Source organism: Molothrus aeneus, chromosome 1 (assembly GCF_037042795.1).
Source record: "Molothrus aeneus isolate 106 chromosome 1, BPBGC_Maene_1.0, whole genome shotgun sequence".
Classification (NCBI taxonomy): domain Eukaryota; kingdom Metazoa; phylum Chordata; class Aves; order Passeriformes; family Icteridae; genus Molothrus; species Molothrus aeneus.
This window is the reverse complement of record NC_089646.1, coordinates 43563348-44140063: the sequence shown is the minus strand read 5'-3', so window position 1 is coordinate 44140063 and position 576716 is coordinate 43563348. Positions and strand designations below refer to the sequence as shown.

At 38.8% G+C, this 576716-nt stretch overlaps 9 protein-coding genes across 10 annotated transcripts; 4 read left to right on the top strand and 5 right to left on the bottom strand.

Moving 5' to 3' along the window:
- The first annotated feature begins 44560 nt into the window (after nt 1-44560).
- Nucleotides 44561-69410, top strand: NPHP3 (nephrocystin 3). The gene is made up of 27 exons (XM_066555984.1): nt 44561-44914; nt 46118-46243; nt 47480-47630; nt 48390-48542; nt 49851-49984; nt 50235-50395; nt 51811-51958; nt 52503-52577; nt 53091-53270; nt 54622-54725; nt 55399-55513; nt 56595-56738; nt 57268-57365; nt 57845-57947; nt 58563-58645; nt 59673-59811; nt 60554-60718; nt 61173-61270; nt 62104-62226; nt 62560-62749; nt 62892-63133; nt 63531-63606; nt 64739-64866; nt 66450-66690; nt 67699-67824; nt 68145-68260; nt 68453-69410. The coding sequence occupies exons 1-27, from the start codon at nt 44561-44563 to the stop codon at nt 68631-68633; spliced, it is 3954 nt and encodes a 1317-aa protein (XP_066412081.1). The 3' UTR covers nt 68634-69410.
- A 1459-nt stretch (nt 69411-70869) lies between these two features.
- Nucleotides 70870-80110, bottom strand: UBA5 (ubiquitin like modifier activating enzyme 5). Its single transcript, XM_066556005.1, has 12 exons — nt 79936-80110; nt 78899-78944; nt 78715-78804; nt 77892-78001; nt 77394-77480; nt 76745-76829; nt 75822-75926; nt 75525-75652; nt 74996-75131; nt 74456-74531; nt 73571-73677; nt 70870-72993 (listed from the first exon to the last, which is right to left on the bottom strand). Exons 1-12 carry the CDS (start codon nt 80079-80081, stop codon nt 72910-72912), a joined length of 1200 nt encoding a protein of 399 aa, XP_066412102.1. The 5' UTR covers nt 80082-80110; the 3' UTR covers nt 70870-72909.
- Nucleotides 80111-80348: 238 nt separating this feature from the next.
- Nucleotides 80349-109345, top strand: ACAD11 (acyl-CoA dehydrogenase family member 11). The gene is made up of 20 exons (XM_066555992.1): nt 80349-80553; nt 82355-82454; nt 82680-82805; nt 84177-84338; nt 84768-84932; nt 86627-86774; nt 87352-87473; nt 87911-88017; nt 88159-88282; nt 89954-90031; nt 90413-90551; nt 90669-90776; nt 91907-92005; nt 103484-103550; nt 105054-105139; nt 105321-105392; nt 105925-106079; nt 107929-108045; nt 108457-108566; nt 108991-109345. The coding sequence occupies exons 1-20, from the start codon at nt 80417-80419 to the stop codon at nt 109103-109105; spliced, it is 2337 nt and encodes a 778-aa protein (XP_066412089.1). The 5' UTR covers nt 80349-80416; the 3' UTR covers nt 109106-109345.
- ACKR4 (atypical chemokine receptor 4) lies at nt 93901-98755 on the bottom strand. The gene is made up of 2 exons (XM_066556018.1): nt 98716-98755; nt 93901-95890 (listed from the first exon to the last, which is right to left on the bottom strand). Exon 2 carries the CDS (start codon nt 95869-95871, stop codon nt 94810-94812), a length of 1062 nt encoding a protein of 353 aa, XP_066412115.1. The 5' UTR covers nt 95872-95890; nt 98716-98755; the 3' UTR covers nt 93901-94809.
- A 964-nt stretch (nt 109346-110309) lies between the features above and the next one.
- Nucleotides 110310-166635, bottom strand: DNAJC13 (DnaJ heat shock protein family (Hsp40) member C13). The gene is made up of 57 exons (XM_066555972.1): nt 166493-166635; nt 158606-158686; nt 154763-154838; nt 154125-154274; nt 153750-153791; nt 152443-152643; nt 151179-151385; nt 150998-151093; nt 150766-150857; nt 149822-149988; nt 149643-149722; nt 149394-149563; nt 148476-148575; nt 148117-148224; nt 147456-147611; nt 146661-146717; nt 145284-145405; nt 144041-144116; nt 142913-143008; nt 142631-142774; nt 141450-141464; nt 140855-140937; nt 139547-139700; nt 137381-137484; nt 137143-137302; nt 136131-136193; nt 135688-135789; nt 135435-135539; nt 134835-135037; nt 134309-134393; nt 133683-133837; nt 132722-132767; nt 132389-132543; nt 131581-131782; nt 130812-130927; nt 129920-129998; nt 129199-129334; nt 127900-128084; nt 126398-126472; nt 126082-126201; nt 124635-124814; nt 124134-124301; nt 123401-123514; nt 122958-123074; nt 122259-122436; nt 121093-121184; nt 120638-120737; nt 119678-119752; nt 119400-119512; nt 118797-118966; nt 118387-118429; nt 117266-117439; nt 116123-116302; nt 115735-115875; nt 115156-115299; nt 114252-114351; nt 110310-111142 (listed from the first exon to the last, which is right to left on the bottom strand). Exons 2-57 carry the CDS (start codon nt 158671-158673, stop codon nt 111045-111047), a joined length of 6738 nt encoding a protein of 2245 aa, XP_066412069.1. The 5' UTR covers nt 158674-158686; nt 166493-166635; the 3' UTR covers nt 110310-111044.
- Nucleotides 166636-185689: 19054 nt separating this feature from the next.
- On the bottom strand, nt 185690-204686 carry LOC136571394 (prostatic acid phosphatase-like). Its single transcript, XM_066571774.1, has 11 exons — nt 204573-204686; nt 198546-198641; nt 196515-196601; nt 195484-195636; nt 192695-192793; nt 191775-191879; nt 190629-190761; nt 189150-189232; nt 187348-187454; nt 186602-186771; nt 185690-185808 (listed from the first exon to the last, which is right to left on the bottom strand). The coding sequence occupies exons 1-11, from the start codon at nt 204684-204686 to the stop codon at nt 185690-185692; spliced, it is 1266 nt and encodes a 421-aa protein (XP_066427871.1).
- A 9074-nt stretch (nt 204687-213760) lies between these two features.
- Nucleotides 213761-227647, bottom strand: LOC136560725 (prostatic acid phosphatase-like). Its single transcript, XM_066557122.1, has 10 exons — nt 227534-227647; nt 226088-226183; nt 223461-223547; nt 222688-222840; nt 220444-220542; nt 219251-219346; nt 216703-216835; nt 215376-215458; nt 214392-214498; nt 213761-213917 (listed from the first exon to the last, which is right to left on the bottom strand). Exons 1-10 carry the CDS (start codon nt 227645-227647, stop codon nt 213761-213763), a joined length of 1125 nt encoding a protein of 374 aa, XP_066413219.1.
- Nucleotides 227648-272682: 45035 nt separating this feature from the next.
- CPNE4 (copine 4) lies at nt 272683-502031 on the top strand. Of its 2 annotated transcripts, XM_066555953.1 has the most exons (17): nt 272683-272839; nt 312852-313001; nt 322057-322244; nt 389575-389754; nt 403350-403421; nt 406938-407012; nt 412273-412356; nt 413704-413793; nt 447874-447972; nt 456841-456927; nt 457484-457543; nt 462970-463103; nt 479229-479283; nt 488287-488338; nt 492598-492731; nt 494807-495043; nt 501441-502031. In XM_066555953.1, exons 2-17 carry the CDS (start codon nt 312944-312946, stop codon nt 501570-501572), a joined length of 1737 nt encoding a protein of 578 aa, XP_066412050.1. In that variant the 5' UTR covers nt 272683-272839; nt 312852-312943; the 3' UTR covers nt 501573-502031. The 2 variants fall into 2 exon arrangements, with proteins under 2 accessions (XP_066412050.1, XP_066412056.1); XM_066555959.1 differs by lacking the exon at nt 312852-313001.
- Nucleotides 502032-507594: 5563 nt separating this feature from the next.
- MRPL3 (mitochondrial ribosomal protein L3) lies at nt 507595-535969 on the top strand. The gene is made up of 10 exons (XM_066571766.1): nt 507595-507691; nt 509465-509643; nt 510472-510563; nt 511344-511442; nt 515497-515596; nt 517477-517537; nt 524983-525091; nt 526779-526856; nt 527865-527942; nt 535346-535969. The coding sequence occupies exons 1-10, from the start codon at nt 507612-507614 to the stop codon at nt 535493-535495; spliced, it is 1026 nt and encodes a 341-aa protein (XP_066427863.1). The 5' UTR covers nt 507595-507611; the 3' UTR covers nt 535496-535969.
- The last annotated feature ends 40747 nt before the right edge of the window (nt 535970-576716 follow it).

Genomic DNA, 576716 nt, shown 5'->3' with positions numbered 1-576716 from the left:
TCCCTGCACAGTGTTACTTTATGCTGGATAGCTGCAGCCTTCTGGCCTGGACAAATGCTGAACCTTTTTATCACACACTACAGTTTTCAGATGACTCTGAAATTTATTACTTATGTGAGACTGTAATAAGGATAAAAGCACTCAGAGCAGAATGGATGTGTGCTGAAAGAAAAGAAGCTCCTGTCTGTAAAGCTTTGAAAAATACCACAGAAGTGAAATGGTAATGTATGGATTAATAATGATCCATCAAATGCTCCCCTATATAAACACATGCACAAAGACATATACACACTCACACATGAAAAGCTTTTCAAAATAATTTCACAGAGATCTTTCTGATCACATGCTAAAAATAAAAGCAAATAAATATAGATTAGCAGCTCCAGGAGATAAAGCCAAATGTAATAAATTAAAGTGCTGGTGCTCTCTTATTGTGTCCTTGAAAATCTGAAGCCTTTAAACACTAACTGTTTCAAAATAGGATTGAAATAAAATGAAATATTTTTTTTTAAGTGTCCAGAGGAGGGCTACAAAGATGGTGAAGTGCCTTGAGGGGAAGCCACGTGAGGAGCTGCTGAGGTCACTTGGTCTGTTCAGCTTGGAGAAGAGGACACTGAGGCAAGACCTCACTGCAGTTACAGCTTCCCCTTGAAGAGAGGACGAGGGGCAGGCACTGATCTCTTCTCTCTTGTGACCAGTGACAGGGCCCGAGGGAGTGGCCTGAAGCTGATTCAGGGGAGGTTTAGATTGGATATCAGGAAAAGGCTCCTCACCCAGAAAGTGGTTGGGCACTGGAGCAGGCTCCCCAGGGAAGTGGTCACAGCACCAAACCTGGCAGAATTCAAGCAGCATTTGGACAATGCTGTCAGGCACAAGGTGTGACTGTTGGGGTGTTCTGCACAGGGCCAGAGTTGGACAAAATTTTAAAGTAATAGATTAAAATAGAACAAATAAAACCAAGAAAGGACAAAGCTGCTTGGACAAGGCAGCTGTAGTAACACAGCTAAGGATGATGCATTTACCATGTATTAAGGTTACATCAGTACCTCTTTTAGTACGTTGAGCAGTTTCAGGGAATTTGTTGTCTTTCACTAGCTCTGCATAGACAGAAAATCCCTTCTCTCTGACAGGTTTCACAAACATACTGAGACTCAAGCTAAAGCGCATTATAATGGTCAAAACAGCAGTCCTACCCTATATTAGTTCTGGACACAAAAGATTTCCAGTTCTTTTCTTCTCTAAGTTCTAAGGTTACATTATAAGAAAAAAAAATCCACAAAAACCCCAAGAAACTTCCAGATGAAAAGAAAAAGAAAAGCACAGCTATCCTTCTGGATTTTGGTATGTTAGCAATAGAAAGAAAAATCCATCACTTTTCCCTGGAGAAAGAGGTGGGCTTTTCACCCAGTGGGTCACATTTGACCTTTTTACAGGGCACTCAAATGCAAAATAAACCACACTTTTATCTCCTTTTTCCCCTTGGATGTATTTACAATGTTCAGTTGCTGTATCTTCCAGCAAAATTACTGTTAAACAGATGACAGTTTTAAATGTCTTTCCATAAAAAGCCACCAAAGCCCATCATCACATCTCCATAGGTTTTAAATTATTTGGAGTTTATTGTCAAACTGCATTTTCCAGTTCAGTGAATCCTTTTGATGACTATTGCTCCAACATCCTTGTTTGCCATTACCGAATGGAAAGTCACCATATGACTCATAATAACTTGGATTTAATTGCAAAGATATGACTTTAGTCCAAATGGATAGTATGGGAGGGTGGGGCAGCTAGGTTATTCCATATCTCTAAAGCAGTGATAAGATTTCTTTGAAATATTTTCAAATCATGTTCACCCCAGTTCTGAAAGTCCTTATTAGATTTCCTCCAATCTAAAATATTCCTGGGGGTTCTCTCTTGTGATGTTATTGCCTAATAAATGGTGTGGAAACTTGGAATCTTTCATAAAAGCTCCAACAACATGAAAATAGTTTCCATAATGAATAGATTTTAATCTCTAACTCCCTCTGTAGAAATGTTTTAATCATGAAAGACAGAATGGAGTTCTCCTGGGGCTGTTATTTAAAATACTAAAGAAAAATATTTCTATCTTTTATGCAATTGTGAAATATGGCTTGGTGCTTTGTTTACAACAAGCAAGCAGATGTTTATTTTATTGAAAGAATTGACTGGCGTCTTTCATGGTTTTTTGAGAGGGAGTGTATTTGTGCCCTGCGAAATCCTCATATTTATGATCATCTGAAAAATGATATTGTTCTGAGTCTATATCTTGATATTATTTCTAAGGGAATATTGAGTATTTGGAGTAAGAAAGAACCTTTCCATACAATATTCCTCACATGTAATGGAAGCAAATGAATGGCTTATATAAACAGCAATACAGTATTCTCCCATGGGTTTATGTTATTGCTGCCTCCAGAGTGAGGATAGGGAGGATTGAGCATGAGTGCGGATTTCTCATTTTCCAGGTCCACGTTTTGAAACACTGAAAATAGAAAGAATGTATAAAGGAGACCAAATTTGCACATACTGCTAAACATCTAAATAACATGAATCTTGACTCTACCTACAACAACAAAATTTCATTCCAGCTGTGCATCCTGCATTTATTAGCAATTAACACCATTTTGATTTAATTTCTAGCTTCTTCTATTCCTTCTTACGTATGCAACATGTACCACACAAGCATTTGAACTCAATCTTCTCGTGAAAGTGATAAATATGGATGTGATGTTGTGTTGTTCATGACTCCATAGACAAAAAATCCTCTGAGATTTGATTTTGTGTATAAATAGGTAATGAAAATATTACTAAAATCAAGCATAAAATTTCATTACTAATCTAATGTTAGATGCACAAGAAGGGAAAGAGTAACAATAGCCATATTGACACATGGAGGTCCCTGTGACCACAAAATCCCAGAAAGTTCAGTAATACCAACCAGTTTACTAGCTGATAATTTTATTAAACTATAGATGGCTTTGCATGGAAAGAAGTAAATTTATTGAAATATTAACTTAAAACCAGTATTTCAATATAACCTTTTGTTTGGGTGAATTTTATTTTTCATGTCAGAATAATTTACCCTGAATATAGTGACATATTTTATTTTGAGGAATTGTTTAAAAAGTTTTCAAGATTCTCCTGAATCAATCAACAAACAGGTTGAAACATGGGATAAGGAAGAACAAAAAAAGGGGAGCAGATTCAATTTACAATGAAAACAAAACACTTGCCTGGGGAAAAAAAAAACGCTCAATACCCTAGAAAATTGTTTTATTCAAAACTTCAAAATAAAATATTTTTGTATCATTAATTAAAAGCTTAGTGAGAGGAAAAGCTCTGCCAAGTGAAAATAAGTTAAATTTTAAAAGGTCAGGTTTCCTAACCTTAGTTTTCCAGTTTTAGTTAGAAAACCCTCAAATGCCAAGAGCAATAAAGGATTTGGTACAGCACTAAAGATATTTCAAATGTAGGGGTACACATATACTGCAAATGACTCAAGCTTGAAATGGCATCCACTAAGCCAGAAATCATGCAATACTATCCTATTTTAGGAATGTTTTGTATCTGTTTCTCTCTATTTATAGGGTCTATTTAAAGGGGTTTTCTAAAATTTATGAACATTTTCTCATTTATTTTCTCCTTGAAAGTACATTTTGTTATTCAAATACATCATTATATTTCAGTGCTTCCCCTTGTAGAAGGGATTTTTACAATGCCATTTAGAAAAACATCAATTTTCCATGGTGTCTTATCCTTTTGAATTACCAACTAAAGTTCATCTAAAAATAAAGGGTTAGATTAGGCATAATTTAAAAGTCCATAGGGAAAAAAAAAGGTCAATTTTTAATAAGAGAAACACAGTTTTAATAATAATGTATGTGGAGGTTTTATTTCTGTTAGCTTGCACAAGGCTTTCCCGTTGGGGTATCATATTGATCTCCTAACTCCTGCCAAAGTGCTGCATGCTGCTGTATTGCCAAAGAAGGCAGCAGGATAAAATGCTCAGGAACCTTTGAGCAAGCCATTCTGAAGAGCTCCACCAGGACCTATTATACCAAAGCAATTGGATGTTATGACGATCATATTAAATTGAAGGTAGAAAAAGTTCACAGCAGTGCACCTTGGAAAGAACAATTTAAACTACTCATATGCACTGATAACTTCTGAATTAGTCCTAAGATACCCGTGGAAAAAAAAAAAAAGAAAAAAGAAGGAATCATCAAGGAGAACTGAGTAAATATATTTGTTCAGTATTCAGTCAGTACCTAAAAATCATGCTATAACATTAGATTTCTTTAGGAAGGAAATACAGATTTAAAGATGTAATGTTAATATCAAAATCACTGGTGTATCCTCACTTCCAATATTACATACAGGTGTAGAATTTCATCCCCAAAAGCCCCAATACAACAGAAAGAGAATTTAAAAAAAAACAAACTTACCTCATAGACAGGTAAAGACTGTCACAGGACCTTTCTCAACAATAAGAACTTCAAAAGAAAATAAAAGTAGAGGTAGAGAAAAATAAGACTCCAAAGTGTTTCCCACCGTTTATAGGAATATTCAAATGGAAGAGTGTGATTCTGCATTAATTGACAGGGTTAATTTTTGCAGTAGCCAGGAGTGGGCCATGACCAGGACACTGAGACTATTGTATACCACCTCATGTCATTGCTGGGGGTGGGTGAAAGGAAATGTCTTCCAGATAGAAGGGGTTCCTTCCAGTCAAGAAAGTAATGGATAGATGGGGGCATTGGGTTAGCAGGGTGCTGGTCCCAGCTGGAGAGAGCAGTGGACTGGTTCTGGATGCAGCTGGGTCAGGATGGGCTAAATGAGCATTTTGCATATGAACCACTTTCTCTTCTGTACACTTTTGTTATTAATATTGTGGCTCTTACTGTTCATTTTCTTATTGCCATTTCCAGTAAATTCAACCCATGATCTTTGCCTTTTGTGCCTCCAATTTTCAACTGCATCCCACTGCAGTGGGAAGGAGGCAGGAAACACAGGACTAAGAAAAAGCAGCAATGTGGTTTTGAAAAGTCTTCTTGGGGGCACTGAATTTGGGAGTACCATTCCTAACACACAACAAAAAGACAGAGAAGCTTTCATTGTGTGTAAAGAACCTGTGTAGGAAGGAGGAAAAAACCATAGAGACTATGACAGAAAAACAGCAAAATAGACATGAAGGAACACCATCAGACCTTCTCAGCTACCCCTTAGATTTTAGACATCAAAAAATACTGAATGTATTCCCCAGCCCCTAAAATGAAGGTCTGTATTTCATCCTTGCCCGAGACTTGTACTGTATAGCCATCCCAGGGGCATTAACATGATGCCAATGGTGGTTTAGGCCAGAGATGTTCAACCCTCCCACCAAAGCCAACAAAGAGAGAAGACTCCATTGCTCCTAGTTCTGCAAAATCCAGCCCTTTGGGTAAGGCCACGGTTTGGACATTCAAATGCCATGACATTCAGATAAAATTTGACCACAGTGGCGGTCAAATCAAGGCAGGGTATTAAGTTATCAGATCTTCAAAAAAGGTCCAGTTAGTATACTGCCCAATGTCCACATAAATAGCATACACTTCCCAATATTTTAAATACTTATATACACACAATGTTAACTAGCACTATAAGATATTGCAAAAGCAGAGTCCCACAAAGCTTTAGAAAGCAACCATGGTGAACCAATAAGTAATCAGGAACTGCAAGTTCTGCACTACCTTGGATCAGCACATCCTGTCCCACAAGCCACTTCTCACACAACTAGCATCTTTTTCCTAGGCAAAGCAACACATTACAGGAAATAAAACACAGCATGTTTAAATATGCACCATAGCATGCTTCTGAGTGAGCCAGTAGGAAAATTCTATCCAAGTGTGAAACTTCCTTAGTCACTTTTTGAAGTACTGTTAAGAAACCACAGTGACAGGTACAACATAAGAGCCTCAGAAGATTAGGTTAACCAAAAATAGGTCCTTTTCTATAATGAATTATTTTCACAATCACCTAAAGAAAGCTATAAAAATAATTTCTGCCCAACCCCTTCCAAAGAAAACAACTGAATTATAACAGATCACATCCAGTACAGTCTTTAAATGAAACTAAGATTTGAAAATAAAGGTTGATACAGCTAGTTATTCTCATCTTGACATCTTTACTATGGTTCTTCGTTTCTATTACTGGTCATTTCTGGAGTAACATCTTGGAAGTAACAGTGTTCCATGTTATTTTGGGCTGTGTGGGAGAACATGAGTGTCTTGATTGTAATTCCCTTCTGGAATTTATTTGTGTTGACTGCTGACCAAGCTGTCTGAATCCTAACAATAGAAAGGCAGGAATTACTTAGTCACTGTCTCCTTTCTTCTGTGTCTGTTTCAACTCCAGACATCTCTGCATACACTGAAGATGAAAGGATGTGATTATTTTCCTGTCTGGATACAGGCTCACAGTTGGTACAATATTTCTTTCCTATGTAGACAGATGGATAGTTGATCTGTTTTATAAGGAAAAATAAGCAGCAAGTGCCAGACTCATGCAAATTTTATCAATATTGGATTTTTAAAACTCCAAACACAATAATCACAATAAGAAACGTTTGCTGGGAAAATTAAGCACAACCTCTCCTCTGTTGCAATTATGGTCTTGCATCAATGGATTTCTGAGAATTGCAGCTTGGGGCTCCAGGCACTTCTATACTTCAATTACTACTACTACAACTACTACTTTATAATTCTTTTTCCAGGATTCTTCATTCTCTCCTTTCCTTTGTTTGCAGGTTTCATGTTCAAAAGGATCAACTCCACTGAAGTAAATATGAACAAATGAGGGAACATAAGAACCAAAGTTCATACAGGCAAAAGAGACCATAAACAAAGAAAGTATTAACTGTCATGGCACTGTCCTTATTCTACTGCCAGGGCAGAAACAGCAGCTAGGGGAAGCTGCATCAGAAAGACATAGATGCCACATAGATAATGTCTGTTGATTTCTTTCTACTTTGCAAACTTTTACTTTTGGGAACCTTTCATCAAGTTACTTTATCTCAAGTTTTCCTGAAATCGTAACTTGAAGAGGTAAAGAAAGTAAAATAGTACTTTGTGGAGAAGTGAAAACAACATCACCGAAGTTTCAATTTTGGTTTATATAGCCCATTTATTTTGACAAATCATCCTCTTGGTATTTAATATTACAGCTTTCAATATTTCCCAAAAAAGTATCTTAATTCTTATTTACTTTGCTGGCAACTTGGCTAGCAAATTGTTTGTGCTTGCCTCTAGGCTAGTATAATGCTGACAGAGAATGCTCTCCTCAACTTCTATTATGTCAAAACTTACAGAGTACATTTGATCTGTGTGAAGCCAAAGAGAACTTTCAGTGGCTCTACTACTTGACTGTACAAAGAAAGAAACATCAGGATTAGCTCAGAAAGCAGACAGTCATCTGTGTGGACAGAAAAGCTGACTTGAAAGGCTAAGCTGGATCATATTTTCAAAACCCCTCTGCCTTTGTTTCTGTGGGAAACTGATACTATTGCAACCATGTTTTTACTATCAATCAATGATTGCCTCAATCTTCTAGCATCGTTATTTTTCAAGGTATTAAAATTCTGAGTGTTGGCTAGCGTAGGAGAAAAAAAAAAGCCTTCACTCAACTTTAACTAGTTTAACTGCAATAAGCTTTTCTCAAGCTGGTAAACTACCATCTTAGCCATACAAATCTTTTTATAGACAGATTCAGTTGCAGTTACAATAATGAGGTGGCAAAAAGCTGGAAGAGATGCAAATAAAAGTGATCATGCACATGAACTCAATGGTAATATCATATTTCTGAACTGCATATTGAAACCTTAGCAGTATAATGGTACTTTCAGGCAAATTCAATGGCACTTTATTAATTTCAATGGAATTGTACCTACTTACAAGAATAACAAATCTGATCCATCTATTTCTATTGTCAGCCTTTTTTTAGTTTGTAGGAGGAAACTATAACTTCTTCTGACAGCTGAAAAAAAAGGCTGGAAAATTAAGACTGGGTTGATTACCCCACCCCTTGCTTGCTGAAAAAATGCAGATAAGCCTAGAGACATGGGAAGTTCCCTGCCATTACAAATTTTAACTACAAAATATCTGGCTTCCTAAATGTATTTAGTGAGAGAATTACTAATTGCAGATTTATTATCTGTGCTCTGCAGTAAGAACTATTAGATCATCCAAATGCTCATTTTGATTCCACAGTCTAAGCAGCTAATCCTGGAAGCAAGCCAACAAGTAGTTACATATATTTCCAATACACCCTTGCATATAATTTTAAAGTGTCTTCTTAAGCTTTAGCATTCTTATTATTCTTCTAATGCTTATGCTTTACTATTCTTGATGACCATTTTAGCTGAGCTACTAACAGAAGACTGTCTTGGAATACCTACTTGGTCACCAGAATTTGGCAGTTTTCAAATTAGTTCCTTGGGGAAGAATAATTGATAATGGAAACACAAGTAGCTTTAGTGTTATCCTTATTTGTATCCAAAGGAGTGTAACCTCCTGTTTCCCTGAAGCCCAGGGAGTAATTCCATGCCTACCTGCAGTCAGTACTCAGCCCAAGACTGTGTCTCCCTTAATTTTTTAAAGGTCATTTTGACTTCAGCTTCTTTGGTTTTAATTTGTCTGCATTTCCTTTCCCTTCTCTCCTTTCTCCAGTCAATCCCAGTTCCTGCATGTTTCCCAAGAAGAGGCATTAGCCAAAATGGTTTCTGCTCACTCTTATCTGGGCCTGTGTTCTGCTTTTCCTATTTTTGCTATGGCTGAACAGAAGTGAATTAACTGTTCCTTTGTTTACACCGAATTGAAAGGAAACTGCTTCGTATAACACCTTCAACCCAAACCATAATAAGAGTTATTTTTTACACACACATACATTTCCTTTAAAGTTTTTTTTTTTTTTAAATCCTTTATAACATATATTTTGCACATACTATATTTTGGAACTGATTGATGACTGATGGAATTAAGCAGTCACCAGAATTTGTATAAGCATATGCTCTTATTTATAATAATTCCATTAAAGCCTTGCTTCTAGCATAGGGATGCTGTATAACACTTTAGCTATGTAGGACACATGGCTTCTACTAATGATATTTTTCTGTATTAAGAAGCAAAACTATGAAAAGTCAATGAATGTACAGAGCAATATGCAAGTATGAATTTACACTGGATGATTCATTCTGCACAATATGGATTTCACCAGAGACCAATCCTACATGGCAAAAGAGCCAGGCAGAATGAAAACTGTCAACACCAATATCACTCTAAAAAGTGATTGTAGAAATGAACAAGAAAATTGTCATCCTTATGAGGTAGCATGCATCCCTCTTTCTCCCCAAAACAACCGTGGGCAAATGCTACTTCAAAAATAATTCTAATAGGACTATCCAATGAAGGCAGGATGGACAAACTATTTTCTTGGTTGCTAATTTAATTCAGGTAAGTTACACATCATTGTTAGATGGGGTTCAAACCAAAAGCACTTTGAAGTTCTTCAAAGCTTGTCTATTTAAATATCTAAATACATCCACCACCAAACACATAGCATGACTGTACTTAAAAAGAATGCAAGAGGTTTATAATGCATTCATTGTTAATGCAAATTAACACCACCACATAACAGCATGTAGCATTTCCATACACTGTGATGTTTCTCAACAGAATAGCTTCTGCTAAAATTATTACAATCTTCAAAGTGTCATCTTCTTACCCAACAGTCATGAGAGGCAAATCTGCTGTTATTTCAGGTACATAGATTGTACTTTTCACATTTCAAAAACATTCACAGAAAAAGATTGTGTTCTGAATTTAGTAATATAATTATTATTTTTAAAACAGTGACATCAATAAAAGTTATAGAAAATATAGGCCTAAATCTTCAGGCCCCTTACAGAAATTTTAAAAAACTGATAATACTTAGTGTGTCATACATTTGGCTGGTTCCTAAGTGTAAAAAAGACATATATCAATAGCTATATCTTTGATTTTGGAAAGAATATATAACCAGCTGGCCAAGTTACACTGAATTGGAAATGCATACAAACACTGAATGTTTCACAATTAAAATACAGCTAATGTTTTCAACATTCAAGGAGATACTGTTTTCTTACTGAATACCAGTTCTGTGATGGTTAATATAAACAAATAACTTTAAGTATACTTCTACCACTTGGTCATGTCTCAAAATGACAATATAGCTCAGCTACAATGGCAACTATAATTTTCAATATTTTGGAAAACATCTCTGCATTTGAAGGAAAGTAGGATCTGCAGAAATCAAGTCAAGAACTTCAGCAGTCTGTTACAGCAGCTCTAAATATATTGCAACCATAAATCTCTGTTCATAAATTTTATTTTTGGAAAACAGATACTGGGAGGATACAACAGAAATCATAAAAAGCAAAACACCTTCAGATTAGTCCAACATCAGAAACTGAAAATGACAGTCTCACACAGCAGACAGAAACTGAAAATACCCTCAAGCCAATTGCACAAGAACTAAAAACAACTTGTCTGGCTCAAAGAAATCTGATTTCCCCAAAAGAAATTGCAATGCAGAAGCAAGGAGAGCTGGAAAAGACAAAACATCAAACAAGCTTCATTGTCAAATTTTTCAAGAAATCTCAACTACATCTTCACCTGGCAGGGTCTTTAGTTTAACCAGTCAAAAGTGATCTCATCTAATAAAGGCTAAATAAAAAGATACATGAGTTTTCCCCCGATAATGTTCTTCAGCAAAGCCTGCTAAAAAAATACTTGTGAACCACGGAAAAAGAATTACAGCCAAATTCATTTAGAAATAAAATTATACCTTCAGGCTTATGAAAATATAGATGGCAAGATGATAAACAAGATAGTTTACACTCTTTCTGGAACGAAGAGTGGGGAAACTCAAAATTATCTTGATTTTCTAGCCAAGGAACTACTTGGAGAAACAAAGCACAAAAATGAAAATGAACACCATGATGGCAGTATATTCATGTCTGATTTCCTACAGAATCTTAGAAAGGAACATCTGTGGACCCTGAAAGACTTTTACGTTTTTGCGCGATGTGAATTGTGTCTATCGTAAACAATCCCTGAATGGGGCAATTAGAAAGAGATTAGAAATAGATCTCCTGCACCTTGGAATAGAAAGTTCTGAGTAGGATCATAGAATCATTTAGGCTGGAAAAGACCTTTCAGATCATCAAATAAGTAAATCTTCCTTCCCCCCAGCTCTCTCTAATATCCATGGGCTGAATTTTCAGCACAAAACATACAAAGGAAAGTCTTTCAGCTTGAGAAACAAAGAAGGAATTTTTTTTAGCTTTGGGAGCTGGAATCTAAGAAAGAGCAGGCTTTCTTGTTGCCTTGCATTTAAAATAGTCAGTTATATCAGTACAGAGACTTGAAGATTGTATAAACAGAATAGTATCTTTTGTAAAGACATTTCTAAACAGGACAATGGCACACAAAGAAAAAACTAGGCAAAAAGAAGGCTAGCCCAAAATAATCTTGAACTAGATGCATTGAACTAAAATAGATTTTTTATTCTTTAAACAATCATGTTCATATGCTAAGAAAATGGATCAGAGAAAATGGACTTTAGACAATTTAAATGCAGCACTTAAGAAGAAAGTGAAATGTGTGTCCAAGAAATAAAGCTGTTTTGACATTTGCAAAATTTATTTCTATTAACAGTCATACTATGATTGAAGTGTGAAAGATGAAGACTAAATATTTGTGTCCATAAAGATTTAAAGTATTTCTTCATGTTTCAAGTATTATGATTGAAAATCAATAACAAAGGTTTCTCAGCTTAAAGATACACTTAAAACAGAGGTTTCCAGCTGCATGTATCTCTGCAGAAGAATCTTCAGATTCTCCACTGTAACTCACTGTAGATTATGGAAAAAACTTAAACCTAATATTCTATCAGGGCTCAGAAGATCTTTCCAAAAAAGTCTTTCAGACAGTCTGAACAAATTATATCTTTTGACATTTTGTTATGCTATTTAAATTGTTCATAACAAGCCTCTTCCCTCAAAACATACACAGGCTCTGACCTTCTCTCTATGAGTATTTGAGTTATACTGGCACTATTTCAACAGGATCATGGTAACTGTGAGGAGTTACCTTCTTGGTTACTACCTCCTGGACGACAAATGGACTAATTTCTCCCAGCCCCTATTTTTCTCCTTCTTTTCCATAGCTTTTGAGGAAGTTTTCAGAAAATGGAGTTAAAGTTGTAACAAGTTCTGTCAAAGCTCATATTGTAATTCTTAATCCATCATATAGAGTGCCCACAGCAGGGACGGCTGCAGAGGGATTTTAAAAAAAACTAGAACGATAACAAAGAGTCAGATATATTCTGTACTCATTCTACATACAGAATATGCCTTTTCTATTCTATTTGAGCTGAACTGCTGTTAAACTGGGTTAAATATGGTTTTTGAATAGAATTTCCACCTGAGCATGTACGTTGTATGCATCTGACCCTTCAAGGTCTTTCTGAAGTCAGACTATATCATAATTTGCTAATTGCACTAGGAGCTGATGTCATTTACCATGGCATTTTTAATATATTACAAGACATATTACTTGAATTCCAATATAAAATAGATCTACTACTAATGCAATTAAATCATTACAGCAATTAACAAAAATACAGTTGTATAAAATCCTGAAAACATGAGTGGGATAGTGGCTAAGACAAAACAGAGAGAGCATTTCCATCCAAGCAGAGACAGGCACAACTGACATATAGCAAACAAATGGCAGGAGGCTTAAGGAACTTGGCACTGTCCCAGAGTGCTACAGAGCTTAACATCTCACAAACCTAGTCTTACATAACTCATTTAAAATAGCCTTCTTGGGGAAAAAAAACCCTCAGGCATTTAGCAATCCGTATATTTTATATGCTGCACTGTCCTCTGCATGTTTTGAATTCCTAAACTATTCCAATCATGTGGAAGCAGCAAGACCAGGAAGAGAGAGAAGTGCATTCATTGACATAACTTGGTCAGACATTTGCTAATAAGCAAGGGAATGGCATTTTGCTATATGTGGCACATAGAACTGCAAGGAGATTAACATGATTGAAGGGAAAGATCCTGATCTACCACAACACTTTTTTAGAGGCTTTTTTTCTCTATCTTGCACTCTCTGTCTAGAGTCATTAGTAAGCCACTGCTCTGGATGATTGTGCTCATATCATCATTATGTAAAGTAACTGCATAAATTCTTTTAGGCACCACCTCTGTCTTTGCCTGCTTTGAATCACTTTATTCCAGATTTGTAAAGTGGTTAACTGGTTGACTTTTTCACTCATACCATCCACTCCCATTAAAATGCAGTTGGCTGTAGATTTGACCTAAGTAATGCCTTCTTCCTGTGTATTCAGCAAACACTGAACACTCTTCTCAAAGAGATGTTGAAGCTTTTGATGATGCAGGTGCACAAACCAATAAATCAAATAAAGATGCTTTAATATTTAACTCAGTTTGAGGTGCAAGGGAGGCGATAATGGGAAAAAAAAATGAAATCTCTGATAAATCTAAAATAATTAGTGAATTAATTTTTTTCAGGCTCAGAAACCATTTGCATAAATTATCAATCAATAAAAAACCTCAAATCTGCTTTAAAAAATTCTCCAGCTGTACCCTTTTTGATGCTTCCAGTACACTTTAAAAATATTCAGACAAAGGCGAAAAGCATAGTCAGGGCCTTGCAGATGCCATGGTTCCTGTAGAGTTTAAGACCAGCTTCCTGCAGACTAAACAGGTCTTGCAATATAAGTAACTGATTAAAGCCAGTAGCTCCTTAATAAATTAGATGCCTTTTTTACTCTAAACAATAACTAAGCAGCTGAAAACTAGAGTCAGTGTATGCACTGAACCTTGTCTGCCTTACTCTCAGGGTGTACCTAAAATGCTCTCACTGTGCCTGCACATTTGGGAATTAGCTCAGACACCAACAGTGGCAGAATGTGCAGAGGTACATATTTGGACTTTTAAACAAAAATAGAACCTGTACTATCAATACCAAAATGAGTAAGTACAAAGCTAGCTTATATATGTCTCTGTGTGCTGTAGCTGTGTGCATCAGATAGCACTGTTTGGGATGGAAATGGAATAGGTAGGAGGAAATGGAAGATGAAGAGAGACCAGAGACGAGGCAGAAATAAACTAGGGGGTATAAAGACAATAAGGGAAGCAGGTAAGAGAGAGCAAAGAAAATAAAGAGGGAACAACTGAGTAATTTTTGTCAGATTTCATATGCAAATGATTTGTGTGCAATGATGGAATGACCACCGTGTAATAGAGGAATTATTTACAAAGGCTCTGCTACTCTGACCCTGTAGCCCTCAAAGGACAGAACCTACAGAAGGGAATTCCTAGTGGTGAAGAGCTGGGTCTACCACAGCTTCATGTAATAGTGAGTGGCTAAGGAAGAGACATCAGTGTATGCATTATGGCAACTGAATCATTAGCATTGATATTTGGCACATAAAGTACATAGTACTTTCACTGGTTATACATAGTAAAGAAAAGCTTTTAAAATATCCCTCACCACTGTATTTTTATTTTGTTTATAGGCTGATAAAAGCCTATAAAGAAAACAAAAATACAGGGGTGAGGGATATTTTAAAAGCCTTTCTTTACTATCAAAGGACCAGCAGAACATCCTTTCTGTCACACTGCCAGCAAAATAAAGCAGAGGCAGATAAAATAAAGACAGAGCAGATCTAAAGAATGTTTTGGAAGTTGTAGTTTTGATTTCTGCACATGAAAACCACCCACATGTACAGCAGGCTGTAACCATATTAATAGTTTTACTGTTTTCAGCAGCAAGGATACAACAGGACATTCTCACATGCAGAATTCTATTTCATTTGAGATAAGGGAATTAGCTCTGAAAAAGTAACAGTTATAAAAGAGCCAGATTCTAAGGGGATTAATATCAACCCATAGTATTATTGATAAATACAGAAACTATATGGAACTATCCTGCCACAAATTAGGGTACCTCATTCCTGAAGACAACCACTGTTTAAATCAATGTTTTACGTGGCTGAAGAGGTGTAAAAAGCACCAGAACTCTTTTAGCTCTACTGTCACAGTACACAAACTTCAATTTGGACAGTACACCAGGCTCCTGTGCTTTATTGTATGTGACAATCTTTAAATAATAAGATGGAGAAAATGAGAGATATACATATGATCTTATGTTTACTGCTGAATAAAAGTATCCTTTGATAGATAGTACTACAGTTCTTGTTTATAAAACCAGTGAAATATCTATTTCAGTGTTTGTGTGAAAAAATGCCAAATCTCTACCTAATTAAAGTGCATATTCAAGGATGAAATGCTCAAAGAAATTCCAAATTGTTGTACAATGTCAAATTATTCAAGATTAATGAAACACGTCAGTTTTAATTTTTTCTGTGAGGAACAATTTTCAAAGTTGAAAGAAGACAAAAAAAAAGCCCAGTTTGGCTGGATAAAAAGCATTGAAAAATACCACTTTCTGAATTCATAAATTAAGCACTGAAAATAAATATGGGGTAGAAGGAAAAAATACCTTTGACCATGGATAAGAACTTCTATGATTTAAAAATTAAATTATGCAAAGAGCTAAGAGAAGAAAAACACCCAACTTTGGATGGGTGAAAATATTTTGCAACACAGCAGAACACAAGCTTCTACCACAAACTTGTAACTGCAAGAATCTATGAATGTGAAGAGCAGTATATAGAAATATAAACAAGGAGCTTTAATTCCTTTAATTCCTGAGCTCAAAACCATTCATTGGATGAGACAGAGAAGTCCTAAGGCTTTTATAAAGCCATACAAGCAGAGCATACCTTTGTACAATGTGGATCTCTCCTCCACTTTGTCCATCTGAGAAACACAGACCTAAACAACACTTGAAGAGGAAACAACTAAGAAACTAGTCATAAACCAGGATTTTTTTCCCCTTCTTTTGCTATTTTTCCCATTCTACTGCCCCAGTAGAGATTTATTCAGTCAATGCTTTCACTGGAAATATAAATATCTACCCTGACCTGTCCAAAAGGTTCCACTGAGTTCTGGAAGTGGAGATGTACATAAGAGATCTTTCTTTCATGTAGCCACAACTTGGACACAACTATGACTTACACTGCCAGTCACCTGTGCTAAATGGAAAAGACTAATAAATTAATATTATTTATTCAAAAGCTATGAAAGGGTTTAAAGAAGCATTTCTGCTTTCATTCTTAGATTGCATCAGAAGTATTTTCTAAGACTGCAACATTTTCCCTTACATACTGTCATATAATATTTATAAGGTACCTCCACCTCCACCCCTGGGGTGCTTCATGAGCAATTAAAATGCAATCATCATAATAAAGAAATAAATAACCTTAATTAAAACATTGCACAGGAACCTTCCTCAGATGCAGAGCCAGTGGGGAGCTGTCTGTCTTCATGAGATTTTACATATCTGTCAGTCAGACTGGAATTCAGATGCAACATCCGGTTTCATGGACAACATTTGGATTTATTATTCCTCCTGAGAGTCATGGATTAATTTCCCCAGCAAACAGAGGATACTCAATGTAGATTACTTATTTTTTAGATAAGATTTTTTAATTGCTTAATTTTATTAATGTTTTTAAAGACTTCTGGATTTATGGGTCACATACAATCTCCTCTACTCACCTGGCAGCATTCTTATCCTCTCTATTTTGAAACAGCACCATCTCTTCACCCTTCTAAATTTTGTTTTTCCACCCAAGCATGTTAGATAATAACTTTTGGTAGTTCCTTCTACCATTCTCTCTTCAGTGCTTTGTTTACCATCATTCCAGACGAGGAAGAAATCAGCAAAATATTCTCCCCCTACCCATCACCCACCAGTAGGCTTAGACTGTTCTCCATAAAGTTGTTTTAATCCTCAGTTTTTCAGTGTAGTATTCCCCAAAGGGAGCAGAATATTACACTAAAAAAGTACTGCTCTGAAGTTTGGTTGCTTTCAAAAGCACTCCACTGGCCTTTTTTCTATGTATTAAAACTCCAACACCAAAGGAAATAAAGAAAGAAACAATTGATTTACTTAAGTACTTGGGCACAGAACAATAGTTCTTCCAGGGTCAAAACTCCTATTTGATAATACAGTTTGGTCTCCAACTCCCAAAGCAATTTTTTTGTGCTTTACTTGGCATTTTGCTTACAATCTTGATGCAAAATTAGCCACTCCTTTTAAATACTTTGATACATACTAAGGAAATTCTTAACAGTTTCTGATCCAAACTGTCAACTTCGCGATTTACGCTTTTAATACTCAAGCCTAACTGCCACAGAATGTGTGTCTAACTCTGTCCTTCTGGCCTAACACCAGAACATGTAAATCCTCTGACAATTTTTTAGAGTAGTTGGCAACAACCATGAACCTAGAATGGCCCTGCCTGAGATACTGACCATGGTGCCCGGGTCCAGGCCCTTTAAGGATGGTGATGTGCTTTGTTACAGCTGTAGCTGTGATGATGTCTATTTTCAATAGAAATTGAGTTCTTCCTTCCAGGTCTTTTTCCCATGCAGCTAAAAGCTCCATGCAAACAGGCAGCAAAGTTTTCAAGCTGTGGGAGAAAGGGCAGGACTGAAAGGAAGATATCCCTCAGTGAACACAGAGGAACAGGAAGGAATTAGTACAAATGGCTCTTGCCTGAAGTGAGTACATTGTTTCCACAGATATGTGGAAAGAGGTGTATCTCACCCCCTTCTCAATCTAGTAATCTTTCTTTTTTTTTGAATGAAGAGAATTCAGCTCAGACCTAAAATCATAGTGCTGGGTTCAGCTAATTCCATGTTTACAATTAAAGATTGCTGAGCTATATATTGTATATAGCTATATATTATATACATTGTGCCTTTCATATGCTTTGAGTATTATGTTTTCTAATGGTATTTCTACCTATTGGTATTCACTAAGGACCATATTGTCTCATGGCTCTCAAGCTTAATATTGAAGTATTTGGATTCTGACTGATGCATTTTAATTTCAGGAAATCTCTTAAGTTCTACAGAGGTTTCAGAAGAGTGAAATGCCACAGAATAAGATAATTTTCTTTTTTTTCCAGGAGGAATTCAGGATATCTCCTTGCCTAAGGCATTTACTAATTATTTTCTATTAATTACTAGGATTTTATGCACCAGGCTTCCTCCTGTTATAACTGTGTTTAGAGCATATTCTCTTTTTTCTGAGTAGTTCTTTTATATTTTAGTATCTCCTCTGAACTAAAGGGGAATGAATGAAAAATAGCTAAGAAGTAGCAACATCCATAAGGGCAACGAGAACACAGGGAGAGCTTTTACTGTATCACTTTGAAACAATGCACCTTTGTATGCCATGATCTGCCTAATTTGGTGTACAAACAACAGCTCCTTTTGCAGATGTTCCTCCAAGATTACCATTGTGCCTCAGTAAATACAGCTAAAACTGCATTTCCTTTTCTGAATAGAGCTGTATTTGTTAACTCCTGACATTGCACTTCTGTCAGTTTTATAAACTAAAGTAATGGCCTGGATGAATAGAAGGTGCTGTAGACTCAAGAGGATGTCACATACTGCTGCATTTTACTTTGTATATTCATGAGTGCATATGGCACACATTGTCTCAGTGTGAGCTACTGCTTCCCCTCTGAAACAGCAATGCAAACCTCACTAAACTTCATGTCACCATCACTATTCTCTGTGGGCCCTCCCGCCATCTCAACCTGAAGCAGCTGCAAGGGTCGCAAGAAGTAGCAAATCCTCCATTCTTTATTTTTGTTGCAAACAGATAAAAACATTCTCTTTCCTAAAAAAACACAAAGAAAAAGGTTTTATTCTTGCCTTTTGTCTTTTCTTTCTGAAAGAGTACATGAATATCAAAATCAAAACAGTAAGAGTGATGGACTGTGCTTGTTTTATACCATTCCATTGCACGCTCACTCTTGATTGCTCTTATAAAAGAAATGATCAAGATATGGGTGCAAAAGGAAATAATAGAACTTCTGTATTGCGTAGAATCTACATAGCAGAGATGGTTGTTTTTATGCTCTAGATATCCAGTATGTCAGTAAAGACAAAACCTTAAAGCCCACAGCTTTTTCTTCAAAAACAAAAATTTTCCAATAATAATTTCAGGTAAGTACAAGAGATCCACACATTTATGAGAAACTTTCCATTTGTCTATTGTCAACTGAATAAACATTCCTGGAGAAGAATTTGTTATGGATTACCGAAAACTGTAATCCAGATCACACTAGAAACAAGATTAGATTGAAGATGTATGATGCATTTAAAAATCCTACTGGATTTTTAAACAGCTAGACATTGATATAGCAGTTTAGACCAGCCTGTTCTTGCAACCATTTTTGTGAGAGAATGAAGAAAACTGAAGTTAGTTTTGAAATTAAAAATTCAGTAACAGCTATGTATCCATGTAGAGCCCAATGGATTTCGTAATAAAGAGTAGGCAGAAGGTATCTCTTTTTACATCGTGAGATTCAGGAGCAAATATAAAGTTTTAAATTAGATCTTGTTATAGATCACATCTTAGGCACATATAAAGGCATATACAGATGCATTTTTATATGCCCTATAGATATGGTGTTGGTGTGTACAATATGTAATGTATGTGAAAATGGTCAGAACTTTTGATATAATAATAACATTTGCATGAACAGAGGTGATTTAATGGGAGTGTCCACCCTTGCCTTTATTTATGTGAAAATAGATGGAATTACAGGAAGGAGATGCAAGACTATTGACTAGTAAATTCTATTTTAAAATAAGCCTGAATATGGGTGTTTTGTTCCTCTATAGCCCTGTTTAGATGAAGAAATGAACAGGTGAATTTGAAATTCAATAGCTAACACACACTAATTTCCTCTATTAACACTATTTCCTGTATTAACACTAAGTACACAGAATAAGTAGAGTAAGTATGCAGAACAATGTTTCACACAAAGTACAGAGATGCCCATACTAGGAGACAGAGTGTAATTACAATTTAAAATTACAGTTACTGGTAAAGTAAGTGGGATACAAAGAAAACTACCCTCTATATATTTTAATGGCATTCAAGCAAGTTCCAGCAGAATAATTTCAAGATTTCCAACTTACAGGGATTTATTTCAAAGTAGACTGAACTGAAGAAGAGTTTATCTCAAGCAGAGAGAAACTAAAGGCTCTAATCTTATAAGTGAGATCTAAATAATTTTAGGGACTGAGCTCTTAAATATCTAAATATTTTGTGTCGGTTTATATTACAAAAAATTTAATGAAGTGTTTGTGAAATCTTTATTGCTAATCTAATTTAAAAGTAATTACATGGTGACTAGATTTATCTCATACTTTTAAGTCTCTGATTTCTTCTTAACAGCCATTAATTAATAAAAATATTGCAAAAACATTTCTGAATGTGAATCTAATAATTTTTTCAGTTAAAAGCAAGTGAAGTAATAATTTCTACATTCCCCATTATTTGCATTATGGAAGCCCCAAGGTGTACCAATTGATTTGAAGATATGAAAACAAATGGTCCTTTATACCATCTAATTTTATTCATGGCAGTTCCTTTTTGCATTTAAAAGCTAAAATTATTTAGCTTTTCTTCAAGCAAATAAGCATCTAACTATTAATATTAAATCACTCTAGGTTAAAAATAATTGCTACTTAGATCCATGCATAGTTAAGGCTTTAAACTCACTTTTAAAAATTATATGAGTCAAAAATATTGCCGAAAATATGGTTATTAGCTGTTGTTGTCCTGCCCAACATCTACCTACAAATCAGAAGGGAAAAAACATTATAATTTCGTCCTGATGTCTGTTGTAAGTAATTTATTTCCATAAACTGGGAGAATTGCAAAGACTCATCTAAAGATCATCAGAAAAACTACAGATTTAATTTATTCTGTAATTCAATTACTGCAGCCATAAAGTATATAATGAGCGAAATAGGAACTCAAAATTAAAGTTTTAGTTCATGTTAATGTCTTAAATTTTGCAATGCAATATTGAGCCATAGCTATACTCCATATCCAGACTACTATATTTCTAAGGTCACTATGAAATATGCATGGTTATTTTTCTCATCTTACCTGCAGATGGGTCAGAATTTGTTTTATTGAATTTGTCTCTATTGTCGTCAAAGTTGCACTGACTTCCAAAATATATTCTTGCTTCGAAGAATAGCTTGTTTATTCAGACTACAACCAGGCAATTTTGTTTTTAGTGCTCAGTAATGAAATCTGTTTTAGAGCACTCATTGAAGGAAAGCAGAAAACAAATTTTCCTACTCTGTTTTCTTTCAGAGAGATTTGATTTTTAAATCTCAAAGTGTTAAATTAGAAAGTCACAAGCTTCTGGAAAATTACTTCTGTGTCTGCTTCCTTTCACGAAACAAAATGTTGATGAACATAGTTGCAGGAACAAAGCCATAATGGGTTTGCATTCACAATATTTAAAGGTGGCAAATAGCAGTCAGCCTAGAAATATAATATAAACCAAAGTGACATAGAGGATTCATTTTTCCATGCTTGTAAGAAGTCTCATAAATGAGAAGAGATATTGACCTCTCCACCCCACCAGAGAAAACAAGAAATGTCAAGGGGGTTTTCCATTGTAAGCAATAGACTACTTTCATTTAACTGTTGTCATTAAGATCTAACTTTTCTTCTTTACATTGTTGCTGCAGTTTGATAACCAGGGGAGCAGCTGACACTGATGGCAGTATCCACCATAAATTTACAATCCAATGATGATTTGCCACACTTCCTGAAAAACAAGGTCTTGCATCCACTGCATTTGTAAAACTGCAGACTGCCTGAACACAATTACTGTGTAAGTGGAAACTGCCATTCCATGAGACAATTAAATCAAGTCTAGAGTTGGACCAGGAAACAGAACACAAGATTCTGCCTGTAAACAGTGTCATTTTTTAAATTGCCTTTGAAAGGCCTGGAATTAAACTGAGGAATAAACTGACCTAACACAGAAAATTTTCTATAAATAATCGATCATACAGAAGTTATGGATCACTGTCAGACACGGGATCAGTTTCTGTAGCATTGCAACTTCCCAAGTCAATGCAGTTACAGTCTCTTACTTACATCCAATTATAGTAATCTATAAGAAGAGTGAAGCATCTTACATCAAATGATTCATTTTGTAGTAAAACAGAAATGACCATTCAAATTATTTCTTAACAGTTTACAGAAAAAGGGAAAACTTTCCTGTCTTTTACCATTATAACTCTGCAACTAGGAACAAAGCAATTTATTCTCTTGCTCACAGGAAACATAAAAGGGTCACATATATTAATACGTGTGTGAAAAATGGACAGCTGTGTGAGGAACTACATCCTTCCAAGCTACTGCCTTATAGATACAATCTTTCAAGAAAACATACTGTCTTAGGCCACAAAGACCAAATATTGCCCCAAACTGGAAAGAAGAGATGGAAAGAGGGAGAATGGAAGTAAAGCTGAAATATAAAACACTTCAAAAATCCAAGTAGTGATGCAAACCTGGTATTTACTTTATTCCATTAGTTACTGTGTAATAATATACTGGAATGACAAGAAATAAATAAATAGTTTGTCAAGGTCAATAAACTCCTTTTATGACACAGGTACATCACATTAAATTTCTAACCCATTTGCTTTTTCCCTAAAACATTTGAACTACATCTCCATATCTATAAATAAATGGGGGAAAAAAGAATATATATAACAAATACCTAAAAGTAGATTTTTTGCACACAAATAAAGTGATGGAATATCAATTACAGAACAAGTATAGTACATTTATATATCTGTAAGAAATTTACTGTCAGTTACAGTTAAATGAGCAATCCGGATGTCAGATCAAAAGACATTTGATATGTAAGATGCAACAAAAAGCTCATTTGGTAGGTGTTGTAGACATTGAAAGACATGGACAGTTTATTTATAGGAAATACTATAGTATTATATTAGGATCTGATTCTAGAAATCCCCTGAATTCTTCAGGAAGTAATTTGCTGCTGCTGCAGAATTCTGTTAATCACTGAACTTGAGGAAAAACAACAGCAGAGAACCTGAAGAACTGACTGCAAGGGAGCAATGCTCTGACAAGACATGCATTTGGCACAGGTAGACAACAAGCCACAACTCTTTCTTCACACCTAAATTAGAAGACTCATAGATCTGTGATTAATGGGTATTGGTACCTGAAAGAAAGATGTGTGACTAATATAGAACAGTTCAGAAAATATTTCTAGAAAGTCAAATAAAAGCTAGAACTAAAAAGACTACTTCTTCAGTTAAAGGAGAATAAAGTGTCTTTCTTAAACTATTAAAAGAAGAAAGTACTTTTCTATTGTGAAGCTTAAATAGGGGTGTCTATATATATATATATATATATATATATACACACACACATTTACACACATATATGTAAGTTGCACTGTACAGGAATACAGGATAGTCAAACTCAGTAGAAGACCATCAGGAAAAGCATTAAGAATGTGAAGGTCAAGGGGAGTGACAAGGATGGAGCTTTTCTTGACAGTCATTGGACAGTTGCCTTGAGCCTTAATTAGTATCATAAGTGTACACCAGGGTTCCTGAATGTACTCAATAACATTAGCTACAAGGGCATTATTTATCTATAATACTGTTATTATAGTTTTGAATTAAACCAAAATGAAGGTTAATCTGAAATTTTGTCTGAAGAGCACTTTCTTTGCAGAAGCAAGGGTGAGTCAGAAAGCAGACATATTGAGCTATAATGGCCTAAAACACTCACTAAGTACTTTGCCTAGAGTTTTTTAGTCATGATAAGAACAAAGTCTGAAGTAGATTAATCTAGACTGTCCAATCTTTTTTTTTTTGCTCCTACTGGACTTCAACAAGAGGACAGACAGCTCAGCAGCTTGTTCACTGCACCCACAGGGTTTTATTTCCTGACAAACTCCAAATAACTTTGACAACTAGGAGTCAGATTATTTAATCAGCAAGGAACCCATATGCAATAAAAAGGGTTAAATTTCTTAAAGCTGTTTAGGTTTCTCATGCTCTATAAGTACAGGAAGTGCTCTCTAAGTGGAAAATGTCCAGGAGTGATTAAAAATAGCCTTATAATAAACTCAGTGTAATTGTCTTTGGATAGCATGAAATTGAATACACTAAGGTCATTAACCTTCAATACTCAAATTCTGTTTTTCTATAATTATGTTTTCTGATAACAGGAACCTTGTATATCAGAGCCAACAAAGCCCACATTACACTACGAAACAGAAGTTAAGGCCACATGGTCAGTTGACCTTCACATTTAGCATTTATAGAAAAGAATACTTTGCAAAGTAAGCATTTTTTGGTTTAGACTACTTCCCCTGCTTCTAGAAGTAATTTTAAACTTAAGAATTATGCTGTTTTCCTTCCTTTGGCATGTTTTTTGCCCTTAACTATGTAATAAAAATGCTAGTGCAATTCTTACTGCATAGCGCATATTAACTGTTTTAGTGCTTATATTATGTTCGGAAATAAATATATATAAACTCAATTTATCCATCCTATATGTTGCAATCTCGCAGGATTATAGCCCTTCATTTAAAATTCTGGGTGCAGTTTATAGAGCAATAAGTTCTTGAAAGTGCTGTATTCTTTGTGATCATCCTTTCAGAACATGAGATACCAGTTCTCACCATGACTTTCCATTAACTTACAGTTAACTTCTTTTGTAATCTTTCTTTACATCACAGAGTCAGCACTTGATGTGCTTACAGGTCATTTCAGAAGAAAACCCACTCCATGGAAACAGTTTGTTTTCTACACATTACTGTGAGAAAAGTGTTGCTTTTTTTCAATCTTCAAAATTCGATTGTAATCCAGTTTTACTAATAGTAATCCAATATTATGGGCCAAAGAAAGATTATCTGAGCAAATGGCTGAGGATGAAATGAGAAGGACAAAAGTAAGAATTGTTGCAAATCACTGATCAACTTAGATGTCTGTATACTAAAGAAAAAAACACAAGGTGGTAGTAATCAGGCAGCAGATAACCAGGGGTGTGAAATAAGAGAAGCAAATGTATAACTTGCCTCACATTTAACCCAGTATGTTTCAGGAAGATACGACAGAGCAGAGAGGCAGTGACATTAGCTTGCACATGAAAAACTTGCTCTGAAGCCTGGAATGTGGATGAACTCTTTGTAAGCACAAGAACAGGAAAAAGGAAAAAAAAAAAAAAGGGGGGATCTGTTTTGGAAAGGTAACTCATGAAGCCAAATCATCAAAATCTGATAAACCAAAATTTCTGCACGCCTTTTGCAAAATAATTCAAAACAAACTTGAGTGGTGGGAATAAGTGATGTTAGCCTGTTCAGATATCTCTGGGGGAAGGAATATGTTTTTGTCTAGTCAACTATTGAAATGCATTGGTCAAAAAGAGCTGTGCACAAATATTCCTCAATATTTGTTTCTAATAACAGAAAGCTGGAGAGCACTGAAGTAGACACATCTTGGTCCTCAATGACTTCATAGGAGCATATAGACAAAACAATTGTTCCCATGAAGGCAGTCAGCTACTAAAAGATGTTCAAAGAGGCTGCAACATCTCCATTCTTTGAGATATTAAAGACTGGACAAAGCTGCTAGCAACCTGATCTTGGTTCACATTGTTTTGAACTGGGGTTTGAACCAGGGAGGTAATCCAAAAGTTCCATTAAAGTTTTATCTTTTCCTTGATTCTATGATCTTTCATGAAATGCCAGTGTTCTTGGCCTTCAGAAGGAAAAGAAGAAATGTGAATATACACTGAAACTGAACCTCAGTAACGTAAGAACCAATCCAATATATACCTAGCCAAAATCCAACCTCCATCAGTGACTGAGCAATTAAATGAAGTGACTATGTTATTTTTGCATGAGCAGTATGAAAGATAGTTAATATGGCAAAAAAAGGTTGAAGGAGACACACAACCTGCAGCAAAATCAATTCAGATTAGGCATTAGAAACAATATTTTAGTGATAACGGTACTGAATCAATAAAAGATAGGTAAGTAGCAGAAGTAGATAAGTTGCAAAAGCCACAACTTTGGAGCTTGTTTAAGAATATATTGGACAACCATGTACTCACCCAGTAAGATTCACTAATATGAGTTAAACTGAATGACCTAACTGTCTCCTGTCTCACAGATTCATCAACATTAGTAAAACTAAGACATTCTTACATTTTCTTTTAATCTCTCCCTTCTGTTTCCTTTGCCAATCACCAAATCTCTCTCATCAGTATTCATTACAGCAGCTGATCACTACTTGGAGTTAGACTTCCCTCTGAAATCCTCACACCCACATTGCGTCTGAATCTCAATGAAGTTAGAAACTTCAACTCTAAGATTCTGTACATGCTATTAAACCATAGGATCTGCATCTCATTACCTTGGAGTACTGCAATCTCCTTTCTGTTGGTCCTGATCAGTGCAAGCTGGCTCTGTTCATACCTATCCAGAAAGATGCTGAAAAAGTGATTTTCCTAGTTCATATTTTAACTGCTGTTTGTTTGAATCCTTTCACTGGCTTTCTTATTACAAGAAATCAGAAAAGGCTGGTATGAATTTTCAGAGTGTGTACAAGTATCTCTATCTATCAAACAAACTTACTAACATGGTTATCTGTCAATGCCAAAATAATTTTAGACTTACTAAATGAACAGGCCAGAAAGCAAACAGCAACATAATTTATGCTTTCCTTCCTCTTGTCTATGATACTTTGGGCATATGTTAACCTTAACATCTGCATAGCTGCCCTGTTATTCTCCTTACATCTCTTTTTGCTGTACTGGTGTGCTAACACAATGGGCTATCAGATTGAGTAAAACCAGCCCACTGAAACCTTGTCCTCCCTTTTTGGTCTTCATTTACACACATTTTATAATACATAGAATTATATTTAAGATTTAATTTATAGGCTAAAAGCACAATTTTTCTTTTCTGTGTGCACATTTCTCAACAAAAGGAGACCCATAACAACATAATTGCTAGCAACAGTCTTGCTATACTTTTCTATCTGAGGATGTAGATCTGAAAAATCTATAGTTGCTTTTCCTAGCATTTAATGTCATACAATAAACATAAGGCAAGTGATTTCTTAAATGCTCCTTTCTAAATGGGGAAGCTACAGACTCTTCATCTCCCCTTTGCAAATAATTACAATCTACAAGCTATGGTGTTGAACAAAGGTAATTCAATGTTTCTTTAAGCTTAGGTATTGTAGCTCACTGATGAGTTACTTATGCTATTTGAAGATCTTTTTCATAAGGACATAAAAAGCAAGCACAGATAAGCAAGACACGTGGCTGAACTACCAGGGCATAGTAAAGCCAAAAGAAACCATTTTGGTAGGCATATGGCAAAGCGCTCAATGTCTTCCTTCAAAGAAGAGAGGGGCAACTCAGGTCTTACCAGTTACAGCTGGTAGATTTCATCTGCCTGCAGGTGCAATTGCCCACTTATCATGATGAAGAGACAGTGTGATAAGAATTTCTTCCCCCTCTGTCTCTGCAAGGACAAAAAGCCATGTTGTGTGAATGGTGAACCTGAAATCAAGAACAGCATTGGTTTCATTTCATTATTTCCTGAAACAAGATTAAAAACTCTGTTTGACACTGACCTTATTTTGTTAAAAGGGCAATTTTTATGGTATCAACCTTTTCTTTAGCTTCCCTTATCTTTGTGAATCATATTAAGCCTAGTTTTATATAGTTAGATACTTGTGGTCTTCTAAAACAAATAGAACAGACAATAAACTGTGATAAAAAATCACTCAGGTGTATACCAATGACTTTAAAAGGATTCTTCATAGATACAGAAATCTGAGCTAACATATCCCAGTCGAGGATCAAGGCCTCACTGCTAGAATTCCATAGGGATGCTTAACAAACTTTGCATGAGAATCACTTGACTGGAAAGGCAGTGAAAACGGTTTATTTTCTCTCTCTCCTGTGCTCTACCTGTATTGAGGCTCTCTCCTGAAGTCAAATTATTTTTAAGAAAACTGAAGGCACTACAATGAATTGGTTGCTACTCCATCTAATTTACATCACTATCGAAAATAACTCAGAATTTTGAAATATATTAAAGTTGATATTTCTCCTTTATTTAATTAAAAAGGTACTTTATTAAAATACTTCATGTCAAGGAGATATACTTCAAATCAAAGAGACATATATAACATGGTGGCCTTTTTCATATTTAGAAAATACTATTTTAAGTATTAAATTACACTATTTATTTAAGTATTAAATTATACTATATTAACTAAAATACTATGTAGTGAAATATCATCGCTTCAGTACATGCAGCACAATAATTTAAAAATGTGCAAAAAGATTTAGCATGATGGAATGCATCAGAATTTTTATTTCAGTAAACATTATCTGGCATTCAGATTTTTCTCTCTATACAGTGCCACAACTTTCACAGCAAAGTACTCAAACTGAAGATGCCTCATTGTAAGAGTTGTGAACAGTCTCCAAAGTCTTTCAACATCTTCTGATAAACAACACTACAAGTTTGATGTTCTGTGAACTATTCAAATTCACTTTTCCATTTGAAGAGAGCATCAGCAAAGATCATTGCATCTTAGAACATACAGAGGGCTGCAGAGCAGTTCATAGGGCACAGCTTTCTTTGATTTTGCCTTTAAACAAAACTGCTTTTAATTTTGCACTATCCACTGATATATGCCATTTAAGGAGGTGACAGCTGTCTAAAACATTAGGTTGGGTTCTTCTTCGCTGACATTAAAAAACAGTAAAATTAGATCTTTTTCCTTCAAAGGCTTACTGCATATGTTTCATTTTAGACACTGTGAACAGTCCATGCTTCAACTGTTTCAGCCTGCTGGGGAGTTATGAGCCTATATAAGCCCAAAATATTACAGTGCCCTTGTACCTTCTGTTAAATGATTACTATTGAACATGTTCACTGAGTGACTTTGCTCTGGAAAGCTTTATGTAGCTGGACTCTTTCTTTTCACATAGTTTAAAAATATGGAAATAAAGTACCATGACAATCAGCCCCAGAGATTGCTTTTGTTCCATATAGATGATGAAGGGAAACAGTTTTCAAAAGGCATAAAATCAGCTGGGGAAAAATGCAACTGTCAAAACTCTGATATGGTTAAACATAAATATAAATTAGAATCTATGGAAATGTTTCAATATTCCTTTAAGTAAAATTAGAAAGGTTTGAAAATCACACTGAACTTGGCTGTAGTCAAACACAATTAATCTTAAATTTGTAAAGACGAAACCTCAAACATACATGGGATTTTGGGCTTGGGTTTGCTTTTTTTAAATTGCTAGCACTTCACTCTGTAGGACTAGCAGATTTTAAGAGTCAATGCAAATCAGGAAACTGCATTTTTATCTACTTCATCAGTAAAGAAAAGCTCTCACTATCAATGCAATTTTAGGGCCTTACGCCATTCTTCTTAGCCAATAAAGTAACCCAGGGCACTCATTGCAAGTCTGATATACTTTGTAGCAGTTTAACTAATGTCAGTCTGTTAATTCTTTTATGATCAGTGATAGTTTATAGATCCTCTCCAAGGAGGTTCTGAGGTTTGGTTCAAACCTCAGAAATGTCTGGAGAAATTCACATCCAACTGCTGCACAAATAATCAAAAGCCTTTTGATACTATCTTGAAACCATACAAACACCAGATTCAAATTTACAAGAAATTTGGAGAAAAAACAAGTCAATATGGATCCAAAATAATAAGTTCAAATAATGTATCTCTATTAAATTAATACACGTCTTTTACTATAGGATGGGAAACGGAGAAATTGAACATTGTAAAATTATCAATACTACAAAAGAAGCCAGCAGATTGTTGTTCTCATTCATTGCCATTCCTTGATGTAAAGCAAAGCAAATGAGTATGTGAAAGTTTTTTTCCCTTGGTAGAATTAAGGTATGCTGTCATGTGTTCTGTTTACAGGACTCTGTGGTCAGCATACATAAAAGTAAATGAGCTGCTCAGTAAGAAGGGAGCTTGCACCTATAATTCATAACTTTTTCAGTCAGAAATCAGATAAGCTTTTTGTAAAATGAAGATCTCTCATCACTCACTTTTTTTTCCTGCTGCATTGCTGTTACCCTTCTTGGCATCCGCTCTCAAATACTTTGGCCGAACATCCAACCTAAACTGAGACTTGGATGGATTTAAGTCAGTGGAATGATGATATTTTATATCAGATAGAAATCCCTTTATAAAAATCAATCTGGCACTATCATGTAGCAGTGTTTGCCATCAGAAGAAGCAAAGTAAATCATATCAAATATACAGCTGTTGTGTTATCTAATGACAAGATCTATTTATAGCTAATTGGCATAGTAACTAAGCTGATAAATTTAATTTGGTATTGTAGAAGTAGCTGCATTATTCAAAATGCATTTCATAGCCTGCTGGGCCCTAGCAATTTCTTCATTTTCTTGTCTTGATTGGTATCAGGCAAAAGAAAGATGGGATCAATTCAGCTCCATTTGACGGAACCAGTGTACCTGAGAAGTTGAAGGCTAGGCTTGGGCAACTAAGTGCAAAGCTTGGTTCTGATGAAAATGTGCAGTGTAGCAAATTCTTTTTCAATCAACTCTGCCCCTTGCTCTTGCTTTTGTGGTCTGTCAGATACATTCTTCTGACTTGCTGAAACGGAATGCTGATCTATATCCTTCTTTATCTAATTTATTTTATACTTTTCTTCTTTTATGACACTTTTTCCTCTGCCTTCATTTGGTGGTTTCTAACTTCCATGCCCATGCTGCCGTCCCAATCCCTCCCCTTTTCAAGATCCTGTATTCACAAAGAGAAAAGAATTTACAATCATGTCACCTGACACTGAGATTTAAAAAAAAAGAAAATGTTCATTAAATTAAGTCCTTGAATCTAGTTTAACATTGTAGTGGAAGGAAATTAATTGACTAAAAGAAATCTAATGCTGACTGAAAAATTCAGAGTGATGAAGAATTGCCACCCTAGAAAATAGAGTTTTGATGTATTTACATTTGTGTTTGCAAGAATTTTATCATTAGTCACTCCAAAAGAGTTTTATAACCCTATGTGTTCAAAATTATGAAAAAAAAGAAAGACATATTAAAAGACTGAGCTTTGGCAAACACAAAAAAATAACCCCACTGATGTATGAAAATTGCAAAATCTCTTTTTGGAAGATTTAAAATAACTGGTCCAAAGTCTCCTTTGTAGAATCTCACTCTTCTTCCAGGGTATTCAAAAAGATATTAAAATTCCTGAAGAGGTTTTTGGGTTCAAACACAACCTTGTACAGTCAAGTTAAAGAAACTGCATTAAGACAGGATTACACTTTCTTTAGAATATTTATTTAATGAACTGTGCAATTGAAATAATCCTACTTTTTCTTCTTGAAGGTTTTTTTAGGAGAGAGTTTTTCAGTTCTGTTTTTAAGGAAAAGCAGTTCTCTGTTTACATCTTTTATTATATTCAGTGATGTTGCTAATGATTCTTTATGTTTTTGTGAAAAGTTTAGAGTTTCTCCCAAGCACCTTTAAGTTTTCATCTGTTTTGCTCAGAATCACACATTTGCTTGCAAAGTGGGTATGTATTTGAGTGGAACACTTGGGAGTCACTTTTTTAAGAGTCAGGTTCTTTTGGATATGGGGCTTCATGAATAGGTAGTTTTAAAATGGAATGCAATACATATTTTTCCATAAAGTTCAGGGTGTTTGAGTCAAAATAGGAATAAGCAATATGGACATTGAGCTATCATAATTCAAGTATTTTAACATAGTTTTTCTTTAAATAAGCGGACGAATAAAGTAGGCGGTTTTCTACAAAATTATGAAATGTGATGAAAATGGTGCCATGTGTGATACTATACTACAATTTTCATCCAGCCCACAGAATATGTAAAAGAGTTATTTATATCCAGGCTGAGATTTTCCTCTGCAGAAGTAGAAACATAAACCGTAGAAAGTCCTTTCCTGTCAAAGCCTCACCTCAAGATGACATGTCATTTACAGAACTGTTTGGGTTCTGTTCTGTCTTCACTGATTTTGGGCTAACTTGGGTCTGCAGGAATTACTTCTACAGGAAGAAGAAGGAAGATCTAAAGAGTGAAGGCTGTGGATTAGCAGCACTGTTAACTGCAGCAGCTTTGCAGAGAAGACATGGATGAGTGACTCTTACCTATGTCTGTACACAGATGCTTCAGTAATATCTGCACTACTTACAAATGGAGAAAAACAAGAGCTGTTGAAACTACATCTGAAGTGGATGTATTTTATCTCAGAACCAAAAGCCCTGAAGAACAACTCAAATCCAAATATTATGTAATCTTACAATTCTTTATATCTTTATAATGTTATACAGTATATTTTGTCACAAAGATGTGTCAGCAAATATCTCAACTGCATTTAAGACTTTGTTACCTTCCTAAAATATTTAGGAATACCTTCCATTTAGTCCATATTTTAGTTCTCTTTAATATGTATTACTTGAAATACTTACCTAAAGGATTATAACAAAGTTAAGCAAGAGGGATTGAAGAAAAATATTAGCTCCCCCAAAAAAAAATTTCTTTCCTCAATGCAAACATGGTATTTACAACAGACATTAGTGAAGGTTTAAAATGCAAGGTTCCAGAGTCTGAGGAAATTATAATGCAGACTTATAAGATAAAAAAAAAGAATAGAATAATCTGTTTAGAGGTGTTATGGGTCTAGGAAAGAATCGTGTAATAAGAAAAATAATTCTTCAGGGCACTCAGTTTCTTTCACCTTTGATTTCTCCTTTACATTTTTAGTAAAACTCTCACTTTGTTCTGGCAACATCACTGCTCACTCTTCATTCTCACAATCCAGCCCAAGTGATTTAAAGGAAAAGTGCAACAATAGTATTTCTCATTTTCTACATTTCCTAACAAACACTACAATTCTTTAAAATAAACAATTATGGCTGCACATTAGACACTGGCATTTAGGCCCCATTTTTACACTGGTACAAACAGAGTTTAAGACCAATTTAACATTGTTCTAAGAAATCTGATGAAAAAGTAAGTTAGATTTCTAACTCACCTAGAGGTCTTTTTAATATTTTACCTGGTATTTAATTAAATATCATAACCCAGATAGAAAGCAAGGCTCTGCCTCATTATGCTATGGTCTGGAGTGTGTCCCTGAATGAATCAGCTCCAAGCTGTAATAGGAAAATATGTCTCTGAGAGCAGCAAGCACACAGCTGTTTAACCATATGGAAGTGTAGCTGCTTGTAGCTCTGTTAATATCCACTTCTCACCTCTTCATTTACATCCAAACGTGTTGCCCTTGGGCAGGCTCCTGCTTCCACCTTTGCTCCCCTGCAGCTCCTACTCTTCCCATCCTTTTCTCCTACCCTAATACCTCAGCTGTTCCAAGAGCTCTTGCAGATCACCCAGCCACATGACCATGAACACTGCCAAGCACCCAACCAAATACTCCAAATTCTGCACAACTTGTTTTATATGAACTTTAGATGTCTCAGGTAACCAAATATACATGCATCACTTACTGGAAAAATCAATCTAACAGTTTCATGTCCTTTCCTTGTAGCTAGAACCCTGCAAAGAGACAATATCAGTTTGCAGGGGATAAATGCTGGTTCTTTCAGTCACTCTGAACAGATTTATAATTAATATTATATGATCCTCTTAGTTTTTAAGTTTTCGACAGCAAAACTTTACAAGAAGATGTACAGGAACCAATGTACAGAAATCTATGCTTTGAAAAACTAGATCATAAATTATGCATGTGACAACTAATGAGGAGCAAACATATAAAAGGAGATAAACAGCTGAATTAATATCAGAAGCATGAACATGCACAGAACAATTGTCTTTACCTGATAAACTAACTGAGGTTTCCAGTTGACAAATAATTTATTTACCACACAGAAAGACTGATTGATTATTTTCTTAGTTGAATTTATCACAGATTTAAGTTAATTCCTCATTAATTAGCACAGAATTGGGGAGGGAACTTTTTTGCACTGACCCAATTCCTTACTACACTTGTTTTTCACTGATTTGTTTTAAATAACTGACAAAAGAAGACTCCAATTCTTCTACCCCAATGACAACTATGCTATAAGAGAGCAAGATACTCATACATTCAGCAAAATTTCCCCATAGTGTGACTAACTGAATAGGTATCTTCTCGAACCTCATGTAAATTCATGACTGCACTGAAATACAAAATCAGAACCCACAATCAAACACAGTCTCTACCCAACCATCACAGAAGAAAACACATGCTCAACTCCATTGCTCATTCCCTGTGGGCTTCAGGCACTGAAACCCATCTGTGCTCTCAACATTTGTCTGTGAGCTGCATTCTTAGGCTGGTATTCTGCTTTCACACTCTTCTGAAAGTGCCTGGTGCCTAAGGAGACACTTCATATGGAACATGTATTTGCTTATGCTCAGAAAAACAAACCATAATCACCTAAACACCATTCTATTTTTCAGGCTGACCAAAGGCACACATTGGCCTTTGAAAAGATGTATCCAAACACTGCAGTATCCTCTCCAGGGTAGGTCCTGGTCGATGACAAGTTGAATGTGAGTCAGCAGTGCCCTGGGAGCCAGGAGGACCAAGTGTGTCCTGAGGAGCATCAGGGACAGCATCACCAGCCAGGCAAGGGAGGGGATTGTCCTGCCCTGCTCTGCTCTGCGACAGCCTCACCTTGAGTGCTGGGGGCAGGTTTGGGAGCCACAATGTAAAGACATTATTAGAAAGTGTCCAGAGGAAGGCAAAAAGGAATATAAAGGGTCTGGAAGGGAAGCCTGGTGAGGAGTGGCTGAGGTCACTTGGTTTGTTCAGCCTGAAGTAGAGGAGACCGAGGGGAGACCCCACTGCAGTTACAACTTCTTGATGAGGGGAAAAGGAAGGGCAGGCACTGATCTTTTCTCTCTGTTGATCAGTGACAGGACTCGAGGGAACGGCCTAAAGCTGATTCAGGGGAGCTTTAGCTTAAACATTAGAAAGGGTTCTTCACCCAGAGGGTAGTTGGGAACTGGAACAGGCTCCCCAGGGTAGTGGCCACAACATCAAGCTTGACAGAGTTCAAGAAGCATTTGGACAATCCTCTCAGGCACAAGGTATGACTCCTGAGCATAGGAGAGGTCTTGGAGAGTCCTGACATGGACTCAATGATCCTTGTGGTTTCCTTCCAACTCAGCATATTCTGTAATTCTGTGGCATCACTCTGTGTTAATACCATGCACTAAACTGCAACAAGAAGAGAACAGAGACATGGCCTTATTTTCATAGCACATTCTGCAGGGAATGGACTCTGGAATGCAATTCCAAAAAGGCATTGCAACATTGCCAGCAGAAGGACTTTGGAGACATTTGGTTCAGAAACCTAGCACATGAGTTTACTATTTACTAGATATGAATGCCCCACCCTGGTACTCCTGATTCCCTGAGGAAACACTGCCACGACACCTCAAGGCAAAGGTACTTCACTTGTGCCCAGTTAATTTCCAAGCTATTCAAGTGTTGTGGGGAAAAAGAATAGCTACCTGACTTCCTGGCACAGGATGGCCCTTAACCCAAAAGCAGGAAGAAGGTTGCCCTTACTCTCAATTTCCTTTCCATGCAGCTTAATTTTCAAAGAAATCTCTGAATGTTTCAAGCAGCCTTGGGCATTTCTTTAGCAGGTACATGAGAATGAAGTGACAGACTTTACGGAGGATGGGGAATTAAAGTAGTATTTTGAATGTTTCCTTTACTGTTAGCTATCAGTACTGTTTATTCTAACGTATCCTCTAATCTAAAGGCATGTCTATGGAAAGGCTTCACCAGAGACTGCAACAAATTGTTTACTCAGTAAAGGTCATTCAATAGGTGCTGTTCATCATTTAGTTCCATTGTGAACATAAGCTCAGCTCTAATATTTAACAGTTTAAAGCTCGGTAGGGTTACTGTTTTGAAGACTAGTCTCATTGCCAGACAGAATTTTAAAATTATTTTGAAGACGTAGTGGGAAATACTATTTCTGATTAAAAGGCAGTATGTTTTTGACAGGTCTGGGCTATGTATTTCATGGCTTTATTTACTTTGCTTGAGAATAAAGCGACATTTTACTGTTTATAAATACATCGAAAAGATGTTTTATAGCCTGGTTTTCCCTTTCAATTCATTAAGGTCTTTAAAGGTCTTTAAAAGGACCTTAAGAGATCTTTAAAAAACATAGAAAAAGTCGGCTTTGTTTGTTCTTAGAAACTGCCCTGGGGAGTTAGGTCTCTCTTCTCATTTCTGCTTGCTTCTTTGTGCAGAGCAGAAACTTTCAAAAAGAAGTTTAGCCCTCATGACTGCAAAGACTGTTTTCTAATGCACTTGAGATAGCAGCAAGCATTAAAGATTGTACCTCACACCAAGCACTTCACCTTGTTGTTTCTCCATGATTTGAAACACCTGTGCTCTGCTTCCTACCACAGGATATTGATGAGAGACACTGCAGTCTCCTGGTTGCCAGAACATACTTTCATCTATGTTGACCCCAAGTGAAAAAAATACCTCATATTTTTCCCCTTCCTTTATCATATGTGATATCTCTTCAAACAGCAGTTGTCAGGGGTCTTTTTGGTACTTTTTCTTTTTTATTTCTTTTTTTTTTCTTTTAAGAGACAGAAGACTAAATTAGGATCTGAGGGGATGAAGTCAGACTTGTGGTGCAGAGCAAAACCTAAAAGAGTGAAGAGAAGTGTCTGGCCATTGCAGCACTCATACTTGAGTATTAGGAGTGAAGAGGTCCTGCTAGTGTCTGTCTGGTTGACTGACTATTCCTCCAGCAGGTACTGAAAATGGTGAAAGGTGACATGAGAATGAAGACTGGAAGGGAGAAAAAATAAATTTGTAGGGGAAAACTGGGCAAATAACTTTTCAGAAATGAAGTAAGAATTATGTGGTATTTCCTTTCTTTTGAAGTCTTCAAGGCATAAGCTGTAACTTCGTTTAATATATATGTCACCCCGAAATCCTTCTTCATTTGAGTCATATTTTTAAAATTCCATATGTTCAAAAGAGTATTTGCAGCTCCAGTGTTCTCCAGCCACTCCTATTATGCAATGGTAATGTAAGCTTTCTGTATGCCAGCCAGGTATAGCCTCAGGATATTCAGCATCTGCTGCATTTACAAAAAGAGAAATGTAATTTGGTTTCAATACGTCTCATATAGAGAATTTAAACACAATAGAAAATGAAGTACGAAAAAGAACTGCTACCCCAGTAGCATGAGAAAATTTTTAGGAAACTACATAAACTGACTCAAAAATATGCCACATAATGGTTTAGAGATAAAATTCTACATCATGCAGTTGCCAGTTTCAGCTCATAAATGCAGAACTAATGTAGCACACAAGTAACTACATTTTCTAGCTAATAACATGAACTCCATGGAAAATGTCTAACATTCTTCATTCATTTCAGCAATTTCCACACTATCCAATTAATTTCTTGAAATTGTATCCTGTTTAGCAGTATACATAATAAAATATAGCAGCACCCCAGTAATAAGCACTCCAAGCTACATAATTAAAACTGGGGGATCAATGAAAAACTAAAGGAACTTAGTATTTAATTTTCAGCTAGATGAAAAGGACCTGCCTCTGGAAGTTCAGATCATATAATCCTTTGCTGGGCCTCATTCAGATCTGAAATCAAAGTTGCAAAGCACTAAGAACTTCTGGGAAGCTTTCTAGTATTTATTTTCTTAAAGATGGGATTCAACATCCCACATGCCATGCCTCTGCTGGCACTTCTACCCTAGCCTAACAATGCAGGGATTTCTCAAGAAACTTCTCACAGGATTTCAACATAATTTCTACTGCATTTGATCAGTTTGAAAAAAAAAAATCTCTGTGGCTGTCCTTATGACACCTAAAAACAAACTTGCTTGTGTTGAAGATAAGGATGACACCAACTGCAAGAAAAAATGTCAGGAAGGAATTAGCCCCTTGGATTTCAAAGTAAATACTGACATGATTACAGATTAGGCATGATTAGGGACACTGCTAAATTGGTACCTTAGAAAGAGAGTTAAATGTGACATCCTCTAGCACTGTAACACCAAATTTTAAGCCTCTTGCCCTGACAGTGCACTCTATGGCTTTAGATGTCTGACTTCTCTAGAGGCTACAAGGGCAGAGTCACACTTGACCACAGACAGAATACAGAATGACAAAGACAATATCCACCTAAAGGAATGAAGAAGAATGACTATGGTTTGTATCTGATCACTCTTGAGATCTCTGGTGCTTCCCAGAATAAGGCATTTAAAATGAAGTAAGAGTTCATTTCATCCTCATCTGGGTATAGCTGAGTACATCTGGAGACAGAATACTTTTTTTTTAGCTTGCTGGAAGAGGAGGAATCTAGAGAATCATTTCTCCTATAGTTCATTATAGTCCCACAAAACATGCAGTCTCTGCTGTATGACATACTAGTTCTCCCCAGACAGCTGCAGTCAGTCTGAACCCAGTCCTGCATATAGCCCCTTTGTCAAGACAACCTTCTGGGAAACAAAAGATGCAGGATCTAATTGCTCCAGGTTAAAAAAGCTAAAAAACTTGCTCAGTTATCAAACTTTCCAATTGGCAGTGCCATTTCCATGTGTTTTCAAGGAAAAATTTTATTCAGATTTAGGATGCCTAATTTGCAAATCCCGAACAGGATAAGTTATTGGGACACTCAGCTCTGCCAAGAAGGCAGATGTTCTGGGGATGAACAATGCAGCATGGAAGTATTAATGAAATTTCACTTGGGTCCTACTGAATTTCACATTCCCACCAACACAAGAAGATTTTTTTAAACAGCACTCATAAGTGATCGTCAAAATTATTAGGTGCAAGTTTCAGCACATTTCTCTACATTCATTCCTTGCTATGCACCATTGTTGTTTTCTGGCTCTAGGCTGAAGCAATGAGCCAGAGCCAAAGAGCATGGCAACAGCAATTGCTTGTCATTAGTGTGTCTCTGTTTGCTGTTTGTTTGGATATATCCTTCACTTTCACACCACCTTTCTGGTGAACAAGATTAGTTGTTCCTCTGCCTTGTGATCATATACATTAATCCAACTGGCCTGGAACAACATGACCATGAGAGTACAAAATCTGATATGTCCTTCTCAGTTCAGTGATGATTCACTGATGATAAAATAGATAAAGTTCAAGAGCTCTTCTTTCTAGGATTATAACTCATTGTATAATTTTCAGTTGAAACTCAATTCAGATTTATGACAAACGAAGGTCACTTCAAAGAGGCTTTTGAACCCTTAATGGAGAAATATCACCAAGTGTCTTACCATAAAGATTTAAAAAGTTTTTCTTGTCTGACATTCTAAAGTTATGAAGGTGAAAAGTTTGATTTTGGTTATGAATTGCACTGTTCTGAATGCATTTCCTATAGTTTATGTTGAAACCTTTAATGAGTCCTTGCATTAGAAGTAACAGACATAAATAATAGGTATAGAGTAAGAAGATTCCTTTTCAGTGTATTCAGTCAATTATTTCCATTCTGAATAATAGACTGTAAGAACCTTTCTACATAAGGGCATCTAATTTATTCATCAAAAAACAGAACACCTATGAGTATTTGAGATTTCAAAACAAAGCTCTATTCTGGCCAAAATCAATACAAAACTATATATGAATTAAATGGAAACAGCATACAGCTCTCAAAGCTAATTAGTATTGTACTTTTCAAATAACATTATCTATAATTGATAGACAAAACACATTAAAACTTCAGCTTTTATCTGCCTCCTCCATATTTTGTCTTGAAATATCTTCCAAATGGACTCAACCTTTAGGAAGATGGATTATACCTAGAAGCATGTAACTTCTGAACTAAGGCTTTCTTAACTCTTGTGTAAGCAATTTCTTTCCTTTTCTCTCACCTCCTCACACATCCCTATCATCCCCATTTTCCTGAGGTCTTGCTGTCCTCTAGTGGCAAAGGGCTATGACTTGTAAAAGTTGTGGGAGCATTTGAAAGCAGATGTCCTCTGCTTCATTATGATTTTCATCATCTCTGCTCCAGGTAACTTTCAGGCCTCTCAGCAAATAGATTCTTGGAAGAAGCTGATGATTTCAACTTGCCAGACTGTAACAAAGTTACTGAGTAAAACATATCAAGTTCAGCAGGTATTTGAACTTAGAACTATGCCCCAAGGTTGAATTTGTTAAGCAGTCTACAATTAACCACAGGTATGTTTAATTACTTTTAGCTTGAAAAGAAAAAGCAGATGTATTAAAGACTGTATTAGAGACTGCATTAGATGTATTAGAGACTCTCATAAACATGCCTATTGAAACAAATTATCTTATGACATTAGGATGGAATTTTCAGCACGTTTCTTCAGGCTTCAATTGCATAGTCCTAAAAAAGTTTATGACAAAGTCTTTCTTATGAATGTTAATTTCTAACTTGCTGAGCTAATGATGAACTGTTCTCAATTTCTTGGTTATCCTGTCTCCTAAACTCACAACACCTCAAATGACTCAAATCCCAGTTATGCAATTCCATGTTGGGTCACAGAAAGACTGCAAGGTGTAAGCCAGTCATAACGATGGACGTAGCCTCAGCCATGCTGTGACACATGAAAAAGGGAAGAAGACATCTACCTCTCCACCATCCAGCAGCCATCACCTCAGCTGCACATGGCTCCAGAACCCTACATCCCAGCCAGAGTGGCTTGTGAATCATGGAACTGCAGATGCTTAGCATGAAGGTCTCTGAGGAGGACTGAGGCAGATGTCCAGATGTCTTTCATGCAGATTAACAAAATGGACATGTCACAACATGGCAAAAAACAACAAAGTAATTCTAAAATTTGGCAGTTTCAGGATTTTATGGAATAACTAGTGTACCAGATTCAAAACACATCTTCTCAATTGAAAATCATCAGGCCTCATTATATAAAGCAAAAAAGCTGAGTAAGTAGATCAGCACTTTGGCTTATTCGGACTTGCACTCTGTGCTCAATGTACAGTACTGGGGAAAGACAAGTTAATAAAGAACAGCACAACAGCAAATCTCCTTTTAGAGATTATACCATAGAACCATAGATTCATGAAAGGCTTTAGCTTGGAAGGGACCTTAAAAATTATCTCATTCCAACCCCCTGCCATGGGCAGGGACACCTTCCACTAGATCTGGTTGCCCAAAGCCCCATCCATCTTGGCCTTGAACACTGCCAGGGATGGGCCATCCACAACCTCTCTGGGCAACCTGTTCCAGTGCCTCACTACCCTCACAGTAAAGTGAGATACTTTGTAGTATCTAATCTAAATATACACTCTTTCAGTTTAAAGTTATTACCTCTTGTGCTACTTGGCTCTTGGCTACTCCATGCCCTTGTAAAAAGCCTGTATAATCCAGGGCAAAAGCAATTTTTAAAGAATTACATTCTACATCTTTTAACTCTACATCCTCAATAGAATTCCCTTATATTCCATCAGACACAAAGATTTTAATACAATATTTTCAACTCCCTTCAGTGTAGGCAAAAGCAACTTAATACTGATTTGTGAAGGATTTTTGACACATTTTGCTTATGACTGTAGTATACAGCCTTAAAAGTCACTCCAGCCTCTGAGTTAACAGAAAGAATGTTGAGCAGAAGTTTGGTCCCTTGTCTTTCATTTAAAGCACCTTCTGTTTTCAGGTCATTATCATCATTCATTCTAAACAAAGCAACTCTCCTTTTTACTGGTTAATGAATCTGTGACAACTTATCACCTTCAGCCTTCCTAAGCTTCCCCTTATCTTGCTATATCTTGACCTTGTACACTAAATTTTACTGGAATGCATAGGTATAAAATACATTATTTTATAAAATGAACATCTGCTAACTTGGAGCAGAACTTAATAATACATACATAAAACCAAACCTTCTTGCAAAGGTCTAATTCCTGCAGTGGTACTTTTCTCTGTGGGACAGATCCTTAGATCCATAAAACTCATTTGTCAACAGTCACCAACAACTCCTAAAAGGAAATAAAGTCAGGAGTAAGAAACACCAACAATACATCATGTAGTAATAACAGCTGGCCAAGGTTAACCCAGCACATTTCACTCCTGGAATGTTTTATTAAACTGTCTAAATTATGTAAATAATGGAAATGATAAATAGGAAGCTGCTCAACTACCCCAAATATCTTCACTGACCAGTGAAGAACATTATGACACAATACACCCAGCATCAATATCCTCAAAGGACTAAGGATTAGGCTGGACACTTTAAAAAGTAGCATAACATGAAGAGAAAATATTAAAGAACTTGAGAAGGTGTTTTCTTCAGCAAATGATTTTGTGGGGAAATTAATTTCTGAAAGCTAAGACAGCTCATCTTCAGGCACTGTTCCAATATTTGTGCAATGAAAAGTTGGATTGCTTTCTGAGTAGTACTAATCAGTGATTTAAAGCAAACTTTGTTAGTTTAAAAATTGGATATTGAAGTAAGCTTTTCTAATCTCTAAACATTAAGAAAACTAACCCATGAAGCAATAGGGAAACAGTGTAATTTTTCTGTTTAGAAAGGGTTGTGTTAGTATGATCTTTATTATCCATGAAAATTCCGTAATGCACCCAGGGGCAGCATTAGAGAAACAGCATTTACAGTTCTTCCCATCTATTTGTTAATGTCAAGTGGATTATTAGAAGGAATCCAACAGCTCTTACAATACCACACTTTTTATTCTAGGCTTAAACCTTGCAGATTTTGATATTCAAAAACTCAGAATATGAAAATAATTCAGCTCAAGGACCAGCATGAATGTATTTTCAATTGTTCCCAGAGCTCAGACAGCAGTGAAATGGAGAAACTGCCTGATACCAACACACAAATGAACCAAGAGCCTTGCTTTGTTACAGAACTGCAGACTTACTTACTGAATCACCTGATACTGTGCAAGCTATGTTACCGTCAATATTAGAGAAAGCATAGCAGCACCCTTCCTCTTCTCTCAATTGTCATATATTGTGTATGTCTTTTTCAGTGAAGCAGGGTTTAAGGGGAATACATCACCAATGTGACTTATCAATAAATTATATTGAGATGATGAGTTTGTTTTTCCTCATGAAAATGATGGGGTACAATTAGGAGGGGAAAAAAGCATATTCTCTAAACCCAAAGTTTCTACTCAGGGAAATAAAGCAACATCTTTTGTTCTATTTATACTACTGTACACAAAAGTAACTTCCCCCTCCAGTGATTTTGAAACTCAGGAATGTCTCATTGGAATGACATTTCTAAGATTTTTTTTTTTCCTCATTGTTAAGAGGAAATGGCTCTCTTGCTCATGGCTAACAAACGTGGCACATACATGAGGAAAAATCTGTTTTGAAGTAGTAACATTTTTGTCGTTCATGCTAAAGATATGGGATTTGGGAACAATCCCATATCCCATAAGATCTGAGATTTGGGAACAAATGGATGTTCTCCTCAGCTATAGGGATCTGTTACACTGAATTCCCTATGACAGGTGAAGGAACCAGACAGGGTTTTTTTGAGAGACAGAGAAGGAAATGTCATTAGGATAATTTACAGGGCTGATAATCCATGGCTTCCTTATTCTTGGTAGGTAAGATCTTCAAACAGGGAATTCGCCAATTTCATGTGAGGCTCTCAAGGTGCAGTGACCTCGGGCACAACATGACACCATTGCCCAGCGTTCAGTTCTTGCTGGTGCCACTACTGGCTCTTCTCAGTTCTTCTTGGAGAGTGCCAGCTGGTCTCAGAAGTCACAACTTCTGACCGATGAGGGTAATTCCCCCTCCAAGTTCTCCTCAACACCAAAGCTCGTGGCACAACCTGCGTGTCCCTGTTTGGCCAAGGAGAACAGTGCGATATAATCCTGTAGACCAGCCAGGGATGCAACCTGAGGGCTCCGGGGCAGGTGACAGATTAGAAATAGACACTTGAGGAGAAATAGATGGGGTGAACAGAAAATAGGAACTTTTTTTTCTTTTTGATAAAGCATCCCCGACGAGGCTGAGATGGGGGCAGCGGGAATGGGAAAGTTTGCCGTGACCTCACATTAGCTGGTTTTTAGCATCAAAACCCTAAAATGCCGTCACTTTTAGCCGAGAGCAGCAGATTCCCGCCGCCAGCCCCTCCGGCTCTCCCTCTCCGCTTTTCCCTAGCCTCCCGGGCTGCTCCAGCAGCATTCCCGAGCCGGGAGCCGCCGCGGGACGGGACGGGGCGGGAGCGGCCGGGAGAGGGAGGGAGAGAGGCGGCCCGCTGGGCAGCTTCCTCCCGCTCTCCCTTCCTCGTCCGGCGGCCGCAAGGAGCGGACCATGGCCCGCAGCCGCCGCCGGGAAGGCTCCGCGCCGGGCACTGCCCCGCCGCCAGGTCCCCCCGGGGGCAGCGGGCCCTGGGCTCGGGGTTAGAGCCTCGCCCTCGGGCGGGAGCGGGGCCATGGGCACGGCGTCGTCCCTGGTGAGCCCGGCGGGCGCTGTCGGGGAGGTGATCGAGGACACGTACGGCGGCGGCGGCGGCGAGGCCTGCGAGATCCCGGTGGAGGTGAAGCCCAAGGCGCGGCTGCTGCGCGGCTCCCTGCGGCGCGTCGGCGGCTCCCGGCCCGGCGGCCTCATCGGGGCCAGCTTCAAGTCGACGGCCTCGGTGCAGGAGCTGGAGTGCGTGGCCGAGTACGAGCGCCTGAGGAAGGAGTACGAGATCTTCCGCGTCAGCAAGAACAACGAGGTGGCCTCCATGGTGAAGAAGGAGGCCAAGCTGGACAGGGAGAACAAGCGGCTGCGCGCCGAGCTGCAGGTAGCGCCCGCCATCCTGAGGGCACTGAGCCGCGATGCTGAGGCTGCCAGGGACTCGTCCCGCTTCCTGGGGAAAGCTGTGGCAGGGAGGTGACGGGTGCGAGGGAAGGCAAGGTGCTGGGTGTGAAAAACGCTAATCACTTGTTTTTATAATTTTAAAAGTTTATAGTAATAAAATGCTTATAAAAATAGTAATACAATTAGAGTAATAATAATTTGGACAATTGGAATTAGGACAATATTAGATAATAGAGACAAAGAGTTACGGACGTCCGGGTACCTTTTTCTGGGCAGCACGAGCCCGAAAAAGGACACCCGTTAACAAAGGATTAACCTTTAAAAACAATAGCCTGTTGCATATTCATACACTTCATACATGATGCATAAATTCCATTCAAACACAGGATTCTATCTGGTCATCGTCAGCTTCTTCCTCTGAATCTTAGCAGTGCCTTCGAGGCGGGAAGAAGTTTGTTTCTTCGGATAAGAGGGCAATAAATTCTTTTTCTCTGAAAGATTTAGGTGTCTTGTGGCTGCTATTTCGCTGCAAGTCCTTTCTTTAAAAAAAGTATCTTACTTAGTGTCTATTTTAACATTTTTTATAACCCAAAACTATATTTAACACACTACTTAAGAGAATTAATACAGCATTACTTTCTAACACAACACATATAATATTTATTTTAATATTTGCGAAAAGCCAATCATAAAATACGCATTTTTCACACTGGGGAAGTGGTGTCCCGGTGCTCTCCTGCCGAGCCATCGGGATGCCATCAAAGTGCGCCTCTGGGGATGGGGACTGCACCCTCCGCAGCTGTGGTGACCTGCGAACGGGCAGAAGTTGTGCCAAGGGAGGCTTAGGCAGGATATTGAAAAAGGTTCCTCATCCAGAGGGTGTTGGACACTGGAGTAGCCCCCCCAGGGAAGTGGTCACAGCACAAGCCTGACGGAGTTCAAGAAGTGTTTGGACAATGCTTCTGAGCACAGGGTGTGACTCTTGGGGTGTCCTGTGCAGGGCTGGGAGTTGGACTTGATGGTCCTCATGGTTCCCTTGCAACTCAGAGTATTTTCTTATTCTGGCTGCCCTGCAGTAAGGAAAGATACAGGGTGCTGAGATAATACTGTAGTCAGACCTGAAAAGTAATCTAAAACATCTATGGGCAATAAAACTCTGAAAAAAATTAAATACTAATGTTTTCAGGCACTTCAGAAAACATACCAGAAAATACTTAGAGAAAAAGAAAGTGCATTGGAAGCTAAATACCAAGCCATGGAGAGAGCTGCTACTTTTGAACATGATCGAGACAAGGTCAAAAGGCAATTCAAGGTATGGTTTGACTTTTCTATTCCTGGGAAAATGAACAAAAAAGATGGATGTCACTTGTTTACATTCCACAAATGAACCCTTCTCCAAAAGCCTTCATGAGAGCCTCTTCTTCTTAAAGATACCTTAGAGTGTCATAGCTGTAGATGCCTATTTCCACTAAAATAATCCTATCAAAAACTCTCTGTAAGACTAAGAGGAAAAAATATGAAATAACTTTATAAATATTAAAAGGAGAATATGAAGTGATACATCAGAAACTAAATTCCTGCATTGAATTTGAACACAGGAGTATATTCATATTTGAGAATGACAAGAAAACACGAGCTGCAAATTGTCACATGCTGAAGTTTGTTCCATAAGTAAATAATGGAGCTCCACAGAGTTCCATTATACATGTTATACCTTGAATTGTAAGGTGTAACATATCTAGCTTATATTTTTTTAAAAACTGTGTATTGGTGCATCTCTTTTGGCTGCAAAAATATGATAGTTAGAGACAGTTTGCACTCCCTGCAGGAATGACTTGAAAGGCCAGGCAGATGGTTCTGCTTTTCCTTTGCTGCAGATGATACTTCTGCCACCCAAAACAGGTCCTAGTTTTTCACTATTTTCAAGATTCTTCATGTCCTTAATTTCAGTTGTCTGTAGCTACATGCAGTTCATGTTTGTCAGATATATAAAAAGAGGATTGGTTCTGACCTTATTTAAGAAAATGAGACTTGAAGACTACTTCATTTCTTTGAATTTAAAACTAGATTCATGTTTTCTTTCCCACACGATGGTAATAAGTTACAAACAGGACAGCTGTAGATGCTTCATCAATTTCTGTCGTAGGAAATTGATATTTCTGCAACAATAAAATATAAATACAAGATTATATGTAATTGTAAATAAAAACATGGGAGAATAAAAGGGAACCTTTGAAAAAATTGTTACATGTAGCAATTTTAGAAGACAATAAAGTTTAAAAAGTAAAAATACTTGTTTTCATTTTTAATGAACATGCTAATGCAGGCTTCTTTCAGAATGGTATGCTAAGGTTTATAATGGTAAAATTTTAAAAACAGATAATTTTAAACTGTGGTTTCCTGCTTATTTCTGATTCATGATGGCTTCAGATTGACATTTTCATGCCTTTGCCTGGTAAATGAATGCTAAAAACTTACTTTTCCAATTGAAAGTAGATAACATGAGCTCAGGAATAGATGCTGATTTTTTTTTCCTTCCTGCTAATAGATTTTTAGAGAAACTAAAGAAAATGAGATTCAGGACTTACTGAGGGCCAAACGAGAGCTAGAAGCAAAACTCCAGAGACTCCAGGCCCAGGGAATCCAAGTGTTTGATCCTGAAGAGTCTGATTCTGATGATAATTGTACAGATGTTACAGGTGAGCATTTCGTCCCCAACACTTTATGTTGGAACATGACTGAAGTCTCCAAATAGTACAGCAGAAGACAGATATTTATGTTGTTTTGAAAAAAAAGTTTTATTAATCCATGTGAAAAGCAGCTTAAAGTAGTTTGAAGGGTAAAAGCAACAAACCTTGCAAACTTGGTTTAGATTGTGGGAACCTCACATTTCTGGTGTTACAAATCAATAAATGAAGATAGAGAACTGTCTAGACACAGTTACTTGAACACTTTTTAAAAGTTGTTCTATTAGCTGTTCTGAGTTTTCTAGTCTTCTCTGAGTTCTCTTATTCTGTATCTGAGAGACGATGCTCCAAAATATCCAAAAATCACACCAGAAACTAGAGGGAGTCTTAGACACTTTGGATGATGACATATGCCAGTGTCAGATGCTGTGTGTTCCAGAACAGCAGAGTTAGATCTCTAACAAAGAAGAAGTAGAAAACAAGTACAAAACTTGTATGAGGAATTTACTAACATGGAAAGAGTTCAGATGGGTATGTGAGTAATCTATGTAATAGCAAATATTAGGAAATACCCTCAGCCTTTGGTGTCATGGATTCTCGTTAATTTTGTCAAGCAACCATTAAGAACTACAGCACCCAAAGGTGTGAGGAAATCTGCTGAAGGAAAAAAAATTGTGGTCAGTGGTATGTGGCTGGAGTATTTAGAACTGACAATTTACCTTATGTAGTGAAAATGAAGAGGGTTTTTTTTGTTTGTTTTCCAATTCCTAGCTGCTGGGGCACCATCTGAATACTGGAATGGAGGAGTGTTGGGAAGTGAGCCATCCATGGGTAGTATGATGCAACTTCAGCAGTCTTTCAGAGGGCCTGAATTTGCTCATAGCTCCATAGATGTAGAGGGACCATTTGCAAATATAAACAGAGGTAAGTAATGACAATTCATTTTGCTGGGATTGTAGGTGTCTGTGGAATTTTTTCAACTATGCTTAAATAACTGTGTTCCTTCTTAGATCCTTTTCTGTCCACTCTTGGGTAATTTAACTAAAGGATTATTTGGACTTCTTTGTAAAAATAAAAGGGAATGTAGCTAAGTTATGTTTAATATATATGATGACTATGGTATGTGTAGCAGTGATTTTAGCAATTACCAGTGCTTTGTTGTGAGTGTGTTCCTTATGTTGACAGTGGAAGATAGTGGCTCCTTCTTTCAATATCTGCTGGTGTTCTTTTTTTTCCATTTGTATTCAGATTCTCTACTTCCTGAGTATGAATGTCACATTTGTATTAGAATAAATTATACCACTGTTTTGTTCATTGATTTTGCATGGATTTTGAGTCTGCCTAGGAGGCCACTTAAGGAAATCTGATTGTAGGACCAGGATATACAGTTGTTATGTAAATCAGTGCTTGATATTTTCTTGTCAATAATTGCTGCTTTTGAACTTTGTTTCCCAAGTGGCCTCTTGTAAATTGGCTTCTGATGCTCTGGTTTCCTTCACCGTTGTCCTGGCTCTGGAACCTCTCCTGGATATAGTTGGTTTTTGGCAGTTTTTCTCTTTTTAGTTTAATCCTTCAGGCTCTATCTGATTCAGAAATCTGTGCCTGCAAAGTGGGAGGGGTGGGCCTTCCCTGTAATGGCTCCAGCTTCATATACTAAGCCTTTCATCAACCTGTGTGGTCCTGAGAAGAGAACCTATTCCTGTCTTGAAAGAATGACCAGCCACAAAATGAAGAGTCCAAGAAAATTTTAAAACTCATTGCTTCTGTAGGGAATAAACATACAATGCTATAGAAAGAAATGGATTTTTTTTTCCTCTGGAAGAGGAAGTTCCCACAGTGTTTTGCTGTCATTTATTCACATGGTCTAATTGAAATACACATAGATCTGAAGGACAGAAAAGTGTTCGGTTATGAGTGAATTTATTGCTCCTGCATATTGGTACTTATTTTACAACTATCAGCTTGATTTTGTGGAAACATTTCATCAATCCTTTTAAAGGAGATAATATATTTAACACTTTTATTTTGCCACATTGTCAAATTGTGTGGCATTATCAAATGGTATGAGTTCTCAACATTTGTAAAATTTAAATAATTGAGTAAAAACTCTGCTACTATTTTAAATAAAATGTAGTATTCATGGTGTTAAGAGGTGATGACTTAACTGTTATGTGGTGTGATGACATGTGAAGATGTCTAAGACTTCATTTTGGTTTTTTTGTCCATTGGCAGATGATTGGGATGCTGCTGTTGCCAGTTTATTGCAGGTTACTCCTCTGTTTTCGCACTCTCTGTGGAGTAACACAGTAAGATGTTATATTATCAGTACTGATGAGACTCAGCCAGAAGTGACCATCTTCATTAGAGTGAGTACCCCCAAACCTGTGCTCACTTATGTGCTGTCTTCTTTCCAATGTGATGCTGGTTCAGAAATTTGTCTAATACTTCTTGAAAGCTTTAGTAGGTGTAATCTGATTTCAGTGAAATCAGTAAAAGTATTGTCAAGGGCTTCAGGGCAACAAACTGCTTTGAGAAAAGAAACTGAGATTTGTTTGATAGGTCCTTAGTGCTATGCATAATTGGTAATAAAGCACTGTTGCTCACATTTGCTTTCAGAACTACTCTCCAAAACTTCAGAGAGTCTGTGAAACAATGGGGTACTTCTTTCAAGTCATTAATTTTTCAACAGAGAATGAAAGGCCTCTTCAGGATGTAAGAAAATGGGAAATAGAAAAAAGTTCATTAGTAATTTTGCTCCTGCATTTAACTTTGCCAAGGTGAGTATTTTCCAGGCTGGTGAAACAAATGGCAGCTTGTAATTTATGGAGTGCATAGCTTATTAAAATGTATGGGATGCTTTACTCAGTATGTTTCCTAAGCTAGTAACTTCAAAGTGATACTCCTTCAAACTTAGGTTTGCTGGTGCAGACACTTAAAAGAATGTATCAGCTTTGTACCATTTTCTTTTTCTTGTAGCTACAAATTCTCTTAAAATACAGCTTGAACAATGTCTTAATAACATACAGAAATGTTTTGCTTTCCAAGAGAAGCTCTCTGTTGTGCATGCAGTTATGTCTTAGGAATTCAAATGGCTGATGTGAATGTACTCAGTGTTTTTCATTTGCTTATCTAGCCTTACACCTGTCCATAGTATTTGGGGTTTATTCTATCACATATTAGTTCTGGTTTTGGCTGTCTTTCAGACTAATTTCATGGCTCTCCTGTGTGTTACTGTATGCTGTCTTTTGACAGCTTTGATTTAGTGAAGTCATGATGTTTCATGACAAATAGTGATGGAATGTGGTCTTTTTGTTCAGTGAGTAATTTCTTAACCTTCTAGAAGAAGAAGCATGATTCACTAAAGAAAATACACCAAAGGAGGGATACTTTTGAATTGTGTTAGGAATGTTACTGTTATGTGTTATATGCTGTTGCCAAATAACCCAGTTTTATGTATGTGAAGCAAAAATGTGAAAGAAAAGAATACTCAGGGAAAAAAACCCCAAAACTATTAATTTAGAGAATTTCTCTTAGAAAAACTCTGATGAAAATTGTAGTACTTGTGTAAAGATGGTAATATTTGAGCAATCTTGTCTGCTATTATCAGCATCCCCAAGTAGTATAGTTCCTTCTGTGGAACAGCAATAGATATCTGTGGATATCATTCACATATATAAATGCAAAGTGCTTTTGAATTTGGAGGTGTCAAATTCTCATTTTTAAATACTATAAATTGAAAGACTGTCACCCAAGACATCTGAAAAATACTAAAGGACTCTTCCTACAAAGATCAAAGATAGAACAGAACCTTCAGATAACTGGTAGCAAAGCATATATATGATGCTTATTCATCATATGTGAAACCATACTTTTTCCATGCAAAGCAATTACCTTTCACTCTGCATATTGCTATGACAGGAAAAACAGCTTTAAATTTACCAAACAATAATCGTAAAAATTAATACATGGTTTTGCTGGTTTTGGTACAAGTAGCATAAATCTCTCTCTTACTTTTTCTTGCTTCAGAATTTTTCTCAAATTCTCTGTTGAAGTATTTTATTGCTTTTTTGCTATAAATAGATATGACTTTTGAATTAGATTTTGCAGTGAAACCCATCTTTGGAGCTTGTGTTGATTGAACTGTTTACTACAGCAGTGTAATATAGCACAAGAATGCTGATTTCCAATCTAGTTGTTTGTTGGAGGACTGTGAAGAAGCCTTCTTGAGAAATCCAGAAGAAAAGCCCCGGTTAATTTACCACAGAAGGGAGGATGGCAAAGTCAGTTCAGTCTCAGTGCAACAGTTAATTGAGCAAATTTCTTGCATGAACAAAGCAAAGGTATGGCATTTAAAAATTGCTGTAAACAACACTGCATGCTGATAGTCCCAGATTTTAGAAGAAATTGCATTACACTCATTGCTCTGGCTGCTCATTCTGTCAGCAGATTGATGAAGCTGAAATTTATGAATGTTATGAAATTTTCATTAGCAGGGGAGAAAAAAAAAGCCACTGCATTTTCACTGAAAAAAAATGGCTATGCTATAAGGTTAGAATTTCTTACCTGTACTTAGGCATTCAAATGGCAAAGTTGTTTATCTCAGGTCCCTCTGTAGCCACTGAAGGGAATGAAGTATACCTCTAGAGAGATTCCTGCTGCCTAAAAATCGATCAGTTATGATCTATTTTCCCCTACAGAGACAACGGTTGAGAACAGCTGAAACTAGATGCCCAACTTTTAAAGTTCTTAGGCAAAGTGAATCTTACCTAAGGAAGGCAACAGAATGGAATTTAAATGTGTTCCAGAATGTTTTTGTTGGAAGTCCTAAATATTGTTCTCAGTTGGATTCAGAGTTGTGTCATGCTTTTCCATTTACTTTTTCAGATGATTGACCATGTTGGAGGTAAGGAGGAAGGAGCATATGAAATCTATAATTGTGTGGAAAAAATAATTAAACAGGTAAAGTACATGATGCATTTTAGCTTTTTATGTCTATGTTGATTTATGATCTTAAATTATGTCAGTGTGATTATTATGCAGTACTTAGGTGTGATTCAAAAGTATCTCCCTGTTTTATCATTAATATCTGGCAAGCAAGGAAATGTGCAAGTGGAAAATAAAACCCCAAACTGAGCAGTGCTTTTATGGACAGAAGCACTGGACCATGGGAAGGGGTTCTATTTATGAGCCTTAATTAGCTCTTAATTTCTCTTTATCCATATCATAGATGCATCCTCTCCTTTTTCTTGTAGTGAGTTGTTTCCAGTATGAGATATTTAAAATCAATGTCTTGAGACCTGTACATTCAGAGTTAACTTAGTTTCATTTAATTGCTTATTTATTTATGTTCTTTGCTACCCTGCAAGGAAATGAGCATATTGGTGTTAGTAGAGCCACACTCATACTGAGACTAAAAGCATATGTGCTAGCACTATAGTTGTGGTTTTTTCCATGTAATTTCTTTTTACTTAGGATATGTTGGGGTGTGAAATGACAGACCTAGAAGGCAAGGATCTGGGTAATAAGGAAGACTCCGCCGCTCCTGAAGAAGAAGTTTTTGGTGATGTATTGTGGGATGCACATGATGAACAAGAACAGATGGAAGCTTTTCAGCAGGCCTCTAATTCAACATGTGAGCTGGGATTTGAGAAAGTGAGTACATGATAAAGGTATATGGATGAAGAGAAAGTATTAACTCACTTTCATCCCTTGTTGGGCAAAATGCATTTCTACAGAAGAAGCTGTGTCTGAGAGCACCCTTAAGGCTATCACTCCTTATGCTGGAAGAACCCATATGTCTGATATAGATGGCATATTTCTTTTCTGGAAGAGATGCCAGTTGGTGTGTTGTTGAATGACATTGATGAAGAAGTAGTTGTTGTGCTCACACTGGAGAAAAGCACTATAACAGTGTGCCAGAAGCAGAGCATCCTCTTAGACCTTGGTCAGCAATTGAAAACACTCTTGAGTATCTATTTTTTCTTCTTCTATTTTTTTTATTTCTCTTTTATTTTTCCCTGAGGAAATCCAATCTCTTTCTTGACACCTGGAGTTAGGTCTTTAGGAGATGGTTAATGAAAAGATTTCATCTCATCATGCAGCCATAAAAGAAGAAAAAGGAAACTTTATAGTGGAAAGCTGCTGAATACCTCAGTACTTACTCATTACTGGAAATAATTTTTTAAAACTTTGCAAGTTGTGAGTATCAGGAATAGTTATATGTTGGGAAGATATAATGAATGTAGGAAGATAAACATTAAAGTCATCACAGAATGTGGTGCAGTAGTTGACTTTGGCAGTGTAACATAAGCATGCATTTTCTCTTACTGCATTTAAATTCTTAGTACCCCTATTTTACTAGCACAATATATTCTTTTACTCCACCACTCCTATATTGGTGATGGTTTGGAGGATTGTACCATCTTTACTACATTCTAAAGCAATAGAATAACAGAACATTAAAGAAAAAATACCAATGCATATCTAAATGCACCTCTTACTTTGAAGACAAAATATTTCTCCCAAGCAAGTGAAGGGTGTTTTGCTTTGGTTTATTTTGTCATCTGCTGAAGTATTTTTGGACATTCGTATGCTGTAAGAAAACCTTCCTTTGTATGCTTTTGTATGCTCAAAATAGTCATTCATGGCAAATGCCAACATTTTCGTGGCAACTGTATCCAGTGCAGTGGAGTAGTTTGGGGAAAGGGCGGGGCAAGGAAGCCTGAACTAACAAAGAACACTGTACCACTGAAGATTCCATTTTAAATAGTTTTGAAGAAAGTGTTAATTAATTTTTCACTTTTTTAAAAAGAGATAATAAATTCTGTGGTTTAAGTGTTTCCTTGCAATATCTATTTACACTTGTATTGTATTGCATTTCAAATTTCTCCTTTACCTTAATAAACTGGTACATGCATTTTGAATTGAAATGGTTTACAATACCAGGCATTATATTTCTCCCTTAAACACTGGACTATTTATAATGATTGCTTCTTTTTTACAGTATTTTGAACGTCTGAATGACCTAGTAGCAGCACCAGCACCAATTCCACCATTGCTTGTATCAGGAGGACCAGGCTCTGGGAAATCTCTCCTTCTGTCTAAGTGGTAGTTTAAATTTATTTTTTTTAATATGAACAAAATTTAAGAAAAGAGTTTCCATTACATTTCCAACATTGTGTCAGTAATAAGAGATAAAATGGGGGCATTTACAAAGTGCTAACGCTATTGAAGCATCCTGGAAAGATTTGTGATATTTGAGTAGCTAATTTCATCTGGGCTGCCTTTGACAGCTCCCTAATGCCAGCTGCAACACTTTATGATAAAGCATCACTTACAAATCTATCTTTGCACAGCATTACAATGTGGTTTTGATAGCTCAATTGTGTTGCCCTTCTCTCATACACAAGAAGGGTCTGAAATAAAGAAAGGATCCTCATCATTTATGATAGACCATAGAATTTTATGGTCACTTGCATGCTATGACAAAATTTGCTGATAAACTGGTGGTGTCATTGCTTTTTGAAAGTTTAGTGGCACATGACTGTTCAGTGCCAGGAAGGGCACTTGCTAATTGCTATCAGTAATAGTGAGAGTAAAAATGGAATCTGACATTAAAAGTTCAATTGTAGCTCAGGAAATGTCTATCCTGTTTTGTAAGATAAACATGGAAAACATGTAGCTAAGATACTCTTTGGCAAAACTGATGCATTTTTTTTGAGATCTATTTGCAAAATTACTGTCTGTTGAGTCTTCTTTTTTTCTTCTCTTCTTTCATTAGGATCCAATTACAGCAGAAGCATTCTCCAAACACTCTAATTCTTTACCACTTTGTTGGGAGGCCCATGTCTACCAGTTCAGAATCTGCATTGATAATTAAGCGCCTTACTCTGAAGGTAATGCTGTATTACATGTCCTTTGCATGCATTGCATCCATGCATTGCATCTTTCTCTCTCTGTGTGTGTGTGGGTGTGTGTGCAAAGATAACATTTTCTACAAATTTTTCAGCATCAGTGAAAAGTAATACAAATGTAGTAGAAAAATATTCAGGTTCAGATTGGTCAGGGCTCTGAGCAGCCTGGTGTGGTTGAAGATGCCCCTGCTCATTGCAGGGAGTTTGACTAGGTGGCCTTTTAAATTCCAATCCAAACTCTTCTGTGAGTCTATGAAATGTAAAGTGTTATAGGATGAGGGGAATCTGATCCTATACACTTAATGTATCTCAACTAAATAGCATCTCTGGGATATTCATAATAGATCAGCATTAGCAGTTATGTTTCCAGTGACCTATATTGATGACTTATAAAACCATATAATTATACTCCTTCCAAAATTCCCTGCCATCTGGCTGATGAGAGAGGCAGGTGGTACATCTTGTGTCTATGTGCTTAGAAACCCAAGGCTATGCTGGCCACTTGGCACCATCTTGTTCCTAGATTAGACTCTCTCCTATATTAATTTATTTTTAATTGTGTGCTAAATACGTGGGGAATAAGAAGGATCATTCTTGGGCCAGGATCTGAACTTGCTTTTTCCATCACAAGAGTAGCACTAAGGGCCTTACAGTACTAAAACCTGTAGAAAAATGAATGCAGTTCTTTCATCTATCTTAGATGTGTGCCTGTTTAATCTGTGCAACTTCAAGTCCTTTAAGTCTCCATATTTCTTGTCTGTTGTGTAAATGTTATCTCTCTAGAATTTACACACTGAGTTCAAGAAACATTCTTTGTTCTGCATATGCCAGCTTTCTGCATATACTAGAAGGAAAGAATTCTGTGCAAACTTGACTAGAAGAATGCCCCCACATCCCATGGAGTTTTTTTGGGGGGGAGAAGGTGAGGTAGGGGGGGTAGAACAGTAGAACAGCTTTTTGCTTTTTTTTTTTTTTTTTTACTTTTTGTGTCTATAGGACTTCTTTCAACTATCCTAGCTGATTTTTAAGGTAGAATTTCCTGTACATGTTTATAATTCTGCAGCTTATGCAACACTCTTGGTTAGTATCACCTCTGACTTTCGATCCAGCTAAACTTCTGGAAGAGTTTCCCCGTTGGCTGGAAAAGCTTTCTGCACGCCATCAAGGCAGCATTATTATAATTATTGACTCTATTGACCAAATACAGGTATGTTTTCAAAATCTTTGCCATTTGTCAGTCTAAGAGGAATCTTGACTATTGTAATAGGCTCAGTCATAGCTATGTAACAAAAATATTAGTGTTTGCTTTGCTCTGAGAAAACCATAGTTTTGTAAAAAGTGCTGTTGAGTTATTTTTGTAAATAAACTTTTTTATGGTTGTTTTGGTATTTTTCTTCTAAATTTTATCTTTACACCTTAATTTATGAGCAGTCTGGTTACATTACTTATCCAAAGATTAAAGGCTGTGAGCTGACTTACTGGGCACATAAATAGCCTGGTTTTTATGAGGTGAACATATCAGCAATAGTATTCTATCTGCTTTATTTAGGGTACAGTTGTGCTAATACATATAAGTGGGTCATTTAGTACTGTCTAGAGGACCAGTTCATGAAAGATTTTAAAGGACTGGAGAATTTAAGGCTCCTTTCATTGGGTTGCACAGTTGATGAAACATAGCAACTTCTGGCATTGTTTTGAACAACCTCTGTGTTAAGAAATGAAAATTTGTTTTTAAGCAAGCTGAGAAGCATATGAAGTGGTTGATAGATCCACTGCCAGTGAACGTGAGAGTGATTGTATCAGTGAATGTAGAAACGTGTCCACAGGCGTGGAGGTATGTTATATTTCTGTGATGTGACAAATTATCCCGGCTTAGAGTTATTATTTCAAATTGCAGTTACTCATTGAAGAGCAGACAGATTTGTCAAGATGTGGAGATTTAATAGGATAAGATTTTGTAACCTATGAGGAAAATGAAAGCTTCTCTGTTTTAGCTGCAATGACAGATTTTAGCCTTTGGAAAACCAGATTTTTGTTTTACTGTGATGGATCTACCCAAATGACTGTATGAAAGATGATATTAAATGCAGTCAGATGCACATCAAGAACTGCAGTATCATGATGTAGATTCAGGACAAGGCTAAAAGTGGAAATTTTACTTCAGATGACTAGAATTTCATAGTAGCAGGGCACAGCTTCAATTATTGCTTTGATATAAATCTTTAAAAAGCCCTGGAACTCTGATGTCTTTTTTTTTACTCTTTTGTGCTATTTAATAGGGTTCAAATATGACTTTTTTCTCTCTTACCAAAGGTTATGGCCCACTCTTCATCTTGATCCACTGAATTCCAAAGATGTTAAATCTCTCATTAGTGCAGAATGTAACTCTGCAAATGTTAAATTGACTAAAGAGCAGGTATGTCTGTTGCAGTTCTTCTAAAGTACCTTACTCCAGTATAACTTTTAATAAAAGCATGGAAAGATTAAATTAGCCCAGCTGCCAGAGCAAAGAATTATATTTAGCTAACTAAATATGATTGCTCAAGATAGCATGAAGTTTGAGTATTTTACCCCATGGCTCACAGCCCTGAAACACAGAAGGAACAACATAAATTTTTAACAGAAAAACTGTGCAGTTACACATACTGCTGTAAATATGATATTTTATTTTAGAATACCAGAAGGTTTAATTATGTTTTAATTAATTATTTTTGGATAATAATGTAACAATCACTGACAGATTGGGAAAAACAGTATTTCACCTTTGCCCTTGAGACTGATTCTGTAAGGTAACCTTCATGTTGAGATACAATGTTAGACCCTAACTCTGCATCTTAAATTCAAATGGGAATTTTCGCTTATATGCTCCTATAGCTGGAAATGTGTGCAGTATTTTGTGTACTACTTACCATGTTATAGTCTTCAGATGTTGCACATAAAATAATATCTAGAACTTTTGTTTTCTTCTCAATGTTTTATTTCCATAGTTAGTTTCATCTCAGTTCACAGATGATTATTTAAAATGTTGTAGGAGAAGAAGCTTGAGAGACATTGTCGTTCCGCCACAACTTGCAATGCTCTGTATGTCACTCTCTTGGGCAAAACCATTGCTTGGTAAGTTGAGGTGTTTGGAAATTACTATGGTCATCACTAGATTATAGGACTTCAAGTAGGTTAGCCTTTTGAAATACCTTCATGTAAACAGAATGAATCTTGTTAGAAAAAAATGATAGAGAAGTTTTGCCCTCCTCTGACTCTGAATGCAACAGGAACAGAAATCAGAGTTTACAGTCACCAGTTTGATACTAAGTGAATCCAAGCAGTTGTATCTATTTGTTTTTAGCTCTTCTATTTCTATTTTATTTTAATTTGTTCTTCTTTATGGGTGTATCAGTTGCTTCGGTGGTTTTTAAAGGTATTTGGAGAATGTTGGTATTGTGTTGTTAAACAGCTAAATTCAGATGTGTTGTATTTTCTGATGTGCCAGAGAGTTTGCCCCACAGATTTTTAAGGCTACAAGGAAGGTCAACAACTGTTTAGTTTAACTTCCTGCATATGGTCCTTAGCCTTGTTTACTTCCTGCTGTGGAGAAAATTAATCTTCCCTGTTGTGCAAGAGAATACCTAATAAGTGCATTGGCTTCTTATTAACCTAGACTTCATCTTGTTGAGAAAGATGCATTTTTAGTTAAGAGACTCCCAGAAGATGATACACTAATTGGTAATTTACTCCAGGTGACTGATTTCATTATTTTTGTTCATGTTTTATGTTCTAGAAGACTTAATTGCTCCTGAAAATGTGCTTTGTAAATGCCTTAAATTAAATAGCAGCATGTGGTTTTATCTTTATCCATCTTGATGTTCCTGCTTGTACTCCTGCTGGAGAAAAGAACATTGCAGCCTAGGTTTTTTAATAAAACTGTTGCAGCTATTTAGAAAAATCAGACAATACGACAGAAATCAGAAGTTGGCTTGGAAGAACTCACCTCTTCTTTGTTGAAATCTCACCAGGTGCTGTGCACCTTTTGAACCCAGTAGAAATCCAGAGAATGTTTGAGATGGAACTCTTGTGTAGTTCCAAATCAGTCTTACTCAGCCAAATTTAATATGCTAAACCTTACCCTTTTTGTCCTTCTGTTCAGTGTTGGAAATACAGGAAACATAGATGAGATTCTTCAGCAGTGTTGCCAGTGTCAAGACACAGTGTCACTGTACAGGCTTGTTCTGAGATCAATTCAGGAATCATTGCAGAGTGATAAAGAGAAAGATCTTTTGAGAGAGGTAAGCAGAGAATGCATCACTGTTTCTACAGGTAATGAATACTCTTCCCTGTAAAGAGTTTTTCTTAACTTAAAAGTAAATACAAATTTATATTGGTTCATATGTATGATTCAGAGATTATTGTGCATTATTAGTATAGAAGGGACAATTTAATTAGTGTAATTACATCTGTTGGATAATTATAGAATGTATATATTCTTTGTGTTAAATAACAACTGAGTTGTTGTCTCACAGAATAAAGCAGAGCTTTTTCACTATGATGTGATACAGAATTAGCACTTCCTTGCTGATCACTACCATCACCTAGTGATTAATTACATTGAGCATACTAAATGCAATCAAAACATGCTGTCTTATGAATACAGGCATTGCTTATTACATTTCTGACTCCTCTTCCTACTTTTGCAGAATTCCCTCTTGTGCAAAACATTTTTTTAATTAGTACACAATACTCTTACTTGCTGCTTCTTTGGTTCTGGAAAGTCTAAGGAGCCACTGGTTTGTCCCAGAGTGTCCCATTTGGTGCTTTATGTATTAGAATATTAAACCATTAGCACTGAGGTCTCTGCTTTGAGAAGATGGAGATGGCCGATCTTTATGAAACCCTGTATAGGCAGGGTTTTTTCCTTTGGCTATAAAATTATCACAGTGATAAACAGTATTTTTCTTGAGATTTCAGTGTAACTAAGCTCTCCAGGAAATATTGCTAACTGTGTGAAATCTTGTTTTCTGCTTCGTGCAGATACTGTGTGTCATTGGTGTCAGCCACAATGGGGTGAGCGAGTCAGAGCTGATGGAGCTTTATCCTGAGCTGACTTCTGCAGTGCTGGCCTCACTCCTTCACAGCCTGCACAAAATGTGTCTGCTGACATTTGGCTGTGGTTTGCTGAAGTTCCAGCACCTCCAGGTAAAGTTTGTAATTCTAAACATGTGCAAGTGAAACTCCAACCCCTGACGCCAACCCCTGTTTTTTTAGATAAGTTCTGTTTTTAGCTACCTAGGCCTTGAAATGTATGTTTGCTCATCCATTCTCCTTAGATTTAGAAAACTACCAGAACTGTGATAAACCAGTATTGCTGAAAGTCTGGCCTTTCAAATCTTCATAAATTTCAAATCTATTAATTGTTAACTCCATGTATCCTAGAAAACATTGGCTTCCCAAAAAACCAAGAAGAATTGAAAGAGAAAGGAATATTGCTTGAATAACTAGAGCTGTGGTCTAATGCAAGACAATTTGTTTGTAGTGCCTTTGTCATTGGAAGATTTTCATTTCTACAACATGAGATGTGTTTCATCACCCTATCATCAGCACTTAAACAAATTAAATGCATTCTCATTCTTTTAATTATATTCTCTTTCAGGCTTGGGAGATGGTAAAACTAGAGTATATGGAAGCAGGTGAAAATGTTATTTCTGCCTATAGACAAAAACTAGTGGAATATTTCACCATGCAGTTAAGGTAGGTCAGAATTCTTCAAGAAGTGCTAAATTGCAGACTTCATGCCTCATAGATATTTTGGTTTCTTCATATACTTTCTTTGAGTTTAGTAAATTATTATGGCAAAATAAGTATGCCAAATTGTCACCTTAAAAGTTTACTTATTGATGTGTTGCTTTTTAGTCTGGGAAAAGAATGAGGTCTGTGAAGGGGAATGGGTATATGATAAAGTGATTGTGGGGAAATGTAGGATATGAATTTATACCATATCAGTTATTTTGTGGTCTCCAACCCCCATGGATTTTCCAGTAAATGGTTGGAAATTTGAATTTGATTGGGACTTGAAGCAGAAAATCACTTGTGTTCAGCAAGCAATGAGCACATAGATAAGAGGAGACCTGGTAGGACAGCTGAACATATACAAGTTCATATTCAGCTGGAAAACTGATTTGCATTTACATCCTGAGTTACTGTGTCCCAGCTGTGGGCTGCTGTTTATTCCTCCTCCAAGCATCTGCTGTTGGGTAGGAGGAAGCCAAGAGGGCCACAGTGTGCCAGACAAAGGAGGCAAAAAGGGACAGTGGGCTGCTGCAGGGTTGCAGTCCTGCTGGCAGGCATAGATAAGCCCATATGGGATGGAGAAGCAGCTTCCTGTGGAGTGCCTGGGGATTCCAGTGCCTTCTGAGGTGAAATTAAAATGAACATATAAGAAAATGGAGTACATAGGTCTTACAGTAATCTGTCTGTTCAGACATTCAGGTGTGGAAATTGTATGCTTGCCTGGTTTTCACATCATATTGACAATATGCTAGGCCTGTCAGAGTTTTAATTTACATTTGTTTTTCTCTCAATAGTCAAGACCGAGTGACTTGGAGAAGTGCAGATGAACTTCCCTGGCTCTTCCAACAGCAGGGTGATAAGCAAAAGCTACACAAGTGTCTTTTGAATCTCTCTGTGTCCCAAAACCTTTACAAAAGGTACAAAGGTAGAAATTGCTTTGGCCATTCTAAACATCTCGTAGTAATTTTTTGTCAATATAAATCAGAAAGCAACAGATTCAAATTCTTAAACAGTAGAGGCTGAAGTGCTAAATGCTGTTTCCATATAAATAATGTATTTTTTCTACTCTGCTACACCCTGGGGGATGGTAAAGGAATAAATATTGCTGTTGAATAGTGTTAGTCTCCATGGATTGTCTCTGTAGATGCTGTAGCATGACAACATTTGTGCATGTAGGCCTTTTTTCCAAAGCTAGCATCAGTCTGAATAGAGAGGTATCAGAGATAAGATTCTTTTCCTTGTTAAAACAGGGGACATTTTGCAGAATTGCTGAGTTACTGGCAGCTGGTTGGGAAAGATAAGAGCTCTATGGCAGCTGAGTATTTTGACTCTCTGAAAGAATATGAAAAAAGCAGTGAGGGAGAGGAAAGTATGATCTGCCTGGCTGATCTTTATGAGACCCTGGGACGGTTTCTTAAGGACCTAGGTCTTCTCAGTCAGGTAAGTACATTTAGAGATTGTTGTAACAGCAAAAAGGCAAATGAAGCAGAGCTCAGAGTGTGCTTTCTGTGGCAGTGGTTAAGTTATTGCAGCAGAGGGGCTGCTGCCTGCTGCCCTCACGCTCTGGACTTGGCTGTTCCAGGCTGTAGCTCCTCTGCAGCGCTCTCTGGAGATTCGGGAGACCGCGCTGGATCCAGACCACCCCAGGGTGGCACAGTCACTCCACCAGCTGGCAGGGGTGTATGTTCAGTGGAAGAAGTTTGGAAATGCTGAACAGCTGTATAAGCAGGCACTGGAAATCTCTGAGAACGCCTATGGAGCTGAACACCCTCGGGTGGCCCGTGAACTTGACGCACTTGCAACGTTGTACCAAAAGCAGAACAAGTAAGCTTAATTACACTGCTGGTTTTGTTTTATGTGGAGCTTGTACAAAAAAAATTAACAGCAAAAGTTTTTTTCCTGAAGCTAGAATTTTTCTTAGGGTTTTTTTTTTCCAGTTTCATATGTTCAAATGCAATCATGAGCATCCCCTCTCTATTCTTGTAGCAGGTCACATAGGAGGGGCCAACTTTTGTGCTTAGTTTAACAAAAAACTTGCAGAGATAAAGGAGAAATATTGTCTGTCCCTAATCATTTTGTAAATTTTATATTTGAAAATAAGTGTGATTATTCTCAAGAATCTTAAATTTTCAAATCTGTACACTTAAATAACTTAGAATCTTTCCAGGATGCTTATTGATACCACATTTGACATTCTTCTCACACTCCAAATAACTTTCAGATATGAACAAGCTGAGCAACTGAGGAAAAAGTCCTTCAAAATACGCCAGAAAGCAGCAAGGCAGAAAGGCAGTCTGGTAAGGAAGTGCTTGATATTTAAGAAGAGGTACAGGGCACGTTGCTAAACAGATGTGTGCTAAACAGATGATAAATTGTGTCTGCAAAACTGATAATGCTCCAGGACTTTTGATAATTGTGGTCATAGGTAGCTTTGGTAACTGTCCTTTAAATTCTGCTGGAAGTGGAGATGTGTCAGTACAACTGGAATGGAGTTGAAAGTGGAAAAGAGAGAAGTGGATATATACATTTCAGAGGTGCAGAATTACAGCCAATATGATTGTGTGTCAAAGTCACAATGGAAAAAGGTGATCTCCAGAATAGTTGAGGCATTTATCCTACTAGTGAATGCAGTGCTTACTGCAATGGAAAATCCCAGTAAAAGTATAAGGGGACATACAGAGTTTTCCCCTGTTTTCTTCTCCTATGTTGTTTTTCAGCTACAGGGTTTCTCTTGTCATTTTTGAGCTGAGTTTATTATGTAATGCCTGTACTGTAAGAGTCCAGCTAATAACTCCAGAGCTCAAGTTGTAGCTCTAATGAAAGTAGAAAAAACCCATAAACATGTTGCTATTTCCACAGTGATTAAATAAGAATGAATTTGGCTCATGAAGATTTGGCCTATTTCTGTAATGAGTTCTTCTGCAAAAATATTTTTATCAAGACTGCAAAGATCAAAAATAAACAGTGTGTAAAAATGGCTGCACTTTTTTTTACTTTATTTTGTTTGTAAGCATTAACTTGTTTGCCCATTTTAAACAGATTATGTGAAGCCATGAGTATATTTTATATGCATTTGTATGTCATGTTTAATTGGAGGTTAAATTGATTTTAAGTTTTGAGGTTCTAAACCTAAGAATTTGATCTGAATCGGTTATTTGAACTGTGGAGTTTAAGCAAATAAGCATGTCTGATACAGGGAAAGAAGTGTGACTGCACAGTAACTTGTATTGCCTGGAAATTTTCACCAACATTTCACATTTTTGGTGCAATTTGCTGATAGATTGTAAGTAAGCATTTGCCACGTAGCTCAAAATAGAATTTAAGGAGGATTATTGTGCTACTTAGGCATCAAACTCTTGGTTTTCTGTCTTTAGTGTTGAACTTTAAGTGTACTGGTGACTGGCTTACATTTCCTTCTTTTTGCTGTAGTGTGGCTTTGCTCTCCTGCGCCAACGAGCCCTGCAGCTGGAAGAGCTCACGTTAGGCAAGGATACATCAGATAATGCTCGAACCCTAAATGAGCTTGGAGTCCTCTACTACCTGCAGAATAATCTTGAGTGAGTTGTACTGATTGTGACACATCCACTCAGATGTCTGAACGGAGGCAGAGCAGGGAGATGTAACTATAAATGCAGACACATGATCAAATACTTGTCCCTTATTCATTCTACTGGGTTTTGTTCACTGTGAAATTCACTCCTATTTTCTGTTTGGTGCTGTTGGCATATAGGTATTTACCAAGTCAGTGCACTTCCTTCATTCAGAATTGATGTTCCATGTTAATTAGCCTTTGCTGCAAATTCCATTTCTCTCTCAAACTTCTGCCTTCTCTGCTCAGCTTCACTATTTTGTGACTCTCCTTTGCAGTGTTCATCTTTGAACAGCAGAATTGTTGTTTTTCTATGACAGTATTACAAGAAGTCATGACCTAAATATTCACTGTGCTTGTAATCCTTCAGCTTTTACCCTGAAGTCCTGTTAAAAGCCAGAAAGGGCTGGAACAACACAAAGGTGTTCTAAAAGCAGACAGAGATAAACAGGGGTGTTGAAAAAGGGGAATAGAAGGTTGGTTCTGATTGTATGTTTAACCACTCTTCACATCAACTTCTTTAGCTGAAGTTTCTTTAGAAAGAGGAATCTAAGCTATGTGTTATGAGGGAATTGTGAATTCAGCTAAATCCCACTCTACTGAACTGAGTCTTTTCAGAGAACAGAAGTGCCCAGCAAAAAAGCACAGAGTGAGTTCTGGAAGTATTTTTACAGTTCTTCCTGTACCTGATGTTTAAGGCACCTGTAGCTTTTGGATAATTACAGAAGTATATAGTTATTTAGGATCTGCATACAGAATCACGATCTCTACAGTGAAGGAATTGATTTTTAACAGTTGTTAGACATGTGGGGTTTTCATCAGTTTACCCTCATGAAATGACTGATTATAGAGGAGCAATATTTTATCTAATCTCATACAAGATTGTTCAATATTCCATGTTATTCATATGTAGTTCCTGTTAAATGCAACCTACTTCAAGAGTAGATGTATCTCCACTATTTCATAGGTGAGAAAAGGTATAAACTTTGTTCTAGTGGAGGTTTAAGGAACTTTTTAAAATGGATATCCCTGCTCTGAACCAGCAAGTCCAAGACTTCATGTTGTTAAAATGAAATCATTGGCAGAAGGATATGTCACTTAATGAGTAATTATTTGTCACAGATGATCCTCCAGCCCTTGCACCTTTTGACACTTCTCTAAGAGCTCCAGAATTGAACCTACAGTTCTGTGTATAAATGGTCTTTTTTTCTCTAACATAAAATGGATTTTTCTGATTTACTAAGCTGACCTCTTGAGAATAGCATGACAGGGTTTGTGTGGATGTCATGATGAGGAGCTGCCTAGTAATAATGGATGCTGTCAGTCTTATGGGGCATCACCTGTAGTTTTGATAGAGGAGCTGCTGTAAAGCTGAAATGAAATAGTAGCACCTTGTTGTAGCGAGCTAAAATGTGCTCTTTGCTTCAGCAGTGACATTACACAGTCTTTTCTACTTTGTCAGTTCTGAACAAATTCTTGTTTCAAACAGGCACTTCAGCCTGTACAGATGTTACCAGCTTTAAAATATTGATGAGCAAATCTGTTGTGTAGGACAGCAGAACTTTTCCTGAAGCGCTCCTTGGAAATGCGGGAGCGAGTGCTGGGATCCGACCACCCAGACTGCGCGCAGTCTCTGAACAACTTGGCAGCCCTGTACAATGAGAAGAAGCACTATGACAAGGCTGAGGAGCTCTATGAGAAAGCTTTGGACATCAGGAGGAGAGCCTTAGCTCCAGATCATCCCTCCTTGGCTTACACTGTGAAACACCTGGCAGTGCTGTACAAAAAGATGGTGAGCACACACCTGTTATCTCTTCTGTACACCTAAATTAATTGTAATGTCTTTGTCTTAATGGAAAAAATAATGTTTTAGGGTGTAGGAATAGTTCTTTTTACCAATGACCTTGGACTTTACAGTCAGTTTAAGGGCAACTTTTAGAATTATGAGGGAGATAGCAGCTCACAGATAAACTGGCTGAGCCACCTTCAACTTCTGTTGACTCAGTGAAAGAAGAGCATTACTCCTGTGAAAAAAGCACTTTGTGGAGTAAAATTAACAACAGTATAAACTTCTGCATTTTCTAATTTCAAAATGTGTTATGAATATTTGTGTTTGTATATGGTTGTTGTAACCATTAGGTATTATTAGTTTAATAGTGATGTATTGTTTCCAACAGTTGAACCAAGATCAAGTTCCATGGGTTATAAGAATTTTATTTATTTTATATTTTCACATTTTACTGTTCTTCAAAGACAAAAAAGACCTTGATAATCTTAGATCAAATTTGCTCATGTTTTTGCTAAATAATTCTTACCTGCTATTGTCTGCATTAAATGGTTTTGGGTCATGTTATTTTCTGCTCACTTCAGCTTCTAATTTTCATTCTGCTAGAAGCTGCAAAACCACTCAATATTTGCATCAAAAACCTCTTTGCTAGTTTGAAGGAGCACAAATTAAAAATCAGTGGAGACAATTATTTCGATAACAGCGCAACTGAAAATTCTTTTTACAGCCTTCTCAATGAGACACTTGTGGGCAAAAAATAAATTAAGAAATGAAGAAATAGACCTAGCTGAGAAACACATTAACTGGGAGTTGAATATGCCCAGTATTTTGGAAAATTAGGTTCTAATAAATAGTCATGATAAATAATTTATGCAGAATATACATATGATTTAGCAAAGTTATCCCCTTATTCTAGAAATAATTAGATCTTCTCCAAGGGTTTTGTTTAAAATAGGTTTTGCTGTTACCATCTTGATACCAGAGAAATTAATAATTTTTTCATGTTATTTCTAGGGAAAGCTTGACAAGGCTGTTCCTCTGTATGAGCTAGCAGTAGAAATTCGACAGAAGTCATTTGGTCCAAAACACCCCAGTGTAGCAACTGCTCTGGTGAACCTAGCTGTCCTTTACTGTCAGATGGTAAGATTTTCATGGCTAGCATTTATTTTTCCTGTCTTAGGCTTTTTTATGACTTGTACCTAAATGAAACTAAAGAAACTTGATCATATTGAAAAGGGAAATTCCTTATAGTATTTGCAAATTCTTGGGTTCCATTTTAAACGTTGAAAGCATATTTGGCAAGAAAAATGCATGCAGGGAAAAGATAATTGCTGTGAATGGTAGGCATGATACTGCATCTAGGATGCATTGATACTATGTTGGCAAGAAAAGCCTATGTATTACACATCTGTATCAAAGAAATACACATCTGTAACAAATAAACTTTCTGCTACCCAAAGAAAAAGCAGATTGAAGCTTTGCCTCTCTATGAACGCGCACTAAAGATTTATGAAGACAGCTTTGGCCAAATGCATCCTCGCGTGGGGGAAACACTGAAAAACTTGGCTGTGCTAAGGTAAGATAATATGCTTCAACTTTACAAATGCAAATTACTGCATGAAACAAAACATCTGGGCTTGTGTACTTCCTAGGAAAGTAGAGAGTTTTAAGTACACTCTGTTGTTAGTATGGTGTATATTTCAATTTAAATGAATTGAGAGACCTGTTTTATTTGCTTGTTTCAAGTTTGTTTTGCTCTTTTCCAAAGCTATGAAAGGGGGGACTTTGAGAAGGCAGCTGAACTTTACAAGAGAGCTATGGAAATAAAAGAAGCAGAGACTTTGTTGATAGGTGGAAAAGCAACTTCTCGACACTCATCAAGTGGAGACACATTCAGCTTAAAAAGTGCATTATCACCAAATGCTTTGCTGGAACATGGACAAAGGTGATACAAACCTGCTCCAAGAAGAGGCAGTCTCTATGGATATTTTCAAGTAGACAGAAAATTACTAAGATAAATCCATTTTTCCAAGGATTATGTACTGTTTTGGGACTGTCTTCATGAATTCTGCCTTAACTTTGCAGACTGTATGGTACAAAGTGAGCTGCTTTCATTGTTCATAGGTACACACATTACTTACTAGCTCAAGTTGTAGCTAATACCAAAACCATGGACTTGATGCCTCCTAGCCCAAGTGCCAGGACTATAACAAATTAAGCTGAACCACTTGTATAAACTCTAAGAGGCATTTCTTACTTCTCTGTAACAGCATGGCTTAGAGAATTTGTGTCTTTTTGTATCATCAATCCTTCCTGCCTTTTTACAAGCCTTTAAAGTTGTTTCTGAAGAAATAGTAATTTTGAAAAAACTTTGAAAATGCTGTTTAACCTCAAGTTTTACCTGCAGGGTTATTTCAGATAAGTAAACTTTCATTCAAGGAAGTTGTGCAAAATTAATGGTTTCCTTGGGAAACTAGGATATCTAAATACATCATCATCATCTACAGTTAAAGCTGTTGAAGGATTGCACTCTGTTCAATAAAAATACTTCCAGTGAAGAATCAGAATGAATATGATTATGGCCAGATTTCCTGTTCTTCAACCTTTAGCAATACATCTACTGTTTAGTCTTACCGAATCCCTTAAAATACAAGAATGTTTTTACTAGCTGGGAAAACCTAGTGATGCAAAGTAGATTGCCATCAGATAAAGAAATATTAATCAAATCTACTTGCCTGTTGTATTTCTTAATACCTGAGTCATTGGAAGAATCACTCGGAGTTGTATTCTCATTCAGTCCATAAATGTATGCATCAATTTAAATACATACTAAAAAAAGACTTTTTTATAAAATAAGAAGTGTAAGTGGAAAATTATTTGAAACCCTACTATAATACCTCAGAGGCAACTAATGTTAATTTGATCCAGTTTCAAAAATGCAAATGGCCTTCACTTCAAAGGAATACTTGCCTTCCAAGTGTTTTTTCTCTTTTATAGTAGAATTAAATATTACTCATTTCAGCCCTTGTTCTGATTAGGAGGAATTTAGTATTTTGGTAATGCAGTAATTTGGCAAAAGAAAAGGTATATAAAATTGACAGCACAAATATAAAACCCAAATTTGATTTTTAAGGTTTTGTTGAAATCAAAAATCAAAAATAGTTACTGAAGGTGTTACAATAGAGGACTAAGAGTAGACACTTTGAAATAGCTCTCTGGATATTTTCCTCTTATTCAGAAAATGGGTTTATAAACAAAGCAAGGGTTTACCACTCTATTTCAACCACCTTAGAAAGTTTTAAAAACTGGAAAGTTTTTTGCAGGATTGTCACCAACTGAGAAGAGGGGCAAAAGGATAGACGAACAAATACACATGCAAAAAATCCCAAACAAAAATGCCCAACCCCCCTCCCCTCCAAAACCTCAACCTACTCAGCTTGTGTGTGTTTATGTTGCCTGATGTTCTTAGACCCAGTAATTCTCTCCTCTAAAGAGTTATCAGATGCCTGGTCTAGCTTGTCATGTCTATTCTGATTTTAACAGGTACAGTGGTACATCTTCCTCTCCTAAACAGTTTCCCTTATTGTAGCTAGTTTAAATAAGAAGTTACTTTCTAGAGCCTCAGTGTTACTGTTGCTGAACTGTTACTCTTCTTCCATTGAACAACTTCTCTCCAACTTCCTCATCGGTTATAGGGTTGGTTTTGGAATAAGAAAAAGAATTAAAATAAAAAATGAGTCCCTCAAAAGCAGCAGATCCCAACCATCCATTGTCCTTTAGCAAAGAGGGTGAGGAATCCTTGTGCCTACTCTGTGAACCCAAAGAAAGCTTATGAGACAGCTTCCATGGAGCTGTACCTCATGGACAGCAAGGAAAAGTCATTTCTATATATGGGATATGCCAGATAATACTTCTTTGTAGAACTCCACCTCAAAGCAGAGGGTCACCAGTTTCAATGGAGATTTAATTATACTGTCAGAATATCAACATCTTAATAACATTCATGAGACACTGTAAAAACTGAACACTTTTATAAGATTGCTGAATAAACAAAGCTGGACTTAATCATGGCAATGTACTTCGATTTGTAAGTTCATAACCAAGGAAGCAATAAATATTCTCTTGTGTTTTACAGTTAGAGCACATTATCTCATTATCTTTTTAATTAAAAAAAATCCTTAGTGCTGCATTTTTGGATGCTGTTTATTTTTAAATAATTTTAACCATTGACACATACAATTATTTTAATACAATTATTCATTTTCTGATTATTTCAAATTTTTCTTGTATATACAAGTTGGAAGTCTAAAAGTAACACAGGAACCATTTTGTGTCCTCTCTAACAGGGCATACAAAAGTGCATTAATTCCCTCATAAAAGTTTACTTGAAGTTGCCTCTCATAAAGCTGTCAATCCTGTGATAGCAGCCATGTCAGCCAAATAATTAAGAGTCAGGATGAAATGAGCTGTTGTAGAAATGAATCAGCCATTTCCCTCAGGATCTCCAGATCCACACAGCTGAGTGCCTGACTTCTATTGTTCCCAACAGAAAGGTGAAAGTCACAGAGAAACGTAAGTAACACATAAATTGACACTGGATCAGGCTATCATAGACTTAGTGACACAGATTCAAGTATCTACCTTTTTAATGGTCTCATTATTCTATTTCCTGTCTTTCTTTGCAGTTCATTTCTAAAACCTGGTTCCTCCAAAACAGAACTCAATCCAAAAAAAGCGACTTCAATTTTGCAGTATAATGCCCCACACTCAAAACACACCCAAAATCTCCTTCACTGGTTTCAGAAGTGATTTTTCTGTGTATAATGCAATTTGATGTCAGCTGTGAAGGAAACTGATTTTGAATTTTGTAACCATTACTTAGAAATGAAACATTTTTTAAACTAATTATTAGTATAACTAACAGATATTCATTCAGCTGCCCTAAGAAACAGAAGCACCACCATGGTATTGCTGTCTGTTTTCATTTTAGTGGGGTACTACTACTACCAATACTAGCTGGCTCTGTGTTGGCTGCATCACGTTGTGGAGAAGTTTTTTGAAGAGCCTACTTTGGAAATATTTGTACTATACTGCCAAGGCTGAAATAATGACCAAGTTCTGGATCAGATGCCCACAGTAGTTAAAATATTTGAAACTGATCCTTCCAGTTCTGCAGGGTACTGGTGCTCCAGGATGCAAATATTTACAGGTCAGTTTAACACATGGCCATTTAAAAGGTTGTATGACTGTACTTAAACTTATGTCATTTATAAGACAAATACAACAGGTGAGCTACTCCAATAAAGATATTTGCAAATCTAAAAATTTAGAGCATCTAATTTTAGAAGGCTTTCTATGCAAACTCAGACTTACATTCCTTAATATAGCCCACATGATGGAGAGTGATCTGAATTATAGCTCAATTTCCAGTAACCAACAAAAATATAATATTTAGACTTCTGAAAAGGTAGACAAAATCTCCAGTTCTTTCCAATGTTGCTCATAATTCTGTCATGAAAAGCATCTGCCAGACAAAATAGTGGCATGCTGCTAATGTAATAATACCAGAAGACTTCACCTTCTTACAGTATACTCAAAATATCACATACAAAACATAGGCAGCTGTTTAAGGACAAGCAGCAGTAAGACACTGATAAAGAAAATTCCATCCCAAGGATATTTAAGGCAGATGAAAAGGCTTATACGTTCTCGTTACTCAGAAAAAGAAGCCACAGCATGATCCATGCCAAGACTTTAGACCAGTGAATGACAACCAAGTACAAGTGCCTGGAAACTCAGGAGCAGCACCATGAGAGAGGCATTATCATCTGCCCTTCACCCACTCAGCCCACTCCAGCAGATTTCATCTTTCCCTTGGCCTGTTCTATGTGCTATTCCCATCACATGATAGGGTATATAATGTCCTGTGCCTGCTTTTTTATTTTATCCAGGTACTTTTATTTGCCACTGAAATATCTGGACACTAGCAATGCTAAGAAACTAAAATTTAACAGTAGCACGGCTCTATCTGTTAATAAAGACATGATGAGAAAACAGAATATAAACAATTTAAGTCTGTGTCCTTCCTGCCCCTCTAACAGTTCTGTTTCATCAGAAAAGTAAGCTTCAATGGAAGTAAAAAAAAGGAAAAAAGTAAGAAGTCTGGTCTTCTCAAAATCCAATGTCCATCCAAACTCGTCAAAGTTGTACTTAATATTTGTTTTTCTACATGTTTCTCATTTTGGCCATGAGTTCTTCTAGGCTTTCTTCAGACTCTGCTACTGTCTCCCCAGTTATTGAATTCTCTTCCTGTTAAGAACAGGAAGAAAAAGATGTCAACAAAAAAAAGTAAACAAAAAACCCCCCACAGATCAGGTTTATTGCTGTTACACCACACCATTTTCCTAAAAGCAGGCACTCAGTAGTGAGATTAGGCCTAAGTGATTATAAGATTCAATTGTAAATGATTTTGACTAGGAGGTAGAATGTTCTTACTGCAGTACATTCAGATTCTATGTTCCCCAGGTATACTCATTGCTCTTTGACTAGTACAGCTTTTACAAGATATGTATGGGAAAAATTAATTAGTCAACAAAATATCAACTGAGAAATTGATATTTGCTGTCCTTCCTCCAGCCCCCAAATGCATTAATTCCTATCATCTCAGCAGTACATTTGCACTAGCATCCACACTTAAAGAAGTATCTGTCCCAGAACACAAAACTGGATCACAGAAAGGGATAATCAAATGAATTGAGGTCACATTTCACTGGAATTGTTCAAGATGGAATTCTGTTCTAGGTTTAAAGGGTAACCAAACTGGCTGGTATTATAAATTTAATCTACAATGAGTATTTCATAAATTCATAAAGAATAAGTACATTACCTTGTCTGGGATAGTATATGCTACACTAATTCCCTCAGGAAGCTCAGGTACTGGGCCAGATGCAGCCTTCAGCTCATCTTCTGAAATTTCTGATACTAATTCAATGCCTTTGCATTAAAAGGAAACTAAAACTCCATTAGAAGTTAGAAGAAAAAGTTCTTTAATCACCAAGTTATCACAGTAAGAAGAAAGATGCAGCTACTTTCCAAAAACAGAATTAAATTAAACGAGAAACACCTTTGATTTCAACAGCTTCATTGGTAATGACCAATAGAAAATATTTTCCCTTTAGAATATATGAAATAATTCTATATAGGCAACTTATGAACCAGAATGGCATCTCTTCCTTGTCCTTACTATTTAAACTTTACCGTAAGGACACTTATCCCAGGTGTAAGATAAGATTATTTTCTATAGCATGTAATAAACAGAACATATATCTCCAGTCTTAAAATAGTTATATAAAACATATTTACCATTCCTTAAGATAATTCCTTCTAATTTAAAATCCTCAGAGGAAAGTAAAAATCTATGGGATGCCTCAGCACAGTGGTTATGGAAATGACAACTGCTCTTTAGTATATTTAAAAGGAATATGCAGTTAATATATCTTCTCATATCTCTCTCATCTTCAAACCATTTTCTGAGAAAGTTTTTTCTTCAAGCAGCAGTTATATTTTGAGCCTAAAACCTGCACATTGCACTAAAAGCATACCATCAAGTTGTGGTAAAATTACTTTCAAAACCTGGGAAAAGCCAAAAGTGATTACACAGTGTAAGTTATAAAATATAGGAACTAAAAAAATTCTATGTACCCTAAACTGTGTTCACCCTAAATGAATCTCAGTGTTGGGAAAATCATTTAGTCTCCATGTGATGACTTACCCCAGTCATTGTCTTCATGTACTATTTCTTCATCCTTTTCAATTACTTCTTCTTTTGGTCTTGCAGCTTCTTTTTTCTAGAGGAAAAACACAGAAAAACAATCCCCTCAATACCAAGAATTTAACAGTCCAATTTCCAAAAACAGCAAAGAAGTTCAAGCCTAATAGTCACATTTCTTCCAATATATAAGATAAAAAGTTTCTAAACGGTGACTGCTTAGGAGCAAAAAGGCAGAATACCTGCAAGTTCAAAAAAAACCACCAAACCCATTAACACTCAGAAATATATGACTGCTAAAAAAGTTTGCATTCAGTTAAGTAGTATTTTCTTCTACATAATTGTTCAACCTTCCTTCCTACCCTTTACTTTAAGGTAACTGTAAGTACTGTATATTTAGAAACGTGCAACCATCTGAAGATGAGTGCTGCCAACTGGAGTAGATATGAACATTTTCTTTTACTACAGATTTGCAACTTGCTTTGTTCTCTAAGAAAAGGGAAAGAAAAAAAAAAATGATCCACAAACTCAAATCATTTTTACCTTATAATTTTCTTGCTGTTTTCTGCAATTGTGGTCACTACACTGGGGGTTTGGCTTCATAGACATAGTTGGGAAGAAATCCTGCATCGCATTGTAACCAAGATAATAACTCACAGTACCAAAATTTAACAGGTATCTAGAAACACAGAGAAAGAAGGAGCTTGTAATAGAGGTACAAACCTAAAACTTCAGTTGATTAGGGAATAATTCTTCCTCAAAGAACTTTTAGAATACACTTCAGACTCATGGAGTTGTAATGTGAGTTACTGTAATTGCCTTAAATCCAGTTATGCTGTAGTCAGCTGGCAACAGAATAACTGGATCAATACAGAATCCCATCTTCTCATGGTGTGTGAGAATAACTCAGCTACAGGCAAGAGAAGTAATTTATTCTTTGTCCATATACAAAATTCCAAAGACAAGTCAGCACTGTAGCATTTTTTTATGTATAATGATGTCAAATCAGAGCACGATTAAATATTTAAATATTTCACTGTACACATCAAATAGCAACAATTCAGTCACTTACTTGAGAACATTTTGCACAAGCATTCCTGCCACAACACCCATGGTAGTAGGAAGACTGGCTGCACAAACTCCTTCTCGTTTCAATGTCTTCTCATCAATATTTGCAGCTACTACCAGTGGAGGAGCACACTGAAGGGCAATAGAGAAAGTAAGCTGTAAAAAAGCACTCAAGAAATCACACAGAAATTTAAGGTACTGCATCAGCTGTGCCAGGATCTCTCTCACAAGGCCAGCTAATCTTCACATTCCCAGTCGCACTCTAAAAGGCAAGAGAGCAATTCAGCAGAGCACCACGTACCGCAAAACAAGCGGATTCACCAGGGATGATCAGCTGGATGTGTCCTGACACTGCATTTTCACTCACTCCAGACTCCATCCAGATTTGTCCAAGTTCATTGCAGGCCTTATAAACACAGAAACACAAATATCAGCACTGCAGAAGTTTAATGAAAAGAATAGGGACTCAAACAATTGGGAGTGATGAAACACATTCATCTCCCTGATTTCAGGCAAAAAGGCTACGGTCAGAAAAAAGTACATCAAGAGACAGAAATTAATTTGCTGCTTGATTTGTCCTTTGATAAATAAAGTTGCCCTCATGAAGATAGCCCTTTGTGCTTTCCTGAGGATCTGAGATGTTCTAACAATACAGACATTAGAGACCTAGTTACAGCACAGTACAGAATATAATTCCACAAATTATTTTATAGGCTTGGGTACAGTGTAGCTGTGTGCCTTCCCTGCCTGCAATTTATGGATCAAGTCAGCTGAAGGGTAACAGAAAACATACATTTGGCATATATCTTACATTGGCTACTACTATAAAGAAAAAGAGTTTGATTAAATAAACAGCATTTTTAATATACAGAAAGTCACATGAGGTATACAGTTAGCTATAGAAAATCTTTTTAAGTTTGTAAGATTTAACATACCAGCCTTTGAAAATACTGTTATATAAACAGAGTAATTAGAGAAGATAGAGTTTATGATACTTCAGTCTTTTACTAACCATTAGCTGATAGCAACTTCAAAGTCTTAGTGATATTTATACACATAAAATGGGTTAATAAGAACTGGGTAAAAGCTCAGATTCTTCAAGCCAAGGGGGACATTTCTTAGGAGATTGTTTTTAAGTTCATGTCTTTTCTATAGTTCCACAACTCCTAACATATTTCTAGGAGAAAACAGCCTGCCACAAGCTCGTGCCTTTGGTGGCCTTACAGTGTTAATTGCCATGCGAGCTTCAAAGTTGTCCACGCAGCTCAGAACCAGATCCACAGGCTTCCCTTCCTCCAGTGCACCGTTACTGCAACGAGCATCAGAAATACACATGAAATTGCCAGCAGAACAAAACACCAACACGGCAACCAACATGCTGCTATAGAGTACAGAAGCCCAAGAAAAGTGAATTTCTAACAAGGCTTGTGCAAATGCAGTACAGGACACAACCAGCATCTTAGATGTGCAGTAGAAACAACACCATGCTGAGGCTAGGATTTAAATATATGGGCATTTTAGACTGTTTTATATAGTGTGCACTCACAGTATGAAGTACTGGAGAATTGTATCTTTGTACAACAGAACAGCAAACGGTGTAAGTTATTGCAGATCTCTAGGAGATCCACTAGTAACTACTTTCTTCTTCATTTTATAAATCATACTTGAAAATTACTACAGAGCACTCAAGATATGATCTGATCTGTTTTCCATAACAGATCTGGACAGGAATGTCTTCTTATACATATATTTCCCAGAGGTTTTCAATTAGAAGTTTTTAAATTGAAAAAGAGCCCCAACAAGAAAAACGGGAGACTGTGTAGAACCACACATCAGCAGAACTTAGCAACATGCTAAAGTTGGGGAATTTTACCGTATTCTATCCATGAAGTGCTCAAAGTTGTCCAGTGTTGTGATGTTGTAGTTATGTACTTCAAACTGAACATCAGGATTAATATCCCTTATGGAGGAAATAATAAGAGTCAGTGGTAAAGAATACAGTGATAATTTGCATTCTTCTCCCTAACTTCACAAGTCTTGCTACAATCTTAAGTTTCCACTCTGAACTCTAGAATTCACCCATATTTGTGAATAATTCACATTAGATAAGAAAAAAACCACAACATATGGAAGTGGCATCGTTTATACCAAACTTCTGAGCAAAACTGGCTTTAACCAAAAAGCAGACTCACATTAAGGTTTTGGCCAGTACAAAAATGTCTTTGAAGTATCAATCATCCCCACAAATATTTTATGCTCAAATTCCCAAATTAGATCATGCTTCTTTGCAAATGATTAAGAGTGAAACACTGATTTTCTAGAGCAGCATCCTGGCTCAAACGATTTTGATACCCATTTCTCCAAGTTATACCTCAAAGTATGTTCTGCTGCTTGCACTTTACTTAATCCAGCTTGATGAGGTTGGAAGAAGAGTCTGTTCATGTTTGCCAGTTCCACTTTGTCATAATCAAACAGAAGCAGCTACAACAAAGATTGTTTAAACATGTGTGAATCTCCAAAAACTCTGCAAACAGAGCACTGTGGCAATTTTGAACAACAGAACTAAATCTAAAACCAAAGCCATAGAAAACTCCCCCAACCAAACTCCCTCCCTCAGAGGCCCATTCAGTTCACATACAAGAGGTACAAACATCATAAGGATGTGAAATACTGAACCAATCTGTTAAGTCATTAAAACTAAGAATATTCAACAGATTAACCTATATGAACAGTAACACCTCTATTATCACCTATATTACTTGCTGCCACATGACAAACTAATGTTTGTGATAAAGATTTCTGTTTGTCATCTACTACATTTCAGTTGCATGATATAAACTTGGTTCTTATAAGACTTTATGTGAAATACCCCCTCCTCTTTCTTTATTTTGTTTTCCTTTGGCAATAATCCTTTTGCAGCACAAGGATTAGAGAGATGGGTTCATATAAGAATATGGAGAGGACAAACATCCAAACAAGAATCATCCATGTGATACAGGATCAAGCCCTAAATAAATGAATTTACCAGCATAATAAAATGCAGACTTGTCATGTGTGATGTTTACACAAGTGCTGTTCTTGAGTACTTTCTTCACAACATTTTTCTATTTGGGTAAAATCAAATCAAATTCTTTACGAAGAGGACTGGTCCATCTACTATAAAGATACACAAGAACAAAAAAAACTCTCATTACCTTACCAATGCCACACCTTGTCAGCATTTCAGCAGTCACGCTGCCAACGCCTCCCACACCTACTACTGCAACTGTGAAGGTACGGATTTTCTGTAGGAAGGAATAATGTACACATCAGTATGCCAAAAGTGGTCCTCCCAAGGAATAAAAATGTAAACAGTGTTTCATTACAGATAAATCCTACCTCATAGTCTTTGACAATCCCCATTCTTTTTAATGCCATCAAGCGACTACAAAGAAAAAAATGCAATGTTAACACAGAAAATGTTCTTTATGTTTCTAGCAACAATTTTGCTTTTCACGTACTTAAAATCACTTTTGCTTTAGAAATAACCTCACCAAGCAATAAACACAAGCCTGCTGTTCCCACTGCAGTTGTGATTGCCAGCTAGGTACAGTCTGAGTGACAGAGTAGATGCTTTCCTATTTGCCCCAGAGTCCTAACCCTACAGAAACTCATGCACCTACACCTCTGGTAATATCATGAAATCAGGAGGACAGAGATATTTTGGTAAATGAATCCCTGATAATCCCAGAATGAAAGGTGACACTTTTTTTTTTTCTGGTAATGAACCATATGGCAGCAAACTAGTGAAGACTTCCACTGTTTTTTGATAGATTTGATTAGATTAACACAACGTTAAAAAAAAACATAGAGACCATCAGGTTTTGAGAATAACTGAAAGGGTTTTAAAGTAACATTTTTATCCCTTTATGGCATTTTTCATGTATTAAGGAAAAAAACAAAAACAAACCCAAACTAACAAAGCCAAAACCAAAAAATCATCAGATTTCTAGAAGGGAAAGGGTCTCTAAAGCTCAAGAATTCTATAAACCAACTTCTAAAATAGGCAATTTGGAAAAATGAGAATAAGACCTCATATAATACCAACACCTGTCCCATTTACTAGCAACCTAGCTGAAAAACAAGGTTTTCAGATTTTCTCCCTCCCCGCCCGTACTGTACTGTAAAGCATGAAAATACAAAGTAACCCTGACATCCAGCCCTACCAGGTGGGAAACCCGAGAGCATCCCTCCCGGAGCCCCTGCCTCCGGCACTGCCCGACACCCTCCTGAGCACACCTGCCCCCATCCCTGAGATTCCCACCCGTCCGAGCCTCTCCGGCTCCCCCAGACCCACCGTTCAACCCACGGCCTCCCCCTTGCCCATCCTCCACGCCCCGACAGAGCCCCGCAGCCCCCAGGGCCCCTCAGCGCACCTGTAGGGGTTCGAGTCGGTCACCTCGGCGCTCATGGTGTCGATGCGGGCCCGCGCCGCCGCCCGCCCACGCTTCTCCCGGGCCAGCTCCTCCTCCAGCTCCCGCACACGCCGCTCCAGCCGCTCCAGCCGCCCAGGATCCGCCATAGCAGCGACACGTCTGTGCCTGGCCCCGGGAGCTTCCGGGAAGCGCCGGGGCGGAGCGGAGCGGGGCCAGCCCTTCCCGGGGCCGATCGTTCCCGGGGCGGAGCGGGGCCAGCCCTTCCCGGGGCCGACCGTTCCCGGCGCCGCCTCCTCACGGCCGGCAGCGGGCGGGGGCTGAGGGGCGGTGGCCGCCGGGGCGTTACCTGCCTCCCGAAAAAGTCGTGTTCGGGGAGAAGCCGCCTGGCCCGACAGCCAGGGGGGCTGCGAAGCGCTTTCCTCGGCGGACCAAGGCGCCTCCGGGTGACCCGGCCGGGCGGGCTCCGGCGCGGCCTCCGAAGATGGCGGCGGAGCCGGGCACTAGCGAGGTGCGGCCGCAGCACCGCTTCGACCTGGGCAGCCTGGAGCGGTACCTGAGCAGCCGCTTGCCCTGCTTCCCTCGGCAGCCCGCGGGCGCGCTGGCTGTCAGGCAGTATAGGTAACGCAGGTGACATCGGTGACGGGGCACTGACCCTGGTGGCGGGGCCGCCGCCGCTCCCCTGCCCCGGAGCGCCCGGGAGGGGCGGGCAGAGGAGCCGCTCGCTGCCTCCTGCCAGGGAAAGTGGTCAGAGGACGAGCCCTTTGCCGTCGGGATGGCGGGCAGCAGCCATCGATGGATTTTTAAGATGCATTCTGACTTAGTCCAATTAAGGGCATGTCCCAGCTCACCCCTTGAGCTGCTGGAGAAGTTAAAGTTCGCGGTGGCGGCCGTAGTGGCCTTTGTCGCACTCCGTCAGTGGGCGGGTTGTGTGTTGGGTCGGCTTCCCGCTGTCCTCAGAGTACGCCCACGATTGTTTTATTGCCTACACATAAATCGCAATTGATCTGCTCCATCTTTAATTGCACAGTGAATAGCAATGTTCACAAGTACACACATGGCTTAAGAAATCAATGGTAAAAACATCAGGCTGTCACCAGGTAAGCAAATGCACGAGAGCAGCGTTAGGATGAGCTAGGATTCCCGTTACTGCCCGGGGAGCATCATGCAGTGTGCCAGGGAGGTGCTACACCAAAAAGCCTCTGTTCCATAGAGCACTATGTTCGTTTGCATTCAGCAAATCAGTGGTGTGGCTGCACGACTTCATGTCATGGACTAACTATTAGAAGTAAAGTTTTTCTAAAAAATAAGGATTAATTCCTTTGTAGGCATGACCTTGACTAACTTATTTGTGGCTATCACCAAGAAACAGTGAACGCTTTTCATTGTCTTCTGATGTAAATATAAAACATTAATTCATTCAATCCACCCTAATCTTCCTACATACCTCAGCTGAGAAGACTTTAGGAGGAGCCTGAGGAGAGTAGCTAATAGTAAAATCTGCTAAAATTTTGTTAGTGTTTATGCTTTTACTTCTTGGTCTTGTAATTACAGTTTAAGGCTTCAGCTGGCCTAAATTTGTTTTGTTCCAGGCAGAGTATTGTCAGTCAAACTTTTTAAACTATTGCAAACTGTGCCTTAACTGCTTTGGGGAGAATGGAAACGTAATGGGAAGAATGATGGCAAAAGTTCATTTGATTTTTGTTTTCCAATAGTTGTCTAATTGTTTATTGGTCTAGGTCAGAATGCATCTTAAAAATGAACAAGAATAAGGAGAGAAAAGCATGCAGATTAACACTTGAGGAAAATAAGGATCAATGAGCCTTGAGGAGAATAAGGATCAATGAGTTTGATTAGAATGTGATAGACAAGGTGTTATGAAGGGTTTAGCTGGGTTGTCCTTCTCTGTTACATGTGATTGAAATGTCTAATTTTCTTTGTGACTTCAACACGCATTCTTTAAAATTTTACAGTTCCTATAGGCTGTACCTTAAGCATAATCTTTGGATGTGATAATCAGGCTGGCAGACAGTGGGGCTTGGTACTAAAATCATCAGTAATTTAATCATGGAGTAGAATCTTAGAGTGGTTTGGGCGGGAAGAGACCTTAAAGATCATTTAGTTCCAATCCCCTTGCCTTGGGCAGGGACACCTTCCTCTAGACCAGGTTGTTCAGAGCCCCTTCCAGCCTGCTTGAACTCTTTCAGAGATGGGGGATCCACAACTTCTCTGGGCAACCTGTTCCAGTCCGATTTGGAAAAAAAACCACAACACAAAACAGCTCTGGAGAAGATGCTTTCCTCCATCCTGCCATTTTGTTCAGATCAAGTCACAATGCATTTTGCAAGTATCATTTCTGTTAGAAGTTTACAAATTTGTAAGTACTTGAATTTTTGAGTAATTATAATCTTTCTCTCTGCAGCTCAGGCCAGTCAAACCCAACCTTTTACCTTCAGAAGGGTGGGCAGGCTTTTGTGCTCAGGAAGAAGCCCCATGGTCCCCTTTTACCTGGAGCACACAAGGTAAGTAACATTCTTCACTGAGCTCCAAACACTTTGTTTTGCATGTGACCAGGGTCTATACATGGTGGTCCAGCACACTGATGAATGTGTCCAGAAATGCAGTGAGTGGCTGGATTATTTCCCACATTCTGTGCTCTACATATAATTAAACATTCAAGAGAATTCACTTTGCTCATTTATGTTTGAGAGGTTTTAATTGAACCTAAATTTCTGTGTCTTCCTCAGGTGGATAGAGAATACCGTGTGCAGAAAGCCTTATTTTCAGCTGGCTTTCCAGTGCCTGAGCCCCTTTTGTATTGCAGTGACGTTTCTATCATTGGAACAGAGTTTTATGTAATGCAGCATGTGCAGGTTGGTCCTCTTGTGTGAAAGATTCTTTCCTTCTCCCTACTACAAGCTGCTTTTAAGTTGTCTATAACCTTTCTGTTAGAGCCTTGCTCAGCGCAGTTTTGTGATATGAGAGTAAATAATCTTCTGATGTTTTGAAGAAATGTTAGCTGTCAGCGATTCTCACAGATTTCAGTTTCTCCAGGGCTTATTTCACACTTTGTTGAATTTTTTAGCTCAATATTTAGCCTCTTGTTCTTGTTTGAGCTCTTGGAAGGATATCTTGGAATGAGGCAATATTGCTTTTGTGAAAACCATACACAAGTCAGAGGGAAAAAATTCAGTCTGTAAAGCGAACCTTTGGACATCCCGGAGGCTTTTTAGTATTGAAGATAGGAGCTGACATGCAATCACCTTTTCTTGAAAACAAAGCAGGATTCTAGTTCAAACACTAGTTTCAGAAAGACTACGGCATATCTCTGTCTCTCTGTCTGTGGTCCACCACTCTGGGGGTGCTGCTGAATTGATACACTTTTTTTAGATTTTGGTGATTTTGAGCACAAGTCTGTTGTATTGTGTCTTTTTCTTTTTTTTTATACCCTGGGAGGAGGAGTTGAATTCAGGCCTTTTCCTTTTCATTGCATTCTATTCTGTCATTAGGTTCACTAGGAAATTAGAAATGTAAGTTTGTGGGCCAGTTTCTGAAGATTAGGTTAACCTTCCTACAAAAACTGTAAATCAAGGGTAATAGAATGCAAGGGTTGTGAAAAATTTGAAAGAGACTTCTTACATCAAAGTTGGAGGATTTAACTGGTTTTGATTAGAACAAAGTGATACCTTAAAAAGAAACCTTGTTACATTTCTAAGCATGTAAATGTATGGTCTCTCTATTCTATGATGGTCAGCACTGCTCTGTTTTTAACAATTGTAAAAATGGAACAACAAACCCATCTTCTAAATGTATCCTACTGCTCTTAAGGAGAAAAACAAGTGAATTTCTTTGGATTATTTGCGTCTTTGTACCTATAACGCACCCATTACCCTGCCTGCCACTCCTTTCCCCTGGGGTCTTCATTGGTATTTTTTCTGCAGCTTAGCTTTTTAGAGACAATACAGTAACATTGTTTTTCCTGATACTTTCAAGCTTGAGGATACCTGGATTGAGTGCTTTAATTCAGAATTTCATCTACAGATACACTATATACTAATGACCTGGGTTTACCATAAATCCCTTCATTGGCCCTGGGTGAGGAATAAAATAAATGAGGAAGGAATTTTTGGTTGCATGGGGAGTGTTGGTTCACTGCATTTGGTTTTGGTTGCGGAATGTACAGCTTTACTTCTTTTCATCTGATGTGTATGTCCCATCAAATACCTGATTTATGGTATTTCTAGGGTCGCATTTTTCGAGACATCTCCCTGCCTGAGGTGGGCCCAGCAGAGCGTTCTGCTCTGTATCTTGCAATGATAGAAACTCTGGCCCTGTTGCACTCCTTGGATTTGCAGTCATTGGGTCTCCAAGGATATGGTAGAGGACCAGGGTACTGCAAAAGACAGGTACAACTCAACATTCTCTTGTTTTGTCTGGTCTTTGAATGTTTATTTGATTTGCAAGCTAAATTGTTAATTATTAATGACTGTATTTTAGGTATTAAAACTTCACTTAGTTCAATGAATTGTACACGATCTGAAGCCATTACTACGTTCAGATTGATTCTGTAATGCTGTACTTAGGGAAAGATAACAGATTTGCTTTTGGAATAACACTAGATTTGGGCTATGTAAATAGGATTAAAGTAGATGTAGTCTTCATTTCATCTGTTGATATCTCAGTTCACATTTGCAAATGCAGAGGTACTGGGTTTTACTGAATTTTCAAGAAACGTGGTGATAGCCAAAGCCCAGAAGCATGTGCTTCAAAATTTTGTAGTCTTGAAAAACTTGTGAATCAACTGAAAAATCTGTTGGGGTGTTTGTATTTTTAAGGTATCAACTTGGAAAAAACAGTATGATGCAGCTGCTCATACAGATATTCCTGCCATGAACAAGCTGGCTGAGTGGTTAGCAAACAACTTGCCACCTGATGATAATGAAGAAACACTGATTCATGGGGACTTCAGGATAGATAACATCATCTTCCACCCAACAGAGGTATTTGAAATGTATTTGTACATTTAGTAGGTTTTGGCCCTCCATTTGTTTGTACACCTATCATGTAATAGGACATATATGTGGATTTTTTTTGGAGCATGAAACACCTTTGAAAGAAACAGTAGAAAATTGAACTCTTCTCTATACTCTGTGTAAGATGTTTAGGTACCTAATACAGTCCTTTCATTACAGGAGCTATATAGAATCAATGGAATCACAGAATCATTGAATGGTTTGGAGTGGAAGAGACCTTAAAGATCCTCTATTTCCAACCCCTTGGCCATGGGCAGGGACACCTTTTACTAGACCAGGTTGCTCAGGACCCCGTCCAACCTGTCCTTGAGAGATACTCTAGTCATTTGTTTTAATCCCTGCTTCAAAGTTCAGGAACAAAGCATTTTATATGCATAGATCCTATTGGATTCAGTGCAGCTGAAGGCTCACTTCATTGAGCTACATAAGCATCTGATCCAAAGCCCACTGAAGTCTGTTTTATGGCTTCAGTTAACAACAAGGGCTTTTGGAGCAGGAGCTGAATGGAGGATACATGACACTAGTGAAGCAAAGGAAAATTTGCAAAAGCTGTTTAGTTATGGAGCACATGTAGATCACAGAGACCCTGAAATTTCCCCATTCATCTTTAGGGGGAAAAAAAGATAATTTTTTTTTTTGTTTGCCTCTAGTTTATGGAAATAAATATGTGCTACCTATATCAACACAGTTTCATTTTCATTACTTTTTTCTGTGCTACCTGCTGAGTTGTGACCAGAGGGCATGCCTGGAACTTGTGACCATGACTGCAATTCATGCTTCATGACAAAGAAACAGATCCCGGAGATTCCTAGAGATTTTGTGCATAGATTAGTTGACAGACATGATTTATAGGCTTAAATGTGCTGATTGATTCCCTGAGCAGTGAGTTTGACTGTCTTGGGGACTCTCCCAGCTCTTCCAGAAGGAACTGAAGGAATTGACCAAGTTGTACATAGGTCATTTTAAGTCATCTGTAGAAATTGTTCCTGAATATGCAGGACTGGCCATGTAGGAAAGACTTTTGCACATATTTCAAGTAGCCATGGATCATGAGTAGGACAGGACAGCTGGATTATAGGAACTTTTCAGAATGACACTGTGTGGAGTCTCAGACCACCCAACTGATGACACCATTGCAAGGATGCTTGTAATGGTGAGCAACTCTGAGCAGTGATTGACTTCCTGTGTAAGAAATTCAGTTTCCCACAGAAGTGTTAATCTATGGACAATGTTGTGATAAATTAGGTTTTCTGGTGCATGGTCTGTGTGAATTTCTGTGCTAAAGGAGTGTGGAACAGGACTGGGGAAGAAATACAACAACTCTCAGTACTGCTGTTCTTTAGGATATTGTAATTCAATCATGTTTTATACTAGAAGAGTTTGGAAGTTTCTGACAGAAAGAACACTACTCAAAAATGTAGATTTAAATGAGATTTTCTTTGGAAAAATGCCTGGCTTTCTGTCCCTATATGAATGTTAATTTTCTGCAGATCTTTAGATAGTGCCAAAAAGAACTCTTTGCTGTTGACAGCTAGAGTGTGTGTTTTTAATTTTAAACATACAGTAACCAAATAAAACACTTGGATATTGAGTGGGTTGTGCAGTGTGGATGGAGATAACATGTCTTCTAGCACTCACTTGAGGTTTTATTTTTATTTAAGGCTCGTGTTTTGGCAGTGCTGGACTGGGAACTTTCAACTACTGGTCATCCTTTAGCAGATTTAGCATATGCCACTCAATTCTACTTTTGGCCGACATCTATTAAGAACTTAGGTCAAGGCTCTATCTTGGGTTTCAAAGACACCATAGGTATGAAACTAATCTTTTTCTTGAAACAAATCCTAGGCCTGGTTTCTGTTTGAAATGTTGTAGGAATTAAATGGTAAATTCACAAGCATATAGTTTGGCATTTGTAAAGAACTTTTCCATAATTTTTTTTTTTTTTGTTGTAGCAAACATGCTGATAGTGAGGCTTTAGATACTTTTGTTCTATCAAGCTTTGTCTTAGCTACAACATGCTACTTCTGTAAAACCTTATTTTGAACCTTTTTAAGAGATAATGGAAGAAAAAATAAATGTAAATGTAAATAAATAATTTTTTTTTAAAAAGCCTTTTTTCCCCCAGGTCAAATTATTTGCCTGACTGGAGTGGAGACAAAGGGCAGCAGGAATTGTTATGGTTATCTGAAATTCTGGCAATTCCTACTTCCTTTGGTCTCTCCATATCAGTTATGTCATGAGAAATGATAAATCATGTATTTACTATGTAAAAGAAATACCTCATAAAGTTTAAAAACTGCACAAATGTTTGAAGAATAAAGTGGGGAAAAATCATAGAAAATGTTGAGTATTCCAAAAAAAACACTTGTTTTTTTTATTTTTGTAGAAACTCCTTCCTTTGAAGAACTGGTTTCCATTTATTGCCGCTGCCGGCGTATTTCCACTGCTTTACCCAACTTGAACTTTTTTCTTGCCTTGTCCTATTTTAAAATGGCAGGGATAGCCCAGGTAATACCCTCACATTTGCTGAAATGCCACATACCTTGTGTGTTTGTGGATAGTTCATTTAGTCATGGATAATACAATAATAGTTGTATGTCTATGCTGTTGTCAGTTGGCTTGAGGGACAGGCTGGGCTTGTTTGCCATATCATGTGCAGACATTTGTCTTTTCTTTTTTTGTTTTTTACTTTTCCACTACTACTTTTTGTGATTTGCCTTTTGTTTGGTTTACCTGGGATATGATTTTAACTCTTGTGCAGCAAGCATCTTCATTATATCCATTATATGTACCAAAACCAATATTAGCATATCCCAGTAAGTTTTTTTCCTTTTAAGATCATGTGCATTAAAGTGTTACTTTTATATTTGGAGAAATCACCAGTGTGTTAAAGAAACAATTTTAAGTGCATAATTATAACATAAATGGTTTTCTTTTGGTTTTAGGGTGTATATGCCAGGTATCTTATTGGAAATGCTTCTGCAGAGAATAGTCATGAATTTGCAAAGCTTGTGGAGCCTTTGGCAGAAAGAGGATTAGAGCTCTCAAAAAGGTAAGAGTGGTCTGGATTACTGGTCAAAGGCAAGGCAAAGCTTTTCCAACATTTTCATTCATTTAAATGCCTGTCTAAGGCAGCTTATGTTATTATGAGGGAAAATCTGGTCTTGTTACTGCATTGAATGTTCTTTCCTAGGTCATCCTTCAGCAGCACACAGCACAGCATTTCTGGAGAGCTCTTCCATCAAAGCAGGAAAGGCCAAGAAATTTTGCTGAAGGTTAAGCAGTTCATGAAGCAGCACATTTATCCAGCTGAGAAGGTAAAAGCTTTTCATCAACCTGTTTATAAAGGAACATTTTCTGACTGGATGCTATAAAAATGTAAAAATACGCATAGAAGTCATGTCTTCCTGGTTTGTTTTTTTTTTTTTTTTCCAAAACAGCCTGATTTTCATGCAGTAATGATTATGGCATTACAAAATATTATCAGAAATCATTATAGACAGCATTATTTCTTTTCAGGATTAAAATACAACATTAAAATGTTGTGTGCATTGTTAATTAAAGAGTTACTTTTTAAACTTTTGAGGTGTAAAACCTTCTCTTTTTAGAAAGAGTTACTTTTTAGAGGAAGTTGCCAGAATACTTGTTAGACTAACTGCAACCTCTTAGATACCGAACCGGAAGACACCTATTTAAAAATAGAAACTGCTGATTTTAACCATATGAAGATGCATTTTTCTATTTCTTGCTTTTTAGGCTGTGACAGAAAATGGGATTGCATAATGTGTCAGAATAGCCTCATTCCTGAATATATCTAATATCAATGAAAGTTTGAAATCAGATAATGAAATATACACAAAGTCCATACTTAGTAGAAGGGAAAATTAGATGAAGTAGTTTACTTCATGTCCTAGGAAGGTTAGGAATTTCCACATAGGAAGTTGGTTCAGCTTTTAGCCTCGTGGAAGTACAGATGGCTTTTGATGCAGAATTTGTTGTTTTGGCTTTTTGAATTATGTTTTTTTCCAAGTTAAGCAGAAATGCAGAAAACATCTTAATCTAAACGTTTAATGAATACATCTACTTATCACAAGGAGGGGTCAAGGGCACTAGCTCTTGATGTGCAAAGTTTCTTAAAAAGTATCTCTGTGACTAAGTTGGGATTGTAGTTTTGGATTGTCCAAGAAAGCCTTGCAATAATTAAAATATTTTCTTTAAAAAACAAATGAACCACAAAAAAAATGCAAGTTTTTCAGATGAGTTGTGTTGTGCTTGGATGTTATTTCTGGTAACGGGTGTTGTGAATCAGGACTTGTGAATTCGACTTGGCCATTTGTCTTTATTGTGCCCAATTCTGAAAATGACACTACTTTTATTCATTTTATAACTAGGTTTGGGCCAGGTTTGAAGTTCTGTGCCTCACTAAAACATGTTTGTGAAAATACTAAGATTACTGAATTCAGAGGTTCACTTAAAACTAATGACTGGTGCTTGGAATGACTGCTTACATTATCTGTTAAGGAATTATTTTGACAGGAAGAGAAAATGCTTTTTTTTCCTCACAGTTAAGAAAAGATTAGTTGGGTTATGTGTCTGAATCTTAACTGTCAGTACATCAGGCTTTTATTTGTTGTTTTACTTTTGGGTTTGTGCCTCTTGTGTGTACTGTTGTCAATAGGTACTTTTATGTCCAGAAAATACTGACCTCCTAGGATACTATGTCCATCACATACTTTAAACCATCCCAAATAGTAGTTAATGTACTGATTGGGGTCATCTGATATTTAAAGTCTTGCAGAACGAATAGATTGCCGTTGAACTTACAATGATATATTTAATTTTATAATGCAGCCAACTATATAATGTAAACCTGTGTTGAATATTTTTTACTTGGTTCCTTGGGTCGTAGATCTGGAAGAGATGTATTATTATTTGTGTGTTACATGTGATCTTAATTTAAACAGTATCTTTTATTTTGTTTCTCTAAGGAAATAGTAAAATATTATACTGAACATAGAAATGCTGAGGACAAATGGAAGAAACCACCACTGCTGGAGAAACTGAAGGTATGGGATAACAAATATTTTTAGCACTCTAGCAGTAAAAAAGCACAGACACAGAGGATAAGAGTGATTGGTATATCCTGTCAGAGAAGTTACTTTACATGGAAAGAAACAATGTGAGGAACGGTGAAAAGAAAGGAAGAGGGAAGTATGGAAAAAGTGAGAAAACAAATGAGAGAGAAGGAAAACAAAATGAAGTTTGAGAGGGGTATATCTGAACTTTGAATCAAAGACTGAACCTACAATTTCAGAATAGCTATTGCAAAAACCATCAGATATATTGGACAGTAGGGTAGGCAGGAGCAAAGAAAATGTGTTGCAAACCAGAATTGATTTTTTTTTATGACTCATTGCTGATGTTTTTTCTGTTGATTCTTGTGACAGGAATTGGCCAAAGCAGAAGGTCTGTGGAACCTTTTCCTCCCAGATGTCAGTGGTCTCAGCCAGCTTGACTATGCCCTAATAGCTGAGGAGACAGGGAGATCACTTATTGCTCCTGAGGTTTTCAACTGTCATGCACCAGGTTAGCAACCCTGGTTTAGTCCCAAAACTATGGCACTGGAGCATTAAAAAGTTGGGTGTCTCACACCTTACAGGCTGTGTGTCTTGAGCAGTAATCATGACTGCTGATTTCTTACAGACACAGGAAACATGGAGGTCCTCCACATGTATGGCACTGAAGAGCAAAAGAAAGAGTGGCTGGAGCCTCTCCTAGAAGGGAAGATTAGTTCTTGCTTCTGCATGACAGGTGAGTTTTTCTCTAGAAGAAAGTTAGAGCCAATTGGTTGAAACTTCACATGGTGTATGCAGGGAAAAGTAGAAAACTGCAAGTTGCATGTTACAGTGGACATTTCTGTACTAATTCAGTATCAGTGAATGTGCTTGAATATAAAATCATCTATGAGGTGTGAATGCAAACTGGAGCAGCCTTGGTGCCTTCCATGGTAGCTGCCAATTTTCATGGTTACAATAATTAGTATTTGCTTTCTATGTATTTTTAGCTTCCTTTTTGTACTAGTAAAATAAAATTTATAGTACCAAACAGGTTTACAATAGAGCTTACCCTTCCTTGTAGTGTTCTGTGGAGTTTTCTAGACATGCACAATTGAGTCCAAGTATGATTATTGTGATTAAAGTTGTATGGTTTTGCAGTCTCATAGATTTTTTTTAAGATATAACCCAGAAATAACCTGCTTTATGTCCATAGCTCAGCATTGTATTTAGTTTTGCTCCTGAAGGCTTGTGGCATTCAGCATCTCTGGAAGGTAGCTTTTGGAACACGTAATGTCAAAATCTTGATCCTCCTGTGTCAGATGGAATCAAGAGAACTCAGCCTTGCAAACACTTACATTCCAAATTCTGTTTCACTGTTTCCCAAGAGGAGATAGATACTTTAGTTTTAAAGTAGATTGCCTGTAAAAAGATGTAACAGTGAAAGGAGAGAGAATATTTCCTGTTCCAAAAAATCATTGATGACATTTTGTTGACAACTTCATGTAGTGTATTCATAAGCAACCACAAAATTATTTTCAATCTCTATTTTCGCTTGGGAAGAAACCAGGAGGAGAAAACAGGCTGGGGAGAAATATGACTGTTACCTGTAAGTACAATGGAAGGATAAAGGATTTTAAAAGAGAAGGAAAGGAAGAAGGCTGATTGCAAAGGGTGGTCCAAACCCAAGAGCAAGTACATTTAAACTGGCCGTGAATAACAGATTGTTGGAAAACAGGAATTCTTCTGTCCACCAGCAGCGAGGGTCTTCAAAGAGTTTTTCAACTGGGGGCAAAACTTTTAATAGTGTATCCAGAGTCCTATATTTGTGAAGGTTGTATTACCTTTATATTTAATCTGGTGGTTTGTTTTCTTCCTTTGACACAGAACCTGATGTGGCTTCAAGTGATGCCACCAATATGCAGTGCACTGTTGAGCGAGATGGGGACAGCTACGTGATCAATGGCAAGAAGTGGTGGAGCAGTGGTAAGTGTGGAAACCTAAATAAGAATGGCTAAGGTAGAATTTTTTCCAAGACATATTAAAACAAAAGTTTTTGTGCTCCATTTCTGAGATGAAAATTTGTCTTCTCTTGAGTAAAGGCAATAGAATGTAAAGCAGCAGAAGGAGATGAATTGAGCTTTTGTTGTATGAACCAAAGTCCAAGATTCAAGTCCAGTTTGGGGATTTGGGCCCTTTTTGGAACCTCTGAATTTTGTTTACAGAATGAATGCTGCTATTTTCTTTAAACATTACCTCTTTCTGTCAGTCAAATTACACACTTATGGCTTTGTTTTCATGAAGCTGTCTTTGGCAGCTTTTGTGAGAGGCTTGAGAGTACCATGTAGCTACAGTAAAACGTAGCTGCTTTTAAAGTAGCCTGTGATGCTGTTGGACAGACTACTAAAGGAGATTTCCTTATGTTATAATTCCCAGTAAAATCAATGCATTGTACTGTAAGTGGCAACTGTCCCTGATATTTTAGTACTGTTACTTTTTTGCCAAAACCTGTGACAGTGACTTGAGAGTCATCATTCCCTGGGAGTTTGGATTCCAAGTAAATAAACTGAGTTGTTAAACTTGAATATTTCATTTATGCACACTATTATGACAGCTAGCTACTGATACATGCTTGTGCAATACTTGGAATCGCCAGAAGATAGATATCTCTCTCTGTTCTACTCCTGTAAAACTGGCAGCAAAAAGAGGCATGGAATCTTGTCTCCTGACCTAAGAGTGTTGCTTAACTTCTGGCTTTTTAGCCTTTGCTCTGGGTCAGTGGCTCCCAGCTATGCATTGCTGTCCCTGAGGAAGTAATTGAGAAAGTTTTAGGGGGTCACACACACAAAATACTATTATGTGAATTATAAAAAGGAGAGTAAACATAAGACATTCTTTGATTTGTCTTATTTTTAATAAATACAAAGAGTGCAGTCAGATTTGCATAAAGACAGATGCATAAAAAGGCACTGCAATCCCAAGAAGTTTGAGAAACGTGTTCATTCGGCTCTGTATTAGTCTCTCTTTCTGCCTGGCTGGGAAGATATTTTTTTGTTGTTGTTGGTTTTGGTTTTGGTTGGGGTTTTTTGACTTTTGGGACATTAAAACCTTGGATGTGTGGGAATTCCAGAAGCCTGGCAGCCTGGTCAGAATGTCACTCTGTATTGTGAAGACAAGTCATAAATCACACATGCAAGGAGTCAGTTACTTCATGGAAGAAGTGGGGTTTCTTATTATGCTCTGCATGTGTACAGCAAATCCAGTATGGCTTAAATAGGTCAGATTAATGGTGTATGTGTAGAAAACCTGTCAGGCACTTCTGACTTACCTGTTCATGCCCTAGTATTTCTCAAAACATTCTGAGTAGACATTCTGTAAGCTTTTGTCATCCAAACAGGGAGAAGAGGCTCATGTCTTGTTTATGCTACTGTAGTTTCTTGTCTGTCATTTTAGAGCTTTTTGTTCCAGTCCATACTTGTGTAACTAGGAACAGTATCTAAAAATGAGACATGGCTTTCCTAATCTTTAGATGAGACATTTTGTCAGAGCCCACAGGATGTTTGAAGACAAGGACAGAATGCTGTAACACCACTTCTTCATTTTGAAAGCTAAGCTAGCATCCCAGTACATTTGAAATGCTTCCAGTGACTCATGGAAAACTGCTGTTTTCCTGGAACCCCTGCCAACACTGTGGCAGGGGATGGCCTTGGTACCTCTCTTTGTAAAAATTGTAAATCCATGAGCTCCATATGGAATGGGAAGCTCTCTCTGTTGTCAAGCAAGGCCTCTCCCATTTGTTGGTTGGTAAATGCCTATGGATGAGAGATGTCAGTATCTACTAAAATAAAACAAAAATAAAGATAAGAAAAAACAAAAGCCAGTGCACTTCTTCTATTCTTTGATTTTATTATATCTTCATATATTTTAGCAGATGCAGTTATTGCAGTGCTTGATTAATTTTAACAATTCTAAATAAAAAATCCAGGCCTTGTATCTGAAGATTACCTGAACTTTTTAATACATTTATAAAATTCTAGAGTATGCCAGCCACCCTCCGAGCACTAGTTGAAGTTTAGGCTGAGCAGAAAAGAAGAGATGAAAGGTCATTTTTCTGTAGTTATAGCAAAGGAGTTGCTGGAGTGTTTTTGTGGAGAATGTTGTTGCTGCTATATATTTGTAGAAACACATAGAGAATGGCTTTTCCCCCCTCTTTCTCCCTCTCAGTTCTCAGCCATAAGCTTATGCTTCATTTCAATCTGCAAGGTTATCGATGGAATGATAGTTGAGTTGAGAAATGGAGCTGAACTGTTAGGCAAATGTTCTAAAGTTTTATAAAATAGTTGGAGAAACACAAGATTATTAACTTCTGGTACAAAGGTTCCTGTTGTTTGATTTGTGACATTTTTTTTCTCTCTAAGCATGTTTTAATCACATGCTTAGATGTGTACTAGTTGTTCGTTACACAGTTACTTGTCTAGTACTGTGACACTTGGAAATTTAAATCTTGGGGGTGTTTTTAGGTGTTTGGGTTTTGTTGTGGTGCTTTTTTTGTTTGAGTTCTTTGATGTTGTTGTTTAGTAAATATCTTGGGTTGTTTCTAGGGGTTTCAGTATTCAGTTCTTGCTTGATTCCAATAAACACGTTCCACTTTAAAGTGCTTTGTGATGTCTTGGCAGGTTCAGAAATTCATGTGAAAGCTGACTTGCAGAGAAGCAGCTGTAGAAGCAATACCCCCTGGAATTAGTAAACAATTCCCTTGGTTATGTAAGATGATGGAAGCAATGGAGGACCTATATAGTGAAACTGATTGTTTCTTCAGTAGGGTCTTCATAATTCATAGAAATTTCTTCAGGTCTTCCATTCTGCTGCTGTCTTCTCCAGTACCCATAATTTTTTGCAATTTTCATGACGTTCATTTTGAAAGAGGCGCCCAGGAAGGCGTAGAGGAGGGGGTTGAGGCAGGCATGGAACAGAGCAATGCTCTTGGTGACCTGGAGTGCCACATCCATGGTTTTACTGGCCTGGCAGTCTGTCACGAACATGTAGATGATGTCTATGGCTCGCCACAGCTTCACAATGTTGTAGGGTAGCTGGGTGACAATGAAAGTAGCCACTACTGCCAGCAGAACCTTGAAAGGCCTGGACTTCTTAACATTTGCAGACCTAAAGATTGCCCGAGCAGTAGCAGAATAGCAGATCAGCATTACTAGGAAAGGAAGCAGGAATTCCAGGATAATTTCCAGGATTTGAATGGTTGATTTTAAGACTGTTTCCATGTTCATTGGAAATATGGGAAGGCATTCGTTCATCTCATTGTGTTTCTTGACTTGATTAAATATCAGCTCTGGGATACTGAGGAAAGTGGCAGCCAGCCAGACACAGAGGCAGGTAACACTGCAGTGTTTGCCCACTCTTCTATGGCCCTGGGATTCAGAAGTGGCCCTGTATCTATCCACGCTGATACAGGCCAGGAACAGCATGCTGGAGCTGAAATTCATGGTGTACAGAGAAGAAGTGAGCTTGCACATGGGGTTTCCAAGTTCCCATCCCTGCACTGCATTTGCAGCCCAGAAAGGGAGGGTGAAGAGCAGGAGCAGATCAGCGATGGCGAGGTGCATGATGTACACGTCTGTCTTGGTCTTGGGTTTCTTGCAGTAGGCATAAATTGCAACCACTAAGGAGTTTCCAGCCACTCCAACTGTGAAAGCCAGTGCATAGAACACTGGGAGGAATAATTTTCTGAAATTTCTCACGTCACTTTTTTCACAGAGAAGCTCATAGGTATTGTAATCTATAAGAGCGTTGAGGTCATCCTCCTCATCGTCAATCCAGTAATCTGTTGAGTTATTCATGTCTCAGATTGTGGCAAAACTACAAGATACAAAGAAGTGGGGAGAAGGGAACACCAAAGAAATAATATTGGGTTTAAGTTCTAAAATTTCTGTTGAAACCTAAAACCCTTCTTCAGGGCTGCTTATACATCTCAAATTTAAGGAACTTGGATATTCAGAATACATTTGTGAATAATCAAAGTGAAGCTAGACAGTAACAGAGGCAGAGCAGACCATCTCAAGTTCTCATGTGAAATAGGGTAGCTGAGGACATCAGTGTGGGCAATTCTTGTAAAATGGATTCAATTGAAATGCTTTCCTTACCCTTAGCATTTGAGGTTGTATAATGACTGGACTGCCCCTCACTGATTTCTGCATTTGAGTCGAGGAGCCATCATTGCTTTACCTGCTTTGACTGTGTTATGTTTGACAAAATTTCATTTGCATATAACTCTTTCTGTACTTTTATGGGGTTGGAATTACACCTTCCCCTCTCCAGCCTCTGCAAAGCAAAGCAATACCAGCTGAAGGCTGTAAATGCTGTTACAATCAGGTGTATAAGGAATATGAGCAGATTAGAGCTGAGGCAAGCAGCTATCTGCTGTCATAAATTCTGACAAATTTTGGATATGAGTCTAGTACAGGGAGAGTGTTTTTGTTTGTTTCTCAGGTACGCTGTACATGCCCATTACAGAAAGCACAGCAGGGACTCTGTTGCTGAACAGCAGCAGAACAAACTTAATTTAGTTTCTATGCCCACATGGAATTTCTTACAGGAGCAGATTGCTGTGGGTACACTGCACCTTCCAGCTGGAGCTTCTCAGGATGTTATGATAGAAAGGAATTTTATTAGATACAAACTACCCACAAGTACCCAAACAGCTCAGAAACTCTGTTGTTTTTTGTGGTATCATCTCATGATAGATTTACTCTGTAAACCCTGAGGCTGGCTTCTTCTCACTGCCAGCTTAGGGTTGAAGTTTAACCATTTATTTCTTCAGATTGTGTCTTAAGCAAGTTTGTGTGCTGCAGTATTTTCTTCTTTTCCTGTAACTGTGTTCATTGACTAATGTGCTGAAATTCTGTCTGTTGTAAAATACAATCCTGCAGTACCCTGTTTCCTTGGAATAAATGGGACTAAGTTTTCTTAGCAGCAGTAGCAAAAATCATCTGAGAATGAAAAACATATTTGCCTTTTGGCATCATAGCAGTGTTTAGAATTTGAGGTCAATGTTGCTGAAAGCAGATTGTTATCTGATATTCTGTCCCAGAGCTACAATTTGTCTCTTTCAAGCCTGAAAGAAAAATGCAAATACCATTTCTGTTTCTTAGACATTTGTTTAAATGAATGTTTTAACTCCTGAAGTTTTTTTAATATATCTGTCTACTAGGAAAAAATAAGTTACTGATTGATCTCATAATAAGGGATGCAGACCAATTAAATAGAGAGAAATGGAGAAATTTTTTTGTTTGATTTTTTTTTCCAGTGATTCTCCTAGCCAGATTTTTTTTAAAGTGTATTAGTTTAAAATTAACTATTGGTTTGGCTCCATCTTTAATGACTTTGTTGTATTATTCTGTTAACATTTCAAAACACTTCCCATCAAACTTTAAAAAAGGATTACTCCTTTTTAAGTCTTGCAATTTCTTCTTTGTTGTTATCTTTATTGTCATCTTTAATGAGATGTGCAGAATGGAAAAGTACAGTCACTCTACTTAATACATTGGCAAAGGGATGTCTGTTCCATGCCTAACAAGCTGTGTTATTCCAGCAGCAGTAATCTTTTGCAGCTTTATATTACTTTGAGGAGAGATTTAGTTATCAGCAGCAAAAGAACCTTTTTTTTATTAATTTTTTTAGTAGAAGAGAAACTGCAGCAAGAAGAGTTTAATCCACTTAGCTGAGATTTGAGGAAAATTAGAAATTAAATGAAAATATTTGTTTGTGGTCTTAAAACACTTAATACGGAACCCATCAAGGAACACTTAATCAAATTGTATCACTGGCAAATTTACTTGAAAGCAAACCACTAAACATTTCAGGGCAAACTTTAAAAGTCTGTGTATGACAAAGCAGTTTGGCTGTGACTCTGTGCTCCGCTGCCTGATAAGCTTTTGCCTGCCCTGAATTCATGACAGAAACACAGTTATCTAAGATGCTACAGTTGACATTTGTCCCTTAAAAGCACAGTTATGTTTTGGCTCCCATACCTGTTCACGTTTGTCTTTCCTGGTAGTGCTGTCTCTCAGGCACACGAGCATGTGCCCATTGCAAACAGCCAAGCAGTCCCGTGGGAGTCAGGCACTGAAGAGTGGTGGAAAAGCTTAGTTTAGTCTCCATCCCACACAGGGAGCCATGCCCATGTGGAATTTCTTACAGGAGCAGATTGCTGTGGGTACACTGCGTGTTCCAGCTGGAGCTTCTCAGAATGATATGACAGAAATGACTTTTATCATGCACAAACTGCCCACAAGTACCCAGACAGCTCAGAAGCTGCTGGTTTTTCAAGTAGTTTCCTAGGAGGTATACTAATAAATTTATTAGATCTGCAACTGCATGCTTTCTTGCAGAATTGTTTCAGCCTTCCAGTCAGATAAAAATTCAGTGTTTCTGTGTATTTAAACTTCATGTAGGATTGTATGAATGATGGTGAATTAAGTTAATATCCCCAGTTTAAACAGACGGATTTTTTTCCTTTGATAAATTTAGCAGTATTTTGTCCTGCTACTGAGCAAATCTAATTTTGATACTGGAAAGGAGACGTGAATGATATATCTCTGTAAAGCCAACTTAACTAAGAGTTAATGTATGCAAAGAAGATATCATCCAATATACAGAGCAGTAAGGATTAAAACAAAACTAACCTTTTTTCAGCAGATGAGTAGCAGGTACTGCAATTGAGATGTGCCTCAGTGAAGTGATCTGAATTGCTCTAACATGTTGCATTTTGTCTTCAAATGCCACACCCTCTTGTGGAAGTACGTTGCACTTTCATTTTGACTTGACAGTTTAAAAAAAACTTTTGAAAAATTGTGCTTTCCTGGAGACTTTTCTTGTGTTGAACATGTGAACTTCCTACATTCCTTCCTGTTCCAACAAACTGTGACTGCTCTGTGGAAGGTCAGGACGCTCTTACTGCTTCTCTTTGTTGTTTGTGGTTTTATTCCTGTAAGTCCAAATGTTTAATACATCATCAAGAGGCTTTTGTCAAACAACACATTAAAAAGGTGAAAAGGATGGAAAGGACATGCATCTGGGGCTGAGTTACTGGCCCAGACACCACAAGGAGTCACTCCATTCTTTCCTCAGGGCAGTACTGTGCTTTTGATGGCTGATTGTGTAAGGTTTAAAGGGATCCTTACACCCCCTCCTTACATAAATTTTTAGGGGATACAATAGAAAGATGAGTTGGTTTTTGTGAGGTGGGGAAAGGGGTTCTTTCAGTGTGTGAAATCAGAAAGAGGGTAAGGAAAATATGTGAAGGCAAGTGGCAAATTGTCAACCAGAGTACAAGCAGATATTCCTGCATCCTGGGGGAGAGTTCTCAGGGGCTTGAATATTGCCAGCCAATCTCATAATCAAATTAGTGACCTGTTTGAATTATCCTGGATCAGAAAACAATCTAATGAGCTTCAGTAAATGCAATATTGAAGCCCAGCAACACAGAGAGATACTAAGGAGACCAGAGGTCAGATTTTGGGAGCTTATGGCACACTGGTGCACCTGCCATGACTGGATTAACCTTCTGTCTGTGCTTCAATTATTTTGAAATATGTGAAAGGAAAGATTCTTAAAAATGGGCAGCTAAGAATGTAATGGGCAAATGTTTTCCACATGCTATATTTTGTTTCAGAATGACAAAGTAAAATGGGCTAGGAGAGGAATTGCAGCCTAGAGAAAGAGTGCCACAATATTTGTGCATATTTCTCCAATGCTTTCATCTTGAGTTATCATAGTACTTCAGTGGTGCTCTTCACAGTGGCAGAGAAGATGCTTGGGCTCCTTCCCAGCCATCTCCTCACAGGTCATGTCATGGCTTTGAGGCCTGAGCTCTGTCTCTTTAAAAAACAAATGAGACTTTCAGTTCTGAATAGGCTTTTTCTCAATAGGGTCTCCAACAAGACTGAATAATCAGGCTGGAGCTGAGAATGCTCCCAGGGAATTGTGTGTTGCCTGTAGAAGTGCCCAAGAGGTTCTGTGGGCAGGCTGTAGAAAGGCAGTTCATGTGAATCCTGCCTTGCTTATTGCAGTTGCTCGGCTCCTTGAAACCTTTCAGGGGTTCAGAGAGGACAGATCCCTCCAGTCAGAGTAAAGAAGCAATATTATCATGTGTGTATTTCAGTAGGGTCAAAATTAACAAAAATTAGTCAGAAGAGTGAATACAAAACAGATCTTAAGTAAAAACACTTGTGGCTGTGTGGAAGTGGCATGAAGGCAAGGAAGAAAACCATTCCTAAGCTGAGCAGCTGCTCTCACTGGCACCACCAGAGCCCGTGAGCTCCAGCTGGGAATGACCAGCAGCACATTCAGTGGCAGGACTGCAAAGCCCTTGCAGCTGCACAGCCCCAGCATTGCCTGTTTGCTTGCAGCTGCAGCTGTAGTCCTTGCCCTCCATGAACCAGCTGCCTGCACTGTTATCTGGAGGAGATGAGATAAAACTGTGGAATACAACATGCTAGTGGAGAGAAATTACTGCAGGCTCTTGGTGGGATTTGCCTGTGTGTGTCACTTTTCTCCATCAGGAGACTCCCACATTCCAACAATCAGTACCATGCTGCCATATGCATCCTTGTAGGACCAACACCCTTAGGATGTTAGTCCTACAATACCAGTTTTTTCTTGTAGGAGAGTCCAGAGCTCTGGAAGAACACGGAGCTGTCAGGTCTGTAAGCCACCACAGACCCCTGACCTTTAGCAGAGAGAAGTAACCTGCTGGGCTGGGGTGCAGCAGCCAATGTGGCAAAAATCATAGGTGTTCACCATTCAGGCAGTAGTTCATCTGGCCTTAGGCATCTTAGACAGAAAATTGAAGACTGAACACTGAAAAATAAATAGATTGTAAGAATTAAGGTGCTGCTGGCTTCTGAAAGCATAAGGTAGAAAAAATTTACCTTATGGCAGATTTCTCAAGTACAGGTGGTACTCAAAGGTTGCCACATTTAGTAGTCTCTACACCAGACAGAACCTATATAAGTTGATGGTGTGAAGATCAGTAAACTTAAGCATGTTATACCCCTGATAGCAAAGATTAGGCTTCTAATGGGATTGTGATCAACACTCTAAGCACATTTTAAAATACTATCTTTGCCTCACTATGTGAGTGAGTGCCATGAAGAGTTCAAAAGTATAAGTTAGTTAAACCAAAGATGTTTGCCAGTGTAGCAGCATTGTGGTCTAAAAGTTTTGGTTTGTGTAGTCATATACATTGAAAACGTTATTGAAAGCTCATCAAAATGGAAATATGGTTAAAACTGACCACCTGAAACATCTAGTGTTTCTTCAATTGTGAGTTTTCTTGCAAAACTGCTTCTAACTCCTACCAAAATAACAGGCTTCTCTGACTCTTCCCCTCCATCCTCCAGCAACATCTTTGAATTCTTTAAGTGAGGTGAAAATGTCATTTACAAAAGAGATGTTTATTCCATCCAGGCTGTTTGCATTCCATCCAAAGCACTGGAGTTTTTCAGAGTCTTGCATTAGACCAGAACTTTTTTTCAGTGTTTTATGGATTGAAGTGACATAAAATTTATTTTAGTTTTTTAGGACTTAAGACTAAGGAGTGGAAGGGCCAGGAATCTGCTGTCCTTTGCTCTGCTTAGATAGGATCAAGCACGTATGAGATTGGAGTATTCATTTGCCTTCCAGAAATGTGTACAAATTATTTAGAACATCTAACCAGATGTCTAGCTCTCAGTGAACTCCTCACTGAGTTCTTGAAAGCTTCTTCTCAGGTTTTGTGAGTTTTTTGTTTTTTTTTTTTCATACAGTATGGTTAAATTTGCTTTTTGTTTTGAAGCAGGGATGTGACTTGAGGATTATTTACAAAACAGTTTTTCAGGCATTTCCAGAAGGTCAAAACATATTTTGTTGTAAACCTCACTTGAACATAGGTCTGTATTAGAAAATTGCACCTGTGCAATTCTTTACCTTTCGTGGAAAAGGAGAAGAGTCAAATACCCCTTGTGCAGGGGTGACATTTCCCTGTGCAGGGTAGTACCCTGCAAAGCATATGTTGGGTCATTTGGGGCTGATCAGCTACTTGTTGCAGTTGCCCAAATGAGCCAAGTGTTTGGGATCCAGTGTGGTAATTTTTTTTACCAAATGGATTTATGCCCCTGGCCAAAGCTTTTCACTGGGATTTTTAGCTTGTTGGTGTTGTACAGGTTGTGGGCCACTGTCTAAGCCCTCTCTGGAAACAATGGCTGAATACAATATTGCAGAAGAGGAAAGTAAACATCTGGCAATCTGGCCCTCCAAACAGGCAGTGTTTATCACAATTAAATAAATCTCTCTTCCACTTCCTGGCCATCACAGTGGCTGCTTGTTGGAGGAAGTGTCTCAGCTCAAAGCCAGGGGGTTGTATTGTCCAGACCAGAGTCTCCCAAGCCTTGTGAGAACAGCTGCTAGAGAAGACATAAAGTTGTATTTGCTTCTAACCTCAGAATAAAGCCAAGCTGCTATAGATCAAGCCTTGAATTAAATCTCTACAAAGCTTGTCATCTGCAATAAAAAATTACTGATTGCTACACCCATTGGCTATTTTCCCTAGCTTTATTGTTTGTGGGAGGCTTTGAAATGAATGAGAGCAAGCTTTGGTACTAAGAAACCTTTAAAGAAAAAGAGAGGGAGGATTAAGGATCATAGAAATGCTGTTTTAATCAGTTGTAGAATCTTCTTCAGGACTAGTACATTAAAGTGCTTTCTTTATGCTACAAAGGCTTAATAAATATGTCCATAATAAGAAACATCTCAAGTAATTTTATCAATGGCTTGAAATGCTAACAGGCTATTTTCAGGTAACAATTTTCACTCAGATCTTTCTTCAAAGTGCAATTTAAAGTAATTTGTGTAAAGGGGGAGAAGTCCTGCATTCCAGAGAAGTTATGCTGAAGTAGTAGCAAAGTTATCACGGTAACTCTTTGATAGCCCTATCTGCATAATTTGGTTATAATGTGGTTGGTGTTTCATTCCCACATAGACCCTCCAGTCTTGATAGGTTGAAGAAGTTCTTTTGAAAGTTTTACTTTTGAAATGGCAGCATGTCACCTTGATAGATGTGCTGTTGTATCACACTTAATTGCTCAGCCGTAATGGAGACTGAATCAGATTCCAGTAATCAGATTCTATTACAAGTACCTTCTTGTTCACTTTTCATAGCAATAGGTGATGGACCTGGAGGGTTTGGATGTTTGGCTTTTCATGTTCCTCTTCCCACAAGTCAGCTCCCTTTTACACATTAAGAACTAATGTGTATTTTGTTCTGGTGTGCTATTCAGAATATAAACACAGGGGTAGATTGCATTTCCTGCCTCACAAAAGGAAGGCAGTAGGGTTTCTTGTTATGAAACTTAATTTGATTCTACATTGAGATTTTATACTAAAACCAATTTTTGTGTTTGCTACTTTTTTAAGGTGCTGGGAACCCGAATTGCAAAGTTGCAATTGTAATGGGCAAAACCAAAAACTTATCAGCATCCAGGTAAGAATTCCTTGGAGACTCAGAATCCCCTATAATTTTTTCCATGGAGGAGTGCTGCTTGCAAAAACTTTAAGTGAAATGCCATTAGTTGCCTTGACCAGTTGGATGTGCTCCTAAATTAGAAGGATGTTTTAAACCTCAGCACCTGTCTCTTGTAGCCTGAGTTCCTGTTTTGCTGTCAGGTACTGTTGACTGAGTCCTCCCAACCTTTTCCACTGTTAGCATCTTTCATTGGCATGTTTCCCATCTCTCTCCATTGCACCAGCAATGCACCAGTGTTTGTGCAGCTGTGTGGTGAACTGGATCAGGAAATTTTGGGGGCTTCACTAGCTTTATCTGTGTCACATAAATTTTAGTCTGCATCAGTTGTTTAGTCTGCATCAACAACCAACAACTCTGGCTTACAATTTATTTTCTAAGTGTAATGTTAAAACAATTAACACCAGGAAGAATTAAATAATAATGCTTATATAATAAAACCAAAACTTCTCCGAGCTTTCCGGATCAGAATGGGTACAAGTGGCACATCAGAGACCTGAAGTTACTGATTAAGTTTTCCACAAAGTTATCTGTAGATACAGAAAGTTAAATCTGAAACATGGGGTGTTGGTAAGGTGAAGGTGTGTAAGCAGAGAGCATTGCACATCTTAAATCACACCTACTCATTTTATTCCTAGATGTGTAAACATAATCCTTACCTCTTCTTCTTTGACACAAACATGTTCAACTTGTTACCAAACTAGAATTGCAAGCTTTTGCAAAAATTTATACAAGTAATGAATGAAATGCTCCATGTCTGGTGTATTAACATCACACAGCTTGTAATGCAAAAGAACTGTGACATTTATATCTAAGATGGATTTTAGCCCAAATTCCATGGATAATCTGAAGTTTTTAGGTTTGGCTAGGTTCCACCAAGAAGCAATCAGTAACTTGCACACAGCACCCAGGAGGGTTTGCCTGGAAGTTATACAGACAGTGGCATGTTAAGCTCTTAGAAGCTGAAGAGAATTTAATGGAGGGGATTATGTGACACTCCACTTGCTAGAACTGGAGACTGAATTTAGAGACCTGGGGCATCACCTCCAGTTCTGTGTGACTAAAACCTAAATATTCTGAAGGAATGTAAACATGGGGATGGATTTCTCATTCCTAAGCTGTAGGCAAGCCAAGATGGTGATTCTGATAAACTGGTTTTGAGAACAAAACAGAAAGGTAGAGGGGGAGGAACTGATTGGGTGATACAGAACAGTGTGCACAGAAGTGACAGCAGCAGGAGTTTCTCAGTCATGGTGCCTTAGGTGCCACTAATACATTTTCACTTGTTGACTGGTGGGTCAAGAAGGGTTGAAGCCACACTGTGTGGGCAGGATGGTGCAGGTGGTACAGGTAAATCGCAGCACTGGCTTTATGTGAGTCCTAATTTAAGGATGGAAAATAAAAATGCAGAAGGGGCAGACAGAAGGGAGGCTCAGAGGTAACTGTGCTTTTTGTCTTGATCAGGTACAAGCAGCACAGTATGATTATTGTTCCCATGGACACCCCAGGGCTGAAGCTGATAAGACCTCTCTCAGTGTTTGGCTACATGGGTAGGTGATCATATTTATCAGTTTAATTTATTAGCAGGCTCAGAAGCTGCAGTTATACTAATAAATATTGTGTATTTAATAAATCAGTAAAATGGATATATAGAAGAAGGGTTAGGAACTGGAGGCCTGTATTTTTATCCTCTTTCATTTTACCCTGCTGTTTTGTTTTCTAACTTTGTAGATGAGATCCATGGAGGACATTTTGAGATACACTTCAATGATGTGCGAGTACCTGTCTCCAATATAATACTGGGTGAGTTTCAGCACCGATTTATTTTTAATACATACAACAATGAACCAAGCTTTATGAGGCAGTGGTTTGTGTCATGAATCACCATTAGTTATTTTAAACAGCTCTGGTCAGTTGAGGGAGCCCACTCTTCCTTTAGGAGCCTTCCTGCTGTTTGAATGTACCTTAGAGCAGAAGGAAGCAGGGCAGCTCTGGCTGTCATGCAAATATCATTCCCTTGAGGTAGAGCAAAGCAAAGTCTTTAAGTGCTGTTCTTCCCCCAAAACCAGCTCTTGCAGACTTTACAGACTTTTAGAAAGAATGTTGTGCTGCACTCCATGGCTGGTACTTGGCAGAACTGAAAAAGAAATAACAAGCAGGCCACCACTGTGGTCCCCTGCAGGGAGAACTCTGCTCTACTTCTCTCACTTAGTGGAGATCCTGGTTTCTTCTATTTCCCCTCTGCTTCTTTTATTTTGCTATGGGGTCACTTCTGCTTGGAGCCTTGGACCCTTCCAAGAGGGAGTTTGCAGAGCCTGTTTTTCTTTCCAACCAGGTGAGGGCAGGGGGTTTGAGATAGCCCAGGGCCGGCTGGGGCCGGGCCGGATCCATCACTGCATGCGGTCCCTGGGTGCGGCCGAGGCTGCTCTGGAGATCCTGTGCCAGCGCGCGGCTCAGCGCGAGACCTTTGGCAAGAAACTCTATCAGCACGTAAGCACCTTCCCTCTTTGGCCCTGTTCACAGACTCCACACACTGACCTTTGTTCTGCCCACACACAGCCTTGTGTGGCTCTGATAATGCACATGGCAGCAGCTGTGCCCTAACCTTGAATTCCTATTCATAAAGCTTTGGGTGGCAAAGGGAAAAAAAAACAAAGCATATTGCAAGGCTCTCATTTTTCACCATAATCTACAGTATCTTTTTCTTTTTTTCCCCCTTTGCAATGTGCAATGAATTAGATATCTTTTGCTGGATTTGAATGTGGATTTTTTCACTGTGTGTTGTTCTCTGCTTTTCCTGATCAATTTGGACAGGTATTTTTTCAGGCATGCAGTTTATGTTTCTGTTACAATCTGAGTTCACCATTTTTGTGTATCCATTCTGTCACCTGGCTGTCTCCATTCAGAACCACTGGAGACATTTAGGGGTCTAAATTTCACTGAAAATGTTATTTCTTTGATCAAATATTTGTAGTTGTGTATGAAAGTACAGACCACATCAAGGGAAGATTGGAGATCGTTGCTCTTATCTTGCTCAGGATTGAAATACTGTTTCATGAGCAAGAGCTTGCTAAAATAATAAAAATATGACAGTCTGCTTTGTAGAAGAACTATCCGAGTTTGGTAGTTGGTCTGTCGTATTTCAAGTGTTCCTTAATTTTTCCCAACAGCTAGGATAGCTTTATTGGAAAAAACACAAGTAAAAGCAATGGAAAGAGGAAATTGAATTAGCATGTGGCACAGATTGTAGCAAATTGTTTGTGCAGATCCAGAGGGAGCAACTTTACACATCTGTATTTCCAGTCATATCATTTCCCAACTTCCCTTCACCACCATAACCTAGAATGAGTAAGAGGTGCATGAGGCACTCTGGCTCTCAGAAGCTTGTTGAAGTAACAGTGATGTTTGATGAAGCCACAGGCCTCGCCTGGAGGCAGCTGCAGAGCCCATGCAGGTCCTTCACAGTGAGGATGGCTAAGACAAGGTGAGGCTGGTGGCTTCCCTGAGTACCAGGGTGCCTGCCCCAACCCAGGCCATCATTTATGGCCCCAGAAGCTGCTGACTGAAGAGAATTGAACACCCCATCTAGGTTTGGATCACCTTTGCTGCAACCAGCCAAGCTGAGCTTCCAGATTGCACTGAAGCAAGTGCTGCACATTTACTTTTGTGTCCTACAAAATCCACAGCCCTAGAAATGGAGGCTGGGTGAGGCTCCAAACAGTTTTTGCACTGACAAGCATCACAAACATTTGTTTCTCCTGTGATATGTTGGCTGCAGGGGGGAATTAGCTAAGAAGAGCAGGGAAGGGCTGCCAAGATCATAACTTCATTTTGGATCCAGACAGTTACTAATTTATCATCAGTCAGAGGCAGCAGGCACCACCCTGCAGCTGTTCGTCTCTGTGTCATGCACCACACAGCACCAGTTTAAGCAGAAAAAGAAATTCCTCCTCCCTTTCACCCCCTTATTTCTATATACTGGGGCTTATCATATGGACAGAAGGCTGTTAAGGGTGGTAAGAGGTAAAGGAAAGCAGGAAGGAAAAAGCAGGCATGGAAGAGCTTCTGGAAAATGGCCAGCACACAGTGGGGGTCTGATCAGGTGCCAGAATCCACAGGTTTTCCCTTTTCTTGTTTCCTGGCAGAGCAATTCTTTTCCTATCTTTAATATTTCTGTTAGTCAAGTGTTTTCTTTATTATGCCTCATCTTAGATATGCTTTAATTTGCACACAAGTGGCTGTAGGTTGGCTGAACGTGCACACGCTGAGGAAGAGGGGCAGCTCCATGTCTGCTCAGAGGCATTAACTGATGTTCTGATGTTGGCTTTGGGACCTGCAGGAAGTTGTTGCCCACTGGATTGCGGAGTGTCGTCTTAGCATAGAACAGGCTCGCCTGCTCACACTACAAACAGCCCGCAAGATCGACATGTTGGGCAACAAAAGAGCAAGGAGAGAGGTAAATTTTATTTTTTGGTAGCTAGGACTTGGTGGATGCAATGCCTGTGCATTCAGCTGGTTAAAAGACAAGGTAAAACATTATTAAACATTATTATTTTAAGTGTGGAGTATAAATCCATGTTGAAAAGAGCCTTAAGATATGCTTTTAATTTTCAGAAGATTGGGGAGTGATCTCAGTCAGAAGTGGAGATGAATCTGTTCAAGCATTGCTTGCTTGTCTCAACACAGTAAGATAGTTTTGAGTGACTGGAAAGTTTTACCATCCCTGGGAGCGGGAACAGCAGAGCTCTCATCCAACCCCAAGAGGAAGGAATGTACTGAGAGATACCAATATTCAATAAAAGTGTTGGGTAAATATTTTCACTTGGTTGTGAAACTATTACTGATAATGTGGTTCTTCTAACCACAGGTAGCCATGACCAAAGTGGTTGTTCCACGAGCTGTACTTAAAGTGATTGACTGTGCAGTTCAAGTGTGTGGTGGAGCTGGAGTTTCTCAGGATTTTCCTTTGGCGTTCATGTAAGTAAAAGGAGATTTCCTGTAGATTTAAAGCATTTCTTTTATGATAATTTATAACACCTGTTTCACCTCAGCATGAAATAATAGTGTATGTCTCTTTAAGCTATAAAATTTAAACCAATTGTTTTTATAGTGCAATTAGCCTTACAAAAAATAAAAGCTGGCACTGGGCCTAAAATAGTTCTTATCAGCAGTAAAGAGGATGTGCTTCTAAAACTTAATGTTATCTCTTATGGCCTTGGGGAGAAACAAAACTTCTGAATTCCCAGCCCACCCATCTCAATCCTGCCAGGAAGATTTTGCTGCAGTATCTCTCATGTGACAGCACTTTTTCAAGCAAAGGCAGCAAAATCAGTGCTGAGAGCTCCTGTGTGGCTGCTGTGGCAGGTCAGGAGGCCAGGCCTAACTCAGCTCTCCCCCACAGGTTCGCATCCATACGCACCTTGCGCCTGGCAGACGGGCCCGATGAAGTTCATCTCTCAACAATTGCAAGGTGGGAACTCCTTGATCAGTCCAAGAAACTCACTGCAAAAATCTAATGTCAGCATAAAGCCTTCTCTAATGGAGGGAAGATTAAGGCAAAGTTTCAGTGTAATAATGGTATCTAAGATAAAACTGAATGAACACAAAAACTTGATTCAAACTGGAAGCAATTCTCTCACTATTTTCACTTATTACACTTAATAATTATGGGCTTGCGTTTAAGAATTTGCATAACACCATGCAATAACTTATCTGGGTTTCTTTATAATACTAAATAAAATCTATTTTTAAACAGGCCTAAAGTGCTTTCTTTGTTCTGAATCAAAGCATTTTATCATTTTATTGTAGAAAAAGCAGTTTTGAGTCAGAAATCCCACACAATTTAATTTATTGCAAGCTAGGCTAAAGTTTTGAATTTGTTAAATTGACAAACACTGGGGGTAGTACCTTGCTTTTTCTTTTCCAAAGCTCAGCTGCAGTCCAACCCTCTGCTCCCCAGTTCCTGCTCTCAGCTGCCTTCCTTGTCACTGAGACTACACTCAGTCCTGCCCCCAGCCCCACTCAAGTGAGGCTCAGGGCAGCACAGAAGGCTGGAGCCTGGAGTGATTCCTGGAGTTAGGATAATCACTTCTCAGCTTACACAGGGCTGGTAACTTAAGGGCAGTGAAGTTAAGGACACAAGGGTTTACTGTTTGCATGAACAAACAAACTCCCCCCTCCAAGCTCCTTCCTGTTGGAGCCTGGGGAGAACACCCTGAGCTTGGCTCAGTCTTCAGGATGAGGCTGTGCCAGTTCTGTCCTTGAGGCCAGAGCCGAGTGCTCGCCTCAGGGTGTCCAGCTACAGCTGCAGTGGTCACTCAGGGGGTACAGTGGCAGAGTACCTAGAACTAGAAGCATTCCACAAAGTATCCTTACCTCATGATGCTTAAAACCAAGATTATAACCTCTTTTGAGAAAGCAGTAATTCTCGTTTACATTTCCATCCACCTTAGTTTCCTCTTGCTTCCTGCCAAGAATGTTTTCCAGGAAGTTGAAAGTGTCAGCAGGTCAGTGGCTGAAATGCACTTCAACTACAAAACCACCTGCACTACTACATATGGTTCAGGAGTTCTGCTCTAGGCTGTCAAAACCTGCACAATGTGTTTTTTCAACCAAGAATGCCCAGGATCATATTTAGCCACGTTCCAGTTAGGGTCTTGGACTACCCTCATTTCTCTCACTTTCAATGAACAGCTAGACAAGAATACCACTTTTATCTCATTAACAAGGCTCTTAATTCCCTTTATTTTAAAATTCTATGTACATATGAATGATCTGTATAATGTACACTCAATATAGAAAGTTTTTATATACTGGATAATGTATAGAACATTTCACAATTACACTAATTTCTTACATAACATGTCAACTTTTTAAGGTTTTTTTGCTGAAGCTTTGTCAATTTGGTCAAGCCAGTTATACATACAAATGTCTAATGCTGTTTGATCCAAGGAAGAAGATAATGTTAATGATTAAGGACATGAGTGAACTGGTGCAGGAACAAACCCTTTCAGGTCATGTTCAATGGAAGTGATCACATCAGACTGAGAAATGAAGGGATGCCCTTTTAGTGGGGTCAGTGAGGTCAAAGTTATTTTAGCCCAATTCCTCTAGACTGTAGCTCAACTCCAGTCATGCTAATTCGTAAAATATAAAAACTAGGAAAGTTTGATTCACAGTCTTGTAAACAAATATAAAGGAACAAAATGTGCTTATGTACAACAAGAAAAAATTCTTGTGTACCCATTTCAGCTGATCCACAGAGTGCTTTCTTGTGTTACAGTGTGGAAGTTAGAATCACTGACTTTTCCTAGAAAAAAAAGTCATAGAAAAAAGGAATAACACTGTCATAAACACCTGGCAAGGCAGTAAGTTCACTTCAATGTATTGGAGGAAAGTGCTGTTCCTCATCACTGGCCAGTCTGCCTTTGTCTCTTCCACAAGGATTTCCAGTCCTTAGCTGACATCTCCCACTTCGTTGTCTACCGGGGGTGGTACGTTGGGCATTACGGATGACGTCGTCCCTGCAGTGAGGTAACCAGCAACTCCAGGGCCTTTCAGGAGGAAAACAAATACTGGGGATTAGTTCTCCCTCAACTGGGTGACTGAACAGCTTTATTCCCTCTGGTAACACTCAGATACATCATCTGAGTCAACCAGACACCTTACACAAGAACATTTAAGAGTTTTTCTTTAGATTCTCTAAAATCTAGGGACACTAGAAACTAAGACTTCTTAGTCTACCAAGTGGAATAGCTTGTGGGGACCATTTTTGGGCTTGCTCAGTTTTTTTTTTTATTCTGATATGCCAAATAAGAGAACAAGAACCCCAATCACCTGCATTACCCATCTCACCTTCCATCATGGAAGCAACAGTAAAGCAGGGATGGCATTCCTTTGCTAAAGAAAGGCCCTGCCATGGAATTAAAGTGAGTTCAGGCATGTGTTCCACTACTGGGCTCCTTGTGTATCTTTTCAGTGTTTTAAAGGTTTTTCCCAGCTGCATAGTTCCAGGAAGCCCAATGGGCTGGCCCATGAAGAAACAGAACTGCCTAAAGCTTGTCTAGCCAGCATTTTGTGCCTTCAGTTGGAATAAAGTGACAGCATTCTTGGGATACAGAAATTCTATACTGGAGATCCAGGACTCACACCATTACTAAGTTTCTATGTTGATTATAATAGGGGCAAACAGTTTTGCCCTGCAGGCAAAGCCCCTCTCCCTGGAATTGAAGCCTGGAATTAAAAATTTAGTCATATTGAAACTTTCAACAAATGCAATAAAAATGTAGGTTGCAGCATGAAGTGTTTTAACAGTAATTTTTATCATATTAGTGACTAGAAAACTGATCACACCAATACAGCAATCAACTTGGTCTTAGACCTCCAGCCTACACTGCCAATATTCAACATACTAAATTCTGCTGGGTCCTGTACTCTTCCCCTTTAAGCCATCCTCACTGAGTTCTCCCAAATTTACTATTCCTTCCAGCCCCACCCTCCTTTCTCACACTTCAGCCAAAACATCAGAGCGTGGTTGGTCTCCCTGTAAACAGTCCCACACTACTACTGCGAGGCAGAGAGCAAAACAAGCAGTGCCTCTGGCCATAAAAAGCTCTCTGGCTGCAGGAGAGGACCTCTCCTTGCCAGCCCATCAGTGGAACCTGCCAAGTGTCACACCCACTGCTACCCATCCTAGTGCAAAAATTCCCCATAGTTATCTTGTGCCTCAAGCTTTTCCATTCCCAACATAATTCCAAAGCTGAATTCCTGTGTAGTACCAGCCAGTACCAGCCAGTGCAGGTGTCAGTGTAGTGTGTCGGTGTTGGGCAGTTTGGGACCAGGCATTTGTACAGCTCTAGGACATGCATCTGTTACTCGGAATGCAGCGAGCGCAGCGTGCGTTCTGCGAGGTGGTATCTACCTGCTTTAGAGAGCTACACAGAAGTTAGCAAGCTGCCTGACACAGCAGATCTAAAGCCCACTTCTCAGGTGAAGGGGACTGCTGCCAGTTAGAAGGGAAGGAGAAGAGACACCTGAGGGAAGAGAAATAAGCAAGGGAAGTTTCAAGGGAAGTGCAAATAGCAAAGCAATTTGAAGCAAGACATAAGGCAGAATACAAGATAAAAGAGGTTAAAAATAAAGCTTAGTTTCCATCTACACTTTGCATTTCTACAGCACCTTCATTCTACATTGGCAAGCACTTAAACATTAGGCAATTTAAAAGCAGCAAATGGCCTTAAGGCAATTGGAAAACTGTATTGCCCCCAGTCTCAAGGCTGACCACATCTGATATAGTTTCAGTTCTTGGCCAATAATCAATCAGCATTTTCTTCCTATTCCTAAATCTATAATATTTATGAAATGCAGTACAAACTGAATCAGTTCCAGTGTTCTTTGTCAAACTGGCATTAAACAATACAAAACCAGAAAACCCCTGTTCAGCGCTAAAGCGCAGAGTCCTGTGTGAAAAAAATACATCAAGTGTTCCAATACCTACTCTCAAAATACAAGCAACTACTTCTAGAAGTTGTAGTTCCTGACTTGAAAGGTTCTTGCTTCATTTTCTCAAAATACATGCTAGTATCTTGCAGGAAAAACTCTGACCATCTGATTTATACCCCATTAATTCAGTTATGCTCAAAAGCTTTACCAAGATTCCTAAATTGGGTTAGGTGAGAAAGTTCCATGTGGCACATGGCTGTGTCCACAATGGCTTGTCACAAAGGACTTTCAAACCTCACCTGTCAGGCAAAGCTTTTGAGACCAAGCATTTGTTCAGCTGATGGCTACTGAGGAGCCAGAAGTTTGCAGACAATTTGCTGCAATGCCATTATTTGCTACATATGAAAACATTTTATATGATAGTGATGTTTTGGACTGTGATACTGTGCCTGTCAAGTGCTGCTCAAGTGAAGGAAGAACAGGAGTTGATTTACAGTGACATAACTGATCTGGGATTATGTCTGCACCATGCAAGGAAGTTCCCTCAGATGCCAACCTTACTGTGCACACAATGCACAGCACACACAGCTAAAATGCTCTTCATTACCAGTGGGGCTGGGGTGCATCTGAAGTGCCTTTTCAATCTTGGTGGCACCAGCAGGGGAGCCACCCAAGGTGCACCATGGCAGCAGTGAAGCAAATGCTGCAAGCTCCACATACAGGCATGAGGCCACCCTGGCAGGACACTGATTCTGGCTGGGACATAGCCTCATACTCCAACCTATTAGTATTCCAACTTTTCGAACAGTACAACTACCTGCCTAACCCAAAAGTCGTGTTAATTCACACAGCCAACTGATATAGACAGGTTCTAGAACTGAAGTAGACTGATCCTGAGAAAACATAGAAAGCTATTGTCATTCATCAGTTTCAATTACATCTTTGCTCTATCACTAAAGAGTACTTGCAAGTCTTGCCAGTACCCAGATCCTGTTGCTAAGTATGTACAGTAAAGACTATGCAGAGAAATACATTCTCAACTAGCAAGAAGTTTACCTTTTAGTAAGTGTTTTAAGAACTTACTGTATTTTTACAGCACTGACTGTTCAGACCATGTGATGGTACTAGATCCTGGGGATAAACAGTAACTCCAGAGTCCAGTGTGACAATTAAGTAACAGTTCAGTATAATTCAGGACATAAACAGGAAAGAGTTGCTAACCTGTGAGGTATCCTGATGTTTGTGTATCAGAAATGAACAAATCGTGTTTCTGATCCTTGAAGGCACTCCAAACAGAAGAACGGGACAGAATTTCATTTACCTGCAGTATTTGAAGAGATAACACTGTGAGCAAGTGCCATTTGTCATGTTCTAGGCAAACAAATCCATTTTCTATTGCCAAACCATTCAGAAGAGATTACATCAAAGAATGTGGCAGTAGTACGGGCTGCAATATGGAATTTGTGCACATTTCCAAGGAGACTTTTCCATGTGAATTGTGCAGTTGAACACAATGCTCAAAAGAAGTTATTCAGTAGCTCCACTTTATCCTTTGTTCCCCAGAAAGGTGACAAGGAAAAGCAACCCTAGAAGCAGCCCTTGCCACTCACTGACAGCTGAGGGAGAATAGGACTTTTCCTGTACTAGAGCAAGATAGGGACTACTTGGAAGAAAGACTATTCCAAGTTCCCACCCCTTGAGAAAGCTTTCAACAAAAGCATAAGAAGAAGGCATTAAGAACTAGCACAGTTACTGGGACAAATTTACTTAGATGTACATCCATAATGCTGCTGCACTTATGTATTTATTTAGAAAACAGAAGAGAAATTTACATTTATAACACAAGTTCTGAAGAGTTGTCAGTTAAAGATAACCAGTTCATAGAACATTTCTGCACTTGGGATTTGTCTTTTTTATTAGTGGTCTTCACATGCATTGAACCAACGACTTCTCCACAAGCAAGAGGTGAAGAAATTCCAAACCATAATCATTTTGAAGTTGCAGTGTGTTAACACTTTAGGTGAAATGATGCAAATGACAGCCAGAAGATTAAACAAGGGATGTTCAGAATTTGGTACACACCTACCAAGTGTCAAAGCCCAGATAAGGACTTGTGAGTACTCACCTGTTCCCCATACTGCAGGCTACGAGACATGGATTTCAGAGTCTTAACAATCTGAGCTTTTGTTGCAGATGGGCTCTCCAGGGTCTCAAGACCAACACCTTCAAGCAGCTTCAGAAGATAAGGGACCAAATCTGCTTTCAAAGCCTGCAAACATACCCAAATGAGTTGTCTTAACATGGACAGGAAGTTCCAAACAGAATTTTTATATCACTAGCATTAGTGTGAACCAGAAGTGCCAACAGCTATTACTACAAATGCCAAGATGAGTCCATTTTTCCTGAGCTGTATGAATACAAACAAGAGAAAGCAAAGATACTGTCCAGCAATTCTGCTCTATCTAGGTGTAAACTCAGTTGAATTAGTTGGCATTCCACTACACTTTTTTAGATGACACAACACTCCCCTGTGCATTAAGCTTCAATGCTCAAGTAACATCCTTGAACAGGTCTGCATTTTAGATAAAAAACTTTTCCAACAAGAAAAGCACATTAGTTAAGTGTCCAGGAGGCTCCCCAGATGCCATTTAAGTTAACAGTTTAAATATACCACATTTCTACAGTCTGAGATTATACTACTTACTTGGGCTACTAAGTCAGTTTGCTCCTTCTGAAACATTCGATTCAGTGTTTCACAGGCTATCCCAACTACATCCGATCTCTTCTTCATTCCATTCATCAGAGGGCCAATGGTCTCCAGCGATGCCATCGCTCTAACACAAAGCTGTAGAGAGATAAACATCCTGAGGACTTAATTTTATCCCAAAATTAATGGTTATTGCAGGTATGGTCAGCCAACACCATACGTCTCTCAGTGTTTAATCAAGCAATTCTCCATTATTAGCTATAGGTCCCTGCTCACTTGCTACACAGTATTTACAGTTAGAACAGTCCTTTTAGGAACACTACTAAACAATACAAGTAACTCCAGCTATGCTTTTCTCCCCTCAAGCACTTAAATGATTCAGTACCTCATTGTCTGACAATATGTGCATGACACGAATGGCACTTTTAGGAATGGCATTGTTCTTGTGATTCATAGCCTGGATTATCTTGTGAAGATGACCAAGAGGAGGAACTTGATCAGCTAGCTGAGGCTGGGCACTGAACAGGCACACAGTTGCTGTGGTAATGGTTTCTAAAGTTTCCCCCTGCAGAAAATTGAAAATCAATAGAAAGTGTAACTCAGTAAAGTATCATCACAATAACAACATTTCTCACTTGCTTTGCATTATAAATTCTTTTCCCTAATGCTTTTATATCACTTTGTTCTCAATCTGTTAAAGCAACAAGTGAAGAACATGATTATCAGCTCAAATAGTGGCAAACATTCACTAGTTCCACAAATACAGATCACACAGGAATTCCTAACCACTATTTCTAGCATACTGAGAATCCAGTGTATCTGGCTAAGTTGCTTGGTGGAAGCACTGATAGCATGGATGTTTGGCTGACCACCTGAATTCCTAAAGGATTCTGCAGTCTGTGCAGAAGCACTCGTCATGCCCTGTGTATTCTGCATGCCTCTACAATCTGCTGTCACATCTTTGTAATAAAGGTGCCTGTTTTATTCAACATGCTAGTTAGATTCCATCCTGCAAGTCTAACACAGAATCTGTCTGAACACTGTTTAAAAATTAATTTTTAAACTGTAACACATTTCCTGTGCTCATTACACTAACTAAGGTGGCAGCCTTAGTCACATAATTTATACCAGAGTGGGAACTTAGTGTTGCAGAAGGACAACAGAAGTCTCAAGAACAGAAAATTTTTAGGTGGCGTAGAACAAGGCCATTTTTTTAGGTTGGTCAGTCATGGAATAATTAAAAGAGACACCTCATTTGTTAAGCCTCATCTCTAGCACAAAATAAGTCTCTAAGACTTAACTGAAGCTAATTCTATGGCTTCAGGAACTTTAAAGACCTTGATTCATGTTCAAAAGTTGCCTAAACATATCAACACACTTTTACAGAGAGTCAGAAAGCAGACAGAAAACCCCATTTATGATGGGAATAAAATGTGAGAATCTAGGCTAATCAGAAACTAAAAGACTAAAAACTTTAAGAATGCTAAACAAATTCAAAGCATAGAATCAGAAAAAAAAATCATCTTACATGGGGGTTATTTTTCTCCAGTAGTTCAGTAAACTTTTCCAACAGTGCAATGAGAAATTCTCTTGGTTTCCGTAAAACCCAGGCCGGCTGGGCAATAAAAATCCTCAGGAAGACTCCCCCCACTGAAAGTTCACCTTCTGCTTCACCATACACCACAGCAAAGTCTTCAGGCAGCTATTGAATTGCAAAGTAGAAGTTATTGACAAGGGTATTTGAGAGACCTAAAACTGTTTCTCTAAGTGGTCACGGTCACTAACTGTATTCTCTGAAACAGAGCTGTGCAAGGCCAATAAACCCTTCATCTTGAAAGAACATGAGGTAAGAAGTGACAGCAGAAAGAACAGTGCAGTGCAGGCAGTACCACTACAGTGAACTTTTCTTTCAAAGAACACAAATAACTGAACCTACAACTGCAACAGTGGCAAACCCTAGTTCAAGAGAAGCACCAGCAACGAGGCTGATGATACAACAGCCCTTTCCTTCCTTGCACACTTCAGGGAAAGGTTTCTCACCATCACTCCAGGGAAGTTTCCAGTTTTCATCTGGATCAAAATAGACATTATGATGTGTTCAGAAACTGGTTTAATGTTGAACTAGAGGACTGTGGGAAGGAAGTCATGTCTAGCTTTTCACAGATACTGGGAATCAATACATGCTGAAACACCTCATTGATGGGACTGATGCGAGGGAATGGCTTAAGGACTCGAATATTTTTTGAGACCCAGTGACTTACTAAAGTTACTTCACATTTACCAAGAGCAGGTTTACTATGGCTGTGTAGTGACAGGACTTTTTCCAGCAAGCCAGTGATGTCTCAATATTCTCCTTTGTTGCTGACTTTTGATGAGTTTTAGAAACACCTAAACTATCAAAATGTTCAGAGTATGCTGACAGTGGTTTTACCTATGTCTCATTTCAAGCTGCAAGCTAGTAACAATAGCATCAATTCAACATTAAACCAGTTATGTTTTCAGTTATGAACAGTTATGTTTACAGCACAGCAGTGAACTCCTGTTAGTACTTTAAGAGAAAAGCCTGTTAAGAGTCCAATACAAGCATCTATTATCATGTGGCTTACAGCCTCCATGGACACACCCAAAGCAGAAACAGGATAGTTTTACCTTCCAGTTAGTGTCAGGGTTGTCCCTCTGAAGTTTAAAGTGCCTTTAAAAAGAAAGTAAGTTTTAATGAGCAGTAAAAGAAGCAGTTGTCTTCTCTACTTGACACCTTAGTCTCCCTCCATCATTGTGCAGCAGCTCCAGTTTCTAAGCTCCATTCTACCCCCATTGTATCCCTCCAAATCCTACAGCAAGTGAGCAAGTACCTGGACTGTGCACAAACTGCACCTGCATCACTGACTTACTGGTACAGTACACAAACAGTGAACAAGTTTATTTCACTGAAGTCTGGCTTGTAAGAATTCTACTTTATACAGGCAAAGCTCTGTCTCACAGTTCTTTTACAGCAACTCTGGTTCACTGCCAGAGAGTGTCTCAGTTAAAGATAACTGAGTCAGAAGGTTTCCACATACTCAAGCATCATTTCTCGAACTGTTGTTGATACTTTCTCTCTGGAGCTGTCATTCCAAATTAATTCTGGATTTTCATGGGTTCCCTCAAAGATATGAACAGCAGCTTCAGGGTTGTCTCTCATGGCATCCATGAAGACTCCAGGTAAAAATTTCATTAGTGTGATTCTAACCTAGAAGGGATGAACATAAATGACACTTAGTCTATCATATGACAAACTAACTGACAGGACAAGCTCACAGAAATAGAAAACTCCACAATGTCCAACTGTCTTTAATGCAAGAATTGTCAAGTGCTAGACTACAACACCACAAAATAAAACGGTGCCATCATTTCAAATAGCAATACCCAGTGACACTGAAATCTAGGTCTCTACTGTAAAGTCATTACAAACGGAAACCAAACTGCTTATACAAGTTACTGTACATACAAGAGTTTCTAGAAGTCTGCTCACTTTAACTTCAGATTAGAAGTTAAATTTTGAAAAAGCCTGATTGCTCCTTACATGAGTATTTCAGACACAGAAGAGGATTTTTTTGCTCACCTTTAGAGAGATGCAGGTAATATCAAGAAAGAGTTCCAACATGAGCTGTTAAGATTCTTACCTTTGGACCCACCAGCTTATCTGCAGTCATTTTAGCAAAAAGCTCTGCCGTTTGGGCTCGGACCTGTGGATGAGTTGAGTTGCAAAACATATCTAATAAGTAGATCAAAGCACCTGTAAAAAAGAGATAGGGAGCATCCAACTTAGTATATTTTTCTGGTCACAAATAGTAGAAAATCTCCAATTCCACACTGATTATTTTAAAGGGAAGAAAGTGGCCACTCCATGCACTTTAGGCCCATTGTTGCAGACACATTTGCCTTCAGTGTAGTACTGTACCTTTTGCCATGGCCTCTTTAATTATTTTTGTGCTAGATGTCAGAGCATACAAAGTTTCAAGGACAAGCTGCCGACCTGTCAAAATAAAGAGCCTTTAAGAACTTTGTGTCACAGAGAATGAATAAGGGAAGATAAATGTAACTGATCTCAACAGAAAACAGTATCAAAATGCAATAAAGCTTCGGACAATTACAAACTTAGGGATTTCTGCCTACACTACATTAGTTAAGGAATGTCAAATCAATCCCACATTCTAATACAGCATAACTTCTTAATTAGATTCTAATTAGCTATATTCCCAGAAATAATTTGTCAATGGAACACTACACAATTCAGAAGTGATCAGAATACCTGCATTTCCTATGTTTCAGGTCACACATTTAAGACAAAAAACTGGTCACACACATTTACAACATTTTTGTAAACCATCCTTGTTAGCTTTGGATATGATAGTCACTAATGTTTAAATCAGCTGACAGAAGTGACTTAGCAGCATATCATAGGGCCTGTGTGATGACAGAGATGGTCTAAATGTAACATTTGTTAAAAAAACTATTTCTATTCCTGCTTCTTGTCATCTTTAAGAAAATGGCAATTCGTGTTTGATAGCTCTGCTTTTCTTATCTAGAAGAGGACAACCGATAGCTGAAGAATGTTGTTAGGACTAGGCATAGAAATGCTTCACTGAGGATGTATTGCAGTATTGTCTTTACTGCCTTCATTAACAGCTGAGCAACTGGAATGGAGCACAGCAACATTTGGGAAGCCTGAGGAAAGCTTAGTTCCAATGTATAGGTGTTCTTACTGTAGCTTCTATTCATAACCCAGCTCTCTATCTTATAAAGCTAACAAGACCATTGTAACCTAAAACTCAGAGCTAATTTCAGTCAGCTGCATTCTTATAAATTCCTGAGTTGGAAGCCCTTTCCCTTGCAAGATGGAGAATCCTATGGTACCTACTTGAAGGTAAGGAATGCAGGAGTGCCAGTAAGTTGGCAAGGACCATTGCTTCAGCAATGTTGTTAACACATTCTTGATTACTTGTTACTATGTTCACTACCTGCAAAAGATCAGAAACAGCACTTGATTATACTTCAGCTATTCAGACACTTCAGAAAACCCAGTGTATGAAGTCAGCCAATTCACTGGCCAACAGAACTGACATTTACAACGCTTGTTCCTGCCACCAAATTGTTTTGTCTCTTCAGGCAAAAAGGATGCAAAGGCACATACATGCATGACACATGTTCCTCCAAGGAGGAACTGACACCTTGGAACCCCAATCTTAGCATTTTTAGATGCTACCCTAACAGCTATACAATCAGGTTTGTTTATGGTGACTACATAAAGCATCCAGACAGGGAGGCTGGGAGTTTGTGGGGGTAGGTTTGTTTTTTGGTTGGTTTGGTTTTTACCTCCAGAGCCAACTGCTGCACCAGGCCAGCTCCATGAACACGCAGAAGGGAGAATATCAACTTAAAGTGCCCTATGCATTCACATTCAGAACCTGCAAGAGACCAAATAAGTTACTCTCCATGCTAGCCAAAGCATTCACTGAGGGCCAATTCCCAGGCCCATATTTCACTACACAGAGAGGTGTTAAAGACTACTCAGCTGCATGTAGTCAGCCACAGAAGTTTCAATAGCTCATAGAGGACAGCACCTGCTACAGAGTTAGAAGATTATGGACTCCTCTCCATTAATCTACCTTCCACAGAATTTCAGGTCAACAATATTTCAAAAACAAGAGGGTAACTCCCCACTCCAAGGAAAGTAAGTGATGTAATTCTTGGACTACCTAGTTACTTGCATTCTTATAAAACAACTAAACAAATTCTGTAATTTTATTTATCATTGACCATCAAAACCTATTGTCTTCAAAGACACTTGCCCTTTCAGAATGTCCCAGCTCAGAGCAGGCTCGCTGTCTCCAGCAGGAGCAGCTGCCTTCAGGTTTATAATTGCAAGCCTGGAGAACATCCCAACAAGTTATTATTAGATGCCACAATAGTAACATGATTTGTTTTCAGAAGTAGCATATAATACAGTAGGAAAACATCCTAATCATTTATCTCAGGCTTTTCCAGTCTGTACATTGATGTTTGCTCACTAAACTTTGCTGCCCACTCTCAAGAGCATCTTCTCCTCTTGCTTTACTACAGCCCTAACACAGGTGACATTTAGGTGTTTACTAGCACAAAGTACTCAGTTCAAGGAAGATTTTATGATGCAAGGAAGTTTAAAAAACAGCTGAAGATTCTTTCAAGGATTACAGGAAGTTTCTTTCAAGAAGTTTAAGTGATCCTAGCAACAGCAGGATTGAATTACATTTAAAACCTAATGATTCAGACATGAAAACAGATAAGGCTTGAATTTAACCCAAAATTTTGCTACATTTACCGACACTGTTTTCCAGGTAAGGTAAAAAACCAGCAAGCTTATATGGCTTACCAACAATGTTAAAGTCTGTCAGCAAGCAAAAAAAGCTCCTTTCTCACTGGAAGATACAGACTACAGAGGTTCAGAGTTTTTAAGGCTGTCCACAGAAGAATATACTGGGGAAGTTCAGTTTTAAGCCTACCTGGGTTGTGTTTTATGACGTTTCTCAGAGCCTCCAGGGCCATTTCAACTCTCCTTAAGCGATCTCCGTGTTGATTGGACTCCACTTTCCCAGTCTGAGTTATCGCCATGAGCGTATGAAGGTACTGTGCTTGTGAGCCTACGTAATCCAAGAGGCTTGCAGCAAATGCTTTAGGGAGCTTTGAAGTAGAGATGACAGCATTTTTAGTTGTGTGGTGGAACAGTACCCACAGTAGAAGAAAATGTATACAAATAACTTCTACATTTCACATATTCCTTTCTTCCAGGCAGGCAGATCTTCTCTATGATCACTTTAACATCTGGGTCACATTAAACCCTATTTCTATCTAATCATACACTTTAAAAGCTGCACTACTCCAACAGGTGTGTGTTTGCCCATACATAGAGATTGACTGTAAAGCCAATAGGCACATCCTGGAATTACTGAATCCACCCAAGTGTCTGCATCACAAGCTTGGAGAGAGAAGTCATTAAGACATCTGAAAAGCACATCATTATGACAGACTTGGTCTTTTAATTTATTCTGCACCAGTATAGAGCTTTCTCATAACATGCTGATCTTGAAGGAAATTTCCATAACATTTTGTATTTCCTCCATTCTGTTTGCACTGACAGATAAACAGGAAAAAGGAGCATTCCAAACGCTAGTTTCAAGAGAAATTTTTTAGCTACATCTCACCTCTAGTTGGAAAGTAGGGACCTCATTGTAGACTCTAACAAAAACCTCTCCCACAATAAGTTCCTTTGCATGGTCACTGAAGACAAAGTCAGATCCATAGCTCTTGTCACAATCACCCTTTAAGCAGAGATAAGCAGCACAAGCTCAGACAGAAAATCTTGTAGGAACTGTAAAGCTATAATTCCATCATGAAATAGGCAATACTTGAAAACTTAATGCTTCAGCAAGTCAGAAGCTCAGACTGAAACATAACACGAAATGAACAAGCAAAATCTTAGGGTTTCTTGTTTTCTTTTAAAAACTACTGAATGAAGAAAGTGACTTTGGGGTAGACAACAATGGATACTTGTATTAACCATACACTTGCATCCCTAGAGTATATAGGAAAACAAAACAGTTTTTTTAAAAAATAGTACTGAGATTTAAAGTAAAGAATATCTTACTCTCTTAATCATGCTTTCTTGCTGAGATTCCAAAAACTCAAGTAATTCAGCTCGTGTCCCATTGTTCCAGATCAAGTAGGGGTTCTCTGTGTTACTGTTAAGCATCTTCAGAGTCTAAGAAAAGGAATTTACACGATGTAACACATTTACACTAGTTTTGGATCGTTATGCACGGTAATCAGCATGTTTCATGGTAATCCCATTAACAGCTAGACTAATTACGCAAGCAAGTTTAAAAGCAGGAAACTTCCCATATTGGAAAAACATACAGGGAAAACAGTATGTGCAAGTTATGTGGTAAAGTACAATCTAAATTTTAGTTTTCTGTTTGTTCTGCTCTGAGACACACTTACTTCAGATTCTCCGTCCATTTTTGACAGTGAGCAGCAACTACCTGCAGTATCTCTTTACAGATGACTTCCTTGGCACCACTTTTTAAAAGTTAAACTTAACCTTTGCTCTCCATCATCATTATGTCCTTAAGCCTTGAACAATTAACTCCACATTTTTGTTCCTGTACTTGTTTTGCAAATATTAGTCTATAAAGCACTGTTCCTGTCCATAGTGTTTGAGGCTGAACCAGTTTATTTTCTCTGCAGTTACCTCAACTGCAAATAAAAATCACACTGCTGTTCTCAGTATCAAGTTGGTCTAAGAGAGTTCAGTGTTTTAGAAGTGAGCAGCTACTCCTTTTATAAATCACTAGAGAAAGTTTTGGCCAACAGATGCTTACCTCAGTAGGACTGACCACAGCAAGTTTTCTTGCAATGTAGGGTGTCAACATTCCAGCCAAGCTTTTCCTGATTGCTGGGTTTTCAGGAGTAGCTTGTTCATCAGAAAGATACCCTCCAAGGCGACTCAGGGCCAGGAGACTGAGCTTAGCAAGGCTATTTGCTACCTCCTGAAAAATATGGAGACAGACTGAGAAAACCTAGAGCTTTCTTCTGATAGCAAAAATTTACTTTTATACTGTTTGATGTAGATTAAAAGTGTCTTGCATGAAGTCCATTAGAAATCATGGGCTTTGGCAGCTTAACAGTTGAATGCTTCAAAAAACAAAAAAAAATCTCAAAGAGTATTCATCACTATACAAAAATTCCCTTCCAAAACTCTCTGTTGATGTTACTCTTCATGCTATTCAATGATTCTAACAAATATTTGAATACACTTGGACTCTTAGTAAGAGATGGCAAACAACAGCCACTGATTGTTGACAGCACCTCAGCAACATTACCTGGTGGTTTGAATCTTCACTTTTCTGAATCCCGCTCTCCTCCAGTGTATAGTCATAGTTGAAGAGGTAACCCAGTAAGTACCACAGAACTCCAGCTTGGAACAAATGTGTTTGTAGCCAGTAATCTAAGGCAAAGGAGCTAACACACTCTACTCCTAAAGCAGCTACTCGTGGTATGGTCTGGGGGGAGAAAAAAGAAGTTTGCCTTAAAGCCTGTAACCAAAGAATGCCAACTGGTTTCTGTACATAAGATTTAAAAGCCCAAACTTGCTAATTCTGCAGTACTATCTAAGCAACCCAGAGACAAAACTGAAGTAGACATAATTTCTGCACCTGTAGTATTGATAACCAACAACATGGCTAATTAGTCAGCATCTTTCAAAGGGAAGAGTACTTGAATAGTTATTTCATATGATTAGAAAGAAGCATTGATGAACTGCTGGAAAAGCAACTCAGAACTGCAGCAGAGATTGCCAGGAGAGTTTTTTATGGCAATACATTTGTCCTGCAGGGACTAAAGAACACACAAGCATATACAGTCAATTACTAGAATCTGGTTTTAGTCTTCTGTTTTCACACACCCCACATGAAGAGTTAAAGACAAGCTTTCCTGTCTTAATTCAAACAAAATTAATCATTTTTATAACACGAGGCAAGTTCAAAAGAACTAAATGGCAAGAAAATTTCCTAAATATTGTTCCCAGAGTTTATGCTGACTTTAGAGTCTATCTGCTTATACAAGGCTTAGTTGTAGTACATTTATTTGCTAATTAAGTACAGTAAGCCAAGCTGCCTGATGCGTCAGTTAAAAGGCAAAAGTAGCTGAATTTTTAGAGTGGCTGCAGTTTAAATCTACAGATTAAATGGATTCAAATACAAGTGTTGAAACAAGGTAGTTGAGTTCTGTATCTCATGATTTGCTGGGATCTTACAGTAGGGTTTGACCAGGCAATGCAACTATGAGGAAAGGCCGAGAGAACCGAGTTTGTTTACCCTGGAAAAGAGAAGGCTTCAAGGTGACCTAATTGGGCCCTCAAGTACCTGAAGGGAGCCTGCACAAAAGGAGGAGAGGGACTATTTACAGCTGTATGGAGTGACATGACAAGGGGAAAAGGCTTCAAACAGAGAGAGTAGGTTTAGATCAGATATTAGGAAGTATTCTTTACTGTGAGGGTGGTGAGCCACTGGAACAGGTTGCCCAGAGAAACTGTGGATGCCCCATCCCTGGCAGTGTTCAAGGCCAGGTTGGATGCAGCTCTAGGCAACTTGGTCTAGTGAAAGGTGTCCCTGCCCATGGCAGGGGAATTGGAATTAAAAGAACTTAATGTCTCTTCCAACACAAACCATTCTATGATTCCATGACTGTCTTATCTGCCCAAAAACCACAATATTCCCCTAAACATTTAACAGTTAAACACCCATTTGGACAAAGGAAAGGAGCACTCACCTTGCCATAATACAGTAGTCTACAGAGGTCCTTAATTATGTTGGGCATTTCTGTAATCTTCTCTCTGCATTCCTCAAACTGAGCTGCAACACTATAACACTTACTAATGTATCCACATACCTACAAAACACAATATTTTATTGGTTCCAGGAGGAGGAAAAATGCATATTTACAATTCTATTTTTCATATGTACAATACTAGATCAATTTTTTTTATTGACTTATACTTGGTTTTATTATCATATTATACATATATACACAATGCAATCTTCTGAGAAGACCATACATACATTTAAAGCTGCTGCTTTAAACTCACCTGTACAGACATATCATCTGGCTTGCTAGATCGAGTCAAGACTGCTACACAACGATTAAATGCTTCTTGCAATACCTGTGAGGATTGAATGATGCACACATTCAGTCACAACAAAAAGATGTAAAAGCCAGCAAAACCAAAACATTAGCTGGTAAAGTCATTTTTAATGGCTGAAAGGAAACATTTAACAAAAATCTGCTGCTTGCATAAGTGGTTTGTAGTGCAAAATTCCTTGCAAGTACTAGTAATAACCTTTGATGCTTTAAGAGTTGACAGTCTTCTCACACATGAGCTAATACTTCGGTCAGTGCACACATGACTAAGCTGTGTGGGAGTGTGGATCTCCTGGAGGGCAGGAAGGCTCTACAGAGGGATCTGGAGAGGCTGGACCAATGGACCAAGGCCAGCTGTGTGAGGTTCAGCAAGGTGAAGTGCTGGGTCACAACAACCCCATGCAGTACTACAGGCTGGGGGCAGAGTGGCTGGAAAGCTGCCCAGCAGAAGAGGACCTGGGGGTGCTGCTCAACAGCCACTGAACATGAGCCAGGGTGTGCCCAGGAGGCCAAGGCAGCCAAGGGCATCCTGGCCTGGATCAGCAACAGTGTGGCCAGCAGGACCAGCACAGTGATTGTCTCCATGTACTCAGCACTGGTGAGACTGCACCTTGAATGCTGTGTTCATATTTGGGCCCCTCTCTACAATAAAGAGATTGAGGTGCTGGAGCATGTCCAGAGAAGAGCAATAGAGCTGGGGAAGGTGCTGGAGTACAAATCTGGTAAGGAGGAGCTGAGGCAGTAGGGGTTGGTTAGTCTTGACGAAAGAAGGCTAAGGAGAGACCTTATCACTCTCTACAAGCACCTGAAAGGAGGCAGCAGCAAGGTGGGGATTGGTCTCTTTTCCCAAGAAACAAAAAGACAGGACAAGGGGAAATGGCCTCATGTTGTGCCAGAGAAGGTTTAGATTGGATATTAGAAGAAATTTCTCCACTGAAAAGGTGGTCAAACACTGGAACAGGCTGCCAAGGGAAGTGGCTGAGTTGCCATCCCTGAAGGTAATTAAAAAGGTATGAGGATATCATTTAGTGAGACTTGTCAGTGTTGGAATTAACAGCTAGACTCAATGATCTTCAGCATCTTTGCCAACCTATATGGTTCTAATATTGTAATATGTGCAATGAAAAGGCCTTCTGCTCAAGTGACTTGTTCACATTTATCTCTTCTTTCACATAAAAAATGCAGCAGTTCTGTAAAGGAGTAGAGAAACTTCGTATGTAGCTTGTTTATCCACAGTTCAATAGACTAGCCTAGGTCTAGAAAAGGGTATACTCTGCAAGATGTTTCTCCTACTGTATCCAGAATATCTGAGATGTTAAGAACGGGTGTCTCAGGATCAAATGTGATTCTCAATTACATCTGATTTCCCAGGCATTGAGGAGCTAAGATTTCTAGCTATGGAAAAGTTAGACTAAAAGCATGCATTTCAACACATTTCTTTACATATACCTCAATTCCACTTTCTCTTCTCAGTTCTTCTGCATTTAATGCTGAACAACTGACAGTATGAAAAGCAAGTTCTGTAGCAGCAGGCAACAGTGGAGATTCTTTGGAAAACAGAAGGTCATCTGATGTTTCAATGGTAATGGTCTTAATCAACATAGGATAGCCTGCATACTTGTAAGGTTTCAAATCTGAAAGAGGAAAAAAAAGTCCAAGTTTATGTATATGCACAGTCTAAGCAATTTAAGCCACCAAAAAATTATTGGTGGAAGATACAGAAGATATATAAGGACTAGGAAAGGAAGCCAAACACCCAGGAAATCTGGAACAAGACTGAGCAGTCCACACAATCTAACTCCTCATCACATAGAACTGTTCATGCTAGAACCTAACAGAGCTTCACAGGAAGAACTCATTTAAGATCAAAAAGGCTTATCTCCAGCTCAGTGAGCCCCCAAGCTCAAAGCTTTCCCAATGATACTTGTCTCGCTCCAGAGAAACTCAAGTATAGCTTAGTCTCTGTCTTGGGCTAGGATTGACTAACAATAAGCCTGTAAGGACATTATCCAGTTTGACACAACAATTTTAAGTTTTAAATTGCATTTTTCATTCATGTGAAATTCAGCAGTGCTAAAGCATGATTTCATTTTTCATATGGAGCCAACTGCAAGCCAACACATTTAAGTCTAGCTCCACATAACTGACAGGACTATGGTTGCACTTGAGGTTCTTAGTTCACCATTATAATGTAACACTTAAACAGCAAAATACTGTTGGCTCTGCAGGACTTGGACATGGCAGCAGCTACCAGCCTGGGACTGTAGCTGGAGCCAAGTGTTAGGGTGCTCTAGCTATCCCTCTTTCCCAACTGAGCTATGAGATGGGTTGTGTTGCAGCACACTCACCCAAGGACTCTAACACTGGTCAGAATTTCTGCAAGAATGGCTCATTGTTAATAGCCAGATGATGTAATCTCATGTATAACCAGCATCTGGGTGACTGAGTACTAGCGAGGATTTTTCTGCACAGACAGAATTCTCCATAAGAGGAAGATTCAAATTGCTTAGTATTGGAGCAGAGCACTTCAAAGAGCTATTCATGCTGTTATGAATTAAGTTTTACTGCAGATTAGTTTATTTCCTAGAAGAAAAAGTCCTAATTTGAAGCCCTATACCATGGCTACATAATGCTGTGGCAAGCCAGAAACCAGATCAACAGAGCACACACTGAAGAAGAGAGGAGATTAAAGCTGACTGAAATGACAACTAAATAAAAGAACATAAAACACTGAGGCAGCATGCTTACCTTCCTTATGCCTGTTGAAGAGGATGCTTTGAGTTTTCAAGATCAAAATTATGTTTTCTGGATCTGGCCCATCTATCACCTTGGCAGACTTTGTGCAGAGAAACTCATATGCTTTATTAACTTTTTCAAACATATCCTGCCAATAAGGAGACCAATAAGGAGAAACAGCCATAAGTGTTGTTAAGAACACTCTAAATTACTGGAGCATAGTTTAAGTGCAAGTAAAATAAAACATTTCAGGTTACTAGCAACAACACTAGCTTTGCTGCCTCACTGCACTCAAGGAAATACTGCAAACACTGGTTGATAGATTAGTTTTCTTTTGGCTCCTGAACTCTGCCCTAGGCAAGAGACTTTAAGTCAATCATACTATGACAAAAGCAGTAAGTACAGCTGGATTGTGAGAATGGTCAGAGGATGCAGTCAGTCTCTGAAAGGGAACAAATAGCTTGTTTAGGTCCTATGTAACTCTCTAAACAGGACCATTTCTGAGATATGAGTCTGATCTGACTACACCAGTTTACTGTAGAAATACTAAATCCTTGAATGGTATTAGTTCAATTATTAATCTGTAGCATTAATCTGTCTTTTATCATTCACCTAGAGCACAGTTTTTGAAGGGAAGAAAGACAATTTAAGCGTGCATTTCAAAATTCTTAATATACGTAAGAGCTGAATATGTTCCCATTTTATTAACACCATAAATTTGTGCTGTACATACCCTGCCTTCTGGATTCTTGTCCGGGTGGTATTTTTGAGCCAGCCTGAAATAAGCTTTCCTGATCTTACTTTCATCATTCCTGCAATAAAACAAGTTTCATCAATTACACTTAACAACAAAAACCGTAAAACAACCACAGCAAAACAAGCCTGGGGCTCTGAAAAGAGTACTAACACTAAGTGCAATTGAGTGAAAACTACAAAGCTCTCCTATTTCCTTTTTAAAACTCTGCTTCATCATCTACATTGAATGGGGGCTAATTGTGTGGTCACAATAGGAAGAAATTTTAAAGACTGAATGTATTTTAATACTTTCAAGGTGCTCAAAGTCCCTCAATATTTTAAATGAAGTATCCAAATGAGCTACAAGTGTTGAAAGTTAGTATTTCACCATTTGCATTAAGTGCATTGGTCTTGAAGGATAAACACAAACTGCTGTTGGTTCACTTGTAGAGACCTGAAGTCAGAAACCAGTGGCAAGACAGGACACAAAAAACCTTAAGGATATAATCACCAAGAAAAAAGGCAATATGGGGGAGGGAGAAGGATGATTCCAGAAAAAAAGCTCCTTTGAACATATTCAAGTTCTGCTATAGTCTTTGCTCACTATGCTTAAAGGTTGCCCTTTAAAAGAGCAAAGCTCAGAGCATTCCTTTCCCCATTTTCAGCTTATCTAAACACTTAAACAATTGTTTTCTCAAACATTGGAATTGTACTTCCAAGCTTTGCTTCTTTTTAGCAAAGCAATCCTCCACTGTGAAAGAAGCAGGTGCTATATGTGACTGAGCTGGTACTAACTCATTCCATGTACCAAGATTAGAACCTTCAGTTTGTTCAGTGCATGGAGTTTATATGAAGTACCTATACAACTTTAAATCCTGAAGACAACTTACTGGCCTTGTCCTCTGGGTAGGTTAAGAACTTCATAGGCATCATCTATGGACATGGTGGGTGGCTTCTTCTCCACCTCCTTCTTCCAAGCTTCTAGGGTATCTTTCAACAGTTTAACCTCAAGAAATACAGTTTATTAGTGTTTCATTTATGCTGACACCAGTATACATAATTTTTAATAAAATGCTGTTTTACTAATGAATCTTGTATTTTATTCAAGATAAAAGCACCTTGAAACTAAAATGACTATATAAGAGTCAAATTAGAAGATGGAGAATCACTTAAATAAGACACAGCTCAAATCATGATACTACAGAAACTGAATAGCTGCATGAATAAATAAAGCTGCTTAGACAGATCTAATCCATAGACTTGTACCAAAAAGATCTCTTCAGTTAATGTACTGACATGTTAGCTTGGTTTCTCTTGCAGCATAGATAAATAAGAACCCCAGAGTCATGATTTCCATTCCCTCTCCCCACCCCCAAAAAAGTATCACTGAAACATTCTCTGAAGTTTCTTGGATGCTTGATTTTGCTATTTAAGTAGTCACCACAAGAAGGATACACTTATGAGATTGCTATGTGGAAAGAACACTATGCTGCTTCAAGATAAAGTAGGGTTTAATGTATTTACTTGTGGACTAAAATTCACGATAAAGGAGTTACTTGCAACAAACCTAGCTATTTTGTTAATATTTTAGAGCTTGTCATTAACTTTCAGGACTAAAAGATCAAGAACTAAATGAATCCTAAAATACTTCTTACTTACTGGATCTTTAATTGGCCAGTCTGGAAATCTGAGTGTATCACAAAGATGCTTGAGGTAATAAATGTTACAGAACAGCTCATTTTCCAGTTGGGGATAGTTGATAACAGGGATGGGACAATATTGGTAGAGGGCTCTTGTATTGCTTTGAAGACGAGGAGTGAAGTCAGCAAGATGAGCAGCAATCTTCTCGATCATTAGACGCCTAAAAGTGACAAAGTTTAGTTTAACACTTGCCCAGCAGTCCTTAATCCTCTCTCACTGTACAAGTATGTTCAATGATTTCTTCTGAAAAGGTTTTCCTTAGAAGTTTCCCATATTTCAGTAAGGATTTAGAATAGGACTCTGTCCTATTCTATTAGGGAGCTATTTAAACACCATGAAAATTAGTGTATTAAATCAATCAAAAGTGATATTTTCCTTTTCTCAACACCTCTTTTCTTTCTGGAAGACCCTAACATGTACTGGAATATTAGAGGTATATCACACAGATAGGAGCTGGTAATAAAAAAGTACATCTAAATGAGTAAGTATAAAGCACTTCACATACACAGTCAAGTCTCCATTCACATAACTAACTCACTCAAGACATTGAGGGAAATATTCCCCTTCCCACTGCCAATTCTGCTCTCCCCTGCTCTAGTTATTTTTGGTTGAAGCAGAGCACAATGCAGACCATTGCCCTTGCAGAAGACAAACAAGAGGAAGCCATGGAATCCAGGTATTTGCAGCTTTCCTTAAGAATGTCAAGTACCTCTTCAAGATAACCTGTAGTTCAGATTTATTTGTCCCTCTGACAGAAAACAGTTACCTCATTTCATTGCTCCAAATTGCTTCCGGAGTGTCAAATTCTCCAAGGAATATCTCAGAAAATTTTTCTGGTTCATAGTTTTCTAAATAACACACCATTGCTTCAGGAAGAATATGTCCAAGTATACTTCTTTGAACTATATCTTGACTTTTTGTCTACAGAAGAGATCACATGGTCATCTCAAAGGTAATTGAATTCTGCCTTGCTAAATAATTGGAGACCTAAAAACTCTCCCCCTTTTCCCTTACAGTAGATAAATTCTAGTTAAAACATCTACAGGTAGTCTGCAAAACTATTTGGAAACAGAGGTAGTTACTGTTGCAATCTACTCACCTCTTCAGACTTGAAAGCTTGTTTTGTATGTGTGTATTTCAAAAACCTAGAAAAGAAACAGCAGTTATCTTCTTTTTGTTTGATACTTAGGTACTCTTGAATAGTAGCAGACCGACACAGTTCAGCTGGCAGGTAGTACACATTTACTTTGAGATAAAAGAGTAAGTGCAACAGTTGTATGAATTTATGTACTCAGTTCATTAAATCCTTGGGAACTCCACCAAGCTAAGCACTTCTGTGTTATAAATCTTGCCTCATGTTCATAATTTCAGTTTGAAAGTCTTACTCCTGAAAGCTGGTTTTCCACACACACAAGAAAAGATGCTGATAGAGACACAGACAACCTCTGCTCTGTTAGATCATCGCTGCAGGGATGACACAGGATTATTTTAGACTAAGTGCTGACAGTTCTATTACACCAGAGTCAACATGGAAGCATGCAATCATTGCCCAATGCACTTCACTGTCCAAGAGACTTAACTAGAATTGTAGGACAGCTTTTTATGAACTATTGCATTTAGAAGAAAAGTACTGACAAGAATGGCAGTAGCTACCTAAATATGCAGTGCATATTAGACTGATTTAGCTGTTTTAGGCTTTAATATTGAAAGAGGCTGTTAGATTTTTTAAACTCTTTCAATAGCTGCCTACTATCAAAAGCTACATCAGCATGTATGTAGCCTGTGTTACTGCTATTTAGTGCTTGTAAATGGCTTATTCTACAGTAAGGCATGCCTAGTTGTACTATTACAACTGTGTCATCAGACACATTCTCATTCCCTCTCTGGAAGGATAAGAAATTCACTTTTTAGTGACTGATTAGATCATGTGGAAGCAATTCTTCTAGAGGAATTTCATGTTGGTTCTAGCAAGCCACATTCCCCAGTGCATGTAGAGATGTAGGGCAGCAGTCCTGAGCATGACTGGTCAAGAGGTGCTTTTGGCTGTTCTTTTTCCTCACCTTGCAATAGGAAGTACATTGGAACCTGTGTACATCATGATGAAGAAGAATACTCCACTCAGATAAAAACGAGGTAACTGAGGGTTGTCTTGCATGACATGAGAGAGCAATACAGCAACTTTTTCCACCAGGATAGGATCAAAAGTCAGTAATAGCTGAAACCAAACACAAGCATTTATATTAGCTGCAAGTAATCTAACCAAAATTGAAGTTTTAACAAATTGTTGGGACAACCCAGAAATTTACAGGTATTACAGTTAAAGAATACTTCAGCTTAAAAACAACAAGTGTCAATCAAAAAACATTTAAAGTTGAAAGGGACCTCTGGAGATCATCTTGTCAAACCCCTCTGCTAAAAGTGTGATCTTCTAGACCTGGTTGATAAAGATCATGTCCAGGTGGCTTTTCAGTTTCTCCAAGGATGGAAATATTTCCTTAAGAGATATTGGCTGAAAAGCATCAAATTTGCAACAACACCCTATGAAATTAACAGCTGCTTGATCAGGAACCTGCACAATGTTACAATTGTTCTTTGATGCATTTACCCCACCTAAAGTATTCACACCAGGAAGACAGAGCAAGTGAAACTTTCACTCATTCAGGCACATTTTTGAAGAGTTACTTACCTGAGTAATATGAGGAAGGCAAGTACTATCTGACAACAGCCTTTTCACTCTAGGCAGAGGTCTTATAATAGCATTATCTTGATCCCTAAAAAAATCAAGTAGTACAGCAGTAAGCACACGTGCTTTTTCTCTTTCAAGAACAAACAATTTTATTAAGCATAAATATTAGACTATTGAAGCCATATTCTTTGTCTTTTTTGTTAACTTCAAAGTTTGTTGTTAGACTTGGTAAGTGTGGTTTAGTGTCCTGCATCAAAGCAGTTTTGTTTAAGTTAAACAAGAGCCTGTCTATAGCATTAGAAATGCACATAGCTTGTGCATTCATTCTTGCAGTTCCTTTCACAATATTAGTATTGTCTCATTTACAAACTCTCTATTTGCCCACAGAATTAATTACTACCATGTAAAAGGCTCTTTAATAGAGCTCCTTAATGTACTACTTTCTAAGAAAAGCTTTAAGACAGGATTTACAATTCATGCATCTGCTAGATAAAGTTAACCCCTTCTCCTGAAAATCACCGTTTACCTGCTGGGAAAATATCCACACATGGTGATGAGCATGTTGAGGACAAGTGTGGCAAGGTCAGTCTCATTCAACACAGGCTGCCCGCTGGCAAGCAAGCACCACTTCAGCTGAGGGATGACCTGTAAAGGTCTCCAGCCATCCATACCCTGAGCCCAGCAACGAGTTTTTGAAGTCACCTTCCCATCGTTCCATAGTTCCTGCATCTATTGCAAGATTAAAGATGAATTTAGTTCATTCAGCATCCAGAGCCACCTTTGCTCCTAAACACTCACACTCATGACAAGCTTTTAACTGCTATATGGCAGACTACTATAGTTGCATGAAATTTCAATGTGTTTATAACTCTGTCATAGAATCACGAAGAAGAAAGTGTTGATTATGTTGAAACTAACTGAGGCATGGAGGGGTAGGCAGTCTTATCAAAAAGCCTGCAGTTCTTGGCACTACATCAAGTCTCTTATCTAGCTTTAATCCTTATTTAAAGAGTTACTTGGAGGACATTCTTTAGCATTGTTTATGGTCCCTCTCACTGTTTGAAACACACCCAGTCACCAGGACAGAAATAATTTGTCAAGTTGTGAGTCTGAAGCTGACAGGTACCTCTTGAAAGCTGTAAGGACCACTCCTTTCTTTGTCAGCATTGCCAAAGTACCATTCTTTCTCGCTCTCCCTCTTCGCATCAGGTGCTGCCTCAATCACGTTGCTCTAAAAGTTGATGTTTACAAGAACAGCTTTAGCTTCACAGTGCAAATATCACATTTCTACAGGAAATGTGAAAAGTACATTGATTTTTTTAAAGAATTGTCCCTTTCACAGAGCAATATATGAGTAGTAAGAAACAAAGGCCCTGTACCTGCAAAGGGACCGTAGCTCTGCTCGTGTGAAGATGTGCCAGAGTAAGAAGATCTACAAGGATTCTGATACCGTTTGAATCCATAAGGTCCTTCACATTTCTCTGTTAACAAATGAGCTGAGTTACCAAAAGCATTTTCTAGATAAGCATTGCTGCAATTAAGCATTGCAGAGTTTTATTCAAAAAAGAAGTGACCACAAAAAAAGTCAAATCATTCTCTAAAGCGACTGGATTTGGTGCAATCACCACAATATCTACACATTTTCTTCAGCCTTCTCACTGGTAAATAACAGCAATCACATTCCAGAAAGCTGTAGCAAACATTGTTCTAAAACTTCCTCTATACTTGAATTTTGGTTCAAGTTAACCCTGAAAGACTACTTCAGACTATTTTATACACTCAAGACTGATGAACCACTGTTAAGTGTACTTGTCCACCTTACCTTATTGAGGATCAGCTTGTTGAGGAACAGGATCAATCTGTCCCGCTCAAGCCTGTCAGTGCACTGTTTTAGTAGAAAAAAACAACTTAGTATTGCATAGCACATACTGGAAGTTCCCTTCAAAAGTCAACATAGTTGCAGCTGCAAAGCCCCATATTGTTTCTTCATGCCCAGAAAAACTGATGACTATTAAATGTTAAGTTTCATGCACAGCTAATAAAGGTAATTTTCTGCCACTGAGGAGCAAAGGCCTTGCTGCCCTCCAACACTGATGTTGCCCTGGATCAAATCCACTATTCTGCCAAGTCCACTGTTCTATCAGGACCATGCTTGGATTCCCAGTGAACCAGTTAAAACAAGCACAAGAAAAAAGAGAATGCTTTTAGCCAGCAGACAGAGAGGGTCTTTGATATTTCATCCCTGGTGAGATTATCAAGGCTCAAGGCAAAATAACAAGGGACTACCCTGGTTCAGTTTCACTTACAACAGCCACAACTCATGCTGATGCAAGGAAAGAACTCCTCCTTCAGACTGCATGGCAATTTATTTTTGCAAGCTGAATCACTTGTCAGACATAAATTAACAGACACTTAATAGGCAAAGCAGCTACTACTACAAATCTAATCCACCACATGTGCTCATCTAAAGCTATTATTTCATTAGGTCTGGGGCTATGACTCAAAGTCAGTACTTTGAAATAATGTGATATGGAACAAGATTCTCCTCTCACAAAGCTTCTGCATTTTTCAAAAGCAAGCTGAAGTTACATCTGCATTTTGTTGGCCTTAAAGAGACTAGTTTGAAACATCTCTAGGATCAGCAGGTTTTTTAGTTAAACTTTAATGAAACTGAAACAAAGGGAGATTCTAAGAACAGCTGTTGGCAGCATGGAAAAAAGTATTCACAAGCTGTAAACACAAAACCTGAGTTTCACAGTAACTGAAGGATCTGAATGTACGTTGGACTAGCAGTATGCTAACTACTATATCCAGTAATTTAACATAATTTTTACCCTTTCTAACATTCCAACAATGTACTTAGTATCAGAAAATGGTCCTATTTCTTCATGACACCTTCCATAAACAATGGCCAATGCTTGCAGACATAAGCATTTCATATTCACTTTTGGGGTAAGCAAGAAGCGATGGTAGAGTTCATTGAAGAATTCATATCTAAAAAAGAAAAGAGATTTTAGAAAAGAAAACAAACACAGACCTTAGGAATGAGATAAGGTTTTAATAATGTCTCACGATCTTTTGATTGCTCCACTCTCTTCAGTTTCATCTTCTTCCAGCAGCAATCTGAGATAATAATCCCCTATTTTTATTTCCTCAGAAAGGCACTCATATTTTACCTGTAACACAGAACACCTTACTTAACAATTTATATTGTTTCTCCTTCTGTAAGTTTTTGTTCACATAACAATACTGAGCTCAATCGCATCTAAAAACTCAACAAGGTCAGCAACCTCTCCTAAGCTGTAAGTAAACTGAAATCTGCGAGTTTTCTGTTAAAGAAACATACATCCACAGAATAAAAGTCACTGGCTATTGCTGCTCCCCTGAATAAATGAAACTTCTCATCATACTGAAATCTCCATTTCCAGCTTTAACTAACTTGTTTCTAATACCAGTTGGTTTTATTAACTAAACTTGGATAACACATGATGCATTCAGTGACTCAAGTTTAATAAGTACTTATTCCACTGCAAGGTATTTCACTTAATGTTACTGCAAGTATGAAATACAAGCATGACCCCAATTACTAGTTATACTTGCTATTGCGCTGGATAATAAAAGCCTAGAGGCACAAAACAAGAAGCTGAAGTAAAATTGCACAATAAAAGCCATCATTAACTTCAGAGCAACTACATTAAATTTAACAAATGCCTCAATGTTCAGTGGTAACAAGAATTTGGAAGCACTTCAATTAGAGGTACTTCTAACATACAACAAAAGCCACTCTTCAGTGGTTTTTCTTATCTATAGTTTGCAGATTACTGTCATGAGGCCACAAAGTTATCTACAGATTTGATCACATCATTACATACAATGATATCCCACTAACTGGTATGCTTTCAGAGAAGTATCAAGCCACCATCCTCCTTGGCAAAGTGACAGGTTTCACAGTTGATAGAAAAGCCTTTGTCACCACTATCTAGTTCAAATACTTACAGCATAGTCCAATAACATCTCCACTACTATTTAAAAGCAAATCTGTGAGACAGCAGCTGTTCAATCCAGTCCCAAAGTATCCTGGCTTGTGGCTGCAAGAATGCTACTGCTACATTCCAGCAGCATGAAGCCACACAGGAGCATAGGGTACATGGGGGAAATCTGTATTACTAAGCTTCAAACCTGTACTTCTGATTCTGTCCCAGTTTGCAGCACTAAAACGTTGGGATAGCAGACACTGACACCCAGAAGTCCTGACCTATATCTGAAGGAAGCTTTGAAACACAAATGACAGCACAAGAAATATTAATCTAAACCCAGTCTTAGCTATTTCCTGTATCAATGTAAGAAGCAACCTGTAGTTGTGTGATAGGGATAAATTGCATACATAAAACTGCTCTCTCATTAAACATTAGCCTGGTGTCTTGCAGTTCTTCCTATTTGCAGAGTAGCCAGCTGAGAAATTCGCCAAACCAAGTTTGTTCTCATTTCACCAACAGTTCTCAGCTCAAATGTCACTAGCAAGCCATACTCTAACAAGGATGGCAATGGGAATATCTAAGGAATATCTTGCAGTTGAATTTAAGGGTAGCCTTGCTTTGCTTAAGTGTTACACATTAACTAAAACCACATTGTTGTGTGGAACCACAACAATACTAGAGATAAGAGAACAGTACAGGAAGTGTTTATTAGCACATTACTTGAAAACATCTTGCAAGATGTTTTGAGAAAGCCAATCAGGACCATACTGCTATAATTTACAATGCAACATGTTTTAGTCCCATAACCTATTCATGATTTGGCAAGCCAGTATTTAACAGATACAGGATTACTGAAAAATGAAGGAAATAAAGACAAACTTGTTATCAGGAAGAAGTGACTTCTGAAACTACCCAAAACAATTCTGATAGAACACACTCAAAAACGAGTTTGACTTATCTGGACAACAGTGCAAGGACTAACTCTTGTCTTAATGCAAGAATACACCACAGGTTCTGATAAATGTTTAATCTCTACAGCATCATTTGTTGGGTTAAAGAAGCTTCTGTTTTGCCCAGTGACACTGGAGAGTAGTACCTGTTCACTGATTCAAGCCTTAGCAGTTGATTCCATAACCCCTAAAAAAAAACTAGCTTGCAGTCAGAGATCATCAACACAAGATTCACTTGCAGAATAAGAGACAGAAGTGACATTTCAAGTGATACTTTACAGACGCAGGTTGTCTTATCATAGGTCATTTACCTCAAACTCCTGGTGGTTCCATGAGATAACATTAGCACTACCAAGTTCTCTGTCAATATTAAATGCTCTCATCTCAGACTCAAGAGTATCTCTCAGTTCTTCCCGTGTTTTGAAGTTCCAAATCAAGTTTGATCTAGCATGATCCTGAACAAATCTAAGAAAGAAGTTACATAGTTTAAACCCCTCAAAACATTATCTGAAAAGCAGACAAGATTCAGTTGGCAAACTAGGAGAGATCGTTAGCATTAATGGACCTTAATTAGAAGACAGAGAGCAGTGGTCTCCAGGTTGTTACAGTAATTACAGGTGTTCACTTGTATACTGTTTTGATAGCCATGGAGGCCAGCCTAGACTAAAGCATGCCTGTGTCATCCCTTAGGGCTCAGTTTGCCATCTGCATGTAGCTGATGACCAGGAGACATGCAAGCAATTCACTGTAAGCCAGTAAGGGCTACAGGTAAACAATCCAGAGCAGCAGACATGGACATACCAGCTGTGTTTTAAACCAATAACACAAAAAAGTAGCTTATGCAGTAAAATAGAAGTTGATGTCTTAAATGTCACAAAACAGTCAGTGGACATTCTTAGGAGCAGTTACCAACACAGCCTTTGGATCCAAAGACTGAGAATGGACTTTAATACCAAAGGTTTAGGAGCACACAAATCTTCCTTTCATGAAACTGTATTTGACATTTAGAAACATGAAGAAGTTAGGTTTATGGAATTTCCCCCAGCTTGCTTACATCATTTGTTAGTCAAGCCAAGCTTTATTAGTCTAACACAATGGTTCTAGCCAAAGTGATGCATTTTTTTCAGATGGAAGCCTCTCCCTTGTAAACTTTGACAGCTGTAAGAACTTAAGGTAAGCAAGCTGCATTTAGGACCTGTGGCACTATTTGAAATCCAGTATCCATGTGCTTTCTCTTGCTCTGCTTTAAGCTCAGAACTCAAGTTACAAAATCTTGAGTAGCTTACAGGTACCATCAAACTACAATACCTTCCAGTGCTACTTCACTTGGCCTTCAGTACCACACAGATTTGCACCTGCAGTTTGTTATTTACTCTTCCTTTTGGTTAAAGGGAAAAAATTATGTAGTTTGATGATATTTCAGAAGCTTTCTAAATTCCTCCTTTGCCTAAACACAAGCAAAATCCTTAAGTATAGCTTAGGGGGTTTTTGGTAAGTACCTGTTACAAAATACTTGCACTGTTTCAAGGCAGGCAGAAATTCAAAGTCACAGAAACTCAGAAGATATTAACAAAAATACCCAGCCAGATAAGAACCTGTATTAACTTTAGTATTTTCACCTGTAATAAAAGAGATCCCAGTTTGCTTCTATTTTTATCCTTTGGCGCCGTTTCCTTAGTATCACTGGTTTTTGAATCATGTTCTGCAAAATAACCAAATTTCATAAGTCAGTAGAGGCAGATATCTCCCATTTTTCCCTTTTAAAATAAAAGGCTATATTTTTTACACTCCTTCAAAAATCATACTAAGTTAAGCCTCATTAATAATGTCTCCTTTTCTGGTGAGTAGCAGCAACAGACTTTCACAAGTGTTATTTGCACCAAGTTAAATCATGCCAGAGAAACTTTCAGCTGTTTGACACATCATTTGTTTAGAAGCAAGTTATCCCTGAGAAAAGCTTAATTCCCACCACCATAGGAATTCATCAGCTCCGAAGATGATGGAGATGAAAACTCATGATGAAAAATGTTTTGCCCTTGAAAGGAAAGAACTAGAGGAACTCACAAAAATAAAAGCAAGCCTGACTTGGTCACTGAAAGATTCCCTATTTTGATGAAGCATGAAATCACTGTTATCATCTACATGAGGTATCACATGCAAGCAGAAGTCTGAGCAACAGAGTCCACACAAGTGACAAGAGATATACAGACTCACCATATTGTTTCTGTCCTGATTATGAAGGAAAATTGGAAGAAAAAGAAAAATACATTTAACACCCCAGAGTCACTGAAGTAATTTAAAGCCAATTTAACACCAAACTTGCTACTACATCTTCCAAGCTACACTTGCACACATTTGCTGTGAAATGATACAGCTCAGAATTCCACACAGAAAAATGACTCTTTAAACTCAGTATCTAGCCAAGTTGTTTAAAGTGCAATTTGGCCTTCCACTGTTTTTCACATTTATTCATTTCTCCAGTTTTGAACCTAATTCACCATTATTTCACAAATATTACTGTCAAACTTCTGCATTACATTCTTCATCAAACCTGAGTTAGATTTTTGTAAATTAAAGCTTATTACTACATCAGAACAAGTACAAAGGCATTTTCAATACTCTGCATTGTGCTTTTCATCCTTTCTTGCATGCACAACAGATTGTTTCACTGAAAAACAAGCTTAGTCAATATAGTAAAGAAATTTAAGGGAAACACCTCATAATTGAAAGAGTTTGTCATTTTGAACATGGCAATTAAACTAAAAGAAAAAGGAGACCAAAAGACTCAAGCAATGCTTAAGCTCTCCTCTCACAGTATCAGACCAAAACAGTCATTTATGACTTCAGTCTCAATCATGACCTTCGGTACAGTCTTGTGTTGCCCTTCAAGCACTGAGATACCTATATGCAACTGAATCCTAAGGTGGTGTCCATGGCAGGGGAAATAGAACTTGATGATGTTTAAGGTCCCTTCCAACCCAGGTTATTCTATGATTCTTCAAGAAGGTTCCATAGCTAAATTATCACTGGTGTAAAGTATATAATTTTGAATGCAAAGAATATTCCATTTCTTTTAAATATACCTCAAAAACTGGTTTTGCCACATTTCAAGGAATTTTCTCCTCTATAATCATCTTACAAGAAATGCATATAAGCTGCACTGCAGTTTGATACAGTTGGCTAAAGCCTAATACATATGCTGAAGGAATTCATTTGCCTGATTTACATTCTCCCTGGATCCTATTTCTAACCCAAGAATAGTAAGCACTAGAGAGTTTCCTAAAAGGAAGGAGAACTCTCAAGTCAAAACACTTCTTTACTATTTCAGTGTGTGTTCTGACACTCAACGGTGACTTAGTCAAGTTACTCTAACAAGGACTTTCAAATACTTTTACCTCTTTTTGAGCTATGCCCATTCGATCTCTCCAGTGCATCAAGACAAGATCCACCTTCTCTTTGGCAAATTTTTCAACTTCTTTTGCAGCTTTTCCAGCCAGTCTCTGCCACTCTGGCACTTTATTGAACTTGCCATACTGATCCTGCAGAATAAAACCAATTACTTAGTTGTGGGTTATCTTTGCTGCAGGTCAATGCAGCAGTCAAGTGTCTGTATTACAAAAGTCACTAAGACAATATATCTATATAATGGAATAGGAAAGACAACTACAATTACTTACAGTTGCAATTTTTAAGTTATCTCTAACATGCATTCTATCAGCATCTTTTTCAGGAACAGGATCAGCACTGTCAAGGTATGCCAGCAAACCTGGTGGCTAAAAACATTTAAAACCGGTGTAAACACACATGTGGCTAATTAACAGAAACCAACACTTTAGGTAATAACACAATTTCTTTAAATCAGGGATTTCAATTTATATTCTACTCTAAAGTAGGTATGTAAAGCTCCAGCATTTTTTTTTTGCTGTGAGTAGTAAAATGCCACCATCCTCAATAGAATTGCTTAACAGAGACATATTATTGGCTTCAGTGCAGCAGAACTCTTGGCTATACCCCATTTCTTAAAGCAGCACTTAATGCACCTAAAGAATGCAGGAAGAAAAGAGTTGATCCCAGGGCAATACTGAGAGAGATGAATAATACTAGAATCCATCCATATCCTCTGATATGGACTAAATGTTACATGTGACATTAGAGATGAGACAGTCTTTTTTGACTAAGCTTTCCATAAGATAGTGTTCAAAATCAGGACAGTTTGCTCTGCCAAAAATGAAGGAACTGCTATTTTTAAATTAAAAGCTAGTAATTTAACAGATAGTTCAATAAATAGTGTTGTAAGAAATTATCCTAATTTCACTGAAGTAACTTAAGCAAGAAGCATTCAGGAGGCTGTAAGGGTGAAAGAACATATTAACAATCAGCATATGAACTAACAACATATAGATTTAACCAAGTTACAAGCAAACAAAGTTGGACAAGCAAGGCATGAAAGCATGGACAGAACTCCTGATATCTTAATTTCTTATTGGCACAAGAAAGCATTAGAGACATGCTTACAATGTGTTCCCCCTTTAATCAAGAAAAAGAAGTCAAGACACCCTATTTTTAAGTTTTGTGTCAAAGTATCTTAAAAAGTGTCAGGAAAGTGACAAAATTTTTAGAGTATGAGATGCTTTGAACCTCATCAATATCCTTTAATTAGCGGATGCCAGACTGCTGATCTCCCAGGCAAGACCTTCCCCTTGAAGGAAAAAGGGAATATGTTTACTATATAGACTGTCCCAACTTTGATACTGCAAGCTTCCATATTTTATTTTTTTGCTACTCCATATTTTGTTTTTACTTACCAAAATACGTTTCAACAAATTCATAGCAGTTTTGTTCTCAGCTGTCCAGAGGCCAACCAAATGTCTACTTAACTGCCTGAAAAAGCCATTGAAATTAACAAACTGCAAGTTAGTACTTTAAACAGATTTTTAAACCACTAAACTGTCACCCTTACCATGCTGATGAAATGAAGATGAGCAAGAGCTTCGCACTCTTGAGTGAGTAAGAGCACAAAGCATTACATTGTTCAAGGATATGCTTAGCATGCTTTAAAGTGTTGCCTCTGAGAAGTTCCAGTGAAGTTAGTGGAACAGCAGCAGCACATGCTTTTTGATCTAGACCTAAAAGAACACTTGAGCAATAGAGCAGAAACATCTAATAACCAAGTGTAAGTTTATCCAGCCAACTTTAACTTACAGCTAAAGTTAAGAGGCTAGAAGCCATCAAGAACTGTTACATGCTCTACTTGAAGTTCTTAATACCAGTTATTGACTAGAAAATCCTTTCTAGGAGCCTGCCTTCTATGCCAACTGATGCTTTCTGCCAACACTTGTCACTAGGATTCTACTGCACTGAACTGAAGCATTGCTACAAGCACACTGTACATAGTAGCACCAAACAGAACTAGCATGACAGATGGTTTCATACCCGCTCTCTCCTGGATGACACACAGTGGCAACAAGCTCCACTTGTCCCTACATTCCTTAGCAACTCTAAGAACTTCAGGAATTCACAGCTAAAGCTTCTATAGTCTTGTATTTGGGTGGAATTAATTGAATCATCACTCATCCTCCACAGCATACTCTCAGAGATCACAAGTTCTACTGACTGTTGATTCAGGGAATACCTTCTGTGAGGAAACTTCTCTCTCAGATAGGATGGGTGATCCTAACTGCATGCAAGATGTCTGAGATGTGCACACCCATTTTTATACAGTTGTACAGTACAAGTTGAAACTTTTTACAAGTTCCAAACGTTCTACTTGCATTTTCTTTCCATTAATTAAAAGAAATAAAAATCAAAACTTAAGCCATTAACCAGTAACCAACCCAAGCCCACCTTAACAACAAAAAAAAAAAAAAAAATCAAGGGTTTATTAAGTTGCTGCAGTTTCAGCTGAAGCTTGTCCTACTAAAATATACCAGCTGCTAAAGAAAATATTCTCCTGAAGAACTGCAACTTTTCTTCCTTGACCTCCCAATGTATGCTAGGCCATTACTTAGATTTTTTTTAAACATGATATATCAAGTGAGATGGACATACCTATTTGTAAGCATCCTCTGATCTGTGCTTATTGTAAACATAGCAGTGTGCAAGTGACGAGGTAAGGCACCTTCACTGAGGGCAAGATCTTGCATTTTGGTAGCAATCTCTTTGTCTCCTTCCTTTGGAAATAGGGCAAGATGATTACTAAGGAAAGAATCTTAATTAAGCTGCTTTTATCTCAGTCTAAAGTTCCAAGGCCTTCTTGACCATCAATTATACCAACTAATATTCAAAACCAGAAGCTTGAGTATGACAGGTTTTAAGTGAAACTTCTCAACAGAAACTGCTCAATGCTGTAGTAAAGCCAAGGACCAGATAACTGGTAGTTGCATCTATGAGGACAGTAACTGAAGAGGGCAGGATGCCTGTGTCCCATCATACATCAGGAGGCTGTAGTAGCAGTACCATTTTCACACTGCAATTATAAATTAGGACTAAAGAGAGAATGGCAGCCACACATAATTGCCCGTTGCTTGGCTTTTGCCGGCAGTAACCACTTAAGATTAATGGCTGCTGTTCAGTTTAGACAGCCACATGGGTAAGACTGCCACTCACTCAAGACACATTAGTTGCAATGAATAAGAAAAAGCTTTTGCAGCACTTTTACTCATCTAAATTACAGGACTTTTAATAAACAACATAGTAACTTTCAGCTAACATTATCAGGTACATAGATGGAAATGTGAAGATTTGGAATACCTCTATTTCAAGTGTTCATTCACTTCCATTCCAAGAAAGCACTAGATGCATTTCAGGTGCATAAGCCATTGTTTTACAATGAGGCACTAACTTAAGCCCTGAATTTCAACCCAGGAAATGTCAAGAGTCAGTTAGCAAGGTCATCCTGCAACAGTCATGAGGAACTCTTGAAAAGTATGGACTTGGCCCATACGTTATGTGGTATGGAAACTTAAAGCCAAAGCAAGAACAGAGGCTGACATCACTAGTCTGCTCTGGGACACTACTGCCTACAAATCCCAGTCCCATTCCATCTGGCAATGCATCCCAGGAAATATGACCTTTCCTCCTAGAAGTACCCTCCAACATGCAGAAGTCTGGTGGCTCTGAGGTATGTGGCTGAGCTACGTACAACATTTACAGCCAAACCTTGACTGCAGTATGAAGACATGCAAGGCACTACCTAACGTCCCAACTGACATGCTTTCCAAACCCCCAAGTGTAAGACAAAGCAAGTTGCTATATTAAACCACTCACAATTAAGCAGGTGCTCTGTTCCTCACTTCCAACTTCCCCCTCCCCACTCCCCACTTTGAGAAGCTAATACAACAAACTTCTCTTGGTAAGCAATTGCACTTCCAAAATAGACAATCCATATTTTGCATGCTATCCCAGCTAACATTGATAAAATCTCACCTCTATTATTGCCTTCATCACCAAACCTGCTCCTTTCACAATTGCCATGGAAGGGTGCTAGAACAGAATGTTAACAAAGAAATTATCCAAGTGCAAAAACTGAAGATTAGATCATCTGTGATTCAGTTTCCTTAACTAATGTACATGGCTGTTCTACCTCCAATTCAGTTTGGTGAAAGCTAGCCTTAAGAAGAGTTCCTACCCTGTATCTTTGAACAAGCATCTCTCATGCAACTCCCAGACACAGTTCCTGGTACTGAGCAGCAGTATATATCAGAGAAGCTGAAATAATGCTGAGGAAAGCGGCTGACACAAGCTGACACTAATCAAAAGCAGAAGAAAAAACTATTTTTACAGTAAGAAGGCATTAGCATTTTAGCTAAAAATGCTACAATCCTTATAGGTTTACTACTGAAGAGGATGTTACTCTCCTTTTCTGACTCTTAACTCTCATTTACGGAGAAAGAAACAAAAAGGCAGAAAACTTGCCAATCAGAGGAAGATCTGTGCATCTCTTGAATCTATCCTAAAGTCCAAGTGGTATTTTACTGTGTTTCTGGAAACAGGTCCTAGGCAGTCTAGTCTACAATGATTTGGCATATCATTCACCATAGAATAATCACCTCAATCTGATATCTGAAGGCAAAATAATAGGCCACTAAAACATTCACCGAGATAGAAAACATTTAGGCACATTAACCAACTGAAGCCAAATCCATCTTTCAGTAAAATATGAAAAATTTCCTGTTCACTGATTACCTGAAGCCTCTAATAATAGTGAAAAGTAAATCTTACCTGAAAGAGCTTAAATAGTGTTCTTCCATTAGATGCCACCATTTCTAACAACATGTCAAACTGCTGCCCCTCAGTAGTCTCACTATATGGAGCACATAGGGCAAATGTCAGGAAGTCCAGAAGTGAACTAATTACTAGGGCACCTGTCCCATGATCCTGAAATTAGGAAAACAGGTATGTAACTCAGATACAGCAGTCCAAGAGTACTCATGATGCTGAAGGTGCTCTTCCCTATTATAGCACTAAAATAGTCTGTAAACAAAAACTATGGGTTTAGAAAATTCCATTACTCTGAGTATGGCACTACCCTGATAAATAATTGGTTCCTAAAGCATATTAGAGACTCAAAATACTTTTATCTAGTTTAATTCCACAAATTTGAGTTTACACTGTTATTTTACTTAGAAGAAACATCCAGTTTCCATATTAAACATGCAAACATTTGTTGCAGGTCACTCAAAATCTGTGGTATTGACAGCTATTTCGTAACCTGTCAAGATCCAATCTTAATTAGAACAAACTTCAGTGCCAGACAGAGCTGTATTTTCAATTGTAGGTGCAAACACATTCAAAGATACATCTCAGCATGATAAAAGCATTTTCATCGCAATTAGGAAAGGCACTTAAAGAAGCTTAAATCTGTTTCCAAAATTTGACTTACCACATGGGAATTGAATTTCTCTAGTAGATTTTCTAGAAACTTCTTTGAAGAAAGAAGGGAAGCTTTGTTCAGCTGCTCCTGCCTCAGGTCATAGTCATCATGCATGGGCTATAAAAAAAACAAGTATTCACTACACAGGAACATTTCAACCCTCAGTTCTTAACAGCTGTAATCCAAAAGCCACTCTCTCTACACACAAAAAGTTCAGTTCAGTTCAAGTTCAGCAAGAAATCACTGTATAACAAGTTATTCCATGTCTGAACACATTGCAAGTTGAATGGCAGTCCCTATTTCTACATCTTTCAGTAGCCTGAAGTTCACATATTCCAAAGTGAAAGAAACTGGAATTTAATACTTACACACATAAGAGCACACAGCATGTCAATAGAGGCATGGGTTACTCCATCATTGTTCCTTTTGAGGGCTTTCACAACCTTCACTCCTAATCGTTCTCGAAATCTTTTGAAAGGGAAGCAAAACCACCAAGATCAGAGAAGTAACTAAAATCTTAATTTTAAGATGAAATCTAATCAGTGGCCAAGAGGGGTCTGCTCCCATTGCATTTAGCAAGCCAGTACCTTGATATTTTCATAAATTTGAGATTCCTGGTAGGAAAATATTGACTTTACTGTTAACATGCCAAGCACATTCATCAAAATAAAGATGTATCTGTGTAGTTACAGGATACTATTTATAGAGAAACTGAAATTTATAAAGGTCTCAGACAAAGTGCTTTTGTTACTCTTCCTGTCATTCTCAATATTATAGTTCCTCAATATTTCCTAGTCAGAAATGTTTCAAAGAATCTTTCATTTTCAGAACAATAGACAGTTTTTCTGCTTCCTTATATTTTTTAAGACAAACTCCAAGCACTCTGTACATACTACAAAAGTACAACCTCCTAACACCATTTTATCTTGTGTTGAACTGAAGATAGCAATGACATCAGCATACTTTGAAACTGAAGAACTGCCTACTTCAAGGACAGATGAAGGTACATGTTAAAAATTTTTCCACTAGGAAAATCATTAAACCGTATTTGCTTCAAGACAAAGTATTTAGCACAGGAAGAATCAGCTTTCCTTGCAAATGATTACCTGGGATTCTCAATTTGCATGAAAGCCTGGTGGCAGCCTCATACTACTGAAAACCATCATGTAGAGAGTCTTACAGTCCTCTTCAGAAGGGAATTCCATTTCTCACTTTTAAGTTACTAACAGAAGTTCAAGGCCTATTTTCATCTACTACTTCCAAGCTTAAAGAGACTTTGCACTTACTTTGGAAGCTGAGTAAAGGCAAGGAAGCCTGCTTTTGAGGCCACTAGTCGTCTTACTGCTTGGAATTGGCTTTCAAGCTCTGCATTAGATGCTGCAACATCTCCCTCTTGGGAGAGCAATGCTGTTATGGCATTATTAATGAGCTTCTCCTTGTTTTCTGAGAAGAGACCCTGGTTAAAAAATAACAATCATTAATTTCTTTATGCATTAGCAACATCTTAAAAGGATGGGTAAAGGCTCTATTCTTACATCTTGTGTAACTGCATGTAGGACTCCACTGTAGGAAATGTTAGCATTGAACCTGAACACAGCATCGGCAAAGTTACCATCTGGAAAAAGACATATCAAAAGTTAAGTGTACAGTACCTGACTCAATATCTGGATGCTTTAAAGAGCACTATAAACCCACATAAGAAGCATTAGCTTACTTGGAGGAGCAGCCAAAAACTTCAGATGAAGGCTCTCTACTTCTTCATCTACAGGCATACTGAGTAATCCCCAACGCTGGCCTTTGTGGGTGGAGGTCATTTTCACACAGACATCTCTATTACCAGAGGCTCTCACTCCATCCAACAAGCTAGCCAGGAGAGAATCTCTGGGGTGGGACAATGACACACAAATACAATAAATATCAGAGAAGTGGTGCCAAAGAAACAAATTATAAGAGAAACAGGGGGGAAAAATTCACATCACCTTGAATCTCTTACTAATGCTACTGCCAACAGCTACACCTCTGGAAGAAACCACTAACTTTCAGTGTTCCTTTATGCACTGTAGGGAGAGAGCTGACTTACACCCAGTATAGCCAGCTGCAGCCTTTCACTAATGGGATCAGTTCTAGATTATCTGTTAATGAGTGACACATGTTGTTAGCCAATTCATCCCTGTGCTTTCTACAAAACCTCATTTAGCAGGATTAGACTGTATTACAACTGCAAGTGCACTCAGGGACTGTTCTGTTGGTTGTTTTAAATAGAATCAACTAAGACTGTCTCAAGCAGAGAACTCAAAGGATTCCCAGCCTTCACATTTCCATATTACTTAGACTGTGCTTTCTTCCCTTGTTTCAGATATACTACTTAACCAAATACAGCATACACAGAACTATATTGCTTAGGAGAAACAGGCTGTATCTAACTGTCCAACACCCTTTCATGTTCATCAGAAAACTTCTGGAGAGATTTGTTTAAAGTTGGAATGAAGGTAAATGGGAGAGATTTAGTTCCTGTAACAAACCTTGATTTGTAAGTGGCAGACTGCTAGAACAGCAAGGCTTTGAGTTAACCTCTCCCAAGGGTCAGAAGCTGAGGAACTAGAAGTGCTACAGTAGTAACTTTCATTTGAATCTGTAATGCACAGAAGCTCCAGTTACCTTTCTGTTGAAGAGTATTTTCGAATTTGTCCTTTGATGAATTCAATGGTGAAAAGCTGGGGGTTTTCACAGTCACACACTATTGCAAATACCTGAAAATAAGGGACAAGGATCACATTCATGAAGTAGTGCTATTTAGCTACTCTACAAATTAAGGCTTACATATACTTTCAATTCCTCTCTTTTAGAGCCTTTATTTGAATAAGTGGTAGTAAGAAAGAATGCCCCTTACCTCGCCTAAAGGTTTCAAAGTTGCAATGTTGTAGGTAGCTGGATCCCTCTCAACTAAGCAAGCTTCTGTAAGAGCTAGTATTCTTTTCACAGGTTCCTTGTAAAACAAGAGAGAGGCATGCTAGGAAAGAGAACACTTACTACTTAATAGGAACCAAGTATGTTCAGTCTAACAACCTTACCAAGTGCCTAGGTGTTATTTTTTGAACAACAAACTCTGCTAAAGATGTTATAGATTCATCATTGCTGTACTTCCCAAAGCGAAGGTTCAAGTATTGCTCAAATTCTAGGGATTCTTTCCTTATCCGCAGAGAGATGCCTATGAAGTTGCCAGCATGGTCTATTGCACTCTTGATAATTTCCTCCCTCTGCTCAGAGGCAAACAGGTGCTGCAAATTTTGTCAGGAAAAACAATTAACAGGTGAAAAATATGGCACAGCCAAAGAAAATCACAGTTCTAGAAATAATGGTCCACTATATACCTAACAGTAGGGAATATTCACAGCAGCTGGACTGGCCTTTGCTAAGTGCATGGTATAGACAGGTATTTATTACACAGGAGATCCACTATTAACTTTACATTTGCCTTTAAAAAGAAAATCTATAGCAGCTATTCCTAAAGGATATCCTGCTACACATTAGTGTGCCATTAAAGTTATGGTCTGCATGACCTGCCTGTCCACCCTTGGCAACAGACCCTGACAGCCTGGCAGGAGTGAGGACCCAGAGAAAGCAACTGGGGCTACCACTGGTGATCTTCAAGGTTAGGGCAGCTCTAGAGGATCAATTATACATTGCTAATTTTATACCAAAGAAAAGCATGCTGCAATACAAAAGACATGGAAACCCTCATCCAGTTCTATTTTAGAGACTGAGGTAGCCATACCTAGGAATTAACTTATGGTTAATAATGTAAACATCCTTTTCAGCTGTTTGAAGTACAGTACACAGAAACCCTGTCATGATTTTAGAACCAATGTTACACTGCAATATTTCCCAAGCAAAGCTGCTAAGTAATCAGATCACAGGTCTTAAGAGGCAATGGCATCACTGATCAATCTATTTCTGAATTGAATCCCTACATCAGTTAGGGATTAGTAACACACTAATGTAAATTTGAGAAATGACAGGAAATTCCACATTACATTCATATTGACTACCTAAAAAAACTAGATATCCCACCCCTTCTAGTTCTTAAACATGCAATACACACACACACAAAACTCCCCACACCAAAAACCATAACCAAACCCATATCAACATCCTCTCAAATATTTTAACTAATTTCCTATCCTTTTAGGATCTGTCCCTAAGCCATGAGGCCCCACAACTGGGTCCCAAAGATGCACATACTTGTATGCTCCAACTGTGTTGAAGCTTCATTATTAAATATGCAGCTATAAATATCCTAAGAACCATACCAAGATATTTTGATTTAATACTCACCAATCTACTAAACCCTCCATAGAGGATACAGAAGCCTCCCTGATAGCCAGTAATATCAACAAAGCCTTCAATATTTCTGTAGTCATAGGAGCACAGGACCTTATTTGTTGCAGGATCAATTTGGTCAATACCTCCAGGAGTCACTTCCAGAATCACAGGTTTCCTCGTATCACTCCAGTGATGCTTATAGCAATTATACCTCTGCAGGGAGAGCTACTTTTAGGCATCAATGCACACTCCTTTACTACACAGCAGTAGTTCTCTACTTAGCTAGTAAGTTCAAAAAATCATATAATTTCCCTTAATGCTGTTGTCTATATTAAGAACACTATGAAGTAGCTGTAGCTGACAATTGACAAAGAGGTCACAGCTTAAAAAATGCATGTTGAAGCAAGAACATAATCCCAAAAGAGCCACTCCCAAAGGAAGTAAGTTCTCTTGTTGCAGAAGTTGGTCTACTCACAGACTTCTGAACATTGTGGTTCAATGAGGAAATAGCATTTACACCAAATGCTGTTATTCAGCTAATTAAATCAAGTTAAGGTAAGTTTGTCACTGTAGTGAATATTTTTCATCTCCTGTAGTCACATTCCATTACAAATACAAACTTACTTCAGCCAGTAAAAGTTAGAGGTCTGTTCTAAACTACAATAAGACAAAGGGGATCCCCATATTCCATCAGTGTTACTATGCTCATGACTGAAGATTTATTCTATGAAACACTTTAAATTACTTAAAGTAACTTTAAGCACTTGAAGTGCTGCTATCTTCTATGACCAAAAGACAAATATAAAGTCCAGCTCTGGAGACTGCATTGTTTATTGCTGTATTACCACGAATTCAGTGAATGCCAATCTTGTCTGTAAGATCAGAACCTATAGAATCTTGTCTGGTCAGAACCTACAGAAATCCTTTTAGGAAGCATCAAATGTTCAGGATATTATGCAGAAAATATTTAATTAGTAAGTAAAGCAAACATTGACTAACATGAATCAATGTTTTTCTCCTCTCCAGATAAGATCTCCACATAGCTCAGCCCTGTGTTTCAACAGTAACATTCATAGTCCATGTATAAGCACAAGGCTCAGGCCAATCAAAGTGAGCTCAAATATTCTACTGGTAAAGAGGTTCCCATTGCTTTTGAACAAACTCCATTTTCTCTTCTCAAAGACTTCACATCCAAATTCACAAAAGCTATTTTAGGTAGCACATATAGCACAAGCATAAAATACATGAACAAAGCAGAAATCTGAGTCTTTAGATCATTTCCTTAAATGGCACATGATGCAGGTAAGCCAGACACTTACCCGTCCTGTGATTTTTCCTTCTGAGAAGTCTGTCCTGAATCTCTGTTTTTAAAAAAGTTAACAGTGAATGAACGCAAATATGACAACCTATCTATCCAGAAAGTCTACATTTAAGGTGACTTTGTTTTATGAGACTCGTATTAAGCCTCCTCAGAAGGCTCACCATTCCACTGCAGTTAATATATTCAGTATTTGTAGCTTTACTCACTCTTTACAGTACTTGCTCCAACTGACACTAGATCAAGATCATTAAGATAACAGCTCAAAAACTTGCCTTCCTACTTTTTATGCAGGGAAAGAAAATATAATACACTACCAAAAATGGTAACTGAGTACTTACTGCTTGCTTGAAGAAAATAAAAATAAAAATCTTACCAGTGCCTCTGTAAGGAGTTCTGTTCTGTGCTCTGTGGAAAACTTAAGTGTCTCAGATTTTTTTCCACTCCCTTTGCGAAAAGTGAGATTAAATTCTGTTCCTTGTCCTTTTCCAACAGGAGAAATACCACAGATATCTCCATAAGGCCACTAGACAATTGAAAGTAATTAGGTTATACTGTCAGTAATTTTAAAGCTACATCTCCCCCCTTCAAAACCCCTTAGAACCTATAATAACCCTGTAACAAGGTGCCAGCTAGCATGCTACCTGACAGCATAAGCTTGAGCTTCCTCTTTGATACTGTGCAAAGTAACTAAGTGTCCTGACTCCCTTCAGGGACACAGCTCAGCAGTGATCAAACTTACCCTGGTTCCTTCAGAACAGCACAGCCAAAGGCAAAGTACTACTTGTTGGCCAATAAAGAGAAATTGCCTAAAAGTACAAAACCCTGCTGGGTATTTGTAGAGTTAGTGAAGGCAACACAGACCTTCTGTTATGTGTACTTTTGTACACAGCTGCCACACCTTCTGGCTTTTCTGAGATCTTGTCAGACTAGATGGTTTCTTAAGCTTGAATGCCACTATTCACTCTGGATAATGGACATAAGTCAAAAATCAACTTCAAAAATGACAGTTACCTGATTTGTAACTTCCAGTGTGTTGGGGTTGTATGTGGTGATGGCATGTGTTCCAACTGAAAAGACTCGTTTATACCTAGAATACAAAATAATGTTAAGTTTCTCCAGAAGTCACAGGAAAACCCATACTGAACTGCAAAAATGATGTTAAGATGATATACACAGGTTTCTGTTAGGAAATGGATATGGAATTTTCTACGTTGTTACTTACAGTTTACCCTTATAATATGTTAAGCTCTTCTGTTCTATATATCCATAAAGGGGACGTACAAGTTAAATACTACTGAATAGATTTACTTATGCATACCTTTTCCTAAGTTACTGGCCAAGGCAAGATCAAAGACTCATGGACTTGCACTGAAAGGTACTACCAGACCAGAATAAACTTTAAGAAGGCTACACAGGTAGGGAAAAAAAAACAAAAACCCAACCATTCCTGCAATAGTCTAAAAGCATCCACCTGAAGCTGTCTCAGCCAACAGTTTTAACACAAAATCCAACTTACACAACTGTTCACAATACTGTACCAAGTCAAAGTACTACTATGGCCAAGTCTAATTTTCTTCATCTTGAGTGAAACCAAAGCTACCAAACTCTAGAAAGACTTATATCACCAAAGCTGCAGTCATTGTACATTGACATCACAGGTATGTTAACTGTCACAGGGCTTAAAGAATAGCAAGGTAGTTGTTTGTGTTTCAAGTGTATCAGACACAAGCAGCAGTGAGCTAAAGCTACAGAATTTTGATGCATCAAGTGCAAAATCAAAGCCTTACCATGGCTTCATTTCCTAGATAATCTCCAAAATGTACCCTGAACAAACAGAGACTCTTTACATATTTCTGAATCTGAAAGTTTTGAAACATAACTAAGCACAGTTTGAAACAGTAGATTATTAATAATAGCTTATTACTTGCACAAGCCATGTTCTAGGGTGCTTCCATCTGGAAGCCATCCGGCCCAAAAAGTAAAGCCAAAGCTGAACCAGAGCCAGTACTAGTAAGTATTCTCTGACTAAAGCAATAGCATCTGAACATGGATGCCTTTCTTGAACTTGAACCAAATAAAAATACTTTGGCTAGCTGTCCACATTAAAACTGATTCAGTGTAGGAATTTAAGTTTCAGTTCTGGGTAAACGGTGGGTTTGCTTGGAAAAGATATTAGCAACCAGATGCCTAATTAATCTGAACCTGTGCCATGTTAGACTGCATCAAGAACCAGCAGATCATTTCTTCCATCCTTCTCTGCATTCTTGTGCTGCAGTACTTTCTCCTCTCTCACTTGACAGGTCTGCAGCACAAGCCATCATTTCTGCATAAAGTCAAACTTTGCATGGGCATCAAATATATTCAGAGCAGCTCTCACATATCCCTTATAACAAGAAGGTCAAGAGCATGTATCTGACAGTCAGGCAATCTCACAAACTTAATACCCTTCCAATTTCCATTATTATTAAAACAGTGCAAGTTGAAGCCTTTACTGACCCAGAGTTTACTTAGGAGTTAAAACAAGTGCTTATTTTCTTCAAAGCTTAGGAACATTTGTATTGAACTGATTGGGCCCCTTAAGGATGTTTAACATATTTACAAAACCTATTTGTTTTTCTACATAGTTGAAATTTCCTTATTTAAGATGCAGCTCAAGGAAGTAATGAAGTAATGAAGCAGAATGTTTGAAGCTACTCTAGCTGCTAATAATTCCACTATATTCAGCCTGTCAAAGAATGCTCCAGTCCTTAGTGCATAAGAAGAAACACACTGTTCCCTCTCCTCTTGTTGCACAATTTATATAGGTTTTCTGTCTTTTATATGACTTATAAATGAGGTTCGTTTAAGTTCTTTAGAACAGCATATCACAAGTAAAAAAGCTCTTTATTACTTGCTCAAGGTTTTGTTTACTTACTGAGCCTACAGTGAGCTGCACAGCGCTTTGTGGCAGAGTAAGGATTTGCAACCATTACACGTAACTGAAGATCAGCTTCCAAACATCATAGCCCATTCCTTTTCTCCCCTTATGCTCAAGCCCACATTTCAAGATCCAGGAAGCATTTATTATCCAGCATTCTTAATATGTGATGGGACAAGGAACACAAGACAGAACAGCAGTTTTGCTGAGTTGCCATTTCCCTTGTTTCCTCTCCCTAGGTAAATTCAGAAGAACCAAGTCTTGTTTCATGAACAGAGGAGATTCAGAAGTCAGCCCTCACATGTGGCCTACTCTTGTTCATAACCTCACCTATAAATATTTAGGAAAGGTATTCATACCTCCAGGACTGGAAGAGTTTACTATTAATTATCTCTCAAACTACTCTGCAGTACTGTCTAATCCCAGGCTGTTTTGCGAAGAGTTGAAGCAAATGTCCTCTTCCCCAAGAAAAGACTATGGCCTGTTCACTAGTTATTTCAAAGCACTGGAGAAATCTTTTTAATCACAATGAACATGGCAGATAAATTTCATACCACCACACCCAACAAAAAAAAAAATCTTCATTAATTTTACAGATCTACAGAACACTGGAGCATCATCATGTGCACTACTGGAAAATACTTTATGGACACACAGAGCCCATATTCAAAATGACTAATTCTATGAGTAGTCAAAATGATTCAGGCTCATTTAGCACCACACATTAAGTTACTGTTTTTTTAAAGTTATACATAGATTATACTGAGAACATATAACTATGAACTGAGTGGACTCAAGAATTCAAATAGAAAATTACTAAAACCCAAATAAGCTTCTGTTGCAACAAACAAGAGGCAACTACTTACTAAATACTTCTTTCCCCCCCCACTACAAAAGAATTAACACACCACTGAATTTTTAAACTAAATCTGTTCTAGACTTTAGACTTAGCCTGAAGTTCTGTAAGAATTCTATAAATGCACCAGAACATTACCATCAAGATTCAAGATCATAACTTCAAGAGCTTGCCTCAGGCCCTTTAATGAGAGGAATTCTCCTTTCCTTCTCTGTATTCCCAGTCTTTGATAGGATGAATGGGTCAGACAAAAAAATCAACCAGTTTCAATTTACTGGTCAAACAACAGATTTGGACAATACCTCTTCATAAAACCATTAGAATCAAGCGGTTCTCCTGTTCCCAAGGTGCAGATAACCCACTCTCTTTGTTATGTTGATGTTTGGATAGCAAGGAAAAACTCATTCTACAGAGATACTATGCATGTGAAAAGGAACAGTGGGTGAATGTACCAAATCAAGCCCTGTAACAGCTGACTTCAGACACAGCATAACAGATACCAGTTATGATAACTTAGTGGATAATTTCATTAGACATTCCCAAGCTTTTGCAGACAGGAGCATCACCAAAAATTCATTTTTAGATCCAAGACCTCCATTAAAATCCAGTTAATTTCTATTAGCAGAATTCTTCAAATTATCTCAGTTAGTAGTTTAACAGATAATCTGTTACACAACTTAAGTGTATATGTGGACTAGTAATCCTCATTAATTAAAGTACATAAAACTACTCCTCCATCAAACTGCTCTGAGAAGAAACATTTCCATCTTAAATTTAGTGGTTTATATAGTTAGTTCAAGAGGCTCAGAACCTGACGAGGTCGGGTGGTCCATTTCAGAGCTACACTGCACTGTGGGAACATAAGCAGAGGAAAGCTAAACCACAATGTTACAAATCCAATCTGATTCTAGTGAAGATACATTTAGTTCAGACACTGAGCAGCAGGAGCCTTTAGTTCAATTTTCATTCACCAGTTGGATGAAGTTAAAACTATGCACTTAAATCCAGTAACAGAGAGGAAAAATGTCACACAAAACTTTAAAAACAAAAAGCCAAAATTAACAAACTTCAAATCACTTACTTTCCCCTCCATGAATGTTTTGTTGTGTAGAAACAAGCAAGATCTCTGTTTTCTCTAATTATATTCATTCTGTGCCAAGACCTGAAAACAAAGGAGACGTCCTGTTAGCACTCAGTATTCTTATTTAAAACCAAAGTTCGCCAATCATTGATATGCTTTTACAAAAAGACTTCGTTTTTAAACTTATTTATCAAACAATACGTGGACCAAGTTGTACAAGAATTATCAGTTTCTCCAATGCATTTGTTACACTAGCTATTCCTTAACAGCAGCAGGTTCCAGTAAGTTATGTCACATTTGCCATATTACAATCACTCTACTTTCACTGCACTTTTGAACATTCAAATTCAAATATATTTTTATGTCATCTCCAAAATGCTTTACTCTCAAAAATCGTATTATATAAAATTATTTGAGTAACCTCTACCTGTAACTCTAGCTAAACCAAAGTTCCACTGCAATTCTGAAATAAACAGTAAGGAGGTATCTGGATACACAGAACCGTTTGTTTTCCAGTCTGAATCAGAACCTGAGGTTGAGAAACTTACTAGCTAAGCATTATGATTGAAGAGCTGACTAAGTACCATTCCTATGCTGTAAAAGTTTAAGCAATCTCACCACTAACATCATGACATGCTTATTTCACACAGAGGGAATATCTATTCCCTAAACACACACACTGAGGACTTAAGTGAAAATTCCCCATAATTGCTTAAGTAGATCATTGCTTTAGGAGTTGCTAAGTTCTAAGGAATGCTTCTAAACACTACTATTTTCAATGCCTGAAACAAATGCATGTTGAGTAGTTAGGAAATTAATCTCCCTTTTATTTCACTATGTTGTTACTGCATATACAAGGAACTTAAGCAGACATTCTCTGATTAAGTACAAAAGTGAAGTTTTCACTCTCCATTTACTGCTACAGCATTAGCTATATTTTCAAATGTGTTAAATCAGCCTTCCCTGTAACTGATTGAACTGATTGGTACTACCCTCAGGTTATCACCAATAACACAGTGGCATCCCCAAAATACCACACACTAATGCTGGTCTGCAAGAACACAGCTTGCCGGAAGCAACTCTCAAGCAACCCAATCCCAGTCAGTACCCCACTCAAAGTTAAATAACATCCCATTATCTTTTTACATTCAGCTAACTCTGCTTGACTGGGCAAAGGAAGATGTTTTATTTTGAGATGGACAACCTGCAACATTAGCTCATTGCTAATTTCTACCCTCTATGACTTCAGGTTATTTTCTTTCTGAGCAAACTCTATAGCAGTTATGGAGTCATAAGCATGAAGAATGGATAACCTGCTCAAAATGAACTCTAGAATTCCTTCCCTCAGGTGAAGAGCCAGCACAATCATCACTACTTACTGAAGGAAACTTGAAGTACTGCCTCTGGGAAGAGAGAAGAGCAGTATTTACGTCTTTCAATGACTCAGTGTTCGAGTCAAATTTTCAGAGTTAATATTCCAATGACTCGTGGTAAGTTAAATTCTCTAAAGCCAGTTTTTGGAAACAAAGTATTATGAGGGGCAGGATATTCAACAGCATTATTGCTCCTGACCGCTGACATCATCTTACCTGGACCTGTGCATACCACACTGTCCCGCCTGACATCCTTGCCCCTAAACTGAAATAACACAGATTTGACAGATGGACCACTCATTGGACAGGGAATTGTCCAGAGGGCTGCACTCAAGCAGTTGCAGTCAATAGCTCAATGTTAAAGTGAAGATAGTGACAAGTGGCATTCCTCAGGGGTCAAGACTGCGACTGGAACTGTGTTAACACCTTTGTCAGGGATATGGACAGTGGACTCTGCAAGTTTGCTGATAACACCAAGCGCTGTGGTGCAATCGACAGGCATGAGGGAAGGGGTGACATTAAAGGGACTCTGACAGGTGGGAGAGGTGGGCCTGTGCCAACCTCACAAAGTTCAACAAGGCCACATGCAAGACTCTGCAGCTGGGCTGGGCCATCCCAAGCACAAATACAAGCTCGGTGGAGAATGGCTTGAAAGCAGTCCTTGAAAGTGACTTGAAAGTGTTGGTTGATGAGAAATTTGACACAACCCAGCAATGTGTGCTCACAGCCCAGAAGCACATTCTGAGATGCATCCAATGAAAACTGGCCAGCAGGCTGTGTGAGACGATTCTTCTGCTCTGCTCCACTCTTGTGAGACCCCACCTGCAGTACTGTGTCCAGCTCTGGGGCTCCCAACATAAGAAGGACCTGGTCCACACCTTTCAGAGTGAATCTAGAGAAGAGCCACAAAGATGGCCAGGGAGGGAGCTGGAGCACCTCTTCTATGGAGACAGGCTAAGACCTGGGGTTTTGCAGCCTGGAGAAAAAGCAGCTCCAAGGAGAACTTAGAGCAGCCTTTCAATACCTAATGGGACCTACAAGAAAGCCAGAGAGGGGCACTGGGCATGTAGTGACAGGACAGAGCGACAGATTTAAACCTTTAAACTGAAAGATGGGAGGCTTAGGTTAGATGTTAGAATTAAATTCTTTATTGTGAGGCACCAGAACAGGCCCAGAGAAGTTCTGGATACTCCATTACACCAGCCCTGGAAGTGCTCCAGGCCAGGCCAGGCTGGACAGGGCTTTGAGCTATTTGGTCAAGGGAAAAGTGTTCCTGCCCATGGCAGTGAGGTTGGAACTAGATCATCTTTAAGATCCTTTTCAACCCAAAGCATTCTATGATTACTCCTGAAGTTCTCCATTTTGCTTGGATTAAGAACTGTTATTATTATTACCATAGATAAGAATCAAAACAGTACACTCTATCAAAACTACACAGATCTTACTATACAGTAGCAAACTTTAGATCTGGTAATTTTGTTTCAAACTTATCTTTCAGAATATGCCATATACTCAATCTTCATGCCCCTCTTTCAAAGCCATTTTCTTGACATTGACTAAAGTATTAGTAAAAATAAAATAAGAGGCTTATAACAAGACTAGCTTTACTAAGTACAGGATTAAAAGATCTATTTATCTGTAATTCCAGTTTCACCAATACCAGACTCCTCTGACCAGCTCTATTAGGTCTCCCAGACCTGAACTCCACTTGCTCTAGAGTATTTAAAGCAAGATGTTCTCAAGGTTGCAAATATCTACTCCTAATAATACAGAACCAAGAAATATTCATTTACGAGCTACCAGCAGCTTCCAGAAATTTTAACACCAGCATCTAACTAGAATCAGGATACTGATGCATTAAGTATTGTACCTGAAGTGCAATAACAAATTCACCAGACTGCTTTTTTGTTTAGATGAAAACTACCAAAATCATTAAGCTTTCATGCTTTATTCACTGTGCTTCTGGACAGTGATTGCAACCATCCCTCTCACTGAGAAGACTACCACAGGGGCAATATATGCTCAAGTCTAGCAACAATTAATTCTTGTACACATTTTCCAGCAGTTTAACAGACAGAAAAGGCTAACAATAGCCTAGTGTTCTGAGCTGCTGTGGTAAAGCCCAGCAATTATTTACTGGTTGTCTTTGATTTCACAGTAAGAACAAGATTTAAAAAAAAAATAGTTCATATCAAAGGCAACAGTATTTTAGAAGAAACCAAGAAATTCATCTTCCTTCACTCATTCCAGCAGAACCAGTGTGGCACCTCTCTTGTACTATCCACAGTGTCATACACTGTAATTTTAGCACCTAAGACAGTTGATTCTGCAGAACACATCAGGCTTTACCATTAATCAAGTTTAGCCATATTGTCAGTGTAAGCTATAGTGGCCTGCTTAGTTATATATTAATTTCCTAAAATAAGACAACATTCTTGTTACCTTTACCTTTTCTTCCTGCATTCAACAGACCTTTAAAAAGTTGCCTGACTTAACACAAAAATGGAGTGAAATTTGTTTTCTCACTCATAAGAGTGAGAGCACCCAGGACAATAAGGCACTAACTTGAGCAATCGTCTTAATGTTCTGGAGTACCTAGAAGTAGAGAAGTCACAACTTGAATACTTTGAATTATTTTGAATTTTTTTGAAGCACAGCTATTGCTTATCCCATACTGATGGCTTTTAAAAGTTTGATACTAGAAAAACACCCAGTTGTTCTATTTCCATTGGAGCAGAGGCAAAAACTACTTTGAAAGTAGCAGTTTGTAAACATGATTTTCTTGGTTGAGAGCAGGCATGCTGAATACAGACTATAGTCAAACAATCCAAGGATTCTGCAGGCAAAGTATTGTCTACAACTTGCAACTTCTTTTGGGAGCCTAACAAAAGCACTCTCCAAAATATCCCCTGGATATTTCAATCAGCTTTTTCACAGGACTGAAGTTCAACAATACTTTCCTATTTGGTTCCTGTAGTACTGTAAATAGCAGTGAAACAGCTTTAGGGGAAGAGCTGAAACCACACTTTTGAGTGCCTCATGTACCAGAAATAGCAACTCTTTAAACTAAGGGGCCTGAACTGCTTCCAGGAGTCCCCCTGCCTCAGAGTTTAAGCTACACAGAATCATAGAATAGTTTGAGCTGAAAGGGACCTTTTACACAATCTATATTCAACTTGTATGCACTTTCCACTTTTCCAGGATTTCACATTCTTTAGACAAAACTACCATCTGGGAAAACAATCTATTTCAGGAAATTGAGACAAGTCAGTCTCAAACCAGCACTTGTGGAGTCAGAAGAAAAGCTGTGACCTTGCAGACATCAAAGCAATAGGCACAGCTGTAATTACACATACGTTTCCTTCAATTTATTAAATCAAGTCAGAAGTTTGGACATGGGTTCAAAGTTTAGTGCAGAATTCAGATTGAGTTTTTTCCTGATTATATTATCTCTCAATTATTACAAAGCCTCAATATCTTTCTTAAACAAAGGTTTAACAAGGTAGGATTCACAGCCCCACACAGGATTATTATTCTTTTCTACTGCAGGGAGGAGTGAAATAAATGCTGATAAGAAAATGAAGCTTCTTGGGCAAAAGAGGAAGAGAAATGCAGACAAGAAACTGTGATTTTGTTTTAAAAATTTATTCCAGCATGGCTGAACACTAGTAAGAGTTCCTGGAAAGTCTTTACTACACAGGGACAGATAGTCATAGCAAGCTCAAGTGTGACTTTTCTGAGTGAGAGAAGACATACTATGAGCATAAAAACAGGAGCCAACTGGAAAGCAATGAGAGCAAAGCACTAAAAAACCCCTAAGGTTCTGTTATTCTGTTATTCACACCTGCCTGCTAGCTTAAAGGTCTGGAGCCTGATTTCCAGTCATCCACACCTCTGTAGCTTTAAAGCCATTATTTAAATAAGTGAGTTTTCCTGCACTGAAATGTTTTAGCTGCCTACATTTCAGCCTCCTCTTTCATTGCTGTGGTCACTAAGTGGCAGAGTTTTGCCTTCAGACAGATTATTTCTAACAAGCATTAATTTTTCTTCTTCCTTGAACAGTACTCTTCTCCTAAAGTACTACAGCCTAATTAGCTGTGGAAACAGATTTCATCTGTAGTGTAGGAACTCCCAGTCCTTTTTGTAAGAGGGGAAAGAGAGAAGATCCACCGGATCCTTAGAAGAAGCTACATGCAACCTGCCTCAGTGATAGCAGTAATCCCACCCTCAGTGCCCCAGGACAGAAAGAGGCTGAGCATTCCAGCTTTACTACTACCATAAATGATGATGACAACATCAGAGTCCATCCTCCAGGTGACCCATTTCCTCACTGAGGATCAGTGTTAAGGATAAGAAAAAGTGTGGAAGATTCTGGTTTTCTTTTATATTAGCATTCTGCTTCACCAATAAACCAATCTGATTCACCAGCTGGGCAGGTGAGTATCAGATCAAAAGTATATACTCACTAAGGGAAGGAAGAAAAAAAAATAGTGTTCCTTTCAGTCATAGTTTAGCAATCCTGTCATATTTCTTCAGAATAACGTTCTGTTTTATTAGTGAGGCAAGGGAGTTGTTAATTTTTTTGACACAAGAATAGTTTTTTGGAAGCAAATCAGGAAGCTAAGCAGTTGAAGGTTAACACTTCAAGATATGGTTGAACGCCAGCAGAAGAATTATTAAGTCAGTAAGTTTCACTTACTGAGCTTCAAACAAGTCAAAAGCAAAGTCACCTCCACACTATAAAAAACAAATCTGGCTTTAAAGACCAAGCCTCAGCATACCACTTAAAATCTGGAAATACAAAGTGATTCAGTCCCTCAGGACAAGTATGTGTTTGGAAACTATGAAAAATGCCACATGACACCCAGAGGAGCAAGCAATACATACAAAATAAATCTTTCAAAAAATGTGCTTCAACAAGGCTAAAATACAAGGTTAAAGTTCCTGGGAAGTCTATACCACACAGGGACAGAAATGCAACTTTGTCTCCAAACACTCAGATATTTGCAGCAAGTGGAAAAAAACTATCAGTAATAATAGAAAGGTGCCAGTAACTTCTAGTCAAGTGTTCTGGCACTTGGCTGCCTATAGTAGGCAAGAATTAGACCAAGCTGCACATCTATGAATTGAAGCAGGCTGGAGCCAAGCATAATTTTCACATCTGTAACACTGGTCCTGTTATTTTCATTTTATTCATCAGGTCACTAGTAGTCCCTTCAACAGCCTCCTCCTTTTCAACAGATCTCACTACATGCAAGTAGCCTATGCAGACAAATCTAATCAACAAAAAAAGTCTTCAGCTTCAGAGAACTTGAATTCTAAAACCAGGAATATTTTCTGAAATGCAGTATTATCTAATCAGTGCTAAGTAACATGAAACAAAGCAGTCATCTACTGAATTTCGTCTACTCCAACCATCACACATCTTATTCATGAAACAGCACAGGAGAAAAAGAGAAAAAAAATTTCAGATTGCATTAACTTCAAAAGCAGCCACACTGCAGAGATTGAGTGGATGCACAGGAAGTCTCTGAATAAACTTCTAGGCCTATGTTTTCCCCCAAGCAGAATGCTCAAACAGTCCCTCAGCACCAAGCCGAAAAGAGAAAAAAGACCTCTCCTTCCCAAACTGAAGTGCTAAGATAACATTTTTATAGCCCAGAAGTAGAGGTACAGTGATTAAGGCACAGGCTTCACACCACTCTACAGGAAAATCTATCCCAAAGACTGCTGGCAGCTCCCCGCAGACAGAAAACCATCCAATATGACTGCTCGTTTTGACTTTCAGAAAACAAAAAGCAAGCTAAAAGCATGCATGGAATGAAATCAAATGCTCGTGGAAAAATAAGAGCATTAAGGGTAGATTTTCTGAAAAGTGCATCTAGTTCTGCTCATGCTCTTCAGGCTAGCACTCTACTAGCACTCAAAAAAGAAATAAAATCTCATCTCTGTGAGAACATATCTCCACCACATCTCTCCCACCCTTCATAAATTATTTCCCAAAGCATCTCCTGACAGCTATATTTTGATCTGAAGGCAGGAGAAGGAAAATAACGTGTCTTTTCTTAATGGACACGTCAATACTCTTCTAAGAAAAAAGACAAATTCTGCCCGGAGGCTACAGAAGCCGCATCAGGTGCGGGGCACGCCGAGCGAAGCGCCGGGCGGGCAGAGGCTGGAAAACAACCCAGCCCTCTCCTCTGCCCGGATACAGGAAGCGAAGGGAGGGCTGGAGCGGCTGCTGACAGGTACCGCGCTGGGCACGGGGGACGCCGGCTCACAGCCCCAGGCCCCCACGGCTGGGGCGGGAGCGGGGCTGTGCCGGCGGCAGCATCAGCCCCCGGGCGGCAGAGCCAGCGCTGCCCCAGCCCCGACCCCGCTCCCCGCACAGCGCGGCGGGCCGGGTGCGCCCCCTGCCCGCCCACCCGGCCGGCCCCGAGCAGCACCCGGGACCGTGGAAGGAGGCGGGAGCTGCTGCCGCCGCCCCCTCACCTCCCCCGCCGCTGGGATTTACCTGGTCGGGGAGCCCGCGCTGCCCGGACCTGCCCCCACCAGCAATGCGCTTTCCCGGCGATAAGGGTGAAGGGGCACGGAGCGGAGCTCTCACCCCTCACCCTCCGGGCGGCCGGGCGGGCGGCAGCCGCTACACCGCTCCCGCTGCCTCAGAGCCTGGCGCTGGAGGCCGCCATCTTAGCTCAGGCAGCGAGACCGCCCCCTCGGCGCAGCCGCCGTGCGGCCCGGGGCCGTCATGGGACGCGGTCACCTGATGTGTTCCGCGCTGCCTGCCCCTTCCCGCCGCACTGACTCCCTCCCTCCTTCCTTCCTTCCTTCCTTCCCACCCTCGCCCCTTGCCCTGCCCTGCCCTGCCTTGTTCTGCCGGGAACCGGCATGGCTCCGTGCGCAGGCGCCGCGCCGCCGGGGTGCCAAGTGCCTGTCGCGCTCCCCTTGCGCGTCGCCTCAGGGGTGTCAGTGACCGGTGCCGTCCTGCCCGAGCGTCTCCAGGCCGTGGAAGGCGCGTGGAACAGTTAAAAAGCCGGAGCACGCTGCTTAATGATGCACATTACTTACGTGTCTGTAAAAGCCATGTTAAAATGCCACATTGAGGCTGCGGAGACTGAATCACTGATTTATGTGGTTGGCTAACCACCCTTCAGATTTGTTACGGGACTCTTAAGCTCCACGTCAACTTCCCCATATTCTGCACCAGATGCAAAGGTTCCCAAAAATGTAAACTACGGACGCCAGCATTGTAACACGAGCTCCTTAAAATGCCTACTGATTGACATAAATATTTTGAATATTTTAAAATATGACTTGCATTAGAATAACATGGCCTTTCCCTTTCATTAAAGTCTGCAGATGAAGAGAGAAATGAGGAAAAAACTGTAAGTGGAACTAAGTATTTTGGTGAAAAATACCAAAACCACAGGTGTTAAATTTTTTTAATATCCTTTTCGCCATCATATCTACTCTTAAGAAACAGCATGTAGCTGAGTCAGGGCAGGTTCAGGATGGGTATCAGGAGAAAGATTTTCACCCAGAGGGTGGCTGGGCACTGAACAGGCTCCCCAGGGAAGTGGTCACGGCACCAGCCTGGCAGAGCTCAAGAAGCTTTTGGACAATGCTCCTGAGGACAGAGTGCGACTCTTGAGGTGTCCCAGCAGGGCTGGGAGGTGGAGTTGATGATCCTTGTGGTTCCCTTCCAGCTCTGGATATTCTGTGATAAACTGTCTTGTATTTTGCTTAAGATATTTAAATACTAGTCAGACATTCTTCTGTTAAATCTAGTCCTCTGAATCTGGGGCACTGTGATAAAATAGCACTGATGGGAAAATAACATATTATTTCGGGGAAGCTGATAAATTGGTTTTGGTTACAGAACTTCAAGGGACATAAAAAAAAGATTTAATGTTTTATTAACGTACTAGGAATTTTGCATTGTTAATATAGGTAAGTAAAATATGTCAAGTAAAGCAAGAGCTTGTTAGCTGTTTATTACTCGGGAACAAAGAATGACACTTGAATAATGAAATTGATGTAACAAAGTAGTAATCAATGGATTTTAATTAATCAATGGATTTTAATTAATTAATGGATGGATTTTAATCAGACAGCACAGATTATATTTCAGTATATTTATTCAGCTCAAACTAGTATTTCAGTAACTGTGTTTTCCTCTATTTTTGGACATGCTTTTGCCTAAGTAGTGGCATTAACTTTGGATCTAATGCAAACAACTGATAAAAGGAGGGCACAGATTAAGATAAAGAAAATTTGAGAGATAGTGAAATAATAATTTTGAAATTATTCAGAGAAAGAGCAAACAAGGAAGGTGTGTTTAACAGCTCTGACAGAAAGTTATGGAAATGATATTTTACAACATGGTACAACATCTCTCAGAAATTAAAGTAGACCAGGATTTCATTACTGTCTAACTGTAAAGTATGTGTGAAGTTACCTTGTGTGCAGAAAAAAGTATTCTGGTTTGGTCTTTTTTTCTAGTGAGATGACACTACTGGATATTTTTAGAGATAGGATCTCATTTTTCTGTTTAACCAAAGGTTTGTGAAAATGCTGGAATACAAAAATTCTATTTTTAACACCTCAAATTTAAAAGTTTCTTGTTTTAGTTTTAAAAAGAAAGTGAACAAAATCCTCACTCCATTAATGTCAATGACAGTTTTGTTATTACCTGTGTCTGACACAGGTAGTGCTTTATTTTTCTCAGTCACAGAGTCAGAAATTGTATCAGAGCCATTCTCATTATCAAAATAACATTAGTAAAACACAAGTTTGATGCCTTCTTGAAAGATAAAATGTTAAATTGCTTCAATCCAGTTTGTAGAAGCAAACCCAAGTTCAGTTCTTCCAGATCTTTCATGTGAAGTACTGCAAATGTCAATATGACCTTGTCCATTTAAATACTTCCATTTGCAAAAGAGTTCAGGCCATCTCCAGTCTAGAGAGCAAGGTCTCTCCTTACCATCCAATTATTGAAATCTGGAAGGAATGAAGAGTTCTAGTCCACCACTAAATAATTAATAATCCACTGGCTATTTCTGTGATCAGCACCTGTTCTGAAAGACTGTAGTTTAGGATGGCTGAATTCTTCAAGGAAGCTACAATACAGGTACTGTAGAGCCAATGCTAAGATTCTCTGCATAAATATTACGATTGTAAATACAGCCTATAATAGTAGACATCCTATTCCCTTTAAGACAGATATATTGTGGTTTATAGCAATAAAAAGAACAGGTTTCTACCTAGCCTGCATGCAGGAAACAATGGACAAATTAACTTCCCTTCCTAGTACTGTCTCTAATAATAGGGCAGAATTTTGGGTCATCTGTTTGGACAAATTAGAGATTTTCCATCCTTCCTTGTCTTAGAAGAAAATAAGCTCCTGCTAGAACTGGGAATAGTTACTTTACTCTCTTACTTAACCTGCAGTTAGGGCACAGGAGGGCGCAGGACCATCCACTCTAAAGTCAACTACTGTTTTTCTGCCATGAAGTAATGTGGATCTATCTAGTCATCTTAAAGACTGGATCTAAAAGGTACAACACAGCTTAGTATGAATTTAGGATAACTAACAGAAAATATGCTTAATAATTGTAATTTTAAATGACCAAATAACAAGAACAGTAATCCCTTGATGACTAATTATAGTACTTGACTGAGAAGGGATAACAGAAAGATTTTGAAAGGGGGGAAGTAAATGTCAAAGTCCCATATAAATCTAATTAAGAAAAATGCCTTTGGAAACCTCTGTCCTGGATCTTGTCTCTTTTACTGCAAAATTGTTGTAAATGGCAAAATGCAGGTTACACTGAGGGCCTTCTGGAAATCAGACCCACATTCCTACATCAGTCTTTGTTCTATTCCTTGTTATCCCAAAGATGCATTAAGACTATGCTGACAATCTGTCAGCTGTTCAAAGCTCACATCAAATTTTTATGTATCTTGACATATTTTGTCTAAAAATAAATGCAGATAATAACGATAATTTATCTTCTCTGTGACATTTATTAACAGGTAGCTTTTGGGTGCTCCCCGTTAATAATCCTATATTTCCCGATAGACTTGTTAAATGATTACTTGTTTGTTATCTTAGCTAGTGGCTTAATAATAACTGTAGCCTAAGCTAATTAACTTTGTGATAAATTTTGGTAAATAATTAATATGTATCTTCAATACAGTGATGCATGCCAATCTGTATTCATATTTGTAGCATTCCTCCAATAACTCTTCTGTTTGGATAATCCTTTCCTTTTGCCATTGGCCTATGTGCAGTAAACACTCTCATATTAACTTTTGAGCTCTTGACCCATCTATACCTTTGTATAACCCGGTCTTTTTGGTGTGTCTTTTGAAGATAATCTACAAATTGTCTTTATCTTTTAACTCTTTTACCTTCCAATAGGTAAGTTCCAATCTGAGTTGCAATCCAGTCTTAGCAGTTTATGTGGGTACATCTGGTGTAAGAAAAGTGGATACATCAGATTTGCTTAAAACCTCAGATGTCATTCCTAGTAGAAAGAATCTTATCATGGAACTAAATAGCAATGCACAGTGATGTAACAGTTCCTAATGAAATTACACCATCTAAAAAATGTGGGGTTATATTTTTTCAAAGGAAAATGTAAAGGAGAAATGTATTGTTTATTGCATGTGAAACAAAATAGCAACCAATTTATAGAGTAAGTCTTAACTACCTTCTCTTTTGACTACATTTATTCAGTTTGTTGAAAAACAATCTGTACGCATATGTTCAGTTGAAACCTCAACAAAATGACAATGAAAATTCCCATATACTTATTTCATCTTGGGAATGCTTCACCTTAGCATTGCAAGGCTTCTTAAGGTAAACTGTTCTTTGAAATAATCTGACTCCTAGGGACCATTTTGTGATAAAAGATACTGTGGATGTCCCAGGTGACACTTGTTCTCACTGTTGACACACAGCACCTGCAGGGAAGTGCCCTGAAACACAAAGAGGCATTGCAGAAGGAGCCGACTCTGAGAAAAGTGAGGGCCTGTGCAAAGAAGAAATTGGAGTTCTGGAAGAGCAGAATGGGCCAGAGTGGTAGGAGTGGGTTTTGCACATGGGTCTCATAGGATGGATAAGTATCTTCAACTGCTGAGAAGGAGAGTAATCAGTCAGCTTCTGCTGTGAGGCTGTGAGGCTTTGATGTTTGAAAATTTTACTGTGAACAGGAGAAGTGCTTATGTAGGGAGAAGAGGACTTTTTCTCAAGAAAACTGATACAGCCAATTCACAGAAGAGGGAAACCAAAAGGAGAAGATATACTTAGATCTGGCCCAGCAAAACACTGTTAATGATACAAATAGCTGAGAATAAAGCCTGGGAATGTCTGGGAAGGAGACAGGGATTGATCTGAAGAAAAGAATAGGATGATAGGAAGACTCAAATGGAGAAGCAAGGAGTGTGAGGAAGGGCTTAGCAGAGCAACAGGGTGCAAAAGACAGGACAAAAGAGGCAGTACCCACAACAGTCTGCTAAACTAGAAACCACAGTTTTTGCAGGATAATTCAGTCTGCTAAACTAGAAACCACAGTTTTTTGCAGGATAACTCAGGCTGAAAAACCTAATGCTCATTTGTTCTGAAATCCTCTCTAGAGGATCTCAACTTAGTTCTGTTGTTAGTTATTCTTAATACCAACCAGAGATCTGTGTTGTTGATCTAGATGTGGTATATGATATAATCCCACATCATAGCTATGTGGGTTTTTAAAATGAACCTAGAGAATTATGCATTTACATACATAAATAACTATGCAGTATTGACATTGTAAAACCAAAAGGTCTTTTAGAGTTAAAAAATTCCAGAAGATTAGGATTGCCTTTGCAAATAATTGCATGCTTGTGTATAATTTTTATCCATGGGAACTTTGCCTTATTCACTCCACAAGATGAAGGGACTCATTGAATCCACATGGATGCTGTGCTGTGTTCTATTCACATTGCTCAGTTTGCTGGCCCAAGATTTATTTAGTGTGCACTATACCAGCTCTATTATTCAAGCTTCAGAATATTCAAGCTTACTAATTTCCATATTGGCATTTCTGTGACATTGTTCAGTACACTGAGTGCTCCAGAAACATGAGTTAATTTATTTTCTCAGCATCCTTCTGCTTCTAATATTTGACTAGTTGAAAGTACATTAATGTTTCTTTTTCTGTGTATTCCTGTGTATAATTTTCAAGTATCCTAACACAACCTTTAAGGATCACATGTTTTTTAGCAAAAGCACACTTATCCTATTAAAAAAATAAAATTGCTATTTGATCTCTCCCTGTCTCTTTTTGTAGACATGAGAACAAAAACTGATGACAGTGTACCTTGCAGGCTTATTCAATTTATTGATCTATGTGACATGCCAACTTTTACATGTCTTATGTATTTTAGAACATGCTCCTGTCTTAGAAAATTCTCCTACTAAAGATATTGCATTGCCAATTTCATTGTCAGTTTATTTATTGAAAGTTGATTTTTGTGGAAAGTTAAATTTAAATGCTAGTGCAGGAATGGGAATGCTATTAATTTGAGGAACTGGATATTGACAGAGTGGCTGAAATTTATATTCAGCAATTAGGGTAACCAAAAATAAAATAAATAAAATAAAATAAAATAAAATAAAATAGTTAAGAAAATTTATTTTGAACACTGAACTATCTCAGGAGCACAGTGCATTAGTGGGACAGTAGGAAAATTTGGTCATTGGAATTTTACCAATTTTTTGGTAAACCAATTCTACTAATTTTTTGGTGGAATTATTCAGAATCACAGGGAGATTCCTGCAGTGCAGGTGTTTAAATTTGGTCATCCAAAACAAAAGGGCCTTTGAAAACCAAGCAACAGGTTCCTGTTGCTTACACAATACATTTTTCATCAGCAAGAGTTATGAAGTTATACTTGATTCATCACTGCAGCCTGTAGAGCAATAGGGGAAAAGTAAGTACTAATTCTCTGATTCTTTAGTCTGGGGTCAAATCCCAGAAGCAGAAATAAGTGAGATTATAATGCCCAATGGAAATAATTGTGGACAAAACAACAAATAGGAATTATTACCCTTGCCCAGTGTCTCAGATGATCCTAAAAGTCTTACTATTTCCAGAGGGCAAGAATGTTCTTGAGCATATCCAGTTTAATCAAAATTTGTTCATGAAGCACAAAGAAGAACAGAGGAAATTATGATCTCATAACTTTCAGGCCAAGCCATTGAAATTATAGCCTTGTGAGAAAGAATGTAAATCAAAAAGAATATTTAATTTTTCCTTCTTTGGTTTTTTTTTAAGCTTCTCATAGCCCAGTAGTATGCTCTTTACCATTTAGAATGACTGCTAGCTGAGAAACTAACCATTTATGAATGGTACAGCTGCAAGGTGTTATCACAAAAAAAAAGAACATTTTATTGCCTAATAACCAATAGCAGCAGCAGCAGCAATGAAAAGGCTTCTGGCTGAAAGACCTAAGTTGCATAATATGTGAAAGCTGTGTTGCTTTTATAACAATTTAATCTCAAGCATTATCTGTATACCCTGTATTATCTGTTAGAGACCCCCCACCCCAATAATAGCTCACCCTATATGTGTGATCCACAACTGGAACATATTTTCATGGTGGATTTTACAAAAATGTGTTTTAGTTTCATAAACATCCTAAAGTAAAACAGAATGCAATTATCTGATTGCTGGAAGACAAAAAATTCCATGTTAGTTCAGGCACTGTTTTATTGAGCTGTGTTCAATTTCTCAAAGCATTCAGAAATTTCATTATGAGATTACATCAGGCACCCCTGGCTCCAGCACCATAGCAGAGAAAATGGGATGCCCAACACCTGCTGCTTCCCACATTTTGGATGCTATCCAAATCACTATCCAATCACTATCTAATCCTGCTCTCCAAAGAAACCCTTTACAACAATTTCAAAAGTTAGTCCATCTCTCTCTGTGCCGGTTTGTAGTATTCACATCTTACTAGGCTACTTAAGCTGCTCTCTCCCCATCTCCTGTCCCTTTTGTGCTATGAAAAACTGGAAATTAACTATAGTGACTTTCCTTTCAGCTCATTTCAGTCAGAATGCCTGTAAGTCATCAGTGATGGCATTTCAGGCTATACTCCTATGTATAGCTTTACATCTTGGTGTAACTTCCCTCAGCAAAGTGTGGCACACAAAGCCACCCTGTCCCTGCATGGCAGAGCTGCCATGTCACACACTGATGGCACATGATGCATCCGATTTAACTGACATTTGAACCTGAAACTCCTGATGGAGCCAGGAAAACCTTAATTCTGGGAGCTGTGCCTCCTCCTCCTCAATGCAGACAGATCTCAGATTTGAGAGGTCACATGCAGTTATCCTGGAGTCCTTGACTCTGAATCTCCAAATAACGTTGTGGAACTTGTGAAGAAAAATAAAGTGATTGAACCCACAGAGGTGGGTGGTATTCCCTGTAGGCATATTCTCACCTTTATTGTTCACAGGCAAGAGGTCTCATCATTTATGTGAGAAATGTTTTAAGCTCTCTGTACAACATCAGTGATCGCTAGTGCTGGTCTGAAGGAGGGTGGGGAATATTCCTAGGCAACACACCCTCTCCTTGGAAGAAGGCTCAGAAGAGATGGGTACAGGTGTTTATAAAGCTCGTGTTATGAGCTATTTAGAGTGATAATCAGATTACATCCACATTAACAGCAGAAGGAGGGTGTAGCATAATCTGCAGTAATGCTAAACTACATTGCAAGCCATGGACATAGAGAAGCTGATACTTTGCCTTTCCCCCGTTATTGAATGACAGCTACAATGTAAGATTGCTGGACACAGTGAGTCATAAAAAGAGCATCAGTCAGCATGATTTTCAGCTCTTTCCCATTTCCTGTAATAAGCAGAAGCAGTTCTTTGGAAATTTCTGTTTTCTTTTGAGTTGGTAGATATTTTTTTCTTAGATTGTTACAGTTTCACCTTCATTTCCCTCATGCTGTTGCTGGTTTCGTTTTTCTCATTCTGACAAATCATTGAGTCCCTTACCAATTTCTCAGTCTTGCGGGGATACTGGTATTTTAGATTCTGGTGATGAAAAAGTATTACCTTTAATATCCAGATCACTGGGTCATTTGGCTGAATTAATGGAAACAGAAGTAGATGAATGTGAGAAAGCACAAGCAGCAGGGCAGAAAGTTAACAGCAGTAAGTTAACACCCCTTCTAGCATCCATTTCAGGCAGTATGTTATCCATATTATCTTCCCACTCTTTTTGCTTTGCTTTGACACAGATCGTGACCATCAAGTGGTATATAAGGCATATGCTGTTGTTTTTAAGCATAAGCATATGGACAGTTATGCAATCTTATTTAGTGCTAGTTTGTTTTTTTGGCCAAATTCCTCTGAACTTCTGCTGTCCTATTTTTAGTGTATGGCGGAGAGGCATGTAACAAAAGAAGCTCAAATATATTCTTATTTATACATCTTAATTTGTGGAAAATACAAATTATTATTGTACTATACTAGTAACCAGTTTTGGATTATATGAATTATTCAGCTTTTTGATAAATTACTTAACAGTGAAGTGAAATTAGCTGGTGTGCTTATTGAATTAGTTGATCAGCAAGTAAGTGCTATCCACTCAAGAGGAGGATAGACTGAGTTTAAAAATGCTTGAATTGTTCTTCAATAGGGGTGATGTTATACCAGCCATGAAAAGGACCATGTTCTCTATTATAAAATCACAGAATTCTTTTGTTTCTGCTTCTAGTCCAAGTTGCATTTTAAGAGGAGAAATATCTTCCACTATAGGAAAGTCAAGAATAACATTCATGAATATATAAGCCAATTTTATAATTGCTCAAGCTTTTTACTGATGGTTTTTACCCACAATCTGCAAAGCAAGTGGCTTCTTAGCAAAAAAGGCGCTGAGCCTTTTTTTTTTTACTACTGATCATGTTCAAACTGAGTCTCTTTATGAGGAGTCTTTTCATAACACCAGATATGCCGATTAATTATTTCAGTGTGAGTCTTATCATCTGAAGTGACCTGACCCTTACAAGAAAATTTTCTTTGCACAAATAAGAATTGCAATCAAGTAAGGTATAGAATACTCTATACAGAAATGTACTAAAACTGAATCGTTAGTTTATTGTATTTGAATAAACTAATATTTTGGTAGTCATTAAGAGAAAATGAAGCATTTAATTAATTTATTTGCTGTTATTTTCTTATGTAAAAGTGACTAGCAGTTATGTCTTTGAATAAAATTTGGTTTTCTCTCTGACCAGTGCTTAGAAAGCTGGTGCACCCAGTTTTTTAGGAAAAGTAATGTAGCTTTTGACAGAAGTACAAAGTGATGACTTGGCACATGGCAGACAAAGGACAAACCGTTCACTTGTGGCCCTAAATTTATTTCAGTGCAACCAGTAAACAGGGGCACAGCATGGACTTTGCTGATTAAAAGCAGAATTAAAAAGCCTGAAGCTGCATTTGACAGTGTTCCAAGTTGTTACCAGCTCAACACATGGGATTCTGTTTCCTTTTACTTTGTGGCTTCCAGCATTCCCCTGCAGAATATTACTGTTTCATTGTGGGTTTGTGTATTTTCTTCACTCTAGGAGAATTTATTTATTCCTCTCGATTTCCTAGAGAGACTTAATACCCCCTGCCCAAAATCTGAGATATTTTCAGCTTACCCTATTGTTCCTTGTTTCACTGCTCTTGCCTTTACCATCTAGCAGGGCCTACCTCTTCCAGCCTTCCTTAGGTGAGTGCTGTCAGTGTGAGGGATCAGAGTCAGTGCATGTGTGCATGTGTGATGTACTCATCCCACAGGTGAGGATTTCCAGGAGATGGCTTCAAGTCAAGTGTTGTGCATATCTTCACATTTCCTTTGCTATTTTAATCTCACACATACTCTTGTGTGTCCCTTCTTCATGTCTTGTCTGAATGGGCTTCAAGCAGCATTGCTCTGTACTGCAGGAGGCAACACAAAGTTAATAATTAATTTCTGATCATTAACTTCATCTACCTCAAGAAATACCTTTTTAAAATGTGAATGCTACTATTAAAAGCAATATAAATCTGTTACAACAATAAATTTGCTTACAGTGTATCACTATTTTTTTTACTTACATTAGTACAAGGTCTTGAAGGAGAATTTGGAAGTGGGAATTTCCTTGCCATTAATTATTTCTCAAATTACTACAGTCTTAGCCATTAATAGCTAAGGGTTTTAAAATTTTTATGTTGTAGATTTTCCCAGAATTAAAAATATACAAAGTTTCAAACTTGCTAGGCCTTGAACATCTGTTTCTAGAACAAATATGTCTTTTGTTGTTTTCGATAGAAAGCTTGTATCTGCGTGTGGCAACAGTATAGGACTTCAGATAACAAAGTGTTGAAAAATCCCCAGCTGAAATTCCCAGTGTTAGACCAAGTGTCCAAATACAATGGGTTGGATTCATCACTGTAATCAACAAGAGGTAAGAAAATGCTGGTGGAAGTCTGTAGTCAGCATGGAAATTTAATATAGTACAGCTAAGCCTGTAATCAACAGCAAACTGATCAAAGATATTTTTCTTCTGTTCTTCCATTTAAGGTGTCTGTTATATTAGCTGGCTATGGGAATTAGCACAGATCAATATGAACACAGGCTAACAGAGGTCAGAAAAACAATCATCTTCTGAAGTTTTGCCATTCAATATGACTGAGTAGAAGTTCTTGTCCGTGAAAAAGAAGACCATGCATTAATCCCTGACCCAAGTGTAGTGGTGAAGTTTGGTATTTTCTGAGGCAGAAAGATCTATTCATTTCACACTAACTTACCTATCAACTTTCTGCATATTATCTAGAAGAAAATTGTTAATCTCTTTCCTAATCCTTTAAAACAAAAGTTAGTTCTGGAAGGGCAGAATTGACCTTTACCATCCAAGATGTTTTTAGCTTCAGATTCAGAAGACTCAGAGTGGGCTAGATCCCTTTTAAAACAAACTTTCTTATGATTTCTTACGATTATGGAAACAGGATTTCTTACAATAAGTGGGAAGTTGCAAACACCAAGATCTTGTCTAAGCAGTAGGTGGCAGACTGCTCCCAGTAATCCTTAGGAAGTTGTGACAGCCCTTCTTAATGCCTACGGGGCTGTAGCTAAAGGTGATGAGAAGAGAGATGTAAAGGTGGGGAGATTCCTAGGGTTCAAGCAGTCTGCCTAATTTCCCAGAGCATGCCAGGGATACTCGAGGCAGGCCTTGCCAGGCGAGGGGATGTTGCTCCTAGAGTTGCTCTGTGTTATCAGTTCCTAGAGTAACTGTGGTTGTTACCCTGCCCTGCAGCAGCTGGGTGACCTCGATCTTGTTTTGGAGGATTTGCCACTGTTGAGGGAAAGCCAGCGCTGTCATGGCCTTGACACCTCTACACTACAGTATGCCTGTAGTTTTGCCACTATTTGGAAATCCCTTTTCCAAAAAATCTCTCCAGAAACCCCAAAGAGTTTTTTAACCAAAATAGAGTTTAACACATGGAATTATGTCTGAGGATGTCTGTGGGTACACCAGAGCCTCTACTGATCTCTATATACACAAAGTAGTTTCTGAACAGTACCCAAAAAGCTGGGATCCAGTCTTTTGACAAAACCTTTTTTTTTTTTTTGTGCTTACCCTTACCTAAATGATGTTTAGGTAGAACAAATATTTTCTCTTTTTAGCAGATTTTTTTTTAAATTTAAATTCACCTTGAGGGGTTTTCCCAATGCCCTGCTGCTAATAATTAATGTACTTAAGGATGCACTTTATGCCTTGGCTTTTGTCTCATACGTTTCATTTCAAGAGAAGCCTGTGGTGCTTACACAAACTGCCTTCCCCATCACACTTGTTTCTCATGCCATAATTTTGCTGACTGTCAGACTCTATCTAGTGTATACCAAGACATTTGGTATACACTAGATAGATTACCCACCTAGAACTAGATTCTTGTATCAAAGTAGAGGACTGTCCAGAGACTGCTGGAAACCACACAATCCAATGGTTGGTAAACACTTGGGGGAGCTGCCCATCCACTATGCAAAAATGTTGGATAATATTAAAAAATGTTGGAAATTAAAAAAAATAGATTTTCATACTAGGAAAGGCATTATGAAAGTAAAAAATAACCAAACATTATGGAATTTATATTTTTATTAAGATTATGCTAATTTTAGCTGCTTCTATATTTAAGCTAAATCTTGAAACTGATCCTTTAGGCTCTGCTGTTGGTTAGTGGGACATCCCATGGATATGCAGAATCATAGTTCTTTTGGATTTGCTTTCCTGCTCAGGCTATGTTATATTTCTACTGCATGCTTTGGCTAGACTAAGATTATGATATTTGTCTTCAAGATTATTTCTCTTGCTTTTATCTTCCTTAAAACATGATGGAATTTCTTTAGAAATCATACATGATGAAACATATATATTTTCTGAGTTCCTTTCCATGTGTCATGCTAGCTTGCTATCAGTTTTACATTAGTTGCTTAGTGTATAAATGAAAGATTGATCTGACAATGGGGTGTTGTCCAGCTATGCACAGTTCCTCTCCTTCCTCCCTTCTATGCACTCTTTCAGACTCAGGGGAAATCAGGAGTCATCTTGTCACAGTAACACTTACAAGGACTCAGTGAACATGTAAGCACATAGTAGAAAACAAAAACATCTCTGAGAACAGAAAGAGTAACTTCAGGACTTGACAGAAGAACCCATTTTCAAAATGTTTATATTTTATTATTAGAAATCTCCCAAACCCTGACCTATGACCTATTCCTATAGTATTTCCAGTTTTCTTAGAATTTACATGAAACATTCTTTACATTTACATGTAACATTCTTCTGCTACACAATGCAGTTCATTTAAAGTTTGTCATTGTTATTTCAGGATACACAGCTCTTTCTTGAATAGTCAAGACCTATCATCATCAAGAGCCTCATATTAGACTTTGTGTTTTCTCTGATGACAAATATAGACTACATTTTAAAAATACATCCTAAACAAGAGGATTATGCATGATTATAAATAATGCACTTAAGAAGAGTCAGAGGATGTCTGCACTCTCCAAAGTGGCAGTTACTTTATTGAAATAAAGAAGAAAGTTATTTTAGAATCCTCAGTCTGCTTTGATAATGCAAGCTATAGTTATGAAAATCTCCTAACATTTTGTTAAGAGATATTCAATGTTTGTAGTCTCTCCTGCAATTCTGCAGAATTTGGGATTCTCCTTAGGGCTCAAGTCAGGCAGTCATTAATGAAGTGAAGCAGCACTTCATAGTGAAGAGTGGTCTTTACAGAGAGTTGGTATTCAAACCATAGTGAAACCTCAATCAGACAACCAGACCAAGCAGCCTAGCTAGTGGTTTTTTAATAGTATTGATATTACTGAATGTATGGTCAGAAAGGGAGAGAGATAAATCAACAGACACTATACTTTGTGCATACAGTGAGGTTCAGTGTGGTAGTTAGAATGAGGAGCCAAGGAGATTAATGAGTCCTTTGGTTCACATACATAGCCAAATATTTTGGTCATTAAAATATGTAAAAGTACAGTATATATAGTACTCACTGTATTGTTGTCCTTCACCTCTATCCTATCAGTAACTCAGAGGTGAAAGAAAAGAGCTTTACAAGAGAAGACAACTCAGTAACTGTGCCGGAGATGGGCTAACCACAGCATTGCATGTTTTAGTATAGCCTGTCTTTTTCAGGTCCTTCTTTCCAAACATTTAACTGCATGAAGTGAAAATTAGGCCTTCATTTAGCAAAAGGAGACTTCTATGTGTTTATTTGAAGAGTACTCCAGATTACTGTGCTTTTTCATCCACATCTTCTTTTACCAAAAAAGAGGAGTCTGGTTGTTGTGGATAATAGATTGATAAAGCTATTTCACCATATTACAGAGGATACAGAAGATTCTCATGTAGAGCTAGTTGTATCAGTATCAAATGATCTCATCTGAATACAAGTTTAACATGCTATGTCTGAATTGTTCATTTGACTGCCCTGGAGGAATCAACCTGCACTGTAAAAGTATTTCTTCATATAGATTCTAATAAAACAAGTGAAGAAACTGTAGTACAACAAGTACAACTGTAATTCACTAATCACATCTATTTTCATCTTAAATGTATGTGTTTAAAAAATTCTGAACAAGGTATAGGCTTCAGATCTGCTTCAGCTCTTGCTGCTTCCTGAAGAGCAGCCAGGAGAAACTGTGAGAATGCCTTAGAATGGAAAGAATGAAGGAGCTCCACTTCCAAGAAGTACTGACACTGTCCGCAGACAGCACAATAGTTGTGGGTATTATGGAATTTTGCTAGTCTGCCTGTAATTATTGATCCAAATGCTGTCAACACTTGTATGCTAGAGAATGGAGACCTTGCCTATTTGGACCTTAAATTACAGTCCACATTTATTCTCATCTTCCTAAAGAAAAGACTTTATGATCAGACTGCCTTTTACAACTTTTCTTTCCATAGTTTTAGCTTGTAGGGTAGATGAGCTAGGAGAATTGCTGTGTCCTCTGAAGTCAAGGGCTCACTGTAGGAAGTGAGCAAGAGATTTAGCTGCTGTAAACAGAGCACAAAGAAATTACCTTTTTTTGGACATGCACATGACTGCAGCTAAATATATACAGAGGCAAAGCCAGGACAATTTCTTTTGCCTCTATCTACTTTGAACTGATAAATGCCATTATTCTGCTTTCAACAGATTTTTTTAAATGACCACTGGAACCTCAGTCTGCAGGATGGAAAAAAATTGATAATGCACTGAGTCTCAGGAGAAAAGGTAGTGTCATTCTACAAGAGATGTTAACAGAAACTAGCAAAACAGGACTTAGTCATTTAAACTGTCTTTCCAACTGTACCTGATGTCCAACACGTGATCTTGCAGGTCTTTCTAGTGCTCTAATCCCTTTGAAGGTGAAGTTGCCTAGTCATAGAAGAGACCATGTAATGTAATAGTTCAAGTGATATGCTATTATCTCAAGAGCAACTCATGTTTATCTATTTGAGTATTAATACTTGGCAGTTTCTGATGAAGAAGCATTAGTGTCTAAATCAATAGTTAGCTGTTTATAGGTAAATGTCCATCTTTCATCTCCATCTTTATAAGAAATGCAATAAGGAATACAGTAGTTTTAACTCTTCCATGCCAAGAATACAATTCTGTGCAATATTGCTGATACCACCTCAGTATGGATTTGTATGGGCCAAGGTTATGTGCCTAAGAGTAAGCATTTTTATACTCTCATCATCACTCTTAAATTCCAGCAAAGTAAATCATTAATATTCTCTGTAGAGTGGAAATTTTAGCCTTTTTTTTTTGGTGGAGAATAATTTAGAAACATAATTATTGTCTTTTGGGGTTTAATCCAGACTTAAGAACTTTTGGACTGAATAGATGATTTTTTTTTTTAAATTCAAATAAAAAATACTCCATTTGTCATTCTGCTTTCTTACCACAGCTAAGAAAATGCATTACAGTGAGAGGAAATAATGTCATTTGGATCCAATGTCTCTCTCTACATTACTGGTACAAATGAACATGAGTGATGCAGGCTGAGCCAATATTACTCTGGAAGTCAGATGCCTATTCTGTGCTGACCAACTGTGTTCAATATTCAGGCCTGTGAAAAAAGAAGTTCCCAAATAAAATCAATTCAGTGAGAGGAGGTTGTTGCTGACTGGGGTGAAAAGTGCTGTGTGTGCACTACTGTCTACCATAGACACCAAAAAACCCTGCTGCAGAGCATCTAGTTGCTACTGTAATTATTGTAGAGACAGATGATGTCACTTCTAGAGGGCAAATTGAAGAGCTTCATGCCATCAACTTTATTTGTATCAAAGCAGAAGTGCTTTAAAAATCTGTTCTTAGAGAAGCAACAAATCTGAACATTTACTCTTGTTTGGAAATTCTAGAGGTACTGAAAGCTCCATTGTTTTTCAATAAGATGAAATGGCAAATGTTTCTTTCAAGTACTTTTATTGCAGTGCCACTTGCTTGGAGACAAGATATTTTCTAATCACAAACAGTCTGCAGATTATACTAAGCAAATTGTAAATATGGCTGAAAAAATTAAAAAAAGCTATGAACTTGTCTACATGTACATGAACTTGTCTACTTTTACTCCACTGGAGAAATTTTACTTGATTTAAACACAGCAAAATAAAACACCTTTCTTATAAGTGAGATTCAGGGCCTACTTTACTAAGTTATTACATCTTTAATGTACCCTCATTAATTCTGAAGTTACACCATCTGAACCTGTCATTACATTCTCTGTAACTTGTGTTCACTGGATCCTTTCTAAAAGTGCATATGCATTTTCAAGTATGACTATCTCTTAACAGAAAGGTGTCCCTACAATAAAACTCTTTCCTGACAGCTCCTGCTTCAATAAGAATTGCCTTATCTTTTGAAATTCTTTGTTACAGCTTAGGCTTGGACAGTATAAACCATACAAGATGTCTCAGACACTTCACATTTTAATTTCTGTCTGAATCAACTTCTTTTTGTAAGAAGCAATCTTGGAAAAATATGTCCCATTCTGCTTCTCGAGGAGTGCAATTGACTGATTTTTTAATATTCCAAAACTGGTTCTTACTGCACTTTATCAGTCGATACATCTTCATTTGTCAAGCATCTGACTTCCTCTAATAAGAAACATAATTTATCCTTAAGTGGGTGCCAGCAGCATTGTGGATGTGGTAATGCAGAGCTCAGTCAAGAGCCAGGATGAGTTTTTGAGTTTGTTCTGAACTTTTAACCACCTTGAATACACTTCTAATAGTAACCAAGCCAACTCAGGCTTGTTTCCTAGAGCTGCTTTAATACATTTGACTGAAATATAGATATTCCTTCAAGTTTTTACATGAGGATAAAAATGACTGGTTACAAGCTGAAGCTTGTACATCTAAACCATCTGATTTAGGGACAGCCTTTTATCTTTTTGACAGCTTTGCATCAACCTGTTATACAATAAAAATCCTGAACATGTAAGACTCAAATCCACCCGTTGATGATGATATTTCCTAAAATAGATAAAATGGAAATGTCATGGATACTACTAAAAGCTTTTTACTGAGTGAGAAATAATTTTCAAAAGGTGGACACTTCAGTCACTGAAGTTATTACAAGAAATGCAATGTTTGGGAAGTGCTATACTCCCACAAGCATGTTACTCTGACTTATGCTATTTAATATATGATATTTAATATCACTATATATAATTATATCACATTTCAGCTGTAATATTGATGGCTGATCTCTAGATCACTATCTCAGTGATACCTTACTGAGGCTCCTGGTCTCCACATTGCAACCCACAGAATGTGAGTGAAAGTCAGCCCAGAAGCAGTGTATTCACATTGCTGTGATGCTGTGTCTGAGTTAAGCAGCTCCATCTCTCAGCTTTCTCTCTTTCCGAATCTCAGCAGGACACATTAGCTTCAGCTCTTTATACCTGTTGGGCTGACCCTGCTGTTGGCACCTGTTTGTGTGGTTGTCTTGGTTTTTAAAGAGACTTCTCCAAGGTATTGTAATTCACAGTATCCTCTGCAGGACTACAGGACGAAAAAGTCTTGATTCAGTCTTGAAACATACAACAATAAGCAGGATTTTACACAGCAATATTACTGCTTATTATGCATATAATTTGTGACACTCAAGTTACAGAAATACATTCCCTGACATTTGAAGCTTACAATCTAAACAAAATAAATTGCAACATACAAAAAGCAGAATCATTGTTTTCTTACTTTTAGTGTACATCTTGCTAACATATAGTATTGTGAACAGAGCAAGGAGTTAAAGGAGCTATTGTGATTTAAAAGAAAAGATAATGAAGAGAGTGATAGCTTGAGGAATTATTCTAAGAGTGGCTCAAAAAAATGCAGAGCAAAGGATCATTCATGACTGGGAGCTCAGAAAAACAGGAAAACAGTATAGCAACCAAAAATAGATTTTATATATTTACTTATCCATATTATTGAAGTTACAGACACTGGCCAAGGTGCTGTTGCACTAAGCTTCTTGCTTGATACCTGGATATGTGACAGAGATGATCCCAGTTCTACTAATTTCAGTAAGAGCTATAGAGGTATAACTCCTTTAAAGAGCAGGCTGAAGACTTATTAGCCGAAGACCAAGGTCAAAACTCATGCATAAATTTGCATTAATAAATGCAGGAACAGTGTGTTCAAATGCTGGTATGAGTCTTTTTCATACAGTACTGCAACTTTTGCTCACTACAACTATTTTCCTGTGCATCAGCAAAATAGCCATTTATAGGAAGTAAGGTAAATATTACAGAATGCAGTTTTGAAGAAAGGCTTGTTGAGAAGCACTGGGCTAAATGGTAATAGACAATATAAAAAAAAGCCATAGGCAATAGCATTCCTTTACCCCATTGGCTGATATAAGATTGATTAATAGTAGTAGTAGAATAAAGATATAAATTGAAGTAGTTCCATCCATCCAATAATTCCTGAAATAACATATTTCTACAGTATTTCTCACTGCAGATGTGTAGAATTTTAGGCCACAGATACCTCAGTTGTTCAAGTATATTGAATATGCTTTGGAGATTATTTTGACCAGAGCAAACTGATGGGTATCAGCAACTTCAAGTATTCCTCGATGTCTAGCTGCTCTCGCTTTCACTTTTTTACCTCCAATTTAAATGTCTTGGTAGCTGTTTCTGCTCCTGCAGCGTCCATAATGATAAAGGAGGTAGAGCAGCACAAGGTTAAAAATGGACAACAAGCAAACAGCAACATTAAATCCGATAAAAACATCTGTGAAGAACAAAAAATAAATGAAAAGGGAGTTAATGAAAGACATGCATGTATACCATTTTCTATGCAAAGCTAACAGTCTAATTACATATATGTACAATGGAAATATTTCTGGTAAGATCAAATTTACTGGCATATGCAACATAAGAACATATATTTCAATCCTAGAAATGTATAGATTGCTTTCTGTTCATAGGTGAATCTTACTCCCATGTTTCCATAGGGCAGGAGGGCCTATGTGTAGTTAATGAAAAAAGAAAAATAGTTTCATCAGGGATCAGCAGAATGGTGAATATCTGCAGTACAGGGGAAATAACGGGACTATTGAGAAGTAACATGTATTGCCTTGCTCTTCTCCTCCCTCCCAGAAATAATATTCAGGCAGGAAGAGGTTATCAGTTCTCAGCTGTTAGTAGATCATGGATCAGCTGCACTTAGTACAACTGCAGAAATACAGATGCACAAATCTTACCATGCATTTGCAAGCCATTTTTGCTTTGCATTTGCAGAAAGTCTGCTGTATCCAACATGAACAGGACCCTTGTATAGCACCAACATCCGTACTTCTCTTCGACATTTTCAACAAGTGGTGATCTGGTTTTGACCACAGCCTTTAGGCAGCTCCTTTTGTGAATATGCTAATTTAATTTCTACTGACATTCCTTGTCCATAGTAAATCTGGCCCACACTTAAAGGGAAATCTATTGATTGTGTGAAAGGTACAAAGTTCGGAGCCACTGATAAAATATCTGCCTCCATGTCCTATGTGGAAAATACAGAACTGTTACACTACCTTTCATTTTGTCTTTCTTCCCACATTCTTTTGACCAGTTTTCTGTAATCACTGGAGAAACTAGTTCAGCAAACTTCTCAAGTGGACAAGAAGAGGTGCACCCTGGCAAAGTGAGGAGATAAGGATCCTTTGAAGTGTCGTTCCGATAATGCATTTCGATGCTATATTGCCTGATTAATGACATTGAAAAGTTTTTTTTTAAAAGGTTCTTAAATAGAAGGTTTCCTACTTTGAGACAGCATGTTGGAAATAGGCTCTAACATCCTACTCTAGAACCTGTTCTCCAAGAGTGGAGGCTTTGTGAAAGACATCTGCAAAGCCCAGTTTTAAATTAACAAAGCTGTTACTTTAACTGCACAGATCAACAGACAGCTGAAAAGGTCTTTCTGCAGGCTCCTTGAATGGCACCAGCACTGGGCTCTTCTAAGCCAACTGGCTTACTGTGGGAGTTGTCTTGGAAATGTTCTTGCTATCATCTGGAGAATCAGGGAAATTTATTTTACCACTTTCTTCCCTCTCATAAGGCTTGTTTTACCTCTTCTTCCTGTCTTCCAAAGCATATATGCACATCCAGAAAATGTAATTTTCCCTAGTTTTAATTTGACTTTGTGCCTATGGCCTGTTAGTGAAGCATCTATTTAAATCAAAATTGTATCTTCTCACAATATTTGAGAGAAAAAAAGGTTTTGGGGAAGAGGGTAGCAAATTCTGAACACTCTTTCTTGCATCAATAAGAAGATACTTGCCCATTGCTTTCTTGGTAGAGTTCAAAAAACTGGCAAGCAGCATATGGTGGCAGTTTTCCATTGAAAATATTGAGAGCAATCTGGAGGGCCCCAACAGTGGTGTCATGCTATTGGAAAAAAAAAATCCATCCTTTTCAGTCAATTAAGTCAACAAGCATTCATCCAGAGTTATGAGACAAGAGTAGAGAGGGAGTGAAAATCAAGATAAAAGAAAACCTGTGTAAATTTGACCATAAAACTGTGTTCAGTATATTCACCATTGGGAAAAACATGTTAACTGATTACTACAGACAGCAGGAGGCATTTCCAAAGAGTTACTGCAGTATGTGTCTTACACCATCTGGCAGGACTTTGGAGACAGATACCGAGGGAAAGCAAGAAGTGGTTTGAGTAATAAATCTAGTTTTTCAGTCCATTTTATCTCTTCCTTCCTTCAGTAGTGTCTTTTGCTCCAAGGTCAGATTAAGGCACTGTACAGTAGTATAATCTAGGGCATTTCAAGTGAAGGTACAAGTACTTTTTTTTCAGGTAGTATACCAGACAAATAGTTGTGTTCAAAGATTATTCTCCTTTCTTCCACTTCAGAGTTTTTTTTCTATTGTTCCTTCTGTTTGGACTCATACAACGAAATGTCAGTTTGGCTTCTATTTTTATGGGATCTGTTACCCACCCACATATAGTTTCTTCATCTACCCATTATCCCTGCTTTTGCAGGGATCATAGGAAGAGGAGCTGAAGGCAGGAAGTCCAAACACTTTGGTGCATAAATTTTGCAAGCATCTTTAGGCGCATATGTATATATATCTATCTATATATCTGCCAGACCTATTTATACTATAGTCTAGCAGCTATGCTTTAATTAATATTCAGGTTCTGGAATTTTATAGGCTGATCAATTTCAAAAATAACAGTATACGTGAACTCAGGGTATTAAAGCAGAAGTGAATAATCTGGATGTACTGCTCTTTCCTCTTCAAAAAGAACATGGTAGTACTGGAGACATGTAGGAAGGACAGTGAGAAAGATATGAGGTATCAAGTAGTTTCTATAGGAGAAAAGATTAAATACAGTAGGACTCTGTCTTGGAAAAGGAAATATGGAAGAGGAGTGACAGAAAATACTAAATTCATCAGAGACCCAGAAAATGTAAATAAAAGCAGGAGTACTTTTTAAACAAAAGTCATTGTCACAGGATGTTGCAGATTCCAAAGGTATAAATGAATTTAAAAAGTAATTAGGCAAGTTGATGGAAGACAGTCTGTCAAGAGAGACTAAACACAGGGACAAATTCTGTATCAGGAAGGTCCCTAAGACACAGATTGCTGGAAGGTTTTATCACTCTCTGCTGTCTTTATTCTCACATTCATCCCTGCCTTTGGCTCTTGTTAGAGACAGAATAATGGATGAGCTAAGTAGATCTTGGCCTGATGAAAGTGGCCCTCTTCACCCTCTAAAATAAATAAAATAATAGTAGTAGTAATAAAAAAGAACCACAGAAGAGAGGTTTGGAGGCACAGCTGAAATTCTGCTATGTGCCAGTATCTTTGGAGCGCTTCAAGAAAGATACAACTAATAGAAACTGCACCATTGGGTTGTAGGAATAATGAAGGATAAAATATATATAGGTTTTTTTGCAAAATATAGTTTAACTAAAACTGAGATGGGATCCATGCCTATACTCTGTTCTTGTACTGATTGGTGTTTAGCTTTTTAGCTGAATTAAACTGTAGTGTATTATTCTTTCATTTAACTTAAATACTGGTAAAATCAAAGCAAGATTTATGAAAGATGAAAATACTCACTGCAGAGTAGACCTCCATTTTTGTTGGTTTTGAAGAATTGGCAGCTTGTTTAATACTGTTTAAAATAATATTCACAAGGACACCTTAAAAAGATGGAAAAAAAGGAAGTGGAAAATGAAGGTATAATGCTTGAATGGAAACAAAAAAGACAAAATAATGTGAATATCAAATATAAGACATCTACTCAGGCCTCATACTCATTTTTCAGTTTAATACAATTTTGTAACTACAGAGAAGATATTACAGAGGAGAAATATATGATTCATCATCCAGGTCAAGTGAAGAAGCAGGATTCACAGGAAATCATTTAGAACCATCCTGAGAACTGGTGATAATGACACTTCCAGTTCTGTTATGCTGAGCTCTCTCCATTCTTTTTTTGATTTTTTGTAGTGTTGGAATAATGACAGCTGTGCTGGTCTCTTCCTCTCTACATGCCAAAGAAATATTTTAACTATTTACTTCCAACATGTTACACGTTATTGATTCTTTGCTTTTTCCAAAGCTCTTTTGTACTTCTTCTCCAGCCCAAAGGTATTCTAAAACCAATGGGTAAACGTAGCAGAAATTCCCTGAAGCACAGTTTATATAATTCTAAGGAAAGAGGATGTAATTGGTATGCCAGTGAACATTAAATAGTCCTGACCATTTGATATGGGCATTTGCCAGCTAATAGGCTTTATTGCAGATTGGAGCCAGTAATTGCTATATATTTGATCCAGTGATGTGCATGCCTAGGTAATGGATCTGCTAGTATTTCTTTACCTAGATCTAGGCTGCACAGTAGGTGCATTAGAAAGCCTAGCCTCAAATGTTCCAGCCTGCAAATATTCAAACTCAATTGTTTGGATTTCCTGCTCATGGATACCTGGGGATCATATGATAAATTCCAGGGTTGTGTCCTGAACTAGTGTCAGAATGTGCAGCACAGTCTATGTGCCCCCATTTTGGAGCTAAGCAGTAGTTCCCAGTTCTTGTTGTTCTCACAGTATAGACATAACTGGAATCTCTCAGCTTCTATTCTGATCAGGCTGCTTTGGAGCAGCTTTATATCACTCAGAGAGCTACAAATATGTTGCCAGTATTTTGACACAATGTATAACCAGTACATCAAAGGGAGAAAAACAACAGTAAACAAATAGAAGAAATGTTGGAGAAACAACTAAATCTAACCTACTATAAGGTAAGTAATGATCATAACCATGAGGGCCTGATTTATTCCCTTAGTTTTCTATAATATTTATAAAAAGTTCTAATACCTTTAAAAATCTGGAAAACCTGAAGATATTAATTTTTATGCCTTGTTGTGGTATTTTATCCGTGCAAGTGCCAATGTTCAACACATATTTGGATACTTAATATGGCATCCAATGTCCATAGTTTCAAATCAAGGGTTTGTTTGAATAATTTTGCATTAGTGAAGTGACAAGATGTTGCATTACCTCCTCCTTTCTTAAAGCTATGCATTTTTTGATTTACCTCCTTGTAGTCGTGATTTCTCTTCTGTTTTATAAACACCAAATAATGAGAGTAAAGCCAATTCTGCCAGTTTTTCCATCTTGTTGATTACATCTTTAGTGGCCCATACAGGGAGAGTGTAATTATGAATATCCTAGTGATAAAGGAAAACAAAGGCATGTTTATAATTCACTGGTTTCCATCATCCTATCATCTACCCTCACACTACTTAGTTTAGACTTTCTGAGGCTGTCCTGCAATTCTCTGTACAGTATGGTTTTACTCCAGAACATGCCCTGAAACAAATTTTGTGGGAATGGGGATTGGCCTGAAGTGAGTGAATGGGCAGAGCAGAAGCATCTAAATGAAGGAGATTCCATATAGGTATAATGTGTTCTTGCTATAGAGATACATGTTTTTGGTGGGAAATATTGAAGACATATGTCTTCTTCTCTTTCTTTCTCTAGTCTTCAGGTTATAAATGTCTATTTTTTTCTGCCTTTCCATACAGTTGTCCACATACCAGTTGTATCACTGTGCAACTAGAGACAAATGTCACTTTTCAGTCATGTAACAGTGATGGTGTCTTATCATGTTTAATTACCTCAATTTGTAGAGGATATGTTCAAAATCCTTCATGCCCTACTGGTAGTGACTGGGGCCAAATGGAATTATCCCATGCTTGGGGTCAGCTTGGGCATTTTTTAACTGATAGCAATCACTGTCTCAAAAATTTTTAACTGATAGATCTTTCATGATCTCTCGTGTTCAAAATCATAAGTATTTTTGATGTTTACCTTTTAATAGTTGAAAGCTAATAATTTCATTTCTCTGTTAAAAATCACAAATCTATTATAGCTATCATGCTGAATAATTTTATAGCAGCCTATTGGGAAGGGAAAAAAGGGAATAATGGGAATGGTAAAGGTTCTTAAGACATGAAATGGAAATTACAGTCTCCCAAGCTGTAGATCCTGTTTTTCAGATATCTTTTACCAAAGCACTAAAATATAACTTAGATTCAAATTGAAAAAAAACAACAAAAACCAAAAAACCCAAATGTAGGAGACAATACAACTCATTCCTGTGAAAACATATTGCCATGGTTTAATTGAAACCCAAAGCTGGAGTTATATTCCTCCCCAGCATCTATTGATTTATTATTACCTCACAATGGAGAGTGTCATATGTATTCCACAGCTGGAAATTGTCCAGTATTTTAAGGTGATTTAGTTCAAGCCCTGTGTTAACCGCCATTGTTTGCAAAAAATCCTGTGGGGAAAAAGTGAAGAGTATACCACAAATGCTCAATACACCTGGAACATACATGCAGATAGATTCACTAACACCCAACCCTTTCACAGAATTTTCACAGAATTAAAGAATAAGCTGGGTTTGAAAGGACCCATAAGGATCATTGAGTCCAGCTCCTAGCCCTGCACGTGACATTCCTAAGAATCGCTCCATGTGCCTGAGATCATTGTTCAAATGCTTCTTGAACTCTGTCAGGCTGGTGCTGTGATCACTTCCCTGGGGAGCCTGATTGAACTGAGTGGTTCAGTGCCTGACCACTCTCTGGGTAAAGAACCTTTCTCTAATATCTAACCTTGGGGATGCAATGGTCTGGTCAGAGAGGGAGAAAGCTAGATAAGCTTTCCCATGAATCGGTCTGGGAAACTTTAGGGAGCTGGAGAGAAAGAATTCTAAACAATCTTCACCTGGTGTTTTGTAATAAGCTGTTTTACCCATAAGGTTGTTTACAAATGGGTGTCTTGTTAATTAGCCAGTCATGTGAAATGTATTGATTAAATGACAATCAGGTCCACCTGTATCAGACCAGTGTATAAAAGATGCAGTTTCAGTAAAATCAGGGCTTTTGCCACTTTGCCTTCTGACCTGACTCTGTGTCATCTCTGACCCAATGGTGATGTAACCTAAACAGGGGTTTAATTTTTTTCAATTTGTTTTTGCATTTTAGCAAAAGAAAAGGATGCAATTCCATAACTTCTACAACTTAGTTGCCTTCCTTTTTCTCACATCTTGGTTTTGTTTGGATTTTTGTTTGCTTGGCGTTTTTTTCCTCTTACCATGTATGGTTGTATTCTACTTTGAAATTCTTTAGATGTTTGTGTTTCATGCTGAAGCTCATCAAAACGAGGACAGTTGGGCAGAGGGAAGTTCAGCCTCTGAAACATGAAAAGGAAAACTTAGAATAGTTCTAAAATTATCGATACCCCTCTGTTTTTTCTGTTGCTGAGATTAATAGTGTAATACTTTTAGACAGATTTACAGTTGTGCTAGACCTACTCAATAATTGTTTGTTTGGGTATCTTAAAAATGAATTCAGTTAACATAGTGAGTAGACTGGGGTAACTTGACTCTTCAATGGCTACTTGTTTCTGTGATAGCTTGATTTCCCTCAATTTAACTGATTTTGGCAGAAAGAAATGGCACGTGTCTGTCAAGGGGTTGCTTTGAGAAATGGGTCAGGGTCCATGATCAGGAATTTTAAAAAGCTACAATTTCTTTCTCATTTTCTGCATTCCCCCAGATGTAACTTAACTCCACGTGGTACTGGAACCTGAACTGCTTCTCCATCTACACATCCAGCTGTCATGTCTTTGGAGATAACCAGGGGATTATGGTAAGCATTTTAAGTACCACTTAATAGACAGACCTTGAAACAAGAGTGACAGATTGTTCTCCTGAAATATCAAAAAGCTAAGGGCTCTGTTCTTCTTTAGGGAAATGGTTCACATTTAATTATTCCAAGTGTGTGCTTTACAAGTTCACGTGATAATACATATTTGATCTGAACAGCATGTAAATACATGCATCCTTCAAACTCTGAGCTGTGGCAAATATGGTTTATATCAGTTGCACAAAGACAAATGATCCCTGATACAGCATAAAATGTCAGCAAAAAGCCATGGTGAACAAAACAATCTTGTGCTGGTTCAGCACTTTATGCCTCATCACTAGAGTATTTTTGACCCAGCACTAGTATTATCCTGTAACATTTACAGACTGCACTTCCAGCATATTTCCAGTGGGACATTGGCAGCAGCCACCAACTGACCCTAGCCCACTTTCACTTGGATAGGTTTCCAAGGGTGCAATTTTTCTGTAACAGTAGCACACTGAGGATGAAAGCTCAAAGTTGCAATATGAGACTGGGGAATGTTGTTTAATTACACAATAAGAAATGTTTCTCTTGCTGTATGTCTTAATTATCCCTCTCTAGGTGTTATTAATTAAGCCACTCCCTTTGGCTTCATTAAGCAGTACTCAGTACTGTTGCCTGTCAAGTCTTGATAGATCTCAGTGACTTAAAAATAAACTGTGATTATGGTTTTTTTACAGGACTGTACCTGGCTTCAGTTTCCCACTTTGTGTTGCTTGTGGCTTAAACATACCTTCAAACGTCTGCTTGGTTTAACAAGGGAGCAATTTTTTTTTCCAGGTGGTTTGCATTATAAAAGGCATTTTGTGCTGCTGCAGAGGTGTGTTTGATGGAAGCATCAATACTCACTCCTGAAGAAGCCACAGAAGCGATGAGGCACTAGAGACTCCTACAAATGAGCTTGCCTTCCTCAAACAGGTTGTTCCATTGCACTGTGACTCCCCTAAGGGCTTTGAGGTATATAATAAGGCCAAACTCTAACCACCCTGATGTTTTTCTTGTCTTCTGGTGAAAGGACTTCCTCTGTTATTTAAATAACAATGACAGTGTTCTTTTCTGTTCAGGAACAGGGTTAAGTTTCTGGCTGAATCACACTTGCCTAATCCAGTTTTTGGGAACCCTTTCTCCCTGTACCTATTTTCAAACGTGGTCTCTAAGAATGGAGCAACATCAAAGGGAGAGAGGTGTGGCAGCCCCCTAATGAGCGAGTCCATAGTCTGATATTGGTGATGGGCAGTTTTGTAATAGGGAGTTTGTACAACTTTCCTTAAAGTCAGCTTCTCCAAGTCCTCAAAGCCAGAAGTAAATGAGGCTTTCTGCTATTACACTCACAAGCTTTTTGTACAACTTTCCTTATAGTCAGCTTCTCAAAGTCCTCCAAGCCAGAAGTAAATGAGGCTTTCTGCTATTACACTCACAAGCTTTTTGTACAACTTTCCTTATAGTCAGCTTCTCAAAGTCCTCCAAGCCAGAAGTAAATGAGGCTTTCTGCTATTACACTCACAAGCTTTTTATCCTTGTTGGCCACACTGTTCCTTACACAGTCCTTGTCACAAGAGCAACTGAAATTAAAATCTAAACCTGAGTCAGACAGAGTGAGCTACATGAAGTAAAACTTCTACAGGACCTATGACTCAGGTAGGTCTACTCTTATGATCTGCAAGAGAAGTGCTAGGGTTTCATTAAATGTTTCTATAGCACTAAGCATAAAATAGTCCTTGTCTGTAATTAGAATGCCTAAATGCCACCAGAATAGGAAGGTAATAATTTTGAGATCATTACAGTGGCTGGTGGAAATTCAATTCCTTGAATAAACTATGGAAAAAACTTACCAAAGAGACAAGATCTGCCTAGTTGAGTGGTGTTTAGAAAAGCACTTGTTTCCTGTAAATATTTAGGGCAACTTCCCTAGAATACTGTCCAAAAGTGTTCTGGTCAGGAGAAATAACCTCAGCGAAACCTCAGGTAGTGTGTGTGGTAATTCAGGTGTTCTGCAACTATGGAAGGAGGATTTTCATGAAGCTGTTACAGTTGACCTATGACATACTTGTCAGCCAGTAGCTGTATTTGATATTTTCTATTATATTGAACTAAAAAAGCTTAAAAATGCTCTTTAGCCATTTTCCTTTTTTTCTGTTCTTTTGCTTCTGTGAGAGATTAAGACTTTATAGAATGCTTCTAGCCAGTACTCACCTGCTCTGCTGTTTTTTTAAAAATGTGGACTGGAATGGGTTGCCAGAGAAGCTCAGGGTTCCAAATTTGGCTGCTAGTTGGTGGAAAGAGGCCAGAAAGATATGACTGGGCACTCATAATGGTGCGATCATAATCTGTACTTTGGATGTAAAACTGAAAATAGAATGGCAAAGAATTAAAGATAAAATGGAAACTATAAAGTATTAGGGAAATTTTACCCAACTTGTCAATACTGACTTCTTGTTTTTAGTGTTATATTTTTGCATAAAGTCAAAACAGTGAAACTGTAACTCAGCTTTCCAGGGCCCTACTTCAGTTTCAGAAATGGAATTTTCAAGGCACCTTTTAATTTGGAATCTAACCTCCAGACTGAACTGAAAGAATAGGAAAACTTGATTTCAAAGAAGGATGTTCTCTATCTTATTTTTCTCTATCTTAACATTGATATATATGATTTCATGGTGGACAGGTTAACAATTGGACTTGAAATTTATAAAGGTCTTTTCCCACCTAGACCCTTTCTATAGTCTATCAGTGATCAGGAATGTTAAAGCATTCAAAAATATAAACTTCTCTTGGAAGCATAGCAAAGGTCTTTCATACCTTCCTATAATGCATGCCTCCTAAACAGACCAAAATGTTAGAGGTGTCTTCCTCACAATGGATCTGTAGTGTATGGTAAGCACATCCAAAGAGCTGTTACAGGAGGAAGTGTGTAAGCATGGCCCATCACATGATAGGTATTTATCTTTCAACAGACTAAAACAATAATGGTCACGGTACAAATTCCCAACTCATTCATCGTGGAGCTGTTCAGTTTGGGAAAATTAGATTGTGAAAGACCCAAACAGAATGTAAGAGCTGAAAAATAGACTTTATTCTGTGTTTACTTTGACATAAGTCTGTCTTTCAAAAATGTTCTTCTATTACCTGAATTTCTCCATTAATGAAATGAGTATGATAATGTGCTTTTTTAAGTCCATAGTTCTGCTATGCCAGAGAAATGTGCTGCAGACAGATCTGCTCTATACCTCTTGCCGGTTGTATGTGCTGTTCAAGAAGCTGGAATATCGTTTCCTCATATATTGTCCAAGTTCAAATAGCTGCTGCATTCCAGTCTGTAAGGCAAGCATATGGGTGACTACTAGATTAAGGTGACTGGAGACTTTTAGTATAAAAGTGTCTTTTTCTTTTTTTTTGTCTTCAGCAATCAGCTTTTAAGTGATCATTAACTGTTTTGTATGATATACTGTTATTGTGGTTTGACCTCAGCTGGCAACTGAATGCCACACAACTGCTCTCTCACTCACCCCTGCTGTAATTGGGGAGAGGATCAGAAGAGTAAAAGTGGGAAAATTCCAGGGTTTGAAGATGGTTTGATATGAAAAGCAAAAGCCACACATGCCAGCAAAGCAGAACAAGGAATTTATTCACCACTTCCCATGGACAGGAAGGAGTTAAGCCTCCAGGCAAGCAGAGCTCCATCCCAGTTGCTTGAGAAAACAAACAACATCAAGCTTGAATGTCTGCCCCTTCCTCTTTCTCCACCCAGTTTTATATGCTAAGCATGGCATCATATGGTGCAGTATATCTCTTTGCTCAGTGGAGACCTGCTGTCCCAGCTGTGTCCCCTCCCTACTTCTTGTGCACCCCCAGACAAACCCAGGGTGGTACAAGAAGCAGAAAAGCCCTTGAATCTCTGTAAACCCTGCTTAGCAGTAACAAAAACATTACTGCTGATAACATCCCTGTGTTATCAGCACTGTTTTCAGCACAAAACAGAGCCCTGTACCAGCTCTCTCTCAGCCAAAATCAGAACAACTGTGTACATTGCAGGTGATCTAGAATTTTTAATAGAAATGTTCACTTTTATCTATGAAGAAGTTATGTGTTCTGAAGTGCTAAGATTGCAATGTTTGCTACAGAAAGGCAATGCCCCTGACTCTGTACAAATACTATTTCCGCAGTGCTGTAGATCTGTAGACACCGATCAACATTGTCCTTTACAATGTATGTCATTTAGTGACAGCTGAGAGAGGATGATTGGCAGCCTAGTATTTATCATTGTCATTGCTCTGTTATTTATCCAGCCTTATACATTTGTGGCTTATATTTCTTGCCTTAAGTAGATTCTTCTGTCTTTGCTTTGGTGTGCCTGCAGTTGTCTTAGGTTTCACACTGTCTTTTCTGTTATTTATTTCTAAAGACTGAGCTGAACTTTTAAACTTCTACTTGTCAGAGAAGTATATTCCTACTACTGTTTCTAAAAAGATAACAAAATAGAAAAAAGCTCTGAAAAAATCAATGCCAAAGTAGGAACATCTTAGTACATAAGCTAGTAATAAGATAGTAATGCATTGTTTCAGTGTGTGAATTTTACAGATCTTTCAAACCCCCTTCAAACATTAAATACTGAACTGTCTCTGTTTCATACTTCTGCACCATGATAAAATGTTATTAGGAAATGCATTGGCTTTGTTTTGCTCCAGAGCTTCATATATCAAATAGTCAAAGAGCTAAGGCTTGATGTTAAAATGCCAGAGCAGCAAGTAGGTTCAGTGAATCCTACTGAAGCTCTGGACTGCAAGTGGCCTTGTTGGAAGACACATTGTCCCCAGAAGCAACCTTCACCTGCAAGTCTTCTCTTGTTTTGTGAATTGGTGGTTGTCAGTCCAATGATGAGATGTGGACTTGTCACTTGACTTGGTGGGCAGGTGTTGTATCTTTACCCTTTCACAGGGCTCAGTGCTTAATGGTCATTAGAACTTCATCAATGTTAACAGTACAGTGTTTAAACTTGCCATTTGTTTGAATGCAGACACATTATGAAGAAGTTGTTACTTTTAGGTAATTATAAAGCTATGATGAACAAGATTTCAATTTAATAATAACTAAATGAATAATATTGCAAAAATGTTTATGAATTACTGGTATTGGTATTTGCTAATAGCAGCTAGCAGAACCTGGGATTTTTGCTAATGCTTTTGAGACACATACAAAAAATATCTTCCCACTTCCTCTTTTAATAGCATTTTAAAGTTCTTCTAAGAAAGTCAACATACCTTGGTGAGCTGTCCAAATCCCTGGGGCCATTCGCTTTCTTTGTGTAGATCAGTTGGAAAGTTCACAATTGGTGTTCGGTCACCGTGTCGGAAAAGCTGACAATGTAAGCAATAAAAACCCCCTGAGTTCATTACTGTTAACACTCCTTTCTTATCTAACTAGAAGTGAAGTATATATTATACTTTCAGTGTCATTTTTCAAATGAAAATGTCGGAGAGTCTACAGAAACCTGGTCAAGTAGGATGTGAATATATTCTTTAAAATCAAGATTATGTATAATTATATTAGAATTAAGTGGGCATAAGCCTGATGATTTTTCTTTCTAGAACATTAATCACCCAAGATGTTAATAGTGGGACTGTGTTCACAGCTAGGCATCTAGACAGGAAATATGACTGAATTTTGGAAACTCAATTCTTCTGAACATTAAGCCAGTTACTGATGTGCTTAGATTAGTATTTAATTACTTTGTCATAGACACTTGAAATTTTTTTGTAACCTTTTTTTCATAGCAGTATCTTTAAAAGTAATTCTATGTACGCATGGATCTTATGCTCAGTTTCTCACTCATCCTAAAATATAAAGATAAGAGTATAAATATTTACATTGTTGGCTTAATTAATACTTTATTAGTACTTTTACATGCATATATAAAAATATTTTTAAAGTCTTTAGGATTTTATTTCTATCAAATTCAGTGAGAGCAAAGGAGTTGGTTGCTTTACTATCCTGAACAGTCCAGCATGATGAGTATTAGTGTGATGCATTCAATCATATGATTTTTAATCAGAAAAATTAAATTACCTTTTTGTATTTTTATTCCCACATACAAAGGAAATTACAGCCCTAGATTAAATGATTCTGTAAAACTAAATTATCCCCTCTAAGCATATGCTGCATGGGCTTAAAAAAATTAAATCCACGGAAGTTTCACATGAAACAAAATGCTGAAATAGAAATTCACAGGGCTCCAGACAACCTTCCAGGATGCTGACCCAAATTGTTGGAAAAATTGCCTTTGCTTATCAATGTTCCCATCACCAACTTCTTTCCTGACTTAGCACAATAAAATGACAATGTACCAGCATGGTATATTTGTTAATAAAATGACATTTGTGCCCTAATACCTCAGTGGTACATAACTTGTTTATAATTAATACTCTCCATTGCCTCATTAAGCCACATCATTCTTGCCCAGACATCAGAGAAGGTTGATCACACTAGTTAGTTTGCCACTCCCACTGGGAGGTGTTTCACGTTTATATTTTTCAAAGTAAACACCAGTGGTGTGACTTAATGTTTTAATTACAACACACACCCTTTCCATCAGCCTTCTCTAGTAATGGACACAAACCTGTGCTAGAGCAGGTACTTCAGAGATGGAAAATACTGTCCATTAAAGGCAAATATAATTGGATTTCTCCCTCTGGTTGTTTCTACAACAGGCAACAAAGTCTGCTAGAGTATAAGTTACCATTAGAACATGTAGAAGACTGCTAATTATGTTTTTTGTTTTGCCAGTTTAATTTCACTATGTGGCCAACCTAAAATGAATATTTTGCAGTGAATTGAAGAGGGTCTTCACCCTCATTATCAAGGTTGTTGTTTGGGTTTTTTTTTCCTTTTCTGTGCAATTTTTAATCCTCTTTAAATCTCATTTGTTATAATTTGGAATCTCTGTTGGTTCTTTATAACAATTTCTCAGTGCACCTGTAGTGAGCAGGAGAATAAGTTACATTGTCTGGTGGCTGATTCAGCTGAGTGCAAGAAAAATGGGTGATAAGGACTTTTGTGCTACTGCTCATTTCCTAATGCTTATGTACATAGGTGTCAGGTAGGATTTATTAGTTTTTCTGGATAAGCTGGTACCTGTGTCAAGAGTGAAGGTTAAATTCCCAATCACAGCATAGCTGCATCCTCTCTTGTTAAATTATCCAGCTTCACAGCAAAGCATTTTTATAGGTAATTGACAATTGCTCAAACTGACTGACATGTTTAAATGACTAATTTTTATGTATATTTTAGGCAATACCTAACAATAGATCAACATTTGGCCATAAATATGCCCTTTTTATTACTGAAAAATTACTGGCAACATGTTAGATCTTAAATACTGGTTTGTGATATTTTATGTTCAATGTACAGCATAACCCTGAGTGTGTCACAACAGTCACTGTCACAACAGTCGCAACAGTCAACCCCTAACAGCTTTCAATAAGTCAGAGCAGCATTTTATCTGAATAGAGGTTAGTGTGCAAAAAGATCAAGATCAAAAGAGATATTGAATATATGAGCAGGTGATATAAAGAAAAAGATTTTATTTCTTTGTAACCTTAAGAAATTAAAGGAGTGGGGATGTGCTCTTCTAAAAAGAGGCACACTTTCTTTAAGTCCACACAAAATAGGAAATAATTAAGCTCCTTGTTCATATTTCTTCACCTTCATTGTGCAGTGTCACATAAATAGGATATGAACACTAAGCTGGAAGCAGCAAGAAGGTAGCAAACACTTAAAAAAGCAGAACCCCATTTTTAGGAATTGAAGGACAAAGCTTCTTAGCCATCTGGTTTCTGTATGTGCTCAAACCTCCGTGCTACTTCTGAAAATGACCTTGCTTCAGCTCCAAATGAAACAATGACTGCATGAACAACCACTTAACCTAAGTGGTTGAAAGACCACTCATTCACTCACAGCTACATCTTAGGAGACTTTTTCTAAAACTTGAAACTGTGTTTTTCATTAGAACACCTGATAGGAAAAGAAGGTGTATCCCTACAGATCTTATCTTACTCATCAATATGAGTTTCTCAACACTCATAATTTCAACTTTTTTAAAAACAACTTGATTCTTCAAATTAATTTAAAAATATGTGTGCTGCAGCATTTATTACTCCTGGCCTACTGATTGCCTTCCTGACCTTTCAGGAGACACAGAACATGGCAGAATGAGAGAAGAGGAGCAAGGAAGCATCATTAAAAGTGAAAAGCCCCCAGAAATCAAGAAGGAGGTGATGGTAAGGGGAATGTACACAAGAAGAGCAAAGCAGATCTGTTTGGTGTATTAATTTTGGCACTCTTTTTGAAGTGCTTCATTTCAGTTCTCAAGAGCAGTAGGTGGGTAATTACCAAATCCATTACTTAATTCCATTCTGATACAGCTTGAATCTGATTTGGTGTCTGGGTTCATCCACTCACTCGTGGTAACTTTGTGAGCATGATCACTTCATATGAAAATGGTCACATGACTCAGACTTTGGCCAGCATTTGTTTCCATTGTTGTCAGGTGAAAAATCATATTGGAGACAATCTGGTGCAGGGGAGGGGGGTGCACCGAGAATATGGCATGTGTAGCACACACACACATATATGTATAACATCTTCATTTAGAAATGCCATGAATTACAGTGAAGTATCTGTCTCTGAATGATAGTGAGCCTCTTGCAGACACTTTCATTGACAGACTTAACATTAAACAAAAAGATCTCTTACTTTGAAGCCAGCAGTAGGAAGGGAGAAACAAAAGTGAAGTGAAACCATGCCTGTTTCCCTGCCAGTTCAGGGAAACCAGATGCAGAAATACTGAGCATGTTTAGTCAAGGTCTCAGATGGCTTGGCTTGATTAGAGAAATCACGTTCAGAGATAACATGCTCAGTCAACACTTCCTATCCTGAGTTACAAGAAGAAAAACACAATGAAACCACAGTGCCTCAGAAACCACACCTCTTGGTATATATGACAGGTGAAATGTGTGTGTGTGTTGGAGGCAGAAGGTTCAGGTCAGAACTTCTTTAAACAGAGGCAATAAATCAGTGCTTCATTTCTACTTGGGTGCCTGATTGTCCTACGTATTTCCTATTTTCTTCTTTAAATTTAAAGTTTGTGTTTTTAAATTTAAATTCTGCCTTTGATCTTAAATTCATTGCACAGGAGTTGTGGTAAAAGCTAATGTTTACATGTAAGCAAAGAAATTTAAAAAGCATTTTAACAAATTGGCTTGAAGTAGAGCTTTTCAGAGAACAGGGCTTGTGGCCAATAGTTAAAATGCACAGAGTCAGCACTGTTGGAAGTTGTGAGGAGAGAGTGAGGCACCTTCCCAGGCATGGCACAGTTCTAGAAGTGAGAAAAAGTGAACATTTACCTGTGTTTCTTCATCCCTGCAGATGTATTTTATATTGTGCAGTTCTGCTAAGGAAATTTTAAAAATTCTTTATGACAATTTTCACACAGCAGTAGTACTCACAGGTGAAAACATAGTAACTTACAGGACAGCTGGACAATGGTCAGAAAGATGCCTTTCAGATTTACCTGACTGTAGCAATACCCTCATTATATCCCATTATATCAGAGGTATATTCACTGATGGGGTCAATTCCTATGCTGTATATTTATACTAGCAATTCTGTTTCTGTGAAAATTCAATCAGTGATTTCAGAAGGCAAAATTCAATACAGCATACATAAACCATGCCTTGAGACAAGAGATATATATTGTGATAAGATTAAACCTATTGTAACATTTTATGTGATTGGTCAGCCTAAGCAAAAGTAACAAGATTAAAAGAAAGACAGCCTAAATGAAATTTACCTACTATTTAATGTTTATTATGATAAGCTACCCTAGAAAATTTTTGGTTGGTTGGTTGGTTTTTTGGTTTTGGTTTTGTTTGGTTTCTTTGCATATTTTTGGGGTTTTTAAATTTTTTGTTAGGTTATGGTAAGCACAATTATGGTAAGCAGATGATTTTGGATAAGAAGCCTCTCTCTTCAAAATGGTAAACATTTCCAGTAACTTTCTGCAAAATCATTGCTTGTCAAAACACAATAACAGTAATTCAATAAAAATCTCATTCCTTTCAAGGAGTTTATGCTCCAAGGCTTGCTGTCTACCTGTTTTCATCCAGTTCTCCCTGTTACCATTGGAAAAAACATGCAAGTATGCATGTTTTTCCAATGGTAATATGGACATGCAACATTCTATATGCAGAATGTTACTGGAATTAGCGTCAGGTCCCTGCTATGAGTGGTGTCTCAGCAGGAGCAGGAACTGGTTTTTCCTGTGCACTCTGGCCTTCCTCCAAGCTGTGCATGCACAATGCACCCAATCTGGCTATACATGGAGTACTCTCTCTGGAGCCAGAAGATATATTTTGGATACAGTACTTCTGCACACATAATGTCTCAAATAGGGAAAGGCTGAAGGAGAAGATCTTCAATTGCCTATTCCTAAAACTTCATTCCAAACTCCTCAACTTTGTACAGAAAAACTTCCTTTATACTAGCTATTCTTTATCATTATACCTTTTATTTAAAAAACGAATGAATAGGACCATTGTTCAACCTTTGTAATCCAAAGTATTACATTGAATTAATGTCTTTTTTTCTAAAGGTATTTGGAAAAGTGACATTGAAGTAGTGTTTAGCTACTTTGAAATAGAAAATGGCCCAGCAAAAGAATTATTACAGTCTGTTTTCAGTCTAACCGAAGTTAATACAACATATCTCTCAAATCTCCACTTAAAAACACTTGTCTATTTAGTTTCTCAGTGTACTGCTGTGACAATTCATTTATTGTGAAATGGAAAATATTTATTTTGTGTGTTTATGTATGGTAACTTCTGTAACATGATAAGCTTCATCTTCCAAGCATAGAAGAGGTAGTCCATAATCACCAGCTCTAACACTGCATTGGAGTGTCATCTAAATTAAGGAAGAATAGGTAAATGTGGACTTTGCATCTCTTAATTCCTCTGCACTATGCATCTACCACAAAGTCAGTAATCTTGAAATAATAATTAGGAGATTAGGAGATGAAATAATTAGGAAGATTAGGAGATTAAAATTCTAAGAACCAGAGACATTTTTATCTTTCTTTAGGTGAGGTCTTTAAACTCAGTAAGCAAAAGGGCAGCAGTACTCATTTCTAAGTTTGAAGACAAGCAAAGAAACTGTACACCTTGTCTGGTTCAACAGACATGTAATTCTGTCCCTATATTCCCCACAACAAAACAGAGAGCAAATCTACTTACTACAACCACAAACTTCAGTTCTCGTCCTGCAGTAGTCTGTTGAAGCAGAATGAGAATAATGTGAAAAGAAAAACACAGGATCCTAGACAAGCTGGGAAGCTGTATCACACCCATCCTGACAGGAGAGGAAAAAGAGACTTTGTAGCTCCAGCAGCTGCTCAGGCTCAACTGTGAGACGTCAGGCTGTACCTTCAGAAGGGGTGGAACTGCCGCTGGTGCATTTCAAATCCAAGAGGAATGTTGTGTGACTACGCAACAAATTGCATCGCCTTTTGTTTTCAAATTACTGTTTACATTCTTTTTAATCAAATCATAATTCAGTTCCTTTTTTTCCTGTAATATTTTTTTTTCTTTTGGAGTGTGAGGATGAAGTTAAAATACAAAGGAATTGCTAAGCATTGCTGGTGTTTCAACCTACCTGTTCTGTTTTGACTTTTCTGTGCCTGGAATTTTTCCAAACTATAGCCACAAGGATGAACCACAAGCCAGGCAATACTGTTTCTCTTTGCTGCTCAGCTAGTCCACTTTTCAGCTTCCTTCCCCTCTGTTTTTTTTTTTTTTTCCCTTTTCACATTATCTTTGTAAAATCAGAATAATTATTTAAAACAACATTTCATGTTGTTTTAAATTGCCAATCCCTCAGATAAAGTACTAGAATAGATTTTGCAACAAGTGTGTTATTTAAGATCCTCGCTGGGCAGTTATTTGCTCTTCACTTTGTGTGTGTTATTTTTATTTTCCCTTGGAGTATTCCTATACTTCCCCTTTGGAACTGCTTATGTCGAGATCTTTTTTGGCCTCAAATCTTTAAGAAATTTCTGGTGAACAAGTCCTGGATCTCACATTTTTATTATTACTGATTAATAACACTGTTTCTGACAGTAGCTCAGTGGCTTTGAGGAGATTGCTCAACTTGTCTCTGCTGACTTCCTCTCTATAAAATAAGAAGAATGATACCTGTAGACTTGATTTCATAAGCACTTTCTGAGTAATGAATTCATTTGCAGAGATCTATAAGTAGACTTCTTTAAGTGCTAAAACTTTAGGTCCTTTGTGTATTGTCATTCCATTCCTACCGTACCCAAACCTCTCTCAGGGTCTTCTGCTGAGCTCTCTGCAGCAGCATTTTCTACAAGTGCTTCACCATTTACCAGAAATTCCATCTTTAAGGCCCTAAAGCCCACTAAACCTCAGGTATTCTCCCCTCTGAGTTGTGTGAATGTCTTTATGTATCCGCTTTGTCTCATGGATGGGACCAGATGGGAGGAGCATGACAGCTCCCAGACTTTCCTGTCTGTCTTCTCAGTCCATTCCCAGTTTTCAGCAGTTGGACTACTTTCTTCCTCCACTGTTATGTCCCCACCCTCCTTTTTGATCTCTCCTGGTGTGATTTTTGCTATGCAAAGGGTGCATGAGAGTTATCTATACTTCATAAATAAATATGTTGTCTTTCTGAAAACAAACATGAGCTGATCATCTTCCTCCATTATTTAAGGGTTTAGGTCATGAAACAGACTCTCAGAATACTTTCATATGTCTCAAAACTCAAAAATGGATGTCTTACTTTTTAATCTATGTAATGGGTGGTTCCTAAGCTATTTGATCAAGGATCACTGTTGGTTCTTGGAATCTTTTCTTATCCTTCTTATGACCTTCCCAGGAAATTCATAACTGATTAGTTTTTATAAGATTTTCTGGTTTATTGTGTTTCATTGATGAGTGACTATGACCACTGTAGTCTCACTATTATGGAACCATTCTAATGACTTCACTTTAGGACCTGAACTCAATTTTAATGGGGTAGGAAGGGGGATTCTGAATGGCATAATTCAAGAATGTTAAAAAATATATGACAATGACATTTTATAGAAAGTCTTTGCTAATGTCTCAAAAAATGATACCTCAACATAAGACCAAGCCTATGGTAAGTAGTAGTGATCTCTGTGGTTTCACTCTTCCCTTGGCATGTGTACTTTGTTAGGGAGATTATTTTGTGCTCAAAATAATAGTTACCACAACAACTTAAGCAAATGCTTGCACATTCCAAAATGGAAAAGAATCCCCATTTATGTGCCATACTGGTTAAGATAGTCATGTAGGAATCCTGTATGCAATCTGAAAGTATGTTTCTAGTATGTATTCAATTTGGAAATTTCCTTGTGTTTCTGGAATTATCTCCATTTCTACTGGGCATTTGGCAGGTATAAACTTAGCATATTCTGCAGTAACTAAATCCTGGCACTTTTCAGGAGAAGTTGCTTCAAAATAATAATAATAAAAAAAGTCCTTCCTAATCTATTTATGGTTGCTGAAGCATTATAATGCAAGTGAACCTAAACAATTTAAATCATGCTTATGTTAATTTGACTTATTGTCATAATCTCTAATTATGCTATTATGGCATTAAGTAGCATTAAACACAATTATAAATTTTAAGTGCACGTACCCATCTTAAAGGCTTGCTGAAGCCTTGATTTGCTTTGAAGTGGCTGGTTACAGAAAAGCCTGTGCTTTATTGTACACAAGGGTTACCTGAGGTAACCACTGCTGCTTGTGAAGCACAGCCTACACCCTGAAAGGGTGGAAGTCACTGCAGTCAAAGCACCAGGTATGAAACTGCTGCCAGCACTCATGAACCAAGCTGCTTACACAGGGAAACAGCTCAGGTCCTGCTACGGACTGCGTGTGCAGATCAGCACTTAGCATGGCTTGGATTTATCGCCAATCCTTTTTTCCAAGTTTTTTTTGGTTTTGTTTTTGGGCTGAAAAAGGGAAAAGATTTTGTTTCAGTAAACAAAGTGACACATTTTCCAAGCACCATTCTGAAGCATGAGGAAAACAAGACTGTCTCACAGTCCTGTGTGGAGGGGTATTTCACCCAATTGTGGGGAATGGGAAGGGACCAGGGAGTTAATTTGTGACACAGAAAGAATTCACCTACTTGTACTGCTGACAGAACATGAAACTGTATTTTAGACTATAGAGAAAAATGTCCTAAACCCAAAATTACTAATCTAAGTCACGTGGGGGGAAGAAAGTGTCTACTCACTGTCTATTTACTGTTTTCTAATAATTTCTTAGTTATCCCAAGTTTGTAATATGCACCTGGTTACAGGGCACTCAGAGAATTTTTTCTTGATCTTATGAGATTAAGATGTTTGCCTGAGACAAAGGAAACCTAATTTGTAGGGTTTTGTAAAAAAACAAAGTGCACTGCAAATAAGAAAGAGACAGAAAGCACTATTCATCTTCTCTTTCCCCTCTGAAACTCTGCAGTTTGGTGGTGATTTTATTTTCTGGAAGAGATGGAGACAAATCCATTTGCTAAAGGAAGGATTTGAACTTGTGTCTGCCACTTCTTGGGTAAGTACTATGAACATTAAATAAAAAGACGAAAAACCTACTTCTAGTACTACTATGAAACAAATCTAAATTAGTTGATTCATTTGATCAGAGTATGGGTTGTTTTGGGTTTTTCTTCTTTCATTCATTTTTGATAGTCAGCTCAGTAAATAAGCCAAGGAGAAACTTGTGATGAAACTGATGAAAATGATAGTTCAGGCTGTTCAGTGCCACCTTCCCAGGCAACACAAAATTACTGTTGCTTTTCTGTTGTTCATTCCCCATTTTTCTGACACTGCTTCAGCATATGAAAGGAAAAATAGTGATCACAAGTTATATCCAGCTATATTACAGCATCTACGACTATTCAGGTTATTGAAGCAAGTCTTCTTTAAAATATGACTGTCTGTCTAGCCATTGCTTGTGAAAGAAGAGTGGGAGTTGCATATCCAGGTGATTCTGGTTTTGCAACATATTTAAAAAATAAGTAATCTAAATAATTGCAAAGTCAAACTGTTTTTACTCATTTTGACTCACTTCTTTAAGAGGAACTGAAATGAACCTGTTTATGACTTCATGCCTGCAAAAGACTGTAAGACAGATTTTTCAAATTAAGTCAGCTGGTGAAGTTGTAGGAAAACATAATTTAGAGCAGTTTATTATTCATTCACTGACAGCCCAATTTATATTCCTACAATATATCTGGGCTTTATGTTCCAGCCTTTATAAACACTGATGCTTATTTTCCCTCTGAATTAGTGAGGTTATAAAGGAAATCTTCCTTTCTGTATTTCTACAGTGATAGTCTTAAGAACAAAAAACATTACAAAGAATGCGTGTGATGGGGTTTCTGTTCAATAGGGATAGGGGGAATAAAATAATTTAGAAATGTCTTAATTTGTAAATTGAATTTGAAATTTATTTTTGCTCAGCAGAAATTAGGTTATTCAAGGTATATACACTGGGGCACGTAGCATGGAAGAAGACATTGTCTGAACATGTAAAAAGGGAGACCTTACATTGTTGTAGCATAAGCAGTGACCTCACATAGGATGCACTTCCATAACTGAACTGAAGTGCTGAGGCCAGGGTCTATCCAGGTCCATGATCCCCCAAACCAGGCAAATCTCTGGGACAAAGTATCTTCATGCAACTTTGAAAGTTTTTGGGACATGGATTTGGGTTAGGAAGGAGGGGAGGAGCTGGGAATTGGAGACTAAAGAGAATAATAAAGAATGTCCCAGGTCCCTATCACATTTTCTATGTCAGCATTGTCCAATTCAGAAAACTAACAGAAAAGTTACCCTTAATTTGGATGGGAGAAGCATGAAACTTACCCTTTACAGCTCTTGAACTTTCACTTCTAAACATCTGGCAAACAAAACGTTAAAAGCAACTCAAGCATCACAATTTGGCACCAGTTCAAAAAAAAGAAGAAACAGGAACAGGTTGAGAAGAGAAAGTGCCTAGAAATTTGGTTTTGACAGCCAAGGCTACAATCTGTTAGAAGTCTAACACTGATAAAGATGGAGTCTTGGCTTTTCCTTTCTGTTTGCTTTCGTCTAGCAGGTTTTTTTTAATTACTTCTTGGGAAGGGAGGTGTGATGATCAGCGTGATTTTGAGATGAATAAATTAAGAGCTTGCACTAACTTTCCTGTGAGGGCTGCCAGACCTGGGAAGACTTTCTTCTGGTGTCCATTATGGGACATTAGGGTAATACAGAATAAACAAGCTTGCTCTTCTTTGCATTAAGAAGCAGGTAGAACTGGTTGTCTCACGTTGTCAGAAAACATTTCTACCATTGTTTAGATGCTATGGTAAAAGGAGTTTTATTTTTTGACTGGAAATCTAACTACAGCTTTCCTGGTGAACTATATTTCCTGTGGTGACTTAAGAACAGAAATTGGGATCTGTTGAGAAGAGAATAGGCCATTTACAGTGAGAATTATGCAACTTAGATTCTTGTTGAATGGAAAAGGGATCTTTTTATTATTTTGATTCATTTTTATCTTGTAGAGTGGCAGTTATCTGCTTATGCTGTAGAGAATATATTTTTCAGATTTAGCATCCATTTTAAAAGCCTGATCTGAGGAAAGGAAGCCAGAATGGCGAAATTTTCTGCACCTTAGCTGTTACTCTATTTCTCTTTAAAATGATCTGTGGGCAATAAGACTGTTGACAAAAGGTCCTATCCACTGTGAGAAAACAAACAAAAAAGAAACCTTTGCTTCTTCAAGCAAAGACATATCCACTATTTTCAGAAATTCGTTGCATCTGATTCTTCTGATCCAGCTTTTGTAGTAAGGACACAAGCTGTTTTTTACAATCGCAATATTAGAAAACATAACTAGTGAAGGATTGCCCAACTTATTCTGCATATTTTAATGCAGCTCTGATTTTTTTATTTTGTATTGCCATTTTTTTTGTTCATGTCAAGAGCAGCATCTGCTTACAGATTTCCCAGGAGAACAGATCAGATCAGAATATACGATCAAGGTAATGTAACAAAAGGAAGGTGTTAAAAAAGCTATTTGAAACCAAAAATTATTTTTCTACTAAAATTAACACTTGGCTTTGCTGTCTTTTTGGAAAGAATATCTGAAGTCCTTGTTGGGTCAACCAGTTGTTGCAAGGTCTTCATGGTAGCTAGCCTGGCTGTTTCTAGGCCCCTTTTAGGTCTAGATTCACAATCCAAATTTTCCAGAAGTCTCATCTTCCTTCTATGTAGAGATGGAATATTTGTGCATGTAAAAGGCAGAGAAAAGAAGAAGAAATCTCTTAGGTAAGTAAACAGGCGTAATCCTAATTCTTGTGGCTTCTGAGATCTGTTTGTGTAAAATGATTCATTGCTTCTTAAGTAAAATAAAGTCTAAGGAAAGTGGAATGACTCCTCCTTTTAGGCGTCTCCATTTGAAGTATTGCTTCTGTCACCGATTCTGGAAGTTCTTGTCTCATTCTTCAAAAGAGGGCAACACTCCTTGGTATTTTCCAATTTTGCTGGAAATCAAGGCTTTAGCCCTTCAAAACACTTTAACTATAATTGCTTAGTTGAATTAATTCTGACAAAGTCTCTTCGGAAGGAAGTTCTTGAAAAATTCTACTGGTTTCATATTGCATTTAGGTTTTACCAGGTGATAAAGCAAATATTCATGAAGAATGAGGCTGTGTTTCTATAAATTTTGTTTGTAGTATTAAGGATTGTTTTCTTTTGGTAGAGATCAGGAGACTCAGTTGGTCATGCTGATGGAATTTAAAGAGAAATGTTGGACCACAGTCATATCACAGTGTGGGAAGAGTTCTTTTATAAAGTGAACCACACTGAGGAGAACGCAGGGAACACCTAAAGGTAAGACAAAAAGCGAGGTGCATTCTTAGCATATGGCATTCTCCAAAAACATGGCAAACCTGTTAATAGTCCCTCTACAAGTATGCAGTTCAGACTAAGTGGAGAGGAGTTAACACATTTGCTCCTGTTTTAACGGGATTTGGAAAAGTCTGTTGAAATGTTGAGTCAATCCATGCTGAAATCTTCCTGAGTGGCAAAAGGAGCACAGGGAGAGCTCACAGATTTACCTCCTTCCCAAATATGCTGAGCTTTATTCATTTCCTATGTTTCAGCCTATGGTCACTGAGATGTGGAGGAACTTAAGGCTGGTTTAAACCACCCTCAAATACTGCTATTGTATTGTGTTACCTATAATAATAATACTTGACCTATAATAATAATAACCCCTTTATTTCCTTGTAGTGGGGACATAAATCCTCTCCATAAAACTTCAATTAAGCTTTTTATAGAAACATCTGTATGTTTGCAAACTGGAGTCTCCCTGTAGAATAGTTGTCTCTATAAATTACACTTCTAAGCTCAGTCACACTCCTGGATTTTAATTTTTTAAAAGTCACATTTATGGGCTTCATAAAATGCTCTCATGCATGCATAATCAAATTAATAACATATGGATTAGCAATGAAAAATAGTTGAGATGAATTTTGACAGAGTTGGAAACATCTGAAATCAGGGATTTTGCAGCTGTCTGCATTAAGTGTAATTGTGACCTATAAACTGTGCATCACTCTTCTCTTTAATTTAGCTCACTGGTGTTAAAAGTCAGCTCTTCCAGGCTGTCTGCATTCCTTGAGAATTGGTAGTGCACAGTGGTTTAGCACAGTCTGTCAGTGTGCTGCACTCTGCAGCCTGTGGATCAGTGTGCCTTGGCTTTTTCCCAAGTTCCACTCATGCACAGCAGAGAGTTTAAAACTGCCTGCAGGAAAAATGAAATTAATGTTTCCTAAATTAGTAAAAAAAAAAATAGGATATGGCCCCAAGAGGTTCGTTCTGAACTATCCATATATATTATCTACTAGGATAAAATAGAGGAAAGTGTCAAATTTTTATATGACAATATGGAAAACATTTTTATTGGAGTATCAGGTTTGGTTGTAACCTCTTTTGTGGTCTATATGTGTTTTCAGCATTCAGGATTGCTAATGAAAGTAGTGATGCTGGATTTGGTGGAAAATGCCTAAATACCCTCTAGCTTCTACTTCAGCAAAAATGTGAGGATTGAAACAAAATAAAGCCTTTGTTTTAAACTTAAAGGCTAATATTTATGTAATTATTATTGTAAAATTTTGGTATATTATAATTTTTTTCATTTATTTATCTGATCAGTTACACAGTTTGGTTTGTGAAGGAGGGGGATTAATTTCCACAAATCTTAGATTATTAAGCACCACAATATAAACATGAAGTATTTTTCATTATCTTCCATGACTGTATTAGTATTGTGAATGGGGAAAAAAACCTCATCAGATACAACCAGCCACTTCCTCTGCCAAATTACCTTTTGCAATTAAATATGGTAATTTCCTGAAATATTTCCTGAGAATTTTTGAGCAATGACTATAGTGAATAAATTTGTTTAGTGAATCATTACATGCTAATTTTTTGTGTATTCTGGCCAGACTATCTCCACTCTATTAATGGATTCAAGATATTTAACAGGAAATTATTTTCAACCAGATGAGTTGCCTGGTTTGCATTCTTATAATCTCTGACGATTCAAATTCTTCTTGAGATCTGTGATTCAGAAAGCCATATGGGACTTTTTTAATGTTGGGTACAATATTTGAACATGAGAAAACCGAGATTTCTTAGATTTTCATTTCCCTTAAGTAATATAGAGCTAGATAAAAGACAATGTCATTTTTTGCCTTTCTGTTTCCTCATTTTGCAAAACTAAGTATTGTAAGTGGTCAAAATGGAAATTTAAGCATCCTAATATGGTGATATAGACAAGCTATGAGGAAATGAAGTAGTATACCAATGTGTGTTTGTATACTTTTGACATTCTGGTAAGTACCAATCTGGTGTACTATTCAATATTCATCTCTTTTGATCTCTGAATGACTGCTAAAATCAAGAGAATGCCTAATGTTGACTGTTGTTAATCAGCTTGGACAAATACTCTGCAGTTAGAGAGGAAAAGGTGACTATTGTAAGTCAGTGCATTTACATGTACTTCTTCAGTAACTGAAGGTCTTTTTGACTGTACTAAACCAAAACAAAGCAAAAAAACCCACATGAAAAACAGAACTCTAAAGTCAGATCAGCTTTGATTTTATTTCACCAGAAAGTTGGTCTGGAATAGGTAAATGTATTGATGGAGGAGAAATGACAGCCACGGTTACAAATCTCTTTTCCTGGATCTGCATATTTTTCATTTTAGAGCAGACCCTTATGAAAATGATTGTCACTTCAAATGAGCTGTTGGCTCAAGATGAAATCCTGACTTTATTTTTGGGTACATGTGCCCAAAGCACTTAGCTTACCTCTTTTGATATCCTACATTCTACATTCTCTTGTCCAATAGGGTATGAGGATGGGAGAGACCAGATGAGTAAATCTCTCCAGGGGACAGTGAAATTTGCAGCCAGGGAGAGTGAGAGGGTGAGGCTCCCTCGAAGAATCGTTCCTGTAGTACATTTCTATGGTGTATTGCCTGTTTCAAAACACAGAGGGGTCAAAATAAAGGCAGCTGTGCAAAACCACACAGCCTTTCCATGCTGCAGTTATTGTACCTGGGGGTAAACTTTTAGCCAGCTTATTTGTCTGGTTGCTAATATCTTTATGGTTTACTAATATAAGTAATACTCTGAAGAGAACTTATTAAGCAACAGGGTGTCAACACCAATTTGCATGTAGTTTGCTGTCTTTGCTAAGGAGTTAAATAGATAAAAAGGATGGAGTAAAACTTTTCATAAGTGTAAGATATATATACAGATATAGATATATATGGTTTTCAGGCTTATTCTGCTACTGACTACTAAAATGAATGCAATTACAATAATTAAAATCAATGTGTAATATTTCCCTGAATAGTGAACCTCAGGTATCTGGTTTAATTAGTCTTGGGTATCAGAAAATTCCTTTTAAGAAAAAGTACATATTAGCAGAATAGCTTGCAGATACTTGCCCATTTTTTTCCTGGTAAAGTTCAAAAAAATGGCAGGCACTGTGAGGAGGCAATTTCCCATTGAAGACATTGAGTGCCATCTGTAAGGCAGCAATGGTGGTTGCATGCTGGGAACAGAGGAAACCTTTAATTAAAGGTCTGTTGAAAATGATTGCATGAACCTATTATTTAACAATATTTCCCACACATTATCTGTCCACTCAACATTAACCTTATTAGGGCCTCATTAGTACTTGCCCTCTGCACTGTTGAGCAAACATTGTCCCTTTATGGCTATATAAACTGAAGTCCTGCATGTATAAAGTATACATATATGTAAATATTTAAGAAGTCTTAGTCCCTTGCAGCTCTTGCATATTTAATAGGAGCTGTTAAAACTTCTTTTAAAAAGAACTAGTGGTTTTGCTGGTTAAATATACAGTATTTGAGATCAGATCAGTAAGTTTTTTAGCTGATATATACCCAGTAGGTCATGATATAAATGCAGTTTAGAAACAGGAGCTTTTTAGTGAGAGCAATCCAAAAATTTCCTCCTCCAATGACAGCATTTGTACATTCTAAACAAAAATATAAGAACACAATTGAATAACTGCCTTCATAAGGCCTGATAAAATAACTGTAACTTAATTTTTTTCTTTTTTTCCTCATATGCACTTGAAAAAGATGCAGGAAGAAGGAGATTTTGTTTTAAATTAACTTTGTGATCCAGGTTTAATAAAACATGAGGCATGATTTTTCCAGCTCCCTGCTCAATCAAAACATTATTACAATGAAAAAAACCATGACATTCAGTAGAAAGTGGAATGCTTCAGGTTTCAAAGCAGCATCTGTTCATTAAAATTTTTTTTAAATCTGAGGACATTTAAGGTTAACCAAATAAAAAAATGCTTGTAGCTGTATTTGATAAAGGAAATAAAATTTCATGGCTTTCACTGCATTTAATAACTGCAGAAAGGAAACACAAGAGAAACAGAAAGCACTCACCGTGGAATACATAACCATTTTTTGATGGTATGAAGGCTTTCTAGCATCTAAAATATGCTTTAGAATAGTTTTTAAAAGAATACCTGAAAGAAAATGGGGAAGCAGTGACAATGAAAGAGATGCTTGTGTTAACATCTGTATCGACTGCTGCCATTTCAGCAATCCGTCACTAAGTGCACCAGATTTATTCAATTGACTCAACTAGTAATTTGTGCAGAGTGCCTTGATTAATAGTGACAGTATCTTTCAAATGAACAGTGGGCCTGTTTTACTTCTGTGTAAAATGTTTTGGGGATCCCTAATAGCCTCAACAGCTTCAAACAGTGCATTCACAGTTACTTTGTGCCAGCAGAACAGTGCAAGAAGAGCACAGTAATGAATGCTACCCTGTTGTCTGTGTAGCTTGAGTGATTTCCAGCTTTCCAGAGGAAAAAAAAGAGCATATCCTCTTGACTCCGGGGCTTTATAAATTGTGTGGTTGTCTGCATTTTGTTAATGTTAACTGCTGAAAAACTGTAAGACAAACTACTAGATTTAAATCAATGGCTTCTCTAGTATGTTAATATAAGGTTGGCACGTCGACAAGTTAAAATCCTTAAAATAGAACTGTACCAACTAGGAAATTAGACAGAATTAGTCTTTAGCTTCTGGCACATTTTTAATAACAATTATTAGTAAAGCAAGGGCAGAGGTTTGAACTTTGTGCCAAGTTTTGCAAGTTGGAGCTTTGAAAAATGCAACAAGTTAATTCATGTTATTTGTTCATTTGTCTTCCTAGCTCACAGATCCTGCCTGCACACTGCCCATATAAAACAAAAAGGAGGCTCAAAATATGACAGTGGATGAATGGAGGAGAATGAGTGATAAAAAAGGTATAAAATACTTTCAAATTTTAGTTGCTGTTTTCTGAGCAGAGTAAAGTTTAAAAGCAGTTTAGTAATCTCATTTTAGGACTCTCAGCAGTGGCATATGAAGATGTTAGGTAACAGAGTCACCATTCTTACAAATAATATTTTTTTAAGTTACACATGGCTTATGCTAAGTTCAGGCTTGATTCAATTCAACAAGAATCTGTATGTTATATTGAATTTCTTACACAGTGTAATCTAAATGATACCTCAATTACAATGTTAGATTAGGATATTCATGATTCATATGCTCACCATCTCCCTCCCCATTAATCAAAATATTTCAGTGCTGTTCATCAATATCCCCACAATGGTATCTTTCGCCATTCTACCATAGAATCAGCAGCATTGTTTGTCATATACCCTTTCTTCTTTCCCATCCTACTTTTGGTTTTAAATGGGGTAAGAATTCAGCTTACCTCCCTGCAAACGTGATTTTTGTTTTTGTTTGTGGAACCCAAATTCCGCCTGCAATAACAATTCTGACAGCTTTATCAGCTTGGTCTTGACACCATGAGTAGCCCAAACAGGTAAAGTATAATTGTTAATATCCTACAGTGAAGAAAGAAAACATGGTGATTTTCCTACTGATTCCTACTGCTAACTGTTATTTATTCTGGCAAAAAATACTTCTCTGAACAAATTCCAAATGTTTCACTCCAGTAACATTTTCTCATTGTAATAAAATGATGACTGTGTTTTGCATTTAGACAGCTGTAGCATTCCTATTTATAGCATCATAGTGCTTGAAAGAAATTTGAAGGGCAGTTTTCAACAAGAAGAGGAATCTTTATTAATAATACTAAAATTATGCAAAAAGCAACTGGCGTTTTTTATATTGTCAGGTTAAAAAAAATCACTATATGGTTTTTCCAGTCATGTGCTGGGATGTATTTTTACTGAAACAAATCCTATATAAATATCAGGGTTTTAAGGGCTGGTAGCTCTCAGGTGTAAGAGGAATACAGAGATCAATGTTATAGCTGTAGTATGGATGTACTGAAGTATGGGGTAGATATATAAGGAAGAGATATAAATTAAATTTGTACCTATTATGGTCTATTGGATACTATCACAGTCCTCAAGCTAAAGGGGAATGGATTAGTCTTTCCTTGGGGATGCAGTCCAAGGTATATTAGTGATCACAACTGTGAGAAGGGAAGACAAGCACAACACTCCTGGTTTGCAGTACCCTGAATTCCTGTTTAAACAAGGTTGGTAATTTTTCTGTAGAGCGATGTAACCTTTGGACTGAGCTTACCTAAAGGACTGTTCTTGTAACAAGCGAGCTCAAAGGAAAATGTCAACTACTTTAAGGGTTTGTTTAAACAAGAAAACAATAGAATGCGCTAGGTTAAACCAGCTCAAACCTCAATGTTATCCATTTCTCTTTTAATAAGTGTGATTTATGCCTTGAGGAAAGAATTGGATGGTTGCATGCTATTTAAGACAGTCTGTAGGCAAGCAAACACATCAGTCTCCAAGTTACCTGAAAGTCAAATAACACTTAGCTGAAAATAACAAATGCAGAGACATGTGTGCTACTGTGGTTTCATGAATTGTATTTAAAAACTGTGTAAGCACTCTCTCTGTATGCTTGAAAAATGAGAGAGGTTTTTATGGCAGATGCCTTTAATTAATACCCTCAGAGTCCTCAGTCAGTAGTATCAAATGCCAAGGCTCATCAAATATAACACTAGAAGGAGAAGAACAATTTATTTATTTTTTTATTCCAGTGTTTAGCTAGATTCTTTATGGGAGCTGTGAGTTTTCCAGATTTGTCTGGTGACACAGATTCTCGGTATGATTTAACTACTGAAATAGAAAGTCGAGGTCCTGCATTTGGAAAACATGGAAGGGTGACCTCACTGAAATTACAGTGAGATGTCCCAACATGTTAACATTTCATTTAACTTAAGGCCCTGGCTGACATTCTATTCAAGTCTGCTTTGATCGAAGTTGGACTTTTGCAAAAACTGAAGGAATGAAGGTAAACTCATTCGTATCACACCCTGTAAAATATTACATGTTGCTTCTGAAATCCACCTTAAAACTCCCTCATTAATATCCCAGTACTGACAACCAATTTATCATTGATATTTGTTAATAAATAGTTATGCATGAAACTGTAGCAAAAGCTGCCTTCAAAAATAACTTTTTTAACACAACACTCTGCAATTTTGTGTCAGCTCAGGTAAGTCTAGACTTTGAAGTGGGACTTGCTAAATTAAAGGCAGTTAGGATTTTTTCAAATCATGACATTTCCAAACTGTGGAAATCCAGATACCCATGTGGAATTCCAGATACCCATGCCAGTTTGGCACCACAATACCCCTTTTGTTATAAAATCCACAATCTTTCATGATATGCCTGGTCTCTTTGCTTCGGACAAGCTCCCAAACTTGTACAAATTTGTGTCATTCCAATGGTTGTTTAATTTCTGAAAATACTCTATCCACTACTGGCCGTGTACAAATAATGGTTTCTCTTGCTTATACAATTTGCATAAAATTTTTGTGGAAAGATGCTTATGTTTCTTTGCCAGCAACATATTTTTATCCCTGTGTATCTCCTAGTGGGGTCTGGGGGAGTTGCAAGACAATTTTATCCAAAGATATTCTTTTGCCTAATGCTCCATATTCTCCAGTCAGTGGCTGGATCTTGAATGTGAAAGTCCACTAGATTGTGTTCCTTACAGTGGTGGATGACACACAGCAGCCTCACACCTAGAGAGTTAACAGGATTTTCAATTGTAAGTTTGACATTAGGTGGGGGTTTCTGGGAAAGAAGATGCAAGTAGTCGATGTTTAAAAAAATTTGAAGCACTGATTTACGATCTTTTTATGTCTTACAATAAAAAAATAAACCAAATAAAAATATCAGGTGTAAGAAAATGTAGGAATTTCTATTGGAATCAAAGATCTTAAGGGTCTTTTCCAACCTAAATGATTCTATGATTCTATTTACCTCATATTGTAAAGTGTCAGAGAGCTTCCAAATCCTTTCACTAGTCAACTTCTTCACTGGATATCCTGTATGAGTGGCTAAAAACTTCAGAAATTGCTGGAATACAAAAAAATCCAAACTTGTAGTAATGAGGGCATTTTTACATGATTTCTACACACGGTCATAGTAGTACATAGGAATTTTTAGAAAGAAGACAGTCTTTGCACTTTGCACTTAAGCAATGAACCATTGCCTAGATGTAAGAGAATTTGGCCTATTCATTTAGACAAGGTTGGTGATTTTAGCTCAGATTTGAAGTATGGTGATTGTTTATGCCCGGTGAAAATGTTTAGAAGGAAGTAGAAGGAACGCAGATATATGAAGAAGTCTGGCAGAAATCCAAGAAATGCTTAAAGGAAGTGTGATAGAAAGAATTATTCTGATACTGGTACTCAGGAGAAGGAGAGGTATGATGTAAATTTGATAAAATGGGAATTGTGATTTACTTGCATATAATACCCAGATGCAGAGCCACAAATGGATGATTGAGGTCAGTGGTGAGAGATAATAGAAAAACAGGTGAGGTTCATAGTGTCCTTTTGAATACACGTGTGAAGTAGAAGGTTGCAGCAGAATAAACATGTGGTTATATAGTCATGCAAAGGTTTTGATGATGGAGAAAGAAAGGAAAGGATACTATATGAAGACAGGCACAAAACATAAGGGAACACCTAAATTAAGATTTTGGGTGGGAAACATGAATAAGTACTTGAGAAAAACACTGACGCTGTTATAGAAATTCTGAGGAATTGAGCTGAGAAAATGAATCTGAACCCACAGACTTATATAGGCAGAGATGTCAGAGGAGTTGCTTTACATGGGAGTAAACAGAGAGAGGTATTGGAATAATTTGAGAGGCATTGACATTGATTTTATCTGAGTTTTTGTTTTGTCTAGTCCCCTAGAAACTAAGCTTTTGCAAGTAGGTCAATAATTTATCTTTTCTGTGACTTGTCATTTTCAATTGCTGGGAATAGCCCAGTCCAGCTGGATCTGTAATGTTGTAATTGTTTTTTGGGTATGTTGTCTACACCCACTCTGAAGATCAGAGATCTGAAGGGAGCATATTAACTGTTGTTTTAAAACCTATGTGTTAGATAATGTTGAAGAAGTGGTACGCTTTAACTGGATTTCCAGAACTGAGAATACTTCACCTTGTAGTGCTTGAATTGCCTTTGGAAATCCCTTGTTGCAAAGGTTTCTTTCAGAAGCTCCTTGTATTTTGGGCAGTGTGAGAAAGGTAGGTATAGCAACTGGAAAGAAAATTGCAAAATCCTAGTTAGGCAAGGTGCATCTTGTTCTGCAATTCAATATACCCTTGCAGAATTGCTGTTCTGATTTGCTGCACTAGTTAGGACAAGCTGAAAAATAATTTGGGAACGTAGTTTCAAGGATATTCATCTTCAGGACTCTAGGAGTCATACTGATGACTACACACAAAATAATCTTTAAATGTTCAGAGGAGTAATAGCTGCAGTAGTTCAAAGTTAAAGGATTCATTTACACAAGATGAAATTCATCCTTTGACAGAAGACTAAGACAAGCCCTCATGAACTCCTTTGTTCTTAGCTTCTCCAGGGATGATTCCATTCATTGTGTTCAATCTTTCTTTAAACACACCATCACATTTTTACAACAAATTACAAAGTAGCAGCTGGACTGCAATAGGAGTCTTTGTGCATACTCAACTGTATTGAGTCTATTTAACACAGCTTCATTTAGTTCAGCTAAATTGTAGAAACTTGTGAACTTTCTGTAACTCAGTTCTGTTTTTCATTAATCTAAGCTATATGAAGGTTACATATGGCTGGAATATCTTAAAAACTTGTTATTTCATTTATATGTATTTATATATGTTAGCTAAATTGAGTTAATTTTCATGTTCTGTGCTAAATTTAAAACAAAAATTAAAATTTGACACTGATAGTATTAGTGCTTTTTCCTAATGTGCTTTTTTGTCTTTTTCCCAGTAATGTAGCTCCATCTATATAGTCCCAATATTAAAAGAACTTTGAAAAGAATTTGAGAGATTTGAAGGGATAATTAGCTTGGAATGCTTCACAGCAGTTCCTCAATCTTTTTAGAAATACAGTCTATGCATTCCACAAGATAGGAAGGTATTTGTGAATTATAGCCATAGGTTCATGAACAGGCATGATTTCACCAATAAATGATGGGCACTTGTTTTGTGCTGTAGGATACATGTGGTCTCAGGTTTAGCCTGTATATGCAGTAAGGACTAAATAAAGTTAAAACATAAATAGTTGAAAAAAGTATGAAAACTGTGCATGTGTCCATGACTTTATGATTTGTTTGAATAAACTTCCTTGCTCCCCTAGATGTGAATGAGGTGCAACACCTGCTTGCTGACTTTGCCTTTTGTGTTGATACTGGCCGGGTATTCTTGTCTCTCTGCTGGGATATCCCCGCCTGTGACAGTGTCAGAAGCAGCTCCTGACTGTGCCTGGCTGTGTGTGTGAAGAGGAAGACATTTCTCCATACCTTCCATCTTCATGCTCTCATCACCCTGAGGTGAGAAGCATTGCTCCATGACCTCTCTGACGTGATTTTCTTATCATCACAGACTGTGTTAATTAGACTTGTAAAGCCCACACAATTTATCTTGCATCACAAGTGCAAACCTGCTCTCACAAACTGGGACTCAGGCTGCACACTCCTGATCTTAACTTTTTATCATAAATTTTCCACACACAGGATGTTCCAGCTCCAGCCAGCTGCACAGCTTTGCCCTCTAGGACAAGTATATGCAAGCTACAGAGCTGCTATCTGCAGGATTCCTTACAACTCCAAAGCGAGGAGCTGAGGAAGGGAGATGAATTAATACATTGCCCTATGAACTTGTGCTTAAAGCTCTGAGTCCTCCTTCCTTTTCCCTTTAACTTTTCTCACCAATCCTTGGAGTACATGCACTGACCTGCAAAGTGCATGAAAAACAATCCTGTAACTCAATTCTTACCATAATGTAAGTCCCAGAATGATTCTTTTGTCTTTTCCATTGGCTGTGGACTAAGCAGTTCTGAAGCACTAGTGAGATTAAGTATGTTTTCTCTTGTCACACAAAGAAAAGAATGTTTGCATTAAATTTAGAATTAATCTACTTTTACAGTGATTTACCTTATAAATGAACTCTTTTTCTCTATACCCAGTACTCCCATTTTTCTTTCTCTTTTGTCAAGATCATGTCTCTGATATGCAAGTCCATTCCTGTGGAAATACTTGCCAACACTTCTAATCAGCTTATTAAGCATTTCTGCAAAATGCTTTTAACAATGTTCCTTTATTGCCTCTAACATGCACTTTTTGCTGCACCTTCATCTCATGTCCTATGTACTTTACTAATGATCAAGGGAAAGTAGATGCCCCTAGTTTATACTCACATTATCCTGTGACAGTGGCATTGTGTGAACTGGAATTGGCTGCCAAAGGATTTTGGGGTTCCAAATCTGATCCTGTGTTGGAGGGTACAGTCCAGCAAGACTTGCCTGAGCACTCATAAGTGTGTGATCACAGTCAGTGCTTTGAACATAAATCTGAAGGAAGAAAAAAGAAAAAAGAAACATTTTGGATGGTAATTTCTTTCATTAGGTTTACTTTATTGTCTTTGTAGGAAAAAAAGGGGCTGGTACTGGGGAAGTTGTCATTAAAATGGAGTGACATGAAGAAAGACTATGAGAAAGAAGGAGGAAGGAGAAAGACTGCAGCTGGAATAAAATTTTGCTGGACAACTGAGCTGCAGCAGGGTAACATCTTAGAAATCCTGGTAGACAGCTTGAGATTGACTCTGTTTGACCCTCTAGGCTTTGGCACGTCATATGTGCACTAAAAAGCTGGAACTTAAATGAAAACTGAGTTGTATCTGCATTCCATGTGGAAGTGTAGCATTGGAGGTATTTGACATAGATGCTCTGCCATACAGCAGTGAGGGAGCTGAACCTGATGTGCAGCCTAAAAAGAATTTTTTGTGGTTTTCAGGTAGCCATCAGGATAAAAGCTGAACTACAGTTTCAGGGCTACTTTGGATATTTGGAATGACATTGACTTCAGTTGGTATTAAATTTTCTTCAACTGCACCAGGTTTAGACTTTTATGCATCCAGGAAGTCCCATTAACAACCATGAAAAACATCTTCCTGCCCAGATCCAGTACTTGCCTCACACTGCTTGTATACAATGCTCAGGAAGTGAGAGTATCTCCTCCGCAGGTACTGGCCAAGCTCATACTGTTGTTGTATGCCAAGCTGTAGAAGTAACACAAGAGCATGAGAGGCTAAAGAAATGTGCTATGCATCCATTCATACAACCAAAAAATAATGCAATAATATTTGATATTATTTTAATAAAGCCTTTTTTTTCTTTTTCAAATTGAATTAGGAAAGAAGACAAGAGAAAAAAGTAGTGAAATTGCTGCATGTATGGTGTTGGATAATGTTAGCTATGACTCCTGGTGGATGCAGTTTTGTATTTTGCTCTGTGGAAAGCTATGTGTATGTTTATCTGAGCTAGTGAGACTTAAAGCAGGCATAGAGATGTTCCAACACCATCTGTCTACTTTCTACTCTATTGCTGTCTCAGAGATGATTAACTGGGAGTGCAGACCGAGCAGCCACCTGTCCATGGAGACACATCCAGGATATGAATCCCATAGAGCATCACCAGATGCTCTATTCCTTATGGGGGTAGAGTTTTAGCCTGGGCAAGATCTAGTTTTTCAGAACAGAAGTTTTGAGGTAAAAGTCCTCCAAGCCTTTGGGCCTTTTTCTGCAATAGTTAATTATTATCAACAGTCTGAAGCATTTGATTTTTGATTCTTGCCTGATTATGTTCCCAACTTTCAGTCACTGAATCTTGTTACACTTTTGAATAACATTCACCATCACAGATCTTATTCACAGTTAAACAATAATCCATAAAATGGAATCAAATCACTTTATCTCTGTGTTAAATGAAACTGATGACAATTCTCTACCCTCAAAGCAAAATTTTTCCAGTCCCAACATTTTAGTAGCTCTTAGCTGAGCATCTTTCAACCTACCAACATAATTTTGTGAACACATGACACATGAATCACTGAATCACAAAATCAGTTAGGTTGAAAATGACCTCTGAGATCACTGAGTCCAACCTATTACCTAACGGTCCCAGGTCAACTAGACCATGGAATTAGGTACCATCCACTCTTTCCTTAAACACCCCTGGGGTGTTGACTCCGCCACAATCATACACAGTGCCCCTGTAATAGTCTATATTGCCTTCTTTTTACTTGTACTGGCCTAAATTTAAATATTTTCCACTTAGCTCATGTAATCATTACTGTACACTGGGATCTCAAGTACAGTACTCATTGCTTCCTAAAGCAATTTTCTAAGTTGTGGGATCAGAGGATAATTCAGGCTGAAAGGGGCCTCAGGAAGTCTCTAGTCCAACCTCCTGCTCAAAGCCAAGTCAGCTAGGAGTTACTCAGGACCCACTGTGTGTGCATGTGATCACCTCTTGCTGGAATTGTGCATCCAGTTTCCTAGGCTATATGTGTGGTTTAGGCTTCTGCCCCAACTTGCCTAATATGCATGTTCATGTTGTTAAGCCCTGACTCCTGGGTCTTGAAGTCTTCTATGCCTTGGAGCAAGCTGGCATGGATTGCTGAACTTGAATACTGTTTATATGGAATGATTGAGTCATAGCTGAGTTGGGAAGCTGCTCTGTTACTCCTGTTTCTTCAAGGGAGTTGACATGAGCAGAAACAGGCCTGATTTGCTTTGGAGACCAGTTTTGCCTCCTAAGAACAGTGGGGAAGAGGAACCCCTCAGGCAGTTTGTTCTGTTCTGATTTTGGTGACCTGGCGAGTTCTTTTAGGAGAGAGACACATTGGACATAAGGTGTGTGTCCCTAGCAGAGAGACACACCTCAGGTCTGCCTCCACATGCACTGTAGCCATTTGTCTGGGGCAACCAGACTTCTGGCACTTCTCAGCTACTTCAGGGAGACTGCCTGGTTCTGAGTGCTGGGCAAATAACTGGCCGCTTTTTCAATCCAAATAACATATCTTGGGGAAAAAGGAATGAGGCACAAGCACACAGACATAGTGGTCCTGCCAGTGGGAGGGGAAAAAACACCCAGTGTCCAAATATTGCCCTACAGTCTGATAGTACAGTTCACCTGTGGCTCCATTTGTAAGTGGTGGCAGCTAGTAGAAGTTACAGTCAAGGCAGGCACAACGTCTGTCAGATACAGAATCTGTGCTGCTTCTGGTTCAGCAGCACAGATACTGTACATCTGTGGCACATTTGTGGAAACAGCTGATTCCAAAAATGCCTGCACTAAACCAGTTGAGTTTTAAATCAACTTTCTTGGGCATAGCATAAGAAAAATTTCTGCTTGTACTGAACTTAACAGTTTGTGAGTAAGGAAGCACTTCTATTCAACAGAGATTGAGGGAGGGTTGTGTCTGTCAGCACTTCCATCACCTTCTGCTACTGATGCTTAAATCTTCCTGTATGGTCTCAGGTGAACTGAGGCGGTCATCAGTGCCTGGCTCCTCCCAGAAGATCCTGGTCTGCAATCAAAAAGCTCAACATATGGTGACACTGGATCAGAACAGACTGACTCAGTTTCCTTCAAAATTAGTGAGTGATGTTGCTGTAGTTTATTCATAAGTTCCTTGGCTGTCCTTAAGTAGCAACTTAATAAGGGCTTTCTCTAAGTGAAAGCAAAGCTCCAACCCCCAAATATCAACACAACATCTTTCAATATTTCAGTTCTTTGCCCAGGTAAACAAACTCACCTTGGTAAGTTGGCCATATCCCTGTTGTCTTGCAATTTCTTTATGCTTATCAGTTGGGAAAAACTCCTGTGGGGTATGATCACCATGGCGAAATACCTGATAAAAGAGATGAAATTGCTTTTGTGTTACTGCTATTTTTTTGTGGTGATTATTACTAATTAGTGTAGTCACAAGGAATATGCTATGACAGCGAGTACTGTATCTGACAGATGCTAAGTATATTAATGGTTCGTGCCTTAAATTTAGATAGCTACATTTCCTGTTTAATTTATTTAGACAAACATAACTGGTTCTTTTTTGGCATTTGAGAATAAATTAGTTCAAATAAATTTTTGCAAGTTATAAAAACTACAGGATACCCTATTATATTTTAAAGAGGTTTTATGTATTTTAGAAGGTATAGACCATAATATTAAATAAACAGAAAACAAACAGAAGCATGTTAGTATTTTATCTGAGATATTTGAACATTAGTATTTTGGTATGACTAAATTGGGATTCAAAAGGAAAAAACCAAAACTATTACTGGAAGTAACAGTTCTGTGGCTGCCTCCTGTGAAGTTCTCTTACTTGGCAGAAATTAGCCTTAAAAAGTCATATGTTGGCTTTTTCATCACAGGAGGTGATAGAAGTGTTATCTAATATATAAATACAGGCTAAACTGTTGCTCTGAAAACATTGAACCTGTTTTGAAATTTCACTTCAGATAAAAGATGTATTTATAAGGTACATTGGATTTTTTCATTCATATGATGAATTCTCTGCTTCATATGCTTTGCAGAATAATTCCTGTAGATATTTGCCATTTGATTCTAAAACTGTAAGATTTAAAAAAAAAAATTCTTAATCCAAGCAGGGAGAAATTAAATCAAAATCTGCAAGAAAAAAAAATTAATTATTTGTATGTGTGTGTGTGTGATGTTCAGAGTAAGAGTCAGGCTTCCAGAAAATAAAAGGTACATCATAACCATTACAAATAGCATTAACTTCAAAGCACTGGTTTCTGTGTTGCTTATTCAACGTCATTGTATACTTGTTTGAGTTTCACATACTGAAATTTACTTTATATGTTAGTCCATTGAAACCACTGGAAAAGTGGAAACTCTTCCATGGTAAGAGGGTTTTTGCACAGTTGGTATTTAGTTGGTATTTGTGAAATCCTTTTTTACATTTAAAACAGAATCCTGTGTTATTTTTCACTTAGTTCTATAAAATAAGCATTCTATATCCATCCAAAAAGTAAGTTCATGTAGGAGTGCACAAAGGAGACAAAATTATAAAATCTTATTCAAAATTAAGATTGTTTTTTTGGACAATACAATAATGAATTTTGAATACGGAGGAAACATTTAAATATTTGAAAAGGTGCCCCCTCCCCTCTACCCTAGAGTACAAGAAGAGTAGTAAGTGACAGGTTTTGAACAAATTTCATTTGGCCATACTTACTAGGGACACAAACTTCAGTTTTCTTTTAGCTGTTGTTTGATGAAGAAAGATGCAGAAAAGACAGAACAGGAAACACAGACTCCAAATTCCACAGACTAGTTGCCTTCCTCTCATCCTGAGGGGAGCTTTCAGCTATTTTGCACACCAAGGTCCCTGGCTGGATGTGGTGATACAGTAGATATATGGCTAAGAGGGGTGGAGTCAGTCATGCTTAGTGAAATCTGAGAGTGAGCTGTGAAGTTGCCTCTCTGTCCTCTTCTAGGGTTAGTGCTTTTCAGGGAACTCATGAAATGAAAAGTGCATTTCTCACTTGTACTCAATTTCTGTGTCCCATGTATTGCATGGAGTGAAATCTTTGAGCTCTCTAATTCCTGCCCCTGGCAAGGCAGGTGAATGTAAAGAGCTGGAGGTTTCCTTCTGTTATTTAACTAGGATTTAGTATGGGTCAGTCAGCCTTCCCAAATATGAAAATGCTGTGGGTATCTTAATCTTACTGTATGCAAAAGGGCTATTAAACCATCTGCATTCTTAATGCTCACAGTCTTCTCTGAACACTTTGTACTAGAAGGAGCAGTGCTAACAAATGTCCTTTTATAAAGTCTCTCTGGATTTTCCTGGGATTTGGCTGTGATTTGTAGGAGGAATAAGCAACAGAAGGTTTTGTTGCAAAGGAACAGGAATGAGCCTGAATTCATTGCAAAAAAATAAAGATATATGAATGAACTTTTAATCTCTTTAGTAGATTGACTCTGTCTCTAGTGGCAAAGCATATGACAGTATTTTCTGGAATTTTCCCCCAGAATTTCATACAGTTAGTTAAATTTTAAATTTTCAGATCTCTCTTGCTGCACACATTCTCATTGTTATAGTGTGCATATATCAAGAGTTATTTCTGCCATTTCCCCAGTATATTTTAAAAAAGAAAAAAATCTGGCTCAGAGACACCATTGCAAGAGACAGGATTGGTGTTGCAAGTTACTGATTTATGTTCAGTTCATTCAAGTCCTGTTAGTATGTTAAAATTGAGGGTGATTTCTTAGTCAGCAAAAGCTCTCTGTAAGAATTTAAAAAAAATTACTGAAAAAAATTATCATGTTGCTACCCAAAAAGGTTATATAATCCCAAACTAGTTTAAGACACAAAACAAAGCTTTTCTTTTGATTATTAGACATAGACTTCTCTAAGGGGATCAGTTCTCCATCCTGAGGAAACAATGTTGTATCTTTCACATCTGTCAGAGCTAAAGATATTCCTCTGTGAAACATCCAGATGTCACACTTTCATTTCTGCTTTTATCTCTGACAATTTAAAGAGAAATAGAATAGAAAATAAATAGAAAAATGTGGTGGGGAGTTACTCACATTTATTGAGAAAGAAAATGCCCTTTTTTTCTTAATTTGGAGGCACCTGGGGGGATATGGGTCAACAGGTTGAAGTTATTCATATCCTGTATATGTCATGCATCAAAAATTTCTCTGAAAAGTCTTTGTTTTGCTGTTTCTAGAAAACATGGCATCAGACACTACTCCTAAAATACACTGCTCTGCAAGACAAGATTTTTTTAAATAGACCAACTCAGAAAAAACGGGCAAGTTCTCAGATTCCCAAGACTCCAGTCAGGTTCTTCATATACTGTATTCATGTCTAGGAGGGACTGCAGGTCTACAACAGGAACAGAAAGATTTAACTTTAATCTTTTCAAGCATCCATTGTCTCACACTTTACATGAGACCTCTGTAACTAGGAAGGTAAAATTACTCTTACTTTGAGGATAACAAAATATTAGTGTAAATATTGGTGTAAAAATATTAACAAAATGTGAAAAAATATTTGTGTTAAAGCTGATACTTGCTTCCTTTGATCTGATCTTGATGTTTCTAATTCTGTGAGAAGAGGCATGTAAAGGGCTGGAATTGTTTTTAAGCACACCATGTTGATTAATTCTGTTCCTGTTGAAGGTCACAGAGGGAGAACGAAACAGTGTGCTGTGCCATGGTGAGAAGTGTGTGAACTCTAGCTGTTCCAAAATCAAGGTTACTGCTTCTGTAATATGCTTGCAGTCTGTGTTAAAGCAGCAGCTGAAGGTGGAAGAGGAGAAGATAATGATAAAGGTAATAACTGTACCTCTCTCTTTTCCTTGGGAGTACAAAGGACGATATATGAGGTGTAGATCACATGCCTTTATCTTACCAATAAACCTGATGAAATATTTATGGGATCATGATAAACATAATATTACTAAGCAAGTAAAGGTACAGCTTTGTGTTGTGTTCTGTACTGTGGTATCTGAAGCTGCTGGATCTTTGACATTGTTGAGGGAATGCAAATGCTCATTAATAATGCTCCAGTGCTTTAAAATGGTTTCATGGTTTAAGTGCTAGTATATTATTTGAAAGCTTATTAATCCAGAGAACAAAATTTTGCCCTCTACCCCCAAATTACAATATAAAGGATCCTTCCATGCTGTGATGCTCACCCCCTCCCCCCACTTTTAAGTGTAGGATAAAGTCTGCTTGGTATGTAGAGGGTAGGATTGGATTTGCAGCTTGAGATGCTACTTCTTCATTGACAATGGAGAAGGATCAGAATTGGTTGAAAATACAGTGATAAGAATGTTAGAGGAAGACTCCAGTGTAGAATCAGTGTGGGGAGACAGAGGCAAGTGGAGGAAGATTTCAACCTGCCCACCCTGCCTCCCCTTCCTAACCCTGCCTGAAACAACTCCTTAGTGGGATTGTTATTCCAGCCTCTGGTGTTGAAGTCATGTTTCTGTGGCTTCTGTAGTTTTGGTGTCCATGTCTGCTTCCATGACTTTTCCTCATCTTTTCTCAGCTCCAGTCAGATCAAGGCTAAATGTGTCAAGAGAGTTCAAGGTTTGCTCTGGTTTACAGTGTACCTCTTTGTCTCCTGCTTACATGCTTTGATTAAATGATGAAGAAAAGTGATGCTATCATTTCTTCAGCTGCAATAAACTAACAGTCAGAACAACAACAAAAAAAACCCGACTCCAAGCCACTGGCTTAATAGGTAAATAGATAGGAATCAGTTGTCTTTATCTGGCTAATGCTTGACATAGGCTTCTTTGGTCCTTTGTGCTTGGAAAACAAAGGCATGTCGTGTCACCATGCCTTGCCTCAGGCACACACTACCCCTGCCTCAACATGAATTCTGCCCCAATCAGATTTTCTGTTAATGATTTCAATGTTGGCATGCAAGAATACTCATTCAATAGTACTCTTTTCTGCACATTTTCAGACTGAGTTAGAAGCATGTCCAGCTGCTTTGAGGACTTGGGTTAAGGCTTGTTATGAGTATGGACAAAATGGAGCCCTGCAAATAAAGTGATCTTTGCTAGGGCTGGGGCTCTTAAGAACTATGCATGATGTCCTTGTTACTGCTGTCAGAATACATCCCTTATTACCCCATATTCTCTGTTCCTCCTTGAATTGCAGCAGAAAAGAGGAAACAGCGGTCGGTGTTGGGACTTGTAAGGACTACTGCTGTGGCTGTTCTCAGGCCATTCAGTGTTCTAGGCAATTGCCTTCCATTTGGGTTCAAAGCTGCATTCTTGATGTCACCTGAGACACAGTACTTTTTTTTGCACAGTGGCCAGCTTCTTCTCCATTACATTGATGCAAATATAGAGTAACTTTAGAAGCTGATGAACTTAATCCAGATATATTTTCCTTTGTGTTTACACAGCTGGTCTTCCACTGATGATGTTCTCAGCAGCTTTATCTGGAGTTTTGCTGGACTGTAAAACTCCCTCCTCTCAAATGTGAGCACTTTCTCTCCAGTTCTCTATGACTCATCAACTTTTGGTCATAAAATACACTGACATGGTGGAGTTGCCAATTAAGATGCAGTTTGGTAGTTGTGTTTTAGCAGATGATTACTATAATACCAGAACAAGGGTTTGCTGGGAGTATTCCACAGAGTGGTGGTTCTTGTTTTGATCTTGGGCCATCAGTGAGTCACAAACCTGAATTTTGTGCAGTGCAAAGTTCCATTATTCTTTTTTTCCCCCAAATTCTGTGAACAAATTCACGTAACCTTGCTCGAGTGTGATGGATGGCTGTATCCCATAACCAGACTGGCACTGCAGGAAAGAAGTAAGGGTTGTAGCAAATGGCTAGGAGATGGGAGGCCTTTACACCAGTGACACTATCTAGTTATTTAGACTTGCTAATGAATTGTATGGACCAGCAGGATCATGTTGTTTTGATAATGAGAGATGAAATATTACTTGTGCTGAAAGAACATTTTGTTCCAGCCAGCCATGGCCACAGCTGTCTAGCTTGGGCATAAAGCACAAGTGTTTCATGCAGGTGCTGACATCAGTCCAAACAACCTCCCTGTGTGTAATCAAGCATCAAGCAATTATCCTTGTGCACCTTAGAATACCTGAGGGGTTTGGGTTGCTGCTTTCTTTAAATTTTAATAACTATATTTAACTTTGAGAGAGGCTACAATAGCTATGATTAAAGCAATTGTTCTGCTCAGCTGGAATGATTTCTGATCATGTACTAGCACAATGCTGCAAGATTTGAAATGCAAATATGTGGGAGGGACTAAATGTTCTCTCAATAACTTTTTTATTTCTATTGGAATAAAAAAACCCAAAAAGTCCTTTATAAAAATACCAGCTAAGGTAAAGTATAAGTCAACAATTTCTCATAAATATTGTATCTTTCTGGTAATCAGTGTCATTGACCCCTGTGAGTAATTTACTTTTTGATATTTAAATCCCGAATTAGTAGTGAAAAATTAATAGATTAGCTGTTCCTTCAGATCTAATTCCTCCTCCTCTTCCTTTCTGTTCTGTTCCTGTACTGTTATCATCTTGCAGGGTCTTTGGATTCTTGGAGGTTTTGGTAATATTTGCTCTTCTTCATTTAAATCAGTAAAGCATTTTATGCTAGGACATAGGCATGCTTTCATGGCACATTTCAAATATTTTTCTATCAGATGTTTTCTTGAGAGGCTGGTCATTAATTTAAATATTGCCACAAAAGTTTTCTGAATGAAACTGTCAGAACTGTTAAAATGGATGACTGTGCTTTTATGTCACTACAATGTGTTTATTGATACTGACTAGACTGGCTGGTGGTGGTGTGTTTCAAAGCTCTCCTTGGCATTTCCAAGGAAATTTGCATTGACTGTAAATATGGCTGTTAGAAACAAACTGTGTATTTTTCCCTTAGGTCATATGTCCAGTTTCTCTCATTTTAAATCAAACTAAAATAAATATTGCATATCAGGGTTATGGAAATTTGAAACTATCCTTTAATTTAGAAATAACAATGAGTTTGTTCTGTCCTGTATCTCTATTGACCTCAACAAAGTACCTTGAATAATGTCCCATTTTCTTACGTACTATAATCTTGTGTTGTCCATATTTGTCTTCACAGACACATCCACAAAGAGCACAAAAGGCATAAAATTGCCTTTTGCAGAAATATGGGACAAACTGTCTAGAAGGCAATAGCTAAGATGAAGAACAGACAAAATGGTACTGGCAATCACCCTGTTGTTTTGTTTTGAGATAGGGAAGAGAGAATAGATTGTGTATGGGAGTGGTAGTAGCTTCAAGGAACCCAGTTTTTCAGAAAAAGAAGTGCTAGTAAAATGAAGATGCACCTAATATCATGCAGGGAATTGACCAAGGCTTTTCTGAGCTGCTGCCACTGCTGAGACAGATTAATGTTACCTTCAAATACCAATAATTCTTGGAAACATCCAAGCTACTCATTATTTAGCAACTTAGCTGATAAGTATAATGTGGGTTTAGTTTTACAAAGTGTATGTTTATTGGTTTGATTTATAACAAGTTGAGCTTTCCAAGGAATTGGGAAAAGCCCAACACAAAGTACAGAATGCTTTGATTTTTTAACCCAAAGTACATTGGGTAACTGTAGCACAATCCAGGCTATTCCAACAGCATTAACAGACTTGGGCTTTGGTGGAAGCTATTTGGTTAGGTGAGAGCAAAAAGTGGCTAAGCAAGTTTAATGCTTCAGGTAGTGGGGGAAAATGCTGCCCAAAGCAATCCTGTGTTTAAAAGGTACATGGTTAGGTTCACGTTCTGATTTACATCAGTAGAAGGTAGCCCACAAAACAAACTTCCTTTTGATTTGCAGTTTGCCAAGCAGGAGAAATTTGGTCAACATTCCATGTATGATTCTTCACATGTTTTCCATGCACACAAAAATAGTGAATAATTTGTAACATATTTTCAGTTAAACTGTGAATCTCTTCTGCCTGGATCAGAGTACTGTCTAAGCTTAATTTAAAGCAAACAATGAGAAAAAATGCAATAGCATGAAATGAGAGTTTATTTTAGTGCAAACCAAAGAAAAACTGTATGTCTAAACATACATGAGAACCAAGAAATAGTACAATAGATTGAAGAATATTTGCCTTGATCTACAGGCACCTCAGATAAATATTTTGCAAAAGCATATTGCCATCTAGTGTTAAGCTCTCTTCTGTTCATTGCACTTTGGGCCACTGTAGCTGCAGTAGGTTCCTGATGGACACTTTTGTGAGAATCATTGGAAATCCTATAATGTGTTGAGAAATCCAGAACAGCATTACTGCAATAAGCTATCTAGAATCCATGGCCACATGTCCAAATTTAAATAAAGATTAATTTCAATCATTTTTCATTCCTATATTCAGGGTAATATAGGCAATATATATGTATGCACTGGAAGTTAAGAGTTTGTTTAAGCCAGTGTCTGCTTCTTCTTTCAACACTGTGAGAAATGATGAAAAAACAATGCAGTGATTTTTATATACTTGTGTTATTAACTCTTAAATAATTTTCTCTTTCTATATTTTCATCTGTATTGTTATAGGCATTCAGCAAGAGAGAGAGGCTTTTGGATTAATTTTACAAAATGTGAGAATGTAACTGGTCACAAGGATCAAGCTGGGGTAATGTAGTTTCTTCTCTTCCTCTTTTCACATAGTTTGTTGGGGATTTTTGGGTAGGAAACAGTTTTCAGCCATTCAGACTAATGGTTTTGCGTGGAACCATTTGCTGAAAGTTGCTGGGTAGGTAAAGAAAAGAAAAGGGAGAAGTTTACTGTACATTTCTTCATCTGCTCACCTTGGAAAGGTAAAAGTAAAATGTAAAGGTAAAAGTAAATGTGGTAGTTTTATTAATTTCCTAACTATGTATGTATATATATATTAACTGTTGGACTACTAATACAGCTGGGTCTTAGACGTTTCAGGTAAATAGCAAGTAAATGCAATTTGGGAAATATGTATTACTTCCCTTTAAGAAAGTAAGAAAAGAAGAGATACCATTGGCAGAGATCATTATGCATTTCTAATTGAGTTACCACCCATCTCTAAACCCATGAGACTATCACAATGTTCTAGAACATACTTGTGTTCTGTAATAGTTCCAGGTATATTCTGTAAAGTAAATGACATTACTATAGAATTAAATCAGTGGAACATTGCAATGTACTTTCAATGCATTTTGACTTGACTGTTTTGTGCATTAGATAACTGAATTTCTCCTTCCTTTTTGGTCAACTGTGGGCAGAGATTGTTGCTGCCTTGCTAAAGGTAAGGTAAGAAAAGAGGTGCCCAAACTCCCAGTCCTTATAAGCCATAGGCTGAAATTTTCCTATGGCAAAGAGACAGAAGATGCATATCTCAGAGACTTAAGAATTCTGGGAGTATTTCAGAGGGAAGGGACAATAGCTTCATTTTTAAGATTACTCACTTTTCTGGAGGCAAAAATAGAACAAATATGCAGCTGTTTCTCAGCACTTTTTGTGCCAGAAGCTTTGTTGGTTTGTTTCTTTACATAGTCAAATATTTGGACAAACTCACACCCTTTATGTTCATTGCTGTTGATTAAAATAAGAAGTTTTGACCTGGGATGTCTTGTTGCTAATGAATTTATTGATTCCTGAGGACGAAAACATTTCCTCCATTTGAACATAGTCCTGCTGCATGAAGAAATGTCAGTCACATCAACACTGTGAAAGTACATTGGAAACTGTGACATCTCCAACTGTGAAGCTGTGGGAAAAACTGTACCATCTACTCAGGAGAGAAAGATTGTTAAATAAATGGGTGTTATAATAGGCAAGGAATTAAGCAAAGGGAAGGTCATTTTAAGCACTTGGTCTCCATAATGCTCTGGCCAGATGAATGGCTAAGAGTTTATTTTGGTTAGACTGGCTCAATTAAATGGAAATCATAACAGTTGTTTAACAAAATACTGAGCTTGCATAACTCCATTTTTATAGGAAAAACTCCAGCTAAATGACAAAAAAAAAAAAATCAGAGCTCTTGAGTATGAATTTCTATAAAGTAGCAATTTATCTGTGAAGACAGCTATAAACTTGGGTTGGATACCGAGAGAGAGCAGGTGAGATTTGTGTGCTATAAAATTGCTGCATACAGGAAGTTTGTGCAGTGCTTGAGATCTTCCTCTTTATATTAGTCAAGGAATTGTTAACAAAAACTAGATGAGAAGGTAACTCATAAATCAACTGTTCCATCTTATAGTTTATCTGATCTCTGTTACAAGCCCTTTCACTAATTTTAAAGTAACGTTAGATGCATCTGACAAAACTAGTCTGAAAGTGTTTCTATTTACAGTTGGTAGTAAAATTAGACTGAACCCAAAAAAGCACAGGTTTTGGCTACTTTGCTATTTGTGACAGCAATCTTTCCTAGAAAAACCAAGGACATTCTTTGGATAGAACTTTCTTGGATGAACTAATGTCATGGAATGGAGGAAGAAAAATACTTGTTGCAGCAAACTGTGCATTTGTTGTACGGTGTCTCTTTCTCAGTGCATATTTCTAATCCCATCTGTGAGCCAGCTGTGATGTCTGTGTACACTTGCTGTGCATGCCCACACACACATACACACATGCATCCAAACCAGTGGTCTCCAAAAGTTCCAGGGACCTGCCTTGCAAGAAATTGTAGATAGTTTTGCTGTGTTTTATAGTTTTGCTGTGTAAATAGTTTTGCATCAGGAACATCTGATGATTGCTTGCTTCAGCTCCTGACATCTCTGCTCTGTAAAACATGTTTCTTTCTGCTGGGTTTCTCACTCAGAGATGATCAGACTGCCTATAATTTTCTCTTTCTGGCTAACCAAAGCCAGGTCGGATTTGTTCTTGAATTTCAGTGAAGTTGGGCTGTGCAATATCCGAATGAATCTTCTTTCCTTTTGATGATTACCATGTGTAATACAAAAATTTCTATTCTATTCTTATGTCTTTTTTAAGATTCACAAGTTAAATAGCCAATGCATAATTCAGTGAATTAATTTTCAAGTTGTGAAAACCATGCATATTCTGCTGTACTGCCTTAAAGGTATATTTAGGCCTAGAATATCTTCACTGGATACTTACAATTATGAAAGCAGGTGTATTTCCTACCCTAAGGAGCAAACAAATGCGACCCATTAACAAAAAGATCTTCATCTGATTTTACTCTTTTGGTCTTTTACTCTCTGCCTCATTAAATTACATGTAGTTGTCTCCTCTTTGCAGTATTTAAAAAATACTGCAAAGTCAACAAACTGTTCAGGTTTTTAGAATTATTTTCCAGTATTAACATTCAAATAATGAAAATAAGAGCAAGCAAGCACAGATTTCCTGTCAGTGTTTAAATTACATGAAATATTCTGGACTAATTTATAAAAGATTATATGTGGACCTCAGTGATTAAAGTAATTTGGATAAATTATATAGTATGCTACTATTTGATCCAAACAGTCTTCTTCTTTTCATGATTTTTAGAGGAAAATATTAGGATTTCAGTTTTGTCCATAATATATGCTGCATATAAATGATGAGGGTTACCCTGGGAGAAAATCTTCCTTTGAATTTGCCAGCATTGAATAGAAGTACATCTAGGGTAAACTTGAAGAGGACAGCAGAAGTACATACTCGTAGTATAATATGAAACAGTGATTATTTGATTGAATGTTTTGAATTGCTTACATGGAGCTGCAGCATGACAACTGTGTTACAGTGCAGGAAATGGAAATGACTGGTGTGAGACAATCTGTGAGGGAGGAGACAGTGGAGAACTGCATTCTCTGGTAGTGCAGTATTTGGATGGAAGACTACTACTAGGAAGATTTTTTTTTTTTAATTCTCCTACTGCATGCCAGATTGAAAAGTCCACATGTCAATAATATTTTGAAAACTGCTTTATGATGGTCCTATAATTGAATTAGTGTTTCTTTTCTAAGTTATTTCTTTTCTTTTTTTGAGGATAGTGTCCTTCCTGACCATAGCAGAGTATCTGAGAGGTCCTAGCACTACAGAAATTGCTGTCTGAAGTAACAGCAGCCTTCCTTATGGCAAACTACTCAACCCTCCTTTTCACAAAATAACCCCACCAAAGAACCCCAAAAACTAGCAAGAATGAGAAAGTACAAATCTCTCTTGAGTGCTGCCCCTTTCTGAAATCCTTGCAATTGTAACCTTTGTGATTTCATGCTGTATGTGACCACTTTTCCCTTTGTCAATTGAGACACATCCAACAATCTCATCTTTTTCACAGCACCTCTGTAGTAATTTTCAGCTTTTTGTAGCCTATTCTGTGTTAGCACAATTCACATCTCAAAGCACCAGCTCAACCTGTGATTGCTTTTCAGACAAATGTTCTATCAAAATGAAATGTGCACTTTCCAGAAGGTAAACAAAATAACATCAGTGGTTGTCTGCTGGACACTTACACGGGCCTTTTATCCACACCAAGACCTATGCACTTTTCACATCAGCTCTGAAATGTGACTGGAAGCAACAAACTTGTGTTTGTGTAACAAAAACTACAAAATATTCGGAAAAGCATCCAAGCTGTTGTTCCTCAAACCATCTCCTCTTTTGAAATCCATTGAATACAAAATGACCCACCTTTGCAACTTTTGCATTGCCAACTTTCCATTACATACTCTGAAAGATGGAATTATCTGTACAGCTGTGGTATTTTCTGGGGTCCCTGTTGTTGGAAGGAAAGATGAATATGACTCCATGTTCTTAGAGGGCTAATTTATTATTATGTTATATTAAAGAATGCTATACTATAACTATACTAAAGAATAGAGAAAGGATACAGACAGAAGGATGAAGGATAATAATGAAAACCTTGTGACTCCTTCCGGAGTCCCAACACAGCCTGACCATGATTGGTCATTAAGTCAAGACAGTTCACGTGTTGGATAAACAATGTCCAATCACATTCCAAAGCAGCAAGACACAGGAGAAGCAAATGAGATAATATTGTTTTCCCTTTTCTCCGAGGCTTCTCAGCTTCCCAGGAGAGAAATCCTGGCAAAGGGATTTTTCCAGAAAATATGATGGTGACATACAGCAGCTCTGCAAGCCTGAGTGGTCTGACAAGATAGAATCAGGAGGTTACTTTGTACGATTCAATGGCATTACATGGCCAGTCTGGTTTTCTGGTGAAGAAAAAATTAAGGAACAGGTCCTCTCTTCTGTTTTACTACTCTTGGCAAGCTCTGTAAATTATTTTACAATTTAATGCAATGACACTTCTGGTTCATGCCTTTGGTTTCCCAGCTGATGCACTCAACAGGTAAGGTTTTCACATGAAATGAAGCTAACTATTATTCAACCACCACACTGAACAACAGACACTGTGCCATTGCTCTTTCTCAGCCTTGTAATATAAATTCTCAGATCATGCCATCTGTGGGGCTATTTCTGGTCAGCAATATTGGTTGATAACTTGAGGGCAGAAAAAATGGGTGGAATAGCACTGTGGTGTATTTCAGGCAACATTTGATGAGAGCCCAGACAGAGCTGAGGGAATTTTTATTGTTAATCTCCAAGTGGGAACAGAATTACTCAGGGAAACAGCCAGAATGACAGTTCCTGAAGAATTTTTTAAAAATTCAACAAAAAATGTGAAATGAAGGTACCCAGACAAATAAAGAAGTACAGCACCCAGAAAAGGTGGTCTCCATGACAGACCACAATCCTTTTTTAAAGCAGGATAGTCAACACTTTTGGCCAAAGTGTCAAAAGAAAAAAAAAGATATTTAGTGACTGTAAATGAGCTGAAATGACACAGATTTGTCTGCTTCAATCTCACAGTCCTTACCCCTAACCAATACTGAGTTTTTCTCCCCATCTCAGTACAACTTTAGGGTCTATTTCTGAGCATTGGCTTCTTTCTTTGCATTCAGAAAATACACTGCAATTCTTCCTAGCTCATGCTTGGCTGCCATCTGGAAATATCTCTGTTTCACTGAGCTGTTTTATCTGTATTCGTCATTGTTTCTAAGCTTTTTTCTCTTTGTTTATTGATCCTATTAGCATATTTTTTCCAGCTGAAAACCATCAAACAATTACTATGTGGAGATTACTGTGCTATAGCAATGGTCTCCTTCTCTAGTGAATTGTAATACACTATTTGTCCTTGGGTGTGAAGCATTAGTGAGCTGGTAAATTGGAGTGCCTACATTGCATTTCTCATCAGGCAATGGTGTAATGGATCTGGGAGTGAATATCTATGGAGCTGGGTTTTATGGCCACTAATATAATTTTCAAACTTCCCAACACCTACTAACTCAAACTTTCTCTCTTGAGAGCAGAAATAATTAATCCAGGTTGTAAGTAAATACAATTTTAATTTGAAAAAAACTAGATTGGTCCTCCCCCTCATACACCTGTGAGTAGAAACCCTGGAGGGGCTACAACTGCAGCATTTCTCCAACATTCCCATATTACATTTTTAAAAGGTTTTCAAGTGATGATCACATCAGGATTGTCAAATTCCCATCAGAGATGCATCAGTTGCAGGTCTTCACAAGAAAATGAAGGCAAGGGAAGAGGTGATTTGTTCATGGATTCCCAGGAGATGAATAAAAAAGGTGGGATTTCAAAGCCCACAGTTCTGGCTCTCAGTTCTCTCTCCCATTATAAAGTCTGTGTTGTGGAAGCTGGTATATTCTTTATACCACATTTTTCCCTTTTAAAGCTACCCATATTTTCACTTGCTGGGAACATGACTTGTTTTCAGTCCTTTGATAGCACCAGAGAGAGGCCAAAATGTTGAGTGATATTTCAATAATGAGATATGTCCACTTCTTTATAGTTATTTTATAACACTGTGAATGTGTTACTCATGATTACATCTCATCCATGCTGTATTTTTTAGTTTGGTTACTTTGACTGTCAAACTGGGTGACTAATTAATTTTTACCCTCTAAACAATGATAGTTTCATCCCCCTCAGCAGTTCCTCAAACTGTTTCCAGCTGATCTTGTGGGGTTTCTGTTGTCGTTTTTGACTTTTACATATATATCTCCACACTGCTCGAGATACAGCTCTTTTGTTCTCTTTTGTATGGCTGGAGTACACCTGGAATGTCTGTGAACAGTGATATTTTTATCACATAGGAGATCCACTAATTGAGCTTTTGCAGAAGTTGTATGCACAGCTCCCCTCATCTCCTCTGACTTTTTTCAAAGACTTTTCAACTCTATATGAATTATATTTCCTACCTGCCTTTTTAAAAATATTCTTCTTGCTTCTACATCCCATTTTTCATTTGTTTCATCATGTTCTGTTCAGCAGGATATATTTCAGAAATATTGCTGAGAGTAAAGTACAGCCAGATTAAAATCTAGTCGTGATACGCCTTATTGTCAAATGGCTTGTGTAAAAAATCAGGGGGCAAATCCCACAGTCAGACCTATATTAACACAACTATTTTCAAGACTAGCAACAAATTTTGCTTGGAGAAAGAGGTTTTAACAGTGGTCAGGCAACTTTCAAATTATCCTTCTTTGCTTTCATATTTTCCCCAAAGGACCTACTTCTCTTCACGGTTTCATAACCAGACAGACAGCTAAGGGGATTTTTTTTTTTTTTTTGCGTAGTTTTGGTTGCTCTACGATTGCTCCTTCAGATATACCCTTCTTTATCCCACTAAATCATCCAAAAGACACACAAGTCAGGAAAATGGATCATCTTGGTGCAAAGGACGCCTGTTTCAGATGGCTGTAATATCTTAACTGGCAGTACTCCCAGAAAATGAAGGGGCTCTTTTGTACTGCATATTAATTATTTTTATATAGAAATGTAGTTTTCCCCATCATCTGTTGTGAATACATCTAAAAATACATTTTTTAGCATTTAAATTATAAAATATTCTATTGTGAACAAGGTTTGAAATGCTTTACCTAACTTCTGCCACCAGAAAGAATTCCCTCTTCTCCCCTTCTTCTTGACTGCTGAGGTGAGAGCTTTCCAGGCAATAGAAACCAAGAAACATGGTGTGGGATTCTGGACTGGGACATTTTAGTTTCTTTAAGTCAGCTGATCTCGATCTCTAAAATGTGTTGGTAGAAGATTTGAGGAAGTCACTTAACAGGGAGGAACTGTGGAACACCAGGATTTGACACAGGTTTTTATTCAAGATCAGAAGGATCAGAAAGATTCAGATCTCATCTTTTATTCAAGATCATACAATTTTTACTAAGGCTCCCAAAGTTGCTGCAGCAGGGATGAAGTGCTGACCAAGTTGAAATTGAAGCTTCTGGGTGTCTCAGACACAGTCCTCTAGCATGGCAAGCATTTCGAATACTAGATCATTCCATTGTACAGTGAAGTCCAAGGCTCAGTCACAAAGCCAGGGAATCCCACTTTTGGTTTTCCTGAAGTCCAGTGAATCCAGGATATCCCGGCAAAGCACTGCAGTATCACCCCAAGATTTTTTTTAAAGTGAAATTCTATTACCTACACAGAAAAAGTAACACTACAACAACTACAATCACTAGTGTTATCGTTGGAGAGGACTGTTGGTAATAAATGATGAGGGCTTCAATGCCTACCACAATATACTAAGAGTGGTAGAGGGGGCCAATCCTGCACTTTTTTTTTATTTATTATTTTTTTGCTAAGAACTAGAATGCAACATATATTTTCAATATCTAACCCATACATCCTCAGGATAACACAGAATGTCTTCCATACAGGTCTTTTCTGGTTGACTTCTATCATCCTCTGTCATCCTAGTCACTGTCCATAGGATGTTCATCTATAATTTCACAGCCATTTTCAATGCCAAAACCTGTACAGAATAGTTCAGGGAAAAAGCCTGTGTTTCTGCTGTGTCTGAAATTGGCTCATAACACATTACAGTAATGTCTCTCCAAGAAATAGCTGGTGGAAGACTCCAATTCTTTGTTCTGCTTTGCAGCTCTCCTACTCCCTGACATTAAACTACTCGGGTGAGATGTTTCATTTGAATATCTATGGTATAAATTACCAGTGTTGTTCTTCCCTAGCATTTGCCTGACAAATTAATTACCAATATAGTTTTGTGCAGCCTGTGCATTTGTAAGGCTGTGTAGGGTAGCAGCTGAGAGTTCAACTTGTATAAATTAATTATAGGTGCAATTGACCTTGCATGAAAGTGGCACATAGAAGATTCAGAGCCATTGCTTTTGGCTGTAGCTACGAAGCACCTGCTCTTTGTATTTCTGATTCAGTCAGTGTAATGGGCAGGATTTTATCTAATAGGAGATTGTGATATCTTGTTCTGGGAAGCAGAAGAACTAGAGAAGGGATGTAATACTGGAAGAGACTCTGCCTCAGTGCTTCCATTATTTGATACAGATGTGTAGAGAGGGCTATAATCCAACTTTATTCCCATGGAGCATTGGGTTAAATGGCATTCTGGAGGTGTTAACACTGGCCTAGCTCAGCTGCTGTGGAGAGCTACATGGAGTTATACTAACAGTTCACTTGTGAGTGGCCCTCACCAATTGCTGGTACCTTTGAAGCCTCCTTAGCCCTTCTGGTGTATCTGCCACAAAGGAAGGAATCCTTTGGTCAAGGAAAATGAGAAAAGGAGAGGATGCAATGTAACTCAACACTGGCTCAAGCTCAGAGAGGTATCTTCTTAGCCAACACTCATGATTCATAGGTTGTCCAGATACCTCATTACTTTGCTGAATTAGGACTATCATTTGTCTACTTGTTTCTCAGGAAAAAAAGTTTGGAAATTGTTACATATATAGTTTCCCTGCTGTTCTGTTTTTTTAGATTGGGAGAGGGGAAAATTTTCAAGAATGTTTTTTTCCCTGCAGGTTTCATCATCTCCTGCTTATTTCTCAGCTGAAAGAATACTCTGTAAAATCAATTGGTTCCTGCAGGAATGATTATGCACCCCAGGATGATTTCAGGTGGGGAATAAATGAAAGGATCAGACACTTCTGAAAAAATAAATAGCTTGTAAAATTTCAGATGTCCTTGGCAAAAATATATATAGCATCTTAAAAAATATTTTCTGAATGTAGCACTACCTTCTAAGTGTTACCCAGAGCAAGAATTTCAAATACAAACATCAAAATCATAGCATGCATAAACTTGTACAGTGAGACCTAAAGTGCTGAACACTGTAGAGGCAAAGTGTTTGACCACTTTGACATTATAAATATTTTTTTAAATGGAAGTTTCCTAAGTTGCAGCTTGTGTCTATTGCTTCTCCTCTACCCACTGTATAACTGTAGAGTCTTGACCATTTCTCTAATCTCTCCCATCCAACAGCTGTAGGCAAGGACTCAAGTCTTCTTTTTTTAGGTTTGGGCAAACCAGGGTCCTGGCAGATATCCATCCCACCTACCCCAGTCTAGACCAGGACTCTCCCCGTTCTAGATTCTATTTAATTGATGGTAAAAATGCTGTGCGAGAATTAATAGTCGTTGTTTCAAAGACTGAGCCTAAAGGTGAGAAACTTAATATTATATTAATAGTCTGTGTCAGCTAACGTATTAGAATGCTACCTTGGAGTAAGTAAAAAATTTCCATTTACTTCAGACTATTTCCATTTGATACCATAGAAAGCAGCTAAAATTTTGCTGCTGAATTTAATGGGTCTAGGATTAAACATTCATAGTACAGAAAGCTGATCTGAATGTGTTTTATATGCTTCTGAAAGGCTACCAGTGGGTGGCTTGAACTAGAACAATCTCAGATCTAATGCTAGTTTAGATCAGGATGTTAGGGTCAAAGTTTAGGTGCTAAGCAAATGTAAATGCTGTGAATTTTGGCATAGATATTGCTAGTTTGTCCTGATGTGCTACTGCTTATTCATTCTCACAGAAGTGAATGGTTTGGGCAATTCTGGGCTGTTAAAATCAGCATTGTATCTTCACAATGTGTGGAAAGCCAAAAACTTTGGGAATTCCAGGTTTTGTATAGAAAACCCATGAAAAACACCAGCTGTGCACTGCTGATTTGTAGCAACCCTTTTGAGTGAACTTCTGTCCAAACAATGTGCAAAAATCCTGGAAGAGTAGGCAAAGATGGTTTGCCAAAGCTGGGTAAATTTGGACAAATGGTAAGTGCTTGTGGGTCAGTTTCTTTGTTACCAGAGTTTGGATTGTGCTTCAAAATGAGCTTGAAAATAAATGGGGGGTAATATTTCTACTAGGTGTGTAAATCTAGATTTTTGAATAAGCTGAACTTGGGATTTGTTCAAGGGAAGAAATACTGTCTGATTTCCATATGAAATACCATACACGTCAGAGATAAGTAAGCCCTTCAAAATCAAGACCCATTTTGTGCCCTACTCTCAAAATGCTAATACATGAAAAAGAAATGAAAGCAAATTTACTCAAAGTAAATTACTTTGAGTGTTTGGAAGAAAGCTTTTCTTCTTATTGTCCTTCTTTGAAGGGTTGTAATTTCTGTGCCCAGATCTGGACCTGCAAATTGTAAATACCTGTATAGGTATATACAGTAATACATACAATTCAGTAATGTGGTACTGTGAAATGACAGTATGGATCCCAGAGTCAAAAATATGATCCTTGTTCTCTGTATCCTGGTGTTTCACCATATAATTTTTTAAAATGTTTTTATTTTTTTCTGAAAACGACCACTGGATGTTTTTAACTTTGTGGCCAGTTGCCAGTAATGATTAGTTATAGGCAAAGAAAAGGCTGGGAGGTTTTAGCATTTGGTAAGTGATGAAGGGATAGAAAATAGCATTGTTGTGTCAGGAGAGAGACCAGGAATCATAGCCAGGACTAATGTTCTCAACTGCTCTTTATGTGAGACATCTTAATTACCCCCTTGCTTTCTGTGTGATGAATTAACTATACAGCCCTCATCCTCCAGGAGAAGTCTGTGTGGTGGTGACTAGGATGACTCTCTGCCCTCACTTAGCTCCCTTTGCATTGACAACAACTCTCTCTGAAGCAATTTTGTAAGACTGAAATTTTAGGTTTAATACCTGAAACTGGCAGTTTTGGTTGGTCAGGACTAGAGTTATAGATATAGTGTGATATAGTTTGAGTTGGTGATTACAACAGCAGGCCTGGCACAAAGCTGAAACCAAAAAGGTCTTTAGCAGTCATCCATGGGGCTTTTCTGTGGGAATTCTGAATTTGGGCAACAGCCTCCAGAGAGACTGGTTCTGAGGGAAGCACTCTGGGAGAAACCCTCCAGAGGGTTCTTCCTAAGGAAGCCTATCAATATAAGCAGCCTGAAATAAATCTTTATTCTTCTTAAGAGTTTTGACTGTCTCTAAAAGCCTGACCTAAATGGAAGTCAGTACTGCTGATAGCACATTGCACAAGAGGCCACCTGGTTTTTGCACCACGTCTATCTTGAAGGCTGCAAAGTGCTGTGCTCTTAGGGGTGTAGGGGTAGTGGTGTACTGTGCATGAATCTCAGCCTAACAGTGCTTGCTTTTAAAGATGCTGCTTATTACCAAAAATAGTAACAGTGGTAATGATCAAAATGATAAATGCATAAAATCCCTTTTCTCTTACAGTCATGATTTGCTGCCATCTGGATTTTGTCACCTGCAGCTTCTCACAAGAATCATGCATTTAACACTGAGCTTGTCCTCAAAATGTTTTACCCTTTGATGTGTTTAATTAAGCCTGGCTGTATCTGCAGTACAGCCTTTACCCTTGCAGTGGTTTTCACAAAGTTTTTCTTTTTTTTTTTTTTTTGCTTCCTGCAGCCATTTATAGCCTGCAACCTTTCCTACATGGTGTCTATTCAATTATCTTTTATTTCTGAGGATTTATGACTTAGTATTTTAAAGAGTCAGTTAGAGTGCTTGCTCATTTCTGAATTGGTTGTAACAGCTTTTGTTTCTCTTACTAAATTCTATTTAACAATTTTGAAGTTACAGTTTCTGGCAGCAGTGAATTTAATTAATGTAAATACTTTGATACTTTCCTTCAGAACTCTTTGTTTGGAGAATATAGATGTTTTAAGTGTGGTGAAACCACTATGGTTTTCTCAGTGTGTGTTTCTAGCTTAGTGTTGAACAAGGAGGTACACAAAGCTATGAAGGTGCACAATACACGGTAGAGAAGAGCTATTGAAGATTTTATTTTGAGCCCAAATATTTAGGGAAAAGTATTCCTCCTCACCTTCTCCATTTTTATCTCTGAGTTAGGTTTTATATAGTTAGCTAACATCTCAAGCTAGTTTTGTGTGAGAATGAAGAAATACACTAAAAGGATTGTCATGCCATTCTCCTAACATAGGAAAACGGTATATAACTACAAAAATTCAAACAGCAAAGGGATCAAAACGACAGAATAGAAAAATATGTGTTATATGTTCTCACATTCATGGTCTTCTATTACTGTCCTTTTCTGCTTGTTCCCATGAGCATTAATGTCAGAAGTAGGAGTTGCATGGATGGATAACACAGGCTAAATTCCAACCCCATGGTAATTTTTTTTTCTAAAGTGGTACTCGAGAGGATGAGGCTGTTAAGGATATTCCTGTAAGGAAGATGTGTAATGTTTATGACAGGAGGAAAAGGCTGTAAGTTTTTTCTGTAGGTATCAATATAAAATATTTGATTTTATTTTTGAGCTAGTATGGCCAAGAATTAATGTTCTGGAGAAATCTTTGCTGTATTTGTTATATCCCTGAAATGCTATTAAGCTGTCATAGATAACTACAGGATGTCATATAGCCTTTATATTTTACCCACTGGGTTTGGCTGCTTGGGTTTTTTTAATATAGTTGATACTCTTGAATGCTTGTACCTGTCATGGCTCAGAACTTTGATTAAAAAAAATATTTAGGAGACTAGATGCCTTGACTTAAACTTTTTCAAACTCCATTAACTGGAAATAGATCTTTATAAACTTCTTCAGATTTGTTCAACAAGGACTATCTTGAGTAGAGCCTTTTAATATTTCAATACTTCTATCCTGTGAAAAACCGGCATACCAAAGTATGTAATACAGTATTAGTTCACTGTTAACTTTGGAGAAAATATTTTCATTTCACTGGTTAATAACAATTTATGCAATCTGTATTCTTTATGGGAGATTTTTAAAGACATTTTAAATGCTGTGTTTCATAGACAAAAATTTGGAGGTTGTCCCTGCTTCACTCAAACATAAAAAAATTATACAGACCACTTTGTGCTTTTCTTTTAATGTTTCAGCTTATTTCTACATGTAAGAACAATCTGGAAAAAAATTTTGTCAGAATGGATTTTTTATTGGAATCACCTTTAAAACTTAGACAAGGACCCAGAGTTCTCATGGCCCTTTACCAAAGACAGATATGGGACTTTTGTATTTTTCCAATCACCAAGCACTAGCCAAAACTGGGGAACATCTGTGTTTGCTTTTTCTTGCCAATCTTCTGAATTACTGTGGTAGTTAAGGAGGAAAATCTGAAATAGCAAGTGTAACTTACTGTCTGTCTCCAGAGAATTTTACTTTCTGTCCCCCATAAATCAATTTATAGTGACATGTCTTGCAGATGGTCTGTCAGCAGCCAAACATTTAGTGTAGCTGTCCATATAGCAAACATTTAGGTAGCAGGATATAATGTCCAGGGGGTTTTTTTTGCTAGACATTCAAATAATGGAACCACTGCTTTGATGTATGCAATGATTATGATAATTTTATGGAAGGAGAGAGATCAGTGCCATTGCACTCAGACAAAATAGTTCTGTCATTCCAATTTTAGGGCTGTAGCCAGGTACACAGTGGTGTTTCATTTCCCTGGTTTTTAGGAATTAGCACTGTGTATTTACCTTCTAAAATTATTAACAAAACACTGAGGTGGGACTCCCTTGCAAGCTGGGCTGTCAATAAAGATAATACAAACTGTGACACAAGCTGGAAAGAAACAGTATTATCACATGAAGGGGGAAAAGGAAAACAAAGTTAACTGGTATTGATTGCTGTGGCACAGGCAGATGTTAAACGTACACAGCAGACAATTACAGCACACTTAGATTATAGAGCTGCCTTCTCACCACAGTTCAAGGGAAACCTGGTGTGAGCAATGTGACAGGAAGGGGAACTGTTCTCTCCTTTCCTTTTGTCTTGTGAAATGTTCCTTTCACTGCTTCCATGGACTGTTTAGTTGGGTAATTAGTTTGCCTTTAGTAGAGATATTAATTCTGTGAGAAATTCCATGCTTAAGATGCAGAAAAATGGTGGACTCTGAAAACTGGGAGAAAATCTCAGTGTCTCAGCTGCTATTAACTGTTGCAGGTCTTCTGAGTTCAGTATCCTTCTTCAGGCACCTTCCACAAATCTCTCTCTCCTAATTTTTCAGGAGACTCTCTGGAAGAAGTAGAAAAGACCTGGATGTGGACACCTGTGCTGGCTTCTCAAATCACTGTTCAGCTCCTTCCCAAATGAGCTCTGAAGATGGAAATCCAAACTCCTAATGAAGGTACTTAGCAGTACAGAACAGCTGTTTCTCATCACTACCTGAAGACATTCCCATCACTATATACTGTTATATGTAGAAATGTCTTTCATTATTTTTAGTGCTAAAATATATCCTAATAGATCATCTTGTAACTTCTTATCCCCCTCAGTACTACCAGGCAGGATCTGGGTTGCTGACCTTGTAGGTGAAGGGAAGATGAATGATTTTTTCATAAAATTTTCTGACACTGTTGAACCTAGCATTAAAAATTGAATGAAGATGTAAGAGTCTTGAGAGTGCTTCCTCTAAGTTGTCCAGCTGACTCCATACTTATGAAATTGTGCTATTTGACAGCCAAAGAGTAGTTTCAAATAGTTATTTACCTTAACTTTTTTTTCATATGACCCTTTTCTAGTTGTTGGTTACTGGAACTTTCCTATATGAAAGGGCAAGGGCTGGGCATAATGTGGAACAGAGTTAAAAAAATATATATATACATACATATATACACACACATGTGCAAGTGTACCTTTTAGGTTCCATGAGTAACACTGTTAGAAAACAGAAATAAAAATTCACCTGCTTAAACTTGGCATGACCATACTTGCATAAGAAGCTGATGTTAATTAATGTGTGACTGTAGAAGGGAGTACTTCTGGAAGATGGACTGAGATGATCTCTGAACTGAATGTTTATGTTAAATCTGGCCTCTAAGTCCAAAGGGTATGACTAAGGCTGCCATCTCTTCAGCTTTCTATGTTTCTTCAGTCTCATGTGATGAAATTTTGCAAGTCTGGCTAATTTCATGCATCTTATCTGTTTTCTTCCACCTCTTCTTGCAAGGCCCTTGCAGAGAAACTGTCTTTATTGATTTTAACGATATGCACTCTTTAGCCCTTGTTGCAGGGTCTGGTTTGTTTTCTGTCTATATTGACTGCCAGTGATTTTGGTTTTTCTTGACTGCTTTGTGTCTGTCCTGTTTGGCAGAATGTATTCCTTTGGTGTGTAATAGGAGTGAATACCTGTAAAGTCAGTGAATGTTTGCCCTACTCCCTAGGGTAAGCAGAAATTGAAATTACCTGTTTCACCTTTACATGTTCAATCTTGTTCCTATGGGATACTGCTGAAAACTAATACATAGTTTTGGTTTAAATGGATTTGTTGAATGTGTTTGTTAAAATGAACATTGTTTCATATTCCCATGTTTTACGCAAGAACATCTTCATTAATTTGGTTTTCTCTAAAAAAAATCAATTCTGTTTAATGAAATCTGAATTTCCTTTGGCACCGAATGGCACAAAACGTGAGCTTTATCTTGAAGTTTTATGTGTCTAGTGTATAGATCAATTGATCCAATTTCTTCTTTTACTAATAAATTAAGGGGTGGGGAGGAGGGAGGGGTTGCAAATATTTGCTCCAGCATAGAGAATTTGAAATATGGGAAAATTTTAATCAAGAAAAATTTGAAACAGATATTCTTGCAAGCTGCAGATTTCCTTCTAATATTAAGACTGCATTAGATAGGTCCTGAGCTGCACTGTGTATTTATGAAAAAATCTGTAGGTAGAGAAGAGGTGGTGTAAGATGTACTTTTACTTTAATAATTTTTTAGGGCTCTTATTTGGGCACAGATGAACATAGAGGTTTTTTAGTCGAGTTTTAGTTGAGTTTTTTGTGGCATTATTTTTTTTCTGAGGATTTTGTGTTTTGTTTGGTGTTTTTGTGGTGGTGGTTTTTTTGGGGGGGTGGGGGGTTTGTGAGGTATTTTGTTATTCTGTTTTGTTATTTTATGGACAACTTCACATTCCTGGTAGGTGATTGAGGTTGAAATAATGAGAACCAGAAAATTCTGCTTATTTACTGCTTGGAGCAGTAACATTCATCTGAGAATCTGCATTATGACACACAGTGATGCAATGGAAGCTCCATCTGCATTCAGCTTTCTTTAAAAGTTTATGAGGTTGTTCACTGAAATACTGCATCCTTGGAGAAAGAAGCAAATAAATATTTTTGTATGGTTAGCAGGTTTTGATTTTGCAGATGATCTGTCCCAGTCTTAAGTGACAAAGGTTGAAAAACAAACTCTGGCAGCAACATCTAAATGCACAACATTCTATGCAAGAGTTTGTAAACGTCACAAAAGATTTTATGCCCAAGACCCAGTTATTCTTTTTGAAATGCTACTCTATGTCTGAACTTGACTGATTGGTGAATAATTAAAAAAAAAAAAAAAAAAAGGAAGGAATTTGCCTGCTATAATTATATGAGAGAAAAGTCCTACTCAAACTTTTTGTAAGATGATGACTCTTATGCAGGTATTCTACTTCTTAGCAAGATCCTAAAACATGTTCCCACAAAGCCTGGACTGTGATCATGTCATTCAAATGGATCCTCTTGGTTCAAAACAGAAAAAACCTGGTCCTGGCACTTAATTTTTAAGAAGAACCATGTATTGCATTCAGGTGGTGATAAACCCCTTTCACAAACTCTCAGGTGGCTGAACTATTTGAGCAGTTTTAAGACAGGAGTGCAAGTCTAGGTCCTGATATGAGAATACTAACTTAAACACTTTGAGGATGTCCTGAGAAAGAGCAAACACTCCTGTCTGAAGGAATTATGGGGGCCAGAATGTTTTACCCTTGAGATTTTGCACTGCAGTTAATCAACAGCATGGGTATATCTTCTCTGCTTTTGTGATGATGGGCCTTGACAGGTAAGACTTCTGTGGACAGAAAAATTTCACTTCTCTACTATCAGTCTGTCACATTTTGAAGGGCACAGACTTAATTTTCAAAACAAACATCTGGAAATAGAAATGTAGTTTAGAAGAAATAGAAATAAGAGGTCAGAGCCTTCCCCTAGCAGTCTGTTCTGAGAGCCCAGAATTTTTCTAATATTGAGTTCACTCTGACAAGAAAAGCTCCAGATGAATTTTCTGATAAGGTTGTGGGAGGTAGAGACCACACTAATGTGATTCATTGCTTGATCCAGAGTGGTCTGCAAGCTGGTGAAAGTTCATTCTTCTGCAAGTGTGGAATAATAATAACCTGCATGTGATTTCTAAGGTGACTGGGGCATTCTGCCAAGGGAAGGGTAGGGGTTAATATCAGTTACTTAATATTAGCAGGCTAAATCATATAATTTCTTCTTAAATGCCTAGAAATAAAGCTGTGATTCCCATGAGTCAATGTTACTTGAGCAGCATCATAGTTCCTCTGCCAGAGGGAGGTAGAGTTGCAGGGAGATGAGAATTATTGAAAACAAGAATAGAGGATGTGTTTGTAACAGGATTTTTTTGTAACGATGGCTATGAAGAGCAAATGAGGTTTAGTGTTTACATGGGACTGTGCTAAATGTTTAATTTGATGGTGGTCAGACAAAGATTAGAATTGCATTAGATAGGAATGAAGACTATTTATTGTTGGACTATGAGATTCAGCAGTGAAAACGAGACTGGCATTTCCAGGAGAAAGTGTTGTATCCCCATTATGGTGATCACTGCTCAAATCAGTTCTGTTCATGGAAAAGATTTGTGTTTGAAGAAGAAGCTGGTAAAACAACCAGCTTACATGGACCTTGTGTGGGTGGTAAGGATGGAAATGCCACTCATCATGCTAAGTTTCTCCAATGCTTTAAGATACAGCAATGAACTTGTAGCTTCTTTTTTCCTCTAAGATGTTCCATGGGACTGCTAATGGAAAAAGTGAGCATCATCTTTTATATCATTCCAACAAGATAACTGGGCATATCAGGTATAAATTTGGTAATTTCAGTGTCCTAGAAATAATTTATTATACAAGAGTCCAGATATCTGAGAATATATCTGCTGCTAGAAATTTCCAGAACCACAGCTCTATCAGATATACTGCCTAAACCAAATATTTGTGTCACATTTCACTTCAGTACAACTAAAAATAAATGTTTTATATGTGTATAGGTACTTATGGCAGGATATAGAAGGAGGGTTTCAGGTGGCTGTTTGATGCTTGCTTGGTGAGACAAATTAAGTTTTCACTCACTTTAAAATGATGAGGGATTTGGGGGTGTCAAGCAAAAGTACTTTGGACCTTAAAATGATGTGATGCAACTTATTCCTTGCCAGAAAAAGAACCAATAAAGCACTTCCAAATAGATGCTGACTGCTGGTGGGGACTTTGGGAAAAAATGCGGCTCATCACTGCTCAGCACTTGTCATCTTGATTTTAGTGAGTAATTAAGTTGTAGAGGCCCTTTTAGTGATCTGAGCTACACATGAGAGATTCAAAGCCCAAAATTCAATACTGTGTGCTCTCCTGTTTCCTGACTAATCCTGTAAGGTACAGTGGGTTGAATAGATGATCTAATAAGGGAACATAACTGCAGTCAGCTAACTCTCCTATAAAAATTAATAATGAAAGCTCACTGAAATAAAGAGAAAGAAACTCACTTATGAAGGAATAATAAAATAAAACAGCTAATATGGAAAGTTGCCTGTTGGAGAATCAGATTTTGTAAGCAATTGTGTGAAGTATAAAGTGTGTGTGCTGGGCTGCATGAGCCTGTGATTGCTGAGTTTCTCATGTCTGCTCCACATTGACAGTAACCACATTGACAGAAAGTGGCCTGGGAAGATGGATTTTTGCAGCACATCATTCAGAAAGTTGGAATGTGGGGTCATTTATAAGTGCAAAAACATCTGAGATACTTACTCACTGTCCAAGGAAGTTTGCAAAAGAAATTATTACCACATACGCACAAAGTATAAACTCTGCTTCTATAGTAGGAAAGGAAAGGTAGATGCAGAATGGCAGAATCTGGTTTATTGGGTCGGTTGTTAAATTGCTCCTCTATAACTTTACACACAGTGAAGTTTTTTCACTCTTCTGTGGGGAAAAGGTACATATAGAAGATACTTTGCAAGCTATGGAACTGACCAAAATATCTATGCCACTCTGGAAATATTTGCAGCCATATACCACTTCACAAAATTTTTGCCAATCCTTCCCCTTTGTGTGAAGTGGAAATTTCACTTCCACCCCAGCACTTTCTCCTTGCTCCAGGACCTAATCCTTCATGCTTTCTCCAGCTCTTCTCTCCTACTCATCTCAGACCCCTAATGCTGTTTCAAGCCAGTGCAGAAACAATTAAAAAAAAAAAAGGAATTAAATACAAGCTGCAGGTCATTCCTCACTGCAGCTTCTTTACCTTCTGTTTGGCAGCAGCATGATGCTGCTCTCCAGCAGCTGGCAGATTACCATACTGCAGCTCTGCAAGATAAAACAGGGGCCAAGGCAGATCAGCTGCTTTTAAAAAAGTTAGGAATTTATTTCCCTGGGAGGAATTTCAGCTACTCTTGTAGGACTGTCTGTACCAAGCCACCCTAAGGCATTATGAACTTGGCAACTTCCTTGTAGCAATCTCAACTTGTGAAATTTTCTTTTGGTGAAGGAGACTGGAAATTTTTGCAAGAATTTTGCATCTGCAGTCACCCTTCTGGAGTGCATTATAACTTACATGTCCCTTCCACATAACTGTAGCTCTTTGGTCCTGTGTCCTCAGTGCATTTGGACCAAGTACTCTTGCTCTTCCCAGGGAAAATCATGCAAGTAGCTTCCTTTTTTGAGTTGTGAGGATACCTGAGCAGAACCTTCTTTTGTAATAAACTCAGTTTGGGCCACATCTTTAGTGAGGAACAGTGACAGAATGAGAACATCTCACCTAATTCTCACTTAAAATCAATTTGGCAAGCATATCTCAGTTACAGTCATGTGTAACAAAGAAACTGAGTGTGGAGGCATCACTGAAAAATTGCTGATTTCTTATTTTAGGCTTCAATGCCCTGGGTTAGGTATTTCAGTATTTTTGAAGTGTCCAGCACACAGGTACTTGGATTTGAATATGACAATAAGATCCCTGATGGTACATAAGTAGATTCTTGACACTGGGAAGGCAGAGGGTGGCTCATTTACTGGGCCAGAAGTCAGTCCTACAGGTCACACCTTTGAAGCAAATCCTCTGCTCCAGTCTCTCTTCTCCCACCAACTGGTTGAAAACCTGTAACTCTGAGTACCATGAAATAGAGAGAAAAGAGAGGAATCCTTTGTGGCTGTTTGCTATATTTAGTTCTAGTCATCTGTAGGATGTATTTTTATCCAAAATGGCATCAGCAAGGTCCAGCTTAGTATGACCATATTCTGTGTGGTAAGGATCAGTTATAGAAATCCAGTCTCTTATGTTTTCATAACTACAGTGGAGGAGTAATAGGTTTATAATGTTTTGACTCCTGACATTGTTCATATTCATATTATGGAATATCCCTATGACTTATTTTGCAATTATTTTTTCTGAAACTTCCCTGTTCAGAAGCAGATTTCTGTGCCAGGTAACAGCAGTGTTGGTGTCCCAGAAGGTTTGTAATTATGTGTGTTTCTTATGGGAGGAGCCCTGATTCATTACTTGACACCAACCTGGAGCAATTTTTCATCTGACTTCTGGGTTCTATTGGTTTTCCACACAATGGGCAAAACTCATTTTTATTTTAGCTCCAGGGTGTCTGTGAAGGTTTGGTTGGGGTTAATTAGGAACAATATATTAACTTCAGCATTCGGAATTGGAGTACTTTGCTAGGTGTCATGTGCCTGCCAAGAGTCATTCTTTTTCAGTCAGGACAGTCTTTTAGCCAATTGTTTTGTTAAAGGATGAGATTGGAAGGCAGTAGACTGGCTTGTGGTGCAAATGCTCAGTCCTGAAGAAGCCAATCAGGTCACAAGCAGCTACTTGCTTTCTACAGACCATCACAGTTTAAGCAGGGTTTGAAGCAGCACTGTTACTCTTTCCTTTTACTGAGGAAACTGAGAGCTCTTCAGCCTATGTCAGTTATTGTTCTCACAGATGTTAGTATCCATCTCGTAGTGATGTCCTTCTGGGATTTTATTTCATTTTACTAGAAGTCTCTACAATTCTATGGTTGTCTTTGTTTTGTTTGGGGTTTTGTTCAGGTTTGGTTTTTTTTGTTGTTGTTGTTTTTTGTTTGTTTGTTTGTTTTTATTGCAGGATAATTACATTTGTGTCAGCAAAGGGCAAAGCTGAACTTAACTGTCTATTGCATTTGGTCTTAAACAGCAAAGGCAGTGCTGCCATGAACACCTTTGGCACAGCATTAATTGCCAGTCTTGAGACCATTGGGTAGAGAGACCACGCTCCTCCTCTATTTCTGTATGTCCCTGCAAGGGTTAGGCACGCTGTAGTCCTTAATACATGTGTTTTCCTTCTTAGTTTATATTAAGATCTAGAACATGAATCACAACACAGTCCTGGTGCCTGTATTATACTCCTACTGCACACACCTACAGCTGTCTCACCACAAACCAGCTCACAAATTACAGCCTCTCTCTGCTACTTTGTGATACTGATCCTGGTATTAGAATGCTGACTAATTAGCAGACTCCTCTCTAATCCACTAACAGCAACCACACTAATAAGAGCATTGCCTTAGGTCTGACTGAAAACATTTAATTCTTCTACTGAATTCAGGGAGGGCAGAAGTAGGTTTAAGGTTGATAAGGAATTAATTTCCTTGGGAAAAAATCAACCATGAAAGATTTTCCTTATTTTAATTAAATAATGGGTCTTAGGCAGGGACTGTTAAATCATGCTGTTTGTCTTGTTTATGTATTGTCACTCCTCTTGATATTTCCCCAAAGACTTGCTATCTGGGGAGAAAAACATGTTCAGTCCACCATCACTGTCTTCCTGTGTGGTAAAAGAAAACAGACATATTGTGTCATCAAAAATAGCATTGCCTGACAGCCTCTAAAAATATACATCACACATCACTAGCTATTTTAAATATCTGGCTAAAGGAAGAAAACCTCTCCAACACATCTCAGTTATGAAGTATTGATACATTATCATTTTACATTAAAAAAACAGAGCCTCATTAGCAGAAACTTGTAATGAAGTTACTAAGCATTTTTTTGCCATTTTGAACTACAGAATAGGAAGATACATTAGACTCCTTAGGTACTCTGAGGAGGTAGATTTGGGAAATGCCCACAGAGAAATGATGTGAATCAATACACTAGGTACTCACTCCATTCCCTAGAGTATATTGCCCAGTTATTATATAAGCTCAAACCTTCCATTAATGACTCAAGATCAGACTGTAACACTAAGCAAAAATCCGTGCTGAAGGGAAACCATAAAATCATGGGTTACAGTTCTGGACCCCAGCATCATCCTGAAGTGCTCTCCTCCAGTCCAGGATAGTTATCTAGCATTTGCACAGAAAGGAATTGGGAAAACTGTGCCATCTCTTGAGGGCAGATTTTGCTTTCTTCAAACTTGTCTGGATTGTGGAGCTAGTAAAAGTGCAGCAGCTACAGATGTTTCAGCAGGCAGGATAGCAGTAGGGAACTGAATATTCCTTTTCCTTCCTCTAGTCACTCTTCAGAGAAGCTGACCAAGTTGTGAAGTATGAAAATGTGCTGCAACTTTTCATCAACCACACTAATATCATTTCCATCTCAGGCAGCACAGGACTGTCTGCAGGTCACAGTACTATTATTGGGGGCAACACCTCAATTACTATCTTTTGCTCAACAAGAAGACCCAGAGTACACTTTAGTCCTGGAAAGGGATCAATTTAAGCACTTCTGTGCAAGTAAAAATGTTTCCTTTTGAAAAATCTTAAATTTACTGCATTAATTCTTTGCATATCCTTACTTTGCAAGTGATTTTTTCTAATTTTTGCTCTGATAGGGTGGTGATGAGGTCACCAGCAGTCTGATATTTGTTACAGGGCAGGGGTATATCCCTGTGGGCTCTGAGTTCAATTTTACCAACAGTTCCAGGGATGCTTAAAATGTCCCTCAGTGAGGATCTGACATCAGGGATCCTCTGAGGGTGTCCATCGTACCTGCATTGCTCAGAAGACTGAAATATGTTAACAGAAATGTCCCATGTGGAAATTTAGAGCTTTCATTCTTCTGAACTGTTATTGTCCTTTAAGATTAGTATTTTATCTGTATATTGCCTACTTTTTCTTCAGTTAAAAAGAAATATCTTGTTGATACCATGTTTACCAGCAGACATGTAACATATGCAGAGAATGGTAGAGGTTTTTCAGGGCTCATAACAATAAATTTCTTTTCTGTATTCACTGTAGTCTCCAAAACCCAGGTAAGCCCTGCACTGTGACTTGGGAAGTTCTGCTAATACTGGTGATGCTTTTGACTTGCTGTGAGACTTTGAATAAAAGACAGTTCCTCTATGTTGCCTTAGTTTACCTTCCCAGACACTTTTTGTTTGTGTCTCTGAAACCTTTGGAACACAGTCCTTTAAAATAAGAAAAAAAGTAGGTTAAAAAATAAAATCTTTGCACGTAACATCTTTGCATTTGCAAGTAATGACACGATGTTGTTGCTTTTTTCCTCATCTTTGAAGTTAGTCTATGGAACTGAAATAAATAGAATTTACACTGTATACATTACAGAATATAGGAAAGCTCTCTGAGTTGCATAGCTCCATCCTGTAATTACAATAAGCATTTGTGGTCTTGCCATGCCAGTGAATTTTGTCAGAGTTTAATGATCTGGTTGACATTAAATGATTTTAAACTAATGTTCTAAGTAACTTGACTAACCCTCAATAATTTACTAATGAAACAGCTCATTTTTCTTTGGGAATGGCTAAGAAAAGGAACTTCCTGTTTTAATAAATGAAACTTCAAGGTAATCCAAACTTTGCATCATTGTAGAATTAAGAAAAGCATTGTCAGTTTGAGAGAAAACATATTCTCTGTGCTTATGCATCCTCCTCTCTGTTTCTGGGAAGTGAAAATTTTCTGTTTTGTCCTGTTGATTTTTGGAGAGCATGCAGCAGAAAGTTTACTGTCAGCATGAAAAGGTTTAATAGTGAATAGTAAAACTGCACAAGCTAGTCATGCTTTGTGCCTCTTTGTGCCTCTTTGTGTCTCTAGATTTGTTTTCTGGACAGACTCAAGTAGTGTTACTTTTGTGTCAGAAAGCTGATGTGAAAGGTTTTCTACTTGCTAATGGTATCTTACATTTCCTTTCTGCTTGCAGAACTGTGTGATGAGTTTACAGGAGGGTTAAAGACCTCCCCAGCAGAACTGGCATGAATTATTCCTTTATGGTAGTACTGGAACACTGCTCTATGTGAACCCTCTGGATAAAGGTTGTAGTATCTCAGAATATCTATTTCCCCATAGAAGGAGAGACATAATGGTTGTCAGAAAGGGGATATGTACCATGAAGTGTTCTGCCCACAGAAGTCACCACCCTGAGGTAGCTGTGCCACTGCTGCTCTCTTTCACCAGTAAGGCTCGCCCTGGGAGAATAATAATGTGTAATCAGGGCAGAGCTGTGGGTGTGACAATGCCAGGGTGTAAGTCCAGCCAGGAAGAGCTAGCAGGTCATTATCTAATGTCATGTGAGGAGATGGGAGACTTGTTACTTCTTCAGCAGAAATTTGTCTCTGAGTTGAGTCCTTGTATAGCAACATTTTTAGGGTTAAAATGAAGGCATTAGGGTTTTCTATTTAGATTTCTGTAGCTCTGAGAATGGGAATTGCTTTGTACACTCTGGTCTGAGTCTAATGAATAAGTAAATACTTTGTTTAGTGGTGAAAAAGAAATATAAAAGTAAGGATATTTCAGAGTTACCTTGGGATCAATATTCCATCTCCCACCTGCAGAGTGCATGTTTAAAATGTCTATGACAGAGTGGTAGATACCTCTCCATTCTGACAGCTACAGACAGACCATGGCTCATGGTCTCATGGTCTCTCTTTATACTCTGTTGTGTATTTTCTTACATTAATACTTGGCCATGTCTTTGTTTCTCAGAGAGTGTTCTTCCAGATTCCTTGTTAGAATGTGTCTTTTTTGCTTGCAGATGATGTGCCTATCATCCTATCTCCTGTGCATATGGAGAATGAGAAATACAATAAGTACATTATCTGGGCAACTGGCAGACTGTGAAGACAAAAGTGTGATACATTTTGAGCTCCTGAAGGATAATAGTGGTTTGGGTGATTTCTCAATAGTGAGTTGCTTTTGTTTTCTTTTCTGTTGTTACCCTTATTTGAGAAATTGTGAGGCTTAAATTATTACTGCCTAAAGTCCCTTAGAAATGCAGAGAGTTGTCCAAGTGTTCCTGCTGAAAATTTAGGCTGAAGGGAGTAAACTCTTCCCTTGCTATGTTGTAACTGGTAAATAAAATAAATACAGACCTGTCACCTTTCCAAGTGCTGGGGTTAAGGCTTAGTTGTCCTTTGCCCCCAGATTTACACAGCAACTTCTTCTTGTCATGCTTCAGAAGTGAAGGAATTTCTGAAGCAACATACCTCAACAGAAAAGAATACTTCTGCTGAAAAAATAAAGTATTCAGGTGGCAGGGCATTTGGGTTATGAACTAATTGTGGATAATGAATTAGTCTTTCTCTAATAATCAATTTGTGCAACATCCAGGAGAAAAAAAAAAGAAGACTGTGGATACCTTCTAACTGTTTTGCTATTTTCCAAAACATGCTTCTGGCAAGATATCAACAGGAATTAATAAACATTAATAAAACCTGAAAGCAACACCTACAAGTGTTTGATTGAGACGTGGTAAGTACCTGCCTGCTGCCACCCTAACTGGGTGCTCTCCAAGCATGGGCAGGCTGCACAGAGCAGAGAGCCCACTCTGATGGAAAGCTGTGAGGGATGGCTTTGGCAGGGGGATGGAAGGCTCACCTTTCACAACGAGCTGTGTAACTGATAAAAAATGGCTCCTGTTAGCAGGCTGGAAGGAAAGTCAAAAATCATGTTTGGGAATGTGATTGATGGGCAGTACACTGATGAAAGATGTGTAAAGAGATGAAAGATGTGAAAGATGAAAGAGATGAAAGACCCTGCAACTCGGGATGGCCTGGGGAGAAGAGCTCCAGCACAGGTAGGAATGTGCTGCCTTCTGATTTCACACAGCTGTCAGTAGAGCCTGGGTTCCCCTGTGTAAACAGCTCGTGTTAGTTTTTGGTCAAACTGAAATCCAGAGGGTTCTTGGAGCCAGGGTTGGAGATGGTCAGCCAAAGTGGGGACTGCATCACAGATGTGGCTGGTGTGGTGGATGTGCTCTTTCTCTCTCGTGGACAGAGGGCATGTTCCAGCTGAGGGGTAAATCCTGGATGAATCAGGACAGACAGTGGTCTGGGCTGTAAAACAGACACAGCAAACTGTTTGAATATTTGCAATTGTAAAAACACCAAATGGTGGATCATCTGATTCTGTATGGCCTGTCAGGGCTCTTACAGATACCTCTGTCTTGTTGCCCTTGCAGTGAGGAAGTGTGGACTTTAGAGTACTGGGAGGGAGGCCAAGGTGGAGTCAAGATAAAAACTGTCCCAAACAGGAGCAGGAGAAGAGATGATGGCTGCAGTATCTTCATGCTGCTGTTATCCTGGCCCCTTTTATTTCTTCCTGGTGACCTATACTTATTTCTGTCCATAGCTTAGGCAAATGCTACACTTACTAGCTCCTTGAAAAGAAAATCTCTAGTTCTCAACATTCATAAATAGTAGGATTTTATATTTAGCCCCTCAGTATCAGTGTTACCAACTCTTCCAATGAGTCTCACATATAAAGATTTTATCGTGGTTACTGTAAGCATGCAGAAATGCCAGATACTCCCTAAAGGACAAGGACCTGAGGGTACTTCCTTTCCAGGGCAGCAGGACAGGACCTCATAAGTAGGAGTCCATCCTGCCATCGCAGAAGTGAGGCAGCCCGAGCCCTGGGCATCAGGGATGGGATGGGATGGGATGGGATGGGATGGGATGGGATGGGATGGGATGGGATGGGATGGGATGGGATGGGATGGGATGGGATGGGATGGGATGTGGACCCAACTCAGTGGGGCTCTTGGCCAGCCAGAGCTGTGGGATGCCAGAGAATGGCTCTGCTGCTTCACTGCTGGGGCAGGTTCTGATGGTCCTGGGCATGCTGGGCAGTGGTCACAGTGAGCCAGAGACAGCCAAGGCTGGTGATGCCCTCAGGGCCCGGCTGTTACAGTGGGTGGCCTCCAAGAACCCAGAAAAACTTCAGCAGCTGATGTGAGTGTGTCTAGAGAATGGCATATGAGAAATAACAGGCTCGTTCCTAGCTAATGATGACCCTTGAGGACAGCATGTGGATAACAGATGATGCAGGATTCCCTCCAGTAAGCAAGTGCAAATCTTTGGACAGGAGCTGCTGAACCCACTTATTCATCACTGATGTATTTGCTATGGGAAATAAACACTGTGCCTAGGTAGGAGTCAGTAAATAGAATCAATAGTGTTCAGTAGTTCCTGCTTGTTGTAAGCTACATTTTAATAGGAACCTTCCTGGAGAACACTTTTTTTTGGAGCTAAGCCAATTTTCTGCTCAGTCACAGGAAAGTAATTATTTTTCTAATTGGCTTCCTCAGTACAGCAGATGCATACAAAAGATTGTTGTTAAAATGATAAAATATGTCATTAATAATAATTTTGATCATCCTGAATATTGTCTAGAAAGGAAAATAAACCCAAGCCTAAGGTTAGTGAAACAGAGCTAGAAGAGTTTATAGCAGGGGAGTGAGGAAAGAGACAAACAAAAAAGTGGAAGCCCAGATGATGTGCCAGAGGTAGGATTCATGAAGAGAGGCAGGACACACACAGAGAAGATAAAAGAGGATCCTAGAAAGGATAAACCCACGAATTTCTGATTTTTTTCAGACTTCCTGCATAGAGCATCAGAACTGTTCTGAGGCAGAGATGTGCACAAGCCCTTTCCCTTTGGTCATGAATTAGGACTTCAGCTAACATTTTTGATTTAAGCAAGGTGTTATATAGAAATGAATTTAGCAGATAGTTGAAGGTCTTCACAGGTAACAGTTCAGGTCAGTCAGGGTAAATTCTTGGAAATATTTTGTTAATTTGAAAAGAAAGTTGAAAAGGGACACAACAGGAGATAACTTGTTCTCATTAAAACTCAGGTATAAATCACAGTGCCCTTGAAGTTTTTCTCATTACCTTTAACCTCCCTGTTCAGCAAATATGCAGAAAAATATCAGCTCAGCAGTGTCAGTCACAGTACAAAAGAAAACCTTTCTATAGGAAATCTAAGGATTCCTCAACCCTTTTATTTATGACGCAAAATGGCTGAAACATTGAAATATCACAGACCCCATTTATGGAAACCCTGTTATAGGGTGGAAAAAACACATGCATGCACAGCAGCCTGAAGAAAGGAGGATGACAATCTTTCTTTTTCTGTTTAATACACTTGTGTGGGAACTAAAGCCATTGAGGATAAAAGTCAGCACTTTGGGGAAAACCTTAAGCACCAGCATGTGAGAACTTTTCATGCTGAATCAGACCAATGCTTCATCTTGTTCTGACATCTTATCTTTGAAGAAGGCTACCAGTGCCTTGGTAGGCAGGTGATTAATGTAGAATAACCTGTGCATAGGCAGAATTTCTTCCTAATCTTATCACAGAATGTTTGGGATTTGCTGAGCTGTATGAAAAGTTGCACTCTTAAACAAGTAGATTTTAAAATAGTCATAAGTTCTAAAAAATGCACTTACAAATATAGTGGGTGGGCTTTTTTCAAGTTCTTGTCTTGTAATGTGATTTGCTGTGACTGATCCCCATTGAATTCTTCATTGAATTCATCCTTTTAATCTGACAAGGTAGAAATCTCCCTGTAAGGATCACCTTATTCTGGTTTCACTCAGCATATTTTATTTTCTGTTTGAATTTCTGTGGCTCACACTTGTTAAAACACTTATTCTGTTGCTGGGAGAACAGAAACAAGAGAGAAAATGGTCTGCATCCTGTTTCACATGTTAGTAGTTAAAATAACTGCAAATAACACATTTCAAGCATCCTTTTCTGTAAAATATTTTTGGGGTATATTTTCATCACCCCTGAAGGCCTCTTCCACCCTTGTTACTGCGGTAATTAGTTCTCTTAGCACTAGCCAGAGCAGCTGGCAGAATGGTTCAGGCCTCTCTGTTAACATCTGACACCTCCTCACGCTGCCCTTGCTACAGCTCTTACTAACCAATTGTGGAAAATATGTTGTGTACACACACATTTTTTTGGTAATTCCCTGCCTCTCTTCTGGAAATCTGGGGCTTATCCCAAGCCGGCTTGCTCATATTGCCTGAAATGTTCACTGGGATCGCTATACACTTCAAAATGTCAAGTTTGTCCTTTCCTTAAGTAAGGAACAGCTTCTTAATAGTAAATACTTCTCTAGGCTCAAAACCCCTGGGTGAGTTGAGACCATTTGGTTGTTCGTAGAGTTTTTGTACACCAGGTGATGATGAGGGAAGGTTATTATCAGAAGTTGTGGGTCTCCTGTTGGGTCTGGTTTGTTAACAAATTCTTTCACATTTTTAATCTGTGCCACTGTTTTCCCATTCACATCCACCTTCTCTGGTCATCTTCTTAGGCACAAGCTACTTATTTTATTCATGTAAAGCCCCAACAAAGGAGGCTTCAGTTTCAGCTGGGTTCCCTGGCTACAGCAATTAATTTTACCAATTTCTGCTTTGCAGAAGTGGAGTTGTTGTCCAGGCCAGCTTCTGCAATAATAAAAATTGAACCTCAAGTTTAGCAGAATTAAATCTGATATTATAAGAGAGATAAAATTAATTTTTCATTAGTCTTGAATTTCTCATATAATTCTTTCTAATGCATTTATCTATGAGCTCCTGAAGCTGCCCATTCAGCTGCTTCTTCATTGGAAATCTGCCTTCTCTTGCCTGTTCCTGGACACCTGCAGTCCCTTTAAAAAGTGAGGAGCAAAGAGCTGAAGCATGTGTAATAATAACACTTCAGATGACCAGACTAATGCCAGTGCACAATACAGAAATGAAAACCAGACTGTGGCTGCTTCTGGGTCAGCTACTGAAAGGAGCAGGAAATCATGTCATTGTGACTAGTCTGGGAATGCTCCCTGCCAGCCAACAGTGATTTTCGTTCTGATTTGCTAGTTGCAAGGGTTGAGGTTAAAATGATGTTCTTCTCTACATTTCTCCCCAGCTGCTTTGCAGGGAATCGCAAAGGCTTTCTAAATTTGACAATGAAAAAGAGAAAATACTGCAGCATATTTGTCCTTCTCTTCCAGTTGAAGGCAAATATTTCCCTGTTCAGAGCCCCATCCTTGTGGCCTGTCTTTGTTTGCCCTGGACATCACAACTGGCTTTCCATAGCAAGAAGATGGAAGCAATGGTTTCCATAATCATTACTGCTAAAAAGATGGCATTACTTAATTGCATGACTAGAAGAGAGTTGCAGTAGAGGTCATTTTGGCCTAGAAAAGATGCTTTTGATGTTTAGAAAAAAAAATACTAAGAGAGTGTAGGAACATGTTAGATAAGTTAACATTTTTTTCTGTGGTGAAATACTAAAGAAACTTATAAATGAAACTGGAATTCGTCATTAAGGTGCATTAAGGTGTCCTCTTTTTTCTGTTAAAAGTGGTACAGAGCAATTAGGAGTCTTAGCTTTGCATCAGAAGATACTGAAATTATGTTTTTCCTCTGTTTCTTCCTAAGAGGATACTAAGAGGATATGTGAAGAGGAATTTTCCGTTGTGATGGTGAAAAGCTGATTTTTGCCTTCATATAGTATTACCCTATTATAGAGAACAGGCTTAATGACGTCTTTAAATGGTGAAGATAACAAGATATTTAAGGGCCCTAAATGTGCTTCTATTGGTAAATTCCCATTTGGTACCTCCTTATTCATATTCTCATAAAAGCCAATAAAATACACCATCTGTAGGATACAGGGAATAAGGGATATTAAATACCTTCTATGATATCAGGGCTTTAAGTGTTGCCAGGAACCATGGTACCTAGCAAAAACCCACCTCTAACCTTGACAGTAGAGACTGTAAAATAGAGATTTTATTACTGAAACACAGATAGTCTCCTGCTGTGTGTGAAACTTCAGCACAAAAGGAGCTGGGTGTTTTTAAGCAAACCATTTGTAACAAAAGATGCTTTTTCTCTCTAAGACAATTGTTGAGAGAAAGGGACAGACTCTTACTGTTCAACAAGCTTTAGAGTTTTTTGTTCCAAGACGAACAGCACGAGGCTGGTGTAATCAATTGCTATTTGACAGAGTGATAGAAATGCATATGCTACACCGTAGCTAAAAACCTGTCCAGAAACAGCCAGAATGGCAAATGGCCAAACACATGTGGGCAACAGCATGGCCAAAGTGTAATCCTTACCCTTTATTAACTAATGGACCAAAAAAACAGGTTAAATTGAATCTTTGTTTCTAGGTGAAACTTTATGTTTCATTCAGAAAAAAATGTTATGATGGACCAATTATTTTCAACTTGGTTTAGGCTGGAACCTTTTCTCATTCTTAGCTCTGCTCTGGGGGCAGTGGAGGGGGCACAGAAAAAATATTATGGGCTGCCAAAACACAGAAAAGGCTGGTTACAGGAAAATTATATTAACATATCCTTGCAAAATTATCACTAAAGAATATTAGGTTAGTCCTACTATAATTTGTCCCATTTTCACAATTGCTACAAGGAAAACTTTATTCGATAATGCAATACCATTTTAAAGCATTATATCTCTCTCTAGATGCCGTGATCTGTCTTCATTTCCCCACAATATTTAGCCAGCTAGATTACCTTTTTAACTGTCTTTTAAATTCCCACACATTGAGTTTAGACGTGACCAAAAAACAGCAAACAGCTTCCTTCTGCACACTATAAACTTATATCCTCCATCCCTTCCCACAATGTGGAAGTTTGGTTATGGCACCCTGACCAATGCCAGTTTACAGTGGCAGCATCATACTTGTTGGGTAGGCCTTGCACCACCACTGGCCAGCATTGGCCAGTGAAAGACTATTTTGGCTGCCTGTACTGAGCTTGAAGATCCATGTAGGGGTAAATGGAGCTGAAATTGTGATCCTGTTGTGACAGGGAGGAACAGCCTTCCCTAACTACTTGTCTGATGACATGAAGACTGATGAAATATGGGAGGTGTGACACTATGGGACTTGCAGTTAGGCAAGGCCTTAACATTGTCTATCTGTGATATGCCCTAGCTGTTGCTGAACGTGTTTTGACTATAATTACAGAGCCTATAGAGAAGCTACAGGTCCTCTTCTGTACTGGACTCCTTTCTTTGAGGCAGTACTTAGTCTGAACATGGCTACGAATCCTGCAAGTTGTGCCAAGTGAATGGCTGGCTGCTTACGCTGATTTCTGCTGAGCTTCATGGTTCTTCAAAAATTAACCAGCAAGTAAAGCCAGAAACAGACAAGTACTGAAATCAGTAGGACTGTACACCTAAACCCCACAGGTGGAAGCACAACTGCCATAAAGGTCCACATTGCACTTCATTTACACATGCATTGCATTGTGACAGGATGCTCTCTGGCATCGCTGCTGGCCACTGTCACCAGCCATGAGAAGATACCATGAAAAGGATAAGGGAGGATTCAATTTTTCTTTTTTAAGTTTTTGGCAGCGATAATTGTTTTTATTTGGAGGTAGGGTTATTTTTACTATTTTCCCTGTTGATCAATTTGATGTCACTAAGCAGGGCTGTGAGATTGCACAAAAGGGATGAATATATCAGGGAAGGGAACTAGTACCACCTATGGTAAAATGGCATGAAGTTCCCCTAGCAAGCTGGGTAGGTAAAGGTAAAGTGATTCTGTGTGCCTCAGAATCTTCAACCTTATCACTTTCTTTGATTATTTTCCTTTTAAACAAATTTTCTTCAAGAAGGGAATCTTTTAGAGAAACAAAGATATCTTTGTCTTTTTCACATTATTTCACTTGGTGTCAATTCCCAGAGAAGTCAAATAGCTCAGCAGGTGGCACTGGAGATAATACGGTCTTGAAAAGTTGCTGGAATCAATTTCTGCATCAGTTATTGCTTATGATTGTCTTGCTTGGGATATCTCTTGTTTCATGGAAGCTGCTGGGCACTACTCAGGCTCCCCACAGTCATGCCATGGCATGAGTGACTGTGACCCAGCAGTGGCAGGCAGCAAGAGATTGTACCACTCAGCTTTCTTTAGCTACAAAGCACAGCCCTGCCTTCAGGCTAATGTGTACTGTGTCTTGTCACACTACTCAATGCCACATCCCAGTGTCAGCGATGGTGCCAGCTCTATTGCTCTTCAGTGCCACAAAGCTGTGCTAAAGGACCACTGGGTGAACATGGATCGAAGCCAAAAGAGTCCAGTGTGAGGGTTCAGATAGTGCCACATATCACACAACTGCCTGAATGATTTCTCAGACCTTTGGGATACAAAGTTATAGCTGTAGCCCAAGTAGATTTTGTTGTTGTGGGTTTTGGTTTTTTAATATATGATTCCTGTGTCTTTCTCATTTCCTCTAATATGTTTAGTAGCTCTGGATCCTCTAAAGGCAAAAATATGCTGGCAGAAGCTCTTGGGAACTGTTGGTTAAAATTCTGCTGCCAACATGATGAGCGTTTTAGGATAATTTCCTGGACTGGGAGATCAGCCCATCTCTGAATATGATCAAAGCTGCCAATGTGTATCTATTGTGCCTATCTATGACACACATAAGGACCACATACAAAACTAAAAATAGCATCACTGCTGACAAGAAAAAAACCAACTCATTCTCTGTGATGACTGTTGTACACACAGACTCACAACTCTAAATCTCATGAGAACAAATCTTGTTTTTTTTTAATAGTAACTTTATTAAGAATAAATTAATGGAAGGAAATGGTAAACTGGAATTGATCCTCTATCAGTACTAATTAGAAATGAGTTTTAGGGCAACATATAGGATTCTTTTCTTGGAAATACTCTAAAAGAACCCAGTTTTTCAGAAGGCAGATGATTTGAACTTCAGACTTCTTTCACATACCTAAACTGTAATAAACAATATGGTCCCACCTCATCAGTTGTTGTAGAGATCAAGTATTCAGTCTCTAATGAAATTAATCCAGGCCTTTTGCAAGCTACAGTGTCAATGAAGTTCCCAAGAAAAATCACATTTTCTGGCGAGAAAGTCAGATGTAAATGTCAGGTGAGCAGATCAATGCTTGTGGCAACAAACGCCAGCTTAGATCATCTTAAATGTTTTCAAAACAGAGGAAGAAAAAAAAAGAGACAAAAAAGAAAGAAACATTTTTCCTGATGTGTTTTTGAAGGTCATGCTTTCCTCCTTTTACAACTGATGGTGACTGCTGGGCACAAGTTGACTAAGGTTTACTGTGATTATGGTCTCAGGCAGTGCAATTTAGTCATATGGGCAACTGAGCAGTACAAGGCATGATCAAATTCTGAAAAAATGTGTTCTAAAATGAGCACAAGATACTCTGCAGGTAAGGCAATCATTTCCTCAGTAGTCAGACCCATAGAACTTGAATGTTTCCAAAATATATATTGGCTTGGGAGTATACACTGACCTGTCTCAGTGTGATAAGGTCTTTCCTGATCCATATAGGTACTAGAAAAAAGCATGACAATTGTAACACAACAGTTTAAAAACACTGTACAACGCTGCTCTGGTTGCATCTGCACCTTTGTTATCCTACACCTAACCCTTCTGTGTCCTGTTGGGCAACTGTGGTGATTCATTTGTGTTCATCAATTCGTAGCTGACTCCTTGAGGCTTACATGAAGATGTATGAAAGTACTTTTGGTGGTGATAAAGTTCCCATTTTGCTGAAGCTGTAGAAGCTGTGAGTTTAAACCATGCATGTGCATCCTCCTCTTGTGATAACTATAACCTGTACAGAGCTTGGCTGGGAGGTTTAATAAAGGTTTCTTTGTCAGAATGAAAAGGGCTGATGGAGTGATGTTAATTCTTACTACTTTAAATCATCCTTTTAATTTAAAGATCTGGTGATTTATGCGAACTTCTTAGCAGCACTCGTACTGTAATCATTCTGGCAGTTGGCAAGTAGGAAGTAATATCATCCCTCTCCTCTTTCCTCGGCACGTCTTGGTCTACTGAAGACATTCTGATGCCACCCGCAGGTGGACTCAGGTACTTTCAGCAGTTCTGTTCTAATTTACAGCAGCTCTCTGCCCTTTTAAGGGTGATTTAGCAAAGCAAGCCTGTAATATTAGCAAGCAGAGGGGACGTCGAGGCATATAACTGTGTGGGCACATAACTACAGGGTGATATTCAAAGCCCTTATTTGATCTGTGCCTCAGAATGAGAAGTATTATTTTAGTGCTGGAGTGTAAGATAGAGAACAGAAAGCTCCCTCTTCGTGTTTATCTGGACTCAGGCAAACACAGATGGAATTTAGACCCTGCTCCTTCCTTCTCACAGCCCCCTACTGCAGGTTACCCCAGGGGTAGACACCAGCCTACAGCTAGACTACAAATCTGTTCTGTGAGAGTCCTGCCAAAGCCACAGATGCATGAGGTCTCCCTTATTCCTGCAGGGCATACTGTGTTTCTGGCTGTTTTCTAGAGAGCTGAGCACAACATCCAGCATCCTGGTGTGCAAGAGGCTGTGTCCCACTGGCAGGAGGCAGAGCCAGGGTGCTGTCACAGCTCCCAGCCATGACACAGCATGCAGAGCCTGGGAGCCAAGCAGCCTCACCCAGCAGCTATTCTGGGACAGCACAACCTGCCTTTGTATCAATTCACAGATTTTCCCTGGAGGCTTCACCTATGCAGATCTGTGCAATATGGTCCTGCTGCTATTAAGCTAAAGACTTGTGAGATCCAACTAAAATTAAGGGAAATCTTGGCTTCCTGGAGAACTTGATTACCTTTATGGTTATGCTATTAAGTACTGGTACATAAGGAAAAAAAATCATAGTTTTACAAAACAGTAACAGAGAAGAGATAAGCAGAAAAGACAAGGGAAATCATAATGTTTATTATATTTAAATGAGTTTAGATGTATAGTTCTCACTGTACCATAAAAGGAATATACGTTTATCTCTGTGAGTTCATAAATAGAATGACTTTTTTATTTTAATGCTGGGAACAAAATACTGGTCAGCAGGATTTTTTGCATAATATCCTCAGTAAATTCTGCTTTTTGTTGCACTTTATCAGCAATGTGAAAAAAGATCAGGTTTACTATGTGTAGTTTTAACGTTTGCACCAATATCATGTTGAAGTCTCTAATTAGAGAGTCATGGTATTCTGACAGAGGACTTCAGCTATATCCCAAGAGGTGTCTCAAAATTTTTAATTTGGAAGGCTTGTGATGCGTGTTCCTGGTTTGGGCTAGCAAATGTGTTTGCCTGCCTGTTCTGTGTTTCACACTTCACAGTGTCAGGAGCAGTAGTCCAGGGTTTGCCAGCTCAGCAAAACCTGACATCAAATTCACAGCACACACTGACTTGTTTCTGTCTCTCACTCCTTTCCTGAAAAATTTGCATCCCTGGAGATACCTTCTTTTCAAAATATTTTATGTTTTTAACTTTATGCCTGTTTGGAGGAGAATGGGGTGAAACTGCACCATCTATCTCTTAGTGGATATGCTTTGGGAGCTCTGTCATTGTGAAATCATGCCTCAGATAGGTCTTCATCAGATTCTTGCAAGGTAGGGAAGGGGATTTGATAATAGAGATGGGGAGCTACGGCACAAAGATGCCATATTCTGCAACTATTTGGGCACTTGTTTAACTGACAAGTATGAATCCAATTCCCTGCGTAATCTGAGGATTTCTGGGAAGCCAGCCAAACTTTTAACAAGAACTCACTTCGGCATCACCACAATCGCTCGGTAGATTAAGAACTGAGTGGCTGCCATGGGTGGGCAAAGTGAAACAGTGAATCCTGATATCCCAAGTCCTTGTGCTGTGTTTTAACTGTAAGAACTCTCTTTTTCCTTAGTTGGGGCCATCCTATCCCTTCTCCCCGTTAGGACATTTAGGGAGGCACTGCAGAGTCAGCAAGAGCCCTGATGCCAGGAGAAGCAATGGTCTCACAGCATCCATCCAACTTGTTTCATTCTTTCTAGGCTGGCCCTGCTGCCTCCTTACCTTGTGGGCCCCGATGCATTTTCAATTTTGTGATATTGAGAATTCTGCCGGCATGTGGATGTTACAGCCCGAACTTACCACAATGTTTCACTCACTGGAAACACTGGTTGGACTTACTGGCGGCCCCTCAGCAGTACAAGCAAACTGCATCGGGTGTGCTGAAGGGGCTCTCGAGAAGAGCTCGGAGCTCTCCGCAGGGAGGGCAGAGAGGGCAGAGCGTGCCCAGCGCCCGTCGGTGCCCGCCGCTCCCGCAGTGAGGGCAGAGAGGGCAGGGAGGGCAGAGAGGGCAGAGAGGTCCGAGGGAGCCCCGGAGGGTGCCCAGCGCCCGTCGGTGCCCGCCGCTCCCCGCAGGGGGCGCTGCCGGGCTCGGCGCCTCCGGCGCGGCCAGGCCCGGGGCGGCTCCGCGCGGGGGCAGCGCCGGGCGCGTCCCGCCCTCCCGCCTCCTCCCCGCGTCCCCTCCCCTCGGCCGCGCTGGTGGAGCCGCCGGGCTCCCTCGCTCTTCTTCACATGGGGCTTGCCCTGCCGGCGGGACGGCGCTCCTGCTCTCCCGCCGACCGCTGACAGGGACCCGGCGCGGGAGAAGGGGGCTCGTCGCTGCTGCCGCCGCCGGCGGGCAGGTAGGGGCGGGCGGGCGGCGCACCTGAGGGGACTCGGGAGCGGGCGGGCGGCGGGACGGGTGCGCCGGGCTCTGTCGCCCCGGCCGGCGGTGCGGGAATGGAGGTAGCGCACGTGGAGCGGGCGCCTCGCATCCCGCCTGCCTCCCTCCGACCCTCGGTGCCGCCGCTCCGGCAGGGTCTTCCCTGCGCTGTTTCGGGATGCTCGGGGAATCCCCGCCGGTCACTTGCGGGCTCGTCGCGGGGGGATTCTCTTCCCGGCTGCCGCGGGGAGCGGCGCAACTTCAGGCGGACGGGGACGCTGGTCTTCCCCGTTCGCCCAGAGGGGATGGTGTTTAATTAAAGAGCCGCGGATCTCCCTCTATTTTATCTTTTGCCTGTCAGGAGAACAGGTCCGTTATTTGTGAAATTATTCTATGTCAGTTCAGGTGTTGTTACTTTTTTTCCTGTACGCTACCAAATACAGTTGGTAAATTAAAACACAGGACGAATTCCTTATGCCGATAAAGTGAGAGCTATAGGTTTGCTGAGTTCATGTAATCTGATGTTCTCATCGCTCAAAATAAACCTTTTCATTAAAAAGGAGAAAACCGGAATCAGTTCTCAGAGCTTTTGATTGATTAGAGCTCCCTCGTTGAAATCAGCGGGGAGTTTTGCCTGATTAAGAGCTGTAAAATTGTCCTGAGGTTTGTTACACAACTGGCTGTAGTTGTGCAGTACGGGCTCAGTTAGGTAACTTTGCAACTGGATCTCATTTTCACCGGTCCAGCTGAAGTACTTTCAAGTCAAATTCTTTTCATTTCTCTACTTTAAGCCCTCTCCGCTTGACGTGAACAAGGTAGGGGGAGGACTCTTTTTACCTGCCTTAAAGAAGAGTAAACGTGTCGGGTAAACAGGGAAGCTGGTGACATCCTTTGGAGAGATAGCGATTGCAATTCAGAAATGCTCCATGTGTTTTGCTGGCAGTGCCAAGTTAACTGCTTTCATCCTGAACGTGTTTTATTTTGCTTGTGTTGCAGTTGAGCCTCAGATGCTCTGTTTAATAATCAGGGACTCAGCTGTAACAGAAGGTGTACAGACATGCATGTAATCATAGTCTCTCCAGCAAAGAATGTTACAGAAAACAGAGCATTGCTCCCAGAATAGCTTGGAGGTTTCAATTTCCACACATGTGAGCTGACTATTCAGTTACTGCTGTTCTGTTTTTTCTATGCTGCTGAAACACCTGACAGTAAGCATTTTTACAGAATCCAGTTCCAGGTTGTGGAACTTTTCTTCTTGCTGCAACTGCAAGAGTTTATGTGAAATTGCTTTTTTTTAAGGCAGGAAAGTGGGTAGAATAAAATGGAAACTTTCTTGCCCTTCAAGTAGCAGCAACATTGGACCAGACTTGGGGAGGGTCACAAACAAACAAAACCCAACATTTTTCTTTGGGTTTGTAGCTACTTTCAGATTAGAAAAACTCCTTTGGGATAGAACTCCTTCTCAAGTTTGTTCTTGGTTCCTTGAAATTTCAGGTGGTGTAGGTCTGATCAATCTAGCTATTCAAATGAGGAAAAGGTATTGTATTGTGGTCTGTGGAATTCAAATGCACATTACGGGAAAGCTTCAAATAGCCTTAAAATAGTCTTTAGTGGGGCAGGTGTATTTGCTGTTTGGGACAATTGCAATTCAACTTAAAAGAATAGGGAGTGTTTCTGAAACAGGGCATAACTCTGTTGGCTTTGGTTTTCAGTACTGGTGTTCCCAAACTGACACCACAATCCAGTATGAATCCTTTGCATGTAAATTCAGTGTCTGCAGATATATGTGTTGGTATTGCTAACTTCATTGGAGGTTGGATACCTAATATCTTTAAGGATAGGTCTACGGAAAAAACTGAGTGGTGCGAGGAACATCGCACAGAGCTAGGGTGATGGAAAACAAATTGTGTATCACTGAAGTTAAAAGTATTCAAGAAAGCTGTTAATAACATTCAAAAGGAGATCCTTAATATGCATGTGAAGAGCATTATCAGCTTGTGGAGCTCAGCAGCAAGCATACAGCTGAGCTATCATGCTTAACTGTCCATCTTGGACATCTTACAATCCTTGGGTAGAGATTTTTCTAAACCAGGGTGCTTAAATGTACCCCAGTTTGAAGCACTGAAATAAGGTCAATTATGGTGAACTAACTCAGCTCAAGAGATTGGATATTTGCACCTTGAACAGAAAAACTATCCTCTTAGCAGTGTGCCAAAGCCTGGAGCTCTCCCTGCACAGAGAATCTAATGGGGTGCACATTGTGGTGTTCCATGTTCAGTGCTCGTTTAAAGGAGACTTTTCTGTGGCAGCTATCACTTATATATCACAATTGTTGATTTGCCTTCACGAGGTGGGCTAAAAAGTGTCATGGATATGAAGAGATTAAGCGCCTTGCTGAGTTTGAAAGAGCAAAACATTGAGGCCAGATTGAAAAAGGTCTAGACTGGCAGTTCAATCTGGCTTGTCTGCCTTGTTTGCTATAGATTCTTTGAGCACCTCTTTCTAGGTATTGCATTCAATGGTTGGCTGACAACATTCAAAGTCTGAAGAGTTTTTCTATCACATTCCTTTCTATCTCTTTGCATGCACATGGTATTTGGTAGTTTATCATGCTGTCATAGCTTCCCTTTTCCTGAGTTTATTATTTTGATGGTTTAAAATCCTCTATTAGACTCCATGCAGAAACAAGGCTCTGTTAATGGATGTTTAGAGTGGTGAAATTTGAATGTGAGATAGCCAGTGGTCAGCATTATGATTCCTGTGCAACCATTAGTCAGCAACACTTTGCATAAATATCCAATCTAAAATTTAATATCAGCCACTGTAGGGAATCTCATTGGAAAGGTGACTTTAGGTAAGCAGGAAGTTCTGACTGAAGGATGAAGGATACATGCCTAAAAAGAGCTATGCCAAGGCTGATGTGAAAATGGTAACTCGAGGTTGAAGCATTTGTGACTCAAAAGTGTAAGTCCATTTTTGCTCCTAAAAACTGCAGTGTAAAACTTTAGGGTGCCTAAGTATTTTCAGTCTTTTTGCAGGATGCCTGACAGCAAAACCTGCAAAGTAGCCTGGTCTGAGGAGTTCTGCTTTTGTCTGCCCTTGGAACTGAAGTGTTCTTTGCTGGTGCAGTTGCCAAGATGCTAGTTGTTGGTAGAGAGAGGTTTTTATTCAGTTTATATCACATTTGAGTCGCTAAAGACCCTCATGTTGTCTCCCATTAATCAGCCAACTGTAGTTGCTGTCTTTAAGCAAATGAAGTTGTGATAATTTGCTCCTGCTTGCTCTTTTATGCTGCAAATGCTATACAGCTGTGAAGTTGCCAGCTTTGACTCAGGATGTATTCTTCCAAGTGATGTGCAGTCCTCAAACAGCCTCTGGATTCTCAGAGAAAGGTAGGTCTGAGAGTGGCATTTGTGGCCTAGAAAAAAAGCTACACGGAGATAAGGGGAGCTACATGCATGCTTGAAAACTAGCACATGCCCAAGTGTTTTGGTGAATAAGCTGGAATGCTTTGCTGAACCACAGCTGTGAGGGTGCAGAAATACTAAACCTCTAATGTCTGCTGTGGCTGAGTGCAGTGCTTGGAGTGAATTTCAGGACAGGTGCTTGGATACCATCCGGACAGCAAAAATTAACCAGGAATGGGACAGGAATGGAAATGTTACATTGCAAGTCACCTCACTGGGAAATTTTACCACTACTTTTCCCTTTCTCTCCGATATCCAAATGCTGAGTGAAAACTGATGCAGTAAATAACCCATTTCCCACTGATTTTCTTAAAAAAATGATTACGTGAAGGGTGTGTCTAAGCAAACTGCTTTGGCAGCTCCACCTGCAGCCTGCAGAAACAGTGGGATTTGCCCAGTAATGACGTTTCTGTGTCAGTCCCTGTTAACTGATTCCATACGCGTGACCAGCGCTAAGTGTGGAACTCCCGGTTCCAACCCGGTCTTGGTCCCATCAACCCATCCGCGACCTCCGCGGGCGGCGGTGATGCTGCGGGCATCCCCCGGGAGCGGGGCTGGGCGCTCCCGGCGCTCCCATCCCGGCGGGCAGGGCGGAGCCGCCGGGGGGCGCCCGAGGACCGGCGGAGCTCGCGGGGATCCCGGCGCATCCCGAGACGCCCGGGATGCCGGAGGGTGTGCGGGGCGGGACGCGCATCCCGAGACGCCCGGGATGCCGGAGGGTGTGCGGGGCGGGACGCGCATCCCGAGACGCCCGGGATGCCGGAGGGTGTGCGGGGCGGGACGCGCATCCCGAGACGCCCGGGATGCCGGAGGGTGTGCGGGGCGGGACGCGCATCCCAAGCCACTTGTTCCGCTCCCCCGGTGAGGGGCATCCTCTCCGCGGGATGCGCATCCCGAGCCACTTGTTCCGCTCCCCTGTTGCGACACATCCTGGGCTCCCTCCCGTTCGCAGTGATCGCCTGCTTTACCTGGGTCACGCTGTGGTATCCTGTGACATCAAAGCCCTTTCTTTCCTTATGAGCCTCGTTTTGTATAGGAGGTGGTCTGGGCAGAAGGAGATTCCTCTCCTAACTTAGCTCGCTGCCCTTCCCCCGCCCTATTTCTTCCAGTAACCTTTCCTGCTTTGCCAGCCCAGGCTCTCCAAAGCTGGAAATGAAATCTCTGCCAGCTTCTTTGGTAGCCTGACTGAAGGCAGTGCAAGAAGCACCTCGGGATGGGGCACTAAGAGGACTCTTGGCTAGACCAACCTTTTATGGCTAAAGCAGTGATTCCTGTCTGTGTGACTTTGATTTCTCATTTTTTGTCAATATTATGTGATTGACACAGGGAGAATGCCCACAGCGTTATTTGCTAGTGACTGCAAAGTGGCTCAGCAAAGCCTGAAGTCAGTGGCTGTTAGAGTTGAAATAGTAGAGAGCAAGATTCCCTTTAGTTGAAGAGGGGACAAATGGAAAGCATGTGAGCCCTAAGTAAGAAAAGTTTGTGTAAAAGACTGAGCTGGGGAGCTGCTAGGGCAATTAATCCATGATTTTCTAATCTACTGCCTTCTGTAATTTCCTCCTATGAATTGATCACCAAAAGTTACTTGGATTGTCAGTCATCAAGCAGCAAGGTAGACATTCACTGTGCACCTGGAGAGGGCAAGGCACCCTTCTCACAGGTGGAAAGAGCCAATAATCTGCCTATGGGCTGCATCTCAGACAGGGGCAGTCCCAGAATTAATTTGTGACTCTTTTTTAGCTGTTTACTTGAGAAAGTTTCTCCTTGTGCATTATGTTGTACAGAGCCTTCTGGCAAGATTTTTGTCTTTAGTAATGCTTGCCACTCTGGCTCAGCATAATGTGAAGGACTGGGATTGCTAATGTTAATTGCCATCTAGAAGAACTCTGCCAAAATCAACTGAGTATTGTGAAAAATGCAGAACTGGCTTGTTGAATTAAAAATATCTTGTACAATATCTGCAGTCAGGTAATAAGTGTATCATTATGTGAGGACTGTGACTGGCACTTTGAAGTCATTGCCAGTAAAATCCTCAGAAATGTGGACAAATGAATAACCTGCAGCTAACAGTGTGCTAAGTAATCTAGACAGCTGTTTCTTATCTGGTTTTACACTAATTGCTGCTGCTGTTACTATTGCATTTGTGAGTTGATAGAGTTTCACATCATTTGTATACTCCTGGTGCAAATGGTGCCCTGGTACATCATGTGTTGATAAAAGCAGATGCTTTTACTTGGCTTTTAATTTGTGGTGCAAGTTTTATGGGATCATTAGAGTTCACTGAAAAAGATAGAAAATGACTTGGGGATCTTGCTAGACATTTGGCCAGGCAGGCTCATCTTTGTATAGTGATCAAAGAAAGGAGGAAGAAAAGAAAATCTGTAAAAATCTATGAAATTATTTATTTGGAATGAGTGTGTAGATGAAGGAGAAGAGTGAGGGAAGGGAAAATAGAAAATTGGAGCAGCCTGCCTGTCAGAATGTTTTAAGTAGGGTCCAGTCCTCTGTGAGGGATTGCAGGCAGCTTGTAACTGCTTGGGGATGTTCTTTTTAAACTCACAGAAAGCTTTCAGTTTTAAGCTTGCATTAAAGATCTGGGCTGAGGCCAGCTTTACTTGTGTGGAGAAGACTGAAAAAAAAAAAGCTGGACTAAAGCTTAATTAAAAATTTTTTGTGTGTGTGTGATTTTGGAGATGTACAAAATACAATGTCAGCTCTTTAGGTTGGGGATGACAGTATATGCTGGAGATGGCCACAGTGAAGTTAAGAAAGATCAAGCAGAAACCTTTAAGGCACCTGTAATTTTCTCTGAATTTGGGAAAAGTCAATTTGGCCCTTCATCTAAGTGATGCCTGACTATCTGTAACTTTGATTTTGCTTCTCTTCGTGATATAGCCAGTCATGCTAACTTCACTATAGATTCCAAATAAATATTTCTGTTCGTTTTGATTTTATATCTTAAAGGATCATATGAAGCTTATAGAGAAAATGACAGTATAAATCCTTCTTTTTCCTATCCATCAAAATCTTGTCTTCTGTAAGCAAAAGTAAAGTAAGATTAGGACGGCAGAGTAGTCAGAAATGAAGAAATTGGTGAACTGTGTTAGAAAGTCACTTTTTAGTCACAAGATCAGATACTCTGTGTCTTGATCAAGGACTGGGAGATGAGGCAGAAAAAATGTTCATTATATGCAGGTTGTAACTGCAGTTTGAAATGTCAGAAGCAGCTTATAATTAGAGACAGGAGACTAAAACTTCATCTCAACATAGATTTGTAATAAATGGCTGATTTAAAATAAGGTATACACAAAAAAGCTTGAAAATATTTAAATGTTTTTATGAGATTATCCCTTATATTGAATTAAATATTGTCTCGCTTCTGTAATTATTTTACGTGCAAATAATGATATGAAAGTGACTGATTATACAAGAAAATATTTTTTGTGTGAGTTGAATTTTAATAGTCCTACTTATGAATTATGTTCAACTGTGGACTCAAGGAAGAGATACCTGAATAAGCTGATGCAATGTTTCCCCATCAACTCAAAACAGTTTGTAATAAAAACTGCAACATTAAATAAAATAGATTGCAAGGATAAGTTAATTGGAAAAGTACTCTTCAGGTGATTAATTCTTAAATGTTTTCCATGGACTAGTAAAGGAAATGATATTTCAGTTTTTGCACTCAAAGCTAAAATATTTGGCTCATGGGGTCTTGTTATGTATGAACTTTCTGATTTCATCAGTGCATTCATAACCATAGAATTTTTTGAACTATTCAGTGAATTTGGTTGGCAGTGTGGATTCTGTTAGATGGAGCTCCTGTTAATCACCCCTGTGGGGAAAAGCTAACGCATTTAGCTGTAGTGTTCCCTTGGCCACTTTGTGAACAAAGAGTGTGTGCACAGAGACTATGAAAACAAGACACACATAATTTTAAAACTGTTATTTACCGACTGAGAAGTGTGGTAGGTGACTAGCAACCAGGCAAAGCACTGACCTACCATTCTCAGACACCTGCTTCACAACTTCACAGGACAGCTGAGGCTGGAAGGCACCTCTGGAAGTCGTTTGGTCCAATTCCCCCTCAAGCATGGCCATTTAGAGCCAGTCACCCAGAACTGTGTCTAGGTGGTTTCTGAATTTCCCCAGGGAGGGAAACTGCCACTTCCCTGGGCAGCTTGTGCCAGTGCTTGGTCACTCTCACAGTGCAAAAAGTGTTTCCTGATCCTCAGAAAGAACTTCTGTGTTTCATGTTGTGCCCATCACATGTGGTCTAGTCACTGGGCATGACTGGAAAAAGGCCAGCTGCATGCTCTGTGTGCCCTCACTTCAAATATTTGTGTATGTTAGTAATTTCCCCCCTGAGCCTTCTGTTCCAGAGGCTGAACAGTCCTAGTTCTCCTTCCTCTCATGTGAGGTGCTCCCATCCCTTCATTATCCTTGTGGCCCTTTGCTGGTCTCTCTCCAGTATGTCCATATTGCTCTTTCACTGAGGAACCCACATCTCCAGGTGTGGCCACACTCATCCAGACCATTGCTGGCCTGGAGGTCATCAGTATTGGGGAAAGTGGGAAAGTTCACTTCTATTGTGCCTTGGATGGAATGATCCTCAGTATTGCTGTTTTTTTTCCACAGCTTTTTGTGGGTCATTTTTGGTTTTGGTTGGGTTTTTTTGGTTGTTTTTTTGGTTTTTTTTTTGTTTGTTTGGTTTTTTGGGTTTTTTGGTGTTTTTTTGGGTTTTTGTTGTTGTTGTTGGGTTTTTTTTGTTTGGTTTTTTGGGTTTTTTTTTGTTTTGTTTTTGTTGTTTGTTTGTTTTTTTGTTTGGGTTTTTTTGTTGTTGTTGTTGTTTTTGCGGTTTTGGTTTGGTTTGGTGTTTTAGCTTTGGTTTTTTTGAGTCCTTGAACTGTTAACAGTCTAGGTTCTTTCAAGGATCTTATGTCTAGCTGCAGATTTACCATTCCTGTCTATCATGGCTCTAGTCTGAGTATTGTTGCACAGCTTTCTTGCAAGCTGGCAGTTTCCTTAGAAGTTTCATTCAAGGTTATGCAGTTCTGCTGTGTCAAAACTAGGCCTTGAATCACAGATAGCTGAACCCCTAGGAGGAGGATTCACACAAAGCTGAGGTGTGAATTCAGTATGAGCTGTGCTGTGCCATTCCCTTAGGAGGACACACAGTGAATAGTAGCTGCAAGGTTATTTGAATTACTTTCAAAGTAACTGGATGTTGGCTGGAGAAGCCTTGTAACTTAAGCCTTCTTTGTGCTGGACTTTTACCTGTCAGTGTGATTTTTGTATGTGTTTCTGACACTAATGTGGTTTGTAATTGGCTTTTTGCCTGATCCTAGACAGAGACAAGTGGTGCTGATGTGAATTGCCTATGGTCCGGAAAACTCTTTTATTTTGTGCCAGGAAAGGTTTATGTTCAATATTGGGAAAATTTTTTTTCACTGAAAAGGTTGTCAAGCTCTGGAACAGGCTGCCCAGGGAGCTGGTGGTATCATCACTCCTGGAAGTATTTAAAACATTCACAGATGTGTCACTTAAGGGCTTGGTTTAGTGGTGAACTTGGTAATGTTAGATTAACTGTTGGACTCAATGATCTTAAAGATCTTTTTCAACATAAGTTATTCTATAATTCTATTAAAAAAAAGGCACAAAAACTATCAAAAGAGGAAATAGAGGAAGGTAAAGCTCAAGATGTTGACAGGAGTTGTAAAGGAGCAATGGACTGAGGGTGAGAATCAGGACATGTGCCTGCTATGTTTTATGCAGGAAAGGGTGGAGCAGTAGGTAAAATTAGGAGGAAGTTAAAAATAAGAACAAGTTTTATGAAGATAAAAGATGATACTTTTAGTATTTCCCAAGGGATAGAAGAATCAAACATTACAAGTGTGTTTTAATGAAAAAACAGCTAGTAAAGTTCTCACTTTCTTAAAATGCAAAGCAAAACTTATATTGCATTCATTGGTGCTAGAATTATTCCTGTCTTGAATGTCAGGAAAAGAAGAGAGTACCATAAAAGGAACTAAATGTTTTCTTGTATTTGTAAGTTTTCAGACTTGGAACTTCTGTTATCTGCAGTGGAAAATCAGGTCAAACACTGGGAAAAACTTTCTTATTGGAACAGTAGTGGAGCAGAAAAAAAATCTGAAATAATTGATCTTTCATTCGCTTGAAGGTTTAAAGAGCAGAGAATATCTACTGTGAAGTTTTCAGATACAGTTAATTCAGTTTTGGGGACAAATGGTATTTCAGCCACATCCTTTATGATTTTATGAAGTCTTCCAGAAGTAGGCTTTCAGATTTGTTTGATCCTTTCTATGCGGGAGGTGTAGCTTTCTTAAATTTTTAATATCTATGCAGTACATGAAGGAAGTCAACACGTTTCTGACAGAAAATCACAAGAGTTAACAAACTGTGAAAATAATAGGGCTTGTTTTGATGTTGGTTTTTTCCTTGAGCTAAGAGTTCTGATAGTGTGCAGCTGGTAATGGTCCTATTTTGTAAACTGGCTATTTATTAACACTTTTTTGATGTATTTGCTGTTGCAATTTAGATGTTTGACTGCTTGAAGTGACTTTTATGACTTGCTAGTCAAGTGCTAGTTTGACACCTTGGAAAAGTGTCAGCCACCCCTCTTGCTGCTGGAAATTGGTAAAGTGTGGTGTGAATGACTTCCCACTGCTCTTTACAAAGAGGGACAGACGCTGTGGTAGCTTCCTCAAAGAGATGCCACTTAAAGCTTCAGACATGGTGGCATAAGCATTCATCAGGTGTTATCAAAGTGACTGGCACATCAGTCATCCTCTACTTTCTGCTTTGTTAAGGATTATTTTATGCACTGGAGTGGTGGTGGTTGTATGTGGTGGCAGTTTTGTCATTTGTTGTTTTATTTTGGTTGTGACTTGGTTGCTTTTTCGTGACGTTTGGGAGCAGTTAAATTGAAGAAGTCTTTACAGGATGATTTCTGCTAGTTTTGTTTTTCAAAGCAATCAATCGATTGGATGACAAAACTGTATGCACACTAAAATTCTCTTTTTCATTCAGATGTGATGCTGAAGAATGACTTTTCCCCATCCATGATCTTTACTTCCTGCTGTAGCAAAACAAAAATTTGCAGGGATTCTTGTATCCAGTTGAAATTTCTTACGGCATTCTTCTTTCCGGGTGTTTCCCTAATTAGGGGTTGAATTTGTCACCTAAGTAAAGGATTTGGTTGGTTTGTTTAAAAATAGTCAAGAACATCAGTTTGTTTTGAAGTTCTCTGAAAGAACCTCTTTTGAAGCAGCATTCTTTAAACTTTTTGGAGTTAACTGCTCAAAGAAGTGTATTTGAAGGCAAGCAGTGACTCTCAGAAGGGCTGGCTGGATGAGATTTAAAAATTAGCTATTCTAATATGCAATGGATATGGGTTTGCTTTGAACCAATGTTTAAGTGGTGCTCACAAAAACTAGTTTCACTGTGAAGATGTTTGTTTCCTGCCTTAAACAAATCTTTAATTTCTGCACCTTGATACTCATTATGTTAATGCATTGATTTGCTTTCCTGTCCTATTAAACTATGCTGGTCCTTCTTTTACTGGAAAAAATTTGTTCCTGACAGTTTTCTTTCATAAACACTACCTACATGGAATTATGAGGGTCTAAACCTGGTTTGTACTGTGTAAGTTTAAGAAGAAGCATGACTTTTACAAGTGAAGCCTAATAAAGATATTCTGTAGGAATTTAGGATGATAATATGCATAAAGCAGAGTTTTGCATGACTTGAATTTTACTACCTTCCTTCCTATAATTCCTTTCACTGTGGGCAGTTAGTCTGTAATCATTCTCTAAAGTGAGTACCCAGAGTTAATTTCCTTACTTGCACTTATGACTTGGTGGTGTTTTATTATGGAATAGTTATGTTTAACCACTCAATTAGCAGGTGAATAATTCTTTCATGCTGTTGCATACATTTCTCTATGACCATCCATTGTCTGATATGAATTTTTCAAAGAGTGCTGTTTTTAACTGTGACTGGAGGCTAAGTTGGGGTTGAATGAAATAGCAAAGAGAGAATGTTGAGGATTTGATCAATTTGAAATGGTCCATTTCTCCTGCAGTTCAAGACAATTAGGGAAGATGGATGCAGCAAGTGACTTGCAGTGTAACTGATCTCCTTAAATTCACTGACAAAATACAAGCTGCACTCCAGAAATTTTCACAGATCACCAGTGTGTAGATTTCCAGCAGAACACAGGAGTTCTGTAGAACTGGCAGTGACCAGTGGTTACTGAAAGATATGGGAAAACAAAGGAGAGAGAAGCCCTAACGTTTTTCATGCAGCCGTTGCCAAGAAACTCCAGCTGAACATAACCTGTTATTGATTGTGGTTTCTTGGCTTAGTGAAGATATATACATTAGACCACAAATTCAGTTTCTCTAAAGTGGCTCTCATGTGGCCTATCCCTGGCTCTGTTAGTGAAGAATTTTTGTAATCTGGATTTTGTGTTGGGGTTTTTTTTATTTGTTTGTGTTTGATTGTTGTTTATTTGTTTTAAATTGATTATGGATGCTGTAAGCAGATGGAGAACACCCAGTGGACTTGCAAGTAGAAAATAAGGTAGAAGGTCATGTCACTTGTGTTGAAGTGAAGGAAAAATTAGTATGCAGCTAAAAGCTTATGAATGAGCCAGTGATGGGTGTTAAATGCTCTTATTAGCCATTTGTTAGGAGGAACACACAGAAGATGACCTCTGTGGAAAAGGTAATGCATTAGCTGTCAGTGTAAAATGTCTCGTGAGCTTTGTAAAGAGTGAGGCAGTCACACTTGGTTTGCTTTGTTTGTCACCTGCCATGGAGAGTGGCTTGCCAGGATCCCTCTGCAGAAGAAACAGTGCATGAGCAGCAGAAATTTGGAGCAGAGGAACTGAAAGTTGTTGATAACTGTTTTGGTTGAAAAGGGTGGAGATGGATGGAGCTGCTGAGCACTTTGCAGGAAGTCCTGCCGGAATTGTCTGTTAATCCCTATTTGCCTGTACAGCTGGGCTTACATAGATGATGAACACCTGAAAGGGCCCTTTGTGACAGCTCCCATGGTGAAATCACTTGTGTTACCAGGGTCTGATACATGAGAGCTCATGTCATCCCTTTCCTGTTGAACGATCTCTGTTTCTCTTTAAGTGGTGTGGGCCAATGCTTGGAGCTGTGTGAGGATGCTGGTGTGAGGCTCTGGCAACAAGGAAGGCTGGCCATGCCTGTTTTAAATAGTTCACTAAATCTTATTTGGTGCTTGCAAGCACCCATGTATGTTTTCAGAGATGCACTCAGACTTTAAACAGAGAAGATTAAATAAACTTTGAGCATCAGCATGATTTAGCAGCATAGGTTTCTCCAGCTGTCACCTGGCCCTCTCTCTGTGCTGCGCTAGTCACCACCCACATTTTAAGGGAACACAAAGGAAGGCTGTAGGGTCTCAGAGCACTGATTTGGTGACTTTTCAGAAAGGAGATGACCAGAACATTTCCCTATTGCAAGTAAGAAGCAAAGATGCCTAAAAATCAAACCAAACAATCTCAAGAAAACAATCTGAAGCATTAGCCCCACTCCATGTTTTCATGGCAGCTCATAAAGAAGAGATGTTAGGCAAAAATGCTAAGAGGGTTTTCATCATTATTTCTTTCTTGTAGGGTGTGGGGTTTAAGGATTTCATGCATCTGGGATGCTTTGAAAATAGAAAGTGGGACAGGAAACACTATTTTCTAGTATGTTTTTTCCCTCGGGGTTTGTTATTACAGAATTACAGCATTTGCAGAGCCCAGTTTTGTGACTTTACTTCATTTTTTCCATCATAAAAAATGCTCACAAAGCACAAAGCAACACTGAGTTGGGTCGAATATGAAAAAAGAAAGCAAACCAAACAAACTACAGTGACACAGTTTAATATTTTACATTGTTTTGTCATCTTGTTTTCTTGTTAGTGGTGAAAATGATAAAGCAAGTTGTGATCAGTGTCTCAAAATCAAATGTAAACATCTGAAGATGTTCAGATTTTTTGTGGGTTCTATTTAAACAAGTTATGTATAAAAGATTTTCAGCTGAGTATTTTTTCTATTTTATTCAGAGATAAAGAGGGCAGGCTTTTAGTACTCATTAAATATCTAGCTCTTGGTTCTACTCAGCTCTTACTGTTAGGCTTTTCCAAAGCAGACTTTAAGGAGTTTATGGTTCTCTTTAACCTTATTGTTAAGATAAAAAACTTTTAAAGAACCCCAAATTTGCTTCTAATTACTTCATATTTGTGTAATAACTCTTTTTTTTTCCTAATTTTAAAATTATCATAGAATCATAAAATAGTTTGGGTTGTAAGGGACCTGAGATAGAGCCTGGTTCCAACCTCTCTCCATGGCCAGGAACATCATCTAGTAGGTCAGATTGCTGAGGTCCCCATCCAGCCTGGTCTTGAGGACTTCCAGGGATGGGGCATCCAGAGCTTCTCTGGATAACCTGTTCCAGTGCCTCACCACTCTCACAGCAGAGAATTTCTTCCTAATATCTGAAAGAGCAGAGATTTAGATTATTTAAAAACCCGTCCCCCTTGTCCTACCACTCTCTGCCCATGTAAAAACTTGCTATACTGAAAGGCCACAATTAGGTCTCCATGGAGCTTTCTTTTCCCCAGGCTGAACAACTTGGCTTGTTGAACTTCTTCATGAAGTTCTTCTCATGGGCCCACTTCTCAGGCTTGTCCAGGTTCTTCTGGATGGCATCCCATCCTTTTCTTTCTCTGCATCAACTGCACTGCTCCACTTGGTGTCATCTCCAAACCGGCTGAGGATGCACTCAGTCTTGCTGTTCATGTCATTGATAAAGATGTGATAGGGCTGAGATCCCAAAACAGAGCCCTGAGGAGCACCCCTTGCCATCAACCTCCACTTGGCCATGGAGCCATTGACCACAACTCTAGCTGCATCAGTCCAGCCACTTCATCCAAAAAATAGTCCATACTTCAAACCCATGTTTCTCCAATTTGGAGATAAGGATGTCATTTAGGACTGTGTCAAAAGCTGTGGTATTTTCTGGGGTCCCCCATGGCAGGAAGGAGTGAACCTGACTCCATGTTCTTAGAAGGCTAATTTATTATTTTATATTATATTAAAGAATACTATACTAAAACTATACTAAAGAATAGAGAAAGGATACAGACAGAAGGTTTAACAAGAATGATAATGAAAAACTCGTGACTCTCCAGAGCCTCGACACAGCTGGACATGACTGGTCATTAAGTTAAAACAATTCACATGAAACCAATCAAACAATGACCAGTTGGTAAACAATCTCCGGACCACATTCCAAAGCAGCAAACACTGGAGAAGCACTCAGATAATTATTGTTTTCATTTCTCTCTGAGGTTTCTCAGCTTTCCAGGAGAAGAAATCCTGGTGAAGGGATTTTTCAGAAAAGATGACAGTTACAAAAAGCTTTAGAGAAGTCCAGATAGATTACAACAATTGGCCTTCCCTTGTGGACTGTTGCCATCACTTTATCATGGAAGGCCATAAGATTGGTCAGGCATGTTTTGTCCTCAGTAAAGGTGTGCTAGCTGTCTTGGATCATCTCTTTATCTTGTATGTGCCCTAACATTTCCTCAAGGGGATCTGCTTCTTGATCTTCCCAGGCACAATGGTAGGTTCGCTGGTAGTTTTCTTTCTTCCCTTTTTAAAAGCAGGAGTAGTTTCCCTTTTTCCAGTCACTAGGAATTTCACCTGACTGCCATGACTTTTCAGATATGATGGAGAGAGGCTTGGCAACAACATCATCTAGTTCTCCCAGGACTTTGGGATGCATCTCATCAGGCTCTGGGGACTTGTGTCTATTCAGTTCCATCAAGTGGTCCCAAACCAGCTCTTTGCTTACCGAGGGAGGAACATTGCTACCCCAAACTCAGCCTAGAGGTTCAGGGACTAGAGAGATGTGAGAAGCCTGAATTATACTCCTAAACCATTGACCTGGATTGAAGCAGATGTGCTTTCTGGCTTTCATTTGTCAGGAAACATTTGTCTTTGCTTTGCAGGGTCAGGTGAATACAGTATTCGATTTTTAATTGGCCACTGAACCAAGTAACCATAAATGCTTGCTTTTACAATATACAAATTGTATATTGTATACAAATCTTCATCTAACTTGTTAGTTATTTTGAAAGAACAACGATTTTTATTTTTTAAGATTTGGGAGGGTCAAATAAATATTCCTTTCCTGAAAAAAAATATTTCTGAAGTAGCTTTCATGGCAGCACAACAAATAGGTGGCCTTAAAAGTCAACAGCAGGGATTGCTGGTCCTTAACTCCATGGGCCAGTGGTTAGAGGACTTTCTGTGGGTAAATTGAAACTTTCCTTTTTCTGTAAAATATTTGTACTTGGAGTTGGGCTAGAGGACAAGAGAACTGCCTGCATTCCCTGCTCAGCTGGCTGCAGCAAGGAGAAGAGATGCAGTGCCTCTGCTTCAGCCTGGTTTCATGTGCTCCTGGAGTACATCACTGGCAGGGGCAAACTGACTGAGGCAGCATCAGTTAACTGCATTAATAGCACTAGTGTTTGGAACAGAATTGTTATTCAATTTTTTGTTGAAGGGATTTAGCAAAGTGAGTGGAAATGATTAATAACTTGGTGTATCAGAGGGACTGAAACTCTGGGTTATTGGGTTGTTTATCTGAATAAACATTTTTGATAGCTCTTACCCCATCCTATTCAACTTGTTTGGGAACTTCTTCCTGTTGTGCAGGTATTGCCAGCTGTCAAGGGAAGTGGTGACTCTCAGCTTCTTTTGCTCTTGTTCCTGTGCGGTATTCTGGGAAAGAAAGACTCAGGTATGAGGTACATCTGGGCAGCAATGCCAGGTGACAGATCTCCCTGTCATGGTCTTGCTTACCTGAGGTGTGTATTTGGGAGCTGGTTTTAAACCCCCTGGGAAGGAAGGGCCAATATGAAAGGTTGAAACAGGAAGAAAAGGAAGGGAAGATTAAAAAGAAAAACTGCCTTTGAAGTCACACTTTGAACCAGCCCCTGAATTCCTACAACCATTGCATAAGTGTGTCTCCTCTGTGCTGTGGTGAATGACTCACAAACATTGCTGCTGTGCCTTTTCAAATCTGTAAAGAAGGGAAGTAATGCTGCTCCAGCTCTGCTGACTGGGAACTGAGGGGCAGCAGGGTTATGGAATTTGTCTGTAAGCATACAAGAGACCTGTGGCAGTGAGGCACCAGAAGAGGGATGTCTGGACTTCCAGCCCAGCACACATGCTGAAAACCATGCACACAAAATGCTAAAAAACAAAATGCTGGACTTCCAGCCCAGCACACAAAATGCTAAAAAACCATTTTTCAGTATTTTGTGCATATTGGACAAAAATGGTAGAAATGTGCGTATTGGACAAAAAGACCAGAAAGCTTGATCTCAAACTTTTGATTAATTTTTATTCAAACAAATTAAGTGACAGGCAGAAATAGTTGCTTGTGATATATAAGTAGTGCAGATATTCTTTTAGCCCATGTAGAAGCCCTTGTGGAAAAGTTACTTTTTATGGAGAGATTTAGAGCTATTTCTCTTCCATGAGCTATTTACTACTTCAACTGAACATCTATTAAACATTCATTCTAAGTACAATACCCTCAAGAGTCAATTTAGGTAAACTGCAGTACTTCTTTCTAGGCTAAAGATTGTTCTTTGTAATGCATGTAGAAAAAAATCCATAAAATTATTTTTCCTGCTCCTCTCAGTCCTTATTATATTTTGAGATTTTTATTTTTTTTATGAGGTAGTAGGGAAGGAGGGAGAAAGCTCCTTTGTCAGCTGCATAAAGGGACAGTCAGATCTTTTATGTGTAAGGGGTTTTTGGAATGATGTCTTCAATTTTCTTCTCTTCTGAGTTTCATATATTATTATGACTGCAAACTTTCACACTCCCATTGTCATAAACAATAGTCTTTAGAGCTTTGGCATTTTCCATCCTGGCAGCCAAATGGATGGCTAGAACAATGCTGAAGACAGTGACTTAAATCATGTTGCAATACACAGTTAGCCTATGTGATATTTACTTCAAATACTGTATACTATTTTAAAAACATTGTGCCTGCAGCAGTGGGTGATGTCTGAGCATTAGCATTGCATTTGATTACTCTTTGGGAAGACAAGCAGCTGCCTTGGGTTGAAGGTAAGAGAAAAAATGCTGCTGAGCTGAAAGCTTGTGGGGGTAGGAAGGAGGGTGATGCAGGTGAGACCTGCCTGGAGATGTGGGTCTTGGTGGGAAATGGGAGGGATGGAGTCATGTTCTGGGTTGAGTGTGGGTGGAGAGTGGGTTCTGGGGTCTCCTAACCTCACCCCAGTACCATTATCACTCTCTCTTAAAATTGAACTTTACTGTTCCTTTGGGTGTTACCAGGTGTTAAGGGATAGGTCATTAAGTGGCACAAAGCACTGGTGCATGTCAAACTTGTGGAGGTATCAAGGAATGGAACAACAGCCCAGTGAAGTCAGGAGGATTTTTTCCTTAGGCTCGAGTGTATTTTTATTTTTTGAGATTATACTAAGATTTTAACAGATTGGGTATTCCTCTGTAGTATCCTAGCATTTTTTTTTAATGAGGGTGTTTTAAAGAGGCAAAACCAAAAATACAATTTTGGGATTTTGTGCAAGGATTCTTTGTTCTTTCAGCTGCAACGGTTATCTGTTGAAGGTAATATTTACCTGTATTTCACTGAGTCCCTTCCCACCCTCCTCCTAATCAAATCTTGCCAAGCACAGGAAGGGGATTCAAGTAACCAATACCAGGATCTGAACTTTGGGTCAAGGAGGGTTCTCAACTTACTGTGAGTCAGGTGAGCCAAACTAGGTCTCCCTGCTTATGCTCTGAGCTTCTAACTTGGCTGACTAAACTAACTCCAACAAAAAATCATTGGCTGCAAAAACATTATTCATTTTTTGTGCTGTTTGAAGTTGATGTCATCTGCAGGTACCTACCAGCACTGTGTTTCTGTACAGGTCTGCAAGCAGAACAGATGTGTTGGATTATTCTAGTCTGCTTTAGTCTATATCTGTTAGACTCATTTAACCTGCTTTGCATGGGGAAGTGGGTTTGAATTAGCTCACTGGCTTTGCTGGAAGGAGATCAGGGAGTGCCTTTTATCATCAGAGCCATAGGGAAGGGACAATGACGGGTAGCATGAGGATATCTTGGTAGAGCCTGTGATTTTTTTGCCAGTTCACGTATCTTGATCCATACAGGCCGAAGAGGTTAAAATGTGTAAAAGCTCAAGTTGGTTGAAACTCTGCTAGCAAGTCTGGTTTGATTTATACCTGTTATGACCATGGGAGAGGAATTTTTAAATGTCCCAGCAAAGTCTTTTCATTGTAGACAAAGACACAGTGTTGATTGTTCTGCCTCATCTATCTTTGATTATTTTAGAAAGACCTGCTTATTAAGAATCTCCCCTTATCAAGAAACACAGCATTGCTATTCTGGGTCCAGCTGAACAAGTTTAAAGCTATTTTCAAGCATGCAAATCTATGTAAGAGATTTATCTCTGTAAAAAAACATCATACAAGCCCAGCCAAGCCCATTTGGGACCATGGCTTGAGAAACTGCTAATTGCTGGTGGATTTCTGTGTAGTATACTGTCCTTGCTGGATTCTGACAGTCAAACTGCAGTTTGCAGTTCAAAATGCAGATTTTATTTTATTTGTTACCTGTTGTTTTCTCACATGACGCTTTTGCCATCTTATTTTATAAAATACTCAAATTGAGTATTTTATAGGAGCCCTAGGAGCCCTATTTTCCCAGCTTAAAGTAATTTTTTATCTCAATGGGAATCAGTGGCACAACATTTAATGCCACATAGGAGTATAGCTGTAAAAGGTTTTTCTTTTTATTTTTTTCCCCTTTTCATCCTCCCTCTTATAAAGTATAAATTAATACTTTATTACATTGTAAAACAGCAGCTATTTGGAATGTTTATTTCAAATAATTTCATAGAATTCCTAGTATTTTCATAAATTCATTTTTCTATACATGAAGTATATTATTAAAAAAATTAAATTACAACAAGAAGTGAGAATGATAGGTTAATGGAACAGGACTTGAGAAACTCTAAATTTAGTCTCCCCAACAGAGCTTCAGCTAATCACCCTATTCTATTGGTGATTTCTGTTTGAGCCTTTTTCGTTGTTATGTTTTTTTAATGACACTGATGATTAAAACCTGAGGAATAAAACACCTCCTTCAAGTGACATGTCGAAAAGATGGTTCTTAATTTTGGATCTTCCATTTTGGAGACCACATATAAGTTTACCACTTGACCTCTCAATCAAGGGGTATTTCCCACCCCGTATTGTATGACAGCAATAACTTTAGCCACAGTGAGCAATTATCCACTCAGTTTTCAGTATGTGTCTATGAAAGGGTGTTAGTACAAGCAGTGTCTCAGAGACCTTATAGTGTTTTGCAGTCTTTTGTGTATTATATTAATGGATTTTTTTTATCCTAGTGTCCTGGGATGACATTCATTCTATATCTAATTTAGGAGTTTCAGGATTAATTTTTTCCATTCTTCACAGTACCAAACAAGATGCTCCCCTTCCACTCCAGAGGGGTGCACAGCCTCTGTATTGCAGAGTCTATTGGGCTGGGAGTGCTGTCTGATACAGTACCACAAATCAACTTCCCAGGATGACTTTTGCACAGCACTCTACCCCATTCTATGGAGTAATGCAGAACTGTAAAATCAGCCATATAAGTCAAATCCCTGAGAGGTGCATTACTTTAATACTTCAATTTGCCATGAAAAATTGCCAATGCATATTTCCAGACCTAGTAATTCCTTTAAAAATTGGTTTCTCATTATCTACTTAACTAAATAGCAATTTTACCCTTTTCTGAATATAAATCATTAAATTAGAATAGGTTTAACATTTGCTTCTTCCTGCATCCAAATTCCTTGAGGCTCAGGAGACCAGACCATGCCTGATGGAACAGAGCAATTCAGTAACTTGATTAAAAGGACTGGGCTGCTCAACAAATAGGCCCTGCAAAGGTCCTGTGTTGAGGCTTTCCTGCGCCAGCCTTTTAATTTCAGAATGACATTCAATAAGGGCAATAAATTAACTAATCAAAAGGACTTGCATGAGTGAGTTAGAGGTGCCTGAACTTGAACTGAGAAAGCAAGCACATAGATTGAACAGCAAGGATAATGTTCTTGTTCCCTTTTAAAAGGGCTATGTGTGCTGGGATGCCCATCATATCAGCACTTCAGAGACATCTCTTTTGGAGGGAAACAGGGTAAAAACTACGACTTTCTAGGAACTTCCTTCTGCTCTACCATTTTCAAGTGTTCACACCAGTATTTTCAGACCCCCATTTTCACATCCCCCACTTCACATTTCCAGCTTCTATTCCAGATGGCCTGATAAAAAGGTTGCAAAGTAATCAGTACATTGCCAGAGCCAAAAAAAGATGAAATCAAGTATGACCGCATTGCCAATCATGTTACTCTGGGAATTAGAAGCAATTCTCCCCATTGTTATTCTAGAGGCAATGCAATTCCATAGTATTAGGAACAGTGCATTAGTAACAACATTTACTGGACTAGTCACATAATATTCCATCATCATTATCTAGATGTGCCTTAAATGAGATGTGATACCAGCACTTGAGGCATTCAGAGAGTGCCATTCAAATACTGCACAGAGCTCAGGAAGGGGTTTTGGACATGCAGTGGGCATTCATGTTTCATGCTGACAGAGTCATCAAGGGGCACCCACCTCTTCTGCTATCTCCCTTTTCTACAAGGGAAATAGCAGTCCTGCAGGACCATAGGCCAAAGCAAGAACCAGGGATGAAGGCAGACAGAAATAATTGTGAGGAAACGTGGACATTTTTCAGACTTGGAGGAGTAATTTCTGCCTTTTATTTAGTTGGTTTGGGTTTTTTTAAAATAAATAACAAAGCCCTACACTTCATGAGTTACCACGTTTCACTGCAGGACTGCTGAATCGCAGTTCTTTACGTGCCCTGCATTGCAGCACCTCCCTGTGTGCCACTGGCTGTCCCACATACCCCAATGAAAAGCCCTGGGGGCAGCTGTGTGCCCAGCTCTGCCTGCTGACAGCCAGCACACGTGCTCCCTGCTGCAGCCTCTTGCACAAATGCACAGGGAGCTCCTGGCACCAGCAAATTCCCTCCAGTGCACAACACTGATGAGCCTTCATGTAAGCATCAGTGACCTGAAGCAGAGCTCTGCCTTGTCATTAAAAATTCATCTTGCATGTATTCTGTCTTTTAGAATTAGGCCTTTTAACAGCTCTCGCATCTCCATTTCTGATTCATGAACAGCATCTGATGGGTCTAGGATACTCACCAAAACTGGCAAACCATAATCTCAAAAATTAAAACTAGCCCTTCCCAAAATTGCTTTTTCTTTTTAAAATACCCACCAATCGTAACATTAATTCAGCTACTACTGTTTGTATTTTACTTACATCCATTAATGTAAAGGAGAATTAAATAATGTACAGGAGAGGCTGGGAAAAACATTCTTTGGACTCCATGCTCTTTTAAACAGCCTTTCCTTACAGATGACAGATTCAGGTCAGGAAAAGTCTAAAATGGGACACTATTGCCACAGATAACACTGTGAACAAGTAGTTAGTGCCCTTCCCCACCCTCACCACAACACACCCTCAAGAAGACCTGATTTAAACACATTTGTTTTCACAATGCTTTGGAAACCTTTAACAGAGATTCCTTTTGCTCTTCTATCTTCCCTGTGGTGTGTGTGGCACGGACCTGTAAACAAAATGCTAACTCTCAGGTAGTCACATTTGACTTTCTGTAACCAGCAAAGCAAGAGGAGTGGAGAAGAGTTGCGGAAACCTTTCTGAAGTAAAGCATCCAGAAAACAGGGAGGAAGTAGATACATACATTTACATCTATCCAAAAATCTCTTGGCACTTTACAAACTAGTAGTATATAGGAGAGATCTGTTTTCACATCATCTTATCCAATTTTCTCTAGACACAGCAACTAGAGATACAGCCTCTTGGATCTGTTTCTATGGCTGCAAGAGATGAGAAAATTAATCATTGTAGAAGTACTTTTCTGGTTTCTTATAAATCATTGTTACTATATCATCAGATCTTCCTTAGTCTAATACCTAAGTAGTGCCACGTACTGAGCTTTTCATTCAGCCGCTTCATTTTCTCCCAAGAGCTGCAAAAGTCTGTTTTAGCCTGTGAAAAACTGGAGGCGCATTAATGATGCCAAAATCCAGATATTTTTCAGCTAAGGGAGTGCAGTATAACAAATGTAACACTCAACATGCAATGACTGCCCTCCCCCTGTAAAAGACAGCAACTTGAAGAGCTGATCCAGCACCCAGCCCTTGCCTTAAGGACAGAATAGGTCACTGTATACAAGAAGTTTGTTACTCGGCATCAGAATCGCTGAAGTTTAGAAGGGAGCCTATGATTTATCAGTGAGTCAAAGGACAAAGTTTTAAAAAGACAAAAATTATGATGCAACTTAAAATGACAATGAAGTCATTGCATCTATAGTAAGTACATCTAAAGGTTACATATTCTCCCTATTGAAGGAAACACAGTAAGGCTTGGGCTTATTGGGTATGCTCAGCTGTTCATAATTGTTTTATAACATTAGTTCATATTTTCCTTTTTTGAGATACTATGAAGTTGATATTGTTTTGCCAAGAGATCTACTTCATAATTTTGGATTTTTATAATGTATTTCATGTACAGAAAAATGAAATTATGAAAGAATTAGGAATTTTAAGAAACTATTTTAAATAAGCATTCCAGATTGCTGCTACTTTACAAAAAATGTGCTTGCAGTACTTCTTAAGGGGGAAGAAAAAGAACAGAAAAAAAAAGTAATGAAAAATCTTTTACAGCTACACTTCTATGTGGCCTTACATACTATGCCACTATTCCTGTTGAGAAAAAAATCTACTTTTAGCTGGGAAAAATAGGGCTCATAGAGTTCAATTTGAGCATTTTTATAAAGAAAGATAGGATGGCAAAAGTGTCATGTGAGAAAACAACAGTTAGAAACTAAAGTCTGCAGTTTGACTGCCAGAATCCAACAAGTGTGGTATAGTACACAGAGTAGAGAACAGCAAAAAAAAATCCACCAGCAGTTAGTGAGAAGCTAGACAACCAATATTTTATAGACATTTAATTTAGACATTTAAACACAACAATAGTTTGGGGCTGTCCCTAACTCTTTAGTTAGTCTTGTCCTTAATTAAAGAAATAAAAGAAAATAGCAGTCACCTGAAGCTGATTGCATCAAACTTCCACCAGCATTGAGATATTCATCAGTGCACCTAATGCTGTGACCCTAAGAGGAGGTGAGAGGCAGGTACAGGAGCAAAGTACCTTAACTGTAATTTTGACATCCTCTAATAGAAGTTATTTCTTGTTTAACTTGGAAGAAGGATGTGAACAATTGCAAGTGACACACAGTTTGTCTCCATGGCTCCTTAGAATTGTTTCATCTTGAAGACTGTCATTCTTCTGGGCAACTGAACCTGTTCTGGAAGGCTTAATATAGTCTAGAACTTCTAGACATCCCAGATCAGAAGGGGAAAATGAAATTAATTATACCAGGAGATTGTTTTGCGTTGCTGAATACAAAAAACTTTTTAGCAACCCCTCAACAAAAGAACACATAAAACATGGAGGAGTTCTACTTAAACCTGCTGTGGACTGTACAGTCCTAGCTCTTTGGTCTTGACAGATCAATCAGTTAAAGTAATAACTTTTAAAGAAGAATTTAATGAATAAAACACCTATATTAATATTCCTATTTAAGCCTGCCTAAGCCCTAGTTCTTGCTTATTCTCAGCATGAACACACAAGTCACATCTCTCTCTAGAATGCCTTAAACAGAGCTGGCAGAAATCACCTTCCTGATGCCCATTGTGTGACAGAAGCTTATCAAGATTATCTCAGTTTTCACTGTGAGCTCTGGCAGGAGAGAGCTGGCAGAACAGGAAGAGTATAAGGTCCTGAAAATTAATACCATCATCCTTCCTGAAAATGCTTTCATGTGCACAATATTTGGGGTTTGCTGGTTGTCCAGCAATCCTTCTTGGTTATAAAAGAACATTATGGCCATCCTAGTTTAATTATTTAGCTTAGGAAAATAATTAGGCTTTGTACTTTAAAACCTCTCTGCACAGACATATGTGACTGAATAATTGATCAGGAAAGTAAATAGGAAACCTCTGCAAATGGTTCCACACAGTGCAAAGACAGAAGTATCTCTGCTGTGCAGAGTTTGTGTAGGATCATTGTCATCTCATGACAACCAGAGCAAAGCTGGTAAAAACAGGGAAGTACATGGCTTTACTCTAGAGCTGTGTATAAACATACATATTCTCTTTCCACTGCTTCTTCAGGAATGTGTCTAAGACTGACTACAGTGAAAGCACTTTTCTCAGTAATGTTGTCTTGATGTGGTTTTGTAGCAAGGGCCTGAGTATTCCAGTTATTGTTATTTGTAGGTCTAACGCATTCAGTATTTTCTAGGACAGTATTAAATTAAATCTATGGTGGTCACAGCCTTTACTTTACATATGCTTGTGTAATTCCCTTATTACCAGAGGTCAGTTGTCAGCTCCTCCTTGGTGAGTGGCAGACATGGTCATAGGAAATTCAAACAACAGAAAAAGAATCAATAAACTTGTCATATTATAGTCTGAATTTTTAATAAAAGCCGTTGGGAGTACTGTGGAGTGCTATAGAACATATTCTGTAGTGCAGCTAGATAAGAAATTATGAAAGGAACTATTGATCATTCTGAAGCAGGCCCATTTCTTCAATGCTGTTCCTCTGAAGACACTGAACTTCTTGAAAAACACTTTTGAGAATCATGGCATTTGTTTGATTTTGTTTACTTTGTTGGGGTTTTGTTGATTTTTTTTTTTTGTTTGTTTGTTTTTTAAATACCTTTCCTACTGATTGAAATTTGTTCTGGAAGGAATTAAGGCTGATAATAAAATAAGGGGATGTAAGGCTGATAATTAATGTAATAAGGAGATATAAGTCTGGGTAGAGCCCCATAATCAAGAAATGTTGGGAAATTATGAATAATGTTGCCAAAGGTTTCCTGCACAGAGCAATTGGGATAGAATAGGGTAGGATCAGTTTAAAAGGAGCAATTTTCTAAGCATATTTTTAAAGGCAAATATTAAAAAAAAAAAGCATGCCATCAGTTACAGAGTGTTTCACCTGCAAAATTATTCTGAAATTTTAAAACTAGGTTTTTAGACTTTTTAAATATTCCATCCTTTGGGTCTGACTAGATGACCTCCTGAACTCCCTCAAAGTTTTAACGGACTCTTCACCTTTTTTCCACTGGCCAAAACTATTTGTTAAATTTAATTTCAAATAGTTTTGTTTTCCATGAGATTCTGTTCATGGGGAATATGCTGCTTATTTTGAGCAGGCGATTGCTTTTCCCTCCCTCGTAATAATAATGAGTGTGAATGGAAAGGTACAAGTTGAAGGAGGACTGCTAAAAACAGTGTCAATACTGTGGGTGGATAGTCAGAAGTTGAGATAAGATAACACTTGCATCAACTATGAACTGTTGTTTGGCACAGCTTTGCTTGAAATCAATGGCAACTACATCAGCATTTTTTTGTCTCCATGTTTTTTCATATTATTTCAATTTATATAACCCAAAAATTCACCTAAGCTAGGAGAAATCTTCTTGTTTCTAGGCAATCTGTAGTGCAATCTCCCTAATTTTGTCATTCATTTTTGTATTTAAAATGTAACCCCACTGTTGACGTGTTATCAAGGTTTCTTCACTTAAAGGTCAGCTCTCCCTGGAGTCTCCTTTTGTCTGGAAGATGACATATATTAAAATTTTATAACAGTTCCCACTAGTTTCAATCCCACAATCTTGGGATCGGTGTGGCTGTTCTTCTTAGCAGCCTATCAAGTGCAACAAATGCCTTAGGTGAGCAATAAGGAGATTGGAATTAGGCTCTTCTAAGCAAGACTTGTTTGCATAAATGTTCAAACCTGGTCACAGGAGTGCTGGTAAGGCTCCTTTCACTATAGATGAAAGGAGCTGCCTACACTTTCACATATAAAACAGCTGATATTTTAAAATAAGATAGAGCAAGGATGGGTGCACCTGGATGCCGGGCTACACTTAAAACCACGATTTTTTTTCACTGCTCTTTGCACATAATTTAAAATAATAACTAATCTTCTCTTAGTGTAAAAGATATTAGGAAGAAGATCCAGATCATCCAAGGATATGCTTTCTTTGATTTGTGTGAAGAGACTGGCCTTGGTAGTCTAAGCAAGCTCTGTGGGTTGGCAGTTTGGTAGGAGTGGACTTGAGAGCAGACACCAGAATCCCATTTGTCCTTCAGCCACTGTAAAAAGGGTACAAACAAATCCTTGTGGCTGAAGAGCTGTATTTCAGATGTTTCCATCAGAATAGCTTAGATAAGGTCAAGGCAATTATTTTTTTTCTATAGACTTACTCCACTGTGACTAACACAATGGCCTGGTGCCTCTGGAGACTATTATGCCCCTGGACATTATTATGTGGATAATAAGATTAGCTTAAAAGCTTGGAGAGTCACTAAATACATATTTTCAGTATAGGAAATTTTTTTCTCAAACAGCACGACTTTTCATAATTGATTGCGTATTTTAAAATGTCAGGCAGCGTCCTGCTAAGTTTATTGATGAATGCAATGGCTGAAATGTAATATTAAGGGGAAAAAATAACACAGCATCTAACAAACAAATCACGGTTTTCTTTTAAATCTCCTCTTGTCATGGGCTCTTTGAAGGATGCTGCAATACATCTCTGAGAACGAATATTACAGCTCATTGAATATTTGTGAAGGATTAAGATGTCTGTCCTCCTGGTCAGCTCTTTAACAGGGAGGATGTTGCCAGGCCTAACGTCCATGATGAAACTGTTTGGATGAGCTGCTCCCCTTTACCTTTGTAAAGAAGCCAAACTGTCAAATACCTTACACTAAAAAGATTTATTAAGGTATGCTGTGATTGTGAAGGTTTCAGATACCTTTTATCACCATCATTTGATCTGATGTGTGCCCCACTGGGACTGATTGATCATTTGCTGCTTACCAGTAGATAAGTGTGTGAGCTGGACTGAGTGGTACTGATTGAGCTGCCAGGGACCATTACAGAAACTTGGGACAATTCCAGCATTAGGTGATCCTGTGTTCTTATATAATGTGATTGGCTTGACTGAGTAGGTCAAGTTATTTACCAAATTGTTTTTTGGTTGGTTTATTTTTTGGTTTTGTTTGTTTGTTTTTTTGTGAATGTGTGTGGTTTGGACTTTTAGTTAGGGGATGGGAAAAATAGTATCGTAACAGCTTTCTCACTTCATGCAAGAAGTTTTCCCAGCAAAATAAGCAAACATGGGCAAGTGACTTCTCTTCAGTCCTCTGCTTCTATGTTTATAGATAACTCTAGACATGCAGCCTTCTGTTTTCGTGGATAAATGAGTAATTAAGAAAAAGTAGAGAAAGACATGGGCATTGAATTTAGAGGTTCATTTCTTCAGAATATGAGAACCTTTACAAAGTCCTGTGCAAATTGATGAGTCATATGAAATTATTTCAGTCATTAATGCCAGCAGAAGTTCATCTTGGTGGATACTGAAAGCAAGTATAAATGTTATTTTAGAAAATGAAAGCACCGATAAGTTCCAAGGAGTTGGTTTTCTTCTGATGTTTTGGGTGGGAGAGACAAATGCCTCCCTTAATAAAGGCATAATCTGATGTTAACCTAAAACTTAATTTGTTTTCCTCAGAAAACACTTATGCTTGCCTTGCTGCAGGTTTCACAACACTGTCTTCAGCACCTAATATATTAATGGAGCTGGGATGCTGTTTTGCATCATTTTACAGTAAAGATACACTGAAGTTATTATTAAGTTCTTCTGACACTTCACAGTACATTTCTCCATTCAGAATTGCCTACTGACTTAAAAAAAACTTTTATGCTGTGAATTTGTATCCCTAACTGCAAAGGAAATTTGTATTCCTAACTGCAAAGGAAAGCCCAAACATTGCTGAAGTAAGGTTCCAAGAAAGTGACATTTTTATACTTTTAAAATAAAATACAATGGTCTTGTCTTTGAACGAGAGTAGGTTCTGTGTTGTAGGTGAGGGAATTTCCTCAGCCTTTTTTCACAAGAGAGGTGTTCCATTCCTCTGAATGCCTCTGTCCATGTTGCAACCCCTGAGGGACACCATTTGTCACTCATTTCCTTCTGGACATCGAGCTGTGGTCACTACTCTGTGGACGTGACCATCCAGCCAATTCTTCATCCACAAAACAGTCCATCAATCAAATCTGTATCTCTCCAATTTAGAGAGCAGGATCTTTGGGGACCACTGACAAAAGCCTTGCAGTACTCCAGACAGTTGATGTCTGTAGATCTTTTCCTTGTCCACTGCTGCAGTCACTCCATCACAGGAGGCCACTGGGTTGTTCAGGCAGGACTTGCCCTTGGTGAGGCTGTGCTGCTGTCCTGAATGAACTCCCTGTTCTCCCTGTGCCTTAGCATAGCTCCTAGGAGGATCTGTTCCAAGATCTTCCCAGGCAGAAAGGTGAGGCTGACAGGTTGATAGGTCTCAAGGTCCTCCTTTCTACCCTTTTTAAAGATGAATACAATGTTTCTCCACTCACCAGGGACTTCACCTGACTACCATGACTTTTCAAATATCATGGAGAGTGGCTTGGCAGCTACATCAGCCAATTCCCTCAGGACTCTGGGACGCATCTTTCAGCTCCCACAGACTTATGTATGTTCAGATTCCTCAGGTGGCCACAAACCTGATCTCCTCTAAGAGTGGGAGGCACTTTCTCCCTCAATCCCTGTCTTGCAGGCCATCCATGTTAGAGATACAGGAACAGACTGCCAATGAAGACTTGGACAAATAAAAGTTGAGTTCCTCAGTTTTGTCCTTGTCTGTTGTCACCAATTAGTTTAAGTTTGTCTTTTTTGGCAAAAAGGAGTGAGAACTGTGTTTGAGAAGAGAAGTCAACAGATTAACTTCTGGGAAAAGGGGAGCTGTACACTAGGCAAGGAAGTTGGAAGGACTAGGTAACATTTTGACTGCATTTGGAAAGAGCTTGGATGTGTAGGTGAGAACAGAGGAGAGATTGGTACTGTGGTAAAGCTGAGGTCTGAGCTCAGATTCATGAAATAGAGTTCTAAAGGGTTAGATGGGATGATGATAGGGAGCCTCCTGATCAAGATGATTTGGGTGACAGGAACAAAAGGCAAGGAAGGGTTTATTTTTGAAAGCCTTGTGTTATTTTCCTTCCTCCCAAGACCCCACCCCAAAAAGAAATTTAAAAACCCCAAACCAAAATGAAAGAACTGTTGCGGGAGAGAGAGCAGAGTGGGTTGAGAAGCACTCAAGACTGGAAGCTACTTGAAAAAGGAAATTTGGTAGAAGATTGGTGATGTTAGCTCAAATAAAGAGCAGAAATGGAAACTGGGCTAGGAGTAGAAAGGAGACAGGGTAGGCAGCAAACAGGAAGGGTGCATAAATGAGCAGTGTATAGCTGTGCCACAGTCTGGAACAGGACCTGAGGTTTCTTTCTTTTTTCTTCATTGTATTGCTCTTCATCTATAATTCAGAGCAGAATTACCAATGAACAAATGAACAAACCCTTTGCTAATGAAATGCTTGCCTCCTATCACCTCTGCTGCTCTTGGTGTGCTTTCTGGCAGAAGAGCTTTTGCATTAATTATATTTGCTGCACAGGTCTGAGTACTGTATGCCCATGCCGGCAGCCATTGTCTGGGAGCAACTCCTCCCCTGACAGGATCTGAGAGTGGATGGGCAAAGCTCCTTTGTACAGACCCCACTGCCATGGAGCATGTTTTGGCACAGCCTTTGCTCTGCTATGGCCTATAGCAGACAGGAAAGTCTATTGCTGCTGTGAGGCTCCACTTCACATGAGCAGGAGGTATCTGGGTGATAAAAACCTCTCTGTCTTGTTGATGCCTGTGTTTTGTACCACCAAGTGTTTGTTGGATGGATTGTCTGCCTATGGTTGGCTTTCTGAATAACTCTGGCATATTTCATGTGGTAGCTCCCTGCTTTGAAAAGTAAAGCCAAGCCCTTGAGGGTCAGGAAATGCCAGAACAAAATATGCTGTATTAATTACTTAATTGAGCCTTCTAGTTTGTGTGTGTTATGACACTGCTTTTTATGAAGTGTTCACATGCCTTTCTGTGACAGTGCTAAAACAAGAAAGTCTTTGCCATCTTTGGTGGCAATTCTACCACTCTTTTTGAGGACAAATCGGTTTGTGGGTGACTCACTCCTTAATTTGCCTGTAGGAAAGGTCAAGTGCTGCAAAAGCAAGAGAATACAGGGACTTCTCAGCCTGTGATGTGAATGACATCTTTACATTGTCTTCAGTAGAGTTTGTAGTGGGCTTCAAATTCAGACAAAATCTGGACTTGAATTTTTTCCTTTTCCAATGACTTCATTGATAGGAAGACACATAAAAAAAAGGATTTCAGCACAGCTCACTTACTTTCAGAAACTTTTTTTCTTGCATTTTTTTTCAGACACTAGGTAATATAAAGTAAAGTTTTGTATTAAAATATATTATTTTAAAATCTCATATTTTGGGGTTTTTTAAACTTTTGGATGCTTTGTTGTTCTTTGATGCAATTATTAGACTTTTTCTTAGGTGAAAAAACCCTACAAACAGTAAAGATTTATGTTCCAATCTAGTAATGCAATTTAAAGTGATGTAAAGGATCTTAAATTAGGTAAAAAAATCAATTCCTTTTATAATCAAGGGAATTGCAAGGAACAAAGCATTTGGTAAGTAGTATAAGCTCTGTGTAATTGTGATGGAAGATTCACAATACTTAAGCCTTAGGATATCACTTGAGAGAATGTTCAGGATCTTGGAAATCTTTGTAGTTTAATTAAAACATTATTGGTGTAAAAAGAACCATAGAGTTATTATGAGCTTTTTAAAAACAGTTCCTTCAGGAGAGTCTTTCCTCTGACACGTGCTTACTGCTTCCATATGTGTGTTCCAAACTCCCTGTAAGGGTCTGATCTGCATCCTCAGTGTGCAGCAGCTGTCGTGGTTTAACCCCAGCTGGCAGCTAAGCACTACACAGCTGCTCACCCAGTGGGATGGGAGAGAGAATTGGAAGCGTAGAAGTGAGTAAAACTCATGGGTTGAGAAGAAGACAGTTTAATGGGTAAAGTGAAAGCTGCACACAGGAGCAAAGCAAAATAAGGAATCCATTTGCCATGGGCAGGCAGGCGTTCAGCCATTCCCAGGAATGCAAGGCTCCATCATATGTAATGTTTGCTTGGGAAAATGAACCCCATCACTCCAAATGCTTTCACCTTCCTTCTTCTTGCCCCTGTTTTATCTGCTGAGCACGAAGCCGTATGGTATGGGATATCCTTTTGGTCAGTGGAGGTCAGCTCTCCTGGCTGTGTTCCCTCCCAGCTCCATGTGAATCCCAGCCTGTTTGCTGGTGGGGTGATGTGAGGAGCAGAAAAGGCCTTGACTCTGTGTAAGCCCTGCTCAGCAATAAAAAAAACTTCCCTGGTATTATCAACACAGTTTTTGCAAAACAAAGAATAACCCCATGTGAGGAAAATCAGCTTAATCCCAGCCCAAAGCAGCACAGCCCATCTGCTGGGGGTAAGGCTCTCACATAAATCACTGGAACACCTCGATATATGAGGAAAAACTCTCTTTTGGAGAGGCACTAGAATCCTGCAGAAATATTGAAGACATTCTCCTCCATAGCCATAAAATGATATTAACTGAGCAAATAGTTTTGAATGGATGCTTTATGTGATGTCTCTCCCTGTGTTTTTGAATGCCCATGAAGAAAGTGATAATGTGCTGAGTGTATTTGCTGTTCAACAAAATTTAAGCAGCCAACAACATTCTTCCATAAACATTGATTTCCATTTTTATTGCATACTTGTGACCAGTCAGTGGGTGTTATTTCTTCTTTCTGGTTGACCTTATATGGCCAAAATCTCATGGAAAGAGGGGTTTCTCTTAGATTGGCACAGAAAATACCTGTTTTAAAATTCTGTTACTTGCTTCTCTTCAGGGAAAATATGGATACATTTCTTCTCTTTTTTGAGTGACGACAGGTGGGCCTGGTATAATTATGGTCATCTGTAGTATTCATCACCCTTTTTGGAGCAGATGCAGTCTCTGTCCAGAAAAATTTACAGGTCTCAGCAGTCCAGATCTACCTTCTTATTAGTATTGGAGAGGAAGAACATTAGGGCCACACTGTGCATGTGTTCTCTTCATTCCACCTCTCTCCTAGTAAGTCATTCTAGACCAGCAGACTCCACTGTCTGTAGCTGGCAGTAGGAGTGACATTGCAGCACTGTAAAAAAGGTTGGGATGCTGGCCAAGGTGGAGCTGGGACAGAAGGACTCCGATTTGGCAAAGAAAAGTAAATAGAAGAAGAAAGTGAGAGGCAGACTCTTTCTAAAAGGGTTTAATGAGAAACCATTGCTTACTGTGTGTTTTTGAGGGGAACACTGGCTTCTGGCTTCTCAAGAGCTTCAATCCTGCATGTTACATGTCTGAGCTCCCACTAGAGAGGTGTTGGGGACAGTAAAACCTTGCTATTTTCATAACTAATCTCTAATGGTCTGTGTCCTTTTCTTACCTCTCTCATGGCTTTTGCGGTCCTCTTTGACCATGCTCTTGCCACAGTGTCAATAATCCTACTAAATACCATAGAATAACTGGTCTAGGGGAATTAAAATGTGCATTTTGTGTAGTTTGTGCTTTTTCTAGAGCAAAATATCTTTTGACAAATACTGCCTGTATCAGAGCTAAGCTTTTGGCTCTGGAGGTGACAATGATTTTGACTGTGGTCAGTGTGGCTGTGGAAGTCCCAGCCCCTCCACTTTCACTCCAAAAGGGAAGCAGTGGGTCCCTTTTGATAATTGGCAAGATGAGCTGTTGTGCCAAATAACTCTTTTTTAACCAAAGGGCATGTAGGTACAGCTGCTGTGTTGGCAGTAGAGGATAAAATGAGTATTCCAAATCTTATCCTTGGGAAAGAACATTGGCTACTGGAAAAAAGAATAGCTCCTCTTCAATTTCACTGGAGTTTGTTCAGTCACAGCAACTGTGTATTTAGACCTCATATCCTCACTGAAGACAAGAGTTGTGTGTGGTTTTTGTTTGGATCTTTTATTTTGAGGTAAAGAGGGAAAACTGGCTTTAATCTTACCTTTTGTGCAGTTTATAAAGACTGTCCTGTTTTTGAATAGGCAGGGTCATTGCCTATCTTGTGATTATTTGGAGGTCATATCTGAGTCCCTCAGGCAACAGGTTGATAAGTGAGCTTCATTACTTTGTGTGGGGACTATGTTTTGAATTGGAATTAGGATCCAGTGCACTAATTTGTACCTAAAAATTTGCTCATCTAAGGTGGAAGAGTATAGGAAATCCTGGAGGTTGTTTGGGTAAGCACAGACTATGTGAAGGACAATGTGGAATTGGCCTTCCACCTGTTGGTATTTTCCCTTATTTTAAAATGTAGGTTGTAGACTCTCCATGATCAGCAGGGAAACAGGTGGCCAGAGGTGCTGCTTCCTCTCTCTGGGTCATTGATATTTACAGACATATTTGTGGTCTGCCTGTAATCAGACAGGGGTATATGGGCATTTGTGAGCTTATCTGAGCACTGGTAGGAATCAACTGGACAGGCACAAGTGAGTGCTAATAGTTTTGTAGTGCAACAAACCACCAGCTAATATGTCTCTCCTATTTTCCACACCCTTTCCACCATAAATTGTTCACCCAAATGTTTGAATTCTGATAATCATAGTGCTATATGAAGCCAAAGCTTAATTATCTGAGGGATTTGCCTGTCTCTGTGTGGTTTGACCTTGAGTGACAGCTGTGTGGGATATTTGAGATGAGTGGTAAAGGAAAATAAAGCAGAAAGCTTACAACTAGAAAGGGCAGAGACTAGAATGACATAACAAAGTGTAGCATCCATCAGTGGTTTTCTCAGCCTAGTCTTCCATCAGACCAGGATAGAAGCAAGACCACTCCATCCTTGTTAACAGGTAGGACAAGTGAGGAACAGTGTGGTCTTTGAGTTATTTGCTGTTTGGAAATGTCAGTTCCTTGGACACAGAGGTTGGTGGTTGAGAAGCTGAGGTGCAGTTTGGCATTCTGCATTGGGGTAGTTTCAATCAGCTTACTCTCTGGGTAGTCTCTTGCACCCTCTTAGAACAAAGCACATGATGTTATTCAAATACAAATAAGTGCTCAGTTTCTCTTGAAATCAGGTCCTGATTTTGCTGACACAGTAGTGACAGCTACTTGCCAGTTCAGTTCTGGGTAGGATCATGTCAGACAGCTGGCTAAGCCAGGCTAGATTGAAGTGGTTTCTTCTGTCCTGTGAAGAGTTGGGTTTGCTCTCATGGAAGCTGGCTGACTGCTGGCTATTAGGTAAAAAATGCAGTTTTACACATTTGCTTGGTATTTGTACTGTAAATGAAGAAGACATTGGAGTGACAGAACAGGGATGAGTTCCTCCCACCTGGGGTCTGTGCTGTGTCAGCTGAGGAGTTTTCAGCCTGTAGATGCTTGAGGGGCAATATCAAGGGTTTCCTGGCTTTAGGTCATTGTAAATGAAGGGTAAGCAATTCCTGAAACACACCACTGCAAATGACACAGCTTAAATAAATATATTTTATACACGGCAAAAATCGAAATGCCTGAGTAGTGGGTGAGAAATTGAGTGATATTTGAGCAAAATATTTTGAATTTTCATGCAGCCAGATTAAAAAGATGATTTTGTGGCCTTTAACCTTTGCTAGACTAAACATAGCATAATCAGAACTTTTTTTTTTTATTTTTAACTCAAAGCTGGTTTCAGGTATCATTTTCTGGTTTTTTTCGTTGACAGAAATCTTTTGTTTGATTCTCTGTCTAATTCTAAGGATTGTATTTTCTGCTTTTAGATGGGGACAACAAAATTAGGTTTTGATGTCCTGGAGCTTTTATCTTTGTGTTAGGGGAGTTTGAGGCTATTGTTTTGAAAAGTACCATGAGGCAATTTTTAAGCGTAAGAAACTGAAGATGAGAATATTGGAAATAAGGCAATAGAAAATGCAGCTTCTTCTGTGAGCTGTCTCTTTGGTTATTGCTTTAAATACTGAGGAAAGGCAAGGACAGCATCCAACAGAAAACACAAAATCCAGCAAAGTTAAAAATTGCTATATCTGTGGCAATTAAGAAACCTATTATATTGATAACAGACTAAGAGGCTTTACCAGAGTCTGTTTCAACAAGTTTTCACCAAACTACTTTTAATTTTTCTAGACAATTTCACGTAATGGGCAGATATGAAGTGTTTTTGTTTTGGACAGCAGGTTGAAGCTAAAACAGAAAGTTTTCTAGCAGACTGCTAAATTTCACATAATAAGAAATGCTAATTGTACTGGACAGGAGATAGATAAGCTGAGGAAACAAAAAATGTTAGTACCATTAAAATTGCACAGCAATTTTAATTAAAACTTTAATTTGAAAATATGGCAAACAGAAATTAGAATCCATTTTGAACAGTCAAGAAGTAAAAGCAACATTTACTATTTCATTTTCTCAGTACAATCTTTAACCAAAAGTCCGAGAAGGGGAAAAATCTCAAAATACCATTTGTCTGAGTTCAAAATGTGTTCACTGACTGAAAGGACTTATTCAGGAATTCAAAATGCCAAGGAGTGAAAGATAAGGTTTTAAACATTCTTCCCTATTTATCACTGTATTCTATTAAGCCACCTTTCTGCGCTGGCACATCATTATAACAACCAGACTAAACTTGCAATAATTTGTATAACCTTTCCTGAGTGTCCCTTGAAGGAATGCATGGGAAGTGCTACACCCCCATTAAAGATGTTTGTCTCTGTATTAATAGTTACTCTGTAGGCAGTGTGTAAGTGAGGTGTTCAAGAGCTTGCATTTTTGTTGGTAGAGTTTGACCAGCCAAAGATGTCATTGCAAATGGCTTTCTGAAAAGCCAGTTATGGATGCAGGTCCCAGTTGGAATATGCTGCTTGTTTAACATAACTATGGTCTTCTACACCCTGCCTTCTGCCCATAACATGCTGGAAATTGCAGTGATCTTCCTCCTTTTTAGTTCTGAATTATTGTAATTGAATTAACCAGACCTTCTGACACACTAGCTAAGTAAGTCAGTGAAGGGAGTCTTGGAAGGATCCTGGCTTTGTTCAGTGCTAAAAGGAGGAGGCTAAGGGAATGTGATCTTAATGCATTCATCTGAGAAGATGCAGCCAGGGTTCTCTTGGAGGAACAGTGTTAGGATATTTGGCAGCAGGAATAAGCTGTAACAAGGAAAACTAACAATAAATTGTCAAAGATGGTGGTCAAGTGCTGGAAGAAAGGCCCAGAGAGGGAGTGGGATCTTCATCGTTGGAGACTGCCAGAGCTCATTTGAACAAGATCTGCTTTGAGCTAAGGATGGGAAACAGAAATTCCCAGAGATCCCTCTCAACCTAAATTACTCTTACTAGACAACTGGCCTGTGTTACCTGTACTGAAGACCCAGTGCAATTTGACAGCAGCACTTGTCAGATGTTGAAGTGACAGAATTAAAGAACTCCTTTGTGTTATCACTGGGAAACATGATGTAGGTGTATTCAAACTGCTCTCAGAATTTTCTTGGGCAGCCTATTTCCTGTGAAAGCATAATCTTGGCAGAGGTCTGAAATGGTCATAGGTTACCTACCACAGATGGAAAAACATGGCTGCTTGGAGGCCAAAAAAGGGGAGGAATGGAAAAAGCAAGGTGAAACTTCACCCTGGAAGTAGCTAAATAAGAAATGCTGCAGTAATCATTTGACCAAAACAGTTTTCTTAGCATGTTGTAAAATGCCCATGTTCCTGTAAAAGGTAAAATTAAAAGCCAGCACAGGTAGGAAATTTAATTGATGTCAGGCTTTCTAGCTTATAATAAAAATCTCATGAGAAGAGCTGGCATTTTCCTACAGCAAGTATTAAATATTTTCCTGTGTTACTCCTACCTTCAATTAAGTTAATGTTTAAGATGCCTCTATGTGCTTCATTTAATAACATATTACACAAGTGAATCATTTGAAGAATTCTTCAGTGAAATATGGAAATAATATTCGTGTAACATCAGCAAGTTAACATCCTATTTTGATGTAGTGGTCTACACTTAATATCCCAGCTCGGTCTTTGTTGATGTATTTACTCGGAAGTTGAAGCAATTTAAAACACTAAATGGACTGACTGTGCATTCAGTCTCATTACAGACTTAATGCAACAGCAGTCAAGCACCTCATTATTGTATAACCCAATTTTTGTAGAGGGCAGAAATTGTAAGTAAAATTTTCATGTTGACTCCAGAGCATAAGAGTGTCATCCATCATTCACCGGGTCAGATCTGAATTGCTGTAATCTTTGTAATTGGAAAATAATGCTTATGACTAAAACAGCAAAATTCTTGTAAAAGTGCATATCTTTTCAAAATGTTTTAGAAATGTTTACTACATCTTTTCCACAGGTATCCAAGGGTGGATTTGATACCATAAAGAAGTTACAAAGGCATCTGTCACTGAAATTTTGATGGACATGCATTGTGTGGGCTGATATGTGAGGACATGCATTTGCTATAACCCATGTTCTCTATTATTAATTTCTATGGGTTTTTTGCTTCTTTTCCTCTCAAAGCACCTTTACCTAAGGCAGTTGCTGACACTAGAGAAGAAAATAAAAGCACAATCTTCTACTAGTTAAAAGGAACAAAAATGAAGATCTTGGTTTCCATACTTATGAAGGCCTTTTCAATCTCTTCATTTTGGAGTTACCCTATACTTGTGTACACTGAAACATGTTCATGCATTAGACCAGTAATTATATGAAATTATGAAATTATAATTCTTTTTAAGTTATGAAAAATATCTTTGACTATTGGATCTATTTGCACTGGATCACTGCAGATCAGGAATAAGACAGATAAACACACAGTGCCTGGGAAATGCCTTATATCGCTGAAGAGGTCAAAGATCAGTTTGAACATTTTTTGTTGGTACAGTTGCATTTTGGTTACTGCCAACATGCATTTTCCTAATTTTAAATATATGCAGGTATAAAAGAGCCCAATGGCTATCCATACTTATACAGAGAGATATAGATACAGAGAGAGATATAAATACTTGAACAAGAAAGACATTGCTTTGTGCTCTAAGCAACAATAAGGTTTTAACATGTTCTAAATTTTGTGGCATCTCTCATGGAATATTTGGGATCCAGTTTAGTTATCAACACTCATTTTTGGCATGATGAGATATCTAGAGAGGCTAGTTCTACTCTTCTATGCTCTTAGGAAATATCATGGTGACTCTGCCTTACGATTCCTTATGTCCCTGATGCTTTGCAACTGTCTTTCAACAGACATTGAAAGAGAGTAGATAAATTTCTGTTTGAAGAGCAATCATACTCAGCAGAGGACAGGTGAGGGAAGGAATTAAGAGTTTCTCCATTCCATTAAGAGAATGGAGAGAAAGTCTGGAAATAGCTTTCAACTCCCAATTAATACATAACTATGCCTTAGATAATTTGACCATAGTCAAATTGCATTTGTGAAGTGGAAACATCTGTCTGGGACTTCAATACCAGCCTCTTGTGTCTCTTCTCCCTTGAGTGCCATCACTGCTGGCTTATAGGCATTCCTTTCTCTCTGTTAACAGTGGGTGCTTCATGGACATTATTGCACCTTGTATAAATTTGTGCTTTAAAGACACACGAATGTAGGTGAAGTCCTGTGCAATATGTGCCCAAAACTTAGGGGTATTGCTTGCCTGATGTGAATTGCATAAAATGTTCTCCTACCAGGCTGTGATGTCAAGACCAGCAGGTGTTCCAGTGTTTTTTGTGTGTGGCAGTTGGACTTCCATCAGTAATGATTATATGAGTTCATTTTTTCGGTATGCATCATTTTAGGAACTGAGAACCCCTTCCCTCTGCCTCTAACTCTGTAATCACTTTAAGAGCTGAATTTTTCATTTTGCCCTTTTGTTGTAAGTTTATGCTATCAAAGACAAATGGGGACTTGCAGATTTCAAAAGGAAGACATAACTTTTTTGTATACTCATAGGTTCCTTTTAGAAGTGCTTAAGGGACTTTTGTCATGTCAAAGTTTTATCAAAGACATTCCAAGTATCTTGCTTCTTCTCATTAATGGTTGACAACATAGATATTTCTCCCACCTCAAGAATTCCTGAGGAAGAGAAACTCTTGAAAATTCTTCATGGCTTGGATTTCTAGAGCTTGTTTTTGAAAGTGTTACTTAGCCAAAGTCTTGGCACTGTGTCAGAAGGAAGTAGGTCTCCTATAACATTGCTGACAAAGCTCTGTTGCTTCCAGGGCCCAGGTTAGGATCTCTGTGAGGCTGCGCTGTGTCCTGCCGCGTTAGGACCCATCTTTGGTAGCTCAGTAGAGCGCAGATCCTGGGAAGCATGGACACGCCAGCAGAGGAATGGCACGCCACTGGCACCAGCGGTACATTTGGCACTGGTAGGACTTTTTGCTGACAGCATGCTGCAATTCTTTTGTGAATCAATTTGATACCAAAAATAGCTACTGGCTTTTTCAGAGGCTGAGTCTATCATGGTGTGGTGGTACTGTGATTACAAAACACTCCCAGTATGGAGTAGGATATAACTTCCTAGAGGAAAGTCAGAATAAACTAGTAGAAATTAAACTAGGAAAGAAATTACACTCTCCATATAAATAAAATTTGGCTGTCATGGCTCTTCTTGTGCCCGCAGTTGGAGCTGCAATGTGATTGTATCCCTTGCTGACTTAGCTGAGGCAGTGACACTGTGTGCTTGGCCTAAGTCTCATGGGTGACTCTTCAAATATTTGATCAAGAATTTTGGAAAGAAAATAGAAAGTAAGTAAATGACAAAAAGGCAGGAAAGGCTCAGGGTCTACCTTAACTAGTGGTACAAACCCCAGTATGTTGTCCCTGAACCTCTGTTGCGAAGGGAATGAACTCAGGATTGGCTCCAGCCATCAGGTAAAGGTGTTCATTACCCAGGAACCCCCTGAGGGTGGGCAGGCTGCTCCTTGTCTGTCAGAGTCCTGGGAAGCCATAGGAGTTCTGCTTGTTGCTGAGAAAGGGGTGAAGCATGTTGGGGGAGCAGCTATGAAGTGAGAGAGCAACTGCTTGCAGCATTATCCATTGCTCCCTTTCTTCTCCTCCTGCCCTACCTGACAGAGCAACTTGACTTTAAAGCTCTGTCCCAGTTTTGGGCTCAACTCTGTAATCAATAAATTCAGTTTTTCTCACATTGCTAGGAAACTGAGCCAACTTACAGCAGGTGTACCTTCTGGCTGTATTGCAAGTGCAATAACTAAACAGTAAATGGGAAGTCCTTCCTCACTGCTCTTCTTGATGCGCTTGTCTTTGGATCAGGAGCAGGAAGCAGTTTCTCTTGTAGAATCATTTTCATGCTGCAGGAAGAGCCACTATAGCCATCTGTTGAGGAAAATTAGCAGTTTGCAATATGTTACATCTGTAAATGTATAAACTCTTGCAGGCATTACATGTGTTTATATACATACTCTGGTGTAATTGAGTATAGCTGAGGAACACAGCTTGCTGCTTCACTCCCAAGCAATGAGCCGTACCATGAGAGGAAATGGCCTCAAGTTGCATTAGGGGAGGTTTAGAATGGATACGAGGAGCAAAATTCTTCACCAAAAGGATTGTAAAGCACCAGAACAGGCTGTCCAGGAAAGTGATTCAGCATCCTTGCAGATACTTTAGAGATGTGTAGATGTGGTGCTTAGGGACATGGATTACTGGTGGACTTGGCAGTGCTGGGTTAATGGCTGGACTCGATCTTAGGAGTCTTTTCAATGTAAACAATTCAGTGATTCTCCTCTAGATGATAGACAATATGCTTTTGCAGGGTGGATAAAGGGTAATTTTAATTTCAAATGTATTTTATGCAAGTGCAGATGATAAGGCAAGGATTAATGTAGTAGAATATACATCTATCTTGTTGTTCAGAATTGTCTAATTATTTCAAGAATTATTTGCCTCCAGCATGTTCTGAAGGTTCTCTGTTGGATTTATTTGATATCAGAATTTTGACTGCTGCCCCTTAGAGTGCCGGGATTATTTGATTTTGTTCCAGGCTTATCTTTCTTTGAAGTATAGCAAAATGTCCAATTGTTTAAGATTCTTGCATAAGTAGCTATGTTGTAAAGCTTTGTTTCTTGTTAAAACACTTTTATTTTCCCTCTAATACCTGATTGGGAAAACCAATTTTTGAAAAGCAACAAACACATCCTCATAGTGAATACACCTTTGTTCTTGTGTTTCATTTGATATATCACTTAGTGCAAGCAGCAAAAATGAAATGACAAGCCTAAGAAAATTGTAATGGCTTTTAGTGATAAGCAGTCAAATAAGTATCACATGGTAGTAGCTTTGAAATTTTTGGTTAGAGAGGTTCAATTACATTTCTCTGATTTACTAGGCTTATGTGTCACTTATATTTGCAAACTGCTTGCATATTGTAGGTTTGGGGGTTTTTTGGTGTGTGTAACTCCTCAGTGTGGTGTTTTAAGTGGATTCAATGGTCCTGAGTTTTTCCATGTATCAATGCTTAATCCTGCTCTTACAGCTGCCTATGCTTCAGGTATTCTCTCAAGAGCAGCACAGACTCAAGCCAGACTCTGAGAACCAATACCCAAACCAGCAGGCAAATAATTTACTTGTGGAAGCCTGAATTTTCCTGGGGTTTCATGTTACTCAGTCCAGCTTATAAATCATCAGCTCCAGGAGTCATGGTATAGAACAGTGTGAACTTTGCTGCCATTTCTTTCTCTTGCTTTTTAAATATATTTTTAGCTTTTATAATGGTGAGAAAGGGCTGTAGAACGTCAGTTCTAAATGCTTTGTAAATAGAAATTAAATGAAGAGTAAACTCACTTTCGTTCATGTTTTTAAGGGAAAATATGCCATTTTCATGATTTGGAAGAGGAACATGGGGACTATTTAATGCTTTTGCTTGAAAGTATTGAGTTGCAAGTGAAGGCTTTGGATAGGCATATTTAAGGAAACAAGACTGGATAAGAGGACAACTGTGTGTGTTACTGTGTCTCAGCATATAGATGAGCCAGTTTGTTTTCTCCCTAGCTTCTACACTGTTCCAAATAAAAAAACATTCTGTTATCCTATTGAACCAACACACTGTTTTAGAAGGTGCCATTTTATAAACAAGAACAAGCACTCACCCTCTGTAGCAAGCCTGAGAGGCAGCCTTGCTGTGGGAGAGGCAGACTCCTTTGTGACTGGTACAAATCCAGTGAATGTAAATGAAACAGACCTTAGTTGATTCTGTGGGGAAAAAAAAAAAATCTCTGCTGCTTTTCCAGTAAAAAGCATTGAGACTGCTTTCTAGTAGGGGAGTTGTCTGTATTTATGCCTAGGAAGGTTATTTTGATCTTGTGTTTGTTCAGTCTCCTGGTTTTTTTGTATTAGTGAATTTTTGATTTCTCTTCCTCTGCATGTTTTACAGCATTGTAAGAAGGAAGACAGTGGGAACTCTGTGGAGTAAGAGGTGGCTGATGGCATTAGCTACATGCTAAACGAGCCAGTATGAATTCCAGATTTTCTCTTCCAGTGCAGGATAATAGAATATATGTATTTTTGTACTGACTCCTACAGGTGCTTTGCATTGCACTGTCTGACTTCAGTGGGAGCCACTCAGAGCATCCAGAACTGGGCACATTTGAGCATCTCCCAGTGCTCCAGTTATTGCGGGGATTTTCCTTCTCTTAACTGAAATGGGGTTATTTCTGTAGGTGCAGCACACTTCTGTACAGTGTTTTTTCATGCATTAGATGTCTCAGTTTCTTTCCAGTGACTTTCCCTTTTTCCCTTAAAATTGAAACAGCTGGTTCTATGGTAATGAGTCCCTTTGAACTGTCAATGTGTGTATATTTCCATTTACACCGCTGGCACTTTGTTCTGAACCTTCTCCCCTTCTGTCCAAATAGATTACTTGCATTATCATATCTGTCTCATTGTTCACAATAGCATTGCTGTGGATTCTCCAGACCCCCCTTCCTTACTGAGTTTATTGCTCATTTTTCAAAGGCTTTGTCAAGCTCTGGTAGGTGTAACTTTAAATGAATCTTCATTAATAGTTGTCAGATAATCAAAGTGAAGGAGGAAAAATTGTACTTTTGATTGCACAAACTATCCTGTGGAGGGGTCTAGCTAACCTATTGACTTTCCATTACATAATAATTCATATTCAAATTAATTTTGACAGCTTGCATTTTGTCTGTATGATCTATGATAATTTAAAATTCTGTAGCATTTTATAATATAATTGATGTTGATCAGGATAATTTTTAATGCCAACAGGAAGAGAATCTTGTGCAATGATTTTAGATATGGCTGAAAACCAGGAGTCTAGGCACATGGTCCAAGATAAGTAATTGAATGACTTTGTTTAAGATAGCACTGATTGTTCATGAGCAGTTTCCAGAGATGCACAGAGAAGGGCCAAGGCAAGGGTCACAGCAGCAACAAAGATTAGACATAATGAAAAAACCTTAATGCATATCAAAATAAAGATAGGTCTGCTTTTCCTGTCATGCTGGGGTCTCTGTTCAGACCTGGGCAAGCCAGGTGTCTTAGTGAGCTCCTGATTAAACACATGGAATATTAATTTAATGAACTTGCTGAATCAGGAACTCCTGATGAATTCCCACCTTTCCTCATTTGCACCAAACCTATTTGCAGCTGAATGTGAAGGAATGGATTTGCTTTTCACAACCAAGGAAGACTTGGTGCCAACAGTCGGTACAGTAATTATTAGAGAGTGGGAATTCTCAATTACATAAAATTTCTTAAAGAAAAATAATTACTTATCTCAATTACTATCATTCCCTGAAGGGGTGCATGGCCTACATTCTGCTGGAGCTGAACAAGTTACTAAACAGAGGAACTCTTCTACCTGAACATCCAGCCTAATTTCAGCCTTTTCTATAAATCTTGCTCTTACTGTATTTTGTTTAATTTGATCTGAGTTTTATTAATTTTAAGCTTCTAACTGTAGACTTGGTTTTCATACTTCCTTTTATTAGACTTTAAACCCTGGAAGGTCCAGAAAGTGTAGGTACAAAGCTTTCTGTCTAGAGAGTTAAGCTGTTCATGTGTTTTGAATACTAAATGTCTCTCCCATTTATAATTTATAAGTGTAAATATGTAGGGAGCAGCTAGTGCCACAACAACCAGTGCTTTTAGGGCTGCTCTCTTTTGGAGGCACTTATTCACAGCTCTTATTTCATGTAACTCTACTATTAATATTTCCCACCATGTGCACATACTGCAAACATAATTTACCTTTCCAGGAGCAGACACTTGCTGTTTACTTCTGTAGAAGCAGGCATATGCTATTAGCTCATTTTCATTTCATGACCTAAGTGGCAGTAAAATAATTCAGACACAGGTCTCAACATATGCTGATGGGAAGCCTGCAAGCCCCAAATTCATTTGTGTGTAGTTTGGTCTGGAGTACAGGTTTCTAAATAATAAGACCTTTCTCTAAATGCAGAGCACATTGGTTACTGCTTTTAATCTCAGCATCTTTCTCATCTACTGCTCACTTATTACCTGAACTGAAGGTGAGGCTGAGTGTGAATGTTCCCCTGATTCTTCACAAGGGGCTGTAGGGAGCAATCTCTTCGTTTTTCACCCAGACAGCTTGCAGAAAAGCTTTTTGGACATTGTGTGTGTGTAGGAGGGCAAAATGACGCTGTGGGCAAAGGAGTGAACTTGAAATCAGAATTCAAATAGCATCTTAGGTTTGTGTCATGGTGAATCTAAGGAGCCTGGTTCTGAGTTTGTGGTGAGCTTATGTGGATCACCATTTTGCAACGAGTTGGATCTGGTTGAGTGAGCTGATTTCAAGTCTTTTAACTCCCAGAGAGAGGCATATACTGGTTGTGTTCTGTGTCACAAAGATCCTTACTTCTGCAGGCACTAGACAACTGAACATTTTTAAGTCATTTGGTCCCCCTGAATAGAGAAAGATGTAGCTGTCAAGTGTGTAATACTGATTTTCACTGTAATCCAGTTATCTGGGCAGGCACAACTTTCTGAACTTGTGTGCTTTTAGTGAAGTACCTACACATGAGAGCCTGTGTAGCACTACTTTGTGCCAGAAATTCTGGGTTTATGTGTACATTTTGATTTTCTGCATGGCTTTGTAGCCAAGGGCCTCAAATAATCAGTTAGTTCAACAACATATCACAGAAACAATCTGTACCCTGAAAAGTTTATAATTTGATTGTTTGCTGATTAGTCACTGAGTAGAAGAGGTTGGAGAAGACCTCTGCAGATCATCTATTCTAAGCCTGTGCTCAAAGTGAGCTGTGTCCAGACAAGTTTTGGATATCTCTAAACATGAAGTCTCTACAAGTTCTCTGAGAAGCATGTTGCAGTGTTGAACCAAACTTATAGTAAAAAATTTCCTTTGCTTTAATCAAAATTTCCTGAATTTCAGTCTGTGCCAGTTGCCTCTTGTCCTGTCACTGGTCACTACTGACAAGAATTTGGCTTCATGTTTCCCTATCTCATCCTGTGTATCAGTAAGATCACTTTCAGCTGTGAATCTCTTTAAAAAGGTCAAAAGAGCACGTTAACTTCTAGCAAATGAATTCTAAGTATGCCAGATATGGAACAAGTTTGAGATACTGGAGACAGAGACCTGTCTTCAAGGTTCTCACTTTTTCTTTGTAGCCAACACATTCTTTAGTGGGTTTTTTTTGGTTTGGGGTTTTCTTTGGTTTTTGTTTTCCTTTGGTGGGTTCTCTTCAGTTGTTTGTTTTTTGGGTTTTCTTTGTAGCCTAGTATGTTTTAATTGCAGCATAGTGTAGTTTTAATTTTTTTCCAGTTGGTACTGTTTTCTTGATATTTCACCATGGAGAGGTGAAAACAGAAGGCCTGGTTTTGCTTCAGTCTAGCACTTGCTAATAAGTTTGTGTGGGAAGCATATGATCCACCACTTTCCTGTTTTCCTGAGGAAATGAGAGAGAATGTATGCAATGATGAAATGAAAACTTTACAAATATGTGACCAATCACTTTTTGTATGTGTTCTATTGCCTTCCTGTACTGGGCACAGCTCTTGTTCAGTGAATATCAAAACTGTGTGGATATTGAAGGAATAATAAGGTTCTAATGAACTGAAAAAGGAAGAGTTTGTAGCAAAGAAAAATGAATAATTTTTTTCCTCCATCAATAATGTACCTAGTTAATTGACAAAAAAAATCTTATGCAATCTAACTTCTCTATGTTTGTGCAAAACAATACCATTTTTAGCCACTTTCAGTGGGCTCAAAATCTATTTTCTAGGCCTCCAGCTTCCTGGTAATGTGACATCAGCACAACAGCCCAAGCTGGTGATTATATTAAAAGAAGAATATAATGAGACAAAAGAATAAGGCTGTGCCTTGATCTTTTCCATTGATAAATTTAGAACTTGCAAAAGCTGAAATAATAGTTGTAGTGATAAAAAGAAATGTAATTTTTATACTTACCTGCTGTTCTGAAAAACCAATGTATAATTATTGTAGGAGGAAGAAAAATACATCTCTCCCCCTCACTCTGCTACTTTTTCCTCTTCTCTTCAGTGTTGAAATCATCCAGTTTAATTAAATCACCAGCCTATTTCTGCACAAAGGATGACATTTTATTAATGATGCATGATGTGTATGAGACAGAATTAACCCAATTTTCAAATGGATTTCAATTTGGAAAGGGCAACATGTAAAAATGTCTTGTAAATGTGTGGGATGAGCTTGTTGAGCAGCTTTCTGCAGGAGATGGGATTACAAAATTATGAATAATTAGACAACAGTCTCTCCAGTCCCTGGCTTTATAATGTAGCCCAATATCATTGCCTTTTCCATGTGTTGTTCAGTTTTGCCCATTTTCTCAGTCATGTTTCTTTCCTAGCAGCAAGTGCAAGGAACAGTAGTTTAGGTGACAATATTTACAAGTAACCGGGAGGGGCTGAAGGTGACTGTTTTGAACTTAGGATGTCAGGCACTATGTTGGTGGTGTGGCTCACATTTCAAATATGCCTGTAGAGCCTGAGGTTCAGAGAGTGGTTGGGGTCCACTCAGGCTCCCTTCACTTATACCTGAATGGGGTAGTGGCAGCAGGTCAATGTTCACATAGTGAGTTGTTGTATAGATTTGAAGAATTGTGAGTTGTTAAGAAGCTTTTATCCCTCCTGCCAGGGGAGCAGATAATCTGCCTTGTCACACACATTTACATTCCTGAAATTTGAATGAAACTCTATTGCCAACTCCCTGTACTCTGAATTGAGAAATACCTTCCTAATTCATAGGAAAACTTGATCGGTGTGGTTCTGCAGGTTTTGAGTTTATTTTGAACTTAGCAGATTTGGGGGAAAAACCCTTCACTTTCCTTTCCATATCTCTGAAATGTAATTTTTATCAAAACAATTCTCAAAAATCATTAACCTCTGAGAACAGGGTGTTGTGGAATAGACAATGAAAAGATTTGAAACAGACAGTCAAAATGTCTTGCTTGCTGTCTAAATGGCAAGACAAATCTGCCTGCTAGAAGTATGAGATTCCTTTTTTGTGGCTGTTATGTATGGGATAAAGTGATGAAGGCACTAAAAAATGTATTAGGAAGCAAATTTTTAAAGGGTCAGGCTGTGAAGCTCAGAGCAAGTGTGCCAATTAGAGTGTTCCTATGTTCTTTATTGATGCAGAAATGGTCATATGGGGATTTTTGGTAAACTCTGTGTTGAAATATTTTTGTTGCTTCTGTTGAGAGAAATTCTTGAGCTACAAGATGGGTGGTGGTGTTCATAATGAAGGAAGGGTTGGAGGTCCCTGTTAGTCCAGCTATCTCTGCTCATGTAACTCTGATTCCTGACCCAAAAGAGCAAACACTCTACAACAACAACACGTGGCAGCATAAATATCCTGCCCTTCTGTACAGAACATCAATCTTGGCTACTTGCTTAGGAATGGAGGCAGGTAATCTACTTCAGTAAGTGTGGAAACAGCAAAATGTATTTTGGCCATGATGAATATTTTCTGGCAATTTAAGATTTGCATGAAAGTGGCCTTCTATGGCATTTATGCCAAAAGTTTATGCAAGAAGTGCGTACTCTTTACAAGGAATAGAGGGAAATAAAAGCAGATTGGAGGAGTGCTGTACCAATTTAATTTACCCTTGTCAATATGTTGTCATAAGAAATACAGAATTACCATCCTGTCTATCTAGCCTGTGGCTGGGGAAAATGTGGCTCTATAAGCAGGAGCAGAGCTGGAAGTTGAGGTCATAGTTCACCCCAGAGTTCAGAGACATGGTGGAAAATATCATTCTGAAGTTGGCTTACTTATAAACATGTGAGATGATTATTTATTTTTTCTATAGTTATTCCTTTGATTTTATTCTTTCCCCTCATGCTTTGGTTCTCAGTCACTGTTACTGTGTGGAAGGAGGGGCTGTGCCTTGTGTGCACCATCCTTAATAGACCTTTTCTCTCTTTCAGAACAAGGAATGAAGAAAATGAGCAACATCTATGAATCAGCAGCCAACACCCTGGGAATTTTTAACAGCCCATGCCTGACTAAAGTGGAGTTGCGAGTTGCATGCAAAGGCATATCTGACAGGGATGCCCTCTCAAAACCAGACCCTTGTGTCATCCTTAAAATGCAGTCACACGGCCAGTGGTTTGAGGTGAGTGTTTAATAAAATAAAATTGATTCTTCTGGCACTTTAGGATGGCATAGACAAACTGCTGAGGCAAAATTGAAATAGCAAGAACACTAAAGAGAAGCAGCAATTTGAAGCCTGTGGCACAATCTTGCAAGAGTGAAGGGAGATTTTCCATTAACCCTAACACAGTTTGAATCAGAAACTTTGAACTTCTCTTTGGAATCTAGATTAAAAATCAAGATGAATAAAAAAAGAAGCATCGTAAAACTCTTCCCTTTAGGCCTTATTTTTTCATAAAAGCTATATAATGCTGCAGATAATCATAGTGACCACAAGGCATTACAATATAAAGAGGAATACTGTGGAAGAGAGGAGGATTTATCATTATCTGGCAAGGGATTTGGTGACAGAGTAGCTTGATTTGCAGAATTTGAGCATTACAGTTGGATTCCTTGTTGCAGTTAGTAAAACGAATGCATTTGCCTTATCAATTTGCCTTGTATTGCAGGTTGCATGTTTGATTAAAATCCTGCTTTGTGTTATTTTACCTGATCATGGAAATAATTTCTTTGGTAACTGGAAACATGGTGTCTTAAAGAAATTCAAATTGTAACTATAGAATATAGAATGGAATATAATATTTTTAATGACATATTGTTGGTCATTTTCCTTAAAAATTATAGTTGAGTGTTTGTGGTTAATCAAGCTGAAAGGTGTGACTTTAAAAAGAGACTAGAAAGAGTGTAGGAGAAAATTAGGAATTTATTAAATCCAGTTAATTTTGAGTGCATATTCATCCCTCTCTTTTCAAGAGTTTTAGCATTCAGCATAGGATTGTCCTATCTATGAAAAGATAAGAAATAATAATGGTGGGTATATGCAGAAATCAAAACCTCAAATTCAGGGGTCTTTTAATTTTGCACTTTCAGCTAAGTTTTTCAGACTTTGAGGAGTTTGTTCCATTTATTCCAATTGTTTTGACCTATGAAGTTTTTCCATTTCAGGCCAGCACAGCCTAGGAGAGTTAAGGGGGTTTTGATGGTATTCTTCTTCTTTCCTTAGTTTCCTCTTGTGGAAGCACTAGACATGTTCCTGGTAGAAAACCAGACTATAAATAGAAATAAAACTCTCACCTTTGTTTTTAGTGCTACAAAATCAGCGTGTCCGTGTAATTGAAATTTAGGGTGATAAAATAGTTAGCCTAAAAAGGAGTAATTTTAGCTCTTTGTGTAGAAAAAAACATTTAGCTGCACTCTCTGTAATCACACAAATAGTAAAAATTATTCAAGAAATGGATTAAAGGTCAAAATAAATGAAATGGCCCTGTTTGGAAAGGACACAATGAAAACTTTCATGCTGTCTCAGTTTTCTGAATAACTTTGGGCGCATTTACATACAGTTTGTCTCTGGCAGGGTAAGTTGATTTAAATTATATATTCTGATGTAGTAATGGAGATTCCCTTTATTTGATGTGGTTTTTAATTTGGAAAGTGATTGTCTGAATAGAGTAAGTCTTACAGAATAGATCTGCCCACTGATATGATTCTCATCTAATGTCAGTTGCTGCTACTAGTGAGAGTCCAGGCAATTCATTTTAGTGTGAAAAAAAAAGGTGTTATTAGTTCATGTTCCTATCAGTACTGCAAAGCGAATGCCACTCTGCCATGATGAGTATTTTCTGGCCAGCACCTTCTTAAGAGAATTTTTAATTAAGTTCCTATTGCTGAACTAAATTGAGCAGAGTCACTCAGGTATAGCTGGAGACGTAATTTCGCTGGATGAATCTTCTGCTGATGGCAATCAATGATCCAGCAAGACCAGGAAAACCAGACAAAGTAATAATTAAAAAGTAATAAAATCCAGTAAAGTGAGTATATTCAACAGAGAAATCACTAAATGGCAAAGAAAGAAGTAGAACTGAGGAGTGTGGATTTAGTGCCTTCATAAGTTATCTTTAATTTCCAAGTACCTTAAACCCCTTGGAGATCCAAAGGTGCCGTAGCAAGATGCAGTATGACTGAAAGGTACTTACTGATCACATGCTCTGGTTGTGTGGAGGTTTTGTCAGCAAGGAGTAGCTGAATTGAAATGTCCAAAATACAGGCTTTGGTCTGTGTAGGTTGTGCTCTTGCACAGAAGTGCTTTTGAAATCCATGGAAAGTACCGAGGGCTGGCTGCATGGCTGCTCTTGGGCCAGATGCAGGTGAAGCACGTGGGATTAGGCTGATGGGGTTGCACTGTGCATAAAGTTAGAGATACTGGGATATAAGGGAATGGAATGTAATATTTTTAATAACATCTTTTTGGTTATTTTTGCTTAAAAATTATAGTTGAGTGTTTGTGGTTAATCAAGCTGAAAGGTATGACTTTAAAAGGAGAATATAAAGTATATAAGAGAAAATTAGGTATTTATTAAATCCAGTTAATTTTGAGTGCATATTCATCCCTCTCTTTTCAAGAGTTTTAGCATTCAGCATAGGGTTGTCCTATCTATGAAGAGATAAAAAATAATAATGGTGAGCATATGCAGAAAGCCACTCTACAGGTGCAGACAATCCCTGAAAGTGAGTGATCTGTGTACATTTGTCTCTGGGAGAATTTTGATAAAATATGTCAGCCTGTTGCTGAGGAATTTTTTTTTCAGTTCTGCAGTTCTGTAGTTCTGTGTGTGCATATGTGTGTGTTTGTGTAAATTATGCCACCCACACATGTAAATATAGAATGAAAATGTGTTGATGCTCTTGTAGAGTGGGTAGGTGCCATTTCCAGAGATTGGAAATGACGTCCAAGTATTCTTCTTATTTTGTTTTTAACTGTGGTTTTCCTGTTTTGTTTAGTTTTGGGGGTTTTTGTTTGTTTCCCAGACACAGAATTGGTGAGGTTGGAAGGGACCTCTAGAGGTCACATGGCCCATGTGCTGCTCAGGTGGGGACACCTAGAGCCAGTTCCCCAGGACAGTGTCAGACAGGTTGTGAATGTCTCTAAGGAGGGGATTCTGCATTCTCCCCAGGCAACCTGTGTCAGTGCCTGGTCACTGTCACAAGCAAAAAAATGTTTCCTAATGTTCCTGTCTTTCAACTAGTGCACATTACCTCTGGTTCTGTCACTAGCCACCAGTGAAAAGAAGCCTGGCTCTGTTGTCATTGGACCTTCCCTTCAGGTATTACATTGATGAGATGTCCCCTGAGTGCTCCAGGTGTGTCACCTACAAACTTGCTGAAGGTACAGTCTGCCCCACCATCCAGGTCATTAATGGAGATCTTAAACAGTACTGACCCCTGTGTCCCACTGCTAGTCTCTGGCATCCAGCTAGAATTTGTCTCACTGATAACCAGCCTCTGAGCCTGGGCAGCTTTCAGTCCACCTCACTGTCTGCTCATCCATTCTCTGTAGCAACAGCTCCTCTATGAAAATCTTATGGGAGGCAGTGTCCAAGGCCTCACTGGAGTCCTGGTAGAAAATATCCACTGCTCTTCCTTCATCCAGCAGGCCTGGTAGATCTACTTCATCTCAGGCATGACTTTTTCTTGGTTGGCTACTCATGATGATTTTCTTATCCTTTATGTGCCTAGGATTAAGTTTCTGTACCAAGTTCTCAGGAACTGAGGTGAAGTTGGTGGTGCTGTAGTTCCCTAGATGATGTGATGAAGGACACAAAACTCCTCAGTAGTGAAACCATGGGGAACTTTGACAAATACTCAAAGAATTTTTGGTGCTGTCCCCCATTCTGGTACAGATATGCTTGCTGTTTTTTCCCTCTTGTCTGGGTAGATGTTTCTCTGTAAAACAAACTGGCACACTCACAAATGTGCACACACACCTCCCCCCTAACATTTCCCCGTGTGTGCATGTTGGTGCTGTCTATAAAGCACTATTTCCACCAAGCTAGAATGTAAATTATATGTTGTGTCTCCCAGGAAGATCAGCAGTTTACTCCTTCTCACACATGAAGCCTAACATGACCGGGTGTGATACAGCATAATCTTAAATTCTGCTGTATTTATGTACTAAAAGCCAATTTTGCTTTTACCCTGATCCAGGGCTGAATTTTAGCTCTTTTAGCCATAATTTTAAGCAGGTGCACACTTGCAGGGTGCCGAAATGTTGTACTTAAACTGTTTGTATAAGATAATTATTCAACGGCTGTTTCTCCATCTTGACTTGAATGTGTTCAAGGAGTTTAAATACTGTACCAAGTTTCAGATGGTGAATGACTGAGGTACATGGTGATAAATTCCTTTGCTCCAATGTTTATTTACCCACCTAGAGTGTGAATGTCCACGTATAATAAATGTTAACTGTTAACTAATGCATTGCATTGGAGCCTTCAGCTGAGATGTGCTGGCACCGACATTCTCATTAACTCCTTAATCCTAAGAAAGTGTCTTGGCCCTGTTCACAGATGATCTGCATATGGCAAATACCCATAGTACATGTTATTTTGAAAGCTGATAAGTTGCAGAGCTGTGTCTGGTCATGCAAGATTTACATGAGATCAGGAGGTGTCACACAGCCAGATGGAATGTAATTTCTGGAGCTATGAAAAGAGAAGAGGAGCTTGGGAAGACAAGTAGTCATGTTTGGGAATTAGGGAGGGCTTTCTGTAGTTGCACTCTCCTGGCTTTCAGCAGCAGGACAGAGTGTCTGCTTCCTCGTGGATTTGAACAGCCACCTGGAGGTTTTGTGTTTTACCCAAAGTTTTTATTAAACCTCAGTAACTGCAGAGCAAATGAAGCAGCACCCAAAGACAACCTGCACTTGCTAAAATTCATCTTGATGGACTCGGGTGAAATCGTTAGAATGGATGTTTTTTTACTAAAATAGATTTTTTTGTTGAAATGTTCTCTGAAGTCACAGTTTGTGAAAAACTCAGTGAGCTTTGATAAAAATGTGTTGATATTCTTAATATAAGAGTTATTCACTTGTAATTCAGCGAGACATTTCAAGGACCAGCTTGGTAAGACTAAACAAACAAACCTGAGTTTTCTGTGTTTCCTCTTCCTTTCACATCAACCTGCACATCCATCTGTATTTGCTTTTCCTCTTGGTCCGGCTCTCTCTTTTGTTTCATTTCTGAATTAGAGCATCCTTCTCCTTCCTCTGCCTTTTCACCTACCTCATCTCCCCATTTACATTCCCAGCACCTGCTGCCAAGTTTCTCTCTTCTCTGTATTAGAGACCAGGGGAAATTCCCTGTCCCTTCCTAGCATGGGTGAAGGATCTGAAGAGAAGACCTGAGGCAGACTTCAGCTCTTTGTTTCCATAGATACCCAAAAGTAGCTTTCATGTTATCCATCTGTGGCTGTTACAACCCACTGCAGAAGCCAACAAGCCATGAAATAGGGGAGTCTGTGGGATGATATATTCCATGACTCTACCAAACTGTTCAGAAATAAACACAAAAATACTGTCAAGAGGCAAAAAATCCCCACACACGAAAAAATACATCCTTTTTAGTTCATTTTGATGAACAGGTAATAGATGAAACATTTGGATTGAACTGAAAGTTTCAATGATCAGAAAGAAGAACTACCACCAGCAGCCATACAGAATGAGGCTTGAGGCTGTCTAACCCCATCTTGCATCTAGTTGCTAGTTGATGAGGGTGAAGAAATATGGGATCAGAAAAATATATGTGTCTTTCCACCTAGCTCTCAGTGATCTGCAGCTCAGGGAGTTCTTAAACAGGAGTTTATGCCTTTGTAAAAAAATGTTGGTAGAATAACTTCCATAACTTAGTTCAAATAATTTTAAAAGTCTTGTATATAAAAGATAAAATTTTAGGATATCCTGGGACATAAGTGTTCAGCAGCTTAAGTGGGGGTTGAATAAAGTAATATTACTTGTATTTTTTGAATTTAGCTCTTGCTGATTCTTTTTAAATTCCATTTTCTTGTATTAAAGGAGACACTGAGAAAATCCCTGTTCATTTTCTCAATGCCATTTGGGATTTTATTCTTCTGATTTGTCCATGACTGTATAAAAAGGCATCCTTTATTTTGAAGATTCAGCATACCTAAACTATCACAAAACATGGATTTGTTTGGGTAGTTATTTGAAGTATGAGCATTGCAGAGATGCAATGCAGTGTTGCATTTCCACAGTGATTTCTGAGCAGTGATTTGGGATTTATTCTCTGCTTTAAAGAACTGCAAGGCTTCACAGTGGACTGGCTTATCGGAAGTTTGATGGGTTTGGGTTGTTTTTTTTTTTTAAAGAATTCTCTAGTCCATGCTAGAGTAGATTCTAGATACTATTTTTCTGATTTCACTCTTAAGATTTCAACTTGGTGAAGAAACATCCTGTATGAAATTAATTGTAAGTAATGGTTACAGTAAGATGAATATACCATCTTAGGAAGATTTTTCTCTGACAAAGAAAGGAACTTACAAAGTTCTGATGAAAATGTTTTATATCAGATTGTGCCAAATTTGATGGCAAGGAGATGCTTTCACTGAATAGAGGTTATGAAATTAGCTCTTCTCTTTGTGAAGAAGCTTCTGATTCATTTGCAGATTTGGGAGTTTTTCTCTTCTGGATGTAGAAGAGGGCTGATAATTGGAAATGCTACCTGTGAGTTCTCTGGCCAAAGCTTAGATCAAATGAAATACTAGATCTATTGTAAAATTGGATTTAATTAAATACTATATCTATTGTAAAATGGGATTCATGCAGATCATGTTTGATGAAAACCAGTGGGGAAGAATTGAGTCTTTAATTGAAATGATCAAGACTTTCATCAGGAAATGGGATTTTTTTCTAATTAAGCCACAAGGTGGCCAAGGTCCTACCTTTTCTGACTCAGGGCTGGCAGTCAAGTTGATTGACCCCTCCTGCCCAGATCATTCAGGCCTTCAGAGCACTTGGTCTTGTTTGAGCACAGGTCTCAGCACATGCCCTGCACAACTTGCAGGTGATGATCTGTCAGTGCAGCTTTTGATTAGTGAACTTTTGACCTGGTAAGAAATGAGAGCAGTCCTGCTGCATTCACTTCCCAAGGGATGTTTCTTGAAGAGGATGCCTAAGAGTTTTTTAGGTGCCATTTGACTTATCTTGTTTTCACTCATCACACTGAAAGCTGTGATTTTATTTACACCATAGAACTGTGCCTGTGTATATGCCTTTATGGTTTATTTCATCCTCGTAATTCAATATCATACTTTTCTTTCTCCTCTTTCATCAAGTCTCTGTTGATGCTAATGAATGTTTCTTTACTCAAAACTATTTGGTAACCTCTGTTGCTGCCAAGATTTGCTTTTAGCTTCTGCTTTCTGTTGCTGGTACATTTCCTTGAAGTCTTTTTGTATGGTGTGACTGTCAAAGACAGCTCATCTTTTTCAAGCACCGCTGGAAGTCTGTGGGGTCAGGCTGCAGGCTAATTGAATGTTTTATCTTGGTCCGTTCTCAGCCTGAATCCATCTAATCAGATATCTTCCTTTCCAAGCCTTAATATTTTGGAGGCACACTTTCTTCCAAGGGTTTGCCTGCTGAAGACCTCCTGTCAACTCTTTCTGGAAAAAGAAAAGTTTTCCACATGGAGGGAATCTGCTATGCAGTCTTTCTCCATGTCCAAGAAAGCATCATTCAAAATACACTGTTCAGCCCCTGATGCACTTAGTACATTTTTACAAATATATATGAGTAAGCTCAAAATCTGGAATTGTAATAATAACTGTAATTAATATTAACCTTCTTGTTAAAAAGAAAGAGAAGTCCCTCCCAGGTCTTTTCAAACTACTTACGCAAAGTTGAAAGTCTGAAAACTAAAGGCTGCAACTTTCTTGCCTTGGAAACATTTGATAAGAAGCTGGTACTAGGACTTGTTTTCCTCCTGTGCCTAGTTCAGAAATATGAACATCATTAGGTTTGATGATATTTTCTTTTTAGACTCCAGGTAGTAATGTGTCTATTTATTTTAAATCTATTTTATAATAACTCCCTCTTGTTTTTATCTCATCCATCAGTGCTGCTTTTTCTTGAGCCTCCTCCTTGCCTCAGCATTTAAAGACAGCCACAGTGCTTTTTTTTCCTGTCTTTTTTAATCAGCTAGTCTTTCAGCTTGAATTCATTTGAATCAGACAGATTGTCTCAACTGAAAACAAATACTGTCATGTTGAGTCAATAAAGATGAAATATCATATTATTCCACTAGCTCAGACATCATTTTCTGCCTCTGTAGTGCAGTTTGTGAAATGTAATGCATGTGCAAAGGAGAGGAAGTAGATTTCTTTGTTCTTATTGAGAGTGGTCATATTTGGGTGGATGATTCTACCAGAGCTGGAAGCTGACTTCTCTGTCCAACTAAACCTCTTCAGGTCCCCTGTCTTCAGGCTACGGAGAGTCAAGAGTTATTTTCTCATAGTTTACATAATTGAATTAAACCAAGTGTACTCCTGAGAAGTCAGGAGGGAGTGCTTGTGTAAGAGAGGTGGTAAAAGCTACATGGACTCTCCCTGAACCTGTGGCCTGGAGCATCCTCTCCCAGGAAGATCTTCCTTTGGGGCTGATTTCCAGGAGCCCTCTGCCTGGTAAATCAGCCCCTAGGAGAGCCATGGAAATTAAATGTGGGATCATGTAGTCATTTTTCTATGTTAAGAAATAGCTACATGCTTAAAAATCAGTTCAATACTGCACTAGATTAGAGGGAAATCTGAATGACCCATACTTGTCTACATCCTATTTCAATGTCCAGAGGATCAGGGATTATGAAAATGTTTGGGGAACTCTGTTTCTTCCTGGTGAACTATTTATTTATAGCCATTCCTGCAGCAGGTGTCTTCAGCCAGAGTGTGTCTGTGTTTGCAGGTAGCACTGTGGACTTACCTTGCCTTTTGTACCTGTGGAGGAACCGGGCTGGATGCTCTGGTGTCAGATTTCTCTATGGCTTTACAAACATTTGTGTATTGTTACTGGTAGAAACATTTTGAGTGGTTTTAAGCTACTTGAAAATTTTGCCTTCATCTTAACTTTTGAGTAATTGCATTGCAGACATGAAATACTAAGAGACAACTGAGAAGACTTCTCATCTATTCTTGTATTTATGACATTTAAAATGTCGAAATACTATGGCTGACAAAATAGTTTACATTATTAAAAACACTTTTTTACCTCATTAACAGAGCAGCTGAATTATTTCCTCTTCCCATGCAGTTTTAGATATTTCTTTGCTTTTAATGCACTTTCATCAATGTTTCTAATCATCCTAAGACATTCTTGTAAATACTGCCTTTAGCCATGCTGTCTATTTGCTGGTTCTTAATTCATGCTTCATTAACTTTTCACAACTTTTTCTCAGGACAGTTTTCCATAAAAGCTGTGACTCACACAGTGTTCTCAGTCATATATATATATATATATATATATATATACACACACACACACTATATATATATATACACACTACATATATATATATATACACACACACATGCAGTCATACATATACACATATGGAATAAAACAAGATTTTTCTAATATTTACTTTTTTTTTAACCACATCGGGCCTTATAGTTTTGTTGTATGAATAGGGTAAGAAAAAAAAAGAAAGAAGAGACCATTAAAAATGCTTTCAAAATTATATAGGGAAGATATAAGGAAAAAGAAGGTTCTACAGTGTTCCTACTCCTTCTTAACCCTGAATAACTGGTTTGGTAGGAATATACACAGGAGGAATTGTATACTGTCAGCAGCTCTACATTAAAAAAAATTATTTTGCTCTCTTCCCCTGCAGTTTAATTATCTGTCAGATATGTAGTATTTTAAACTTGGATGGAGAGTCTAAGGCTGCTTTTATCATGGGTAGGCAGATGCACGTTTCAGATCACCTCAGTAATATGCCTTCCTCTCATGAGCTATTTGTTACAGATACACAAACTTCACACATCTCCAGGACAGATTTTAAGCCTGGTTTGACTTCAGTAGTCTGACAGATTGTGATAAACCTACAGTAAACAGGAATCTTTGGAGCTGCTTTGTAAGTAGATAATTCACTTGATTGATTCAGTACACTGATTCTTAACCTGTAACATCAGAATGGAACTGAGAAATTGTCAGCAGCGTGAGCCTCTTCTGTGTTTGCTCTGAGGGATTTCAGGGTCTAACACAAATTGTTTCCTGAAGGAAAAGAGCACTTATGAAACTCTGAGAATAAGTGATTTAGAAAAACAGTCTGAACTACTGCAAATGTGTTTTCAGAAGACTTCTATTCAAATATTGATTGACCAGGGATACTAAGTTCATTTACTAAGTTCATTTAGCTGGTTTGGCTTAAAACCATTAATAAGGGAATGTGCTGTTGACACAAATTGATGGAGTTCAAGTTTATGGAAAGAAAAGTAAAAGCAATTTCTGGGAAACTGGAGCTGCTGTTTTCCATATTCCCTCATCTTTGGTAGTAGCTTAAAAATATATTGTACCAGTTATGTGGTAACCAGGCCAGAATACAGACTCCCTGAAATCTGAATTGAAATGTCCAAGCTACATTTCTGTATAGATGTGCTGAGCTCATCTGTTAACAGGTATTCCAGGATTTGCCTGATTTTTTTTAAAGTTTTTTTCGAAAATGGGATGGATTGATTTTTGTCTTTCTCCCCTTGAGAACTTTACAATTTTGCCTGTAAAAACAGGTAATCAAAGCAGAGCCACATTGCATCAACTACCAGAATTGTGATTTCTGCTCTTGCTTCTTTGCCACTCTTAGCGCTCTCCAAAAGAAGCTCCTAGATGTAAACTAGTAAGACTAGTCTCTGAAGAAGAGGAAGTCTCAGGGCTGAAAATATCCCCTGTTTCTGGCAGAGGGCTTGGAGTGGCTTCTACAACCACCATGCCACTGCTGCTGATAACAAAGTGATATTGTACCAATCCTGTCTCTACAAAGGTGCTCATTTGAGAAGAAAATTTTAGGGCACTTTGGACAATCCATATAAAGTCCATAGTATTTGGGTGTGAATTGTGTAGGTGATCTTTATAAATGTACCTGCCTTTTGTTCAAAATGTCACACTTAAAGATGGCAGAATAAAAATACCTGACAAGCCAGTTCTTGGGTTGAACAGTCTCCTGTAGAAGAGCACCTAAGTCGTTGAAACTGGAATCATTGCTGTAGCTCCCTATAAATATTTTTTTGTGTTGAAAAGGCCTACAATGTTTTGTTCAGCTGCTTTTTAGTTTGAAATTCCTAAAATGTTAAATGCAACTGTCTGAGGTGAATTTCATAATTTTGTGAGATACTCAGGTTTATTACACACCACCGACCTGCAATGTTGTGCTTTTGAAGCAGAAAACTGTCCATTGTGGTAATCTGGATTTGTCATGATAAACTTAATCAGAAGGATCTGAGGGATTTTTTCCAAGTCAATTCCAAATTTTAAAAAAGCCAATGAAAATACGAGGTTTGAGGCTTTTGTTTTTCAAATATTTGGAAAAACTCATTGCCTAGTTATGGCACCAGCTGGCTTGTATATGCCATTGGTGTAGAACCAGCTGCTGGTGCAGAACCAAGTGATGCACTACATCATGGCCTTCTATATGCCTCCTCAGAGAAACATTAGGTTGATCATTGCATCTTGTTGTATTTAACTTTAAATGCTGTTTGAGGGCTGATTAGTCTGCTGTTGCTTGTAAGTGGGGTAAACTTAAAAGCTTATGCTGTGTCACTGCCAAATGAACTGGACTAGCTTCAGCAGCCTTACTCCCCTGGCTGCCCTTCAGGTTCCACATGGATGCAGGAACTGTTTTTACTGACAGCAGCATTTCCTGCTTTAAAACTCTATTTGCACTTTTCCAGCTTAGATTGGGATTTTCAGCTGCCATGGATGTCTCTTCCCTATTCTGCACAGGAATACACAAGACAAATTCCCATGCCTTTGTTTCTCTGTTTGAAGTCATTGGCATTATGTTCATTGTCATCCAATGTTTCAGTACTCTTTTTACAGTCCCATGTGTGCCTAATTTTGTTGAATGCCCTGTGCTTGCCTGCTTGCTTCCTTGATTCTTTAATTTAAATACCAAAGTAGATCCTTGACCATCTTTGCATTAGTCTTACTCCTCCTCTTAATAAAAAAAGCTGTCATTGAATATCCTGAGTTGGAAAGGACCCACAAGGATCACCAAGTCCAACTCCTGGCCCTGCACAGGACCATCCCCAAGAGTCACACCAAGTGCTTGAGTGAGTTGTCCAAATGCTTCTTGAGCTCTGTCAGGCTGGTGCTGAGACCACTTCCCTGGGGAGCCTTTCAGTGCCCAACCACCCCCTGAGGAAAAAAATGCTTTTCCTGATATCCAGCCTAAACCTCCCTGGACACAGCTTCATGCCATTTGGTAAGGAGTGTCCATTCTTTCTTCCTTAGTTTGGCGGGACTTACTTGGTTTTCTGCCATATTTAGCCTTATAGCCTCACAATGAAGTCATGTCCAAAATATTATAGACAAATTTCCTTTTTTATATGTATAATTTCTATTTTTCCCTGGGAATTTATTGAGATTCTCTAGCAATATGGGAAAATGTTGATGATAACTAACCGTGTGGTGGACAGTGAGACTTATCCTCAACAAGTTAAAATTCTGCACACAACTCTGATTGCACCCAAAACTGTTACTTTTGAATTCAACTTGCATGTAATGCATGTTTTGCAACTTCTGGAGATTTTTGCCCAGATTTTGATTGGTTTTGAATTTGCTAAACATTGAATTGCTGCATTGACACAAAACATAAAGTGTTCACAGGGCTTGCATGCTTTTTTTTTTCAATTTATATTCTAGACTTGGCTTTTCAAGTTTGATCTGATGTTGTCTTGATTTAAAGTAGCCATGTCCCAACCTTCAGGTGCCCCTGCCTTTTGTGGGAAAGAAAGTGGTTTCAAGTCCCAGTTTAAATGGAAAACAACGAACTTAGTGTAACTCTTCCAAGCTGGTAATATTTTGGTTTCTGAGCTGTTATGATGGAAACATTTCCAATTTGCAGAGTTTGATTTTTGAGAGATTGAATTAAAGAAAACATTATAACACTTTAAGGAACCATTCAAAATTTTTTCTTTATAGTTTAGAGGAGCTGTACTCTCCTAAGCTGGGCATTAGCAATTTATGTTTGTGTTATTTTTAGAAGGGTAATACTATGAAACCTAAGGAATATATGCATCTTTAATAAATTTTGAAACCAAGGAAGTCCATAGTTTTGAATACATTTTAATTGTATCAGGTGGGAATATTTTAAAATAAGATTCTGACATAACAGTAAAGTTCACAGAGTTTACATTGTCATGGTATGCATCTTTCCATCTGGATATCCTCTTTCAAAGCAGCCACGTGCTCTTATCCATTTAACTCGAGCCCAGCTGATGCAGGCTAATTACTTTTTCCTCCTTTTCATTGTATCACTCTGCTTTTTCTGCTGATTTCAGCTGGAGTTGGAGGTCAGTCTATTTAAAGAGCCCACACTTTTGTCTCAATGTCTCTTGTGAAGCATTGTATAATTTGGCTACTCCTGAGGATGTTTGTGGTGAGAATTCATAATTTACTGACCATCTGCCTGCCTTTTCCCTCCATTGCAGATGTGGAGAGGAAAAGCTGAAAAGAAGGCAATGGTGTAATACGTAGAACTTGGTTGCTGACCAAGTTACATACTGTGATTGATTGTCGTTCAGAAATCCTCTTTCTGCCAGAAGTTGGTGCTATTATATGAAATTCAAAGGAGGGCTGGTCTGTGTCACACAGTACTGAAGAGAAGTATTTATGAAGGATTTGTTTATTCTGAAAGTAGTTAGTTGAGGTTTTTCATAACATTACTGTTGCTTTCCTTACACTCAAGCACTGAAGGCAATAGCCTTCAGACTGTATTCAAATTCCCAGGCTGCACTTTACTTTGTGACCAGCATTCTTGTGTGAGATTCTGGGGGTCCTCGTTCTTCCCCAGCAGGGAGTTACTGAAAGTCCTGGATGACCTGTCAGGAAGGGCTCATGTTAGTTTTATTTGGGCATGGTATGTATTTTTGAATGTTGAAAAGAGGAGAACAAGACAAGATGGAACAGAAACTAATGTAGAATCAAAATGAGATTGTATCTAAAAAACAATAGCATGGAAACTTTAATACAGCTTGGAGAGCAGCAGAGTGATGTTCCAAGAGAAGCCTAGAGAACAGACTTTTGGAACTGAGTTTATTTTAAAGGACATCTTTGCCTGTGAGGAAGGAAAATTTTGTTCATTTTACTTCTTTATGAATGCTTCAAAATAGTTTCATTAAAGCTTCCTGACTCTAGAGACTTCTGGAAAGCCACTCTGTTCTAGAGAACAAGTCCTGTGAGGAGTGGCTGAGGGCACTGGATTTGATTAGACTGGAAAGAAAGAGGCTGAGAGGACACCTTATTGTTCTCTACAACTACCTGAAAGGAGTTTGTAGAGAGTTGAGTGTCGGTCTCTTCTCCCAGATAAGAAGATGAAATAGCCTCAAGTTATAACAGGAGAGGTTTAGGTCAGTTATTGGGAAAAAATCTTTACCGAAGTGGTTACTGAGCATTGGAATAGGCTGCTCAGGGAAGGGATTGACTTTCCTGGACTTATTTTAAAGTTCTTTAGAAGTGATGCTTAAGATTATGGTTTAGTGGTAGACTTGGCAGTGCTGGGTTTATAGTTTCTTTGAGTTATTTTCCAAACTAGATGATCCTATGCTTCTACCCTGTTTTCATTCTCAGTGGAATAATCTTATAGGACTCAAGTCTTGGCATGTAGTTTAGTGGGATCATACTTTACTGGGGTTTATACCTGGATGGATGCTCTCGCTGTTGATCCTTTTGCCAAAGTGGCAATACCTCCAATCAGTCATGGTGCATCTGCAGAGAGATGTTTCATGCAGCAGATTGAAGTAGGAATAGGTGTGATGGACATATTCTTCACCATCTCTTCTAAAAGTGATCTCTTAAACTCTTCAGGGACCTTCTGTCTAATTTCACAAATTGCAGTTTTATTCTAGAAAATATATTTATCCAAATTCAGACCTTAAGTAGTCCTTTTGCTGAGGTGATGATTTTGTCCCCAGTTTCTTGTCAGGCTGTTGTGTGTGTTTATAAATACTTAGCTATGAGTTGTTTTTTGTTGTATTTGCAAAGAATAGTAAGAACCTTTCCGAAGTCTCTAGGTGTCATTGCAATAAAATATTCATAACAATGGGTCTCTGAGTAGTAGTAAGTCTGATATAGTTGAAATGAACTAGTAACTTACCTTGGAGTGAAAGATTTTTATTTGAAAAGAGAGCAAAACACTCTTGGTCATTTTTTGTTATCTTTTGCTCAGAGAAAATATTAAACATGGCTTAGCACTTAACTTGGCTGGGGCTATCTTCATGCAGCTTTTTTTATATTTTATAAGCAATTATCCTGCAATATGGAGTGTTTTGATTTAGACATGCTTTTAAAAGATCAGTATTCATGGCACATGCAGTGAACAGCAATTTAAAATTAAAAGGCTGCTTTAGACTTTCAAGAGCACCTGGATCTTATTTTAGAAGCAATTGGAACCCTGGGCCAGCACCTTGTAGGGCAATTTAAATTCTTCTTTTTTATTATTTTATTTGAGTACTTGGTAAGGAATTGATTTGAACAGCACGGTGCTGAGCTCTTCTGATTTTGAAGTACTTCCAATTCCCAGTCACATATAGCTGCAGATCATGATCTTCTTTTAGTTTTACAAAGCCAGGCATCTTAAGAATATCACCCAGACAAAGAAGTGAATCTAGACTCTTTAATTTATCAAACATTTGATTTAATGATTTTTTTTCTTTTTTGCTTATGCATAGAAGAAGTTCCTTAGGTCAACAGGAAGACACTTATATATTGCAAAAATAAAAAATACATACATAAAGTAGCAAAATTGTACCATGTCTGTTCAGCATCTGAAGAAAGTCTTTTCATCAGTAAAACATTCATAATCACTGCAATAAATTCTGTGTATTATCCAGGTTTATCCAGGTAAAGGGGCATGGGAGAAAGAAACAGTCCTTTAGTTATATTCAATATTCCATTTGGGAGTATGATCTGTCCTGTACCCCATGTGAGACAGAAGGCCTGTGGGAATGAGGTGAAGGGAAGGAGGGAATCTTCATGTAATGAAAGGTGATCATTATTCAGAGGCAAGGGAGAAACTGTGACTGCACAGGTTGTCTTCATTCTGGAAATTACCACTCTGAGCACTTGGGTTTGAACCACAAGACTTCACCCTAACAATATTTTTGGAAAGCCCTATCCAGATAGAGGGGTATAGTGGTGCTTTACTCATATGAAGTGACACAAGACAACCGTGTCCTTTCTTAGCTTTATTTTCAAAAGTATGAAACCATGGCAAGATCCATTCTCAGCAAGATGTAGGAGCTCTCCTAAATAAAGGGATTAGGGATTTTTGTTCCTGCTCTTCATAGGGCACTCAACCCCTTATGAGCAAACACAGTTGGGTTTGTGAGCAGGTGGGGCTGTAGAATTGAGCGATTCAGCCACTGGAAATGCTCTGAGATGTGAACCATCAGCAAGAACCTTTACAATGCAGTAGCTGCAATACAAGAAGCTGTCAACAGGCAGCTCATGGTAACAGATTACAATTGTGGTGGTGCTCAGAGATGATGTGGGGAGGTGTACACCTGTACAGAAAAGTTTTATAAACTAGAGCTGTGAAACAGGGAGCATGGCATTAAACAGCATCACCATCTCACTCTGCAGGGTGGATTTCTTGTAAGAGGCTGGAGGAAGATGATGATTTTTTTAAAAACTCTCAGTGTATTTTTGCTTTTGAGTTGAGATAAAGAAATCGTAAGATATATTAGAGATTTCACTGGAGTGTGGAGGAGGAGAATGTAAAGTCTGAATATTTTGTTTTCTGTCTGAATCACTAATGTGTACCAGTCAGTTTAATTAGAATAATTAGTCATGAAATATATAATTGGTCTGAATCTTCCTGCAGATTATATAGAGAGCTTTTGAAGAGGAATGTGGTTATTTGATACTGATCCTGCAAACATTTATGCATGCTCTTAGCTCAGCATGCATGAATCAGTGTTGTCCCATTGAGTGGGGGAAGGAAGCTCTCCTTTAGCTAAGGGGCTTTCTGAAATTGAGCCTCACCAGTGGGCAGCACTTCTTTGTGGCAAGTCCAGTGTTTCAGGGATGCCTCCTGTAGGGGCTGCTTTCCCCCTAAAGCTATTGCTTGTTCTTGAAGGACAGTAGCTATGAATGACCAGGTGGTGGCATGTCTTCTACGGCTCTGTTTGTGTCTTGGTCTCTAAAGGGTTACCCCTCCTGTGTCCTCTTTGTGAGGTTATTTTGGCACCACTGTGCTGTGTTTCTCCTGCTGTGGAGAAATGACCCAGTTGTAGTAACCATGAGGAAAACTGTTCTTGCTTTCTTGTGAACCATGCTGGATCATTTCCTGGAGCAGGTTCAGCCTGTGGCTGTGCACACAACTTTTGAAGTTTATGAGAAGTGAGGATGGGAAGTTGATGGAGCTATGTGGAAGAATGGACCTGGGGTGGGTTAGGCTTGCCTGGGTTTAGGTAGCTTTGGTTTTCCCTGTGAAAAAACTTGAAAAAATTGAGCAATTATTGCATATATTTATAAATGCTGCCATTTGATCCCCTTTTTCCTCCCCAGAAGAGTGATTTGGTTTTTGCTTGGGTTTTAGGGTGTTTTGTTTGTTTTGTTTTGGTTTTTATAATAAGTTTTACTGTTGGTTATTTTGTTGTAGTTTATCATTTAAGTACCTAATGGTACCAGTTTTAGGTTCTTCCAGTTTTTTGAGAAAGTAACCTTGAGAGTCTTTTTCTCCTTTCCTTGTTTGTCTCTTGTGTCAAAATTATTTCTTCTCCTGAGATTATATGACAGATAGCAAATTTAATGCTAAAGAAGGTCCTGTCAACATATTTAGGCAGCCTTGCTATATGTTTAAGATTTTCTTCTTCTAGCATATACCAATGTGCTTTGGTGTAGTTTGATAGTCTAATTGACTGTAACAGTAAATTCTGTACTGTTCAACTGTGGAAAAAAAGTTTACAGTTTTCATTATTCTTAGCCAGAAAGAATTGAAAGCTTATAGAGTTTTTTATTATTTTTATTGTACTTTGGTTAATTTCAGATCTCTTTTTTGGCATGCAGTTCAGGGTGTAACATAAAAATATGCGATTCAGCAAAAGCTGTGGAAGAATTTCTGTTATTGTGGTGTACAGAACTGCAGATGCTGCAAAAAAGACTGAAATAAAAAGAATGGAATGTGGTGTATCTGCAGAGTAGTACTGTGCCACTTCATGGACTTACTTATTGGTTCACAGAATTAACTGTAGTGCTCTCTTGAGTCTTCTGTGTACCCTTCACTAAGAAAACTTAGTGAAGATGTATCAGATACCCTTTTCTATCCAGAAAAGCAGAAACCATGCACTGTTTGATAAAGAGGCATCTCTTCTTTGCCATTACCAGGAACCCAGTCCCAGATGACCCTATTGAGCTCAGGACCTGTTATTTCCCAAAGGCTACTCTTGCCTATTTGGTGTTAAATATCTCTTGTTGCTCTGGTGGGTCCCCCCAGTGCACCAAAGCCATCCTTGCCTTTGAGCCTTGGTCCTGCTTCCAGTTGCCAGTGGCACCTAGAGCAGCACTAGGAGACTGTAGCAGCAATTTGGATCTAAAATAACAACCTCAAGAAGTCTGTAGGTAGACAGAATTGCTAAGCACAATCTCTCCTTATTCTGTCATAGAAAGAACCAAAATAGATATCATCTTACATGTCCTTCTACTGTGACATTTTTACTATTATCTGTGGTTTCATAGCTTACACAAAGAAAATGTTCCTGAATTGTTCTGTTGTCTTCTGGTTTGGTAGTGTTGGATCTTGTGCCTTTACATATTTGAAAGTCCCATGGTACTGGCTGTTTGCAAACTTTTTGTTCTGAATCATGAATTTAGCAAGCACATATCAGTGAATTTCAGATCAATTAAAACCAGTCTCAGACATGGTTTCAAACTCCTTAAGTACAACAACAAAGGACATATTAAGTGATATGTGAAATCCATGTCATGATACAAATTTTCTGAAGTTCAGCTGTTCTTTTAAGGATATATAGCACAACATTTCTCTTTTGGTGGCCAGAAAGTTTAAGTAGTTCAAATTAGTGCTTTTCTCCCAAATAACAATTGCTAGGACAAGAGGAAATTACCTCAAGTTGCACCCAGGGAGGTTTAGATTGGATATTATTAAAAAATTGTTCATCAAAATGCTTATTGAGCATTGGAAGAGGGTGTCCAGGGAAGTGGTAGAGTCCCTGGAGGTATTAAGGAGACCTGTAGATGGACACGGTTTAGTGGTGGACTTGGCAGTGCTGGCTTTACAGTTGGACTTAATGATCTTGAAGGTCTTTTCTAGCCAAAACAATTCTCTTGCTCTATAAATTTATCTTCTAAATGCTCTTTTGGATCCTGATCACGCAATAGGCCTATATGACTTTGTATTTTAAAAGTCTGTGAATAATATGTTGGTTATATGTCAAATAACCATCAGTTACATTCCTATGGAAACCATGTCTTCCCTGTCCCAGCCCTTCTCTACATCTCACATTTGTTGTCTTTGCATAAAATAAACAAAATCAGCCAACCAAACCCCTCATACTGTAAGCCTTATACAGCAGTGTCAATTTATTTCCATAAAACACCCTGGGTATTTGAGATGTTGTATGTGGTTAAAAGACCAAAACATAAAAACCAAACCAAACCAAAGCAGAAAAACCCCACAGAGTAGCAAACCCCTTATAAAATTCTAGTAGATCTGACAAGTTCTCTGGGGTTGTCACATTAAAAATTGCTGCACACTGCATAGCCCAGACTGTGCTGTAGTACAGAATAAGAACTTCAGTTTCTTCATTCTGGTGAATGTCTCAAGTCCCATCACTCAGAACCGTACATATTTGACTTTGTTAACTCTTGCTTCTAGACAGCTGCTCAGAAACTCTGGACAAAGAAGCAGAAAAACCCATGTGGATGTGCAGAAAGGAGAGGGAGCTCTAAGTTTATATCAATTCAAAGTAAAACAAAAAGAAAATAGAGGAGTAGAAAACAGAATTTTATTTTTTTTCCTGCATTTCACAAAGCGCTAGCAAAATCTCTGAACAGAGGGAGACAGAAACTTGTGAGGAAGCTGCTGTCTTAAAATATTTGAAGGGCAAACTCAAGCAGCCATATGTTATGCATTTTGACTGGAAGTGTGTTTGACTGTTTTTTATAATTTTATATAAATGTTTGAAAAATATAATTAGAAAATTGTCATCTCCCTTTTACAAGGAAAACAAGACATGCCCCCTCCTGTCTAAGCTTTGGCCAGCTTGTTCTGAACTGTCTAACTCCTTCAGCCATTTCAGGGAGGAGGGTAAACATCACTCTTTGTACCTGTGGATGAGGAACTGAGAATTAAATAGGATTGAGAATTAAGGCTGGTTGCTGGCAGAGCCTGGGCTCTAGAGTTCAGTGCCTTGACCCAGGCTAGGCTCTGTTTATCTGCCTAGCTTATATATCTCTTCATAGAACATTTTTTTACGGGTTGATTTATACTTGTACCTCTTCTGTGAGGTTTAACAGCACTGTTGTGTTCTTTATATAGATGTAGAATCCAAAAACAGGTGATCTGAGTGCCCAAGGTTATACAAGTATCTATGGAATAAAAGGGACTGTATAAAACTTAACTAAATCCCAAGTAATAACCTCAACTTTTTAGGCCTTTTTTTGGGCCTTACCCATTTGTTTGAGAGAAAGGAAGAGACAAAAACAGAGGGAAAAGGAAAAAAGAAAAAGAGGAAGGCGAAAGTGAGTTATCTTTTTTCCCCTGGAAGGCTGGCTTTCTGTTTTGATTTCAGAAGCAAACAGCAGCCTTTTTCAATGCTGATTTCATAAGTGGTACTTTTTTTCTAGCAGAGGAATTCTCTGATTTCACAAAGAAGTTACATTGAGAAGAAGGAGAAAAAAAAAAGAGAGATAAAAGGGTGAATACTATGAATAGGATTCTCCCTCTGTTCCCCAAGAATTTCCTGCTTCCACCTGCCAGTGTTGTGACTTCCTTTTCAGTCCATGGCTTTGAAACTGGCTTAGCAGGATCTCTTTCTAGGGATGGGTGTTGTGCATTCAGTCAGAGAACAAACTCCATGCTGGGAGGCATGGGGGAGCACATAGTGGCATTTCTAGCAATAGGCTTGTCAAAACAAACAGTCTCACTTTTAAAATATGTATCCTAAATATGTTGCCTCTTAATGAATATTCATCTCTTAAATGCAAATATCTCCCTTTTCTGCACATATTGTGGATGTTTGCCCTCTCTATTTGGGTTGTGTATCATATGGCATGTAAATAAGAGATGACAAGTTGTGTAATAAGTGGAGGAGGGGAGGAGGTAAAGGGATTTAATAAGAAACATGCATAATTTACACACACAGCACTATTCCACTCTGGTTTTGCATATTTTAATAGCAAATCCTGTGGCTTCATGCCAACCAGTGTCTTATAAATAATAGTCTTTTACTATCCTTAAAGGTAAGATTTCTCAGATGAATTCCACTTGCTAGAATAAGCATCCTGCAGTGCTTTAGCTTTATACTGAAGTTTATAAGTGCCCTTGTTTCTTTGCAAGGTGAAGGCAGTTTGGGTAAATACATGTAATATATACAGTATTAGGAAGAAGATGCTTTTCAGGTGCTGGTTTTCTTTCACACCCACAAGTCAGAAACACAAAGTATTTTAGGACAAATTTGTCTCTCTGGCCTGTAAATTATCTAAGCTGAAGGCACAAACTAATATTTATTATAATTATATGCTGTGGTAACCAGATATGCTGTGGTAACCAGATATCCATAGCTGTTTGCCCTTGTGATGGTAGGGACATAAAACTAGAGGATGTTTTCAGAGTATTTTTTTAAATATTTTTTTTATAGTCACTCAGGAGCTGGACATGGGAAATGGTTTCCTTTTGGCACTGTGGTTAGAGCCATGAGTGCAAATGTCAGCTAAGTGTAGCCTTCTTTGGCCTGAAGGAAGGTAACTCACATCCTGAAAATTTAGATGTAAATAAACACATGCCTATGAAGAAAGCATCTGCCACAAGAAGCCCAAATGTTGAGTTGCTTTCAAGAGTTTCAGTATGGATTCTGTACATGTGCATATCCTTCTGCATAAAAGAGTCAAAATGAATGTAAGTCCAAAGTGATACTGTGAAATGTCATTTTGGAAAGCTTCAACAATCAATTAAAGGCTTCATGGGATGCCAAATCCAGCCCCACAATGCCACAGGGACTTGTGTCTTATCTTCAAGGAGAAGAGACAGAGACAAAAATGGCAGAGGGATTCTGAGGAGTGGTGCGGGGGCATACACCGGGTAGATGAGGTTTCTTCATGGCAAAACTTAAGCTACATCTGATTTTTGTGGAGACACTCAGTGCTTGTGAGAGTGTCAAACCATGCACTGCTTTGCTGGCTCACTGGACCTGCCCTCCTGTGTTGTATGCTCTGGAACAGCCTACCTGTGGCTTAACACTGGTGTCTGCCTCTGTTTGTGGGCTTTGTAAGCAGAATTAGGATTTGCAGATTGGTTTCCAATAACCAGAGAAACTGCTCCATGAGCTCACCTAAACTGTCCCAGAATTTCAGGAGCTGCTTCTGACCTGGGTGAAAAATGGATTCTACAGTAAGGCAGACCCTAAAGCTTGAATATGATTTTTGTTTCAGATTCTGCAAGAGTTAGTGGATTCAGTATCTAATTTTTAACTTTGTCTTTAAACACATACTCAGCTATAATTACTATAAAATTTCCTTTTTTGTTTCTTAAACCCTGTCTTATACTTGAGTATTTCAGGCAAGTTGCAGAATTCGAAACTGTCATTGGGCCACTGAAATGAACAGCAGTGCCTCAAGTTTGTCATGATACGCATAGTGACACAGCTGAATAAAAGAGTTTTTTACTTGAAGAAAGCAGTTCAAGGCACGCACTTCAGTGCTCCATTCTGCCACAAAATGAAGAATTATTGGAGGTGTTTCTTTGGCATTGCAGCTCTGACTGGTGCAGGCTTTCATTTTACCTCAGGTGTGTGTCAGGTGTCTGCTGCAGTATCCTAAGGCATGTTCCCTGTAGTTGTGTCCCCTCTTTATACAGTGTGGAGAAGAGGGAGTTCAATATGTGCTCCCAACCACCTGCTTTCATGAGTCCTTGATCCATATATGCTACCTCTGGGTCCTAGGCTGAATCCAAGGGAGGCGAAAAAAAATCCCGTTGGTTTTTTGGATGCAGTTCAGCCACATTAAGTCTCAGTGAATATTAGAGGGGCAGGTTTATTTTGTTGAGGTTTTCTGCCCATATTAGTAAAATTTTTCATAATCCTGTCTTGTGTGAATTCCATTAAAAGTTCTAAGAAACTATGTTACAGGGGTGGGGGAATCTTTGGAGGTGGTGTTGTTTCTTTCTTCCCACTCCCCAAACTAGACACTTACGAGCAGAAGGAGAACCAGGCATAAGCAATGAGTAAGGTTTGTCTCCTTCCCATAAATATGCCTTGATGATCAAGAAGGACAATTCTTGTCAAAAATAAGTCTCTTACAATGCCCTTAAAGCTCACTGCAATGGCACAAACCATTTTATGATTTAAATTATTGGGAAAACCAAGATGCCCATTGGTCCAGATGTTTTCATTTCCATGCTGCTTCTGTAAAGACATTCAGCATCTAGAGCAGTGTGTTGTATATGTAACTCTCAGCTGGGAATCACTAAGCAAACTGAATGGAAATAATTAGTGGTGATTTTTTCCCTCTCACTCTGTATTACCTTCTCAAAAGAGACTGAGCAAAACAGGCAGCAAAGAAATGCTGCTCTCCAAATATGCAACAAGGAGCTGATCTCCTGAAGGCTGTTAAATAAATATGGAAAAAGAGAAAAATTTCCTTTTATGAATGATGGAATGGGTTTCTGAGCACTGAAATACTACTTGTGTCTCAAACACCTTTTATCAGTTTTTCTGAAAAAATACAGTATGCATGAATACTTATTGGAATTTTATCTTAAAAGTGGGATTAAAATTGGTGTGAATATGAGGAGGTAGTGTTACAAGTGCAAGTAATTGTGTCTTTATCAAGTTTGCTGGCTGTCTATTTTCTACATTTTTAGGCTTTGTACCACTCGAGTTTCCTATTAATCTGTTTGAATAGATAAAAAATATTCTGGATAGACACAAAAGCTCTGGTTCTCTGGCTACCTCTCTCCCTCAGCATTAGAGAGAAGTAATCAAACATTAATTTCTGATTCCCAGTGACAACTGAGCAGAGAGGGACTGGATGCTTTGCAAGAAGCCTAGTCAGTTAAAGGGCAGGATCTGAAATTGGTAGATTTTTTCCTAGAAAAAATTGCAATGCAGAATGGCACTTGGCTAAGGAGGAAGGTGTTTTCCTACTGCTCTGTCATTGTCATTTTGGGAAGGTTTTTACTCACCTATAAGTGTGACAGTTCAAAGGTGCTGAAATGCCTCTTGCAGGACAGACAGACATGCAAGAGTGGTCAAGCTCTTCTGTTGCTGGGGGTCTTGTGACTCTGAACAGTGGTGCAGGATGGTTGCAGGTCCTGAGGCCAGGGAGGACCAAGGCCAGCTAACACAACCAGCAGCTGTGAAATGTCATCTGTATTGGGTAACAACCACTCTTCTTGCTGCAAGGGTGCTCCCTATACAAAAATAACCATTGGGTGCTATGAAAGGTGTATGCTTTGGTACATCAGCACCATCTGGAGTTAAGCTGATCAACAGGTAAAAATATTGTGGTGTTCACCTAGTGGCATCCACTCTGCTGAACCCTCTACACAGCTGGGAGCTAGTAAATGTACAGATGGAATGACCAAAGCAGCCTGGTGTTTGGAATTGCAAGGAAAGGAAAATTGAGGACTACAGTCAGTTAAGCAGTTAATTGGAGCAGCTGATGATGGCAAACTTGGGCTTCCTGCCCTTTTATTATACTGTACTTAAGCTGCTGTGGTTTCTTACCTATCAACTGGAATTTAGGTGATTCTACAGCCTGATAAAACACCAGGGACTTTTTTGGAAATAAATACCCATTTAAACTAATCTAAGGGAAAATATACAACTAGTGGGTGAGGTTTTGTGAGGTTCAATCGAGGCCAAGTCCAAGGTTCTGCGTGTGGGTTGGGGCAGCTCCTGGTATCAGCACAGGCTGGGGATGAGCTGATAGAGACCAGACTGATAGAATCCTGTGCAGAAGGACTTGGGGTGCTGGGGGGTGAGAGGCTGGACATAAGCCAGCAGTGTGTGCTCAAGGTGAGGTTCAACAGGACCAACTATACTCTGGACTGCGCAACAAAAAATGTGGCCAGGGGGGTAAGGGAGGTGATTCTCTCCCTCTGTGTTGCTCTGGTGAGACCCCACCTGGGGTACTGTGTCCAGCTCTGGAGTTCTTGGTACAGGAAAGACATGGACTGGTTTGTGTTTCCCCAGACACACAACCTCTTCTTTACCATGTGTATTATTTAAAACTTTGGATTACCACAGCTAGTGCTCACATACTGGAGGTGCTGGGAGAAGAGATGGGAAGGGAGAGAGTGGAGCAGCTGCATCTTCAGTGCAAATCCAGAGCATTACAGCTGTATCTTTTGTGCTGAAAGAGCTTGAGAAAGCACAGTTTGTCAAGGATGTATAATCTGTGTGGTGTAAAGTCAGCTGCTTTTGTTTTACAAGGGTAGAGTGTTTCTCTGGACTCCTAGTCTGAGGCTTGGTTTAACCAAGCAGGCTGCAGTAATGTGAGTAGCAAACTTCTGGGCTTCTGGTCCAGTGCCTTTTTGCCATTAGTCACACCATGTGTAGCTTTGGCTGTTTAGAAATCCTAACTGCTGTTTGACACAGTGTCTTACCAAGAGGATGCATAAATCTGATAAACTCTCAGTCCCATAGGAAATGAGAGTAATGGATGCTTTACATTTACATTGCTATATTGATATTCATCAAATTGACTCCTGTTTGGCTTTCAAATCCTTAATTTGGGTTTTATACTTGGTTGCTATTAAATATCCTTTTATCACCCCAGCAACACTGTCAGACTGATTTCTCACTTGTCTTCCTCTTACTGACGTGGAAATATAAGTTCACTGATCTATTTATCGTTCCCTCTTGAACAGTTTCCCAGGATGTATTCTCTGGAAAACAGCCAGTTCATTGTACAATGCTGTAACTACTGGAGTCTAAATAAATATGAAACAAAATTCTACCAGATTATGTTTCCTGCTGCAGGAGATTCCTGCTATGGGCAGAGTTTTAATGGTTCCCATTCAAAGACATCTGTGTTTCTAGATTACTGCATCCACTTCAGTGTTAGTGCAATGGCTGAACCTCAGTGCCTGTGCTTCTGTTCTAAGTTGCTTTGTAACAAATGTGTAGTTCAGAATTTTATGAAATTGGGCCAGAGGTCAGGAGAAATGGGCTACTAAGTCTTCTTTCAGTGGATTTCACCAGCCTCATCACTGTCATGTCTAACAGTATGGAAAGGCAAAGGCCAACTTAATAACAAAGGGCAGCTAATGAGGAAAAAGGATGTTTTGAGTCCCACAGGAAAAGATTCCATAAAGTACATTGCTTTTCTTAATACCCAGCTTTAATTTCCTGACACAATGACTCTCTACTTTCAAAATTATTTTCCTTTCTCCATTTTGTGTGGAGAAAGCAGGAGACAATATATCCATAAGGTCACAAAACAGCGTAAATATAGAACTGTTGAACAATGTACCTATTCTAAAACAGAAACAAAATCAGCAGCTCATGATTTTTGAAGCTATCATTGCTATTTCAGATTCCAAGGACTGATTTATTCTTTACAGACTACAGTTTAGTAAGGCACGGGCAAATTCAGCTCCTACTTGTCTGGTGTTCCAGTCGAGCAGGATTTAGCAATAGCTGGCATCTTTGTCCAGAACTGACTTTAGCTTTGCCTTTTCATTCTCAGCTGACAGAGCATTATGCTTTCCTGTGGTCTGCACTTCCCTTTGCCGTTCTCAGTGGCAGCTATTCAATTTCCAGTTTGACAAGATGAACACCACCTGGGTTAGTTATTGGTGCTTCTGTGCTGAGAAGGCGTCACAGTTCAGTTCACCACGGTGCTTTTCACTGTGCTCAGCCCACCAGGAATGCAAACAACACACTCCTCTGTTAGCAAAATCACCACTGGGACTGTAAACACCTTCTCATGCTTCCATGCTAAAAGCTTGTTCTCAGCTGCTGCTGATTTTGCCAAACTGCTTCTGTTTGGGTTGCCATGCTACAAGATAGATATAAGCCTGCTGGGGAATTATTTAGTGTGAAATTTTGGACAGATCCCGAAACCAATGTTCAGGATCAGACCGGAGCCACGCACCATGGTGTTAGCTGCACCAGCCTGAACACAGTGACTTTACCTACAGCTCTGTTGTCATCAAACCTTCTGCTAGAGAGAACCAATTATGCAGTATGCTGTCCTGCCTGTCTTCGAAGATGCATTTATTTTTTGGGGTAGGGGCAATGCCTCCCACCAGCAGTTTGGTGAAAGGAATGCCCATTGCTGTCTCTGGGCAAATGTGCCCTTATAAACTAATAAACAACACTTATAAGCATGTTCTAAACAGTAAGCTTATGTTTAGTCAAGATTTATTAGAATTAAGTGGATAATCTTGTCACTGATTATAGAGAGCTTAAATATACAGCACACAAACCCTCAAGAAATTGTTAATGCTGCTTTGAGAGCCCAGTTTGAATAATCCAGAGTGAATAAGATAAAGGGTCACACATTGAACAACAAGAAGAAAGGAAGAATACAGCTGTTCATTAAGTGAACATCTTCTATTTTGTATGTTGAATGATGCAAAGGTTAGGTTAAAAAACAAAGATGTGAACGTGTAATTAAGGGCTGTATTATAAAGCATGTAGACAAAAGGTCCAAAATTGGGGTTGTACAAGCAACCTTGAGAAGCAGAAAAGTCTGTTTCATCTAGTAACTTTAATAATGCTTTCCTCATGCAAGGTCTGTGTGTGTCTGTTTAAGCTGTGTGACAGTGCTGCATAAACAAAATTAATATGCAATAACATTATTACACATCATGAAATGCTGAGCATTATATGTGGTGTGCTCCCATCATTTTTTTCCTGCTGTGTGAGGGCAAATATTAATTCTGCATCATATCAGATGGAAATACCAACAAAAAGAAAACTAAATAGTTATGTCCCTACTACACTGGACCTTCAGAGAGCTAATTCAAGTCTTTAATTTTCACCAAACTTGTAGGAAGTCACTTGGCTTGAAGACTTCTCTTCCTCTTTAAAACTTGGAGCCAAAGCCCTCCAAAGCTGATCAAGAAGCACTTGCAGAAAGGGAGAAGGCTGTGACAGTATTGAGTGGCCCTGGGGCTCCTGTGTAGCTGCTGGCTGTTTGGGTTTGGTTTTTTTCTGACTGTTTTGAACTCTGCTCCTTTGCCTCCCTTGCCTTCTCCATACCTGGAAGCAAGGAGGCAGATCCATCTTGCTCTGAGGGTATTGGCTCTCTGGCCTCTCCAGAAGGGATGGTTAGAAATCTATCTCAGACACAAATAATAAATTGAACTATGTTCAATCTCAGGATAAATCTCACTCCTGCAAACACAGGATTTCTGACTTCTGTGGCCTGAGGCATCATCTTTGGAACTAAGAACTGAAAAATTAGTTTCCAAATGGGTTTAAATTGTTATATTTTCCCCTTGTTATATTTTCCCCTTACAGAGAATACTGTTGTATTCTCTACTTGATTCAGGAAGATATGTTCTCTTTTAAACAAATGTTGCCTATTTGTACACTTTGTAGTGTGGTATTTAAGAACACAAAAATAAGAATCTGAAGAATATGCAATATGATAATGGATGTCTTCTTATTATGTACCTCACACCATCAGCAAACAGACTTTAGTGTAAGGGAGAAAACAAACAATATAATTTTATCTTTCTTCTGATGAGTGTTCTCCAACTTCTCCCTGATTTTTTTTCCTTTTTTTACATTTTCCATTCAGAAGTGGCTTTATTGCTTTAGACATTTAGACACTTAGAAATTGCTTCTGCGCAATTTCCAGGCAGTCATTAAATAGCAATAGAATATCAAATTAACCTTAAAATAGCCCTCAAACTGATTTAGGAAGTCAGGAACTGTTTGAGACACATGCATTAAAATGCAGTGGCCTTGTATTTTTGGAGAAAAGGAGTATTTCAAGAAATGATATTTTTAGTAAGGTTTTTAAACCTACATTTTCTGTGTTTTTTATCTATATCCTTCATATGTACAATTTTTGCAAACTCTTATTTCTAATTATTTGGAGTTATTTCTTCAGCATGGTAAGAGAAAGAATGGTATAAGCAGAATTAATTTTGTGACTTGAAAGTGAAGGACCTTACCCTTTCAGCTGTACAGTCTGATTGCCTTTGTGCTGCATGCAGTGGCCTTTCCTTGATTTAAAAGCTCAGCTTCTCACACCACATGGCATAGTTTACGCTTTCTAAACATCTGAGCTGCCCAGGGGAGTAAAAAATAAGCAGTAAAAATTGAAGCAGCATTTAGGAGAAATAATTCTTGAGAGCCATGGATGTGATTGGGAAATACCGAGTGTAATTTTGGTTATGTTTTTGAGTTCATGGCCTTTATTGCAAGACATCTTATGGATGCTTTAAGATCTTTTCTTAAAATTTACTAGCTTGAGCCATACCATTTAAATCCTCATTTCATGGCAGGTAACTGAAAGTTGGGATCCACTTGTGGAAGCAGTGGTTCATGGCAGAGAAGGGGTAGCCTCTCATTGAGTGTGCTGCTCTTTGATCAGAAATATCACAGCTCAGAGACCAAGTGCTACTCTCAGACTGCTTTATTTATGGAATGTGGCAATTATTCCCCAGTTACGTATTTAAAGCTTGCCTCTGCATGCTTTGGGAAACAAAGTTTGGTCACTGTTACTGAGCCAGTCGTAGGTGTGTAAAAATCAGCATCAGAAGCAGTGGTGTTAAAACCTTCACAATGTGTCCACAGGTTTCATCTCACTTCACCTGGTGATGTTCTCATACTGCCACGCTTGTCCCTCCCCAACACTGCCAGCAGACTGCTGGACCCTGCACTGCAATGTTTTCTATTTCCTTATTCTGTTTTTTTGGTGTGGTATTTTTTTTCCTACACTTTGATGAGAGTGGTACAATTTGGGTGGTGAATTTTAGTGTTATCTCCTGAATGAAGGCAGTGCATTTCATTTATATGAAAATGTTTTCAGTGGGATTAACCATCAAGGGTTTAGTTACTTTGGACATATTGCTTAAACTCCGTGAGAATATTAGATTAAAAGCATTAAAAAAATGCTGCTTATGGCATAAATGACATACATGGATGAATGTTCCATTCACTCCTTTTCAGTACAATATCAACCTCTTCAGTGTCTTGCATATTCAGCAGGTGTGCTCCTTGACTGATTACTTCTGTACTTTGGAGATTCCTCAGTAGTCTAATGAAAATGTAAATGCACATCATCAGCAGTTTAAACTCACATAGCTCCCCTGCAGCAAGCAGAGTCAGGCCATTTTCCATCAGCTGAGGAGCAGCCTTGGAATATCAACAAGTTACAGAGTGGGAAGTTTTGTAGTTTTGCTGGTATATGAAGTGCATCCATAATGTAATTACTTTCAACTCCAGGTTCCCCAAATGGCTTCATCTCAGAAAATGGAGAGGCTGCTGATCATTCTTTTAAACCTCAGCTGGTAAGATTTATTGGTGAAGTCTTGCTTTTGAGCAGAATGCAACTACCTGACTAATTACTGCAACTCTTTATTCATAGATCTGCCCGAGAGGGAAATCAACAGAAGCTTTGCCTAGCTCCATGATTTCTTTTCTCATCCAGTAGCCTGCTGGGAGAATTTGGGCTCTTGTCCACTTACCATCAAAAGTCTTTTCTTCTCTGATAAAATGCATCTTGTGACTTGAAAAGAAAAATTGTCTTTCAAACTTTCTTGAGAAAAAATTTAGGAAGAACAGAGGTGCAATGAGAATTTGACCAAAGGGCTGCCTTTTGAGGCTGGAAGTGGATTGCTAATATCTTTAGATCACTGCAGGCAGAAGCTTCTGCACTCTCAGGCAGTGCTGGCTGGCTCAGGAAGCAAAAACAGCAATCCAGCAGATGGTGTGAGCTCCCTGGTAACTGAGTGTTTTATTCATTCAAATACTCGCCTGTTGCCTGCGTCTAATGAAATTTCCCTCTCTGACTGTGTCTGATTCTTAAATGAAACCTAATCTGGCAATCTCTGACACACAAAAAGTGCTTTGACTGTAGCAGTAAGAATCACTAAAATACCCAGAACTGGCTGGTTTAGCCTTAGTTGTGTGTTCAAGAAAGCACTTCTCTTTGCAGAACTGTTGTGCCTATTCCTTCCACATTCTGATAAGGACAGAGGGATGTCTAATAGTTTAGACATGAGTTTAGACTCATGAATAGTTTCTAAAGGTCATCCAGATTTGGTTCTGTGCTGCATACCTTGCAAAGGATCCTTTTGTCTGTCCTTCTCAGAACTTGAAAGGTCCTAAGACCATGTTCACTTTCTGTGCTCTAAAAGCTGATTTATCTCTCACCTGTACCTCAAGACCTTCCATGATAGAAATGCCAGAGCTTCCCCAGGCATCCTATTCTAGCACTGTTTCTCTTAAAGTTCATTTTATTCTACGTTCTGTTACATCTAACCTTAGTTTTTTTTGTGCAGTTTCAGCACTTAAGTCCTCTGAGCATGAAGACTGTTTCCTCTTCTTTTTGAAGTAGCTGCTGCTCATAAATTTTTGTAAAACTCTTCAAGACAGCAAGCCCAGTTTTTTTAGTCTTTCCTCTTGTCTTCCAGAGCTGTGATCAATCTTCACTATTCTGCCTGTGAGCTTGCTTCAGGTGGTCATCCCTGTTTTGAAATGCAATGCAGCAAACTGAGCAGTTGCTCCAGCACCTTTTTGAATTTGAGTGGAAAGATTTACTTTGTGCATCTCATAAGCTCTACCTCTCCTCATACACTGCTGTAAAATTGTTTTAGTGTTCCCAGTATGATGAAACAGTTGTCATGTGTACATTTCTAATCTACAGATTGTCTTCCCTGTAGCCATGTGTTTCTTCACTTGCAGTGATACACCTTATTATTTCTGCAGAAGTATAGAACATTATACTGCTCAGAAGCAGCACATGCAATTCAGCCTATTCTCAGTTTGCTGAGAAATTTTGAAGTCCTGCTTTCCAATATACTTCAAGTCCCTCACAGCTGAGTCCTATTTAACACACTTTTTTTGCCATCCTTCAGTTCATTAAGATAAATATGCCATTTGTCCACACTTAGGACATTTCCCTGTGGAATTATCATTGAATGCATGCATCTCTCTTTACTTATGATGAGCCAAGTATGTTTTCTTAATAGTCTTTTCCAAACATTTCTAGAGCATCCTAATATTTCCACCTTGTTTTAAAGAATTTCACACGAAATCAAAGTCAGAACCATTAATAAAGTAATAGGACAGCTACTGTTTTTCTCTATTCCCTGAAGGCCATCATCTTATCATAGAAGGAAATTAGTTTGGTTTGATGGGTCTTCTTCCTGACAAATTCATGCTGTCTGTTACTCATCTTCTTGGGTTCTTTTTTAGGAATTTACAGGTAGTTTGAGTATTTATTATTTTACACTTTGTGGAATTGATGCTAAGATGTTGGATTTACAGGTTTGTGGCTGGGTCCTCCTTTAATTATTTGCCATTTTGCAGTCTTCTGGTAACTCAGTGTATCCCAGAAGATTTCCAAGATAAATGCCAGTAGCTCATCCAGCAGGTCTTCAAGAAAAGCCAGACCAAACTGAAAATGTCTGATTTACCAAGGTATTCTTTAATCCTTTTATTTTCTGATTCAAGTCTGACATCTCACCATCTACTGCTGATACTAAATATGAGAGCTAATTGATGTTAAAATGACAGAATGATGCAAAAAAGGCATTCCAATTTCAGCTTTCTGACATTGCTAAGTGATATTGCTAAGCAAGGTTCCAGTTCCACTGAGTAGCAGACAGATGCTTTTGTTGGCTTTCTTCTTATATTAAAATACTTATTGACACTTACTTGTTATTCCTGATGCCTTGTTAATTGCATCTATGGCCTTATCTTGCCTGGCTTTGAAAAGTATCAGCTCATACTGTACTTTTTACCTGTCCTCAACAGACTGACCTGGTGCTTTTGTAACACCTGAGTTAGAGGTACAGCATGTGCTCAATTCATTATCAAATCTGCCCTCTAGCTCTCTACCAAGAGGATGATTTGCTTGTCTGCCCTTATTGTGCTTTCTCTGAGGAAATGCTACTCTTTACCACCCTTTTCCTTTACACCAGCATTCCTAGGGAGCTGTAGTCACACCTCCCTGTGTGCTGCAACTTGCCTTTCTGAATGTCATTGATTTTTAATTTGCTGTACCCATCTTCCCAAGCCAAAGATTTTGAACTCTGTTGTAGTCCCTTATGGCTTTGAGTAAAGAGGACAACACAAAGGTACAAACATCACCATTTAAGCCAGGCTATCCATACTTTGGAGATATGCTGATTCTCTGGGCTTTCCTCAGCCTGCCTTCATCTTTGTGGGTTCAAGGGTAAAAATCACTGGTTTGAGTATCAAGGTCAGAACCTAAAACCCCGGTAGAGGGCCTGTTCCTTCAGAGCAGTCAGTGACATCAAGGTGTCCCAAACTGTGAAAACCATTGGGATTACATCTCTACAAGTGCTGTGCATATCACAGAGTAACTGCTGTGAGTATTGGCTACTTTCCTCTTCACTGACATCAAGCTATTTTTAAAATAAAAGCAAAAATCATTAGTTGTCACCTCGATCTTTTCTCAGTTATAGAGGTTAGCTTGTCTATATCCAAAAACACTGCAAGCTTGCTTTGAAATTTTGGGAAATGTGTAACTGTAATAACTTAAAAATAGGCTTTGAAATTTCATTTTCTTTTTTGGCAATGTTGGTTGCCATGGAGTTCAAGTAATAGGTTGTGATGTTTAACACTGAATTAATTACTACTTCTCACTCACAGAGAACATCTAATTATACATATTCATGAAGAATGGTGTTTGGCATTCCTGAGAGAGAAAATATCTTTTTTATATTGTATACACATACTTTTTTAACCAGATGGGATCTAGTAAAAGCATAATCTTATAGCACTTTTTACCAGTGTTTGTAATTGATTCCTAGTTTACCAAAATTTAGTTTTAAATATTGTCAAAAAAAAATTTCTTTGTAATATGAATATTTCTATTCAATGAGTACAAGCATTTACTTCTAAAGTACCAAAAAAGTTTAAATGCACTTATAGATTGAATGAATACATAGAACAACACGCACATTTTTTTTCAATGTAGAACCTGTTTTCTCCTTAGCATATGTAGTTGCATTTATCTTCAAAAAAAAGTCATGTGAATGGCAAATGCAAGTGAAAGGAATGATGAGAATCCTTGCTGCCTTTATTTCAGCTGATTTAGCCTTTTCAAGTTCTCCATAGAAAATAATCTGATGCTTAGAGATAGATTTGTTGCTTTTAGATGGTAAGTCACATTTTAGGATGGATGCTCTACTATCTTTGGCTTCAGTGGGCTAAACTGAAAATCATCCTAAACAAATTAAATTGATTATCTGCTTCTGTCTGATAGTCATCTGTAAAAGGCTTTGGTGAAAACAGAACAAATGGCGTTAATTAAGTATTACTGATGTTAACAGAAGAGAAAGACTGAGGTGTTAAATCACCGGTGTTCTTTAGCTGTCTCTGGTATATTCTGGTTTTTAAGAGTGATCATCTGAGCTGTGCTTTTTTTTAGTGCAAAAACTGTGAAAGTGGAGGTTGCACGAGTAGCAGTCTTTTTCCTTCTATAAAACCTCAGTCTTTCACATTCTGACCATTGTTCTGGTTGAAATTAATGAGATCTGTGCTGTCTTTTTTTATACCTCTAGTGGCAATACCATGCTTATAGTAGGGTTTTTTGAAGACTTTTACTTTTCCACTGATAAACAGTAAGGCAGCTGGCTACATTATCATATGTTAAGGCAATTAACTATACATGAACTTCAAGAGGTGCAAGGCAAAAGTAATGCGCTGTTAGAGGTTTTACATTCTTTGTGCAGTTAGGGTAATTCTCAGTTGGTTTTACTTGTGCAGAGAAGGATTAGGTACCACTGAAGTGTTTTAATATACCAAAACTTGTTTCCTTTTCTGTTTTTCTGGCAGCCAAAAAATGTTGACAAATAAAGTGGGTTAAAATGTCAAGAATGAAATAGTGATACATGAAAAAATTTGAAGGGTGCTTAAATTTATGTGAAAATGTCTCCAAGAATTATTTCAAGAAGAAAGAAAATAATAAATGTGTAATAAATGGGACAATTAGTACCCTTAAAGTAACTAAAATATTTGTGTGTTTGAAACAGCAAGTGTCAACAGTTGGCAACCAACCATTTTATTTTTCCCCATGGCTTCTCAGAAGAAACCCCAAATAAACAAACAAACAGAAAAACCCTCCACAACACAAAAGGATGAGATTGAACTGAGTTTGCTAATCTTATTCTGTTGGCTTCATAAGTTTTATATTGGAATTTCTGATCCCTTGTGTCATCACTGCATGTGACAGTACTTGGACTAGCCTGGAGTCTGGATTTGATTGCTTTCTTGAAAATCTGACATTCAAAATAGCTTTCCTTCAGAACTGTTGCACCTTCAGCAGTTTTCAGTGACAATGAGCACCATGTTATACTTTCTTTGGTCCTTTTTTGCACAGACTAATTTGCTGTCATGTCTTTGAGTGACAAAGATGAGGCAGAGTCAGAATAACGAGACAGAAACAATGGTTACAACAGAGTACTCCATTATGAAGGTTCAGAGTATGTTTCATCTTCTTGTTGCAAGGAGTGTAGGACTGCAGAGATAAAAATTCAGCACTGCTATGCATGATACTGAAATTAAATGTAATGAGAGACTAGTGCAGTTGTAGTGGTAACTCATGAACTCCCGAGAAATACAATGTTCTGTTTTGTTCAGGCAAATAAGCTATATCCATCCTCCAGAAATTGAGGGAAGTCTCTACAATCCCCTACAAGTCTGATTATGTATCCAAAGCACAACTTTTATGCTCCTTTGTAGCACTAAGCAGCCCCATCACCTCCAAAGATGGCTTGGATTGGCACAGTATGTGGTTAAAATAATAAATATAGAAATGGGTTTTGACTCTGCCAGTCCTAGGATTTCTCGTCACTTGCCTTTCCCATCCTTCTTGTCTTGCACTGAATGCATTTCACTGTCTGTCGCTATTGCAGTTTCAAGGCTGTACGTCTTTGGTACCTGATGTTCTGGAAAAAGTAAATCTGTCATTTTTGATCTGGCCATGTTTCTGTGAAAAAAAAATGTATGCCAAGCTTGCTCTCATGAGTCACACTAGGAATTGTAACACAGGAGGCATTTTTCGTCTCTCAGATTTGAAAACTCAGTTCTTTCTGTGTTGGCACTCTAGGAAAAAGCTGTGTTCCAGCTCCTCTTCCCTCTTGGGGTCATGATATGTACATACTTCCATGGATTTCCCAGGCTCTCTGCCCTTTCGGTGTTTCAGTGTTGTTTTCTGGCATTACGTACTAACATACACAATTCCATTAAAGCAAAGCCTATCTTTTACATTTTCTTTCAGCCATTCAGAGGAGCTCTGTCCACCGTCTCCTTGCTGCTCCTGCACACACACTCTGCTTTTGTATCCTGGCTCCCACTGTTCAAACTAGCACAGCTCTAAAAAGGAGCTTAATATCTCCTCAGACTTAACAGCTATTGTGCCAGAACTTTAACAATTTTTTTTTTCTCAGTTGCTGGTCCACCATGGTCCAAGCCACTGAAGTGAATTTGGATGAAAATGGGGTGATTTAAATGGGAAGGTGAGTTGGAAATGTCACTGTTTCCCTAGCAAGAGAATTGCCAGCATTTCAAGTGATTACATACTGCATCCATAATGATGCCTTGGACAACTCCAATTTTTGTCAGCAAGGGAGCTGACATTGCAGGTGGGATGTTGGCAGTAGCTGTGTGTGGAGCTGCTCCAGGATTTGGGTGATATGGCTCCCTATGGGAGGACATAACATCCTTCCTCTCTCATAGAGAGTTTCAGGATCTGCCCCCCTTTGGGTACCTTTCAAGGAGTTTCTGGCTTTGATAATAATCGGCAACAAAATTTGCGCTTTAGCCGCTCAGGTTAATCTGTGTTATTCTTTAGTCTCTATAGATTTAGATTCATCTGCATATTGATACAAATTTTTCACATTTTAAGGTGTGCCTGCACCAACTTTATGAAGCTCATTTCAATCACTGAGATGAATATGCACTGTAAATCTACCCTGATCTTATTAATATTTTAAAGTGATGTCAGATTTCAAATTAAATGTCACTTGGCTGTATTAAAAAGAATGGAATCCAGCCAACCTGAAAGTTGTCATTAGTTTCCAAAATGCTTTTAGGAAGACGAATATATGGTAGAAAATAAAAAGTGTAATTAGAAGAGGAGCTCTGAAAAAGAGAGTTGTATTTAATATTTAAACCAATAAGTAGTATAGTAATAGCATTTTCTGCCATAGACATACTTTTACTGCATATTAATGAAATTAAAATTACATCACAGTCAGATAATTTCCTTCCACCTCTGTACACTTAAAAGCAAGAGCAAATCCTGCTGATTAATGCTGGCAAAGGGAAATTTTTGTGTGAAAAGTATTGCAGTAGGGCAAAGTTATGCAACAATGGTGGGTTGTGTTTACCCTGCACTATTTTCTTTTTGCATGTTTTCTCTCCCATCCTAGTATTAACTCAACTGGAAGTCTTACTACTAATTTAAAGAGACACTGCAGATAAAAACATTCTCTTCCTTAAGGGGATCACGTACCTTTGTGTGGGTTTTTACTGTGCAGTGCAATGCCCCCGGCATCATGTAAATTTTGGCACAAAACCACAGTTTTTGGGGTAACGCAACCTTTGAATCTGCCTGGAATTAGGCTTAGATTGACAGTCTTGTGTCAGAGAATCTTTTTGCTTCTCTCAAAGGGAATGCAGTTTGATTCACATTAAAAAGTTATAATTCAGATTGACATTTTCCTCAGATGGGATTTGACATGAGCCTTGGGCCTAGGAAATCCCAGGCTTCTTTGAAACTCTGAGCTTGGGTGATAGGTCTCCACTTGGAGGCCTTCAGCACCAAAGTACTGTGGCAGGCAGTATGCTTAGTTTTTAAGGTAATTTCAGGATAGAATTTTTTTAGTTTGCTTTGGGTTTTAGTGATATCCAGACTGAAATGAATATGGCAGTCTCCAGTGCCAAAACACCATGCTGGACCTTTCCTCACTCTACTTAGATTGTACTGTGAAATTCAGAGATATCCCTTCTTTAACCACCCTCAGGGTATTACAGCCTTTTGTGAATTGCTTGCCTACTGTTTTCGCTGTTCCAAAATATTGCTGTAATCAGCCATTTATTGAGAGAAACCTTTTTGCCATTTCTGAATTCTCCAAAGGTCTTCTGATTCTCTCTAGCTCCACTTACCACAAGTGTGATAGTATGATAGTATCTACTCACCAGTTTGTTGCATTCCTAAAAGGGTTTTTTTGTGTTTTTTTTTGTTTGTTTGTTTGGGTTTTTTTGGGTTTTTTTGTTTGTTTGTTTGGTTTTTTTTTTTGTAAGAGCTATGCCAGATAGACTTAAATGTTACCTTGGAGGAAGTACAGTTTGGGGAGTGGCCCTCCAGTGGACTTCAGCTTCTTCTCTTATTTTGCTGCTAGCCAACTGTGAGATCTGGGATGATTTGCTCTTTTTTCCTGTTTTCTGGTACATAGCTGCCAGTTCTGTTCAACTAGCCTGTAATATGGAGACATACAGGTTTAAAACAGATTGGATTAAGAAGCAAGGTAGCCACCCAAGCCAATGAGCCCCACTGCATCAGAACAACACTACAGATTTCAGATCTGAGCTATTGTACCCTTCTCAGATTGGGTATCCAATAGGTTGGAAGGTGGAGCGTTGGGTCTGTGTACTGCCCTCATTTTCCAGTGTAAATGAGACTCATTTTTCAATCCTACCCTCCCTGACAGGTTTTCTGGCTTAGCAGCAACAGCTTTAATCTGCAGGGAATGACAGGGACTTCAGCATGCACTAACAACTCAGTCCTGCTCTTGAATCTCTTCTCCATGGTGCAGGTTGTGGCTGCAGGCACAGCTCACTCCATTGCAGTCTCATCCTCTCAGAGAGACAGAGAACTGACCCTCACCTACCTGCCTCGGCTTGTGGAGCTCTGTGGTCTGAAGGGGAGAGGGAAAAGGAACTGGTAGGACCCTGTGATGTGAAAGTTTGTAGAAATCAGTCCCCTGCACAGGCTACTCTTCTCCACAGCTTCTCTGACCCTTTGGGCACTTGGAAACTCTTCACTGGTATGGAACCTTAGGTGGTCATTGCAGGCTTGAAAACTCAGTGCTGCAGCCAATGCATTACAGAAGGACTTCTGACTAGGGCCTGGCATGGAATTATTTTGATCAAAATAATCTTTGAAAGTTGAAGATAAGAGGTTTGGCTCTTGGGGCATGCTATGTTTGCTCATGTAGGGGCTGTGAACCTGTCTCCATCCGATGGATATGTTTTCTTAAAACAAAGTCACAACCATTTTGGCTTGCCTTCTCTTGAAATCAGTGATCTGTGGCATGCTAGTGTTTAGGTAACATTCACTAAATGTGCTAATACAGTATTTAAATTATTGAGTACTAGAAAGTGCCAGGTCAGAGAGCCTGTGTGACATGAGACAGAAGCTACTCTGAACTGGCTTTATTAGACTTTAATGGAACAGCAGGTGCCACACAGAATAATGCATATGGTCCATTTGCTTGGAAATGTCCAGTTTTAATGTGGAAAAGCTACAATTTCTGCAGCTTCACCTCCCTGCCAGTTTTTGCCTTCAGGTCTGAGAATATGGTATCACCATCTCTTTGAGTCTCGGGTCATCCAGCAGGTATTCAGTGCCACTGACAGCTCTAGAAAAAGATTAAATAAATATTTCATCTTCAATTTATTAAAAAGTAATGTAGTTTGTAAGAGAGTTCTGGAAGGTGCTCAGCCATGCTGGAGTCAAATCTCTGATTCAAAATTAGACTTTTTTGATTGGTTTGATTTGGCTTTTGAGAGGAGAGGAGCTCAGAGAAAACTGTGAGCACCTGTTCTGCACATCTGGCCAAAATTCACACTCCAGAAATATTTCAGAGGTTTTTGTTTGGGATCAGAGATCTTTTTCAGGGTATACATTTTTTGATACATCTCTGCTCTTGCTATGTGTAGTGTTTGATTTATGGAATGTCTGCAAAGACAGTTTTATGAGGCTCTTAGATTAGAGGTTGCTTGAAGGAAAAAAGCATGTAGAGAACTATAAAATTATGAAACTGATTTAACTTCTATCTGAATGAAAATACCTCATGTTTTTAATTATTTAACTCATTGCTATTGATATTTATAAAACTGGACTTTTTTGTAGCTACTGCTTATGTAAGCTGCCTCTAAATAACATATATGCCTAATTGTATTCATTTAGATGAGAAATCTATTCCGGCTAATCAGCTATATTTAGTAAAATGCTATAAAAATGCACTAACTTTTAACTGCTGTTTTTTAAGCTGCTCTGATTTCATTTGCACATAACTATTATTTTGTTTTGAATTATCTAAATTATTACCAGTATGTAACCATATTACTGAACATGTGTCCAACTGCATTGCTGAGGAAAGTCACTAAAAGGCAAATCAGAAGCCTGGTTTAACTGGGGCTTAAGCAGAAGCTGAGTAGTATTGGATTTTAGAGTGGTTTCTTTCTTGATTTCAGACTACAGTCTTAACAAAATCTAAGGAACTGAAAGCTGCAGTTACTTGCTCATTTTTACATCATCTTTGATTCGAGTGTTTGAAGGCTAATGGGAAGTGCACGCTGTGAAAGCCTGGCAGAGAGGTTACACAGCATAAATTTAGCAAGTGAGTTTGCTTTAGGAAAACTGGAAAAGTAAAAATATAAGGGAATGAATGCATATGAAATCTTTCAGGTAATATCTTTCCAGGCTTCCTCAGAAACAATTATTACTAAAGCCAACCAAATAAGAACAATTTAAATTCAAAATGTGACTTGGCTGAACCTTTTATAGTTTGATTTCATTTATATTCAGTGGTGCTTTGAGAGAGAAGATGCTCAATTTTCTCTTCCTGTATAAGGCGCTAATCCAGATTTTCATTATGTAGATTGAATGGGGCTGATTTTTTTTTTCTCTTTGTTCATGTGGATTATTTTTTTTCACCATTGAGCAGAATTTCTCAATGACTTATCCGATTCATCTCTCCCCTTTTTTTTTTTTTTTTTGCTAAGTCCAAGTGAAATTCTGAGGTCTTCCTAATTTCTCCTGTGGAGCCCATGCTCTACAAAAGAGCACAAGAACTTAGGAGAGATGCAAGGTGTTAGCAGGCCTGCCTAAGGTGTTTTTCTGCTGAAGCACATACACTTTTTCTTCTGGTGTCCCACTTCCTTGAATACACCTAGAAGGGGCTTTTTGATGATAAAAGCAGTGTGGGTTTTTTTCACCATGGAGTTGGCAAATAATTGCAATCAAATTCCTGAGAACACAGTCTGAACTGAAGAATAATTCATTTTAGAATTAAATAATGCTTTTCCCCTCAACTTCTTTCATAAAGAATTTAAGTATGTATTTAAACCTCTTGAGTATCAGCTGGGCTTGAATATATGCTGTACAAAATCAAGTCAGACTTAGGGATGTACTTGAGACTGAACTTGCCTGGATAAAGTCCTTGCATGCTGCAATCCTATACTATTTTGTTAATCAGATTATATGCTGTGGTGTGTGCCTAAGTAGGTTTTCTAATGTATTTCTGGTCTGTATCAGTAAATTAAACTGCAGTTCAATTATTGTGGAAGGAAGGTGATAGACTTTGCTCATAAAGAAAGGGAAGAATGCAAATTATGAGATCAGCTAGTGTAGGTGTTCGGAGTATCCTTGTCATTACACTAAAGTTTCTATGAGTAGGGCATGTAAATAAGAAAGCAAGCAATTTTAAAATTATTTCATGTTAAATTAGATCATTTACAAAAGAAAGCGTAACCATTTTTCATTTCTCTTCATGACTGACACTGTTCTGAAGGTTTTCAGCAATTCTCTCAGTTTGGTGGGAAGCATCTCTTATGTGCATGCTTTTGCTGTACCAACCTTTTTGTGGTGAGAAGTGGAACTCTGCCTTTTTAGAATGGCTTTGTGCAGGTACAGAAGAACCTGATGGAGAAGAATATGTGAAGAGAGAATTGTGTTTATGTTTGTATCTCCACCAACTGAGAAAACACTTGAGCAGAAGAGGCTGCAAAGCCTTGTTTTGTTTTCTATTATGTTCCTTCTAAATTTTTAATCTTGTTTTTATTCTCCTGAGAGAGACCTAAGAAGTACTGTTGTGAGAACCTGTTTGACTGTGGCAAGGATTTTTTTCTTACCTTTTCCACTGTGTTTTATGTGAACCAATTCCCTCTGGCAGTCACACTTACTTTCAGCCCAACATCAAGCACCCATGGCTTCCTAGATTTCAAAGGCACAGGTATGCAGAGTGTGACATCTCCATAAGTGTGCACACACAATAATGTACATACATGCACAAATCTGTGGAGAATTCATAGTTAATTGCCAAGTGCGTCAGTTCTAATATATACCTGTATATGCACTTTATGCTCATGAAGCATCTGTATACACAATTTAAAAAAAGAAACAACAAAAATGAAGTAAGAAATACAATTTAGGCAGATCATTTATTTTCATGCAGTGGGATTTTGCAATGGGGAGTGGCAAAAAGCACCTTTTTGAATTTTACATCCCCAGCTCTCTGTCCCTCCTCCTTCAATTGCCTCCTTGAATTCACATAACTATAAATATGTTCATGAATTGTCTATCTTATGGCCTTGGATTAAGTAGTGCGTTGTTGTGGTTTATTTTTTTTTAAATTTGTCTCTTCATGTGTGGTTTTGGCTGGCATTGTGCCGTTTCACAGCTAGTTTGCCTGCAGTGGATGCCATATGATGATGGATTTAGCCACCTGTGTAGCGCTGCAAGTGATATTGCTGTAACATATGTTTGCTCTTCACCCCTAGAGAAAGCATTTCAAGGCACAGCAATGTCAGTAGGGAACAAGCACAGGCCAGATCATGTTTTTCCTGAGTAGCTCTACATCAAACCTCTTCCAGGGGGTGCAGCTAATGTTGCCCCTCGGCTGGCAAAGCCTGTGCAAACCCAGAAAATATCCAAAATAACTCATTAGCAAAGAAGAATTTTGTTGGTAGAACTTTATTTGGTGGCACTTGGGATACATCTGTGTTACTTGGAGGTCACACCTGATAGGGCTAAATCAGCACAAGGTCAGGGCACAGAGCCATCAACAAAGGATCAGGGGAGGAAGGTCTGAGACAAGAATCAAAATTTTCAGAAATGTGTATTTAACTTTTTTCCCAGAAAGGTTTGAGCAGCTCTGGATGTGTCTCAGTCTATGTGCACCAACATCCTTGTTCCCCTAACAAATTAAACAGCTGTATAGGAATCTAGAGCAGGCTGGAAACAGCCACTGTCAGTATTCTGTGGTTGCACTCTGTTGACAGCATTGTATGTGTGCCCCTGTGGCAGGAAGCAGTGTGCATGGGGAAGGCAGTGATGAACCAAAGGAGGAGATGCTGAGTGGTGAAAAAGATGGCTCAGGGTAGCTGAGATTGTTTGCAATCATGCATTTATGTGGGACTAAAGATAATAAGGTTCAAGTGTGTCTGCAGGCAGTAGATGTGCAAGAGGTGTGTGTACGGGATGGGTCTGTGAGACAAGGGAATCCATTCTTGTCAGCTCTGTTGGTGGCTAACACTCTCATAGAGACACTGGAACAGATTTTTCAAAGCCAGGGGAAGATTGAAAAGCTCAGCACCATTTGGTGCCCTGATTTCTTGGGTAACCTGGTCCCACCACACCACTACTGCAGGGGACTGAGAATAGTGTGTTGCAGTTTTAGGAAAAGCTTCAAGCAATTGGAAATATCTCCCAATGAAACTGAGACCAAGCACATTTGATCTTACATAATTGTGGCAGCAGCTCTCTGGCAACAGAAAGCAGGTACAGGCCTTCCCAGGCATTTTCCCTGGGGAAGGCTGCAAGAAGCTGTGAGAAAGCTCAGAGAAAGAATTAAAACAATTCTTATTTCCACTTGATGTGCCTGTTGCTAGGCAAATGTGGAATGTGTCATGGAGATTTGTTTAACAAAGAGTTGGTGGTGTTTTGGTTGGTTGACCAGTGACGTCAAAGCTGTATTGGACAGACTGGAAAGGGTTACAGGTTTCTCAAGAATATAGTATTGATATAGTATAGAAGAACAAAGCAATAGTTCAGCCTTCTGCATCATGGAGTAAGTGCTAATTACACCCGTGTCAGGGGGACCCCTGCATCGACACACAGCCTCATGGGCACTGCTCCAGGTCACACAGGTAGAACTGTAAGGTCACACCTGGCTATAAATGCATTTGAACCTAAGCCTGGAACTGCTTTATCTGCCAAGCCCATGGCACTTCTCCTCACTGAGAGAAACATGCACATTATCCTGCCAATAAATTTACCCTGAGAGGAAGAGACTTGTAGGCCACAGCTCCTCCTGGTGACTCCACTGAAGCCTTTTGAGTAAGAGGCTCTGTTCATTTGTAAATGCAGTGACATTTTGAGCTTTTGTTCAGCCAAGGGAAGCTCCCTGGGAGGCTTATGGCTGAATGATTTCTTCCTAGAGAGCAGTAAATGAGGTTAAATCAATTTCATCCTGCAATGGGAGGTGAATGGAAGGAGGAGGAATAGCATTTCTCCCTTTAGCTCTCACAGAAAAGCAGTTTTATTTACAAAACCTTTTAATTATATTTCCCGTTTTAGTTTTCCTCAGTCATTCACATTTGCAGAACTGGGAAATCTTTTGTCTTGAAATTTTTCCTCTTGAAATCCATAGTAACAAATGTAATGCTGATTTTGATAGAACCTAAATACCAAGAATATTTCTTTCTCATTAAGCCCCTGTTACTGTTACAGAAAAATCAGCAATCAGTACTTAAAGTTTGGTAACATGCTGATATTTAGGGTCTTTTATAACACTCACATATGTGACATATATTTGACAGCTGGTGAAAACACTGTGGGAGGCAGGTAGTACCTTTGCTAGATTGGAAGAGTGAGGACAAATACCTGTCTTCCTCTCCCTGACACCCTGCCTTTGACTCCTTGACACTAAAAAGGTTAATATGTATTTAATTTTACCTTGCTGTCCTTTGCATTCAGCTATGATGGGGTGGGAGGAAAATATTGTGTAGCTGAAGTCTCACTTCAGACATGGATGTGCCCACATGGGTGGTCATGGTGAACCTGTGATTTCTGTGTGTTTTTCCTCCCTCAGAGTGGGATGAGTAAGATGTGAAGAGTGATGAGAGATGAATAATGGCATGGAAAACAATAAGTGAAAAGTTCTGAGCACCTTGAGAATGCTTGGCTTTTCCTCTTCTGTTTTGGTTGCTTCTTAATTGTTGTTTAAGCAGATGAATATATCTCTGAATGAATTTGAAAATCCCTGGAAATCTCTCATGGTGGGATGGTAGTGCATTTAACTATGAAGAGCAGTACCTGTAACCCTGTTGGCATCTCATGTCCATTTCTCTGAAATGGACAAATGTGTTGGCTGGTAACCTGCACTCTGTAGGGGCCCTGCAGTTAGGTTTGCCCCTGTAAGAAAGAACATAGTTTCAAATAGAAATATTTAACAGGATAAAAAAAATATTATTAGGTATGATTTGGTTCAGGGTTACTAGAAGCTTTCTTCTCTGATTGAAGTGCTCAAGTCCTTTGTAAATAGGACTAAAGTATTTCCAAAAGCATATATATAATATATGGAGACATATTTTTAAGATGTATAAAAAATCTCCACCTCTCAGTTATCATTTGATAAGTACAGACTAGAAAATGTCAGTTACTTTTACTAGCTTCCTAGCCCAATAACCATGTAAACCTGAGTAATACTGAGGCTGTCCACATTTTTCTTGCTTTCCATATTCCATTTTCTCAAGGCTTCCTGAAAAATTCAGGGGTTTCATTTGTATTTCTCCTTTTTCACCAGGAACTGTCCATAGGAAAGTGTCTAAAGGAATAGTATTTGAGGTCAGGAGGATGGGAAAGTGTAGACAGATTCCCTCAAAGGACTTGTACAGTGCTAATGATTCTTGCTTAGTATTTCACAATCTCCTTACTTAAGTTTTAGGATTCTGGAGGCAAAATTCTCCATGCACAACATTGAGAGGAATTCCATTGCAGAGGAATCAGAAGCTCACAGAAGCTACACCACAAATTTCCTGGAGTATAACTTATCCATAAGTGTTTTATAACCCTAGAGCAATTCTGGCTTTTGTTTTAACCACTCCGTCCAAAATTAAACACCCCATTTAATACTGGTGCTACCCCTTAATGCCCATGATGTTTATATCTGTATCTAGGTCCAGTTCTTTCCCTACTGATGATACACATCAGAATAAACCACTGTGGCTAAATAACTTTAGTAAATATTTTTTTATTATCTTCCTTGAAGAATAATGAAAGCAATGAGCAATATTTTATAATTTGTTGAAATGGACTTCATTACTGTATGCTTAATATGTGCATGATGGGCTTCTTTTCCTCTTATCCCTGTGAGACAAGACACTACACTAAACACAGGATTGAACAGAAAGGTCCCTGTTATTGCAAGGTCAATGCAGAGACAGACATTTAAAAAGTAAAACAAATTGGATGGTCTTGGGTTTATTGCAAGTGGGCTAGATATACACTAAACACTATGAAGGCTGGCTTATGCTTACTGCCACTTCTTTAGGACAATTATCATCTGCTCTTCAACATTTTACAGAGAAGTGATGTGGTTTTGTTCCAGCATCTTGCAATGCCTCTCTTCCCCTCCTACAAATCCTTCATATTACATGGGCACTTCCTGAAGAACATGAGTATCAAGGCAATAGGAAACTCCAACCGTAAACAAAAAAATGGGAAAAAAATGTCAATGTTCAGATGCGATGTTAGTAAACAGTGTGTATAATTAGCAAGTGTTATATTGGATGGCTAATATCACTTCTGTTAGCAGTTGTTCAGGAGAACAGATTTCAGAGCAGATTCACACTGAGGAAAGCAGATTTCTGAGCACGTTCTACATATGTGAAAATCTAGAGACACATCTAAATAAGCTTCCAAGTGCATATGGATTTACAGCAGCTCTTCTGCCTCTCCTGACTTCACTTTGCTGTTGCTTCTTAGAAAGTAGAGCCTGTGGTGTGTGCTCAGCACAGGCCTGCAGCTGAGAACTGTGGTGTGAACAGCCTTCCCCCATAACATCAATGCACACCGTTTTGGCTCTGGGCTACCCAAAGTCCCCCACACCAGTCAGGATATGATAGGATTTGCTTGGATTCTTGTTTTTCTTTTCCCAAAAAGAGTTAGCTATGTTTGGATACCACAGCTTTATGCCAGTAACAGATCCTACAAAAAGTGACCAGTGTCTGACTAAAGATGGGCCTAGTTCAACTGCTTGTCTCCTACAGTGGCTTGTACAGAAGACAGGGCAAATATTTAATCCTTTTTTTGTATGGCTTTTCAGCATCTGTTCCTTAGAAACTTTTAGCCCCCCTAAGGTAGAGGCTGGATTTCTTGAGGAGAACTGGCTTTTGGCTACCCAGCCTCCTCAGATAAAGGAGCCCAATTCTTTGTGGCATCCTTCACAGGCTGCCCAAGAATCCAGTTCTCTGTTTTACATGAAGCTCTTCCATTACTTGTGTGGGGTTGAATTTTGGGGGAGCGGGTGGGGATAGTAGTATTTGCACTCAGTTTGGAAGTGGCATGAATTAAAAATGTGTTAAGTTGTAAATAGAGGTGTTGACAATACGTTTGGCAATAACAGATGTACTTGACAGAAGGTGTGGGTAGCTGTTTAGTGGAGGAGAGTGTTCAGCCCCCCAGCTCTTCAGGAGTTTTATGAAATACTGTCAAACCCAGTCCAGGTTTGAAAAGCACCTTCCTGAATTCATCCAGGAGGATATGCATGCAGGAAGTGTTTGCTGGATTGAGTACTCTATCACTGAGCCATCCCTGTTACAATGCACATCTGCTGAGAACAGGACAGTGATGTGTGACATTGGTGGCTTGGTTTGCTGTTTGTCACAGGATGCACCTAAAGCCGTGTTCAATCGTTCTATTCTTGTAACTGATGAGTGCAATGTCAGGGACATCATCTTGCTGCTTGTTGGCCACTTCTGCTAGTGCTTCTGAGAGCCTCCCAACCATATGTGCACTCCTGCACACATTGCTTAAATTTTCCATATGCCACCTGACAAGCTTTCCAAGGCACTTTATACCACCTTGAAATAACTCCCACCTCTCTTAACGAAATGTGTCATCTGGGAATGTTTTGCCCTTCAGAATATTTCACAAAGGCTTCAGACCTTCTCATAAGATGAGCAGTGCCTTTCCTGAAAAATTTGGATTTTCAGGTTTCTGTAGTATGCAGTGAGTAGTCTGCCACCATCACAAGCCAACAATATCTTCCAGTCTCTGTGGCCCCTTTGATCTTCTGGCACTTTTTCCATGCTATATTTCCAGCATTGCTGTCTCCATAGGTAACTACAGAAGCAAAAAATCTCTCAGAAGGGACTATGTGGTATCTAACTTGGGCACTGTTTAATTTCTTGTTTTTGTTGTTGTGACTCTAGGAAGTCTGTCTCAGCAGGTAACATCAACATGGTCCTTTCCATCTGATTCTCAAGCTTCTGGATGGTTCACCATAACAGTCACTTATGTGATATTGTAGCCAGAGAAATTGGTATTTAATCACCATTTCAATTTAATTTTGAAATGTGTAGTGGACAGACTCTGTGCGATTTTCCCTAATGGATCCAGGGCTTCATCCAAACAATACCAGCACAAGTTTAGATCTCAGTTTTTAACCCAGGAACATCTCAGAACTGAGTAACGTGAACAAAAACACCCACTTGAGAAACTTGCGGATATTTCTAAATATGCTGGTTCTTTGTCTTTTCTTCTTTCATTCTGTGGTTGGTATTATAGCTGAGGAAAGCTGCAATGTACACTTTCATTTGGAGCTCTTTCCATAAATTACCTTCTATAAAATGACTTGACCCCAACCTTTCATTTTCTGAGACTAGCCATTTACATAGCTGTATCACATTGTGATATATTGAGAGTTTCAGTGTACAGTGTTGTGGGTTTGTATTGCAGGGGTGAAAAATCCAAGATCATGTTCTAAAGAATTTGTAATTAAGTGAGGTTTTTTGACTTTGCCTTACAGTAATTCCATGCCACATTACAATTAAGAAATCGATGCAATAACAAATACAAGTGTTCCCTACAGGATATAAGCAAATGAAATCAGTGCCCCTTTTCATTAAGGTGATTGTCATGATAAAGATAGATGCTGAAAGATCTTCTGCCTGGTGACAATCCCATAGAGGGTATTACAGTGTTTTTAGAATACAGGTGAGGGATTTTTAAAGGTTAAAAATTAGATTAAAATTCCTGTTGCCTCCATATGGGGTAGGAGCAGATGTCAAGAACCGTAACTTTCTACTGCTGACGAAAGCAGCAGTAGAATCTGTGGAATTTTTTTCTCGTATAAGCAAGTATGTTTATGGAAGTCCTTAAAAAAAATGGCAAAAAAGGCAGACCTGCTACCTGCTGAGAGTACCTAGGTCTTTTTGAGTTTCTCTGCTTCACAGACCATGCTGGTTGGAGTGCTGAAGGCAGGGTCCACACACCCTGCCTCGCTTCAGTAGTTTTCAGCCCAAATGATGTGTGAAAATAAGCAACAGCAAAGCTTTCCTGCTAGAATGAACAGTGCTCAAATATTTAGGAAAATACTTCTACTATTTTTGTGGAACTTTACTAAATGAAGGCCCAATTATAGCTGTGGCAAGCAAAAATAAGCTTGATTTAAACTATTGAAATCTGTCAATTTCAGAAAGGTTGGGTGTCTGTCATTTCAGAAAGGTTTTCAAAATTTTACCTAACAATAGCTAATTAAACAGGACTCATATGCCATTTAAACAGCAGTATTGTAACTGTTAGAAAAGAAGACTTTGAAGAGTTACATTGCTACATAATTAAAGTATTATGAAGTGCTCCAATTCACAAAACGCTTAGGTGCTTCATTACCTTTTTGCAGTCTGCTCATCCATTAAAATAGGAGAACTCTGAGCCTGCATGAAAGGAGGCACATAAATGCATTATTGAATCAGGGTTAAACTAGCAGCACTACCTACCTACTATTCCATGGAAATTTAGTTTCTGAAAAGCCTTGCAAAGTCCGGAGGATTTCATATATATGCCGATAAACAATTTTCATTGAATAAGTAGAGCAGCCTATGAATAAAAAAAAAAAGGACATTTTTGGAAAAAAGGCGTGACAGCAAATCTGCTCTTGTAGTATTTGTAGAAGCACTGAAAAGCTTAGCAATGATTGAATCTTTCTGCATTGTGGATTTACATATGTTCTGATTATTGTTACATCAAGCATGGATTTACTGGCAGGGAAGCTGTATTAAACATGTTTAAACAGTCTAGGCCCCATTATAACTGATGTGTGTGATCTGCAGTTCCATATCAGCTGAGAAGGGTGCAGCTGTATGGATGTCCTTAAATCTTCCTCCCCTGTTATATGGGTGTCTGTGAGGAAATCATCTGCTGCTGAATTAGATTATAGAAACATCCCCACCATATCTTAAAAGAGCCAGTTCTTGCCTTGAAGAGTCTATGGTTAGGAAGACAAAATAAAGGCTGGGATTGTGGGGAGAAATGAAGAAACAGATAGTTTCTAACTTGTGTGTCTTGTTTTATAGTTTTTGAGTCAAAGTGGGTTGATTTTGTAGGTTGGGGTTTTTTTTCTTAATTTCATAAACAGTGCATATGCAGATATTCATTCTGCAAAGTTGTGGATCCAGTGTATCTGATTCATCAAAGCTGTTTGCACCGTAAGGATTGCAGCTTGTTATCCCTAATGGAATCATGGCTAAAATATTCTCTTCTCATCTGTTCTCTGTGTTTTGGTACACCTGCCTCTTAAAAATTTTGTGGCAGCAGCTTGTACTGCCATGTTTCCACAATTTTATATTAACACTTAGTTTTCTCTGCAACATCATCAAGTAGTTAATGGAAAAACCCCAACATTTTTTAGTGCTGAACTGGATTAACAGAAGATTGTCCTTCCCTGCACCAAGACTGATGCTGAAATTGAGATAAGTGATTTACATTCCAAAAGGCTCATTAACCATCAGATTGCTATGGATTAGATTACTAATGGCATCCTGATGGTTGCATGCAACTTCCAGCAGATTTTTTGGTAGCTAGCATTAAATCAATTTGAATTATAATGGGGAGTTGCTAATACATATGGGTTTTTCAGCCAGACTCTCAAGCTATAGTGGCTGCCAGCTCTGTTTTTTAATTTTCACTAATGGTTTCATGCTCATCCAAGATATTGTAACTCACAGGACCAAATGGGATGCTATGCTCTGGCAGTTTATGCCAGAGTTTCAAACCTGAGATACCAAAACCTAAAAGCATGAAGTCCTTGCCTTATTCCCTACATGTGACCTAACCAATTATGGCATTACAGTAGGAATTACAAAGTTTGACAAAACCAAGTTCACACATTTCAGGGCATTGCATCAACTTTCCCAGCTTATGAGGTATCTAAAAAGAAAGGGAATAAGAAAAATCAGTTACCTTCATTTTAGTTTTTTGTTATCAAAATCTAAAAACAGTTTTCAAATTCCTAGATAATTCTCCTCTATTTCAGAACTTTTCCCAAAAAACACAAAGAAAATAGCATTAATTAAGAAAACGGTTATTTTTGCAGTGGGGATCTTTATGAGAGGTGCCAAAACTCATGATTCTTGCAGTTGGAAACACTGTAAAGGATGGAGAAGGCTACTGTGAGTAAGTTTTCCATGCATTTATCAATTTCCTAGCCTATCTTCCATCACTCTCAGCAGCTTTCCTGCACAACTTGGTGTAAATCTCAGGATAAATTTCATACAATCCTCTTACTTTTCTATTCTCCGTGCTCCCCATGGTTCAGAGGAGCTACATTCTCTTGTAGGAAACCTCCAAGCTGGGTTATGCCTGTCCTGCTATTCACCACTTTATATCTGACTTTCAAAAGTGCTGAGTGTTTACAGTCCTTGCTGGAATCAGTTGGAGCACCAGGAACACAGCAGCCTTAAAAATCAGACTGTACAGATCTTGATGGGAAGATGCTAAAACCAAGATGCCCGAAGTGAAAGGCCACTGCTAAATACATTTAACCCTAAAAGATTTGCTTTGTGCAAATGCAGGAAGTGATGTTAGAGACAAAGTAAAATCTGCTAACTGGTAGAAATGTGAAGTCATTCCTTACCATTGATAAAACAAAAGCAAAGGTAGAAGTCTGAAGTAGACAAAGAGGGGTAAAGACCATAGGACTTGACCCAAATGAATAATTGATTGCTTGTACTATTTTCTTCCTGTTTTTCAATGTGTCTAGATGAAGAAAAGCATTCTCCTTGAACTACTTTCATATGAGTAAACAGGAGGATTCTCCTACCAAAAAATTACAGTAGGAATGTATGAAAAGGGGTAGTTCTTGATTTAAAACAAGTTGGCCTTCTGGAGAGGCAGAATGTTTGAAGACCACTTCTGTCTCCACTGTATCTCAATATTGACGTGTTTTGGCATAGTTGGTCTCTGCTGCACTTGTTCCTCTCTATTTGAAGCTGAAAAGATCAGCATGTCTGTGGTAATTCTTCTTTCATACTGCCATCTTTTTATTCTGCAGGAATGCAGTAAGATAGCAGGATGAACAATACTCCACTCCTGGTTATATAATGGGAGTTTTCATTTTTCCCTAGCTTTTTTTTTCCTCTAGCCATGGTAGCTATTCACCTGTTTTTCTCCCCATTGCATGGCACATCACTCTGCTAGATCACTAATGCCACTGCTTCCACCTGGCAGAAACCAAGTCCTACTTTTGTTTCTCCATATGCAAAAAGAATGGGCTCCATGTTTTAGGCTGAAGTGCTGTGTTGGGGTGAGTCATTTAGTGCAGCATGTTTATGTGTCTTTCAGGGCTGTCACCTGTAGCTCCAAAGCCATGGCAGATTGATAGGGAATGGATTACAGGCTGGACTTCTTACACATGTAGTTTGCAAGCTCCCTGTGTCCCATCAGTGATCAAATGGCCTAAGGGCTGTCTCAGTGATACCTGTGTGCAGACTATACTCTTACAGAAGTAGGATCAATGCAAGCTGCACCCTGACATGCTGCTCCTGGTTTCCACTGCATGGTTCAGCCAAAATCCCTCTGGCACTCAGTTGCTAAAGGGAGAGTTTTCTTTTGACTTTTGCAATCCTTATAAGATTTTGAAGGATTTTCTGAAGGATTTTCTGCACCATATCAAAGTGTATCTAACGCCAGGGTTGTTTGGGTAGGTGGCAGCCTGGGTGGTGATGATTTTCTGAAAAGTACACCCTAGTGATGGTACAGGCCTCAACCCACCTTTTGATTGTTTAAATCTAGCCCTAATAAGCCCAGCCTGTAGGGCTGCACTAGGCTCTGAGCTGAAACTACTACCAAGAGCATCCTTCAGTCCAACCTTTATAGTTTTTGGAGTTGGACTGTTGATACAGAAGAATAATAAACGCATTGCTTTAAGTCTCATAATTTGGAACAGAATGCAAGAGTCTGTTTTCTCCCCAAACATCTACAACAGAAACATTTTTCCATGGCATTCCAGGTCTAAAGACAAACTTTGTCAAGCGTTATTTACATTTCTCATTTCTGTATCAGCGTGTTAATAGAAAATGCCACGATGCTCAGAGAAGGTATTGAAAAATATTCTTGTCAAAGGGAATTTTAGAGGAGATATGTGGAGAGCGAGTATTAAAATATTTTAATTTTTTTTTTTTTAATTATGGAAGCATTGGATAAATTGCCCAAATATACCAATTGAAAAAAGCATGCCTGAAATATATTAGCTATGCTGAAAGGCTGGTTTATAAAATGCTATTTATTTTATGCCAGGAAAATTAACACATTTAACACTACAAATACATAATAGCAGTGCTGCTGATTTCTGTTGCTTTTCATTTTCATTGTTTAGCAAGACATGAAATTGCATATTTGAGTTTTGTTGACTTCAACATACTGGTATCAGGAAAAGACCTCAAATACACAGAGAGAGAACTGAAATCCAATCAAAGCTTTCTGTGGCTTATTACAGTTTTACAGCCCCTAAAAGTGGAAGAGCCTCACTGCCAAATGTGGTAATTCTGTGAGTCAAGCTTAGCATTCTCTTGGGACAAGAATATACATGATCATATTTAGCTGCATTAATTTTTGCTCTTTTCTTAAAAAGAGGATAAAATTCAGGAGATTTTAGCTAAAATGGCTCTTGGTGATGCCTTTCATCCCTGACACAACTCTTACATTTTCAGCAGTGTCAGCAATATCAAATTTTAGGACCCCGTGCGTAAAGACAAAACGGCTTATGAATTACTTAGTAATTAATTAGGCACATTCCACTGCAGTGGTCTCCCAGAGCAGGAGGCAGGGGCAGGAAGCTGTGAGGGCTGTGAATAGCCTTGGGCAGGACTGACTCCTTCTGAGCCACCAGGCTGTAACCCCAGGTGGGCTGTGCATGCCAACTGTGGGAACTGGGATCCTCAATCATGGTCTGAGCATGCTGGCTGCTGGGGTGTGCTGAGTGTTTTGTTTCTATTCTCACAGTCAGAGGAGCCTGAGCAGTGTTTTCATTTTGAAGATGGTTTTTTTCATGTCTGTGTGTCTGTCCCTAAAGCCATCCTTAACATGAGTCTCAGAAGGGAAACCATGAACTACACATGGACAAATCTTCATCAAAACCTGCCTTGCTACAGGGCTACTTGTTCATAGCTCCCATCATAGCTCTTTTTTTTTTGGTCCTCCAGGAGGACTGCTTATTTATTGTGGCCAATAGTACACGCAGTTTCACAGGGCTTTTCAGGAGTTTCATGGAGTTTGTCTGAAGGTTGCTCAGATTTGGCTGTTCTGTGATGTCTTTGTCCTAGGCTTTTTGTATATCTGTATTGACCACCCTCCTAGAGGGCAGTGTCTTCCACAGGGTGTTGTGCTCTCTTTGTTTGCTGTTTCATCCTCAGTTAAAACCCCTGAATGCCCCTTTCAGCCAGGGCTGAAAGATCTCATGGTGGGATATACACAAACCAAATCAAGGTGAAGCATGTATAATTTACACCCATAAAACTGTATTTACAACATTTAGAGCATGATAGTAGGCAACAAGAGTAGATACATGGACTACTTGCACTCAATGGAAGTACTGAAAGACTAATACTTGTCTTTAACAATCAGATCTTGTGCTCACTAGTTGAAAAAAGTCCACATTTAGCATCCCTGCTGTTGCCAAGAGATGTACCAGGCTGGATTTGGTATGCCCTGAGCATTTGTACCTCTGCACAGCTATGCATATACCAGCCAATTTTATAAATCACAGTGAATGTAAGAGGGACATATTGTTTATGTGTGCTGCACATATCTGTTTATGTGGACATATTGTTTACAAATAACTCCTGGAAAGTCATAACATTTTCCAGGAGGACCTGAAGCCATTACAGGAAGCAGCTTTAGCTGCATATTGCCTGTGGTGATTGTGTAGGCAAGTCAGATGTAGTAAGAAAGATCCCTGTGCGTAGTGTATCCCGGGCACCAGTCATTCTCAGGGAAGGGAAATTTGTGGTCATCTCAGATTGAGCTTATACATCTTTGGATAGCATGCATAGCAAGTATATGAGACTTGATTACAGTGTTCTTGTTTTTCAGAAACCATTTTGAATCAGATATTACCAGATACTTACAGCAACCTTAACTCACTGAGATCCTTGCAGTACCAACCCAGGTCGCAAGTCAGGAGTCCGATAGGATGTTGTCTGCAAGCCTGTAATACAATTCAGCTAAACTTGCTCTCTACTTCTAATTAACTCTGTACTATTCAGTACCAGAATGTGTGCTTGTCAATATAATTGGAAGAAGAACAGTGTCCTACTCTATTTTCCTGGATTTTGCAGTAGTTCACAGGCAGGCTTCCACTGATGTCCCTGCGTAGTGGGTCAAGCAGTTGGGATGCCATGGCTTCAGCAAATGGTAACCCTGTTGAGAAGCTTCAAAAGATCCATGTGTGAAAGAAAGAGTGAGAGTGCTTTAACAAATCTGTTATTTTTCTAGGCTGTCATTTGAGCACATGGTCCAGATTCCCCATTTGTGTGCAACGACTCAAGCTGCTTTAAACGGACCTTGTAAATTGTTACTTCTGGTATAGGAATTCAGGAAAAACTGGTAAAGCACCATCTACCTTGTGTAATAGGACATTGCCTTTCTGCTGCTCATGACTCCATGATATAATTGATTTAGCAGTTGAAATACAACATTAAAAATAAATTATTAAATCTTTACTTATGAACACTTCATTAGAAAATTAATTTTCTAATGCCTATATAAATTGACATAATTCATTAACCCATCTGAGAATCTATATTAGTTATGCTTAACTTATCTGGGTGTATGAGGCAGGAAATCTTTATCAAGATAAATAAATTAACAAAATAAATTTTATAGTCAGTTAATTAAAGAGCAAATTACTGAAGAAACATAGACTTCTTATGCAGTATAATGTAGCCCTACTGATACTCAGGAAGCAAAGATCATCCTGTCACCTGACTTTTCTCTGTTCTCGATTTTGTGTAAATTCCTGAGAAATTGTATAATGTTAGATTTCTCTCCTGATCAATCCTGTGCCACCATGAACACATCTAAGGGTCTCTGTGCAGGCTTAAGTGCTGTTCAGCAGCAGCAAACGTCTGCCCTGCTGTTCCAATAGGCTGGCACTACAACATATTTGTCAATCTGCTAAATCTTTTGTTCTCCAGGACATCAGGAAAAGAAGAAACATGACTGTAAATGCTGTAGAGGCCTGGTGCCCTAAATGTGAGATCATCTGGCTGTACTAAAAATTAATTAACTGGAAGTAAGTTTTGGAGTAATGAAAGGTGGAATTAGCAAATAAATGCTTTGCAACCTGGTTAGAGTAAGTTTGAATTAATTTCTTTGTAACCTCATGATATAGCAGAATCTAATTGTGTGAGTACAGTATTCTGTTCATGAACTGAGGATTCTCTAGCAATGGCATTTGAAAAATTCAACCATCATGTGCTTAGCAAATTTTAAATCATACTCAATTTTTTGCACTTTTTGTTACTGTCATGCAGGCAAGGTCATCTGTTGTATTGTGAATTAAAATAATATTCCAAACAATTTCATTTTACAGTAAAGAACTTAAAATTTAGCTTATCAGGAGACATTAAAATATCATCTGTAAAGGGAAAAGCAGCTAAGTATTTTACACATAAAAAACTCTCCCTTCTTGGACAGAAATAATCAACAAAACTGTGTTTCTCCATAGAAACAGATTTAAAAAGAGCAATCAAATAACAATGAAATTGAAACTGCTTCAATGAAAGCTGTATTCCCAAGGCTCACTTTCTAACCTGGGAGGGAAATTGTGAGAATATATGGCTGAAGAACTTCCAAATGGCTGCATAGTGCTCTGACTTCAGACAGCTGCCAGGCACTAAACTGCTTGCTAGCAATTCGTGGCAAGTTAGAAGTGGAGCTAAATGGTAAAATATGTGAGTATTTTTGTTACCACTTTGAAGGACTAGTTTTGTCCTCTACAGAAAACCTGTGTCCTCAGTGACATGTAAATTAAGATTTGATTGAAGCTTGTAACATCAAATGAAGGTTGTGGAATAGTAAATGGCAGTCATCATAGCCTTTGAATGTCTGAGCTGTGTCTGGGATATCAAGTAAAAAAAGATCCAGCCTTGAGGCTTCAGGGCTCAACTTAGAGGTAGCATTCAAGAGTTTTTCAGTGAAAAAATTAATTCTCTTCTTTCTTATGCCAGTGTAATCACATCTGAGTGAGTTATAGCACCTTATCCTATGAGTTCATGCAGGTCATTATGCACTTGTGCTGTTTGCTGAGCTCTTGTTAAATATGCAGGGAGCACAGCACATGGGTATCTCCTGCCACTGTGTGATGTCTATTAGGTCCTTCTGTTTTACTTTATGGCCAGGTCAGGATGTGTTGTGTACCTCAGAAGATGCACTCTTTCATCCCAAAAATTCTGTAGTTGTCAATTTTATGTGATGGTTAAGGCTCAGAAATCAAAACCAGAATAAGATGAAGGGCTTTGGTATAATCATTGCTTGTCTCTATTAAATGACCTTGCAGGAGGTAATCTGGTGCAGGCAAGGGTGCAGCACTTTTATTGCTACCTGCTGCAAAACACAGCTTGGTGCATGGCCATGGTCGTTCTGGAAGGTGTGACCTCCAGAATATCAGCTCCTGCAGCTGCTGGCCTTGTGCACAGGGAGTCAAGGAGTTTGCTGGGCTTCCTCACTAGGAGACTGTATGTGCAGATGCTCAAGCTTTTTATAAAAGACTATTAGAGAAACTAGTTATTTGGAAATGTAAGCCTAAACTTTTCAGTACCCAAGAGGGTATTGTGTTAGGTCACCTCTGAGTGATAGCTCGTAGCTAATTCTGAAGAAACCTTCATGGCTTAAGCAGGGGTATGGAAAAAAGGGCTCTCTGCTGAGGCATGAGCACTACTCTCTACAGTGACAGTGGGGGCCAAAATACTGAGACCCCTTAACCAATGGGGGAAGCCTATCTTGGAGGCTAAATCCATGAGATTAAATCCTTGTACTGCTTTGCAGGAGTTTCCACTGCCTGTCAAGAAATTTCCCAAATCTATTATGCATACGTGATTTGACATTCTCTCTTCAAACTTGTCCTAGCAGGACTCAAAATGTTACACAAAAAAATCAGAATTACAAGTGCTCCCATGTTAAATGTAAGATAATGTAAAATATCTTATGGTAAAGACAGTGCTATCTCTCTACCTTATCATGGTCTTCTCACTTTTCAGTCCAGTTAATCATTGTTCATTGGAAAAACTTCAATTTATGCTACATTACTGATGTGCTCTAAAGAGACACTGTGCTTTTCAGGTTCACTAAGATGTTCTGCAGCTGGCTTTTCAAAACTGGCTTGAACATTCACAGTGCAGCAGCTGGTGCATTGTTCTTTATAGCCCAAGGTCATTAGATGGGAAAAAGCTTCATGTTTTACAGTTTTTTCCCCATGGAAGTTCTGCAGTTGGTCTCAGAGAAGTGGCAGCATTTATGATTTTCTTCAATTGAAATGTCAGGGCTGTAGTTCTTTGTTATTCCATGCTTTATGTCAAATCTAAATTCACAGGAGGCAAATTAAAGTTGGCTCCCATGTTTTCCCCAGTATCCCTGAGCCTGGCCTGGCCAGGCCACAAGTTCACCACCCCCTCTGCCCATGGGTGCTTCCCGCTGGAGATCCAGCCGATGGAGCAGAGTCAGAGCGGTGCCGGCAGCTGAGCCGAGAAGGGAGAGCCCCAGAGGCCAGGCTGGGCCAGGGCTCAGTCACTGCTGTGTGTGTGTCACTGGTAGCCCAGCACAGAGTGACCCCTCGCCACTGTCCTGGTGTCCCTTCCTGCCCTCACACACCCTGTGGTGACACTGCTGTTGTTGGGGCTCAGCCGACATTGCTGTGCCTCCAGCGCTGTGACACTGCATTCGTGTGTCAAGAAAACAAATGTGGCATTTTAAGGTGTTCTTAGCCAGGAAATTTAAAGTCAAGTGGTGGATATGGTTGCAATGTATTTCTCTGGGAGAATATTTTATAATGTATAGAGAACAGAATGCAGAGGGAGCCATGTGAAATAACCAATGGCCTGATGGTTCAGATGGTCCCCAATGGTGTGAGGGATGAAAGTTTGTGTTTCTGGTCTAAATCAGAGCAGACAGTCTGGTGTCCAGGAGGAGCAGATGGCTTATTTTCAAACCTTTCTAGGCAAAACTTTTGTCAAACCTCTGTTTAACCTGACTTCTTGTTTGAACCAAGTTCATGTTTGCACACTCTTTCCCTGTAATATGCCTGATCATCTCTTTACTTAAGGGACACAACAGCTATAACTCACACCCTGTGATGCAGCTGGAGTCCCAGTAGCCATGTTACCAGGAAAACAGTTAAAAATCCAAGAGAATTAAATTAAAGTCCAACAAGATAAAAATTTTAATCTGTTTGCTTTCATAGCAGTCTATGCAATGACTAAAAATTATCACTCTGGACCAAAATATTTGGGTTTCATGACATTAAGCTGAGAAGACTTGGTGGTCTCTAACCCCCAGAACTATTTGAATGAAATGAAAAGGTTTCTTTCCAGAGGGGAGTAAACTAAAATCAGTTAGCTAGTTCAGTCAGGAACAGTGTGACTCTGCATTAATGCACTAGCAGAGCTCTTGCTTTTTTTCTCTTGTATTTGAGCTTTCCAAAAGGATAATGAGTGGGAGGGATACCCATGCACCTTCCAGTATTTTTATGCAGCCTAGAAAGCTTAGGCTTACCAAGGAAATCGCTGACAACAAATGCACATGGTCTGAAAACTAAAGGGGACTGTTGTAGCTTCCTCAGAGATCTCTTTTGTTCCAGAAAACCAGTGAGTCCCTTGGCACAAGGACTCTCAACCAATTTGGGTCCTGCTTTCCATCATACTGGGGATTGAGCAGCACTCTTTCCAATCCCATGAAACTCCCCATTTTCCTCCTTAACAATGTCACCACAATTTGCCTGGCACTAGAATTAACCTGTTTTGCACCCATGGGGTTTTTTTCCTATTTTCTAACTGTGAGAGCTTGGAGTTGCTCAGATGAGACTCTGAAACCTGCACAGGCTTCAAGTCTGGCAGGATTCAGTATAGGCCCTCAAGTTACCTCTATTATTTTATCTTTATTTTGTTTCAACCTAAGAAGACTAAGTACTATACAGAAATCTATTTTCACTGAGCCAAGAATTTCCAGTTCTTGAGGTTCCTAAAAAGCTTCAGATAGAAATTTAGTCCAAACTTTCTTTTTTGTTTGAACTGTGAACACTGCATTGATAACTTTAGTACTGAGTGACTGTGCAGTGACTGTTAGAGCATTGTGAATGCTGTTTCTGAGTGAATGAGACAAACCACGTGCACGTACCTATCAACAATCTCATTTCTCTCTTCTTTTATAAGCTATGAGCATGTAAGACAACTCCATCCGTGAACTTCTCACAGAATTTTTACATAGTGTATATAATTATCTGCTTCCTGTTTTAGATACACAAATAAAAGAAATTAATTGCAAATAATTTTAAGACCATTCACATTAAACGCTTTTCTTCAAGCCAGCCTGTGGCAAAAGGTTTCTGCTGACATTGAGAAGATTTTGCTCAGCCCTGAGCTCCACAGCCTGAAAAGAATTAAGGATCTACTAATCTCTTTTCACTGTTTTCAATCATTAATTAAACTGAAAACAAGGGCTATAAATTATGGTGACCTTTGCAATAACTTATCATTTGTGGGATAAAAATGTGGTGCTGTGAAAGCACTGTGAATAATAAAAAATATATTAATAACTTACTTGGAAACCAGCAAGCAAAGTGTAAATTGCTTTCTGCTTGGTATCAAATTTTCATATAAGGTACTGTATAATAGAAACTTTCTGTCTTGTTAAGATTCAGATGACCTAAAAATAATGCTACCCCTTCACCTCTGTACTTTTTGTCATCTCAGCTGACAAATGTGATTCTACTAGATTTAATCAGCATTTTATAATGACTTCTACAGAAAATAGAGCCTGTTGGTTTTCCCTTGTTGGCCTCCAAAATGTATAAGGAACAATGGGTCAATTTGTTGGACTAAGAAATTGCTAAAAATGTAACAACCCTAAAAAACACATTCTGGTGGTACACGCATTCTCTACCTAATGGAATTTTCATTTTTATGCCTCTTCAACTAGGTTTTTGCAACAAACACTGAAGGAACTGCACCACCTGTATAAATTTTCAGACCATCATTTTGTAGACCAAAGATCTTCCGTAGTTCCTGAGGCAGCTATACCATTTCACGAGCCTGATTAAAATTTCCCTCTCAAAATTTTCCTTTTGGTGAGAACACAGTGAGGTCTTCATGGCCCTTGGCCACTCTTCACCTCAAAGATGCTGAGAAACAACTGGTGGAAATGTATTTCTTTTGTGCTAGTTGCATGTCTGCTAGAAATATAGTGGAGGGCAGATAGGTACCAATTATCTATGTGGGACATGGAGTTCTCCACGTCACTGATCTGTGCTAAATACTCAAGCATGGCCTCGAGGTGCAGAGCTTTGGGTCCTGTAGACAGTTCCCCATTTTCCTGATTCCCAAGGACATAATGAGAAAGTTGTTCTTATGATCACTTGAAAGCTCTAGATACCAGGTGACCCTAAGCTTCTATGTAATCTCTCTTCATCCTTGTATATGGAATAGCTTAAACTTCATCTAATTTTGATAGAAGAAGATAAAAAAAATCTCCCTTGGACTAGATCTTTTCCCTTGGCTTCACTTCTCAACTAATGGTGGAAGATTGAGTGGAGATTCATAGTTGATGCTTCAACCACTGAATTACTTGTCAGTGATTTTTTTTCCCTAGAATAAAGAACTGTTTCCTCAGTGAAGATACCATATTTATCACAGTTCTGCAAAACTCACTGCTTTTCAGCAGACCACAGACAAAAGATATGAACACCATAAGAAGCCTGAATTTTAGTTTTTGTTCATCTGTCCTTTGTACCTTCTTTACTTGGATGCTGTCTGACTATAAAGACAGTTTTGCAGTTCTTCAGCAGTGATGGTGGGCAAAGAGGGAAACAGGCAAACATTTCTGACAACTGTCCATGCATGTCCACAGTACAGAGAGAAAACAGCTTTCAAACTCAGCTTCCAACTCCCTGCGAGTTTGACAGGAGGATTCAGAAGGCCCGTTTTCTTTCCTATATTTTAGTTCCTGCTGTTGAGGTGGCCCTTTGCACTGTGGATGCCAACTTTGGTGTTTGTATGTCATTCATAGTTCCCCAAGGGGAAGCTCACAGGGTGGCTGCATCCAGATGGGCCTGCCAAGTAATCCTGGCTACTCAGCAGGGTGCCACCTTCTGTGAAGTGACAAGGACCTAAAGAGATGAAGAGGGAAAGCAGTGTGAGTCCGTCCCAGGAGGTGAAGATGCAAGTCCTTTTCTCTGTTGAAATTGTCCTTGAAGGGAAAGTGCAGATGAAGCTGCACCATGAAGCAGATGTTCGGATCATGGTGTCAGATGAATGCTGCTCTTTTTAAGGTCAGTTTTACTCTTGACACAGCCCAAAGGTGCATGTAGCTGTCAATTGTTTCTTTTGAAAATTTGTTCCACTTCAGTGAGTTGGAGAAATTCCTTGTTCTAGCAAAGTCCCAAAATAACAGATGGCTCATATGTCAGGCATCAGCAAATCCTGAAGTTGTGGGTATGACCCCTGTCCATGTCCTGTTGAAAAATCTTCATCTTGTAATTTTCAGGATTAGGGTTTTCTGTAACAGGACCAAAGGTGTAAGTTCCACTCACTGTTTTGGACTTTAAAGCTGTAATGTAAAATCCCAAAAGTAATGGAGATTTAGTGTTCTTCATTATGTTTTGGAAAACATTTATGCTGAGAAATTGTAATTTCCTGAGTGCTCAGTTAATGAGGCTGGGCAAAGCTAAACTGTGCAATTAAGTATTTGAGCCTTCATCATCCATATAAGTGAAAGTGCTCTGAGTGATTTTGGGTGACAGCAGGATTAAGGGCATATGGCTTGAGGATGACATCTTGTCAGACTGCTATGAACTTGTATTTTGGGCCAGCATGGAGGATGATACCATATTTTGATTGAAATGAAACAGGTCCTGCAGGTATTAGGGTAAATTGTGGTCAAAACCAGGTCAGGTTTTTTTTTTTCCTTTTGTTTTGTTTTGTTTTTGTAATTGTCTGCAGCCCCATAGATCATGAAATTTTTGATGGTTATCAGCATGAAACTGCACTTGGCAATAGTATTTTCACCAGTTTTCATCAAGGTTTCACGCTCATCCAGCATTTCTAAAGTGAGTGTTAAGGCTTTATGATTCAATATGAGAGCAAAAATACTGAAGAAAGAACACCCTTTAAAAAGTGGCAGGAATCAAGTGGACAATATACCATGTGCTTACTCAGCATCTCCTAACCAGAGTGTTCCGTGAGAGCTGGGGAATTTTTTGAGCTGGTCTGTTTGCCAGTGCTTCTTCATCATGAGTCACTGCAGCTGGTTCTCAGTGCTCAGCCCTGCTGCACAGAAATCAAAGCCAGGGAATGGAGCCGGGCCTCCCATGCTGGGGACTATTTCCAACTGTCTGGCCAAGGAGTAGGGTAACTGTGGAATATGCTGACAAAGCAGACTGGGGGCTAGGTAGGCTAATAGAGGTTAATGCTATAGCTGATGGCTGAGGGAGGCCCAAAGAACTTTGTATTGCTTGTGAAGCTGTTGGCATTGCTTCTTTCATACAGATTTTTCTCATGTAATCCCATGCTCTGATATGCGGGCTTGATGTATCATCTCAATAATGTGGGAAGGCTGGGGAAATTCAGTAAAATGGCTATATTTCAGTACAGTGTGTGTCAAGGGAAGGATGTCAGTCAATCACAGGCTGGAAAAAGCGAGCAATGTCTTATCTCTGTATGAGACTGAAATTCTTAATGTCCCTGTGTGAAGAACTGTGCCTCCATTTTCAGGCACTTTACTCCCTTGAGCAGCCACATATTTAACCTGTGTTGAGTGCAAGTGTAAATCTTGATGTATTTCGCAGTGGAGAGCCCTTTCCAGCAGAAAGGAAGAGATGAGATGAAACAATAACAGATACTGCCTGAGATCTGCTGGACCAATGAAGCAATTAAAATTATGCCATTGAATTAACAATTTTTACACAAGGAATGTGTTTAGGAGATTGCTGTGGCTATGAAAAATATTTAAAACCATTCATTTAAATTTTTTGTTTATTTGGTCTGCTGAAGCACTAGTTCATGAAACGACCACTGTTCTGAAGTGAATCAGATCACTTTTCACTTAGAAGAGGTCTCAGGAATGTCTCACTGAACTGATTAGTCATCTTTATCCAACATAAGAAATATTTCTCCTTGTAGCGGTAATAGTGATTTGGAGTCATACTGATTGCTAGCGGAGATAACAAAAAAATTTTGAGATAGACCAGCATCTGAATGAAGATGGCTGGTATCCTTTCCCACCTTATATTATTCTTATTAGTCTCTGCATGGCTGATGTCAAACCCATAATTTTCAGGTAGTCTATGCAAATTTATTAAGAATGATTATGTAAGTAAGGTTGCTTTCCTCTTTGTGATGGTCTCATCCTGGCATAGTCAGATCACATTGACACAGCTGTGTGAGGAGGCAGCAATGGTAACACTGGTTTGCATCTATTCCAAGAGTGGTAGCATCTGTTTGGTGATTAGCTAAAGGATTTCGGCTGTCAGAGCTGTCAATCTGACACCTTTGATGAGCACTAAAATAAATCTGTTCTACCAGAAACTGTTCATTTTTTAACCTGCTTTTGATTTGCTTGACTCTTTGTGTCCTTGCCGATAACTACTAGCAAGGCTAATGCATTATAAACTCTGAAAAGGGAAGCAAGCGGCTGTCATTTTTTTACACAACAGATGTTCCTGATCAGGAATCAGACAAAGGATCTCATCACTCTTCCTCTGAGCAATTTAATTTGTCTGTTCCACAGCATACCAGCCACCTCCTATCTAGTCACTGATGTGCCCAAGTCCTACTTCATTTCAGGATCAGTTCATTTAATCTTACAGAATTATTAAGTTTTTTTCTGTGCCAGGGCAAAGAGAGTGGAAAAAAGGAAATTGCTTCATTGCTTATGTTGTCACCAATGATGCATCATAATGAAAAATAACAAATGCCTATTTCAAAAATAGGAAGCCCAAGTACTACATCTTAAGAGAACTAGAAAGTAATCTATGAACACTTTTTTTTAAGAAATAGCAATATAGATTTAATGATGTTTCTTTAGAAGTTTTAAGAATCAGAGGTAGGAATAAACGGTGTATAACCCATCAGATTCTTGTGATGCAACTTAGCAGGATGGAAAAATTTATGTATTTTTAAGAAAAGCTGTTGCTTTGAATTCAGTTCTCCACTCCTTAATTATGCAAATTATCTGAAATGAGTAATTACTGGCGGTGTTACACTCTTTTCCATTTAGTTTGATGAAACGGTATCACTCTGCCGCTGTTTTGTAGTGATGCATGGGTACTGCTGGAGATGTAAATTCCGTAGTTATTCTATAGTTTATTTCCCAGTTATTCTGCTAAAGACTTGCTGGAAGGGAGAGGCAAGGGAATGTGGTCTTGTGCTTGTGGTCAGCCCAGCATAGAAAGGGCAGCTGCTGCTGACAGTACAAACAGGACTGGCCATGGCCACAGTCCCAGCTGTCAGTCCTAGTAAATGAGTGTCTTAGTTTGGAAAGACAGGCATCTGTTAAGGAAGGTAGGACCCTCCCCTGAAATGGAAAATGTAAACCCCCTCCCTCTGAATTTGAATTTAAGGGGCTCTCAGGCAAAAATATGGGAGCAGTAATAACAGTTCTTTAATAGGAAAGAAAATCAAAAGATAAAATAAGCAATGAAGTAAACTAAAACAACACTGACAGATTCAGAACACAACCTGACACCCTGTTGGTCAGGGTGCTGGTAGCAGTCCAATTGGAATTGTGGCTGCAGGGCTCCTGGAGTGTCAGGTGTGGTTCTGCTGGAGCAGTGATCCTGTAGAAAGGTATAGTCTTCCTCTGAAGATCCAGTGGAAGAGGCAGCTGTTCCTCTGGGAAATCCAGTGGAGAGGCTGTGCTCGTATTCCAGAATCTCAAGATTATATCCAGGTAGGAATGCTTGGCTCGTCCCTCTGGGTGGAGCATCTCACAATGGGATGCTGTAGTTCTTATCAGTCATGCAGTGACATTCAATAGCCTGTTATCAGTAGATGTCCACCACAGAGGAAGGATTGGGTGTGGAAGAGATATAGAAAACTGCCCATTTAACAGAAGACAACTGCCATAATGATGGCAAATAGAATACAATTTTCTGGAAGGGAAATGTGACCTCTTTTCGATGTGACAGGTGGACAGGACAGAAGTGATCCGAACCTGCATAAATCCCGTCTTCTCCAAGCTGTTCACAGTGGACTTCTATTTTGAAGAGGTGCAGCGACTGCGGTTTGAGGTCCATGACATTAGCAGCAATCACAATGGGCTGAAGGAAGCAGATTTCCTCGGTGGCATGGAGTGCACGCTTGGACAAGTAAGTGCCAGTGGCATTTTCCCCCTTGTTGCTCGTTTTTTGTATATAGGTGAAATATGTTCTTTGTTGAGTGACTGATGGGTGAGATTTGTAGCAAAATTCTTAATTGGTGCTTTGAATGGGATAATTGAGAACTTCTGCTGGTTTGCTTTACTGCCGTAGTACAGCTTCAAGTCAGCCAGGGCTTATAGGAAATGGAAGATCAGTGATTGGCCTTGAACACTAAAAGGCCATGCTCATTGGGCATTAGAAAATGGATTGATTTTGAAGAAAGTTATTGTTCCTAACATTGCATGGGGTTTAAAGCAAGTTCAAAGTCCAAGAAACACTTAGAAATATACTTTATTCACATAGGGTAGTGCCTGGTGATGTGGCAAATAGAGAGATAGGGTTGGATTCATCTCCCTGACTCTCAGTCATCCAAAAGTTAGGTGGCTAGACTAAGTTACTCTTCTGATTTCCATCTTAAGTTCAATGGAGAGAAACAGACAGTTCCAACCATTGATTCATTTTGCCTGAGACACCTATCCTAGATTAGGATAAATTGTCTTCAGGAGATACTTGTCCTTCCTTATCTATTTTCAAGAGACTCTAGACAGCTGGCTTAGGGGAGATACTTAACTTTTTTGATTACTATATTTAAGGGTGATGAGTCCTACCCACAAGATCAATATCTAGATATCATCATAGTCAACTCTGTGGTGAATTCCCATACTGCTGACTGGTTCCAGGCATAACTGTTTATTTCAGACTGCCAAAGTTTTTGTCATGCAGGGTTTCATAGCACAGATTTCTGCTCTGTCCCTAATGGCAATGATAAATTTCACTAAGCTGAGTGTAAATTTGTTCTCCATGCTGTGTGCCAAGAGCAGGAAGTGCTTATGTTCAGATTTTCCTTTGCAGTGCTTCCACATAAGTTTGTATTACGCACAGGACAGCATGTCATGGAAGATGCTGCAAAGCTTTGGTTCCCTGTTTTCTCACCCTTTGTTGCTCCTCACTCAGCCCCGCCACACAGGAATCACTTTGATTTTCTTCCGACATTAGTTATTATTAGCTCTTAGACCAAACGTGCTGGATGAGGAAAAGTCCTCAGCAAAAGAAATAATATGAAGTGTGTGCATTTACTAAATCGGAAGCTTGGAATAAAGATGTTGGTATTTAGGATATTTACAGTGCACTGTTCCTTTTGACAGAATTCTTGTGGTCTTGATCAATGAAAATAAGCGATCCTATAACACCAAGGGGAATGGGAAACAAAGCAAAATGTTATTATAATGTTCTTCTTGCTTAATTGGCTTGAAAAAGAAGGGGGGAAAAATGTCACTGCTGCTGCCTTTAGCATAAATGTCTTTATAATGATTTGATTGCTATAAATAGCACACAGCTGGGTTGTTTGCAGCATAATTTCAATGGTAACCAAGAAAAAATAACAGTGTGAATTCTGTTCACAGTAATGCAACTTGGAGGACTCTGATTTCATATTTAGTAATTTTTGGTGGTGTTTCTTCCTCCCCTTTTCTAGTTTTTTGCCTTTATAGAATTTAAAACTGATTTAGGAAATTCCAGAAGAGTAGCACTGGAATTGTCATCCAAGTCAAGCCTTTATGAAGACTCCAAAGTTGACAATCCTACAGCACAGGCTGTACACATGGAGCTTACACTCATGTTTAGTTGTATGGTGTAATTACAGCATTCTTTTGATGCTAATAGTAGACCCATGGCTTTTCTTGAGACAATTTTGACATTAATTTGTTGTCTACATCATTTTAATGCCTGAATAAAAAAGAATTTTGAGTGAGAGTGTGTGTCTGCCTCCCAACTCACTTTCCCAGTGTAAGTAGGTCTTACTGAGACATCCAGGAAGTCTGTAGATTTTTAGGCATAGTCTAAAAGACTAAAAGCCCTTCCCACCCCTCCACAGAAGTGACAACTTCTATTGCTCTCTTCTAGATAGCAGTTGATATCTAAGATGTCTGAGAGATTCAGTGCTACCTGTACCTGTTTGTAGATCATCATTTAGATGTGTGGCAAACCTGCATGTTTACCCAAATCATGTAACTCTTCTATCAAAATCAAAATTAGTATGAAAAATAAATGCTGGGAAAGACGATAGCACGGTTATACAGTAAGCTCACAGAGAGGAGTGAATTTTAGCTTTATACTGATCTCAGTCTTACATGTAGCCTACCCAATAGGTACAGGTTTGTCACAAATTTGGGGTCCTGGATGCGAATGACGAAAAAATTCATTCCTTTGGAAAGTTTCAATAATCTCCTTCCAAATGCTCTAATAAATTTGCATTCCATGAGAGTGATGAGGGCAGTGACTTGTAGGCTGTTAGATCTGAGCCATATACTGTCTAGAGTCTCAAAGCAGACTGGATTTTCTGCAAGATTTATTTATGCTGCTCTTGGCAGGACAAGTCAATTCTGTGCCTCTACTGGTAAATACTGTGGTTAGCAACATCCTGGCATGCAGTCAGTCATACCTGGATGTGAGGAGCAGATTCATCAACAGGAATTTCTTATGCCGCAGCATTTAATCATGGTAGAACAAATGGTTGTGGGTAGATTCCTGATGAGTGTAGTTACATAAACATCTACATGCTAAATAGAAACATTTCCTCAAAGTGATTTGTTTTGTCCATCACACTTAAAAGTTTCCCTTCCAGACAAAACAATAGCAGATTATCAAGGGTTTGACAGGAGCAGGCTTAGTGTGAGGTGCTTAGGAGGGATTTTTTTTGGTGTGTTTTGAAGAACTAAAAGTCTGTTCCTGGTACTGAGAAAGGCTCTTTCTACATTCCATTTTCCCAGCTTCATGAGTGTCCTGGTAATGTGCAGATTGGCAGAATATTAACAAATATGTTCTCTACAGTCAGAATGACAACCAGATCAAAAAAATCCTAAAATATTAGAGAAGGCAGGAAAGTTGAAAGTGCAAACAAATTTATTTCAGTTAGCAGCATAGTCTTAAAATATGGTCTGCAATGCAATTGCACATAGCTTATAAAACAGAGTTTTTCACGGAACTTCACATCAAGAGAATGTACCATACTCCAAGCAGTTAAGTTGTTTGTGTTTAAATAAAGTGGCATTGTTAAATCGTAGGTTAAGGTGCATAATTAAAAACTATAATTTTTTTAAAAACATTAATCTTTTAAATTTTTCATTTAATTTCTAATTAAATGCATAAAGCTAATATCTAATAATACCAGGCCTTAACAATTAAGTTTTACAGTCATATGGTAGCTATTTAATCAGGAAACCGTACCATGTTTTGCTTGTAACCTCACAAAGATTATTCTTAATTTGGAGCATATTTGTGAAATTAGATTAATAGAATCCCAGCAGTGTTTGGTTGGAAGGGTCCTTAAAGACCATCTAATTCCAACTCTGATGCCATGGGCAGGGACACTTTCTACTAGACCAGGTTGCTCCAAGCCTCATCCAGCCTGGCACTGAACACTTCCAGCAACCTCTGGGCAACCTATTTAGTGCCCCACTACCCTCATAGTGAAATTACTTCCTAATATCTAGTCTAAATCTACCTTCTTTCAGTTTAAAGACATCAGCCCTTGTCCTGTCACTCCATGCCCTTGTAGATAGTCCCTCTGCAGCTCTCTTGTAGCCCCCTTTAGGGGGGGTAGGCTCTCCCCAGAACCTTCTCTTCTTCAGGCTGAACAACCCTGATTGTCTCAGCCTGTCTCCACAAGGAGAGATGTTCCACCCCTCTGACCCCCTCTTCATGGCCCTCCTCTGGAGATCCAAAACTGGATGCTTTGCTCTGGGTGGTGTCTCTGGAGCAAATCCTTAGTAGGGTTTACTTGAATTACCACACAAGGAAATGTCATAGACATTTGGGAGTGTGTTCTCTTCATATCATAAAGTAATTTAAGTGAGGAGGGATTCCTGGGGTCTCCAGTTCAATCTGCTACTAAAAAACAGATAAGAGCAGATTTCCCAGGGGCTTCTCCAGTCCAGTCTTTAATGTCTCCAAGGATGGAGTTATCACAGCATCTCTGGGCTTTGTCCCAGTATTTGGCACCCTCACAGTGGTGATGGCTTCCTGTGCATAAGAGGCATAGTGAACTCTCACTCCTATATCATGTGGAAACATCTGCAATTACTTTTAGTAGCCTTCAAGTGGCAAAAGAAAGCCTGAATTTGCAATGTAAAATTAACCAGAGCAGGTATGGTTTACTTTTAGCTGGTCCTGCTTAGGGAGGAAGGCAGTAATATCAGCCTTCTTGAGCTGCTGCTGTAAATGACAGCTCTCATTCTTTGGAGTGAGAGAGTTGGGGTTGAGCATTGTGCTTTCTGCTTCAGCAGAAATGGCTTGGGATGCTCCATCAGGCTGTGCATCTGCCCACTAACTCTAACTCTTCAATTCACCCTAAATAGTTGCTGTTCTTTGCGAAGGCACTGGCAAGCAGGGGCACCCATCCACAGCTTGGTAGTGATAAGCACTGAAATCACAACCAGTAACATTTTAATTGCCATCTTGGGCCACCACTCTATAAGGGTGACCTCTTGCTTTCTTACAGGTGCTTTAGATGTTATGAATCAGCATGAATCATGCTCTGTCATGGTTTTACAGATGTTTGTAACTTTGGAGAGTAGATTCTTTCCTCTTTCCTCTTTGTTTTTCTCTTTCCACTTCCCTGTGCCTAGGTAAAGTGTTGAGGCACTCCTCTCACCCAAACTAATCATTTCCAACTCAATCCTCACCTAGTACCTGAGGGTTTTGTACTTCAGTTGCTTTTTGGTTGCTCACAAAATCTGTAATTGTTTTGAGTGTCAGGAGATGGATTTATTTTTGTTTAATGGGTCAGGGTTTTATGTATGTGAAAAAAAGCAACAGGGAAAAAATATTAGATTGAAAAGGACAGTCAGAAATTTAACCGTGTGATTTTCATGGTTTTCAAGTGGGATATTGTGGTGGTTGGGGTGTATGGTATGGGATTTGATACCTTGGCTGGGGTGCATGGTATGGGATTTGATTTTTTCCTGATGACTTTGCCTCCCAGGATCTTGCCCACCCTCAGCTCCTTGATGAGGGGGGGAAAATGTTGAGAGACAATGCTGATGCTGTGCCTGCCCTGCTCAGCAGTCACCAAAGCCTGGTGGGTTATCCACACCTTTCCAGGTACCAATGCACACCACGGACCTGCGAGGGCTGCTGTAGGAAAATGAAGCTAATACAGACAGCAAAATCCCAAATCCAGGTCCTGTTCTGTTTATTTGTTAGTGCCTTCATATGTCATGAGCTTCTAAAGCTCTCTTATTGGAATAATTCAGATTTATATTCCATAAATTTTGCAGAACATTTAAATTGCATCATATAGTACAGTAAGGGCTCAAACCTTCTAATAACCAAAGGTAATTTCTTAACTACACAGTGATTATCAGGGGGGTGGCCTAGAAAGACTTTTTTTTTTCTGAAGTTTCACCCAGAAATTTTAGTCTGTTCTTTAAGAGCTCACAATAACTATTTCAATGAATAACCATTTTCTGATGAAAACTAAAAAAACATTGCCAAGACAGTCTCAATTACTGCTCAGCTGTGCATGCAACACCATTAAATTATGGAAACCAGTAGAGTTTTTATTTCTTAAATGCGAACCACCCCAGCTCTGTGGGTTGGGTTATTCTCTGTGACATATTTTGTGGGAATAACCTTTGTGGCTTTTCTTCCATTACTTACTGTGGCTGGTCTTTGCTGTTTTCAAATTTGAGATCTTATCCCTTGTTCAATTTCTTTCAATTTTTAGAACTGTTAAAATGCTGTTACTCCCTTATTTGCTCAACTAGTAGCAGAAGAAAGCTGCAGAGATGTAAATCTTTTCATGTCAAGAACATTTTCAAGGATTATTCTGAGATTTAATATTGCCCATACACATATTTGTGTACAAATTGGATTGAAAATCTTCCTTCTCAGTAATGAATATAATTGTTCCTCGTGTGTTTTTCATAATATATACCATTAGCAAATTATGCACTTGAAAAAGCTGACTGATTATTAGTTCAATTTAAGCCACGGCAAATCCCCTTGCTCTTGAATTAGAGAAAGGCTAAAAGAGTCATGATTACACCTGAATTAATTAAACTGAAACATTTTGCATGAGAATATTTATTTAATAGACTGTTGACTGCTTCTGTGGTACAAAAGACATATGACCAGCTTTTTTTGAGGTGTTTGAATTCCTAAATCTCATTAGATGTCTGTGGGCCTCCTTAGGTATCTCGGTACCTTTAAATATTTGGCCTTTGATCTCCTCCAAATGAAGTTGCTCAATTCATTAGTGGGATGAATAATGTACTTTATTAGACGTGAATGTCATTTTCTACCAGCACTGACTCAGAGCAGAAGCAAATAATGAATGCAACTCTCTCCCTAACTTTGCCTAACCCTTTCAGAACCTCTGTTATCCCCAGGAAACTCTTGGTTTACCATTGCAGCATGATCTCTGAAGCTGTAAGATTTTCTAGATTAATCTTGCCATAGTTAATAGAATTTCTTATACAGTTTGTACTGCTTTGTTTTCACATGCTTTATCTTTTTGTATGAATTACTGTAGCAGTCTTTAGAAGAGTAATTTAAATTTAGTTTGCTATTATAATGAGATATTGTGACTAATTCTAAAAGGGCTGCTACTCTACACACTAATTAAATTCAAAGACCTTTTAAACTATTGATAAGGTGTTTCCTGTAATAACATTATGCCTCTTGTGATAGGCATATCTCTTTTTCTGTGCTCTGTTTTGATTGACTATTTTCAGGTACAGATCTTTAACAAAGACAGGGAGAGGTATAATTCAGCTGTAAATAGACTCTGAGCTGAACAATACTATAGCAAACAAAAGAAATTTTGAAGAGTGATGAGCATGGTACAGGAAGAATCATATGTACAGAGAGGATGATTATAGCACTAAAACTGGCTCTATTAAGGAACAAAAATTCTGTGAGCAGTTGGACAGAATGAAACTTTCTTCTCTGTGGACCTATATATCTGAACTTGATCACTTGAAGGAATTTCTCAGTATCTGTGACCCATTCCCCAAAACTTTTTTTTCAATGAGAGTGGAATACAGTCTCTGACATTTACATAATGTCTGGTCTCTCTTCACATTGAAATGTAGTGTGCTTGGTGCATCTGCAGCTGTGTGTCACTGTTCATGAAAACTTTTTGGTGGGTTCAAAAACAGCTGGGGGATAGATGGCAAGATAAGCACAAGCACATCAGAGTTGTATAAACCTTGCTTTGTCACAAGCCAGGCTGAAGAGGAATGCGTGAAGAAGGAGAGAGTTTTTACACTGTGAGGCAGAGATACTTCTGCTGCCTGTGCTTAAAATTGGTCATTCATTATTCACCTATACAAGTGAAATGTCATTAAGGTCTGATATTGTATTTGTGGGTGTTTAGAGGCTTACAGTATCTGACTTGCATGGACTAATATTTTAATTTACAAGCTTCAGAATATATTTTACAAGTGTTAAAATTGTTTGTCTGGCCACTTTGGTTGCATCATTCCACTTACAGCAGCATCATGAAAGTATTGCTGTCCTTCATTTAGGAGACTTTTTAGCAGTGAAAAAGGTGCTTTAAAGGTTGCACTTTTATACTAGAAGGGAAGAGCTTAAGAGAGCCTGTAGCATAACTGGCAAATACTTTTGATATGGTTATGTCCCACAGGATCCTTCTTTTGCTGTGCATTGAGTATTAAAAGGATTTTGTGAATACAGTCAAGTTAGTTTGATTGTATGTGTTAAAATCCCCACTGAAACTTGACAAGATAACAGTTGCTAGTTTTAATAGTTACCTATTAAACTGCTGTTTTCTCAACCTGTGAGTTTTTATCACTTTTACTCTTCCTCTTCTGAGTCTTTCTTGTATCTCACTGGGGTGGAATGAAGCAGTGACTGTGTAGGGCTTGGCTGCTGGCTGGGGTTAAGCCACAACACAAGGGTCAGTGCAAGATTTGAGATGGTTTTTTGAAAGAGTATGATTGCTGCTTTTCTTTCCTTGATATATCAACATGGTTCTAGCAGATGCTGGAAACACACTCTATATGTACCACTGCTGTTTGGTGGGAAATTCCTTCTCCAGGCTTGAAGTATGTTTGCCACCAAGGGCTCCGCACTTAAATATATTTGATCATGAAGGTTCCGTATGTGAAAAAGGCATTTGGATAAAGGGGAAAAATGCTACTAAACTGTGACTAGGTGCTCTTTGCAGTCCTGAAGAAGAGTTAGGTTGCCTAGAAGAAAGTTGAGTAACTATGAAAGTTCATGTAGCAGAAATAACACATCTGGGAGAAGAATTAACACAGAGGCGCTAGGAAATAAAAGTTATTTCTCTGGCTATCCTTGCTAGCAAGGAAGAGATGCAAAGACTTCTTCAAGTTGTGTAATGTTGTGATTGAGGGAAATTTGTGCTTAATCTCTCTGTGTAAATAACTAAATTTGGAGTTCCTGTAAGAAAGTCCAATGTACAGAAGAGGACAGTCCAAATAAAGAATTTGAGACGCTTGATCTCAGGCTCAGGGTGGCACCTTGCAAAGCTGAATAAATGCTGTTGAAATAACTTGGTTAAAAAGCCATATTGAAAACTTGGTGTTGACTCTATTTATGAGCATTGGGAATTCTGCATGATATTATTGAGAGTTATCCCTATATTTGATTGAAAAAGGACCACCTAGAGAAAGACATTTTAAAAGTTTCTTAAACAAGCCAGGTAAAACAAGTCATTATATTTCACAGCTCATCTTACACAGTGCTGATTAGTCACGACTCAGGCACAGGAGAAAGGAAACCTTCATCAGAGTCCTTGTCTCTGAGTGATTGCTGAGCAATGCTCGGTACACAGCTGGTGTCAGAGCCTTGGTGCTTTTATCTAGAGTCTTGCATCTGTTCATACTTTTAAAATAATGAAGAAAAAAAAAGTGCAAGGCCTCTTTTAACTTTTTAAAATTGGAAATAGGATTAAATGGAGATGTAAGTTCAGATTTCTCTACAATATTGAGCATCTGTCCTTAACCTGTAAGGGCTTGTATGTAATAAGGAAAATTAAGATCATCTTCAAGGGATTTTCTCACTCCCATTTTACCACAGGGCTGACATCCCTTATCACTTCAGACCAGAAATCTAGCTGAGATGATGTTCTGTTGAGATGACTGCATGTCTGATAAATAGGAATAACTTCATGTTCATGTGCTCCCTCTCAGAAACAGAGCAGTGGCTTTTACATATTTTTACCACCTCATGCAAACATATTAGTATGATGTTTTTATTCAACATGCAGTGCTCTTAGGCCACAACTGGGTCATACAAACATAGTTTGTATGTAGCTGAAAATTAACTTGGCTTCACTTCCCTAAGTCTCACCTTTTATACCTCTGAGGTGTGGCTCTTGTATGAGCCCCCCACACTGAGCACTCAAAAGGATGGTTGTTGTTTAACCCTAGCTGGCAACTAAAGCACCATGCAGCTGCTTGCTTACACCCCCTTTGCCCTGTGCCTGCCACAGTGGAGAGGAGAATCAGAAAGAAAAGCTTAACTTCATGTCTTGAGATAAAAACAGTTTAATAATTAAAACAAAATAAAATTTTATTATTATAACAACAGTTGTAATGAAAAGGAGAGAGAAAGAATAAAATAAAACCTAAGAGAAAGAAGTGATGCATAGTACAACCACTTACCACCTGCTGACTGATGCCAGCCCATCCCTTAGCAGCAATCAGCAGCTCTGAGCCATCTCTCCCCAGTTTTTATACTGAGCATGGCAGTCTATGGTGTGAAACATCTTTTTGGCTAGTTCAGGTCAGCCATCCTGGCTATCTTCCCTGCTGCCTTTTTGTGCACCTCCTCTCTGGCAGAGCATGGGAAACTGAAAATCCTTGATACGGAGTAAGCACTACTTAGCAACAACCACAACATCAGTGTGTTAACATTATTCTCATACTAAATCTGAAACACAGCACTGTACCAGCTACTAAGAAAATTAACTCTATTCCAGCATGAACAAGGACTGTTTTCTACATCCATATGTTGACTGGTAGGTCATGTTTCTAATAAAATGTTGCAAAAATACATGTTCTTGAATTGCAATGAGGTTTTCTAGGGCTGAACTGGGTTCTATTATTTGTGTTCTAGAAGGAAGAGAGATATTTACTTTCTGCACTTCTTCACATCAGTTTTGGACAAATCCTTTTTTTTCTCTGAAGCAGAAGTTTTAAATTGCAAGGTTTTGAAGTCGGAGTCAAGCCAAAGACTCCCGACAAATGAAAGACCTGTAGTCAATTACCTTCTTGTAAGACATTTTGCCAGCTCAGCTGCCTCTGTAACTCTGAACTAAGACTAATGCTTGCTAGTCCCTCAAGTTATCATTGTTTAGGACTTGCTGTCTGAAAATCAGGTCAGCAAATGCTTTGTACAATGATGTTCAGAAGAAGATTTGCATTGAGACATTAACAAAAATATAATAGATAATTGATGGCAGGTTCCATAGAAGTGGTTTTTTAAACCAGTGAGACCCATTTTGTACAGTGCGTGAACAAAAGAGTCAAATTACTGCTGTGGAAAACAGACTCCTTTATGGTTATTGCAATTACAATTACAATTTGAGGCAACGATGTTGGCACATTGTTGCCAGATGGAGGATTGGTTTTAGTGGCCACTTAATTAACAACTAGTAAACACTTGCACCCAAATACACATATTTATATATGCAGAGTGCTTGCTGTGTCACAACAATGCTTCTGGCCTAGAGAGCGAGTGTTATTAATGCACCCTACTAAAGAGCACGTCAGAATAAATTATCCTTTCTGGAACTTTGAGCTGTCTATCTGCCACCTGCACAGGAGCTCCCAAGCTGTGCAATGCCTTGTGAAAGCTGTGACACTTCAGAAAGCAGCAAAGGGAGCTGGCAAAGTTTGGGTAGCTCAGGGGGAAAGTCCTGCAGTCTCTGAAGAGGCTACTCTAGGAAACGTTCCCACCCTAATTCTATCTCATACCATGGCTATATATATATATGTAAGAAGTCTGAAAAAGTTTCTTAGCTTAATGTATTTTACAAAGTTGCCTGAGCATCTTTGGCCATGGAGATAAATGGGCTCTGCTTCTCAGCTGCCATAATTCATTGGCTGGTACAGATCCCATAGTTTAATTATATATTAAGAATAATCTGTCATATTTCTGTATTACCTCCTATCTGAGAATCTCAAACACGATTTTTTGAATTGCACCTCACAGTTCACAGGAGTGCAGTGATTTGTACTTGAACCTATTTAGCTGGGAAGAAGATAAATGTAGGGATGACTTAAAAGATCATGGCAAACAGTATTTCCAAGATTCTAGGGAAGAAAAAAAACTGCTAGTAATATTGTCCTCTTACTTGTAGTCCTGTCTGTTGTTGCCACTGACCAAGAGTTGAAATCCAAAAGTTAGTTTGGAAAATTGAGTGAGATGTTGGCAACAGACAGCATTATGGAAGGCAGTCCAAAAAGGAGCATTAAATTATTCATTTAAGTAATAGCCAGCTGCAAAACTGCAGCTGGCAATCTGAAATGGTCCTATTATGAACATTAGTTAACAGTATCATGATGTTCTTAAAATAAGGCAAATGTAATTCTGGAGTGTATCAGCCTTGCAATGAGAAGCCCTTCTTTCTTCTCATGGGAAGGACCAGGGCTATTATGCCCAATTTTGAGCATTATTCTAAAAGTGTTTATGGGCCCGTCCATGAAGGCTCATCAGAGAGTACAGAGAATTGTTTGAGAGCTAGAAAATTTGGTCAAGAAGGAAAGATAGGACAAACTCAGGTTATGTAGTAAGAAGGAGTTGGGGATTGCCTGAAAAAGGGGAAAGGATTGTTTTACCTATTCATGGTGCATTCGATAGAAATAATGGACTTAAACTGCAGAGAATCAGATTAGCTGTTAGGAAAATATATTTACATAGGGATAATGAATACAATAAATTTCCAATGGAGAGTGTTTCCCTTTATGTTCTTTAAGAACTGATTAGACATACCCCTGTCAGGTATAGGTGCAATAGGAACAAGAAGCTGGTCACAGTGATTCCAGATGTACTGTCCTGTCATTTGGTGGTTCTCCTGTCTCACATTTAAAGCCTGTTTAAAACTTGCTTCTGTCTTGCTGCTTCTATTACAACTGTAGCTGAGTATAATCTGAGATGCAGCTTTTGATTCTCTGTTCAATTCAGCAAATTGATGGGCAGGACAAACATGTTTCCCCCCCATTGATGTTAGGCTAAAATGTGCATCCTACTCACTCCTGTCTCACAGCACATTTTTTGGCTGGCTGCGCCTTTGCATTACTCAGATCATTTCAGCTCTGGCCATTACCTACTGTCGTGGTTTATTGCTGAAGTTTGTATGATGCCTAGGACTCTCATGCAGGGTCTGGAACTCTCCTTTTCACTTGGTGACTGCCTTTCTTTTGCAACTAATATTTTGGCATATTTGCCAAAGACGTCTATTTGTGGGTCATTGAGATCAACTGCTTGGGTGAAGTTATCCAAGTACTGTTGGATGTGGGAAGGTGGAAAGGACTGCTTCTAGGATAAAAGCCACATTCAAGAGGTTAGAGTTTTTCTTAGGAAAATCTTTTGCTCAGGATCTGTACAGCACAACTGTACTACAGTTTTTTTTCAGATTACAAATAATACTGTGACTTCTAAGCAGTGTTTTGAGTTATCTTTACATCTGTCTACATCTTGAAGTTTCCACTTAATAAATAAATTAATTAATTAATATAGTATTAACTTCAATGGGGACTAATACACTGGAACATCACTGTAGCTTAGCAGTTCTGCATTATTGTATGGTTTCTTCCTTTTCTAATACTTTTACTGGTCTAGTTTTAAATGTTTCAAAATCGTAAGGGAATGCTCATTATTGATATGGCAAATAAAATCTTTTGACATTGTCCCTCTGATGCCATTTATTTGTAGTATATTTACAATTTGCTTAATGACCAAGTTCATTTATAGTGTTGAGTTCTAGGGGAAGTTTGGTATGTGGTAAGCAAAGGAGACAATTTTGGAAGTGAAATGTGGGACAGCTTGCTTACTTCTTCTCTGAATTTAGAGTTGCTGATATGTAGAGATGAATTAATTCCTTCTCCTTGTAAACGGACTTCAGTTTCCAATAAAAATTAATGAGTTGAGTTTTGGAGGTATCTGATAGATTTGCTGTTTACAGCTCCCTTCTTATTGTCTTTTTAGTCCAGTCAAACCTTACTTCTGTCCCCTGTGACCATCACTGCAATACTTGAGGAAAATCTATGTGTTTCTGACTATTCTGTTCAATGCAATGAATTGTGTTCTCCCCATTCTGCTTGACCCCAAATGCTTTTTTGTCCTTCCATTGCATCCTGTGCAGGGTTCCTGGGGACCTTTCTTGTTGGTTGGTCGTGGTCTTACTGTGTTAACTCTGATCATGGATTGAGAAAGTACGTTGATACAAAAGGAAAAAAGAAAAAGAAAGCAACATAAAACTGAAATCACAATAAACCATGTATTTACTACAGATTCTAATTATTTTTCCCTTTGTTTTTGTTTTCCTGCAGATTGTTTCTCAGAGGAAGCTCTCCAAGTCCTTACTCAAACATGGCAACACAGCAGGAAAGTCATCTATAACAGTAAGTCAGTCTTAAACATGCTTTTGTTTTCCTGTTATTTAGAAACATCTAAAGTGACTAATTCTCTCAAAAAGCATCCTGCTAAGCCACCAGAACAACCCTTGATTGAGAAATGTATTTAAATTGTTTATTTGAAAATTTGCACTGTTTCTGACAAATGCTTCTTTTAAGGAAATGGCAACAAATAATGTATGACTTGTAAAAAAGCCATAACACTTACTATTAACTACTTTTAGGGTACTTGGATGGCAGTAAGTAACTTCTGCTGCTTGAATACTTTTAGCTGAATGACTAGAACCTTCAGAAATTAATTTGTACCTGCTTTGACACATAAAGGAGCCTCATCTTTCTTTTCCCTTGGGCTTCTTCCAGCTTCTCAGGAAAAAAAAAAGGTTTGATGAGATTAGTTTTAGATGTGTTGTGATGCAACTAAGGACTGGATTGCCATAGCCCCATATGTATCTTGAAATTTGAAAATCAGTGTATTACCTCTCTTTTATCTTTCTCTGGCTTGCTTGGGAGATCAATCTTGTCTGCACTGAACCTGGCATGCTTGTGACTTTTGCAGGTCTGCATTAAGGCTATAATAAAATACTCTGCTTTGGTGATATCTGCTCTGTTGCCTCATGAGATTCAGAAGGATTTTTTTCCTTAATGTGTGATTTGCCAGATGGTTTTCTATTGGCTTGATTGTTTGGAATTTTTTTTCTGCCTTCAGCTGCAAAAGAGACAGCGGACTCTGCGGTAGTTTCTTGAGCGCCCAGGGAGTTTGATTTCTTAGATATCTTCCTTTGTGCTTGGCTGGGAATTGATTCACTTAAATGCATACAGTAGACTTGGTTTTGGTCTGGGGTTGGAAAGGAGTTCCCCACTCATCTGGCTGAATAGAACCAGGAGACAGTTTTGTTCCCTAAATAACTTTGCATGGTTTGCCTGCTGGGATGATCTGGGCATACTTCATCTCACCCATCCCTGTGGTGTTCTGGACCTCCCTTCTGTTCTTCTTTGAGGAGCACAAAGTAGTTTAGTCTTGTGAAAACACAAATGCTGTAGTACAACTAAAATTATTAGTCTTGTTAGGGGAGTGTTCTGGCAAAAATTAAATCACTGTGATAAACAGAACATGAGATAAAATGAGTTAATAGTCCCTGCTGGCCTCACACTGGATGATAACCATGAAATATGGACCTTATTTATGTGCTTTGGCTTCTGTCCAGCAGTTCTAAAGAGCAAGTTGACTTGAATGGGAGAAAACTGAACCCAGACAAAAAAATACTGTGTGGAAAGTTTTTTGTCTCAACAGAATAACTAAAAACTGATTAATGATCATTATTTCTGGACCTGGGGACATACCAGCTCTCTGTCAAGCGTGGAAGTTAGAAATACTATTTCCTAACTCATTCAGTGTAGGGAATTATGAGTTTTTCACAGTATTTTGAAAGTTCCTATCTTAGCAAGTTTTGCTGGAATTTTATTAGCCTTTTGACTGTGTAATGTCTTATCCACAAAATCTTATGATATGGCTGTGGGAAGCAAAGAGAACATTGTTCTGCTTCTCCAGCTGGAAGTCTGTAAAGCTTTACAGGAGCAGGTTCATTATTTTCAGTTAAAAATACTTTATGAAATTTGGTGTTCAAATCTCAGAGCACTGTTAGTCACACACAGCATAACCAGATCTTGTAAATCATCAGGCTACAGGGAAGAGAAATGTGTCAGACTCCATGGGTCAAATTTCATCAGCAAGCTGATGTTTCCTGGAGGATGTGACACACCACATATGTGCCTGTGTGATGGTACTTTATTGCCCAGTTAAGCATCTGTGCCCCTGTGTAGCTGCATGTGACTATTTTGTTTGGAGAAACACCACAGCTCACTGCTGGGAGGTGTCACAGCCAGAATAGTCTCAGCTCAGGGAATTTTACTTAATTTAGTGAATTGCCAATCAAGGTAAACTTTTAACTACTGAGAAACAAATAGGACCAAAAAAAAAAAAGCAAAAAACAAAAAACTCCTAGGGAAAATACTTTTCCTGCCCCTCTCCTGTACTCAACTACACTTCTGACACCTCTCCTGCCTCCTTCATAATCTTCACTCCCTTTGCCTTCACTTCATGTTGTGCTCAGTCCCTTTGACGAGATGTTGTGGGACAAAGGTCAGGATCAGAAAATAGTGATTTTTTTGCTGCTCTTTGAGGTTTTTTTCTCTCATTTTCTTAGTTCTGCTCTGTCTCTGGACTCACACACACCCTTCAGGGGCATCTCTGCTCCAGGTTGGGTGTTACCTGTGGGTGTACATCTTCATCAGAGGTGCCTCCTCCAGCACGGAGCACCTCCTTCAGAGAGTGAGTCTCCAGCTGTGTCCCCACAGCATGGCCTTCTCCATTTCCCCTCCTGGATCTTCTTTAGGGTGGTGTTGCACACCTCCTACCTCTCCTTCCTTTCTGTCTCTTGCCTCTGGCAGCTGCTGCCCTTCTGACATAGGTTCACAAGATGCATATGACACCCCATATGCACCTCTGATGGGTTTGATGTTTTGGGGTGCAGTCAAACCAGTCTGGCAAATTTTTGGGTTTTCCCAGCACTCCTCAAGGACTTCAAGTGGTGGAGACAGCCAGATCCTGTCTGGGAAGCTGCCATGGCTGCCATGTGTGTGGTCATGAGCATGAAACACCTGGGAAATAGGTTATTTTGGGAGATTTAATCCATGGGGAGAACATTTACAATGGAGAAAAAGTTTTAAAGCTGTCAAATAGAATATAATGTAGTTTATTTCAAAGAATATTTTTCAGTGAAATATGCCAGGTTTGGTTAGTGCCTTCTCTCCCCTGAGGCATTTTAATGGCTTACTTAGGAAACTGGTTTAGTTGGTTCTGTTGGGTTTTTTTTATGACGTTGCACAGCACAGTGACTGGCATCATTACTGATATAGCTTACACCATCTGAAAGAATCACACTACATTATTTTAGCATTACTTGCTTCTGACTCTATCCACATCAAATTGTTTTGCCAATGTAGCTATTGCAGAAAAGCTATATCAGGAGAGCTATCCTGCTGTAAATGTGCCTTTCATGGCAGCTAATGCCAGGTGACTTCACTCCTTTTTTCATTTATCTTGCCAAATGATGCTGAAGTGGCATAAAAATAATTGGGCTTTAGACCCGAGTAATACAACCCTTGTAGAGCGTTTTTGTCCCCTTGGACACTGGGAGATTGTGTAATTCTCTGTTTTCCACTCTGAGGAGGAGCACTTGGTCAGAGGAAAGGGCTCCCTGGTGGATGTGGGTGTCTGTCCATGGACAGGTGATTGACAAGGCACAGTTGCATGGCACAAAGTGATTTAGGTTTGTGGGCTGACCAAGATGATGTCCTTCCTGATGGCAAAGAGAAACACATTAACTTGTTCCACACTTCAGTTTCCTAAATGGGGTCTGCAGTCTTCACACACTGAAAAATGGCATAGTTCTCCCTTTCCATTACACCATGCACAACTCAAATGTAGCTTTCCATTTCATTTAGGTGATCGCTGAGGAATTGTCTGGCAACGATGACTATGTTGAACTTTCATTCAGTGCACGGAAATTGGATGACAAGGTAAGCTGCTCGATATTAACCTTTCTGAAAGATATAAGAATGCCTGCAAATATAATTTGATGAGATCTTCCATGACAGATTTTTTTTAACCTTGTGTTATTAAACACATCAGGGTTTTCAGATGGATGTTCACAATGAGGCTTTCCTCGGGTTGCAAGTAATTAAAAAAAAAACCTCAAGGAAATCTAATTAAAATCAAGACAAGTTAATTACACTACAACCAAGACAATTTAATTATGTAAAATGCCACAGATCAGAAGTGTTTAGAGAAGTAAACTTTCTGTGAGTAGTCAATGATGTTATCATTGAAGTTTCCTAAAATACAGCTAGAAAACTTCATAACAGCTCAGTCATGATACACATTTTGTGCAACAAAAAGTGTTTCAAATGTGAGAAAAAGACTTGCATATTTGTTAAAAACTTTTTCCCTCTCTAGGAAGAAAACTTTCCACTGATTCAAGTACTACTTAACATTATAAGGACCTCTTTCTGAAATTATCCGTTATTGTTTAGCAATTTACATATAATAGCATCTCAACTCACAACCCAAGAAAACCTGATGTCTGCTTGTACCACTCTCTGTCATTTCAGTGTAATAGCAGGCATAGAACACTCTGAGGTATATAGTCTCTTCTTATATAAGAAGGTGCTTCTAATTAGAAGGAAATGACAGAAACTATAAAAAGGTTTAGGATGGCGATGCCCCAAGTGTGTTCTTGTAAACATCTGATGTGAGTGTAGCTTAAAATCAAATCAGTTAAACTACTTTTGGATACATATACATCAGGTTTGCAAAATCAGATTGTAACTTATGAAAAATATTTTTACTTGAAACAACCAGAAAATCTCAGGCAAGCAGAAAGTACACTGAAAGATGAATAGTACTGGAATATAACTTCAAAATAAACTTTTTAAAATTTATAAAATTTTACTGTGCTCAGGATCATTAACAATCATAAATGATCAGGACCCGAATTTGCATCTCATCTGAAAGATAAATTACTTTCCTCTTTCAGAGTTGCTGCAGTCTGAGCGGTTTTGAGTTGCATAATTTATTTAGGTGTCAAAATGTAAATTTAACAGCTTTTCTTTAGACAGATATCTTTAGAGGTGATTCCCAGACTTGTACACAAGTTTCTTCCCATTCCACATGCTGTCACATCTAGAAAAAAGGAAAGGACATAAGCAACATAATAGGACTTCACTTAGTTATTGCTTTCCACAAATGCAAAATGTAATCTGCTTTAAATATTATGATTGCTTCTAGCTCTTGTTGGTATGAATTAAAAGGACACTGCCGGAATGCAATTCTGAGCCAGGTCAGTGTTGTCTGAGCAACAGTTTTACAGTGATTGAAACACTTTATGGGGATAAGGTGAGAAGATCAGTCTCAAATACTGCAATAGTGTTGTCATTCTTGCCATTTTAACATGTCCAGTCAAGGTGGGCTTCATCTAAAAAAGAATTCTTGGATGATGCAGTGTGCATGTCAAGCAGTGACTCATCATGTCTTATCTGAATCCAAACTCCTCTCTTCAACTGATGAAAATCTCCTGAAATCTATTGCATTGAAAGAAGTCTTTCAATTTCCTCCAGCTAAAGATGTAGCTCAATACCTGGCTGAAATTTGATTTACTTCCTCTATAAGAAAAGCGTACAGCTTATAATGAACTTTGACATCATTAGATGCAAGGCACTATTGGTAATTATTTTTACTAAGGTTTGAAATTACTTAAATTTCATAGTTCAGCCATTGGTGAAAAAGAATGAGTGCTCTGATGTCACAAAAAGGGAAATGAACAACAAAGAATTGAGAAGAGCCGATTTTGTAAAATGCTAGGCATGGTTTTGCATGACTCTCCTCACTCAGAAGTGACCACCTGAGTAGAGATGTAACATCAGAGAAATAAACTGAGGGTTGAAACTGGCTTTGGAGTCTCCTGAAAAACAGAGGAAGCCTCTGTATGTATTTCCTACACTAAGGAAAAATACTTTAACAACGCATTTTTGGAAAATTAAACAGAATTTGTTGATCAGATTTAACAGGGAGGATATGTTTGTTGCATGTTTTTTACTCTCCTGACGTAAAACTGCAAGAATTTTAGAGATGCTACAGAACAAAGCTTAATAATTTTTTCCTACTGGAGTGGTGGAAACATTCAGTGAAAAATTATTGGAAAATTATGGATATGAATGTTTCCTTTAGTTAACTGACTATAGCAGAAATAGCGGGGTTTTTTTATTATTACAGTGCTTATTTGGAAGGTATAACTGCTTTTTCATGTTTTATTGAAGCCCTGTCAGCTCAAATGGCACATCTTTGTTTCAAGAGATCCACTGAGAACACTTCACTGTGGAACAATAACTTTTGGAAAGGTTTTATTGCATTAATAGCTGTGTCACAATTACTATAACAAGCAGCTACATTTTTTTATGATAGCTATAATAAATTATGAGCACTGAGGCAGGCAAACTGCTTTTCCTGTTCTGAGAGAAGCAGTTACCATTCTTTGGGAAAGATTATCCAGCTAATATCTGCAAAATATGAGCTAATATTGCTTTTTTATATAGTTCTTTGGTATTAAACTACTACTGAAAAAACCTCATCAAATGCCCTGTTGCATAGTATTCAAAATTTTAATATTTTGGCTGCTTCGCCCTTCTTTAAGGGACCTTTGACTTGATCCCCAATCCTGGATTTTAAAAATTGTTGGGCTCTGAAAATTAATCTACTAAAAAATGTGTCAAACTAGGTGCTTAGAAACAGATATATCTAATTTTTTTAAGTCTAGGCCATGTGCTTGTGTTATTACTGTATAGCTGCTGCACATACTGAAAGAACAATGTACATTATACCACCAGAAAATGTATTACATTAATCATTTAAATATTATTAAAATAGCACAATATATTGCAGCTATTCTTCTTTCAGAGGATATTCTTGGGGGATAATACAAAGCTATTAATTTCAGCATAACAACCAAAAAAAGTTAATTGTGAAAGCAAATGTTTCTTTAGCTTATCATTTCTACTTATTGCAAAGCACTTCCAATATAGAAGGATTTTTTTTTGTTCATAGCTCAGTTCTGATAGTAATTAGGCCTTGTTTTTGCTTTGGAGGGGGAGTAATATCAACAACCATCCAGCATTAAAATCTTTCCTTTTATGTGGTATTATCTTGGTAGTTAAAACCAGAAATTGTTTCCTTTGTGCTGATGTGCTGTTGTACCTTTATGATACTTGGCTAGGAATGATACTGTATTTTGAGCATTAAATGAAATCTTGTCTTCCTTTCTGAATTCTTTTGCACACCAGAGTGCATTCTTTGGATGTATTATTTTGAGGTACTTTCTTTCAAATAACTAATCAATTTGTGTTTGATTAAGAAACTCAACATTAAGCTTTTACCCAGCTTCAATCAGAATGCTTATGTGTGAGAAGAGGCAGCTCAATCTTTTTTAACCCTATGCACTCTGGATTTTCATGTCACCATGATTAAACCAGCACCCTCTCTCTCTGCTTGTTCTCTTTGCTATACACTGGTAATCTGGCAGAATTTGATCACCAAAATCCCCCATGTCCTAGAAGTTTCGAATTTTGAGTGGTGTCTAGATACTAAATCTTCATCAGGGCCTTGAGGCAAACTCTAGAGTTATTTAGTTGAATTTGACACTGGTTTTACAGAGGTTGATATAAAATGTCCTCTTTACCATGTAGCTGGAACAAATAACCAAGCATACAGCTTTGTTGTTCCATGCTCCCCATGAAAGGATTTGACAAATAAATCTTCATGAGCTTTGCATCAGCTGTTAAATGGGCCACTAAGTTTTCTCTAGAAAGTGAAGAAGCAGATCAATGACAAAACAGCCCTCTCAACACAACATTATGTCATTTTTAGGGGATGACAAGACTTTAGGTCCCTTGAGCCTTGCTCAAGGCTTTGTGGTCTGTAGGAACTCATTTTCTTCTCCAGACATTCAAATTCAGGTGTCCCTTTTCAAAGCCCTGAGTTCTTTGTTTGCTTTGAACTTGTGGAATTGTAAAAATGCCCTAAAAATAATTTTGCAAGGCCCAGACTTTGGCTAGCATCTTATCCAAAATTGTTCCCAAACCAATGGTTTTGCAGTAAATCAAAAATAGCAATAGTGGACATTTGGTGAGGAGAAATTAGTAGAATTATATCTATTAGAGTAATTTTTATTAACACTATCATAGAAATACTTGGATACTGAACAGACTTTTTCACTTCTCCAAATTGACATGGGGTTTGTGGTTTTGGATATGTCCTATACAGAAGAATAATATTCATATGCACAAAGTTAATCATGTGGCTCTTTTGAAGAAGAAAATTAAGGGACTTGAAACTATAGGAAATGGACTTGGTGCTTTTAAACCCTACTTTTTCAGCATAGCACAGTTAGAAATTTGAAGGTTTCTCCCTCCTGGGTTAGCAGCCAGTTACTCTTCTTCCCCCAAGCCAGCATGTCCAGAATAAATGAGATGTTGAAACAAAAGAGCCTGTGACCAAACTGAAGCAGCACTATAAAAAAAGCAACTTCATTTAGGTTTGTGTAAGAAAGTTCAGGGTTGTTAGCTGGATACAGGACTGGGAGAAGGTGTTCTGCAGTGTGTGAATGTGAGCCTTGGTGTCTGTCTCAGATTTGCCTAGTGATATCAAGTTATTTCCTGCATTACACTGCTGTGTTTGTCATCTTAGCATGGGCCATGTTACCACACCCTGAAGAGGACTTGCTTCTCTAATCACCTCTAATCCATTGTGACAGGACTTGTGTTGTTTGCAGCACAATGTCTTGGCCAATTAATTTCTGTTTTGAGAGGGTAGGTGAACAGTGTGCAATTCAACCCCAATGTGGAATATGCTTCAAAGTGCAATGTGTTAAAAAACTGGTGTCAAAAGATCTAACAGGTGTGAAGGAAAAAAGAAACAAGCTAGGTGGATGACAGAGCTAATGCTCAGGAAACTGGGCTGGGTGTAAGAAGGGAAGAGGTTGTAAAATGACATTTTACAGTTTTGCATGCCATGATTAAATAGTCAAACTGAAAACAACAACAGTACCGCAGGAGTCCTTGTGAGACAAGGACAAGAATGAAGTATTGCTGAGAAACACCAAGAGGTCTCACTAAAACTACTCTGGCTCTTCCTTTTCATTAGTAGTCAGGGAAGAACCCAGTGCAATGTGTCTGAAAAGCTCAAAGAAAAAGAAGCCTCGAGAGTAACTTGTCCTGTATTTTGTTTTAGGATTTTTTCAGCAAATCTGATCCTTTTCTGGAGATTTTTCGGGTGAATGATGATGCAACCCAACAACTTGTCCACAGGACTGAGGTAAGGAATAGAGTTGAATTCACTTTCCAAGGACACAGATGAGCTGTCAGGAGGCAAGTTTATGCTTCCCATGTCACAAAGGGAAGTGGTTTTAAATGTAGGTGTGCAAACACTCACACTTTAAAACACCTCCTGTAGCCGCATTCCTCTTCACAGAGAAAAGCAAGGCACAACTTCCCAAGGATTTTCTGGGAATCGCAGCAAGGAACCTCAGAGAAAGAAAAAACAATTCTTATCTCATTTGCTGCTCCTGTGTTGTGCCAAAGTAGAATGCAATGTGGAGATTGTTTACCCAAAGTGATGCTGTTTTGTTTCCTTGGCCTGTTAGGGCCAAGTGCGTGTCCAGACTGCCAGTCAGCAGACAGTCACGAGATTTTGTTCAGTTGAGTTGAATTGAGTTGGGTGCTCGTGCAGATTCAGTTTAGATGTAATGTGATATAGTGTAATGTAGTATAGAATAATATAGTATAATAAAATAATTAATTAGCCTTCTGATATCAATGGAGTCAGATGCATCATTCCTCCCGGACATCGGGCAAAAATATCACCGATACACTTCCCAGTGTTACACTCTAGTGTCATTAACTAATGGGTATCAGGTCTTAGCTTATGCACCTTACAGTAAAGGAAGATGAAACCGAAGGTCCAAAACTAATTTAACTGGCAGATAGTCTGTTGAAGTTCAGGAGATAAAAGTACTAGATTTAGCCAAAACCAGGCTACAAACTGTATCACATTTTCCCATTAATACTATGTTGCTTCTTCCCCACCTCCTCTCAGGGATTGTAATCTGGGTGCTTTACATTTGTTTCTTATCACCCAGTGACATTACTACCTCATGGTAATGACTGACACAGTCTTAAAAAGCAGCATTTAGGTTTATAGGGTGGAGCTGTGGCAGGTGTTAGGGGTTATAAACCTGTTATGGATTCCAGAGTTTTCCCAGCAAGGCAAATAATGTGCCTGTTAATTGATGTTGCCCATCCCCACTGCCCAGTCCTGCATGTCTTGCATTGCTTCCAGTTCAGTTCTGCACCTTTTCCCTTGTCAGTTATCTCCCACTGAGGTGTGTCAGTGCTGGAGAAATGTCTGTAACATCATCTGTGGGTATGTGTGGGTCCCTTTCCCACTCCTGCTCCTTTTGGGGGCTTTGCAGAGGAAGAGTGTTGGAAACTGCCAGTGGCTCAAGGGCTCATATCTCATTGGATGTAGTTCTGAAAACTCTAGCTGAGCTCTGCTTTCTTCTCTTGCTGGTGAATGTACTGTATTGAGAATTGTGGCTCTTGTTAGCATTCTGCTGAGAGATGTGGAAATGTTAAGGGTTCTCTTTCTTCTTTTCACTTACAGGTAGTGATGAATAACTTAAATCCAGCATGGAAGACCTTTAAAGTGTCTGTAAATTCTCTGTGCAGTGGAGACCAGGATCGCAGGCTAAAGGTCAGAAGTAATTCCTGCTTTTTTAAGTTTTACTCATAGAAAACAAAAGTTGGTCTCTCTTTTTCAGCTGTAGATTGCTATTCTGCACTTGCCTCTTCTTTGATGGAAAAGATGATCACACAGCTGCATTATGATTACCATAATCAAATTAAGGATGCATAAAAGTGGTAATCCACTGTAATCAGTAGATTATGCTCTATATTTCTTACAGTAACCTCAAAAAATATGGGGCTGTTTTTCCCAATCAGTTGGATAATTTAAATCTAGCATCATTTAACTGGTGAAAGTTTACTCAGGGGAAGAGGCAGCCCTACCACAATTTTAACTACCATTTCCCCACTTCTATATCTGGAGGCCTTCTGTAAAAGAAACACTGAAATAGGAGATTTTTTATTGTACCTGAAGAATAGGTTGGCCACAAAAAGACATGTACCATAGTAATGGAAGTGTTTCTAGTCAGCAGAAAGACAGATAATTGGGAACATGGAGCTTTGTGTAGAAAAAATCATCTTCTTTTGGCTAATTTGGCTTAAATCAAGTCTTTATCCAGTTGTTTTTATCTTCTGACCAGGTTTAAGGCTAATACTAAATTTAAAAACATCAAATAAAGAGCACTGGTGCACAGTGTCTATTCAGACTTTTAGACCTGATGGAAGGATGTTGGACCCAAAAGTATGACTTTTTTTTTCTTACTATATCAAATTACTTAATAGAATTTTATTTTGTCCTTGCAAACATTTCATCATTATAGCTTCAAAACCCTGGAGAATGGGTCTTGTAATTTTTCACTCCTTACTTACTGCAGGATGTATTGTGCAGATGGAAAAAATAAAATGCTGGGGAGGATATGTTACAGTGCACATCTTCACTGTAACTTTTTTACCCTTTCCACAGATGTGTGGAAAGGGTAAAAAAGCTGTCTTATGAATGCTTGGATTCACAAAATTAGCCCTGTTATTATGGAACAACATATAAATTTGAGTCAAGAGATGGATCAGATTTCTGCTACTGAAATGAAAAGCAGAATTAGCACAGCACTGCCTTCATCACATTGTGTGCATGTGTTCTTTAAATCACTTAGGTGAGAAAACCTAGGAAGAGAAGCAAACAAAATACGAAGTCTAGGATGTGAGAACAAGTGGCAAATCCATAAGGCTAGAGAAATGAGGCTACACAGGGAGAAAAATGCTTTTACCTCTGAAATCGAGGTGAGAAGATATTAAAAAAGCTCAGATTTCAGTGTGGGCAGAAGAAGATGGGTCTGGGAATAAAGATGGTCTTTTGAGCTATGAGCAGAGATAGTAGTCAAAATTGTTTGCAGACAAGCTGCCAAAAGACAGGCTGAAAAGGGAGAAGTGAAGAGGAACAGGAGTCGTCCCTTAGGACTGGCTGTAGAGAAGATATGGGGAAAGTCAGTGAAAGAATGGCTGAAGAAGAAAACCAGAGCAAGACAGGTCTCATGAAACTATTGAGAATTTTCAAGACAGTCGTTTTTTCCCTCTTTTTGAGGGAACTTTTCGTGGTTTTCGTTTGTGTATGCAAATGTTTGCAGCCCTACTTTAGATATCTGAGTATTTGCCTGAGGCTATAGTTCAGCCATTTGCAGAAAAGCTAAAAGTACTAAGATGTGCATCAGATCATTCATATGTACAGGAATATTTTAAAACTAATTATGGCTGTAAAATAATAAAAAAGCTTAATACTTATTTCAAATTCAGGCCTTTTATAACTTTTGGTGAGTGTAAGATAAGACTGTTATGGTAGACCAGCCACCCAAATCACTTGTATTTGAGAGATAGCATATAGTACTTGTCAGATAATTGTTTGCTTCTTTTCTAGATGATCTATAACCTATGAATTGGATGGCAGCTAGGACAGAAGAGTGAAAATGATAAGAATTAGAGAGATGAAGTGTCTGTGACTGGTATAGCACTGTATGAATGTTTATACTTTGATTTACTCTGATTGACTAAGCATTCCACTCTCTGCATTACCATATTTTGGAAATTTTGACTTCATTGCTTTGTTTCACTTCATAAAGTATATAGCAATATGTTACTGCTAAGTGTTGGAAGAGTTCCCTGTGCCTTATTTAACGTGGGGGAGATTTAGTGTATTCCAGCTGCCTTGCTGAGCACCAGCTTCTTGCCAAGATTGTTTGATCACTGGGAGCAGTAATTGCATAAGGCTGGGTAATTTTGTGTCTCTTCCTGCTGTTAGTTTTATACATACACTGAAAGCATAATCTAAGTTAAGGCTTAGAGAGGCACCAGAAAGGCTCGGAGGGAGCTGTCAGCTTGTGGAAATTCTCATCTGCAGACACTTTGCAATTGTGCCTACCTTTGGTTTACCTCTGTAGGCTGTTTGGAAGCCTGACATCCTCACCCTTCATCTCTGCCACTGAATTCACATGGGTACTGAGCTTAGTGGTCAGATTTTTTTGCAATGGGGAATGAGGATAACATGGGAAAAGTACCCTAACAACTCACAGAAAGTCATTCAGCTTACAGGAAGTTTGCTCTTCATAAGTCTTGCACACAAAGCAGTCTTTACACTGTCTGGGTGTTTGAAACTTTCTGGTTTCAAATGTCTGTTTAGAAAGATAAGATGAACAAGGTCACTAAAATCAAAGCAACCAATAGTTTGGGTCTGCCAAAAGTCTTTTGCTATCATTCTTTACAAAGTCTGTTAATTTTAATTCCTTATGGGCTTCTAAAGAAAAAATTAATTTTGCTTTATTTAGCTGTGATGCAGAGAATAATGAACATTTTATTCCTCTCAGGACATCTTGTAAAACTTTATTACCATTATTGCTGCTCTAGGTTTTATTATGAGAAGTATATATTAGATTTATGGACCTACTGAGCTTTTCTTCCCAGACAGTGAAACCATCTAAGAAGTCTGGTCATGCTTCAGTGCCAATCATACCTTCTTTTAATGCTAACAGGACAGACAATTAGTGTATGCATTGAAGTGAACAAAATGCCTCTTAGATCCAAAAGTAGTGCATTGCTTTTCTGATATGTAAAGATTTTCAAATCACAGAAGTGACTACTGACAAATCTGAGTGAGGATTGTACTCCTTCTGAGGGCAGGTTTATCCTAGTCTGTTCTGCTGAAAGTCCTGTAAATTGTGAAACTTTGGCATTCAAATCTGGTTTCAGCATGTGAGTTATGTTGCTGTCAATGGTTTATCTGAAATAAAAGATTGTATTGTGGCTACCTTCTGGTAGGGATCATCTACTGCCCGCTCATTCTAATAGTTGCAGGGTTCTTCTTTCTCTAGAGAAGTCCTGGGAATGTATACAGAAAAATAATCTCTTTTTGTTTTGGTATTTATATATTTTTGGTGCTATAATACTGGGGAAATAAACTCCTAACAAGGTGTTTGTTAGGCAAAGGCCAAACAAGCATATGGCACACAATAATTCCATCTCCTGCTGAGGTTGTATGGAGAACCTCCTCAAAAGCTGTTCACAAGGAAAAGTAGGAACTGAAGAAAAAAACATCTGGAATAAAAATGTTTCTGAGGTGAACTGATAAGCTGCTAGGAGAGTGGGAAGCACATGTCATATCTGTACAGAAAGCCCTTTCCATCTTCCACCTACATAGGGGAAATTTTCAAAGGAAGCATGTCCATTAGATATTTTCCTACCTTTCAAAAATCTGTCTGTTGCAATTATATCATTGCTGTCAGCTTCTTTACTGCTTCATCCCTGCTTGACCCTGATTACAGGCGCTGATCACAGTGAAATTGGTTCAGTTGTGAGTGGGACATGCAGCCATGGTTACCAGGGCTGTTCCATACACTGGGTTATAAAGCCTCTCTGTGTGTGTATGAATGGCTCTTTGCAGCATGAAGCCCCCAGACAGTACAGTTTCTTTCTTTTGGCAACCATGGGAAGATTGCCTCTTCCTGTGCACTTCTAATGAGGTCAAAACTTGTTTCCTGCCATTCTTCTCCATTATCTTTTATGTCCAGTTGACTCCCTCAGCTCTGTCCATCTGGTCTGTGGGAGTAGCCGTGTCTTAGCACAGGCAATGTTTGGGTTTCTGCTAAGAAGTCTACTTCCATATGCTTGTAAACCCCAGTGTATCTACAATGCTCTTAGGCCTAGCAAGATGCACTCAGGACTTTAAAGGTCATTTTCAATTTATTTCCATGTTAAGATCTTGAAAAATAAGTCACTTTCCAATGTGAATTTTCATAGACCGTGAATTTTCTATATTTTTTGGTAGGTCATTGTTAACAAGGTCTTCTTGAGAGACCTGCACTTTGCTTAAATTAGTAATCTATGCAGTGCTGTTTCTGTCTTGTTGATACTATTATATAATGTGAACCTCATTACAATATTAATAGAAGAAGCTCCACAGCTTACAAAAAAGATCTTGACATTGTTCTGGATGCAAATAGATAATCACTTGATTTTAATTTTATTAATTAAAATCATTACATGGGAATTTGTTCTTATTATAATGATCACTTCCCCAGTGTCTGCTATTGCAATTTTGGGGGTGGAATGCTGGGTCTGCTTCAGACAATTGTAACCTTCTATTTCCTTCTGATTTCTTAAAAGTGTTGACTCTTTCATGCAAAATGATGGATCATTAGGGGAAGAAATTGCTCCTTAACTCAGATTGTCTGCTCCATTCTGAGTTAAGGAAAAGCGAATAGCAGTGGATATTTTTATATTCTCTGAATTATTGCTGCTGTGTTCTCTGGATCAATAAGTTTTCAGTGACCTTTAATACTTGACTACAGCTCTGCTTATAAAGGTGTATTATAAACTGTAAAATAAACCCTCAGTATCTCTGAAAGCCACTAGTGAAAGTAACTGAGCAGAACCTGTGAAGGAGACCAAGTAAAGCTTAAAATACAAGGAATAATATAGTCAGACAAATCCATTAGTGCTTTTATTCTTTCACAGTTTAGATGTCAGAGTATTTGAAGAACAAGTATGGAAAGAAACAGTTTGTGGTCAACAGCAATAATTTCTGCAGGATTTTGAAAAGCATTTCTCTTAAAAGGCAATTCAAGCAGTGTCAAATGATGATTAGAAAGGCGTGAACTGAAGGATTTTATGCTGTTCCCTAAAAGAAGGCTCGTTTATTGTTGCTGTTTTCTTTAGGCTTTTAATTCCATGTAGAAAGAGACTGGCACCAAGAACAAATTACAGCACAGGCTAGATTTGCTGGTTATTTTCTTGATTGGGTGATTTCAGTCATACTTGATTAACTAAGCAGTTCTACATTTTCCCTTCAATTTACTCACCAAATTAATGCCAGTGGAGCCAATCATTCCCTGTTTGCTTACCCTGGTGTTATTGAAGAAGTGTTTGCAAATGGAGTCCTTCTTGTAGAAAATGTTCAAAAATAAAGAAGGGGGACTCAACCTTTACATGCCTTTAGTATGAATCAAATTTCTTTTTCAGTTAGTTGTTTCCTTTTCATTAGGTCAAAGCATTTTCCTGGAATCTGTAGAATAATTGCCTCACTCTTGGAGAATACCACTCTTTCTTTACAGACTGAATAATATTTATTTATTTATTTATTTATTAGCCGCTTCAAGGATGTTATTGTGTTGTGCATTTTCAGCAAAGTTCTTCTAGAGATAAACGTGCAGCTGATAATTTTGGATAACTAAAAGTTCCTTCTTCGTGCTGAAAAGAAAAAAAAATAGGCTTAAATATTAGGATGAGGTGTATATTTAATAAGCTAAGAGAAATATTTGTTTAAGTGCATACTGCTTCGAGCATAGGAGTTTTAATACAGTCTTCAGAGAGAATGATGCACTATTTTGAGGGTTATAATAAAATTGAACAACACACTGTGAAAGGCAGTGTCTGAGACCTTCTTGCATAAATACCATCAAACCTTCATTTCAAGTAAATGTTTATTTTCCTTTTCTTTCATATTCCCCTTGCTTTCTCTACATGAGAGAGAGAAGTGCTACCACAGGCACTGCAATGATTATTAAAAACTTTAGGTGCCTATTTCATAAGGCTTACCATGACTGTGGGGAATTTGCTGCAGCTACTCTCCCTGTTGTCTGTTTGGGTTAATTTACAATTGGCTTATGATTTGAGTGCCTCCTGAATTCACTAATTGTAGCAGTGTGTTTGGAGCCCTGACTTGTCTGAGTGTGTCAAGGACTGACCTGATCAATCTTCATAAACTTGATGCAGGTGGAGTGTAAGATTTAAGATGACCCTTAAAACAAAACTGATTAACTCTATGTTTGTGAGATCTCAGCTTACAGATTTATTTATTTTTTTCTCTTGCTGTTCCTTAGTTGTATTCTTGATAAAGCAGCTGAAGATGCTGGGGAAGAAAATACCATGTTGCAGACAAATTTAGGAGAGAGAAATGGACTCAAGAAATGAGCTTGATCCCATATCTGTTGGAGTCAAGTGAACTCATTCCAGTGACTTTAATAGCCACTAGTTTGTTCTCCATTGAAGTGAACTCCAGTGAATTGCTGGATATATAGCAAATTAATTGTCACATTAATTAATCTAGATTTGGGTTAATTGATGTTTGTGACGTGCTTTGAAGATGAAAGAGCTCTCTAAATAACAAATGTTGTCACAATAATTAAGGCTCCAAGTGAATTGCACAAGGAGAGATCATCTGACACACTGTGGTTATAAAGAAAAGAGGTCATATTCACATCTCCACGGGCCTGGGTGCTGAAAAAGGTGGTAGAAGGCTGAAAATCTGGTATACTTAAACAAAATGGGCAGGGTAGCAAGGGACAGGAGTCTTTCTCCCAACCTTGGATGACTGACAGACCAAATTTCAGAGTTCATCCTGTGAAAAGAGATTTTTACTTCCTGTTCCTTACCAGAACCACCAGTTCCATGACCTTTTGGGGAGAAATGAAATTTCCTCCTGACATTACAAGGAGAATTCGTAGTCTGAAACAAGGGCAGAGAGTACAAAAAACAAAAAAAACTTATTTTGTGTGACTATGTTTGTCTGGATTAGGGGATCTGAGGAGTGTTTTCTGTTTCTCTTTTGCAAATAAGAGGATTGCCTCCAAATAATTTGTACATTGCATTTCTTGTGAGCTTCCTTCAAATTGCCTACTGCCTCCATGGTTCCATCCCAAGACAAATAAGTACAGGCTTCTACAGCTTTGCTATGCAAGTCATCAGTATGAGAAACATTTTGAAGGGCTCTTTCTCATTATCTTTGAAACTGAGTTTTAATCCTCTGAAATGAAGCAGAGGCTCCTGTAAGTGCTGCTGACTGTAATCCAAATCAGGGGTCTGGTTCCCTCACAGGAGAATAGCTGATAGAGCACTAAATCCCATCCCTGGGACCATTTAAAATGAAACAAAGCACAGCCCTGGTAATGAGGACCATTCCATACTGGAGGGTGGGTATATGGGATGCCAATTAATTAAATGACCTCTACATTCTTCCCAATTTTCATATCTCTGCATTGATAGTGCACTGAACATCCTTACAGACCCCAGAATTAGCTCAGAGCTGCTTACTGTGCAAGTTTAGAAACAAGTGCTACCATTTTGAATTAAAATAAAAGAATTAAACTCTGCTGTCACTAAAACAGATTAGGATTAGGCATAGCTGTAACCTTGTAAAGCAGCTGAATGCTGTAGTGAGAGAATTTGAAGTCTTGTGTATCTTAAAAAAAATCTATCATTTTCATGCCTTTGTGTCTACAGGACATTTTACTGTGTGACTTACACCATCCTGTGATATTAAATATGGAAGTCTAACCAGTTTTTAATTTTTTTTTTCATTTTTTTCTGCTGAGATTGGAAAACATAGGGAAGGCAATTTCTGGACAATCTCATTTCACTCTCTTATAAAGTAACAAAGCCTCACATTGGCTGACATATAATCAACTTACTAAGGCCTTTGGTTTCTTTCCAGTTGTATTTTTTACTGTGTAAATTGAAAATTAGGCACTCACAGAAATTCTTTCCTTGTTGTTAAATCTTGTAATAAATGTAGTCGTTGCAATGAACTACATACTTTAAACAGAAAGATTACCTTAAAATTCTACTTATAAATTGTATTTAATAGTTTATGGGCTAACATACTGCCATGTGAAAATGGCTACATGGTGCAGATAATAAAATATGTGTATTTTAAATTTTAGTACTCTCAGAGAACCTAGCAGAGTCAAATCTTAGGCAAAACAATATATTTGTTTTCAAAAAATAGAAATACTATCTTCAGGGGCCTAATTATCAGTTGTTTGTGATATTTGAGGCATCTCAAGGGCAGTAATAGGTATTAAGTGTGTCTAAATGCAAATATTTTAGAAGATGTCCTATTACACATGGTTCCTTGAAAAGTGTGAACTTAGTCTCTCACTAAAAATATGGATTTACCCCTTCTGTACCCAGGGATCTCATCTAACACTCATTCTGTTAAAATTTAGATCTGCAATTTTAGTTTACCAAAAACATGTTTTCTCCCAGCTAGATGTTATACACATTTTCTAATGTGTAAGTATATGTGTATAATGTATATGCACCTGATGTAGCTAGTTATGTTTTGCAATAAAAAATGCTTTATCTGCTGTACCAAATCTAAATTAGTTACCCTAAATTAAGCATGGTTTTCATGTGTGCTGGTTCTCCCAACTGAAATTGCTCAATGGCAGTGCTTTACAGGATTCCATGAAAAAAACCAGCCCTCCTTGTGGTAATACTGGAGGAAACCACAGCTCTTGGGACCAGAGACTTCAGTGTGTTTATGGGTTGCTCTTGTTCTGTAGGTTACAGCTCCTAAAGCATGCCAAGGAAGTTTTGCCAGTGTTTGCTATCACTAGTTCAGAGCTTTGAGCAGGATTTGATGTTAGGATAAAGCTCCTTTGGGACACCTCCATCCCAGTACCCCTGAGACAAAGAGAAATTGAGAGCTGCTTGTTTACTAGGGACAGTGGAGTTATTTTAATGGCCTGCTCACCAGGAGCAATGGCTCAGCTGTGTCCTTCAGGAAGCCTGGGAGGATGGTGTTCTCCTGGCCCCTCATCTGCTGAGCTGCCACTGTGCCAGCCCCAGCTCTTGTGCTCTTCAGGGCTCCCCACTGACCTGCCAGCTGAGGTGCAGCCATCCTTTCCCCTGTCTATGGGAAAAGCAAGGTGACCCCAATGTCTGGGAAGAATGATGCATCTGACTCCATTGATTCAGAAGGCTAATTAATTGCTTTATTATACTGTATTATTCCATACTATATGACACTATAGCTAAACTGAAGCTGAACAAGAACTCAACTGAATCTCGTGACTGTCTCCTGACCGACCATCAGGACACAGCTTGCAGAGATTGGTCAAGAAAAAAATACACTCACACCAGAATCCAATTACCAAATTCCTTCAGGTAAACAATCTTCCATAATGCATTCTACTTGTACACAAACACAGGAGCAGCAAGTGAGATAAGAATTCTTTTGATCATTCTCTCCTCTGCTTCTCTCACTGCTTCTCTCAGGTTCAGAGAATGTGAATCCCACACCTTTCCATTTAGCTGTTCCACCATGCTATTCATAGAAGTTTTACTCAACAGAATTGCTCAAAGCTTGGTGAATTTAGCTCATTGATGCCACAGAACACCTCAAAGGATTTGCAAGCTGCTTTGAGCATAAGACTACTTTATGACCATAGAGATGTTTTGTGTCCTGAGCATGACAGACGCTGTATCTGCTTTGCCTGAGATTAGCAAAGTGACAGTGTTTCCTTTCACAAACATGCTAATCCTTCCTCTCCTGAAAAGTAAATTAATTGCCATATATCCTTGAGTGGAAGGGAAGATGAGTAATGCTAGAAATCCTTTCTCAGTAGTACCAGTAAGGCTGTCAAGTCTCCTAGCCTGCTTTCAGAAGAGATGATATAGAAAGCTGTGGCTGGCCTGCCCTATGCACTCCAAATTGCCTGGTCTGAAGTTACCATATAGGAACAACATCAGCAGTGGATCTCTTAGACAACCCTAGATATCAAATGCCTAAGGTTTGTTTAGATCTACTAATCACCTCTTACACTGTTGACTATTACATTACTAGCCTAGAGTTCCTATTGTGTTTCCTTATTGATTTTATTTCTGAGAAATTCCAGGATTTGCTGATAGCAGTTTTTTTCCTGTGGTAAGAAAAGGTAAAGAGGTAGCTCTGAAGTCATGAATGACTTTGGGGAAATGGTGAGGGAATGGTTTGATTATTTGTCCTCAGGGCATGTGAATGTGAAAATCACTATAACCAGGCACAAAGGTATTTCTCTTTTTATACAGCACAATTCAGTGATGGGACAGAGATATTTTGTCAAAGGATGTTGGGAGGCCAAAATCTGTCAATATGCTAAAAATTTCAGTAGACAAATTCATGAGTGTTTATTGCTGTCTGACTGGCTTTTAACAGCATCTATTAGATTCTCTTTCCAGCTTCACAAGAGTGCAAAGTTGTTCACTGCCAATAACTCTGAAAATGTGGTGAAGTAAAGAGGAATTTCCCTTTCTCTAGGTGTTCACTAGCATCTGACAGAAAGATGATACTGGTACCACGTACTTTTATTATTTTCTTGGGTGAATACTTGTAGCTTTCAAAATTAAGTTTAGGCTTCATTTTTTGGTGATTTTCATTTGAAAATCTTTAAATGTTTAGGTCTTCATTATCTGAGAAACTGCATATTTATAGCAAGGTGATGTGCATACTGCTAGTAGGTCATGCTGCAAGTTTTTTTTTTTTGCTCCAGTAAAATTTTATGAAAAGGTAAATGGATTATTTAGGGCTGAAGTGTGTCTCATTTGCTTTGTATAAACAACTAGATAAGCCAGATAAGCCAGTCTAGTTCTTTACTATTTTGTGGCAGCGGCAGTAGAGCATAGGGAATTCTGTGTATGCCTTCAAATGCTCATCCTGATTCAAATACTGACCCTGGTTACACATGCACAGCCCTCTGCTGCCTTCCTTTCTCGTACGTATCAGCTTATACATTTTTCATAAAAATACTGCCCTTCAACAGAATCCTTGTTTGATATCAGCTACTTCTGGTTTTTTAATGAATCCATTTCTAGTTGCAAGCAAAACATCTGAGAGTCTGGTGACTAATGTCTGGAAAGGCAGGTTTATTTTTACAGGCTAATTGAGAAGTCGGCTACTCACATTAGGGAGACACAATTGTTCTCTCAGACAGACAACGGTGTTTCAGACCCTCGTACTTCAAAATATTGGAAAAAATGCTTTATTAGAGTTGTGCCAGAAATGAGTCCTCAGTTTTTGACTAGGATAAAATATGGGAGTAAAATATTGCCAATTTTCAGATTTCAAGAATATTTTTTCATAATACCACAAGTATTATGCATTAATAAAATTGATCTGGGAGGGGAAGTTTGTGTGAACGCTGCTTCACATTGATGATAAATCTTATTAATAAATGAGTTCTGTTGATCCAAGCAGTGCTGAAAGTTATCACCTAAATGTTTTATGATACTGCCACTAAGAAGGAAAGGTGAAAGGACACAGCCAGATTATCCGACAGAGATACCTGTGGGGAAGGTGTGTCCTTCCTCCCTAGGTGTGTGCTCCCCACCAGTTTGAGCTGTCTGGGGAGAGTCAGGATCTGGCCATGGGGGACTTTGGGGTTTTTGGTTTTTGGTTTGTTTTGTTTTGTTTGTGTTGTTTTGGACATGGAACCAAAGCCTAAATGCCTTCCAACTTCCTCCTGAGCGTGGGATCTCTGTGATACAGCTTGTACCTCCTCCCTCCCTTGCCCCTCTCCTGGGAGCCTTGGATGCCCCAACTCTGACTTTTTGGCAGAGGCTGGCTGAGGTGGGGAAGCAGAAGCATGGTTTGGAAAATCAGAAGCATGGTTTGGCTCCAGCCATTCCCCATGATATGCTGGGTACGAGGAATTGGGGCAGATGAAAACTTACCAGCCCTGGGGAGGACAGAGGTGAAGCAGACTGGGCGGCAGAAGGTGCCACATGTGGTTAGAACTGAGGCTGTGGGAAGGATCAGTCCCCAGTGTCTCTGTGGATATTTGAAACTGTGAGTCTGCTGCAGTATCATGTCTTGCCCCTGAAACCTTGTCTTGTGCTATGCTGAGGCTGTGTTAAGAGTGAGAGGTAATGGCATTCTTCATCAGAATGCAGTGTGTGTTTCTCCAGGCAGACTTATGAATATGCAAAACCCGCACAAAATAATTAAAAATCACTAACTCATACTCATAATCATCTCATGCACATTTTAAAATTTAGAATTGTGATTTTAGTAGCCTAAATTTGTTTGTTCACAGCTCTTGAACTCTTAATCTCCTTAAGAGCTTTAAATCCTCGACACTACATAGCTTTAAGGTGACCTGCAAAAGTAAAAGACAGGATCCTGGTAATGTGATGTTCCCTGCATGCTCTCCTAGTCTGACTTGCTCCCATTTTCCTGGCTGTTCAGAGCATTAAGCATGTACTTGTAAAGCTGTTGACATTTGAGTTCTTTCCTTCGATCTTTAATGATACAGAAATAAGAGCCTGATCTGTCTTCTATACAGCTTCTTGTGCTGATTCCTTGGCTGTTAATTTCCTTCATTCCTACAGAAGGCAAACCATCATTCTGATCACCACTTTGTCACTGTCACTGCCCTGTGCCCAGGGACAGGCTTGCCTCCAAATTTAAGATGAAGATTAGTTGCAGGTTGGATATTCAGAGGCGCTTAGGATGTAAAAGTGAAGTTTGGGGGAAAGAATTAAACTGAAGAAGGACACTCAAAGGCTAGCATTCCTTCATAGGCAAAAAGCTGAGGATTTTTGTAAAACCTTTTTGTTTTCACTACAGGGTATTAAATTTAAGCACTCTTTCACCTTAAAAGGCATGCAGAGGTTTGCCTGTGGTTTCTTTTAGGTTTTGTTTGGTTAGGGTAGGGGTTTTTTTGTTTGGGGTTTTTTTGTTTTGTTTTGTTTTTGTTTGTTTGTTTGTTTCATTTAATTTTTCAATATTTCTGTTTCAAAGGTTGCAGCATTAGCAGAGGCTGGTAGTGAAGTCAGTTCTTCTGCTATTTTAGATTTAGGATATATATCCCTCAGTTGCAGATGCTGGGGTCCTTCACAACCCCAACACTACAGATTCCAGTGAATTCTGCAAAATGTAGGCATATTTTTCATAATGAAAGCTTCCCTCATTTGTGTGCCAGGACTAAGAAAAATGCAAATATCCACTTTTTGTAAGCACTATTCCATAAACTGTTGCCAGAAAGACTTCCTTCCTTCAACTTTCTTATTCATCTGTCCATTACTTTATGCTCTTGGAATATCTGTTGCTCCAAAATCTCAATATTGCACAAGTTTACTTGTCAAAACCAATCAGAATTACTGATAATTTTTTAAAAATACTGCCCTGCATATTTTAGAAAAATTTCCACAAAATCCAGTGGTGCCAGGATCTTTTTGTGACTTTTAGATGTGCATGTTTCCACCTGCTGTCCATGGAGAAAGAGAAGCATCTGTGCAAGTCTGCAGTAAGAGTCCTACAACAGCAATCCCAAAAGGGCACTTAGTGAATAGTCTGTTTATGCCAGCATAATGCTGTGCTGAAGGAAAACCTCAGGATATTGGCAGATTTTTCATCCATCCTTTTTTCAGATCCCCTTTTCACCCATCCCTCTGCTTATAGTGTCTTAATGCTGAGGATATCTCTTGCCAAACAAGCATAAATACAAAGAGGTAAAGTTGGTCAGGATTTTTAACTCAACTTTTTTCCCCAAAATATGCTTCTTGGTTCACACAAAACAATTTGAATTTATCACAGTTTTAGCAGACTATTAGTCAAAAGAAGTGCTCCCCAAACGAAATGGTATTTTTGCTGCTCAAGTCAGCATTTCATAGATAAATTTTCTTCTCTTGCTTTAAATTTTAAAACTGGAATTAAAGCCTATTACTCTTTTTTAAAATAATAATAATAGTAATAATAATAATAATAATAATAATAATAATAATAATAATAATAATAATAATAATAATAATAATAATAATAATAATAATAATAATAATATCTCTTTTTTTTAATCCGTTTGGATCAAACAGAACAATTTGCTGAAATATATTTTGCAGCCTCCAGTCAAAGTAGCACTTTCCACAGTTCAGTTCCAGGAAACTGAATAGTGGTGAGCTCAGGGTGATGTTCCTGGGGAGCAGGCAGTATGAATTCAGCATCCTTGCTGTTCAGGTGCTTGATCCAAGCCCCCTCATGGTTTCCTGAAAACCATATTTTGGAAGAATACATTTCATATATGTAAGATCTGCACCTCCCAGCTGTCATGTATAAAAAGGGGCTGTTGATTAATCATTTTAATTTTCTACCTTGTATAATTTTTCAATGATGTATCTTGATTATATTCTGAGACTCTTAAATTACCTTGTAAATTTTGAATATTAGTCAGATGTTACACAGTCATTGGCTTTGTGATAAAATATTCTTTTCATCTAGAAGAGAGTGTTACTAAAATGAATGTTACAGCACTACAAGGAGCAACTGCATGTTGCATTTACCTTCTTTTCTTGCAATGGAGAAATATAACCATATTTAAGCATGAATGATTTTATTCAATAAACATGAACAGGCTGGTATATTGAAATTAATTGTGCTTGGAGTTTATAAAAATGATTACTTAGCAAAATAGATTACTTCTTTTATACTCTTTTACACTTTGATTTTGTAAAGGCTAAACAAGCTTCCTAAGCTTCTCCTCCTTGAAAATCAATTTTTCATGTGACATTGCTATGCTAATAATAATTCCTTAGTGCCTTTTCCTGTTCCAGATCTGAATGATTATATCTATAAAAAAGATGTTGTAGTTGATAGGAAAAAACCCCAAAACAACAAGCTATCAACTTATTTTCCCTCTTTCCTCTTTGCCCCAATTAAAAAACATACTTTTAATTAAATAGTCACTATTTTTCTTTCATAAGCCCACTTTCTAGCTTATGACCCATGTCCTGTGCATTGCAATTAATGAAAAGTTGCTCTCATTGACCATGCTAATCTTAAGCATCTCAGAGATGGACATTTGCTTCAAAACTCAGAGATGTTTCTGATTAAGCCTTGGTTTTAGGCTTTTTAAAACAGAAAATGTGCAAGTCCTCTCACTCTGAACACAGCACTCAAGCAGCAGGCAGTATCCTTGCTCATACTTTCAAGTTATTTTCTGCTAAACCAAAGTTATTTTACAGCTTTGTTTTTGATTTTGTAGTGCTCTTTAGCTCACCTTTTCCTTTGCTCTCTCCTCTTTCCCATACCTAACTCACAGAGATACAAAAAGAGAGACATTTCAGTGAGACTCCCTTTTTCAAGTTGTTTTTTTTGTATGAGAGATGATGTGAATCTCCTTTTCCTTTGGCATTTCCATTGCTTCATAGTGATTTCCAAAAAGGGGTTAATTGTTTCATACATTTCTCAGTTGTTGACAATGGTTATCACATCTCAGGTAATGAAAGACAAGTGAAGTTCAATCTGTCAAGAAATACTTGATTCTAATATCTGTATCTCACCTTATTCCTACATTACATTGAATTATGTATCAAGCCTACTATAATACATGTCTGAGCATCACTTGCTGTTTTATTTTTTTCTCTCCACTGATAACTGAAGGAGGACAATCAGATATCCAAAAAGGATAATATATTGTAATATTCAAGAATAGTTCCTTAACTATTTTCTATCCATTTCTATCCATGTTTCAGTTCTGACATCATGGTTAGCCAGTGTGATCTTGTCACTCCTAAAGCATATTTTTCCTTCAAGATTTTATTAATATTGCATTTACTTCCAAAGCCCCTTCAGAATCCCTTAGATATTTTATCTACTATATTAATAGCATGAATAAAGCATATCACTGTAGTGACTTAAACCATGGAAGGGCTTTCTGAGCTGGGATAAAATTGCAGGTGCTTTTCAGGCCTGGGTTTGTACTGAGTATTTGGATAATAGGCCTCCCTAAGCCTCAGGAGTATCTGCTGGAAAAGTGAGAGTAATGATGTTGTCTTCTGTTGCTGTTTTGGATCTAGATGCCCATAGATGGATACAGAACTCTATGAAAATTTAGCCTGGAAGGGACCTTAATGTTTTTAATTCAAAAGAACTTTTTAACAGTATTTCTCTTAGATGAATATGTAGAACTAGAGAATAAACATGAAAGAAGTTTTTATCTTCCAGCCCTGTCCCTAAACTGGAAGTAAACTGAAACCGTGTGACGTTAAGCCTGATTCAAGTGCTTTAACTGAAATTCACTGGGGCTTTTTGCCTGGGATTTTTAAAAAGTACCAATTATTTTTATGTACCTAACCTGAGGCAGTCTAGGAAGATTTGATTTTTCAAAGGGGTTTGTTCTCAGTACTTTTCTCTGAAAAATCTCTTGAAGAGACTTAACTGGAGGAATCAAAATCACAAGTCTCCAAGGAATTTTTTTCATTTGTGAAGTTAGTTCTGTATCTCAACTTTATTATTTTGTCTAGATATACATTTAGGCCCCCTTTGAACTCAACTGCCTGTTAAATTGACTGACTTGTTAAATTTTACAAAACAGAGGCAGAGATGATATTTCCTGGTAGGGGCCAGTTGATTGTCATGTTTGATCAATTCCTATGGTATTTTTCAGTTCTTCTGAAAGACGAGATCTTCTAACACAGTGAAGAGCACATCTCTTAAAGAGAATTATGCTAACTGCATTTGGTTTTGTAACTCTTGCTAATATGTTGTGGTAATAAAAAAATAGCCATTTTTCTGCAAGTGAATGGAAGATTATAGTTATAACCACCCAAAGAAGCCATTCCTCTTCTTTCCTACTTTCTTGTGCATTCATTCAATGCATTTCTTTATTTCACAGTTCCAATGTGTGGAAGTAACAAATCTTTTCATAATACATTTACTTCATAGTTTTGATATTGAGCATTTATTCAGAGCATTCCTTTGAAAGATTTTGAAACACCCTGCAATGAATTATTTTGTATACATGTGGTGTTGGAGCTGGTTTCTAACAATATGACCGCCCTGAGAACTAGAGAAAGCAAAACCTGAACCCTGCCTTTAACTCAGGTGACACTGCAAAGCAGCCTTGTCCAAAAAAATTAATTAGACCTCAGCAAGTTATAGAAATAAAACAAAAGCATAACATTCTTAAATACTATTGCTTACCTTATGATAAGAAAATTATTTCATATATACAAAGACTCATTTTTATATGTCATTTGAGATATAGTCACAAAACTCCAGGAGGTCAAGTTTAAAAGTGTTAAAATACTTGGGACAAATTGCACCACATTCTGGTTTAATGCAGGGACACTGTCACTCAGGTTACATAGCCAAGAAGTTCTGCACCTTAAGTCCATATTTTTCCTAGTTCCAGTGGATGGGAAGAGTGATAATGTGTACAGAAATAGCTTGACTGAGATTTCATCAGTGGTAGAACCAGGGCTCATTGCCACTTCTGCCTAACACTCGTGATGGCTGCTAAGCATCAATAGATGTTTTCCAAAGATTAAGAGAATTTTACCAAAAAAGATTGATTTAACTGCATCTGGAAATTCATGGAAAAACTCCTATTTTGACAAAAATTTTCCTTGAGAAATATTTTAAGCAGGATGCGAAATTCTGGTTGGAATAACAGAGAGAAACAAAGGGAGGAAGCAATTAGCACTGCAAGAGTCCCCAGCCCAGAGCAGCTGGCTGAGATGTGGAGAAGCCATTTGAATGCAAGTCATTCACTTACTGACTAATTGCAAGATGGCTTTCCCAGCCTTTTCTGTTGAAGCAGATCCACATTGTATAATTAAAATGGGGGGAGTGAACAAGAGAAAGGCTGATGCCATCATATGATATTTAAATGCTTCTCTTTGATGTGGGAAACTCAGGTTCAAAACCTTGCCTTAATAAATATTTAAAGATTTATGCAAAACAAAGCAGCTTTAACAGAGAAGAACAAGAGAGAAGCACAGAGCAGAAGCCTGGAATAGTTTCTATAACAGTGGATAAAGCCCATGCGTAAAAAGTGGGGAAAATGATGGAGCAAGAAGTCAAAATGAAAAAGACCAGAAACACTATCTTCTAGTCCTTCCCTCCATCCCTAAAAGAAATATTAACAGTCTTGGATTTGTCCTGATACAGGAGGAGGGAGTCTTCTGAAATCCTGAAAAACCTCCAGGGAGAGAAAGACATTTTTCCCATGCTCTCATTAGAAAAGATTTTCTTATTTACTAGGACAGGTGTAGCAGGCAGGATGTTAGAGATAGGCAGGATATCCAGGCTGATTCTAAGGACAGGAATTAGAATTATATAGCATGAGAAGCCAACAAGTCTTAATAAAATTTAATCCCTTTAAGAGGAACAACAGGTCCTGCTTGGAGCCCTCATTAACATATCTGGAAAAAATACCTAGCCAGCCTGATTATTGGTACTCTGTCTTAACAGATGAGTGAAACAAATCCACAGAAGTTAAATCCTGGCCCAAAATTATTCTAGGAGTTCCAGACACTGAGTGTTTTGTTTAGGTACATACAGGTAATTTTCAGAATATAAGGCATTTTGTACATATATTTCCCAACTAAATGCAGCAGTATAATGATGAGAATTTAATGATGTGTAATAAGTTGACATCTTTGTTCAAATGTAAGTGAGTGCAAGCTCACACTTGCATGGTGCAGTAATAAAATGAAATTATGACTTCAAAAATGAGCAAATCTACTTTCAAGTCCGAGACCTGTTTTCAATAATTTGAATCTCCATTAAGGACCATGCCAACTCTTTATACACTACTGGAATTAAGCCTAACAGTACTCTGTGAGCAGTCAGAAAGCAAAGTGTATGACAAATATTGAAGAAAATTCTATCCTAAATAATGCTAGATTTCCTGGAATACAGATTTCTCTGAGCCTTGAGTACTCTCAGGCCTATTCATATGAAAGGTTATTTACCAATTTCTCTCTGTATTTCCTGAGAGATTCTACCATTGATTTCATCTTTCCACTTGTGAATCCTCACTGGCTACTCAGCCTCACCAACAATACCTTGACTGTTAACTGACTGACTGCTAAGCAAAAATACTTTTTCTGCATCCAGAGGAGGTCTACCAGGGACAGTTTGTGTGGCTTTGGAATAACTGATCAAACTTGTAGGTGGGGGCTAGTTTGCAGGGAGATTGACAGCTGTTACTGACTTAAAAACTCTTCCCCAAGGTGCTGCAGAAAGACAATGCAGTGAATTGCTGACATGCTGGTGCACACCTAGTGGAAGTGAGTGCTTTTGTGGGCTCTACACATTGCATGCTGATCTCCTTGTCAGCAAGAGGTACATCTTTTGAGTGCTCAGCAGAAGTCTTCTGGGAATCAGTGTCTTTGTACACAGCAGAGTCACCACAAATTGGAAATATTTCTGTGCATGCATGTGAAAGGCAAAGAAAAGTATTTTCTGACTGCAGAGTTCCTTCTCAATCTAAGTAGCTCTGTGAAGCCAATCTCTGGCTTCCTGCTAGATCCACCAGAAACTTCTTATTATCTGTTCATAGGACAGAGTTAACTTCTAGGAGGATGGGAGGTGTGTACCAGATGGGTTCCTGGTACACTGCTTACTCCTTTTGTAATACATGAGCATAGAATTTATACAATTTCCCCAGGAACATGTAAGCAAACTTTTCCATTCCAGTGACATTCCTGAAAATATCACAGGTTTATTTTTCCATCATTTTGTATATATAATAATATATTCATTTCATCCAATGCATATCAGAATTAACTGCAGTGTGGCATCTGCTTTACTCCTGAGCAGCTGCTGTAGAGTTCTCACACTACTATGCTTGCAGTTTGGGTTTTTTCCTCAGGTGTTCCTTCTGAGGGCCCTATCCAAAGGCCATTGAAGGTCAATGGGACATTCTCAGCTGGTGTAAATTATACAGCTCCATTTACTTCAGCTTATATTGACAGTGTGCATCAGATGATACCTCCTAATCTTCACCTTAGAGAGAATTGTTTTTCCTATATGTATATAGGACTAGTATTAGATTGCATACCTCATATTCACAGAGTACATCCCTAACTGGGTTAGAGTACTCTGTTCTGCCTACCTGTCTCAGGAATAATGTTGTTTCAATTCATAATGACATAATGGTGCCACCTGCAGTCCACAGCCTTATACAAGTGGTTTGGGATAATGTGGCTCACAGTAATAAAACACTGAAAAACACAGATATGGGAAGGGTAACAATCATCAGTTATTTGTAGAAGGCACTGCATTTTAAGAAAAGATGTTTTATTTCAGCTACCATAATAAGACCCTAAATTTTTCACTATTTTCCTTGGAAATGTAGTCACTGCACCAGTAATCTTTGCACTGGTGACTCGTCAGAGGCATCCAGTAAAGTTCAGTACATTATTCTCTGCAGCTCTTTACAGCACCAAGTGCTCTGGAACCTGCCAAGACCCCTCATTGCAAATATCAGTCCCTGTGCACACATCACCAATAAAAAAGCTCATACCCTGTAAACTGAGTTTGAATCTGAGAGATAATTTTTTATTAGCAGTGTAAAATCAGAATGATTAACTGATTAGTGTAGTTCTCTTGTGTCTTTCTGATCTATTTGGTTTTCTCTTCTCCTGTTTTATAGGGAAACCTATTTCCCAGTATGGAAGAATGCCCAAGTACCAAGTGTTCTGCTATGAATTCTTTATTATTATTACTTTTAATATGTGGATTTTGACATGATTTTCATAAGTTTTTCTTCTACCTTCTTTTCATAATTGTTAAAAATAGAGTGCATTTTTGCTTTACCTGAATAAATGAAAATAAGAAGTGGCAACCTGTACAGAGACAATGGGCAAACATACCATACATTTCGTTTGAGAAAAGAAACATGGTGAAATAGAGGAAACACTAGAAAATCCTATTAGTTCCAGTTGCAGTTTTTTCATAGGATGAACTAAGGTATTTATGACTTGGATCTTTTTTTCAATTACTTTTCCTTGTGGGTAGTCTTCAGAGACTATCTGCAGAGCAGAGGGAATAAGCACTTTTTTCTGCCTGAATATTCTGCTCTGTGTAGGGTCTCTCTTTCTCTGATATGTGATTGTTGTTTAATAGGGTATTGATACAGGCACATGTTTTACTCTACTTCCTTTAATAGTAGTGAGATAAATTACCCACATTAGTAGGAAATAGGGTTTATAATTACATTGAAGTAAATGTTTGATTCCCCTTCTTCTTCCATTGGTAATTATTTTAATGACAGCTTCGTAATTCACCTAGCAGAGTAATGAGAGCATGTCTGCACCTACATGATTTTCCCAAACGCAAAGGAAATTGCACATTAATCTGACATAATGTTAACATTAGGGAATGAATTGCCAGCTCAGTTTTAACCAGACCTCTTTTTATTCACCTTCAGTTATTTTTTACTATAATTTTGTAATTTATGCAATCCTGATTGCATATTCAGAGAAGATACTTACATAGCTGAGCACTGCTACTTCCTACCACTTATTTGGAGTACAAACACAGAGAACAGCTATTGAAAGTCTGGGTTTAGAGTGCCAGCTCCACTCTTAGGGAAGTTCTTGCTTTTCCAAAAGACAGCATTTCTTGGCATCTTCAAAACACAGGAGCCTGCTGCTAAACCCAGGAAACTAGCATTGCTGCTTTTTTCCAAAACTGTTTGCTGGGTTTATATGCTATAAAATAGTCGAATATGGTAACCCTACTATTTTTTTGTATTCTTCAGTCTGGGGTGTGTTAGTGGCTAGTTGTAACTTGAGAGCAAGCATACTGAAATGTGTGGGGTTTATCTTGACAGGAATTTCTCATGGAATCAGACATTTTCTTTCATTTATTCTCATTGCTACTGGACACCCTGAGAACAGATTTGAAACACAGAGGAGGAAACTTAATATGGGTGGATATGTACAAATGTTTTCATTTTATCCTTCTATGCTGTTATGCCATGGAAATATATGCTTTTTTAAGTTGCTCTTCGACACTTAGTCATGTTCAATAACAAAAAGGAGATTTTCTTCAGCTGCTGAGAGATGATGGTGAAACGACAAGCAGTGATGATCTTAGGTGCTTTCAACACAGTAATTGCAAAGCCTTGCATGTGAGCAAGGCTTCATGTGCTGCTGCTGGGCAGCTGATTCCAGAATTGACTCTGGCACCTCCTCACGAGCTGGCATCAGTGCTCAGTGACACCTCAGGGCAGGAAGCAGCAAATAACTCTCTGCCAGCCTGAACTGCAGGGGTTGTTGAGATGGCAGAAATTTAATTGCTTGTGCTGGAATCAGGCCAGGAAACAGGGTCAGCTCTCTTGTCCTTTGAAAAAAAGTATTCTGGCACATCACAGATGCAGAAGCAGCACTTGGAGTTGCAGCAGAAAATTTTTGCAGCGAGCTTCAGTCCCATCCTGTACATAGAGGGTTCTCCCTGAGCTGAAGAGCCCACCCTGTAACCCTGCTACCTAAGGATTCCCCCAAATAAAGTCAGTGTCTGTCTTCACTAATAGATTTTGCCAAAATCCTGTCTTTTGAGGCTAGGATGAAGGTATATCTCTGCCACCTTATTCAAATGCCACTGATGATAGCCATGTGTCACTTTCTTTATTTTGAAGGAAAGAAAGGTGGTTGGATACAGGTTTATTTTCAAAACTGCCACATATCTGTTAGAAATCTGATAATGCAATGGAAAAGAGAAATCCCAAAAATAAAACTGATAGTAAACAACATCACCTCTTAATGTCACTGGAAGACATGCCAAGAAACAGAATTTGAATGAGTATTTCCTTCCTGAAAATCTTAATGTTGGGCTTCTCATTGCTGATTCTGGGCATTTTGGGCTCTTCATTTTGCTGTGTTGTGTATATGTCAGAACTTTGTTGGGGTTATTTAGTACCAAACTTCAAACCTTTGCTTAAGTCACAACATATTGCTCTTGAGTGAGAAACAGGATAAGCATAGAAACTCTTCAAAATGAAGATATAATTTCACCAAAAAAATAGTCATCTGTTTTTAGACGGTTCAGAAGAGGAAGGGAGACAAAATGAATCAAATTAATTACTCTTTGTGCATGCTTTGCTTTGTATATTTGGCAAAAGAAAATCACAAGAGTGATTTAAGGCAACTACTTTCTGGAGCACTCAGTGTGCATCAGACTATTTGTGTCTTAGTAATATTGTTACACTTACAGAAAGCTGTCAGATTTCTTCTTTTAGTTCCAATGTATGTCACTGAGTTTCCTTATGAGTCAGTGTTTAAACAACATCATGTTTCCTTGATAAAAAGCAGAGAAGGACTCATACAAGGCAAGATTAAAATACTATTTTAATTGTTGATTTGGAATACATATATTCTATAACATGTATTATAGAATATATTTGTGTTATGTATATATACATACATATAAATGTATATGTACGTATACATTTATATATTATATATTATATATGTATACATATAATATCTATAATATTCTATATATTCTATATATACCATATTTGATAAAATAATTCTATATTCTTTCATTAATATAGAATTATAATATGTTACATTATAGTATATATGTATATTTCACAGCGCCTCATCTTCTTCATAGGGGAAGAATCTGGCCTCCCTAGATGCTACAGCAAAGCACTCAATTGCCTCATTAGGCTTAAACTTTCATCTGATTCCTAGATCATTTCACCCATATGGAAACCTCAGTGATTCTATTTTCCACAGCAAATTTTCTGCCAGTGTTTTTCTCCTTCCCTTCCATGGCTCTATCCTTATAAAATATTCTTACAGAAGAGACTGCTGTATTCATATATGGCCACACCCTCAGCTTTGCCAATCATGTAGGGTAACCAGGATGCTGAGCACTTGGGGTTTTCAGCCTGTTTTTCCCTGAGATGTTGGAAACAAACTTGATAGGCAAATGCAAGAGCTCCCTGCTCCTGTGCCAGCTTTCCCAGGATGCCCACCCTCACGTTCCCACCCCACCATACAACTTGCTTGTTTGTACCAAGTGTCACATCTGCTGTTATGGAAAGAGATAAACCTGGAAAATATAGAGCAGCTACTAAGAACTTGTAATTATGGAGAACACTTATTAAACACTTGAATGCATGCAAGGGGAATGCAAGCAGGAAAGGAAGTCTGCAAAGATTTAAATAGGTATTTTAATGTACTCTGTTAAAGTGTTATTTTCTGCTCAGTACAAGAACAAAAGAAGAAAACAACTTATTAAATTTTTGTGTACAAAAATCCCACTAAAACGTGAGCAGTTACATAAAAAATATTACATTTGTCAAGTGTTGCCATTTCACAGTTTTGGCAGGTTCCCGAGCTTCCGAGAAACAGGAAAATAACTGCTCTTTAGCTGAGACATGATGTTTTTGGAAGATCTAGATACCATGTCATTATCTTAATTTAACTCTTTACTGGATATCTATAATAGTACATTGCCTTGGGTACTTGTGGCTTTGCAGGGATTTAGGTTCTTCATGAAGATGTTTTCAGTGCAGGGAGATGAATTCAACACTAAACACAGCATAGGAAATAAAATATAACTCTGGACAGTAAACTAAAACAGTGCTGAAAAGGCCTGGTGGTTTTGTTTCTAACTGTGTATTCTGTGCACTAATTGAGGGGTGTTACATGGAGGACTCACCTTGAAGCATCAGTACATCTGTGTGAAAGCACTAACTGAAGCTCAGAACATGAGAAAAACAAACAAAAAGCCAATAAGCCAAACGAACAAAACCCACCCCAGAAATGAGGCCCTTGACAGTTGGAGATGACTGCTAAAAGAAGTGCAAAGTATTCATTAGAAATTTCACAAGGATTTAAAAAATCAAATATGTGACTATGAGATAAGGAACTGTGACCTTTATTCTCAGATCTTTACCCTTAAATTAAGCTTAGGTTTGACCTTTAACATTGATCCCTCAGGTTACTTTAGCCATTTCTCTTAAAATGACCTGTGCTCTCTCTCTACCTATATCTCTTGGTTTCCCATCGGAAACATGGTTTAGAATATTATTTTAATAAACATTTAGAATTGCTTCATGTTTCTCAATTGATTTCTTGTCCACTTTATACTAAAAAATTTCTATGTTTGAAATCTCCAATGGTCTTCATTTTAGAACTTACCCGTAATTGGGAAGACCCACCTCCACTGTGTTATCATGCACTGAATACTGTGGCCAGTTCAAGGCCATTAAACCTGTTTGCCAGGTCATTCTTTTGTAATGACATCCAAGAGATGTGTCATTAAGTCCCCCACTGACTGACAACAGAACAAACAGTGTAATCAGTTACTTTCTGTAAACACTCATCATTATTACAATTAGTGTTTGGGGACAGGTTGATGCTGCTCTGGTGTGGAAGAGCATTTTGTACTCTTTGTGCCAAGTACCACCATCTTCCTTTCCTGTTTGACATACAAGGCAATGGCTGATTTTTATCTGCTGTTTTCAGAGGGCAAGATAAAGCTAACAAGCTTTTTTTAGGAACTGAAAGTAGATAGTGGAAACTGGATAGAATTTTGTTCTGTCTGAGAGCTTTTAGATATGCAGACATGAATTATTTTAAATTTCACTGCTGTGCTTTCAGCTTCACCAAAAGGTAACCCAGAGAGGCCTGCCAACGAGTAATGCCCTTTTTTGCTACATAGGGAATTGTTTGCAACTTTGATGAGCAGAAATCTCAGATACTTCTAATGGGAGGAGGCACTGCTGGGTCAGTGCATTAGTTTATCACCTCTCACAAAAGTTTAGAAATGTTCTTTTGCATAAGGACAGAACAGATTGAGAACTAGAAGAGGGGATATTCATGGAGAAAACTACAGGAGACATATCGATAATCTCACAACAGGAGCCTCAGGGGAGTATTTGCAGAAGTTTTTGCTCTTGCTACATTTTGCTATTTGTTTATTATAACTGAAAAAAATGTTGCACATTACATTGTGGACTACAAGGCCAAAGACAGTCTCAGAAACTTAAATCTGGTTGATTGACATGGAAAATCACCATTTTATACTCACCTGAAAAATAGTCCAGCCTGTTCTCTTAATTGTTGGACAATTTAAGTCTTCATGACCAAAAGCAGGATACTAAAAAACTTGCCCAATTTCTGTGTTGCATATTAAGTTGCTAGGGGTGTTTTTGGATGGACATACCCAAAAAAAGTGTTATTAACATGGAAATCTTTAATATAAAGAAAGTGTAGTACAATTACACAGATCTAAGTTCTAAAATGAAGACCATTAGAGATTTCAAACATAGAAATTTTTTAGTATAAAGTGGACAAGAAATCAATTGAGAAACATGAAGCAATTCTAAATGTTCATTAAAAAATATTCTAAACCATGTTTCCTATGGAAAACCAAGAGCTATAGGTAGAGACAGAGCACATTATATGTATGTTAGGTCTCATCTGCAAAAATGGAAGTGTGCATGGGTTTGTGTCCATGCTGAACCTGTTTAGTTACTGTATGATTGCTTGTAAATATACTGAGGATGTTGTTGCATAAACCTAGACTGTTAAGTAGAAGCTTATTTATGTTTTCACCATGAAAAACCTAGAGAGTCATTGAAAATCCAGTTTTAAGTTCTCCCTCACATAATTTTTAACTTATTGTATCATATTTCTCTGTTTCAGAGAAATATCTGTAGGCTTCATTAGTCAGCACTGAAAGATCTGTGTTTGAGGCTCCTAGGCACCTTTGTAATACAAATAAGGGTAATCAACAAGCTGTGGTTTTAAGTAATTGGTTTTGGAATGACCCTGATGATCCTTACCTGCTATAAGCTGTCAAGAAAGGGCAACATCCAACTGTGAGGATTCCTGTCATTGCTGAGCCACTGCTGCTGTACTTAAACCTCTAGTGCTGGTGTAGAGAGGCTGGTTCAGTGAAAGTGGTTCTGTATATGGTCTCTACTTTTACTTTTCAGGAACTGAAGTAGACTCAGACAGGTGCCATATCACAGCTGTCAACAAAAATTACTCACTCACTTTGATTTGGAGTCAGAGTACCTGCCTCGTTTTGTAGAAAAATAAGAACTCCCCTTCACTCTTCTCTCCAGGCAAATAGTTTTAAAATCAAACTTCCCATGTGTTTATATACACAGGCAGATTATTTTCTTTGTGTTTTGGGTCTGTCTTGGCTGCTATAATTATTGCAGCACGTCAAAGGCAATGCAGAGTCTCTTGGCATTAACCAAAAAGAAGCTATCAATGAGTTTGTGTCTCAAGTGTCCAGTAGAACACTATAAACACTATAAACTTTTAACATCTCAATTACCACCAATTATATACAGGAGGCACAAAGGTGTTAATGAAATCTTGGCACTTGTTGAAGATGATATGAAAAGTCTCATTGCCTGCAATGGAGCCAGTATTTCACCTAACGTTGAAGGAGCAACCTCAGCTGTGCTGGTGGACTGAACTGGTGTCAGTCCATTCTGGTTCAGAAGAATAGAAGATGTAGTTTTCAAAAAAAAAGTGGCTCTGTAGGCAAGGAGAAGACTTTGAAATTTGCTTCTACTTCAGCTTAACATAGAAGCTGCACATATTCTAACAGCATAATATATGAACTCTTTCTCCTCCATTAGTTCAGGGGGTTTTGAGTATTTTAGTTTGAAGAATTGAGCTAATCTCTCTGAGAAGAAAAAATTAAAATATTTTATCTTCACTGCTCTGAAGAAGGTTTTACTTCAGCCAGTGAGAGACTTGCAAGAAACATTGGTTCATTTCAGTTGCTTCACTATTCTCACTGGAGGCCAACTTCAGAGGAAATTGGAAATGAGACTTTAAAAGTTTATTTTCACTTTCTAGAGAAGCCCAACTACTGAAAAGATAAAATTGTGATGACCAACTTGGATGGAGAAAAGAGTGGAGTATTTCATATATGTGACCGTGGTCACAAGGGTTTTCAGGATGAAGAAGAGACGAGAATGTTGACTCCATGATCAGAAGGCTAAGAAAGGATTTTTCATGAAAGATGTCTGCGACACATATACATCAGAAAAAAACAAATTTCTGTACTGTGCTGTTTATAATGTAGAATTTGGCTTTGGAACATCACAACTAGACAAACAGGATAACCTGAAGTGTTTTCTTTTATACTGAAGGTTTTACGTAGTTCTTCTTATACCCAGGTGGGAAGAATGGGTAAGTAGTGGATAAAGGTCTTCCTATAAAAAAGACATTTTTGAGGTATTCCAAGTTGGGTATGGATAATTTAGGAAGATACAGTAGGATATTTGCTTCATTATCAAGTAGTAATTACCCTGATGAGAGACAGACTGTTCCAGAAAGATCATTTTGATAATCAAGTAATTTTTTTTCTGAGATTTTTTTCACCTTCTCTATCTGGTGGGGGGTTTGAGGGGAGGAGAGGGATGTGAGATGGCTGGTTGGGCATTTTTGGGGGGGGGTTTGTGTGTGTGTTGTGGTTTCTGTTTGTTTGGTTAGGGTTGGTTTTTTAAGTTTTCAGTGATACTAGAGGATGAACTAAAGAAGCAGTAGTTTGTAGCCTTTTGCCACCACATACCTCCTGCAGTTCAGAGGGCTACAAGTAGAGCAGGTCACTGATGTTGTCTTAAGACCTCATTTCTTTGAAACATACTGTCATATAAACTCTACCTATAAAAATTATTGTGGTGTTATTTTAGTTTAGAGTTAATTGGTAAAAATGTAATGACTGGGCTGTAATTCATTCCATTCAAATCCAACAGTGAGCATTCTCCTTCTTGCCCAGCCACAACATATCTTGTTTCACAGAAATGCAAGGAAGAGCCCTCCAAGGCAGTTCCTGTTCAGAATTTTAGCCACTTTGTTCAGTACTGTTACCCTAACACGTAGCTAGGTCTCGGGACTTCTGCTGGTCAGAGTGACCCTGACATGCATTAGAGAGTCTCTTTTCCCAGCCTGGCAGTTGAAGAAGGAGTCAGAGCTCTTCAGTTCTCGGTCTCAAGGTTGTTTATTGTTTCTTATCTATAAAACTCTTTCACTGGCCTGCTGAGGTCTGCTCAGCAGGTCAGACAGAGGCACACTGGCCGCCCTCAGGGCGGTGTTATCTTTTTACACTAAAAACTACCTGTACATTATTTACAATAACTTCCCAATACCTATCACCTATGTTAGACAGTGAGCTTCTACCTTAAACCAATCCAAAAGTGCCACCATCACAGCAGAAGATGGAGGCCAAGAAGGAGAAAGACTGGACACACCCAGATTCCTCCATCTTGCCTCCTGAACCCTCATTCTAAAAACCCCAAAAAAATCTATTTTTCACCCCGTGACAAACTAACTATTATTTTACTAAGACTTTCGTGGCTTGCAGATCCTCATGTAAGGTTGGTAATTTTTTCCATGGGTCATAATCAAGGTCACAGGTGTCTTGGGCTCTGTGCCAAGGTCTCTGAGTCCCCTGGCAGGGGTTCAAGCAATTCAGGAAATCCAGAGGGATGTCCTGAATTCGAACAGCTAGACACAACAGATAATAAATGGACAAAGAGAATTCTCTTCCTTGAAAGGTATCCCTTCCACTCCTTATTAAGTGTCAGGGGACACATACTGAAGTAAAAACACTGAGAAAAATCTCCTTTTTTGATGCAACAGATGAACTAGATCAGAGCCAGATCAGGGTAGGGTGCCTCCTATTCAAGGGACTTGCCTGTGACTGCTTGAGACTGCTGCCTTTCTGTCTGTCTGGCACTTCTGCTGGCATGGAGCAGCTGGAGAGTGGGCCAGGGATTTGGGTTTCTTTCCCACCCAAGCCAGTATCTTTCGGTCACAAGTTATCCAAGTGTTTTAAGTGAAGTAAGCTCTTAAGTTGTCAGGAGGGCTGTCTAACACTCTTCCTCTCCAGCTACGTGGCAAGGCAGTGCTGGCACAAGCCACGCTAACTTTTCATAGTTGTCTTTGAACATACACAGAGCTGGAGAAACTCAGGCTGGCAAGACTGGGAATTTTCAATTTTTTTACTGTCTTTATGCATGCTATAATCTGAAGTGTCTGGCTAGCTGAGGGAAACTTGAATGGATTATTTTCAAGAAGTACATTTCCACAGTCTGGCTGTCAGCTGCCTCCTGATAGGATTTAGTCAGGAGACTCACTGCCAGTCTTTTAGAAACTAACCTTCAGAGCATGTCTGGGGCTTGTTCATAAATTGCACTGTTAAGTTCCCCATCTCTCCATTACCCATACCCAAAGGTGCTGTATGTAATAGTTCTCTCATTGTGAAAATCGAATGGGGACAAATCACTTTAAGCATTTCTCAGAAGGTGTATAGGGAAAATAACCTCAGTATCTGCAGACACACAAGCACATGCTTACTGTAGCCAGTCTTTTCTCTTACTTAGTTCTTATAGTTAAAGCTAGCTGGGATGATGACTATGGGAAGAATTATTTTATGACAATTGTACTGGAATTTTGTTGGCTCTCGTATTGAGACTTGAGAAAAGTCTCAATAAAATCAGAAATCGTGCAAGTGAGTTCTTGTTCATGCAGAAGTAGCAAGATTAGTCTAGCTGTCATCTTCTGGGAAGCATTAGGAAAATCAGCCAGAGAATCCTGTGCTGTTGTAGCTCCAGTGCCAATGCAATCTTTCTTGAATGCCCTTTGTAGCGAGAGTATTTGCAACATCTAATCTTGGTAAAAAATTTGAAATTAAACCAGGGAAAATTTCCATCAGCATCCACCTGAGATATATATATATATATATATATATATTTTTTTTTTTTAATGGACCTTTCTCCAGTGAAGTGTTCCATTTCAGCCTGGAAAGAAATCTCTCCTTTTGCTCTATTTAAAAGAGCTGCAGAAATGAAGATGTGGATACCCAGAAGTGATCCTCTGATGTCATTTTAACTCAGTCTACTGGTTAGCTCTATTAAGGATAGAATAGGGCCCCCTCTCCCTGCACTCAGTGGGTATTTTACGGAGGAAGATAGGTTCATGCAGGCTGATGGAATAGCACTGACTGGAAAGATGTTCTCCATCATTCCAGTCAGTGCTATTCCAGCACCATGAAGCATTAGCAGAGGTTTTTATTCCCTGTATTTGAGCTTGTAAGCTGTAGGTAGGAGACTGAATTCTTTCATCAGTTATCTGAATACTGATTTACCAGCATTCAAACTAAGTGTATGGAAAGCCTCCTTAAATTAATGAGACTTTTAATAGAGGGTAGGTATACTGTTAATCACCTACTTAAGGAACCTCGAGGAGTAGAGATCCAAAGAACACATTAAGGTTTGCCTAAAGGTAAAGTAGGATTTACATTGTGGAGGATTTGATTTGAAGAGAGACCAAAAAACCCTTTAAAGTATTTCATAGGGAAATAATGCTTTGGTTTGGTTATCATCTGTGGTCTTTACCTGATTATGGATTATGGATTATTTGCAAAGATCCTTTCCTGCTTATTTGATCTGTCTGAGTGGGTTTTTATAAAAATGTCTGGACCAGTTTATTTCTATGTTTCAGAAATGCTTTTCACATACATTTGAAATGCAGGATCATTACTGTGTACAACATGTTTTTCAGACAGTAACAATTAATTTCTACAGCCAGATGTGAAACTTGGGGGGAAAAAGAAGAAGTCATAATGGATGTACATGCAGGAATCCCCTTTCTCCCTTAGCTGTAATTGAACAAATGGCACTGAGATAATACTGTAATTGTTTGCCTTTTCCATTAAGCCAATATGAAGATTAAAGTACCATCTGGCTTTCTAAAAACTAAAGTTAGAAAACCTCCAGCTTGAAAGAAAAAGCAGTTGGATCCCAGTTGAGTGGACATTTCATATGTAATCTAACTTTGCTCCTCTCCACTCAAAGTTCTAACCACAAATAAGCACTCAGAGCTTTTCCCTCTTTGTAAGAGTCAGCACCCTAATAGAAATTTTTCAAAGTACCTTTTCCTGAACAACTCTGATAACCTTGGGTCTGTTCTTGTATTTATGCTCCAAGTGAGTTTAAAGACAGAACCTGAAAAGGAAATCTGGTTGGATAATTTCATAATAAGGGTTCTTTTTTTTCCTTTTCTTTGTGAAATCATAACTTTTTCAAAAACATTGTTTTCAAAGTTCCCAGCATTACTAAAACTACACTTTTTGCCCATTTGTAGCAATTTACTATGGCATTTTGACAAATCTTTTTATTTAATATTACTTTTAAGATCTTCAATAGCTTTTGCAACCATTACAGAAAAAAAAGAAATTAAGTAATGCTTTACCTGTGAAATCCATTCTCTATTAAATATTTATAATTTCAATAAAAAATAAGCTTTTTATATTATCAAGAAATTTCACAGAAAAAATAAAATGAAATTTTCAAGTTCTATGAAACAAAATTGGTTTCAGGAACTTTTTTTGTAAATTAAACTAGTTTTTCTTGGATTTATTTCTTGTTACCAGCTCATCTAAAAACTTTCTGTTGATAAGAAACAGAGAGTAATTTTTAGGGAAGATGTAATCCAAAAGAATACTTCAGGACTGTTAGTCTTGAAAATACTGTGTCTAGTTTTTTCCCAGGCACTATTACCACTATCAGAATCAGAAACCCACTTTCATTTGATTGCTCTTGTATGAAATTTAGCCTATAAATAAACACATGCAGGAACTTCCCCTTTTTTCCATCTACACACCCCCTAAATGTCAAAACTGCTAACAAAAGTATCCCCAAGTCTTAGAGTAAAATATTTTCACATATTACACACGAGATCTTCCTCTAGTCTGGGATTCCTGCATTTAAAAAAAAAAAAAAAAAGAAGGCAGTTAAAATAGGAGGTGATAGGATGGCTCAAATCTCAAGCTTTTTAGTGTCTTTTCCACACCCTGAAAAGAGAATGTCCACCTGCCAGCTTTGACTGGGTTATTTGGGCTGGTTAGAAAGCATAACTGGTAGACAGGGAAGTCTGTTTTAATTAAGTGCTTTTTTTTTGAAATATTTAAAACTCAAAATCTAGTGACCATCCACGGATTTCAGTTTCCTTCTGAGTGAACACAGTGCCCCTTCGGATCAAGCAAACTTCAATTGGCTTGAGGAGCCTCGAGGAGCAAACCTTGCTCATCCTCTGGCATTGTCTGACCACCAGTGCTGCGTCAAAAGTACTGAGCCTCATTGAGACAAAGAAGGCAGATAAAACCCACTGCTGTTACTCTCAGACCCATCTGATAGTGCTATAACAGTGCACTCCTCATGTGACAGGGCTGATGGCTTTGACACATTTCTGCTTTTAAAAAAACCCTAAAAGGTATTTTTTTAGAAGGACATTTTCAATAAAGGCCTCCAGATTCAGTCAATGCATGTGACCTTTATCTAGAGAGAACATAAGACTGAATTTGGGATTTTGCTCTTTAAAGCTGTGAGCCCCTTTGTTGTTCTTGGAGCAGTTTTAAAATTACAATTTAGCAAAGCCTGTAGTTATTGCTGTGTGCTTCTGTCTTGGCTAGCTGAGTTGTATTTAGAAAAATCTGTGACATAAAATTCTCAAAGCTAAACTCATTGAGCTATTCATCTTTATGCATGAATTTAGGCAAGACTACCAGTGAGGTTTGGTTTGTATAGTCACTGTTGAGCAACACTGGGAAACAGCCAAGATATGGGCACCAAACACTGATGTGTATAATTTCAAAGCCATTTCAAAAAATGATGTCTGTAACTATTGTCTCACCTTCACTGACTGTAAAAATGAGAAAAGTAATGTTTGCCCAAGGCAAACAGGGTTTTGAATATTAATATGTATTTGTAAAGCACATCAGCAAGGTAAGTCGGGACACCATTTGACCATGAATATGCAAATACACATAATCCTGTATTTTCACACCTTGCAAAATGATGCAGACAAGAAATCCTTTCCTTCTGAAATACAGGCTTCATTAGGCAAACTCCATAACACAGAACTATCAGCAGCAAGCTGTGTTGAGATTCCACTTGCCATTTTATTTTGATCAGAACAAGAATAGGGTTTTAATATGTCTTGTGATTTTGTATAAGATAAAACACTCCACCCAGTGTACATCATAATTTCTCCTGCAGTGTTTTTCAATAAAAACTCTTTTCTGTCTGAAGAAAAATGTGCTCATTTTTTCTTTTCCTCATTATCTCCCCAGTGCATAGTTTGGGACTGGGATTCCAATGGAAAGCATGACTTCATTGGAGAATTTAGCTCAACTTTCAAGGAAATGCGAGGAGCTATGGAGGGAAGACAGGTAAGTGGAAACCACCTGAGCAATCTCAATATGTAATCTTTGTAGAGCAGTGTTCCCTAGACAATCCTGTCATAAAGCAGGTGGCATTGCCTCATCATTTCCCAGAATTTAGTTGTGTTGATCTCTCCCACAGGTTTTACTGTTACCTGGGCACAGTAATCTGAAAATGTAAAAGAGCATTTGTTCCTGTATGTTTATGCCTGAAATACTTTAAGATTTTTTCCTAGTTCCCATTCCACAGACATTTCTTTCTGCTAAGATTTATTTCCTTTGAGCCCAAGCACGTGGTTTCCATGAGGTGCTGTGCTGCAAAGCAAATGCCCATTCTGGCTCCTCAAAGCATTTCCCTGCTGGCCTAAAGGCCTCTGTTGGGTGAGGGTCATTCTCCATCTTTCTCCATTTCTCACATGCTGCATTCATTGCTGCCAGCTTTAACTAGAACCCATCATATGAAACAAATTGGTTTTCTAAGTATTTCATGATTTACAGCCCTAAGGGAAAATGAAATTGTTAGCTTATCAATAATTTCACTTCTTTATGTCAGCCTGATCTTTTCAAATTGCAGTTGATAGTAATTACTTAATATGATAAGTGATTTGGCATGTCTAATTCCAGAAATCATAATTTTCTATGATTACTTACTTCTAAAGGTGTTAGTTTTGATAAATTCTCTGAGGGGGAGTTAAAAACGTTGATCCTGCAGATAATTTGTATTCATTGTTCCACTGTTGTTGTGATCTCAACCCCAAACACAAATGCCTAATAAGCTAATTATCTGGGCTTTTTATTAAGGTTCTGTTTATAATGTGTTAGCAAAAATCTAACACAGAGTCAGAAGGTGTTTGATAAGTGGTAAGCAGTCAGTCTATGCCATAGGTCAAGAAACATTTATGGCTCTTCTAGATGTTTACTGTTGAAGTTTTTAGAATACACTAAAGTTTGGCAAATGCTGCTCATGTGTGTAAAATACTGCTGATGTGCATCAATCATGTATTAGTCCATTATAATACCTTGTGAACACAACCTGAGTGTAAATGAAACCCTGTTTGCTCTCTCAAATCAAGTCAGAGGATCAAAACTTTTATCAAACAAAATTTCAGTGGAAATAAGGAGGTAAACAGATCCCAGAATGAATAACATTAACTAGGTCAGCGATGTGGCAACACTCCAAATTTGTATACAAATACCTGTGTCTCAGGTACCTGTCTCAAGTACCTAAATACCTGTGTAAGAGTGGTAAAGGGTGAGTATTTTCAATGTAAGTGTCTTAAAACCCCATCATGGTCCTTCCCAGGAGACAGCTTGTTGGCCAAAACAAGAGCCTTGTTGTCCAGAATGCCAGGAATGGCTCTGCAGGATAAAAGATGCACTTTATTCTGATGGAAAAATAGTATGCTTTTTTTCATCCTCAGCTAGCAAAAAGGATGATTACTCTTTCAGAGGCATAAGAAGTTAATGCAGCCATTTGTCAGTTCTTGTTCTAGGTTGTCACTGCAGTATCAGAGTGCTGTCCCAAAATGTTTCAATTTTGCCCTGTGGTTGGCGTGAATCTTACTTCTGCTATGGGCCTGCCATTTGCCAATCTGCAGATTGTCTTTTACCTGCAATCTTCCTCCACATGCCCTAGGAATTGTGCCTTTTTTCTTCCCTGTTCCTCTCACTCTGTTGTGGCTGTGAAGTTATTCTGTGGGCTTGCACCTGCAAAATCCTGCTGTTGCTATAAGTAATTCTCATGGGACACAGTTGCCACCAAGGTGGGACTCAATTTCCTTTCTCCTCTTTTCTAATCCTTGTTTTGTAGCTTATTCTAAAGGAAAACAAGATTGAGTGGATAAGATTGTAAGTATTAGTCATTTAAGTGGCTGATAAATTGTGGTCCAAAAATATAAATGCACATGCTAGATGGCTCTTGCCCCTGATGCAGTCAGGGTTTGGTGAGCACTAATAGCACAACAGACAAGAACAAGCAGTAGGAGTTTGAGCAAGTCCTGGTGGAGATGAGGTACTTATGGAAAACAATACTGTGATCCCATGTTGCACAGGAGAGGTCAGTTGTGTGGAAAGCCGTGTCACTTGGCTGGAGCCAGAATGCAATTTCCCTTTCACTCTCCTCCCTGTCCCTCCCTCATCCTATCTCATTTTTCTCTATTCTGCAGAAAGAACTATTGCTGCTAAAGGCAATATATTCCATTGTCTGTGGACCCCATAAAAACATCTCAGTGCATAGTTTATGTCAACATCCTTTGTGCAACATTAAGTAGTGTGATTAGCAGTTGTCAGTTCTTTTCTTTAGTTTTAGCCTCCCTGAAGAAAAAGCATGTGCAGTGGAGTGTTTACTTTGAATAAAGAGGTTACAGTGCACCTTGAGAAAATTCTAGAGAAGAAAGGTATTTTACCTTCAAGTAGGTGTGTTGCTAGCTATTTCTGATAAGGAGGGCCATATCAGAGAAATGTAATTACATGTGGGTGGAGAGATGAGTAGGTTAAACATAGTTCTTTTTTCCTAGAAGAGACCCTTTCATAGCCTCAGACCAGAAAATATTGTTTTCCATGTAGTACTCCTTTCAGTCAGAGGAATAAAACTACATCCTCCAGCCCCTGGTGTTAACATTCTTTCACATTGCATCACAACAGTGTCGAGATGGGAGCCAAAGGCTAGAACTTCATCTCAGATGCTGTGGAAGCTAGAGTAAAGAGTAGGGCTCAGGTCTGGCATCCCTAGTTGATTTGCTAAGGAGATGCAGTGAAGCTTCTTGCTCTGGTTATATTTTCTTTTGTGCAGTAGACTTTACAGCCAGCTACAGTACATTGCTGTAGTTCTGTCAGAAGATAATCAAAACACCCTAGTGATTGTCAGCCAGGGTTTTTCACTTTCCCAGGAAACTGAAGAGAATTGGAAGGAACATTCATCATTGATAGGGGATCCAGGAACTTTGATTAAGCTTCAGCTGCAAATCTGTGTGGTTTTGAAGGAGGCTACAGCAGTGGCACAGATCTCCATCTCTGCCCATCAGCAATGTCTGTATTGTCTGGAATCAGCAGCACAATTTGTCACAGATGCATTAAGCAGTGAGAGTGGGAGTACCACAGTTCATGCTGGTGAGCAGCATGGACTGTGTGGTGTGAGCTGCTAGTGCTTCTCACCATTTCACCAGCTCACCTCATCTCTGGAGGAGCTGACAATGATGTTGAAGCTGCCTTTTAATTGTACATAGTTCATCCTTCAGAAGGCACAGAGCATTCTGACCCATTCTTCAACCTCCCCCTCTAAAAGTAAAGATATTTTTGTGTTGTGGCCAATCTATCAACTGCTACAGAACTGCTTGAGATGGACAGAATGGATATGTGTCACCTGCTTACTTACAGGACCTGGTGCTGCTTCTAAGACTGTTCCATCCCTGGGCTATGTACTGATTATCCCAAGTTTTGAGTGTCAGCCTCAGATGAGCTTATTGGCTTGCCTTGGCTGTGAGATTTCTCAGAAATGCATGTATGAGACCAGGCATCATTGAGATAAATGCTGTGAATCTAGCACTTGTATTTTCTGAGTGGTTGAACTAGTATTGTGTGAAGAGAAGAGAAAATTCCTTACTTTAATGAGATCACTTGTTTTGATCAGAAGTGGCATAAGTTGTTTATGAATTTCTTTTCTGAATGTGGTATGTCTTGGGTGAGATTTAAAAATCTTGAATTACGATTCCTTCAGAGTGTTAGGTGCTTCTCCATGACTGAGAGGACTGAATTCTGGGAAAACTTGCTGGTCTTCTGTTTTAAGGAGACTTTCTGATCATGAACAACCTCAGGATAATAACTTCATGTGTTTCTGTTCCATAAAAATTATCTTATGGTCACAGACTCTTATGTTTTGACATCTTGCCTGTTTTCATACTGGCCACCAATAGAAAATGGCACAAAGACATCCTCCTGTTCAAGTGCACATCTGAAGCAGCCCTTGCATGAGCCATGGTTTAATGGTGAAATTGGTGGTGCTGAGTTAACAGTTGTACTCAGTGATCTTAGAAGTCTTTTCCAAAGTGTAATTCTGTGGTTTCTAGGTCTCCTCTCAACACTTTCCACCATTCAAACTTTATTTTTTACTCTTTCACCATAATCTTGACACAGAAAAACCCCTCACAATAAGAATAACTTCATCCTTATCTTTTTAAGTGAAATACTAATAAGTACTCTGAGTTTATTGTGTCTTAAGATTTCTTCCAAGAATACATATAAGATGTTTTTAATAGGTGTGTACAGTGGCAGTTTCTAAGGTGTTCTAATATTAATCTATCAAGCATATTTAAACAGGACAAGAAGAAGCTTGAGATTACATAAATGTAAATGCTATTAAAGCTTATTACAGTTGAAAGAAGGAATCCTCTACTAATGAGAAAAAATCCCTTTTTTGTTGTTTTTTTTTTTTTTTTTAATCAAGGCAATAAAGCCAGAGGGATTTGAGAGGAAAAAAAGTCCAAGAAATCACCTGGATCCCCATGCAGCACAGGAGTTACATAAGGGAAAAATCTGTTCCTGTATTACATAAAAAATGGACACGTGTGCATTTGCACACACACAAAAGAAAGAGTTGGAAGAGATCCTGCTGTACTTCTCATCTCCACTGACATTCCCGCAGGTTCAGGGTGTTACTTGGGAGGGCTTTTCCATCTGCAAGCTCTTCAGATGACTCTGCACAGTGAGACTTTTAAGCTCTTGGTAATGGGCCAAGGTGTTATTGACACCTATGGACAATTCCAGTTTTATCAGGAGACAGCTCAGTTCACCCAGGACTGTCTGCAGCATCAGCAGCTGCTCCTGGCCCCAGACAGGGCAGCAGAGGGTGCAGCCACACCAGGCACCTGCCAAGTCCCTGTCAGGAGGCAGCCATTGGTACAGCCTCAGAAGTGCAGGGGATGCTGGCGAAACAAGAAATGCTTTAATTTCCACTTCATTCCCTGGGGGCAAGTTTCCAGAGGAAACCTCTGATTGTGATTAAAGGCAGCTCTTCTCTCTTGGTGGATGTATTTCTGGACAGAAAGATAAAAAAACCAAAAAACTGTCCTGTGTTCTTGCCTAGAGGGATGGCAGGAAAAAAGCAGCCTTCCATGTGGGAGGAGACTCAGTTCACACAAAAGTGGTTTGTTTTTCTTGAGGTATCAGAAAGAGACAGTGCAGGATATAATGCTGCCTGCTATTGATTGGGGGTTTTGCCCCATCCATTAGACTGCAGTGCCTCCTTTGTCATTCACAAACTGTGCAATTCATTGCATCGGCTGAACAGGAGGGAAGAAGAGAGAAACTAAAGTGCAGGGGAGGCAAGAGAACATTTTACTGCTAACACAAGCTATGCCACAAGCATACAACAAGCAATGAAAGCTCTCTAGCCCTTTCCTCACAGGCCTACCTGATGTCATTGTGTGCTAGCACTGTCCCAGAGAAAGCATCTGCTGTCATTTGTCTGGCCTTGGGGAACATGAAACTCTCCTGACACCTTCAGTCCTTTCTCTGAATAGCTTGTGCCACATACTGTCCAAATTTTGCTTCTGCAATGGTTGCCTTCATTTAGCCAGCCCCACTTCCCTTTGCTGGTGTGTGGCCTAAGTGGTTGCATTGTTTGCTTTTCTCTCACTTCTGAAGGTTTTGTAAGAGAAGGAGTAAGGGTATTTGGAAAGACAGTATCCTTCAGTGCAGAGTAATGTCTCCCACTGAGGGATCTATGTCTCCTCATCACAGGCACAAGAGGATTGGGACCTTCCAAGTGTCAGCATTAGTTCACTGACTCTGGGTGAAGAAGCTGAATGGAGCTTGTTCAGAAATTCTCCACACAGTCGTTTAAATTTAAGTGTATAAAATAAACACCAGCACAGTATAGTTTTGGGAGTCCATTACCAACATCTGCAGCATTACTTAAATTAACAGTAGATAGTTTAAAACCAGGTTCTTTTTGTTTCAGATTCTCTGTGTTGTTCGATAGGGAAAGAGCTTGCACAGCCCAGAGCTGTCAGGCATTTGGAGGAAATGCTAAGTGACTTTCAGAATGACAAATCCAAACTTCACAATGTTTACCATTAGTGTCAGATTGCAGACTATTGCATTAGTTTCCTCTCCACTGAAAAGTTAATTTAAGAGCAAAAATGGATCGATAAAAAACAATGTCAGATACCAAATCAATACTGGGAATGTAGGAACAGACTGGAAATTGAGGTTGGCCTCAACAGTGCAAGCAAAATATTTGAGAATTGTTTCTCGTTATTAGTCACCTGCTTAGAGCTGTATCCTGAATTCTGTTCTCATTATAAAAGCTGGATAAACAGTAAGACCTGTATAGGGAATTTCCTTCAAATGATGCTTGTTGTATCTTTAGCTTCAACTGTGGGAATTGCCAAGGATCCAGAGCTGGATCTTGGTGGGTAAGTGAAGATTGAGCTTTGTGAAGAACAGTCTTACTGGCTTTTTTTAAGCCTATGAACTGGGAAATGTCTTATCTCTCCTCTCTTATTCCCTTCCCTTCGTTATACTATCATCAACAGATTTAATAAGTGCAAAATTGTTCTTTCCTTTTGTTTTCCTATTTTCTGTAAATTTTCTAGTCTGTTCTATCCTTTGCTGTATTATCCACATAAACCAATAATGTTAGTGACTTGCACATAGAATATTTTAATGAGCTTTAGTAGTTACTGAGATTGTTATCCATACATCTCAAAATGCTTTGCAAAGTAAGTGAACATTGATAATTGCATTTTACAGCTAGCAAAGGGAACCTGAGATATTATTTTCTCTCTTGAAGTTATGTTTTATGCCACTTTGGTCCTTATTTGTTATAAACTTCTTCCATAAAAATACTATGGAAATTTCTTTTTTCAGGTTTATATAATCCTTTTCCTAAGAAGAGAAATTATATGCATAGTATATGGCTTCATATAGGTCAGGCCTTGTTTAAATAAGCAGATTGAAAAAATATTCATGTTGAGTGGTGCTAGAATTAAGGGTGTTCACCTTGGATGTTCAGGGGAAAGCTAACGCACCTCTCCAGTGTACTTCAGTGTCAAAGGGAGGAATGCAAATCCTGTCTCCTATTTTTTCTTTCTATTTGATATATTGCAGTTTATCTATGAAATACAGACAGCATGATTTCTTTGATAGAAATGCTTTGAGTAAGTGTGCAGACAGCTGTGTGTTAAACCATTTTGCCTGACAGCAACCTATCGAGATTAGGCAGTGCTTTTGCGTTGCTTTCAGACCCAAATATGAGCTTATTGCACTCCAGTGTTGTGTTACAGAGCACTCTCTTTGGTGAGAAAAGAAGGGATTTTATTTCTTGAGCCTGACTGCTTCTCTTGAGCAGAGAAAAAATGTTTACGGAGGATTTCCCCTGAACACGAGGGTCAGTATCTGCCCTTCTTCTCAGTTGGAAAATCTGTTTCCCAATACAATAACTGAGCTGTAGGCTAGCTGGGAGAGCAAGCAGATGTGCTTCCTGCAGTTGGAGCAGTTTTTTTGTCTTTTCCTATTCTTCACTCTGTCGCCTGTCTCCATTTCACAGTGATGAAGATAGCTCTCCTCTGCTGTGCAGAAATGGTCTCATATTGCTCCAAAGCCATATGTTTTGCCTTCTCTTTTTTGATTTTTGACAAAATCTCTGAGTCTAGAATACTTCAGAGACATCCAAATAATTGCTGTTAGACAGTGGTTTGAAGCTTGATGAAATTTCTGGGGCTGAGCACAAAGTAAAAACAGGTTTTGGTGCTCCAACACTTTGCTAAAATATATCACATATGTACCTCACTGTAGACAAAGTATTGTAACACTTAGGCAGGCTTTCATTGTAGGAAAAACACTGTAACACTTAAGACGTGTTTCATTTCAAAATGTCATAATAGAGATTTTTAGATAATAGATCATTCTGGTTCCTTTTGGAATTCTATTTCTTTCTGTTACCCAGTATCACATGTTTTGTATCCACACTTGAGAACAGCTCCCTGAAGGGAAATAGTAATGTTATTAACCACATTAACAGCATATTAGAGATAAAAATCTGTATATACAAATGCCAGTAGGCACTTGTATGTACAAATGTACATTTTACTCCTGCAGTAAAAGGCATGAATAATACTGTAAACATTAGAGGTGAGGGTCTGAAGGCTTGGCCTTATCACTCTGCCTGAAACCAGAGGAAGGCATTTCAAGTGGAAATTATTAAGAACCTGGAAGATGTTATGAAAAGAATGAGATGTATTCTAGTAACAAGGCAGGATTGTTGTGCTGTAAAATTGACTATAAAGAAAGCTATAAAAAATTTCAGAAAGGGATTTTAATATATTCTTATGGATAAGTTTCAAATCTATCATTAGTTAACTGCATCTTTGTGAACATTTTACTCATTTTCTTAACTTTTTATTTTGCTATCAGACTTAAAGGAGAAAGTGAGATGATTGCTGACCAGAATTTTTATAATCATGAGTTTAATACAAAAGTCAGTGCTACTGTGACAACAGTTTTGTAGTTAATACAATGCATCAGGTTACTCTCTCCAGTATTTTCATTTGTATTAAGTTCCTTCCTTTTTTGTCTCTCAAAAGATCCTCAATCTTGCTTATGTAACACCTCAAACTCCAAGACTGGAAGATGGCAACAAAGTAATCTGGATGTCTCCCTCAGTGCCATGTCCACATGTATATGTTCAAAGACTGATCTTTGCCCTGGGCCTTTTTCTATTCTCTGCATAGTTAACAGTTTTCTTCTTTTTTTCCTCTCTGTGCACCATTGTCTGTAATGATTTAGTCAACTGTGGAAATTGGGCAGTGCAGTTTTTGTTAATTATTCAATCTGTACATAAAATTTTCCCGCAGAGAATGACTGCTATTTTTTTCACAGGTACAATGGGAATGCATTAATCCCAAGTACAAAGCAAAGAAAAAGAACTACAAGAACTCAGGCATTGTCATCCTTAACCAGTGCAAGGTAAATATATGTTTTGCTCTTTGACTGTTTCTTTACTAAGCTCTCAGTGATACATTTCGATGTTCCTTGGAACAAAGTGGAACAGCCCGTAGAATAGCAAAGGAAACTATCCCCTACAAAAAGTAAAGGCAAGGACTTGAATCTCAAAAGCAAGTTGACTGTCCTCAACTCTTGTTTCATTTCTCTTGCCCTATCCCCACTCTTGTACAATGGAAAAGACAATACTAAACTCTAACAGCTAAATACTCTCCAACTTTGTGTGTATCCCTTGTCATACTTCCCTTATATCTACACCATTGCTCTTGTTTCTCCTGAACAAACGGCAAAATTTTCTCTGACTTCCCACTGAGATGATGGTTCTGCTTTTTTGTTTTCCTTTCTGTAGGTTAGAAATTTTTTTTCCGTTTCTAATTTTGTTTCTGTCTCAAACTGTATTTAATGACTCTACCTTATTTTCAGTTGGTCCCTCTTCTCCTTCCAATTTTTTTTTTCAGGCAGTTTTCCTATGTTTTATCAGTACACAGCTAAGTTGAATGTCTTGCTTTCTTGTCTGCAGATACACAAGATGCATTCTTTCTTAGATTATATCATGGGAGGCTGCCAAATACAGTTTACAGTAAGTGTCTTACTTCTCTAACTTGTTTTGAAGAAAAGGAATCCCCTTAGATACCAATTCATTACTTTCAGAGAAATGATTCTTACATGCCATTCCTTGGTAAATTATTGAGTTCTTCTTGCAAAATGTATTAAGGGCCAGCCTTCCTTTCCAGAATGAGTCCCCTGTTAAAGCAAGTTGTTTCCCCTGAAATGGTGCCATAATGAAAGTCACACGCAGTGAGATCCAGCCAGGGACTTTTCTCTGTCAGCCTGGGGTAAATGCTGGTGTTTCATAGCTCAGCCATAGCTACCAAGTAAGATGGTACTACAGGGGGTCACAGCTCTAATTTAGAGTGTATTCAGAAACTATTCACTTCAAGGAACAGGGTGTAAAAGGATTTGCAGGGCTCTTCATAAATAGAAATACAGGTTTTTGTATTTCCAGTTAATAAATTTAGAAACATTAAATGATGTGTGGGTTTGATCTTTTTTGTATCATGTGTCTGAAAATTAATATACTTAATATAATGTAATATGAATTAACTATAATGTGATAATGAATATATCAGTTTTTCCCATAGCATAGGAATACAGATTGTGGCTCAGTTCCAATCTGGTTTATGTGATTTGTAATTTATGCCAGCTAAAGGGCTAAAATCTTATGCATAAAGGTAATATTCTTCTTCTGGAAATCTTTTCTTTTCCTGTAGCATCCTGCCCTATTTCTGCTCCCACGTATAAAGTAGCAGATACTGACATGTTCCATTTCACATCTTTCAGGCAAGCCTCCATTTTCCAAAAAGATTTGACAAAAAAAGAAAGATTTTTTTAATTGTACCAGAAAGTTCTAGCAGCAGCTATAGACAGTAGTGGATTGTCTTCTTGTGTTCAGATCAGATTTTTGAAGTGTTAAACATGGACTTTGCCCATACTCATCACAAACTCATTCGATAGACCCAGAACTGAGGACTGTTTTGGTTTTGAAGAAAATACCTTCTGCAGTGGACAAAGATCTTTATAATTGTATTCCCTCATGTAAAGCATACTGTGTAATTACTTCTCTGCCTTACCTGGCTACTTCTTCTTTTACCCTGCGTACCAGCAATGCACATTCCTCCTTGAAGTCTGAAATTTCCCAGTCACTGGAAGCCCCTTTAACATATCTTTTCTGACATTTCCTCCCTAAAATATGACTGGAAGAACTCAATTATCAAATTTATTCAAGGTCATTATCAGAAAGACATTAATGCCTTCAGGTTATATTTGAAAGACTTTTCTACTTAGGCACATGCAAAAACCAGTTAATAGGCATTTCCCACAACTCCAGCTCAATAACAGGTTATATTTGAAAGACTTTTCTACTTAGGCACATGCAAAAACCAGTTAATAGGCATTTCCCACAACTCCAGCTCAATAACAGGAGCACTGCCACCATTAGAAAGTATCCAGGGATTTACATATTAAATTACAGCTTTTCAAACTCTGATTCTTCATAACTGTTTTCCAATGGAAGAGCAGGTTCTTAGTGCAACGAAGGGTTATGGGAATTTGCTTGCCTTTTATTTACTTGTCACAGATTTCCTATTAGTAGGCTGCAAAACACAAGTTTGAAAGTGGTAGGGCAAATGAGTTAAAGTGGATAGTGGCTTCTACTGTATTTTACTGTATTTCATTTTACTAAAATGAAATAAACAATTGGTTACAGAAAGCTTAAGTAAGGTCATCTTCAAGGATGGGCAGTGAGGACATAAAAGAAATGGAACAGTCATTATATTGTCAACCACAGAGATCCCTGAATTACTGTTCCCCTCAATGGCAAATCCACAGTATTGTGTAAACTCATTCCTATCAATTTTCAACCTGCAGGGACCCAGGGTAAGCCACTGTTACGTCTCTGTACCTATGGCTGTCTGCATCCATAACCCACTGGTTCTACCTCAACATCCTCACAAACTGGCTCTCCACATATGTTCCTCCACTCTTCTTCCAGCAGTCCTCAGCACAGACTGGTTGTGAGATGTGTTTTTGTTTGCCAAAATGAATTCTCCAGTGGTCACTGAAAGAAAAGGATGCAGCCTGCTGGGGAGATATTCTGTTCTCCCTTGCTTTCTGCATGCATCATATAATCTCTTCATATAGTCCTAATCTGATTAATTCAGACCACTGAAACAGAGGAGGCCTATTCCTTGGACTTTCCCAGATTTCCATTTTTTCTAACTGTAGTGGATTTGGGATTGCTTGAAACTCTCCTGATACGTGTATTGTTGTTGTCGCTGTCCTAATATTAATGGTGTTTCTGTTGAGTTCGTGCTGTGTACAGGCAGTATGACACAACTGTGATTTGAAAGGGCACTTGCTGAGGGAGGGAAGCTGGGATGCTAGGCACACATTTGATAACAAAAAGCTGTAGTGTGATGTACCTGATAATTTCAGGCACTAATGGAAGCCTTGGTAACATCATGCTGTGCATTCTTGGGATACTTTGTAGCTTGATGGTAGAAACATGGTTTGTAGTTAGAAAGAATGTCTCTGTAAAATGAAAGTAAACTTTTCCTTCGCTTTACAACCAGTTATTAAGAAGCTTTCATCTATAGAGATCAATAGTGCTGATTCCAGCCCTCTATTTTTAAGCCCAGCTTATTGCCAAACACTGTATCTCTTATCAGAGAGTGTACCCTGCTGCAGAAGAAATGTTCAGAGGTTGGCAGTGCAAATGGGTCTGTAGTCAGAAGACATTTTCATCACTTCAGGAAATACAGCAGAAAGCATGTGTAATGTGCATAAAGGAACTGTAATAGAAAGATATATTGGACAGATACTCTCTCAGGCAGGTCACGGTGTTGGGCAGCCTGATTTGTTGCTGACAGATCTAGCAGGAGGTCCCAGCTATGTAGGATGTTTTGAGTGTAGTAAAAATCACCCTTTTACAAGTCTGAGGATAAAAAAGAAGCTGGTACTGAGTGTAGTTATTGTTCTGTTATTCTCTTATTTAGCTGAGGGAAGATGACTGCTACACTTGAACTGATACATGTAAAGATACACTGATAAAATCTAATGCTCGCACGCTAAGATTCCTACTTTACTGCCCAAAAGATAAGCTCAATTGTGATATTAACATAACTTTTGTCATATATTAACTTATATTTACAAGTCCTTATCCAATGTATTTGCACAAGACCTTGGTCCTGTTGGGTAATGCTAAAGGAGCAGAGCTCTGCATCGTTATTTTGGAATCGTGGCAATTTACAGCAGTCATCTTTCTTATAATTCTCCTTATGGGAGTCAAACAGAGATTTGGATCAAATTCAAGAAGCATGCTGCATCCAAGTACAAATATTCATAAATTCTTCATCATAGGAAATTAGGATATTTTTTTACTTATCAGCAGACCTCTACTTCAAGGACCATTTCCAAAAGGAAATTTGTTCCAGGAAGTTGGTGTTTTTTTTGCTTTCCCAAACACTAGCCACAGGCTTTTTTCCAAGCTTATGAAACCCACTCCTTATTCCTATTCCGTATTCTTGATTTCATTTCCAAAGCAGTTAGCCATAAAGGGAGACTTGTCCAGATCTGTTTGAGGTGTCACTAAAGTCTTGTTAATGGGTTTTAGGGTTTTGGGATTGTCAGTAAAGACACCTACTTTAAACAATTTTACAGGAATCCTCTTTGTTTCCCTATCATACGTGGCATTTTTGTGCTTTCTGTAATCAAATTAAGGTTGAATTATTATCAGAGAAAATATACTTATTTTTAAGAAAATATGCATACCTTGAATAAGATTTTTTACAAAAATAATTCCCCCAAACTAAGTTCATAGAAACATCCATGGATTTCTCTTGAGTTTCACAAACCACTAATGTTGTTTTCTTAGTCTGTTAAATATGTGTAGTGTTCCTCAGTTATGTGCCCTCAAAAGTGAAGTCATGAGAGGCTTTCCATTGATTTATTCAAGTTAAATCCAGATACCATTTTTGGAAAAAGATCTATGTGGAAAACAAACTCAGTGCTTTGGTGCCTGAGCAGTGAGTAGGAAGCAGAGGTGAAAGACTACTCTTACTTGCAAGCCAAAAAGCTCTTCTCTCTCCTGACTGGATGTGGTGAGGTGCCAAGGGTTCATGGATGATCAAGGCAAAGAAGGGATTTCCAAGCCTACTAGAGGTTAGTTTCTTCAGCTAAAAGATAGAGGTGAAAAATCAGAACCAATGGAGGAAAGCTGTGTTTGGTTGACCTAGTATATTTCCCTTTAAATTTTTAGCAACAAAAATAAGTTTCAGAAGGGCTGTGTAATTTTTTTTAGGAAGCATGAAAATGTCATGTTTCATTTTCATTTTGAAGCTGCATAAAGTAGTGTTCCCTGTGCCAAGCAGAGGCTGCAGCTGGGGAAGCTGAACATTTGCAAAAGCAAGCTGTGCCTTCAGAGTTCTTTTTGCAGCCTTTAACAAGACCCTTTCTTACTTTTCAGCTAAACCGTAAAACTGAAATCTGAACTTGCTGCATTTGTCTATTGAATATTCAGGTGTAATGGGTTTTTTAGAGAAATGGGTTATTGGACACATGAACATTTTATAAATGGCTTTGTTCCCTCTGTAAAACCCTTGGGATTCTTGTTGCTTCTCTTAGGAATTCCTATAAAGCAGCATCACAAATTCAGCAGAGGTCTTTCTGAGCCGTAACTAAGGAAGATGCATGCCAGAGCCTACCTTCAGTGAGACATATAAAGAGCATTTTAAAAGGGAGAAATTAATTTTAAGATGATTCATTAATACTTGCTTTTGCATTGACTACTGCCCACAATCTTCTCCAAGGTTTTTCAAAAACAACAGCAAAAAATATTTGCAGGATTCAAGCTTTACTTTTTTACCCTGCAGCTCATGTTTAAGCTTGCTATCAGCTGTGAAATAGGAAGGGTTAATTTTTAATGTTTAAATGTTTTGAAGAGAAAACATACCAGACAAGCAATATCTACTACTACAGCCACAGTAATGATTAAAATAGCTAAGAAATATCCCTAATTGGAATTCTAATGTATAGTTTTAGTAGGACTTGTAACTCTCTATGGACATTTTTGCTGCAAAGCTTTTATGTCCTGAATGTCACCTGAGCTGGAATAATTTAATTAAGTATGAGAACCTAGAGATAGTTAATTTGATTCATTTGTATTAGAACATAATTTTCCCCATAGAATAGTAATGCAGGTAATTTTTAACCTAATTATGCCATTTTCATTTTATTATCTCTTATTTTATAAACTGTCATTTGCTTCTACGTATATTTACATGTGCAATCCTAATTCCAATTTGATTAAATGTACTGTAAAATGACCTTTGCTGTGAGGCCACTATCTCTTTGCTGCAGCAGATTATTTCTGGTAAAGACATATAGTTGCTGTAGGTGTGTTTATGCTCAGAAGAGCTCTGCAGCACAATGACTTCTCTTCTTTTCCAGGTAGCTATAGATTTCACTGCATCCAACGGCGACCCCAGGAACAGCTGCTCGCTGCACTACATCCATCCCTATCAGCCCAACGAGTACCTGAAAGCTTTGGTAGCTGTTGGGGAGATTTGCCAAGACTATGACAGGTAAATAACCATGTTTGGTTGCAGAGTTGTCTTTAGAAAGTGTTTTCACAGTGTGAAATTAATGACTGCCTGTGGCTGGCTGCAGAGGCTCCATGTTTAGGCATTTATGAAGAATGACAGAAAGATTAGTCTACCTTAACCTCCTTTTGGGAGTGACACTGGGTTTAGATTAGTTTCATGATAAAGAAAGTCACAGTTCTTGACTGTTTGGCTGATTTGTGTGTTAAGTTTCAGGTTGGTATTCACATGTTAAAATTACATGTTAGGGTGGATTGTTCATGTGTTCAAGAGTAACAGCTTGGAGCCAGTTTTGTAGATGCTGGCAGCATCCTTTCTGATACACTTGGGAGTCTCTGCCCTATTCTACTGAAAAGTGTTCCTGAGACATTGACTTTGAAACTGGACTTGTAGTTGCCCAAACTGCTTATTGATGATATCTATTTTTAGAAGTAAACCCATGGCCTTTTTCAGTGCTCTCCTGGCCTGTTGAACATTGCAGCCTCTTCTAAAATAAATGTTGAAAGGTAGTGTGTGTACACAACATGCCCTTAAATAAACAAACAAATGCAAGTAATTGAACCAAATATGCTTTGATTACATTATGTACTTCTGTTGCTTTCAAATAGGCTGCCTGCTTCTATCAAATTAATTTCCCATTATTAATTTAATTACTGAGTGCATTTCCTTTAAATGTTCTTTTTCTGGTGATGAGACACGGTATCTTACACAGCTGCTCTTTCTAATATTTGCGCATATGATAGACATCCACCCACCACTTTGCCATATGTAAATACCAGACCACAAGAAAAAAAGGTATTTCCAGTCAAATTTGAGTTAAACTTTCTGCATAAATTGTGGAGTGACTTCAGAAGTCAGCCACCTGCTCAGAGGCACTTCCATTTGCATGGTAATGAAATGTCTTCTCAAAAATGACAAAAATACTGTTCTCTTATGAGTTCTGTAAGAATTTGATGGTCAGATTTAGTTAATGAATTTGAGAAAATTAATATTTTATTGTAAGTGAACTGTGAACTCCCCAGCGATTATGCAGTAATTTAGTAATTACTAGCAATAATTCAGAACAGTAATAAATTTCAAAAAAATAGGGAAAGGAGTAAAATGGGCTGATTTATACACATAGAATTTTTGATTTTATCACTTAAATTGTGGGGTTTTTTATAAAATTAAACAGTTAAGTGGCACAGTCCCTTCTATGCAGAAATATTAACTCCAAATCAGGATTTTTCTCTCAATAAGTATATTCCAATCAGTACCAAAAAACCAGCCAGTTATTTTTTAAATGAAATCATCAGCATCATTCTGTTCTATTGTGCTGCAGAAAATGCCTATTGATGCCAATCAGCACAACTGAGGGTGTGTGAGCAATGATCTAAGGCTGAACAATAGCCAGTTGTTTTCCCATGAAGATGTTGCCTTTTGGGCACAAGTTTGACCTGTACATGTTCTCAAGCTGTGGCACTATGAATTTATTCCCATGGACAAGTTGATTCAACATGGTCAGTGTTTTCTGATCCAAATGTCAAGTGAAGACTTTTTCTTTATACTTGCACATTTTGAATCCAGTAACTTGGAAAGGAGAATTTAAAATTTTTCAAAAGAAGGAAAGAAATTAGGAGGAGCAAGTCTTCACACAAAATGATCTACAGATTCTGTATAGACCTTTTTTGTGTTGAGTTGCAGCCTTTGTATATCTGAGCAAATATAATCTACAAGGAAATTTTCTGTATATACAGTGAAAAAAAATACAAATTCATTAAAAATCTGAAATGTGGCACAGATCCATAATTGCTCCAGTGAGTCCAGTTGGGCTTCAGATAATGGAGCAGGACATCTGTTTCCATATTAAGACAAGCCAGAGGTAAAAAGAAACAGACTTGCTAAACCTAAGGGCTGTTTAGAGCCAGAGTGTCATCATTTGCCTGGGGGCATGTATTTAATAAGATTAGAATATGAGATCACACAATAGTACTGCTCTTATGTGAAATTTTATAGTTTGTACCCATGAATTATCTCAAATAGGCAGAACTGGCTGATTTCAATCCAAACCAAGAAAAATAGAGTGATTTTACCTTCGTCTTGGGATTAATGTATTTGCATCAAACGTAGATGAGTAAAGTAAAATGTGTTGTTTGCAATACTTTTTGCATTCCAATAGCAGAGCTGTAGAATTCTAAGTACTTTTGCTACTTATATAAGCAGACTGGGTTTTTTAATTGTAAAAAAAAAATAAATATGGTTATTAATTAAAATACTTCCTTCATTAGAAACATTTAAATTTATTTGTATGTTGGGAGGAATTGGATTAGCAAGTAATACATAGAGAGACTACATTCAAAATGCAAATTTTTCTTTTATAAACTCTAGCTAGTTTGATCAATCAAGCCAAATCTTCTCATAATCTAGGTTTCTGTACAAATCAGCCTAGCACAATGCACCTGTAAGCAATTAATGCTCCAAATGAAGTGTTGCCTCACATCTCTAGGTACAGTGGAATAAACCCTGCTCATCCAAGAGCACTTTTATCCACATGGTTCAGAGATTCCTGAAACAGTTAAATGAGTAGAGCCATTTTGCATAGTTAAGCGTGAAAGAATAAGATTGGTTCTTTTATCAGCAATATTCAGAGAATGAGAGAGACACTGATTATTGTCCTGATTGTAGAATTGCTGCAGTCTTGTAGGAATAGGCCAATCTGATAATGATAAGGGAAATGGAAGAGCTGTTCACCTGCACAAAATACTTAATGTTTTATCTATATGGTAGCATTGTTTCAGGCTATGACAACGTTTTTCATAAGAGTGAAGATAGAGTTTGCAGGTGATATAACCAGTGGCTAAGCAACAGCAGCAGTGGATCATAAAGGAAGGAGAAATATTCATTAGTTTTAAGGAATTAGGTTCTAAAATGCAGTTAGAAACACTGGAAAGAGGAAAACACATTAAAAACTTGAAAATAAGAAGACAGCTTCATGGAGAATTTATTTTAAGATAAATGACTCATGAATGTTTAAAAACAACCTCATGAAGTAATAAGTGAGAAATACGTATTTCTGTTTAAAAATTTTCACAAGCTTTCTTTTATATTAAAAGTTACATCACTGGTATGATTTTACCTTGAAATTGTGCAAGTCCAGTCCACCTTATTTAGCATAGAGAAACAGGGGAAAATTATGAAAAATCATTGGACACTGAAGTGCTTAATATTTAAAGATCAGCTTCTGTATCATTTCATATTTATTGTTTTACCTCAGTAATTTCTGTATGGAGTTCTCTGTATCAGAAGTCAAATAAAATGTTTTCTGGTGACCAGCAATACCAGCCTAGCCAGGATCCTGAAAAATCAGTTGATCACTACTATATACATGTATATTCCCTCTACATGTTTTGCACAATGAGTTAGGAAGTTTATTTAAGGCAGGTGGGATTAAACCCAACTCTCTGTGCTGGCTTAGGGCTTCTAACCTTCAACAGCTCTGGTTGAACAATGGTTTTGGCCACCCATTAGTTTTGGAGCCTGGTGGAGACCCCTTCAAGAGAATGCTGCTTTCAAAGGGTGGGTGGCAGGTGTCTTTGCTGGTTGAACACCCATATATGAGGAAAAGCAAACTAATCCAAAAATTGAAATAAAGTATCTGTGACTAAAATCTTATAAAAGCCATGAAGCTCTCTTAAGTCATATAATAATTTTGAATGTGTCTTGTTCTGCATGGCAGCTTTTGCCCAAAGCTTTTCAATTTGTATGATAAAACTGAATCCTGCTTGGCATGGAACAACAACACCTATTTGGAAGCCAGAGGGAAAAAAAACTGGGGAATCAGGGAACATTTGCTTTCCCATTTTGTCCCAGCATAATGTCTGTCCATGTCCTGACCGCAAGTCAGACCTGAACTACCTCTTTTTATATAAAACCAGAGGTGTAGTTGTGTATATATTAATGTATAGGTATGCATATAACACAGAGCTATTAAATATACTTATGTATGTACAATATTTAGTGTTAATACAGAGCCATTCAGTAAAAAAAAAGATTTTTTAGTGCTGTTTACATCTTCCCTCTGTGCAGAGCAAAGCCATAAACCACAATAACAACAGTGCTCACAGTTTATTAAAATGGCTGGTGCTTTGATCCTAATGATTTGTTTTACCAGTGCTGGAATACAAGCAAGTAGCCATGAGTGTAGCTCATCTTTCATTCTGCAGTGATTGCTGTTTCTATCAAAGGAAAAATGGGCTGGAATGGGACTGTAAATAGCTTGTTTGCAAGGATAAATGTTTTCCTTGTACACAATGCTAAAGGCTGAAATACTTCCTAAATGATCTTACATTATTGCAGGTTTTAATGATGTTATTGTGGGTAAAGCCGATGGCAGGTCTTACAAATCTGCTCCTCACTTTGAATTCTGATTTCTGCAGTTAGTAGTTGTTTTTTTTCCTGTGCTTATTAATAATCTCATTAAATTACATTAAATATTTATCTTTGCATTAAAACTTCTGTTCTGAATCAGCAGGACACTAGAGCTTATTATCTAATCCAATTGAATTCAGTCTGACTCAAGCTAATCCTGAGGTATTAAGCAAAGTATAGATGGCACTAAGATGGAATTAAGAGTTTTACTGAATTTGAACTTTATTATTAATTGTTTGTCCCACACACAAATGTCCAGTGCCTCCCATTTACCTGGCTGATTTTTTTTTATTTTTTCCCTACACCTAGTTTTATGTTTGTGCATACATTCAGATTCTTCATTGGATTAATAAAAAGCATTCACAAACAAGTAGGAGAATCAGTTTTTGTGTGATAAATCAATATTCATTCATTGAAAATACAAGATTAGATGTAGTTTATCAAATGCCTTTTACTGCATTATCAAATGCAAAAGCATTTACTGCATTGGATATTTGTGGAACTTCCTATTCTTGATGGGCCATACCCATTCTTATCTAGGCACTCAATGCATGATTCCATGTATTTGACCATATAGTTTGGTAAAGTCCTGTCAAATTTATCTTTTTTTAATTCAAAATAGTCTTCATCCTTAATTATTTTAAATCTCTCTGTTAATTCATTCACTCTTAAAGATACTGCAGATTTTTCTTCAGTTTCAAGATTCCTTGAAACACATGGAAGATAAACTCTGTTTCCTGACACTGATGTTTTCTTTTCATTAGGTAAATAGTCTCCTTAACTCTAAGTCCTCAAGTAACTCCTTGAAAGTGACATTCACACTGAGATCATATGTTAACAAATAAACTGCTTGTGTAAAACATACTTGACTAGCAACCTCCCCAAAGGCCACAATGAGCAAAGAGTACATTATTCCTGCAAAGGGCAGGATTTATTTATGTGTAGAGCTCTACAAAATACTTAGGAATGAAAATTTAGAAACCAGGCCACATTCCACAAAAGACATGAAACTCCTGAGGTCAGTCTGTTTGCATCATTACCTTCTGCAAACAATTAATTGCAGCAGTTGCTGATTAAATGTAAAAATTGCTCTTTATGGTTTCTTTTTCATATTTTAGGCCTGAGCAAGTATGTTCACTATGACTGAAAACTGTTTATAAGCCCTTCCTTCTCTGTAAACTGCACTTCAAATTTTAGAAGGAAAAAAAATGAAAGGAGAAAATAAAAGGACCAGGGTTCCCAGCCCAATATGATGCTTTTGGTGTAGATCTAAGAAGTGAAAAAAAATACAAGCCTGAGTAGTTCCAACTGTCCCAGAAATATTTTTCCTGAGGTACCAGCAGAGGGCAGTTAGGGAAGAGAAAGAGAACGAGGGATTTGTAACGCAGTACATGTTATGGAAATCATATATAAATCAGTGCAATTAGTCCCAAATACAAATATCAGTCCATACTTAAATACTGTGCTTTCAATTAAGGCTTTAAGTGGAGAGAGAGCCCAGAGTTTACACCTTTCTTTAGTAATCAGGAGCTTATCCCCAGGAATCACTTAACGGGTCACTTCATCCTGAAGCTCTGTCTGGGTTGGTGGATGAAGACTCAGAAAGCTACCTTGACTGGAAGGATCTGTCCTAAATACCTTGAGGTAATTTTGCCAGACACCAAGAGAAAAACAGCAACTTGCTTTGGTTGTGATAGTAGTACAATTGTAGTTCATTAAAACTGAGGCAAAACAATGATGCCTAGAATTACTGGCACTATATCTGATATTAAATATTTCATGAACTTCCTACATAGAGCTGTAGATGTTAAAATTTTATCTACTCATGCAGATCAATAAATAAAAATATGCTTAATTATTAAGCATCTCTCTTTATCACTTTAATTACAGAAACAACCTTTCTCGAGGCTGTTTAGCAAAAAACCTGATTAGCATATCTAAACAAGTTCAAAAATCTTCAGGGAAAAGATATGAGTCTTTTTATATAGTGCTTTAATGGGACCAAATTTGCATAGTCATACAACAAAAGAAAAATAGAGAAACAATAACCTATACAGAAAAACTTGTAGCTTATGTTTGTCAACAAGCTCGGGTGTGGGTAAACATATTCTGAAGTGTTTGGATTACCCAGGTCTAGAACTGCACTGGCAAAAAGGAACCACTAAGAGTTTCCATTTTCAAACTGCAGGAAAATCCTTGGATTTAACAGCTGAGGACCTAGACTGGCACAATTACATAATGAATGCAAACATATATTCAGTATTTGACCTTGCAGAACCTGTCATTTGTAGACTTCTGCCTCATAAGGGTTCCCACATCACCAAGGAGTTTCCACAATCACTACTTTTTATCCCAAGAATCAGTACAGGAGAATTAGTCTCATACACCAACTGTGTTGGGAAGATGACTTCATAATGGCTTCTTTTGCCAATGTACAAGCATGCAGATGTGTGGGGGTGTGTGCACGTGTTTAAATACACGTCCACACATTTATACATATCTACATATATGTACACATCTATCTGCCCCTTATCTGGGCAGATCCTGACAGTTCTTGCAGCTCTGTCTTTCCCATTGCCAAGTGTTCATGTTTGTGTCTTCTTTGTGCCTTTTCTTCCAGGAACTCAGTTCCTGTGCCAGTGCACCAGTCACAAGCAGTCCCTTCCAAGCTTCTTTTGTTACGAAACTGCTTAGCTGCAGCTTCCTCCAAATGCTTTTCAGACCTCTGCTGCATTCTGTCAGCTGGTAAAAACCTGAAAATCTGAACTTTCTACATGGCTTTTCTGTGTGGTCTATACTATTTCTCAGCTCAGCTTGAAATCTCCTCTGAAGAGCATTGGTCAGTGCATTGACACTTTCCTGCAACTGTGCAAACTGGTACTGTAGGAATTTCTGTGTCAAAAGTCCTTTCTGAAGAAAACTACATGACATGTAAAGCCCTGCAAACATTGCATTCCACCTGCTGCTGTTGAAACCAGACATCTGTGTAAACAATAAGTAAATATGCATAAGTAAAGGAACAATTTCTGTTGTCATATTCACTGATGCCCTTTGATATTAATTTAGTGCACCTTTAGTCAATGCAATCCTTTCCACAATTTCAGAAGCATGACTTTCCTCTTTGCATTGTTAAGGACATAACTAGTTTAGTAATCCACTCCATTATATTAGGGTATAGCTGAGAATTATTCATATTTGGCAACCCATCTGTGGGGTAAATGAACACCTTGCCTGAGTTGACCTTAACAGTTTTATGTGTCCAATTGCTCAGTTAAAACTAGATAATTCTTGTGAATTAAGTTGCATTTATTATCTTAGTATCACCTCCAAATCATTGTGAAATCGAACTTGGTCAGAGATTCCAAATTATCAGATGAACAGAAGATAGTAACCCATTTCCTCCTGCATATTCAGTGATGCCTAGCTGAATGTGTGTAGTCATCAGTACACTTCAATTATGGTATTGCTCTAACTTATTTTCTTAGTGTTCTTCATTTTGACTTAATATCATTCCAGTCTTGGTAAAATTACATCTACAGCTCATTTGATCACATTAAGTCACTCTAGCCTCTCTATAAAAGTTTTATCCTGCTCATCCTAGAAAGTTCATTTGTATCTTGAGAGCATTTGATAAGAAATTCCTCTCCCAGCAGCTATCTGTATATATACATACATATATAGATATATAGATATATAGATATATATATACGCCAATGCAGTCCTGGTATCCCCTCTTCCCAGCACATCCCTTATGGACAGATATTTTCTGATATAAAATTGTTGCAGAGATCTCTTACCAACCCTTTTTAATGTAATTTGTAAAAAAGGACAGAATTATGTGCATATGTGGTGGCAGAGCTTTTGTTGTTGTGGTTGCCTAGTGCAGTACACACTGTAAGCCACACTTGTGGTTCAGGAGGGCAGCTCCCCCTCACTGTTCAGTCTGGGGGTCTTCACAACCTGATTGAATTCAGCCTCCTGACTGCAGTGCTGCCTCCAAGATATGTCAGATTTTAAACATCTGAGATTACAGTTTGTGTGAGAATTACCTTTTCAGTGATGGTACAGTTTTCTATACATAATTCCACAGATAAGCCATATCACTATATATAGAGTTAGGGTTTTGGAAAGTTTAGAGACATATGCCAATTCCTTAAAATACAAGACTGTCTGAAAACTGCCTGGTTTGAGAAGTTAAAGACAACTCATAGCCTCTTGCAGCATCTCCTTTCCTAGTTTATTCCCAGTTGTAGAGTCTCATTTCTTTTCCAAGATGCATTTTACTGAATTGGGTCATTCATGTAGGCATAAATTAGGTCATTGCAATTTATTTGTTATCTTGCAGGGAAGCTTGACATTTTGTCTCACCTTCCTGAGTATGTTATTTTATTAGGCTATCCTTGTAGCAAGTGATAGATCTCACTGCCATTTCCTTTTGCTTAACCTACTCCTCCCTAAAGCTCTAGAGACATTTTTTTTTCTGTGTGTATTCCCCAGCCTAGGAATTTCTGAGTTTACTTGATATTTTTACCCCGCAGTGCTTCTTTTGCAATTCTTTTAATGTTAACAAAGGGAAGTTTAAATCCATTGTACCTGGATTTGGCTTTGTTAGCTATTTCATGAGTTGATGCCTTTTGGTGGTTAGCTTCAGGGAATTTGTATTCCCCTGCTTCATTAACTATTTCTCCCTTGGGTGAGACAAGCATTGCTTCATATTTTTGAAACACGGTTCCATGACAGCATCTATTTCTCAGTATTCAGCAGATTCGAGCTCCCCCAAGGTGCCTGAGAGCTGTAATTAAAGACAGTGAGTGAATTTTAATGTCAGGATTTTGTGCCTAATGACGTAGCATCTCTTTGACAGCCCAGACAATGATGTACTGTAGCAGTGATTTACCACTGATTTGCATGCTCCCAGACCTCTTTTGTGACCAAGATGTATGATTATCATCCTTGCTGTTCCACTGGAAATCACTGTGCATTATGGACTGAATGCCAAGCTGTGTTAGGCACAGAGCAAGCTTGATGCAACACGCAGTAACCTGGCCAAAACCAGGGATGTGGTTGTATCAAACCAGACATGGAACCACACAGTGAATATGTGGTGACAGAGGAGCAACCCCTTAGAGAAGAATCCAGGTCAGTAGGTGAAAACACTGCTACTGCTGAACTCCTCTGGTCTTTGACTCGGGCAGGCTGAGAGCTGGACCACAGCCTGGCTCTGCATCCTGGAGGAGCACAGGTGGCTGTGCAAGACTGCAAATGGTGAAATGGATGGGCTCTGGTCCCTTCAACTGAAATGGTTTTATTTAGCCCTATCTGATCATAGAATTGTGGAAGGGCTTGGGTTGCAAGGGATGATTCTTAAGGATCATCTCGTTCCAACCCCCATGCCAGATCATGTCCTTTATTTGCCCAGCTCTGCTTGCAAAGTGGGAGCTGAAAATGTTTAAATATTTCAAATGATTTCTGTATTCTGTATTCTTTGGAACTGCTGTTAATCCCTGTAAGCTGTTATGATTCACAATTTACTGGCATCAAGCCCTTGTCAGATAATTACTAAATAATATACTCAGAAACATGATTCATTCATATGCTTTAGAAAAGAAACAATTCAGCTTGTAGTCTTCCAGTTCACTCCCTGAACATGAAAGATTACAATTTTAATTGAGTTTAGAGATAGCTCTATTTTGTTTGTACTGTTTGCTGTTTTCTCTTCTATCTTTACCTTTTCTGAGCTGTTCTCCCCCTTCTCTTTCCGTGCCCCTTTCCCCTCCTTCTTTCTCTCCTCACATTCACACCTTTTTTAATTACATGTGTTACACACCTCCCTTTTTAATTTTGTCAATTTGAAATTTCTTACTAAGAGAGGAAAATTATCTGAATTCATCATAAAAAAAAGTATGTCAAGCAGAGCAGATCCACAGTTTATTCTTTTAAGACTGGAATTGAAAATGAAAGGCATAATAATTGATTTTGCTGCCTCCAGTACTTTTAAAATATCTCCCTGGTAGTTCTGATCTGACCTAAGACCAAAATTATGAGTGACAGCTTAATATCCAGGGATTCAAGTCTGGTATTCTCCTTGCAAGCTGTAAATTTCAGATTCTCAGGTATTTGCAACTAAAAGTGAGCTCTTAGTGTTTCTCTCTCCTCACTCCATGTTTTTTCCTTCCCCCCATCCATGCATCATTAGTACTGTTTGGGGTACTGTGTTGTTCTAGCATAGAGTGAGCAGGTTTTCATGCTGGTGGTCTCCAAGGCCAGTTAAGTAGCATCCATATGAATGCTGCATTGAATTCAGGAGAAAAAACTTAAGGACAGCTACAGCTACATACCAGTGGGCTTTAATGGGAGCCAATAAAATTAGTCCAGAACAAGTTGTGCAAGTGGCTAGCTAGGAGTTAATCTTTCAGATTTCATAAATTCAGAATTAATATAGAATGGTTTAGGCCTTTTTTCTCCATACAATTAAGCACCCAGATTACAAATTTCGATCTTTAAAAGCAACTGATTTTCAGAGAGCATAGTCCTGGCAACCTTTTTGAATCCAGGTATTGCTGCACTGCTGAATATCTCAAGCACCGTCTGTTCGTGGGGCTTCTGAGGAGGTTGCGAAATGTCTTTAGTGTCTGACTAATTAATTTTACCTAGTGGAAGAGTTTTCTCCATCTCATTAATAGGAATAGCAAACCTTTTTCAGAATAAATGTAATATCCTGATTTCAATGATACTCTATGTCAGAAGGTACCAATGGTTAATGAGACAGGATTTTGAAATGTTCTTTATTTTGTCCCTTTATAATAAGCATATTTCTTTCCTTCCAGTAGCACTGGGCTTCCTAGTGAAATAGAAAATAGGATCATTATCTGTATCACTTTTACAGATTTACAAAACCATAATATTACCTCTATTCATCTCTTTTCCTGTAGGTGCAGTACAGCTCACTGAAATCTCTCTCCTCTCTGCCCCTATTAGTGTTTTGATTTGTCATTGCTCTTGTTCTGCTGCCAGTAGATAGCTTGAAGGATGGGTGTTTAAAACTGAGCAGTGTCCCAAAAGGACAATATGGGATATTTTCAGATATTATTTTCTGCTATTGTGTTATGCTATAGTTGAGGTTACTGACAAACTTTTTTCTAGCTGGTTGTATTTCTGTTCAGAAGACTGCAGTCTTGGAGCCCTGACAATTAATTTCTGTGTGCATTAATTTACATTGATCAATATGAACACTAAATCTGAACCCTCTCCCTGATTTTTCTTTCAGGGTGACTGGAAGACTACGAGCTGAATTGTTTCTTATCTAAAGCATATGAATGAATCATGTTTCAGAGTATATTATTCAGTACTTTTCTGACAAGGTCTTGATGCCAGTAAATTCTGAATCATAACAGCTTACAGGGATTAAAAGCAGTTCCAAAGAAAATACAGAAATCATTTGAAATATTTCAACATTTTAAGCAATGCCATAGATCTGCTCAGTCTTGAGTACCTTTCAGTAATAGATGCATATTTGACTGAAAAAGTATCAGAAGCCACATCTATGCTTGCATGACTACTCATGGTCCTTAAATAACCGGGTATAAAATTCATAGTCTGATGCTTTTGCTTTTTTGATCTTCATGTCAAGTACTTCAGCTTTTTGAAAATTATGCCACATTTAAATTTTCAAGGGAACCTATGTAGAACAAAGAAATTATAAAAGGTGAAGTAGATGTGACAGAGTAATTTTGTAAACAGTCTGCCAAGTCACAGTCCTCTTTTTCTTACTTGATTCTGTAAATTTCAGGTTCTATAGAACCAGCTTTGTTTTCCAGTTGCATGTTTCTCTCCCATCCTTTCCCTTTATCAATCTGCCTCCAGCAGGACAGTGCAGGCAGTTTCCTTTTGTGTGTCAAGGACACTCTGGCCACCTTTAAACAAAAGAAGTCAAAGGTCCCGAGGTTGCCTGAGGCCAAGGACATGACATTGCCCATGTCCTTGTGTCTCAGCTTTCTTCCTCCCAGCACAAACTGGTTATGCCCAAACTGCATTTGGGAGCAGTGTCAAGTACAGCTGGACCTGTTGCCTTGTGAAGGCTGACTTAAAACAGAGGCTGGACAGAGTTAAAGAATAAAGTAGGTATTTATCAAAAGGCCTCAATGGATACACCTTGGGTAGTACAAGAGCCCAGCCAGGGCTACATCCAAGCTGAACCCAAAATGGTCACAAAATGGACGACCGGTCACGAAGCCTCTCACTTTCATAAGTTCTGGTCCATCAGCATATTGGAGTTAATTGTCCAATTATAGCTTTAGATTATGAAGTCCCATCCTTGTTGTTTTTCTCTCTTCATTCCACCGTTGTTTATGCTCTTGGGTCTGAGATTTGGATCAGTTGTCCTTGATACCCAGCTAGAGAAAGAATTGCTTTGTCCAGCCACTCTGTGAAGAGAGCTTACCATCCCCCAACATGAAGCTTAGAACTACACACCAAAGCAGCACAGATCTGAAAAGTGCAAAAGCCAAAAGCCTGAGGTTTGGTCAGAAGCATCAGACCCAGCATTGTCCCTGGGAGGTCTCTGGAGGTGCTGATTGGCAGGAGCCAGTGCTGCACCAGAGAGAGTGCTCACAGGTCATGTCTGTGGCTATGTCCCATTGCTTCAACCAGGGTTACAGGCCTATTTCCTACCATAAATGACACCCAAATGTCTGAGCAAGCACTATGAAGAAAAAGGAAACTGGTTCTCACTTTTCTTCTTTCGAGTGAGTTTAAATTACAAAGAAAAGTCATTAGAGCAGATCCCTTTCCTACTGAAATGCCAGGCTGGGAAACAGGGCTGGAGTCTCTGATGCATGTGATTCACCCCTGAGGCAGGAGAAAAATCTTCTTTTCATTTTCTGACTGTAGTTTAAGTCCCTGAATGGCCTAACCCTTGACATAGCTTCCAGAAGCTGGGAAGCTGCTCTGCTTTCTTCTGCATGCTGCCCTGATCGCCCTGGGTCTTTTAGAGCAGCTCTGTCACACCACAAAAAGATTATCATGGAAGTGAGAGAGTGCTTGTCTGCCCTTCTGGGTCATTTTTTCCCTGCTGTGTCTCAGTAGTGCAGGACGAGCAGAATGAGGGCAGCAGGCTCAGCTGTTGGATTTGTTTCTCATATGATCAAGTGAAGGGTGGATGGGAAGACTAGAGGAGGTTATATTGTAAAACACCATTGAGCCATTAAACTGCTCATTTACTAAAGAGTAAATATTGCTAAACACCTTGATTTGTGTGATAGAAGGGGAATACATTTAAATACATTCATTTGAATTTTATTTTTATTTTGAAAGCTATTAGCTGCAATTTTTGAGGTGTGGTCAGGGAATGACATAATGATCTTTTTTATGCAAGGGATGTCATGAGTGTCAAAAGTTTCCCTTCTTACCTTAAAAATCAAGCTCCAATAGCATGTGAGAGTTAATTTCTTGGTCCCAGCAGCTTGAATCAGATTACCAGAGGTATGGACCTAAATTCTGGTGAGCTACCTAATGAGAGTCTGGAGCTATTCTGGCTGAGACAACAGAAAGTACTGAGCACAGAAGACCCCAGGATACTCTAAAAAGCAGCCATATGGAGCCCCATCCTGAGGGGCTACATGATCCTGCTTCACTCTTTCACAATGTAATGGCTGCACTTACTCAAAAAGGAGATGTGGGAGGTTCAAACATGAAGACAAGTGTCCTGACTGTGGAGGTAAGGTATTCTGGGTGCAGAATAACAGTGGGGGCTGTGCCACTGTGTGACTGGGAATGTGGGAGTCTCGCCACCAGAAGGAGAATCCAGGCTGCTGGAGGTATGACTTATTGCTGCAGAGCAGAAGATGGAGCTGTAGATTCAAGAGTGCCTACACTTGTTTACACTCCAGAAACACTGCAGTATAATTCAGGCACTGGATGGGTTCAGGCATCTCCCAGTTGTATAACTGCTGCCAGCATTGAACTTAGACACTTATGGTCTACCTAAGTAAAATTCTTTTTTAGTCTTTGTTTGTTCTAGCCCCAAATCAATTAACTGCAGCTCCACAGAGTTTGATTTTCTAATCCAGCCGTGCTTAATCATTGATGTAAAACAAGATTTTTTTTCCCCCTCTCAGATTCTTTTCTAATGGTTTCTTATTTCTTGCCCTTAAAGTGTGTGCCTGAATTCCCTGCATCCATTTGTAAGGGCTTTCCCTCTTCCAGGAGTGTTTAATCAAAGAGAATGCTATCAGCAGGTGGTTAGCATAGATTGTCAGCAGCTACTTCATTTCTGACATCTCTTGGGAAAAAAATGTTTCATTACCGTGCAAATGATGTTAGTCTTCCTTTCCAAGATCCATTGTCACATGGTGTAACATATGGTACACAGAACTGTGCTCCCAAGATTTATGCAGCAGAGGGGACATAGTTCTGCTTTCTTTTAAGTTTTTCTTTAGGTTGTATCTGAAATATCATGGTGCCTTTAACAGCCTATGCCAGACAAAAGAACTGAGCAGCTTTAATGGGTGCTATTATCTTTTTGGAGTCTATCTGGGATGTGAATTATTCAGTTGATACTTGGAGTGGCCATCTCTTGAACTACACCAAAAATGCTGAAGCTGCTGGCCTCTCCTGGGAATTTTTAAAAGTTCCAATCATGATAGTTGGAATTCAACTTTTCCAAGGGCCGTGAAACCCTGTAAGTAGACTAGAGTAAACTTAGTCTGATTCATCAGAGGACTGGAGTACAGTTCAGTGACATCAGTGAGACTTCAGGATATGTCTGGAATTAACCATATGTTTGAGTGAATTGTTAACCTCAAGTGTATGATCAAGTGCTTTGCTGACTCAGGGACAAGACATTCCTTGCAGCTTGTTGTTTTCCACTTTGCCATCTGGGAAGAGGCAGCTTGACAGCATGTGGGCTGTGTGAGACATTATTGCATTTCTGAGAAGGTATTAACAGCTTTGAAGTTTCCAGGTTCTCTGAATCAGGTGTTTTTTCTCCTGCATGTCTATCTGGGGTAAAATAACCTCACTGTAGTGTCTGAAAGCAAACTGACCATGCCAAGGCATTTTGGCAGGTTATCAGTCAATTTAAGCTTAATTAAAATAATCTCGTGTTTTAGTGGAACTGCTAAAGATGCAGGTGGAAAGCTTTACAGAACCTGCAGGTTTGGGACCATGAAATTGCCCCTTTCTGATATTTTAGGAAGTGCCTTTTGAGCAACTGGACAACTGTAAGAACCCAAATTTGTAAACACTTTTAATCTGAGTCATATCTTCACTAGACTCATTTTCTGAGCTGGGGGAGCACATCCATATTTATATGAAATAAATGTTGTTACAGGCTCTTCAGTCAACAAACTCTTGTTTCAGCCAGGTAATGCAAAAGAGTGGGTAATACAGACTTGTTATTGCATTTGTGGGGGAAGTACAAGACATCTTGATCTCTCAGTACTCTCCAAGTGATTTTAACTGCCCAAAAATACTAGAAGCTCAACTGAAAAATCTTCCATAACACACTCCCCCTAATCTGTTCAGTACACAACCCTACTTCTCCAATCCAGTGCCCTTCCACTCTGCCATCACTTGACTTAAAAGCCATTTCTGTCCTGTTGTGAGGCTTTGCATTTCTCATGAGTGCATACAGAGGAATAAATGTTTATTGTAACAATATTTCTCTATGGGTGCTCTTATATTTTTTTCATTCTTTTCCAGTGACAAAATGTTCCCAGCCTTTGGATTTGGAGCAAGAATACCCCCAGAATACAAAGTAGGTGCCTAAGTGTAATTTTCTAATTTCCTTGAGTTATGAGACACAAAATAAGGGAGAAATGGTGAAAGGCAAGGCAGTGGCAAACAGGAACAGCTCCTCTGCTTGTTTTCTTCCATCTGGCTTTCTCATCCAGTGATACCTCACTGAAACCAGAAATCAGACAGGGCTAGACTTAAAATAATTGTTTGATGATACCCAAAATATTTTATGGTATTGGCAAAGCTTTGTTAGTGGATGCTAAGCGGAGAAATGATGTTTTGAGCATCCCTTGCCAAACATCTTCCTGAAAATAAAGACTTGAGAAGAATTTGACAAAATTCCATGTCATGGTGGACACAGTCAATACCAGAAAGAGAAATACAAGAGCATGTAGCCATGCTAGAGAAAAGTGGTATTTATCAACAACAACAAACAACAACAACAAAAAAATTCAAAGTGATCTGCAGTGATGCTTCAATTGTGAGCATAAATATGCTATCTGGTAGGCTTGGAGTGAAGACAGTGAAGTAAAAGAAGGAGCATCCAACTGAGGAGAAAGGCCCAAGAAGAAATAAGTAGAAATTAAAATCCTTTATTTCACAGAGGTTGTGTGGGCAGAAGAGTAGTTCTGCATAGATAAGTAACCAAAGTCTAGGTGGGCACTCTGCAACTCTGATACTGTCTGAAAAGGAGAAATATCACCCATCTAATCATGCAGACTTCACCCAGTGTCCCTGTATGCCCTGCTCTGGGTTGTGTCTCTGGGCTGTGGCTGAGGTAGGGAGGTGAACACTAGCCAGGTAAGAATTTCTGAGAGGGATTGTGTGCATTCTGCCTTGTAAGGCATGAATCAGCAGATGAGCAAAAGTGCACCAGTGTGTTCCTCAATGCTGGTAGGCTTGATACCTGCAGAAGAATAACAGTAGTGATGTACAGCAAATTTGATACATGTCATGCAAACAGATGTCTAAGGTAAGTTAATGTATGTTTTAACAACATTGCTTTCTCAGTTTGTCTGTGCCTGGCAAGGTGTTTTGCCTTGCTTTGTTCCTCAAGGGTAACACCAGTGTTAGTGCTTTCCAAAGTCAGATATGTCTTCCAGAGCTTTGATATACATTTTAATGTGGTATTATGAGCTCAGAACATCTGTGTCTGTTGTATGTTTATTCCAACTGCAGCAGCTAACAACCATCACTGTTATTTAAGGTGGTGTGTCAGGGCCTGGCTGTTCCAGCATCTGTGAGGTGACCACTGGCGCATGGGGGAAAACTTTTCCAGTCATAGAGAGCCATCCTTATCTAAGGACTACTTGAAGGAAGGTATTACTGTGTCAGCTGAAGTCTTTTCAGTGGTTTCCTGGAGACAGATAAAGATCCCACCACAAAGCTACACTTCTCAGCCAAAATAATCAGCTGGTAGCACTGATGCTTCAGGTCACATAGCCTGTTGGCAACATAGCAGTTTTGATAGACTCCAGAATCATCCTTCTCACCTGACTGTGAGAGCACTTTTCAGGTGCTGGCTGGAAACAGATGTCTTGCCAGAAAGTAACTTCAGGGGTCTGTGTAACCAATTGTTCCTGCAATCACAAACACCAATTGATTTTCTGCTTTGGCAGAATTAGTGTTTGGATAATTTCCTGACAAATGCCCTTAAGAAACTCAGAGATTTGCATTGAACTTAGTAGTCCATGCATGAATGAAGAGACTTATCCTGTAGCATGAGCTTTCTGAAAAGTCTGTCTGTTGCTAACTTCTCAAAGCAAGAAAATGAATGTGACTCAGGACCTTCAGATTTTGCAAAGTTCAGGAAAAGTAAGGGTAAACTTACAAGATGGGGCTGCTTGCTTGTGGATTACATATGTGTGACTAAATAAAACAAATCCCAAAGTAAATGGAGATGCAGGTGAAGGCCAGAACAACATCTTTAATTTCTGCTATGGAAACTTGTGTCAGAAAGCGACAAAGACAAAACGACATGACATCAGCTCACGAACATAATAAAATTTTGAAGAAGACAAGAACCACATTGCAGGGGACTAACTCTTCTGTGCCACAGGTGGGGACCAATAATCAGCTTGGTGTCTGTCATGGGCACATCCAGCTGGAATTGCATGAGGAGTTACCAGTCATCTGTGCCATAGTTCAGTCTTTCCCTGTGATACTCTACACAGTCCATAAAAGTATCTGGCTTCTTAAAATAAACTATATCAATACTTTTGGGTCCCTGCTTGGATTTGACTGCACTTCTGAATTCAAAGATATGTCCTTCAAGAGTGAAAGGTCACCTTCATCATGATGCATTATTAAATCAAGACCAATAAACCTGAAAATCCTTTAGTAATTTAGTCTACGCTGGTATAAAGTAAATTCAAAGCCAGCAATGATTAGTTTTTGATGTGGAACATAGCAAGGATGCATAGGAAATAGAGAAGAAGCAGATAAAATTAAAAGTAAAAGTAAATTTTTTTTCTACTTTTTATTTTATAAATTTTATTTATAAAATAAAAAGTAGAAAAAAAGTGTTCCCAAGTTTCTTCCTTAACCTTTTATTTCCTGCTGCAAAAGTATGGTAACATGCTAGACACCACAGCAACAGTGCAGATCTTGTGCTATTCAAATGACCTTTTCATGTTTTCAGTCACACATACTACAAGTCATACATACCATACATTTGTTTTACTAAAGGAGAGCAGTGCCACTACTGTAACAATTTTACATCTTCAAATTTAGGTTGAATCATTTTGAGATCTTCCAAGTTCCGACCCCATCATGTGGATAAATCAGCTTCTCATTAATTTTGAGTGTCTGTTTTCAAGCCTCCAGTCCTAATGAAGTGATCTAACCTGCTCATAGCATGTTGGTCTCTGCACTCCAGCATCTGGTCTTTTATTTCTTTAAATAGACAACAAATTTAAACAGGGCTATGGAAGAAATTACTCCCACTGCCAAGGGTTCCTAAGTAACCATGGAGCCCCCATACAACCTAAATAACAGCTTCCTTCCTCAACTATGTCAGTTTCTATCTCTTCAGGCTCTTCATAAATCTCTTGATGTTCTACCCCTTTAAATCTTGTTTTTACATATGTTTTCTACAGAATTTCCATTTCAACTGCACACTGCTATGTTGTGTTGACTTTATTTTCCCTCAGTTCATCTCCAAATGACACACTTCAGCTGTTAGTAGAAAACCAGCAGTTTCTTAGTGGCATAAGGAATCTGTGGAAGTGAAGGAAGCAAGACATGCCATATACATCATTCTTCATCAGCCTAGAGATCTTTCATCTTATATTCAACAATATCAGCTTCTTCCACCGGGACCTGACAAACACATCACCCTGTTCCTTGATCTAAGTAAAGCTCTGAGAGAAATATTTCTCTTGAGGGTGAGTTTCTATCATACAAACTTCCAGATTTTTTTTTTGTTTTGGTGGTTTTGAGGTTCTTTTTGCAATGAAAGGAAGCATCTGAGAAGTCTGATGTAAAGTGAAGAGGTGGCAGATAATATGGACTCAGACATGGCTGTGAAAGGTCACAGTGAAGAGGAGGAAAGAAAGCAAACCACACACACTGACTTCTTAGCAGACAGGACTCAAAGGAGATGAAAAAGCACACAGCAGCACAAAACTTACTGTTAAAATGAAAAGCAAGTTCAAATAGTGTCAGCCCCATGACAGGTGGATTACCATTAATGAAGGCCTGTTCCCTAAAGGAGAATTGCAGCTGACACCTGAATAGATACTAAACAACTTGCAGTTTGTTTTAAAAGAGTCCTGGTTATTTCTGTATTTTTAGTGAAAGCTTCATTCCCTGCTTTTGCTGTGAATGTGTGCTGGAGACAAACTTACTGCAGTTACGGACACAGGGCAGCATCTTTATAGCTCTAACCTGCACTGGTTTGATGGACAAGTGAGGGACTTGAGAAGTGCTGTGGTCTTTATGATTCCTGCACTTTTCAGGAGATTGATGGCTAAAATATATGCAAACAAAAAAAGGATGTGTAGCAGATCAAGGGACAAAACAGAATTAGTCTCCTTATCCATGCAGGTTGGACTTAGGCATGGAAACTTGGGCAGCATGTACAAAAATGAAGTACAAAGGGAAATAAATTTCAGCTTTGCCAAGCAGAAATATGCATAATGTATCTTAGTGAGAAACACAAGCTTTCCAGCTCCCAAGCTATTTGATTAATGAGCATTCTGAAAATAATAGCTTTTGATCAAAAAGACTCGAAATTCATTAGAGTCTTAAGGTTTTGCAAAATATGCGGGCATTTCATATTTAGTTTTCTGAATGACAGTAGCTTAATAGCATTCAATTTATTCACAGATAAGTGTCCAACATTGTGCAGTTTGGCATTTACACTTGTATGCATCTATTGCTCATGGATTTTTGACAATTTCTATTTAAATTATTAAGAAAGCATTCCTAGAAATCTGAATTTTCAGATTCTTTGTCAAATAGTCCTAGTACCATCACCACAGAGAAAAGCTGGAGCTGTTTGGGACATGAAGATTAATTTCAATGAATTCAACAATTTAGAGAGGGGGAAAAAAGAATTATTAATTTTCAGAATTCAGGCATCCATATTCATCATTTGAAAATAAAAACCACAGCTTCTTATTTTAAAAAATACAAATTCAGTTAAAGGAATTTAAAAAATGTGTAGGCCAAACTAGAATAACAAGTTTCAATGAAACTTAAATAAAATGCCTTAGTTCAGTTCAAAAGCTTTCCAGCAATTTGCTTTATCAGTGTTGGGGGATTTATTATTTTTCAGATTCCAAAATAGGATTTTTTGGTGTGATTTGAGGTCTCTATCTGAATTCAAAAAATATTTTTTTTAAGAAATCTCAAAAATTCTCATCAACTAGGAAATTCTCCTTTCCTTTCAGCCTAAATTAGAAACATTTCAAGCAAGGGCCATGCTATGAGAATGAATTTCATTGCATCCCAATATGAGGGAAATAAGTTACCTGCTATGTTAAGTCAATGCCATTTTTTCTACAAAAGTGGCCATAAGCATGTGGAAGTATTGTTATAATTCTTCCAAGAGTCTCATGGGTGCCATCATATTGATGGAAAACTGCAGGTGTTTGTCACTGTAAATGTACACAGTGGAGGAGGCATTGCACAGTGGTAAAAAACATTTCTATAACCTGTATTAGCAAAACTATTCTGTACTGTTTATTTGTCATATCCTACAGAAACAGCCAGAAATGCTGTTACTGTAATCTGTATCATAATGTATGATAGAGCTAGTTAATTTGCTTGTTAAAAACCTTGAAGGAATTACCTGTGAAATATTGTGTTCCTGGTGTAGGAAGTTCCTGTCATTTAATAATGCCACACCCATGATGGTATCTGCTAAAGAATGTATCTGGAGCCCTGCAGAGGCAAAAGATTCATACAAGTGCAAGTGAATGTCTTTAGCTGCAGGCTTTGAGTGCAGTTCTGTGCAGCAGTCCAAGTAACATCAGGCTGATCCCATGTAATCACCTCTGCATGCCAGCATTTCTCTCTCCTTCCCTTTTATGGATTGATTTTATGGATCAATGTTAGGAGAGGAGGGCTGAGGAGAGGGTCAGCTCCATATTTGAAACTTAGTCCAGGGTTACAAAAACTTAGTCCAGTCACAAAACACTCAGGGTTTTGTGAGGACATTCCTTAATGTGAGGCTGACATCCACCACAGACTGTGCTCTGCAGTTCTGGGCAAAATTCTGTTCCAGGTACTGATGTAAGGCAGCCATTCTGTATTTGTGTGACTTGACACATTCCAGGATTTCCTACTGTTAGATCAATCCACAATAAAAACCACCCTAGTAAATTATATAAACATGCCTGCTTCTGGGCAGCCCAGTGTCTTCTTGTTTCCACTGAGGATTTCTCAGTCTTCAGCATCTTAGGTGTTCAAACTTGTGTCTCCTTTTTGTCATTCAATTATCAGTTCTGGGAGTGTCACTCAAGGGCTGTGTCATTCAATATCAGAAAGATGCCATTGAGTATACCAGCTTTTGGTTCTCTGTCATCAGCATGGTTTGCCCTTCAGTCACAAAGCCCTTGCATGTTTAATTAGAAAAAGAAAAAAAAGGAAAAAAGAAAAAAAAAGGAGGGAAGCTCATCACCTTGCACTGTTTAGAAAGCAAAAGCATTGAATGTCTGATCCAAACCACCTTTTGACATGGATGAGCTTTACGTGGAGTCCTATCAGGTAGCAGCCCAAGTTTAGTAAGGCCTTCAGTACGTGGTATATGTCTGAAGTCTCTGCTGGTTTGGACACTCTTGAGTTCTGGCCACCACAGGGAAGACAGCAAAGGGGCAGGTTAAAGCACACTTGGCTTTGCTTAACAGAGTGGGGGATGAGATCTGAGCATTTGGAGAAGCTCCACTTAAAACATATCTGCTGTTGCCTTGCCTTGAGTGATGATTTCCTGTTTGTGAACCATCTCTGAGCTGCTCAAAGAATTTCTCTCCTACACATTGTACTTAAATCTTGTTTAAATTGTGATATATTACTCAAAGAGCATAGGAAACAAGCCAATGCTTCTGCACATTCATTGCGTTTCCTGTGCTGCCTTCAGGGTACATTTTAACACTGCTCTGTGAATCAGGATGACAATGTATGAGGGCCATTTGCTTCAGGAGGATAGCAGCTGATGCTCAAACAGTATTATTTTTTGGATCATTGTGCACACTGACTAGACTTGGGTATTCCTTATTGGCCTGAACTGTTGTCTGTTAAATAATAGCCTGAATGCTAGCTCTGAACCAGATAAATTGTTTGCATTATGTGATTCTGAAAGAGGTATGGCAACAAAAGCAACCAAACCATGCTTGCGTGTGAGATTGAAATACTGTATTCATAGCTTTTGAAAAGATTTGCATTTTCCTTTAGGTCTAATTTCAAATGCATTTGAATGAAGAAATAAAATCATTGAAGAGGCACAGTGTTGGAAGAATCAGTCTGCAATACATAAACATGCACTGCCATCCTTTTTGCTTTTCTAACACAGTTAATGCAAAATACAGAAACCCTTAAGGAAAGAGTAAGGCTAATGATCAACAACAAAAAATATCAATGAGAAAACTCCCATAACAGTTTTTGACAGATCCAATTACCTTTGGCCTGCAGCTGGTCATGAGACTGGCAGATAGCATCTGGGCAAAGTGCACTGAGAGACATCCAGAGCAGCCAGGCAGAAAGGCTCTGGAGCATCTCTGAAGTGTATCTGGCAGCCCTGATTTTCTGTGCTGATCAGTGAGGAACACAAACAGTGACTTCCTGCATTGTCTTCCATGGCCAAGTAGGATAGACTGAATGGACCATATAAAACCCTCTCTAAGACTGATCTTGGTGTAGGCATGCTGAATGCCTGGCTGGGCTGAGGCAACTACAGACTTCTCAGTGAAGTTTTGCTTCAATTCTTTCCCATCATGGTAGAAGTACTGCTTTATTTAACCTCTTAATAATGGCAGGCGTCACTGTGGTGAGCAAGACTAGCACATGATGGGAAATTCCATTTCTCTATGAAGAACTCTCTTTGGCAGTTATTAGTCAACTTATACCACTGCACTTTCACAGAAGCTTCTGTGCAATCACAAATTTTATCTATGGGACCCTTAGTCATAGACCAGTTTCCATACCCTGCTGTATGGAGACATCTAAACTATCAAATGGAACAGCAACATACAAAAAATAAATCTCTTCCTGCAAATAATCCTGGCTCCATTGTACAGGAGGTTTCTTTCCATATCATTCAGACTGTTGGCACTTTTGAAGATCCTACAGAGATCTATAAAGCTTTAAATGTCTATACTTGCATTATATAAATGCCTTCTTAAATCTGGGATGATACACCTAAATTCAACTTTAAATTATGCAAATCGCCTGCTAAACTCTCAAGCACTTTTTGCAAGTCAAATATGCATATACATATATATAAAATATATGTATATAAATATATATGTATATTCACACATTATGCATTGTGAGACAAAATCTGAACTTTTTCATTCAAGGAAAATTAAGACAAACAGAATTAAGAGGCTGGGCTTCAGACCCAAAGAGATGAAAAGGAATCAAGACTCTTCAGTGATCAAAGAAAGAGGTAAAAAGGAATCTGAAAAAGAAAAATGCAGGCAAGAATCAAACTTAAAGAGGAATTCTGGAATGGGAGACTTACAGTGCCTAGCATTATATAAGCATACAAAAGTCTTGTATTATTTTCCCAGGGGACCAAAGACAAAATACTTTGTTTTGTTAGAAAATCAGCTACTTTGTTGTATTCACAGTGAGTTCTTTTAAAGAACAGCTCTGTAGGATTTAATGATAGACAGATTGAGAGACAGAGAGAGAAAGAGAGATTGGAATATTCACCACATGCAAGGAAAACCAAAGAGTCTTCAGGATTTTTTTTTATTTATTTATTATGCCCCAGAGTGATCTAACATTTTAACCAAATTAGACTCCTTACACTTCTTACACTACTATTGCACAGTGGATCCTTAATTTCTCTGTAGAATTACTTTCCAGTACTCCTTGGCCTTTTGATGAGGAACTTTTCACACAGTGAGGTCAGGATGCCTAAGTGAGCTGAGTTTTGGCAGTCACTGCTGTATCACAAACTGATTTCTCTCTCCTGCAGTCTGAGATGCTGAGCTAGGGAGAGCTGGTATTTAAATGGCCTCAGCAATAGATTCCTCTTCTGTGCCCAGCATTGATAGCCCAATCCTGACACCATGTTTATATGATTTTTTAATGTATTTGGGTGGGTTTTCTATGTGCCTTTTTTGTTTTGGTTTGGTTTGGTTTGTTGTTGTTGTTTTTGACAAGTTTGATTCCAGTTTTGCTACTTTGGTTCTGCAGGGAGCTCCAGCTGGGACTGTATTTCACACTTAATGGCTGAAAGCTTGAAAGGTCTCCAGTTTAGCACAGAAAAAATGTCAAGAGTGTTTAACCACAAGTCTTCTTGGAATAATTTTTCTGACAACAGTCTTCTTTTCTTTCCATTTATCTGCAGGTCTCTCATGACTTTGCAATCAATTTCAATGAAGACAACCCAGAATGTGCAGGTAATGCTCACAGTAGGACAGACTGCCATAGTTTTGCTGTGTGCAAAATGTGCATTTTTTATTGCATCACCTGAGTATTATTCAAAGTGGTTTTATTAAAGAGGGCAGCTAGGATCTGGTGATCTGACAGACTCCAAACCATTGAGCTTGACTTTAGAAATCTTGGAATGTGCCATACAATAATTTCCTGAAAAGTAGGTGGACATTCAGCACTTGGACTTCCTGGAATCACTTGCATTTCTGAGAACTAGACTAATTTAAAATCTTCAGCTACCTCAGCATCCCAGGTTGTGCTGCTAAGAAGGACGGGATATGAAAAAACAGGCTGTGAAGCTCTGTGATCAAAAATTCCCTCAGTTTAGAGCCAACTCTTTGACCAGACCTATAGCCTGCTGCAAGTCCAGGGCAGGGAAGCAGCTGATGACTATTGTGGTGGAAAGAAACCTCCTTTTCTGAGAGCAAATGCAGCAGGAGGCTACAGTGTAAGATATTGGTATGTTCTACCAACAGTCATTAATCCTTGGTAATCAGAGACCAGATTTATGTAGTAGATGTTGCTCCATGTCTTGTATTTGCAAGTGAGATCTGCAGTTACTGATGCTGTCTTTTTAAAATCTCCTACCATAATTCACGCATTTTGTAAAAGACAATAACAGGAAAATGACCTCTAAACCCAGTAACAATTAAGAGTCTTGCTTGGGCGATCATTGCTGTCTAAAATCCACAGGTTGTTATTCTCCCTTATCCTTCTGCTTCCATCCAAATACTGAACTGGCTATTTCAAAATGCTCTTCCTGTTCAAATTTTCTAGCTGCTCCTTTTAGCCCTTCTCAGGCTTATTAGTGGCTTTCTTTTGGGCATGGGCAGCAAACATGTTCAGGATGAGAACTAAGATGCAGAGAAATGAAGTGAGGAAAAGAAGAGAGGACAAGCAATTCAAGGAAAAGGGACATTAAAGGATTTGAAGTTCTTACATCTTAAATGCAAGACCTGTTTTTGGTTCAGTGGGCATTCCTGCTTTGTTATTGCACTTGAATTGTTGGACTGCCCCAGCCTTTGCAGGTCATGTGCTTGAAATGCAATTGGGCATAAGTCCTACAGCTGCCTGATATGCTCACACAGCTTTTTACATTGCTTTTAAGGAGTTAAAAGAAGCAGGAGTTACATGTATGCATCTAGAAGTGCCTGTAAGCTTGTAAGCCAGCTTGATGTTGAGACTTCAGTGTGGGGATGGGGTGGGGAAGCAAAAGAGACCTCAGAATTCCATCTGGACTGTGATATTTAATAATGTGTCATTAAAACACAGTTAACAGTGGTCAGCATTAGGTGATAACATATTTATGTGTATAGTGTTCAAATAGAGTTTTGTTTCTCAGTCTAACTGCAGGATATTTGTGACCCTCTGCAAACTACAGAGAAAAGCTCTAGCAGTCCATGCAAAGAACACTTATTTTTATCCCCTGCTCCCATTTGCTGCTTCTTTTGAGTTCAAGGCTAATTCTTTTATCACACTGGCATTGTTGTATAATGATTTTTATTGATTGAAAAGGCTGCCACATCTAGGTGGTGCCAGCAGCAGAGTTTAGACAGACAAACCCTCTGTAAGCAAGGATTTACTATCCAAACCACAGTCTGTGTGCAAAACTAAATGCAACAATGGAAATGAAAAGGGATAGAAAAACCAGGAAAGAGCTGCTCTATGAGGCTTGACTTATGTCACTTAATAATTTAAACTTTGTTTGTATCTTTGCATAAGAGTCAGTTATCTGATAAGTTAGCCCATTGCCTGAAAGGTGTTCTAGGCCTAAGAAAACATAAAAATGTCATTGCAACATGAAAGAATGCCTGGGAAGAAATTTTGCAGCATTTGCACCTGTATCTGCAAGATATTAAAAGCACTTGTTTGTCTTAAAGGATACCTTTTTAAATAATATCCACCTGGGTGAAAGCAATAAGAGGAGACAAACCAGAAAATGTGTTGTTTAATCGTCTGCTGCAGCTTGCTCATCTGCCTGTCATGGGTGCTTGTTTGTTCTGTGATGTTTTCTAGATGCTCTCACTGTTGTTAGGTGTCACAGGGAACAGTAACATCAGCAAGTCGTGGAGAAAGGATGCAAGAGTGAGGAGATAAAGTGCTTAGTGATTACACTATTTTACCTTGTAATATCTAGTATACTTGCCAGAAAATAAAGTAAAATTGCTTAAGAGTATCTTGTTTTAAACAAAGAAACAGCAGTTGGATGCAATATAAAAAGTATGTGTCTATTTTGCCTTTGAGGAATGAAATCCTATTATCTGTGGAAGTAGAGTTTTTCCTGGCACAAGGTAGTGTGAAGCATCATTCTACATACAGGGACTGTATATTGCGATGAAGAGCACTGGAATTCATAAAATATGGATATCCTCCCCTGTTGCCATTTCCATTCTTGAAAATTTTAGTATTTATAGTCTTATATTTTGTATATTTATAGTATGTTATTTTTATAGTCTTATAATTAATACTTAGTTTATTATCTGCAGAAGAAAGTAGGCAAAAACCTCTAGTCTGAATGAATGTCTCTGCACATTTGTCTTAAACCCATATATTGTATGTGTACACTGTATTTCATTGGAGATGCTGAAAGTGGATTCCAAATAAAAATGTAAAGAGATGAATTGTAAAAAAAAATGCATATGTGCCTAAGATAAAGGAGTACTAGAACATCAAGTTACAAAGTAATCCACTCACATATCCTGTTTAGTTAGGATTGGGTGGACAGTAGATATTTCTAAAATACATTAATCTGAGAAACAAAATTAGAAATTATGTTTCTAGAACGTATCTCTTTCTAAGATGAGAGCAACTTTATTATATGAACAACACTAAATCTTTGTGGAATGCAGGGAGTAAGATTTATCTTACATTATTTTACTGCATAAGAAGAAAGGTAGGGTGTATCTTGTCATCATCTTAGGGAAGATTTATGAGGCCTTCATGCAACATCATTATGTATATGTAATGAAATCCTTAGCAAGTTTAAAATTAGGAGTTACCAAAAGGTCAGTTTTGCAATATGAAGTCACTGGAATTACCAAGGGACATTTTGTAACACTACTTTACATTTCAACCAATGCAGCTATAATTGGAGCAAGTTCTTTTGTTTGGCACTTTTTTTTTTTTGGCACTGCAATGGAAAAATATATCTGTAGCTGTCTCTAAAGAGAGAAAACTGTGTTCTCCACCACTTTTTCATTGGAGTGTATGTGTGTCATTGTAAAACAATTACAATTCCCAGTCATTTGTTAGCAAAAAGTCTGCACCCATGTATCCTGTAAATATGGTTGGGTAAAAAAATCTCATGAGTGAGAGAGTCTCTGTGCAAACTGAAAGTGGCTTAGGATCTTACCAAAGCCATTTCATTCTTCAGCATCCTTTGCAAAGCTTTTCAGTCTATCACTTTCTTTCCAACATTAGACCTCTAATCCTTTAGGTCTGGTAAGCTGGGAGTTCTGAATGGGGAGGCTAATGTGCATCACTTCAAGAAATCCTTCTTCTCAATGATTGAAAATACCAATTTCCATTCTGTGATCTGTCAAGTGTGTCAGCAAAGAAGTCTTTGCTCTCTGGTCTGACTATATATCCTGAAATGAAAAAGCCAAAAATAGCTAGTTCTCCATCAAAATTTCTCAGCTGAAGCTCATTTTTCTGTAGGCTGCAAAGCATCCTGCTGTTTCTTCCAAGGTTTCACAGCTTTTGGTCATAGTCAAATTCAACCTATGAGTGATTATGCAAATTAACCCTGAGAAATTATTTTCTTAGCACAGGAGAGTGAAAAGATGTTTTGAATTCCTTAACAGCTTTAGGGCATAAGTACAAAGGACAAATTTGTTAGAAACAGCTATGATAAACAAAAATATTGTTGAAGTGTTTCTTAATGTGTGTTTAGGTTTTCATCATGAATCTTAGATGTTGATCAGGAAGCTATCATCTCTTAAACCAAGAAGAATGGAAGCTATGGCATTGCAAGCTCATACCTGAAAAATAGATATTAAAAGCTGCTGGGAAGGAGAAGCATGGTATAATAATTACACATTACAAACTAGATTTAAGACAGCTAGAGACAGATTCCCGGAAATTATCTTAAGATTCCAGTCCTTGCTTATCATGTAGTATTTTAATTTCTTCATTAAGAACCCACCTTTTATTTACATTTTGAACAAGCCTGATATAGGCAATGTGCTCCAAGTTTCTTTTTCTTTTTTTTGGTTTTTCATGCCAGGAATACAAGGTGTTGTGGAAGCTTATCAGAGTTGCCTTCCCAAGCTGCAGCTGTACGGACCAACAAACATTGCTCCCATCATCCAGAAAGTGGCAAAATCTGCATCAGAGGAGACCAACACCAAGGAGGCCTCAGTAAGGGGAAAAAAAAAACCTGTGTTTGCCTTTTGTTCTTGTCTTATGATGGATCTCTTGTAGGCCATCAAGGCCTTGTAATGCAGATTGTGCCTTCACAGTTTTTATTAACTGCCTTCAAAGAAGGCAGCTTAAACCTATGTCAGCTGGAACAGTGTATCCAGTCTTTCTAGCTTTGGTTTTCGCAGCTTTAAAGTCTTTCCCCACTGATCTATTTCCTGCTTTTACTGCTGTTTCATTATAGCACACCCAGTTCTTCACTATGGAAATAGAAATGGCACTGCTAATGTTACAAAAATTGAGCATTGAAGCCCTAAAAGTCTTGGTTGTACCATGAGATGAGTTCAAATGATTCCCAATTCAGACTATCCAATTTTGTGCTCCTGCACAGGCGGTACTAAAATTTTTCTGTTCACCTAGGGAACTTTTCCAACTATTAATTTGAAAATGGTAAGGATACAATTTTCAGCTTGTTATTACTGATGAAGTGATTTGCGCCTTTTAGAAATTGGAGACAAATCTGCTAGCCTGCACCTGATAAAAACCCCAGGACAGATTTCTTGGGCTAAAAGACTTACATATAGATCACATTTTAAATGTACACCCTTGAGATGTTTTAAGTTTATTTTGATACTGTCTTGAAGACAGAATGGGAGAAAGGGAGAACAAGAGAAATGGAGGGAATATGTGAGCAAGTAGGTCTGAGCCATTTACAAGAGCTGTGCTGAAAAGGAGTAAGGGATGTAAGAGAGACATTGTGTACTGCAGTACAAAATGTGCCTAAGTACAGAACAGAATAGAGCTGTGCACTGGCATGTGCATGATCACCTGGCCTAGAGCTTAGTCTAAGCTGTCTTCATGTGCAGGGCCTTTTTTAAGTCCTATTAGGGCAGCAGTTGCCAAACATTTCTGTTCTTGAGTCTGGGCTTGTGACTGATATTTACAAGAGCATGTAGTGACAAAACAAAGGGTAATGGCTTCAAACTAAAAGAGGACAACTTTAGATATTAGAAAAAAATATTCCTTTCTGTGAGAGTGGTGAAACACTGGAACAGGTTGCCTGGAGAAGCTAAGGTTACCCCATCCCTGGAAGTGTTCAAGGAGAGGTTGGATGGACCTCTGAGCAACCTGGTCTCATGGAACGTGTCCCTGCTTCATCATCTGTTCAGCCTAGATGATCTTTAAGGTCCCTTCCAATCCAAACCATTCTATGATTCTGTGATTCCACTGTTGTTTCCAGAACCTTGATAGTATTTAGTGTCCCAGTCCTAAAATGGGGAATTGCTATGTTTGAATTTCCATACCCACCTAATCCTAAAGGTAGGTTAAGGTCCGATAAAGTGTCTCACTCTATTCCCAGTGCTGTTTCTGATCTAATATGCCTTACTGAATAAGTTCCTTCATTCTATACCTAAGATTCCCCTTTCTATCTGAAAAACAATTTATAGTATGAGTGTTGAAGATGAAGTTTTCTCCCTGCATGTTTTGTTTTATTCGTGGCAGGACAAGGTGATTGGAACACTTTGGGTTTATACCACTGTATACACATAAATATTATTAATGTTTAGTGTGTTGGTATTGCTCATGCAGAGTGACCAAATCCTATGATTTGTTCATTTTTTCTATTAATGCACCATAAATTTCTTATAAATGACTCCAGCTGCCCAACAATTAATAAAGGATCCAAGTAAGGGCCACTCTTCACCATTACCGTGTCATAGCTCATGCTCCAGTTCAGTGGGCTTTGGAGATTTGGAAGAGAAATTACAAGTTTACCAAATTGCTTGCTGTCCACTAGAGAATGAGAAAACCTCTCTTTGGGGCTCTGTATGAAGAGTATGAAGATGGATATATTCCTGCCTTGCTCTCCTCAGGGACCCCTTTACTCTGCAGAGAAGAAATTAGTAGCTGAGGAGCTTGGAATGGAAAATTCTGTATAGTCAACATAAAGGTTCTTTTCTCTCTAAAAAGGTCCATGAGTGAGTTACCAGAAACACTTTTATACTTTTTAACTTAAAAGGTTAAGCAGCTTTGGACTATTAACCAATTTTTCACTTCTTGTCCAACACCTTCAGCAATACTTCATCCTGCTGATCCTGACAGACGGCGTCATCACAGACATGGCTGACACCAGAGAGGCCATCGTCCACGCCTCCCACCTCCCCATGTCCGTCATCATCGTCGGCGTGGGCAACGCTGATTTCAGTGACATGCAGATGCTGGATGGCGATGACGGCATCTTGAGGTCTCCCAAGGGCGAGCCTGTGCTTCGAGACATTGTCCAGTTTGTGCCATTTAGGAACTTCAAACATGTAAGCTGGTTTTTCATCCTTGCCACAGAAGGGTAGTGGGTATAGTGAATGATTCGTGAGGCTGGGCTTAACTCTGCATATGCGTGAAGTGTTGAGTAAGCCTGGGGCATTATTGTGTCAGAAATAGTGAAAAAAAAAGGAATCAGAATGTGCTCCATTAGTTAGCTGGTAAGGGTGGGAAAGGAAGAGATTAGGCACAATCCCTGTGCTTTTTGTGGTGCCAGTCCTTGCTTCTGCTTTCTCCCTGATTTAATTTGGTTACTTTCCCTGCCTGATTTTTCATGGTGTCTGTTTTCCATTCCTTCATTTCCACAGGCAGATGAAATGGCTTTGAATTTGTGCCCACAGTCTTCCCCAGGAGGCTTTTTCTTTATTGAGGTTTGGTCCCTGAGTTCTCAAATGCAGGGCAATCCACCCACAACATCCTGGTTATCTCCAAACCCTTTCCCAAATTCTGTACAAGAACACCGGCAAGAAAGTGGCATTACTGAGAGCTTCCCTCTGCCCCCAGCCAGCTGTTCCTGAGTAAGGCCAGTGTGGTGAAGACACTCTGTAGGAAAGAAAGGAACAGAACCAGCATTAAATTACCAAATCTAAAGTAAAGCTTTGATCATGAACTTTTCTTCTTAGTCACCTGCCCTACATTGTACCATCTGTTCCAGGGACTTTTCAGCAGCAGGGTGGGCACAGCATTCACCAGCAGAAGGAGCTTTCCCACACCCAGAGGGGTTTTTCAGAGCCCTTTTCCTCCATATGGAGACATGCATTATGTTCCTCTGCAGTGCTGATCCCATCCCTTTCCTTCCCTTTTTCCATCATTCTTCTTTCCTCTCACTTCTGTTACGTTTATTTGGTTCTCAAGGCTGTTTTTTTGCTCTGTCTAGGAAGGATATCCTTGGTATTCAATTTGAGAATTTCTTTACTTCACAGTGCAACTGACTCATTCTCCTCAAGAGATTGCTCTTTTCAATCTGCTCCCATACACTAGAGATCTTTAGATTTGGATATGTCACAGCCAAGTTCTCAGCTCTGGGCTGGTTTTGATCTGCATATGGGTTCGCACTGCTTACATTTCTTTTTAAATTTAGCTTCTCTTTTAGTTTTTCTGGGATTTTTGTCACCACATGAGCTTTTTTTCTGTTTGCTACTTCCAAAATACCTTTATTTTTCTCTTTGCAAGGGTTGATCTTTTTTTCTGATTTCAAAATGCAATTTTGCAATATTTGTTTAGATCTAGACACACTTCTTACTTTCACAAACTCTATTGAGGAGCAAGAGAAACAAACTTCTTCCTTATTTTCCTTCTAGCTTTATGTAAGCCATGGAAGCACACAGGAGGGAAAAACCCACCTTATGCTATTAGTTTGGTGCCACCATGCCACATAGCTGCAGATTGACTTCTGAGTTGAAGACAAACACATTTCTGTGCTGACAGGGGCACACAGCCACCTACCTGCTGAATCAAAGTATGAGCACAACGACCTCAGAGCTTGTGATTCCTTCAGCACATAATCACAAGTGTGTAGCGCTGCACTGTAGTCATTGGAAAAGTGTCCAGAGCTGAGTTATTTATGGGCTAGTGGGAGAGCTACTTTTAATTAGGTGAAAACATGTTTCTACAAGGAACTGGCAAAGCCAGCTACATTTGTTATTTTTAGTTTCACCTTTTTTTTTTTAATGAAGCTGAAATCATCCTGGATTTAATGGATTAACACTGACAGTTGCAGTTCTGGGCTCTAAATATATTGTGCCCCTGATGTTAACTTGTGACTGAATCTGTGGCATTCTTATTGCCAGCACTGGTCAAATGACAAGCATATATTCTTTTTAGCTGATTTAGATTAACTTCCCTGGTATTGGGAGAGGAAAACAATCTTTATGTGTTCTTCTTATTAAATAGTGATATTTTTCTCCCTCTTTCAGTAGCAAAGATAATATAGGTATAGAGATAGATTTGTATTTGCTCTATCAGAAAAGTTAATATATCTTATGCAACCTGATATTTAGTCTGTTTATTGTGACGTTTCAGCTTTTCAACAAATGTCAGTGTAATGGATGAGTGCTCATAAAAATAGTCACTTCTGGTTGAATTTCTTTATTGTCATATCCCAAATAATCTCTCTCTTTCAACAAAGTGACATTCACATCTTCCTTGCTTATTTAGCACTAACAAAAGACCATACATCAGCTAGTGAAATAATTTTTCATAGGAGAAATGAGTGTGATGTTTTGATTCAAATTTATTTTTCCCCACAGAGGAAATGCAGATTTAACACATTTGGGAGATTTTTGTCAGATCAGTTCTGACCAAACACAAGAATTTACATACATCAGCATATTACTTTTGACAACTTTAAGCAAAATACATGTTTAGGTAAAAATTCCATTCTTTTTGTCGATGTACCTTGTGTTAATTTTTTAAGAAGAAAAAAAAGTTGAAAGATCTTTTTAGAAAGATTAAAAATCAAATTGTGGAAGGTTTATAGGTTTTTCTGATAAATCAAGTATTTATTTATTCCTAAATCCATATTATATCTGTTAATGATGGAAGGAGAGAAGAAAATGTTATGCGTGAGCATTTATTTGTTTGTTTTGCTGGAAGTGTAAACCAAAATTCCCTTGGAGTCAACCCAAGCAATATTTTTTTTTATTACTTCTATTCTCAGGTCAGCTTGGAACTCAAAATCTCATATCTATCCAAAGAGATCAAAAATAATCTGTGCAAAACCTTCCCCTTTGAGAAAATGGAAGGGGGGAAGAAGGAAGTTGTAAAAATAACCTATAGAACAAATCCCTTTTATAAGTTTGACTTCAGAGAAGGTTCTGAGCCTGCACAGCCCTCATACAGGCATTTAACACATTTCAATTAGTTATTCACATACCTAAAATCTTATACCCACATCAATGTTTTCCTGGCTTAAGCTCAGTGTAGACAGCAGGCTCTATTATGGGGGTTTCATTTCCTACGTGATACAGTGCAGCAGAAGTATTTCAGTAAAACATCTAAGCTCTTTCTCTTTAACGAGTATTTTTGAAGCCATCAAAATAATAATGGCAACAGTAGTGACTCTTGGCAAATCCTGTAGTTGTAGAAGCTTGATAAAATCAAGGTAATCATTAACACCTAGAACATGTCCCATTGTATGGTGACATATGCCATTTGCTAAAGGGGAACATAACAAACAAAGGAAACATATCACTGAATCCAAGTGACTTTTTTCTCTCTGTAATCACCACCACCCCAGTAATGTGTCCTTCACCTGAAACTGTAAAACAGTGATGCTCCATCACTGAAACGCAGTTGAAGAGAATCTGCTGCCTCAATGTATTCACAGTCATATTTTAAGAAATGAAATTTTCTGCCTTTGGGATGTATGATATATTTACTGGGCACAAATCTGATGCCACAGGCAGATTGTATTCCATTCTGCATTGTATTTAATCACAAAGGTTAACAGCTGTGTGTTAATAACATACATCACAAAGGAGTGTAGAAAGCACAGCTCATAATCACTGCAAGGAGCAATGTTTTGCACTATGCATTGTAGTTAAAGGTTAAGCATTGTGAAGCTATAGAACTGAACCAACAGTCATTTGTAATACACACCAATTACAGAATCAGAGGGAATTATTTTCCTGCTGCTGACTGATCTGACTGTTGTGTATCAGCTATCAATTTATAACTATTCATCTGAGGTGCTTATTGCTAGAATGCTCTTCAAGCAGTGGAGAAAATGTTACAGTAAAACATTAATTTAATGTTCCATCTGTGGTAAAGACCCAGCAAAGGCAATCTTTTCTCAACACTGATGAACCGGGTCTGTGTTTTAGCTTAGAAGTTACTGAGTGTAATTCCCACTGATGAAAATACTGCTTTGCACCATCTGATCCACAAATGAGAGTGCTTTACCACCAAAAAAAGTATGTAACGTACAGGTGGTCCAAATCATTAGAGAGGAAAACAATCCCAAGCCTGTTTTTGGGATGTTCCCTGCTAGAAAGAGCCCTGGGACCAAAAGACATCACTGGCATGATGAAACTCAGTAAAGCAACAGTTGCCCATGCTCAGACTGAAGTTTGGGTCAAGCCAACTACCCCGGGGCAATCCTGTGTGGGGCATATATTGCCTGTGAGCCTGTGGGCACAGTAAATATTTTTGCCTAAAACTCAATTAAAGGCTTTTCAGTTGAGAGCTCCTGAAGTGGCAGTGATTCAGCTGTGCATCTGAGCCCTGACAGAGCCTGTTCTGAAGGGCTGACCCTTCCTACCTTCAGGAGGAATGGATGTGGCATCAGAAGAGGGAAGTGGCAGAGGGAGGATGATGCACAGCAGTGAGTGCTGTTGGCCCAAAGTTCAGAACATGTGAACTACACAGATTCAGAGAAGCTGATGGCAATGCTCTTGCCCAGCATTTTTAAAGACAGGGCAGAGTGAAGTTTCCAGATTGCTACAGCTTGTGTGTGCAGCACTGGCTCAGCGCTCTTCCCCCACTCCCAGTTTTTACCTCTATGTAGGGTTGTATTTTTGGTAAAATAGCACAGAGGCAGGCTAAGGTATGTACAGCTTTGACACACTGGGAAGGAGATTTAAAAAAAACAGTAATTTTCAATAGCATTGTAGAAATCAGACATTTGTGTGATTCCAAGGGGTATTTTCTGATTATTTTAGTTGGAACTAGATGAATTTTAAGGTCCCTTCAAACCCAAATAATTTCATTATTCTATAAAACAGATTTAGGCAAGAATAGGGCAACTCTGAAAAACCATGAATTTCCCTTTTCAGGATTAAAGTGAATGGGTTCTCTTACTTTGTAACACCTTAAAACACTTGCTGCACTGACACATAAAGTATGCTCTATGCTTTGCCAGTTTGTTCATGCAGAAATGTTCCAGGCTTTTTTGGCTGCACAAATATTTTGATATAAATGTCACAGCAGTTAATCTTATTTGTTACTAATCTCATATGTGAGTCAAAATACAAGAATACAGGGAAAAAAAATCCCAACTGTTTCTGGTTTTGCCAGCATTATCTTTGTATTATAATATTTGATACTGGAATTTCTAATAGTCTGGAGTTTTCTTTACCCTTGGATTAATGTGCCTACAAATAGATTACCATTTACATTCTGTATAAGCCAAATTTTAAGACTCTGTAAGGATAAGGATGCCACCCCATGAAACAGAGTAGGTCAAAAAATAGTCAATACAACTGCTTTGTGATGTGGTAGTTTTGCAACTTGGCTGATAACACTACAGACAGTGAGGAGGAAAGTGTTCATTAATTTGGGAAAAAGTACTTGGTGAGGTGCGCAGAAGAAATGTGATCCAGCCACCGGTTGAGTTCCCATGCATCGTCTGAGATGCAGTCTACACCCTCTGGAGATAAATACTTCAATTTAAACCTGTCAAAATGGCATTTAAGTGCTTGCATTTTTACTACATTTTGTGGTGGGCTCAAAGGAAGCAAGAAGGCTGGCTCCTGAGGACTTGGAACCAGCTCTACCCAAACACTTAGAAACAAGAAAATTCAAAACATGGGGCAAGAGGGTGCATGGGAGAATGAGTCCAGCTTTGTCACTGCTGACTTCAGGGGCTGAGGAACGTCCATGCAACACACAGAGGTAATGGTTGCCCACAAAACATCCACAGGCCCCTCTGCTTAAAATGAAGCATTTCAGGGCATGAGGCAGCGACTCTGTGTGGCTGAGGGAGGGCAGGGTTTCTCACTGCACTGAGGGGGAGCCCTCCTCCCTGCCTAGGGTGAAAGCCAGTGGCCATCTCTATATCTGTCCCTACCTTTCAGCGTCATCAGTTCTTAGTCTGGTGGATACCTGCCATTTTTACATTGCAGGAAGAGCTCTAAAGCTTCCACCAAGCCCAAGATTGAAGCTTTCTTGTAACCATGGTTTAGCTCCAATAAACACAAAGTATTTTTGATTGAATTAAAATTGCAATCCATTAAAACACCATGCCAGATTCTGAGGAACAGAATGGTGATGAAGGTCTCCCTTTCTCAGTGTTGTCCATTCATGTTCAGCTTGGAGCTCTGCGGGGTTCCTTGCTGAACACTGATGAAGTCTTTGCAGCTTTTTATTGTGATATGGGGCTCTCCCAGAGTGCAGGGAAGTTCAGTTACCCTGAACTCAAAATAGTCCAAATGGACCTGAAGTCACACAGAGCATTTTTGGCTTTAGTGTACTTTGAGGCAGCTACAGCTCCCTACCCAAACTGACTCATAAAATGAGTTTCCAGCAATATTATGATTCACTTTAAGTTTTTGCCTTCCATTTCTGTACCATACTTCCTCCCTTGATCTCATGGCACCAATGCCTCTAATACCCATGGCACTTCAAGCAGAGAACCAGGTTAATCCTTGTGTTTTCTACCATTTCCTGCAGGCATCCCCAGCTGCTCTAGCAAAAAGCGTTTTGGCTGAAGTTCCAAACCAAGTCGTGGACTATTACAATGGCAAAGGGATAAAACCAAAATGTATGTCAGAGTACGAGTCTTCCAGGACACTAGCTCCATGAACCTGCCTGCACTCTTTTACAAAATTAAAAAAGAAAAATGCTACTGTCTACAACTACTGTATTTAAAAAATGAAACAAAAAAATAGCACGTTTTGGTGATTTTTAACTAAAATACCTTTTTTTTTTTTGCATGTGTAGCCTAAAGGCTTAAATCTGTTAAGCGGTTGTATTGTTGAAACCTTTTTATGAGAAAAAAAATCCAGAAAAAAAAAGTGAACTCTTTACATTACAGCATGTTGCCTTGAAATAAAAAGTTATCTGTATCTGGTTTTTATACAGGTTTGTTGAAATTTTGCTAAATTTCTTATATTTACACTGTAAAGCATTTTGAAATATTTATTGAGAGTCAATAGCCAAAATGTCTTTGGTTTAATCTGCTATGAACTGAGAGATTTTTCAAAATGGCAGATGCATGAACTGTATTTTGCATGTTTAAAATAAAAACAACACAGTTTTGCAGTTGTCTTTATTTCTCTCTCTGCAACAAGGCTGCCTTGCTTTCAACTTCCATATTCGAAGGGAAGGGTAATAAAGTGTTTCAAGAGATACCTGACCTGAAGCATGGACATTTCTAATGTTAGAACCTTATAACATGGACTCCCAAACAAGCCCACTCTGTCTGTGGCCTGAGTAGTAACTTTTCAAAAGCCTGACAAATACAGCTGTTACAAAGTGTTCAGACCATAGCTGTAAAGAGATCTCGCTTGGAGAGCATGATCCATCAAGACTGCATGTCTTAAAACATGCCAACTTAATCCAAACAGTCTGGCTGGCTTTCAAACAGGATGTATTTTGGCTATCCAATTCTATAACCTCTTCTGTTTGGGAATTCTTCTTTTGTTTCATTTATGTTTTTAAATCTCACATGCAGTGTCCAAATCTGTGTGGCACATTTTCCAAATGAAATTTTGCATGGCCTGATTTTGTGACAAGCAGTGATTTGTAACTTCATCCTCACACAGATCACCCATGTGTGTCAGAAGAACTGGTTTTTTACCAAAAGAATATTGAAGCCACCTTTTTTTAAATAAAAGAGGACACACGCAAGAATAGAATGGTGGTGGATTGCACTTTCTATTGAAATATTTATGTATGTAAGTGAAGAAATTAGATCAGTATTTTCTGTGATTGAAGGATGTGATTCATTAAAAACTAAGGAGAAAATTTGACAAAAAGTAATCTCGGTGGGATTGTCCGAAAGGCACAACTTTGGATGAGTTGTACTCCCACTGAATTGAAAACATTCTTCTTGCTAGTTCCTGAAGAAGCTGTTTGGGGCCAGCACTGAAAATTTTGGAAACCTTCCCCTGTGAGCAAGGGGTTTTGGTTAAGAAATACGTATTGTTAAATGAGTTTGCAGGTAACATAGGAGTTGAGCTCCCTGATCCTCCTTTAGAGGTAACTTCCATAGGATCAGCTTTGATTGATGATTTTGTACTCTTAAATGAAGGCAGTGGGATAGCCAAGAATGCATGGGGCTGCCTCCCCAGCACATTCAGTTCTGCCCCATCTCTATCCTGCAGTGCCATCATTCACACTTGCTTGTAAAGATTTCTTCAGCTGATCAGATACTGAGCAGCAGCTAGTATTACTTGGTCATGGGTATAAATTGTCTGGAGATGTCCAAACTGATAGATCTCAAATCCACATTTCCATGTAATAGCTGACACTTCATTTGAGAGCTTACCCTGTCAGGCTGCACATCTCTCCCTTTGTGGGTGTATTTTATCTGGAAGCTGCTGTGGTCTCCCCTTACGTGTAATAGACCATTCTGCCAATGACTCTTAATTCTTACATCCAACACCTCTAGTTTCTTACTCCCACTTCCCCCCTATTTTCTTTCCTTCCCTATTCTCAGGAGGAGCATTTTCTAGCTGTTAAAGCACAGGACTGAAAAATCAATGACTCCATGTTCTTTCCTCCTCCAGTATCTCATTTTGTTTTTTGCCCAAGATTTTTAAATGTTCTGCACCTCACATTCCTCCTCTGTAAAATGAAGGTCACTGTCATGTATCATAAATATCTTGCAATAGTACTGGGGGACTTCAGTACTTGAAAGTGATTTCAGATCCTTCCTCAGAGGCATGGTGGTGCTCTCACCATGTAAAGAGTATTGCATCACCCTGGGACCTGCATTAAGGGATGTCATGTACAGTTGAGAAGTTCAGCCTTTTCTTTATAATTTCCCAGACTGAATAAAAGAAAGCTTTCAGCAAGAAAAATTAGGAATCAGATAAATTGTCCTTCTGGTACATATGATCTTTGACTAAACTAATTTTTGAAGTGTTTAGGGGTTACTTAGAATTGGGCAGTTACAGCTCTTCATTTCCAGAGGTGTTACAAGGTGCTTCTATAATGTGGCATCAGGTAAAATGCAGAGATCAACAGGCTATTGTATGCTGAGCTAGATAAACCATCAGTCATTTTCATGTGTGTACATGGTCTATATAAGTGTCTTTAGAACCCCAGCTGCTGCAGATCTTTCTGTTTACTTCACACAATCCAGATTATAAATGCTCCTTCTTAAAAACAAATCATTATCAGTGGTTGATATAAGTCAGCAATTCTGTAGCAGCCCTCAAGTACTTGGAAAGATACCTCCATGGTATTGAAAAATCAATTGGAAATCTCCTTCAGAATGTACAGATCTCAGGATGTAAGACAAACACGTAACAGTGTGGTGAGTTGGTGTAGGATGCACAGGAGACAAAACTGGCCATATGGTAAAGGCTTTCTAATGAGGCTTTGGATGCTATTTTCATTGCTCCAGGCAACTCTCTGCAATAAAATACTGTGGACTTTGTGCAGGGTAACCTCATTAAATATATGAATATATCTCTGAAATGGGATTTTTTTTTCTCCTGTTTTATCTACTTAAGGTTTTAGCAAGGCCATTCTGCCTTTAGGCTGAACTGCCATCAATTTCTTCTGCAGATTCTTTATGCAAATTTTAACTTCAACTGCCTTTTGATGGAACATTTTAAATTCTGAAAACTGCTTTAAAATAAATTACATCTTGTCCTTCTGAGATAACCAATGATCTAAAATATATTCTCTGCCAACTACAACCCTGCCTTCCTTTTTATCTCAAATCCAATTCAAAAACCCAAAAAGTCACAGAAAACTCCTATTAGCCCAAAATACATTAACATCTATAATTCTTGAGGCAGATACTGGGATGAGTTGCATTTTTAGTTTGTATGGGAAACTAAGTCTGCAAAAGATTTGAGAAAAGTACTAATACACTGCTAAGTGCTTATTACCCTAAGGTAAAACCTCTCCATACAAAGATTTTACCATGATGAACAATGTAGTGTTCTACTTTTTTTGTTTGTTTGTTTTTGGTTGGTTGTGGGTTTTTGTTGGTTTTTTTTGTTTGTTTGTTTGTGGGGTGTTTTTTGGGGAGGATGAGCTGAAAGATTCCTAGGGTAAGTTTACACTTCTCTATTTTTTTAATTTTTTTTTTTTATTCACAGAAAGTGCCATTTTTGCCACAAGAAAAATAGAGTTTATAGCACCACCTGTCCTTCACACAGAGGTCTTATTTGTACCTGCAGTCCTGAGCTGAGGAGCTGCTCTATACCAGAGACAATTTCAGCAATTACAGAGCTATATGAATGATATATGAATGCAGCCCAGCTGCATGTTTGCTTGCAGCATTCACTGCAAACCATCAGCGGCTGCACTCCCACCCTCTCTTTTTTGTTTTTTCCAATCTCATTGCAAAGCTGGAAAGATCCTCCAAACTGATCAAGTGAAATCCAGGTGACCTCTCCTGTGAAGGCTGACAGTTCAAAAGTGGTGTTTCCTCTTCCTAAAGTTCCAAGGACTACCCAAGGCAGCAGACTGGTGGGAAAGCTTTTTGTAATGGGTGCTCTTCCTTTCCTCCAAAAAGAGCAGCAGCCATTTCCACTGCTATGCAGAAAGCCTTTTACTGCTGTGTTCAGCTACACCCACTTCCCCTTACACACACAAACCTGACGAGTTCATGCCTCTTTAGCACCATGACAAGCTGCACGCACTAAAAAAAAAAAAAAAAACAACATTTGCATTATGATAAAATGGGAAAAGTACAGAACTGAAACTTTTCTCTCAGAAATCTGTGCCCCCATGTATTACTACCATGTTACTGGTGCAGGAAATCCTGTGTCACCTCAGCGGTGCAGGATGCTACATGAGAAAAGCATCATGCTGTGGCAACAAGGCTCTCTAGGATCAAGGGAGCCCTCTTTTCTGGCTGGGAACATCTGCCATGGCTTGGCAAGTTACTTGATCTTGCAATGTGCCTTGATTGCAGATCTCTAAAATGGGGGGAAATAGAATTTTGCTACTTCCTGGGGAATTTTGGTTGGGTTAGCACCACTGTAGGGTTGCCACAGTGCTCAGAAATTGGGAGATAACACCTTTATCATTCTTAGACCCCTTTATTTCTCCTCATATAAAGCTCTCTCAGAGCAGCAGCATAAGCTACCAATGGACCCCATTAGAAAACACATCTGTATGAAATTTAGCAGCATCCCTGATGCTGTTCTTGATGCCAGGGAGAGAGCAAAAAGATGTCGTGATCACTGTGACAGTGGAGATGCCTACCTAGCTTCAGAGAGGGAATGTCAGTAGGACTGTAAACTTGGGAGATGCATTTCTGGACACATTATGTGGCTACTTCTTAAAAGGACAAGAAGTAAATTCAGGACAAGGAATGCATGTGAAAGCTACTGGTATCTGGATCACAGTTTTGGGTGTGAACACCAAAATACCAGTTACAAACCTCAAGTGCAACACCCCCACACACACATACCAAAGCAGGGGAGAAGATGGAGTAGTGGGCTAAAGAGAAACAAGGACAGATTCCAGTTGACCATGCTGACAGTTGATGTGTCTTTATAAAAAGGAATTTCTGCTGAAACCAGAAAGGAATCTAGGGTTCATACCCCTTTGCTATCCTAACTAGTGCACTCTTTAGCTGTGCTGGGTCCCTGCCCATAGAAGGAAAAAAAGAGTGCATCAATCCTGAATACTGATGAAAGCCAGACCACACCAAAGCCAGAGTGTCACAGGTACCATCCCTGTGTCAGGCTGCCCCTCTGACCCACCCATTTTAAGTTTACCAGGAACTTTCCCTGGCTACACTATTAAATACCCTTCCCATAAACGCTGCTGCTCGCTGGCTGTCACACGGCCCAGCCACAGGCTCGGAGCACACAGTCACAGAGGGATGGGATCGTTCAGGGTGGGAAAGGCCTCTAAGATCATCGATTCCACCCCTTATCCCAGCATTGCCAGGGCCATCACATCACCCCGTCCTTAACCTTTAAGTGCCACATCTACGTGGTTTTGTGAACACTCTAGGGATGGTGATCCCACTTTCCCCGGGCAGCCTGTTCCAATGCTTAACCACTCTTTCCAAGAAGAAATTTCCCCAATATCCGATCTAAACTGTCTCTGGCACAACTTGAGACCTTTTCCTCTCGCCCTGTCGCTCATTTCCATGGAAGCAAAGCCCTGACGTGGTTAAGCCCCGCATCCCGAGGAAGTTTGACACAGCAGAGTCGCTTCTTCCCGACACCACCGCACCCTGAGGGCACCTGCTCAACACCTGCAGGAAGGTTTTGACCCCATTGTCCCGCAACCCGGTGTGCCTAAGGGGTGCTTGCCAGCGATAAACCCCACCAGCCGCTGCCATTTTCCCGTTTTAGACACGCGTGTGTGTCTGAAATCCCAGGATTTTACTGCCTGGCGCCTGCAATGCAGGCAGAGGAGCCATGGCAGGGATGGAAGGGCTGCGGGGGAAAGGGACCCGTGGCTATTTCTGCACGTCCTCGCCCTCGGGTGAGATATTCCCTCCCGAGTCAGAGTAGCTCCATCAGCCACGGGTGCTGCAGCCCACGCCCACGATTTTGGGGTGATTCGGGAGGTTTTCTGTCACTCTTGAGCTCGCCGCCCGCGGGGCGGAACTCTGTGTCCGGGGCAGCACGGAAGGTTTGCAGCGGCGGACGCGGCGGGGCCGGAAGGCGGCGGCGGCTCCGCCGGGGTGGCGGCATGGCGGGCTGGGGGCGGCTGGCCCGGCTCGGCGGGCGCCTTTGGGCGGCGGCGGCGCCGGCTCCCGCTCCCGGACACAGGTAGCGCTACGGCTGGGAGGGGAAGAGGCTGCTGCGGGGGACGGGAGGGAAAGAAGAAGCGGCAGGAACAGCGGGGAGCGGAGCGTGGCTCGGCCCCTCTCGCAGCCCCGAGGTCGTAGAATGGTAGAATGGCCTAGGTTGGAGGGGGACCTTGAAGATAATCTAGTTCCACCCCCCTGCTGTGGGAAGGGACGCCTTCTGCTAGACCAGGTTGCTCAGAGCTGCATCCAGCTTGGCCTTGAACGCTGCCAAGCATCCACAGCTTCTCTGGGCAGCTTCACGCTCACAGCAAAGAATTTATTCCTAATATCTAATCTAAGCCTACTATCTTTTAGTTTGAACCCACTCCCCCTTGTCCTGTCACTACAGGCTCTTGTAAGTAGCTTTGCCTCGTCCTTCCTGTAAGTTCCCTTCAGGTGCTGGAAGGTGAGGGGCACCTGAGCCGCCTTTTCGCTCGGCCCGGGGCCTCTCTCGCCCCTGGGCGCCGCGCTTTGGAGAGAGAGGCCTCTGTGTGCAGCTACTGGCAGCCCTGGAAGCTTTGTTCGGGGTGCCAGGGTTACTGCTGGGGCATTCCAGCCTTAGAAGTAGCCCCAGCCTGCGAGGGAGTTACGGCAGGACAGGCGTGTTCGCGTCCAAAGTGTCTTTGGAGCATAGTGAGCGACTTGACCTGCCGTGTTTGGGGTCACCTTGGCCCGCTGGCCACGTGCATGCACTGCCTGTACTATTAAATACTCCTTTGTTGACGTTGCAGAGGATTAGGGAGCAATCAAGCCTTTTTCAGCCCTCATAACATTTATGGCAGGACACTGAGCTGTTCAGCAGTGTTTGTAGAATCACAGAGTTGTTGGGGCTGGAAGGGAGCTGAGGAGCCAAGTTCTAAGCTGAGGTCTCAGTTCTTTCTCACAGTGTGACCAGCCCTGAGGTCAGACCGCGTTGCTCAGGGCTTTGTAGTTGTGGGTCTTGAAAGCATCTAAGGACTGAAACTGCACAGTCCCTCTAGACCCCAGTGCCAGTGTTAGATTGTCTTCAGGCTGAACATTTTTTTTTTACTTAGGTCAAATCCGAAACCCCTCTTCAGCTTCTAGCACTTCTCTCACTCTCCTGGTGTGCGCCTTGTGACATGGCCTGCCTCAGCCTTGTCGGTAGCTTTCTCACAAATTATTCCATGCCACTTGTGGATGGGACTATGCATTTCTGCATTATGGATCTCACTGGGTTCCTTGCTGGCTTGTTCCTCTGGTTGGCAGAGGGACACCTCTGGGCATCATCCACTGCTCCCTTCAAACTTAAGAACAGTGCACTCATCCCCTGTCAGAGGCCACTGAAAAAGATATTGAACAGGACAAGTTCCTGAATAGACTCTTGGGGAGCTCTGCTTGTAACTGGCCTTCTAGTAGAGTCCAAACCATCAGCTGTGACTCCTTCAGCTGACAATCCAGACAGGTCTTTTCTCAGCTGATGGCCCACCCATCCATGCCGTAACATCCCATCTTGGACAGAAGGATGCCACCAGAGTTTGTTTTAAAACGTCTTGCTAAAGTTAAGGTAAACAGTAACTACTGTAATCTCTTTGTTCATGGATCTGGCTGGGGTTTTTTATCTTAAAATGAGTGGTTGGTTGGTTTGTTGTTGCTCGCTCTCCTTTGGTATAATTCAGAATACTTAGTCAAATGACAGATAATCAGGTGTTTTATAAATTAGATGTAACATACATGTTATGAGACACTTTTTGTACTGATAAGACACTCAAAACCTTTTCCCACCTCTGGAAAGGGATCAGCTGGGCTTTGTAGTCAGACACATCAACAGTTCAACATGGTGGCACGAGCATCTTTCTGAAGAGAATGTGGAGTTCCTCAAGAAGATAACTGCAGAGGAGTACAAAGCTCAGACAGCCAGCAAACTGTGCCCTCTGAAAGATGAGCCATGGCCACTGAATAAGTGGACACCAGGTGAGAAAGCATCACTTCTGAAATACTTGTTCATGCTGAAATTAATACTGTTGTTGTGTTGTTGAATTCAGTAACATCAGGATTGTGTCTTGTGAGGTATTCTCCTTTTGGTTTTCACATCAATCACTCAATAAATCTCCTGGTAGATAAGTAAATGTAATACATTAGTTCTCTAAAACACATTTAAAATATTACAAGATGTTAAGAACCTTTAAAAAACTTTTAGTTCTTAAGGATAGTTTTTAGTTCAGCTCTTGGCCCATCCCACTGCTGTACAACAAGAAGATAATAAATTAAGAATTTGTCAAAAAAGTCTCCTTAGAGTATAAAGGAGAGTATGAACTTGTAAATGTTTTTGTTAATATTGCTGGGCTCTGAAGAAAAAGTGAAATATAATACATCCCACTTCTGGTCTGTGATTACAATTTCTTATGGACTAGAATACAGAATTAAGTTTTTGAGCTTTCAAAAGGGTCACATCATTTGTGTGGCATACTTGACAGGTTGCCATTGCAGAGATTGGGGTGGGAAGAACCTCCTTCAGCAAACTTTTCAATAGTTAGTTTAGCTCTAATACATTGGCCCTGTATTTTGGAAAAGAAAAACAAACCAAAAGTAGTTGCATTTTCTATCAAACACAACTGAAACAGGTAGAACTTTACTGCTGGTGGGGTTAAAAACCCCCAGCATACCTGCAAGGACTTAGTGATGTTTTCTTTCCTTCACCTCCTTAGAAAAGATAAGAATTCATGGGACTTTGCAGATTATTATTTGACCTCTTTCATTTATTAAGTGTGAAGGTGCATCCATGTTCTGTTTGATCGACAGATTCCATCAGAGTTGGTGTTGTTGCAGTAAAACTGGGAATGATGCCGATATGGACCAAATCAGGAGAAAAACATGCTGTCACACTACTTAAGGTGAAATAAACCATAATGAATTTAATCTCCTATACTGTATTCAGTTTGTAAACCAGCTGTTTCAAGGAAAAATGAAGCTTACTACTTGTACAGGGTGGGAAATCCTGAAAGAAAGTGAAAATTTCTTTCACTCCTATATAATACACCATGCCCATTCTGTTTATATCCATACTTTTTAGAAGTGCTCTGCCCTGCTGCCTCAGCTATTCAAATGCTGCAGAGCTGTGAGTGGTGTTACCTAGGTGATGCAACAAAGCTGGGGTTAACTATCCCACTTCACTTCTTTTCTTTTTCTACCTGTGGGCATGTTTGGATTACTTTCACCTTGGTTTCTGTGCCCTTGTAGCCCTGAAGCTGCTTCTTCATATTCTCTGGCAGCTGCTCTTGTGATGAAGCCTTTTGCTGACTGACTGCTGCCACAAGAGGAGCCACTGCTGTGAAGGCCATCAGGTTTACAGGGCAAGGCAGCAGGAGTCTAAAATGGGGGCTCTTATTGTGTGCTTTGAATACTTAAAACAGGGATTTTGCAGATCTTGTGTGAAAAGGGTGATTATAATTTCTAGAGCATTTATGAAATTAGTTCACATTCTACTAATTTTGTTTTTCTGAAATAAGCCTTCAGTTCATTGGAAAAGCAATGTCAGTGGTAAAAACACAACACACTATCTTACTTTTAGACTGTATCTTCTGTTACAAAAACAGAGACTGACTTTGGTGTTTTGTTGTCTTAATGTATACACATCTGCTTATGCTCAGATGAACACTTTTTCTTTTCTCTAGGTCCAAGATTGCCATGTTTTAAGATATGTTTCAAAGGAAGAGTCGGGTGGAAAAACAGCTAAGCTGCTTGTTGGAGGCAAAAATGTATCTCCTTTTTCTGTAAGTGAAGCACTTCGGGTGTCACTGTTGGAAGAGTTGTTTCTGTTGTGATTACAATACAAAAGTAGCAGAAGTAGATTTTTCTGAAAGATTTCTTGGCACACAAGCGTGCTTTGTAATTGATCTTTTGTCACATTCACCTTTGTCGTTTCCTAAAGCGAGTGTAAATTCTTGGTTAAGAGAATAGCAAGAGGAACTTTTTGAAAGTTTTACCTCTTAATTTTCTAGGAAGGCTGTGGGTTTAGGAATTTGCTTTGATGTGCAGTGTCCCATGCTGGTGAAAGGGTTTGAAGGACCACTAGCAGTGGAGAAATGTATTTTCTTTATGTCTGTGGACATGCAGTTGAGCTGAGGACTGCAAGATACTTCACTTATATACTAATACACTTCAGGAACCTGTTGTAAACTTACTCAGCTCCATCAGTTGTTTACAACTTAGTGCTCTGGCTTACTCTTCTGTACTGTCTTTTTAGCTGTAGTTCTAATTTTTTCCTAGTCTGTTGACATTGTTTAGTTTGCCAATAGTTCTGCTGCTAAGTAACTTTAAGACTTACCTTTTCAGGAAGATAGCTTCATGATTGTAGCTCATCAACAGCCATATCAAAGCCACTCACTTCTTTAGACATCCCAGTTGCTTTATGTGGAATTCCCAGGTATCTCTAGTGGCTGAGGTTGTCTGGCAGAGCTGTCATTCCCCAGGATGAGTTACAGATCAAGCAGGAACAAAGCATTCCCTCAAAGGATGTTTCTGTGATGTATTATTCCTGTAAAATAAAATTTTTCAATTCTTGCAATATCCTGACACTCATTTGTCTGATTTGGGCAAGTAAAAAAGTCCCAGGGCTCACGACTACTAAGCAGATTATTTCAGTTCATGATCATGGCATTTTGAGAGCATAGATTTCCATTTTTCAAACAGATGATTATCCCAGGGCCTCAGAATTATTCTGTGCACTTGTTTCTGCTTTAGTGGAGGTAAGAGAAGAAGGACCTTTTTTCATTTTATAGATCTGTTGGCTTTTTTTAGTATATTCTGCTGATTTTGAACAGGCTTATACTTCAGGGTACCATTCATTTATTCAGTTGGTTTATGCCACGTTTGACTAGCACAGCTTGCACTCTTCAGGTGTCTATTGTGTCACTTCAGTCCATTTCTACTTTCCAGGTATGACATTTTCCTGGAAAAATGACAGCTGTGTTTTTTTCTTTTCTTACTTTGGTCTAAGACATGCAAGAGTCATGGGAATAATGTTTTCAAGTTGTATTTTGCCTATTAAACTCCTTAGACTTGATCTTTTCATTAAGATCATGTTACCAGTAAATCCAGTATGTTATCAGAGTAAAATCGTGCTAGAAGTAAGGAGGTATGAAGAAAACTTCTTTTTAAACAGCTCCTATGAAAATTTCTTCAAAGCAGAACTATGTAAAAAGTCAACTCAAGGACTTATTAGTAGTGTGAGTTATGTTAAAGACTTTGTGCATAACTTTTCCCAAGTTAGCTTCTATTAATTTGATTAAACTTAGACTCATTTTAATAAAGAAATTAATTAAATATTCTTTGAGCAGTCTTTGGTGAGGTCCAGGCCTGAGACTGAACTGTATATCATCATCATCATTATTATTATTATTACTATTATTACTATTATTATTATACTGAGCTCTGTATTTTTTTTTTTTGACATCATGATTGTATAAACTAGATAATTCCTAAGGAATCATCATCATCATTATTACTATTATTACTATTATTACTATTATTATTATACTGAGCTCTGTATTTTTTTTTTGACATCATGATTGTATAAACTAGATAATTCCTAAAGAAGAATTTGGCATGCTGATTCTGGGCAGATTTAGTTGTTGAGGTGCTAAGAAGTTATGTATTTCTGTGATTTAGCTGCAAGTTTGGATCATTGTTGTCCTATGTTTATCAGCCTTTTTATGTGTTTCTTTTCTCTCAGAAGTGTCAGAAGTGAGATATAAAAGAAAGCTGAATGATACTGTCTTGTATTAGCATAAGCAATTTCTCTTTTGTTAATTCCTCATAGGAAAATCTCTTTCTCAGATTCCTCACATCTACTAGTTTTTAATGAGTTCAATCAAAAGGTTCCTTCAGTAATTTTTCTAACAAAGAATTTCCTGTATTTCTTTGGAGTGTCAAATTGCTTTAAAACTGATAAGGGGTATTGCATTTTTAGCAAGATTAATTTTTCCTTCTTAGCTTGATGTATGTCACTCTGTTATAAGTGAACAGATTTTTCATGATTTTTTAATGCACAGTTATGCTCAAAAGTAAGTTCTGCCAATGCTCAGACTTTTTTTTTTTGTCAAAAATATTTTATATGCTTGCTATAAGTGAGGGTGTGTTGATCATTTACTATAATACTGGAAGGTATTGTTGGTTTTTTAAAAAATAAGGAATATCTGAGAATTCACTCAGTGTTCCCCTCTTCAATATTGCTTTTTAGGAAGGGTTTGTAAAGACTGAAGTGTTTTGTTTGTAAAAATATATCTCTGACATGGCTGTTTGAAGAGGAGGTGCTGTTACAGTAGAACAGTGCAAGGCTACAGCCTAGAGTAGGACTCTTGAGATACAAGTGAATTTTGCCCTTTGACTTCAACTTGCTTTTCCTCAGCTGTGGTTTCTCTTTCCAGCCACCCAAACTGAGCACAGGGCTCCCTTTGCTGTAGCTTAAGGCAGCAGTTTTACATAACTGGAAATAAAGGATTGATATACAGGCACTTAGTAGGGATTCCATATCTTTATTTTTCATTCTCACATAGAGTTCTGCAGAATAATACAGGTGCTCCACTGATCCCTCAAATATTGGTGGTCTTAGGAGAGATTTTGTATGTAGTTGGTTCTGGTTTTTTAAAGGTATTTGAAGTATTTTGTACTGTGACCTCAAGTTAACAAATCTCTTGGGAAACATTTTTCACTCTCAAAGACAGATTGATATTTCTGAAAAATTTCTGGGTTTTTTTTCCAAATCAGAGGTCCTCATCATCTTGCTTCCTCGTTCTTCATAAAACTTCCCTGTTCTAACACCTTTCAGAAAGAAAGGGCAACATGCAGATTTTCAAAACTGTTGCCAAGTACACTAAGTAATATTTTTTAAATTGTCCACATTACTTGCTCTTAAAATACACAAAATAATTTTTGAGAGAGAGGGAACTGCACAGGAGTTTTGAGAAGCAGACCTCAGAGATGAGATTATCCAAGTGTGACAGTATTGTTAGATGCTTAAATTGCTTTCTACCAGAAATCATTTGAAGGAAAATCAGCTGTATCTCTTTCTTTTTTTTCCTGTGACCACAATTTTCCTGCATCACTGTTTCTGTTGCTTGGTTTTGTCTCAGTGATCTGCTGTTCTGTGAGATGTCTTGCTTAAAACAGCTGAGAATAATTTAAAGTACTTTAAATGTGTCAGACTCATCTGAAAGCAAAATCTCTGCTTTAGTAGGTCAGCAGTGGTTTGACACTGAGTGTACTTGCTATATCTTAAAAATGTGTGGATCATAAACTCGTTGTTACTAATTTTTCTTTTTTTGCCCAGAGACTCAAAATTTTCTTCTGTGGAAATTTAAGCATTTCTAGAAGTTTCTGCAAGACAAGAATTTTTTTCTATGGTTTTGTTAGTTAAATAAATTACTTTTATCATTTGGTGTGGAACTAAGTCATCAGAAGCTTTGAAAAAGAGAAACTACTTCTAAATTACTACCAAACTCCTTGTCAGCCATGAAAAAAAAAAGTAGCATCTGTCATCAACATTCTAAATTATTAGTTTCCCTCTTCAGATTTTCAATATCCTCATATATCTCATTTATATTAGGTAGCTGTAGGGTAACTACTTGACAGAAAATAAAAGGCAGGCATTTATTTATTTTTAAATAAACTTTATGTAGAGAGAAAATGCAAGCCTGAAGATTAAATTTTAGTATGATCTATCTGTTTCTCCAAGTGATGTTGACAGTCTGTAATAGTTTTCTGTGCTAGGTTGATTTTTGGGTATTTTAAGATGACTTTTTTTTTTATGGCTCCTTTTTGTTGCAGAAACCAGAGTCTGCACATGAAATTTTTAGAGAAGCTGGAGTGCCACGGAAGCAGAAAGTCACAACATTTAATGTAACAGATGATGCCATAATTAAGCCAGGTAATTTTTTTGAGCTACTGAGTATTATGTGCTTAGTCATTTAGCAGTCATCTGCCACTTGTAGACCTAAATGAAGTTATGATGTGTATTTCAGTGTTGTTTTTTATAGAAAGTGCTGAATTCTTTGTCATTAAGCACAAGCAAACTTTTTGCATAGGGAAAATCAGAAGATGGGTTTTGTTTCATGAGATGTAGGATTTTTTGCCTTTTCCAGGATACTATGTTTCCACCTATGAGAAAATAAATCCAATCCGAATTTACTCTGAACATTGAGTTAAGAAGTAAATATCTGTAACCTTGACTCACTTATTGGGCATAAATATGAATACAGTTCCAGGAAGTTCTTTGTTTATCCTTATGAGAGGGACACAGTTTGTGGTAATATTTCTCAGGACCCTGAAATAGCAGTTGAAGTTTTGTTTCTTCTTGCTGCATTCAAAAGTAGGATGAAGGCTGCTTTTTCTGTTTTTACAGCTTGCAAAGTAAAACACACTAAATCATGTTTATAACAAACATTTTCACTAAAAATCAGTATTGGAAGTTTGGTGATCAAATGAGAAGTTTAACATCTCTGAGGTTTTATTAGGTAGTGTATTTAGGTTATGTTTGTTTTGTGGTTTTTGGCAGTTACAGGTATTTTCTGAAGAATTATATAGGGTAGGAAATTCTACTGTTTTGCATCTTTGTTGCCATTAGTGGAGCTTTTTGCAAGACCTATTTAAGACTGCAGTAACTGATTAAAATCAAATCTGACATGAAGTCTGGACTGATAAATGGAAGCAATAGCTTGAGATAAGGCAGAATAGCAAATTTTTGATAAACTGGTTTTGCAGTGTGTGTATTTTGTACATAACATCCTTTATGTGCATGATTTTGTGTCAGTTGGCACTTATCCAAATGTGTGGATTATGTAAATATAACATGAAATAATATAAAAGTTTTTATGTTTGAGACTTTTGAGAGGTTTGCATCATTTCAGTTTGCATTCATACAGATTTGAGAAAGCATGGAAGCAATTGAAAAGGCATGAAGCAATTAAAATTTCATTTTTTTAATGGATGTATAACAGACTGCAAACTGAAATATGCAGCCATGTGAATCTTCAGATTAAAGTTCATTTAGAATGAACTAAGCTATCAGTTTTGCTTTGTTGGCTTTTTTTAAGCTGCTAATGAAAGAATATTTGCACTTGGATGAAAAAAAAATCACTGAAGACAAAACAAATCAGAAATTAATATTTTGATATTGCAGGTACTTAAGGAATTAGTGTAATTACAGTGAGGTGAGTGATGTCACAGACCTACAGTAGCACTGTTTCTGTTAAAGGTCAGCATGTAGACAATTCCCCAGTGGAGGAAGCTGTACTTTGGCCACAGAGTTTAGTTTGGAAACACTGTGTCTTCACACAGGAAGTGTTGCAAGATTATTTTTTTTAACCCCATTTTTTTATAATAAATGATGGGGGTTTGGTTTATTTGTTTTTTTGGTTTAATTTTTTTTTAAAAAAACTCTCCACCTTGTGAAGTGCTAGTAGTTCTAAGTGCAGCATATTCTGTTTTCTTGCTAAGCATATGTATTACGAGTCTAAACTAATTAGGCACTTTGGGCTTTGGCAGTGTATGAAGGGCAATGTATCTGAGTAAAGCTTTGACCCTTCCCACTAATCTGAAATTGGGTTATATCCTAAGATGTGTGCTTAAACAGTAAACACAAAGCATCTATTTCAGTCAGTGAGGTTGATGAAGAAGAATAAATAAGATGTAAATAACAAGTTCTGTTTCCTTTCCTGTGGCTGTAACCTGCCCTGGAGGATAATGACTGGGCAGTGGTTTGAGGATTTCAGCACTAAGTTGAACATGGTCTCTCCTCTTCTCCTGCAGGTACTCCTTTGTATGCTGCTCACTTCCGCCCCGGGCAGTTTGTGGATGTTACTGCAAAAACGTAGGTGCCTGAGGATTTATCATGTCTTAAATCTCTCTCAAAGAGACTGGCTGACTTTTTTTCTCTCTCATTTGGCTTGAACCCATGGCTCACAAAAGCTGAAATACAATTGCAACAGTAGTGACAGGAGGTTGACGTCCATTCGCTCATTGGGTCAAAAATATCAAGTTATGTTTCTTGATGAGGCTTCCTCTTGCTTTTGAACAAGGCTGGTAGACTATTGATGCTATTGAGGCTGAAGTCTGCCTGTGTTGTCTCTCACATGTTCATGATTAGCATGGGCAAAGAGATACTTTAATACAGTATCTCTGGTATGTAAACATTCTGAAAGGTATTGGTTCCCAAAAAGACTGCTTAATTTTAATTTGGTGAAGAGATGGGAAGAGATATGCAGACTGAAAGGATAGCAAAAAGGTAGTGAATACATTTAGCAGTACAACAGAGCTGTTAGATTCTTTTGTTGTTTGTTTTCTCTTGCATTCCAGCTCATGTCCTTTCTAGCAGTGGCTAAAGATCTTTCACTTTAGTGTGGGAGGAATAATTTCCTCTTAGACCATTGTAAATGCCAAATGAGAGCTCAAGTAATAGAGGGTGTTTGAAAGAAAAACTGGCATTCTGTGGCAAAGACTGGTCCTGGCTCTTGTTGTACATCTGTGATTTTCCCTGACCAAGAGAGCTCCTGTCTGTATATTTCAGTGTCATGATACAAAGATAACATTTGCCATTACATGTTTTATTTTCTCTGCAATGGAGATAGTACCCAGCTGCAGTTGTCCCACACGTAGGGTGTAATACCTATAAATGTCCAATGCTGTTCACAGGATTTTGTATATATGGGGAAACTGTCCATATCAACAGAGCTGAGTATGCAATTCTAATAGAGCTACACCTCACTGCATTTGTGAGGGCATGCTATTAAGAAAAACAATTTAAGGAATTGATTTGAATTAGTATTTTTTCCATGTCAGACTTTCTTATACACTTAGGTCTGGCATATTATTCATTCTGCTTGTAAATTACATTCAGTGAGCATCCTGTAAGAGACCATAGCTTGTTTGCAAAACAAAGCACATGATCGTTAGGAATACAGTCATTTAATGGAGATTATGTGTCCGTCTTTGTTAATGCAGAAAAGCTTTGCTTTTCCAGGAGCTTTTCCAAGAACTAGGAAAGGGATTTTTTAGCAGTGTAGAAAATATTGGTAAACAGCTGCAGGTTATTGATTTGTATCTTGCTTTTAGTGTTTGAAAATACTAGCAAGCTAAAAATGGACTGGGTTCTTGGTCCTGTTCAATGAATCCATCCTAGATTTCAGCTCAGTATTTCTAATATGTTTTCTCTAGATATTTGTATGATCCCATTTCAGAAATTAGGTGTGTGTTTGTACTGCTGATTTGGTAGCATATTTCTTGTAATCCTTCTGTAAAGATAATGTTCTTTAACTAAAGTGAAAGGTGAAATGGGTTTTCCATTAGTGTGATTCTCTAATCATTCCAGTCTTTCTATATCAAAAATGTTTAACCTTTTTCTGTAGCTTGCTCACGTTCTGATTTCTACTTCTTTGGAATGCTTTGGAATGTTTATCATGTTTCCTTACCTCCTGGGCAAGAATTAAGTTATGTTACTATATTTCAGTTTTTCTTCTATTCTTTTGTTTTTTTCCATGCAATTTCATCCAGCAAAGTCCCATCCAACCTGGGGAAGGGAAGAACTTGGAGGGAGGACCTGGGTCTTTCTGTTTCAAACCACTATGGACTTGAAAAACAGTAATTCCTTAGACGTGGTGTCAAGTAAAAGTTTTTAGAAATATATTTACATGAATATGTACTTTACATTTTTGAGTTTGACAGTAATTTTGCTTTAATTAGAGGAAACTCCAGAGTGTACAGTGTTAGAAATCATGTGGATAAAAATAGCAGTGCTGTTGATAATAGCATGATTAATTGTAATTAGTCCTTTAAAAAGGAAAGAAAGAAAACAAATATCACCTCAATGAGGAGATAATATAGTGGAATATAAAGGATTTTTTAATCTTTTACCAACTTTTAATTGTTCAGATGAGCAAGATATCCTTTTGAATGCTTCCTTCTGCCAAAATGTAAATAAAATAATATGCTCCTTATGTATAAGCAATCTTCAAATTTCATTTCAGAAGTCTTGGGTTAGCCTCTTCATTTGGTTACCAAAATGTAGGGGGTTTTTATTACTGTCTTCTTTTAATCTTCCCTGCAAATGTTTTTGTCAAAGTCTTTTGAAGTGTTTTGATTCATTTATACCTCTGTAAAGAAAAACACTTTTACAGGAATGAGAGGGTTCAGTTAAAGATTTATGTTTGCACTTGGTTTTTGTTTCAAACCTCATAATTGTTCAGCATGGTATGAGTGGCTTTTAGAGCACGGAGACAGGGCAGTGTGTCTGCATGCTGTCAATCTTCTATAGTGCTGAAATATTTTCCTTAGTACTAATTTTCAGTAATTTAAAAGCTCAATCCTTAAGTTTAGCCCTGCTAAGCTTGGAGCTAAAATGCACAACAAAATCCAGAAACACCTCTCTCACAGGCTGCAGCTCTGTGACCCCACCTTGAGTACTGCTTACAGCTCTGTGGTCCCCTCTAGGGATGGAGCACCTCCCCTATGAGGAAAGGCTAAGGGAATTGGGATTGTTCAGCCTGGAGAAGAGAAGGCTTCAGGGTGACCTAATTGCAGCTTCCAGTACCGGAAGGGAGCCTGTAAGAAGGATGGAGAAAGACCTTTTACAAAAGCATGTGGTGACAGGACAAATGGCTTTAAACTGAGATTAGATATTCAAACTTTTGGATTAGATATTAGGAAGAAATTCTTTACTGTGAGGGTGATGAGAAACATCAGAAATGTTGTCACTCCCGAGAAAAAGCCAACAGTAGTTTTGTTGGAAAGTGGTGAGTCTGGAGTGTTTATGGTTTATTTAAGTTTTGCTCAATTAACAGTGTAACCTGAGCCTGAATCAGAATGCTCCATTTGCCCAAAGTTATCTGAGTAAGTAGTTGGAATGCTTTTCCCCTGCAGCATCGAAATAATGCTCTTTTAAATTAACTGCATTTGAAGAGTTACTAGCTAAGTAAATTGTTGCTTAATTCCCATAGCTTTCTAAATGAGAGTTCTCTCATTACGTACTGGCATTTTTCTTGTATCAAATCTGGAAAATGAGGGTTTGTACAAAATTAGGTGGTTGACCTCAACACCTGCTTTCCTGCAGGTGGGACCAGAACAACTGTAATTAAACTCTATTTTTAACTCTGCAGAAAGATTATTTTTTCTTTTAACTCTTGCATGTCCTAGTTTTTCATATCATCATTGCTCCCTATCATTACTTTCTGGGAATCAGGTAATGCTTCACTCAGTGAAGCCAAGTAAACTAAGTCACTATATTGCATCTTTTGAGGAACAGGGGCATTCTGCATTTCAAATCTAGTTTTATAAGTCTCATGCATGTGGGGTTTTCTGTTCAGATATGGTGTGTAATGTTACTGTTAGAACATTAAAGATGTATAGCCCTTGATTCAAACCAAGACAACAGGTAGAAGATGCCTTAGCATGATACCACAACAGGGTAAGCAGGATGTCAAACATTCTACTTCGGCGTAGGTTCTTGGTTATCATATTTCAGATACTGTAGCAAAATGAATTCTTTCTGAGTGGATTCTAGTAATTTATTCTGTTAAATTAATATATAGTACTGGATTAACATCCTGCTTTGACAGACCTTAATGTTTTTTAAAAATCTCAGCTGGCTTAAGTTAAGTTTAAATAATTACTTTTCTTTTATTGGCGATCCTTGCTGAATGTGTTCACTTGTAGTAATTTTTAAGGAGGGCAAAGAGGGCAGTTAAACAATTTGAAGTTAAATGAGTGATATTAATAGCTGATACCTGGTGTCTGTTCAGAAATTGACAAGAATATAATTTGCATAATATTCATTATTTTTGTCAGAATAAAAGTTTAAGATTTATACAATACACTGTATAAACTCTTCTCTGATTTTCCATAATATGTCTTGAACAGCATGCATCTTAACTTCTCTTCCTTGTTTATATAAGATAAATATTAGTTTCAAAAGCATATTGCATTTCATACAATTGGAAGAATGTAAAGTCTTTGCATTAGAAATACAGATAAATTGTGGATCGTGGAGAAAATGTACTCTTTTTTGTTTTTTTTTCATATAGTGGAGAAATCCACCCCTTGTCTGAAAACAGATCTTATTCACATCAATTTAGGCTGGAAAAACACTGTTCTTTAGAATGCTTGAGGTATATTGCCTGAGCTACTAACTGCCTAGTTGACCAGTTCTAAATTTTATTATAAACCAGATGTTAGTAGGTCCTTACTTTGTTTTAAACTTTGCATTCAGTCTAGATAATCTTATTCTGTTCTTACTCTGTTTTCAGCTTTTTTTCAGATGGAACATGAGTCAAATAAGAAATATACACAGTGTAATTGTTTGTCTTCTTGACATTGTGACAAAAAACATTACACATTGTTTATTCTTTTTTAAAGTAAAAAACTCCAAGATGAAAAAAACTGTAACTGCTTCTTATTAAATTATTTCAGTCATGATGGCTGTGTCATATTAAATAGGAAATTAATGTCAGGAAGTCCTAAGTTAGGTGAAGTGTCCTTGTAGATAACGGAGTGATTTTTACAAGTCAAAAATGAAACTAATCTGAAACATTATTGAACTAATATGATGAAAACACCTTGATACATAGTAAAAAAAAATGAAATACGAAAATAAAAAAGTATAAAATTAAAATTAGAAATTTTTTTAAAAGTATAAAATGCTCTTAATTTCAGTATTGCAATATCTTTCCTTGACTTTAAGCAGAATATTTCAGAGACTGAAGATTTGTTTTCATATTCCAGATCAACAGATGCAGGAGAACTTTCAGGTTTACTGGAGTACTCGTTTTTCAGTCTGATCACACTTTCTGTAAAGTTCCTAAGGCTTCGGTGTTGTAAAATCTGAGTCTTTGTTCACAGAAAATACATGTGTAATTGGAAGGACCAAGAAGCAACTGAGTATTCTCTATTGCATGAATCAATTAATACTAACAACTCTATCTTGTAACATAATCACTTTTTTTGAAGTTATCTTACAGTATTTGATGTACTAAACTCTATTTAAAAATACATCTCTTGCATATATGAAGTATTTATGTTTTAAAAATTTTTAAGCACAACTGTCAGTATTCTAAATTGTTCATATTAAAAACCAAGTAAGTTGAATGAAATGTTGATTTCATGACATCAGAGATTTATTCTTCTTGGCTAAGTTTGACAGTAGTGTTTACTTTTGAAATGGTAGCTTTCTGTGGTTGTGTGGTTTTCTCTGAATTGCAAGGGCATTTCTGCAGCTAAAGAATTTATCATGCCCCATCATTTAAAGAGAGAATTTATCTGCTCACTCTGTTGACTGCACACCTGCAACCCACTTGCAGTTGGTTTTGGAGACTTTGCTAAGTCCATCTTCCAGCTAAAGATGCCAGAAGTAATCTGCTTGGAAAACATGGCCAGTAATAGGTAGTTTAAAAGAAAAAAAACAGCATTTTGGCAGAACAGATATGAGTTTTCCTATAGCTTAGTTTCTGCATGTATTTCATAGTTACTGCTCCCTAGCAATATGAAAACAGAAAAACACGAGTTTAGAGCCTGTCTTAAAGTGTATTTTTCAAACTGTTTTTTTATGACAATTGCTGTTTACTACTGCAAGCTTTTAAAATAAGCTGATACTATCAGAAAGTGGTGTTACAAAGCCTTGCATCCTTTGGATTCCTGTCTTGTGTTCCTGATCCCAGGTAACCCAGGTCCTCCCTCCCACAGGTGCCTTCATTCAGCTTCCTCTCATGGCCCCAACCCTCTTCATATCTTCATGTCCCACCACTGTCTGCTGGCCTGGAAGGACTTGTCTTACTGGTGACAGCCATTTGCATGACCAGCCAGCTGGCAGATCAAAGGAAGATATCACTGCTTTAATTAAGTTTTAGCTTTTCCTTAGCTCTAGGTAAGGAGCAAAAAATAGTCAGGAGTTTCTAACCAGTAACTTCTTTATTCAAACAATTACACATGTTTCTTTGCCAGATTTAACTGGAATTGTCCCATAGGTTCTGAGCGGGGAAGGGGAAGACCAGGAGACAGACACTGTGGTTGCACAGCTCATGCTCCCTTACAATTCTGTAGCTTTAGAGAGTCTTTCTTTATGGCTATTTTTGACTGGGGTTTGATATGTTCAAGCTAACCAGGACAGCAGTTAGAGGAGAGCTGAATCAAGTGAGAAGAGGAAAGAATCTACTTTTTGTTAATGTTGGTGTTTTCTGTGTTTGTGTGTTCACTAGTTTTTCATGGCAGTGCTGAGCAGGGAGTCAGCCAAGTGCAGTTCCTGCATAGAGTGTGCTCATACCCAGTTTTATTTTAGATGCAAAGTACCTATATATTTTTATTTTTAATGTGAAGTGCATTAGCAGAGAAAGTATTTCTGTAAATCAGAGGAAAAGGATTCTCTTGCAAAATCATAGAATCACAGGATATTCAAAGTTGGAAGGGACCTACAAGGATCACAGGGTCCAACTCTTTAAGTGAAAGGCCCTTACAGGGATGGAACCACAACCTTGGCATTAGAAGCACCATGCTCTGACCAACTGAGACAATTTCGGGTTAAATTTAATAATCAGTGCAGCCATAAACACTGTGGTCAGACTTCTGCTTTTGGGCACAGATAATGCCAGTTTAACACACACTTAATTCGGCTTTTCCTTTGTGCAGTGGTGATTTTTCCTATTGAATCTGTCCTTGCAGTAAATAGAGAATTCCAAAGCCAGTAGTGCTGTCATGTGGCTCCAAGATGAAGGACATGGACTCTGAAAATACATTTTATTTGATATTGTGTTTTAGAGCTTATTTGTTGGATGAATACAGATCAAGGGAATTACATGTCACTATACCCAAAGCTGCTCTCAGGAGATGAGTTTGTTGTATGGAAAAGAAATGTTCCTTCTAAGTAGCCATCTCATCCCTCTCTCAATGCTTAGGCCAGATCTTAAGTTGTGGTATATGGTATTATTTGGGATTTTGACAGGGTTTTTGTTTGTTGTTCTGCTGCTCACTTGGTGAGAGATGCATTATGGTAACTTTTATTGAGGACAATCACAGCAAAGAGCATTTTATGTTAGTCTTCTTGCCTGTTTGACTCTTCTAGTGCTTCTTATTCTGTAAAGCAGTCTTTAAGCATTGTACTAAAATATGTTTATGGTGCAAAGTACAGATTTTTATACCACGTTTAAGTGTCTTCTTCCCTAAGCTGAGTGTTGTTAAAGGTAAAAAAATCATGAGCCTGACTGGAATTGTTGATTATTGCTAGAAAGCTTATGTCTGACTAACCCAGGTTTGTTTCTTAATTATTTTTGTTTTCAGAATTGGTAAAGGATTTCAAGGTGTCATGAAAAGGTGGGGATTTAAAGGTCAGCCTGCAAGCCATGGCCAGACAAAAACTCACAGACGACCTGGAGCAATATCTACCAATGTGAGGATTCTCATTTCCCATTAAAACATTCTTCATTGTTTTTAGAACTTTTAAAACTGAACAAATGTACAATAGCTAGCTGCCACAGTTACTCTGTGCTAGCAGGGAATCCCAGCAGCAAAGGAAGTTCAGAATCCTGTATAAGGAGCAGTGCTGTTCTCTTAGGTCTCAATTTATGAATATTCTGTATTGCTGGTAAATGCTCATATTTTAACTGAGCTAATTGGCATATCTTGTAATATAGTGAGAGAAACAGTCTTAATACTTCAAAGAGAGTTCTAAGAAGCTTTTATCACAGCATTTATAGATTGGAATGGATTTGCCTGATATGTTATCCTGCAGATATTGTACTCTTCTTTGGAACCCTGGTTGCTTTTATCACCTTGCCTGGCATGTGTAGCTGCTTCATGATCTGATCCCCATAATTTAGTAGGGAATTATTCCCAGAAGTGTGTAAGCTTCCATGCATTTCTAAGCAGAGTACAGAGTCATATTTTTACATTTCAAACTATAAATAATATTAGTATAAAAGCTCTTTGAACAAGTTAATTTTAGGCTTTGTCTTATAAAGGTTGTACAATATTAGACTGAGCTAAGAGGAATATTTTGCAAACTAATTAAGATAAACTGAGTTGTAGTACTGAACATGAACTGTCTGTAAATTTCTGAGAGAAATTAAAATTTAAAAAAGGATTAATAATGCTCAAGAGAATAGTAAAAGCAAAAAGGCAGCAGTCAATGAAGCTTGAGTAATTGAGAGTGTAAAAGCATGTGTTACTGATTTATAGTCCTCAGTTTCAGCTGGCAGAAGAATTCTACACCTGGCACTTGTTTTCATTGAAGAATGTAAATATTTGAACACTAAACACTATTTTAGCAGATGGTATTCATCATTACAAAATAACCCCTTTCCTTTTCTTTAAATTAGAATTTCCTAAGCAGTAATGCTACATGTAATTTCACAAAGTATATAGAATGAAAAATGGTATTGGAAGTAGGTATGATGGAAAGGAAACAAGGTGAAAGGATGCAAGAGGGGAAAAGCGATGCCTTGACAGTACTTTCCCATCTATGGTTGGCTATCTCAGAGATTTTTGTAATCCAGGACTGTTCAGTAGAGAATCTTCTCCCTAGAACTGCATTGCAATTAATTTCCTGAAATCATGATTTCCACAAGAATTAAGAAATACTCCAAAAACATTATTAGTGTATAACAGAGAGGTGCAGGATACAAATCCTTTGATAACATTGTAGAATTTAAAATTATTGCACTTGTTCCTGCCTTTTTTCCCCACCTTTGTTGTCCAGTTTATGCCCAGCCAATCAAAATTGGGTACAGAAACTAAAGAATACTGGGGAGTGGAATTTTTAATTTGGGTACACACATTAAAAAAGATCTGATTGACATCAGTGTAAAAACTTTTAGATTAGGGGAGGAGAGAAACTACAGTGTTTATGGGTGTGTGTATATATATATATATATATATATATATATATATATAAATCTTGTGATTGTGGTCAAGTATTTCAGAACACATGTAGAATAAAGCCTAACCTCTGGCAGGAGGTATTTAAAATGCTTGTCAGGATTAGATTTTTTTGATATTATATATTTTTAGCCTTGAAATATTTTCTCTGGTGTACCTCTTGCAGTTAACATGGTGGTTTTGGCCTTGTTTTTATCTAGCAAGCTGCCAAAGTTTATCGTGGAAAGAAAATGCCTGGTAAAATGGGTAACATCTACAGGACATCTTTTGGATTAAAGGTGAGTTCTGGCTATACCAGTGTGTGTATAAGGTAGTGGCATTGCCAAGCAATGGTGTCCTGTCTGCCATCTCTGCAAGAGTCCAGACAGCAGCATCTTGAAGTAAGCAAGCTGGAAAGACCAGAGCAGCAAATGTGTTCTCTTGTAGGTTACAAATAACTTATCTGAACATCCTTTTGTGTTTGTGGTACCCTGGGAACTGGGATTTCAGGTGATGCTTCCCCATTCAGTGTAATTTCCTTATGTCCCTTGACTTCTGCCTTTGAAGAGGGAAAACAATCAGTCTTTTGGTGATTTCAGTTAATGTCTCCATGCCTATTCCATTGTTCACACCCAACCCAAATCTGAGTTGTTTGAAGCTCTGACTTGGTCATGGCCTTTCACTTTCATGTGCAGAAAGGGGGTTATAGTTTCTGTCCTGATTCTGATTTGTGCATAGCTGCAGCAGCTCCTGAGCTATTAAAGTTACTCTGTCTCTGAAGGCAACCTCTCCAGTTTGCACAAAAAGCATTTTCACCTCTAGTTTGCCAAAAAGTGCTGCTGTTGTTCTCAGTTTACTATAACTAATTTTTTGTAGCAGAAAGTGTGTGTGTTCAGTTGAGCACCTGATTGAGTTAAGAAATTAACATATGGTAACAGGAACATTTTCACAAGGACATTTGTTTTACTTTGTCACCTGTGATGTTTTTCATCTTTTTCAACTTATTCCTGTTAGAAGGAAAAGAGGCCTAGGAGCTTTGCTTGGTGTTACACTGAACAAAGAGCTGCTTTACCAAATACAGTCTCCAGCCCTTTAAAACTGTTTCAGTCTCTTGCATTAGGAAGCTTTGCACCCACAGTGGCATGTGAGTGAATTCTATGGCAAGTTTAGGCCTGTACAGAACATTTTTCTTCCCCAGGGTATCACAGCCAGTTACTCAGTCTGGGCTTTGCTAGACTTCTTGTAAAACTGGGAATAATCTCTAAACAAGACTTAATGTTTGATTTTTTTTTTTTTCTGTCTCCTAGGTATGGAGGATCAATACAAAACATGACATTATTTATGTAAATGGGTCCGTTCCAGGTCACACCAATTGCCTGGTGAAGGTATGTTTGCTACTTTCAATAATGGTATTAGTGACTCCTAAGCTCTCTACAAATCAATTTCCAAATGAAAAAACAGTGGTAGGATGCAATTTTCATTTCTTCTGAGAAATCTTGTACTGTTAAATCAAAGGGCAGTGGAATCAGTTGTGTGATAGAGCGTGGTCAGCAGGGGCAGTAAGCACTGAATAGCTCAGTAGGGCACTCTAAATGGCTCCTTCTTAGATTTGCACCCACATATCTTAGGATACACCAACACAGTTGCTGAACCCTGTGGTAAGCTGTGTTCATCCCCTTTTAATGCCAACATGAGCCTGTAACATGGTGGTGAGATTTCCAGAATGTTATTTAAGTGTTATATTGATGAACAGACACACAAGTCCTGCTTTAGAGGTTATTTAAGCATTCCCATACCCAGTAGCAGTTACTTTTCCAAGAAGCAGTTGAGGTACACAAAGAAACAGCTGGAGTTCACAATAAAGATCTGAGTTCCCTTTGGAATCAGTATAAATGTGCCAGTGGTATTTTCTGTGGCAGTCTGCAGAATTCATTTCAAATTATTTGGATATTGTTTCAGTTTTCTGTAGACAATCTTAAAACAATGAAGAGTCTGATAAGTGTTCTTATGATGTAAATAATTCACATCAAAGCAAGAAAAGTGCTTTTCAAGGGTAGTTTTCAAAGTAGAAATTTCTTTGTTACTTTCTTTCTACTTATATTCTGCATACCTGCAAACCACTTACTTGGAGGAAGTTGTTTCCATTCTGACTGAATAAAGTGCAGGGTATCAAATGTCTTTGCTATGAAGGACTATGATGAGTTTGGTATGCATGTACCTCTGTATCTGAGAGTTTTAAATCCTCAGAATCCCTCAATGCAGGGATTTAAATGGTTCAGGACTTGAAAAGTTGAAGAGTTCATCAAATTCAGATGTTTTCAAATAGTTTATTATCTTCTGGTTTACTGTGGACATCTGGTTTTTTTGTCTCTTAGTTGTGGAGGAGAACTCTACAGCTACTGGGCCTGTGTACAGCAACCTTGCCTTCAAATAGGGTTTTTACCCATAGAAAATTAATGTTTCTCTGCAAATAAGACCTTTTGTCCTGGGCAAGGTATCTCTTAACTGTTTTTATTTTAATGTCCAGCCCAAGCCTGGGGAATACATTACACATTTCTCTTCCAAATATAGTGAAAATTGGTTAAGAGATATCCAGGAAAAGTAGTTTTCAGGACAACTTCTGCAAAATTACTGGGTGTGACATCAATTACATAGAATTAAGAGTGTGGTTTGACTGGCTTTTCATCTGTATATTGGACTGAATGAACTTTTCTTGACTGTGTTCAAAGTATTTTTTCCTAATCCTGAGGCATGAACTTGGTTTCTCAATGTCAGTCTGAAATTTAATTAAGTGGGAATTTATTTTAGGATGTTAGTTTTAAATAATAATGTGTGCATACAAGCAGCATAATGTAGCTGAAAAATTGAGAAATGTTTGATGCCCAGACTGTATTCTTTGATCTTAATAGTTCTCTTAAACAAGAGTTAATTGTTGAAAAATATTGTGCATCTTGTTACCCTGGTAATGCCATTAAAATCCACGTTGGTGGCAAATGCAGGTACACATCTCACATGTTTTATCTGTAAGGATGCAACATCTTATGAAGCCACTGAGACTGAGTACAGTGCCTGTTTTTACCAGATTATAACTTTTATTCTAACTAGACTCAATAATCTAATTTTTATTTCTGATTTTAAGTGAGTTAAGAAAACAAGCATTTATTACACACCTGTAATATAAATTGTTTTTTAAAACAAAGCTCTGTGTGTTAATACTGCACATTCTTATGTACACCATGAAGATCTCATTCAAACAAATCATTCTTCCCTTGCTGATCAGACACTGCACGTTCTGCTTGGAAAAGAACATACATGGGAAGAATGAGGCTTTTCTTCTCTTAGAGCTCCTTGCTTAAGAGAGTATATGAAAGATTTTGACCAAAGTGCTGCGGACTCAAATTTTCATGACATTTAATAATAAGTAACACTGTATGAGGTCAAGACACAGTAGTAGGTGTCACTGCTATTAAGAAATAGGTCTCCCAAAATTGCTTCCAGTCTTATTAGGAGATTGAAGGCAATATGTAGTAAGCTACATTTCATTCCAATTCCTTGAGCTGGTGGATCCATTCTGTGGCTTTTTCCTTGCATGGGCCATATGAATTACATTACATTCATTTTTTCCCTTATTTTTTCAAATATATCTGCGAAGAGTAGAAAAGGCTTTAATTATAAAATCAGGTAAAGCAATGCTATTTGGTTCTCTGATTTCTGGGGGTTTTTTTCTCCATTAATCTTGCTGCATTCATCTGTGGTGTTTTTAGCTTCCTTACACCTTTCTTCCACAGTGTTTTCTTGTTTGCTTATAGACATTGACTTCCAATATATTGTTGTATATTTGTTTGGATCTGTAGTTGGGGAGAGGAATTATGGGATATTAGCTGCTGTAATTACTGTTCATTCCACTAAATACCTGCCTGTAATAAGTAGGAATAACGTCTAGGGAATTTGAATCCATCTGTCTTTGAGTTCCAGAGTGAAATATTGCATAATACTTCCCTTTTTGTGTGCCTCCGAGGGGAAGGCATTTGTGTTCAGTACCCACTCTGTGTTGCTTGGTAACCATTAAAACCATAGTGCACCTTTAAAGCATATATTTATTTTGTATGTTGTATTTTTGGAAACTTCATGCATCAGCACTCAATTCAGACAGAGATGAAGCACTTAAATTTTTCAAGTTTTGTTTTCAGCAAAATAAAATTGCAGAATACTGGGATTGATGGATTTCTGTTTTTAATTAGAATCAGCTTGCATTTGATATTGCACATTGAAGTATGCAGGTAAATAACTGACATCAGTAATGTTTCTAGCCAACTGGAAAACTAATGTAAAAAGCTTACATAGATTTCTTTCTCAGTTGCAAGGTGTGATAAAATTAATAAACTTCAGGAGTGTGCTGGAATGCACAGAGTTCTTCTGTTACAAGAATAACATTGCAGAGTAAGCAATTGTAAAATTTGTGTGTTGGGCCTATCAAGATTGCCTACCTCAGGAAACATCTGTTTCTTTCTGGGGTATCTTCTTAGATCCCAGGGCCCGTAGTTACCATCTATAACAGCTTTCTCTTTCTAAAGGTGATGGCTCTGGATTGCTCTCCCAGGTGTGTTATCAAAAAATCCTCTTTTGTCATTCAAGAGAGATGCACAAGACTTAACTCTCTTTTCAAGTAGATGCCTTTTAGTGGAGAGTAATATAGTATATTATAATTCACGATCTTATACTTTGTCTAGGATAGTATTTTATACCTGCCCTGATTTTCAGGTACCTGATTTTCTTAGGATATTCCGTGTTGATCATTTTAAATATATCACTTGTAGTGAGAGCAGAAATTCTGGCAAATCTGGTAGCCCATAGGAGTTGCTTTGCAAGCTGATACTGAACTAACCTGTTTGTATGCTAGACCTGAGTCCAATTGAAGTATCCAAGTTGCTTTAGTATGATGTTCCACTTGAGCTAGTAACTTAAGTCTTGACATTCCTGTTTTTGTTTGGCTCTTTTTTTTTTTTTCAAAGAGAAGTAGTGATTTGCATCCTACTTATTTTATACTTCCCTGTGTTACTGTGCTGTGTTGCTAGTTGTTGATGCCTGGATTGGGTGCCCTCTGCTCAAGTTGAGGACATGCAGAGATAGTGTGGTGCCTTCAATTCTTTCATGTTCTCTGTCCTGTGCCTTGGGCCTCATTCATAGAGTTGTGCAGAGGTCTAGGGGGGATTTGTATGGCTGGGTTATTTTTTAAGACAAAATAAGGCTGGTAAGAAATGGATATAATTCTTGGGTTCAATTTTTATGTCTAGCTTCAAAAATAGCAGGGAAGCTGAGTTAGGTGATGTATGACACCTCGGGAGCTTATTTCTAATCATTTTCTATATTTAAACACGTTTTTATACACAAATAGCTTGCATTCTTTGCTGTGGTTGCTAACACAGCCTGAAGCCCTTTTAAACTACAAATGTGAGTTCTGACTTAAACATCAGTTTTTAACACTTGTTTAAGACCACATTAAGCCTTTTGTGGTGATAGATTTCTGAATTTGTGTTTGTTTGTACTACCCATTACACTGTCAATATAGGGGACATATATAAGTGCAGTTTATTAATTGTCTGCAAAACCCTTTATGACTGTTCTAAAGATTTAGTGACCCAACCAGCTCCAATTTCAGCTTTCTCTAGTATTTTTCTAGATAAAATGACCTGTCAGAGAATACACTGTAGTGGTTATACCATCATCTGCATATAACATCTATCTATCTATCTATAGTATAGTCTACTGTAATTTATAGTGCTATTAACACAGCAGTTGAGTAAGCCCAGCATTTATTATATGAGGTATACAGCAAATGCTTTTATGGATAGCAGTAACAGTTTGGACTATGAGCTTGATTCCTTCTGGGGATGAGAGCCAAATTCACTGGATTTTAGTAACACAGCATGAAAACTTACTCCTTTATTAGGGAGGGATGTTCTCAGGATGTTACTAGGAGAGCAGGAAGAGCTGTGCTGGGTCACCTGCACTTCTTTTCTGTGTACTTGCCTATACAGACAAGTGTAGCTGCTGCTGCTCCACACCAGTGAACCTCTTTATACTGCTGTGAAATTATTGTTCCTGTGTCTCTTACCTCAGATTACTGAAACCTTTGGTATGCTGGGCCCTTCATAAATGTAAAGGGAGTAATTAAATAAGTCTCTTGAGAAGACAGATAAATCATACCATGTTTTACCTGCTGAACAATACTTTCAGGTGTAAAACGAAGTTGAGTTCTTTAAATAGTAATGATAATGACAATACATGATAATAGAATACCATCTAACTTTTTTTAATTTCAAGGAGAAAGAGTTTCATGTAGCTTGGTAGTGATGCTCTAAGATAGCACTTTTTTACTTTAAATTGCATTTGAAAGCTATGAGTGTAGAGAAAGATGGAAAAAGAGCAGTAGCTTCACCCGTCAAAAGAAATACTGCATCAATTATACCAATAAAAAAAAATGACCATATCAGAAGAAAACAATTTTAACATCAGATGTGACCTGTGTTTCTGGGATCTGTCAAGCTTCTGAGGAGTTTGGAAGGGGCAAAATGAAACTGTGTTGTACTGCTCTGGGTGCAACAATGGTCTGTTAGAGCTGTTTCAGGAGACTCTTAAAACTGCTTTAAGAATTCTCCATATCACACTGAAGATACTCTGTCCAAAATGCCCCTTGGCATTAATATGTAATTCATACAATGTTAAGTCTGGACAGAAATCTTAAATTCATTTAAATAAACTAATGCAGGACTGAAATTAGACTTTTGGATTTTCCTTCAGTTAAGAGCAGATGTCTTACTGCCAAATCCTGTCATAAGAAATTGTTTTAAGAAGTAATGGAAAAAAAAATAGGAGGAAAACAAACATTTCACTTCCTTTCATTTTCTGGATGTCCAGAGCTGCCTGCAATAACACAGCCTATATGTAACAGCACATACTATTTCTTGATTAAAGTAATCTAAAATAGCAAAAAGTAGACATGAAAACATTTAAATAAGATATGCATGAAATGAATAAGTTATCATAAATAAAATAATTTCTTCTAATCTTTCTGATACTAACTCATGTAGGGATCATGAGGGGTTTTGCTGTTGACAGAGAAAGCTTTTGGTGTGTAATAGGATTAGAGAGTAAAGGAGAAATCAGCAAGGGAAATAATAGATAACCAGTGAAACAGTTAAAATGGGGTTTCAGATAGCAAAAGAAACAGCCACAGTGTATTGAAAGGGAAGGATGATGTCTCTGAAGATGCCATCCTTCAGGTGACACTGCTGAAGCTCTCTTGACTGTTTCTTCTGAACTCACTGTTGCAGCAAAGGTCTGTGGATTGGACCTCGGTCTAGTTCATTCCAGCTAGATGTGCAGTGTAAATTGGGAGCTACAGGTCTGGCAGTTCACAAGACCGTAGAGAGCACTTCTGTAGAAGAGCAGTGTTCTACTTGAAAAGCTACTTAGCCATCCTAACCAGTGCAACACATTGAACCCCTCATCCCCTCATTCTTAGCAAAAGGCATTCTTGTGTTTATCAAGCTTGCCCTTAAAAATATATTGGAATGCCAGATTTATTGTATGTACTATCTGCAGGAATCCTCATGGATTTTGGGAAAGGTTCAAGTAATAGTAGATATGAATTTGGTAAATACAGTGCTGTCAGAACAGAGCATTAAGTGGGCACAAAATTTTTTTAATTTAATTTTTGGCATAAATCAGAACTGTCCTACATGAGGTCTTTGTCCAACCTAATAAGAACAAGCATCCTGTTCCTTAAAACCCCACCAAAAACTAAGAGGAAGAGTTTATCTTCTCTCTACTAAAATTTTGTCTAATCTATTTGCACGTTTTTTTTTTAATCCACTTGAGTATAGTGCCTGAAGGGGATTATTACAGCTCAGGAGGAAGATGATATGTAACAATATAAAAAAGAAGAATTTAATTTTAAATCAAATTTAAGAATTTGTAGCTCTTTTTTTTTTTTATTCAGAGATACGAGCCTTCTATCTGCTACTGCAGGCAAACTGCTTTTTGCTGATAATTCTTGCTACTAATTTTCTTCAGAGATTGGAGTTTCAGGGGCTAGATTTTAAATCTTTCCACATGTAGAGAGGTCAGTAAAGGAATTTCTCTGTGGCACCACTCTTCTCGCAAACAAGCTGTCTTAGAGGCTCATGTTCAACAAACTTAGGTACAGATTCCTGAGTGAAGAATTTTAGATGTTTAACTCTGCAGTAACTGAGCAGCTCTGCAATAGCCAGAGGGATTCAGTACGGCACATGCACATATCTTTGCAAAATTAGTTGCAATAATTAGTTTGCATCACGCATACAAATGCGTGTCTTGTTTGTTGAAGAGGTGATTACGCTGCATAATAGAACTTGGAATGTCAGGTAGGAACATACTGTGAGAAATAAGCACTCTTAAAACAAGCTATACTCCTATTTTAATAACATTGTAAAATATTGAGCAATGAATTCATATGAGAAGGTTTTGATTCATTGTAATGACAAATTCTCTTTGTATTTTTTGTTTGTTTAGTTTTGCTGATTTTTAAAATCTTTTTAAAGATGAGTACAAAATGTTAAATTCAATATCTGGGGTTGATGTTAAAGTAACTGATGATTATACCTGGAATTCTTTAAACAAGTGGAATGTGAATGCTGTTGGGTTTTTCTTATGCATGCAAGCTGAGTTCTTTAAATTCTAGTGTATCACTGTCTAAAAATCTTCTGTAAGATTTATTAACCCTACTCTCCCCCTTCCTGCTTTTCAGGTCAGAGATAGCAAATTGCCTACTTACAAGGACTGCAATAAAAACCCTCCATTCCCTACGTTTTTTGCTGATGGAGATGAAGAACTTCCAGAAGACCTTTTTGATGAGGAGATTTTCCAGTTCACAGATCCATCTGTCACATTCGCATAATGTTCCTCGCATCTTTGAAAACACAGTTTTGTTATTTTCATGTACATCGCAATGCTGTATAAAAGTAAGCCTATGAACTGCAGTCTGGCCAACTGACTTAAACACTTCAGGTATTGCCATTTTGGTCAGGTAATCAGATTTCCCACTGTCAGTCTCAAACCTGTACTTAAAGCAACAGGTGGGTCTGAGGGACAGGTTGTAAAGCACACCAAACTGTGTGTCTTCAGTGACCTTTTGTCTTCTGCCCCAGGCTGTGAAAACCTACACAATCCTGAAAAACTGCTGTTTTGAAGATGGTTCCAGTTCATTTTCTGAATGTGAACAAATTCTGTTTCTCTTTTATGTGAAGTATACTGGGCAACTCTGATCAAATCAGAAAAAGGTTCCAAATCTGCCTTGGCATCTGAGGTGGGGAGATCCATGAAGAATTATCCAAAATAAAACAAGAAAATGCGTGAGCATTGTTTTACAGAATGAGCTTGTTTTGTTTCCTTTTTTTGTCCAGATCTCTTTATCTCCTTTTGCCTTTGTGTTGTTTAATGTAGCAAATACCCAACAGATTTTCTGGAGGGAGGGTGATGGTGGCCATATGTAGGGTGAGGGAGTGTTTGGGTGGGAAACATTCAGTAACAAAGCAGCACTAGGACTGCAGGGGCCACCTGTTTGTCACCTTTGCTAACAGCTTGTTCTGAACTTCACTGAGGTCCCTTGAATGTTCTCTGGAGAAGTCTCTGTGCATCTACCATGGCATTTGTATTGGATTCTTATGCTGTTATAGGAGAGCTATTTCCAAGGAAAGAGGCCAAATGTGAGGCATTTGTCTTTATGCTAGTGCTCATTTTTCTCTTCTGTCCCACCTTTCAATAGCAGCTGGGATCGTGCCCCTTCTGCTTTTCACTTTGCATGATTTACTATTTATAAGTTTGATCTTTTGGATTCTGTAAATCTTCTCATGTACAGAAGTACCTTCATAGCTGTGAGTGCCATCTGAGCACTTCACTTTACTCACAAGCCCTGCAGTAGTTCAAGAATTTGCATACAGTGTTACCATTAATACCCTGGCAGTGTTGTCTCCTCATCTTTGTAGCTTCATCACACGCTATGAGCTCAAAGGAAGCCACAGGTTTATGGCAGTACATTAAGGTGAACTCTTATTATGTCAGATAATATTTCAGTGTGGGGAAAATCACCAAAGTACTTCAATTCCTGTTTCTTTGGTAAGAGAACTTTTCCCTTTCTGGCATAAAAAGTGAAATTGCAATGATCTGATCATGTTGCTCCAGAGAATGACTGCAGCCATTCAGACAATACTGTAGTTAATGTTGCCTTCCATTTGTTCAGTTTTAAAGTTTCTGTTGAAACCAATATTCTATCAGAGTAATCTCTGCAGTTTTGATTTTGAAATGTGTGCTGGGTGTGAGCTGTATGATTTTTTGAGGTGCTGCTTATTCAGGTCCTGTTTTTACTGAGATGCACAGGTGAAACCTTTTCCATCTTTATCAAGAGTGCTTGAACATCGAAGACAAGAGCCTTCATAGCTCAACTGCAGGCTGATGTCCAAAAGTATTTTCTGTAGAACAGAAACAGAGGGAGATGGGTGAGATCTGCTGATGTGAGCTCAAAGTAGTGCAACTCAGATTGAAACATAAACTTCCATTTGACCCATTCTTCCATCAGGCATTGGAAGGCTTATGGTGTTTTAATTTTCCTTATTGTTTTCATCTCTGTTTTCTGCTCTTCTGAGTAGAGAGGGGACTTTGAGTTGAGAAAGCCAGGCTGAATTTATTTCAAGGAGCAAAAGTGTTCATAAGTGTGATGACACCAAATGCCTTTAGCCCACCTACAAGTTTGTTCTTAGAAAAGGTTAAGGATGTTTAATGAACTATTTTTAGACATTATCAAAGGTGTTGAAGCTGAATATTTATTCATTGTGGCCAAAGGTTGTGGCTAATGGAGATGTGCTTTTAAGCTTCAAATAAAAGACAAAATTAGGCAAATATCAAGTCCTCGTGTCTCAGATGAGCCAACAGTTTCTCATGCAAAAGGATGTGTTAATTTTTGTGAAAAGGTAGACCAAGGGCTCTGTTGCAAGTAGGTGTATCTGTGTGTTTTGTTGCTGTGTCTGAGTAATGACAGTTTAGAGCCATCCGGTAACATTTTCTCAGGCAAGCAACAACAGCAACAAAAATAAGTTCTTATTCCATATTACCTGTAGTTATTTAAGGAGAAGGAACTGAACATGTTACCAGAGCTCTGAATCCTGTAGGACAACATCCTACCCAAAGCTGGGAGCTGTTATGCTGCCCAAGGAAGTAATCGCTGGCAAGCTCTGCTGCTGGTGCCATAACTTGAGAAGGTTGCCACAAGGTCTCCCCAAAGACTCCTCCTGTCCAGGCTGAGCAACCCCAGCTCTCTCAGCCTGTCTTCATAGGAGAGGTGTTCCAGCATCTGATCACCTTTGTGGCCTTTTTCTGGAGTCACTCTAGGAGTTAATTCTGTGCCCCTGTGCTGTGGGCAAGGCACTGACCTGTGGTTTACATGTCCAGGAGCTCATTAACCCTCTCCTTATGCTGTTGTGTTTGTTGGGCTTAGTGGGGTGTTTTTAACATCAGGAACATGCTCCTCTGGAGGAGGATGTAGGGTTAAGCTTTAGCTGTATCTGTGGCTTCATGGTGTGACTGCTTTGAAAAATAAATACTCTTCGATAATAACCCCTCTCAGTGGTTCTGTAATAGTACGTGAATAAACAGTGTCAAGCTTACAATATAAGTTGAAAGTAAAAAGACAGCAGGAAGAGGAAATCAAAACACTCATGTATCTCTTGACAACATAATTGCAGCCATTGATTATAAACAAGGAAAGTTTATTTCTCTTGAAATACCATACTTTCAAATACCATTGCTCTGTCATTATGTGAGACTGATAAACATTTTCATTTGCTATTTTCACTTCATGTGGAAAAATGTGGTTTGCTCTGTTAGAGTTTAACAAATATTATTCTAGTAAACTGAAGGGTTGACAAGAGCTTATGTGTAAAATTCCACCTTCCTTGCTGTTTCCTTGCTGAATTTTAGAAGTTCTGGAGGACTTCAATGATCCTAGAGGCCTTTGCCAACCTTGAAGACTCTGTGATTGAAAGAAAAGAAAACTGATTAGGATGTAAACTGTGAGGGGGCTGATGTGCATAACCCAAACCCCAATCAGAGGCTTCCCACTGGCAGCCTGGTGCCAGCCCCGTGCTTGTGAGCTCCAGCACACAGGCTCCCTTGGAATGCCAAGGTGAATGCTATTCAAAGGAAGTTGCTCGCCCTATCCTAGGGTGCCTCATAAAATCTGGCTAATAGAGGGGCCCAGTAACCACAGTGAAGACAGTGGTGGGGCTCATTAATTTTAGGATTGCTGTGTCTGTAGCTATGGCTTGGCTTGGGTCGTCATTCTTCTGATTTATGTCATTCCCTACCCCCACTTTGAGATTTTGCATGGGAATGCCATGGTTTCATAACTGTAAACATTATTTGTACACAGTGTCTTCCAATAATTAGCTCCTCTGCCCTTCAGTGCACAGGTAGTGCTTGTTAATTGCATTTAATGAGCATCTCTCTCCTGCAGCAAATTGCCCTGCTTTGTTGCACACCTTAGCATGTAGCATAGCTTAGTATGATTTATTCATATAACACACTTGAAGGCACTTAACATCTCTAAGAATATGCCGGAATGCTGACCTTGGCCTTGGGTGTTTATTGGTTTTGGAGACAGCATGCAGTTTCTGGGGGAGGAATTTAAATTGATTACACATAGCCTTAATGTTATCACACCAGAAAAAGAATTCATTTGGATGGGCGCAGCTCTGCTGTGTCTGAAGTGTGGCAGCAAACACAGATGGCAGTTTTTCCTGAGGAATGTGCACAGCCAAGTTGTGGTGTCAGGTAAGAGGGGGGTACCTCAGGACTGGGACTCTCCAAATTAAAGCAGCCTGCTGACTTCTACCTCATGAAGTACCCCAAAAACATGTGGGATGTGAACTGTAGAACGCTATCCCACTGCTCCAGTACCCTGCTCTTGGGTAAGTGCATCTTCCTTGCATCTCTCCCCTCGTTTCACAGAAGTGTGTGCATGGTGAGTGGGAATGTGGCACTGGAGTGGCCATCAAGAAAGATTTCCAGCAGCATCCATGTCCATAATAATGTCCTAGTTCTCCCTCATTCCATTAAGGTATTACATATGGGGTTCCACCTTTATGCATGGTTGATACAGCTTAGGATCATTTCTGTTGGAATACCAAAGACCTGAGCTCTGATCTTGCTTTTTCATCCAACTGGCACCCTCTGCCCATGAACTGAAAATCACTGCTTGGGAATAATTCCATTTGGGGCTTAAATTAATGTTTGCTGTCATGGCAGTAACTTTGGACACTACAACAGAACCCAGAAGAGAAAGTCAGCTGAGAAAATGAGTGCAGTTTTTAGTATGAATACAGAAAATTATTTGAATTATTTGCTGTAATGTAATGAGTAAATGCTGAAGATGGGGTCCTCTGTGCTGTGGTGCTTCCTGCTGCTTCTCAAATTCATGTGTGTAAAGTCTGGCATAAGATGTACACATTGAAATCAAATGTGTACAAATCTGCATGTGATATGCACAAATCCAGATTTGGGGTTTTGGAAGAGGCAGGATTGCAAGGTGGGGTTGTAGCAAAAAATTCACTTAAACCAGTTTCATATCAATCAAGTTGTGCTATATAATTTGCTTCACATTTCCCTGGGTGACACAGTCTTCCAGTCAGCTAAATCAAGCTTTCATTTCTCTGTTTTCATCTCCTTCCTCACTTCCTTTCTAAGTAGTAGAAAACCTTTAAAAATGTGGGGTTTTTTAGGCACTCAAAACCTTGAAGAAGATCCCTTGGCAAGCTGATTGTCTATTGAAAAGCAGAATGACTCATAATTCATAGGCAAGAGTCATTTTATAAAAGTTTCTTTTTTTATTTCTAAAAGATCAAAGGGAAAGATCAAGATTTCTGAAACAGAGTCTTTTCTGCACGTGGCCTCTCTTGAAGTGATGTTCCCCAAATTCCCACTATATCCCACCTGAACCTTTTTGTTGCTCCATGCAATAGTGACCTTCCAGCACAAATTACAGGTTTTGTGCCTCAGTCTTGCTTAATATACATCTGCCCAGCACCACACAAAATATGCATGAAAATTTGGCATTGGGCAATGAGAGATTTACTACATGGTATGTATTTCAAAATCACAGTTCCTTTCTCTCCAGCAAGCAAGAAAGGGATTTTTGTCCACTGGTTTGTTCTCAAATTGCACCGCCTCTTTCCAAAGGGAGATTTTTCTCTGGAGTTACCATGTTCTTCCTTAGGCTAGCTTGAAATTTTCCTTTATTGGAATATTTCCTTTATATTAGAGCTGCATATGAGAAATAGCTTGATAGAAAAGAAACATTTTATTTTGTTTCCCTCATCTTTCATTTCCCTTGATCACAAGTTGAGAGAGAAATGCTTTCCTTGCATGGCACTTAAAGAGAAAATCAATTGTTTTCTGTGAAATTTCCAGTTGCTTTCTGACCTGCTACTTTACCCCCTCAGAACAAGGTGCCATGAAATGTCCTTTGGCTCTTTGTCACCCACTCCTGGATCCATACAGCCGTGGCTGTGAGCCCAAAGGCCATCATCCTGCAGGCACAGCAGGCACCAGAGACTTGAGAATGTTTCAAGCCTTGTTATTTGAAGCTGCTGGACCCTTTAATGGTGTGGCTGCTCAATCCTGCCTGTTTATGGGCTGCACTTAGGGCACTGACCCACCCCCATCGTATACACAGTGTGGAAGGAGTTTCAGGGAGGCTTTGTCTTCTGATGCTACTGAAAAGCCAAGGAGTGCTTTGGAAGCACAGTTTGCTGAGTGGCTGTTAAAGCCATGAACTCTTACCCACTCTGAGTTAGGAGCTGAATAACCCAAGCACCACAGCACATAAACTGACGTGCCTGTCCTCCAGCCCTTGCTGTATGTTATTTCTGATCAGCAGTCTCACTGACAGCCTTTCAAGCTTCACCTGTTTACAGCTCAGTGCAACTGCTCCAGTTGGCAAAACAGTCTGTTCTCTGCACTCTTTGAAAAAAACTCAAATGGAGTCCTGAAACTTCAGTGTAGAGACAAAACAAAAGTGTTGGTCTGCTCCCCTATTGTGCATCCCCCCCAATCAGATCTACCATGCTTACTGATGTCCAAAATATATGCTTTGATGTGAGCACAAAGCTTGCTGTCATCTGAAATGCAGACTGTATCAGAAATACCAGGTGGTGTCATCTGAAGCCAGTGTTTTAACTGGTCATCTTCTATTAATCACTTAATAAGCTTTATTGTGGATGATTAAAAGTAACTGCATATTTTCAAATACAGAGAGATTTTGACAAAACAATTTCATAGTTATTACTCATCAGGTAAAAATAATTGTAAGTAAAGAACTGGGCAGTAGTAATGCATTAGGTTTCTTACATGTGAATATACAAATGAGATATTTCCACATTTTTAAAACGGCAATTATCTGTAAATTCACATGTAAGAAACCTAATGCATTACTAGTGCCCAGTTCTTTATTACAAAGTATTTTTCAAAGCAGACTCTTACCTTTCCAAATGCTTTTTATGTGCATTTATATTTTTACTAGTAGGTAGTGGCTTCAAGAAAGCACAAGTCTGAGATATCACTATACCACAAGATTCATCGCACAGACTGTGGACTTTAAATGAAACTTGACTCAGGACAAGTGTGTGTGAGGTCCTGGAGAAGCAGGGACTGCTCTGAAAGGGCTTTGAAGGAGAAGAGAGTCAACAGCTGAGGACTGGGCACGTTGTTAGAGCTGTGCTGCACCAAGGGCAACACCTGAGAGCTGATGGAGAGAGAGGGAGTGAGGAGGAAGGTGTGTGTAAGGAGTGTGAGCAGCCCAGCGCTGCAGGCACTGGGGCATGGTGTGGAGATGAGCAGCTGAGGAAGGAGGCACTGAGGAATTTGCAGAGAAGCAGTTCTGATGGTTCTGACAGGAGGGACTTGGCTTCGTGCTGCAGGTTGGTGGGAGCAAGGGAACAGGCTGCAAAACCAGGATGGATGTGGGTAGCAAACCTAGGAAGTGTTTGTAGCTAAGGACTGCATTGAAAGGATCCAGCTTGGGCATCATCTGGGAGAGCAAACTGACAAAATCAGATAGATGAACTCTCAGGAGAGCAAGGTTGGAAAGAGATGGGGGAGATAAAGATGCCTCACACACTTGGTGAGCCTGCTTTAACCCAGCTGAAAAGATAAGCAACCCTTCTGAAACAAGAAATTCAGGCACATAATCTTCAGAAGAGAAATCCAGGCACTGAATTATTTCCTGAGGAAAGCGCCTGCCGGTTGCCTGCAGGTAGGCTTTCATTCCCTGATTAAGGGCAGGATTTAAATTTAAGCCCCATCCTTAGCTGGCTTAAGTAATCCCCTGCTTGCTGTGCCTGCTGCTGTGCACTTTTGGTACCAAGATTATTTTGTAAGGGGCCAGCAGGATGTACAGACCTCACATTTTGAAATGCAAGGACGATCCATGCCGAGGAGTCGCCAACCTCTGCCTCTCTGTTCTCCTTTCATCTGCCTCTGTTGCCTCCCTGTGGCACTGGCTGCCAGTCATTTAATAACAAACTGAATTCCTGCCAGTCACTTGTTGGGCGTGTGGTGGCCAGTGAACTTTGTGCAACAGCTGGCAAGAAGCAGAGAAATGGGGTGCAGCTCATTAGAATAGTGGAGGAGGAGGAGGAGGAGGAGAAAGTTTTGTGGAAGGAGTTGCACAGAGAAAAGATTCATCCTGCATCTGGTACGCACCCAAAAGTAGCTACAGTGCAATATTGGAGGTTCACTTGGAATTGAACATGTGCCTGACAGGCTCTGTGACTGATCACATCTGTGCCTTCCTGGCAGTTCTTATCCAGCACAGGTTGTGTTAACATCTCCAGAAAGCTGTTGACAGACAAAATCCTAAAAGGTGATAATATCTTGAAAACAGCTCAGCCTTCTTCTCTCTTCTTTTTTTCTTTTTTTTTTCCTTGCCTTGTTTTAATAATGTTTCTCTTGTTTTTTTTTTTTTTTTTTTCTTTCTTTTGTTTTCTTTTTGTTTTTTCCTTCAGTACCTCACTCTAGCTGCCAGCCAGGTCAGTAATCCCTGATCAGCTGTTGTCAGGCACTGCAGATTTAGTGTAACAGCAGTGGTATTTGGGCTGTGTTCTGCACATGTATTTCAAGCTTTTTTTCTCCTGTGAGAAGCAGAAGATTCTTGGCTACCTCATTGCAGAGCTGGAAAATAGATTTTATTTCACATTAATGTAACCTGCTTGTCCTCAGCTGCCTTTTTCCCACTCTACTTTGTCCAGTTTTACTTTGTGTTTAAAATAGGAAACAGCAGGGCAGGATCTGACCATTTTTGCACCTTGAAGTATTCCAAAGCCAAACTTAAACTGATGAACCTTGGAGGATTTTATACACTAGAGACTGGATCTCATAAAACCTAGCTTCAGGTTCACAGACTAAGTAACCATAGTCAAAGTTGACTAAAATTTATCTTTTAGATATAATTTCTAATTTCTTATAGCATCAGTGCAAAGACACACCTTTTAAAAAAATCCCTGAATATAGAAATACACATTTTTGCATATTCTTCTGCACAGTCAGACCAAGCAAACCTGCATGAAAGGATTGAAAGTGAATGTGCCATCCCCACAGCAACAGCAATGCAAAGGAAAGTGGAGGGCAGGATTTCACCTGAGGGACTGGGAAAGTTGGGGGTGACTGGGAAAGCAGTGACTGTAAGACACAGCTTGTACTGGAGGACTGCAGGACCACATGTGCTTCCAGCTCCAGAGAATGTGTGCTCCTCTCCAGCCAAACACTTTCCTGTCACCAGGAGGTGACAGCAGGGCTGTGCTTTCAACCTCAAAACTGATCCCAATGCAACCTGGGGTGAGCCCTCCAGACACAAATGTCTCACATCCTGGAAGGGCCTCCCTGCTGTGGCACAGGAAAGCCTTTGCACCCAAACAGCATCAGACTGGCATCTGTCACTGGCAGGGTTCCACAGGGCTCCATTTAGGCCCTGTGCTTTTCAACATCATCAAAAATTACTTGGATGCAGGACTGGAAGGGATAATAAGTTTGGAGATGATACAAAATTTGGATGAGGTGACAAGTGCCTTGAGAACCTGCAGAGAAACCTCAACAAGTTAGAGATGGGCAATCACCAACTGTGAAGTTTAACGAGAGAAATACCAAATTCTGTACCTGGCTTGGGGCAACCCTGGAAGTACAGACAGACCAGGGAATGAGAGGCCAGAGAGCAGCACTGTGGAAAGGGAGCTGGGGGTCCTGGTTGATGGCAAGCTGAATGTGAGTCAGCAGTGCCCTGGCAGCCAGGAGGGCCAAGTGTGTCCTGGGGGGCATCAGGGACAGCATCACCAGCCAGGCAAGGGAGGGGACTGTCCTGCTCTGGGGGAAGCGAAAAGAAAAGAAAAGAAAAGAAAAGAAAAGAAAAGAAAAGAAAAGAAAAGAAAAGAAAAGAAAAGAAAAGAAAAGAAAAGAAAAGAAAAGAAAAGAAAAGAAAAGAAAAGAAAAAAGAGAAAAGAGTTTGTTTTGCCTATAATATATTACTAACAAAAGCATGAGACCTGATGTATGTACTTTGCATGGACAGAGGCAGTTCAGCTCTCCTCTGTGTGCTAAGGCAATGTAGCTTTCAAATGAGTTGCAGCAGCACAGACTGCAAAGCAACAAAGCCAGGCCAGCCCTAAGGGACTTGCAATTACTATTCAGTTATTCTTCAGTGCCAAAAAATTTCAGGTCATCTAATTATGGGGTGTGCACCACCAGCAGTGACAGTAGGAAAACAAATGCTTATTGGAAATTTTTCCTCACCTCTGTTTTAACCTTCAAGATGATTTGTATGTTACCCAGTGCTTCAGCATGTGATGATTCAGGTGGGATGTGCAGGAGCTGGTATCAGCTCTGCTGCCCCAGCAGTGAAGTTGCTGCTGCCAGTTATTGACTTTATGGGGAGTGCTGACAGCTCTTTGCTGAGCTCAGAGCTGTTTCCCATTCCTCACTGCCCACAAAGGGCCCCCACTGCCCCATGAGCTGTCTCAAGGTTTGCTGGCACCATCTTATTCCCCAGCTCCATTAAACAAACAGCTGTGGGGCCACCAAACCAGTTGGGCTGTTCCAAGACACTTCTGTGCTGCAGGTCCAGGCCAGACTGGAGGCTGGTGCTCCCTGTGAGCAGAACAGCTCATCCTGCACTGCCTGTGTTTAGGAGGGCTTGTGCTGTCTGTACTCATGCCTTGGATCCAAATTCCTTCAGCAGAGCAGGGAGTGATGCAGTCTTTGGGTACAAGGAAAATCGAATGGATTTTTGCTGATGCCATAATAGAACCACATCACTGGGGCTACAATAGACATAGATGAGGAGATATACTTGAGTCTTTGAAAGAACCAAAAAGCAAAAGTTGGTTTTCTTAAAGTAAATTGTTAGCAGCTTCTCACCATCTTTCCTTTTATTAATCTCATGTTTGCACAAACACTGTGAAATCCAAGCAGAATATGAAGTATCTTGTTAAATGCAACTGATATCCAATCCTAGTGCCACAATCTCATAAGTGTCCCAGGCAAAAAAAAATGAGAGTGGAGACAAGCTCTATTTGCAAGCTTCATTACCACAACAAATCTAAATAATCAATCCATTCCTTTTCCTTGTACTGTGACCACACTTTTTTCTTTCTTATCATCTCTGTCTAATTGAGGTGCAAAACAATGTGCAGAGGCCAGCCCTCGACTTAAAAGTATTCACTTTTCATACATCACCTGTTGTTTAGGTTGAATGGGCTTCCCTTACCCAGGGATACCTCTGCCTTTTGAGCTTTTAAGCTAATCTGATTTATCTGCTTATTGTTAGTTGAGGGTCTTCTCTGGAAATCCTTATTCTGAGCCTAATATTACTATTTACTCTCATCAATAATTATTACTCTCATCAATAACTATTTGCTCTCATCAATTGCTGCTGCAGCATCAATAATGACTACAAAGTGGCCCTTTCCTTCACTGTACTTCTGGGGTGGACTGTGCCTGGAATTTGGTGTACTTTTGGGATGATATTTGCCTGGAAATGCTACAGAAGTCTGCAAGAGAGGAGCCACAGGAGCTGTGCCTCTTTGCTGCTCAGCCCCTCTCTGTGGAGGGAACTGAGCTGCACCACTGGTCAGTAGAGGAGGATCCCAAGGGCTGGTGGCTCCCATGGAAGAGCTGCATTCTCCAGGTCCTGATGATAAACCTATGTGAATTTTGGGATCGATGAAGAAAACCAACAAAATTGAACTACTGAATAATGTGAAACAGAGATAATTAGGACCCTGACTGTACTTCATATTCTACTTGTAGTGAATTTGCAGAAAGCACTTAAATTTAGTCTCCTATATTCAGTTTTGCTTATTTTCCAACTATGGACATCTCAGAAGGTGTTTAAATTGTTTGACTACTTACTTAGGTACATCAAATATAGATGTAAGAAATTTAAGACAGTCTTGAAAAAATGTTCTGACCTGCTGTGTTAGATCTTTGCATTCTGCTCCTCACACTCTTGTCTGAGATGGAATAATGTCTACAAATTGTGGCATGAGAGGTTCAGATTAGACATTAGGAAAAGATTCCTCCATGCTGGAAGAGGATACTGAGAAGTTGTAGATTAAGTGTCCAGACCAGTGTCTGAGGGAGAGTCAGAGACGTGGAACTGCTGTACATTGGAATCAGTGGTGCTCAGCCAGCATTTCTGGGACTCTGAAAACTACCCTAGACTGTCTGTATTTCAAATACAGGCAGAAAGTTGATATTCATAGCTATGAAATGGCCAGAAACAAACAACACAAATACTTGTTCTACTGTGTATTCAGAAAAGAATGGAATTTATTTTGGTTTTTAATGCAATCAAATCCTTGCTGTGCATTGTCCATCCCCGACAAGCCAATCTTGCTTCTCCTGACTATAGCTGCAGCTTAATCACTTGCTATGTTTCTGACTGGAGCAAGCCATGTGGTATAATCATGTTTTCAAACATAAACTCAGTCTGAAAGTTAGCTTTGTTTTTTGCAATAATCTTTAGCTTTGTTTTTTCCAAAAATCTTCAGCAACACTTGATGGATCTGCCTGTTTAACTGGTTCTCATTGGTCTTTCACAGGTTCTCGTTGGTCTTTCCCCAACCAGGCTTTCATTGGATGTGTGAGTGAAGGGGAGCAGTGGTGCTGCTGTGAGTTCCTGCTCTGAGCAGGAGGGATGTGTGTACAGGTTGGGGCAGCCCCTGAGGGGTTTTACACCTGTAGAATTCCCAAGGTGTATGAGTCTTTGCTAGATGCCAGGAGATATGTCCTTGGAAAAGCTACTGATAACTTATAATTTCCTGTGCCAGACCCTGATGAGCTGTCACCTCTGAGCTGCCAGGTCTTGAGATGTGTTCAGACTCCAAAATTTTTGTTCCAAGACACTGCACCAGCTTCTTCCATCAGGGAGAGCAGCTGTTTTTTCCCCATGTGAATATGGCCTGACAGGCCTCACAAGCAGTCCTGCTGCACTGCACAGAGTGAGGCTGGAGGACAAAGCCTGGGCCACTGGGAATTGTTGGGATACACCCATAGCTGACCAGCACTGTCCTTGCTCCAGTGACATCTCCAAGTGTGTGTCCTGTGACAGGGCTCCCATCCCCAGACATTCACCTCTGCCTCTCACTGTACTGTCAGCACACTGGTTCATCTTCCCTACTTTCCCTCCTCACTCCATATGTTTACTTACATATGTTTCCTCTCCTGAGAAAGCACTGCAGCTTAACATACAGAGGCTGGAGATTCCTTCTCTCTGATTTTCTCCCATAACTGGCTGTGAACTATTTATAGCATCAGTTGAGGTCCATTTTTCCCACCCTTTTATACTCATGATTTAAGCAGAGTTCAAATGCCTGTCTGCATGAGAGGTGTGGGAGGCTTTAAAGAGATGAAAATAACAGGAAGGCAGCTGCTGCTTGTTGGCTCCCTTGGTGCAGCTCAGCACCCCCCTGTCTGTTGGCGGACGGATCGACTCACATTAATCAAAATACAGTTAATATTAAAAAAAAAGCAGAGAAACTCTTCTGCCTGGGTGCTAAATTTCTATTCATTCTGTAGTTTAGCTTCTTCCACAGGCTCATCAGAAAACAGAAATCACCATTGTGAGGGTGATTGCTGGAATTCTTCTTAGAGGAGCAGAAGAGGGAGAATGTGATATAATTCAGGCTTTACAATAGGGAGGTGCAGAGAGAGAAGTCTCAATTGTTGCTGTGCCTATTATTACCAAAGCCACTTCCAAAGTCTGTAAAATCCTGCCTTGCCAGGTGGGGGCTGGGGAGGTAGCCCTGGGGGTGCTGAGATGCCCATCCCCACAGCTTGTCTGCAGAGAAACCGTTCAGGTGTGGGGCTGGTTTTTGGGCTTGCAGAGCAGACTCGGGCAGCCCTGGAGGATGCTGTGGGAAAGATCCTGCAGGCTGAGTGCCTCACAGCACCCATTGCTCTGAAGCATGGCAAAATGTCATGCCCTGGCATGAGGACACTGGTTTCCCCTTGGAAATTCTCAGCCAGCTTCAGCAGCCAGTTTGTGTGCTCCCACTAAAGCCATAAACACTTTGGGTGGGTGTGTTTTCATCCTTGGTTGTTTGTAAAAGCCCTCTGCAGTTTGGCTGCTCTGTAAATAGCAATTACTTTTAGTTCCTGATGAGAAATGTCCATGGTACAAAGTCCTACAGGAAAATGCACTTCCTGCCAAGTGCAGATGGAGGGTTTGGAAGGGATTTGCAGCTCCCCACGTGTTACACGGGGCCTAAATAAAGCTCTGAGAGAACACAAAGGATTTGTGCCAAGTGGGATGGATGCCTCAGGTGAAGGTGTCAGGCAGACACCTGGTGTGGCTCTGGGGAATGAAGCCTCTCCCTGGCTCTGCTCTGTGGACCCCTCCATCCACCAGCACTCCCCAGCAGTCTGATTGGACTGGGAGGTCAGCTTGGAGGCAGCCGCCCTCCCTGGATCTTCTTGATGGCTGCGTTTGCCCCAGGGAAGAGCAGCCAAAGCCTGGGGAATGTTCTGCTCTTGTAGGCTTGTCCCTGAACCTCAAGCATGCAGCACAACCTCAAAATGCTCAGCCATGCAGAATTATCAGTTGGAATTAAGGTAGAGTGGAGAGGAAGGTCTGGCTGTGCCTAAGGAGACATCCTGTGAGGCCACCCAGGGCTGGTGCTCTGATGTGTCCCTTTGTCAGGGCTGGTGTGTGCCCTGGGGGCCATTTTACCCCAGACACTGCTTGGATGAGATCATGGAGCTGATGGTCCCTGCTCCTCCTCTTCCCCCACTCACATACTCTTGATTTGCTGTGTCTATACTGCTGCCAGGCCTTTTATTAGCATTAGATGAGAGGGGGGACATATGACTAAATGGTCTAATTTTGCACAGCACAGAAATATTGATGAGCAAGAGGCTTAACAACACATAATAAAAACACAGATGACCTGGCGTGGTAAAACAGTGACTTCTCTATGTATTGTGCAACCTTAGATACAACAGGTAATAAATTGGTAGCAAACTATGGCTGTATTCAAAGACTGATCCTAAAACATTTTTGCTGCATGGATTAGTTGGAAATTGCACTACAAAGAACTTTCTGAAGAGACATTTTTAATTTTCTCTGTTGCTTCAGTCACTGCTAGTAAGTGCCCTGCTTAATTATGAATGTTTCGTGTTCTCCCAAGGATTTCGTCCTTTCCTCTTCTCCCATCAGGAACCACCTTCTTCTGTGAATGTCTCAAGATGCCTTAAAGGAAGAAATGTTCTGTGGGATCTTTGCAAGATTTTTGACAGGCTCCTTTAGGTGAGAGTGGGATTTCATCCATCTATCCCAAAATGGGCAACTGCCATCCTTGTGCACTGCAAATGCCTAAAAACTATTCCTTGTCAGTGGAGGGCTCCAGATGCAGATGTTCCTGGGGATATCGGCTGTGGGGTGTCTTCTGCAATGGATGGTGTTCCCTTCCCATATTTAACTGGGACCTGCTTGGTGTGGGGATTGATTTTACGCCATGCTTTAATGGCAGTTCAGCCTAGCTTGTGATCAGAGCTGAAATTGGAGCCACGTTGTGACATTTGAAAAGGCTACAGTGAAAACCCTTTAAATGGTACTGGGTCACTGGGAAAGGACAGAGTTGGTGTCAGTGCAGATGCAGCACTTTAAGGAGCTAAAGTGTTTATGTATAGGCTTCTGCCCTCTTTTTTCCCCTTTTACAAATGGCTTCTGATCCTGCTTATGTGGAGACAGCTGGGAAAGCACAGTTGAAGGAGAGCTATAAAGATATCTTTCCCAGAGTCCTGTTGTAGGAACACACCCGTTCAGGACAGAAGTTCAGAGAAACTCACTTTGCTGAAGAGGCTTATCTAGATGGGCATGAAGACAGGTCTTGGTTTGCAAAGACAGGTGTCTGCTAAAGAAGGCAGGAGCCTCCCCTGAAATGGAAAAATGTAAACCCCCTCCCCCCGAATTGCTATAAATTAAGGGGCTCTCAGTCAAAAATATGGGAGCAGGATTAACAGTTCTTTATTAGGGAAGAAAATAAAAACATAAAATAAGCAATGAAGTAAACTAAAACAACACTGACAGAGTCAGAACACAACCTGACACCCCGTTGGTCAGGGTGCTGGTAGCAGTCCAATTGGAAATGTGGCTGCAGGGCTCCTGGAGTGTCAGGTGTGGTTCTGTTGGAGCAGGGATCCTGTAGAAGGGTGCAGTTTTCCTCTGAAGATCCAGTGGAAGAGGCAGCTGTTCCTCTGGGAAATCCAGTGGAGAATCGGTGCTGGTGTTCCAGAATCTCAAGATTATATCCAGGTAGGAATGCTTGGCTCGTCCCTCTGGGCGGAGCATCTCACAATGGGATGCTGTAGTTCTTATCAGTCATGCAGTGACATTCAATAGCCTGTTATCAGAAGATGTCTCCCCGGAGGGAGGATTGGGTGTGGAAGAGATATAGAAAACTGCCTGTTTAACAGAAGACATCTGCCATACAGATGGCAAATAGAATACAATTTGCTTGGCAATCCAGGAAAACGGGCTAATCCCCACGGGGCTGAACAGAGTTTTGTTGTAGAGGGCTGTGGTTCAAGGACCATAATAATCCACACAACAGCTCTGAAGATAGTAGGGTTAGTGTTTCCAGCTTGTTTTTATGCATTTCATAGGTTTGTTTTTTTTTATTGTGAGGATGTAGATTTGGAGGCTGTTTGTGTCATCTCCCCAATCTACCCCCTACCTTCTGCAAAAAACAGAGGTTATACTATTTTTCACTAAGAGTAACAATTTTTTTTCTGTGGGACTTGAGATAACTGTTTATTTCTGCTATTTCTGAAATCCCTCTGGATAGTTTTTTTCATGCATCAGTTTTTAGGGTTGTATACAAAAATAGTTGAGAATTATGTCTGAATTTCATTCTCTTGGTTTTTATTCATGTCACTAATAATAGCACAGGTTCTGATCACAGTGGCTCAGCATTTAGAGTCAGCCATGTCAGATAATGTGCACATTTTCTTTCTTTAAAAAAATGCTTTTCTTTGTCTAAATTAATTGGATCAAATGAAAAAAAAATTATCTAACAGCCCTCAGTGCCTCTGCCTTCCTCTCATTAGAGTCAGTAAACATTTCCCTCTGATTCCTGGAGCCTTTGTGTTAGACCATTATAGAGAATGGGGCTTCTTGAAACAAAAGATATTTTTCCATTCTCATAACTGACAGTCACAAACTTCTAGAATTTGTTCATCAGTTGTTTTGAGCCAGTTCCAAGAAGACCAGTTCCCAGATTCACACAATTGTGTTTGGTTTTGATGTTTTTTTGGTTTGTTTTTTTTTATTTCATGATGATGTATTCATCAAGGCAAGATTTGTTTTCACTCTGGAGTAGGGTCATGCTCCCAACTTAAAGGCTGCCAGGATCATCAGTGATCCTTGTAGAAGTGACCTAACTGCACAGACCACTGCATGGACCACCTTAGAGGAAAAGAAGCTTCAGGAATAAAGATGAGTCAGAGAAGGATGTATTCATCATCTGACTGGGGTCGCCAACTGCATTGGCCCACAATATGTGAAAGGGTGATTTGCACCAGCTGATGTTTACAATGGTGAAACAAAGCCCTCCTATTTGCCTTGTTCTCCCTGGCATCCTCACACTCCCCAGATCTTTCTGCCTTCATTTGAATAACCTAGGTTATTCACAAAATGAGATGAGTCTGAGATTCATTATGATCAAGGATTTGTCATGTTCTGGCTTGACAAAGAGGCGTGATTAATTCAGAAGTTGCAAGGATGTTTCCCAGCAGTGTGTGTCTCAAAGACCAGAAATACGGGACAAATCAAGGCAGAGTGGGGCAGAAAAATGCTGAGATGCTCTGCTAGGGCTGTAGGCCAGAGCAGCTCCTTTGGCAGCTCTAAGCCACAGCCAGGCTTGGCTCACACAGGACGAGAGGGGCTCATCCACTCTCCACTGCCCTTGGCCACCCCTTGTGCTCAGCAGTCACACACAAGCACCGAGCCTGCATGAAATGACAGAGGGCTGCACTGCTCACCAGCCTGGGACAGCGTGTTAACAAACCCAGGTGCAGTAAAGGCAGGGCTCAACATATTCCTGGGGAGCACTGAAATTCAAGCAATTGCTTTTAGGTAGTCCTTTTCAGAGAGCCCAGATGGGGAGACCACCTGCCTGCCCTGGGCCATTGTGATAAGATGGCAAACTATCTTGGAGCACCTCCCCGCCGCGTGTGGCTGCTCAGCTGGGTCCTTCACAAGGCTTTTGATGTGTTGGGGAATCAAAGGGAGAGACACAAAGAATAGGCAGAAGTCATACATATGAATGTGCACATACTTAGATAGTAACCTTTCCTCCTCTGATTACCCTGGCAATAAATGCTTGTGACATCAATACTTTGTGATTACGAGCCCGCGCTGTTACCAAGCGCTGCTTTGGAATTGCAGGTGGGGGAAGAGGAATTAATCACCTTAGTGTAACATAGCTTAAGTGACAGTTCAACTTCTATAAAGTTACAGAAGTTGGAATGAGCAAACACCATACAGGTAAGCCATTAGTTCTGCAGGAAGTTTCACATAATACATGAATTTTTTTTATGTGGCTGCTCTTGGCTGGACATTCTGCTTCATACAAAATAGCACCACGAAGCACTTATGTATGTTCATGTGTGTATGCACAACATTTGCATGTTGTATATGTTTCACATGCATTTTACATGTGTGTACATAAATATATATAAAATATGCACCATTATGCATACATTTATATATGCACACATACAGAATGCAGAAGTGCTAGGTTGACGTGCTAGGGTGGTTTAACACTCACAGCTATTTTTAGTTGAGTAAATAAGAGCAGGAAACATTTCTAGCATCTGAGTTCCTGCCAGCTGTTAAGATCTAGCCAAGAGCAAGAGGTGTGCGTAAGTTTTGAAAACAGATTCATTAATGTCATATTTTTACTCCTGAATTATGACTGATTTGGTTAGTTTTTCCACTCTTCTGCATTTCATGCCTTACAGTAAGATTTGTCTTCCAAAGCCTGGTGTATTTTCTGCAGCTGTGACTGAGGTGTTGAAGATGCAGCTCAGTGGATGCAGGTGCAGAGGGTGCCACAAGGACCAACAGAGGGATAGAGACATTGCTGTCAATGAGAAGAAGGGCCCTCTTGGGGTAAATATGCTTGTTCTCCAGCACTTAATGCCAGAAGGTGAGGAAATAATTACCAGGAAAGAAACATGAGTTTAAGATGGCCAGGAATAAATTTTGGCCTGAAAAAAGTGTAAAGGAGTAGACTAAAGTATTCTTCAGCTTTAACACATGACTTCTTATGGTCATGAACCCCACCTGGCCATGTACAACACCTACCAGGACTTTGCAGTCACTTCCCAAAGTGCATTCACAGCTAATCAATGCAGTACAAATGACAGAGATTTAGCATATTGAAACATTAAAAAGCTGAGGAGGAGATAGCTTCATATAGAGAACATGATGAAATCAAAACACAGAGCTTGGGACTCTTTGGCCTCTCCTAGGAAGTGAAAATATCATCAACTCCTGAGACCATTTTAGCTTTGACTGGCTGTCCAGATGTTGAATCATACAATGATTTGGGTTGGAAAGGACCTTAAAGATCATCCAGTCCCAACCCCTCCATCATGGACATCTTCCACAAGACCAGGTTGCTCAGGGCCCCATCCTACACAGCCTTGAACACTTTCAGGGATGAAGCATCCACAACTTCTCTGGGAAGAATGCACTTTCTTTACAATGCCAAAGAAGATGTCTTTTAAAACAGTGTGGTACATAATTTCTCAGAGGCTGGAGAGTGTCTGCAAGGGAAGATCTTATGTTTTAAAATAGGGCATTTGATCAGTTTGAAAAGAATCAAAACTGAATATCAGATGACCATTATAAAATCTCCTTTAAGTCCTTAGAAGGGTGGAGTGACTGAAGGCTTTCTCACTGAGCATGAAACATCCCTGGCTTTCACTATGGCAGATCACAGACCAATTATCCTCTGCTATTAGTTTGAACTAGAGGGGCTCTAAAAATCTTCCCCTCTACCAGCTGCTGGGAGAGCACAGGGTCCTTCCCTCACAGCCATGGCTCTGCTTGTCCAGGCTCCTCAGTTTGGGGCAGCAGCCTCTAAAGCTGGTCTCAGTCCTACATGGGGTCAGCAGAGAAGTCCCTGAGGCGTGGGAAGCTCAGACAGGCAGGATCTGCCAGTGGTGCCATCCCAGGCAGCAGCTACAGAGCACAGGGCTGCCCTGGGCACCAGGCACACTGAGGAGGGATTTACCTTGGGCCCAGATTATCCAAAGAAGACCTTCCCACTGAGGGGAAAAGAGACCCTCTGGCACCTGGGCTGTCTGCCAAGCAGTGCAACGCTCCATCTAGTGAAGCTGAGTCCAGCCAAAGGGTTTGGAGGAGGAGGAGCTCTCCAAACTTCATTTGTTATTACTGGGGATTGTTCGGGATTGTTTGGGATTGTTGTTAGATATTGCATGAAACTATAGATACTACATTTAAATTAAACATCATCACTATCTGCAGTAAGGAAGCAATTGGGAGAGTTGCTGAGTTGCCTTTACAAAAAAGCCCCAACCTTTAAAAATACTCATTAATAATAAGATTTGTTCCAATATTTATATAAAGCAGTTAACAGAATAGTTCTTGAGTAATGTGCTGTAAAGAAGCAGATACAGAGAAAGATTTGGAGCAGCAAAGACACAAGACACATCATATTGTACAGTATTACATTTAAATTATCTTAACCCTGGGAGAGGAAAGAGAGCAGGAACTCAAAGCAATAGCAATAAAATATTAAAGATTTGAAAGGGAATTTTGTAGGCAGTAGTCATTGCTATCAAAAGATAGACAGTGAGCTGTGGAAAAAAAAAGAATCTGTTTGGCTGTGATGAAATGCCAGGTAATTGTCTGTCAGTTTTAGCTGAGGAAATTAGCAAATGACTCATGGGCTGCAAGCGGTGGGGAGCAGGGGGAGCCTCATCCATCATCTCCAGAGCAGCCTTCACTTTCACACACTCTCTACTGCTGTTGAACTGAAGGACCATGTGAAGGGAAATGCAAAAGGTCATAGATAAAGTGTTTCAGGAAGGTAGAGGTTTAACCTAAGCAGTTGCAGCCAAGTGTGATGCTAAATGTTTGAGGCATTGTTGTTATGGCTGATGTTCAGAAAGAATTTCCTGAGGATCCCTGCCACAGGGCTAGAGAGGTTTGGCAGGGTGGGAGCTGCAGCCAGTCAAGCAGAAGGAGCCTGTGCAGACAATCATCAAACAGGACTGAACTCCAGGGAGCTCAGGGGATTGTCTCTGCTTCCAGAGCAATGAGAGTTAGGTACATAATTAATGGGCATGGCACTATAATCTCAGCTGGGGATTTCCTTGCATTTTAGGTGGAAAATAAAGGCCTGAACAGCCTAGCCAAATGCTTCTTACTAAGAAATACATGGCAGGGTGGGATATGTTGGCTGGATTTTGGAAGAGATGTGACCCATTGTTATTTTTAAGATGCAAACATCCACTTTTACCCAGGCTAGTATGGGGCATATCCTGGACTGGAGGAGAGCAGGGAGGGATGAAGAATGTCCCAAATGACAGAATTTTATTAGCTAGCGGGAGAGGAAAAAAAAATGTTTGTTAGTACTACACTATAACAAGCCTTTATAAAACCTTTATAAAACCTGTTCTGTTGCAGGTCCATTGGCAAAACAGAGTGTAGGTGGACTGGTGAATCAAACCTTGTGTTTATTTGTAAAAACGAAAAGATAATAAAATATTTTCCCTGGCAAAGTAACCAATACAGATTCAATCTCTGAAACTGTGACCATCTCTGTTTATAGGAAATATAGCAGCTAGATGAAGTAAGGACCCTTTTGAACTCTCACACCCTGCAAATGCAGAAGAGAAGCAGTCAAAATAACCCTTCTTCACTTTCTCATAAAATAAAAAGTTGGCATGAAATTAATGGTATTTGCTGCCAAATAATTTTCCAAGTATAAATAGACAGGCAGTCAGATAAATGCAATCTCAGACAACAAGGCAGCAACTCCTATATGAATGGTATGCTATTTTAGCAATGTTGAAAAGTGCAGTTGAAAAGAATGCTTTTTCAACTAAATTCTCTCAAGAAACATAGCCCAAAATATGCTTCAAATTATCACCTTTTCTTAAAAACCAGCAGCAGTTCTTCTGTTTCACACCAAGGCTGATACACCTGTAGAGGGGATAAAAAACCTCACCAAACCTCAGTCAAATGTGCCAGAGACAACTCCTTTGATAGCAGGCTGCTTTGTTGGTTTTTTTTTGTTTTTTTTTTTTTGTTTGTTTGTTTGTTTGTTTGTTTTTGGTTTTTTTTTTTTTGCTGCTAAGGATGTAAATGTTATGTTGATTTCTGAAGTGACTGCTAAATTAACAGGACAATGTCTGGATGCCTGTGTGTCAGCTTTCCAAATAACCTACATCCATCTTTTTTATATTTTGTCTCTTGTGTTTCTTATTTGTGCTCTTAAACCATGGTCAGACCTCTGAGTAAGTTTATAGATCTCTGGTAGGGAAAGAAAAGTGATTATGGGAAAACCAGTACTGTTCTCACATCTGTGAGAACACAGATGATACCCTTCTTGTCCTTTCCACAGAAAACAGTTTTTACAGTAGATCACATAAAGTTCCCCAAATCAGAGGTAAAGATGAAAGCACATTAGTACGAGAGCTAACGGCAGAAGCTCAAATGTTGCAGGAATCCTGTTGATCCAGAATATCTATAATGTGCTTTCTCAGTTCTCTGCCCAGAGCACAATCCACAGTTATTTCACAAAAAACTCATTGATTTTCCTCTCCTCTCAGCACTCTTCAAGGACAGGGGAGAAAGCCAAGCTCAGAGTGGATGGTAGGAGGCCAGGGTCAGCCTGCTGCAGAGGGAGTTCCTGCGAGTGCATTGCGTGCTTCTGCCCTAAAGATGTCCTCCCTTGTTGGAAGAAGGGGACTTTCAGACAGGCAGTGTTTAATCCCCAGGTGAGAAACTTGGGATCCGTTTGACATGGAGAACAGTAGGAGGTCAGTTCATGGTACAGTGCTGGTTAAGTCAGTCCTGGGAAGAGCAGGCTGCTCCTTGTAAGGCCAGGTCCACCACCCTTGCTGGAACTGTGGCACAAGCTGGCAAGGCTGGGCTGGGTTCCCTCATCTTCTGGGACAAACACATTGGTCAGCTGCTGTCTCCTCTCAGATATGGTGTGGTGGCTGAATCAGGCAAAAACAAGACAAATAGTAAGTGGCAGCAAGATACTGAGGTGGTCAGTGATGCCAGTGGGGACACCACCCAGCAGCATTCAGAGATCTCTTGTGTCCTGTATCCTCAGCCTGCAACCAACCAATGCCACATCACTGAACTGTAGAATCATTTAATTTGGTGAAGACCTCTAAGATCATCAAGTCTAACCCTTAACCCAGCACTGCCAAGTCCTCCACCAAACTGTGTCCCTAAGCACCACATCCACAAGTCTGTTAAACAGTTCCAGGGTTGGTGACTCAGCATCGACAGGACCTCCCTTCCCTGTACCCCAGAGTTGCATCACTCCCTTCCAGCCCAAGCACCAGCCTGACTTGCCACAGCTCTCATGGCTGTCATTCCCTCTGACCACCTGCAATAACCTCATCTCATGCCCCTTGCAGTGGTTCCTCAGATGTTGCCCAGAGATAAACAATGGGGGAAAAAGCCACGGAACAAGTGTAGGTCAAAAAGGTAGAAGGTGAGAGTATAGCTCTCTTCAGAGAGGCTGGAAACACCTTCTTTGGTGGACATAATCCTGCCAGCCTGATTTAAGGAACCTGAGCAACACCTTTTCCAAGGCCAGGCTGGCTCTTAGATAGCTGCAAGCCCCAAGACATACATTGCTTAACCAAACTCAACTCTCATTCCTGGCCACACAACACTTCCTTGGAGCTACCAACAGCTCCAGGACAGAGCACATATGGATGTGTCCAGTGGGTTGCACTCTCCTGGGATGGGCATCCTTTCTTGCAACCTGCAGGTGGTCACCTGGTGATTTTTCAAAGGAAGAACATGGATGTTATTTGTTAAATGGAGGAAGAACACCACCAGCTGGAAGGAGATGCTTGGAAATGACTGTAAACACAAAGTGATGAACAAGTATGAAAAATGCTCAGGAGACTCTGGGAGGAGTAAGAAATTCACACCTAACCCCATGGTGGGGGTGAATGAGTAATTCCAGAGCAGTGGGGCATAAGTCAGGTGGCAGGAGATGTATTGGGCTCTTTCTTTCCAGACTCTTCTGACTCAGGATCAGCCTGCTGCTGCCCAGGGACCATTCTTTAAAAGGCATTGCCTTTGGGCAATCACTCTTCTCAGAGTGAAACAAGTCACAGTGTTTCTCTAACACTGCCAGAAATTCAAAGCAGGTACTGTAAGTCAACAAAATGCTAATTCCCCAAAGGTTAATTAAACTGAGCGGGACTTGTAGATGAAATGCAGCGGCTGACTGCTGTAATTAACTCTGGCATCGTGGTTAGCATTAGGTGGCACTCCAGTGAAGGGGAGCTCCTCAGATGAGTTATTTTGGCACTTACTCCCTTGAGGGGGTGGAGGGGGGCTCCTGTATGTATCAGTCATTTTGTTCTTGCCTGCTTTCAGGAGATGGAAATTAGTGACACCCAATTCAGTCAACCGAGGAAAGAAAATGTGTTGCTTCTCTTCAACCTCTCAGAACAGGCACTCAACAACACTGAGTCATAAAGTATGAGGCTCCATTTAAAGTCAGCTTTCTAACCTAAATGCGACAGGTAAATTCTGTATTTTACTGCCTGACCTTGCAGGTGAAGCTGGAGAGAGCAGATTGTTTTGTGGGCTTGGGGAGGCTGAAGACAAAAGAGGATTTTGCAGACAGCCACAGAGAACACAGAGGAGCTTGGGGGTTTTATCCTTAAGATATTAAATTTTGGTTCCAACATGACCATTCCATGTTGCCTTCCACAGCAAAGAGCTGGAGGATGTAACTTCCTGAGCATTGAGCTGTCTTTTGAGGGCCTGTTGAGACCAGATGAACAGCTATTGTCCCCAGGAGGTACCTCCCACATAATAACATCCAAAAAAAAATCTTCCACTTACTGCTTTTTTAATACAAATTTGAAATATAGAAATAAAATATTTTTTAGAAACATGTGGAACAATTACATAACAGCTGCAGGCAATTACTACATTGGATGATGTGACATTTCAAAACAAAGACATAATATTACTTTACAGGTATATCAGGGGGAAAAAATTCTCTTAAAATACAAGATTTACACTCATGAGTTGAAAACACACTCCCCTGCCCTCCTCCCCCTTATTTTTTTTTTTTTTTGGTTGGTTGGTTGGTTGGTTTTTTGTTTGTTTTTGTTTTTGGCAGGATTTCCTTTTAAAACACAGGCAATGGTTGATCTTTCAATGCAGATCACACCAAATTTTGGCCATCTGGGGATAAGTGGATTAAAAAAACAAAACAAAACAAAAAACTAATGAGTAATCTCATGAGCAAAACTATGAAGCCTGTACAAAACCTTGTGTTTTGAGGTAAAGACCTGTTTTCTCTAGGATGACCAGAGAGTTTAGCTGGCAGCCAGGAACATCCAGGGACAAAAGTTTTTCCCTTCCTATTTCATCCCCAAGCAAGGTTTTTTATGGTCTGGAGGTTTCCTTTGTCATCAAGACTTGTTCCCTTGAAAAAGATTTCTCCATGATCCTGATGTATGTTTTTGTGCTCTCTTTCTGGCCTTCATTCCTTCATTCCTGGTGTAGAGTCAGACTGTCCTGAGTGGTTTTATCATGAGAGAAAGGGCTGATTAGCATGGGGGAAGGGAGATGCCTGGCTGCAGGCGTGAGAATGGAATCTTTATAACCACAAAAGACAAAACCACCACTCTGATTCCTCTGACTTTTAACAGAGGGAAAGGAGAGCCATTTCTGTGCCCTTCACAGCCCATCAGCCCATGAAAAGCACCACAAGCTCCCAAGTCCTCAACTCTGATGCTTTTTTATGTAGGCTCCGTGCTATGGTCACCATGAGCAGCTATCATTGAGGTGATTGAATGGTAACAGTGAGCAGTCTTCATAAAAGTCTGCTTGCCACAAATGTCATCACCATGTTCAAGATCCTGCCTTGCCTCTGCACCAGGCCTGCCATAGGGATCAGCGTGGAGACAGATCAAACCTCCCCAGGAACCTCTGCATCTCTTTCCTTGGATCTTAAAAATACATCAGGTCACAGAGTCAATAACCATCACTCCAGCCTCTCCTGCTCATCTCTTTCTCTCCTTCAGCATAGCTAGGCTGCAAAAAAAGATGCAACCTTCGTGAGAAGGTGGCCTGAGAAATCTGATCCAGACTCTCCAGCTTGTAAATTAACTCTCTACTCTGGCGCATCCAGCAGTTTGTTTTGCTCAGCCAAAGGCCTGGAAGGTCATGAGATCCCAACAAACAGCCTTCAGTGGTTTGTTTTCTGCATTTAATTTGCTCTTCAGGATCATATTTCCCTTGAATCACATTTTGCTTCGGGCAGATCTTGTTCTGAAAAAAATCTGGAATTACTCATATCTTCCTAGGGGAAGCAGGGCAAGGATAGGATGTCAAAGAGATGCCATCAAACTTATTCTATGTATTTTCCCTAGTAAAAGGTAACTCAGTGTCTGCATTCCTGAATGGCTTCCCAAGATTTCCACTTCAGCCAATTAATGTCCATGTGTCTTCCCATGGATGTGGTCTGATGTCTTTATTAGCCAAACATATTCAGGTCCTGATTAAGAAAGCTTAGTAAGTTAATAAATAATGTACTCTTTATTTTTAGATCTATCTATTAACACTCTATATAGCTCAAACGGCATAAGGATGCCCAAGAGTACAAAACATTCATAAACCCTATTCCTCTGCTTTTTGATAATCCCATTTCCTCCTGCTGAGAACATTTTCATCCTTGTGATTGCTTTTATGTGGCCCCATTCTGTTGCACAAAAGCAAATACCACAAGCAAAATCTGAGGAGGCTGAAGGACCGGTGACGTGAAAATTGCTTCAGTGTTAATTCTGTTTTCTAAATAAAGGCACATTTTTTTCCTGAACACAAGGACAAGAGAGCAGAAGGTGAATGGTACTGATGCTTTTCTTCTTTTGCAACAGCTTCTGCAACTACTGTGGGGAGACAGATTTTTATGTCATGAAGCTTCATGTATAGGTATTTTACGTATAGGCCATTTCCCCTTTCTTAATTTTACCTATGGGGCATTTCTCCTTTCTTGATGGTGAGGAAAGAAATAATGAGTGTTTACATATATAAGGATGGGAAGAGAGAGAGTAAAGGATGTGTGCATACATGCACTGCAAAAGGAGATCTTTTTTTAAAAAGCACATGGCTTTAGTGCTCTTGAATATATACCTCCTGTCTTTTCAGAAGAAAGGCTTGTTTTGGGCAAGAGGCTTGATGCTTATTATCATCCTTCTGTCATGTGCTAATCCTGTTTTTATCCCCAGGTATCTTTTCCAAGTTATCCTTACAGTCAAGTGGCACTGACTTGCTGCTGCTGTATTTCAGTGTACAGCAATGATGTCATTGCTGTCATTCATTATTATTTTTATTCGTTTATTTGATACACTTAAATGTTAATATGGAAACTCTGTTAATATGGAAATGCTGTGTTTCTGTCCACTTCATAAATATCTCTCCTGACACAAGTTTTCCATGCCAGGGTGCAAGATGCATTTTGATAACGCCTCCTTTGCGTGCCATGGTCCTGATGGATGGAACTCCCCTCTGCATTTTTATGTGGGCAAGAAATAAATCTGCCTGGGGGAAAAGGAAACACAAATGAGAGCTCATAATGTAACACCACTGCCAAAATCCTAATGCTATTTCCCAGTATGCATGGACATGAATTACAGGTAAAATCAAAGGGTTGTGTTGTCACTTCCATAGACTTTTAGCAATAATTTTTGAAACTTGAACAGCATTTTAAAAGAAATTTGAACAATGGTTTACAAAACTCTAACAATGATTTGCCATTTTCCTTTAAGAGTCTCTGGAAGAACCAGTCTTGTCCATAACACACCCACATAGGTCTACATCTTACTGAAATCTGGGAGGGAGGAGTGTGGTGGTCCTTCTAGGTGCCAGGTAAGCATTGCATGTAACCCCCTCTTTTAGGCTGCTCTGTCTCCCCACCCAGCCTTCTAGTTTTCTCTCTTCTTTGCTCATGTCATGACTTGGAGACACCACAGCCCTTCAGGTACAAAATTGCCATGGATACAAGGCCCCACCACCCTCATGCAAGGTCATCAAGGAGCTTGGAATTCAGACACTCAGACTGAAACTAGTGAGTTGGGTAGTAAAAAGTCCTATCAAGAAAGGCAAGAATTCCTTTGGGACCCAAAAATGGGGAAGTAGCCTGGCTCCATGAAAAAGTCTTCACTGTGTGGTAAATCCCATGGGCTAAAATCTAGGACGGGTTAAGTCTTTGAGCTTTCTCCTTCGAGTCATAATGTTCCTGAAAATATTGGTTTAAGATGAAGATAACAGTTGGAGTTCATGAGATGGGAGAAGATAGTCCCTGGGTCTTGGGGAAAGGAAATTGTGAGGAGGAGTTGAGAGAAAAGTGAACCATACTGAAAAAGTTGCTGTGTGATATCTAAATGAGTATCTCTTTGGCCACTGCATCCTGATTTCCTGTGGCATATAACTGCTTTCCTATAACTTCCTTGTAACTTTCTTCTCTGGAGAGTCAAATGTTTAAAATAGTGGCAGTAGGTTTGGATGGAAGAAGGAAGGAAAGTAAGAAGGAAACTTTGCAGTGGTTGTGTGTTTTTTCCAACTGCGTTAACTGATTTACTGACAAAAGGACCTTACCTTACCCATTTTCCTGACTATTTTCTGTCTCTTTTCATGCAACCTGCAGAAAGTTAATGTTAGACTTTCTGAACAGCTATCAAATCTGTTGGACACACACACACACACACACCCATCAAAAGTTATCAAAAGGGGCAGACTGAGCACAATTGTGTAATACTTCATTTGGAAGCCAAATAAAAACCATTTAAATCTGGACAGAAGATCTCAGGGTTTCCTGACCCAACAGATTTAATATTACAGAAGAAGATGTGATTCTGGCTGAAACACTCCAAAAATGCTTATACAGTGTGTCAGTTCTTAGTGCACATCATCTTGGCTCCCTCAAGTGGCTGGTCCCTGAGAGTGGACACTTTCCTCCTGCTCCACAGCACGACTGCATTTGTCACAGCGCAGGGATTTGAGGTCTCTGCTTCAGGGACCACAGCACCAGGCCCTGCTGAAGGCTGGTGTGTGCTTGGGTGCAGCCATGGTGTGCTAGAAATTGGTACTCACCATAGTTTTCTGGTCTGATCATCCAAGAAAAGACTGAAGGGAGCAGGACAGTTTATATGTCTTTTCATGTCCTTTTTCTCGTGACATGCTGTAGAGGACATCCTGTAGAGCCTTGGGGTTAGTGCTTTCCTCTAAATTCAAAGACAGGTCCAAATGGTTTTGCTGCTGATTGTAGTAAGCCTTCATTAGCTATACTAGCTGAGGTCTGCTCAAAAAAAGGTTGGCTGGGGACCCATGAGACCACATCCTGGCAGTAACTTCCTGAAGCTGAGCAAAAACAGATGCAAAGTCCTCTCATTGGGACAGTCCCGGGGCTGGGGCTGATTGTGAGGAGCAGCTCTGTAGTATGGGATCAGATGAATGTGAGGTATTAAAAAAAAAAAAAAAAAAAAAAATCAAGGCACAGTCTGTATTGAGATATATTTTGGACAGAGGAAGAAACAAATTCACCATGAGAGAGGTCAAGTGCTCGAGCATGGATTTTACAGTAACTGTCCAGACAAGGCCCTGAGTGTTCCCACTCTTTGACTAACTTTGGTTACTCCTGCTATGGATTGAAATGGGACCAGATGATTCCAAGCTTTCTGACCTCTGTTATTCTATAACCCATGAAACATGTGCAGGGTCTGAATTTTTCTGTTGTTCACTGCAGGATTGCTTCAAAAGCAGTTACACACCTTGGTGCAGACCCTAACACCCAGCCAGCCAACAGCCAGACTGTCAAGCCTTATCCTAAGTTTTTCAGCCAGGTTTTGACCCAAAACACACCCAACCTCCAATTGCTGAGGCCACAGAGTTTTATCTTATCATCTCATCTTAATATTGAACTGCTTTTAGTCCCATGGATCTCAGACTGCACTGACCCCTCAGCAGTGCCCCCAGTGCTCAGGCTGGCTGTGCTGTCCCCATTGCATGGGGATGCTGCCACAGTACAAACCACACTGGGCAAACAGACAAGTCCCCCAGGGGTGTTTGGCACATGAAGAGTGGGGACACAAGGCAAATTCACAAGGGCATGAGCCTAGGTGTTTTAGAAGGAAGTTCCAGGGAAAGAAGATGGAGGTGGGTCACCTCTGCCCTGGTAAGCAGGAAGGCTCTTTGTGTTCCCTGGTACACACACTTCAGGTGAGACAGACCTCTGAATTTGTCTGCTTTTGAAAGGAAAAGTTTTGTATGTCACCTTTAATTTATTAGGTCTTTCCTCAAAGAGAGGCCTCATTCCTACAGCCCCTTGTCAGCCACAATTTATCTTCTCTGTTGTAAGTTTTCCATGTCCTTACAGGCAGAGGTTTTCTGCATTTCTTCAAGGACATATAAAGATTTCTCATCAAGGCAATGTATGTTTCTTTAGTCTCATGAAATAGGAATGCAGTTTCACCTGTTCAGTTTGAAGATCAGATGGATGGTAACAGGAATAGGTACATAAAACAAGGAGAAACTGTAATACAAATACTGAACCTGAACTTAATTTGCCCCTTTTTAATCATACAGTAAGACTTTCTGAGCATTTGCTAAATAACCATACTTTTAAGTTAAAAAACCCCTAGCACAGCTTATCCCTGTTCATGTAATGTCACAACAAGCTCCAGGACTTCAGCATGTGATTTCACATGTGCACAAACCCCCAGGAGCTTTTTAAGAAGTGGCTTCCCATTTCATTTAGAAAATGCAGAAGATGCTGCAACAGATGCTGAACAGACTTGTGAGTTTTCTGTCACCTTTTTTTGCTGTATGAGAACTATGTATAGACTGAAAACATGTGATGTGCTTCTTTAATCACTGTGGGAGTTGTCCTGCTTTGGTTTATATCCTAGCTCAAATCAGCAGTGAAATTTGAAAGGAAATAGCCTCTTCACTCCCTATGCATTGCTTTGCATCATGGCATGACTACAGAGTGCACAAACCGGAATTTTTTCAGATGAAAGTAAACCGAAAGATGTGGGGATGTCTTTAATGAGTTCCAACCTCCATTGGCAGGACCAGATTGGAACTCTTCCAAAGTACAGTAGTCTGATGGATGGTGCCAGCTTTGGTCCTTGGTAGCAGTTCCATCACTCTGCAGATCTGCTCCTATTGCATTGCATTATGTGTTAATGTAGACTGCTTTTGGTCCACTGAATTTCTCCTTTCAGCTCTTTGTGCACAGCAGGATAGCTTTTAGTGCAAGCTGGGTAGCATTTTACTCAAATAATAAAGATGAAAGGTTTTTATATAATCTTTTACCTCTCTACTCTTTGGATACAGGTGTGTCACGAATGTGAGTGGGGGCTTCAGACAAAATTTATTAGAGAAGTGCTGCCACTGAGTCACAAAGTGCAGAAAGGAACTTCCTTGCTTTCTAAACTTCTCATTGAGGAGTCTGGGTGCAGCTGGATCCCATCTTAGCCCCAGACTTTGTCAGCAGTTTAAATTACTTAATCCAGAAGGATTAAGTATGGCAAATCAGATATATTTATATAAATTGAATTATTTATTATTACTAATGATTAGACAAAAATATCTCAATCAGAATTATTTACTGCACAGCTAAAATTGCTCATAGTGTATAGTATAGGATAGGATAATGCACTATACCAAAGCCATTATATTAAAGTAATTATATTAAAGCAGGCAAGAAATATTTTTTTAAATAGAGATCAATGTAACTTACCCATAGCAATGACCATGGGCTTAATCTCTTTCACCCAGCCTTGAGGGTTATCCTTGGGGGGCATCCCCTACCCAAGGGAGGAATCTCCACACACTTCAAGGAGGAATATGTTGGACAAACCAAACCATGTGAGAGTGGACTGGACTTTTATAGTATAAAGTGATTGGCTACCTGTCTCATATCTCTGGTTGCCTCACTATCAGGATATTGATTTGGGGTCGGTGAATGAGACAGATTTCAGCATAATTCAACACCAAAAGCAGCACATGATGCCCCCTTTCAGCCCACCACTGGTAGCTTCCAAAATAAGGCATTTTTTAGTTGTTTGACCACAATGCAAAGAGTCCTGCTACAATATGCTGACAGACCAGTAGGATTAGAAATGGAACGAAGTAACTCAGGTCCTGGACTTTTTAAGAAATTAGGTTATAAAACCAGGATATTTTCAGACATAAATGTAGGCTCTTGTACATTTTGAGACCTCTCATAAAAGTGACATGGTATTATTTCAATCCATCAACTGTGGGGAGCTGCAGCATGTTTGCTGAGGACTTGCACTACAAGTCCTGAATTTGTAATGCTCAGCCATTTGGAATATATAAAGAAATAAAATAATTTTGCCCCAAACACCTGGCTTTGGACTTCTAAAGGAAAAACACTGCTCAGCACCCCCTTAGCAGTCTGTCCTTGGTCTCTGTGTGCAATGCACCAAAACAGAATAATGTGTGCAAAGGCTGGGACTGGGCCCTGCCACTGTAAGAAAGGTGAGGGACATTTTATTCCCAATCCTTGGACAAGCCTGCTTCGGACAGAGTGGCCCCACAGTTCCATGCTGCAGCCTGGGCTCAGGTGTGCAGCAGATTTCTGTGTACCTGCAGTGCAGTGTGATGGCTTCCATCAACCAGAGTGTCCCATGAGCCTGTGAGTGCTGCAGGGAATTTTCTCCAGGCTCTGTAGTTGCAGAACTTAACCAGTCACCTGCCCAATCCACTTCACCATTGCTAATTAATCAGTTAAAAACCACTTTTCTACTCTCTAAGATGTGATCAGATTTCTGTGGACACACACTCCTGACTCCCTGGAAAGACCAAAGACAGACTCTAATGTTGCCAGCAGCCTTGACTTGCCTGGATGGGGGTTTAAAGTCTTTCTTGAGAAGTCATAAGATCATCATAGTTATCCTCTGACAGCATTTGCCCAGCCAAAGTCATTGCAAAAGGCAGCCCATGAGGAAGAGCCTGAGCATGTAGTGCTGAGTGCTGTCATGCAGGAGGATAAAGTCAGATTACAGGCATAAAGCAGCTCAATATTACTCTTGTATTTATCATGAGATTAAATTCCTGCCATTTCTCACCCCATTTGCATCTTTGTGGTGAGAACAAAGCAAAGATCAGTCCCCACTCTGCCCAGTAAATCTTACAGGGGTTTGTGTGGGAATAGGTGAGTGTGTATATCCTTGCTTTGTTTGAAATGCCATCTCAGTTATTTATTTCTGAATGTCTTCTTTCTTATTACATGCTCCCTATTCCAACATGAAAAGAACTAATTTACCTCTTCAGCTCATGCCCTGTTCCCATCCCTGTGGTGAAAGGACAGCTGGTTGTTCAATCATCTTGCTAACTCCACCAGGCAGCCCATGCTCTGCTCTGTTTTGGTGGGTCAGAAGGAATTTATAGTTTTCAAAAGTGGTCAACACTTGGGCTAGCAGAAGTGTGACCGTGTTCACAGGGGTCTCAGGTTGAGGGAAGAGACGAGGATTTGACTCCATGTTTCAGAAGGCTTGATTTATTATTTTATGATATATATTACATTAAAACTATACTAAAGGAAGAGAAGAAAGAATTTCCTCAGAAGGCTAGCTAAGAATAGAATAAGAAAGAATGATAACAAAAGCTTCTGTCTCAGACAGATAGTCCAAGCCAGATGACTGTGACTGGCCATTAATTAAAAACAACCAACATGGGCCAATCAAAGATCCACCTGTTGCATTCCACAGCAGCAGATAAACATTGTTTGCATTTTGGTCCTGAGGCCTCTCAGCTTCTCAGGAGGAAAAATCCTAAGGAAAGGATTTTTCATAAAAGATGTCTGTGACACAGAAGGTCCCTCCAGACATTATTCCAATGCATAAAAATATGGATGTTGGAGATCCCATCAAGTCCGCCCAGACCTACTGTGCAGCAGAAGCTTTTGTCAGTGAGCAGAGCACAAACTAAGCAAGACCATACGTGAGAGAAATGCCTCCATTTTCGACCTTCTGAGAACTCAGTCATGGCTTATTCCTGAAACCATTTAACCGCCTTAGACTTGAGTGGGCTCCTCAGTACACATCTGCAACCTCTGGAACAGCTGCTGATATCAGGAAAAACAAGGACAGCAACAAACATGGAAATGTGCACCCCAGATCCCGGGGGAGAGAAAGGCTGGAAGCAGTGGAGGCTGAGGGATGAGGTGAGGGAGAGGCAAGATCTGTTTTGGGGTGTAAGCACAAGAACCCTCCAGTGCGCAGCTTGGCTGGCAGCAAGGGGTGCATGGCTCTGCTGGGCATGCCTGTCTTGTACAAAATACTGATGGTGGGATATTGGATATGAAAGCAGAGAACTGGCCACCATGATGACCTGAGAGCCAAAATCAAGGAGAAAAAAAAAAAAAAAAACAACAACTTAGTAAAGCAGCCCAATTAAAGTGGAAAGCCACAGCACTGCCACTACAGTTCCATGGTACAGCTCTGTGAAGCCCTGTGAGAATCAGGGTGCCCTGAGGGCTGGGAAATTGTCCAGTATCCCCTGTGAGACAGACACAGGGGATACAAGGAGAAGGTTAGCTCCTCACAGGATGCCAGATAGCCTTGGGTTTTATCCTCTCCATGCAGGTGGGTCCCTCTTGTCCCATCCTTGAGAGATTGAATGACAGGGACTGAGCAAAGAAGCTAAAATTGCAACCAGTGTTCCTGAAAGCAGGGCTGGAGAGAACAGATCCCAGGGCTAATCAATAACAAAAAATTACTGAGAAATATCCAGAGGCTGTATAAAACCTCCTGGAAGCTGAGTCAGTCTGAATTACAAATCCTTGTTCCCCATTATAAACAAGAATATCAATATTTCTGCTGCAAATGCAAATTCTGGAGTCCAAAGCAGAAGGAAAACATCTTTGCAATGTGCCAAAACACCTTTTTCTTACACCATAAAGGTATGACTTTCTTCAGTGGAGTGTCAGATGGAAGCAGAGCCTGACCTAGGCATGGCACAAGGAAAGAGCCAAGTCTCATTAAAACACACACTGGGTGCAGTGAAACAATATTGATGTTAATGAATAAATATGTGGTACCTGGGATTTTAGGCAGACTCCCTCTCCATCTGAGGAGCTTGTCCTAAATGCACATCCCTCCAGTGACTGTGGGAGCCTGGGGGAAAGGCACATTGCCTTCCTGCAAAACAGCCCTGGGACTGTGCCTCGTGCCTTACATGCGAAAACATGGAGGCAGTGGGACCACAAACAGCCTGCTATAACCATTCCCAACCCTCATGAAAAGCTGAACTCTGAAAATGGAACAGTTTAGTGCAACAGCATGAGTAGAGCTCAGAGATGTTAGCATCAGGGAATGAAAAAGGAGGAGGAAATGTCCTTCATCAAAAGGCTGATAAGTGGGTTTTTAGGAAAAGTAGATCAAGGTTGAGATGCACATAAAAGTTACATAAACGCAGAACTAGCCAAGCTTCCATGTGGATAAGAGGGGATAAATGCACTTTATTAAGTTGTTTCTAAAACTGGAGTAGATGAGATAAGCCTTGAAGGAGGCACTCATTTAAGATTGATGTGGAGTAAGTGCAGAGAGATAGCTGTTGAAAGGACTGCCATAAACCAGTTCTCCAAGTTGTCACTCACTGGCACTTCCCAGTGTTTTCTAATAAAAATAATCTGTTTAAATCAGACTCTGAAGACAGCTTGTCTTTGGCTGCCAGTGTAATTTCTCACAATTGTTTCGCAATTGCTTTTGGAATAAGTCAGGGATTGTTTGAAGAGACAACTTTGAGACAGACTTTTAAGTTACTGTCATTTATATTGGCAAAGCACTTTATACTGCTTTAAAACGGGGAAAAAAAAAAAACACATAGAAATTACAACCAGCTGGTTAGCACCATTAAAGTTACTGATCAATAGTCCTTCCACAGAGGTGTTCACAGTGCCATACAGCTGTGGAGAGACAGTGCCTCGTGCTTGCATGGGGTTACATCAGTCCTGGAGACAATGAAAGGGTTATAAGGCCACAGGATAAACCAACAACCAAGAACTGCAGAGTCCTGTGCAGCCCTGATGGCAACACACTGCTGAAGTCCTTGCTTACTGTGAAGTTTACTAACTAGAGCAAAGAAGGCTGCGTTGAGCAGGAGAGGGCAGAGACCATGAGCAGCCTGGCTGACATAGAAGTCATCTTTAACCCTTCTGCATTAGTCATGATTTTGACTTTTTCTAAGCCCTCTTCCTGCCTTTCTTAACTTGAAATGATTGCCAGCAGGGTTCAACTGCAGGAATACTTTCAGCTGTAGAACTGTGCAACAACCATCTTTACTAAAAATAAATAAGTACTAATATTTTGATACAGTTAATATACACACACCTCAGGTACTTGGGAACAATTCTGCTGGTTTTCACCAAAGAAAAATGCTCATCATCTATGAAAATACTGTGGTCAATTCTAAATGAGCCTTTTGGGTACTTCCACAAGGTGCAGTATGTTGCCTTGTTGCTGTAGCAGTGGACACCTAAAGAAGGTTTTATGTGCATTTTGCTGAGGGACTTGTTCATTATGAGCCATCCTCAGCAGCAGCAGGATGTACTGGCCAATGCAGCTCCAGCTGCTGCTGCAGGACCTGGGGGCTGTGAGTCTGCTTCAGACCAGTGTATGCCCTAAAAGCTAAAAGGTAAAAGATAGCCTGGATACCCTTTGCTTGGGGATTCCCTTTGGAGAGAGGGAGGGCCTGTGTGAGTTGGCCAGCAGGAACTCACTTCTATACATTTCCAAGTGGTCTGCAGGCTTATGTTCCAATTATTTAGTGGCTCTCTATGGACAGACTATGGGTACCTAGGTGTGGATCATGCATCTCTCACAGGAGACATCCATGCCTCCAACCCACAGCCTCTCCAGACCTGCTTTCTCAATAATTTCTTTGTCCCAGCTTGTCATGGATGTATCTTTTGTTTGGCCCACGTGATGTTTGCAATGTGCTTTGTGTGGACAAAAAGGAGCTATATAAATGCAAATTTAATGCATTCATTTATTCTGCACTGAAGGTTGTACAGAAGGCCAGGTGAATTACACCTACGGCATCGGCCCCTCAGCTCTTATTGTCATCCACTCCAGCAACAACTTCCCATAGAATTTGTTAAACATGATTTTCTTTTGTTAGCCCTTGCTGACTATTTTTAATCAAATTACACTTCTCCAGGTGTTTTCCATCTGGCTGGACCCACCAGCTGCTGAATTCAAGGACCCTGATTCATTACTACCTGCGTCATTTGCCTGACCTTGCCACGAGACCACAGTGGCAGCATAATGAGGTCTGTCCGTCCAGCACAGCCCCCGCTCCTCACAGCTCATTGCTGAGATCCCCAGGAGCTGGATCCTTGCCCTGAAACTTTAATGATTTGCAACAAGAGCAAATCCTTCATCACTCACTCTGGTTTTACCCAGAGTCCCTTCATTATTTCTTTTATTCCCCCTGAAAGTGTAAGGCTGTCCCCAGCATTGCTCTCATTATCCCTCTGTGAGCACTGGAAAAAGAACATATTTACATTTCCTGACGTGCTTAGTATTCTTGTCATCACTCTCTCCCTGAGCCTGCCCTGACCTTTGCAATGACATTTTCAATAACTCTATTCCCAACACTTTTTCTTTGCTGCTATTTCCTGTGCAATTTTGGCTTCATTTTTCCTGCTCTATTTTTGTTATTTCCTTCTTTGTTCCTTTATGCTGTCCTGTATATATCCCTGGCCATAGTGATGACCTGGTGGCCCTTCCAGACACCACTTGCTCCCTGTCACAAGCCTCACTGTGGTCTGGAATGCTGCTGGGTCCTGAGTACAGCCAAATCAGGATCTGCTATGAGTGAGCCTCAGCATATGGAAGGAAGCCTGATTTGTGTTACCTGGGAGAGTCCAGCTGTTCCACTGCTGGGATGTATGTGCCACTGGCCTCGTGCAGGGATGGGATGTCAAGGGAAAGACTAAGCTTTCAACTGCTGGCATCACTAATGCTGTTGTTTTGGCCTCAGGCTAAACCCAGCTGCAAAATCTAAAGCTGTGTCCACCTGTATCCCCTCAGCTTGTCACACCTCTGTGCTTCTGTGTCCCAGGCCCTTCAGTGCTGCACACACTTCAGACCCCCAGGGAGCCTATGAGATGCAGGAATACAGTTTCCTTTAGGCTATTTGGGTAAAATCATTTGCACTGGTTGTGATCCTCTCATTTTGTTTTGAGGCTCCAACTCTCAAACCTTGTCAGGTCCTTGTATGGATTTGTCTGTAGAGTCAGTACGTGGTGGGGTCAGATCTTCATGTGCCATAGAGAAGTAAAGTTTCAGTGAGGCCAGTGGATTTGCAGTGATTGACATTGGCATAGCTGACAGTGCACAAGAAGAAAGTTTATTGTATTTCTGAGAATCAAAGATACATCCTCTGGAAAACAGACAGAAAACCTACCAGTCACTTACTAGGACATCCTTATCACCACAGTGTTTCAATCATCCCTCCTCCTTTACCAGTGTAACACAACTGATGTGGTTCAGGATGGCACCTATCCATTATTTTCATTATCTTTGTTCCCCTCTCTTTCTTTTTCCCTAGCAGGCATTGTTTAACAAGCAGTGCTGCTGGAAAAAAGAGGTACTCTGGATTTGTACCCCTCATGGCTCAGACAGAACAAATGCTACTCTTGCAAAGGTCTCTCCAAATCCCCAAAAGAGACACCCTTAATCTCTGGGGGCACCTTGGGGAAGCAGCCCAAGAAAGACAGATGCAGAACAATGCAGTTAACAGCCTCACTACAGCAAGGGAGGACCCAGCTAGGTACCCTGGCTAAAGCAGCACAAAAGTTACAGTGAGGAAGAGTGAGGAGAGCAGGAACAATATGATTTCACCTAGGCAAGCTGAACAGCAAAGGCTGTTCCATTGCTAAAGCTGATATTATGGTGGCAGCTAAAGGGACAAGCCATTTCTCCCCTGAAACCAAACAAATTGCTTTTGGCTTCTGATGATTTTTGTAGCCTCGCAACTTATTCTGTTTCCAGGAGTGTAACAATGCTAGCAGCAGTTCATACATCTGGCTGCTGCTATGGAGGGAAAGGGGTTGAAGGACACAGGGAATTTGCTAAACACTTGCTTGGAAAAGAGATGTGGCAAACAGATCGAATAAATCCTACAGAGATAAGACTGATACAGAGATAAGGTACTCTCACCCACCTAAGAGTATGGTGCCATCCTGCCCAAGCATTTTGTCTTTGTTTTTGTGACTGCTTTTAACTTCAGTGGGAACACAAATCTACCTCTGTATTAGTAAGGGAGGTTTCTGCTGGCCACACATGGCTGCCACACACAGATCAGACACTTCACACCAGCATGGTTTGGTGAGATCCCTTCAGCTTTCCATGCCAGCTCCAGTCTGGCATCACCATTCCCTCCAAAGATGCCCTTCTCCAGAACTCCCTGGGGAGAAAAGACTGAGAAGGTGCCTCTTGACATCTGCTCAAGCAGAGAGGGATGCATGAGAATGACCAGCAAACAGCCTTGGGATATACCTTGCCCAGGGTGGACTGGCCAGACAGAGGGGTGCTGGCAAAGAGTCAAGTTGCACAGGTCAGTACAGGTCTTGTAACTCAACAGAGTGAATCTTAATTTCTTCATCTAGATCAGTGTGAGAAAGGGGAGGGAAGCCAGCCTCTGTCCTAGAAGCTGCCTCACCAAAAGAAAATACAGTAAAAGTTGTTTAAACTCTAGCCCTACCTTAGGAAATAGTTGCAATGGTTACTGCTTACCTATCTTGCTAGAGATTTGTTGTCCCCTTTAAGAAAATAATAATTAAAATGCCTGTTTTTTCTTTGCAAGTGGAGAATAAACTCACCAAGCAGTAAATCTTTTCCTTGTTTCTGGCTCATTCTGTTGAGTTAGAGTGCAGCCCTTGCTGTTGCCAGTTGAATTCTGGCAGATGGGTTAGACTTGGAAAGTGAGGTTTCCAGGACTGAGCAGCAGCTGAAGTAGGAGTGTGAATACTGAGATCAGGAATCAGGAAGTAAATCTTTTGTAAGCTGTCACCCTAAAAGATTGCTTATTTTTTTTATGGAGCAGTGCCAGGAGCTGCAAATGTGCTGCTGTTTCTTGGAGACCACACACAGAGCACTTCCTCTGCCCAGCTGGCCAAATCCAAGCAGAAGGTGCTGTAGGCTTGCTAAAGCTTGGTTAGATGAGCTACCAGGCTTTATGGAGCTGGTTTTTCAGCTGCCCTTTCCAGCTGCCTGTAACTGAGCTACAAGAGAGCCCAGCAGCACAGCTATGGAAAGCAGACCTGCTTGCTGGGTGTGATCAGCAATGTACTGATCTACTGTAATAAGAACAATGAGAACCAGAGCATGCATTGCCATCCCAAGAAAGATGGCTGAGAAAGCTCCAAGAGTCCTAGAATAGATAGTTTTGCTAATTCTGGGTAATCTAGACAATGTGTGAGTACCACACCTCTATGGACAAGTGAAAGTATCAGCAGTGAGCTGTAGCAATTTGCAGAGTTGCTCCAATATACCTGTGACAAAAAGCTGCTGCATCTACAGTGTATTTGTGTCAGTACCTCAACAAATCCTTCCCAGGGCCTGTGACCAGTGTGGCAGTCAAGCAGTGCCACTGCTGCAGTGCTCTCAGACTTCCTATCCTATCCTATCCTATCCTATCCTATCCTATCCTATCCTATCCTATCCTATCCTATCCTATCCTATCCTATCCTATCCTATCCCTAAAGTTGCTTTTCAACCTTGGCTTATACTTCTCATGAAAACAAAGCAAAAAAACAAGCAACAGGAATTAGCACTCCCCAATTCTGCAGTCTGAAACAAGAGGGGACAGTAGATAACTTGGTGGGCTGTGCACTTGCTTTCTTGAGTCATTTTGCTTTTCTCGGAGGAAGTTATAAATGTGCTGGCTCAAATCCAGCTTTCAGTGTGGGGAGGATGTTTGTAGTATTTACAAAGAGCCTCTTTGCTTGGGCTGCCAGGAAAGAGTTCCTGTTGCCTTTCCCTGGACAAGAATACTGGAGCTGAGAAGGGGCTGAAATGCCCATGGTTCAAGAAAGATAACAGATAACAGATAACAGGCAAGGAGCCTGCTCTGGGCTGCCTCCAGCAGCCTGATGTACATATAGAGTACAGCCAAAAAAGGTTTGCAATGCTTAAAGTGTAATTTCCAGGCACTGTTCACTTCCCACATATATCCCTCTTTGATCTGGCAGTCTTCATCTCTGGCTTTAGGAGATGCTCAGCCTGTGCTG

Coding starts and splice junctions, on each gene's coding strand:
- NPHP3 (XM_066555984.1), top strand. CDS start 44,561: ATGGGCACGGCGTCGTCCCTGGTGAGCCCGGCGGGCGCTGTCGGGGAG. Junction 57,366..57,844: donor ACGTGTCCACAGGCGTGGAG/GTATGTTATATT, acceptor CTCTTACCAAAG/GTTATGGCCCACTCTTCATC. Junction 59,812..60,553: donor AGAAAGATCTTTTGAGAGAG/GTAAGCAGAGAA, acceptor TGCTTCGTGCAG/ATACTGTGTGTCATTGGTGT.
- UBA5 (XM_066556005.1), bottom strand. CDS start 80,081: ATGGCGGATCCTGGGCGGCTGGAGCGGCTGGAGCGGCGTGTGCGGGAG. Junction 77,481..77,891: donor GCAGCAGAACATACTTTGAG/GTATAACTTGGA, acceptor TTCCTCCATAAG/GGATATTAATCCTGATGTTC. Junction 75,653..75,821: donor GTGAATCCGCTTGTTTTGCG/GTACGTGGTGCT, acceptor ATTGCCCTTCAG/TGTGCTCCTCCACTGGTAGT.
- ACAD11 (XM_066555992.1), top strand. CDS start 80,417: ATGGCGGCGGAGCCGGGCACTAGCGAGGTGCGGCCGCAGCACCGCTTC. Junction 80,554..82,354: donor CTGGCTGTCAGGCAGTATAG/GTAACGCAGGTG, acceptor TTCTCTCTGCAG/CTCAGGCCAGTCAAACCCAA. Junction 84,933..86,626: donor TCATCTTCCACCCAACAGAG/GTATTTGAAATG, acceptor TTTTTATTTAAG/GCTCGTGTTTTGGCAGTGCT.
- ACKR4 (XM_066556018.1), bottom strand. CDS start 95,871: ATGAATAACTCAACAGATTACTGGATTGACGATGAGGAGGATGACCTC.
- DNAJC13 (XM_066555972.1), bottom strand. CDS start 158,673: ATGAATATAATTAGAGAAAACAGAGATCTTGCTTGTTTCTACACAACA. Junction 148,576..149,393: donor GCCTTTACTCAGCTTCCAAA/GTAAGTGCAAAG, acceptor CCCTTTCAAAAG/ATTTCGAGAACGATTAGGAG. Junction 132,768..133,682: donor AATGTACTTCCTATTGCAAG/GTGAGGAAAAAG, acceptor TTTCTTTTCTAG/GTTTTTGAAATACACACATA.
- LOC136571394 (XM_066571774.1), bottom strand. CDS start 204,686: ATGGGTGTGATACAGCTTCCCAGCTTGTCTAGGATCCTGTGTTTTTCT. Junction 196,602..198,545: donor GATTTGGACAGCTCACCAAG/GTATGTTGACTT, acceptor CTTGCCTTACAG/ACTGGAATGCAGCAGCTATT. Junction 191,880..192,694: donor GTAGAATACAACCATACATG/GTAAGAGGAAAA, acceptor TTTTCCCCACAG/GATTTTTTGCAAACAATGGC.
- LOC136560725 (XM_066557122.1), bottom strand. CDS start 227,647: ATGAGAGGAAGGCAACTAGTCTGTGGAATTTGGAGTCTGTGTTTCCTG. Junction 216,836..219,250: donor CTGACACTTTACAATATGAG/GTAAATAGAATC, acceptor TCTTCACTGTAG/GATATTAACAATTATACTTT. Junction 215,459..216,702: donor AAAATCACGTTTGCAGGGAG/GTAAGCTGAATT, acceptor ATTTTCTTTCAG/GTATTCTTTTAAAAACTATT.
- CPNE4 (XM_066555953.1), top strand. CDS start 312,944: ATGGACACGCCAGCAGAGGAATGGCACGCCACTGGCACCAGCGGTACA. Junction 413,794..447,873: donor ACCAGGATCGCAGGCTAAAG/GTCAGAAGTAAT, acceptor TTATCTCCCCAG/TGCATAGTTTGGGACTGGGA. Junction 495,044..501,440: donor CATTTAGGAACTTCAAACAT/GTAAGCTGGTTT, acceptor CATTTCCTGCAG/GCATCCCCAGCTGCTCTAGC.
- MRPL3 (XM_066571766.1), top strand. CDS start 507,612: ATGGCGGGCTGGGGGCGGCTGGCCCGGCTCGGCGGGCGCCTTTGGGCG. Junction 510,564..511,343: donor ATGCTGTCACACTACTTAAG/GTGAAATAAACC, acceptor TCTTTTCTCTAG/GTCCAAGATTGCCATGTTTT. Junction 511,443..515,496: donor AAAATGTATCTCCTTTTTCT/GTAAGTGAAGCA, acceptor TTTTTGTTGCAG/AAACCAGAGTCTGCACATGA.